General features: G+C 40.8%; 3 protein-coding genes and 1 pseudogene across 11 annotated transcripts; all 4 read right to left on the bottom strand.

The window, feature by feature from the left end:
• Nucleotides 1-20219: 20219 nt before the first annotated feature.
• Nucleotides 20220-21148, bottom strand: LOC134357817 (sin3 histone deacetylase corepressor complex component SDS3-like; annotated as a pseudogene).
• A 111844-nt stretch (nucleotides 21149-132992) lies between these two features.
• LOC134342801 (collagen alpha-1(XIV) chain-like) lies at nucleotides 132993-326022 on the bottom strand. Of its 3 annotated transcripts, none has more exons than XM_063041387.1 (48): nucleotides 326015-326022; nucleotides 315350-315451; nucleotides 304381-304485; nucleotides 300218-300361; nucleotides 295427-295597; nucleotides 294510-294704; nucleotides 292548-292703; nucleotides 289881-290000; nucleotides 283603-283767; nucleotides 278832-278993; nucleotides 277960-278129; nucleotides 272314-272443; nucleotides 269516-269661; nucleotides 266361-266490; nucleotides 259697-259836; nucleotides 258745-258874; nucleotides 258496-258635; nucleotides 255162-255294; nucleotides 251808-251950; nucleotides 249962-250088; nucleotides 237061-237183; nucleotides 235435-235578; nucleotides 229205-229321; nucleotides 227473-227619; nucleotides 213809-213865; nucleotides 203186-203325; nucleotides 202526-202649; nucleotides 193463-193606; nucleotides 192280-192444; nucleotides 191484-191522; nucleotides 191208-191346; nucleotides 180007-180149; nucleotides 179604-179713; nucleotides 169255-169413; nucleotides 169072-169149; nucleotides 165350-165436; nucleotides 157972-158025; nucleotides 157764-157859; nucleotides 157550-157603; nucleotides 155546-155599; nucleotides 154618-154671; nucleotides 150644-150715; nucleotides 138352-138387; nucleotides 138191-138257; nucleotides 137202-137390; nucleotides 136330-136407; nucleotides 134013-134168; nucleotides 132993-133838 (listed from the first exon to the last, which is right to left on the bottom strand). In XM_063041387.1, the coding sequence occupies exons 2-48, from the start codon at nucleotides 315423-315425 to the stop codon at nucleotides 133792-133794; spliced, it is 5556 nt and encodes a 1851-aa protein (XP_062897457.1). In that variant the 5' UTR covers nucleotides 315426-315451; nucleotides 326015-326022; the 3' UTR covers nucleotides 132993-133791. The 3 variants fall into 3 exon arrangements, with proteins under 3 accessions (XP_062897457.1, XP_062897456.1, XP_062897458.1); XM_063041386.1 differs by lacking the exon at nucleotides 326015-326022 and adding an exon at nucleotides 323279-323390; XM_063041388.1 differs by lacking the exons at nucleotides 169255-169413; nucleotides 326015-326022 and adding an exon at nucleotides 323279-323390.
• Nucleotides 326023-329151: 3129 nt separating this feature from the next.
• On the bottom strand, nucleotides 329152-439447 carry LOC134342800 (DEP domain-containing mTOR-interacting protein-like). 2 transcript variants are annotated; one of them, XM_063041384.1, is made up of 9 exons: nucleotides 439184-439447; nucleotides 416607-416785; nucleotides 391609-391732; nucleotides 389699-389877; nucleotides 387319-387501; nucleotides 382057-382197; nucleotides 365054-365124; nucleotides 361773-361877; nucleotides 329152-337105 (listed from the first exon to the last, which is right to left on the bottom strand). In XM_063041384.1, the coding sequence occupies exons 1-9, from the start codon at nucleotides 439420-439422 to the stop codon at nucleotides 336980-336982; spliced, it is 1347 nt and encodes a 448-aa protein (XP_062897454.1). In that variant the 5' UTR covers nucleotides 439423-439447; the 3' UTR covers nucleotides 329152-336979. The 2 variants fall into 2 exon arrangements, with proteins under 2 accessions (XP_062897454.1, XP_062897455.1); XM_063041385.1 differs by lacking the exon at nucleotides 329152-337105 and adding an exon at nucleotides 358774-359220.
• A 29861-nt stretch (nucleotides 439448-469308) lies between these two features.
• arfgap1 (ADP-ribosylation factor GTPase activating protein 1) lies at nucleotides 469309-520477 on the bottom strand. Of its 6 annotated transcripts, XM_063041378.1 has the most exons (14): nucleotides 520317-520477; nucleotides 499025-499089; nucleotides 495957-496066; nucleotides 494410-494578; nucleotides 492023-492123; nucleotides 485355-485435; nucleotides 485141-485252; nucleotides 480304-480360; nucleotides 479870-479902; nucleotides 479512-479541; nucleotides 477934-477990; nucleotides 474840-474899; nucleotides 473936-474009; nucleotides 469309-473728 (listed from the first exon to the last, which is right to left on the bottom strand). In XM_063041378.1, the coding sequence occupies exons 2-14, from the start codon at nucleotides 499082-499084 to the stop codon at nucleotides 473428-473430; spliced, it is 1245 nt and encodes a 414-aa protein (XP_062897448.1). In that variant the 5' UTR covers nucleotides 499085-499089; nucleotides 520317-520477; the 3' UTR covers nucleotides 469309-473427. The 6 variants fall into 6 exon arrangements, with proteins under 6 accessions (XP_062897448.1, XP_062897450.1, XP_062897451.1 ...); XM_063041380.1 differs by lacking the exon at nucleotides 474840-474899; XM_063041381.1 differs by lacking the exon at nucleotides 474840-474899 and having other exon boundaries at nucleotides 473936-474003.
• Nucleotides 520478-527196: the final 6719 nt, after the last annotated feature.

Genomic DNA, 527196 nt, shown 5'->3' with positions numbered 1-527196 from the left:
CCAATCCTCCGGTACCATTCCCGTGGACAACGAGGACATAAAGATCCCAGCCAGGGGCTCAGCAATCTCTTCTCTCACCTCGTGGAGCAGCCTGGGGAATATTCCGTCAGGCCCCGGGGACTTATCCGTCCTAATGTATTTTAACAACTCCAACACCTTCTCTCCCTTAATATCAACATGCTCCAGAACATCAACCTCACTCATATTGTCCTCACCATCATCAAGTTCCCTCTCATTGGTGAATACCGAAGAGAACCTCGCTCCATTGAGTACCTCGCTCACTTCCACAGCCTCCAGGTACATCTTCCCACCTTTATCTCTAATCGGTCCTACCTTCACTCCTGTCATCCTTTTTTTCTTCACATAATTGAAGAATGCCTTGGGGCTTTCCTTTACCCTACTCGCCAAGGCCTTCTCATGCCCCCTTCTTGCTCTTCTCAGCCCCTTCTTAAGCTCCTTTCTTGCTTCCCTATATTCCTCAGTAGACCCATCTGATCCTTGCTTCCTAATCCTCATGTATGCTGCCTTCTTCCACCTGACTAGACTTTCCACCTCACTTGTCACCCATGGTTCCTTCACCCTACCATTCTTTATCTTCCTCACCGGGACAAATTTATCCCTTACATCCCGCAAGAGATCTCTAAACACCGACCTGTCATAATCATCTAGACACTCTGACAACTTCATCAAGACACTCTGCTCTATCTGCCTAATGTAGAACTTCCTCTTGGTCAAACGCTAATTCCAATTCCCATTTCTGATCCAGCATGTCAATCTACGGCCTCCTCTTTTGCAACGATGAGGCCACACTCAGGGTGGAGGAGCAACATCTTGCATTTTGTCTAGGTACCTTCCAACCTGATGGTATGAATATCAATTTCTCCTTCTCATAAAAATATTCCCCCCCCTCCCCTTTTCTTCTATTCCCCTCTCTGGCCTCTTACTTCTTCTTACATGCTCCTGGTGCCCCTCCTCCTTCCCTTTCTCCTCTCTCCAAACCTTTACCTTTTCCACCTGCTTGGCTTGACCTATCACCTTCCAGCTATCCTCCTTCGCCTCTCCCCACCTTCTTATTCTGTCATCTTCCCCTTTCCCTTCCAGTCTTGGAGAAGAATCTCAGCCTGAAATGTCGAAGGTTTGTTCATTTCCATTGGTGCTGCCTGATCTGCCCATTTCCTCCAGTATATTGCTTTAGATTTCGAGCACCTATATAATTTCTTGTCTCTGTTATTATATATTGTTTCATTCCCCTCCTCCCACACTCAGGAAATTGTCTATGGAATTACAGGGAAATAATGCAATCAGTTTAGAATTTCCGTCTACTCATCCCTGAATTAAATGGCAATTTTGAAAAAGACTGACTTGGGAAACTTTGTCTTCCTAAGGAAATGTTAGAAACTAATACTGTAACTAACAGAGCTGCTCCTTCTCTCTAACACAGAAAACAGCAGTTAAGTTTTAAACTTCTTCATTTACGTTTTTGTCAGATTTTGAGCATGATTGCTCATCTTTGGTTCACCAAAACATTGAACTTCTTTTGCTGACACTGACAGTTTTAGGATCCGTCCAAAGATACTACTTTCCTGAACTTACTGACTTGCAAATTCTTGAAAGTTAATGGCCATTCCTGAAATCTCAATTTCTTCCTTTATTCCCTTCCTCACCCTATTGCTCCATCAATATGCTTTGTCTTCCTCAGCTTGATCTGTTGTTCTCTTCACCTTTGTTGGACTGAAGAATATCTGCAGCTTATAAAACTTCATGCAGTCTGAAGCTCACTTTGTGTTGCATTGTCTCCCTCTGCTTAACTGGATGCAGCTTCATTAAATCACCCCATAATATTATTAGTTCCAGTATAACCTTTCAGCATATCTATGAAAAAAAATCTCGAAGATTATTACTGATTTTATTGGCTCCTATTTACTTGATTAATATCTTACATTATGGACGCAGTTTACAATGTCAAAATTGTATTGCTAATTCCTGGTTCCATTTCAGAAATTCTCATTGGGCTTTCTGTTTGTACCTATGTAGTTTATCTAATGGAGTATTAGGGATCTTAAATCAGTAAAAAAAGTTAAAATGTTGATATGCATCAAGGCAGGACTTATAATGGGAAGAAGATATTCACTTGTTTTCTGTGTCCTTCTGAGTGCAGAAGGTTAAGGGGATGGTTGTTGCCGAAGAGGCCTTGTCTCAGGATAATATGATGAAGAAGATAGATGTTTCAGTTGGCAGATGAGCTACAATACAAGTGGATAATTCTGACCTCAGAACTGATGGTTATGAGGTAATTAAGCTTCTTCAACATTTTTGCAATTTAGCATTAGAGCAAAAGAATGAATTATGGGAATGAAAGGGTTAATGAATGAGTAGTGTTTGATGGCTCTGGGCCTGTACTCACTAGGAGTTAGAGGATTGAAGGGCATCTCATTGAAACCTATTGAATATTGAAAGACCAAGGCAGAGCGGACCTGGAGAGGATGTTTATAATAGTGGGAGAATCAAAATAGCCGCAAAATAACCATATAACAATTACAGCACGGAAACAGGCCTTCTCGGCCCTTCTACTCCATGCTGAACTCTTACCCTATCCTAGTCCCATCAACCTGCACTCAGCCCATAACCCTCCATTCCTTTCCTGTCCATATATCTATCCAATTTAACTTTAAATGACAACATAGAATGTGCCTCAACCACTTCTGCTGGAAGCTCATTCTCTGAGTAAAGAATTTTCCCCTCATGTGACCCCTAAACTTTTGTCCTCTAACTCTCAACCCACATCCTCTTGTTTGAATCTTCCCCACTGTCAATGGAAAAAGTCTAACCACGTCAACTCTATCAATCCCCCCTCATAATTTTAAACACCTCTATCAAGTCCCCCCTCAACCTTCTACGCTCCAAAGAATAAAGATCTAACTTGTTCAAAGTTTCTCTGTAACTTAGGAGATGAAACCCAGGCAACATTTTAGTAAACCTCCTCTGTACTCTCTCATAGAATGATGTCCTTTCAGAACTGAGACGAAAAGGAATTTATTTGGTGAATCTGTGGACTTCATTGCTACAGAGAGCTGCAGAAGCCAAACCATTGGGTATATTTAAAGCTAAGCTTGATAGGCTCTTGATTATTAAGAGCAACACATGTTGTGGGAAGTAGGTAGGAGATTGGAGTTGAGAGGAAAGATAAACCAGCAATGATCAAATTCTGCTCCTATGTCTTGCGGACTTACAGTCTGATATACAAATGTCGCTCATTGAAAGCATTGTATATATTAAAAGCTATTAACTTGGATAGAAGGTTATGTGGCATATATTTAAGTTCAGATGGCATAAATATTTTGCTTTTGTAGTTTATTTTTAATCATTAACGTATATATGATCTTTTACAATACTAACAATGTTGAAAGTCATAAGGAGGTTGTTAGTCCTTCTCTAGTCATTACCTTGCTCTGCACGAAATAAACATTACTCACAACATCGCAGCCCAGGCCTAAATATTACCAGGAGCCACTGCACACAGGCTTAGGTTAATTTCCTCACCAATGAATTGGGAATGAAATAGAAAATTACAGAACTATTATCAACACTCTTCACTTCTACTCTTATAATTAAAATAAAGGTCATTGATAAAGACTCTGAATGTGGTTGGGCTTACAGATCCGACTAGTTTAGATCAGTTCTCTCATCCGGGAAATTAGCCTGGTGAATCTCTTCCATCGCAGTTATGTAGGGAGACCAAAATTGTGAGCAGGAGGCCAGGTGTAACCTAAACCAAAACTGGCAGCATAGGCCTTGATTGCCAAAGTTCTTGTTCCTGTGCTATATGGTGCTATAACATTTTGTGCAATTGTAGCAATACTTCCCTATATCTAAACTCCAAAGCCTTTGCAACTGAATCATTATTACATCCTACACTGAGGGATGAAACATAACTGATAAGAGAAGTAGAAGTTGCTGAGATTCCTAATGGTACTGATTGTTGGGATGAGAATATTGTCATGACAAAGGCAAAACAAGATGAGCCCGTATTTATTGGAGTATTGAAGAATGAGTAGTTATTTCACTGAAAGTTATAGGAGTTTAAGCCACCCAGTGGTGTTCTGGCATCCACACTGGACTTCAAGGCGAGTGGGCACAGGTTTGAATTTGGCCAGCTTCTTGCATGCTTTCCATCCATGCTGGGTTGAGTGTCAAGTTAGCAACTCATCCTCGTAAAAAATAGGCAAATGCTAAAGAAACAACAAGGTTGCCACCCGATGCACCACAAAGCGTGGAAAAGAACAACAACAATAGTAGCTTAAGAGAGCATAAGAGAGGGGATGTAGGTGGTAGAATCTTCAATGAGGAGACACAGTTTCAAGGTAAGAGGCCATATTTTTAAATAACAGAGCTATATAGAAATATCTTCGTGTAGAGAGTAGTAAATCTCTGGAATTCTGTACCACAGAGAATTGTGGAGGCCAAATTATTAGAAGTATTTAAAGTATTTAAAGAGGAAGTAGAAAATATTTTGAAAGATAAGGGGATTGAGGGCTTCAGTCACAGCAGAAGAGAAGTTGAGACCTGGGGTTGATCAGCCTGTATGAGGGGGCAAGTGACCTGTTTCTGCTTCCAGCAACACACATCAAAGTTGCTGGTGAACGCAGCAGGCCAAGCAGCATCTGTAGGAAGAGGTGCAGTCGACGTTTCAGGCCGAGACCCTTCAGGACTGACGAAGGGTCTCGGCCTGAAACGTCGACTGCACCTCTTCCTACAGATGCTGCTTGGCCTGCTGCGTTCACCAGCAACTTTGATGTGTGTTGCTTGAATTTCCAGCATCTGCAGAATTCTTGTTGTTTCTGCTTCCGTTGTTTTGTGTTCTTGTGACTTGTTGTTTGTTAGAATTCTTACCTCCGGTGCAGGAAATCCAAGCTGCATACACTTTCCTAAATTTAATATAATTTCCTTCTTTCACCAGCTGTTTTTGCCAGTTCATTTGGGGTGGTTAAAATCTCTGGTGATGAAGATTCAATGCTTACAACTCATTTCAAAGTTGCTGACGTATCTTCCATATTTATTCTTCATGATGTTGGTGTACTCAATTATACATCATGGAAGTTACATACCCTCCCTGACTTCACTATAATAACAACTACAAGCTGCTCAATCCATTCATTATAAAACATCACAAAGATACCCAATTGATTTTTAGGATTATGTATTAATATTTAATCAGCGAGTTACTAGCACTTAACACACATCAAAGTTGCTGCTGAACGCAGCAGGCCAGGCAGCATCTCTAGGAAGAGGTACAGTCGATGTTTCGGGCCGAGACCCTTCATCAGGACTAACTGAAGGAACAGCTAGCTCTAGCTAGCTCTAGGAAGAGTCTAGCTCTTCCTTCAGTTAGTCCTGATGAAGGGTCTTGGCCCAAAATGTCGATTGTACTTCTTCCTAGAGATGCTGCCTGGCCTGCTGCATTCACCAGCAACTTTGATGTGTGTTGCTTGAATTTCCAGCATCTGCAGAATTCCTCATGTTTGCTAGCACTTAAGGGTGTTTATGGCTTGGGACAATAGTTAAGTCACTTGGTCAGAACCTGCTAATGAACCTTGGGAGAACAGAATATAGCACCTTTGCCCAACATACTAAGGGAAAGTAAAGGCTTCTAGTTTTGTTAAAGATTTAAAATGACCAAAAATGAAGCAATTCCTATCTATTGTAAATTGTTCTCTGTCACATATCGCAATATGTAAAAAGTGACTTAATGGATTGTGATGGCCCATTGCAGTGGTGTGTGAGACCTGCATACAACCATACCCAACTCCAGAATTGTAGTACAGGTCGACCTTCACTAATCTAGCACCATTAGGACCTGAGGAGTGCCGGATTAGTGAAAATGCTGAAAATGCCGAATTACAGAAGGATCACATTAAGCATAATCAGTGCCGGATTATTGAAGGAACTGGATTACAGGTAGAAGGATTAGTGAAGGTCGACCTGTAGTAGGGAAACCTTTGGACAGGGTGCCACTTCAATTCAGTTCACTAATGGGTACTTCAATTATTATAGGAGTAGAATTCTTTCCAGAATTTAGTTAATGTTTTGTTGTTAGTATTTAACTTAACTTTGGCATTAACTTGCAGTTTATTTTGCATTGTTAATATGAATACATTACTTGCTGATGACAATTTCACTGTTAATTAGTTGGCTGGCTAGAACTGATTATTAGCAGGAGGAAATGACTGGGGTCTTAAAAATTGACCTCATATATATACAGACACACACAGAGTCCAACAATACCATGTTTCATACTAAAATCTGAATATGAAACTTAGATTTTGGTGGATAGAAGATTTCACAGCATTGAGAGTAAAGAATATTTTTCTGGTACTTACCAGAGTAATTCCAAAAAATAAAGGCACTTCACGGCATCTCAGATTTATGGAATGCACACTTTGGAAATTGCAGGATTCACATTTTGTTTTGGACAATCAATTGAAAGACATGTTCCTATGTGGAGAATTGTAAGCACTCTGTTTCAGAGAACGAACAATACCTGATGTCACTGTGATCTATCCAGGCATGTGAGACTTCCATAGACAACATATTTCAGAAAGTGGTCACACCACAGGCCAAGACCATGCTAGTATAGAGGGACTAGGTGACATGGGGACTAGCAGACAGCTGTAAAGGAACAGGCAAGTAGTTTAGGAGACCCCCTAAAGTCAGATTTCTCAGTAGAGTTCAGTTCTAAGTACTGGAGATTCAAGTGCTCTCCTGGGGAGTGTGGGAGGTGGCAAGATAATAGTACAGGGAAGGACAGAGGAGAAATTCAAGGGAACAATATTTGCCAAGGATTCTATACATGGGGACATTTGTGCCCTTTGAAATGTAATTCCAGGATGGTATGTTTCCTCCTTTTATTGCTATGTACATTAGTATCACTAAGTGCTTCAGAACATTTTGGATGAAGACTGTCAAGGGCCAAAAGATATGGTCCATTTTGGTACCAATGATATGGTTAGCAAAAGAGCTAACAAACATATATTATGTCTGATGCTACAGACAATATTTTAAATGGGTTAGGAAAGAATTTAAGCAAGAACTCACATGATAGCAATCTCTGGATTACTGCCATCATTGTGCATCAGTGAATGTCGAAACCGGAGGGCAATGTAGACTGCGGTTGGAGGCATGGTGTGGAGGGATGGTTTCAAATTCCTTTGCATTGAGTTTGGCTCTGATTATACTGATTAAACTGGTTGCACTTTTACAAGTGGGTTTTCTAATGCTACTAGATGGAATTTAAACTAGCTGAGTCAGTAGATTGGAAATTAAACACGCACATAGCCTGTTACTAGTTCAAGGGAAAAGATAGGACAGTGAACTTCAGAAAAATGAAAAGGCATTCGGGGAATAATAGTGATAAAATTCAAGAGATATAATACTTCCTGAGATACTGTCAGTGCAAAGACTACATAAAGGTTACCAAGTACCAAAGCTGTAAAAGAAGAACTTCTCTTAGTAGAAGTGGTTATGTAGAAAGTGGTTAAGTTGAAATTGGTTTAGCAGAACAAGCGATGTAAGGTTTGTTGTGTACTTAATATTTCAGTAATATCCAAGTAATATTATAAATACTGTATATACAAGAGGAAATCTGCAGATGCTGGAATTTTGAGCAACACACATAAAAATTGCTGGTGAATGCAGCAGGCCAGGCAGCATCTCTAGGAAGAGGTACAGTCAACGTTTCGGGCCGATACCCTTCGTCAGGACTAACTGAAAGAAGAGCTAGTAAGAGATTTGAAAGAGATTTGTAAATATATTGTTTGATTAAGTATTCTTTGTTGTTTAAATAATTCATTACGGGTTATACATCTGTATGTGAAAGTACGTGAATGGCATACATCATTACACCACCACATCATATGGGCATGCCTCATTAAAGTAAAGAACTAAGTAGACACTAGTTATCCATGGCTCTCCTATATTTTCTTTTGATTAGTTTTTGGAGTGACAACACATAACAGTGGCAATGATTAAGGTTTAAAACAAACTCAAATTTGAAGCTCAGTGAGACATTAGAGTTTTTTTCAAATGCAGCATGGTTTCTTTGCAAGAAGGAGAAAGAGTAGAGTTTAAAAAAGGTAGAAAATAGATTAAATTCATGGGTTCATAAACAGTGAAAACTGGGTGATAATAATCATAATTTTTTTAAAAAATCTGAAATGACTGACTATATCAGTAAGGTAGATGCACTTGATAACTAGATTTTGTGTACTAAGTGAATTGAGCAGTATTTTAAAGCAAATGGAATAGCCAATGAGAAACAAGTGCCAGTTTTGCTGAGTGTAGTAGGTGGCAGACCAAACAATTTGTTTGGAAGCTTAACTGCTCCAACCAAACCAGCCAAAATGAGCTTTGCTAGTATCATAAAATGCAGAAATGTTTAGACTCAAAACCATTGTTGATTGCTGAATGCTTTAGGTTTCCTAAGCGGAATCAAAAGGAAGGGGAGTCCATTTCAGCTTACGTTGCTGAAAAGAAGAAATTGTTTGAGCATTATCAGTTCAGTAAAGGACTTAATGATGCACTGAGAGATCATCAGTTTGTGCAGTCTTATAAGGAATCATTCAAAAATGGCTCCTAAGTGAAGCACAACTCACATTTAAAACAGCAGTTGAAATTGATGTATCAAAGGAAACATCAGCCAGAGATGCAATTGAGTTGCAGTCAGGAATAGAAGTGAGCCTGAACAAATTGCAACATCTAAATAGAAACCTGACTGGACAAATAAATTGTATTACCGTTATGGCAGGTGCTCACATGCACAGATTTAAAGGCAAAAATTGCAGAAAATATAACAAAGTTGGACACATTCAAAGAGCATATCAGGCAGACAAAACTAAATAGAAGAGAAAAAGAAAAAAAGTCAAGTTGTAAATTCAAAGAGAGCACTAACCTGCACAGTGCTGCTGAAAAATCTGATAATGATGACAGTGACACCGGTCTAGGGAGCCTAAGGTTAATAATGTGAAAATTAATTGGAGACAACCAATATGGCTTACACCAGAAGTGAATGGCAAATTCATTAAAGTGGAACTGAAATCAGTTTTTTTTTTCAGTCATTCCCCAAATTTATTTGAATGGGATTTTAAAGATACTAAACTGAAGTCTGCAGATTTTAACTAAGAACTTATACTGAAGAAAATATAACTCCTGTAGGAATGACATTCGTAAAAGTAAAATACAACAACCAGCAAGCCATATTGAGCTTGTAAGTGGTAAAACCAGGTTGGCCAGCATTGGGCGATGTGATTGCTGAGACAACTACAACTTCTTTGGAGATTCATCCTTTATGCCACATCCTCTGCAAAAGAATTAACTGAAAGCAAATTAAGAAAGGGTCTGGATGATGCCACAGTAGTGTTCAAGGATTGCATTGGAAAACTCAAACATATCAAGGGTAAAATAGTGTTAAATGAAAATGCCACACCAAAGTTTTGCAAAGCCTGTCCAACTGTGATAAAGTAGCCAGTGAGCTAGATTGCATAGATGATGAAAGAAATCTTTCCAAGGTTGAGTATAGCCTATGGGCAAGGCCAGTGGTCACTATAGCCAAGAAGAATAGGCCTGCCAGGATCTGTGGTGATTTTAAGGTCACCATCAACCCAGTACTGAAAGTAGATTGATATCCTCTGTCCAGGATAGAGGATATCTTTGCAAATCTTTCTGTAGGGAATCACTTCAGCAAACTGGACTTATCTGAGGCCTACCTACGGATGGAGATGGAAGAAGAGTTCAAAGTGTTTCTCACCATAAACACACGCAAAGGGCTTATAATAGGCTTATTTTTGGAGTAGCATCTGCACCTGCACTCAGGCATTGCACTGGTCAGGATGACAAAGAACATCTCCAAAATCTCAAGCTTGTGTTAAAGATACTAGAAGAAAATGGGCTCAGAGCATATTGCTACAAGTATAAATTCTTTAAACTAAGCATCACTTACTGTGGTCACACTATGACGCATAAGCATTACACAAGTGTGCTGAGAAAATTCAAGCAGTGCTGGATGCTCCAAGGCCAAAATCGTTTTTGAAGTTACAAAACATAGCAGTGCTGGGAGAAGCTATTCAAAAAAAAACTTATCTCTGTAAGCAGCATGGCAATTTAGATTCCAAATTGACTCAGTGACAGAATGTGGGGAGTAATGTTTATTGGATGATATCTGTGCTGTGACATAAGTTTATTATAAAGAGAGTTCCATATGACTCAGTACTCTACCTCTTGCCTTTTGCACGAGGGGTGATTGATAAGTTCGTGGCCTAAGGTAGAAAGAGTCAATTTTAGAAAAGCTAGCACATTTATTTTTCAATATAGTCCCCTCCTACATTTACACACTTAGTCCAGTGGTCGTGGAGCATACGATCCCTTCTTTGTAGAAGTGGTCCACAGCAGGGGTGATTGATAAGTTCGTGGCCGAAGGTAGAAGGCGATGAGTTATACAGCTCTCGTTACATGCACATGCAGTTCAACTCTTTGAGTGATTATGCAGAAGATTTGAATTTAATAACTCATCTCCTTCTACACTAGGCCACAAACTTATCAATTACCCCTGCTGAGGACCACTTTCTGGAGGTCCAAGACGCTGACTTCTACAAAGAAGGGACCTGTATGCTCCATGACTGCTGGACTAAGTGTGTAAATGTAGGAAAAATAACTGTGCTAGGTTTTCTAAAATTGATTCCTTCCACCTTAGGCCACTAACTTATCAATCACCCCTCGTAATATGTATTAATGACCTAGACTTAAATGCAGAGAGTAAGATAAAAACGTTTGAGGACAAAATAAATGATCAGCCTTGTGGTTCACATGGAGAAACAAAGCTTTGGAAAGTAGAAAGATATAAATGGCCTGCTCAGCTGGGTGGATGATCGTACTTTATCCAAAAATGTTTGGTGCAGTAGTTAGGAGTCCAAGAATGAGAGATGTGGAGGAATAAGGGATATTGTAATGTACATCCATACATTATCAAAAGTGGCAAGACTGATTAATAAGTTACTTAAAAATATATATAATGCTTTCCTTTTTCAGTTAAAGCAAAGATCTGAAGAACATGGAGGCTATGCTAGAATCTAATACCCCACAGCCTGGCTACTACTGTTGATAGTTTTGTTCAACATATTACATGAAAGATTGCAGAGGGGATTTGAAGATATTGCCAAGACTGGTCAGAAGGCTACAGTGGTTTCCTTTGGATCGTAGAACATAGAAATTAGGGCAGTACAGCACAGGAACAGCTCCCCTGACTCATCATGTTTGCACTGACCATGATGCTGATGTAACTAATTCCATCTGTCTGCATATGGTCTGTATTCCTCTATTCCCCGGCTGTCCACATGTCTGTCTAAATACCTCTCAGAAACCGCTATCTGCCATCTCCCTGGCAATACTTTACAGGCATTTACCACTTTGTGTATAAAATAATTGACCTGCAAATAGAATGTTGAATAGTAATGCTTGGTACAGGTCCTTCAGCCCATGATGTTACACTGAACTTTTAATTACTCTAAGCTCGACCTAACTCTTCCCTCTCACATAGTCTTTCATTTCTCCTTCATCCACGTGCCAATTGAAGAGTCTCTCAAATGTCCCTAATATGTCTTCCCCTACGACCACACCTGGCAATGCATTCCATTAACTTAGCAAATTTTGTGTGCAAAAAAAAAACCTCTGACATCTCCCCCATACTTTCCTCCAATCACCTTAAAATTATGTTCCCTCATCTTAACCATTTCTGCTCTGGGGAAAAGTCTCTAGCTATCCACTCGATTTATGCCTCTTATTATCCTGTACAGCTCTATTAAGTCACCTTTCATCCTTCTTCGCTCCAAAGAGAAAAGTCCTAGCTTGCTCAATCAATCCTCATGGCAGCATCCTGGTAAATCTCCTCTGTACCTTCTCTAAAGATTCCACATCCTTCCTATAATGAGGTGACCAGTACTGAACACAACCCTCCAAATGTACTTGAACCAAAGTTTACTAAAACTGCAACATTACCTCATGGGTTTTGAACTGAAACCCTTGGCCAATGAAGGTCAGCGTACCTTACATCTTCTTAAACACCCTATTAAGTCATGTGACAACTTTGAGTGACCTATGGACATGGACCCCCAAGATCTCTCTGTTCCCCCTCACTGCTTAGAATCTTACCTTTAACCTTGTACTCTGCCTTCAAGTTCAAATTGTCCGCTCCTATCCGTCTCCAGCACTATGGTAGAGGAGATAGAGTTGTGATCACTACCTCCAAAATGCTCTCCCAGTGAGAGATCTGATACCTGAGCAGGTTCATTTCCCAATACCAGATCAAGTACAGCCGCTCCTCTGGTTAGCTTATCTACATATTACGTCAGGAAACCTTCCTGAACAAACCTAGCGAACTGCACCCCATCTAAACTCTTTACTTTAAGGAAATGCCAGTCAATATTGGGAAAGTTAAAAATCACCCATCACAAAACCCTATTATTATTGCACCTTTCCAGAATCTGCCTCCCTAGCTGCACCTTGCTGTCTCTGATACTACAGGGGCCTATATAAAGCACCCAGTCAAGTTATTAGCCCCTTCTTTCTGATTTCCACCCACAATGACTCAGTAGACAATCCCTCCATGACTTCCTCCTTTTCTGCAGCCATGATACTATCCCTGATTAGCAATGACACTTCCCCACCTCTTTTGCTTCCCTCTCTATCCTTTTTTGAAACATCTAAAGCCCGGCACACTCAACAGCCGTTCCTGCCCCTGAGACATCCAAGTCTCTGGAATGGCCACAACATCATAGTTCCAGTATTGATCCATGCACTAAGTTCATCCACCTTGTTTATGATACTCCTTGCGTGAAAATGGACCCATCTCAAACCATCTGGTTGAGGATATCTTTGCTCTATTATCTGCTTATCCTTCCTCACAAACTCCCTACAAGCTGTCTCTACTTGAGCACCAACCTCCCTATTCTCTGCCTCTTCACTTCAGTTCCCAACTCTTCTGCAAATCTAATTTAATTCTTTTAGTTTAATTCATCTTCTGAATTAGCATGGGCTGTCAACTAGTTCAATGTTCTACAATCTTCAAGCAAAAGATCTGGATAACTGCTCATCTGGCTTTTTTTCTCTCCTGGTTCATGCAAATCTCCCTACTTAATTACAAGTTAAATTAATCTATGCTTGAGAACACAACATACTATTTTAACCACATTATATACTTGCTTTGATACTCAGAATGTTTAGAAGAAAGTCTATTTTGAAATTTGAAATTTAGTAGACTATTTTGAAACTTTTCTTAGAATCCTTATATTATTAATTTTTAAGGAGATTGGAAATGGATGCAATATTTTAAATCATAAAACAGAAGCATTTGTGGAAGCGAATCAGGTTGGGTGTGAGGGAGGGATTGAGCATGATGCAGAGGCTGGTAGGTCAAAGAAGGGATCAGCTGGATTGGTGGTTACAGCTTTTCCTACTTTTATTTCAGATTTCCAGCATCTGCAATTTGTTTAAATACACATATCTGGCCATTGCTGGTGCTTCAACATCAAATACAACAATCAAGGTCAAGGCTAATAGTGCATAAAGTGGTATTGACTAGTCCCATTTCTACAATTTAATGCGATAGCTTTTTGATATTTGTCATGAACTTCTAGAGATTTATGTGCAACACATCCAACATTAGTTCCTTAAGGTTGTTATAGCCACCCTTGGTAATGGGGATAAGCTCCCACTACCTTTTAAATGCTCCCAATGGCACATGACTCAAATAACCTCTGACAACCAAATCCGGCTCCTGGCCTTCATGTGTGGCATGGCTACTTAGCCTGCCGGAACCATTTCTACTGACAGGAGAAGGAGCAAAGGTGGATTAATGGCACCTTAAAGCCAGTGGCTTCGGGCAGATGGGGCTTATCAGCCAAGGTTGGCAGCTCATTGAGATCTCTGATCTCAAATGTCTGCTGCCTTGTGGCTATACGCACTCATTGAGAAGGCTTCAGGAGTAAACCTTGAGGGAAAAAACTGGAGTTGAAATCCCTAAAGGAGTCCTAAATTGAGTTCTCACTGCCTGGCAACTCCTGCGATGCTGCTGGTGCCATACTGTATCAGAGTCCGCCGTTCCTTTGGGTTCATCAGATGGATGGAGAGGGGGATCTCTACATGGATAACAGCTTCCGTATTGTACCGCTCTGGCCTACATGTCTAGACAGCTAGGTCACATATCTATGGTTAACCATGACCATTGGAGGCCTCACACCTAATATTGTCCCAGTGGACAGCATGGTGGCACAATATTTAGTGCTGTTGCTGCACTGCTTTACTGATGGGTTTGATCCTGACTTTGGATGCTGTCTGTGTGGAGTTTGCATGTTCCAGCTGTGACTGTTTATCATGCCAATAGCTTCAGTATTGTTTCATTTCCAAAAGATGGAAGAGCCAGCATTGACCTGATGAACTGAATGGCATACCTCTACGTCAGAAGAATATACAGGAAACGTGTTCTTTTTGCATCATTTATGTGAGTTCTCTTCCATGCAAAGCATAAATATGGGAAGATAATATCATTGCATAAACTAGTCTTGTACACTCCAGAATGAATAATATTAAGGGCAGATCTTGATTCTGTTCTTAAGATCTTGAAAGAATTGATAAACGAGAAACTTCTTCTATTTTTGGAAGAGTGTAACAATATCAACATCAGAATCAGGACATTCAAAAGAAGTTAGGAAAAGCTTATTTACATAAAGAAAATTGGAAGTCTCTCTCACAAACAGCAAAAGGAGCTAGCTCAATTATTAACCTGAAATAAGGTATTGTGGTTTTCTTCTGTTAACCATGAATAAAAAAGATATGAACTAAAGGTGAATTAGCTGAAATGGGTTCAGAACAGCTATTATCCTACTACAAAAATATATGTTTTGGCAATTTATGAAATACAAAGAACAAAAGGCATTTCACTGTTCCCTGCAGGACTCCGCTAGTGACTGACATCTGAAAAGATCCAGAGTCATTAAAATAAGGTTCTGTCCACAGGAATATAAGAAGTTCATAAGTAGCAATTTCTTGCGGCTTTCTTTTTAAAGTAGCCTATTTTCAGTACCTGTATCACTTTTTTAAAAATTGCAAAGTAGATCCACAAGCTGAACCAGAAAGAGATAAAGGAAGCAGGGATTGCCTATTGTAAACAAAGTTTAAGCAAAGTAGAATACTGTGGATATTCAAAATACAATTATGAATCTGTAAGAGATGACACAAGTAGGCAGGGCTATAGCTCATGAAAAACAAGAACTAAGCATCAAAATGGAAGTATGTATGCACTATCATATCAGAATGGGATTGAGAATTAGAATTAAAATGGGTGGCCACTGGGAGATCCCACTTCTTCTAGCGGACTAGTAGGTGCTCGGCAAAGTGGTCTCCCAATCTATGTCGGTTCTCACCGATATAAAGGAGGTCACCACAACCACCAGATACAGTAGATGACCCCGACAGACTCACAGGTGATGTGTTGCCTCACCTGGAAGGACTATTTGGGGCCCCGAATGGTAGTGAGGAAGGTGGTGCAAGGGCAGGTGTAATGCTTGTAAAAATGCCATCCCCTTCTCTCAATTCCTCTGACTCTGTGGCATCTGCTCTCGGGATGAGACTTTTCATTCCAGAAATAGGGAGATGACCTCTTTCTTCAAAGAAAGGAGCTTCCCTTCCTTCACCATCAACGCTGCCCTCAACCACATCTCTCCCATTTCACGTGTGTCTGCTCTCATCCCATCCTCCTGTCACCCTATCAGGGATATGTGCCGGACATGGAGGTGGTCCTCACCTACCACCCTACCAGCCTCCATGTCCAGCACATAATTCTCCATACCTTCTGCCATCTCCATCAGGATCCCACCAACAAGCACATCTTTCCCCAATTTCTGCTTTCCACAGGGACTGCTCTCTACGTGATTCCCTTGTCCATTTGTCCTCTCCACTGGCACTTATCCTTGCTACACATGTGCTATATCTGCCCCTACACCTCCTTTCTTACTACCATTTAGGGCCCAAACTATACTTCCAGGCGAGGTGACACTTCACTCCTGAGTCTATTGGGGTTATCTACTCTATCCGATACTCCCAGTGTAACCTCCTGTATATCGATGAGACCAAACGTAGATTGGGAGACCGCTTCGTTGAGCACCTACACTGCGTCTGCCAGAAAAAGCGGTATCTCCTGGTGGCCACCCACTTTGATTCTATTTCCTATTCCAATTCTGACATGTTAGCCCATGGCCCTCTCCACTGTCGTGATGAGGCCACCACCAGGTTGGAGGAGCAACGACTTATATTATTCCATCTGGGTAGTCTCCAACCTGATGGTATGAACATCAATTTCTTGAACTTCCGGTGATGCTCCCCTCTCCTTCACTGTTCCCCATTCCCAGTTTCCTCTCTCACTTTATCTCCTTACCTGCCCATCACTTTCTAGTGTTCTTCCTCCTTCCCTTTCTTTCATGGCCTTCTGTCCTCTCCTATCAGATTCACCCTTCTCCAGCCCTTTATCTCTTTCACCAATTGACTTCCCAGCTCTTTACTTCAACCCTCACCCTCTCCATGTTTCACCTATCATCTACTACCTAGTATTTCTTCCTCCCTTCCCCCCTTGTTACTATGACTCATCTTTTTTCTCCAGTCCTGATGAAGGATCTCAGCCCGAAACATTGACTGTTTACTTTTTTCTGTAGGTGCTACCCGGCCTGCTGAGTTTCTCCAGCATTTCTGTGTGTTGCTGTTTATTGACAACAGCTCAGTGTTTAACACATTCGTTCCTACAGTTCTGATCAAAAAGCTCCAAACCCTGGGTGTCTCCAACTGGATCTTCAGCTTTCTGACCGGAAGACCACAATCTGTGTGGATAAGAAATAACATCTCCACCTCGCTGACAATCAACACTGGTGCACCTCAGGGATGTGTGCTTAGCCCACTGCTGTAAGCTCTCTATACCCATGACTCTGTGGCTAGGCACAGCTCAAATGTCATTGATAAATTTGCTGATGACAACTTCTGTCGGCAGAATTTCAGATGGTGATGAGAGGGCATACAAGAGTGAGATACATCAGCTCGTTGAGTCATGTCACAGCAACAACCCTGCACTCGAAGAACAAATTGTGGACTTGAGAAAGGGTAAGACCAGTTCTCAAAAAGGGTTCAGAAGTGGAAAGACTGAGCAATTTCAAGTTCTTGGGTGTAAATATCTCTGAGGAACTATCCTGGTGCCAACGCTACAAAGAAGGTATGAGAGTAGTTATATTTCATTTGGAGTTTGAGGAGATTTGATATGGAACCGAAGACACTCGCAAATTTCTACAGATGTACTGTGGAGAGTATTCGATCAGGCTGCATCACTGTCTGGTATGTACTGCACAGGACTGAAAGAAGCAGCAGAGACTTGTAAATTTAAGTTAGCTCCATCCTGGCACTAAACTCCATAGTATCCAGGATACCTTCAAGGAGCAATGCCTCTAAAAGGCAGCATCAATCATGAAGATCCCCACCACCCAAGACATGCCCATTTCTCAGTGCTACCATCTGGAAGGAAGTACTGGAGTCTGAAGGCACACACTCGATAATTCAGGAACAGCTTCTTCCCCTCTGCCATCAGATTTCAGAATGGACACTGAACCCATGAACACCACCTCACTACTTACTTTATTTTTATTTTACACTACTTATTTAATTTACCTATTTTATATATATACTTACTGTAACTCACATTTTTCTCTCTATTATTATGTACTGCATTGTACTTCTGCCGCAAAGACAACAAATTCTCATGACATATGCCAGTGATATTAAACCTGATTCTGAATAGCAATATGTTGTTTGTTTTTATGTGCTCGGCAACTCAAAATCACTGTAACCCAGCATAAATCATACTAGTGATAAAATTTGGCTGAAATCATACCAGTTGTGAAATTGGACAGTACATTTCCTGCTGCATTCGAAATTTCCTAGCATTAGATGCTTGCCTGATTCACAAAGGAAATATTTCCAACATAAATCAAATATTCCCAGTCCATAAAATGACTGTGGTTTGGAAATCAGAAAATAAGTACTGCATTTCACAATCCACTCAATTTGAAATGGTAGTGGTGGTGGGGTTGCGGAACATATCTACAAGATTGCTCTCAACCTACTTGAAGATTTCACATACCTCCATGCACAAATACTGTGTAAACACTATAAAGAGTGCTTTGAAGAAAAGTAAAGCACAGAAGGATTTGTTCTCACTGATGAGGCATTGTGATAAGATGGTTCAGGTAGACTATCTTCTCTTCCTTGTAGTTTCCACCTCAATGGAGCTCATGGAACAATAAGCTTCTCTTTATAAAACATGAAAAGGAAAATGCTAGAAATGCCTAACAGGTTAGACAACATTCGAGGAGTGAGAAACTGAGTTAATATTGAACATTCATCAGATTTGGAAAAGTGTCAATCCAAATCAACAATATTAGTGACATAAATGCACTGTTGAATCAATTATTTTCAACATCGAATAGGGGAATAAAGGAAAGAACATGTAGATAATGTAAGTATAGAACACAGAACAGGACATAGAAAATCACAGCACAGACCAAGCCCTTTGGCCCACGATGTTGTGCTGACCATTTAACGTATTCTAAGGTCAATCTAATCCTTCCCTCTTAAATACCCCTTCCTGTTTTCTATCATCCAGGTCCTTATTAAAGAGTTTCTTAAATGCCTCAATATATCTACTTCTACCACCACTCCTAGTAGGGCATACCATGCACCACCACTCTCTGTGTAAAGAACTCACCTTCTATCCCTTTCTATACTTCTCTCCAAACACCTTAAAATTATGCCCCCTTATATTAGACATTTCAGCCCTGGGAAAAAGTCTGTGGCTGTCCACCCTATCTATGCCTCATCATCTTGTACACCTCTATCAAGTCACCTCTCATCCTTTCTCGATCCAGAGAGAAAACCCCTCGCTCATTCAACCTATCCTCGTAAGATATGCTCTCCAATCCCGGTAGCATCCTGGTAAATTTCCTCTGCACCTTCTCTATAGCTTCTTCTCTTACAATGAGGCAGCCATAATTGAACATAATATTCCAAGTGTGGTCTAACCAGGATTTTACAGAGCTCCAAAATTACCTCACAGCTCTTGAACATAATCCCCCAACTAATGAAGGCCAACACACAATAATCCTCCTTAATAACACTATCAATTTGCCCAGTAACTGTGAGGAATCTAGGAGTGTGGAACTCAAGATCCCTCTGTTCCTCCACACTGCTAGGAATCCTGACATTAGCTGTATATTCATCCTTCCAAAGTGAATCACTTCACACTTTTCCAGTTTGAACTCCATCTGTCACTTCTCAGCCCAGTTCTGCATCCTATCAATGTTCTGTTGTAACACCTGACAACCTTCTACACTGTCCACAACTCCAGCAACCTCTGTGTCATCTGCTAGCTTCCAAATTGCCTTTCTGTTCCTCATCCAACTCATTTATAAAAAAATACAGAGCAGATCCGTGTGGAACGTCACTGGTCACCAGTCTCCAAGCAGAATATATCATCTATAACCACACGCTCACACCCTGCCTTTAATGGGGAAAGCCAATTCTTCATCCATATTGTTGTGTATGTGGCCTGGCTACAACGCTATTAATAAAAACGCTGGAGACAGAAGCTAAGTTTCATGGTTCTCTACTGGCCAGAAACCGAATTCGGCACACACATACAGATCAATACGCGCCTAATAGCGCATGCTCAATATGCACCTTATAGCACATTCAATTACGTGTTACTAAAACATAAAGTAATCCCTTATTATACTGTAGGCTATATGGTACACTCCTCCCCTTTTATTTTAATAGTGTATCAACTGTTTTTTTTACTAGGGCACTATGCTAAACAAATATGTTTACTCTTAACATACAAATGCCTACCATTTATTTACTTAGTAACTTAATAATATCAAATTATAACAAGCCTTTTTTTTTTACTTTTGGTCTAAGACCCATTTATAACTCAAGTCTCTGGGGGGGGGGGTATTCTCTGCCTCTCCAGATAATGTCTGTCAATAAACTTGTTTGTTTTAATACAGATTTCCATATAAAAGTCATGAAAAGTTGACCTCTAAGCATAGGGAGTTAAGAAGATGTGTGCCTCCAACTTGCTAGGAGTTTCAGACAGCAGATCGCCTCCATATAATGAAGACTTCTCTGTGCAGCTGTCCTAGATATACATGCATCTTTGTGCTATTACTTGTCTTCCTTACCATATCTCATTTGTTCCAACTGAGCTAGTTACACAGCCAATCTTCGTATTCTCCTTAGATTCCAAATAGATAGCCTGACCTTTATGATACTATCTCTTATCGTAATATAACTTTCCTTCTTCTATTCGTGCTTCACATCTATGTGCTGGTGATTCAGCAGGAGTGTTGGGAAGATGCTCAGGACAAGACGGAGATGCTGGTCTTTTTGGAAATTTAAGCTTATTGAGAGTTCGCAGATCTTCCATTATCTGTTCATTTGTTAACAAGTAATTTAACTGCGCAGGTGCAGGTTTTCGTCTTTTGTTTGTAATTGGAGCAGGGTCAGTAGGTCTCCTCCTTAGTTTCGTAGTCATTAGTGGCTTTACCTCCATAGAATCTCCTGTGAGTTCCATTGTTAGCCTCTCATTCTCAATCATCTTTTTCTTTTCTTCTAACTCAATCTTTTAATCTTCAAATTCTTTCACTGCTGCTTTCTTCTCTTTAATATAATTCTTTTCCACTTGTTCTGTCTCCAGTTGCAGAAAAAGCTCTGCATTTCATATTCTTTCCTTGTATTGTTGATCTAATTTCTTCATCCTTTTCTGATACTCCTGCAAAGTGCCTTCCTGTAACTACTGTAGCTGTCATTTGAGAAATGTCAATTTCTCCTGGTATTGCTCTTTTACTTCCAGGTAGTCTTCATCATCCTGCTTATTGGCAATATCTGTCTCACTTGCATCCTCTGTATCTTCATCTGAGTCGCGGCCACAGATACTGCGTTCATCCTCATCGTCGACACTGTCTATCTCCTCCTCATCGTAATAGTCAACAATGCGTGAGAGGAGAGCTGTGGACATCTTCCCTGCTGAGCTGCCCTCCTTTGTTGACACATCTAGTGCCTTGATGGCGTGCCAATCCAACTGGATTTTCCTGAGCCATTCCCGTCCCAGCAACGGTGGTCCTCCATTTTTCAGTACATAGAGGTTCAGCTGCTGTGTTTTGTCTCTGTAGGTCACTGTCACTTTAATTTTGCCTTTGGTAGGCACTTTCTGTCCTGTGTAAGTCTTTAGCAGTAGTTTAGTTTGTTTCAGAGGTATGTTCAAAAACAGTCATTTGTAGCCATGTACAGGGATCACTGTTAAAGCTGAGACTGTGTCCAATTAAATTTTCAGTCTCACGCCCACCACTTGTGGAGTGATCCATATTACTCTATCTCTTTCACGCTGTGAAGTTGCCGACAAGACAATTCACTTTCTTCGGAGTTGTTTTCATCAGAACTGCCTTCTTTCATCTTGAGTACCTTGTTGAATTTTCCTTTCTGGGGTTTCTTGTTTCTCTGTATTTTGTCCTTTTTCTGCTGTTGAGTAGCTTTGCATCCTCTGCCAAGGTGGTCCTGTTTGCCACAGTTTCTGCATTCTTTGTCTTTAAACCAACAATCATCAGGGTCATGTGACCTGTTCACACAACGGTAACATTTCTTTCCTTCATTTCTGTTCAGTGACATTTTATTTGTGGCATATTCCAGAGATTTTTGTTATATCTCGGAAGCACCCCGTGCTGCTGTTTCCGTTGATATTGCAATATTTAGTGCTTTCTCAAATGTAAGGTTTCTTTCACACAGAAGCTTCTTCTATGTGGTTTCACAGTGCATGCCACACACTAACCTGTCCCACAATGTGTCCAATAGACCAGCTTCAAATTGACAATATTTTGATAATTTGCTCAATTCAGCACAATATTCAGAAATGCTTTCATTTTTGCTTTGATCCCGATTGTGAAATTTAAATCTTTCAGAAATGACCAGTGGTTTGGGGTTTAAATGCTGTTGGAGAGTGCCTACTATTTGCTTGAACCTTTTGTCAGCTGGCTTTTCAGGGGTTAACAAGCTCCGTAGCAGGCCATATGTTTTTGCTCCATTAATACTGAGTAAGATGCTGGCTTTCTTTTCATCCTTAACACTGTTAGCCTCACAATATAACTCCACTGTTCCAATGTACGTTGCACATTCTTCAATGCCACTATCAAATCCTGTAATGGTTCCAATCATTGCCATCTTTGTTATGTTAATTAAGCCCCTGTTCTCCCCTTATTTTCCTTTTTGACTCACGTGTCCTTTTTGCTACCACCACGAGCGCACTCTGTCTAGGTGTGTGTGTTGCTCCTTTTTATCTCCCTTCTGGGGCTGGCAGACCCTCAGTCCCTCGGGGTTAGCGCCGGCTGTGGTCTTGGCTGGACGTGCTGTGGCTCCAACTGTGTCTCTTGGTCTCCTAATGTTCCAGACCCTGGCTGCGCTCCTGCTTCCTTACAGAATCCCGGCCTCGCTCTGCCCCCTTCTCCTGCTCCTTGGCTCGTTCCTTGCACTCTTCTTCCGAGCGTTGTTATCAATTAAAGCACGGCGGTCCGATACAATGTAGGTTCATTAACCTCGTTGCCAATTTGTTGGGTATGTGGCCTGGCTACACAACAATGCTACTAATAAAAACACTGGAGACAGAAGCTAAGGTTCATGGTTCTTTTCTGGCAGAAACCGAACTCGGCACACACGTACAGATCAATACATGCCTAATAGCGCATTCAACGACATGTTACTTAAACATAAAATAGTCTCTTGTTATACTGTATTCTATACGGTACACATATAGATAAGTTTCTCTGGATTCTATGCATTCTGATGGTCTGAATGAGGCTTCTATGGGAACTCATCTGTTCTACCTTCATTAATACTTTACTCTATACATTATTGTCGCCAAACAATTGATACTGGAATGAACAATCATTATAGCGATATTTGATTCTGCGCTTCCACTCCCTGGATTACAAATCGATAGTAAATGTTAAAAATTTAAATTAAAAATCATAAATAGAAAATATAAAAATGGAAAGTAAGGTAGTGCAAAAAAACCAAGATGCAAGTCTGGATACTTGGAGGGTACGGCCCAGATCTGGGTCAGGATCTGTTCAGCAGTCTTATCACAGTTGGAAAGAAGCTGTTCCCAAATCTGGCCATACGAACCTTCAAGCTCCTGAGCCTTCTCCCGGAGGGAAGAGGGACAAAAAGTATGTTGGCTGGGTGGATCGTGTCCTTGATTATCCTGGCAGCACTGCTCCGACAGCGTGCAGTGTAAAGTGAGTCCAAGGACGGAAGATTGGTTTGTGTGATGTGCTGCGCCATGTTCAGGATCTTCTGCAGCTTCTTCTGGTCTTGGACAGGACAACTTCCATACCAGGTTGTGATGCACCCTAGAAAAATGCTTTCTACGGTGCATCTATAAAAATTAGTGAGGGTTTTGGGGGACAGGACAAATTTCTTTAGTTTTCTCAGGAAGTAAAGGTGCTGGTGGGCCTTCTTGGCAGTGGACTCTGCTTCGTTGGACCAAGTCAAGTCATTTGTGATATTTGGCACATTCTGAAAGAATTCAGTCAGACTTGTGAGGCATGGCCTGCCCCTCACAAAGCCATGCTGACTATCCCTAATCGGACTATGCTTCTCCAAAGCTTCATAAGTTATATGTCCAAGATTCTTCTCTAAAAAAATATGCCCTCCACTGAAGTAAGACTCACTGGTTGAAAATTCCCAGGGTTATCTTTAATCTCGTTCTTGAACAAATAAATAACATTTGTCACCTTCCACTCATCTGGTACTACTCTTGTGGCCAGAGAACACTCAATGATCATCGCCAAAGGTGCAGCAGTCCTTCCCTCACTTCCCACTGTAGCCGAGGACATAACTAACACAGATCAGATTTGATATAGTGTACATTTATTTAACAAGACATTTAATAACTTTCCATGCAACAGATTGGTCAAGATAGTAACTTTAAATCCAAGAGAAAGCAACAATTTAGAACTGAAATTTGAACTATCATTGCAATATGAAACAAAAGAATAGAAGAAAATATGAGGAGGGGTTGGCCATTTGGCCCTTCTAGCCTTACTTGGCACTCAATACGATTATGGCAGTCCTACTGTATGATGTTCTCAACTTTTGTGCTGTGCCAGTTCTCATTAGTCCTCGATCTTTCAAATATTTATCTATCACTACCTTAAATCTATTTTCTGATCTGGCCTTCATCACCTCAGGGGCAGGGAGTTCCAAACGTTCACCACAGTTTAAAATAAGCAGATCCATCTTGTCGTTACATTTCCATATTCTTGACTTTTCCCTCAAGTCAATACATTTGAAATCTATCCTGTCTGACCTCCTTAGGATCTTACATGTTTGAACAAGTTCATCTGCCATTTTCTAAACTCCAGGGAGTAACAATGCAAACTTTTCAGCCTCTCTTAATTGGACAACTCTCTCATCCCAGGACTTCACCTGGTGAATCTCCTTTGGATGCCTCCAATATCACTCTCTCCTTTTTAGGTATGGGAACCAAAATTGTGCTGCATTCCAGGGGTGGCCTTAACAACATCCTGTAGAACTGCAAAATAAAATCTCTTTGCAACCAAAGAAGGCAAATAAGACATTTGTCCTAATGAGGGGTCTCTGGCTGAAATATCAACTGTTTATTCCTTTCAATAGATGCTGTCTGGCCTGTTGAGTTCCTCCAGCATATTGTGTGTTTTGCCATGCTGGTGTTTGTGAAACATGACATTTGTTTTCTTAAATATTTGTAGAACCTGCCAGGCAACTTTTTAATAATTCATGCACTAGTACACGTAGCTTCCTCTGAACTTCACTCATCTCCAATCTCTTTCCTTTTAGATAATAATCTCCATTGTTTCCTCTTATCAAAGTGCAGACATCATGCTTCCCACATTGAAATCCACTTGCTAGGTTTTTGTTCAGTGACTCAGTCCATCTGTATCCCATCACAGAATCACAGTCACCTCATCACAAATCCATATTCACTAACTTTCATATAATCAGCAAAGTTGGAAGCATTATATATTTTGTTCCCTATTCCAGGTCATTGATGAATATACTAAACAATTGTGAGCCTTCGTGTACTCTGCAATTACATCCCTCCAGCACAAAAATAACCCATTTTTCTAACCTTTTGTTTTCTAGCCAGTTTTCAATCCATGCTAATATTCGTCTATCAAAACTCTGACTTCCGAATTTATGCACTAACTTCATATGTGGCACCTTGTCAAATGCCTTTTGGAAAGCTAAATGCACTATGCCCTCCAGCAGCTTTCCCTGACTCATCTTTAAATGAAATTGAGCTAACCTCTCAAACATGGTTTAATTGTTGACTACAATTAGCTTTCCTAAACCATTAGCTATTACGTCTTCGGCTATTGACTCCACCACGTTGCAAACAATAGATATTAAACAAATTGACCCATAGTTTCTGCATTCTACCTTCCTCCATGTTTGAACAAAAAAGTATTTTGTCTGTTTTACCCTGTTTTTTTGGGAATTTCCTGAAATTAGCAAGTTATGACAAATTTAATTCAATGGGTGGCTTCCTCAGGAGCTGCTGCCTTTAAAATCCTAGCTGGAGGTCACCAAGCCTCGGCAACTTGTCTGCTTCTAGCTACAGCTATTTTCCTCAATTTTTTAAAGCTCCAACCCGTTATTTGAAATTAGCCCCTCTGTTATTTTGGGAATAACTTTTCAACATTCTTATTGGTGAAGACTAATGCAAAAAAATAATAAATTTGTCATTTATTAGATTCCTGTTATTATCTCACCCCACATTTCACCTTAGATACCTTCTTCCTGTTAAGATATCCTTGTAAACTCATACTGTTTGCTTTGATATTGCATACAAGTCTTCTCTCGAGATCATTTTCCTTTGGGAGCTTTTAAACTTTTCACTCTATATACTAAACTTACCAGTTCTCTGACCTACCATTTTATTTCTGACCTCCTTTATTAAGGTTATGCCTCTTTCTCATGGAATCCCTCTTTCTCACAAGTTCCCACTGAGTACTGTAGTCCAGATGATGGAATATCTGTCACTGTTTATATCCTAATCTCCCTCTTAGTTTCCTTTCCTTCGGACAATTTCAGTTTCATTCCATATTAATTCCCGATGGAACATGGAACATGAAACATGAAACACCACAGCATTGTACAGGCCCTTCATCCCACAGTGCTGTGCTGACTTTTTAACCTACTCTAAGGTCAATCCAACTCTTCCCTCATACACAGCCTTCCATTTTTCTATAATCCATATACCTATCAAAATGTCCCTAATGTATCTGCCTCAAACACTGCACCTGGCAGAGGTTTCTTGCACTCACCACTCTGTGTAAAAAGACTTACCTCTGCCATCTCCCCTACGTCTTCCTCCAATCACTTTAAAAGTATGCTACCTCGTGTCAGCCATTTTACCCATGAAAAAATCTTTGGCTATCCAGAGTCTCCTATCATTTTATATATCTATCTGGTCACCTCTCATCCTCATTCACTCCAAAGAAAAAAGCTCCAGCTTGTTCAACCTCTCTTCATAAGATATGCCTTCTAGTCCAGGCAACACCATGGCATTCTCTCTCTAAATTTTCCACATCCTGCCTATAGTGAGGCAAATAAAGCTTAACACAAAACTCCCAAGTGTGGTCTTAACAGAGTTTTACAGAGCTGCAACGTTACTTCACGGCTCTTGTACTCAATCCCCTTACTAATGAAGGCCAACACATCATATGCTTTTTTTTAAACAACCCTATAACAATTTGCATGGCAAATCTGAGGGATATCTGGACGTGGAACCCAAGATCCCTCTGTTCCTCCATATTGCCAAGAATATTGCCTAAAATTGTATTTAGTTTGTAACTTTGACTTTCCCAAATGAATCACTTCAAACTTTCCAAGTTGAACTCCATCTGCCACTTCTCAGCACAGCTCTGCATCCTTCAGTGTTGTAACCTAAACTGGTAAGATGCTGATGCATGTGAACACAGTGGCCTCTCGGGGGCCAACCAAAGGTGCTTTTTTCTTTGTAAAATTTGTTTTTTTTCAATCCAGAGTTACAATTCTACTTCAAGAACATTGGATACTGCAGGGCTACCTCATCAGTGAGCATCACCTACCTCATCACCTATCAGAGTAACTGGACTGGTATCTGTGGCAGAGCCAGTCAAGGTGTCAAAGGGGCCAGCCGGACTGTCAGCGGAGCCGGTTTGTGTACAGTGGAGCTGATCTGGCTGCAGACCCTGTTGTTGGTGCGACACAGAACCATCAGGGTTGGCGGGAGACTGTGGGACATTTCACTTGCAATTGAAAGACTTTGTCGGACAGTGAAAATGTAAGTTGCCGCAGGCCTGTTGCCCTTGTCTGGTTGAGGGAGAGTCAACATGGGAGCTGTGTAGCCTCAGTTATAGCGAAAGTAGGACTCAAGCCTTGGGCTTGCCTGCTGCTACAAACGAGGTGAGAGACGCAGAAACGCTACCGCATGGTTGAGCTCAGCTGGGGCCTGGCCTCTCCCATCTATGCTGCCCCCAGTGTTTGAGCAGTGGAATGACAGGCTGGATTGGTCCATTTCTACACTGCCAGGAGACTGTACCATCGATTGCTGGACATCGTTGCTCAGGATCTTGGACTACATGTTTCTCTTTTTTTGAGGAAATATGCTTCTTTGCTCAATATTTTGAATTATGTTACTTGCTATCCTTGAATGTTTGCTTGTTATTTTGAATGTTTTGTACCTTGGTCCCAGGGGAGCACTGTCTCATTCAGCTGAATCTATGTATGGTTTGAATGATATTGATAACTTGATTTAATTTGATAACATTCTAAACTATCTACAGCACCACTGACATAATGTTATCTGCAAAGTTATGAACCACCCTACCATTACTCATCCAATTCATATATAAAAGTCACAAACAGTCAGAGTCTCAGGACAGATCCTGTGGAATACCACCAGTCACTGACCTACACAAGAATATACTCCATCTGCAACTACCTCCTGCCTTCTATGGGCAAGCCAATTCTGTATCCATATAACTAAGTTTCCCTGAATCCCATGCCTCCTGACTATTTGAATGAGCCTACCATGGGGAACCTTATCAAACGCTTACTAAAATCCATATTCTCTACATGCACTGCCCTACCTTCATCAACATGGTGTTCACATCCTCAAATAATTCAATCTGGCTCATGAGGCATGACCTTCCCCTCATATAGCCATGTTGACTATCCCTAATCAGATTATGCTTCTCCAAACGCTCGTAATCCTGTCTCTAAGAATCCCCTCTAATAGTTTGCCCACCCCTGAAGTAAGACTCCCTATTCAACAATTCCCAGCATTACTCCTACTCCCTTTCTTGAACAAAGGAATAATATTTGTCACCCTCCAATCATCTGTTACTATTCTTGTGGCTAGTGAAGATATAAAGATTATTGCCAGAGGCACAACAATCACTTCCCATAGTAATTCAAGGTATATCCTGTCTGGTCCTGGAGACTTACCTATTCTACTATTTATCAAAAGTTCCAGCACATTCACTTTCTTAATGACATGTTCTCCCATGTGACCCTGTTTTATGCTGTCCTCACAAACATCAAGGACCATCTCACTGGTGAATTCATTAAGGAACTTCCGTACCGCCTCTTCCAGGCACATTTTCTTTTCTATCCCTGACTGGTTTGATTATCACCCCAGTCATCCACCTGCTCTTCACATACATATCAAATACCTTGGGGTTTTCTTTAATCCTACTCACCAACACAACACCTTCTCATGTCCCCATTCTACATGTATTGTTAATCTCCTTCCTGGCTAACTTGTAACTCTCTAGCGCTCTGTCTGATCCTTGCTTCCTAAACTTTAAGTAAGCTTCTTTCTCTTCGTGGCTAGATAATGTATTCCACAACTCTTGTCAACCATGCTTCCTTCACTCTGTCATCCTTTTCCTACCTCACTGGGACAAACCTATCCAGAAGCCCACCAAGAGATCTGTCACCTGACCAGCTTCATTACCTAGTACCAGATCTAGTATGGTCTCTCCTCTAATCAGTCTGTCCACATGTTATGTCAGGCATCCTTCTTGTAAATACCTAACAGACCTTACCCCATCTAAACCTTTTGTACTAAGGAGGCACCAATTAATATTAGGGTAGTTGAAATCACGTGTTAGTACCTCCAGCTGAACCCTGTCTTTTTGTGTGTTTCCCCCTAGTCGTCATTCTGTAGTTTTGTGTTGCCATGTGCTCTTGTTTGTTTTCATGCCCCATATGCTCCTGTCCCCACCCCTGCTCTGCTCCGGCCCCTGTATCACTGATTACTCTGCCCCTCACCTGTTTCCCAATATTACCTGTATTGCTACCATCTGTGTCTCATTGTGCTCCACCTATCATATGCCTTTCTGTTTATTGCTCAGTGTATTTTAGTCCTGTGTTTTCACTAGTGTTTTGCCAGATTGTGCCAGTGAGTTTTCCTGACCCTTTCCAGCATTCATATCTAAACTCTGCCTTTCTGAGTATTGACCCTACCTGTTTGCTGACCCTGATTTTGCCTGTTTATCTCGATTGTTCTGTTTTTTTTTCTCTGCCTGTTTTCTGATTCTGATTTTTGGATTTCTCTGGATTTTTTTGATCTCCACCTGAACTTTGACGCTGACTTTGTTGCCCCTCTGGATTTGTTACTCAATAAATATCACAGTATGCACAGTACTTGGTCTGCGATTGGGTCCCTGCTCAAAGTTCTGTTTGTACAATCGGGCCAGAATAGATCCAGCAGACCCCAGTCGTCTGAGAGCTATCCTGGAAGAACAGGGAGTGATGCTGGGGAGACACCAGAACCAACTGGACTCCGTGTTTGGGGCAGTGGAGTTGCTTTCTGCCAATGTAGCTGATCTTGTGGCCCAGACTCACTCTCTCCAGCTGTCCCAGAGCGCCCATCAACATTCTGCGACTGCATCTTCTGCCCGGCCCTCTGCGTCCTCGCATGCTCCTCCTGTCCAAGAGCCCCATCTGTTCCCTCCAGAGAAGTAGTCGGGTGAACCTGGTACCTGCCACTCTTCTCTTTACTAGTGCACACTCATTTTTGAATTACAACCAACAACATTTCCGACTGATCAAGCCAAGGTAGACTATGTCATCACCCAACTGTCCAGTCGGGCGTGAGAATGGGGAACAGCCGTTTGGGAGGCAGGCTGTCCTTTCTGCATTAGTTTTCTGTTATTTTCTGAGGAGATGAGAAAAGCGTTTGATCGCTCCAAACATTGGAGAGAGGCTGCACATGCACCAGGGGCACAGATCTGTGTCAGATTACACTATAGAGTTCCAGACCCTAGCCACCTCCAGTGGATGGGACTCGGAGGCACAGTATGACACCTTCCTGAATGGTCTCTCCAAAAACATCAAAGATGAGCTGGTCACCCAGGACCTTCCTGCCACCTGGTGGATTTGGCCATCCGTATTGATATTCACCTTCAGCAGCGCCCATGAGGGAGGGGTTCCAGAAGGTCCCTGGGGGCACTGAGTGAGTTCCAAACTCCTCGTCGGTCTGCATTGCCCCGCCATTTGCCCGATCTACAACTCACATTCCAGAGCCCGAGTCTATGCACGTTGTCCATACCCGCCTGATGCTGACTGAAAGACAGAGGAGAATCAGCACGTGCTCCTATCTGCTCTGTGGCCAAGCAGGCCACTTCATCACCACCTGCCCAGTAAAAGCCAGCGCTCACCAGTGGAATGAGGAGTACTGGTGTACGTGACCCCTGTCTTGTCCCCTGCTCAACTCCACTCACTCTCATACCTGCTTCTCTGGAGTGGGGCGTCCAACAGTGAGCAGTCTCTGCCTTGGTCAATTCTGGTGCGGAGGGGAGTTTTATCGATTCTGGCTTGGCTGCCCAGTGGGTATTACCCACGTCTGCTCTCCCATCACTATTGATGTCCAACACCTTGAACGGTCAGAGACTGGCTAACATCATGTCATAGCCTCAGTGAGTCTCAGTTTATCAGGCAATCATCCTGAACAGTTAACCCTTTATGTTATTGACTCTCCTCAAACTTCCATTGTCCTGGGCCATCCCTGGTTAGTTAAACACAACCCCCACATTGACTGGCTCAGTCGCAAGATTGTAGGCTGGAGCCTATTCTATCACTCCCACTGCCTCCGCCATGCTCAACTTCCCTTATCTCCAAGCCCAGATTCCTCCTCGAGGAATTTCCGGACCTTAGTGCCATCCTTCCCGAGTACATGGACCTCAAGGCTGTGTTTAGCAAGTCCCGGGCCACTTCCCTGCAGTTTATATGACTACAGCATTGATTTCTTGCCTGGCACATCTCCCCCAAGGAGCCGCCTGTATTCTCTGTCCCTACCTGAAACAGTAGCCATGAGTAAGTACATTCAAGAGTCTCTGGCTGCAGGCATCATCCCGCCATCTTCCTCCCCTGCTAGTGCTGTTTTTTTCTTTCTTGGAAAGACGGCTTCTTATGCCCATGCATTGATTAACAGGGACTGAACGAAGTCACTGTTAAGAACCATTACCCTCTTCCACTCATGACCTTGGCATTTGAACTACTACAAGGAGCTTCAGTTTTCACCAAGCTTGATCTCCGTAATGCCTACCATCTTGTCCGCATCCATGAAGGGGACGAGTGAGAGATGGACTTCAACACCACCTCAGGCCATTATGAGTATCTGGTCATGCCATTTGGTCTCACCAATACCCCCGCTGTCTTCCAAGCCCTGGTAAATTACGTTCTCAGGGATATGCTGAACCAATTTGTTTTTCTGTACCTCAATGAACTCTGTCTTCTTGTATGTTTCCCCCTAGTTGTCATTCTATGGTTTTGTATTGCCATGCACTTTTGTTTGGTTTTTATTCCCCATGTGCCTCTGTCCCCGCCCCCACTCTACTCCAGCCCCTGTATCACTGATTACTTCACCCCTCACTTGTTTCTCATTATTACCTGTATTGCTGCCACCTGTGTCTCATTGTGCTCCACCTATCTGTTTATTGCTCAGTGTATTTTTGTGCTATGCTTTCACCAGTGTTTTGCCAGATTGTGCCAGGGAGTTTTCCTGAGCCTTTCCAGCATTCTTATCTAAACTCTGTCCTTCCGAGTATTGGCCCTACCTGCTTGCTGACCCTGATTTCGCCTGTTTATCTTGATTGTTCTGGTTTCTGATTCTGCCTGTTTCCTGATTCCGATTTTTGGATTTCTCTGGATTTTTTGACCTCTGCCTGAACTTTGATGCCAATTGTTGCTCTTCTGGATTTGTTGCTCAATAAATATCAATGTGCACTGTACTTGCTCTGCAATTGGGTCCCTGCCCCAGCGCCCTGACATTACCCATGACAACAGCACTGTTATTTTTGCATCTTTCCAAAATCTGCCTCCGGATCTGTTTCGGGAGGGGTGGGGGGAGTACATAGGAATCTCCTGATAGATGATTGCTTCCTTCCTGTTTTTGGCTTCCACCAACACTGGTTCTGTAGACAATCCCTCCATGACTTCGTCCCTTTTTGCAGCTGTGATACTCACCCTGATTAGAAATGCCACTCCTCCAGCTCTTTTACCTCCCCTCCCTGTCCCATTTAAAATATTTAAAGCTCGTAACATCCAACAGCCATTCCTGCCCTTGTGACTGTCAAGTCTCTGTAACAGCTACCATATCGTAGTTCCACGTACTGACCCTTGCCCTACATTTGTCACCCTTGTTGGTACTACTGTATCCTCTTGTTGCCAACTATATAGCCAGTTGATGCCATTTCTGTCCATATTGAAGTGATTATGTTCCTCAACTATTTACTCTCATGTTGCTTCAGGAATTCTATTAAAAGATTGCTACCACCAAGGGAACTTTTAACAGCAGGATCCTTCCTCATGACAGCATGAAAATAGTATATTCCAAAGTCAGCAACATATTGTTCCAATAAGTAGTCCCAGATGCATTCCACAAATCTTCTTTTGCAATACTCTTGCTTATTTGGTTCATTGAATCAATATGTAGTTTAAAATCTCCTATGACAATTGCAGTTCCCTGCAAATTTGCCCTAGATACTTCATCATACGCTCTGCCCTATTCAGAAGTTACATATTGAGGCCTATAGACAAATCCTACCCTTATCTTCTTTACCCAATTGCTATTTATGATTGCAACCCAATCTAATTTTACATCAAAATCCACTGCCTCTATATCACAACATTACATAGCACCTTCCTTACCTAAAATAATTTACATATTGCTATTTAACTATTTATGGTTTTATTACTATTTATTATTTATGGTGCAACTATAACGAAAACCAATTTCCCCCAGGATCAATGAAGTATGACTATGACTATAAAAGCCTTCCCTTCCCTTCCCTTCCCTTCCCTTCCCTTTTGGCCTGTTCAACATCATGAACAGGCAGTGCCATAGATCTGTTCCTGAGAAATGCTTATAACCCAAACCATTCATCAATTGGAAATTAGCAAGAATGGGATCACAGAAAAGGTGGGTGATGGGAGAATGAGCAGATGTGGGAAGAGATTTACTGAGTGTGTGAACGAATCTGCTCAGTGACCCCAGTTCTGGCTGACTTGGTTGTTGAGGCTCAGGGTCGGGGTGGAGATAGCAGACACATGGAAATATCCTGTTCCCACCCAGCTGAGGAGGCTTGCAGCTTGCAAATCATCCCCATTTGTGCCGCCGGTCTCCCAAACACTCAGATTCAGATTTATTTATCACATGTATACCAAATGTTACAGTGAAGTGCATCACTTGTGTTCACAACCAGCTTACCCAAGGATGTGCTGGGAGAAGCCTGCAAGTGCCGCAACACATTCCGTCGCCATCATTGTATGCCCACAATGCTTAGCAGAACAACACAGAAAACAACAAACATAGAAACAACAACAGCAAACAAACACCATTCCTCCCTTCCACACTCTCCTCACCCAGCCCTACACATGACAGTCCTCCAACAACAGGACAGGCCTCCAGGCTTCAGGTCATTGGGATTTGTCTTCTGTAGTACTGATGGACATTCGGACTTCGATCCCTGGAATAGCCAATGAAGGGACCCCAAATTCCAGGCTCGAACGCCGGGCATGTTGACTCACCAGCTCTTGTTCCTCTTGCTCACACGGACATCTGATCTCGAGACCCATTGAACTGGCACAGCCCAACATCCACGTACATCCTTCATTACACGCACATCACCCCACTTCAAACGTGGAGTGCTGAGTGTAGACTAGAGGCCTAGATTCCGGCCTGACCTCTAACCCTTCCCCATCCTTGATTCTAAACCCTAATCTGATCTCTAACTCCCCCAAATTACTTTCCCGAAACACTAACCTGCCTTCCACTTCCCATTCTGTCCATAAAACCATCGCTATGAACTTAAAAACAACTAAATTTGAGGCATGATCTCAACGGAGACCACAGCTTGGCGCCATCTTGATGAGCTTCTTGACTTTATTTATATGTATAAGGTGGTCCATAAGTTGGGCTTTCATAACCCTAGGGGGACCTGTAGACTGGAATACTGAACACACAGTCCTGTTCGCAGCACAGGTGGGTGATGATTGTCCCAATACGTGTATGTAAGACTGATGAACTAATTTTATACCTCTGTTTCTTTTCCCCGCCCCACAACTTCTCAAATTGCAGTATTTTTGTTTTCAATTTTAATCAAGGATGCATTTGATCCTTAGATTGTGGAACTGTGAAGTTGTTGCCATTACAGAGTCTTGGATGTCTCAAGGGGCAGAGTGTGCCAGGCTTTAGATGTTTCAAAAAGGATAGGGAGAGAGGCAAAAGAGGTGGGGGTGTGGCATTGCCAATCAGGGACACTGTCACGGCTGTAGAAAGGGAGGAAGTCATTGAGGGATTATCTACTGATCAGTGTGGGTGGAAGTCAGAAACAGGAAGGGAGCAGTAACTCTACTGGGTACTTTTTATAGACCCCCCTCCCAATAGTAACAGGGACATTAAGAGGCAGATAGGGAAGCAGATTCAGCAATGGTGCAATAATAATAGGGTCACTGTGATGGCTGATTTTAACTTTCCTAATGTTGACTGGCATCCCATTACAGCAAGGGGTTTAGACAGGGTAGAGTTTGTTAGGTATGTTCAGGAAGGTTTCCTAATGTAATATGTAGATAAGCCAGCCAAAGGAGAGGCTGTACTTGATCTGGTATTGGGAAATGAACCTGGTCAGGTGTCAGATCACTCGGTGGGAGAGCATTTTGGAGGTGGTGATCACAATTCTATCTCCTTTACCATAGCAATGGAGAGGGATAGGAGCAGACAATTTAGGAAAACATTTAATTGGGGTGGGGGAAATATGATGTAATTAGGCAGGAACTTGGAAGCATAAATTGCGAGCAGATATTCTCAGGGAAATGCATGGCAGAAATGTGGTAAATGTTCAGGAAACGTTTGCATGCATTCTGCATGTGTATATTCAATTGAGGCAGGGAAAGGATGGCATGGTAAAAGAACCAGGGTGTACAAAGGATGTGGAAAATCTAGTTAAGAAGAAGAGAAAAGCTTACGAAGGGTTCAAGAAACTAAGTAGTGTTAGAGCTTGAGAAAATTACAGGGTTGCCAGGAAAAGCTTAAGAATGAAATTAGGAGAGCCAGAAGGGGCCATGACAAGGCCTTGGTGAGCAGGATTAAGGAAAACCCCAAAACATTCTACAAGAAAGAGGATGAGCCGAGTGAGAATAGGACCAATCAGGTGTGATAGTGGAAATGTGTGCTTGGAGTCGGAGGAGGTAGCGGAGGTACTTAATGAATACTTTGATTCAGTATTCACCAAGGAAAAGGGCCCTGGTAATTGTGGGGATAACTTACAGTGGACTGAAACACTTGAGCATACAGTCATTAAGATAGAGGATGTACTGGAGCTTTTTCAAAGCACTAAGTTAGATAGTCCACCATGACGGGACAAGATATACCCCAGGCTACTGTGGGAAGCAAGGGAGGAGGTTGCTGAGCCTCTGGGGATGATTGTTGCATCCTCAACAGGGACGGCAAAAGTACCAAAGGATTGGAAGGTTGCAAATTTTGTTCCCTTGTTTAAGAAAGGGAGTAGGGATAATCCAGGAAATTATAGACTGGTGAGTCTTACTTCAGTAGTGGGCAAGTTGTTGGAGAAGATCCTGAAAGGCAGGATTTATGTGTGTTTGGAGAGATATAACCTGATTAGGGATAGTCAGCATGGCTTTGTCAAGGGCTGATAGTGCCTTATGAGCCAGACTGAATTCTTTGAGGATGTAACAAAGCACATTGATGAAGGTAGAGTAGTGAATGTAGTTCATATGGATTTCAGTAAGGTATTTCGATAACGAGGCTCATTCAGAAAGTAAGGAGGCATGGGATCCAAGAAGACCTTGCTTTGTGGTTCCAGAATTGGTTTGCCCACAGAAGGCAAAGGGTGGTTGTGAATGGTTTGTATTCTGCATGGAGATCAGCAACCAGTGGTGTTCTGCAGGGATCTGTTCTGGGACCCCTCTCCTTCATGATTTTTTTTTCTTTTACAAATAGCCTGGATGAGGAAGTTGTTTGGAGGGTTGTCAGAGGTTACAGCTGGATGTCGATAGGATGTAGAACTGGGCTGAGAAGTGGCAGATTGAGTTCAACCCAGAGAAGTGTGAAGTGGTTCATTTTGGAAGGTCAAATTTGAAGGCAAAATATGATATTATTGATAAGACTCTTGGCAGTGTGGAGGAACAGAGATCTTGGGGTTCCAGTCCATAGGAATGATATCTGTAATCTGTCAAGTACGGTACCGTGCACAACCCTGATTTGATGGAGACAGACGTGAGAGAACGGAGGAACATCTGGAGAAACTTCTGAAATACCTTTTTCACTGCTGCTGTTACTGTGTGATCCAGATCTCTTACTAACTCTTCCTTCAGTTAGTCCTGACGAAGGGTCTCGGCCTGAAATGTCGACTGTACCTCTTCCTAGAGATGCTGCCTGGCCTGCTGCATTCACCAGCAACTTTGATGTGTATTGATAGTTTATTGATAGCTGCATGATAGGCTGGTATGGAAACACCAATGCCCTTGAATGGAAAATCCTCCAAAAAAAAATAATAGATATGGCCAAGTCCATCTCTGGTTAAGCCCTCCCCACCAATGAGAACATCTTCATGGAGCAGTGTCACAGAAAAGCAGTACCCATCATTAGGGACATCCACCACCCAGCAGATGCTCTCTTCTCATTGCTACCATTAGGAATAAGGTACAGGAACCTCAATACTGACACCACGAGGGGCTGGAACAGTTATTACCCCAACCATCAGGCTCTTGAACTAGTGAGGATAACTTAACCTCACTTGCCTCATTATAGAACTGTTCCCCCAACAATGGATGAACTTTCAAGGACTCTTCATCTCAAATTCTCAATAATTATTGCTAATTTATTATAATTATTATTAATTCTTTTTTATTTGCACAGATTATTGTCTATTACACATTGGTTTTGACCTATTGGTGCGGTCTTTCATCGATTCTATTATGGTTATTGGAATCATTGGGTATGCCTGTAAGTTAATGAATCTCCCAGTTGTTTCTGGTGAAATAGATATACTTCTGTAATAAATTTACTTTGAACTTTTCAAATGGTGCCTTTTATGCTACTGGTCATTAAATGTCATTACACTTATGCTTCTGTAACATTTACATAGAATTTATTGTGGCTCCTTTGTTAGCTACAAAAATGAGGAGGCTGTGCCAAGCTAAAAATAAAAGACAAATGACAAAACAAGCCTTTGATAAAACTTGCTGGTTAACAAAAGATGTTGGGTGTGTAACATAGCAGAGGCCATGTAGGAGGAAAACCTGCTAGAGAGTTCAGTTTCAATCTCATGGTATGAAAGATTGTCTGTGTTATTCATTTTTGTTTTTTTAATGATCCAAAAAAAGAACTAAAAGCCTGCATATATAGTGTCAAACTTTTTTTGAGAAGTTAAAACTGGCACCCTAAATACCATCCTAGCTAAATGTACAAAGTTCCACAAAGAAAGAAACAACAGCATTCTCGAGTGGCCCTAATAATGATTATCATCTAACCAACATCACTAAATTAAAAAAAAAAACAATCTGCTTGAAGAACACAGCACATTGAGCATATGTGAGAGGAGAGGAAAGGAATTTCAATGTTTCAGAACTGAGGCAAAGTTTCAACCTGAAAGGTAGATAATTCTTTTCATCCATAGATGATGCTCGAGCCATTGAGTTCTTCCAGCAGATTATTTGTGCTCCATATTCCAGCACCTATAGTCTCTTGTGACTCCATCACTAAAAGCAAATTGCCTAGTCATTATCACATTGCTCTCTGTGGGAAATTTCTGTGTAAGATTAACTACCATGATAGAGACCAAATGCTGGTAAAAGGCATTAGTTTGAAAGGCATCTTGGTCGGCACGAATCAGTTGGGTCGAAGGGCTTGTTTCCATGCCGTATGACAATGACAATAACTACCCTACGTTCTCTTCTAGGAGGCTGAAATTAAATATAGCCTAAAGGAGATAGATGATGATATCAGAAATTTACTAATGCAGGCGTAGCCTACTTTTTTGTGGCTAGCATGGAATTCAAATCAAATCAAATCCAAGTTTAATTAGCATTCAAACCATACATACGCACAACAAAATGAGACAATATTCCTCTGGAGCCAAGGTTCAAAAAATTCAAAATAGCAAGCAAGCATTTAAAAATAGCGAGTAACATAATTCAAAATAGCAAGCAAAGCAGCATATTCACTCAAAAAAACATGTATATGATCCAAAATCCTAAACAATAATGTCCTGCAATCGATGGTACAGTCTCTGGCAGTGTACAGACGTATGCAATCCAGCCTGTCATTCCACCACTCAATCACGGGAGGGCAGCACTGATGGGAGAGGCCAGGCGGTAAATATTTCCACATCTCTCACCAGGTCTGCAGCAGCAGGCAAGCCTACGGCTTACCAGACAAGGGTAACAGACATGCAGCACTTTACATTAACACTGACTAACAGGGTCCTGTGATCGTAAGTGAAATGTCCGACACAATGTCCCATGGTTAGTTACTATTACTAGGGAGATGATGCTTAGGAACTGAAAGGTCTAAAGATAAATGAGTCACCTGGACAAAATGGATCACACCACAGCATTCTGAAAGGTTAGGTGGAGAAAGCAGGAGAATGGGGTTGACTGGAAAATGTATCAGATCTTAAGGCCATAAAACAAAGGAGCAGAAGTCGGCCATTCAGCCCATCGAGTCTGCTCCGCCATTTTATCATGAGCTGATCCATTCTCCCATTTAGTCCCACTCCTCTGCCTTCTCACCATAACCTTTGATGCCCTGGCAATGATAAAATTATGGAGCAGACTCAATGGACCGAATGTCCTAATTCTGTTCCTATGTCTTATTGTCTTATGGTATAAATGGTACAAGCAATGATGAGGATAGCTTCTTCATAATCTTAACTGGTGGGTTTTCCATGCAAGTTAAGCATATGAAGTTAGGTAGATTGCTGAGATTCACTTTGTGAATAATAACATCAATTTAGCATTGGAAAAGAACTGATTTCATTATTGGTCTATGTTATTATAATGCTGTTTTTACTAACACACCTTCAAAAATAACAGGTGGTGTAAGTTGGTGGTTAATCACCAAATCAGCATCTGTGAAAGCCTATCAATAGATCCATAGAACCCAGTTTCACCACTTTAACAACACCAATAATATCTATATTTTTGAAGTTATTCAAAAGCATGATGCAATTTGTAATATTCCTTGTCTCCTTTACTCAACAAATGATTCATTATGATACGTTAAAGTGATATTGTTCACACACCTACACACAGGTTACACCAAGACAGACTAGGTGTAACATTCTGCATTGATTAAAAGTCCAGACTTGATAGGGCAGCTCCTCTTCAAGTTGCTTTGAAGCAAACCGCAGCTGTGAAGAGACTGCGCCTCTTCCTATAGATGCTGCTTGGCCTGCTGCGTTCACCAGCAACTTTGATGTATGTTGCTTGAATTTCCAGCATCTGCAGAATTCCTGTTGTTGGCTGTGTTATAATGGCTTGCTAATCTACAAATATCCCCTAATGTCACGAACATAATATAGAAATACTGTATGTAGTGTGCATATACTGTACGAACTTTCAAAATCCATTGCAAGAATTTTGAAGCCATCCCACAGGTCCATATACTTCCAGTATATAGAATGCACAGAGGATCTGGAAACAGATTTTGGTTTGTATTGCAAGAGAGTGTTTGCACATATGGAAAAGAGGAATGATGAGAATGTTGAACTCATAGCAGTGATTGATTGAATAGTATAAATGCATTTAAAGTGAGACTAAACAAACGTTTATAAAAGGAAATGCAGGATTGAACTGACAAATTTGGCTGAAGGAATTCAGAGAAGGCTTGCTAATGTAGACTATTTATGCAGAACAGACTATTTCAGGCTGTATACTCTATGTAAATCTATGAAGTTCAGGGAACTTTGCCATTAATTTCAATGATTCAGACCAAAGGTTATTACAACCTACCTATAACTTCCAGAACTATTGAGCATCTGAGATTAAACCTGTAAATAGTTAAACGAAGTGTATCTTAGTTATGATCTATATATTGTAAGAATTATATATGTACTGTAAAATGAACTTATATAGAGAAAGCACAGACATGTGCAGAATCAGAATCAAAAATCAGGTTTATTATCACTGACGTATGTCATGAAATTTGTTGTTTAGTGGAAGCAGTACAGTGCAAGAGAAATTTACTGCAAGTTACAATAAATAAATAGTGTGGAAGAGCAATAGTGAGATAGTGTTCATGGACAGTACATAAATCTGAGAGTGGAGGGGAACAAGCTGTTCCTAAAACACTGAGAGTGGACCTGCAGACTCCTGTACCTCTTCCTTGATAGTAGTAATGAGAAGAAGGCATATCCTGGATGGTGAGGGTCCTTAAAGATAGATGCTGCCTTCTTGAGGCACTGCCTTTTGAAGTTGAGGAGGGTTGTGACTGTGATTTACCTGATTGAGTCTACAACCCTCTGCAGCCTCTTGCGATCCTGCACATTGGAGCTTCCATATCAGGTATTGATGCAACCAGTCAGAATGCTCTCTATTGTACATCTGTAGAAATTTGCAAGTCTCTGGTGATGTACCAAATATCCTCAAACTCCTAATGAAATATAGCTGTTGGTAAGTCTCCTTCATGAGTGCATCTGTGTGCCGGGTGCTGGAGAGATGCTTTGAGATGTTGATGCCCAGGAATATAATGTCATTCACACTTTCCACTGCAGATCCTTCAATGAGTACTGGTGTGGGTTCTCCCAACTTCCCCTTCTTGAGTTAATTTACTTAGCGATACAGCGCAGAGTAGGCCCTTCTGGCCCTTTGAGCCTGCCCAGCAACACCCCCCCCACCCCCCGGACAAACTCGATTAACCCTAACCTAATCACAGGACAATTTACAACCTACCCAGTACATCTTTGGACTTTGGGAAGAAACTGGAGCCTCCTCGTGTTCTAGAAGTGGACATACATGGACTGCGTACAGGACATTGCCAGAATTGAACTCCAGGACACCCTGAGTTTAACAGTGTCGTGCTAACCACTACACTACCATGGTGCCCACAGTTCCACAATCAATTCTTACATCTCATAGATGTTGAATGCAAGACTGTTGTTGCGGTATTACTTAGCCGGCTGATCTATCTAACTCTTGTCTGCCTCCTAGTCACCACTTTCGTTTCTGCCCAGAGCCAGAGATTTTATAGATGTTGTTTGAGTTGTATCTGGCAATGTAATCATGACTACAGTGCTTTGGGTTAAGCACGCATCCTTCAGTACATTTTATTGTCAATGCACAAGATTTATTTTTATATGCATAGCTCATGAACAGTAGGGACATTTATATAGAAGCAGGCCATTAGAAGGCAGCGGAGGCATTCTTCAGAGAAGCTTGTAGATTATCAATCTGGCCAGGTCTGTAGCTATAAGAGTTGGGTGCCAGCTCTTCAATATCTTTTTTTATAATCTAGCAACCAAAGTTTTATTCACTACCTGAAGTGAAGTCTCATTTAAGTCTGAATCAGTTTTAGCACAATTCTGTCTCTCTGGAAATGAACCCCACTTGTTACTTTGCCTACCTGAATGATATCCATAAACTCCAGAGTATTCCCTAGTAATTGGTTTTCGTTCTCTACAGATTAGCTGATATATTTAATGAGCAGGGATGGCACGATGGTGTTGTGGTTAGCATAATGCTTTACAGTACCGGTGACCCAGGCTCAATTCCTGCCATTGCCTCAAGGAATTTGTACACTCTCCCCGTGATTATGTGGATTTCCTCAGGGTGCTCCTGTTTCCTCCCACAGTCCAAAGATGTACTGGTTCGTAGGTCAATTGGTCATCGTAAATTGTCAAATACTTAGGCTAGGCTTAAATTAGGGGATTGCTGGGCAGTGTGGCTCAAGGGGCGGGAAGGGTCGCTGTATTTCAATAAATAAATACTGTGTAATTTACTTAAAGATAAAAACAATGTAACAAAGATTCACTTATGGAAGACAAGCCAGCACCTTATGCCCTAGAAATCCTTTTATAAAATAAACTTAAAAATATTCCATAGTGAAACAAGAGTAACAGCTAAAAGCACGTGGTAGTAGAGAATGCAATGGAAACACAGTATTTCAGCAACATCTGAGGATGGAGAAACAGTTAATATTTCAGATCAAAGACTTCATCAGAAGTGTGAAAGAGTGAAAAAACTTAGTTTTAACTGGTAAAGAGGATGGAGAAGTAGTGGATAGCACGGAAGGAGGATCTCTGGTAATGTGAGGCCAGGGTTGCTGTACAAGTTTGTTTAAAGGTGATTTGGTCAATGAGTTAATATGGAAAGAGGCAGTTGGTAAAGCGATCATTAAAGAAATAGCAATGCACTTGGAAAGAAGTGAATCCGTCATGCAGATGCAGCGTGGATTCAGGAAAGGCAGGTCCTGTTTGACAAAATTACTGGAGTTCTTTGAAGATATAACGAGTGCAGTGGATAGTGGGGACCAGATGGACACATTTACTTGGATTTCCAGGAAGTGTTTAATATGGTGCTACATAAAAGACATATCCACAAGATAAGGATGCATAGAGTTGCTGGTGATGCATTAGATTGGATAGAGGATTGGTTAACCAATAGAAAGCAGAGAGTTGGGGTGTATGTGTGTTACTCTAGCTGGCAATCTGTGGTGAGTTGTGTGCCGCAGGGGTTCGGTGCTGGGCCTGCAACTCTTCCATGATATACATTAACGATCTGGAAGAGGGGACCGAGTGTAGTGCATCCACGTTTGCTGATGACACTAAGTTGAGTGGAGAAACAAATTGTGCAGAGGATACGGAGAGTCTGCGAGAGATATAGACAGGTTAAGTGAATGGGCAAGGGTCTGGCAGATGGAACACAATATTGGTAAATGTGAGGTCATCCAACTTGGAAGGAAAAATGGAAGATCAGATTATTATTTAACTGGTAAAAGATTGCAGCGTGCTGCTGTGCAACAGGATTTGGGAGTACTTGTGCATGAATCGCAAAAGGTTGGTTTGCAGGTACAGGCGGCTATCAAAAAGGCAAATGGAATGTTGGCCTTCATTGCTAGAGGGATTGAATTGAAGAGCAGGGAGGTTATACTGCAATGTACAGGGTACTGGTGAGGTCACATCTCAAATACTGCGTGCCGTTCTGTTTTCCTTACTTGAGGAAGGATATATTGTCTTTAGAGGTGATAGAGAGGAGTTTCACCAGGTTGATTCCAGAGATGAGGGGATTTGACTATGAGGAGAGGTTGTTTCACCTAGGACTGTACTCACTGGAAATCAGAGGAATGAGAGGAGACCTTTTAGAAGCATATAAAATTATGAAAGGGATAGATATGATAGAGGCAGGAAAGTTGTTTCCATTGGTAGGTGAGACTAGAACTAGGGACATAGTCTAAAAATTTGGGGGAGTAAATTTAGGATGAAGATGGGGAAGAACTGTTTTTCCCAAAGAGTGGTGAATCAATGGAATTTTCTGCCCAATGAAGCAGTGGAGGCTACCTCAGTAAATATAATTAAGACAAGGTTGGATAGATTTTTGCATAGTAAGGGAATTAAGGGTAATGGGGAAAAGGCAGGTTGATGGAGATGAGTCCATGGCCAGATCAGTCATGATCTTATTCAATGGCGGAGCAGGCTCAACGGGCCAGGTGGCCGACTCCTGCTCCTATTTCTTGTGTTCTTAAGGAGAAATTAGAGGGAGAGAAAATGAACAAAAGCTATGAATGGTGGTTAGGCAGTGAGAACACAGACAAAGGAATGTACAAGCTGGGAAATGTGGGGCTGTGTGACATGCCCCACAAGTTGTGCTGTTGTACACAGTAATTATCTTCATCTTCTGTTATTATTGCCACCTTTAATCTGATGCTACCGTCTGACTCATCTTCCCACCTGTTTTAACATGCTGAAGTTATTGTTCCTCTGCAACTCTCTGATTCAGGAGTTTCCTTCTCATTGCATTGTCCCAAGCAATACCTGTCACTTTACCCCTCATCCCCATTGTACAGGGATTGAGATATTCTGGGGACATAAGAGACAGCAGACATTGGAATATGGATCAAGAAAAACTGCTGGAAGAACTGTGAGTGAGGCAGCATCTGTGGATGCAGAGAGATAGATAACGTTTTGGCTTAAGGTCCTGCATCAGATTGAGAGTATGGAGGGAAGATGTTTGGTTTAAAGAGGTGAGAGGAAGGGGTGAGGCAGGAGACGATAGTCCATAGATAAAAACAGGTGAGGAAGGGAATGATGGATGCATGGAGCCAAGTGTAGGTTAGGTGACAACTTTGTATGGCACGTCCATTCATTCTGATGGTAAACCTGAACTCAAAGTTGTCAGTCACTTTAATTCTCCATTTCACTCCTGTTAGATCTCTTATTGGCCTCTTTTATGTTGTGCCACCAAATCACAAGCAAAGGACAGCATCTCATTGTTTAACAGCAGATTTCAGAATTACAGAAACCAACCATTCCATTTTATATCAGAACTGGCTTCTGATTAACTGGAAATGTTAACTCTTCCCACAATGTCACCTGATGATGATTATTTCCAGGATATCCTGTTTGTGTCTCTGATTTCTATTATCTCCAGTGTTTTCTCTTCTCCATGTGCATGTTACAAATCCAGGGTTGTAGATTTTCCTTTTCCTTGTACCTTCTTTCCTCTTCTGTTTCTAAATTTAGCTCCAATTTATGTTGCCACTGGACAGTTTATGCGTAAATAAGGGTAAGTAACAAGTTTTAGTTCCTCTTTGGTACCATGACCTGTCATCTCATCTGTCTGTCTCCACTCTTGCATAATCATGTCTCCGAAGTTAGTAAGGACCTATTCTGACCTTGATTTTCTTTGATGTAATTGTGTATCAAGTTCAAGTTTATTACCATTCAAACATATACTGTTCATGCACTCTGCCAGGGCACGTAGGAGGATAACCTGTTAGAGAGCTCAGTTTCAATCTCATGGCATAAACTATTGTTCATGTTATCCATTTTCCTATTTTTTTAATGATCCAAAAAAAAAAGAACTGGAAACCTGCACATATAGTGTCAAACTTTTTTTTGAGAAGTTATAACTGGCACCCCAAATGCCATCCCAGCTAAATGTAAAAGATGCCACAAAGAAACAAGGGAGTTCTCAAGTAGCCCTAATAATTATTACCATTAAACCAACATCACTAAATTAAAATCCAATCTACTTGAAGAACACAGTATGTCAAGCATACTGTATGTGAGAGGAGATGAAAAGAATTTCAAAGTTTCAGTCCTGAGGCAGGATTTCAACCTGAAATGTCGATAATTCTTTACAACCATAGATGATGCTCGAGCCATTGAGTTCTTCCAGCAGATTATTTGTGCTCCATATTCCAGCACCTGTAGTCTCTTATGACTCCATCACTAAAAACAAAATTGCCTAGTCATTATCACTTTGCTCTCTGTGGGAAATTTCTGTGTAAAATTAACTACCATGATAGAGACAAAATGCTGGCAAATGGCATTAGTTGTAAGGCATCTTGGTCGGCATGAATCAGTTGGGTCGAAGGGCTTGTTTCCATGCCGTATGACAGTGACAATACCTACCCTACGTTCTCTTCTAGGAGGCTGAAATTAAATATAGCCTAAAGGAGTTAGATGATGATATCAGAAATTTACTAATACAGGCATGGATGACTTTTTCTGTGACTAGCATGGAATTCAAATCAAATCAAATCTAAGTTTAATTATCATTTTCAAACTATACACAGATACAACAGAATGAGACAATGTTCCTCTGGAACCAAGGTGCAAAACATTCAAAGTAGCAAGTAACATAATTCAAAATAGCAAACAAAGCAGCATATTCACTCAAAAACAACATGCATATGATCCAAAACCCTGAGCGATAATATCCTGCAGTCAATGGTACAGTCTCCCGGCAGTGTACAGATGTACTCATTCCACTGCTCAATCATGGGAGGGCAGCCAAGCTCTGACGCCATGCTGAAAATATTCCGCATCTTTCACCTGGCCTGCAGCATTAAGCAAGCCCGAGGCTTCAGGCCTGGTCCTTTCTACAACCAAGGCCTCAGAGCTCCTATGCCATCTTTCCATTTAGCAGACAAGGGTAACAGTCTTGCAGCAACTTACATTAGCACTGACTAACAGAGTCCTGTGATCATAAGTGAAATGTCCGAGACAATCTCCCACAGTTTTACTGCACCAACCTCAATGTTTCCGAGTAGCGGGCAGCAACACGGTCTGCAGCCAGATCAGCTCCTCCGACCCCAGACCGCTTCCTCCAACATATCAGCAGTCTTCTCTGATATCCTGACAGGCTATTCCGATATCCCGGCCAGCTCTCTCTTCAACATCCCAGCCATACCCTTCAACACCTCAGCCAGCTCCACTACCAAGACCAGTCCAATTACTCCAATAAACAAGCAGCACACTGATGGGGCAGCACCGCAGTACCCGTACAATTGGAGCGTAGAAAAGAAATTTTACAAAAAAAAGCGGCTTTGGTTGGACCCCGAGACACTGCTGCATTCTCACATGCTGGCATCTTACTGGAACTGAACATAGTTCAGGATACATTAACATCAGCATATACACTCCAATTCTGCACATATGGTGAAAGGAAACTTACTGATGATTACTAAGAGATGTACAGGTAATCATTTCTTGATATGTGGATAAAAGAAGATTATAATTGGGAGTTTAATATCCAAATATACACATTGGATCCAAAAGACAGACAGGTAAGCAGATGGAATGGCATGGCTCTGTTGGTAAAAAAAAATGAAATCAAATCCTTAGGAAGAAGTGACATAAGATTAAAAGATGTAGAATCCTTGAGGGTAGAGTTGAGAAACTGCAAGGGTAAAAAGACTCTGATGGGAGTTATGTATATACCTCCCAAAAGCAGCCAGGATGTGGGCTACAAATTACAATGGGAGATAAAATAGGCATGTCAAAAGGGCAATATTATGATAGTCATGAGGGATTTCAATATGCGGGTAAATTGGAAAATTAGGTTAATGCTGGATCCCTAGAAAAAGAATTTATAGAATGCCTACAAGATTTTTTTTTTAGAGCAGCTTGAGCTGGAGCTCACTGGGGGATTAATGATTCTGGACTGGGTATTGTGGAATAAACTAGATTTAATTAGGGAGCTCAAGATAAAGGGACACTTAAGAGACAGTGATTATAATATGATAGAATTCACCCTGCAATTTAAGAAGGAGAAACTTAAGTTAGATTTATCAATATTACAGTGGAGTAAATAGAATTACAGAGGCATGAGTGAGGAGCTGACTAAAACTGAATGGAAAAGGAATGATGGCAGAGCAGCAATGGTTATAAGTTTTGGAAGCAATTCGGAAGGCACAAGATACATACGTCCCAAAGAAGTAGTATTCTAAAGGCAGGATGGTGTAACTGTGACTCACAAGGAAAGTCAGAGCATATAAAAGGGCAAAGATTAATGACCGTTAGAGAATTGGGAAGCTTTTGAAAACTTCAAAAGGCAACTAAAATGTAATGGGTGGGGGAAAGAGAAAAATATAAAGTAAGCTAGCCACAATATCAAAAAGGAAGTTCAGAAGTGTTAGAGGGCAGATGTGATCGTGGAGGCCAAGCCCCAGCCAAGCTCAGATGCTAGGCTGTAAACGTGGTCTGCAGCAGCAGGCAAGCCCAAGGCTTGAGGTCTCGTCCTCGCTACAACTGAGCCTGCACAGCTCCCATGTTGTTTGTCACTCCACCAGACAAGGGTAACAGGCCTGCAGCACTTTACATTAACACTGACTAACAGAGTCCAGTGATCATACGAGAAATGTCCGAGACAATCTCCCACAGTTGTACTGCATCAACTTCGATGTTTTCGAATAGTGGGCATCAACATGAATGTCCTAATTCTGTTCCTATGTCATATTGTCTTATGGTATAAATGGTACAAGCAATAATAAGGATAGCTACTTCATGACCTTAACTGGTGGGTTTTCCATGCAAGTTAAGCACATGAAGTTAGGTGGATTGCTGAGAATCACTTTGGGAGTAATAACATCAATTTAGCATTGCAAAAGAACTGATTTCATCATTGGTCTACATTATTATAATGCTGTTTTTGCTAACACACCTTCAAAAATAACAGGTGGTGTAAGCTGGTGGTGAATCACCAAATCAGCATCTGTGAAAGCCAGTCAATAGATCCGTAGAACCCAATTGCACCACCCTAACAACACAAATAATGTTTATATTTTGAAGTTATTCAAAAGCATGATGCAATTTGTGATATTCCTTGTCTCCTTTACTCAACAGATGATTCATTATGGTACATTAAAGTGATATTGTTGACACACTACACACAGGTTACACCAAGACAGACTAGGTGTAACATTCTGCATTGATTAAAAGTCCAGACTTGATAGGGCAGCTCATCTTCAAGTTGCTTTGAAGCAAACCACAGCTGTGTTGTAATGACTTGCTAATCTACAAATATCCCCTAATGTCATGAACGTAATATAGAAATACTGTATGTAGTGTGCATATACACATCTTTAAAATGTATTGCAAGACACTTGAAGCATCTCACATGTTCATGTACTTCCAGTGTATAGAATGTACCGGGTTTTAGTTTATAGTGCAAGAAATTCTCAAAAGAGCAATGGAGGCCATCAAATTAAGATAGTCACCAAGAAATCCAACAAAAAGCTCAGAAGAATGATGAGAATGTTGAACTCATAGGCAGTGATTGATGTGAATAGTATAAATTGCATTTAAAGTGAGACTAAGTAAACATTTGTGGAAGGAAATGCAGGATTAAGCTGACAAATTTGGCTGAGGGAATTCGGAGAAGGCTTGTAAACATAGATCATTTATGCCAAATGGATTATTTTGGTCTGTTTACTGTATGTAAATCTATAAAGTTCAAGGAATCCTGCTATTCATTTCAATGATTCATACCAAAGGTTATTACAATGTCCCTATAACTTCCAGAACTATTGAGCATCTGGGATCAAACCTGTAAATAATTAATTGAAGTGTATCTTAGTTATGATCTATATATTCTAAGAATTATATGTAAAATGAACTTATATAGAGAAAGTACAGGCATGTGCAGAATCAGAATCAAAAATCAGGTTTATTATCACTAATACATGTCATGAAATGTTATTGTTTGGTGGCAGTAGTGCAGTGCAAGAGAAATTTACTGCAAATTAAATTAAACAGCAAATTAAACAAGCTGTTCCTAGAACACTGAGTGTGGGCCTGCAGACGCCTGTACCTCTTCCCTGATGGTAGTAATGAGAAGAGGATCCTTGTGGTCAGATGCCTTGCAATTCCCATACAAAGTGGACACCCTCGATGATCCTGAAATAATTGATTAGAATGCAATGGGGGTGGTGGGGGTGGTGGTGATGGGAACCTCGATCACTTCTATCTTCTCAGGAAGTGGAGACACTGCTTTGCTTTCTTGACTAGAGATGATGTTGAGGGACCAGGTGAGATCATCTTTTATGTGCACACCCAGAAACTTCGTGCTCCTAACTCTCTCTGCAGACGAGCTGTATATGGGCAGTGAAGAGTGGTCAGTCTGCACCTTCCTGAAGTCCACAATCACATCTTTAGTCTTGTCCACATTGAGACTCAAGCTGTGCTCGCACCATTCTGCATGCTACCTCCTCCTTGTGACCATCTCATTGCCATCGTCGATGAAGCCAGCCACTGTTGTGACATCAGCGAATTTAATGTTTCAGTGTGAGCTGCATCTGGCAATACAGTCCTATGTCAGCAGTGTGAACAGCAGCAGGCTGAGCATACAACCCTGGTGGGTGCCGGTGATTAGCATGATGGAGCAGGAGGTGCTGCATCCAACAAGGATTGACTGCAGTATTTCTGTCAAGAAGTCCGAGATCCAGTTACAGAGAAAGATGTTGAGACCCAACGAGGACAGTTTCCCCACCAGCTTCTCAGGGGCGATCATATTAAATACCGAGCTGAAGTCGATAAGAGCATCATGGCCTATGAGTCACCATTTTCCAGGTGGGACAGCATGGAGTGGAGGGCAGAGGCATTGTCACTGGACCAATTTAAGTGATAAACAAACTGGAAGGTTCCATCATAACAGGAAGACATGATTTAATGCATTTCATAACCAGCCTCTCAAAGGACTTTATTGTTTAGGTCAGTGTCACAGGATGGTAGTTATTCAGGCAAGCTACTGATAAAATGCATTTCTTCAAAATGATGAACATCTCCTACAGAGTTTTCCATTTTCTCCATTCCCCTTTGGAATCTGCAATTTAAAATGTATTTGATGTCTATATAATCTTGGTTGTGAAGAAACTGTATGGACTTAAATTTCAATTCTGTCTACAGAAGGTTGCCTCACCTGCTGAATACTACAAATATCTCCTATTTTAAAGAAAGGCTCCTTTGCACGTAGACATGTATTACCGAAACCACAAAAGGCAATGTGTGGTAATCTATGGGAATTAACACAACAGGAGTGTCTTCTTTCTGAACATTTAAAGTACCTCAGGGCAGATGTAATTGACCTGAAAGGGTACAGATGAGATTCATCAGGATGTTGATGCAAGAGATTGCAGATACTGGAATCTTGAGCAATACGCAAACAGCTGGTGGAACTCAACAGGTCAGGCAGAATTCATGGAAGGAAATGGACAGTTAAGGTCCAGGTCACGACCCTTCATCTGGATTGCAAGATACAGGAGAGAGAGACAGTATTAAAATGTGGAGGGAAAGGGTGAAGCATGAGCTAGCAGGCAATAGGTTGATCCAGGTGAAAAGGGATGATGGACAGAAGTGGGAGGGGACAGAGCAAATAGACCCAGAGTTGCAAAGTTATGAGGGCTGAATGGGAGGAAACCTTTTGCTATGGCACATGTATCGAAAACTAAAAGGAATAGGTTTAGTGTGAGAGATGATCTGAAGCAGATTTTCTTTTATTCAGAGGGCAGATGAATCTGGAATTTTCTATTTGAATGAGTGCAGAGGTAGGTGTTCACACAATACTTAAGAAGCAATTATATGTGCCCTTCAATCACCAGAACATAGAAGGCTACAGACGAGGTACTAGCAAGTAGGATTCAGGTAAATAGCAAAAATCAAGTATTGATGATCGCATAGATGAACAGCCTGCATCTTTGCTGTATAACTGTTGACGGGTTAATAGAGTTGGGCTAAAAGTTAAAATATAAAAGAGAGTGAGGTGGACTACCTCCATTACAGTTTTGTGGGTTCTGAAAAAGCTAATGTAGCCAATGTAGGAACCAGAGACTCTTCCACAGAATGTTCAGATGATGCCTGATACGATGAGCAGCTGATAATGTACGAGATTGTGATTTCCTTCCATTACTTAGCCAAGCTTTCTGCCTGGCCTTGAGCTTCTCAACATTAGTCAAAATGATCCTTTCTTCACTTTGGTCACAGGCCCAAGATCCACTGGTGTGAGTAAAAATGTTGTATTTCTTCAGAGGCATTGAAAAAAACTCCTTGAATCGTTTCCTTTATATACCTGGAAATTTGTTTCAATGATAGATCTGAAGAAAGGATCTAGTATCAGGCACTAGCCTGACATAGCCCAGCAACACAGCAAACTAATTGAACCAGCTGAGAAGTGACAGACATTGGTTTGCCTATTTGTCTAGAGAGTTTGGAGGAGTTTGCAGAGACAACACTAATTGTACTTCTCAGTAATGTGAAGCAACTGTTTAAGGTAGCCCAGACCTCAGAAGCACCAAGGAAATCAGAGATCACTGATGCTTAGTAGACAGGCAGTTTTTTTTTTCCCCTGGTCTAAGGTCCTGATCTTCAACCATCGCTTTCCTCAATTAACCAAAGGCTGTGCTGATACACTGAAAGAGGAGGAAAATTTCAACATGAACATTAGCCTTTGCTGAGAGATGGCCCCCAACATATGGAAAACATGGAGTCCAGGGATTCAGGGTGAAAACTTATTGCTGGACAATGGTGCAGCACAGTAGGGTCACATTGCCCAATGGCCTTTATCTTGTGGATATGGAGTACAAGGCCCTTCTATAAAATGCTTCAAAGAAAGGATAAAAGCTGGTTGAAATTTAACCACAAACGTGAGAAAATCTGCAGATGCTGGAAATTCAAGCAACACACACAAAATGGTGGTGAAACGTAGCAGGCCAGGCAGCATCTATAGGAAGAAGTACAGGTGATGTCTTGGGCTGAGACCCTTCGTCGGGTTTGACCTCTGAGTGTACATAAATGTAAGTGCACCTGAAAACTGCAATTTCATTGAAATTTGGGTAAACTTGATTCTAGGGAATAGCAGAAAGACTTCCCATTGGCTCTGAAGATTAGCTCTATTCACGAAGGAGGTTTGTTAGAGATAGAAAACAACACTGCAGCAAGGATGACTGAACAAAATGTGAGGGGAATGACACAGCCTTGTTTGACACCAATTTTAACTGATGTTGGTTCTATTGTAGACTCATTGGTTAGAATCATGCTTTGTATACTATTGTGGAGCAAGAATAAGATGGAGATTATTAGTACGTGGTTGACTTTAAATTGGATGTTTCACAGTCCATCTGTTTTGGTGTAGAAGGCTTACTGAGTTCAAGAAAGGCCATGCATAATGTAAGGTGCTGTTCCCTATATTGGAGCTGTAGTCTGATGAAGATCATGCCCAATGGGCATAATCCGAAATGAGATTCAGAAGCAGCTCTTCAGTGACTGGGAAAATGGCCAAGCCTAGTAGATTCAATTTAAATACCAATGCTCCATATAATCCCTTCAGGCATTCAATTCTATTTGTTTGGCGTCGTCATGGAGAAGTCATATGAAAATCTAAAGGTAAATATACTTTTCATATACTACAGGTATGCTGTCGTAGAGGGTGTGTAGAACAACAAAAATCTGAATGACCTTTCTCCCATTGTACAAATTAGCCAGCACATTTCTTAAAATCATTCACCTTTGCACCTCCTTTATTTATGCTGCCAAAAACTAGGTTTGTTTTTGTCTCTGTTTTGTTTTCTACAGACAGGTTATTCCTCAATGATCTGAGGTATATACTGAATGTATTATATTAAAGAAGGGCTACTTTTTCAGCATAGTACATTTTCCCCCACAACCTCTTCAACGTTGTCAGCCTATTTGTCAAATGTCCTGGGTGTGCTTCAGGCACATTGGAAAAGTGGCCACAACAAATGTTGAGAAGTCACTCCGGTTAACGTTCCTCCATTTGAGATGCTGTAATGACGTCTGGCATTTTTTTCTACTGGTATTTAAACTTACTGGCCTAGAAATGCAATCACTTTTAAATAGGAACAATAAGCTGTGTTGTGCAGTTAAGGATAAACCGTGGGAAATAGGAGCAGGAGATGACCCCTTCAAGCCGGATTTGCCTTTCAGAAGATCATGACCAAACAGATCTTGGCTTCAGTTCCACTTATCTACCAGATCCCTGTTGTGTGAGTAGACTTTTATGTATTGCTGTAAAATAGGTAGCAAGGATAGAGCTCCTAAACAAAGTCCTGTTGTTAAGGCAGACAAAACTGAACTAAAAGTAATAGGTACTGATGTGTATTGGAATTCATCATATGGTACAGATAGTTCTTAAGTTACATTCTTACTCCCTGATGACCTCGGAGTGGTCCTCAGGGTGTAGGACAACAAAAGGTGGTGATTGATGATGGTATGTATTTAATATTTAAGTAATATTTGAGTAAGATTGTACAGATAGAGTTATAAAAGTCATGTGTGGCGTAGATAGTGTGAGCTGTCTTTTAAAGTTCAAAGTAAATTTATTATCAAAGTACATTGATGTCACCATATACAACCCTGAGATTCTCTAGAACCATAGAACAATAACCATAATTGAATCAACCACAGCATTCAACCAGAGTGCAGAAGATAACAAATTGTGCAAATGCAAAAAGAATAAATAATAATAAATAAGTAAGCAATATATGTTGAGAACATGAGATAGAGAGTCCTTGAAAATGAGTCCATTGGTTCTGGTAATATTTTAGTGTTTGGCCAAGTGAAGGTGAGTGAAGTTATCCCCTTTGGTTCAAAAGCCTGTTTGTGGTGCAAACAGTCTACTGCACAGCTAAAGAAGTTTGTCAAACCTGTAAATATCATTCTCAATCTTTGTAAACTCCTAAAAAAAGCAGAGAGACTGCTGTGCTTTCTTTGTAATTGCACTTACATGCTGGGCCTGTGGCAGGTCCTCCAAAATAATAACACTGAGGAATTCTCCTGAAGTCAATATTCAGCTCCTTGGTCTTCCTGACATTGAGTAAGAGATTGTTGGTACCACACAGTCAAACTTTCTATCTCCCTCTTATATGCTTCTTCATCCCTTTTTAATTCGGCCTATGACGGTGGTGGTGTGAGAAAACTTGATATAGTATTGGAGGTATGCTTAGCCACACCATCACAAATGTAAAGCGAGTAGTACAGTGTGCTTAGCACACAGCCTTGTGGTGCACCTGTGCTGATGGAAACTGTGAAGGGCTGAAAACTAAGGGACGTGGCTTTAAAGTTAGAAGTGGAAGATTTAGTGAAAACCTGAGGAGCAAGATTTTTTTTTTAACATAACAGATGATATATAGTATATATATGGAATTAGCTGCCAGAGGAAGTGGTTGAAGCAGGTATATTGGACTTATAAACTAAGCATTAGCGTAGCAGTTAGCAGCTGAAGTTTGCAGTTCAATCCCAACACTGTCTGTAAGAGGCTTATCCACCCTTCTCGTGAGTGATTGGGCTTCCTCTGGGTGCTGCAGTTTCTCCCTCATTCCAAAAACGTACTGTTGAGTAGATTGTCCTCTAATTCAGCTAAGAAAACATAGGTGGGTTCCACACTGTATCTCTAAAATAAATACATATTAAAAAATGTGGACAGCTATATGATGACAAATGCTTAGAGGGATACAAGCCAAGTGTTAGGATAAGCCGAGTGAGAATACTGAATACACACCTTGGTCAGCATAGGTAGTTCTGGGCTAAAGGGCCTTTTCTCTGACTCTACAGCCTCTTTGCTTCTTCGCCCTTCATTAATGAACTTAGCCCCATTTTTCTCCTTCTTACTGCTTTTCCATTCTTCATTCTCATTAAACCCTAGCTTCAACTATTATGATTTCTAACTCCAAAACATAAAACTAATCTAAAGGAAAACACGGAGCTGGGAGTAACGTGTGTACTCTTAGTTTTGTTTCACTTTAGTGAGGCGTATACTTATGATGTGGCAGCATAATGAGATATGTGATTGAGAGACATTTACATATAACCCTTAATGAATTATGTAAACAAAAACATGCTTATTAAACAATACATTTACAGTGTTACTCAAATATTACTGAAAGATTAAATACATAACATCATCACTAATCTTCTGTTGCTGTGAATCCAGAGCTGCAGAGTGAAGAAAAGTGGAATTTGTTATTTTTAGCCCCCATCTGTGCTACTCTGGAAATCTGCCATGGAAAATGTCAGTTTTAAATGCTGTACTCTCACAGTCCAGCCAGTCCAGACAGAACGTCTGCCGGAAGGATTGTGATTTTTTTCAATACATGTGGAAATATGAAAATCACCAAATTGCCCTCAGCTCTTCATCAGTAATTTCCTGACCTCACAATAATGGAGCCAAAAGACATCAGGGAAGAATTTAAATAAGCTTTTGCATTTGTATTTACTCAGGAGACGGACACAGAGTCTATACAAGTGAGGCAAAATGACAACTTCATGGACCCTGCACAGATTACAGAGGAAGTATTTACTGTCCTGAGATAAATCTGGGTGGATAAAACACCGAGACCTGACAAGGTCTTCCTTTGGACCCTGTGGGAACCCCAGTAGAGATATTTAAATCGTCCTTAGCAACAGGAGAGGTAGAAGAGGACTGGAGGACAGCCTTCATAAACCAAAATATTGAGTACAGGAGGTGGAATGTTATGTTGAAGTTGTATAAGATGTTGGTGAGGCCTAGTTTGGAGTATCGAGTGTAGTTTTGGTCACCTACACACAGGAAAGATGTAAATAAGGTTGAAAGAGTACAGAAAAAAATTACAAGGATGTTGCTGGGTCTGGAGCACCTGAGTTGTAAGCAAAGATTGAATAAGACATTATTCCCTAGAACGTAGAAGATTGAGGAGAGATTTGACAGAGGTATACAAAATTATGGGGGTATAGATAGCATAAATACAGTCTTTTTCCACTGAGGTTGGGTGGAACAACAACTAGAGGTCATGGGTTAAAGGTGAAGGGTGAAAAGTTTAACAGGATTAGGAGGGGAAACTCAGAGGGTGCAAACTGATTTGGCAGGGGGATGGGAACTGGAGTGATAGGGCTGAGAATGGGGCCATTGGTATACAAGCAGAGGCAGTGTGCAATGAGACTGTCAGGAGGGACAGGCAGATGATAGAGAAAGATTGCAGTCAGAGAAATGTGTAACACAACACAGTGACAAAAATCAAAAAGCTTGACAAATGCAGGACTGAAGGTGTTACATATGAATGCACACAGTATAAGGAATAAGGTAGATGATCTTGTAGCGCATTTAGGGATCGGCATATATGATGTTGTAGGCATCACTGAGATGTGGCTGAAAGAAGATCATACTTGGGAGCTTAACATCCAAGGAAAAACATTGTATCAAAAGGACAGGTAGGTAGGCAGAGGACAGTGGGGTGGCTCTGTAAGTAAAAAATGAAATCACATCCTTAGAAAGAGATGACATAAGATCAGAAGATTTGGAATAATTCTCAATAGAGTTAAGAACTGCAAGGGTAAAAAGACCCTGATGGTGGTTAAGTACAGGCCTCCGAACAGTAGCCAGAATGAGGAATATAAATTACAACAGAAATAGAAAAAGCATATCAAGGGGGCAATGTTAGAATAGTCATGAGGGATTTCAATATGAAGATAGAATGTGAAAATCAGGTTGATGTTGGATCCCTAAAGAAAGTAAGAATTTGTAGAATGCCTACAAGATGGCTTTGTAGAGCAGCTCATGGTTGATCTCACTAGGGCATGAGCTATTCTGGATTGGGTGTTGTGTAACGAACCAGATTTGGTTTAGGAGCTTAAGGTAAAGAAACCCTTAGAACCCTCAGTGATCATAATATGATAGAATTCACCCTGCCATTTCAGAGGGGAAGCTAAACACAGACGTATCAGTATTATAGGGGAGCAAAGGGAATGCTAGAAGCATGAGAGAGGAAATAAACTCCAGTGCTGTCTTTTTTGGTGTTTGCATGTCCTCCCTTTGAGTTGGTGAATTTCCTCACATCCCAAAAGTGTGCATGTTAATAGGCTAATTGAAGGTTCTAAATTGCTCCTAGTGGGTAGGTGTGTGGTAGAAACTGGGTGGAAGTAGAGAATGAAAAATGTGATTGGTGTAGGATTGTGATGTATTGGTTGGGTGCTGTATTTGCGTAAATGATGGGCAGAAGGACCAGGGTTTCTGCTGTATCATTGCACAACTTCATGAGATATTAGTCATAATCATAGTCATACTTTATTGATCCCGAGGGAAATTGGTTTTCGTTACGGTTGCACCATAAATAATTAAAACTAAAGGCATCCGTTAGTCTAGCGAGACCATGGATCTGCGCTTGGAAAGTCTTCACTCTCCAGGGCGCAGGCCTGGGCAAGGTTGCATGGAAGACCAGCAGTTGCCCATGCTGCAAGTCTCCCCTCTCCATGACACCAATGTTGTCCAAGGGAAGGGCATTAGGATCCATACAGCTTGGCACCAGTGTCGTCGCAGAGCAATGTGTGATTAAGTGTCTTGCTCAAGGATACAACACATGTTGCCTCGGCTGGGGCTCGAACTCAAGACCTTCAGGTTGCTAGTCCAATGCCTTAACTACTTGGCCATGTGCCCACACCATAATTAAATAGTAATAAAACCATAAATAATTAAATAGTAATATGTAAATTATGCCAGGAAATAAGTCCAGGACCAGCCTATTGGCTCAGGGTATCTGACCCTCCAAGGGAGGAGTTAGTTGTAAAGTTTAATGGCCACAGGCAGGAATGACTTCCTATGACACTCAGTGTTGCATCTCGGTGGAATGAGTCTCTGGCTGAATGTACTCCTGTGCCCAACCAGTCCATTATGTAGTGGATGGGAGACATTAAGCAGCCAAAGCTACACTCTCTGAAGTTAAGAAGAATGAGTGACAATCTCCAAGTGTAAAACAATTCCCATGAAGGTTGACAAGGTAGATTTAGGGATGATAATTCCCTGCTTGGGTTTGCAGGATCAGGAGTAACAGCCTCAAAACAAGGGGATCATTTATTCAACAAGAAAGTTCTTCATCCTGAGAACTGATCATAATGAAAGAACATCCAAGGAAGTTAAAAAAAAAAGAATGTTCTCGACATTTGCAAAGCACTACCAGAGAGGGTGGGGTTATCATCACATTTCAGAGGCATTTAAACAGGCACCTAAATGCACAAGACATAGAAGGATATGAACCTAATGCAGGCAAATGGGTGTAGATGGGCAAAACAGTCAACACAGACATGTTTCTCTAACACTGTGCTGTATGACCCTATGACTCTTCTATGTGTTTATTTATCCAGTTGCAAAAAAACCTTTCCAATCTTTTGAATGACAAAGAGATAATGTAAAAGTAACTACCAAGCTAATAGTACAAGCAGGTTCTGGACCTCTTTAAGACAGGCAGTCCAACAAGATAGTTTAAAGTTGTAACATATTTTACTAACAAACAGGAGTTTGCTGAAAAACAATGTAGATAGAGAGGCAAACAACAGGAATTCTGCAGATGCTGGAAATTCAAGCAACACACATCAAAGTTGCTGGTGAACACAGCAGGCCAAGCAGCATCTATAGGAAGAGGCGCAGTCGACGTTTCAGGCCGAGACTCTTCGTCAGGACTAACTGAAGGAAGAGTGAGTAAGGGATTTGAAAGCTGGAGGGGGAGGGGGAGATGCAAAATGATAGGAGAAGACAGGAGGGGGAGGGATAGAGCCGAGAGCTGGACAGGTGATAGGCAAAAGGGGATACGAGAGGATCATGGGACAGGAGGTCCGGGAAGAAAGACGGGGGGGGGGGTGACCCAGAGGATGGGCAAGAGGTATATTCAGAGGGACAGAGGGAGAAAAAGGAGAGTGAGAGAAAGAATGTGTGCATAAAAATGAGTAACAGATGGGGTACGAGGGGGAGGTGGGGCCTAGCGGAAGTTAGAGAAGTCAATGTTCATGCCATCAGGCACCTGATGGCATGAACATTGACTTCTCTAACTTCCGCTAGGCCCCACCTCCCCCTCGTACCCCATCTGTAACTCATTTTTTCTCTCACTCTCCTTTTTCTCCCTCTGTCCCTCTGAATATACCTCTTGCCCATCCTCTGGGTCACCCCCCCCCCCGTCTTTCTTCCCGGACCTCCTGTCCCATGATCCTCTCGTATCCCCTTTTGCCTATCACCTGTCCAGCTCTCGGCTCTATCCCTCCCCCTCCTGTCTTCTCCTATCATTTTGCATCTCCCCCTCCCCCTCCAGCTTTCAAATCCCTTACTCACTCTTCCTTCAGTTAGTCCTGACGAAGGGTCTCGGCCTGAAACGTCGACTGCGTCTCTTCCTATAGATGCTGCTTGGCCTGCTGTGTTCACCAGCAACTTTGATGTGTGTTGCTTAGATAGAGAGGCAAGTCAGATTTCAAATAAAGTACATCTCCTGAATTATCAGCAGACCAAATAAAATGTATTGGATAAAGTTACTACACCAGCATAATAAAGCACAATAGTGCCTCAGGTTCACATGGAGATTTAAGACTAATCACGTAAATACCACAGACTCAAGTTAGCAAAAGGCATTAAATAAAATCTAAAGCAGTGACTCACACAAAGACCTACACTGTCCTGCAATGTACAAAAGGAGTTTCATAAGTAACACACCTTACATAGTCACGAGAATAAGTCAACCCAATAGATCAACAATGCTGCCACTTATGAACCAGACGCTGACTCAAGTACCTGTGGGAGCACACATTTAAGACCACCTCAGGAGGAAGGTGCCAGGTTATTTTCACTCCTGCTGGAAACAACAGGCACAATTCTCTGTTCTGCCTGACTACATAGACACACATTTTTGAATCTTCTAATTTTAATTTACTTCAAAGTGATTACTAAGAGATTAAAAATTGAAACTACTATTATGCTTTGCAAAAACATGCATTTGGACTGCACTGACTAAAAAAAATACTATTCCTTAAAAAAAAAGTAACCATTTTGTGTTCATTCTTTTTGCAATATAATGCAAATTAACATTTCAGCTTGCAGGCAGATCACCTGAAAAGTTGGGGAAGGCTGTGTGCACTAATAAAATATCTAATCTACAGTGTTATCTGCTATTTGAAACATAGAAACATAGAAAATAGGTGCAGGAGTAGGCCATTTGGCCCTTCGAGCCTGCACAGCCATTCCGTATGATCATGGCTGATCATCCAACTCAGAACCCTGTACCTGCCTTCTCTCCATACCCCCTGATCCCTTCAGCCACAAGGGCCATATCTAACTCCCTCTTAAATATAGCCAATGAACTGGCTTCAATTGTTTCCTGTGGCAGAGAATTCCACAGATTCACCACTCTCTGTGTGAAGAAGTTTTCCCTAATCTCGGTCCTAAAAGGCTTCCCCTTTATCCTCAAACTGTGACCCCTCGTTCTGGACTTCCCAACATCGGGAACAATCTTCCTGCATCTAGCCTGTCCAGTCCCTTCAGGATTTTGGTGTAGTATGAGACTGCATGTTTTGTTAACAAATATCGAAGCTCGGGGAGGAGTGGAGAAAGGTGGGGATGGTGGAGGGGGTGAAAGAATTAATTATTTAAAAAAAAACAACACAAATATCACAAACTGACATGCAGGATTTATACAATGGAACACTGCATTGAAATTTATTTTATAAAAATGTAACCAAGGCAAGTACATGGTTGATAGAGCTATTTAAAAAAGTATATTATTCAGACAATGGTAGTAGAATCATTTCAAGTGTGCATAAGGGTTTGTCAAATCTTAAAACACATTCAACTTCATACATTAAAACAAAATGGGAGAAGGAAGGAGGAATAATAATATCTGAGGAAGAATAGACAATAATATGGAGGTATCAATGGAAGTGTACCAGTTCACAGAAATGGAGGGAGTTCGGGTGGAAAAACTTGATAAGATATTTTATTACACCCTCTCAGAAATCCATTATGATAGTAACCTCTCTGTTTGCTGGAGAAGTTGTGGAAATCAAAATGCAAACCATTATCATATTTTCTGGGAATGCCCCGTTATCAAAGACTATTGGAGTGGGATACACAATGCCCTACAAGACATCTTTAAACATAAAATATCCTTAGCAAGTAAGACCATATATTTTGGGTATATACCTCAAGAATGGTTTAAAAGAGATAAATATTTAATGAATATACTGCTGATGGCTGGTAAAAAGACCCTTACCAGGAAAAGGTTACCACAGGAGATCCCAACTTTAAATGTATGGATGGAAATTACAATGGAGAAGGTAACAGCATCTGTTAATCATAAGTTGGAACAATTTGATTCATACTGGGAAGAATGGCTTAACTACATAACACCTCATAGGCCTGATTTTATTCTCACAAGTCAATGAATATGTTGTAAGAAAAAAGATCTCTCCCTACTTTGTACATAGTTTTCTTCTTTTGATTGTTCTTTCTTTCCTCTCCTTTCTATAAGTGTATACCTCAGATAAATATTATGTGGAGATTTGTGACAAATATGGCTATATGATATATATGTACAGAATCTGAAATACATCTTATAGAAATGTTTGCTTGATAATGTACTTGAATAAAAAATAAATTACAAAAAAACGAAAAATTATTTTATTTATTTACCAATACAGCATGGAGTAGGTCCTCTGGCTCTTCAAGCCGCCCTGCCCCAGGAACCGCTGACAAACCTGATTAACCCAAACATAATCATGGAACAATATATCATGATCAATTAATCTACCTCATACATCTTTGGACAGTGGGAGGAAACCAGAGGACACAGAGAAAACCCATGCATTGCATTGGGGAAGACATATAAAAACTTCTTACAGTCTGATGCTGGAATTGAACTCTGAACTTCAGAATGCTCCAAGCTGTAATAGCATTGTGCTAATTGCTACACTACCGTGTTGGCCCATGGTATATATGATAATATGATTCATGATAATATATCACAAACCTCTAAACAGTAGCAAAGATGTGGTCTACAATTTACAACAGGAGGCAGATAATATATGTCAAAAGGGCAATCTTACAATTGTCGTGGGGGATTTCAATATGCAAGTAAATTGGGAAAATCTGGTTGGTGTTAGATCTCAAGAGGGAGAGTTTGTAGAATGTCTACAAGATGGTTTTACAGAGCAGCTCAGTTTTGAGCTCACTCTGGGAACAGCTAGGATAGGTGCATCTAAAATGCACAGGTAGATACATCTTAAAGAAAAGGAAATATTTTAAAGGCAGGATGATGCAATCATGGCTAACAAGAGAAGTCAAAGCCAACATAAAAGCCAAAGAAAAGGGCATATAAGAGAGCAAAAATTAGTGGGAAGTGAGAGGATTGGAAAACTTTTAAAAAACCAACAGAAGGCAATTAAAGAAGTCATAAAGAAGTAGAAAATGGAATTCAAAGGTAAGCTAGCCAATAAGATTCATGAGAATTCCAAAGATTTCTTCAGATTCATAAAGTGTAAAAGAGCAGAGAGAGTAGTTACTGGACAACTGCAAAATATGCAGGAGAGGTAGTAATGCAGGATGAGGACATGGCAGATGAACTGAATAAATACTTTGTATCAGGCCTCTCATTGTCTGAGTTGACATTTGATGTTCCCCCTCCCCATCAGTCTTCACTATGGAAGACTTTAGCAATATGCTGGAAGTTCAAGAATGTCAGGGGAAAGGACTGAGTGAAGTTGCCATTACTAGGGAGAAGCTGCTTGGGAAACTGAAAGATCTGAAGGTAGATAAGTCAGCTGGTCCACATGTTCTACACCCCAGTGTTCTGAAAGAGGTGACTGATGAGATTGTAGAGGCATTAGCAATGATGTTCCAAATATCAATGGATTTTGGCATGGTTCCAGGGGACTGGAAAATTGCAAATATCACTCCACTCTTCAAGAAGGGAGAGAGGCAGAAGAAAGGAAATTATAGGCCAGTTAGTCTGACGTCAGTGGTTTGGAAGACGTTAAAATTGATTGTTAAGGATGTGGTTTCAGAATACTTGGAAGCACATAATAAAATAGCCCACAGTCAGCATGGTTTCCTTAATGGAAAATCTTGCCTGACAAACTAGTTGGTATTCTTCGAAAAAATAAAAAGCAGGATAGACAAAGGAGAATCAGTGGATGTTGAGCACTTGGAATTTCTTTCTTTTCAAATTTTTTTATTGTTGTATTACACAAAAGAAAAAACACGTGTACATCGAAGTAACAACACTTAGAATGTCTCAAAGAAAGAAAACATTATCTTAAATATTGAAAAAAAATTTTGTGATAATAAAAAAACCCTACTAAGCAGAAAAAGTGGGGAAAAAACCCATTAGGTGTACAACCCCGGAGCCATGCGTCATACAATCAGCTTCTAAAAATAAAATTCAAACCGCCAGCAAGAAAGAAAAATATACCAAAAAATTTACAATTAGATCGTGGAGAAAATCTATCAATTAGCTCAAATGATAATAACGAGCAAATGAACCCCATCTTTTCTCAAAATTAAATAAAGTTTCAAAGGTTCCACTACTAATTTTCTGTTACAGATCGCTCCTTTAACAATTAAAAATCTACCATTAGAATCTGATTCAATATCCCCTTGAATAAATATATTAGATTTAATAAAGATAGACATGCCTTTCGTTTTACTCCGAGAAGTAGAGTGGAATTGCAAGCCTCTCCACCATCCAAAAAATCTATTTTGATCTCCCACCCTGATATGTGTCTCCTGAGCAAAATTTATATCAGATTGGAATCGATTAATAATTTTAAAAGACTTTTTTCGTTTAATAGGATGATTCCAACCACGTACATTCCAACCTATTATATTTATCTGTTAAATACCATACTATAATTTTATTCTACTTTATACGTGTGCAGAGCACATACCAATACGGGATGATCAAAAATGGTGACGATGAAGAATACAACCAGATAAAAAACACGCATGCTCCGGAACCACCCAAAGAAGCCCAGCCACCCACACCCAGAAGCCCGAAAAAGGCAAGTGATCTACGATACAGATCAAAGCCACTGATCGCTCTATCTGTATTTTCTTTCCCTCCTCCCAGTTAGTAAAAGGGTAGAGTGACCTTACAAAAAAGACGATAAAGTCTCAGCAAAGAAAAGTATTTACTTTCCATCATCTAATAAATAAGAAAGAGCCAAAATAATGTTATCTCTTAGAGAGAAAAACCAGCACCATCTTTAAGTTTAATATTAATTCCCCAAAAAAAACTTTAAATTCAATTATAAGACGCTATAATAAAACAGAAAAAAAGTTAATAGCATATTTGACTCAGCTGAATTTTCAAAAATACTAATTAATAATATCATAAGTAATTAAATCCTCCCAAATATATATAGAATGCCCTATTAGTAGGAAAAAACTACCGATTAGTTAATTTAAAAAAGAAACAAAGAAGCATCAACTAGGTATTAGATTAAAGGAACAAATCCCTTTCTCTTCTTTTCTCAATCGAATGTCTAAATAACCATTTAAACCATAAATCTTCTTTCGAAAAGAAAACAAATAATATGCAATAATGAACAAATCTCCTTATCTTCTTTTGTTAGTCTTTCAATGGAATATCCAAGTGGCCTTCATAAATCTTCTTTCCGAAATGTGAATAGTATACAGATAGCCAAACAACCTTTCAAATAGTTCATTCCGTAGCGGCGTCAGTAGTGGTGGCGGGTATAGTCTGAACAAAGTCCAGTGCAGCTTTTGGATCAAAAAATGTACGAGGAGGAGAGTTGGGGGGAAAACTTTCATTCTTGTCGGACAGCACAGAAAAGGAAACAGTTTCTTATCATATGCCTGTCTCATTACCAGAGCAAATTTTGGTCCTTGTTCCATTACCTCCCTCAGATAATCTTCATAGAAACGGAGCTCAGATTCCATAAACCTAAAAACCCTCTGTTTTCTTGCCTGTCGCATTATTTGGTCTTTAATTTTAAAGTGATGAAAGTAAACCAGAACAGATCTTGATTTATGTGAATCCTTAAATTTTGAAGTAAACACCCTGTGTGCTCTTTCTATAGCAGGTGGCTTTGATAAAATGGTAGGAAATAAAGTATGAAAAAGCTCACCAAAGTAAGCAATTAAATCTCCATCTTCAGCTCCTTCTTGCAGCCCAACAATCTATATATCCTTTCAGTGAGACCTAGTTTCCAGGTCTGTAATCTTATTTTGATATCTTTCCAAACGTGTTGTGGCTTCAGACAACTTTTGCTTAGTTATCTTCAATTCGTCTTCATGTGTAATAACTTGAGTTTCCAAGCTTTTAAGCTTTCCCAGAAATGACTTCATTTCATTACTATTCTTTTCCAGTTGGTCTTTAATTGATCCATTTTGATCCTTAATTGAAATCAGTGTCCGAACGATATCTTCAGCCCATAGTGGCATTTCATCAGATCTTTCCTTTTGCACCTTTCCTTTCCTATTACCTTTGTCACTAGGTTCAGACAAATTCTTCCCACTTCTCATAGACATGGACATATTGTTCCCCCTCAAGAATCAGCAAATAAAACATTTTAAATTCGAAGTTTAATCTAGGGGGAGAGAAAGAAAACTAAGAGCAGCACAAAATTACTGCTATGAACAATTACTGAACAATCTATGTTCCGTGCCTATTCTGGTATCTGTCCCCCACTTTTCCTTCGCTACATCGACGACTGCATTGGCGCTGCTTCCTGCACGCATGCAGAAATCGTTGACTTTGTTAACTTTGCCTCCAACTTTCACCCTGCCCTCAAGTTTACCTGGTCCATTTCCGACACCTCCCTCCCCTTTCTAGATCTTTCTGTCTCTGTCTCTGGAGACAGCTTATCCACTGTTGTCTACTATAAGCCGACTGACTCTCACAGCTATCTGGACTATTCCTCTTCTCACCCTGTCTCTTGCAAAAACGCCATCCCCTTCTCGCAATTCCTCCGTCTCCGCCACATCTGCTCTCAGGATGAGGCTTTTCATTCTAGGACGAGGGAGATGTCTTCCTTTTTTAAAGAAAGGTGCTTCCCTTCCTCCTCTATCAACTCTGCTCTTAAATGCATCTCCCCCATTTCACGTACATCTGCTCTCACTCCATCCTCCCGCCACCCCACTAGGAATAGGGTTCCCCTGGTCCTCACCTACCACCCCACCAGCCTCCGGGTCCAACATATTATTCTCCGTAACTTCCGCCACCTCCAACGGGATCCCACCACTAAGCACATCTTTTCCTCCCCGCCTCTCTCTGCATTCTGCAGGGATCGCTCCCTACGCAACTCCCTTGTCCATTCGTCCCCACCATCCCTTTCCACTGATCTCCCTCCTGGCACTTATCCGTGTAAGCGGAACAAGTGCTACACATGCCCTTACACTTCCTCCCTTACCACCATTCAGGGCCCCAACCAGTCCTTCCAGGTGAGGCAACACTTCACCTGTGAGTCGACTGGGGTGATATACTGCGTCCGGTGCTCCCGATGTGGCCTTTTATATATTGGCGAGACCCGACGCAGACTGGGAGACCTCTTTGCTGAACATCTACGCTCTGTCCACTAGAGAAAGCAGGATCTCCCAGTGGCCACACATTTTAATTCCACATCCCATTCCCATTCTGACATGTCTATCCACGGCCTCCTCTACTGTAAAGATGAAGCCACACTCAGGTTGGAGGAACAACACCTTATATTCCGTCTGGGTAGCCTCCAACCTGATGGCATGAACATCGACTTCTCTAACTTCCGCTAAGGCCCCACCTCCCCCTCGTACCCCATCTGTTACTCATTTTTATGCACACATTCTTTCTCTCACTCTCCTTTTTCTCCCTCTGTCCCTCTGAATATACCTCTTGCCCATCCTCTGGGTCCCCCCCACCTCGTTGTCTTTCTTCCCGGACCTCCTGTCCCATGATCCTCTCGTATCCCCTTTTGCCTATCACCTGTCCAGCTCTTGGCTCTATCCCTCCCCCTCCTGTCTTCTCCTATCATTTTGGATCTCCCCCTCCCCTTCCAACTTTCAAATCCCTTACTCACTCTTCCTTCAGTTAGTCCTGACGAAGGGTCTCGGCCTGAAATGTCGACTGCACCTCTTCCTACAGATGCTGCTTGGCCTGCTGCGTTCACCAGCAACTTTGATGTGTGTTGCTTGAATTTCCAGCATCTGCAGAATTCCTGTTGTTTGCGACAAAATTACTGCTACTCCATTTGCAGAGAGGGAAGGTCTCTCCTTGGATTTTCAGAAGGCCTTTGACAGTGTACCACAATTGACGCTGCTTAACAACTTGAGAGCCTATTGTATTACAGGAAAGATACCAGCACGGGTAGATCATTGCCTGATTGTCAGGAGGCAAAGAGTTGATTATACACACATACACACATAATAGTTGCTGATGAATGCAGCAGGCCAGGCAGCATCTCTAGGAAGAGGTACAGTTGGCGTTTCAGGCCAAGACCCTTCGTCAGGACTAACTGAGAGAAGAGCTAGTAAGAGATTTGAAAGTGGGAGGGGAAGGGGGAGATACGAAATGATAGGAGAAGACAGGAGGGGGAGGGATGGAGCCAATAGCCGGACAGTTGATTGGCAAAAGGGATATGAGAGAATCATGGGACAGGAGGCCTAGGGATAAAGGGGGAGGGGGAAGCCCAGAGGATGGGCAAGGAGTATAGTGAGAGGGACAGAGTGAGAAAAAGGAGAGAGAGAAACAAAGAATATATAATAAATAAATAAATAACGGATTGAGTAAGAGGGGAAGGTAGTGCATTAAAGGAAGTTAGAGAAGTGAATGTTCATTCCATCAGGTTGGAGGTTACCCAGACGGAATATAAGGTGTTGTTCTTCCAACCTGAGTGTGGCTTCATCTTGACAGTAGAGGAGGCCGTGGATAGACATATCAGAATGGGAATGGGACGTGGAATTAAAATATGTGGCCACTGGGAGATCCTGCTTTCGCTGGCGGACAGAGCTATAGGTGTTCAGCGAAATGGTTTCCCAGCCTGCGTCGGGTCTCGCAGTATATCACCCGTATAGTTGGCTGGGGTGGTATACTGTGTCTGGTGTTCCCAGTGCGGCCTTCTATTCATTGATGAGACCCGACGCAGGATCTCCCAGTGGCCATACATTTTAATTCCACGTCCCATTCCCATTCTGATATGTCTATCCACGGCCTCCTCTACTGTCAAGATGAAGCCACACTCATGTTGGAGGAACAAAACTTTCTATTCCGTCTGGGTAGCCTCCAACCTGATGGCATGAACATTGACCTCTAACTTCCATTAGTGCTCCACCTCCCCCTCATGCACCATCCGTTATATATTTATTTATTATATATCCTGTTTCTCTCTCTCCTTTTTCTCACTGTCCCTCTCACTACACTCCTTGCCCATCCTCTGGGCTTCCCCCTTCCCCCCTTCTTTCTCCCTAGGCCTCCCGTCCCATGATCCTCTCCTATCCCTTTTGCCAATCAACTGTCCAGCTCTTGGCTCCATCCCTCCCCCTCCTGTCTTCTCCCATCATTTTGGATCTCCCCCTTCCCCTCCCACTTTCAAATCTCTTATTAGCTCTTCTTTCAGTTAGTCCTGACGAAGGGTCTTGGCCCAAAATGTCGACTGTACCTCTTCCTAGAGATGCTACCTGGCCTGCTGCGTTCAACAGCAACTTTTATGTGTGTTGCTTGAAATTCCAGCATCTGCAGATTTCCTCGTGGATGACAAAATAGATGGCTTTGTGGCCAAGTTTGTGGATGATACAAAGATAGGTGGAAAAGCAGGTAGTGTTGAGGAAGCAGAAAGGCTACAGATGAACTTAGACAGATTAGGAGAATGGGCAAAGAAATGGCAGATGGAATTCAGTGTCAGTGACTATTTACGAAATGGAGAGAAAATTCAAAAACCTAAGGCACAAAGGGACTTGGGAGGCCTTGTGCAGGATTCCCTAAAGGTTAATTTGGATGTTGAGTCAATGGTGAGGAAGAGAAGTGCAATTTAGCATTCATTTCCAGAGGAATAGAATATAAAACAAAGGATGGATTGTCGAGGCTTTGTAAGGCACTGGTGAAGCATCACTTGGAGCATTGTGAACAGCTTTGGGCCCATTATCTACGAAAGGATATGCTGCCATTGGAGAGAGTTCAAAAGAGATTTGGGATTGAAAGGCTTACCTTACAAGGAATGTTTGATGGTTCTGGGCCTGTATTCAATGGGATTCAGAATAATGAGGGGGGATCTCATTGAAACTTATCAAATGTGGAAAGGCCTCGATAGAGTGGATGTGGAGAGGATATTTCCTATGGTGGGGAGTCTAAGACCAGAGGACACAGCCTCAGAATAGTGGGATGTCCCTTTAACATGGAAATGAGGAGGAACTTATTTAGCTGGACAGTGGTGAATCTATGGAATTTGTTGCCACAGGTGGCTGTGAATGTCAAGTTATTAGGTATATTTAAGGCAGAGGTTCTTGATTAGTCAGGGCATGGAGGGATCCATGGAGAAGGCAGGAGATTGAAGCTGGGAGAGAAATGGAGGAGTAGACTGAATAAGCCAGATGGCCTAATTATGCTCCTATATTTTATGGTATTATGTTCTTATTTTCATATCCTCAGTTTCATCATGCAATATATAGAAGAACCTACTCAGGAAGGAGCAATACTGTATGTCCTCTTTGTGAGTCTGGTGGGCCAGCTGGGGGTACTTTGGGTCTTGTAATGTATGGATCGATTTCTCAAGAGTAATGACTCCCCTTAGCACTACGTATGGACTGATAACTTACCTATGCACATTGATCTTTTTTTCCTCTCTCTCTCTCTCTCTCTCACGTGAATACGTGAGTTAACTTCAATCCCAGCATGTGTGCTCTTATTTAGTTGATATGTACTGCAGTTGCACAGATTTAACAAATTGGTGATGAGTACAAACCGAAATGTCAAAATTCACCAACAGCATTGACAGCTATGGGCTGACAGACTTCAGAAGGGAGAGTGACAATGAGAGGAAAGAGATAATCTGTACGGAGAAAGCAGTCACAGAGTCAAAGGCATGAACAAAGGGGCGCATGAGTAAGAGTGCACAGCACACAGTGAAAGACACACAACTAGCAAAGTTAAAGTAAAAAAAATGTGACAATAGCTTTAGTCAGGAAAGTTGATGAATTTGATAGCGCTAATGAAAACTGGGAATTGCATATCGAGAGGGTTGAACTGTATTGTAATGCAAATAATGTGGATGAGGAAAAGAAAGCCGCCATACATCTTAGCTTAATGGGTCCTAAAATGTACAAACTTTTATAGAACTTAGTAACTCCTGAAAAGCCATCAAGCAAGATGTTCGATGAAATTGTTACAATCTTACCAAGTCACTTGAACCCTAAACCGCTGGTAATAGCTGAGAAATTTAGATTTTACAGAAGAAACCATTCAAAGGATGATAGCGTTTCTTAATACATTGCAGAACTGCGCAAACTTTCCTAATACTGTGACTTTAGAGCTGGAATTTCTGATACGTTAAGGGACAGGTTTGCGTGTGGTATGCATAGTCAATGCACTCAAAAGAGGCTACTGTTAGAAAGGGTCCTAAGTTTAGAATGTGAAACACACAAAATATCCCTTAAATGTGCAAAAATTCAAAGACGTTATTGATGTGACAAATCCTCCTACGACGAAAATGACTGCTGGTTCAAAGAAAATGTTTGCAGAAAGTATCACTGACAAGGTCACATAAAGCATAGAGTGTGTAAGTCAGATGAAAGGCACAACTGAAGAGAAAAACAACACAGAGTGAAAAGTTTCAAACGCAAAACCAAACAAATGCATAAAGTGACTCAATGTGAAACTGAATCAGACAACACAGAGTATGACAAAGGTGGGCTGTCATTCTTATCAGTCATAATAGATGTGTCTGGTGTAAAACTGAAAATGGAGATGGATACAGGGTTAGCTTTGTCTATAATTTCAGAGGCTGACTATTTTCTAAGCCAATGAAGTCAACCACATCAGAAAAGTCTGTTTCCACTGAGGATTGTCTTCACTAGATATGACCTACCCAAACAAATTGTGGTTGACAATGGACCACAATACACATCAGAAGTGCTCAAACTATTCATGAAGAAAAATGGCATCAAACATTTCAAGTCAGCTTCTAACCACCCAGCAATGAATTGGTTAACTGAAAGTGTCATAGTCCGGTCCGTGAAGTCTGCATTCCGGTTCACGGTCCGGTCCGGTCCGTCGTTCCCTATTCCAGGTTTTCTGGTTTCCTCCAGTTTCTGCTGAGGCAGCTGATTCTCATTTGGGCTGACTTCATAAATAGCTTCAGGATTCAGCCTCTGGCTGCTGAACTGTTCCCTTCCTTCTGTATCCCTGACAGTTGCCACGGCAAGTTCCCTTGGCAGCCACCCTGGCCCTGCATCCTGAAAAGCATCCCTGCCCCTGCATTCAAGAAAGGAACCCGGCCCTGCATCCTGGAAAGCATCCTGGCCCTGTGTCCTAGAAGGGTTCTGGTGGCTCCGAACTCCAAGAAGGAGTCCTGGCTCCGAGCCCCAGGAAGGAGTCTTGGCTCCGAGCCCAGCCAAGTACCCAAGAGCCCAGCCAAGCCTAGTCCAAGTGCCGAGCCCAGCCAAGTGTCCGAGAGCTGAGCCAAGCCAGGTCCTGGAGCCACATCCCATCCAGAAGTACTTCGTCCAGTCCAAGAGACAAGAGCCCAGCCCAGCTGAATCCGGAATTCCACACCCAGCCCAGCTGAATCCAGAATTCCACACCCAGCCCAGTGCTGGAGTACCTCATCCTGTGCTGGGAATTCCTTGTCCCATCCTGGAGTCTCTCGTCATGCCCAAGAACCTCTCCTTGTCCAAGCCTCATCCTTGAGCCTTGTCCAGTCCATGTCAAGGCTTTGTATTCCCTGTACTATTTTTGTGTCTTGTCTGTTCCTAGTCCCGAGTCCTCGCCTGGATCTGGATTCCGAGCCCGAATCAAGACCCATGTTCTGGGTCCCTGTCCAGTCTCTGACTCGGAGTCCTAGTCCAGGCTCCTTGTTTCAAGTTCCTCATCCAGGTTCTATGCTCCCAGTCCAAGTCCTAGCCCAGGCCCGATGTCCTTGTCTCGTCCAGGGTCTGTGTCCATGTCCAGCATTGTTTCCTCTCGACTTCCCTTACCTTCTTGACACTCCTAGTCCGGTTCCTAGTACATCAGTGTCTGTGCCTTGCATTTGAGTCTGTCACTAGCGCCCCCTTATGACAGAAAGGTTTATCCAAACCTTCAAGGAGTCCATTAAAGTGAAGAATAAGGAGGATATTTCTCAACAGCATGAGGTTGACCACTTTATGTGTATCGGAACTCTGCTCATGCGACGGCAAACCAAACACCTGAAATCCTGCTCCCGAGCAGGAGTCTGAGCTCTTGCATAGACCTCCTGTATCCAGATCTGTGGAAGGATGAGCAGAATAAACTGAACAGCCAGTTGCCAAATGAATCAATTAGGAGCTTCGAGATAGGACAGGAGGTTCTAGCATGTGATTACTGAGAAGAGAAGTGGACACCCAGTAGGATAGATGTAAGAACTGCACCATTGATGTACACAATGGATGTTGAAGATCAGACCTGGAGATGTCATGTGGACCAGATACTGGATGCTCAACCGAAGAATATACCTGAGTTGACTTCATCCAACAGGACGGACACATTACAGCCACTGGACTTACCTCTCAGTGATGATCATGTCACTAACAGCAATGTGACGCCTGCAACAGGAAAAGTTGTCTTTGACAAGACACCTGCCAAGCCTGATGCCACTCCACATGTCCAAAGGTGCTATCCTGAAAGAAGCAGAGCACCACCCAAAAGACTGAATCTTTAGTATAGTGAAGTTAGTTATGGACTGTAATTGTGAAAATATGTTTATTTGAATATAGTCTGTTAAAGGAAAGTTGAACGTTTTGTTACATATACAGTTTTATGTTACATTAATCCAAAGGGGGAGGAAGCGTAATGTATGGATTACTTCCATAAGACATCGATTAGGCCATCTAGCCCATCGAGTCTGCTCCACCATTCAATCATGACTGATCCTTTTTTTTAATCTCCTCCTCAACCCCAGCTCCCGGTCTTTTCCTCGTAACCTTTGATCTCATGTGCAATCAAGAGCCTGTCAAACTCTGCCTTAAAATATACCCAACGACCTGGCCTCCACAGCTGCATGTGGCAACAAATTCCACAAATTCACCACAATTTGACTAAAGAAATTTCTCTGCATCTCTGTTTTAAAAGGGTGCCCCTCTATCCTGAGTCTGTGCCCTCTTGTCTTAGACTTTCCCACCATGGGAAACAGCCTTTCCACATCTACTCTGTCTAGGCCTTTCAACATTCAAAAGGTTTCAATGAGATTCCCCCCATCTTTCTGAACTCCAACGAGTACAAACCCAGAGCCATCAAACGTTCCTCATATGATAACTCCTTTCATTCCTAGAATCATCCTTGGGAACCTCCTCCGGACCCTCTCCAATGCTAGCACATATTTTCTGAGATGAGGGGCCCATGTTCACAATACTCAAGGTGAGGCCTCACCAGTGCCTATTAAAGCCTCGGTATCACATCCTTGCCCTTGTATTCTAAACCTCTTGAAATTAATGCTAACATGGCCTCTACCTTCCTCACCACTGACTCAACCTGCAAGTCCCTCTGCATCTCAGATTCCTGGAATTTCTCCCTGTTTAGAAAATAGTCCACACATTTATTTCTACTATGAAAATGCATGACCACACATTTTCCAACATTGTATTTCATTTGCCACTTTCTTGTCTATTCTCCTAATCTGTCTAAATCTTCTGCATCCTACCTATTTCCTCAACACTACCTGCCCTCCACCAATCTTCATATCATCTGCAAAGTTGGCAACACAGCCACCTATTCCATAATCTAAATCATTTATGTACAGCATAACAAGAAGCGGTCCCAACACCAACCCCTGCGGATCACCTCTAGTCACTGGCAGCCAACCAGAAAATGATCCTTATATTCCCACTTGCTGCCTCCTACCAGTCAGACAATGCTCTAACCATGTTGGTAACATTCCTGTAATACCATGATCTCTAAACTTGGTAAGCAGCCCCATGTGTGGCACCTTGTCAAAGGCCTTCTGAAAGTGCAAAGAGACATCTACTGCATCCCCTTTATCTATCCAACTTGTAATCTCCTCAAAGAATTCCAACAGGTTCATCAGGCAGGATTTTCCCTGAAGGAAACTATGCTGACTTTGTACTATCTTGTCCTGTGTCACCAAGTACTCCATCACCTCATCCTTAACAATTGACTCCAACATCTTCCTAACCAATTGAGGTCAGGCTAACTGGTCTATAATTTCCTTTTTGCTGCCTTCCTCCTTAAAGAGTGGAGTGACATTTACAATTTTCCAGTCCTCAGGCACCATGCCAGACTCCAATGATTTTTGAAAGATCATTTCTAATGCCACCACAATCTTTGAACCTACCTCTTTCAGAATACTAGGGTGCAGTTCCTCTGGTTGGGTGACTTATGTACCTTTAGATCTTTCAGCTTTTTGAGCACCTTCTCTCTTGTAATAGCACCCACTTCTCTTCCTTCACACATTACAACATCAGGCACACTGCTAGAGTCTTCCACAGTGAAGACTAATGCAGAATACTCATTTAGTTCATCAGCCATCTCCTTGTTCCCCATTATTATTTCTCTTGCCTCATTTTCTAGTGGTCCTATATCCACTCGCATTTCTTTCATTTTGAAAAAGACTTTTACTAACCACTTTGATATTATTTGCTCGCTTGCTTTCATATTTCATCTTTTCCCTTCTAAGGATTTTTTTTTGCTGTTCTCTGTAGGTTTTTAAAAACTTCCCAATCCTCTATCTCCCTACCAATTTTTGCTTTGTTGTATGCCCTTTCTTTTGCTTTTATAATAGCTTTGACTTCCCTTGTCAGCCACTGTTCTACTATTTTACCATTAGATTATTTCTTCATTTTTGGAATACAAGTTTCCTGCACCTCCCTCATTTTCCCCAGAAACGCACGCCATTGCTGCTCTGCTGACATCCCTGCCAGCAGCTCGTTCCAATTTATTTTGGCCAACTCCTCTCTCATACCACTGTAATTTCCCTTACTCCACTGAAATATTTCTACATCAGACTTTAATTTCTCTCTATCAAATTTCAAGTTGAACACAATCTTATTGTGATCACTGGTTCCTAAGGGTTCTTTTACTTTAAGCTCCCTAATCCCCTCTGGTTCATTACATAACACCCAATCCAGATTAGCTGATCCCCTAGTAGGCTCAACAATGAACTGCTCTGAAAAGCTATCTCTTAGGCATTCAACAAACTCTCTCTCTTGAGAGCCATTACCAACCTGATTTTCCACCTGCATATTAAAATCTCCCATCACTACAATAACATTTCCTTTTTGATTCACCTTTTCTATTTCCTGCTGTAACCTGTGGTCCGCCTCCCAGCCACTGTTAGGAGGCCTGTATATAACTGCCATCAACATCCTTTAACCCGTGTGTTTTCTTAACTCAACCCACAAGGATTCAACATCTTCCAATCCTATGTCACATCTTTCTACTGATTTGATGCTATTCTTTACGAGTACAGCCACACCGCCCCCTCTGCCTACCTTCTTACCCCTCTGATATAACGTGTAAACTTGGACATGCAGCTCCCAACTACAACCATTCTTCAGCCACGATTCAGTGATGGCCACAACATCATACCTGGCAATCTGTAACATTGCAACGAGACCATACACCTTATTTCTTATACTATGCACACTTAGATACAACACCTTGAGTACCATATTTGCTATCTGATTCTGCATCCCTAATGATATGATACTCAGCCTGCTGGCTGTAACTAAGTCCCCTCGCCTGCCTGCCCTTCCTGACAGTCTGACTACTGCTATCTTTACTTTTTTACCATCCATCCTATCCTGAGTCCTATCACTCCGGTTCCCACCCCCCTGCCAAGTTAGTTTAAACCCTCCCTAACAGCTCGACCAAACCTGTCCACGAGAATATTGATCCCCCTTGGGTTCAGGTGTATCCATTCACTTTTGAATGGGCCATACTTCCCCCAGAAGAGATCCAAATTATTTAAGAACCTGAAGCCCTGCCCCCTGCACCAGCTTCTCAGTCATGCATTTATCTGCCAAATCATCCTGTTTCTACCTTCACTGGTGCGTGGCACAGCCAGCAATCCAGAAATTACTACCCGGGAGGTCCTGCTTCTCAGCTTTCCACCTAGCTCTCTAATTTCTCTTTTCAGGACTTCATTGCTTTTCCTCCTATGTCATTGGTATCAATATGTACCAAGATATTTGGCTGATCCCCCTCCCACTCCAAAATGCTGTGAACACAATCTGAGCCATCCCTGACACTGGCACCTGGGAGACAACGTACCACCAGGTGTCCCATTCATGTCCACAGAATCTCCTGTTTGTTCCCCTCACAATCGAGTTCCCTATCACTATCACTCCCTTCTGCTCTCTCTTTCCCTTCTGCACCACGGGCCCATGTTCAGTAACCCGGTCGCCATGGCATTCTTCTGAGAGGTCATCCTCCACAAAAGTATCCAAAGCGGTATACTTGTTTTTTAGGGGAATACCTACAGGGGTGCCCTGCTCTAACTGCCTATTTCCATTTCTCCTGACAGTCACCCGGCTACTCGCCTCTTGCAACTTCAGAGTGACTACTTCCCTGTAACTTGGATCAATTATTTCCTAGTTTTCCCGTACAAGCCAAAGGTCATCCAGTTGCTGCTTCAGATCCCTAACATGGTCTTCAAGGAGCTGCAGCCAGATGCACTTTATGCAGATGTAGTTCCCCGGGACACTCTGGGTTTCCCATTTTTCCAGCATCCGGCACAAAGAACACTGCAGCCATTTAAGTGGTACAGTAAGAGAGGGGAAAAAACCCCAAAAAGAAAACCTTAACAGACGCTTTACACAGAGCCGACGCCTCTTCCAAGCTGAAGCCTCTTTTGAGCCAAAGCTGGTTGTTTCTACTCTCGCCACTGGCCTACTCCTGCTAATGGCCGCTCTGCTTATCAATTCTGTACTTTTATTTAGTTTGTAGAGCCCTGTTGACGCTGTTGATAGGCCATGTACAATGGACAAACACCCTCTAAGCTCCCTTTTTAACTAATCGCCGCCAACCTGTGAGGAATATTTCTTGGTAGAGCTCTGTTGATGCCGCTGATAGGCCACGTACAACGGACAAATGCCCTCGAAGCTCCCATTTTAAATAACCGCCACCGCTCTAAGGTCATTTCTTTAGAGCAAGACTCGCCTTAGCATAATGTATGGACTGATAACTTACCAATGCGCATTGATCTGCTCTCTCTCTCTTTCTCTCTCTGCAATATTCATACAAGCTAACTTCACCTCCTGTGTGCATGCTTTTATTTAATTCTTATATAGTTGTACAGCCACACAGGTCCAGTGACCACTATTCTATTAGCACATGGCCCGATTAGCAGTGGAACACTGGAGAATGAGGGGGTGAGCCTATGGAAGCTTATATCGTCATGAGGGGTATGAATAAGGTGGATGGTCATAGTCTTTTCCACAGAGTTGAGGAGTCTAAATGTAAAGGATGCAGATACAAGTTAAGACCAGAGAGATCTAAAAGAAACCTGACTGGTAACTTCTTTACACAGAAGGCAGTGAGTACTTGGATTGAGCTGCCAGGGAAAGTAGTTGTGGTGAGTACAATTGCGATATTTAAAAGGCATTTGGATAGGTGCATGGAAGTGAAGGGCCTAGAGGGTTTTGGGACTAGCAGGGAGGATGTTGTTGTCAGCATAGACTACTTGGGCCAAAGGGTCTGTTTCCAGGCTGCAAATAGTCTATGGCTCAACATTACCAAATTAAGACACCTCATATTTTATTCGGGGGGTATGGGGTGCTTAGGTCCTGACTAAATATCAGGAAATGCCAATAGCGATTACATAGCTTCTGCCACCCAAGACAACTCCGCCTTCACATAGGACTTATGTCCGGGTGCATGCTGTCTCGCTGAAGGAGCTCTGTCTATGGCAAATGTTTGGCGCCAGAAAAATAACCAGACCAATGGTGGTGGTGTCACCTAAAATCACTGAAGTCTCCGGCAGCAGGGAGATGGATTCCAGGCTTCGGTGGAGGATTGTCTTTGTACAACAACAGCAAAGGTTGGGCGACATCTAGTGTATGATTCCCATTTGGGAATACCAGTAGAGGTCAAATGCTCTAGTTAGTTGAGCACAGCGGCAACAGAAGGCAACGGCAAACCACTGTTGAAATTTTTGCCTAGTCAATCATGGAAAGAAACAATAGTAGGAAACCAGACAACAGTGTGAATGGGGTTGATTCCAATCAACAAAACAACACCTCGCTCGGTAGGGGTAGTCACGTGCTGCAGGTGACACTAGACCGTCATCCAGAGACTGTAAGCAATAGGGAAAGGCTAAGGGTAGCAACATGGAACATCCATACACTTTACCAGAAAGGAAAGTTGGACAACACATTAAGTGAAATGAAAAGGTTGGAAGTTGATATCTTAGGCCTGTCAGCAATTAGATGGACCGACAGTGGCAAATTCACTAATAGTTCTCTGAAAATGCATTCTGGAGGTCAACAGCATATGTATGGAGTTGGAATTATTTTAAACAAACAAGTATGAAAATGTCTTATGGGATATTGGGCAATATCTGATTCGCTGCTTTTAGTTAAGCTAAGGGGTAACACTTTTAACATTAGCATAATCCAAGCCTATGCACCAACAAATGATGCAGATGAAGAGGATATCAACAAGTTTTATGAAGATCTCGACATTGCTTCTGAACAATGTAAATCTCAGGATATAAAACTAGTCATGGGAGATTTTAATGCCAAAGTTGGACAGGAAAGGGTTGATAACATAATAGGACCCTTTGGATTAGAGGAGAAAAATGAAAATGGAGAAGGGTTTACTGATTGGTGTGTCAGAAACAACCAAGTGATCACCAATACTTGGTACAAAAACCATCCATGTAGATTGTGTACTTGAATTAGCCCTGGAGATAGAACAAGGAATCAAATAGATTTCATTACCTTCAATGAACGCTTTAGAAATAATATAACAAATTCTGAAGCCTATCCAGGAGCAGACTGTTGTTCAGATCACCATCCAGTAATAGCTACCATTAAAGCAAAATTAAAGAAACTGAAATGTGGAAAAAAGAGGAAGAAGTATATGTTGGGAGAACTTAAAAAAGATGGCAAACTTCAGCAACAATTCAAGACAGCTGGAGAAGAACACCTCAATAAAAACGTAACAACGCCTATTTGGGACAGATTTAAATATGCTATACAGCAATCAGCAGAGGAGATAATCCCGGTACAAGAAATCTAACACACCAACAAGGTGTGGATAACCCAAGAAATTCTAGATCTGATAGAACAAAGATGGTTAGTGAAGAATAATGAAGTGCAAGACAGAGAGCTAGACAGGCAGACCAGACAATTGTGCAATATTGCAAAGGAAGAATGGCTGAATCAAAAATGCAATGAAGTAGAAAGCCATATTAACAACAGCAAAGAAGTGCACAAGAAAATTAAGGAAATTGCTGGAATTACTGGAAGGAGAGGAGGAGAAGATGGCGGTGTGACACACCGCGCGCGGCCACTCCGAAATGATATCGTATTTGTTAAATAGGGGCTGCACAATCCTGATTTTATGGAAACAGACGTGAGAAGCACAGTGGAACATCTGGAGAAACTTCTGAAATGCCCGCTTCGCTGCTGCTGCTACTGTGCGATCGAGAATCTCCAGAAGGGAAGGCCCCGAATCCTCAGCTTTGCCTATTGCCTGTTGCCAGGGCCGGGGTCAAAGCGCTCAGCAAAGATGGTGCTCAGTGCTCGGTGTCGGAGGGCTGGTCGGAGGCTCGAAGTTTTTGGATGGACTCAAGAGTCGGCTGTGGTCGGTTGTTTGCAGGGTGCTGCATCGGCAAGTTTGTGGTGCTGGAAGCTCATGGCAGGGAGAGTTTCTCCCTTCTACCATCTGCGTGAGATGATGGGTCTTTCGAGAGACTTTGAGACTTTTTTTTACCGTGCTCATGATCTGTTCTTTATCAAATTATGGTATTGCTTTGCACTGTTGTAACTATATGTTATAATTATGTGGTTTTTGTCAGTTTTTTTAGTCTTGGTTTGTCTTGTGTTTCTGTGATATCATTCTGGAGGAACATTGTATCATTTCTTAATGCATGCATTACTAAATGACAATAAAAGAGGACTGTGTGTCCTCATAATCTAATCTAATCTAACCTCCTCTACAGGATGCATAAGATCAGCAGATGGATTCATACTAACAGATCCAGATAAAGTATGTGAAAGGTGGATTCAGTATATAGCGCAGTTGTTTGAGGATAATAGAGGGGAACTCCCAGATATTAAAGACCCCAATTCTGGCCCACCTATTACCAAAGAAGAAATAACTAAAGCAATGAAAAGCATGAAACATGGTAAAGCTACTGGACCTGATGAAATTTCAGTGGAAGTGATACAAGCCCTAGAAGATCTGGGCACAGATACTCTTTTTGAGCTGTTTAATGGCGTATATGAGTCTGGTGTATTGCCTGACGATCTCTTGAAATCAGTATTTATAACTCTGCCAAATATTCCTGGAACTATTGTCTGTGAAAATTATAGAACAATCAGTCTTATGAGCCACATAATAATGATTTTGTTGAGAATTGTTCTGAGTTGAATTAAAAGCAAGTTAAGACCAGAAATTTCTAAACTACAATATGGGTTTATTGAGGACAGAGGAACTAGGAACACAATTTTCATACTATGAATGCTTTCAGAAAGGGCAATTGAATATCAAAATGCTGTATTTTTATGTTTTATTGATTAACTAAAGCATTCGACAAAGTGCAACATGAAAAATTATTTCAAATTCTCACTAAACTAAAGGGACCAACAACTGCTTCAAAATTTATATTGGAATCAAACAATGGCGGTAAAAATTGATGATAATATAAGCGTTGGACGAAAATTCAAAGAGGAGTTAGACAGGGATGCGTTTCCTCACCGGAATTGTTTAATATCTATAGAGAAATGATTCTCAGAGAAATAGAAGACCTAGATGGGATAAAAATTGGAGGTGTTAACATCAACAATATAAGATATGCAGATGATACCACCCTAATAGCAAGTTGTGCAGAAGACCTACAAATCCTCCTAGACAAAGTAGTACAAACAAGTGCAGATTTTGGTCTAACCATCAACTGTAAGTAAACCAAATGTATGGTAATATCAAAACAGCAGGATACTCCCAACTGCCAATTGTACACCAGTAACCAAGAGATTGAACAATGGACCAGCTTTAATTACCTTGGTAGTTTCTAGATACTAGAAGTAAAGTAGAAATAAAAAGAAGAATTGCTATTGCCAAAACCAACTTCCAAAAAATGAAACCCATTTTTAACAACAGACACATTTCTATAACAACAAGGCTTAGGCTACTAAAATGTTACATCTGGTCAATCTTGCTGTATGCTTCTGAAACATGGACTACAACACCAGAACTCCAAATAAACTTAGAAGCAACAGAAATGTGGTTTCTTAGAAGAATGCTGAAAATATCATGTAGAGATAGGGTAACTAATGAGATAGTACTCCAAAGTGCCCATACAAAAAGATCTTTAAAGAGAACATTAAATGAGAGGAAACTTAAATTCCTGGGCCATGTCATCAGAAAGGGAGTAATAGAATGCCTTACATTACAAGGCCGTATGCCTGGGAAATGTGGAAGAGGAAGGCAAAGAAGAAAATATATGGACACTGTGAAAGAACTAACAAGTCTAAGTGTGCGAGATATCATTGACACTGCATGGGATCATTTGATGTGGAAAGCCATGATCGCCCAAGCATGCAATGCACAAGGAACATGAAAAAGAAACCTACACAAAAGATGCTGGTGAACGCAGCGATCTTGGACCGAAACATCGACTGTACCTCTTCCTATAGATGCTGCCTGGCCTGCTATGTTCACCAGCATTTTTTGTGTGTGTTGCTTGAATTTCCAGCATCTGCAGATTTCCTCGTGTTTGTGACATGAAGAAGAAATTTTATTCCCTCCTCCAATAAATAATAGAAAACAGTTTAGGGGCCAAGATCCAATCTGGGGCGCTCTATTAATTGGGGTCATGACAGATGGCAGATGATGGAAATGTAGAGCTACACACAGAGGAACAGGAGGAAATCAATGGGTCATGCAGCATCTACAGAGAGAAACAGACATTTGATGTTTTGGGTTAAGAATCTTCAACAACAAAAATTATCAGCACTTTATGAGAATATGGATTTAAGATCAAAACAACACATGAAAATAGTACCAGAAGTAGTCCTCCATGCCCCTCAAGCCTACCACAAAATGTCAACTGGTCATTTCCCCCCATAAATGATGCCTGACCCATTGAGTTCCTCCATCTCCTTTGTGTAGTACTCCATTAATTGCGTCTTTCCAACCTAAGAAAGGAGCCATTTATTTCTATCTGACAGCTAGTTGTTCTGGTTAAGTGCCATCTTGTTGTCGATGACTCATGGTGAATCCTGTGGATAGCATAGAGTCCATAGTGTTTCCATGGCAAAATACAGAACTTGATTGCTCGGCCTTCCTGCCACCAGATACTGCTGCTGCCCAGGTTAGGACCCAGCCAGATTTGGACTCAGGACCATCGGCCTCAAAGTCTAGCATTGATGCCATGGTACCACCAGCGAGCCCAATGTCACCTACTCAGTCTTTTATTAGTGGAGGTATCCTATTGGAACCCCTTTCTGTGTTTTAATTAAGTTAAAAAATACCTTGGTGCTGACTCCAGTTATGTAATTCTTTATTCTGCTTTTATTCATCTCCAGATCCAGTGTCATTGTATTTTAAAGCATTTTTTATTTTCTATCTCTGCAAAAATATTTTAATAGGAAATGATGCCAGTCTTACATATTCCTAACAACAGATGCAAAAGCTGGAGGAACTTGTTAGGCTTGGCAGCATCTATGGAAAAGAGTAAACTCTATCCAGAGGAAGTGTCTCAGCCCAAAATGTCAACTGTTTGCTCTTTTCCAGTGCTGCCTGTCCTGCTGAGTTCCTTCAACATTTGGTTTGAGTTACTTGGATTTCCAGCATCTGCAGATTCTGTCATGTTCGTGTCACATTTCCTAGCCTATTTGAAGTAAATTCTAACATCTTAAGAAGAAGTGCTTTAAATCTCAGATCTCTCCATTTTTAACGTTCTTATTTATTGTTTCATACACTTAAAATAATTTGTTTAAATTCAGCACTTCCGTTGGATTTACTTCCTTTTTAAATATATTGGATATGCTGAATGCCAGAACAAAGTTGGCATTAGATTGCAAACATTGAGCTCAAATATGCTGAAAACACTGAGGGTTATCAACTAACTGCAATATGCGCATTAGCACCTACCCGTCTTCTGTGTAATAGACTGACAGAAACATACAGCACAGAAATGGACCCTTTATGCTCAATTTGCCCATGCTAACTGTAGCAGCTACCCATGCTAATCCCATTTACCACTGTTTGACCTGTATTTTTCTGTGCCTTTCCTATCCAATCAACTGCAAATGCATGTAACATTGGAATTATATTTGCCTCAATGCTTTCCTCTATAGGAAAAAATTATCCTTCAGATCCCCACCTATTCCTTCTAGTTCTAGACTCCTCTGACCGGAGGGTAAAAAAAGGATTCTGACAGCTATCCCATCTATGTCCCTTACAATTGTATAAACCTCCATAAAGTCACCCTTCAGCTTCCTACATTTCAGTGAGAATAAATCCCATCTATCTAATCTTTCCTTAGAACTGCTTCCTTGTTGCATTCAATGCAAATTAAAGCAAAACTCCTCTGCACTTTCTCTAATGTTACCACATCCTTCCTGTAGTGTGGCCACCGTGACTGTACACAATATTCCAAGTCTGTCTGTGCACCACCCTGTGAAGTCAGCATTGCACTGGAAATCAGATGCTTGTGCATCTGAACTCCTGCTCTGGCACCTGGACCCATCTTGTGGGTTTGATTATACCAGACCCAGTCACACAACAACCCACCTCACAGCAACCCAATCCCACGTTTACCTTTTGCAGCTGATGGCCACTGTGGCCCTTTGGCATAGCTATGACTGTACCAGGCAGTGCAGAATGAAGTCAAACTCTAATAGCTTTCTGACAGATTGTATTGTTAAAAAGTTTTCCCTAAATCCATGAGATTTGACAGCGACGTCTATCGACTATCGTTATTAAGATTTAAAAATCATCAGTAAAAAATAAGACATAGTATGCATATAACATTGGAAAATATATAATAGAAAAAAAATTAAATACAAAAATTGAACTAAAATCAAGTAAAAGAATAACATACAAGAGAAAACCTTCAGATGCTAGAAATCCGAGCAACACACACAAAATGCTGGAGGAACTCAGCAGGCCAAGCAGCATCTATGGAAAAGAGTATAGCTGATGCTTCAGGCTGAAACAGCCCGAAGGACTGCAGGACTGGAGAAAGAAAACTGAGGAGTAGTTTTAAAAGGTGGGGGGTGGGGGTGGGGGAGGGCTGAGAGAGAAACACAAGGTGATAGGTGAAATCTGAAGGGGGAGGGATGAAGTAAAGAGCTGGGAAGTTGATTGGTGAAAGAGACTGAGGCACTGGAAAGGGGGGGGGAGCACCAGAGGAGGTGATGTGCAGGCAAGGAGATAAGCTTAGAGAGGGAAAAAGGAATGGGAAATGGTGAAGGAAGGGGGTGGAGCACATTACCAGAATTTTGAGAAATTGATATTCATGCCATCAGGTTGGAGGCTAACCAAATGGAATATAAATTGTTGGTCCTCCAAACTAAGTGTGGCCTCATCACAACAGTGGAGGAGACCATAGATAGACATACTGGAATGGGAATGGGAAGTGGAATTAAAATGAGTGGCCACTGGGAGATCCTGCTTTTTCTGGTAGAAATAATACCGGCTGAGTTGTACTCGGCTCTGTGGAACTGGATAGGCCCAGACCTGCTGGAAGTGTACAACGCTATGCTTCTGGCCGGCAGTATGTCTGAGTCCATGAGGAAGGGCATCATCACCCTCATCTACAAGCAGAAGGGGGAAAGGGAGGACATTAGAAATTGGAGACCCATCTCTCTCCTGAATGTGGACTACAAGATCCTGTCCAAGGCTATCGCCAACAGGGTCAAGTCTGCTCTGGGACAGGTGATCCACCCAGACCAAACCTGTGCTGTACCAGGCAGGAAGATCTCAGACAGCCTCGCGCTGCTGAGGGACACCATCGCCTACGTGCAGGACAGGAGGGTGGACGCCTGCCTGGTCAGCTTGGACCAGGAGAAAGCCTTCGACAGGATATCGCACACGTACATGGCGGACGTGCTCTCCAAAATGGGATTTGGGGAGGGAATCCGGAATTGGATAAGACTGCTCTACACAGACATCCGTAGTGCAGTCCAGGTCAACGGGTGGGAAACAGACAGCTTCCGCATCAGGTCTGGAGTCAGGCAGGGCTGTCCCCTCTCCCCTGTCTTGTTTATCTGCTGCATAGAACCCTTTGCGGAAGCCATCAGGAGGGATGAGGGCATAAGAGGGGTGACGCTGCCAGGCAGTGGAGGGACCCAAGTGAAAACCTCCCTGTACATGGACGATGTCACCGTCTTCTGCTCTGATCTGAGGTCAGTTCGCAGGTTGATTGGCACCTGCGAACAGTTCGAGCTAGCGTCGGGGGCCAGGGTCAACCGCACGAAGAGCGAAGCCATGCTCTTCGGCAACTGGCCCGACCGATCCAGCGTCCCCTTCACCATCAGGTCTGACCACGTGAAGGTGTTGGGGATCTGGTTCGGAGGGGCGGAGGCGTGCAACAAGAACTGGCAGGAGCGGACTGCCAAGGTGAAACAGAAACTGGGACTGTGGGGAGGGCGCTCCCTGTCGATAACGGGCAAGAACCTGGTCATCAGGTGTGAGGTGCTCTCAGGGCTGCTGTACTTGGCGCAGGTCTGGCCCGTCCCCCGCTCCTACAGCTCGGAAATCACCCGGGCTGTCTTCAGATTCATCTGGGGATCCAAGATGGAGCGGGTGAGACGGACCGCCATGCACAAGTCCCTGGACAACGGGGGCAAGAACGTCCCCAATGTCGCCCTCACCCTGATGGCCAGCTTCGTATGTGGCTGCATCAGGTTGTGTGTAGAGCCCGGGTATGTGGGCACCAAGTACCACTACGTGCCCAGGTTCTACTTGTCGCCCTGGCTACGAAGGATGGGTCTGGCCCCACTCCCGCGCAACGCCCCAGTCAGCTGGTCGTTGCCGGCATACCTGTCCTACGTAGCAAAGTTCTTCCAGGAGAACGCCTTTGACCACAGGGCCATCAGGCAGTGGTCGGCACGTAGTGTCCTGCAGGCACTGCAGGAGAAGGACGTGATGGACACAGTGGGGTGGTTCCCTGAGCAGACTGTCCAGTTCATCTGGCAAAATGCCTCATCGCCAGATCTAACCAACAGGCACCAAGACCTCGCCTGGCTGGCGGTGAGAGGGGCCCTCCCAGTCAGAGCCCTCCTGTACGCCCGGAACGTCGTCTCCGCACCCCACTGCCCACGGGAGGACTGCAGTGAGGAGGAGTCTGTGACCCACCTCTTTGCACACTGCCAGTTCGCAAAGAGGGTGTGGAGGAGGATGGACGGGCTAGTGTCACGGTTTGTCCCCAGCAGCTGCGTAACAGAGGACTCTCTGATCTACGGGCTGTTCCCGGGGACACACACGGAGACCAACGTCCGGTGCTGCTGGCAGATCATCAACTCGGTGAAAGATACTCTTTGGTCGGCCCGAAACTTGATGATCTACCAGCACATGGAGATGTCCGTGGGAGAATGCTGCCGACTGGCACATTCTCGACTGCAGGAGTACGTGCTGAGGGACGCACTGAAACTTGGTGCAGCCACCGCAAGGGCCCGGTGGGGAAGAACCACAGTATAGGTTTCTCCACCCGTGGGAGTGGGAGGGGTTGGAGGGCGGGGAGTATACCCCTCAACAATGAAATGATATGGTAAGCTGAACTACTGGAGTGCCACGTGGGTGGCTATAAATACGGATATGTACTGTGTATAATGCAAACGTATGTAAAGGATGAAAAGTTATTGAATGGTTTATTGTATATATTTATTTTTGAATAAAGTATATTTTGAAATACAAAAAAAAAATAATAATAACATAATATTCACATACACAGACACTTTAATGAAGGCTGACACCCTCTTTCAAACATCTGAGGGCCAAGCTTAGGGACCAGATAGATACATCTGGATACATCCTATCCTCAATGTAGTCTTTATGAAACATCCCTGGATTCAATGGTGCGTAAACAAACACAACAGCAGGTCAGATAATCCTGTGAATTCCATGCATCAGTAGGAGTGAATGTACAAAACTCACTGCCATTAAAATACAGTTGGTTGGTAGCGTTTATAGCCTAGTCAACTAGCTGTTAGAACAAATGGGCATTCAGAAACATATCGATCTAAAGAGCTGGATACACTTTATATCTGGCCATCATTACCCCTCCTTTACTTAGCAGGTTCCAGCAATGGTAGCCCTTGGGTTCCCTTTTGTCATCCTCCTAGATGTCTTCATCTTTACCCTTTCGTTCCATGCATCTGGTTCATCAAATGTTTTTCTTTATTTTTCTCTACCTCTATCTATCCTACACCTGATTCCACCCATCCCTTCCTTTCCTTGACTCCATCTGACTATCATTTCATGCCTGTTCATTCCATCAATCACCTCAGTCTCAGCACTCCCCCTTCCCCCTTCCCTGTCCATGCTTAGTCCTTATGCAGATTTTTGACCTGAAACATCGATAACTCTTTCCTAAACACAAAATAATCTGCAGATGCTGGGGTCAAAGCAACACTCACAACATGCTGGAGGGAAACAGCAGGTCAGGCAGCATCCGTGGAAAAGATTGGTCACAAACAGCCCTTCCAAGTGAGGCAACACTTCACTTCTGAGTCTGTTGGGGTCATCTATTGCATCCGGTGCTCCCGGTGCGGCTTCCTCTACATCGCTGAAACCTGACACAGATTGGGGGACCGCTTCGTCGAGCACCTCCGCTCCGTCCGCCAAGACAGACAGGATCTCCCAGTAGCCACCCACTTCAACTCTGCTTCCCACTCCCATTCAGATATGTCCATACATGGCCTCCTCTACTGCCATGATGAGGCTAAACTCAGGTTAGAGGAGCAACACCTCATATACCGTCTAGGTAGTCTCCAACCCCTTGGTATGAACATAGAATTCTCCAACTTCCGGTAATTCCCTCCCCCTCCCTTCCCCTATCCCTATGTCACTCTGCCTCCTCCCCCAGCTGCCTATCACCTCCCTCATGGTTCCGCCTCCTTCTACTACCCATTGTGTTTTCCCCTATTCTTTCTTCACCTTTCCTGCCTATCACCTCCCTGCCTCCCCTCCCCAACCCCTTTATCTTTCCCCTTACTGGTTTTTCAACTGGAACCTACCAGCCTGCTCCTTCCCACCCTTCTCCCACCTTCTTTATAGGGCCTCTGCCCCTTCCCTCTACAGTCCTGACGAAGGGTTCCGACCCAAAATGTCGACCGATCTTTTCCACGGATGCTGCCTGACCTGCTGAATTCCTCCAGCGTGTTGTGAGTGTTGTGATAACTCTTTCCTCTCACAAATGCTGCTTGACCTACTGAATTCCTTCAGTAGATTTCTTGTTGCTCCAGATTTCAAAATTTACAATACTTGTGACTCTAATTTTGCACTACCCCCAATGAAAAGCATATTCAATTTAAGAACTTGAAAGCTAAAATAATATAGTTGACCTGCTTATAGACCTCTCCCTTGCTGCTTTGTCTTCAAAAATCTACCCACTTTAGTCTGTAAAATTGTTCAATAGTTCATTATTAAATTGTTTCAAAAAGTAAGCACAAAGAAAACAGTTGTGAACGCTTACTTTTGCCAAAGAAATGAAAAGCAGGAAAATTCTCATAATGCAAAGTTTACTTCAAGATAATTTGTTTATCTTCAATATTTTCTCATCCTGTTCTTCTTAAGGGTAGTGATGCAAACCAGCCCCATTGCTAATCTGTCCTTTATTGAATGGCCAATTATTTGTGTATGGGTTCAGTTGGTGGTTGTGCACTTGCCGCAGGGATTTGCAGTCATGTGAAATGACGTTTCAAGTGTTTTGTAAAGCGATCCTATACTGAACTCTGATCCTATGAGATTATGACTGTAGGAGCAAACTGAAAGATCACATGAAGTTGATGTTCAAAATAATAAGGGATTTGTTATTAAAAAAAACTGGTGTACACCAGGAGAACAGTCAAAGCTGATCTATATGAGTATGCATTTGTTACAGCTTACATTCTCACTTGATAGCAGTATAGTGGCTACAGGAAGATTTAATTTAATAACAGACTAGATTCCTGATTACAGAAATACATGTTAGACAAGTCTAACAGCAACATATTACAAAAATGGGTGCAACCTCTGACATAATCAGTGAAGTTCCTGAAACTTGGGTGTAGTAGCTGCTGCATTCCTTGTCTCTACTTTTATCTGCCATTCCCTGTTCGACGCAAATCAAATTATAAATCTCAAATTTAGGTTCAATTGGTTCAATGGGTACATTTAATGTAGAGAAAGGTATACAATATACATCCTGATTCCTTTTCGCAAACATTCATGAAAACAAAGAATGAATGACAGTTAAATGTTAGAACCCCAAAGACCCCCAGCTCCCCCTCCCACACACCAGCAGCAAGGCAACGAACCTCTCTCCCCCACCAGCAAAAAAAAAGCATCGGCGCTCTCCACCGAGAACTCAAACATGCTGCAAAGCATCAGTAAAGACGCAGACTTGCTGTAGCACCGACTTCTTGTTCACCTGGTAATTCGATATACCACAGGCTCTCTCTCCCTAATAAGGGAAGAAGTGGTGTCCCCGTTTCACAGTGAAAGAGGAGACATAACAAACAACTCTCTGATTTATGATGTCTGTCATGTCACTTTTTCTGAGCTCTGCATCCAGAGAATCGGCCCCGAGGCTCAAGACTGTGGACACATAGCTGGCAGCTAAACCGCTGCTCCCAATGTTCCATGTTCTCCCGCCACTTCAGTTGGGGCACCGGCCTTGAAACCATCTCCAGGGTCACGAAAATCCAGCACCCTGAAGGCACGCTAGTCTTTCAGGCCGTGTCCTTGGCAAAAAGCGGCCATTCGTGAGGATCCTGAAAGCAGGTCTTGTTCCCTCAAAGAACCAAAGTCAGAGTATAACTCCTGGCCAGGGTCTTCAAAAGAACCTTGGAAATGAAAAAAAGAGATATCAAAGATCGAAATAGAAGCCGTTTCCAAAGACGCAAATAAAGGAGTCGCCATTTAGTTCCCTCTTGACTTTGCTCTGCCCTCCTGAACAGTATGTCACTCTGGTGAAAATAGTGAGAATGCTAACAGGATTTGTACATTAACAAGAGAAAGTCTGCAGATGTTGGAAATCTGAGCAACACACACAAAATGCTGAGGGAACACAGCAGGCTAGGCAGCATCAGGATTTGTACATTATTTGGTTTCATATGATTTGTACAAATATATAAGGAGAAACACTAATTCAAATCTATTTTGTGGGTAAACTAGCTGTGTTGTATCTTATTTAATCTTAAAGTACACAGAGTGACATACTGTTCAGGATGCAGTCTGCTTCACAGGTGGTCAAATGTAGATTTGTGACCATTTTGAGGATTACAACTCTTCACTTTACCAAAATGGCCTCAAAACCTTGGTCTCCATTTGGTCCTCCCAGTTCTTCACCTCCTACACAGTTCAAATGAAACTCAAGTTACGTCCCTTACCCTTCAACTGGACACATTAAAACTCATGATTTCTGCTATTTCTATCATTTAGACCTGTCATTTATGTTGTTTCTCTCATTATTACTGTTGTAACAATGCTTCCTTTGAATTACATATAGTTTTCACACACCTCCTTCTTTGCACCCACACTCCAGACACTCAAGATGAGTGTTAATCACCATTGCCTGGTTTGCAATCAATTCAACTCTACAGCTCCAGGAAAACGAGTGCCCTGGGCTGCATTTTAAACTTAATCTACAACCCACCATGCCTGAAGATTGGTTGCTGGTGAAATTAATGTTAGCTGCTTACCCTAAGTCCAGAATACACTCTAACAGTCACTTCTCTTGGCCCTTCTAGTCAAAAATAAATTTGTTCCAGGAAAGGCAAAATTTTAAGTAGGATCTAATTAAATATTGCAGCGTGACACGTGGTCAAGCTGTTAGGGCATTGGGCTTATGATCTGAAGGCCATGGATTTGAGTCTCGGCCAAGGCAACGTGTTGTGCCTTTGAGCAAGGAACTTAACCGCACACTGCTCCAGTCCACTATGGGTACCGGCAAATGCTGGGGGTTAACCTCGCGATAGACTGGTGTCCTATCCGAGGGGTGGCGGGGGGGGGAAGTCTTGTACTCTCAGTCACTTCACGCCACAGAAACTGGCATAAGCACTGGCCTGATGGGCCACAAGGCTCGAGACAGACTTTAAAACAAAATCAAATATTGCAGTTAAAATACAATATACTTTGGAACCCCTTTCCCCAATTAACCATCATATCCCCATGTGCATCTACATCTACGCTACCATCCCTAATGGCTAACTTTAGGACTCTAAGCAGAGATTGTTCCAGAAATTTTACCAACAGTCTTTAAAATGCAACTTAGTGCAGCTGTCATCTCCTTCCCTGCTGACCGATTGCAGTTTAATCACATTCTTTATTTTCACCGCTTCATTCTCTGATAGCTTAAAACACTGCAGTGGCTATCAGTGGTTACTCTCTGATCAGGGCACCAACAAGCTACATGTATCAGGCTCACAGGCCCTCTTATGGAAGTGTAGGAGGGGTTAGGGTGGTCTCTATTTGAATAACTGCAAGGACCTCACCCCAGTGACACCTCCCTCTGAGCAGTCCATTCAATTGCTGGCCCAACCTCTGAAAGAACCCAGCTCATTCATAATCACTCCCTATTCAGGCCGTGGTGATGGCCTTCAGATGCTGTGTGTAATTTATTTTCTCTCTCAGTCTGCCACACCATCGAACTTGTGGAACCTGATGACTCTGCTGTAACTTGGATCCCTTCCCAACTATTTTCCCCAGAATTTTTCTATTCTAAGCTACACAACTTATTGTCTAACTTCAGCAATTAGCCTTCACTACAGAGTACAGTTACGGTTACAGTTATACTTTAACATGCTGCTCACAGATTGTTGTCATGCTTTCTTGGTGCCTTCTGCATTTGCGTTTGTTGCGCGTCTGCCCCCATTGTCCGGAGCACCACCTGGGAGTGAAGCTTGTCCTTCCAAACAACTCCCTTACCATAATTTGCTCACCTGGATGTGGGAGGACTATCTCCTCTCCCACTGGCTCTCTGTAATCCACAATATGTCACTGCTGCTTTGCTCAATCCTTGAGTGTGTTACATTACAGTGGTCCATCATATCTCCATGTAATCTTACTAAATTGTCAGTTGTGGCTTTGTCTTGTACACTTCTTGTTTTTCCGCTGGCCTCCTTGTAGTGATGTCTGCCCACTTGCTCCCTTTCTTCTCTTTACTATCCCCTTTCCGGTGAGCCTTTACTGTAATCACTGCTCCCTCCTCGGGCAGTTGCACTACTTCTAACGGCTCCTGCCGGAGCTTGGCTCCTCTCCTTGGACCTCCTGACATGATTCCCGCACATCACCCTGTCTCTCCTCCCTGCTTGGGGCTGCTGTCTCTCTGTGGGCCATGTTTGTGGATCTCTGTCTTGTTCACTATCCCTATGTTCTCCATTATTTCTCCTTTTCCTGAGTTCATTATAGTGCCTACCTTACTCAGTGTGTCTGTCCCTAGGACAGTAACTTCATTGTTTGGACACACCCAAAACTTTACAGGAAGCTGCACTCCTTTGGTCTCAAGTATCCGGGGCTGATTTTTCTCCACCCTTGTTGTTTCACCTCCTGCTCTGGTAATATAAATCACCTCTCAAGTCATAGGCAAGGGTAGATCAGTTATCAATACTGATGACCCCATGTCCACTAACATTTTTCATTGCTGGCCCCCTTATAAACCTCTTGTGTACCCCTGTGGATGACCACCACTGGCAACAGAGGCTGCCACCAGCCATTTGTCTGACCTCACCAGCTCCATAATCTCCTCAGCAGTCAAATCGGAAAGGAAGGGTTCTGCTGTGGATTCTGCCTGCTTTAGTGAGTGATTTTCACATTTTCTTTTACAACGCACTGCCTCCAACCATGGCCTGAGAAACCACAGCTGTAACAAACCATCTCCTTTACCCTCCCACGTCTATACTAACAGTTCCTTGCTACATACCCCAGCTGCTGGCACTCAAAGCAGCTACATTCACCACAGCCACTTTAGGACTTCTCTTTCCCTTCCTTTGGTCTATCTCACTGGTCCATGATGCTATTGCAGAGTAAGTCAACCCTACCGCTATCCCCGAATCTAAATCTTCCTGGGGGGTTGGGTTCAGCCTTCCTTCAGCATTTTCAGGAAGACTGGGTCCATAAAACCATAAGACCATAAGATATAGGAACAGAAGTAGGTTATTTGACCCATCAAGTCTGCTCCGCCATTCAATCGTGGGCAGATCCAATTCTTCCAGGCATCCCCACTCCTTTGCCTTCTTCCCATACCCTTTGATGCCCTGGCTAATCAAGACCTTATCCAGCTCTGCTTTAAATGCACCCAGTGACTTGGTATCCACAGCCACTCATGGCAACAAATTCCACAGATTTACCACCCTCTGACTAAGGTAATTTCTCCACATCTCTGTTCTAAATGGACATCCTTCAATCCTGAAGTCTTGTACTAGACTCCCCCCACCATGGGAAATAACTTTGCCATATCTAATCTGTTCAGACGGTTCAACATTCAGAATGTTTCTACGAGATCCTCCCTCATTCTCCTGAACTCCAGGGAATACAGCCCAAGAGCTGCCAAACATTCCTCATATGCTAACCCTTTCATTCCTCGAATCATTCTCATGTATCTTCTCTGAACCCTCTCCAATGTCAGTATCTCCTTTCTAAACTAAGGAGCCCAAAATTGCACACAATACTCCATGTGGTCTCATGAGTGCCTTATAGAGCCTCAACATGACATCCCTGCTCTAATATTCTATACCACTAGAAATGAATGCCAACATTACATTCACCTTCTTCACAACTGACTAAGCCTGGAGGTTAACCCTTAGGGTATCCTGCACAAGGACTCTCAAGTCCCTTTACATTTCTGTATTTTGAATTCTCTCCCCAGCTAAATAATAGTCAACAACTTCCCAACCACTGATGTCAGGCTAACAGGTCTATAGTTTCCTTTCTGCTGCCTCCCACCCTTCTTAAATAGCGGAGTAACATTCGCAATTTTCCAGTCACCTAGTACAATGCCAGAATCTATCGATTCTTGAAAGATCATTGTTAATGCCTCCACAATCTCGCCAGCTACTTCCTTCAGAACCCAAGGGGGCATTCCATCAGGTCCAGGAGATTTATCCACCCTTGGACCATTAAGCTTCCTGAGAACCTTCTGAGTCGTAATTTTCACTGCACCTACTTCACTTCCTTGACACTCTTCAATGTCTGGTTTACAGTAGATGTCTTCCACTGCGAAGACTGACGCAAAATAAGTGTTCAGTTCCTCTGCCATCTCTGTGTCTCTCATTACACTATCTCTAGTGTCATTTTCTATTGGTTCTATATCTACCCTCCACTGTCCTTTACCCTTTATATACTTAAAATAGCTTTTAGTATCTTCTTTTATATTAATCGCCAGCTTCCTTTCATAATTCATCTTTTCCTTCCTAATGACCTTTTTAGTTTCCTTCTGCAAGTTTTTAAAAGCTCCCAATCCTCTATCTCCCCACTAACTTTGGCTTCTTTTGCTTTTACTTTGGCTCTGATTTCACTTGTCAGCCACGGTAGTGTCCTTCTTCCCTTTGAAAATTTCTTCTCATTTGGAATATATCTGTCTTGCACTTCCCTCATTTTTTGCAGAAACTCGAGCCATTGCTGCTCTGTTGTCCTTCCTGCTAGTGTCCCTTTCCAGTCAATTTCAGCCAGTTCCCCTCTCATGCCATTGTAATTTCCTTTATTCCACTAATAATTGGACACATTGGAATTTAGGTCATCACTCACTGGATTATTCAACCCTGAGTACTCCTCATACGTTTGTTATTACGTTCTGCATAATCCAAGGCAGGCTCATCTGCTTTCTGAATCATTGATGTTATTGTTTCCCAGTTACCCTTACCTCCCCCAAATGAAGCGACATCTCTCTTCATTGTTGGCCTTTCCAATAGTTTCTCCACGTGCCATCCTGCACCCGCTGGACCTCACTGTCCTGCATATTCCTCGGGCACCTTAGAGGAAGAAGAGGCCTCCTGAACCAATATTACATGACATTTTTATACAGTATGTTAACGATCAAAGGTAATAGCAGAAAAATTCTGTGGTTACAATTTATCTACAATGTATATCTTTAGTGTGCATCTGATGAATTTCAATCATTTCTCTGATCTTGTGACAGAATTCTTCATTACCCCAGGCGACCATGAGTGAGGACACCTCTGACAAAATGCTTTGCTTCTCCCCAGAGGTGAAAGGCTTATGGATGGGTGTAATCAAGGTCAAGGGCTGGCTCAGGTCATCAGGGTTCTCGTCTGATGTTGCCTAACTTCAATCGGTGCCATCCTGATGGATATATCTGGTATAACCCCTCCCTCAAATACCTCCACACTAATTCTCAACAAGCAAAATATAAATAATGAATAAAAATTGAACATTACATACTTAAAACCACACATACGTACTTTGCAAATCCGACACATCCGAAGGAGCATGGGAGCTGGTCAGGTCTGGCTGATAGATTATCCTGAATCGCTGCCACGATGAAGTAAAGAGTAGTATGTGCGGATCATGGTTCACGTGTATTCCGGATTCCTGCTGGCGGTGTCGTGTGACTATGCTGACCAGAAAAACTCAGTGAAAGGGTTTCAGCACTTGTGATCCACATCTGTGAATCCCTGGGAGATTCAATCAGATAATAACTCACATTTAGGTGGAGCTAAGGTCCAGGACTGGGCTATGGAATGAGGTATTTATGGGTGTTTCAAAACCTATAATACCCCTTCGTGGTTGTTCGAACAGATGGCGGGGGGGGGGGGGCTGTTGAAGCAATAAATTAAGCTATTGATCCTGATCCACACCATCCAGGGGTGGCTGGGTGTGCTGCAGCAAGCAGTGGACCAGATGAACTCCCAGTCTGAGGGTCCAGGTATTTAGCAGTGCCCTGGCATTTGGCAGTATTGGACCCTCTGAAGCTGGAGGAGGTAGAGTTAACAAGGAATCGGGGAATTTTCGGGTGCAGCAACCACAGTGGCCACTGGAACAGGGATCCTATTTGAAGGATGCGGCAGCTCTCTGCCATTGGCTGGTTTTTGTGGCATGGTACTGGCTTCAGTATTGGGCACCCCAGTGGTCTAACAATAGTGCATGCTAGACCCTTGGTCTCTTTTCACTGGGGCTCCCCTTCAGACTGGGCTGCGATCACAGCTGAAGGACCATTGAGAAAGTGCGTTGCAGAAAGGTAGTCCCATGAACACGTTTTAGATAAGTACCTGCTCGTTCAATGATTAGTGTTGTAGTTATGTAACTTGGAACTTAACAAAGTACCTGTTTGAGTTCGAATGTTATTAAGTGCTCAGTGCCATCGATTTTGTAAGTTGGGGGCTAAGATTAGTACTTGTTTGACTTAGATGCTTGGTTGAGTATTTCATCGTTTGTTTGTAAATAAATAGTTAATGTGCTTACTGCAATCAGTGCCTTCGGTCCCACTGACTGAATCTGCAAATCTGCTTCTGTGTAACAATTCCAATTATCTTTTTCCAGTCCTCTTTGGCTACAGATTTTGGGACCAGGAGACTAGAAGATAACTTTTGTTAATTAAAAGGAAACAATGGTCAGCCAAAGGTTACCGTTTGGAAAAGCCCTCACAGAACAGCAAGAATCAACATTTAAAATCGTTGTCAAGGATTTGTTCAGAGAAGCTCACAACTGACTTGACTGAAACTCTTGAAGTAACAAACAGCAGGTTGAACTTGAGGTAGTCTACATGAATTTTAACAACTTATCTGAAAAAAATAATAAATCAAAGATAGATATGAAAATTAAAAGTCAAAGGAAAGTGAGAAATTGGACTTATTTTTCCCCAATGGAGGAGAAAGCATAGGGTAATTGTGAAGCAGAATTCTGTTGATTAGAAGGCTAAGTGCTGTGGAGTTCTACAAGGCTCAGTACCAGGGCTTTTCCTGATATCTATTTTAATAATTTGGACTTAAATACTTGATTTAGGTAATGATACATGTGCTTCTTAATCAGACAATTATGCATTCAAGATGTCATTCCAGGAGTTGAGGAGACAATCTTGGTGATAGCTTAGTACAGTATTCTTTAATTGTATTCTTTAATCTCCTTTCCTTTGGTAGTAATATTTATTTGTCTGATTGTTCTGATCCACGTAACTGGGTAATAATAATAATTGACAGAGAACAGGAACTTTCACCTTGCCAACAATCCACTCAACCACCAATAAAGTCTAATTTATTTTATGTTAGTTCCAGAGAAGAATGTGATAAGACAGCATTGTAACACCTATTCCTGAATACGCTGTACTGTAGATAATGAAAGACTAAAATTTTACCTTTGTTCCAAAAGACTTTGTAGAAATTTGATGCCTGGTAGCAGACATTGAAGCCACCATAATATTAAGGGTTCATTTATGAACGTTGTTGATAATGTAACCTAAACTGATCCATAGTTATATTATGCTGAGCAAATTTCATCTATATATGAGAAAGGCTTAACAAAATCCAAAGCAAACATACAGTTAAGGTTCACAAACAAGAGAGAATCGCAGATGCTGGAAATCCAAGCAACACACACAAAATGGTGGAAGAACACAGAAGGCCATACAGCATCTATGGAAAAGAGTACAGCTGATATTTTGGGCAGAGACCCTTTGGGAGGACTTGTACCAACTGTAGTTTTTTCCATAGATGCTGCCAGCCCTGCTGAGTTCCTCCAGCATTTTGTGTGTGTTGCACAGTTAGGGTTACTGACTTGTAGCATGCTACATTTACAAAGGCAAGTATGTAAAATGGGCCTGAAGGATCATTGGGGACCCGAGTCACCTCAACCACAATCTATTCTAGCTGTTACCATCTGGTAAACGGTACCGCAGCATAAAAGCCAGGACCAACAGGTTCCGGGGCAGCTTCTTCCACCAGGCCATCACACTGATTAATTGATGCCAATACAATGGTATTTCTATGTTATATTGACTGTCCTGTTGTACCTACTATTTATTATAAATTACTATAAATTGCACATCGTACATTTAGACGGAGACATAATGTAAAGATTTTTACTCTTCATGCATATAAAGGATGTAAGTAATAAAGTCAATTCAATTCAATTCATTGTAAAATCCAGTTAATGTATCATGATCCATATTAACATGGGTGAAGGTAAATCATGTTGAAAATGTTAATAATGCTGGCCTGTCACCCAAATTACAAGTTCAACCATTTTCAATAAAAAAATTCTGAATGTACAGCTGTCATGAAAATTTTAAATATATTGAGAAGCACATGTATTCTTACCTGAATAAAGCATTTAAGTCCAAATTATTTAAAATTGTGATGACAATTTAAATATGTCCTACTGTATATATGGAGCAAAAAAGAATATTCCTTAGCCTACTTCCTTAGGAGGTGTCACCAGTTTTAGATATGGCCCAAGTGCGGAGTAAGAGACACTGAAGCAGGTCGATAGTTCACAGACTTTAATGCAAACAGTGTTAAAGGGAAAAGAAAACAATAAACACTAGGCCAAACAGGGTCGTTAACTAAAACTCTCAAATGGAAAAGGAAGCCTACACTGTGGCTGAAAAGAACAACTAAGAATAAAACGAATACCGCCAGTCTTCAGAGTCAGTTGACTCGACGGTCCAATTTCTCAGGCAAGGCGGAATGCAAGGAGGCAGCGAAGCAATGCAGTATCCAAGTTTTGACAAATACTACGACAGAATGAATATAGTTAAATACTATCACAATGAAATAATAATTAGCTGACACGCGCATATGCACAAGCATAATTGCTGAATCTGCTGTGCTGCCGAATCTGTGGTTGTGATAGTAAGCTAAAGAAATTTGGCATGTCTCTATGGACCCAAACCAATTTTTATCGATGCACCATAAAAAGCATCCTATCTGGATGCAAAATGGCTAGGTATAGGCAACTGTTCTGTACTCATGGTTTTCGTGAGTACTGCAGGGGGTTGTGGATACCGATTAGCTCAGCACAGAAACCAACCTCCCCTCATTGGACTCTGTCTATACTTTGTGCTGCCTTAGCAAAGCAGATGGAGCAATCAAAGACCTCACCCATTCTGGATATTTGCTTTGTCTCCTCTCTTTCATCAAGCAGGAGATATAAAAATCTGAAAGGCTCAGGGACAGCTTCTTCCCTGCTGTTAAACTATACAATGTTTCCCTATATTGAAAATATTGACTCCTAATTTTGCATGGTCTTGTACATTATCGCCTGCCAGCATTGTACTTTATCTGTAGTTGTTATCATTTATTCTGTAATCTGTTATTGTTATTGTTTTACCTTATTCTACCTCAATGCACTGTGTATGATTTGATCTGTATGAATAGAATGCAAGATAAGCTTTTCATTGTATCTTGGAATGTGTGACAAAAATAAACCAATTCCAAGTATTCATTTAAGATCTTATCCATTTGCTATAATATACCAATGAAATGCTTTGTGATATTTCTAAGTCTTGTTCACTAATATCCTCTTTGCCTTCCCAATTTCCTTTTATATTATCTCTGCACCTTCTCTATCCCGAGGGACCTCCATGTTTTCAGTTCTTTGTACCTGCCATTTGCTACCCTTATTTTAATCCAATATCTCCTGATGTTCCTGATGTTCAGGTTTCCTTGGATTTGCTGTCCTTACTTTTCATTATTAAGGGTTTGCGTTGGCCCCGAGTTCATATTATTTCTTCTTTTTTTGGAAGTAGTTCCACCATAAGTTCCAAGTTTAAGTTGAATAATACGTTAGGACAAATGACTTAATGCATATTGCCATGGCTACCTGCTCAAAAACAATTCATACACAGCTCTACTTCAACTTGATGAGAGATATGACTTTTTGACAGAGCAACATTGGTTAGTCAGAAGTTACACCCATCTCTTAAGGGAACAGCTCTCATTTCATATTGTGGATTTCAATTACATTATTGTACTTTTTCCAGAAATGAATTCATCCATAGAACAATTGTGGAAGCTATGTAGGAGGAACAAATGAATAATAATAATAAATCATTTCATAGAAACTAAAGAATAATTATGAGACATCAAGAACTTCTGCAGCTTAGGTGCAGCTAACAGAGCATAATATAATTTGTTAGATTCTGGGATTGATTGTGTAGGCTGTTTCAAGATTATAGGGAGGATCTGATTATCATCTGCGTGAGCTTGTAAACTGGTTGATAGTCTGATCGTATAGAGACCTAGAAGGAAGCAATTTGGCCCTTCCCTTTACTCCTGCATCTTATTACTTGCAATCGTTTTTACTGTTACCAATGCAAAGGCGTAATTTACAACAGTCAATTAACCAAGCAGCACATCTAGGGGAAGTCAGGGCATCCAGAGGGACACCCATTCGTGGAAAGAATGTGCAAACACTGCACAGAAGGAATGTATTTAACTGTTCAAAAATCACAAGCTTCGTGTTTACTTCAATTTAATGTGAGGTAATTTGAGATCCTATGTTTCCAATTTCACAGAAGGTTTTAGGACAACTTTATGCAAATGATATGGAATCCATTTATAAAAAAAACTTTCTCAAAAAATATAGAGGTTAGCACATTTTAACACACATATCACCAAGATACAATGGATTATATGAGTTCCCAGCGCTTCAGGTGGAGACGATACATACCAAAAATCTTCATGAACACGCAAGTGATCAAATTGGTTTGTGACCACTTTAATGATTAACTAACCTGAAGTCTAGCGTCTGAGGTTCCTCAGATTGTCATAACCGGAGGTGGTAGTGGTGATAAGCTCCCACCACTTATAAAGTGCTCCAAATGGCATGTGACTCTAACAGCCTCTGACAACCGAGTCCAATTCTTGGCCTTCACATGTGGCTTAGCTACTAGGCCCGGTGGAACTGTTTCTACTGACAAGAGGTGACAAGGGAAGGGGTAAAGGTGGACCACTGGCACCTCAAAACCAGTTGCTTCAGGCAGGTAAGGCCCATCAGCCTTGGATGGCAGCCTGCCTAAGAGAAGGAAAACTCTGATTTTAAACCTCTGCTGCCTTGCAGCCATACCCACCCATGGGAAAGGCTTCGAGAGTAAACCCTGAGGAAGAAATTCGGAGCCAGGATCCCTAAGGCAGTTTGATGATGTTTACAACTTCACTCCGGCAATCTCTGTGATGACACTGGTGTCAAGCTGTATTAGCGCTTGCCCTTCCCTTGGACTACATCAGTGACTTGGAGAGAGGGAGCCCGCTGCATGGGCTACAGCCGGTTCTTCAAATCTTCCCACCTAGGCTTACACCCTGGAGAGGACACAGTCCGTCAAAGGTGTAAACCCATGATCCCCTGGGATCGACAGCTGCCTACTACTAGCGTCTGAGCACTTAAGGTATATTTGAAAAACTTTTCTAATTGAGAGATGTGTGTTAGACCAATTAAGAATGACCAAAGCAACAATCTAGTAATTCAAATGAATTCAAATTAATTCCATTTTGTATGGTATTAATATGATCATCAAGCCATAATTCAATATATCCATGTAACCAATATGACATACTCAAAATATTACTCTTTTATAACATAGATTCCACATGAAAGATCATGTATTTAGATAAGAGAAAGTACGTATACCGCTGACTACAGACGCAAGTTTGTTTTCATAATAAATGGTTTACTTAGTATAAACTACCACTTCCAAATACGTATTTTATTTATATCATGTATCTGGTATGTTCATTTCTAAAACAGGACAGACACTCTTTGTTGTTACTTACAAGATACTTATGGTGTTCTGGTCATTTTGTTGACAAGCTAAACGTAGGAGGTTTTCATTAGTAGTTCATGAAGGAGCGTGTTCAGAATGTCAAATCTTACTTACATAGTGAGGAAGAGCAATGCTAAATAAAAACAGGAGTAAGGAGGAGTGGAAGGGAGCCTTTGAAATGGCAGTTGAGCATGAAGTGATTTGTAAATGAGAGGATTAATATATTTAAATACTACATGTGTGGTATATAGTTGAATACATCATCACAGGTTGTTCAGTGGGATTGTTGCATAAACTTAGCAACTCATTTAAACAAATTAAATACTAATGCATTCAGGAAATATACAAACCATGCAATGGAAGTTATTAGAAATGTATTCCCTTAGCAACCAATGTTTAGAAAACTAATGTCAAGCACTCAAAATACAATGAATGATTCCTTATTACTGCAATGTAACCTAAAATCTGGATAGTGATTGCTGAAATCAGTAACGGACAGGGGAGGAAGGTCTTTATATCTGCACTTCCCCCCACATTCCTAATACCTGGGCACCTGGTGCAGAGGTGAGGAAAGTGTGCAGGCTGGTCACTGGTTCCCTTTGTCCAGCTACTTCTGGGCCCAGTCTCTGTGGAATTCACTGATCCAGGCAACAAATCACTGTAAGTGATCTGTAAGAGCTAATTCTCTGCCCATTTATGTCCAAATGTCCTTGGAGGGAAGCACACAGATTCCACTGTCTTTTCAGGACCGGTGGACACCGCAGAAGCTAGAGTGCATCTTGGACAAGGTGGAATATGTTTTAAGTGTTGTTGCTGATGCTTATTAATATTTTTGTAACTTATAGTAAGTTTTTATGTCTCGCATTGTACTGCTGCCACAGCATAGATTTACAGCATGTCAATGATGATAAACCTGTTTCTACTATAAATAATATAATTTTTAAGCCAGAAGTGCTTTACAGTAAGGAACTCACTGCAAGTACTGCTTATGATAAAGAATGCAAGAAATAGGACTGGCAATAAGCTTCTGGTCCCCTCAAGACTGTCCTGCTATTCAATATGATCATGAGTACACTCAACCTATTCTCATAAGGCATGCTCCCCAATCCAGGCAACATCCTGTGCCATCCTGCCTGTGGCCATCAAACTTTACAACTCCTCCCTTGGAGGGTCAGACACCCTGAGCCAATAGGCTGGTCCTGGACTTATTTCCTGGCATAATTTACATATTACTATTTAATTATTTATGGTGCAACTGTAACGAAAACCAATTTCCCTTGGGATCAATAAAGTATGACTATGACTATGACTATGACTATCCTTGTAAATCTCCTCTGCACCCTTTCTATGGTTTCCACATACTTCCTATAGTGAGGTGATCAGAACTAAGCATAGTACTCCAAGTGGGGTCTGACCAGCATCCTATATAGCTGCAACATTACCTCTCGGCTCCTAAACTCAGTCCCACGATTGATGAAGGCCAATGCACCGTATGCTTTCTTAACCATAGAGTCAATCTGCGCAGCAACCTTCAATGTCCTTTGGACTCAGACCCCAAGATCCCTCTGATCCTCCACACTGCCAAGAGTCTTACCATTAATACTATATTCTGTCATCATATTTGAACTACCAAAATGAACCACCTCACACTTGATAATCCCAGGAATTAACCAGGTGATTCTCCTTTGGATTGCCTCCAATGCTTCTATCTATTTTTTAGATTACTTACCAAACAGAATTCAATTATAGCGCATACCCTCCATGAAAAATCGCCAAGCTTCTAAATTGGGCCTCTGTACCTTCCTCTGCAACTGGATCCTCTACTTCAGATTCAGATTTATTTAACACATGTTTATTGAAACTTACAGTGAAATGTGTCATTTCCGTTAACAATCAACACAACCCTAGGTACATGGGGGGTGGAGGGGTGGAGGAGTGGGCAGCCTGCAAATGTCACCACACATTCCGGCACAAATGTCACACTTCCTCTTCCTTCCTCATCAGAGGACCACAGTCAGTATGAAATGGTGACAGCATCTCCTCCTCGCTGACAATCAATATAATCAAACCAAAAAAGTGCGTGCCTAGCCCACTGCTTTCCTTTCTCTACACTCATGACTGTATGGCTAAGTACAGTTCAAATGCCATTTATAAATTCACAGGTTACACCATGGTTAATGGTAAAATATCAGCTGGTGACAAGGAGGCATACAGGAGTGAGATAGAACAGCTGGCTGAGTGATGTTGCAACAACAACCTTGCACGCATCATCAGGGTTGGTTGGTGGCATCCGTTAGTCTTGCGAGGCCATGGATCTGCGCCTGGAAAGTCTTGCTTCTGTGCCGTCGTGGTGAGGCGACACTGGAGTGTCCTCTCCAGGGCACAGGCCTGAGAAAGGTTGTATGGAAGACCGGCAGTTGCCCATGCAGAAAGTCTCCCCTCTCCATGACACCGATGTTGTCCAAGGGAAGGGCAAGTGCCGATACAGCTTGGCACTGGTGTTGTCGCAGGAGTTGCCAGAATGAGGTTGAAGGCAACGTCAGATTGCCTTAGGGATTCCAGCTCTGGATTTGTCCTCAGGGCTTACTCCCGAAGCCTTTCCCATGAGTGGGTATGGCCGCAAGGCAGCGGAGGTTTGAAATCAGAGTTTTCCCTCTCTTAGATGGACCGCTTTCCCAGGCTGACGAGTTCCATCTACTCGAAACTCATCATCAAGAAGACTAAGGAATTGATTGTGGAGTTCAGAAAGGGGAAGCCAGGAGAACACACAGCAGTCTTCTTTGAGAGGTTATCCATTGAAAGGGTGAATTGCTTTAAGTTCCTGCGTGTCAACATCTCAGAGAATCTGTCCTGTGCCTATCACATTGATGTACTCACTAAGAAGACACACCAGTGGCTTTACTTTATTAGGAATTTGAGGAGATTTGGAATGTTAACAAAGACTCTTGCAGATTTTTATAGATATTGTGGTGGAGAGCATTCTGACTGGTTGTATCTCAGCCTGGTTTGGAGGCTCTAATGCACAGGATTTCAAGAGGCTGCAGTGGGTTATAGGTTCGGCCAGCTCCATCTTAAGCACAATCCTTCCCATCATCGAGGACATCTTTGAGAGGCAATACCTCAAGAAGGCGGTATTCATCATTAAGGATCCTTACCATCCAGGACATGCCTTCTTCTCACTATTATCATCAAGGAGGGGGTACAGAGCCTGAAGATGATTTAGGAACCACTTCTTCCATTCCATCATCAGATTTCTGAACCCATGGACACTACCTCTTTATTCCTTTACTGCACTGTTTATTCATTTTGTAATTAATAGCAGTTTTATACCTTTATGCTGCACTGCTATTGCAGAACAACAAATATCATGGCACATAACATAGTTATAATAAACCTGATTCTTTTTCTGATTTTGTATGATCATTTTTATGAAATAATGTAGTTATTAGAGTCAATCTGCTCTCGCTTTATTGCTTGGTTTAACTTCTATGACTATATACACATCTCCATTGTACACATTGTTTATTCTGAGGAACTTCCAACATTGTGACTCACCACTCAAACCATCATTTATTATTTTACATTACTTCAGGAAAACTTCTGTGATCGTTTGATTTACATAACACTTCTACCATGAGTACAATGCAAAAATACACCACAGATTTGGACTACTCTCCCACTGTTGGGTCTTTTACTTGCTCACTGTAATGGTGATTTTAACTCACTTAATCCCTTCCTCAAAAAAATTACATTCTGCTTCATAAACACAAGAAATTTGGCAGATATTGTAAACCCAGATACACACACACACACACACATACACACACAAAATACTGGAGAAATACAATAGGTTTGGCAGCTTGATGGAGAGGAATAAAGAGTTAATATTTAAGGTTGAGACCTTTCATTACTACTGGGAAGAAAAGGGGGATTTTCCAATCTTGATGAAGGGTTTTGGCCTGAAACATCAACTCTTTTCCCTCGGGATAGTTGCTGGATGACCTGCTGAATTCCTATAGCATTCTGCTTCATTGGCTGCCTTTTCACTCTCCTTTCTCAGATAGGCTGCACCAGGACCAATTACATATGGAGACAATCATGCATCAACAATTCTGCCAGAGTACTACTAGTAGAAGAGAATGGAGTCACACAGGAAGTCAGCAAGAAATTAGCCGATACATCAAATGCATAGATTTCTCTATTGCCCCATTGGAGCCATAGATGTCTTATGTCAAAAAAATGTGATTACTTTGTCAGAATCAGAATCAGAATCAGGTTTAATATCATTGGCATATGTCATGCAATTTGTTGTTATGCAGCAGAAGTACATTACAATACATAATAATAAAAATTGTAAATTACTCTAAAATATATGTATTACGGCATGGCTTGAAAGGCCAGAAGGGCCTATTCCATGCTCTATCTCAGTAAATAAATATAAATATATAGTAAAAAAGATAAATTAAGTAAATAGTGCAAAATGAAGATGAAAATAGGGGTGAAGTAGTGTTCATGGATTCAATGTCTATTCAGAAAACTGATGGCAGAGCGGAAGAAGCTATTCCTGAATCATTCAGTGTGTACCTTTAGGCTCCTGTACCTCCTTCCTGATGAATGCAATGAGAAGCGGATGATGGGGTCTTTAACGATGAATGCTGCCTTTTTAAGGAATCACTCCCTGAAGATGTCCTGGATGCAGGGGAGACTAGTGCCCATAATGGTGCTGACTGAGTTTACGACTTTCTGCAGCTTATTTCGATCCTGTGCAGTAGTGCACCCCTCCCCACAGCTGCTGGTGTTGCAGCCAGTTAGAATGCTCTCTATGCAACATCTGCCGAAATTTGCGAGTGCCTTTGGTGACATACCAATTCTCGTCAAACTCTTAATGAAATATAGCAGCTGCCTTGCCTTCTTTGTAACTACATTGATATGTTGGGCCCAGATAGATCCTGAGAGATGTTGACAGTCAGGAACTTGAAATTGCTCACTCTTTCACCTTCTGTTCCCTCAATGAGGACTGGTGTGTGTTTCTCTTGTCATACCTTATCTGAACTCCACAATCAATTCCTTGGTCTTACTGACTTTGAGTGTAAGGTTGTTGCTGCGACATCACTTAACCAGTTGATCTCTGTTGCTCTTGTATGCCTTCTCATCACCGTCTGAAACTCTGCAAACAACAGAGGCACCATCTGTAAATTTACAGAAGACATTTGAGCTGCCATGGGTGTAGAGGGAGTAGAGCAATGGGCAAAGCACATATCCCTGAGGTGCACCAGTGTTGATAATCAAAGGGGTAGATGTGTTATTTCTTATCCACACAGACTGTGGCCTTCCAGTGAGGAAGTCAAGGATCCAGTTGCAGAGACTCACAGATTTATCAGAACTGTAGGAGTGATTGTATTAGTGCTGAGCTATAGTCAATAAACAGCAGCTTGATGTAAGTATTAGTATTGTTCAGGTAATCCAAGGCTGTGTGAAAAGCCAATGGGATCGCATTTGCTATAGACATATTGCGGCAATAGGCAAACTGCAGTGGGTCCAGTCCTTGCTTAGGCAGGAGGTGATTCTTGCCATAACCAACCTCTCAAAGCACTTCATTATTGTAGATGTGAGTGTTACTAGATGATAGTTGTTAATGCAGCTCACCTAGTTCTTCTGGTGCACTGGTATGATCATTGCTCTTTTGAAGCAGATAGGAACTTCTGACTGCAGTGATGAGAGATTGAATATATCTTTGAACACACCTGCCAGTTGCTTGGCAAGTGTGAATCCTCTTGAAAGACGTTCTGACATCTGCCTCCAAGATAGAAGTCAAAGGGTCACCAAATGTTGCATTTGGTATCCTCATAGCTGTAGTTTTATTCTTCCTTTCAAAGCACGCATGCATTGAGCCCATCTGAGAGTGAAGCACTGCCATTCATGACGCTAGGTTTTGCTTTGAAGGAATTAATGGCCTACAAACCCTGCCAGAGTTTCAACTGCAACAGCAAGTTCCTGCTCTGGAAAATACAGTTGCCAAACTTACAGCTCATTGAAATCTCAAATAGCTATGGGTTTACATAGGCTTGCAAACTCTGATCTACCTCTACAAATGTGACATCGCGAGTTTTCCACACACACTAAATTAATGAATGTGTGGTACTCTTCACAGCTGTTTTTTGTCTGATTGTTTTCATCAGTTCTCTCCCTGCAGTGTTCTATGTCCTGTTTTACTGAGCCAGAATCTTACCAGCTATAAAACATTTCTCTCATCTCTATGTAAGGCATGAACAAGTCATGTGTCTTGTTATACAGTGCATATAAAAAGTCTTCACCTCCCGGGAAGTTATCATGTTTATTGTTTTTACAATATTGATTTAATTTGACTTTTTTAGAAACTGATCAACAGAAAAAGACTCATTTGAGTCAAAGTGAAAACAGATCTCTACAAAGTAATCTAAATTAATTACAAATATAAAATGCAAAATTATTGATTGCATATTCACCCCCCCCCCCCCGGCCACCCCCCAGTAATACGACGGATCAAATCATTACTGCTGCAAAAAATTGGTTTTAGAAGTCACATAACTAGTTAAGTGGAGATCTGTTTTTAGAGACCTGTGTGCAATCAAGGTGTCTCAATTGATGGGAGTAAAACTACACCTGTTCTGAAAGGTCCAGCTGCTAATGAGTCAGTATCCTGACAAAAGCTACACCATGAAGACAAAAGGACACTTCAAGCAATGCCGTGAAAAGGTTATAGAACATAGAACATAGAATAGTACAGCACAGTACAGACCCTTCAGCCCACAATGTTGTGCCGATGCTCAAATCCTGCCTCCCATATAACCCCCCACCTTAAATTCTTCCATATACCTGTCTAGTAGTCTCTTAAATTTCACTCGTGTATCTGCCTCCACCACTGACTCAGGCAGTGCATTCCATGCACCAACCACTCTCTGAGTAAAAAACCTCCCTCTAATATCCCACTTGAACTTCCCACCCCTTACTTTAAAGCCATGTCCTCTTGTATTGAGTGATGGTGCCCTGGGGAAGAGGCGCTGGCTATCCACTCTATCTATTCCTCTTAATATCTTGTATACCTCTATCATGTCTCTTCTCATCCTCCTTCTCTCCAAAGAGTAAAGCCCCAGCTCCCTTAATCTCTGATCATAATGCATACACTCTAAACCAGGCAGCATCCTGGTAAAACTCCTCTGCATCCTTTCCAATGCATTCACATCCTTCCTATAGTGAGGCGACCAGAACTAGACATAGTACTCCAAGTGTGGCCTAACCAGAGTTTTACAGAGCTGCATCATTACCTCGCGACTCTTAAACTCTATCCCTCAATTTACAAAAGTTAACACCCCATAAGCTTTCTTAACTACCCTATCTACCTCTGAGGCAACTTTCAGGGATCTGTGGACATGTACCCCCAGATCCCGCTGCTCCTCCACACTACCAAGTATCCTGCCATTTATTTTGTACTCTGTCTTCCAAAATGTACCACCTCACACTTCTCCAGGTTGAACTCCATCTGCCACTTCTCAGCCCACTTTTGCATCCTATCAATGTCTCTCTGCAATCTTCGACAATCCTCTACACTATCTACAACACCACCAACCTTTGTGTCATCTGCAAACTTGCCAACCCATCTTTCTACCCCAACATCCAGGTCGTTAATAAAAGTCATGAAAAGTAGAGGTCCCAGAACCGATGCTTTTGGGACACCACTAGTCACAACCATCCAGTCCTAATGTACTCCCTCCACCACCACCCTCTGCCTTTTGCAGGCAAGCCAATTCTGAATCTACCTGGTCAAACTTTCCTGGATCCCATGCCTTCTGACTTTCTGAATATGGCTACCATGTGGAACCTTATCAAATGCCTTACTAAAATCCATATAGATCACATCCACTGCATTACCCTCATCCATATGCCTGGTCACCTCTTCAAAGAACTCTATCGGGCTTGTTAGACATGATCTGCCTTTCACAAAGCCCTTGCTGACTGTCCCTGATCAGACCATGATTCTCTAAGTGCCCATAGATCCTATCTCTATGGATCTTTTCCAACAGCTTTAATTCCCCGGACTATCCCTACTACGTTTTTTGAATAAGGGGACAACATTAGCCTCCCTCCAATCCTCCATTACCATTCCTGTGGACAACAAGGACATAAAAATCCTAGCCAGAGGCTCAGCAATCTCTTCCCTCACCTCGTGGAGCAGCCTGGGGAATATTCCATCAGGCCCCGGGGACTTATCCATCCTAATGTATTTTAACAACTCCAACACCTCCTCTCCCTTAACATCAACATGCTCCAGAACATCAACCTCACTCATATTGCCCTCACCATCATCAAGTTCCCTCTCATTGGTGAATACCAAAGAGAAGTATTCATTGAGGTCCTCGCTCACCTCCGCAGCCTCCACGCACATCTCCCCACCTTTATCTCTAATCGATCCTACCTTCACTCCTGTCATCCTTTTGTTCTCCACATAATTGAAGAATGCCTTGGGGTTTTCCTTTATCCTACTCGCCAAGGCCTTCTCATGCCCCCTTCTTGCTCTTCTCAGATTCTTTCTTGCTACCCTATATTCCTCAGTAGACCCATCTGATCCTTGCTTCCTAAACCTCATGAATACTGCCTTCTTCCACCTGACTAGATTTTCCACCTCACTTGTCACCCATGGTTCCTTCACCCTACCATTCTTTATCTTCCTCACCAGGACAAATTTATCCCTAACATCCTGCAAGAGATCCCTAAACATCGACTACATGTCCATAGTACATTTCTCTGCAAAAACATCATCCCAACTCACACCTGCAAGTTCTAGCCTTATAGCCTCATAATTCGCCTTTCCGCAATTAAAAATTTTCCTGTCCCCTCTGATTTCATCCTTTTCCACGATAATGCTAAAGGCCAGAGAGCGGTGGTCACTGTCCCCCAGATGCTTACCCACTGTGAGATCTGTGACCTGACCCAGTTCATTACCTAGTACTAGATCTAGTATGGCATTCCCCCTAGACGGCCTGTCAACATGCTGTGACAGGAATCCATCCTGGACACACTTAACAAACTCTGCCCCATCTAAACCCTTGGGACTAATCAGGTGCCAATCAATATTAGGGAAGTTAAAGTCATCCATGATAGCAACCCTGTTATTTTTGCACCTTTCCAAAATCTGCCTCCTAATCTGCTCCTCGGTACCTCTGCTGCTACCAAGGGGCCTATAGAATACTCTCAATAGAGTAACTGCTCCCATCCTGTTCGTGACTTCCACCCATACTGACTCAAAGGGGGATTCTGCTACATTACCCACCCTTTCTGTAGCTATAATTGTATCTCTGACCAGTAATGCCACTCCTCCTCCCCTTTCCCCCGCTCTCTATCCCTTTTAAAGCACTAAAATCCAGGAATATTGAGAATCCATTCCTGCCCTGGTGCCAGCCAAGTCTCTGTATTGGCTACTACATCATAATTCCATGTATGTGTCCAAGCTCTCAGTTCATCACCTTTGTTCTGATGCTTCTTGCACTGAGGTACACACATTTCAGCCCTTCTGTCTTACTACCTTTACACCGTTTATTCTGCCTCTCTTTCCTCAAAGCCCCTCTATATGTTAGATCTGGCTTTACTCCATGCACTTCTTTCACTGCTCTATCGCTCCGGGTCCCATCCCCCTTGCAAATTAGTTTAAACCCTCCCGAACCATGCTAGTAAACCTACCTGCAAGGATATTGCTCCCCCTCGAGATCAGGTGCAACCCATCCAATCTGTACAGGTCCCACCTTCCCCAGAAGAGATCCCAATGATCCAAAAATCTAAAACTTTGCCCCCTGCACCAACTCCTCAGCCACACATTCAACTGCCATCTCCTCCAATTCTTACTATCACTGTCATGTAGCACTGGCAGCAATCCTGAGAACGCCACCCTTGAGGTTCTGTTCTTCAGCCTTCTGCCTAGTTCCTGAAACTCACACTTCAGGACTTCATCCCTCTCCCTGCCTATGTCATTGGTGCCAACATGTATCACGACTTCTGGTTGCTTTCCCTCTCATACCAGAATGTCGTGCACCCGGTCAGAGACATTCCGGACCCTGGCACCCGGGAGGCAACAAACCATGCGGGTGTCATTCTCACGTCCACAAAATCTCCTGTCTGCTCCCCTGACTATAGAGTCTCCAGTGTTGTCAACTCTCCTCTTCTCTGTCCTACCCTTCTGCACCACAGGGTCAGACTCAATGCCAGAGGCCCTGCCACTGTGGCTCACACCTGGTCGGTCGTCCCCGCCAACAGTATCTAGGACGGTAAGTTTATTATTTAGGGGAATGGCTACAGGGGTGCTCTGCACTACCTGTCTACTCACTTTCGCTCTCCCCCCTCTGACTGTCACCCAACAACCTGCTTCCGACAGCCTAGGTGTGACTACCTCCCTGTAGCTCTCATCTATGACTGCCTCATTCTCCCTTATGAGTCGAAGGTCATCCAGCTGCTGCTCCAGATTCCTTACACGGTCTTCCAGATCTCCCAGCCGTATGCACTTGGGGAGTTCCCCCAAGACTGCCACATCTCACATGAGAGGCACTCACCGTCTCAGGAAGCATTGTAAAGCCTAACTGGGAGCAAGCTTGTCCTCCGCCTCTTCTCGTCGAAGCCTTTCGAGTCAAAGCCTCAAAACTCCACTCCTTCACTGGCCCACTCACTCACCAGCCGCTTTCCACAGTAGATATTTGTGGTAAACCATATATATATGTTGTAACTGGGTTAACTGTCTGGACACGCCCCTCTGCTGACTGCCCCTGTGGCTCCTCCAACAGAGCCCTGAATAAAGGCGTTTTCACCCTGCTCCTCCCCCTCAGACCAGGGGCAGACACTTAGCATGGAGGTCACGTCTTACTGCAAATAAAAGCCTTTCAGTATTTACCCAACTTCAGTCTTTTGGAATTATTGAAGGAGCTTCAATATTGAAAATCGCAAGTCAGGAGACGGATACAACAAAATTTCCGAGTCACTGAATATCCCTTGGACTACAGTTAAATCAAACATCAAGGAATGGAAAGAATATGGCACAGTTGTAAATCTGCCTAGAGCAGGCCTTCTTCAAAAACTGAGTGACTGTGCAAGAAGGAGACTAGTGAGTGGGGCTACAAGGAGACCTATGATAACTCTGGAGGAGTTACAAGCTTCAGTGGCTGAGATGGGAGAGACTGTGCATATAACTGTTGCCCAGCAGCTTTACCAGCCACAGCTTTATGGGAGAATGCAAGGAGAAAGCCACTGTTGAAAAATCTCACATGTAATCTCGGCTAGTGTTTACCAGAAGGCGGGAGGAGACTCAGGAGGTTCTATGGTCTGAGCTTTTTGGCCATCAAACTAAATGCTATGTTTGGCTTATGCACATCATCAAAAACACACCATCCCTACTGTGAAGCATGGTGGTGGCTGCACCATGCTGTGGGGATGCTTCACTGCAGCGGGCCCTGGCAGACTTGTGAAGGTAGAGGGTAACATGAATGCAGCAAAATACAGGGAAATCCTGGAGGAAAACCTGATGCAGTCTGCAAGAGAACTGCGATTTGGAAGGAGATTTGTTTTGGAGTAAGACAATGACCCCAAGCATAAAGCCAAAGCTACACAGGAATGGATTAAAAACAACAAAGTTAATGTCCTGGAGTGGACAAGTCAGAGTCTAGACCTCAATCTAATTGAGAATTTGTGGCTGGACTTGAAAAGGTCTGTTCACTCATGATCCCCATGTAATCTGACAGACCTTCAGCAGTTTTGTAAAGAATATTGGGGGAAAATTGCAGCGTCCAGGTGTATAAAACTGATAGTGACCTATCCACACAGACTCAAGGCTGTAATTGTTGCCAAAGGTGCATCTACTAAACACTGACTTGAAGGGGTGAATACTCATGCAATCAATTATTTTGTGTTTTACATTTGTAATTAATTTAGATCACTTTGTAGAGATTTGCTTTCACTTTGACACGAAAGAATATTTTTTGTTGATCAGTGTCAAAAAAGCCAAATTAAAGTTTGGCTTCAGAGTCTCCTAATTGTCTTCTGACAGTCTCTAGCTGAGATTTCACGCGTGTTTTTTTCAACAGTGGTTTTCTCTTTGCCACTCTCCCATAAACCTGAAACCTGAAGCACGCAGGGATCAGTTAATTGCACAGTCTCTCCCATCTCAGCTACTGAAGCTTGTAACTCCTCTAGAGTTGTTATAGCTCTCTTGGTAGCTTCCCTCACTAGTCCCCTTCTTGCATAGCCACTCAGTTTTTGAGGGTGGCCTACTCTAGGCAAATTTACAGTTGTTCCATATTCTTGATCATTGACTTTACTGTACTCCAAGTGACTTGGAAGTTTCCTTGTATCCATCTCCTAATTTGTGCTTTTCAATAACCTTTTTGCAGAGTTACATGGAGTGTTCTTTTGTCTTCATGGTGTAGTTTTTGGCAGGATACTGACTCACCAGCAGTTGGACCTTCCAGATACAGTACAGGTGTATTTCTATTACAGTAAATTGAAACACTTTGATTGCACATGGTTATCTCCATTTAAATAATTATGTGACTTCTAAAACTAGTTGGCTGTAGCAATGATGGTTTGGTTTGTCCTACTAAAGGGGGTGAATACTTGCGAAATCAATTATTTTGTGTTTTATATTTGTAATTAATTTATAATCACTTTGTTGAGATTTGATTTTACTTTCACAAGAAATAATCTTTTTCAAATTAAATCCAATTGTGATTCAATGTTGTAAAACAATAAAACATGAAAACCTCCAACGGGGAGAATACCTTTTTTTAGGCACTATACATACAGTAGGTTAATATAGGATCTGTGTGATTCTCATCAGGAGCTGAATGCAGGGTTTCCATCTGCCGAGTCGTCACTAGGCTGGGCAGAAAGAAATGAATGCCTAAGAAACCCTTGAGAGTCAGCAGAAACTACTAAATTGGAAGCAATGGAAGTACAAAGGAGTGGCAGGTTGGGAGAGGCTTAAAACTCTGCTTAATATCTGAGCACTTTCACACAACTCTCTCATATACATAATTGACTCTGTATCATGAACAGCCCCAAGCAGAATGAGGAGGCAGTGATCACTGCTGGTAGCTTCAAATAATTTCAACAAAGAGTTTGTGACAGTCTGTCATTAAAGTTAAGGTTGGTAGATGCGGTGTGCAAGATACGTGGGGACGTGATCATCCTTCAATTGCTGTGTCATTTTGAAGTGCTGCTCAGTATACGTTGGCTTCTATCGTGAGTGAACAGAGGCCACAGTTCACACACAAGAGTTCCAATTTCTGCTGAAGTGGTAGAAGAATGACTCTTGAAGTGCAACTGATGACAGGTATATGTGTATTTTGCATGGAAAGCAATAGTGCAGTTGTATCTAGTTTCAAATCTATAATACAACGGCAGGACATCATTTCGTTGAAACTTCTTCCACCTGCCCAGCTTCATTCCCTAAAATTACATGCGGAATTGCCTCTCCCACCATCCTCACACCACCACTCTATCCATGTGAATTCATGGCTATGAATCAACAGTTTACTGAAGTAGCCATTAACCCAGTTAATAAAAATCCACGACTGTTAATTTGCTGTCATTGCACTTTCCAGAATTTCACCTCCAAGTTCACTCTTGGATCTCCATGGACTGTTCAGAGGTTGGAGGTACATATAAAACAAGCATCTACTACCCTTTACGAACTCATTCTAATAAGGCCAAGCATCGTCAATCATCCTAAATCTTCTGGGCTAACACCGGGGTCCATGGGATGACATAGTCCTTTTGTCCTGGTGGAGGCAGAACCATAAGATGTCACTTCCTTTCTGGTGGCTGAGATGATAGAATTATAGAGGTACAGGCCCTTCAGCCCAAATCATCTGTGCTGACCAAGTTGCATAATTGAGATTGTATCATTTACCTGCATTTGGCCCATTTCTCTCTCAGCCTTTTCTATCCATGTAACTGTCCAAATGTTCTTCAAATTTCATAATTGTACAGCACCTCCTTCTACCTGTTCCCCTCGGAGAATGTTCCATATACAGTAATTTGTGTGAAAAAATTGCCCATTAGGTACCTTCAAAATTTTTCCCTGTCACATTAAACCTATGCGGTCAAGTCTTAGACCCTTTGCTTTGGGGAGAAAACTTTGGCTATTCACTTTATCTTTACTCCTCATGATTCAATAAATATCTTTAAGGTGATATACGCAAGCCTATACAATGTGTAATGTTGTATCTTTGCAATTACATACCAATTAAGCAAAGGGATGGAGATGGTTTTAACTGGTGTACTCACATTGCATCGAGAGAGAGAGAGAGAAAACAGATCAATATGCATGCGTAGACAACAGTCCATTCCTAGTGTTAAGGGGACTAAAAGAAATAGATCTATACATTACACTTCTTCCCCCTTTAGATTAATGCAACATAAAACTGATTATGTACCAAGCATTCAATTTCCCTTTCATAAACCCATATTTCAAATAAACATGTTTTCACAATAACAGTCCATAACTAACTTCACTAAAACTTTTGGCAGGTGCCTTGTCAATGATAATGTTCTCATAGTGCTTCTGGACATGTGGAGTAGCATCAGGTTTGGTAGGTGTCTTATCGTAGACAACATTCTCGGTCACCGGTATCATGTTACTGTCAATAACATGATCATCATTGAGCGGTAAGTCTGGTGACTGTAATGTGTCCAGCATGTTGGATGCAATTGAATCAGATGTGTTCTTCAGTTGAGCATCCGGTATCTGGTCCACATGACATCTTCATGTCTGATCTCCAACATCCACTGTTCAATCAGTGGTCCAGTTCTTGTGGCTATCCTACTGGGTGTCCACTTGTCTTCTCAGTAATCACATGCTTCAGTTTCCAGTCCAACCTCGAATCTTCTTGTTGATTCACTTGGCAACTGGCTTAACTGCTTATTCTACACTTTCTTCTGTAGATCTGGATTCAGGAGGTCCATGTGAGATCTCAGAGTCTTGTTCATGAACAGTGCCTGTGTTTGTCACCCAAACAGCTTTTAGCCAAGTCTTCAATTTGTTTATCTATTCCCAGCTACCACACGTAGCTCAAGGCAAGACACTTCATCTTGACTGTACCCAATGGGCTTCATGCAATGTCTCTAACACTCTAATGCGTAGTTAAGAGGGAACCACAACATGAGATCCACACATCAGCATTAACTGACATACCGACAATTGGTCTTGTCTCACTGAGAACTCTGGAAACATAAGGTAACCATGAGCTGACCATAGTTGCATGGTAATTTCCAAGACTTTTGACAATGTTGGGTCACTCCTTGTTTCCTTTTGCATTTCGGAATTTGTTACTGGCAACTGGTCCATCAATGAAGTGTGGAACACTTCTGCTGGGTCACATTATGAAGACTGTGGAACATGTGATAAACTGTTGGAATTGCTGTGTTGTTTGTTCTGTGCTCATCAGAGATCTCGAAGCATACACAATCGGACATTCAGATCCGTCTTTCATAATGTATGAGAAGACAGCTCCAGTGCTGTAAGAGGACGCATAGTAACCCAGTCTGGTGGGCAGCAATTGGACATGATGAGTGAGCAGTTATTAGTCTCTTTGTTTACTTTGACGCTCTTTCACTTCTTTCTGACCATTCCCACATTGCTCCTGTCTGTAACAGTCCATTCAATGGGTGCCGCTTTGTAACAATGTTTGGGAGAAACCTTTGGTAGTAGTTAACAAGGTCCAAGTATGACCTGAGCTGTGACAAATTTTCTGTTTTTCATGCCTGCAGCACTGCTTCAATCTTTTCTTGTGACTTCTGTAATCTATGCTTGTCAATAACATGGCCAAGTGGTTAAGGTGTCGGTCCGGTGATCTGAAGGTTGCTAGTTCGGGCCTCAGCTGAGGCAGCGTGTTGTGTCCTTGAGCAAAGCACTTAACCACACATTGCTGTGCTACGACACCGGTGCCAAGTTGTATCGGCCCTAGTGCCCTTCCCTTGGACAACATTGGTGGCGTGGAGAGGGGAGGCTTGCATCATGGGCAACTGTCGGTCTTCCATACAACCTTGCCCAGGCCTGCACCCTGGAAAACCTTCCAAGGCGCAAATCCACGGTCTTACAAGACCAATGGATGCCTATATATATCCACAATATGAGATTTCATTCTTGAAATACTCACATTTTTCTCTCTTTGCACACAGACCATACTCACGCAGCCTGGTAAGCACTTTACCAATGTTCTGGAGGTGCTCTTTATCATTTTTGCCTGTCACAATGATGTCATCAAGATAACATTGTGTTCCTGGGATATCTTGGAGTGCTTGGTTCATTTTTCCTTGCCAAATTGCTGGAGCTAATGCGACACTAAAGATGAAACAATTATACTGAAATAGTCCCTTGTGAGTGTTGATTGTGAGGAACTTCCTGCTTGACACCTCAATCTCCATTTGCAGATTGGCTTGAGACAAGCTCACTGGCCTGTCCACTCGATCTATGCCTCTTATCATCTTGTACACCTCCATCAAGTCATCCTTCATCCTCCTTTGCTTCAAGTTTACTGACGAGCTCAGAAAGCAAATATGCACAGATCGACTGAGAGGTCCATAGTCTAGCATGGGGAATAAAGAAGTTCCACCACTATCAATACGGACTAAAGTTTACCCTAGTGACAGATCACCAGCTCCTTGTGTCCATTTTCAATCCCAGGAAGGGAATTCCAGTAATGTCTGCTACCCAGTTACAATGTTAAGCACTGTTCCTCAGAGCCCAATCTTATTATCTCGATGGATTAATTCTACCCAACTCTGGTCCATATACTCAATTAAAATTATTCCACAAAGTTACTGAATGTTCTTTGAGCCTTGTTATTTATTATTATTTGTTATCCACTTATTTAAAACTTTTTGAGTATCTCCTCTATAATATCTCAATGTTATCAATATGGTTGCCTTCATATTGTCTGGGGTCCCACCACATCTTTGCTGTAGAAATGGCAGTGCTGAGAAACATATGGGCTCTAGATACATACAAAATAATTTAACCTCTTGTCTGTCTACCAATGTATGTTTGGTCTTTTGTTGGTTACCTCTGCAATGGCAACTACAGGTTTCCCACTCTTTTTAAAAGACACCATCTGGTTGGGTTGAGTTGTTCTCCAATCTCAGCAATCAACTTGCAAATGTATTATTGCCATACAATGAGATGAAATGTTAGCAAATGGATTGATAAGATTGAAGAACAACCCAACCATCAACCACCCAAGCTGTACATTTTCCAATTTATTTCCAAGGCACCTTTTTTTGTGTCATTCAGCTGTGTTTCAGAATAAGGCAAGGAATGCATCAAGGTTGATCTGGACAGAGTCATTATTAATGGTACTATAGCCAACACATGATGATGATGGAGAGGCAGGAGTCAGTTGCCATTCGGAGCAATAGACGATCTGCTGAGGAACTCAGCGGGTTGAACAGCATCGGTGAAGGGAAGTGAACTGTTGAAACCCTGCATCAGCACTGACAGTGGGGAGGTGAGATAGCCAGTAGAAAGAGGAGAAAGGGAGTAGTGAAAAAGGGAGTAGTGAAAAAGGGAGTAGTGAAAAAGGGAGTAGTGAGAAAGGAGGGGATGGACTGAGCAGAAGAGTAAGAGAGTAGGCTGGTTGCACCAGGTAGGGGAACAGAGAGGTACAATGAGATCCACCACCAGCCACCCCACTTCTTTAAGCCTTCCACAAAGACCATTTAACCCTGAAGTCACAGGAAGTATAACACATCCTTACACTTCCTCCATTCAGACGTAAACAGTCCTTCCAGGTGAAGCAAAGATTCACATGTGCCTCAATCCTCATCTATTCCATTTGGTGCTCTGGCTGTGAACTTCTCTGTATTGACAAGACCAGGTGCAGACCAGCCACTGTTTCACAGAACACCTACATTCGGTTTACTGTTTCACATATTTCCCTTCCCATTCCCGCAATTGTCTGTTCATCCTTGACTTTCTCCACTGCCAGGGTGAAGGCCAAAGTAAACAAGAGGAATAAAGCCTCATATTAAGCATCGGAATCAGAATCAGGTTTTTATCACCAGCACGTGACGTGAAATTTGTTAACGGCAGCAGTTCAATGCAATGCATAATCTAGCAGAGACAAAAAAATAATAAATAAAATAAAAATAATAATAATAATAAATAAACATGTAAATCAAGTACGTATATTGAATAGATCTTAAAATGTGCAAGAACAGAAATACTGGTTATTAAAAAAAAGTGAGGTAGTGTCCAAAGCTTCAATGTCCATTTAGGAATCAGATGGCAGAGGAGAAGAAGCTGTTCCTGAATCGTTGCGTGTGTGCCTTCAGGCTTCCGTACCTCCTACCTAATGGTAACAGTGAGAAAAGGGCATGCCCTGGGTGCTGGAGGTCTTTAATAATGGATGCTGCCTTTCTGAGACACCACTCCCTGAAGATGTCCTGGGTACTTTGTAGGCTAGTACCCAAGATGGAGCCGACGAGATTTATAACCTTCTGCAGTTTCTTTCGGTTCTGTGCAGTGGCCCCTCCATACCAGACAGTGATGCAGCCTGTCAGAATACTCTCCACGGTACAACTATAGAAGTTTTTGTGTGTATTTGTTGACATGCCAAATCTCTTCAAATTCCTAATAAGGTATAGCCGCTGTCTTGCCTTCTTTATAACTACATCAATATGTTGGGACCAGGTTAGATCCTCAGAGGTCTTGACACCCAGGAACTTAAAGCTGCTCACTCTCTCCACTTCTGATCCCTCTATGAGGATTGGTATGTGTTCTTTAATCTTACCCTTTGTGAAGTCCACAATCAGTTCTTTTGTCTTACTGACGTTGAGTGCCAGGTTGTTGTTGTGGCACCACTCCACTAGTTGGCATATCTCACTCCTGTACGTCCTCTCGTCACCACCACGATTCTAGCAACAATGGTTGTATCATCAGCAAACTTATAGATGGTATTTGAGCTATCCCAACCACACAGTCATGTGTATATAGGGAGTAGAGCAGTGGGCTAAGCACACACCCCTGAGGTGCGCCAGAGTTGATAGTCAGCGAGGAGGACATGTTATCACCAATCTGCACAGATTGTGGTCTTCCTGTTAGGAAGTAGAGGATCCAATTGCAGAGGGAGGTACAGAGGCCCAGGTTCTGCTACTTCTCAATCAGGATTGTGGGAGTGATGGTATTAAATGCTGAGCTATAGTTAAAGAACAGCATCCTAACATAGGTGTTTGTGTTATCCAGGTGGCCTAAAGCCGTGTGAAGAGTCATTAAGATTGCATCTGCCGTTGACCTACTGTGGTGATAGGCAAATTGCAATGGGTTCAGGTCCTTACTGAGGCAGGAGTTCAGCCTAGTCATGACCAACCTCTCAAAGCATTTCATCACTGTTGATGTGAGTGCTACCGGGCGATAGTCATTAGGGCAGCCCACATTACTCTTCTTAGGCACTGGTATAATTGTTGCCTTTTTGAAGCAAGTGGGAACTTCCATCCATAGCAGTGAGAGGTTGAAAACCCAGATAGTTTACAACCCAATGATATTAACATTCAGTTTTCTATTTTAAAGAAACTCACTCATCCATTGGGTTGCTTCCCACCCTTCCCCACCAAATTTTCCCCTCTCCTTCAACCTTCCCCAGGTCCTCCCATTTTCTCCTCTTCCCTGGCTCCCTTCTCCTTGATCCATCCACTCACTACATAGAGAATTTACCACACCACCATTCACATCTCTGATTCTGATTCCACTTGCCATTCATCCTCCCTCAATGGAAGCTCCTTTATTTATCAGACTCCAGCCCGTTGTGCTCTTGCTTATTCCTGGCCAGTAACTGTTGTCAACTTTCACACTCCCCTCTTCCCACCTTGCTCTGTCTGCCCCTAATACTCTTTCTCGTCTCTTTGTCTGGTTCCACCTGTCATTCACCTGCCACTGTCTCCCTCCTCTGTTTCCCCATACTTGGTGCAAACTGCCTGTCATCTTACACCTCTGCTCAGTCCAACGATCATCTTTCTCACCAGTCCACCTCTCTTTCTTATACTTGCAATCTTCCCTTTTCACTTGTTGCAGATCAGAAACATTTATAATTCCTTTCCTCCCAAAGATACTGCCTGACCAGCTGAGTTCTTCCAGCAGATTTTGTTTGTTGCTATTTCTGATGGTGGATCAGGAAGGGAACCTGTCCAACCAGTCATAGTCATCATCAAAATATCTACAAGCTTTAATCGATTAAATCAGTGTTTTCCACCTGTTAGCCCAAAGCCCCTCTAAAGCACTTTCATATTTGTTAACACCCCACTAATGCACCTTCGTACTTGCCAAAGCTCCTCTTAGGCACAATATGTTTTCTGACACATTCATAGTGCAAAAGCGTGTCTGCCATATGCTAACATAAGAAAAATAATTCTGTTTAAGTTTTTATTTGTCTTTAAACCTAGTTTACAAAGTACCTGTGCACTGTACAGCATCTTCAATATCAATGTGAGCCTTGAGCTCGATGGATTTTAGCAAGAGTTGACATATCTGGTTCAAGTTGTGACAGCAAAAGCCTTAAATCTCCATGCATAACAATGTCCAAGTAGAAACATAGAAAACCTACAGCACAATACAGGCCCTTCAGCCCATAATGCTGTGCTGAACACGTACTTACTTAGAAATTACCTAAGGTTATCCATAGCCCTCTATTTTTCTAAGCTCCACGTACCTATCCAGGAGTCTTTTTAAAGACCCTATCATATCCGCCTCCACCACATTCGCCGTCAGCCCATTCCACGCACTCACCACTCTCTGTGTAAAAACGTACTCCTGACATCTCCTCTATACCTACTTCCAAGCACCTAAAACTGTGCCCTCTCATGTTAGCCATTTCAGCCCTGGGAAAAAGTCTCTGAATATCCCCTGACAGTGGTTTCTGTTTTTTGTGAGTACGTAGTTCACTACACTGAAGCCACTTTCATCAAGGTAGGACAATGAGAGTGCAATGAAGAACTGTTTGGCTCTTCTCCAAAGACCAGAAAACTTTATATGACAGTGTAGTCACATACAACAAAAGCAGACATTTTTGCTACTTCATCATTCTGAATTTTAACACTTTCTTCTTGCAAGCTCTCTTTCTGTTCTTCCACCTGGCAAAGAAATGGGTTAATTACCCAGCCCAGAATTTTCAGATCGTTCAAATCCTTGAATTGATTCTCAAAATCCTATCTCAGTGACTGCAGGTGTAAGCAGTACTCTTGCAAATCACTGCCTGTGAAAGAGGGTGCCAAATGATCCACACAGGAACATTATTCTTCTCCCAATGTTTTGCTTATAAATTTCCAATTTTCTGATAAAAGTAAACACTAAATTTTGTCCCTGGATTAAATTGAAATTCTCACCCTGCAGTTTCATATTTAGAATGTTCATTTTGTCATACTAATTGGCTAGCTATGCTACATCTCCATGTAGTTCAATCTTGTTTCCCAAGCTCTTGTCAACTTTGAGCAACAATTCAACCCAGTGTCAAAAAGATCAAAGAAACGTTTTAAGCAGCAGCCTTTTGACAGCAATGCACTTCAGTGAGAAGAAGCAAGCATTCAAACTCCTTGGCATAACTGGAGAAATATTCTGGCAAAATATTTAAGAGTAATCCTTGGGGTCAGCAGGTTCACCGATTGGTTCTATTTCACTGTTTGGTTCCAGCCAGCACTGTGTCATTGCGCGACCTGTTTTCCATAGATTCATAGAGAGAGTTGAGATGGTGTACTTGACTGTTAAATTGCATGAAATTGTTTGTGCCACTAGTCAAGGTGAACTGTTGGGCACTTTGGTTGCTAATTTATGCCTCCCCAATAATGACTGTTCGGTTGGTGATGCCAGATGAGATTGCCAAGTTTCAGATGTGGTGTGACAACAGGTGCTCACAGCCTGCAAAGATCTGGTTCTTCCTGTGTTTCAGTGTCTTATCCTTCTTTTTTGGAGGTGCCTGCTCTGCTAACGGTCAGTCAGATCTCATATCCTAAGTTAGGGTCTGCTTACCACCCACTCCAAGAATCTGGAATGCCCCCCCCCCCCGATGACTTATATTTCCCCTAATGCTTCCTTAGGACACATAACCGCTGTTGGGAATGACTGAATTAAACCATTCCAGTTAACCTACCTCATTTAATCAGTCTCTCCTATTGTTTTGAGAAAGATTAATTCAGTTACTCCACAGTTTTCCTTCATGATCTCTTGACCAAGTCTCACCACATACTCTAAGTATTTAACTCTGATCTCTGGTTATCCATTATTGCCACAATAATGTCTAGCTCTTCTGCCTCTTATTGAGGCTCTGGATGCTAGGGGAGATGTTTCAGAGTGAACCCATTGTTTCTGTTATGTTTTCTAACTCCAAAACATAAAGCAGATCAAAAGGAAAAACGCAGAGTCAGGAATAACATGTACTTCATTTTTACTCTATACGTGTACTTATGAAGCGGTTGTGTAATGACGTATGCTATTCACATACTTTTACATATAACCCATAATAAACTATGTAAACAACAAAAGTGCTTAATCAAATATATTTACAATCTTATTCAAATATTAAATACACAACACTCCTCTCTGAATAGCTACAAACCCCCACTCAACATAGAATGCATCTCAACTTATAAACACGCTTACATGCTTATAGTATACTATGCAACCTTTTAGTCCACCTTTGGTCCCCACCTGGCACTCAGCTCTCACCTGTGGCTCCCCGTAGCTGTTTGCATGCGACAGTGGCCACACCCCGGGCAACGGCTTCGACAAGCCGGCTAAACCAGGTGAGGGTAGCCCACGGGTCTCAAACCCTCGGTGAGATAGGGAGTTGTCTATCCCAGCATGTGAAGACAGACTCCGACGGATTGAGCGGACGAGACCTATGGAAGGTCCAGCGGTCAAGAAGGCGGTCTCTGCAAGCGTCGTGGAACGTGTCGAGCAGGACAAGACACAGAAGATGTCCTGGTCATCCACTGCGCCTAGTCCCATCTCCAGCCGTCTAGACGCTGTCTTGCCACTGGATCCAGATGGGAATTGGGAAGAGAGAGTGAGGGTGACGCTGCGCAACTCTCCCTCACTTAAATCCAAATCACGCGCTAGTCTCACACCATCAATAATGGTGTCGAGGTCCTCATCGACGTCAACGATGGACGAACAACCAACCATACTATGCAATACAACTACTATATAGACATCCACAGCATAGTAAATTTTAAATTGTCCCATTCAAGCCTAAAGATTGAATCACTGTGGAGGATTTCTTACACTTGTGAGATAACATCTTTCCTAACAAGGGGAATTACTTTTCTTGGCAGGTGAGACTTGTGGCTATGAAACAGTCTCAGGTTATGGGTACTTCTCTGTGGTGGTTATAGGATTTGACTCTGTGACTGTTGGAAGTGGCTCTGACTGCTCCAGACACATTTCTTCTGGATGTGTGGACATCCTGAACAGTGCGTGGCAAGCTGCTCGATCTGTTGATATATCCCAGGCCACAAGAGAAAGCTTTGAGCCAACACTTTCATTTGAAACACACCTCGGTGACTGGCATTTAATTCCTCCAACACTTTAGCTGAAAAACTTGGATGGCACAACAACTCTCAATCCCCACATAAAGCAACCTCCGTCAAGGGCAAGTTCATCCCAGTGCTGGTAAAAATGGGAGATCTGCAATTCCTGCTGCACGTTCCAGCCATTTTGAGTGGCCATGTAGATCAGAGACAGTGTGGGTCTTTAGTGGTTTCCTTTTGGATCATCTCTGGCGTAACGGGAAGACTTCTGATTTGCAATAGGAAGAATATGTCAAGAGGAGTGTCCTCTTTTGTAATATCTCAGGTATTTCCTTTCCCAAGGGTAAATGTGGCAATCGATCCGCATGATTAATTGTCCTCTTGAATTTGATCTTGTGATTGTGTCCTCTGAGAAACAGAGCCCATCTCTGCATTAATGCTGCTACTCTTAGTGGAACACCCTTGTGAGGATTGAAAATGAACACCAGTCGTTGATGATCAGTAACGCGGGTAAACCCTTTCCCATACAAGTACTGGTTGAAATATTTTGCACGCCAAACCAAACTCAAGGCCGCTCTGTCAATCTGTTCATTATTTTTCTCTGCAGCATGAAGGGAACGTGATGGGGCATTCCATTCCACTGAAAACATTTGAGATGACTGCACCTACACCATAAGGCAAAGTGTCACAGGTTACAGGTAAGCTTCACTGGACAATGTGGATCATAAAGTGTGAGCACAGTGTCTGACATCACCATTTCCTTCATCTTTTGGAACAAAACCTCACAATATTTTGCCCATTGCCATTTCTTCCGAACCTGTAGTAATGAGTTCAAGGGGAACAGCACGGTTGCCAGGTATGGCAAGACCCTTTTAAAGTAATGGACATATCCTAAAAAGGACCTCAATTGTGATACCTACTGTGGCTTTTTGGGCATCCACCACTGCTTGAATTTTCTCAGCACACTTGTGTAATTCTTGTGCGCCGTTAGTGTAACCACAGAAAGTGATGTTTAGTTTAAAGAATTCACACTTGTTCTGAGCCCATAATCTTCCAATCTTTCCAACACTGTCTGGTGATTTTGGAGAAGATCCTTGTCATCCTTGAAGATTACAATGATATTACTCAGTTAACACTGAGTACTTCGGCAGCCTTGCAGCACCTGGTCCATAGCTTCCTGAAAGAGTACAGGTGCTCCAAAAATAAACCTATTATAGCGTTAGTGCCCTTTGTGAGTGATTATGGTGAGAAACATTTTGTGCTCTTCTTCCATCTCCATCTGTAGGTAGACCTCAGCAAAGTCTATGTTACTGAAATGTTTCTCTCCAGAAATGTTTGCAAATATATCCTCATCCTAGGTAGAGTGTATTAATCTACTTCCAGCACTGGGTTGCTGGTAATATTTTCTTTAATCAAAGCGTGCTGTGCTATTTTATTCAAATGTTTCGCTGTACTTTTTTAAAAACTCAAATGGCTCACTGTGCTTGTCTAAAAATCTTTTAAATGCCTTTTTTTTTGTATCAATCAGCATCTACCTCCAACCCTAGAAGGTCTTGTTTGTCTCTAATAATAACTATTTCATAGTTTATTTGTTGTGCATGGTTTCTCAAAAAAATTTTCGGATCAGTCCAAGAAACTGACTTTCACAAATAAGTCATTATGAATTTTTTTGTTAACATGCTCAGATAACTTCATGGATAGTTAACCATCCTTATCTGTGACAATTTCCAGATGTATGTTCAAACTGACAACATTATCTGTACTTCCATTCAGGGAGTTTTTTTCCTTAACTGTTTGACTACTGCAGTGCAAAACTACGTTGAGGGAGCATACAAAGCAAGAATTAATATTCCATTACCATCTGCATTCACTAATTAATATCTCAAAAGAGGATTGTTTAAAGAAATGGAAACTTCTACTGAATACTGGTGTCTAAATTTTCTCTCTGATACAAAATCCATGAAGGATGGACATGAACCAGTATATTTTGTATGACGGGTTTCTTTCACTGTGCCTAAAAGTAATTATCTTCTCAGAAGTTCGTCACTTTGTAGTGGTGGAGATGCTTGTGAGTTCTTGAGATCACCATGGAGGTAAGGACGATGTAGGATTCAGAGAAAGAGCAATCCAACTGAGACCTCAGCAGTGGAGCTGGCAGAAGGTGATGGCACATCACAATGGCAGTGAAGGCGGAGGAAGGCTGTGGGAATGAAGGGTACCCAGTCATCTTGCATGCCACATGGACATTGACACTGAGCTGTCAACATAGAATACTACAGCACAGTACAGGCCCTTCGGCCCACAATATTGTGCCGACCCTCAAACCCTGCCTCCCATATAAGGCCCCACCTTAAATTCCTCCATATACCTGTCCAGTAGTCTCTTAAACTTCACTGGTGTATCTGCCTCCACCACTGACTCAGGCAGTGCATTCCATGCACCAACCACTCTCTGAGTAAAAATCCTTCCTCTAATATCCCCCTTGAACTTCCCACCCCTTACCTTAAAGCATGGTCCTCTTTTATTGAGCAGTGGTGCCCTGGGGAAGAGGCAGTGGCTATCCACTCTATCTATTCCTCTTATTATCTTGTACACCTCTATCATGTCTCCTCTCATCTTCCTTCTCTCCAAAGAGTAAAGCCCTAGCTCCCTTAATCTCAGATCATAATGCATACTCTCTAAACCAGGCAGCATCCTGGTAAATCTCCGCTGTACCCTTTCCAATGCTTCCACATCCTTCCTACAGTGAGGTGACCAGAACTGGACACAGTACTCCAAGTCTGGCCTAACCAGAGTTTTACAGATCTGCATCATTACATCGCGACTCTTAAACTCTATCCCTCGACTTATGAAAGCTAACACCCCATAAGCTTTCTTAACTACCCTATCCACCTGTGAGGCAACTTTCAGGGATCTGTGGACATGCACCCCGAGATCCCTCTGCTCTTCCACACTACCAAGTATCCTGCCATTTACTTTGTACTCTGCCTTGGAGTTTGTCCTTCCAAAGTGTACCACCTCATACTTCTCCAGGTTGAACTCCATCTGCCACTTCTCAGCCCACTTCTGCATCCTATCAATGTCCCTCTGCAATCTTTGACAATCCTCTACACTATCTACAACACCACCAACCTTTGTATCATCTGCAAACTTGCCAACCCACCCTTCTACCCCCACATCCAGGTCGTTAATAAAAATCACGAAAAGTAGAGGTCCCAGAACAGATCCTTGTGGGACACCACTAGTCACAATTCTCCAATCTGAATGTACTCCCTCCACCACGACCCTCTGCCTTCTGCAGGCAAGCCAATTCTGAATCCACCCGGCCAAACCTCCCTGGATCCCATCCCTTCTGACTTTCTGAATAAGCCTACCGTGTGGAACCTTGTCAAATGCCTTAATAAAATCCATATAGATCACATCCACTGCACTACCCTCATCTATATGCCTGGTCACCTCCTCAAAGAACTCTATTATGCTTGGTAGACACGATCTGCCCTTCACAAAGCCATGCTGACTGTTCCTGATCAGACCATGATTTTCTAAATGCCCAGAGACCCTATCTCTAAGAATCTTTTCCAGCAACTTTCCCACCACAGACGTAAGGCTCATTGGTCTATAATTACCCAGACTATCCCTACTACCTCTTTTGAACAAGGGGGCAACATTCACCTCCCTCCAATCCTCTGGTACCATTCCCGTGGATGACAAGGACATAAAGATCTTAGCCAGAGGCTCAGCAATCTCTTCCCTTGCCTCGTGAAGCAGCCTGGGGAACATTCTGTCAGGCCCCGGGGATTTATCTGTCCTAATGTATTTTGACAACTCCAACACCTCCCCTCCCTTAATATCAACATGGTCCAGAACATCAACCTCACTCATATTGTCCTCACCATCATCAAGTTCCCTCTCATTGGTGAATACTGAAGAGAAGGACCTCGCTCACTTCCACAGCCTCCAGGCACATCTTCCCACCTTTATCTCTAATCGGTCCTACCTTCACTCCTGTCATCCTTTTTTGCTTCACATAATTGAAGAATGCCTTGGGGTTTTTCTTTACCCTACTCACCAAGGCCTTCTCATGCCCCCTTCTTGCTCTTCTCAGCCCCTTCTTAAGCTCCTTTCTTGCTTCCCTATATTCCTCAATAGACCCATCTGATCCCTGCTTCCTAAACCTCATGTAAGCTGCCTTCTTCCACCTGACTAGATTTTCCATCTCACTTGTCACCCATGGTTCCTTCACCCTACCATTCTTTATCTTCCTCACCGGGACAAATTTATCCCTAAAATCCTGCAAGAGATCCCTAAACATCGACCACATGTCCATAGTACATTTCCCTGCAAAAACATCATCCCAATTCACACCCGCAAGTTCTAGCCTTATAGCCTCATAATTTGCCCTTCCCCAATTAAAAATGTTCCTGTCCTCTCTGATTCTATCCTTTTCCATGATAGTGCTAAAGGCCAGGGAGCGGTGGTCACTGTCCCCCAGATGCTCACCCACTGAGAGATCTGTGACCTGACCCAGTTCATTACCTAGTTCTAGATCTAGTATGGCATTCCCCCTCGTTGGCCTGTCCACATACTGTGACAGGAATCCATCCTGGACACACTTAACAAACTCTGCCCCATCTAAACCCTTGGAACTAATCAGGTGCCAATCAATATTAGGGAAGTTAAAGTCATCCATGAAAACAACCCTGTTCTTTTTGCACATTTCCAAAATCTGCCTCCCAATCTGCTCCTCTGTATCTCTGCTGCTACCAGGGGGCCTATAGAATACCCCCAATAGAGTAACTGCTCCCATCCTGTTCCTGACTTCTACCCATACTGACTCAAAAGAGGATCCTGCTACATTACCCACCCTTCCTGTAGCTGTAATAGTATCCCTGACCTGTAATGCCACCCCACCTCCCCTTTTTCCGCCCTCTCTATCCCTTTTAAAGCACTGAAATCCAGGAATATTGAGAATCCATTCCTGCCCTGGTGCCAGCCAAGTCTCTGTAATGACCACTACATCATAATTCCATGTATGTATCCAAGCTCTCAATTCATCACCTTTGTTCCTGATGCTTCTTGCATTGAGGTACACACATTTCAGCCCTTCTGCCTTACTACCTTTACACCGTTTATTCTGCTTCTCTTTCCTCAAAGCCCCTCTATATGTTAGATCTGGCTTTACTCCATGCACTTCTTTCACTGCTCTATCACTCTGGGTGCCCCCTCTCTCAAATTAGTTTAAACCCTCCCGAACCATGCTAGCAAACCTGCCTGCAAGGATATTGCTCCCCCTCGAGTTCAGGTGCAACCCATCCAATCTGTACAGGTCCCACCTTCCCCAGAAGATATCCCAATGATCTAAAAATCTAAAACCCTGCTCCCTGCACCAATCCTCAGCCACGCATTCAACTGCCATCTCCTCCAATTCTTACCATCATTGTCACGTAGCACTGGCAGCAATCCTGAGAACGCCACCCTTGAGGTCCTGTTCTTCAGCCTTCTGCCTAGTTCCCGAAACTCACACTTCAGGACTTCAACCCTCTTCCTGCCTATGTCATTGGGACCAACAACATAGACCATGTCAAGGACCATATGGTAGCTACTGATGCATTAGCCTCCCATGTTAAACAAAGTCATACACAGCCACAATCTATTAAGGGAATATCCCTTGGGAAAACATCATACTCATTTCAAGAGATTGCACTTCTACTACTACATGTAGTTACACTAAGTTCTCTTTCTAAAATGGTCTGATGTTTCTGTGCTGTTCATAAAGCTAATGTGATACAATGCCAAGTCATAGTTGAAGTCAAGGGACCAAAATAACAATCTGTCCACTCAGTTTGTTACAAGGACACAGAGGTCTGGCTGCTTAAAGTTTGTAACCTTTTTTTCACCCAAGTAGACAATTTCCTCCATTGGTGGCTATTCTCTCTTCAAGCAGTGGCTGTACTCACATCAGGTTTTCCTCCTCTGCCGTCAGATTTCTGAACAATTAAGAATCCCATGAACACTACCTCAGTATTTTTGCTTTGTTTTTGCATTACTTAAACTGTTAATATATTTCTCATTGTACTTTATAGTGTATTTTATGTATTGCGCTGTACCGCTGCTGCAAGACAACAAATTTCATGACATATGTCAGTGATGAGAAACATGATTCTGATTGGTCAATCATTTCATCGAATTTTTACTTACTCCATTCACTACATCTCTTTCTATGTGTATTCATCATAGATGGTTCAAAATAAGTTAATCAAATTCATACAAAATTTATTATTTTGTTTTGAAATACATTTATTCGTACATTTGCAAATCTAGAAAACACATGAATATTTAAACATAAATTGAAGTACTGACAAGAATCCTCAACTACCTGGCAGCCTATATGTTAAAATTAGTCTTGTGGCATGGATTTGACATTTAATTAAGCAGCATGTTAGTTTTAATAAGAACATTCAAAAAAATAAACCATATTTGATCCTGAACACATACAATTATTTTGTGAAAAATGTAATAAATGATGTTGAATGAAGAATATTCACATACTAACATCCACATCTTGTAGAAATGCTCTGAGGTAACATAATAATATTAGGCTCTATATGAAAAAGGAAATTCACAAACACCAATTCAATTATCATCTTTGAAGCAAAATACATAATTACTGGATCTAGTAATATCAGTTTCAGAATTTGAAAAATACATTTTGTAAATACTGTCTGCAGTTATGTAACAGCGAATATTTTCAGTCTTGCAACATGTAAAGATTCACTGAAGATGTTGCTGAACATGAACTTTATAATGCTCACACGTGCTCTTTTTATCCCAGTTGATCACATTGTGATTCAGAGAATTCATAATGACTTATGCACAATTAATGCTTTCATTTCATTATCCATGTCATATTTCTTGGCATACGGTACATGTAATTTGCAAAATAACAACAGGAAAATGTTACCATTCTCAACTTTAATAAAAAGATGTTTGGATGCGGTTCATTCAACTGAACCCTGCAGTAATTCTGTTTGGTTGTTTTCATTCATCCTTGAGAACGAATGCAAGAGTGACTTCCACCACTATAAATGGCTTAAGGCAGTTGTTGAAATTTATGCTCAGATTCAATGTCTGGTTCACCTAATTAAAATAAAATTTTATAGAATTAAAACCAGAAAAAGAAACAAAAAATGAAAAATAGTAAAATTAAAAATCTTTAGTGAAAACTGTTTGTAAAGGATGTACTCCAAGATTGATTAAGTCATAAGCTTAGTAACCTTTATTGGTACTTTTGTGAGAGTTGTTGATACTCACTCTCTGTGTGAAATGTATTGCAGGCAGAGACATCACAGTGTCCTGCAGCACCTGGTGGTCCGATGGAGCCAGGTAAACCTGGCAGGCCAGGACGGCCTGGTGGGCCTGGTAATCCCTGTGGTCCTTGTTTTCCACGTTTACCTTCACCTCGTGGGCCTGCACAGCCAAATGAAAGTTAAAACCTGGCTCAGGTAAAGAAGGTGGTTCCTCAGGTATTTAAAATGTCATAGACATGAAAAAGATCTGCAATTTTTTCCAGCAAGATGCTGGAAATCCAAGGCCACGCACACAAATTGCTGGAGGAACTCAGCATGCCAGGCAGCATCAATGGAAAAGAGTAAACTGCTGACATTTCGAGCCAAGACCCTTCATCGTGACGTAGGGTCTCAGTCACAAACATCAACTGTTTACTCTCTTCCATAGATGTTCCTCCAGCACTTTGTGTGTGTTGCTTTAACATATCAAGAAGTGAGAGCATAGTGTACCAAATATACCGATCAAGAACCTTTCAAAGTGATATGCATTCTCTATGCTGGCTTCCAGAATCTAATGTGAGACTATTTAGAATATTTATATTCTAACCCTTGATGGATAAGAATGATTAAACTAAAGGATAAAGTTAAATAAAGTGCATATTGGTGTAACATGTCTTTACATATGAAACAGGTCGCTTTCCCTGTATCTTTATGTGTTTACTTTATCAACTCATAGAACAGCAAATCCATGTCATGTGCCTTCTTTTCAGACAACTTAGTTGCTTCATAGACATTTAATCAGCCAAGTTAAAGGTCACAATATGTAAATAGTATGAAAGGTGCTGCTCTGCAAATAAATATTTCTGGAATTATCTTTGCTGTATTCCAGAGATTTCGTATGGTACCTTTTTCTGAAGTTAGGGTAGAATAATAAAGGTTTAATATGGAGGATTGCCTAACGCAAGTTCACATCAGAAATGAAAAGAAGCTCAGCTGGCTATGTTAATATTTCCCGTTCAATCTAGTTTGATGTGAAGATCAATCCAATGAAACTTCACATCAAGTGTAGAGAAATACATCTGAGAAAGATTTGTAGGAATTTACGTAGTTCAAAAATGATTAATACATGAAATAGAATGACTAGATCAAGTAGATTTAAAGCTATGTATATTTTGAAACAATAGGTTGCATGATATCGTTTTAGATGGATGTACTTAAGTGAACTAAATATCCTTCTCCATCTAATTCATCTGATTGTTGGTGAATCAAATTTGATTAGTTATTAACTTATGCTTAAGTGAATAGTGAAACCTGTTAACAGTTAATTTACACTGCTGAGATTCAATTCTTTTATGATCCACAATGCTAAAGAGGCAGGTAAAGAATTCTTTTGCTAGTTGTTAAGATTCATTTGTAGCTCAATTCCTCTGAACTTTGCAAAAAGCTAAAATTTAGACCTCCTTCCAGTATGAAATTTAGATTGATTTTAAATCTTAGTCTACTATGATCAAAAGGTGATAGAAGATAATTAACCCATCCCAGATGTCTTCCTTTTTCAAAGAAAGGGGCTTCTCTTCCTCAACCACATCTCTTCAATTTCACGCACGTCTGCTCTTAGCCCATCCTCCTGCCACCTTAGCAGGGTGGCTACACCTGGCTCTACATCTCCTTCCTCGCTACAATCCAGGGACCTGAACAGTCCTTCCAGATGAGGCAATACTTCACCTGTGAGTCTGTTGGGGCAATTATTCTGTTCGGTGCTCCTGGTGTGGCCTCCTGTACATCAGTGAGACCTGACATAGATTGGGAGACCACTTTTCCGAGTATCTATGCTCCCTCCGCCAGAACAAGTGGGATCTCCCAGTAGCCACCCATTTTAATTCCACTCTCTATTCCCATTCCAATATGTCCATCCAAGGCCTCCTCCACTGTCGTGATCAGGCCACACTTAGGTTGGAGGAATGACACCTTATATTTCATGTGGGTAGCCTCCAACCTGATGGCATGAACATCAATTTCTCAAACTTCTGGTAATGCCCCCCAACAACCCCCCCCCCACCTTCTCCATTACCCATCCCCTTTTCCCTCTCTCACCTCATCTATCAAATTCCCAGCTCTTTACTTCATCCCTCCACCTCCAGGTTTCATCTATCACATGTGGTTCTCTCTCCCCTCCCCCACGTTTTAAATCTACTCCTCAGCGTTTTTTCTCCAGTTCTGCCAAAGTTCTTCAGCCCACAATGTCGACTGTACTTTTTTTCCATAGATGCTGCCTGGTCTGCTGAGTACTTCCAGCATTTTGTGTGTGTTGCTGAGAAGATAATCACCATCGTCATTTGTACCTGGGATTCCTTGGGGTCCCTCAGAGCCTGGTGCATTGAACCCTGGGCTTCCTTTCTCTCCCTTTTCACCAGGTTTGCCTATTGACAAAAAAAATTCAAAGGTGGAAACAATTAAAACTACACAGGACGATATGGGCTCTCTTCAGTCCATGTATGGTGCTTGACTGTCTAGGAGACTGAGATCATTTCCACAACACCATCACATTAAACTTAGTAGAAGGGTCTCGGCCCGAAATGTCAACGAAACCTCTTCCTATAGATGCTGCCTGGCCTGCTGCATTCACCAGCAACTTTTACGTGTGTTGCTTGAAATTCCAGCATCTGTAGATTTCCTCGTGTTTGAGTAATTTCCAAATTTGCTTCTGCAATTTCTATGATATTCAAGCCTGTGGATATCGATGGGTAATTCCATACACTACACTCTGTGGAAAACCACACGGCCCCTTTTCTTCCCAGGAGTTTCAAGGGTGATATAGGAACTGGAAGCCTAGCTGTTGAAACTATTTCCTAGCAATCAACAAACTTATCAAACTGAGGTAGGATGTGGAATAGATTACTAATATGAATATTAAGCACAAAGGACGATTGTGCCTGACACAGAAAGCCATCGCAAAGGAACCGGATTTTCCATTCACTGCCCTGTGTTCTTTAAATTAAACAGCTTACTAGAAAGTAGGCAGGGTCTGAAAATTGTGGGGAAAAGTTACAAAACAGAATTTAGGCTGACTCTGTTAAACAGATTATCATAAAAATACAATAACATTCCAGTATAGAATTACAGAGTAGGGAATGACATTTCAGCAATCTATTGACATTTTCCATTAAGAAAATAGGATTCCATTCTGGAAAGTGAGTAGGGAGATATAATTTACCAATCTCTCCAGGGTAGCCCACTTTGCCATCATTGCCAGGTATGCCTGGCATTCCTGGAGGCCCTCGATTTCCAGGTGGTCCAGGTCTCCCTGGCTCTCCAACCTCCCCTGGTGATCCCTGGATGATCCGTACAGGTACTGGGCTCTTTGTATATTCATTCAACACCAAATCAAATTTCAACATGTGACCTAGCAATTAATAAATAAGCAAAGGTTATTACCAAACAGCATCAGAAACTAAGTTAAAATCCATTCAGCTATTTGGTCCTCAGAGATGTTTGTGAAATTATTAAATTCCTATCAGTGGAAAAACAGATTCTCATATTTTGTGAACTTTTCATGGGCTCATTAGAGTACAATGCTTACACAATAATATTTGCAAAAAAAGCGTGGGATTCAAAAACCCTAAACAAGGGAGGCTGATAAATCCCAGATATAACAATGCAACACATAATGTATGTACATTGAACTCCACTTCTGAAACTTAGTTCAATGAAGCAAAATTCTAATTTCAGTAAAACAAACATATTAAATCATGTATGGAACAAAGGTGACTGAGATGGATTTCCATCCTGTGGAAATTTATATTCATGGGATCATAAATTGAGTTATTAACATACAAGTAACTAAAGACTGCCGGTTTTACAAAGCCTTGCAGGCTCCTTTTCTGTATGCCTGTCAACTGGAAAGGTCAGCAGAACCACCTCCAATTCAATGTTTGTCAGAGCAAACTTCACCCATCTGTCAGTAAAATTCCCCCACTTCCTTCAACTCAGGGCCACACCTGTGTAACTGCTGTGCAGGAATACCTGAAAGTACATAGTCTCTGTAAAGTTCCTCTTTCTTGCTTGAATGGCCTGATTGATTTTAATCTAAAATTACCAATGCTTTAAAAATTTAAATAAATGTAAATTTCCTGTTACGCTATTTTATCAATATGAGAGTGGCAATTTTCCTCTTTTTTTGTTGCACATCAATTGGTTACTTACTCTGAACAAGCTCTTCACAAGCTTGGCTAACCATCTGATAAACTGCAGCGAGGGACTGAGGTTCTCCCTGTAAACAAAAAAGAATGGAAACATAACTCAAGAAAAATTCTAGTTTTTCTGAAAACTTCCTTCAAAATTATCAAGAAAAACAGAATTTTCACCTTCTCTCCTTTTTCTCCTTTTGCACCAGGGAGTCCCTGCAACAAAAAAAATGGTATCAAATGAAGTATGGATGATTGAATTTCAGAATTGAGCACAGATTTGTATTTCTAATGGGCTAAGGAATACTGAACTTGGCCTTCCACCCATGTTTTCTGTCTGTTGCATTCTCCTGGCTTCGATGCAGAGAACCATACAAACTGACACTCCCTAGTTTCAAGAAACTCAGCCAGAAACTTCTCATTTACCACATTACCTTCTGGAAAAGATTTATAAACACGTAGAAATTTCTGCTTTACAGAAATTAATGATGTTTTCACTCCTAACTTCAACTGTATAGTACTTCAGTATTACTCTAATACCCCATCTGATCTCTAGACCATTTAGTAGTGTTAACATACAAACGCTCTAATTTTCTTAAGATCTTTCTCATTGCAACCAATAATATCCAGACTAAGTATTCAAGACTATTTCTGCACTTTGGTAACAATGTATCTATGCATCATGTTAAAGTATACTTCCAGCATCGCTTGGATATTGTTATGCAATTACTGCCTATTAATATTGGTTAATGAATGTAACCATTGATAATCATCAGTAATTACTATTTCCTCACACCTGTGAGTTAATAATCATTTCACCTGGACTAAATCTTTAGGAATTTGGCAAAATATACTTTCAACTTCACTGCATTCTTTGTTAATGGCACTTGACTGGATGTATTTATAATGTGTCCTTCCCCTTATTGAGAAATCTGCAGCAGTGTCAACTGGCAGAAACTTTAAGGCTGATTTATACTTCTGTGTAGTAGCCTACGCAAATGGCCTACGCCGTTGTGAGCATTTATACTGTGGGTTGGTGTGTCTGTGTCGCTCTGCAATTCACCGCCAAAACGCTAGTTGGCAGTGGGGTTTCTATGCCACAGTGTTCTCAACACGAAGAAACTCAAACTTCCAACAATGGCGATTGAAACTGAAGGAGGGTGAATTTTCTGTGCTTGTCCGGCCATTGAAAGACATGGGTGAGGAAATGCAATTCAAATATTTTTGGATGCCAGTGGGTAGATTTGACGATTTGGTTCATCGTCTCCAATCATTTATTTTGCATCAGTGTACGCACAGTATACTCAGAGACTGGCAATCACCATTCGAGTTTTAGCTTCAGGTGGAAGTCAGCAGGCTGTAGCAGCTAGCTACAAACTGGTGTCAAGCACAGGGTCCTCAATAACTTCTGAGGTCTGTAAGCTTTATGGAAAGCATTGCAGCCAGAGTTCCTTCCCTGCCCTTCAGTCGCACAATGGGAAGCTATTGCAGCGTGGGAGGAAATGTGATGCTACCAAATGGACCAATCACAGTCGTTGCAGTCTGCATCACCACAACGCGTAGTTACATTTTTGGGGAGGTGCGCATCAGGCTACGGTGTAGGGTATGGCGTAGGGTACACAGCTATGCCGTACCTACGGCATCGATTTGACGCAGAAGTATAAATTGGCCTTTACCCCAATAAAACCAGAACATGCTGGAAATACTCAGCACGTCAGGCTGCATCTGCAGAGCTAATGTTTCAGACTAATGTGTCAGAACTGGGAAGGAAAGAAAAGAAATTCATTATAGAGAGGACTGGGTGTGGGTGGGGGTGTCTACCATATTTGCCCAGATGATGACATTTACTGTACAGGTGCATTTGAAGCGCCTTTTTCCTTCCTGAACCATGGCTTCACCTCTATCAGATTAACAAAGCTTCTCTCCTCTGGGTCAGAACAAGGATACAGTTACTTTAATACCTTCCACATTCAAAAGAACATTCTCCACAAATTTCACCATTCTACCATCAGACGCATCCTTCTCTCTCTGCCCCCTTCAGCACTTCATAGGGACTGTTCTTCGTGTCCATTCTTCTGTTCGCACCTACCCTGGTTTTACCCCGTCAAAGACAAATTCCTCCTTCACCATCCCTGTAGATTAATGAGCTTTTTCTCTCCTTCCCGTTCTGACAACCTGAAACATTGTCTGTTTCTCTTCACATAGATGCTGTCAGACTTGATGAGAATTTCCAGTACACTTTAGATTTTAGATTTCTAGCATCTGCATTTTTGCATTGATTTTCAGAACTTTTAGCCAAACTTTTGCCTTGAAGCGATTTGCTTTCCATTCTGACTTTCAGTGACTTAATAGCTATTAAATCCCAGTTCACCTTTGTTCTGTTCTGGCATCATTGCCATGCAGAATTTCATTGCTTACTTTGTCTATGATTGCTTTCGTCAAGAAATCACAAGCTGTTGTAATGTATGGATGTATTTCTTTTAGAGCAATGACGCCCTCCCCCACTTAGTAATACACATTGACTGTTTGTGTGTTGTTCCCTCTCTCTTTCTCTCACTGCAATGTTAATACATCTGTTAAAGCCGTTTCCCACGGGCGCAGTTTTACTTAATCAATATGTAGTTGTGCACAGACACAACAAATTGGCAGCAAGTATGAACCTGAATGTCAGAAAATATCACGAACTGCACCGATAGTTACAAGATGAAACAGCGAGAGTTAAACAGCGTGGGAAAGCCATCACAGGTGTTAACAGAGGAATATACGAGCAACAGTGAAAGACCTGTTGAAATTAAAATGAAAATAACATGGCGATGGCTTCTGTAGGGAAAGCTGACAAATTTGATAGCACTAATGAAGGTATATCAAGAGGGCTGAACTGTATTGTAATGTGAACAATGTGGAGGAGCAAAAGAAAGCCCCTACACTTCTTGGCTTACGCAACTTAGTAACCTCTGACAAGGCAGCAAGTAGGACATTTGATGAAGTTGTTACAATTTTACAAAATCAATTGAGCTCTAAATCACTGGTAATAGCTGAGAGATTTAGATTTTACAAAAGGAACCAGACAAAAGATCAAAGCCTTTCTAAACACATGGCAGAACTACGCAAACTTTCCCAATACTGTGACTTTAGAGCTGGACTTTCTGATGCATTAACAGACAGACTTGTACGTGGCTTGCATAGTCAAAGCTCTCAAAAGAGGCTACTACCTGAAAGAGACCCAACATTAGAATAGGCATTGACTATTTCAATATCATTAGAGACAGAAGGATGTAGCAGAACTACAGAAAAGAAGGTTAAAATGTAATATGCACAAAATGTCCCTGGATGTTGCAAATAGCCAAATATGTTATCGATGTGACAAATCCTTCCATGATGCAAATGACTATTGGTTCAAAGAAAAAGTCTGCAGAAAGTGTCATAGTCAAGGTCACATGGGGAGAATGTACAAGTCAGATAAAAAGCACAACTGAGTGAAAAGTCTCAAATACAAAACTAAGCAAATGCATAAAGTTACTGAATGTAAAACAAAATCAGACAACATAGAATCTGACAAAGATGAACTGTCATGCCTGGAACTGCATAGTATAACCCAAGGAAATTACAGAATCATTTGGATCAGAATAAATGTGTCCGGTGTAAAAATGAGAATGGAGCTGAATACAGGGTCAGCTTTGTCCATTATTCCAGAGGCTTCTACAACAGACTGTTTTCTAAAATACTATTTGAGAAGAGTTCAGTGATGCTAAAGACCTGTTTCCCAAAGGCAAACTGAAAGTAAGTGTGATGTATGGAGGCCAAACACAATCATTAGAGATTTATGCACTGAAAAGTGGAGGCCCAGCACTTTACAGACGTGAATGGTTGAGAAAAATCCAACTGGACTGGCACTCAGTCAGGGATCAGTGTGACATCAACAGGCAATGGCAGCCCAAATGGTAGCACTAACCAGAGACTGGCACATCTGCTTAATGCTAATGAGAAGGCAACTTGTAAAAACTCAAAGTCATGAATGCCAGAATTGAACTGGATGAAACAGCAACACCAAGATTTCATAAAGCATATCCAGTACCTTACGCACTATGTCCTAAAGTGGATGCTGAACTGTAGAGCTTGGAGACTTCTGGAATCTCTCCAAGGCTGAGTGGAGGGATTGGACCACACCCACTGCCCCGGTGATCAAGAAAGGGAAGGCTGGAGCCATCGTTTATGTGTGGATTTCAAGGCAAGAATTAACCCAGTGCTGCATAATGTGCAGAATCCCCTGCCACGGAAAAATACATTTTTGCATCTTTCACAGGCGAGGAGAGGTTTTCAAAGATTGACTTGTCACAAGCCTATCCGCAAATGGAGATTAAGATGTCAAGCAGGAAGTTCCTCACTATCAACACTCTCAAGGCACTGTTCCAGTATAATTGTTTTGTCTTTGGCGTCGCATCAGCTCCAGCAATTTGGCAAACAACAATGGACCAAGTGCTCCTAGATATCCCAAGAACACAATGTTACCTTGATGACATCATTGTGACTGGCAAGAATGATGAAAAGCACCTTCAGAACTTTGGTAAAGTATTTACCAGGCTGAGTGAGTATGGTCTGTGAAAAAGAGAGAAATATGAGTTTTTCAAGAATGAAATCTCATATTGTGGCATGTTATTGACAAGAATGGCCTACATAAGTCACAAGAGAAGATTGAAGCATTGCTACAGGCACCAAAACTGGAAAATGTGTTACAACTCAGACCATACTTGGGCCTAGTAAAATATTACCACAAGTTTCTCCCAAACATTGCTACAGTTCTACATCCATTGAACACACTGTTGCAGACAGGAGCAAAGTGGGAATGGTCAGAAAGATATGAAACAAAGAGACTAATGAACTGCTGATGTCTAATGAACTGCTCACCCATCATGGCCCATTTCTGCCCAACAGATGGCATGCGATGCTTCCCCTTATGGCATTGGAGCCATTTTGTCATACATTATGAAAGATGGATCTGAACGCCCGATTGTGTTTGCTTCAAGAACACTGACAAGTGCAGAATACAACTATGCACAGATTGACTGAGAGGCCCTAGTATGAGGAATAAAGAGTTTCTACCAATACCTCGAAAGACAAAAGTTTACAATAGTGACAGATCACCAGCCCCATGTGTCCAGTTTCAATCCCAGGAAGGGAATTCCATTGATAACTGCTACATTGTAACTAGGAGTTCACACATATGACATCGAATTCAAGGGTATCAAACAACACAACAACACTGGTGGCTTGTCGTGTCTTCCACTATTGGCAACCGATGAAGAAAAGTCTTCATTCTGTGACCCAGCAGAGGTGTTCCACACCACATTGGTGCACCAGTTGCCGATAACAAATTCTGAACTGCAAAGAGAAACAAGAAATGACCTGACATTGTCAAAGGTCTATGAAATCACTATGCAAGAATGTCCAGCTCATGGTAACCCTACGTTTGCATTGTTGTCAGTGAGACGAGACCAATTGTCGGTATAACACAGAACACTGATGTGTGGATTTCATGTTGTGGTTTCCTCTAAACTGTGCACCAGGATGTTAAAAGGACACCTGGGTACAGTCAAGATGAAGAATTTTACCCGGAGCTACAGGTGGTAGCCAGGAAGAGATAAATAGATTGAAAACTTGGACAACAGCTGTTTGGGATACCAAAAAGTTCAAAATGTACATCCATAGGCATCATTACATCATCATGGCAAATTGTACATATTGACTTTTCTGGGCCATTCATGGACTCCAGGTTTCTGATTGTTGTGGATGCTCATTCAAAGTAGCCAGAGGTTATACCAATGAAGTCAACCACCTCAGTAAAGACGGTCTCCACTCTGAGGGCTATCTGCACCAGAAATGGCTTACAGAATAAATTGCAAGTGACAACAGACCTTAGAAAAATAGAGGGCTATGGGTAACCTGAGGTAATTTCTAAAGTAAGGACATGTTTGGCACAGCATTGTGGGACAAAGGGCCTCTATTGTTCTGTAGGTTTTCTATGTTTCTGCAATACAATCAGAAGAATTCCGACTGTTCATGAAGAAAAGTGGCATCAGACATTTCAAGTCATCTCCTTACCATCCAGCAATGAATAGGTTAGCTGAAAGGTTTTTCCAAACCTTCAGGAAATCCACTGAAGTGCTGGAGAAGGAGAATTTTTCTCTACAGCAAAAGGTGGACAACTTCCTTCTTGTGTATCGGAACTCTGTTCATGCAACGACAAATCAAACACCTGCAATGTTGTCCATGAACAGAAATCTGAGATCTCTCATTGACCTCCTGAAACCAGATCTATGGAATGAAGTGCAGAATAAACAGTTCAGTCAGTTGCCAAGTGGACCAGCAAGGAGCTTCGAGATTGGACAATAAGTGTAGCGCGTGTTTACCGAGAAGTAAGATATCTACAAGAACTAGACTACTGATGTACACAGTGGATGTTGGAGATCATACATGGAGACATCATGTAAACCAGATACTGGATGCTCATCCGAAGAACACACCTGAGTCGAATGCATTCAACAAGATGGACACATTACAGCCACTGGACTTACCTCTCAGTGATGATGTCACTGACAGCAATGTGAAACCAGAAACCGAGAATGTTGTCTTAGACAAGACACCTGCCAAACCTGATGCCACTCCACAGGTCCAGAGGCACTATGAGAATGTTATCATTGACAAGAGACCTGCCAAACCTGATGTCATTCCACAGGTCCAGAGGCACTATGAGAATGTTATCATTGACAAGAGACCTGCCAAACCTGATGCCATTCCACAGGTCCAGAGGCACTATGAGAATGTTATCATTGACAAGAGACCTACCAAACCTGATGCCATTCCACAGGTCCAGAAAGAAACACCAGAGCGCCACCCAAAAGACTGAACCTTTAGAACTGTGAAGTTAGTTATGGACTGTAATAGTGAAAGCATGTTTATTCGGAATATGGGTTTATGAAAGGGAAATTGAATAATTTGTACATATACAGATTACGTTGCATTAATCTAAAGGTGGAGGAAGTGTACATATGGATCTATTTCTTTTGGAGAAATGACCCCCCCGCCCAGCACTATGTATTGACCTGTTGTCTGGGCCTGTGCACTGATCTGTTGTCTGTGCATGCACTGTTGTCAACGCATGCACATTGTTCCTTCTCTCTCCCACTGCAATGTGAATACACCAGTTAAAGCCATCTCCTGTGTGCATGCTTTTATTTAATCAATACGTAGTTGTGCACAGACACAACAGCTGTAGCCTCTCTGTCTTCTATTTGGCATCTTGCTTACATTTTGAGGGTATAAGCTCACAGAGTTGTGAAAAAAAAAGAAGCCCTTTGGCTCATTGCATCTGTACCAGACTTAATGCCTACCCATATTAGTCCTACCTCTGCATACTTCTATGTACTGTTCATTCAAATACCTGTCAAGATGCCTCCAAGTGCCTTATTTTTTCCCCTGAGAATTAATCATTTTTGTCATTTTGAATTAGTAACTGCCCTCAGATGGGTTCCACTCTATTTTCAGCAGCTGGTCATGACAGTCTCACACATTGCTTTGAAACACTGAACAAAATCAGGCAGTTTTCCTCAATGTCTCTGCACACAAAATAGGATATACAATCTTACTTTATTAATTAATTCCAGTTTGCTTACTGAAAAAATAACAGATGATCTTGTCAGTAAAGAAATTGCCAAAATCTCTAAATTTGCTGAGCAGTGACAAATCCTGCAATGTGACTAAATATTTACTGATAGTTTTTCTTGATTGGTTGAATTTGCTCATTGATTAATCCACAGATGATTGAACATAGAACATAGACTATTAAAGCACAGTACAGACTCTTCGATCTACAGTGTTGTGCTGACCTTCTGACCGACTCCAAGATCAATCTAACCTTTCCCTCCTACATAGTCCTCCATTTTTCTATCATACATGTGCCTAGAAATTTCTTAAATGCCCCAAATGTACCTACTTCTTCCTCAAGGAATTCTAATCAGGCTTGTGAGACATAAGCTGCTCCTCATTAAGCAATGCTGACCAATCCTAATCAGACTCTGCTTCTCCAAATGCTCATAAATCGTGTCTGTAAGGATATTCTCCAACAATTTGCCCACCAGTGAAGTAAGACTCACTGGTCTATAATTTCCAGATTTATCCCTACTCCTTTTCTTGAACAAAGGAATAGTATTTGCTACCATCCATTCATCTGGTACTGCTCACATGGCCAATGAGGATGCAAAGATAATTGTCAAAGGCACAGTAATCTCTCCTTTTGCAACTCATAGTAACCTAGGTATATTCCATCTGGCCCCAGGGACTTATCTTACCTAAAGTTTTTCAAAAGTTCCAGCACATTCTCTTTTTTAACATCAACATGTTCAAACATATTAGTCTGTTTTACACTGTCTTCACAAACATCAAGTCACGTTTATTGTCATTTAACTATATACAAGTATATAATATATATAACCAGATAGATAGATAGATAGATAGATATTCTTTATTAATCCCGAGGGAAACTTGGTTACCACATAATGTATGTAGAAATGAGACAATGTTTCTTCAAACCAGGGTGTAAAGCACAGTATCTTATGAAGACAAGGATAAAATCTACAGAGAATCACACATAAATAACAAACAGAAGCACATTAATATTAAATAGTGTAAGGTACGGAACAGATTAACGAGTGATCCATCTCATAAGTCTCTAAAGCTCTCCAATCATTGCCTTCTAAATTTTAAGTTAGCTCTTTCATCTTCTTGACTAAATGTTCATCTCTTATCAACTATAACACCTCACACTACCATCCTTTCCCGCCATCTATGGGACAAACCTATCCCTAACCCACTGCAAGTGCTCCCTGAACAACCTACACATTTTTGTTGTACATTTCCCTGAATATATCCATTCCCAATTTATGCTCCCCAGTTCCTGCTTAATAACGCAATCCCCCCCGCCATCCCCCAATTAAATACTTTCTCATACCGCTTGTTCCTATCATTCTATAAGGCTGTAGTTAAGGCCAGGGAGTTGTGGTCACTGCCTCCAAAATGCTCTCCCACTGAGAGATCTGACACCTGACCTGGTTCATTGCCTAGATGAACATCCAGTATGGTCTCTCTCATAATCAGCCTGTCTACATATTGTCTAAAATAGTTAGGGACTAATTGACAAAGTAACAAAGAAACAAACCAACAGTCTCCACCTCTTTTCACTGAAGTCTTTTTAAGCCAAACCCTCAAATCCTCCACTCCCACACTGGCCCACCCACACTATTGTCAACCCCATAATGTCCACTCCACTTAAACCTAACTTTCATTTGGCCTTTGCCAAGTGACTAATTACTTTGTGATCTCAGGCATGCAGAACTCCCAACTGTCCAGCTCGTTTTTCCCTTGTCACAAAAATAACCTTGCTTCAAGATAAATGATCAAAGTCTCCAATGTTGTTGTGTTGAGACAGACCCTAATGCTTACTGATGGTCTTGCCTGATTGCTGATTCTTAGATCCAGATTTGGAGCTCTCCGTAACTTCTCACAGTTTAGGATTGAGATTATTCTATAGTTTTTATTTCACTTTGCTAAAACAAAACACCTTTTAATTTTTGTGGTATTAATGTGTTTGCTATGTGATACATTTTGCAGATTTTTGAGATCATCTGGAAGGATGGATTTCCTGTAAGTGCTTAATAAAAATTCCTCGTCAGCAGTGACTTCTGCAAATTGCTTGTTCTGAGAACACTTGCATTCTTACACATTCTCCACATGAACTTAAAACCTGATTGTAAACACAAAGTACAATGCCAAAGGACTATTGTATGCTGTTCCTCCTGCAATCAAACAGCAGTGAAACAGATCTGCTGATAGCTAAAAATTAGGAATATCCATAATTTAATTTTATTCACCCCATATTTGTATCACCCACCCTCTAATGCCCCCAGATTCTATCACTCACCTATTTAGCAGGAACGATATTCAAGAGCCATTTAAGTTTCCAACCAGCATGCCATTGGGGTGTGGGAGGAAACTGAGGTATTCAGAAAAATAAACCACAGTAATAGACAGGACAAATAAACTCTGTACAAGTGACACTACAAGTCTAGATTGTGAAGTGACAGCTCAAATTACCTCATCTCAGTGCCACCACCTCAGGATGAAATTTCTGCTCAAGAAGTTATGTCAGTGGTGCTAGAAAGTTTCTGAACCCTTTAGAATTTTCTATATTTCTGCATAAGTATGACCTAAAATGTGATCAGATCTTCATCAAGTCCTAAAACTAGGTAAAAGGAACCCAATTAAATAACACAAAAAACATCATACTTGTTCATTTATTTATTGAGAAAAATGATCCACTATTACATGTATTTGTTGGAAAAAGTATGTGAACCTCTAGGACAGTGGTCCCCAACCTCCGGGCCGCGGACCGATACATTGCCGCAAAGAATGCAGCACTACAGCGGAAGCCAGATCGCACCCAGCACATCTTTAAGAAAAAAGCCGAAATAAACAAGCTAATTAATTAGGTGCTGCCCGGCACGTAAATGTCGGCCCAGATCAGAGGCAATTGCCGACTGCATCACTTCTGATCTGGGCCGACATTTACGTGTCGGGTGGCACCTAATTAATTAGCTTGTTTATTTTGGCTTTTTTCTTAAAGATGTGCTGGGTGCGTTCTGGCTACCGCTGCACTGCTGCATTCTTCGCGGCAATGTATTGGCCCGCGGCCCGGAGGTTGGGGACCACTGCTCTAGGATTATCAGTTCATTTAAAGGGTGTTTTAATTAATGGGATGACAATCAGGTGTGAGTGTGGAAGGCCCTGTCCTATTTACAAAACATAAACCCAGGTCCTCACTATCAAAATCTGATCATCACCACACAGATTTTTGGAAGTGTGCCATGCCTTGATCAAAGGAGATTTCTGAGGACCTCAGAAAAAGTTATTGATGCTCACCAGGCTGGAAACAGATACAAAACAGTTTCTGAAGAGTTTGGGGTCCACTAATCCAGAGTCAGGCAGATGGTATACAAATTGAGGGAATTCAACACCATTGTTACTACCCCCAGGAGTGGTTGACCAACAAAAATCACTCCAAAAGCAAGCTGTATAATATTCCAGGAGGTCACAAAGAACCCCAGGGTAACATCCAAGGAGATACAAGCCTCTCTTACATTGGCTAATATCAGTGTTCATGAGTCGACCATCAGGCAAACACTGAACAACAATGTTGTGCATGGCAGGAATGCAAGGAGAAAGCTAAGAACATTGCTGCCCAGCTAAAGTTTGCCAAAGGCCACATGGATAAGACAGAAGGCTATTGCAAGAATGCTCTGTGGACATAAGAGTCCAAAATAGAACTTTTTGGCTTAGATAAGAAGCGTTATGTTCGGTGAAAAGCAAACATTATATTCCAGCATAGGAACCTCATCTCATCTGTGAAACATGGTGGTGGCAGTGTCATGATTTGGGCCTGCTTTGCTGCCTTGGGACCAGGATGGTTTGCCACTTGCTATCATTGATGGAACTATGAGTTGTACCGGCAAATTCTACAGGAAAATGTCAGGGTATCCGTCTGTGAACTGAAGCTTAAGAGAAAGTGGATCATGCAGCAATACAATGACATAAACACACGTCAGTCTACCAAAGAATGGTTGAAGCAGAAGAAATTTTGTTTTGGAATGGTTGAGTCAAAGTCCTGACTTTAAACCTATAGAAATGTTGCTGAACAAACTGAAGCAAGCAGTTCATGCAAGGAAGCCCACCAACATCCCAGAGTTGAAGCAGTTTTGTAAGGATGAATAGCCTAAGATTCCTCTCAGCCGACGTGCAAGACTGATCAACAGTTACTGGGAATGTTTGGTTGAAATTACTGCTGTACAAGGGAGTCACACCAGTTACTCAAAGCAAAGGTCCAAATACTTTTTCCAACAAATACATGTGATATTGGATCAGTTTTCTCAATAAATAAATGAAAAAGTATAATTCATTTATTTAAGTTCTCTTTATCTAGTCTTAGGATTTACATGAAGATCTGATTGCATTTTAGGTCATATTTATGCAGAAATAGAGAAAATTCTGAAGGGTTCACAAAGCTTTCTAGCACCACTCTATATTTTAATTGGATCGTCATTGTTTCTCACAACCAGTGTTCAAGGGCTTCCAGACTCAGCTCTCAAACTGTTTATTCATGCCTGTAAAAAGATGTTAAGATTTTGCTCAATCCTGATCATCCGTCTCCTTTTTACTATACCTTCACTCCTTCTCACCAGTTTGTAACACCTGCACACATGCAGACAGTCCTTTAGTTGACCAGGACATTAGAGATTTTATGCAGAAACACAAAGTGATGCTGAGAAGAGCTGGAGTATGTACAACTGCTTTATTCAACATGATTATTTCATCACATGTGTTCATAGGTCACATATCATATACTTAGATAAATTGTAATACTTACAGTTGGGCCAACGTCACCTGGAGGACCTTGATCCCCTCGATAGCCTGATGGACCTGTGATACCCATGGGCCCCTTAAAAAGTCATTAGGAAAATTGTTTCAATGACATGTAAAATCAAAGCCAAAACTTTAAGATTCTATCCAAGTGAATAAGCATACCATAAGAGAATAAAGGGATTGTTCGAGGTTTTTCTTTCTCAAATCTGACTGGCATTTTACTTGCAAGGACTAATGCCTCATATTAAACAGCGGAGTACTATTATCGTATTTCATATCTACTGTAAATATACAAGATACCAGCACAAACAACATACGGATGTCTGAAAATAATTATTTAGAAAATACTCCAAAGGCTTTTACCAATAGAAAAGAAAATAGTAAGGAGTGAAATTAATATGCCTGGAAAGTTGTGACCAACAGCTCCATTTTAAATTGATTCAAAATTAAATCTCATTCATTAAGTTTGATGAGCATTGAGCTTTCAAGTGTGGAAAAGGTCTTACTTCTGATATTATTTCTTAGTCACAAATATATTTTCCTTCAATAGGGAATTTCAAATCCACATGTTAATTGAAAAACAGGTTACTTAATATTAGCAGATCAATCTACAAACTACAAAATCTACATTTCTGATAAATATGAGAGCATAAGAGATAGGAGCAAAATTAGGCCATTTGGCCCATCGAGTCTGCTCCACCATTTCATCATAGCTGATCTAATTTTCCTCTCAGGCCGAGTTTCCAGCCTTCTCCCCATATCCCTTCATGCCCTGACTAATCAAGAATCTATCAACCACTGCCTTAAATATACCCAACCAATTTGCCTCTACAGCTGCCTGTGGCAAAGAATTCCACAGATTCATCACTCTCTTACTGGAAAAATTCCCCTTCATCTCCATTCTAAATGAACAACTTGCTGTTCTGAGGCTGCTTCCTCTAACCTTAGACTCCCCTAACATAGGAGACATTCTCTCCACACCTACACTACCATTCATGGGAGATGTGATGTGCATTGTCCGACGCTCTCCTTATTTGGGATTTTCCTACTTCTATTCGCAAAGACAGGCAACTTGAAGAACTTCCAGTGGGACTGGAGAAAATCGCATAGAAGGCATTCAAGAACGTTGTTGAAAATTATGTGGCAACTGCAGAATACCAAACTACATGCAGCTGGTTGAAACATGATTCAAGCATAAAAAACCATGAACTGCAAAATGTCACTAAGGATTCATTTTCTGCATCCTCATTTAGATTTCTTCCCTGAAAATCTTGGCACTGTCAGTGACAAACACAGTGAAAAGTTACACCAGGACATTGCGGTCATGGAGAAACGGCATTAGAATCCATCAATGCTGGTTCATTATTGTTGGACAGTGCATCGTATAGCCTACATTATAATAAAGGACTACTTTATGTTTTAGTAACACGTCTATGGGATAGGAGCTGTGTTATCACACAAGTTTCCAGAAGGTTCAGAAAGACCAATAGCCTTTGCCTCAAGAATAGCCTTTGCCTCAAGTGAGGGGTCAAGAAATTCAGTCACTACCTGTATGGCCAAAAGTTTACTCTGTTGACTGACCATCAGCCTCTCGTATCAATCTTCAATCCAAGAAAAGGCGTTCCCGTGATGACAGCACAAAGGCTGCAGCAATGGTCTCTTTTCTTAGGAGGTCACATGTATGACATTGAACACAAGGGGACCAAGCAACACGGCAACGCAGATGGTTTGTCACATTTACCACTGCCGACTTCAGAGATAACTACACAAATGGATTCAACAGAGGTCCTTCACACAACAACAGTTGAACACTTACCAGTGACAAACAGCCTCATTGAAAGAGAAACATGCAATGACCCTTTGTTGTTAAAAATGTATGACATCATGGTAAAGGGATGGCCAGCGTGTGGTAACACACTGTCTTTAGCCTTCTCAGCGAGGAAGGAGCAGTTGTCAGTGTGTCGGGGAACAATAATGTGTGGTTCACAAGTTGTGATTCCTCCCAAGCTACGCACCAGAGTGCTAGAGGTACTGCACAAGGGGCACCTGGGTACCGTGAAGATGAAAAATCTTGCCCTTGCCTATGTGTGATGGCCAGGAATCGATAACAGATTGAGGACTTGACCAAGAACTGCTCTGGATGTCAAAAGATCCAGAACACTCCACCACAGGCCCCTCTCCATCCATGTGAGTGGCCCTTATCACCATGGCAACCAGTGCACATCGACTTTGCTGGACCATTCATGGACTCTTTCTTTTTAATCGCTGTCAATGCACATTCCAAATGGCCAGAGGTCATCAAAATGAAGTCAACTACATCAGAAAAGACTATTACATTTCTGAGGACCATGTTCCCCAGGATGGCATACCAGAACAAATCTGCACAGACAATGGATGACAATTTTTCTCTGAAGAATTCCAAAGTTTTGTGAAGAACAATGGAATCAAGCACTTTACATCTGCCCCTTACCATCCATCCACAAATGGCTGGGCAGAAAGATTTTGTGCAGACTTTCAAGAAAGCCATCAAGGCAATAGAGGGCAAAAATCAACCACAACACAAGATAGACAGCTTCCTCCTTGCCTATCATAATGCAGTACACGCAACCACTAATCAGACTCTAGCGATGATGTTTCTGAACAGGAACCTGAGGTCCCGCATGGATCTTCTCAAACCAGATGTACGGCGTGATGTGCAGAACAGACAGTTCAAACACTTGAATACTAAGTCAACACGGAGCTTCAGTGTGGGACAGTCAGTTCTTGCACGTGGTTACTGAACTGAAAAGTGGCAGCTGGGTACAATTGATGTATAGAGTACAGGTGGGAGAGAACGTATGGAGACGTCATGTGGACCAAATCCTGGATGCTCAGGTGAAAAACACAACAACACCTTGCCTGGACTTTGCTGACATAGAAGCAAACACCCCTGATGTGATCACATCAGCCTCATCTGCAGATAAGCCTGTCATCAATGCTGATGACCCACTTGATGAACCTGTGGAGTCTCATTCCCCAAAGCAAACGTTTCAGGACAGATGTTACCCGGAGAGACAGAGAAGAAACTCCCCAAAGAGTTGAGTTCTAAATGGGTCTTAGACCAAAAGTTTAAAAAAAAGGCTTGTGATAATCTGATATTATTAAGTTACTTTGTTATAATTTGTAAACAAATGGTAGGTGTTTGTATGTTAAGGGTAAACATATTTGTTTAGCATAGTGCCCCAGTTAAAAAAAAGTTGATACACTATTGAAAGGGGAGGAGTGTACCGTATAATAAGGGACTACTGTATGTTGTAGTAGCACGTCGTTGCATGCGCTATTAGGCACGTATTGATCTGTATGTGTGCGTCAAATTCGGACTCTACCAGTAAAGAACCATGAAACTTAGTTCCCGCCTCCAGTGTTTTTATTCATAACATAGTTGTGTAAACAGGCCTAATACACAACAGACACTTAAAGCAAGAAGACATTGAGTACAAATGAAAATCATCAACAAACCATTTTTAGCTTAGATGAGCTACTGCAAAGCATCAGTGCCATTATGCAATTAAACACATTATATTCAATAAAAGTTTATTTCTTGTTTCTCCAAATTCCTACTCAATACAAGTGGTCTGAAATTATATTTGTGTTCAACTTTAAGCAGTCTATCATAAACAAAAAAAATTCTGAGGAAGCAACACTTGAAAAAATGTCCATAAATTTTAACATAATTTTGATAATATAATATAATCAATATTCCAGCTATAGTTCACTATTACAAGTTTAATAAAAAACCATCTTTTTCCCCCTAAAAACATTATCCAAGCAACATAATTACTTAAATTCTTGTCAGGAAGACATTCAAAAGCTGCAATGTATAAACAAAATGTTTTCCCTATAGACCAAAAATCATTCTGAACATTCTTCCACAGAAAGTCAGTGAAAAAAATACTGTTATTATTGACTTGTTATAAAATACTTTATTAGTAAACTTACTCTTGGCCCAGGAAGTCCTGGAGGTCCGATTGTGCCTTCCAGTCCTCTTGCCCCCTAAAACATTCATAGCAATTTATAGCCTATAAACACATAATTCATTGATAATCCCACATTTACTTTGCATTTTAGTTTCAATCTAGAGAAATCTCATTTGAACCTAGAGCAACAATTTTTGATGCCTGAAAACCCTCTTCTCTATTTTGGAGAACAGCAGAGGAGGTTTCAGTGGGAATAAGTCAATACTCATCTCTTAATCAACATCACAAGGGAAGGCCATCTTGGCATTGCTTTTCTTTTGGCACCATGGACAAGTTGTCTGTTTCCCACAAAGCAGGACTAGCAGACTGCATTTCAAAAGTTCGTCATTATTTGGAAAGATATATGTAAGCTGGTTTGATGCTATTCCATGACCGCAGAAAAAAATCATTTTGTGGTAATAACATTGGTAAGAAAAGCTCTTTTCCAAGCTAAGTATTCTTCTAGATTCCTTTCATTAACCTGCATTCCCAGCAAAAATATGCTTCAGAGGTTTCCAGCTTTTTTTATGCCATGAATCCCTGCTGTTAATCAAAGTCTACATGGACCCCAGGTTGGGAACTTGTGTTTTAGATAGAACTATTAATGTTTATAATTTGTCTGAAGCCTTACGCATATTGACATACCCAACATACTGTGCATAACTGCTCTTTCATTTTTTTTGGCTGAGCTATTAAATGTCACCATGAACTCAAAATATTTTTGGAGCACTTGAAATTGATGATATTGTGGCAGCAGTCCTGTCACTGTACAACTTTACATTTGAAAAACTGGGTTCTAAATGTTGTTTGCAATGAAACACAGCTATGTTGCATATTTTGTATTTATTTTTATCTTTATAACAAGTTACCTGTTTACTCTATTATTCATTTTCAAGCAAGTTTTACTTTACCTTTGGTCCCTGAAGTCCATCTCTCCCTGGAGGACCTCGAGGACCTGGAAGACCCTAAGGAGAAACAAAATTTATACTGAAAACAGTCACTTATTTCTCATTCAGCAAGACAGTCATCATGATGTTATCTTCCCCTTTTCCATTATTATCTCCAAACCACCATATCGACTCTTCAATTAAAGCAGAAAATGTTATAAGACCCTAAATAACTCACATTATGCCTTGACCGCTTTCCATTTGGATATCATGGTCATTTTTTTAGTTTCTCTATCTTCGCTTCCTTCTTGGTTACAAGCTGCTAACCTATACCATATCTCACCGTATGCTACTAACTGCAGCATTGGTGAAGTCACCCAAACTCCACAGTTAAAGTGAAAATTCTTTGTCTACTTTTCCTTCATTGCATGATAACAAGCAAAGTGAATACATAAATATGACTCCAAAGGCTTCACAAAGTACAGACATACATAGACTGCATTAATGTCCTTACGGAAGATCTCAAAGACAATGTCTTGCCAGCAGATCCTATAAAGGTTATCTCTTTATCTGCCCAGGTATCCAAATGCACCTTCAACATGCTGATGTCTAGTTCACTAGGTTACTAGTACAGCTCTTACTGTGTCATTTTTTAACCTTTCCGGTTGAATTCTAATTTCTGATTTTTGGTATCATTCATCACTGTGAAGCCATCTGGTAAGTCTACTTGAAGATGCAAAGAGATCAGAGAGATTGTACTGTTGCAGAATAAAGGTATTAAATCAGGTGCACATAAATTTTGTACATGTTTAAATGCAGATTTTTCTCTGTTTGCACATCAACTGCACATTAGAGTGGAAGTTCTTCCAATGCACAAATTCTCCCAAGTTATCTACAAGTGTTTAGATTGACTGACACGTGCATCCAAAGACATTCTGCCTGTAAGGGAAGTTGTCCAGGGTAACATGGTCAGGAGTCAACAGAGTCAAACGCCTGTCCATTCTGATGGCCTTGTCACAGAGACAGCTGACCCAATAGCTGCCCTGGCAAAGGAGCCATGCATCAGCTCCCAATGCATTTGCGGGCTGACAACTACAAGGTTCTTAGAATCCCAGTAGAATACTGAAAAATTCCCGAGACAAAGTAACAAAGAGTGATAAAGACAATTATAACATGTGTTAAACTGTGTTTCATTGCTCCACAACAATGACAATAAAGATATTCTTATTCTTAGGAGCATGAGAGTCTCTAACAAGACAGCACAGCTTTGAGGTGTGAGGGGAGAAATTTAAGGGATAGAGTTTTCACAAAGAGAGTGAGTATCTGAATGAGCAGCAGAAGCAATGGTAAAGGCAGAAACAATTGCCACATTAAAAGGCCTTTGGAAAGCTACTTAGATAGAAAAGGCAAGCAGGGATATGGACCGATTGCAGGCAAATGGGATTAGCATAAATGAGCATCATCGTTGGCAAGGATGAGATTCTTTCTCTCTTTATTAACCTTTTTATTGATTTAAAAGGAGCATAAATACAATCAAGAGGAGAATGATCTCAAATATATATAATAGTAACAATACAAACTGAGATTAAGATAGACATTGTCAAAATCATAGATATTGTTAAACTAGTATAAAATATATAATTTAAAAAAACTGAAAAAAGCAATTCTCCTCTTATCAGTTTATGAAAAAAAGAAAAAAAACATTAAGTTTTCAATGAAGAGAAAATAAACCCACTATACTATATATATAAAAAAACAAAAAACAAAGAAAAATGGACTGGGCAGTCCATTGTGAGGATAGGACCAAAAAGAAAGAAAGAAAGACTTTCTGATCAAATCTAAAACTTCAAAGAAAAGATTGAAAGAATAATAAATCAAATTAAATGAAAATATTGGATAAAATGTCGCCAGATTTGCTCAAATTTAAAGGATGTATCAAACGTCCGACTTCTAATTTTCTCTAAACTTAAACAGGACATAATGGAGGAGAGCAATTCTATAATTCTATATTGCTGTTTGAAACTTTACCTGGTTGCTTCTTTGTCCAGGCTCACCCTTTTGCCCTTTTTCACCAGGAGGACCCTTTTTAAAGAGAATAAGAAGCTTGGTATCTTTATAAATTTAAGTTTTCTCCAGTATGTTGACAACAAAAAAAGTTACAAATACTGAAAAGATTTTAATAAATACATTTTATCTGGATTCCTTAGTATCTGATTTATATATACAAGTATAACATGCATACCGCAGGTCCTCGTACACTAAGCCCCCTGGGTCCTGGAGGTCCTGGTTCACCCTGTAATCCCATTGGCCCTTTATCACCATTTGGACCTTCTGGGCCCTAGGGAACAAGAAGGTTCAGACTGAAAGGGGAATCAGTCCTGAATAAGCACTTGTTTACATGTTCATTACTAGAACTTATTTCTGGTATTGCGCAGAAGTGTAATCCTTACCCGAGGTCCAGGCTCCCCACGCTCACCCTGGGGACCTCTTGCACCAGGAGGACCCTGTAGAATTGTTTTAAAAAAATAATCTTTATTGCTTTTTAGAAACATGCATTTTTCTTCATTTATACACAAAAACATTAAGTGAAGGAACGTAAGCTAATCTTTAATTAGGTAGTTAGATAAAAAAATGGAACATGGTTGTAGAGGATGAGCTTAATGAAAGCATTCAAGTTAAAGAGCTTTCAAATTACGTTCTAAAAATACAAACTTATCATTATAATACTTCCTTTTTTCAAAATACTTCACTGATTGTTGATACTTTGGGCCAATCTGCTGCTGGCAAAAGCAATATGGTTTACATTTGATTAAGAAGAATTTTAAGTAATGACAACCATTTTTCACAGACAACGTAGCTAAAAATTTGCATTAAAGATCAACTTAGCTTTAGCTAAGTATGAGAGTATGAGATCATCGAAGGCACTCTACATTTCATATCACACATGAAGTTTCCAAGGCCAGTGAACACCACTACTTCTAGCTGTGGATTTGAAACAAATGACAAAATTGCTTTGCATAAATCTAACATCTTGATCAAACAATTTGAATAGAAAATGAGTATTTCAATGACAAATCAGAATATGACTGAGAAATAAATCACAGGCCTTCTATCGCCACTAGATCAAAATGCTTGGATTGCATAATTAAGTGGACAGTGGAAGTACACATCTTAGCAGGGCAGCAGTTGTTTAAAAATGTGGTTCAGCACCCCTTTCCCATGAGCTGAGGTAGGCTTCAAATGCTGATCTTTTCAAAGGGGCCCAACTGCTCAATATGCATTATACGCGAGGCTGACAGCAAGGAATGAGCTGATGTTTGGCCGATTTACATGTTGGGCTGCATTGAAAAGGTCAGAGTATTGGGCCAGAGGTGAGGGACAGGTTGGTATTCAGCTCACTGTTCTGTGAGGTTTACTTGTCTCTACGCTGAACTGAGGCTGTGGCCTGCAACGAACAGGATCCTGGACTGGCTGCAGCAATGCCTGGATTCATGGCTGTGAACTCACTTTTGTGAACTTTAATTCTGAATGTTATTTGTTTACTTTTTATTGTCTGCACAATTCATTCTTTTTTTTTGCACATTGGCTGTCTTGACAGTCTTTTTCAATGGGTTCTTTGTTTTGTGGCTGTCTGCAAGAAGGAAAATCTCAAGGTTGTATATAGTATACATACTTTGACAATAAATGTACTGCAATTCTTTGTGGAAATTACAAGCAGGGTAGACAAAGGAGATGTAGTAGACGTGGTGTACTTGGATTTCCAGAAGGCCTTTGACAAGGTGCCACACATGAGGCTGCTTAGCAAGATAAGAGCCCATGGAATTACAGGGAAGTTACTAGCATGGGTGGAGCATTGGTTGGTCAGCAGAAAACAGAGAGTGGGAATAAAGGGATCCTATGCCGGTTACCAGTGGAGTTTTACAGGGCTCGGTGTTGGGACCGCTGCTTTTTAAGATGCATGTCAATGATTTGGACTATAGTATTAATGGCTTTGTGGCTAAATTTGCCGATGATACAAAGATAGGTGGAGGAGCAGGTAGTGTTGAGGAAACCGAGGGGAATGGCAAAGAAGTGGCAAATAAAATACAATGTTGGAAAGTGTATGGTCATGCACTTTGGCGGAAGAAATAAACGGGCGGACTATTATTTAGATGGGGAGAGGATTCAAAATGCAGAGATGCAAAGGTACTTGGAAGTCCTTGTGCAAGATACCCTAAAGGTTACCCTCCAGATTGAGTCAGTGGTGAAGAAGGCGAATGCAATGTTAGCATTCATTTCCAGAGGTATAGAATATAAGAGCAGGGATGTGATGTTCAGGATTTATAAGGGTCTATAAGGCACTCATGAGACCACACCTGGAGTATTGTGTGCAGTTTTGGGCTCCTTATTTTAGAAAGTTCAGAGAAGATTCACAAGAATGATTCCAGGAATGAAAGGGTTACCATATGACAAACGTCTGGCAGCTCTTGGGCTGTATTCCCTGGAGTTCAGGAGAATGAAGGGGGGGATCTCACAGAAACATCTGAATGTTAAAAGGCCTGAACAAATTAGATATGGCATCTTGGCATCTGACGAGATGGTGCACCCCAGGTAGCTGAACTGGTGGACTGTCTTCAGCTCTACCTCACCAATGGAGATGCGAGGAGGGTGGTAACCTTCCTGAGGTGTGGGCTGATGGAGAGCTTCTGTCTTCTTCAAGCTGACTTCCAGTCCGAAGAGCTCGGCAGCCTCTGCGAAGCAGGATGTTATATGCTGCAGGGCTGTCTCTGTGTGGGCAACAAGGGCAGTATCGTCGACGAACAGTAGCTCTTGGATGAGTTGCTCCAATGTCTTGGTGTGGGACTGTAGTTGCCTCAGGTGGAACAGGCTGCCATCGGTGCGGTATCGGATGTAGACACTGTCCTCGTCATCAAGATCTTCTATGGCCCTTTCGAGCATCATGCTGAATAAGATGGTGAAGAGAGTCGGCGTGAGGATGCAGCCTTGCTTTACTCCGTTGCCTATTGGGAAGGGTTCTGAGAGGACGTTGTTGTGTCTGACTTGGCCACGCTGATCTTCATGTAGCTGGATGACCATGTTGAGGAACTATGGGGGGCATCCCAATCGTTCCATGATTTGCCACAGACCTTCCTTGCTCACGGTGTCAAATGCTTTGGCAAGGTCGACAAAAGTCACCTATAATCTCTTGTTCTGTTCCCTACATTTCTCTTGGAGCTGCCTGAGAACAAATACCATGTCGGTGGTGCTCCTGTTGGCTCTGAAGCCACACTGGCTCTCTGGGAGGTGTTCTTCTGCAATGATGAGCACCAATCTGTTCAGGAGTACGATTTTTCCTGTGATAGAGAGCAGAGTTATCCCCCGGTAGTTGGAGCAGTCGGACTTTTCCCCCTTGTTCTTATACAGGGCGATGATGACTGCATGACGGAGGTCCTGTGGTAGTTTACCTTGTTCCCAGCAGCAGACAAAGAACTCACGGAGTTTGGTGTGTAATGCTGGGCACCCATGCTTCCAAATCTCAGGTGGGATTTCATCAACTCCCACTGCCTCGCCACTTTTCAGTTGCTCTATAGCCTTGACTGTCTCTTCTAGGGTTGGAATCTTGTCCAGTTCTGTTTTCTCTGGCTGTTGTGGGATGCGATAAATTGCTGAGTCTTGGACCATGTGGTTGACGCTGAAGAAAGTCTGGAAATGTTCGGACCACTGGTTCACGATGGACGCCTTGTCTGTGAAGAGCGCCTGACCGTCTGCACTACGCAAGGGCCTCTGGGCCTGGTGCGAAGGGTCGTACACTGCTCTCAGGGCTTCATAAAGCCCTCTGTAGTCACCGGTGTCTGTGCAAAGTTGAGTCCTCTTTGCAAGGTTGGTCCACCACACATTCTGAATCTCTCGAAACTTGCGCTGGGGGTTGTTACATACAAGGCGGAAGGCTGCTTTCTTACCAGGACAAGACGGCTGAGCAAGGTGCGCCTGGTGGGCGGATCTCTTCTTCGCCAGCAATTCTTGGATCTCCTGGTTGTTTTCATCGAACCAGTCCTTGTTCATCTTTGTGGAAAACCCTAGGACTTCTTCATAGGTTTGCAGGATGGTGGTTTTTAGGTGTTTCCAAAGCACTTCTGGAGGGGAGTCTGTGGGGAAACTGGGATCCTGAAGCTTCGACTGAGGATTCAACTGAAAGTCAGCTTTCACTTCAGTTGACTGGAGGTTGCCAACCTGAAACTTCTTCCTTGGAGTGCCTTCTCTCTTTTGCTTGGGTTTGAAATGGAGACTGAGTTTGCAGCGGACAAGACGATGGTCCGTATGACACTCTGCGCTGGGCATCAGTCGAGTGAGTAAGACATCCCGAAGGTCTCTCTGGCACACCAAGATGTAGTCTATGAGGTGCCAATGCTTGGACCGAGTATGCATCCAGGTTGTCTTCAGACTGTCTTTCTGCTGGAAAACGGTGTTAGTGATGGTGAGTTGCTGCTCTGCGCAGAACTCTAACAGAAGGCGCCTGTTGTCGTTGCAGTTTCCAACACCATGTTTGCCAAGTACTCCCTTCCAGGGTTCTGAATTTTGGCCTACTCTGGCATTGAAGTTACCAAGGATGAAGACCTTGTCATCTGCAGGGGCGTTCCGTATGAGGTTGCGCAGATCAGTGTAAAACTTGTCCTTTTCTGCAGGATCCGCTTGAAGAGTGGGGGCGTACATGCTGAAGAGTGCGGCATACTGCTTGGTTCGAAGTGGGAGGCACATGGAGATGATGCGGTCTGAGTGACCCGTTGGCAATTTTTCAAGTTTGGAGGCAATGGAGTTCCTGACCATAAAGCCAATGCCAGAAAGGCATCTCTCAGTCTCTGGCTTGCCTGACCAGTAGAGGGTGTAGCCGGCGCCATGACATAAGACAGTGATAATGAACCATTCTGATTCTGATTCAAGAAAACATGACAGAAGGGCAAAGGAACTGACACTGAAAGGGAAAAGTAAAATAGAAAAAGGAATATGAAAGTAAAAAAAAATAAACAGATTGCACAAGATTTGTAAATACGTAAGAAAGAAAGGATTCAGAAAAAATTAATGTGGGTTCATTGCAGACTGAGAGTGGTGTTCAAGAGGCTTTTAGATTGGCACATGATTATGAGAATGGAGGAATATGGAGGCAGAAGGAATTAATCATATTTTGCATATGCTTGGCACATACATCATGGAATCATGGCCTGCTCCTATGCTGAACTGCACTCTGTTCTATGGTCCACCTACACCTGTGCTGATACAATACAAATCAGTGATGATACAGGCAGTATGAGAAGCATGTAGTGAGTTTTCAGCAGTGCTAACTTAGAAAGTAATAACAAGGTTGGGCAGAAGCAATATTACATTGAGGAAATCATGTCTGAGCTTGTAATTATTGGGACCTTCAGAAGGTTTTCTATAAAGTACATACAGCCCAAGGATATGGCAGATAAAACATCATGTAGAAAATGTGTGGTTATCCACATGAAGTGAAAGGAGAAAAACACTGATTTTTTTTTTCTAAACAATAAGGCTTTGAAGGCTGTCTGAGTGTCCCTGCAGTGTTCTTGAACATGAATCACTGCAAGATGCAGCAGGAAGCAAATAAATAGAAAGGCAGAATTTTTTGTTGGCTTTTATTCCAAGAGGATTTCAGTACAAGAATAAGGATGTCTTATCAGAGAAACTTAACAGCACAAATGTCAGTGATGGTTCACTCTCAATGACCCTCATGCACACTTTGAAAGGAGAATTAACACTACATCTTTGAAAGTCCCAAAACATCCAGCAGCCCTCTGATCACTTGTCTCAGATGCTGATGTTGGAAAACCCAGAACCCTCCCAAGGCATCACAGCTCCAAAGGTGTGCCTAGCTGGATACTGAAAACCTGTTCAAACTAACGGGCTGGAGTATTCAAGGACATTTCCAACCTCTCATTGATGTATTTGAGGTTTTCACCTGCTTCAAAGGGGGGTCATTAACCGTACTGGTGCCCAAAACGAGTAGGTTGAGCTGTTTCAATGACTATCGCCTGATAGCACTCATATCTACGGTAATGAAGTGCTTCAAGAGGCTGGTTATGGCTGGAATTATCTCCTGCCTCAGCAGGGACCTGGACCTGCTGTAGTTTGCCTACTGCCAATCTCACTGGCTCTTTGCTCTGCTTTGGATCATTTACACAAATGCAAAACAAATGTTAAGCTGCTTTTTATTGATTACAATAACAATATCATCATGCCCTCAGTTCTAATCATCTACCATCAAGACCTGGGTCTTTATACCTCTCTCAGCAACTGGACCCTCAAATTCCTTATCGGGAGACCACAGATGGTATGGATTGGAAATAGCATCTTTTCCTCACTGAGGATTGACACCTCACAGACAATTCATACAGATTTCTAAAGATGTACGGTGGAGAACATTCTGGGAAGTTACATCACCACCTGGCATGGATGCTCCAATGCACAGGACTGCGAAAGGCCACAGACTTAGTCAGCTCCCTCATGCACACAACCCTTCTCACCACCAAAGACATTTTCAAGATGTCATACCTCAAGAAAGTGGCTTTTATCACTAAGGACACTGATTATCCAGGACATACCCTCTTCTCGTTACTACCATCAGGGAGAAGGTACAAAAGCCAGAAGTCTTGCACTCAGTGATTCTGAAACAGCTTCACAATCAGCTTCAACATGTCAGACACAGCCTTCTATCATCAGATGTCTGAATGGTCCATGAACCTATAAACACTACTTTATTATTCCTTTTTGTGCTGTTTACTTATTTTTGTAACTTATAGTAGTTTTACTTCTGCATTGACCTACTGCATACAATAACTTATTTCACATAATCTAAGTCAATAATAAATCTGAAATACTTGCAATAGAGAGCATGCAACAGAAACTGTTTCCCTTGTCTCATTGACCTGTGCATTTAAAACCAAAGGTCACAGTCTCAAGATAGGTGCTTAGACAAGAGGAAATTTCATTACTCAGTTTATAGTGAATCTCTGGAATTCTCTTCCCAAAGTTCTGCAGATGTACAGCCACTGGATATATTCAAGACCCAGTCAGATAACTTTTGGGATGTTAAAGGAATGAGGGACTACGGGATTATTGGTTGATAATGGTGCTGAGGTAAAGCATTTAGGCTACCACTAATTTAGTCAGGTAATCTTATTTCAGGTAGCATTAATATATACAAATGGAGCTCTGACAGTCAAGAGACTGAAAGGTACAGCACAAAATCTGATTAGTTTTTCATTCTCTGCTGTGGCTTAAGATCAGTCCTTGAATTGAGCTGAAAATATTCATGGAAGAAATGAACCACAATATGGGGAATGCACAAATGAAAATGAGCTCCCATAATTTTCACCCTACTGTTCCCTCACTCATGACTGGCATACCACGCCATCCCACCCCTGTCTGAAATTAGAGTCCAGGAAGGTGAACCCTACTCAAATGATCCATTGGACTGCAGTTTACCAGATTTAATCCAAAGAGGCCCAAAGACAAACTTAAGGTACGTCCCTCCTGCTTACTAATTACTGTTCATTAAAGTTAGGCCACTTCTAACTTCCGAGAGACTTCAACAGAATGATATTTATAAGGAGTTTGAGTACTTATCATGCCCTTGACAAATGGACATAAAAACCCATTCTAGCTCTGCCATATGTAGTTAAAGCTATAAAATATGTATTGTTTATCTTTCCCTAAACAATAATGTTTATTCTATTTGTTATGTTGCCTAATTGTATTGATCTGGTCTCTTCTATACATCTCTATTTTATAGCTAAGACACTGTGTTGTACATGTTATGCTTTTAAATGAACTCACTGGTAGTCCTGCAGGACCTGATCCTCCTTTGGTTACCTTTGAGCAAGTGCAGAGCTGAGCACGGGGAGGACATCTCACCTCATCTCTCTGAAATCAGGAAAATACTTCAATTATCATAATTCATGGATCACATACAGACTAGAAACATGCAAATCCAAAATAGTAAAGAAGCCATTAATAGAATTCTATTAATCTTCTTCAGCAAACTTTTGTGAATCTATTCAGCTATCCATGAAATGTGATGCATAAACAGCTCAAGCCAAACCTTCACATTGCAGGTAAGAGGCAATCAGAAAGTTTTTGAGAACTTAGAGATCAATTTTCAAATCTGTTACTATGATCTACTGGCTTGTCTTAAATTAGTAAACTTTTTTCACCTAACATTGAGTAGAGTCTGGTTTGCTTTGAATTTTCTCTCTAAATCTCGAGTGCGGTACTGTGTCAAGTGAGTCCAAGAACAGAGGCGGGGGGGGTGGAGGAAGGAGTGGCCTGGGATGCCATAGGATTTGAGGCAGAAGGAAGTGCAGCCTGAGGTCACTGAGGGGTTGTTCTAAGGCTACAACCAGTGGTGAAGAAGATGGGCTGCAGTTTTATGGTCAGTGGTGTGGGATGTACCTGTATTATATGGCTGTAGGGATGGAGAGGGCAATTGATGGGTACAGGGTCTGAGATTGGCATGAAGGTTTGGTGGATAGGAAAGGGTGGTTTAGGCTTATTGGTGCGGGGACATAATTAGAGATTGATAGCTGGAAGATATGGTGGAGGAGGAAACTGCAGTGGAAAAACAAAGAGCTGGTGAGTAAATCATCCACCCCCTCCCTCCCTACTGATCTCCCTCCTGGAACTTATCCTTGTAAGCGGAACAAGTGCTACACATGCCCTTACACTTCCTCCCTTACCACCATTCAGGGCCCCAGACAGTCCTTCCAGGTGAGGCGACACTTCACCTGTGAGTTGGCTGGGGTGATATACTGCATCTGGTGCTCCCGATGTGGCCTTCTATATATTGGTGAGACCCAACGCAGACTGGGAGATCGTTTTGCTGATCACCTACGCTCTGTCCGCCAGAGAAAGCACGATCCCCCAGTGGCCACACATTTTAATTCCACATCCCATTCCCATTCTGATATGTCTATCCACTGCCTCCTCTACTGTAAAGATGAAGCCACACTCAAGTTGGAGGAACAACACCTTATATTCCGTCTGGGCAGCCTCCAACCTGATGGCATGAGCATTGACTTCTCTAACTTCCGCTAATACCCCACCTCCCCCTTGTACCCCATCCGTTATTTATTTATAAGCACACATTCTTTCTCTCTCTCTCCTTTTTCTCCCTCTGACTATATCCCTTGCTCATCCTCTGGGTTTTTCCCCCCTCCCCCTTTTCCTTCTCCCTGGGCCTCCTGTCCCATGATTCTCTCGTATCCCTTTTGCCAATCACCTGTCCAGCTCTTGGCTCCATCCCTCCCCCTCCTGTCTTCTCCTGTCATTATGGATCTCCCCCTCCCCCTTTCAAATTTCTTACTAGCTCTTCCTTCAGTTAGTCCTGACGAAGGGTCTCGGCCCGAAACGTCGACTGTACCTCTTCCTAGAGATGCTGCCTGGCCTGCTGCGTTCACCAGCAACTTTGATGTGTGTTGCTTGAATTTCCAGCATCTGCAGAATTCCTTGTGTTTACGTGGTGAGTAAATAATTTCAATTTGAACCAGTGCTTGACAGGGACTTGTTTTGGGAGACTTTTTTTAAAATTGCATTGCTAAAGTTGTTTATTGTGTTTCACCTCCCGCTGTGAAATGGGGATACGTCTTTTTCCCTTATTAAGGAGGAAGAGACAGAAAGAGGGAGACAGAGAGAGAGAGAGAGAGAGACACAGCAAGAGACACGGTGGTATGGCAAATTGTTGAGTGATCAATTAGTTTTTGTTGTACTGCAGATCAGGGTCTTATTGGAGGCTTTGCTATTGCATGCTTGGTGAGTGGAGGGTGCTGATGCTTTTTTTTGCTGAAGTGGGTGGGGGAGGGGAGGGCCGTTGCTTTGCTGCTGCTTGTGCGTGGGACAGGGGAGTGGGGGCGCTTTGCAGTTCGAACATTTTAACTGTCATTCATTCTTTGGGGTACTCTTCTGTTTCATGGGTGTCTGTGAAGAGTTTCAGGACGTATATTGTATACATTTCTCTAACATTAAACGGAAGCATTGAAATGAAACTAAATAATCATTTCTATCATTTTATGAAAACCTAGTTATGTTCTGAATAATAATTCATGGACATATATCTGCCTAGATTTGAAATGATTTGTGTGCAGTTTGCATATAAAAGACATTTCACGTACATTAGAGTGCACTTGTTATCATTACTGGGTTGATAACTGATTCATAGGAAATTGGTCCACGTATATCCAGATATGATTTACTTTACTGCCTCCAATGTTTGCATTACATTGGTCCCACATCTAATGAAGTCATATGATTAAAGCAAGTACATTTACAACATTTAGAGAGTTCTTGGACAGACACATAGATAGGAAAGGTTTAGAGGGATATTGACCAACATGGGGAAATGAAACTAGCTTAGATGGTAATCTTGGTCCACATGGAACAGCTGGAACTGAAGGGTCTGTTTCTATGTTGTTTGACTTTATGACTCATCTAGTGTGCTGTGGTTACTTCTGCACTGACAGACAGAAGCTGGTTGCCAACAATATGAGCTTACAGCCTGTGGATTTTCCTCACAGGAAAATAACAAATAAGCCCTTGGGAAGTTAGCAAATGGATACACATTAAATGGATCCTACTGCTTTAACTGACATGAACACACACATCCATGCATTCACAACAGGAATTGTCCAGTTGATCTTATACTGCATTATGAGCTTAACATAATAACATAATATTATGTTATATAATATTAATATAATATTAGTATAATTAATATAATATTAGTATAATAATATTAACATAATACTACCACAACATAACCAGAATTTGGGCCATAAGACTACAAGACATCAGAGCAGAATTAGGCTAAATGGCCCATCATGTCTTTAGACATTCGTGCTTTTAAATAAACACAAGCATAATAAGTTGTGAACAAATGTTGTATAACTTTTTTCCTTTTATCAATGACTTACAATAACCAACGAGACCACAGTTCAGTATTCTCTTTTTCCCCCATTATGGTAGGGAAGTAAAATAAGAAAACAACATTACTTCCAGAGAAATGGCAATTAAATCCTTTTGAGTATTATTGCTCTTGTAGTTTAAAAAGGAATAACGGAACCTGGGTCCATTATAAAAGAACGGAAAGTGTACAAGTGATCCTCAATCATGTCTTATCCACCTAGATTAATTTCATACATTTATTTGCAATTAAAAAAATATTTCAAGGATTCAAGCATCAACATCTTTATCTCAGTCAAAGTTAGAAATTCTAAATAAAGGCATAACCTAAAATGACATTCCAGTGCAATGCTGAAGCACTGCTACATTACTGGAGGAACCAGTTGTTAGATGAGCTGTTAAACAGAGGCTTCACTTTGGATAAATAATTTCATGGCAGTAATTTAAAAGCAGGCAGTATCTGGGCTGATATTATTGTTTCAAATAACAACCAAATTGCATTTTTAGTGTGATTTTGCCTGTCATCTTCCCTTATAAACTTCTACTTTTGGAAGCTATCATCCTTAGTTTAACATGGGTGCCCCAAATTATTTACTACGACTTACCAATGCTGGTAGATCACAACACTTATCCATTTCCGCCAAAGAATTATTGCAAACCATTTCAAATGCCTGTAACTGAAACTAAACAACCAATTAAAATCAGATGCAATCAAAAGGAAACACATCAAAAACATCAACAAGGTAAAACACTTCAAAGTTGTTAAAATAATTCCTTTTATCACTTACTGGCACTGAACTACTACCACGATCACTGATGCTTACTGGTTTTGCAAGCACTTCAAATCCTTCTGTGGAGATTTTTCCAAGACCATTTATGAGTTTCTCTCCTATCTCCACACAGTCAAGATAAAGCTTGACATTTGTCTTACTCACTGCGATATGGACCTAAAAAAACCCAGCAAATACCAATTTAGTTCAGCATTTCATATAATTGATATAGTACTCCTAATATGACAAATGTTAATTAGAAGCAATTGGAAGTTGGTAATTTCACAACTGATAAAGATGCATCTGGTTTATTTTAATGATGTGTAATTCATCTGGCCAATACCAGGGAGTAATGCCTTTCAGTTTCTCACTCTTCTAGTATCTATCCTTAAAAATTTTCCTTTTGCCTTTTTTGCTTTCCTGGTTTTCCGTCTGTGAAGTGTGCTCTAACCTAATGCTTACTGTATATCCTCACTTCTGGAGTTTATGCTTTTCATGGATGGGTGTGTGGGTTTGTAATATTACAGCCATTACAAAAATAGAGCTCAGGGAGGAAAGTGAAGGAAAGGGAGGGGAAGGAGTTGTATTTTTAGTTAAGGGGAATGTCACTGCAGTGGTCGGAAATGAAACTACTGTAGGATCATACAGTGAGGCTTTATTGGAGGAGCCAAAAAATAAGGGGATGATCACATTGTTTAGATTGTACTATAGGTCCACAAATCGTCAACAACAACAAAAAGGAGACGTGGGTCAGTGACAGAAAGCTAGGAATAGGTGGATCCCTGGAGGAGTACAGGGGATATGGGACCATACTCAAGAAGAATATCAGGAGGACAAAAGTGGCTTTGGTAGAGGGGATTAAGGAGAGTCCAAATAGATATTGCAAGTGAAATAAGGGAGGGAAGGGAAAGTAAATGGAGAGAAAATAGTGCCCCTCAAACTTCAAATTTGAAAGATTACTGTATACATCTATAGGTGGGACTGCAGAAGATGGCCAAGGTCCTCAATACATATTTCATCTGTTTTTACGAAAGAGAAAGACACAAAGATTGAGGAACTAGGGAAAGTTATCGGGGTTGGCTTGGCAATAGTCCACATTATAGTAGTAGAAGTGCTACGTGTCTTAAAATACATGAAGATAAATCTCCAGGGCATGATTAGGCCTGTACAAGAACACCGTGGGAAGCTAGGGAAGAAATTGCTGGAGACTTGGCTGAGATACTTGAGATAAGTCCAGGGTGAGGTGCTGGAAGACTGAAGGGTAGTGGATGTTGTGCTTTTATTTAAGAAGGGCAGCAAAGAAAAACCTGAGGACTATAGATCAGTAAGAAACACGCCTGTGGTTAGGTTACTGGACAGCATTCTAAGGGATAGGAGATACATGCAAATGGAAGGAGAAGGATTGATTAGGGATCATCAGCACAGCTTTGGCATGGGAAATCATGGATAAGATTGTACAAGGCATGATTAGTAAGCTTGCAGATGACACTAAAATAGGTGGTATCACTGACAGCGAAGAAGATTATTAAAAATTACAGGGGACCTTGAACAGATAGCTGGGTAAGAGGGTTGAGGAATGGCATTTAATTCTGGTGTGTGAGGTATTGTATTTCAGAAAGTCAAATACACTCAGTGGCCACTTTATTACTTACCTCCTGTACCTAATAAAGTGGACACTGAATGTATGTTCATGGTCTTTTTGCTGCTGTAGCCCATCCACTTCGAGATTCAACATGCTATACCTTCAGAGTTGCTCTTCTGTACACCACTGTTGTAATGCATGGTACTTGAGTTACTGTCACCTTCCCATCAGCTAAAACCAGAATGGCCATTTTCCTCCAACCTCTCACATGAACAAGGCAGTTTTTCTCACAGTTGTGTCTGTACACAACCACATATCAAATAAAAGCACGCACATGGGAGATGGTTTTAACTGATGTATTCACATTGCAGAAAGAGAGAGGAGAGAACAATGCATGCGTGTAGACAACAGATCAATATATAGTGCTGGGGAGGTGGTCATTGCTCTAAAGGAAATAGATCCATACATTACACTTCCTCTCCCTTTAGGTTAATGCAGCATGAAACCTTATAGGTACAAAACATTCAATTTCCCTTTCATAAACCGATATTCCAAATGAACATGCTTTGACAATAACAGTCCGTCACAACTTCACAGTTGGAAAGATTCAGTTATTTGGGTGGTACTCTGTTTCTTTCAGGATAGTGCCTCTGGACATGATGTGGCATCAGGTTTGGTAGCTGTCTTGTCTAAGACAATGTTCTCAGTTTCCGGTGTCACGTTGCTGTTGAGAGGCAAGTCTGGTGACTATAATGTGTTCATCCTGTTAGATGCAGTCAATTTAGGTGTGTTCTTCAACTGAGCATCCAGGAGCTTGAAGACTCGTACGGCCAGATTTGGGAACAGCTTCTTTCCAACTGTGATAGGACTGCTGAACAGATCCTGACCCGGATCTGGGCTGTACCCTCCAAAAATCTTGACCTGCATCTCGGTTTTTTTGCACTACCTTACTTTCCATTTTTCTATTTTCTATTTATGATTTATAATTTAAATTTTTAATATTTACTATCGATTTGTAATCCAGGGAGCGGGAAGCGCAGAATCAAATAACGCTATGATGATTGTATGTTCTAGTATCAATTGTTTGGCAACAATAAAGTATAAAGTATCTGGTCCACATAATGTTTCCGTGTATGATTTCCAATATCCACTGTACATATCAGTGGTCCAGTGGTGACCACTTGTTTTCTCGGTAATCACGTGCTAGGACTTCCTGTCCAATCTCAAAGTTTCTTGCTGCTTTGCTTGGCAACTGGCTGAGCCGTTTATTCTGCACTACCCTCTGTAGATCTGGTTTCAGGAGGTCTATGCGAGATCTCAGATTCCTGCTCATGAACAGCATTACAGGTATTTGATTTGTCATCGCATGAACAGAGTTCCGATTCACAAAAAGAAAGTTGTACACCTTGTGCTGTAGAGGAATGTCCTGCTTGTCCATCACTTTAAAGGAACTCTTGAAGGTTTGGATAAACCTTTCAGCTAACCCGTTCACTGCTTGGTGGTGAGGAGATGACTTGAAATGTCTAATGCTATTTTTCTTCATGAACAGCTAGAATTCTTCTAACATGCATTGTGTTCCGTTGTCACTCACAATTTGTTCGGTAAGCCATTTCTGGCAAAGATAGTCCTCAGGGCAGAGGCAGTCATTGCTGAAGTGGTTGACTTCATTAGTATGATCTCAGACCACTTTGAATGAGCACCTACAGAAACATGGAGTCCATGAATGGCCCAGAAAGGTCAATATGTACTCTTTGCCATGGTAATGATGGCCACTCCCATGGGTGCATTTTTAACTTTTTGGCATCCCAAACGGCTTTTGGCTTTTGGCCAAATCTTCAATCTTTATCTATTCTTAGCCATCGCACGTAGCTCCCGGCAAGACCCTTCATCTTGACTGTACCCAGGTGTCCTGCAGGCAAATTTTCTAACACCCTCATGCACGGTTTAGAGGGAACCACAACATGAGATCCACACATCAGCGTTCTTTGACATACTGTCAGTTGGTCTCGTCTCGCTGAGAACTCTGGAAACATAGGGTTACCATGATCTGGCAATCCTTGCATTGTGATTTCATAGACTGCTGACAATGTTGGGTCATTCCACATTTCCCTTCGTATTTCAGAAATTGTTAATGGCAACTGGTTCACCAGTGGAATCTTCTGCAGGGTCACAGAATAAAGACTTTTCTTCATCAGCTGCCAACAGTGGAAGACATGACAAGCCATCAGCATTGCTGTGTTGTATGGTACCCTTGAACACTATGTCGTAAGAGTGGGCTCCTAGGAACAGTGCCCTATGATGTAACTGGGTAGTAGTCATCACAGAAGCTTCCTTTACAAACACGTTCTGATTTGCATTAAGCACTGATTACTGCCATCATTTGGGCTGCAGTTGCCTGTTGTTATCACATTGAGAGCTTTGACTGAGTGCCAGTCTACATTTTACTCAACTGTTCCTGTCCAAAAAGTTCTGGACCTCTACTTTTCAATATGTAAATGTTGTACTTGATCTCCATACATTACATTTACTTTTAGTTTGCCTTTGGAAGACATTTTTTCACTTTTAGCATCATTGAGGTCTTCTCTGATAGTATTTTAGAAAACAGTCTGTTATAAACAGTCTGTTATAGACAGCCTCCTGTGTTATGGACAAAGCTGACGCTGTATCCAGCTCCATTTTCAGTTTTACACCAGACACACCTATTGTGATCCAGATGATTTTTTAATCTGCTTCAGTACTGCTATGCAGGTCCAGGCATGACGGTTCACTTTTGTCAGAATCTATGCTGTCTGAATCTGTTTTAAATTTGGTCACTTTATACATTTGCTTAGTTTTGTGTTTGAGACTTTTTACTCAGTTGTGCTCTTTATTTGCCTTGCATATTCTCTCTATAGGACCTTGTCTGTGAAACTTTCTGCAGACTTTTTACTTTGAACCAACAGCCATTCACGTCATGGGAGAATTTGCCAAATCGATAACATTTTTGGCTTTTTGCACCATTCAGGAACATTGTGTGCACTTCACATTTCGAACTTTTTCTGCAGTTCTCCTGCACTCATTGCTGCAGTCCCTAACAATATTGCAATGGTTAATGCCTGTTCTAAGGTTAGGTCTCTTTCTGCCAGCGGCCTTGTCTGAGTGATTCCACTATGCATGTCAACTACAAGTCTGTTCCTTAATGCATCAGGAAGTCCATTTCAAAAGTCACAGTACCGGGAAAGTTTGCGCAATTCTGAATCAAAATCAGAATCAGGTTTATTATCATTGGCATGTGTCATGATAGTTGTTGACTTAGCAGCAGCAGTTCAATGCAATACATAACAAGAAAAATTAAAAAAACAAATTACAGTATATGTACTTTGAAGATTAAAATAGTGCAGAAACAAAAATAATATATATTTAAAAAGTGAGGTTGAGTTCGCAAGTTCAATGCCCATTTAGGAATCAGATGGCAGAGGGGAAGAAGCTGTTCCTGAATTACTGAGTGTGTGCCTTCAGGCTTCTGTACCCCTACCTGATAGTAATAGTGATAAAAGGACATAACCCTGAGTGCTGGGGGTTCTTAATAATGGGTGCTGCCTTTCTGAGATACCGCTCCTTGAAGATGTCCTGGGTACTTTGTAGGCTAGCACCCAAGATGAAGCTAACTAAGTTTACGACCCTCTGAGGCTTCTTTTGGTTCTGTGCAGTAGCCCCCACCCCCCATACTAGACAGTGATGCAGCCTGTCAGAATGCTTTCCACGGTACACCTGAGTTTTTTGAATGTTTTTGTTGACATACCAAATCTCTTCAAACTCCTAATGCAGTATAATCACTGTCTTGCCTTCTTTATAGCTGCATCAATAACTTGGGACCAGGTTAGGTCCTCTGAGATCTTGACACCCAGGAACTTGAAACTGCTCACTCTCTCCACTTCTGATCCCTCTAGAAGGATTGGTATGCATTCCTTCCTGTTACCCTTCCTGAAGTCCACAGTCAGCTCTTTCATCTTACTGAAGTAGAGTACAAGGTTGTTGCTGTGACACCACTCCACTAGCTGGTATACCTCACTCCTGTACTCCCTCTCTTCTCCATCTGAGATTCTACCAACAATGGTTGTATCATCAGCAAATTTATAGATGGTATTGAGCTATATCCAGCCATACCGTCATGGGTATAGAGAGAGTAGAGCAGTGGGCTAAGCACACATCCCTGAGGTGCACCAGTATTGATCATCAGCAAGGAAGGGATATTATCACCAATCCACACAGATTGTGCTCTTCCAGGTAGGAAGTCGAGGATCCAATTGCAGAGGGAAGTACAGAGGCTCAGGTCCTATAATTTATCAATCAAGATTGTGGGAACGATGGTGTTAAATGCTGAGCTATAGCTGATGAACAGCATCCTGACACAGGTGTTTGTATTGTTGTATTGCCCAGGTGTCTAGGTGTTGGCACGTGGCCAAGTGGTTAAGGCGTCGGTCTAGTGATCTGAAGGTCTCTAGTTTGAGCCTCAGCTGAGGCAACGCGTTGTGTCCTTGAGCAAGGCACTTAACCGCACATTGCTCTGCGACGACACCGGTGCCAAGCTGTATCGGCCCTAGTGCCCTTCCCTTGGACTACATTGGTGGCATGGAGAGGGGAGACTTGCAGCATGGGCAACTGCCGGTCTTCCATACAACCTTGCCCAGGCCTGCGCCCTGGAAACCTTTCAAAGCGCAAATCCATGGTCTCACAAGACTAACCGATACCTATTGCCCAGGTTGTCTAAGGCCATCTAAAGAACCATTGAGGTTGCATCTGCTGTTGACCTATTGTGGCGATTAGCAAATTGCAATGGGTCCAGGTCCTTGCTGAGGCAATAGTTCAGTCTAGTCTCTCAAAGCATTTAATCACCATAGATGTGAGTGCTACCGGGCGATAGTCATTAAGGCAGTTCACAATATTCTTCTTAGGAACTGGTATAATTGTTGCCTTTTTGAAGCAAGTGGAAACTTCTGCCTGTAGCAGTGAAAGGTTGAAAATGTCCTTGAATACTCCTGTCAGTTGGTTGACACGGGTTTTCAGAGTCTTACCAGGGTCTCCGTCAGGGCCTTCCGCCTTGCGAGGGTTCACCCTCTTTAACGACAGTCTAACATCGACCTCCAAGACAGAGATCACAGGGTCACTGGGTGCAGCAAGGATCTTCACAGCTGCAGTTATGTTCCCTTTCAAAGTGGACATAAACAGTGTTGAATTCCCCTGGTAGTGAAGCATCGCTGCCATTCATGCTATTGGGTTTCACTTTGTAGAGAGTAATGTTTTGCAAACCCTGCCAGAGTTGTCGTACATCCAATGTCATCTCCAACCTCATTTGAAATTGTCTTTTTACCCTTGAAATAGCCCTCGAGAAATCATACCTGGTTCTCTGGTTCAAACCTGGGAAACCAGACTTAAATGCCACAGATCTAGCCTTCAGCAGACGATGTATCTCCTGGTTCCTCCACAGCTTATGGTTTGCAAATGTATAGCAAGTTTTTGTAGGCACATACTCATCCACACAGGTTTTAATGAAGTTGGTAACAACTGCAGCATACTCATCCAGGTTCGAAGATGAATCCCTGAATATGGTCCAGACCACCGATTCAAAGTAGTTCTGTAAGCAGTCCTGTAAGGAGTCCTGTGCTTCCCTTGTCCATACCTTCTTGGTCCTCACTATTGGTGCTTCAGTCTTCAGTCTCTGCTTATACTCAGGGAGTAGAATGAATTCAGAAATGTATGTGCAATATATTCGGAAATGCTTTCATCTTTTGACTGGTTCCTTTTGTAAAATCTAAATATTTCAGCTATTACCAGCAGTTTAGGGCTCAAGTGATATTGTTAAATTGTGACAATTTCATCGAACATCTCGCATGCTGGCTTTGTAGGGATTACTAAGTTGCGTAACAGACTGTATACTCTTCAGGCCCGTTAAGCTAAGACAGTGGTCCCCAACCTCCGGGCCGCGGACCGATACATTGCCGCAAAGAATGCAGTGATGCAGCGGTGGTTGGAACACATCCAGCACATCTTTAAGAAAAAAAGCCGAAATAAACAAGCTAATTAATTAGGTGCCACCCAGTACGTAAATGTCTGCCCAGATCAGAGGCAACGCAATCAGCAATCACCTCTGATCTGGGCCGACATTTACGTACTGGGCGGCATCTAATTAATTAGCTTGTTTATTTCAGCTTTTTTTCTTAAAGATGTGCTGGGTGCGTCCCGGCTACCGCTGCACCGCTGCACCACTGCATTCTTCGCAGCCCGATATCAGTCCGCGGCCCGGTATCCGTCCACGGCCCAGAGGTTGGGGACCACTGAGCTAAGCAGTGTAAGGGCTTTCTTTTGCTCCTCCATTTTGTTTACATTACAATACCGATCAACTCTCTCGATGTACGACTCCCGGCTTTCATTAGCACTATCAAATTTGTCAACTTTCCTGACTGAACCCATCACAATGTTATTTTCACTTTAAATTCAGTGCATCTTTTACTGGTACTCACGCAATCTTTTGTTAATGCCTGTGACAGTTTTATTCTGCTGCTTAACTCTCGCTGTTTCATCTTGTAACTGTTGGTGCAGTTTGTGATATTTTCTGACATTCAGGTTAGTATTCCTCACCTATTTGCTGTGTTTGTACACAACTACATATCAATTAAATAAACTCACAGATGCGTGAGATGGCATTAAATGGTGTATTCACATTACAGCGAGGGAGAGAGCAATGTGCATGCATAGACAACAGCATATGTGCAGACAACAGATCAATACATAGTGCTAAAGGGGGGGGGGTGACTGCTCTAAAAGAAAGGGATCCATACATTACACACTAGATTTTTTTTTGTTTTTGTACCATTCTCTGTAAACTCTAGACACCGTTGTGTGTGAAAGTCCCAAGAGATCAGTGGTCTCTGATATACTCAAACAACCCCATACGGCACCAACAATCATTCTATGGCCAAAGTTGCTTAGATCAGATTTCTTGCTCATTCTGATATTTGGTCTGAACAACAACTTTACTACGTCTGCATGCTTTTATGCACTGAGTTGCTGCTTCATGATTAGCAACTTAGATATTTGTATTAAGAGATTCAAGATTATTTACTGTCATTTCCTGTACACAAGTGTAAGGAGAAAGAAATCATTGTTACTCCCAATCAAAAAAAAACCTCAAAAAGCTCAAAGATAAAGAACACAATAATATTTTAAAAAATGCAGTAAGTATAAATACTGTACTTAAAATAGACTGACTGTATGTCCATAAAGTGATGCTAGGCTATACATAAGGTGACTGCTGGGGAATAATAAAGTTGTGGTGGAGTTAATAGGTGGAGGAGTTACGGAGCCTTACTGCTTGCAGAAGGTAACTGTTTTTCAGTCTAGTAATCCTGGCATGGATGCTACGTGGCCTCCTCCTAATGCAGTCCATGAGCAGGATGTATAGGATCCTTCATGATGCTACTGGTCTTTCTCTGGCATTTTTCTGTACATATGTCCTTGATGGTGGGTGGGCTGGTGCCAATGATGCATTGGACAACCTTGACTACCCATTGTAGAACCTTCCTGTCCACTGCAGTGCATTTTTGTACCAAGCTGTGACGCAGCTTGTTAGGATGCTTTCTGTAGGATGACGTGAGTATACTTGTGCAACATCCAGCTCTCTTCAGGCTCCTCAGGAGTAGAGGCATCGGTGAGCTCTTTTGACTGTGCGGGATGTGTTCTGAGACTATGAAAGGTTGTGCGTAATGCGCACTCCCATAAGAATGAAACTGCTTACAATAGTGTTGAGTACAAAACTGAAATCTAGAAACAGCATTCTGACATAAGTGTCTCTGTTTTCTAGGTGTGTCAGGGCCAGGTGTATGACAGATACTACGGCATCTGTCATAACGTGGTTCTGTCAGTAAGCATATTGGAGAGTGTCCAATATGGCATAAATCGAGTTTTTGATATATGCCATTACCAGCCATTTAAAGCACTCTTAATGAGCATGGACACAGGTGTACCCAATAACATGGTCACTGATTGCAATGGTAGGACTTTCACAGTGAACAGCAGGCTTCTACAAATCGCTGCAGAATAATGGCAGCTTAGAGCTTAGGTATATCGATTTCTAAAAGGCAAGCAGGCTGGTAAAAAGGGTTTTAGGCATGCTTATATTCATCAGGGCATTGAATATAGAAGGTGACGATTATATAACAGTGGTAAGTTGTCCCTAAGATCATAATACTGAGTATTGTGTTCAATTTGGTTACACTGCTGTCGGAAAGATATCATTAAACTGGGAAGAGTTCAGAAAAGATTTACAAGAGCGTTTCCAGGACTTGAGGGACTGTATTATCAGAAGTTGGACAAGTTAGGGCTTTCTTCCTTTCAGTGTAGGAGTCTAAGAGTTGATTTTATAGAGGTGTATAAACCATGAGGGGCATAGATAGAGTGCATGCACTCAGTCTTTTCCCCAGGGTTGAGGAAACAAGAAACAAATTTAAGGTGAGAGGGGAAATGTATTAAAAGGAACCTGAGGGACATTTTTCTCCCACAGAGGGTGATACAAATATGAAATGAGCTGCGAGAAGAAATGGTAGAGATCAGTACTACTATAACATTATAAATACAGCTGAACAGATTCATGAATTGGAAAGGTTTAGAAGAATTTGGGGTAAGCACAGGGAAATAGAACCAGCTTGGACTGGCATTTAGGTTGGCATGGACCATTTGGACCTATGACTCTATAAAAGTAGAACTGTTTGTAATAGAGTTCTTGTCAGGCTAAAATCAATAACTTTACCTTGTGGAAACTTCCAAAGAAAATCCTTTTGACTTCAGCTTGGCTAAAAGTAACTCTCTGTAATTCACTTTTGTGGTCAAGGTTGAAATAGTTCAGCGTTTGCTGTTTATCTGAAAATTGCATAGTACAAATCAGAATCGAGTTATTTTCAACATAAAGCAACCGTTAACATGTCTCCTTCAAAATATTTGAGGGAGTTATGTAAGCAGAATTATTTTCCCATTTTGGTGTTCTATGTACGGGAAGGATTTTTTTGAAACTTGAGTCATTCCAGTTTCCACACTCACATATTCCTTTCAACTCAGAGCAGACAAAGCTCCTTTTCATAAAGTGAGCCCCTCCGAAAGTACAATTGGTTAACAATAAATTTCTGTTTGCTATGATTTAAGTTCTATAGCCTTACAGTCAAGCACAACTCCAACAAGAGGGTGAAAATATTCATCCACAATCTGCCAAATTGCAAACGGTTCTTTGGGAGTATCCGGTAGCACTCGGAACAGCAAGGTAATGGTGTGCTCTCTAGGTAGACCTGCAGGATGAATATTTCTAGACAAAAAGAAAACATTCATTAGCAAAACATCAGAACAACATATCCTTGGAAATCAAATTTTACATGCTGTATTTTAATAGACAAATGGTAGAAAAGTGATGGTGGGAAAAATGTGATTAAATATTGTTCTAAGGTTGTCAAGCCGAGAAGTGGCAGTGGAGACAAGCTCCCGCTACCTAAATGTGCTCCTCACGGCATGCACCTCAAATAGCCTCTGACAACCAAGTCCAACTCCTGGCCTTCTCGTGTGGCTTAGCCTCTAAGCCGGGCAGAACTGTTTCTACTGACAGGAGAAGGGGTGAAGGCAGGTCCTGGCCCCTTAAAACCAGTGCTTCAGGCAGACGGAACTCGGCAGCCTGGGAAGGCAGTCCATCTAAGAGAGGGAAAACTCTGATTTCAAACCTCCACTGCCTTGCGGCCATACCCACTCATGGGAAAGGCTTCGGGAGTAAACCCTTAGGACGAATCCAGAGCTGGAGTCCCTAAGGCAGTCCAACGTTGCCTTCAACTTCGCTCTGGCAGCTCCTGCGACGACACTGGTGCCAAGCTGTATCGGCCCTAGCTCTTCCCTTGGACAACATCGGTGTTGTGAAGAGGGGAGACTTACTGCTTCGGCAACTGCTGATCTTCCAAACAACCGCCCAGGCCTGCGCCCTGGAGAGAACACTCCAGCGTCGCCTCACCGCGACGGCACAACATGGAAAGCAGCAGTCTACCGGTTGTTGCTGCAGCCGAGACTGTCACTCCCGTGTGGGCCTCTACAGCCACAACAGACGCTGCTCTACCAATACAGAGTGAAGCAAAAGACTTTCCAGGCACAGATCCATGATCTCACGAGACTAACAGATGCCACCACTTCTCAATAGTACTCATCGTAAATGATGCACCCATACCCAAGAATGCTGCCACATTGAACCAGAAGTCAACCGCTATACTTTACTATATGCAGACAACTTTAGTCAAGTGGTTAGTTCTAAGGAAGTCAAAAACTGGCTAGTAGTTAAGACAATGAATAAAAAAGGTAAATATATGTTGGTCACAGCTGGAAATGGTCACTGGGTTCTATTGTGATTGCTAGCTACCAATTTAGATTTTGCAATGTTGTACTATATTAAATAAGTAAATTATTAAAGTAGTTTATTATTGTCACTGAGGTGGAGTGAAAAAAATAATTTTGTGAGCTATCCATGCAGATCATTCCATTGCATTAGTACACGGAGGTAGTACAAAGGAAGGCAATAATGGGGAATAATTTGCCAAATGGTACAAAGAAAGTACAGAGCAGGCAGACAGGTACAAGGCTATAATAAGGTAGATTCTGTGATCAAGAGTCCATTATATTGTACTAGGTAATCATTCAATAGTCTTATAACAGTGGAATAGAAATTATACTTGAGCTTTAAGGTATATGGTTTAAGGCCTTTGCATCTTCTGCCCAATGAGACAGGGATAGAGAATATCCATGGTAGGTGGGATCTTTGATTATGTTGCCTACTTTTTCTATACTTCTTGCTACCTCAGTAAAGTAGGTAGTCCATGGAGGGGAGGATGGTTCCTGTGAAATGCTGAGCTGTATTCATATCTTTCAGCAGCTTCCTGCAGTCTCAGGCAACAGTTTGCTTACCAAGCTGTGATTCACTAGAATAGGATGTTTTCTATGGTGGATGGATAAAAATTGAAGGAGGGTCAAAGGGGACATACTAAATTTTGTTAGCCTTCTGAGGAAGTTGAGGCACTGGTGTGCTTTCTTGGTCTTGGCATCTATGAGGTTAGACCAGGAGAGACGACTGGTGATATTAATTTCTCGGAAATTGTAGTTCTTAACCCTCTTGGCCTCGGCACCCCCTCTCCTGAAGTCAATGACCAGCTTTTTTGACACTGAGGAAAAGGTTGTTGTCATGATACTATACCACTAGACTGCTTATCTCCTATTCTTACTGATTCCAACCTGTTGGTGAGCAAGTCAAAGACCATTTGCAAAGGGATGCATTGGGTCTCAGTTTTAGGAGTTAGCAGTGTTAATTGCTTAATGCTGCAGCAGTCTGGTCCCAATTAAGATACATCCATTACTTGTCCTCTATCATTTGGTCACACCCAATTTCATTAATGACTGCCTACTCACATCCCACGAAATCTCATAATCCATAGCCCAATCGACTCAGGCCCTGTCACCCTGACCTCCACACACTCACCTACATCAATAATTCCAATTTCTCTAATCCCCTCAATTGCCCAAATCCATGACCCAAACTCTTATCTTCATACCACCAGAGACACAAATGAGACACAAATCTCCAGGCATCCAAAGTTCTTCCCCGATCCTGCTTGGGCCTCAGCTAATCTTCACAAATCCCAGCTGGATTTCTGACTATTATCCTTCTCTGTGAGCACGGATATCATGTCTTCCATTGCCCGCTCCAAAATGTCTTGACTGCCACATGTTATTAAATGTTATATAACAAATGGCACATAATTTCAGAACCCTTTTTCATAAACTGATGGTCTAAAATTCTTTACAGATGTTATATTTTCTTGCCAGATTCTGTCAACATAAATTTGAATCTTTTTTACTCTAAAGTGTTATGCAAAGGCATTTCAGTTTGGCAATAAGTAATTTCTAATCATTCCAGCTAATTTCTGATCCAGTATGTCACAACATAATCAGACAATAAATAACAATCAAGATTGTAATCAAGATTAAAAAGGCAGAGCTTCACGGCAGTTTTTCAAAGTTGGACTGCCACCAATCTGTGAGCACAGGTATAGGAAGAGAGCTATCTTTTCAATCAGATCTGCACTCAAGATTAAAAAGGCAGAACTTTGTGGCAGGTTTTCAGTGTTGGATTGCGACCAGTCTCTGAGCAGGATTCATTAGAAAGGGCGAATGAAGAATAACACACAAGCGCAAGCAGAGTGACCATTGTTGTGAGTGGGTCAGTGTTTGGAGTGGCTTTGGCTCATGAGGCTTGGGCGAGGTAAAGTATCTGGTAAGTTTCTCTTTTTGTTCTTAATTCTTCATCTGTTAAGGCATAGTAGTGTAGTGAGAATGGCTCCAGGGGTAGTGTTTGTAGTGTGTGTGAGATGTAGGAATTCTGGGAGACCTTCAGTCACCCAGATAACTGCATCTGCAACAGGCATATCAAGCTGCAGCTCCCGAGAGAACATATTAAGGAACTGGAGCTGCAGCTACATGACCTTCGGCTCATACAAGACAATGAGGTGGCGGCAGATAGGAGCTACAGGGAGGTGGTCACCCCAAGATTGCAGGAGGCAGGTAACTGGGTGACCATCAAGGGAAAATGCACAGCCAGCGCAGAGTACCCATGTGGCTGTCCCCAAATAATAAGTATACCACTTTAGATATTGTTGAGGGGAATGAGCTGCTGGGGAGAGCTGCAGTGACTGGGTCTCTGGTACTGAGTCTGGTGCTGTGGCTCCGATGAGAAGAGAGGTGAAGAAGACTGTAATAGTGATAAGAGATTCCATAGTCAGAGGAACAGAGACGAGATTTTGTGGGCATGATAGAGACACCCGGTTGAGATGTTGCCTCCTAGGTGCTAGCATCCGGGATGTCTCAGATCAGGAAGGAGGAGAGTGAACAGTGAGAATTCTTGGTAGATATTGGCACCAACGACACAGGTAGAAAAGGTGCAGAGGTCCTGAAGAGACATTTTAGGGAGCCAGGTAGAAAACTGAAAAACAGAAGTTCTGGGGTAGTGATCTCTGGATTGCTGCCTGTGTCAAGCACCACTGAGGGTAAGAATAGGATGACTTGTCAGGTGAATGTGTGGCTGAGGAGCTGGTGCAGGGGGCAGGGGGGCAGGGGTTCGGATTTATGGATCACTGGGATCTCTTCAGGGGAAGGTGCTTGTTAAAAAAAAGGGAAAGGTTACACCTATGGGGTAAAGTAATTGGTGGAAATGTACATAATTCACAGCCACTGACATTGCGTTAGGGTTTCACTTTAAGAGGATGGTCTGGCATGCTAACAAAACTACATAAAGGGTTTTTCAGCACGCTTCTGTGTTCAGGTTTTGGAGTTCAATAAAGTGTATTATGGCGTTTCTCAAACACAAAACACCCCAGTTTTATTTGCGAAAGCCTACATCAGTGACCCTGATGCTCTGGGACAATTCCAGAGCTATTGAGCATGTTGGCCATTGCAGTCACTTTGAGATTGCCAGAGTTTCGGGAGCAAAATGCTATTGCTTGGTTCGTACAAGCCGCGATCCAATTCGCGCTTTGAGAAATCTTCACCAACACCACCAAATATTTCTATGTGGTAGTGTCACTCAGTAACTCCACGGCTGCGAGAGTGGTGAGTCTATTAAGAATACAGGACTGAACACGATAAATACCCATTGATGAAAATTTACCTTTCATAGACTTTTGGACTATCGGAGTCTGAATGCACCAGTGGCTCTCCTTGCCCAGTCTCGGCGATGCTAAGCCATTGGAGTTAATGGACCACATGCCGTCTCTCCTTGGAAATCACCATCCTTATTTTATCTTTAAAGAACTCTTCATTCAGCAAATGCATGATCAAGTTCACATAGCCATCGCTAATGCACCCATGAAGGACGAAAGGGAGCCTGCTAAAATGGCTGATAGTCTGCACTCAGCCAGGCAGAGATGCATAATTCCTCCTCTTTTCCCTGACTCAATAAGCCTGGTCAGCAAGGGCCCCAAAGGAAGGACATTAGCGGCTGAGAAACAGACAATGGTGGACCTGTGTTTTTACCACACTCATTTTGGTACAAATGCTAGGAAGTGCCAACTGCCTGGCAGGTACAACAGGCCAGCACATCGGGACATCAGAGCTCTGTGAACACCATGGGTTCCTGCTGCCAGGGTAATCTACTGTTCATTACGGACACCCTTTCAGGGCGATGCCTCCTGTGTGACTCGGGTGCTCAAGTGAGTGTTGCCTACTGATAAGAAGGCAAATAGTGGTGAAACCTCACTGGAGACCACCAACAGAAGCAGGATGCAGACTGACAGGACATGACGGATTACGCTCTGCTTCAGTGAGCAATGTTACCCCAGTAAGTTCCTCACAACAACACTGTCAAGCACATGTCCCACTGCATGTGAGTTTACTCAACTGCTGGGCGATTTCCAAAACATCACCAAGCCCACATTCTCCACTACAGTCACAAAGCATGGGACCGAGCACCACACTTCCGCGACTCACACAACACTCCATGCCCACACACATAGACTAGACCCAGACAAGCTGGGTTCTAACGTTTAACTGTCGTTCATTCTTGGGCACTCCTCTGTTTTCGTGGATGGTTGTGAAGAAAAAGCATTTCAGGATGTATATTGTACAGGTGTCCCCCACTTTTCGAACATTCATTTTACAAAACCTCGCTCTTACGAAAGACCTACATTAGTTACCTGTTTTCGCTAACAGAAGGTGTTTTCACTGTTACAAAAAAAGGCAGCACGCAAAAAAAGCAGCACACACCTCGAGCAGCCAAGCTCCTCCCCCGGAACTGCATTCTAGCCAGCATTGCCTGTGAGCAGCCGTTAGCAAGATGAGTTCGAAGGTATCGGAAAAGCCTAAAAGAGCATGTAAGGGTGTTACACTTGGTGTAAAACTAGACATAATTAAGCGTTTTGATCGTGCTGAACGAAGTAAAGACAAAGTGAGTTTGGGTTGTGGAAGTTGATGAAGATGATGTTGAAGAGGTTTTGGCATCCCATGATTAAGAACTGATAGATGAAAAGCTGATGCAATTGGAAGAGGAAAGGATAACAATTGAAACCAAATGCAGTAGCGAACAGACCGAAAGTGAAGTTGTCCAGGAACAGAACATGAAGCAACTGCATGAGATTTTCGCTGCAATGATTGCAGAAAAGTACGACTTTAATTTTGAAAGGGTACATACGTTTAGGGCATATTTTCAGGATGTTTTGAGTGCTTACAATGAACTGTATGATAGAAAAATGTGCGAGGCTAAGCAGTCAAGCATACTGTCGTTTTTCAAGCCTTCCACATCAGCCACAGCAGACGACGAACCTTGACATTCGACATCGAGGCAGGCAGACATAGAAGAAAATGACCTGCCTGCCCTGATGGAAACAGACGACGATGAGATGACACCCTAGTGTCCCACCACCCCAACCCCCGTGCCACGGACCAATACATTGCTGTGGAGAATGCAGCGGTAGCCGGGACGCACCCAACACATCATTAAGACAAAAGCTGAAATAAACAGGCTAATTAATTAGGTGCTGCCCAGCATGTAAATGTTGGCCCAGATCAGAGGCGGTGGCTGATTGCATCACCTCTGATCTGGGCCGGCATTTACGTGCCGGGCAGCACCTAATTAATTAACTTGTTTATTTCGGCTTTTTTCTTAAAGATGTGTTGGGTGCGTCCCAGCTACCGCTACACCACTGCATTCTTCGCAGCAACGTATTGGTCTGCGGCCCAGAGGTTGGGGTCCACTGCACCACCCCAACCTCCAACGACTCAGGCTAACCCACCATCATCAATGTGCTCGACGCTGTCTTCCCGATTCCGGTAAGTGATACGACACTGTACATACATTATTCCTACCTTATATAGGCTGTGTATTTTTATATGTTATTTGGCATGATTTGGTAGGTTATTTTTGGGGTCTGCGAACGCTCACAAATTTTTTCCATATAAATAAATGGTAATTACTTCTTCACTTTACGACATTCCGGCTTACGAACCATTTCATAGGAACGCTCTACCTTTGGATGGCGGGGGAAACCTGTATACATTTCTCTGACATTAAATTGTACTTTTGAACCTTTGAACCACAAAGTCTCAGTTTGCCAACAAGGAAAGACTTGACATTGTATACTGGTCGAATAGCCCCTGGGCTTCACTTTCCATGTAGTCCCTAAGTCCAATGGTGGTTGCCGCGCATATGGCGATTACTGATGCCTTAACGAGGCCACCACCCGCAATCACTACCCAGTGCTACATATCCAGGGCATTTGGCCAGAAAGTTAATATTTTCCAAAGTACTTAGGGGCTACCATCAGGCACCTGTGCGCATGAAGGACATTCCCAAAACAGCTGTGATAACCCTGTTCAGCCCCTGAGTTTCTGCACATGCTGTTTGGACTGAAAAATGCAGCACAGACTTTCCAATGGCTGATGGACTCTGTATTAAAAGACAAAGATGTTCTTTTTGGTTACCAGGATGGCATATTTGTCTCCAGTGCATCCAAATCCAAACACATATCCCATCTCCACACACTTTTCAAGCACCTAAGGAGCACGAGTTGATCATTAACCTTGCTAAGTGCCAGTTTGGGTTGTTAACCATTGACTTTCTCAGCCATTGCATCTCCACAGACAGTGCAAAACCCCTCCCATTAAAAGTAGCTGCTATTATGGATTTCCCACCGCTTTGCTCTACTAAAAAACTGCAGGAGATTTTAGCTATGGTGAATATCAATCACTTCTTCATTCCACGATCTGCTGAACTTGTCCTCCCCCGTATAGTGTGCTTAAAGACAATACCCCTAGTCATGTGCTGGGCTGGTCAGTGGGCATGACCATGCCATTTGATGGTACCAATCAAGCGCAATCTTACTACCACACCGGCTCTGCAGCACATCTACAGCCATTACTACTGATGCTTCAGACTGCACTGTAGGTGTACTCTAAAGGCAAGATGACAAAACCGTGGCAACATAAAAGCCAAAGGGAGGGCATATAATAAAGCAAAAATTAGTGAGAAGGATTGGAAAGCTTTTAAAAATCAGCAGAAGGCACCTAAAAAAGACATCAAGAAGGAAAAGTTGAAATATGAAGGTAAACTAGCCAATAATATTAAGGAGGATACCAAAATTTCTTCATATATATATATATATATATATATATATATATATATAAAAATAAATAAAAAGTGTATACTGTAAGAGAGGCGAGTATGGATATCGGACCGCTGGAAAATGATGTTGAAGAGGTAGTAATAGGTGACAAGGAAATGGCAGATGAACTCAGTAAGTATTTTGCATCAGTCTTCACAGTGAAAGACACTAGCAGTATACCAGAAGTTCAAGAGTATTGGGGGCAGAAGTGTGTGAAGTTGCCATTACTAGGAATTGAATTGAATTGACTTTATTACTTACATCCTTCATATACATGAGGAGTAAAAATATTTACATTATGTCTCCATCTAATTGTGCAATGTGCAATTTATAGTAATTTATAATAAATGGTATGTACAACAATATAACATAGAAATACAGTTGTGGCAGCATGAGTTAATCTGTCTGATAGCCTAGTGGGAGAAGCTGTCCTGGAGCTTGTTGGTCCTGGCTTTTATGTTGTGGTATCGTTTCCCGGATGGTAGCAGCTGGAACAGTTTGTGGTTGGGGTGACTTGGGCCCCCAGTGATCCTTCGGCCCTCTTCACACACCTGCATTTGTAAATGTCCTGAATAGTGGGAAGTTCACACCTACAGATGCGCTGGGCTGTCTACACCACTCTCTGCAGAGTCCTGCAATTGAGAGAAGTACAGTTCCCATACCAGCCAGTGAAACAGCCAGTCAGGATGCTCTCAATTGTCCCCCTGTAGAAAGTTCTTAGGATTTGGGGACCCATACCAAACTTCTTCAACTGACTGAGGTGAACGAGGTGCTATTATTCTTTTCACCACATAGCCGGTATGTACAGAACATGTGAGCTCCTCGGTGATGTGTATGGCGAGGAACTTAAAGCTCGAATATTGAAAGGCTGCAATAGAGTGGATGTGGAGAGGATGTTTCCTATGGTGGGAGAGTCTAAGTCCAGAAGACACAGCCTTAGAATAGAAGGGTGTCCTTCTAGAATAGATATGTGGATAAATTTCTTTAGCCAGGGAGTGGTCAATCTGTGCAATTCGTTGCCACAAATAGCTATTGAGGCCAAGTCATCGGGTATACGTATTTAAGGCAGAGATTGACAGATTCTTGATTAGTCAGGGCATGAACGGATACAGGGAGAAGGCAGGAGATTGGGGCACAGAGGGAATATAAGTCAGCCACAATGAAATGGCAGAGTAGACTCGATTGGCCAAATGGCCTAATTCAGCTCCTATATCTTATGTTACATTTTATGCTTTAATATGAACTCCTGCCATTACGGTTTTAGGAACAATTGTTGTCTGATAAATTAAATGATTATTAGCATAAGGGAGTTTAAATTAATTGATAGCACACATTTAACTTTTGTTGGGAGTGAACAGGATTTTAAAATCTAAATTACCATGTGACTAAAGGAAATCATGTGCAAATTGAGTGTGAGATGTAACGAGTCGAAATAACTGGATGCAGTTGGAGTCTACAATAATTATGATGAAAAGTTCATAAACATTTAGATTTTTAATATGCACCATGGTTTACTGTCTAAACTCATATCAAAATAATTGCTAAATTTATCTTGGCATGTGCTTTTAAAAGTTATGTTTTAAAGCCTGTTTTTTAAATTATAACTTTAAAACTATTATTACAACATTCCATTTCTGAAATTCGTTTAATGTGCTAAAGCATCCCCAAAGTAGCTCATTGGAATACCACAAACAAAATTCCAAATCAGAGCAGAAGGTTAGCCACAGATAGTAATTTTAAGGATGATTTTAATTACTGGTGGTAAATCAGAAAAAAAACTTCAATTTAACAGAGCCCCATCTTCCCTTCTGATAGCATTTCTATACACTGCACAAATTTGTTTTGTTTTATATATTTTAGAAACCAGGACTCAAAAATAAAAAGGTCAAGAGATTGCACACACACTGTGATTGTTTTAGGTCCTAAAAATAATTTATATTTATTAGTATTAGCTGAGCATATGCGACAAATGTTTCTTGGGAGGAATAAGAAGAATATTACTTTGAAGGCTGGGTGTGTGGGCTTCATACGACTGAACACAAGGAGGACTGGGGCTGTGAACACAATTAAACTGTCATGGTCCGGTCCATGAAGTCAGCATTCTGGTTCACGGTACGGTCATCAACCCTTACTCCAGGTTTTCCTGTCTACCCTGTTTCTGTTCCTGTTGAGCACTAATTGAGGCAGCTAATTCTCATTGGGGCTGGCTACATAAATACCTCCAGATACCAGGGCAGGATTGTTCTTGTCCTTACTCCTCGTATCCCTTCCCCTGCCTTCTGTTTCCTTGCCTTGCCGGTAACTCTCAGCTCGCCTTAAGTTCCTGTCTCGCCTTGCATTGCCTGAAGCCTTGCCTTGTCTTTCCGGTAACCCTCGCCTCGTCTCGCCTGAAGTCTTGTCTTGGAGCCACCCCGTACCTAGCTCCCTTCCTGTCCCTTGCCTCCATCGGGTAAGCCAGGCCAGATTGCCGTTACCCTGCGGTGGGTCCTGTCCCTTCCTGTCCCTTGCTTCCGTTGGCTGGAGATCTGCGCCCTTCCCAGGTGACCCGTGCCCTGCCCAGGAGTACCGCGCCCTGCCCAGGAGGAGCTTCAAGCTCCCAAGTCTCTGGTCTCCAGCCTCGCCTCAAGTCTCCGGTCTCCAGCCTCGCCTCAAGTTTCCGGTCTCCAGCCTCGCCTCAAGTCTCTGGTCTCCAGCCTCGCCTCAAGTCTGCAGACTCTAGCCTCGTCCTGCCTGCCAGTTAAGTCACGTCCTTGTCTAGTTCTGGGGTCCGAGCCAGAGGCAAGACCCAGGTTCTGGGTCCTTGTCCAGTCTCTGGCTCAGAGTCCAAGCCCGGGCTCCTAGCTCTCTTGTCCTGTCCTGTTCCACGTTCCCGGTTTTCATGTCCATACCCTAGCCCTCACCCTGTATCCTAGTCCTGTCCCTAGTACTTCAGTGTCTGTGTCTTGCACTTGGGTCTGTTCCCAGCCACCCCCTTATGACATGAACAGAACACAGATGGGCTGCAGTACAGAAAAGGATATGTACTGACAATTATGGCAGTTAAAAATGGAGAGCCAAATTATTATAAAAAAGAGGTAAATCAGAAGTGACAATGGCAGAGAGGCAGGTCACAATGACTAATAAGGAAAGAAGAACCTTAAGTTATGCAGTGTTACCTAGAAATTGTTTGGGGAAACAATGTTCATACCTACCTGGTAGCTTGTATAAGCTGAGCATTTTCAAAAATACTATATGACGATAAGCCTGAGAAGATGTCGGATTCCATAGAAACTCCTTCAAGTTCTGAAAACTCTTTGTCTGTTAAGCCAAATGCCTCCATCATGTTAATTCCTATATAAAACAAGTTATCAAAATACGAGTGATTTTTGAGCTAAATGCAATTTTGTTGTAAAACAAATTGAGATGCTTCCACAATTTATTAGTGGGATGGATACAACTAAATCAAGATAAACAATATTTATTCATACCTGGGACAACCATGCCTTGAATATTTGTCAGTGGACAAACTAAAAACAAGAAACATGAATTCCGTTAATTTTTAACTGCCAACATTTTACTACTTTGCAACATGTCTCAAGAGATGTAAGCAATTCTAATCTAATAACTGATTTTAGGTGAATTAGTCTTAAACACATAAAGACCTTCAATCAAGTGCAAGAATAATTTTTGCTTTTATTGAAGCAGCAAGAAGTAGGCAGAGAGCTGAGAGAACTCTTTGTTGAATAATGGACCTCCTGCATCCAACAGAACAAGCAGATGGCTTAATATTCAGTTAGAAAGTGTCAACTACTATGATGCTGCACCTTTGTAATAATACATTGAAGTGTCTCACTGTTAATTGATGAAAGAATAATAGGGACTGAAATCTGATGAAATTGAAGACTGTTCAGTCATCACCGATATCTTTCAATAACCCAAATAGATTTATTAATCTGATCTGCTAATGAAGGATAGAAATTAAAAAAAGCAAAGGTACCAGAATAAAGCAAGTAAAAATGGTACCAGCAAGGTTACCATATTACTATTTCCATTCTGTGTTTTTTAAGGTGGCAGGCTTTATGCAGATGTAAAATTGTGTGATCTCTTAAGTGGCATTCAATGCAAGTTGCACACAGGATTTTATTGACTTCATAAGCTATTCTCAGTTGACATGGATATGCCAATCAAAGATGCAGCACATCTTTATTGCTACTGAAGGACAGTTTCCTGAAATATTTTGGTTTTGTGCTGCTAATAAGAAATGAAAATAAGAAATATACTTACATGTCAAAACAGTTTGACAAATGGATGCAATAACTTTGTTTCCAATGTTGTTTAATTCACTGAAGTCGTGAACATAAAACACAGCTTTGAAATCAGACACACTTGTAACTTTATTAAGTTTCACCTCATCAGCGTCATCAATACCAAGAACAAAGATATAAAAGCCTGTGTAAAAAAACAGATAAAGTTTATAAGGTTTAAAATATTTGATGTGAAGAAATTAACATGTGTTATATTCGCAAACATGAGGAATTCTGTAGACGCTGGAAATTCAAGCAACACACATCAAAGTTGCTGGTGAACGCAGCAGGCTATGCAGCATTTCTAGGAGGAGGTACAGTCGACGTTTCGGGCCGAGACCCTGGGGCTGTACCTCTTTCTAGGATGCTGCCTGGCCTGCTGCGTTCACCAGCAACTATGATGTGTGTTATCAAAAATATACATCAGATTTCTACCTAAATGTGAACAACATTACAGCACTTCTTTTGCCTCCCAAGCTGCATCAAACACAATCAGCTAACATTATCCCATGGATTCTGTCTACACTTCTTTCTACCTCAATCAATGGCTCGTCCCACTCTGGATATTCTCTTTTCCATCTCCTTCAATTGGGCAGAAGACACAAAAGCTTAAAAGCATCTACCACCGGGCTCAAGGACTGCGTCTATCCTGTTGTTATAAGACTATTGAATGGTCTCTGGTATGATAAGATAAACTCTTGACCTCAGTCTCATTATGGTTGTGTACCTTATTGTCTGAGAACATATTACTTTTCATTCTGTTATTGTTTTTCTGGTATTTTCTCAATGCACTGTTGTAATAAAATAATTTGTTTGAATGACATCTACAACAAAGTTTTCCCACTGTAACTCAAAACAAGTGACAATAATAAACTAATTAAAAAAACACCATGGATGAGTTGTTATTTTCTTTCACAAGTATCTACTTGGGACAATAGCTTCAACTCTTAACTAATCAGAATCATGTTTAATATCACCGGCTTATGTGATGAAATTTGTTAACTTTGTAGCAGTAGTGCATTGCAATAAACGACAAATACATATAAAAAAATGAATTAGAGTAAGTGTATATTAAACTAAGAATAGTACCATAAATTATATCCTGAAATTACTCTAAACTCTAACAATTATTTAGTAACAGCAATAGTTGCCTAAAATATCACCTTTCAATGCCAGCTGTTGAAGTGTTTCACTTATTTCTCCAAGAACTGCTCCACGAGCAATAATAATCAGAACTTTATGAATATGTTTTCTTTCCATTGTATCATTGTTGGAAAACAGATCATATGATGTTCTGCTATCTTTGGCTATAAGACAAAATTAACAATTTATGAGCAAAACGTCTTAATTCAAAACAACTTTGCTAATTCGTTCCACGTTAGCTCAGTTCTGATTGATGAGGCAGTTATCGCTCTCCACTCACACCCATGGAATTTTCGATGAACATTGAAAGGCAGAATATGAAGCACTCGTCTTAAACAAATGAATAAATTATTTAAGTAACAAACTGCAAATGGCACCATCCTGCACACCATTTCCTGATGTTCTGACATGCATTATGGCAGATGTAAATACACATGCCTGTCTGCAAGGCAAGATAAGCATAACTCAGTCATGTTTTCTTCCTATTGAATAAACATTTCGGCATTCCAAGTGTAAGGGGTTTCTACTTTTATGTTACTGAGTGGGCTAATCAAAATGGCTTCGTTGTTATGTTATCTGCTGAGAAAGTTCTCTCCTTAGCAGCTTGTTTGGGTTATAGAGTGAGTTGTATTCAGTTGCTAACCAATGGGGATAGATGTTATTCTTTCTTGTGTGTCTGTAAGCTATTGTGATGTGCGGGTTTTTGGGGAGAAAGCGCAATGCAGAGAGAGAGAGTGGACTCAATGCTGTGAGCTGGCCGACGGGCCAGACCCTGAGCCAGAGTCCAAGGTCCAGGTCTTCGGCGAGGAGAGGAGACGAAGACAGACTCGTGTGGAGCATCTGGTCAACCACCGTGGTTGATACAGGCGGCGGATTGAGGTGGTCAGAGGGGATTAAATGGTGAAAAGAGGATCGTTACTAGAGCTCCAACTTTTGTGCACGAAGAGGTTGAACTTTGATAAGTGTGGCGTCTTTTACTTTCCTTTTATATTTTATCTCTATTAATTACATAGTTCCAGTAATATCTATAAATTGTAATCATTTAATCGTATATGGTGCATTGTCTGTTATTTGGCGGGGTGGAGTACAATCACAAAGCATCCACACAAACTTAATTACCCAGTTTGGCAGGGCCGAAGGCTGCTTCCCCTAGACGAAAGCGAGTTGAGCAAGCCGGAGGCTTACCAGGGGGGCTACATTTGGGGGCTCTTCCGGGATTGAATTCAGTGGTGCGCTGCATGATTGCTCTGTTTAAGTCAGTAATATGTGTCTCTGTGGGATTGCTGGTTATTACTGCATGCGTGTTGGTGGTGGGACCAGGGGCTGTCCATACTGTTAGAAGAGAGAGGAAAGAGTGGTCTGATTCGGAGATAGGGTCTGCAAATAAATGTTCTAGCTATGTTAGGCTCCGCCTGGCTTTTGGGATATTTTCCACCCCTAAAGGAGGGGAGGCATATGGGACATGGGCAGAGCGGATCTCTCAGTTGTTAGATGAGTGGCAGTGCTCAGTTGAGAGAGAGCGACAGGGATTGGTTGAAAGTTTGAGTAGGTGGGCTGTTGACGGTGTTAGGTCTGTCAGGTTCAATTACCCTGTAGTGACACCTGCTAGTTATCTGAAAGCGGGGGGAAAGTTTCAGTGTATCTTCTCTGGCTAGGAGGGCAGCTAAATTGCTTGCAGTGCCAGGGGGACTGCAAGCCCCTCCCTCAGTTGTTCAGCTGATCAGAGAGGTGTAGGGAAACTTAGTGGAGGCCCAGTGGGGAAATGGCTTGGGGTCTCTGGGGGAGCACGTTCCCAGCAATGTACCAAGGAACTTCCGAAAGGAAAAGACCCTATTCCCGAAGACTTAGAGGGACCACGCCCCTGTATGTCGTTACGGATAGATGGAAGCTATGCTAAAGGCATCCTCGACACCGAGGCGCAGGTCAAGTTGCTGTACAGTTCGTTTTACAACCAGTGTCTGAAGCATTTACTCTTAACAACATTAAGGGCACTGGAGATTTGGGGTACCAGTGCCAGTGATTATCCAGAAGACGATGATTGGTTAGTGAAACTGGAGTTCATGGGGGCATTGTCTGTGCTTGTGAGGACATGTGTAACAGCCTTGGGCCGGTACCAAATGTAAACGAGACCCGATTGTGGTACGGCCTGGGGGAAGTATCTGAGGGTGAAACCCTCCTAGTTGACGCTCCGAAATACCACGAGGGAGGGGAGTTGTCTGCTGAAGACACCTTGGTGAGAGAGAGGTCGTGGCATCTGGACCCTGTAGCCGTGGAAGACGTAGGCAGCGTGTGTGTGGATTATAGGGCTCTGAACAGGCGCACTGTCATTGACCAGAATACGGCCCTGAGAGCCGAAGACGCTATGGTCTGTTTGTATGGTGCAACGTGGTTTAATGTGCTTGATCTGAGGACTGGACGCTGCCAGTTCCCGATGAGTGAGGCTGACTCAGAGAGGCGGGGTGGGGTACAATCACACAGCATCCACACAAACTTGATTACCCAGTTTGGTGGGACCGAAGGCTGCTCCCCCTAGACTAAAGCGAGTTGAGTGAGCCTGAGGCTTACCGGCGGGCTACACAAGAGAGATAGACTACCTAATACCACTGTTAAGTGTGGTTATCTAATTGACCACAAAGTTATATGCTTTCTGTTACGTACCCCATAACTGGGTTGCCAAACCAGCAGAAATGGATCACTCATTTGGAGTCTGGATTACTAGAACTAAGAAAGTTTTATTAAAGAAACAAGCAACACAGTACTCTAATCAAAAGGATAATAAATGCAACAGTTCAGCAATGATAAACACACATGTACACAGAATTAAGATAACAGGATCAATCAAGCTCTATCGTTGTCTAGGGGTAAATGACCAGTTTCAAAGTGACGCAAAGTTCAGTTCAATTTAGTTCAGTTCAGTTCGCAGTAGTCGCTGCCGTGGCGATGGACAGTGGGGGGAAGGAGAGAGAGAACAAAACGAATGAATATTCAAGGCTTCCACACAGACCTTCGCAGTCAGCTTTCGGGCAAGTCCTTTGTGATGTCATCTGAGGTCACCGACCGTGACCCCTCCGTTTCCAGATACGATCGTTTCCCTGCGGTGAACCTGGCACCCAGGCAAGGGTGGACACACACCAGGTTCCCGCCGATCGTGCCTTTCCACCCTGTGCGTCTATGGCCCGGTACTTCCCACCGACTTGTGAGAGACGCACCGCTTCCAGGGTCTTGTTACCTCGGGTGTCGTGTGTGTGTCGCCTTAGCGAACCTGTCCCTTTTTATCCCCCTGCTGGGGTATCACCTGTCTATCACTTCAAACAGTTCAGGGTTCAAAGGGGGAGCCGATCTTGACAGCTCTCCTTCCTTCATTAACATCCCCAAATACTGCTCCATTGTTTTCCTTATCTCTCTCTCTCCTGAAGACAGGTGGCAGACCAACTGCTGATTCCACTGGTGCCAGCCCAGGCCAGCTACATCTTAATCTATGTGTATTCTTGTCATATTTCTCAGAAGTACCGTGATCTCAGCATTTCATGCTTTAAACCTGAATACATGGGAAGAAAGTACTCTTTTTTTCATATGCTTCCTGCTGTCCACCACTACCACCCCTTATCTGCTCCACCAGTTCTTCTCTCATCATACATCATCAGGGTAATTTATATCAGCCAATTCACCGATAGTTGCAAACGCCAAAACAGCTACACATAAATAGCTGCACAAGACCAGGCTGTCAAAAAGCCAGATGCAGAGCTATATGATATGCTAAAGCATCCTAAATTGTAAGCTAAGTTAACCTGAATCAAATGCTGCAACCACTTGCTCTTAACCTTCTGAAGCATGTGGAACATTTTGTCTCTGAAGGTTACAGATGTTAACTCAACTTTAGTGATTACAGAGGAAGATAAACTGGAAGAGTACTGGCGAGTTATTGGAGCAGACAATGGGGCATTAGGATTAAAGAGTTAGAGATACTAAGGTGAGAAATGCATTCCACTGGTGCTTCAAAGATCCAAAATAAAAATATAACTGGAAGGCAGACCCCCCAGTTCAATGATGTTCACTTATTTCACAAACAGATTCACATGAAAATTGCCACAGATGCAATAAAATAACGCACAACTATTACAGAATATGTAGCTAACTCTACCTTATCCATATACAACTGGTGCTTAGTGGATGACATTGAGAATAGACACTATTTTAATGAGTGTGGAGGCAGATTTGAAAGTGGTCCAATAACAGAATGCAATAATAAATACAGAAGCATTGGCTCATCAAAAATCTATTTATCTACTTTGTTCGTATACTGGCTATTATTCACTACCTTCAAAATTGGATAGATACTTGAAAAGAAAAAAAAACCTGCACAGCTATTGTGAGAGAAATTGAATGAATAAAAGTTTTTGGACAAATCTTTCAAACCACTGCTTCTGGTTCATTGGGCAGCATGAACTCATTCAATATTGTACCATAATATGATTCTTTGATCAGAAGAAGTAAAGATAAATTTAATGGATTTTGTAATGTATTGTGTGGGTATTCGTAGCGTCAGAGTGCATATGACGTCAGGACGTGGAAAAAGTAAAAAATGGAAGCCTGGTGAATAAATGTGGTTGTTCAATCTACAGCGGTGTCTGAGTCACATCAATATTACATGGTGTCAGAAGAAATCGCGAAAAAAAAGGAAGAGAAGGCACGTGAAAGATGTCACAGTTACAGCCAGTGTCAAGTTTAAGCCTACAAGGTAATCTTGCTGAGAACTGGAAAATATGGATCCAGAAGTTTGAGCTGTTTTGCACCGCTAGCAGCGTAGCTGAAAAGATGGAGAAAGTGCAATGTACTACGTTTCTGCATGTGGCAGGGGAAGAGGCAATAAAGGTTTGCAACACGTTTGTCTTCCAAGATGATGGGCAAGATAAAACTGAAGTGTTGAAGAAAAAGTTTCAAGATTACTGCGAACCGAGAAAAAACCTACTGTACATCCGACACCGGTTTTTCACGAGGGCTCAAGGACCAATAGAGACCATAGATGCCTATGTAACAGATTTGAAGGCAAAAGACTGAGTTCGGACAACTGCATGACTCTTTAATATGTGACAGGATTGTGTGCGGCATATGAGATGATCAAGTGAGAGGCAGATCTTACATTATAAAAGGCGATTGATGTTTGCCGTGCCAGCGAGATCACGTCAAGTCAGGTTAAAGTGCTCAGTGAAGAGATTGAAGTGCGCAAAATAAAAACTGTGAAAACTGACAAGAGTAGGACAAAGCCAGCTCCACAGGATGATCTAAAGGAAGTTAACTGCGACAGATGTGGTTATAAACATGGATACAGAAAATGTCCAGCTTTTGGTCAGACATGCAAGTTATGCCAGAAAAGAAATCACTTTGCAAAGATGTGCAAATCAAAGGAGCACGCAAGGAAAATGCATGCTGTGGAACAGAGTGAGGGCAACAGTGACATGTTCATTGGCACAGTTGAAGTGGAACAGGAGGTACACATCAAGAATATTGACAATGCAGAGATGGAGCATGAAGATGATTGGACTCAAGATCTGATAATAAACAGGAGGAATGTGACATTTAAGCTTGACACTGGGGCAAAGTGCAACGTAATGTCGGCAGAAACATTCAACTCACTGGACATCAGAGAAAGTCTGGAAAAATCCACCTGTAAGCTTGTTGAATATTTCGGTCACAAGCCGTGCCACTGGGCAAAAAAGCACTCACCTGCGTGTACAAAGGCCAAAAATACAAGATCGAGTTTGAAATAGTACAGCAACATGTTCCAGCAATACTGGGCAAAGCAACATGCACAAAGCTAGGCCTGGTGAAGAGAATCTATGGGGTTGAAAAAGAAAATGACATCTCAAAGACTTTGATGACTTGTTTTCTGGATTAGGATGTTTACCAGAGAAACACCATATCCAGATTGATCCAACTATTGCACCAGTCATGCATACCCCAAGAAAGATTCCAGCAGCTCTCAGGGATCAAGTAGCAGAGGAGCTACACAGAATGGAACCGATGGGAGTCATAACAAGACAAATAGAACCAACCAACTGGGTGAAGTGTGGTGACAGTGGTCACAGAAAAATAGACGAGGATTTGCATGGATCCACAAGATCTCAACCAAGCCATCAAAAGAGAGCACTATCCGCTGCTCACGGTTGAAGAGGTTGTCTCCCACATGCCTAATGCAAAATACTTTTCAGTATTAGACGCAAATCAAGGTTTCTGGCAGATCAAGCTGGATGAGAAAAGTTTCAAATTACGCACGTTCAACACACCCATAGGGAGATATCGTTTCCTGTGTCTACCCTTTGGGATTTCTTCTGCATCAGAGGTATTCCAGAGATCCGTGGCATGAATGATTGAAGACCTGGACGGGGTGGTCAACATCATCGATGATTTGCTGATATGGGGTGACACAATTGAGGAACATGATCAGAGACTGACAAGCTCCTGGAGAGAGCACGTGAGTACAATCTAAAAGTAAACAAAAGTAAATGTAAGATCAGAACTACAGAGACCACATGCATAGGTCATGTACTCAGTGCTGATGGGCTAAAACCAGATGATGAAAAGGTCAGAGCTGTGATACAGCTACCACCACCCAAAGACAAGCAAGAACTGTTGAGGTTCATGGGCATGATACGGTATCTTGCCAAATTCATTCCCAACTTATCAGAGGTCAGCGCTCCACTCCGAAAGCTACTAGAGAGCAACACTGAATGGCATTGGGAAGACGAACAAAAGAAAAGTTTTGACACATTGAAGCAGTTAGTTACCAATGCACCAGCAGTCAAGTTCTATGATGTCAATAAACCGGTGATGATGTCGGTGGATGCCAGTTTGGAGGGAATAGGAGCTGTTATACTGCAGGATGGGAGGCCTGTGGCGTATGGATCATGAGCACTTACGGACTGTCAACGCCGATATGCTCAAATTGAGAAGGAATTACTCACCATAGTTTATGGGTGTGAGAAGTTCCACCAGTATGTATATGGCAAAGAAATCCAGGTTGAGAGTGATCACAAACCACTTGAGAGCATCTTCAAAAAGCCACTCCACCAAGCTCCTATGAGGCTGCAAAGGATGCTTCTCAGGCTACAGAGGTACACTCTGACAGTCACCTATAAGCCAGGAAAAGAACTTTACATCGCTGATGCTTTGAACCATACTTACCTCAAAGAGCAAAAGGAAGAGTTGTTAGGAAGAGAGCTGGAGGTCAACTGGGTTACACCTCAGCTATCCATCTCTGAGGAAAAGTTGAACATGTTCAGGAAAGCGACTGCAGATGATCCAGAAATGCAAATGCTAGGAGACATTACAATGAATGGATGGCCAACAGAAAGAAAAGATGTTCCAAAGGAAATGCAGAAATACTGGATACTTAAAGAGGAAATCAGCTATGCATCAGGACTAATGTTCAAAACGGTAAAACTCATCGTACCAAACCAAATGAGACAGGAAAGGCTCAACAGAATTCATAAGTCATACCTGGGGATAGTGAAATGTAAAGAAAGAGCGAGGGACATTCTCTATTGGCCAGGCGAGTCAACTCAGATAGAAGACATTGTTTCTCAGTGTGCTGTCTGTAATGAAAACAAAAACAACAATCCAAGAGAGCCTCTGCTTCCCCACCCACTACCAGGAAGACCATGGGAGAAGATTGGCACAGATCTCTTTCACTACAATGGTACAGAATATCTGCTTTGTGTGGACAACTATTCAAAATATGCAGAGATCACTAAGTTAAGTAACACATCCAGTCGAGGTGTCATTAGTGCAGTGAAGTCGACATTCGCAAGACATGTTATTCCAGATATTGTCGTCAGTGACAATGGTCCACAATATGCCAGTGGTGAGTTCAGCGGGTTCTCAGAAAGCTGGGAATTTCAACATGTTACTTCCAGTCCAGGGCACGCTCAGTCTAGTGGACAAGCAGAGAGAACTGTACAAACTGTCAAGAACATGCTCAAGAAGGCACATAGCAGCAACGGTGACCCTTACATTGCTCTGCTTGAATACCGCAACACACCGATTGAGGGTGTGGGGTTCTCTCCTGCGCAGCTGTTGATGGGACATCGTCTGAAGTCCAAACTGCCAACATCCACAACTCTACTGACCCCTGAAGGTAATGCTCAAGTACATGACAGGCAAAAGTACAAGTAAATAACACAAAAGAGCTACTATGACAGACATACAAGACAGTTGCCAGATCTGCATACAGGTGAAAATGTCAGAATACAGAGAGGGGACACTTGGCAACCAGCCGTGGTTGTGAACAGACACCAGCAACCAAGATCCTTCATAGTTCGCACGCCGGATGGAAGAGTCTACAGGAGGAACAGGAAGCATCTGCTGAAGACAGGTGAGAGGGAGTTTCCACGTACAGATGCACAAGACATTTCCACAGATACAGACATGGAAACAAACGACACCAAGAGTGATGCAGACCCCAAAGACACAGAGGTCATTCGAGAGACTGACACTGATGAAGGACAAGCACAGTCACAGTTGTATCACACACGGTCTGGGAGACAAGTCAAACTTCCAGCTAGATACAGACACTAGACATACATACAGTCTCACACAGTTTGAGGCAAAGTCACACATGTCATAAGTTTCAAGGTGTGAAATAAAAGGTTTATTATTCCATGTTAGTAAAAGAAAATATACTGCTGTTAGTACTATAAGATACAATGCAGAATACAGTACAAGGTAAGATTTTTTTAGTTTATGTCATGGTTGTTTCACTGTAAGAAGGGCATACCTAGAGGCATTGTTTTGGTAATTCACAGTGTTGTAAAAAGAAAAAAAAAGTCTTGAGAAGGGAGGTGTAATGTATTGTGTGAGTATTCGTAGCGTCAGAGTGCGTATGACGTCAGGATGTGGAAAAAGTAAAAAATGGAAGTCTGGTGAATAAACGTGGTTGTTCAATCTACAGCGGTGTCCGAGTCACATCAATATTACAGATTTGTTGTTGCAGAGGATTAAACTTCAAACAAGGTGCCACATTATTAAAATCAAAGATAAACTAAGGTCATGCATCTAAAATTCTAGTCTGTAAGCAATGAGGATACCTGCGTTGGCATCTTTCCCTCTGTAAGGTATGTCATAGATTGCTCCCAGCAATTCTTCTTTACTTTCAAAGGAGCTCTGCTGAATTTCATTCCTCATGTGATTACTGAACTGGCTCACTGATACCTGTGAAAGTAAATCATCATATCTATCAAAAATCCCACTGACTATTTTCAGTACTGTATCCAGTACTTACAGGCCCTCCCTGGGTTATGAACACCCAGTTTATGAATACCTCTGCATATGAACTAGCTCCCATAATATTCAATTCAAAAGCCTGATGTATGAATATGTTTATTCCAATAAACAACAGAGCTAGTTCTCTCTCTCTATCAGCCTTCAGTATGTACTTTCATATTCAACCTATGCAATTTCATGCCGTTCATGACAATATTGCAGAAGCATGGTTACCATATCCAGTATCACTTGTTCAATTTATGTCATATGGACAAAGTTGACGTACGGATGCCTGTAATAAGGGAATCAATTCATTATCTTAGGACTGCCTGTACTACTTAAATAAGCAAAAAGCAACATTGCTTTATTTTATGAAAAATGTTCATGTAACCCCTACACATAAAAACAGAGATGTGGATTTTGAGCAGCAAGTTCTAAAACAAACAAGCAGTGAGAAATTATTGCATCTGCATCTAAAAACTTACCTGAATTCCGTCAGGACCAATTTTGTCAAAAACTGTGATAGTGTCATACACAAAGGCAATGATTTTCCTGAAGTTTACTGATCCTATCATTGTGGAGCCATCAATTATAAATCTCATGTCTGCTTTGACCGCACGGCAATCTAAGGAGAAAAGGACAGTGGTTGCTTTCTATCCAACAACTTCATAAAAGATGAGCAGACAAAGGTACTTAACTAAATTCTTGAAGCATAATTCTGTAATCTAAAACAGAGAGGCTATTTTTAAGGATTCTAAAATATTTTGTGGCCAATTAACTGAATCGCTCCCTACGTTTCTAGAAGGTACCCTTAAAATTTTAGTAGATAGACCTGACAAAAAAGTTCTTCATTAATATGTTTATGTTGTCACTTAACAGATTATGTTATAAAGATAATACTCAATTAAAATCTTCACATCAATTCCCAGTACTATCTGTCCTTACAGTTACTCGCTTACAGTTTATCTATTGTATCAACAAAAGGTTTAATTTCAGTCGCACTGATGTAGCAGGAGAGTTAGAGATTAAAATGATATGTAAGCATTTCCTTCAGCTTTCCCAAGAAGCTTTAGGACCGCCAGTTCTATTCTGTGAAAGCCCAGCATTGTAACTGGGTAGGGATAACATCACCAAATGAACTGCAAATTGTATCATGTCAGTCCTATCTGCAATAAACTCACTTTTAATCATATTTTCCTAATTTTCTTTTATCCTAGCAAACAACCAGTAAATCAATGGAAAGAAAAAGCCCCACACATCAAAGTTGCTGGTGAATGCAGCAGGCCAGGCAGCATCTCTAGGAGGAGATACAGTCGATGTTTCAGGCCGAGAAAAAGCCCTTCTGCTTATGAAAGGAAAATCTAAAAATGGGAGGCCAGGTGGAAAATTGAAGATTTAAATGAAAAATGAGGCTTCATCAATGGTGTTGATTCCAAAGTAGAAAATGCAACACTTTGGTAAACAGTGCACAGGACAGGCCCACAATATGACATGCATGTACCCAAGAAATATTTACACAGCCATCAACACATGTAATCTATCTCTATATCAAATGAAACTGTGATTTAGAGGTTTACATGAAAAATCATTAAAGAAGGTAACAGATACTATAGAAGGGGCCTTTAATATCCTAGAACAGAATAATTGAGATTGGAGAAAGGCAACCTTACTAACTTGGTCTTAAAGACTAAAACGTGTTCTTTACTGATTACAAGTATTGCTACTTATAGTCTTTGGAAGTTCATCAATCCACTTAAATTTTAGACCTTTCTCAGCCCAAAGGATCCTTACACTAATTGTACCATTAGCTTTTAATACATCTTGGTCCCAAATCTCTTTGGAATCTGACATTCTTGGATCTAACCATATACAGCAGATATGAGACATCAATGAAATCTTGAACCACAGAAATCCTTCACGTGCAAAGAGCCTGTGCAGCCCAATTACACCCATGTGACTAATTAACCTTCTCACCCGCATGTCTTTGGAAAGTGGGGAGAAACCCGCACAATTACGGGGAGAATATACAAACTCCTTACTGACAGCAGCAGAATTAAATCTGGATTGCATGTGCTGTAATCGCATTACGCTAACCACTACACTACCTTGATGACCTTTGATGGACAATCAGAAGCTCCAAAGTGTTTCCACTGCAACTTTAATGAAGGAATAGCCTAATGACAAGAACAAAAAGACACAAACAGATAGGGAATAGAGGGATATGGACAACAACAGGTAAATGGAATTATTTTGGCATCATTATCAGTGAAGACATAGTAGTCCGAATCACACATCACTGTGCTGTTCTCTTCCATGTTTCTATGTAAGAGCACGTAAAGAATAAAAGAAGAATTTGTAGTCTAGGAAATGAGGCAAGGTGTTCATCAAAGCCGTGCATTGCATGTGACTATACTATTACAACCATTACAAGTGTAATTAATGCACATGTAATTTCATTGATATTCTTGGGGAAAAAACTTGAGGAGGACTGTATAGTGGGAGAAAACAAATTGCAGACACATTCTTTCCTCGTGAACCTTAGTTATTTTTTTCAGATAAATATTTCATTTTAAAGTAATAACAAATTCCAAAATTCAACTTTAATTTAGAAGATTTACTGGTACCAAAAGTTAGTAAGAAGTCAATTAGGTTTTGGCAATGCTTCACTGTGCGTAATGAGAAGAACAAAGCTTAAATAAATAAGATCCATTGGTATACATCTGGAACAAATGGAGTAGCAGCTAAATGCCAAATGGAATTAAAGGCTTTGATATAAATGGGAAAGAAATCCATGACGGAACAAAAAGGCTCAAAGTAAACAACTACTACAGGATGAGTAACGCACACAAAATGCTGGTGGAACACAGCAGGCCAGGCAGCATCTATAGGAAGAAGTACTGTCAACGTTTTGGGCCGAGACCCTTCGTCAGGATTAACTTAAAGAGTCAGTTAGTCCTGACGAAGGGTCCTGGCCCGAAACCTTGACTGTACCTCTTCCTATAGATGCTGCCTGGCCTGCTGCATTCACCAGCATTTTGTGTGTGTGATGCACTATCAATCACTCCAAAAGACTGGAGGTAGAGTAAATACTGAAAGGCTTTTATTAGCAGTAAAAGTGACCTCAACCACGCTGAGTTTCTGACCTGGACTGAGGGAGGAGCAGTGGCACAGGGGTCTGCGGGAGGAGCCACAGGAGCAGTCAGCAGAGGGGCGCGTCCAGGCAGGTAACCCAGTTACAACATACATATGGTTTACCAGTGTGTTGCTTGAATTTCCAGCATCAGCAGATTTTCTCGTGTTTGCGTTTGTAAATTACAGGATGAGTGGTATTTATCCCAGAATATACAAGATAATAAGACCATAAGACAAAAGAGCAGAAGTCGGCCATTCAGCCCATCGAGTCTGCTGGGCCATTTTATTATGAGCTGATCAATTCTCCCATTTAGACCCACTCCCCCGCCTTCTCACCATAACCTTTGATGCCGTGGCTACTCAGATACCTATCAATCTCTGCCTTAAATACACCCAATGACTTGGCCTCCACTGCTGCCTGTGGCAACCAGCTCCATAGATTCACCACCCTCTGACTAAAAAAATGTTGTTGCATTTCTGTTCTGAATGGGCACCCTTCAATTGTTAAGTTATGCCCTCTCGTACTAGATTCCCCCATCATGGGAAACAACTTTGCCACATTCACTCTGTCCACGCCTTTCAACATTCAAAATGTTTCTATGGGGTCTCCCCTCATTCTTCTAAACTCCAAGGAATACAGTCCAAGAGTGGACAAACGTTCCTCATATGTTAACCCTCTCATTCCCAGAATCATTCTAGTGAATCTTCTCTGTACCCTCTCCAACATCAGCACATCCTTTCTTAAATAAGGAGACCAAAACTGCCCACAGTACTCCAAGTGAGGTCTCACCAGTGCCTTACAGAGCCTCAACATCACATCCCTGCTCCTATACTCTACTCCTCCAGAAATGAATGCCAACATTGCATTCGCCTTCTTCACTACCGACTCAACCTGGAGGTTAACCTTAAGGGTATCCTGTACGAGGACTCCCAAGTCCCATTGCATCTCAGAACTTTGAATTCTTTCCCCATCTAAATAATAGTCTACCCATTTATTTCTTCTGCCAAAATGCATAACCATACACTTTCCAACATTGTATTTCATTTGCCACTTCTTTGCCCATTCTTCCAATCTATCCAAGTCTCTCTGCAGACTCTCTGTTTCCTCAGCACCACCAACCCCTCCACCTATCTTCGTATCATCAGGAAACTTAGCCACAAAGCCATCTATTCCATAATCCAAATCGTTGATGTACAATGTAAAAAGAAGTGGCCCCAACACGGACCCCTGTGGAACACCACTGGTAACCGGCAGCCAACCAGAACAGGATCCCTTTATTCCCACTCTCTGTTTCCTGCCAATCAGCCAATGCTCTATCCACATATGTAACTTTCCTGTAATTCCATGGGTTCTTATCTTGTTAAGTAGTCTCATGTGTGGCACCTTGTCAAAGGCCTTCTGAAAATTCAAATATACAGCATCCACTGCATCTCCCTTGTCTAGCCTACTTGTAATTTCCTCAAAAAACTGTAATAGGTTTGTCAGGCAGGATTTCCCTTTAAGGAATCCATGCTGAGTTCTGCCTATCTTGTCATATGCCTCCAGGTACTCTGTAACCTCATCCTTGAAAATCAACTCCAACAACTTCCCAACCACCGATGTCAAGGTAACAGGTCTATAATTTCCTTTTTGCTTCCTTGCCCTCTCCTTAAATAGCGAAGTGACATTTGCAATCTTCCAGTCCTCTGGAACCATGCCAGAATCTATCAACTTTTGAAAGATCTCTGCAATCTCCACAGCTACTTCCTTCAGAGCACGAGGGTGCATTGCATCTGGTCCGGGAGATTTATCTACCTTTAGATTAGTCAGCTTCCGGAGTACTTTCTCTGTCGCAATTGTGACTGCGCACACTTCTCTTCCCTGCCACCCCTGAGTGTCCCGTATACTGCTGATGTCTTCCTCAGTGAAGACGGATGAAAAATACTCCTTCAGTTCCTCCGCCATCTCCTTATCTCTCATTACAATTTCTCCAGCATCATCTTCTATCGGTCCTATATCTACTCTCACCTGTCTTTTACTCTTTATATACTTGAAAAAGCTTTTAGTATCCTCTTTGAAATTATTTGCTAGCTTCCTTTCATAGTTAATCGTTTCCCTCTTAATGATCTTCTTAGTTTCCTTTTGTAAGCTTTTAAGAACTTCCCAATCCTCTGTCTTCCCTCTAATTTTTGCTTCCTTGTATGCCCTCTCCTTTGCTTTAACTTCGGCTTTGATTTCTCTTGTCAACCACGGTTGCATCCTTTTTACATTCGAAAATTTCTTCCTTTTTGGAATATACCTGTCTTGCACCTTCCTCACTTCTCACATAAACTCCAGCCACTGCTGCTCTGCCATCTTTCCCGCCAGTGTCCCTTTCCAGTCAATTTTGGCCAGTTCCTCTCTCATGCCACTGTAATTTCCTTTACTCCACTGAAATACCGGCACATCAGATTTCTGCTTCTCTTTTTCAAATTTCACAGTGAACTGAATCATGTTATGATCACTGCCTCCCAAGGGTTCCTTCACCTCAATCTCTCTAATCACCTCCGGTTCATTACACAATACCCAATCCAGTACAGCCGATCCCCTAGTGGGCTCAACAACAAACTGTTCTAAAAAGCCATCTCGCAGACATTCTACAAATTCTCTCTCGAGATACAGTGCCAACCTGATTTTCCCAATCTCTCGCATGTTAAAATCCCCCACAATTATCATTACACTGCCCTTCTGACAAGCCTTTTCTATTTCCTGTTGTAATTCGTAGTCCACATCACTGCAGCTGTTTGGAGGTCTATAAATAACTGCCATCAGGGTCCTTTTACCCCTGCGATTTCTTAGCTCAACCCATAAGATTCTGCAGCTTCTAATCCTATATCACCTCTTTCTAATGATTTAATATCATTTCTTACCAATAAAGCCACGCCTCCCCCTCTGCCTACCTTCCTATCCTTCCGATACACCGTGTATCCTTGGACGTTCAGCTCCCAGAGACATGCATACTTTAGCCACGTCTCAGTGATGGCCACAATATCATACCTGCCAATCTGTAGCTGTACGACAAGATCATCCATCTTATTCCTTATGCTGCGTGCACTTAAGTATAACACCTTAAGTACTTGGTACTTTTCGCTTTGATTTCACTGCAACTTTATTGCACGGCAACTCATCCCAATGGCTACAAATTTGCCCCATCACCTGCCTGTCTTTCCTGACATCTTTACAGCTCACTATCTTAGATTTATTTCTGTTTTCCTCTTCCTCCGCTCTATCATTCCGGTTCCCATCCCCTTCCCAAATTAGTTTAACCCTCCCTAACAGCTCTATTAAACTTTCCCGCCAGGATATTGGTCCCCTTCGGGTTCAGGTGTAACCTGTCCTTTTTGAACAGGTCATACTTCCCCCAGAAGAGATCCCAATTATCCAAGAATCTGAAGCCCTGCCCCCTGCACCAGTCTCTCAGCCACGCATTCATCTGCCTGATCCTACTATTCTTGACCTCGCTAGCATGTGGTAGAAATCCTGAGATTACCACCCTGGAGGTCCTGCTTTTTAGCTTCCTTCCTAACTCCCAGAAATCTCTCTTCAGGACTTCCTCCCTTGTCCTATCTATATCATTGGTACCAACATGTACCAAGACAACTGGCTGCTCGCCCTCCCCCTTCAGGATATTCTGGACCCGATCCGAGACATCCCATACCTTGGCACCTGGGATACGGGTATCTCTATCAGGCTCACAGACTCTCCTGTCCGTCCCCCTGACTATGGAATCCCCTATGACTACCGCATTCCTCTTCTCCCTCCTTCCCTCCTGCACGATAGCGCCAGGCTCAGTGCCAGAGACCCGGTCACTGTGGGTGTCCCCTGTCAGGTCATCCCCCTCAACAGCATCCAGAACAAGATATTTATTGCTGAGGGGGACAGCCACAGGTGTGCTCACTGCTATCCGGGCATTTCCCTTTCCTCTCTTGACAGTGACCCCTGTAGCCTAGGGATGACTACCTCCCTGTAGCTCCTGTCTATCACCTCTTCACTTTCCCTGATAAGCAGTAGGTCATCAAGCTGCAGCTCCAGATCCCCAACACGGTCTCTGAGGAGCTGCATCTCGGTGCACCTGGCGCAGATGTGGCCATCAGGGAGGCTGGAGGTCTCCCAGGATTCCCACATCTGACACCCTGAACAAAGCACTAACCCTGCAGGCATGCTATCTAATTCTACAGGAATGAAACAGGAAAAATAAGTCTACTCACCCAGTTACCTCGACAAGCAGACGAACTTTTTAAACCGTTAGCTCGTACCATTAGCTGTATGAGCCCCGCTGTTCTGGTCTGTCCGGGTCGATTCACAGAAGGGGGTGGGAGAAAAAAAATTGTTGGTGCTTCGCTCTTGCCTCTTCCCGTTTACCGCCGAAGCCCGTTGAAGCCAAAGCCCTACACTCTGCTACCACTCACTCCGCTGCCCGCTGTATAGGGTGGTCTCCTTACGTCACACGCCTGCGCAGTCTCCTCCTTCTTGCACTTGAAGAAGTTTTTTAAAGAAATGCCTTCCTTCAGAATTTAGCTCCCATGCCACTCTGTAGTCCCAATCCAAAAGAAAGCCATTGAAAGTAACCTTCCTTTTTAAACTCTCCGCACTGTCCTGTTACATCACGCGCCTGCGCAGTCTCGTCCTTCTTGCACTCAAAGAAGTTTTTTTTTAAAACTGCCTTCCTTCAGAATTCAGCTCCCACGCCGCTCTGTAGTCCCGATCCAATGAGAGACATTGATCGTGTGGATAGTCAGAGGCTTTTTCCCAGGGCTGAAATGGCTAGCATGAGAGGGTATAGTTTTAAGGTGCTTGGAAGCAGGCACAGAGGAGATGTCAGGGGTAAGTTTTTTTTTTACGCAGAGAGTGGCCAGTGCATGGAATAGACTGCCGGCGGTGGTGGTGGAGGCGGAAATGATAGGATCTTTTAAGAGACTCCTGGATGGATACATTTTGCTTAGAAAAATAGAGGGCTATGGGTAAGCCTAGGTAGTTCTAAGGTAAGGACATGTTTGGCACAGCTTTGTGGGCCAAAGAGCCTATATTGTGCTGTAGGTTTTCTATGTTTTTAGAATCAAGGCAGAAGAGGAAAAAGTTTTCTGAAGCATGAAAGGTCTCTATGAAAGAGTTAAAAATACATTAATTACTAATTACTTGACTAAATAAACTGATATGATGCCCAGATACTATGATAACATCTTTATTTCAACTTATGTTAAATAACATACTGGGTAATAGAATAAACTGGAGTATCGTCATGTATATGCCCATTCCACATATATCCTTATTGATTGTTAATCAACATTGCTCCTAGTTAAGTAATCTTCTACAGTAATTCTGTTTTTCCACATTTAATTTTAGCTTCTTACTCATTTCCAAATAGAATTCTATACATGAGTCTGTGCAATCTGCTACCAAGGCCTCAGTCTTCTCAGTCTCTCTAGCCCACTTTAAAATCCTTCTTAATCTTCCTCGCCCCCACCCCCTTTAGCCAAGATTTTGGTGGTCTGTGCTAATATCTCTTCATGTGCTTCAGCATAATCTTTTAACAAACAATGAAGCTTTTAGGATAACTTCTGTTGTTGTTTAATTGCAACAGATAACATAGATTCAGTCTCATATCACAACTTATGTGAACCTCAAGTGGACTTTGGAAGGCCATAAAAAATAGATGCACACTACACTCCAGATGAAAGAGCACAAATCAAATCCAAACATAAAATTTAAGATATTACTAGGGAAATGTGAAGTAAAACGTACAGAGTAGAAGATACCAAGTGTCAGCAAGAGGAAAAATTCACATCAAGATGACCTGATTTATTTATTTCTGGCCAGCCTAGTAATAAAGCTGCAGCAAGAGATTCCATCACTAGAATCAGTTACAAGACCAACATCAGACTCAGGAAAGATGGGGAGATAGGGATCACAGAAAAGTTGTAAAAAGTCAGCCTTTACAACAACAAATGAACACAAAGGAGAAAAGATATCCTTCAACTGTGTCTCTTGGAAAGCAGTGCGGAAAAACTTTAGTAAGATGATTACATCAACTAACCTCCAAGGATCAGGTAATGAAGGCAAATTATTTTCCGGTAAACTTGGAACTAATCAGAATTTCTACTTCACACAATAGATAGGCTTTTGTGGCATAACAATAGCAAAAGTCATGGAATCCAAAGGCAGAGAGTCTGTGACATATATGATTATTGTAGTGTCTTTCTGCATGGACAAACTAAAATAGGCACTTGACTGTTCTCATTGATTTATACATTAATCTGTCAGAAAAGCAGTGTCTGTTATAGCTGGCCAATCAGTTGAGAACATATCTAAGAGCTGAACATCAAAAGAAACAAGAAGTATCTCCGCAAATAAAACAAAGTTATCTTCCAACTTTGTTGCTGTTCCCAAAACTCACCAACATTGCTAATGGTAATTTCAAAGATACCATCTCTATAATTTTCTATTTAGTTTCCACAAAGCAATGATTCTCTGAGTTACTGCAACTATTTATGAAGAAGGAATCAAGCACTAAGTTGCCAAATGAATTAAGACCAGAGAACACCACTGCCGCCTTGTGGTTTAGAAAATAAAAGGCAACTTTCAACACCATTGTGAAAGCTTAAAGCACTAGGATTTTTGAGCAACAAACAATCTGCTGGGGCAACTCAGCGGGTTAAGGTAGAGGAAGGGGATTATCAACGTTTTTAGCTGAAACCCTGCCTTGTAGTTTCAATTTGACATCCAGACATGAAATTGAAATCAATAGTTTCCAACACACATAGTATAGTTTTATACTGTATCAGCATGTGGAACATCTGTATCAATATTTCCAAAACACAAACAGACCTGGCGCTTTGGTAGTGCTTGCAGACAATAGAAAACTTTCATCTATCCGTGTTTCAGTGGTGTTTACGATGAAAGCCACTGATCTCACCATTATTTCAACAGCAAAGCTTCTAATTTTCATTCAAAATCTTTTTATACAACTGTTAAGTTTTAGTGTGAATACTTTAAAAATTGCTTTCTGTGTGACAAGTGGCAAGTGAAAACTTTATTTGTCTATACTGCGTTCATAGACTCTTTGGTGCAGAAGTTTGCCAACAAACAATCTGCTGGAGATACTCTGTGGATTGAGCAGCATCTGTGGGAGGGTAGGAATTATTGACATTTTGGGTCAAAACCCTGCGTCAAGTCTGCTCAACCCACTGATTGCCTTCAACATAGGACCCAGTCCTGATGAAGGGTCTCGGCCTGAAACATCAACTGTGTGCTCTTTTTGCTAGATGCTGCCTGGCCTGCTGAGTTCCTCCACCATTGTGTGTGTGTGTGTGTGTGTGTTCGTTCGTTCCTTCAAAAGTTTGCTTGTTGCTCCAAATTCCGGCATCTGCACATGGTCCTGATGAAACACGACAATATTTTATTGGCATTAAACAACTAATGATTCTATTAATTACACTTTTTCTCTACTACAGTCACTGCTGGCCATGGCTGGAGCAGACGTGAAGCCAAATCAAAGCAGCAGGCCCTGGGCACCAATAAGTGTTTGGCCCATTTACCAACTTAGGCATCAAGCCAGAATTAAAAGATTAAGGCATCAAGGCCGAGGACAAAGACATGATCCAGGTACTCATTCAAAAGTAAAATAATCAATGTACGGGGGTTTGCAATAGATATAATAGCCTACGCAGCAATATTCAGAAGATAGTTATATGGAAATAGATAGCAATTTCCAGGGAGTACACATGTGCATGTAAACATAAAAGTACATTGTTGTCCAATATGCACCTTGCCTTTCCAAAAGCTGCAACGTACTGCATCTCACCAGCTGACCATGGTTCAAATATCACGGAACAACTTTTGACATCATTCTTTCATCACTGAGAGCAGAATTTGGTCTATTAGATAATCTCAATGTTTTCCCAAGTAAAAATTTATAGCTCCGGCACAGAAATACTATATTAAGCAATGGCAATCCTACCTTTTAGAGCAGCAGGACCAGTACTGGAAGCAAATGTAGATCTTACTGGAAGTGGCACTAAAAGCAAGAGATAAAATTATGCCTTAAATATAATTATTGCAAAACAAATATGATCTTCATGATTTTAGTCAATTTTACTAAAGACTTCACCTTCTGTTTGAATTTTACCTCCTAAGAGTATCTGCAGATGATACCGTTTAGCTGACAGTCATTACAATACAGGATATTTTTTGTTCTAAATTTACATTATCCTTTTATTTCAATGTTTCCGTACTGTGGTAAGGTATAGATGTGAGGACATTATTGCTATTTTGTAAAATTCTGTTTTATTCTTACTAAAGCTAATCTTTAGGCTTTTGCCTTATTTTAATGAGAAAAAAAACAAATGCTGCCGGTGACCAGGAAAATAATTGCTGGCGATGTTAGGAATTAAATGTTTCACACATTCATAAGACCGAACTATTAGTTCAGTCATGGAGCAATCCCAGTCAAAATAAAGTAGACTGGTGTCTTCTTAAAAATTTTGCATGAGTTTATCTTTCTACTTACAGTGGGTTCCAATTAATTGGGCTATTGGTTAATCGGGGTAGCCACTTATTTGGAACGACACTTAAAAAACAACAAATAATCAGGAAAGTACCAGAATTCCCTTCATTTATTTGGGACAGTATGTCATTTAGCAGGGACAAGTGGCAATTCCCAAATAATTTCTCAATACCATCAATTGCACGTGCTTGTGTGGCCATTAGATACTACATCATGCTTTGAGTGAACAGTTTCTAAATAGTGTCAGATGTATGCATTTGCATTCAAAAAGCAGTGCTTTTTGCCACTGATAGTTGGTGAGAAATAAGATGCAAGACAATCCAGAACTGTTTTGCTCACTGCAGTGTCAAACATTCAGGCTTGGAGATGCCAGAAATGGCCGGGAATTAAAAATGAAACGATTTCACAACTTCAATAAGTTATGAACTACAAATAATTTGAAATTATCAACCATCATCTTGAATGTTACAATGAAAGATTGAATGAAAGTAGTTCATTATCTGCACTAGGTGTCTGCACTGATTTTGATCATTTACAGACAATCAAACGAACATGGACAAAATACTGGAGGAACTCAGCAGGCCAGGCAGCATCTATGGAGAATAGGAAACAATCAACATTTTGGGCCAAGATCCTTCATTCAGACTGGACAGAAAGAGGAGAAATCAGATTAAGAAGGTGGGGGGGGGGGGAGGAGGAAGAAGAACAAGGTAGTAGGTGATAGGTGAAACCGGGAGAGAGGAAGGAAGCAGTGAAGTAAAGAGCTGGGAAGTTGATTGGGATAAAGGGCTGGAGAAGGGGAAATTGATAGGAGAGGTCAGAAGGCCATGGAAGAAAGGGAAGGAGGACCACTGAAGGGAGGTGACAGGCAGGTAAGAAGATAAGGTGAGAGAGGGAAACAGGAATTGGAAATGGTGAAGGGGGAGGTGGCAATTATCAGATGTTTGAGGAAATTGACGTTCATGCCGTTAATTTGCAGGCTACCCAGACGGAATACAAAGTGTTGCTCCTCCAACCTGAGTGTCACCTCATTGCAGCCGTAGAGGAGGCCATGGTCTGACATGTCGGAATGGGAATGGGAAGCAGAATTGAAATGGGTGGCTACAGGAAGATCCCACTCAGGAGCACCAGACACAGTAGATGACCTCAACAGGTGAAGTGTTGCCTCACCTAGAAGGACTGTTCAGGGCCCTGGATGGAGGTGAGAGAAGAGCTGAGTGGGCAGGCACAGCATTTATTCTGCTTGCAGGGTTCAGTGTCAGGACAGAGATTAGGAGGGAGGTATGAATGGACAAGAGAATCAGAGGGAGCAATGCCTGCTGAAAGTGGAGCGTGGGGAGATGGTACAGATGTACTTGGTGACTGGCAATGCAGAGGCTCATGGGGTGGTAGGTGAGGACAAGAGGAATTCTATCCCCATTGAGGCAATAGGAGGATGGGGTGTGTGTGGATGGAAATGGTGGAAATGTGGGTGAGGGCAGTATCAATGGTGAAAGAGGGGAAAACCCATTCTTTGAAGAAGAAAGACATCTCTTCAATTCCCCACTCTGGCCCCCTCTTCTTCAATTCCCCACTATGGTCCCATTCTTACCTCTTCCCCTGACCTATCACCTCCCTCTGGTGCCCCTCCTCTTTCACTTTCTCCCACAGTGCATTCCTCCATTCTTCTGTCCTATCAGATTCCTTCTTCTCAAACCATCTGCCCTTTTCACTTATTATTTCCCAGCTACTTACTTCATCTCTCTCCCCTCCCCTCACCCACCTGGCTTCACCTATCACCTTCTAGGATGCAGTCTTTCCCCTTCCCCCACCTCCTTACCCTGCATTGCACCCCTTCCTTTCCAGTCCCGATGGAAAGTCTCAACCTGAAATGTCAACTGTTTATGCATGTCCATAGAGGCTGCCTGATCTGCAGAGTTCCTCCAGCATTTTATGTGTGCTGCCTTGGATTGCCAGAAACTACAGAATCTTTTGTGTTTGTAAAGCACTAGGCCACCTTGAGGGCAGGACCAGCATTATCCATTTTCTTTATGTGACTGATGTCTTACCTTATAGAGGAAATCTCATAGAAACATATACAATTATGAAAGGGATAGATAGGATAGAGGAAGGAAAGTTGTTTTCACTGGTAGGTGAGGCTATTACCAGGGGACATAGCCTCAAGATTCAGGGAAGTAGATTTAGGACGGAGGTGAGGAGGAACTGCTTTTCCCAGAGAATGGTGAATCTGTGGAATTCTCTGCCCCATGAAGCCCAGTGAATTAAATATAATGAATACATTTAAGAAAAGGTTGGATAGATTCCTGCATAGTCAGTGAATTAAGGGCTATAGAGGAAAGGCAGGTAGGTGAAGATGAGTCCATGGTCAGATCAGCTATGATCTTAGTGAATGGCGGAACAGGTTCAATGGGCAAGATGGCCAACTCCTGCTCCTATTTCTTATGTTCTTGTGTCTTGTCAACACCATTATAAATGGGAAACAGCCTTTAAATCCTCCCAATTGCAAAAATACTTTTTCCCTCCACATACTTGTTCTGGCATTTAAAATAAATCTAAAATTACTTCAGTGAAATATTTAACATTCGGCTTGGTTTGGAAGCTCTGAACTCCTGTTAGCAACTGTGCAAAAGGGTGTTGGAGATCAGCAAGCCCATGTGAACGGGGTTACTTCAATAATAACGGCTATTAATCCAGATCTGCACACAGCACATTATCACATACAGGGAGAAAGCAGAATATATCAACGGCAGAATTATTCTGCATCAGGAAAATGAGTAAAATTCATCTCAGTTCCTGTTTCTGGAGAATATTGTCAGGCTTACACAGGCAGCCACCTCCCTGTCTCCACCCAGCCAATAGGAGTCATCTGCCACTCATTTCCAACTCATCATCTGCAACTCTCTAGATCTGGATACCCCACCATAAGAAACATCCTCTCCACATCCACCCTATCTAGTCCTTTCAACATTTGGTTGGTTTCAATGAGATCTTCCCACATTCTTCTAAATTCCGGTGAGTATAGGTCCAAAGCTGCCAAACGCTCCTCATATGTTAACCCCTTCATTCCCAAAATCACCCTTGTGAACCTCCTCTGGACTCTCTCCAATGACAACACATCCTTTCTGAGATATGGAGCCCAAAACTGTTGACAGTACTCCAGGTGTGGCTTGACTGGTGTTTTATAAAGGTGCAGCATTATCTCTTTGCTTTTGCATTCTATTCCCATTGAAATAAATGCCAACATTGCATTTGCCTTTACCACAGACTCAACCTGTAAATTAACTTTACTCGAGGACTCCCAAGTTCCTCCCTACTTTCTCTCCATTCAGATAATAGTCCGCATTATTGTTCCTTTTACCAAAATGCATTATCATATATTTCCCAACATTGTACTCCATCTGCCACTTTTTCCCCCACTGTTCCAATTTGTCTAAGTCCTGCAGCAATCACATTGCTTCCTCAGCACTATCTACCCCTCCACCTATCTTCACATCATCTGCGAACTTTGCCACAAAGCCATCAATTCCATTATCCAAATCAGTGACAAACAATGTGAAATGTAGTGGTCCCAATACTCACTACTGAGGAGCACCACTAGTTACTGGCAGATAACCAGAAAAATCTCCTTTTATTCCCATCTGCTGCCTCCTGCCTGTCAGCCATTCTGCTATCCACGCCAGTATCTTTCCTGCAACGCCATAGGATTTTATCTTGCTAAGCAGCCTCATGTGTGACACCTTATCAAACTCCTTAAGATCCAAGTAAATGACATCTACTGCCTCTCCTTTGTCCATCCTGCTTGTTACTTCCTCAAAGAACAGATTTGTCAGGCAAGATTTCCCTTTACAGAAACCATGCTGACTTTGACTTATTTTGTCATTAGTCTCCAAGTTCCTTGAAACCTCATCCTTAATAATAGACTCCAACACTTTCCTAACCACTCAGGTTAGGTTAACTGGCCTATAATTTGCTTTCTTTTGCTTTCCTCCATACTTGAAGAGTGGAGTGACATTTACAATCTTCCAGTCCTGCGGAACTATGCCAGAATCAAGAGATTCTTGAAAGATCATGACCAATTCATCCGTTATCTCTTCAGCAACCTCTCTCAAGTCTCTGGAATGTAGTCCATCTGGCCCAGGTGACTTATCCACCTTAAGATCTTTGAGTTTGCCTAGCACTTTTTCCTTTGTAATTGCAATGGCACTCCTGCTCCCAGATACTCACAGACCTCTGGCACACTGCTAGCATCTTCCACAGTGAAGACAGTTGCAAAGTACTCATTAAGTTCATCGATCATTTCTTTGTTCCCTATTACTACCTCACCAGCATCATTTTCCAGTGGTCCAATATCAACTCTCATCTCCCTTTTACTCTTCAACTGAAAAAACTTTTGATATCCTGCTTTATGTTATTGGCTAGTCTGCCCTCATCTTCCATCTTTTCCTTTAACTTCTTTAATTGCCTTTTGTTGTATTTTAAAAGCTTCCCAATCATCCAACTTCCCACTCACTTTTCTACTTTATATGACCTTTCCTCGGCTTTCATGCAGTCCTTAACTTCCTTTGTCAGCCATGGTTGCTTACCCCTAACATTGAGAAATTCTTCCTCTATGGGACATATCTATCCTGCACCTTGTGACCTATTCCCAGAAACTTCAGCCATCTCTGCTCAGCTGGCATCCTTACCAGTATTCTCCTCCAGTCCACCTGGGTAAGCTCCTCTCTCATACCTCTGTAATTCTCTTTATTCCATTGCAATATTGATACATGTGAGTTATGTTTCTCCCTCTCAAAGTGAAGTATGAATTCAATCATATTATGATCATTGCCTCCTAAGGGTTCCTTTATGTTAAGCTCCCTAATAACGCAACACCCAAACTACAATAGCCTTTCCCCAAGTAGGGTCATACACAAGCTGCTCCAAAATGCCATCTCGTAGGAATTCAACAAATTCCCTCCCTTGCAATCCAACACCAACCTTATTTTCCTAATCCCCTTGCATATTGAAGTCCCCCATTACAATTGTGTCATTACCCTTATTGCATGTCTTTTCCAGCTCCCTTTGCAATCTCAACCCCACATTTTGGCTACTATTTGTAGCTCTATATATATGATTCCCATAATGGTTTTTCTAACCCTTACAATTTCTTAACTCCACCCACAAAGATTCAACATTGTCTGACCCTATGTCACCTCTTTCTAAAGGTGTAATTCCATCTCTTACCATCAGCCACACCACCGCCTATGCCTACCTGCCTGTCCTTTCTATGCAAAGTATAGCCTTTGATGCCAAGCACCCAACTGTGGCCTCTGTCAGCCATGAATCAGTGATTCCCACTATGTCTACATTGTCCAGAAACAGCAGGAAAACACTGGCCATCTACTCACCACTCTCAACCAATTTTCCATCTTGTTAAAGCAATCCTGAACCAGTAACCCTCCTCCCTCAGAGCCTCCGATTCCAGTGCCCAAATGCTTAGACAGATCTCAACCCGATGCCACAACTTCCTGTCCCAGTGCATCTTACACTTCCTACTGGATCCATGGAAGTTGCACCTCCAGGTGGAGACAAGGGGCCTTCTGTCTGGTAAGCTCTTGCCAGCACAATAACCAGAATTAACTGCCCTGTCCTTTGCCACATCCTGACAGCTCTATGCACACAGGAGACTCTAGTGGATTTGGTGCAGCAGGCAACTTTCTGGCCCAGACTCTGTGTGAGCAACTTGAATTCCCTACTGAGCCTATCTCTCATCTCTTCTGCATCACGGCCTTGGGGTCCGGGATAGTCAGACTGCACACACTGCAGGTTGATGTCTGTCTGTCTGTATCTTGTTTTACGGCGGTTGGCATCCAGCTTAATGGTGCATTACCACCACCCTCTGCTCCAGAATGTGCACTAGACATACATTCTAAATCCCTTCACCCAATCTCTCACACACACACACACAAACCTACACTTCACCCTCCCATCTTTGACCATCCTAGTATCCTATTCCTGTTTATTCATCATATTCTATAAAAAACCCCCGTACCCCTTAAAAACGCTAAAAATACCCGGACTTGTGTTCTCTCACCCATGCCCAGCAACCCTTTTAATGTGAATTCCTGCATCCCCAACTCACTTAATTTATTTCTCATCATCTCTCTCTGTATCTCATACTTCCTGCAACACAAAACTACATGTTCTACTGACTCCTCTTCCTGACATTCCTCACACAATCCTGTCTGGTGTTTCCCTATCATTTTCAATGTTTTGTTTAATGCACAGTGCCCCAGCCTTAACCTAGTCCACACAATTTCCTCTCTTCTGTTTCCATTACCTATCCTAGTAACTGCAACACTCTTTTGTATTTGATATAAATGCCTCCCTTTCCCCTCCCTGTCCCATCTTTCTTGCCACATTCGGTTGACTTTTTCCCAGATTACACACTTAACCTCTGCTTTACTGATACTAATGTGCATTTCCACATTTTCTTTCTTTAACACCCTCTTTGCCAACTCATCCACCCTCTCATTCCCCTTCACCCCTACATGTGCTGGAACCCATAGAAATTTTACCTGACCTCCCTGATTTGCAATTCTTGTAACTAACTGAAGGACTTCATAAAGTACATCTTGCTGGCTGTTTGTGTGAAAAGACCTTAAACTTGCTAGAACTGAACATATCAATGCTTTGGCTTGTCTGGCTTTCTGCACCCATTGCAATGCAACCAACACTGCCAGCATCTCCACTGTAAACACCCCTAACTTATTAGATGTTCTTCTGCTGATTCCAATTTCTTTTGCTGGTATTACCACCCCAAACCCTGTCACTCCTGTTTCAGGTTCCTTCGCACCATCCGTATAAATGTGAGTATAATCACTATACTTTTCCTTCACATGACAGTTAAATGCATTTACCAAATCTGTTTTATATCTTTCTTTCCTTTTTACCTCTAACAAATGCCAGTCTATGTCAGGCCATACAAGCTTCCATAGAGCTACAACCGGATAAACTACTGAAGGACTTATCCTCAGATCAAATACTCCACATTCTTTCGCGATATCATTCCCTACCCGACTAAAGGTATCCCTCTGAAACCTCCCATTTTCCCAGCACTCCTGCAACACTCGTTTAGTAGGGTGAGAATCATTGTGCCCCTGCAAGTTAGCCCAGTAGTTTGCCATCAGTTGCATCCTTCTTAGTTCCAAAGGCATTATTCCCATTTCTACCTGTAGGGCTGACACTGGTGACATTTTAAAAGCCCCACTGCACACTCTCAAGGCCTGAGCCTGAATCACATCCAGTTTCCTTATAAGAGACCTAGTTGCTGATCCATATACTATATTTCCATAATCCAATACAGATCTTACTAAAGCCACATACATTCTCTTCAAAGCTGAACAACTTGCTCCCCATTCCCTACCAGTCAAACATCTCATCACATTTATTACTTTTTTACATTTCTCCTCAACTTTCCTGATATGGTCTGCCCATGTTAATCGTGAATCAAATATAACTCCCTGAAATTTAAATGATGCAACCCTTTCTAATTCAACCCCATACATCCTTAACTTCTTCCCTACCTCAGCCCTTTTCCTGGTAAAAAATACAGTTTGAGTTTTGTCTACTGAAAATCTACATCCCCAATCATAACCCCACTCCACCACTTCATCAATTGCTTCTTGTAGTTTCCTGATTATATGGTCCATGTTCCTGCCTCTTTTCCACAAGGCCCCATCATCCGCAAAGTGACCTACCAATATCCACTGGTACCTTTGTGAAGACATCATTGATCATAATCATGACAAGTAATGGGCTAATCACACTACCTTGAGGTGTGCCATTTCCCACTATGTACTGTTTTGATAATTCTGATCCAATCCGAACTTGAATTTTTCTACCAAACAAAAAATCTTTAATTCAATTATAAACTCTCCCACCAACCCCCATCTTGTGCAGTTTAATTAATAATCCTTCCTTCCACATCATATCATAAGCTTTTTCAATGGCAAAGAACACTGCCACTACTGACTCTCTATTTGCCTGGGCCTTCCTTATTTCAGTCTCTAACATAATCACTGAGTCCATGGAATTCCTTCCCTTTCTAAAACCACTCTGATAACTTGCCAGCATTCCCCTTTTCTCAAGCTCATATGATAACCTTTCTGTTATCATCCTTTCCATTATCTTACATACACTTGATGTTAATGCAATTGGTCTGTAGCTAGTGGGTTTTGACAGATCCTTGCCAGGCTTCCTTATTGGAATTACTACTGCTTCTTTCCATGCACTTGGTAATCCTCCCACACTCTGTTATAAAAATGCAGCAACTTCAAGAGCACTCCTTCTCCTAGATTTTTTAGCATCACAGAGCACATCAGATCTTTCCCTGGGGAGGTTGGTCTCGATCTCTTTATTGCTCTCACCATTTCTGCTAATGTAAATGGATCATCAATTATATCATCTGTTCCTTCCCTCCTGCTTAACACACCTGGGTGTTGGCTCATTATTCTTTCCCTTCTTCTTCTCCCTTCTTCAGACAAATTTTCTGAACTGTGTATCAGTACAAATGACTTGGCCATGACCTCAGCCTTATCCCTACTGGAGACTGCAGTTTCCTCCTCAGATATCATTACTGGATATTCCCATTCCCTTCTATCTCCTCCCATCCTCTTAATCATTCCCCATATCTCTCCCACAGGTGTTGTTCTTCCTACCTTGTCGCAAAAACTCCTCCAACTTGCCCTTTTAGCTTGACGTATAGTTCTTCTCACCACTGCCTGTGCTTTCTTATATTGAACCAAATGCTGCATATTATGGGTTCTTTTAACTAGCCTGAATGCTCTATTTCTGTTTTTTACAGCCTGACAACATTCCTGTCCACCATGGTACCAGTTTTCTATTCATCCTATTTTTACTCCTAGGTATAGATCCTTCTGCTGCCATGATAATTGCTGAAGTCACCTGACTGTTTAATTCATCTACATTTCCAGAAATATCAATCTTTGTCAACCCTTCTTCACTCAACTTCTGGAACTTACCCCAATTAGCTTTTTCAAACACCCACTTTGGGGTTCCGCCACCTGGTCTTACTTCAACTCTTTCACCCACTGAACACAAAACTGGGTAGTGATCACTGCCTACTGTTGAAGCAGTCCAAACTCCCCAGTTACTAATGCCAGCCAAGGTATTAGACACTAACGTAATATCTAACACTGACTCAGTTCCTGTTGTTATATCTATCCTTGTGCCACTACCATCATTCATACACACCAAATCCCTTTCTTCCATCAAATCTTCAATTACCTTTCCATTTGGATCTGTAATCTGATCCCCCCATATTGTGCTATGAGCATTGAAATCTGCACACCACACTACTTTATGTCTGTTTTGTCCTTGTATCTTTAATAGGCTGTCCAAATCCAACCTTTTACATGGATTGTAGTAGTTAATTATAACCACTCCCTCCCCTCTCTCCCACACTTCCACTACTATGTATTCCTGATCATCTCCTTTTTCCAGTACCCTATATGGTATACCTTGCTTGATTAACATAGCATAACCCCCTCCTCCCCCTAGATTTCTATCTTTCCTTATCATTGTATACCCATATACCACAAAGTCTAAAGTTGGTTTCAACCAAGTTTCCTGAATACACACTACATCCGGTTTTACAACCATTTCTTTAATAAAGTGCTTGAATTCCTGGCTATTGGCCAGTAAGCTCCTTGCATTCCATTGTAAAAGAATCACCATAATTAGTATTAACCAACACACGACACTTCCTGGCTTGACTGATTACTGAGGTTCTCCCTCACTTCCTCCCATGTCAGTCCTACTAACCCTAAATGGTTTACTGCTGCTTTTACCACCAGCTGAATTTTGTCACTTTTTGACTTTACCTCAGCAGTACTATTAATCACTCCTGCAATGAATGTTACTAGAGCCTTTTTGTCTACATAAATCCTGTCATTTGTTCTTTGTTGCATCTCTCGTATCCCTATGGCTCCCTGTTCATTAGGAACATTATTCTGTTCTCTTGACATTCTTACAGCTTCTGCATAAGTGATCTTTCTTTTCACTCTTATTTCTTGAATTTTAGTCTCCCGTCTCACAACCTCACACCCACTATATGCAACATTATGAGCTCCTCCACAATTGCAGCATTTTGGTTGAACTCCTGTTCCGCACTTTCCATATTCATGATCACCCCCACATCTAGCACATCTCCTCTGCCTTTTACAGTTTTTAGCCACGTGTCCAAACCTTTGACAATTATAGCACCTCAATGGCTTTGGCACATACACCCTTACTGGGTAACTCATGAAACCCAGGAACACCTTCCTTGGCACTCTTTCTTCTTCAAATTCAATCAATACTGATTCACTTTCCTTTTTCACTCCCTCCCTTGTTGTTTTCAGTCTTTGAACATTCATTACTTTCCCTCCTTTGATATTCCTCTTTATCTCCTCCATATTTATACTCATTGGTATCCCCATGATCACTCCTTTACAACCACTGTTTTGTGCTCCCACCCTCCCAGTGTATTCCACCTTGCATTTTCCTATCTCTTTTAGCTTGAGTGCTTTCTCAAGTTGTTCCTCATTCACACATCTTACCAATAAGTTGCCATCATTAAGGACTTTTGCAAATACTATTTCCCCTATCTTATTTGTCAGAATTGTTGTTAGCACAAACGGGTTAATTTTCTTCATATGTCCCTGAGCCTTCTCATTAAACCTAATTATGACAACACCTCCTCTCTGAGCTTGTTCATCTTCCTCACTTTCAGAGCTTTCTCCACTATCATTTCTTATTCTTTTATTCCCTTTGTCTTGGTTTTTATTCATCCAACCCCTCACTACCTCCTCATTCCCTTTATTTCTCCCATCACAATAATCCACCTCTCCCGAGCTGCCTACCTCTGGTCCCAAGTCTCTATCCCTCTCCTTCTCCACTTTCTTTCCCTCAACCCCACCTCTTATCTTGTCCACCATTACCAGACCCACACGACCCCCTCCCAACAATTTCCATTCCTTCCCCACTCTCTTTCCCTCAACAGGTTCCAAAACACACTCACACAACCAGCTTCCAGTCAAGCACAACTCAGCCACTCCTCCTAGCATCCCTGCAGGCTGATTCTGTGTGAAATTGTTTTAATAGGGCCATCAGCCAGAGCCTATACGAGAAGTCTAAATTCATTGGTGCAACACACCTGCATTAACTGATGAGAATAAAAATTGGGAGGATTACTTGTCAATTTCAGAGATTTCAGTATGCTGAAAACACTGTCTTGCATATATTCAAACAAACATTCAAAATGGCTATAAACCCCACAACAAGTCACCAGTGTTCAGATAGACCTGTGTGGCCTAGTCATTAAAAATTTGCATACAGCATCAGGAAGCAATTAGGAAGATAAATGGAATGTTGCTTTTTATTGCAAGACGAGTTGTGTTGAGATGTTTTAAATGAAAGTAGAAAATACTGGAAAAATAGTCAGTAGCTCACGCAGCATCAGTGAAATGAAAACCAATTTTTTTCCTCTACTATTTTTGTTTGATCTGCTGAGGATTTTCTCTGTATTTTCTGTATTTTAAATTTTCAGTGTCTGTAGCTTTTTGATCGTCAGGAAGACTGTGTTATTTCAATGTTATTGGGGAGATGCTTAAGCAAGAAATCCATAAGACCATAAGATGTAGGAGCAGAATTAGGGCATTTGGCCCATTGAGCCTATTCTGCCATTTAATCATGGCTGGTCCTTTTTTCCCCTCCTCTGCCCCATTCCCCAGCCTTCTCTCCATAACCTTTGATGCCGTGTCCAATCAAGAACCTATCAAGTTCTGCCTTAAATACCGCCAACAACCTGGCCTCCACAGCTGCCTGTGGTTATAAATTCCACAAATTCACCACCCTCTAGCTAAAAACTTTTCTCTGCATCTCTATTTTAAAGAGAGCCCCCTCTATCCTGAATCTGTCCTCTCTTGTCCTCAACTGCCCTTCCATGGGAAACATTCTTTCCACATCTACTCTGTCTAGGCCTGTCTGTCTGTCTGTACCTTGTTTTACGGCGGTTGGCATCCAGCTTAATGGTGCATTACCGCCACCCTCTGCTCCAGAATGTGCACTAGACATACATTCTAAATCCCTTCACTCACACACACACACACACACACACACACACACACACACACACACACACACACACACACACACACACACACACACACCTACACTTCACCCTCCCATCTTTGACCATCCTAGTATCCTATTCCTGTTTATTCGTCATATTCTATAAAAAACCCCTGTACCCCTTAAAAACGCTAAAAATACCCGGACTTGTGCTCTCTCACCCATGCCCAGCAACCCTTTTAATGTGAATTCCTGCATCCCCAACTTCCTTAATTTATTTCTCATCATCTCTCTCTGTATCCCATACTTCCTGCAACTCAGAACTACATGTTCTACTGACTCCTCTTCCTGACATTCCTCACACAATCCTGTCTGGTGTTTCCCTATCATTTTCAATGTTTTGTTTAATGCACAGTGCCCCAGCCTTAACCTAGTCCACACAATTTCCTCTCTTCTGTTTCCATTACTTACCCTAGTAACTGCAATACTCTTTTGTATTTGATATAAATGCCTCCCTTTCCCCTCCCTGTCCCACCTTTCTTGCCACATTCGGTTGACTTTTTCCCAGATTACACACTTAACCTCTGCTTTACTGATACTAATGTGCATTTCCACATTTTCTTTCTTTAACGCCCTCTTTGCCAACTCTGTCTAGGCCTTTCAACATTCAAAAGATTTAAATGAGATCCCCCATCATCCTTCTAAATTCCAGCAAGAACAGACCCAGAGCTATCAAACATTCCCTGTATGTTAACCCTTTCACTCCCAGAATCATCCTTGTGAACCTCCTCTGAACCCTCACCAATGCCAACAGATCTTTTCTAAAGTGAGGAACTCACAACTGTTCAGTGTGCTTTTCCAATTTAAGGTATTCAAGGGATATGGATTTAGTATATGAAGGTGGCACTGAGGTTAGCCATGATCTTATTGAATGGTGGAGCAGGCATAAGGGCTTGTTCCCTCTTTCCAGTTTGACTTCTTACGTTTTTGTGTTCTTAACTTACATGTAGACTGAAGAACAGAGACAGCAGGTCCTGCCATATCATGCAGTCTGGTGTAGACAGTGATCTTGTAAGGAGTATTGGGAAATAGATGACTGAAACAGTACTTGTCTACTCCAGCATGCAGAGAGTTTTCCTGTATCTTTCCATCTGTAATTAAACAAAAGGTGGGGGGGGGAGTGAAAGAAGAGAAAGAGGAACATGTTCATTACCAATCAGGTGGAACATTAATAAACTAATTTGTGCTGTAATTTCTTTGACTATTATTTTGATAACATAACTCAAGGCAAATAACAATTATAAATCCCATAGAAAATGCACAGCAGTTGTATAAAGGCAACAGCTCTGAACTTAGATCCTAACTTATACCATACCTCACTTCATAATGGACAGAATGAGAACAAGAGCTTGAAAAGTCAGAGAGATGTCTGTTAATGAAATATTCCTCCCCTGCATAAAATTAAACACACTTAAGGAGTAGATGAGCATAATACAATGGTGATTGATCCTGAATTTTACTGACTTTTTTTATAAATGAAATTGTAGAACAGTCCCACAATTTTTCATTTTTGACATTCGCAAGCAGATTCACAATCCACTGGCATGAAAGCTAGGGGTAGAACATCATAGTTAGGACAACTGGAGAGGAGTAGTATATAGTAACTAGGACAGGAGACAGATAGGTAGGCAGATCGACAGACAGTGAGGGGCAGAGGGGATTACAGTGAAGATGTGAAGCGGTGATTGCTAAACTGGAGAAATCACAAGTGGTGTTAAAGGTAATAGAGAACATGTAAAAGACTATCTGAAGGATGTGGGGATCCAAGATTTTGGGGTTTCTTTGCTGAAGACTGAAGGGTCAACAGGTAGACTGGTGTGTGACAGAAGATTTACTTGATGGATTGTGGTTGAATTTTGCTTGCTTAAGAAATTAAATCTCCAGCCACCACAGCACCAAGCATTATCCAAACCTCCAACCACACCTAAATGCTGCTCTCTTGGCCATTGTGTGAGGAGTTGTAATGTTCTGTGTTGTGCCTAGAAGGATTGTTACAGGTGGGGTAACAATTTGAGCAGAGATGTGGCAGGGAAATGTTAGTGAAACTGAGGGACCTCCGTTCCGGTGAGCATCTGCTCTATCAGCTGCAAATCCCAGGCGGAAAGGCAGGAAAGGGTAATAACAGAGTACACATTCCAGGATCCTGTGGGAATCCCATCAGAAGGACAAAAAGACCAGGTAGAAATCTTATTCTAAGATGAATGTAGGTGAATTAATATGATGAACAGCAAGCACAGCCAGAAGGATCCACTGTAGATGGATAAAATAACTGAATTTTTCTATCCCCTCTATATTTTAAGACTGCTATTTTTCTCAGAACTCTTCCATCTCTACTGTTTTCATTTTTCCAAATACAACCAGCTGGGTCGATTATATAAATGACTTTGATCTGAAGGTCACTTTCACCTGTTAAACACCATCTGAAAGTGACCTGGAGAGTGGGTAGGAAATTTGAAATCTCATCTACATGTGTTGACAGTGGCGTTCTCAAACTAGTAGATAATTAAATTTCTACATAAGAGAGGCTTCCAGCTTTTTGAGAACATATGAAATAAACATAGTCACTTTCCAACGTGTATAAAAATATTCAAAGAAGTAAAGAAAATATTTGAGAACAACTCTCAAGCAGGAAAGCACAAGCGCAAATTTCAGTTGGAATTCTCAGAGCGAGTGTACCTTTCAGTGACTCAAGGACAACGTTGTAGCCTGTGGCTCCTGCATGGCCTTCCCACTGAGCACAAATCGTTGTTAACTGGATGTGATAAGTACGAAGGTCAGTTACGTGCAAATGCACTGCAAAACAAAACATCACCTTCAGAATTAAAGGACAATGACAAGATCTGATAATGAAATAAGTATATTCCCTTTGACAGTGTTGTTTCCTGGACAAGATCAGCACACTTATACCTTTGCAGTGAAAGAGTATAGATGAATTATAATTGTGTATGATATAGTGTCAATCAATAGCTTTCATTTATCATAAAAAGTGCCTATTAAATTGTACATCTTAAATTATTTCAGAGTCAGTTCTCATCTTCAGCATTTGGGCTGCGGTAGGTCCTTCTGTGTTACAGAATTTACCAAATTTTCATTGAGATGAGATGATTAGTAGGTAGGTACCATTTGACAGACAGTCTGTGCTAGTTTCAGCCAAGAGCATGTTAAATCCACCTCACGCAGCCAAGGCCGGAACTGATTGCCATTTGCATTGCCCTCCACCTCCATATCAACAAATTGCATTGCTAATTTTTGATTCCTTCTCATTCCCTCTCATCCATTACTACAGCGCACGAAAACAGTTAAATAACTATAAATTTTCTTCCACAGCATTTGAAAAAGTCATTTTGTTATTCAGTATTATTTGAAGAGAGGTTTATTGAGTAGAAAGTACTGAGAATTGAAGAAAAATGTTCCAAAAGTGCAGCTGACAGATCAGTACTGTGCAGTCAAGGCAATTAAGTGCATTACATATACACAGCTATTGCTACTGTCATCAAGCTACTGCTCATAAAATTCAAGTAAAACACAAAAAAAATTATTGCCACTTGGAATGTAAGAACCCCATATCAAGCAGGAAAATTGGACAATGTGATAAATGAAATGGAAAGACTAAAGATTAACATCATGGGAATTAGCAAAGTTCATTGGATAGGTGCTGGAACATGTCAGAATAGAAATAAAACACAAATTTATTTATTGTGGAACATCCCATACTAATGGAGTCAGAATTCGTATGGATGAAAACATGGCAAGAAGTGTTTTAGGACATTGGGCAATATCTGTCATGGTCCGGTCCGTGAAGTCCGCATTCCGGTTCACGGTCCGGTACATCGACCCTTGCTCCGGGTTTTCCTGTCTGCCCTGTTTCTGTTCCTGTCGAGCACTAATTGAGGCAGCTGATACTCGTTGGGGCTGGCTGCATAAATACCTACAGAGACCAGGGTGCGGCTGCTGGATTGTTCTTGCCCTTACTCCTTGTATCCCTTCCCCTGCCTTCTGCTTCCTCGCCTGGAGCCTAGCCTTGTCTTGCTGGTAACTCTTGCCTCACATGAAGTTCTTGTCGTGCCTTGCATTGACTGAAGCCTTGCCTTGTCTTGCTGGTAACTCTCAACTTGTCTTACCTGAAGTCTTGTCTTGGAGCCACCCTGTACCTAGCTCCCTTCCTGTCCCTTGCCTCTGCCGGGTAAGTCAGGCTGTCTTGCCATTACCCTGCGGTTGGTTCTGTCCCTTCCTGTCCCTTGCCTCCGCTGGGAAAGTCAGGCTGTCTTGCCATTACCCTGCGGTTGGTTCTGTCCCTTCCTGTCCCTTGCCTCTGCCGGGTAAGTCAGGTCGTCTTGCCGTTACCTATATAGAACATAGAACAGAGAATAGTACAGCACAGTACAGGCCCTTTGGCCCACAATGTTGTGCTGACCCTCAAACCCTGCCTCCCATATATGCCCCCACCTTAGATTCCTCCATATACCTGTCTAGTAATCTCTTAAACTTCACTAGTGTATCTGCCTCCACCACTGACTCAGGCAGTGCATTCCACGCACCAACCACTCTCTGAGTAAAAAACCTTCCTCTGATATCTCCCTTGAACTTCCCATCCCTTACCTTAAAGCCATGTCCTCTTGTATTGAGCAGTGGTGCCCTGGGGAAGAGGCGCTGGCTATCCACTCTATCTATTCCTCTTATTATCTTGTACACCTCTATCATGTCTCCTCTCATCCTCCTTCTCTCCAAAGAGTAAAGCCCTAGCTCCCTATGGTTGGTCCTGTCCCTTCCTGTCCCTTGCCTCCGTCGGGTGGAGTACCGCACCCTGCCCAGGAGGAGCTTCAAGACTCCAAGCCTCGAGCCTCATCCCAAGCCAAGCTTCAAGACCCCAAGCCTCCAGCCGGGCCTCAAGTCTCTAGCCAAGCCTGGCCTCAAGTCTGAAGACTCCAGCCTCATCCTGCCTGCCAGCCAAGTCACATCCTCGCCTAGTTCTGGGGTCCGAGCCAGAGGCAAGACCCAGGTTCTGGATCCTTGTCCAGTCTCTGGCTTGGAGTCCAAGCCCTGGCTCCTAGCTCTCTTGTCCAGTCCTGTTCCGGGTTCCCGGTTTTCTTGTCTTGTCCATGTCCTAGCCCTCATCCTGTATCCTAGTCCTGTCCCTAGTACTTCAGTGTCTGTGTCTTGTCTGTTCCCAGCCACCACCTTATGACAATATCAGAATGAGTGCTCTTTGTTAGATTCAGAGGACAACCATTTGATTTAGCAATCATACATGTTAATGCACCAACAACAGATGGAACAAATGAAGATAAAGATAAATTCTATGAAGAGATTGAACAAGCAAAGAATGGATGCAAATCTCAAGATATTGTTATTGTCATGGGAGATCTAAATGCTAAAGTAGGACAAGGTGCTGATGGAAATACCATAGGAAAATTTGGACTAGGGGAAAGAAATGAAAGAGGTGAGAAATGGGTAGAATGGTGCAAGATGAATAATCAGGTCATTACGAATAACTACTTTAAAAACCATCCAAGACGCTTGTGGACCTGGAAAAGTCCAGGTGATAACACTAGAAATCAAATTGACTTTATTACTATAAACCAAAGATTTAGAAACTCAGTGACTCAATGCAAAACATATCTAGGTGCAGACTGTAATAGTGACCATAACCCAGCAGTATGTCATGTAAAAGTAAAACTTAAAAAACTAGAGAAGCAAAAACCTGAACCTTGACTACTTACAATTAATTAAAGAAGAAAACTTAAGACAAAAATTTACAATTGAAGTAAGGAATAGATTTCAAAGTCTAGAAATAGAATCTGTTGAAGATGATAGCAATCATGTAGAAATGAAATTTAACTCTCTAAAGGATGCCTTGGTAGAATCAGCAAAGTCAGTGATTCCTAAAAAAAGGAAAAAGCACAAAGAATAAATAGATGACAGATGAAATCAAAAATCTAATGGAAGAAAGGAGACAGAAGAAAGCAAATCCTATAGAATATACGTTCTTAGATAAAAAAGTTAAAAGCTTATGTTAAAAAGCCAAATAAGAATGGTTAAACCAGGAATGTGAGCAAATAGAAAGAATCCCTTTTACTGATCCAAAAAGGTTACATCAACAAATCAAGAATATCACTGGTAAAAAGCTCCTCTGTTCTTCAGGTGGATGTTTGAAAGCAAAGGACGGTACTATTATCATGGAAAAAGATGAGATTATGAACAGATGGACTAAGTATATTCAGGAATTGTTTGAAGGTGATCGAGGCGAAAAACCAGAAATTAAGAAAAACATTGAAGGTCCAAGTATTTTAAAATCTGAAGTTCGTAATGCAATAAATAAAATGAAGAAAGGAAAGGCAGCAGATCCTGATGAATTAGTAATAGAACGGGATGGGGGGGAGGGCAGCCCTCCGGTGAAAATGATATCGTATCTGTTAAATAGGGGCCATGGACAATTCTGATTTGATGGAGAGTGGATGTGAAAGCACAGAGGAACATCTGGAGAAATTTCTGAAACGCTCGTTCGCTGCTGTAGTTACTGCATGGTTGGGAATCTTTCAGAGGGTAGGCCTCAAAATCCCCAGCTTTGCCTGCTGGTGGCGACCAAGTTTGAGGTCGTATCGTTCAGACAGAGATGGCGCTCAGTACTCGGTGTCAGAGAGCTGATCAGAACTCGAAGTTTTTGGATGACTCAGAGTCGGACTGTGGTCAGCATGGTAGGGAGCGTTCTTCCTTCTCCCGTCTGCATGAGATGTGGGACATTTGAGAACTTTGAACTTTTACTGTGCTCATGGACTTCTTTATCAAGTTATGGTATTGTTGCACTGTTGTAACTATATGTTACAATTATGTGGTTTTGTCAGTTTTTTCAGTCTTGGTCTGTCCTGTGTTTTGTGATATCACACTGGAGGAAATATTGTATCATTTTTTAAATGCATATATTACTAAATGACAATAAAAGAGGACTACGTGTCTTCATAATCTAAAAAAATTGTCACCCTTGAAGATTATGGAATTGAACAATTAACTGATCTAATCAATGACATTTATGAGACTGGAATAATACCAGGAGAGGTGAAAAAAATCAGTAATTATCACTCTTCCAAAGAAACCTGGAGCAATAGAATTTGAATTACATAGGACCATAAGTTTAATGAGTCAAATCACCAAGATACTTCTAAGAATTTTGATGACGAGAGCTAAAAGTAAGATACAAGCTGAAATAGGTAAAGAACAATGTGGTTTTGTGAAAAGCAAAGGTACAAGAAATGCAATATTGATGTTAAGGATACTATCAGAATGAGCTATTCAAGTGCAAAAAGATTTGTTTGTCTGTTTTATCGACTACATAAAAGCATTTGATAAAGTGAAGCACAATAAGTTATTTGAAATATTACAGAAAATCCAAGATCTAGATTCGAAAGACCTCTGCCTAATCAGAAAGCTGTATTGGGAACAAATTGCCGCTGTAAGAATAGATAGAGAATTGAGTCAGTTTACGAAAATCAAGAGAGGCGTTAGACAAGGGTGTGTTTTCTCCTCTGATTTATTTAATGTGTATAGTGAAACAATATTACAAAAAAATAAGAGACATCTTGGGAATTAAAGTTGGTGGTGAAAACATCAATAATTTCAGATATGCAGGTGACATTGTGTTAATTGCAAGTGCGGAGGAAGAACTACAAAGCTTAATTGATATAATTGTTGAAGAGAGTGCAAAAATGGGTCTATCTATCAATTGCAAAAAGACAGAATGTATGGTGATATCCAAAAAGAAGGAGAATCCTATCTGCAGGCTGAGAATAAATGGGGAAGACATAAAACAAGTAAAGAACTTTTGCTACTTAGGAAGCTGGGTGATGTCAGATGGTAGGTGCGACTTGGACATCAAAAGAAGAATAGGGATGGCAAGAGACACCTTTACGAGAATGAAGAGTATACTGACCAATACTAAACTAGGCATGACAACCCACCTCAGAGTACTGAAATGTTACATTTATCCAGTTATGTTATATGGCTCAGAATGTTGGACAATCTCTAGTAACATGAGGAAACGAATTGAAGCAGCGGAGATGTGGTTTTTGAGGAGGATGCAAAGAATATCATGGATGAAACGAATATCTAACGAGGATGTCATGAACAGAACAAACACAGAAAGAGAAATAATGTATGAGATCATGAAAAGGCAACATAACTTCATTGGACATGTGATTAGGAAAGAGGAGTTAGAATGCACGGTAATTATGAGAAAGATTGAAGGGAAGAAAGCAAGAGGAAGACAAAGACAATTGATGATGGAGACAGCAGCCAGAGAACTGGAAATGAATACCAATGAACTGATCCACTTGACTCGAAACAGGAGTGTGTGGGCCATGGCAGTCAAAGCTCAAACTGGGCACGGCACCTGATGATGATGATGATGATGACATATACACAGACTACACAAAGGAAATACAACTAATAACAACTATAATATTATTCTTAGATTTATATTAATAAAACCATTCATATTTAGCAATTATCAAACCGCTCAAGGTTAACTCAAAAGCATTTAACACTGCTGAGACACAAGCAGAGAGCGATAGCTGACACTGCAAAGAAATTCACTGTTCACCTCACATGACAATGGGGTCTTTAACTTACACCTGAGCAGGCAGAGAATATTAAATGTGCATTTCTTGTCTGGTGGGACACAGGGAAAGCACACTACAGGCAAATGTGGATAATTGAGATAAACAGGTGTGGAGATTTAGGAAAGAAAGATGACTATGCATATGACTTGTTTGATTAAATGGGTAAACCTTGGATTAATATTTGAAAAACCATATATTCAAGTAAGGTTGAAGGCTGCCAATTGAGTCAAATTGGCAATAACTGAATTAGTATACTTTAGATACGATGACTGTTGTTTAAGTGACAGAACCTACATGTTGTGGCTTTTCCTTCAATGAAAGTACTGTTGCCATTTGGATACAGTGCAAACACTCTGACATTGTATTCCTGTCCACTCTGAAGGTTCTTTATCACAATGGAGTCTGCATCCTCTCCAGTCATTACTTCCATGACTTTACCTGCAAAAAAGAAGTCCATAATTCTTCTCATGTGCAAGGATCAAAGAAACAACAGTGATTAATGGAGATAATCCTATGCTTAGATTATAAAATTAACCAAACTGTAATGCACGTTAATCTTAGAAATCTACTATGACCACGTTTCAGGATTATCAATACTTTCAACAGCCTCTGATTTTATAACCACAACAAAGACCCAAGGATGATTTGTAAGACAGTTCCTTCTTTAACCTAATGTGTTAATTCAAGCAACATAAAATAGATCATGTGTAAGTTTTACTTCAAGACCCACAGAATTTAACTGGAGAGCTAGTTTAAGGAGGAGATACAGATATCTGCAATTTTAGGGCACAGTCTGTAGGTCTGGCCTGGAGTCAAAGCATGGAAGTCAAGGCCACAATTCTGGTGTGTTGGGAGCTCAACGCCTGAAGGTTAAAGCCTCTGGGTTGCTGAGTGCTGAGGTTGAAGGCCTGTCCTTGTGTGTGTAGATGGGGAGTTGGGAAAGAGCTTTGCTTTGGTGGGTAGGTGGGAAAGTAGTTCATCTTGATGTTGTGTGCTGTCTGTTGGCTGCACATTGTTCTGCTGTGCATGCTGTGTTGGTGCTTGAATGTGTGGTGGCAACACCAGCAGGCTGTCCCCCCACCAAATCCAGGTGACTAATAATAAAGCAAAAATATAAACCTAAGCCAGAAATCCCACAGCTACTTTCCTTCAACTATGTAGTTCTTGAAACAACCTGCACAATCCTAATCACTACCTCAGTATGGCAAGACTGCCGCTACTTTGACCATATGGATAGGCATACAGTGGTCAACATGGACATGATGGGCTGAAGGGCCTGTTCTGTGCAGCATGATAGTTAGTCTAAAGGTGGGGAATGTTTCCAGAGAAGGTATATTAAAAGAATTGTGTGAGACGGTCTCAGAGTGAGGAACATGAGATGAGGGACTTGAATTGTGAGTGCATTCTCGAGGTTGTCAGGGTGAGCCTGGTAGTGGTCAAAATGTCTTGAATCCAGAGCTGAGGAAGAGCTGATTAATGAATTGGAAGTTGGTTGAGGGTGATGGACCAGGTAGATAGATCATGGTAGGCTGGAATTAGTGGAGGGAGGTACAGAGATGACCTTACTGAGTCTTGTAGAAACAATCCAGCTCCTCATGATTCATAATGTGTGCAGTAAAAGCATATACCTCAAGACTTCAAGCCTTCATCTTTGCTACACGTTTGCTTTAGGCCAGAGAGGTCATATGTAACCAAAACTGAACACTGTTAAGATTTCACTGTATTGAAATGATGCACTTACCTGCCACAAGCAGATTGGTCACTAACCCTCATCTCATCACTAATGCAGTTAGCAGAATCAGTGTGGGATTGGTTCTGTTCCAATTAATTTATTGTCATTTAACCTCTGAAACAACGCTGTTAGGAAAATTTCAAACATTGTTCTGGCCCTTCATCAAATTAAGTCAAATCTACACTTACCAGAAGCTGCCTGGTAAATCACTATGTATCCCATAGGTTGGGACTCAGCTTTATCCCATACGACACGGAAGTGATTATAAGATACCCCAGTGATTCGTAGGTTGGCTGGTGGAACAAATGGCACTGCAGGAACGAAGCTCAGTGTAAAACCAATTGCCATTCATCAATGGAAATGTTTATTAAGAAATAAAAATGCTAACAGTAATATCCATTGCTAAGTGCCTGTGATTCTGCTGCAGGTAAGTTTTTCATTGCACCCTAGCATACATGTACTTGTGCATATGACAGTAAACTGACTTTGAACATACTCTTTCATTATGCTAATGATCCTTTTTATAAGCAACACATATTTTGCATCCATGGCTCAACAGCGTCTCACCCTGATGTTGCAGCAGTAATGAAAGTTTAAAAACCAGTATATCAGGTTACCTGGTTGTCATTACCCTCTGAAAGGGACAGTAACTTTCAGTAACTTTTAGTAGTTTAATATGGCAATTATTGTGTCTGTATAACTACATATCAATTAAATAAAGGCACACATGCAGAAGGTGAGGTTAACTCATGCATTTATGTAAGAGGGGAGGGGGAGGGAGAGGTGAGGGAGAGGGAGATCAGTGTGCATGCATAGATAACAGATCAGTGCACACTAAGTTATTAGTCCATCAGTAGTGTTAAGGGGAATCATTGTTGGGCGGTGAGGAGCTGACTTGAAATGTTTACACGAGAAAATCTGAAGATGCTGGAAATTCAAGCAACACACACAAAATGCTGGTAGAACACAGCAGGCCAGGCAACATCTATAGGAAGACCACAGTCGACGTTTCGGGCCGAGACCCTTCGTCAGGACTAACTGAATGAAAAAATAGTAAAAGATTTGAAAGAGGGAGGGGAGGGATATCAGCATTTTGCGTGTGTGACTTGAAATGTTTGTTGCCTATTTCTTTCATGAATACTCTGAACTCTTCTGACATGTATTGTGGTCCACTGTCTCTCACAATTTGTTCAGGTAAGACATTTCTGGCAATAGAGTCCTCAGAGTGGACTGTTAGAGATGAGTGACTTCATTGGTATGACCTCAGGCCACTTCGAATGAGCACCCACAGTAATCAGAAGCATGGAGTGTGTGAATGGCCCAGCAAAGTCAATATGTACTCTTTACCATGGTGAAGCTGGCCACTCCCACGGATGTAACAGTGCCTGTGGGGGTGTATTTTGAACTTTGTGGCATCCTGAACAGCTTTTGGTCAAGTCTTCAATCTGTCTATCTATTCCCAGCCACCACACATAGCTCCAGCAAAACTCTTCATCTTGACTGACCTAGATGTCCTTCATGCAGATTTTCTAACACTCTGGTGCACATTTTAGTGGGAACCACAACAGGAGATCCACACATCAGTGTCCTTTAATTACCAACAGTTGGTCTTGTTTTGCCGAGAACTCTGGAAACAAACGATTACCATAAACTGGCCATCCTTGCCTGGTGATGTCACAGACTTTTGATAATGTCGGGTCACTCTTTGCTTCTCTTTGTATTTCAGAATTTGTTACCGGCTGCTGGTGACCTCTGCGATGTGGTACACCTCTGCTGGGTCACAGAATGAAGACCTTTCTTCTTCAGTTGCTAACAGTGGAAGATGTGACAAGCCATCAGCATTGCTGTGTTGTTTGGTTACTCTTGAACTCTCTATCATAAGAGTGGGCTCCTATGGTAAGTGTTCAACGTTGCAACAAGGTAGCAGACATCACAGGAACATCCTTTCTAGGATTAAAAATGGACATAAGGGGCTGGTGGTCTGTCACTAGAGTAAATGTATGTCCTTAAGACAGAGGAGCAGAATTAGGCCATTCAGCCCATCGAGTCTGCTCCACCATTCCATTATGTCTGAACCTGGATCCCGCTCAGCCCCGTACACCTGCGTTCTCGATATATCCTTTGATGCCCTGACCGATCAGGAAACTACCAACTTCTGCTTTAAAGATACCCACCGACATGGCCTCCACCGCAGTCTGTGGCAGAGCATTCCACAGATTCACTAGTTCTTGGCTAAAAAAAAGTCTTCAATACCTCTGTTCTAAAAGGTCATCCTTCAATTTTGAGGCTCTTCCCTCTCCTTCTAGATACCTCCACCATAGGAAACATCCTCTCCACTTCCATCCTATTTAGTTCTTTCAATATTAGGTTGGTTTCAATGAGATCCCTCCGCATTCTTCTAAATTCCAGTGAGTATAAGCTCAAAGCTGCCAAACACTCCTCATATGTTAACCCCTTCTTTCCCGGAATCATCCTCATGAACTTCCTCTGGATTCTCCCCAATGACAACACATCCTTTCTGAAATATTGGGCCGAAAACTGTTGACAATACTCCAAGTGCAGCCTGACTAGTGTCTTATAACTACTCAGCATTTTCTCCTTGCTTTCATATTCTATTCTCCTCGACATAAAAGCCAACATTGCATTTGCCTTCTTTACCACAGACTCAACCTGTAAATTAAACTTCGAGGAGTCTTGCATGAGGATTCCCAAGTCCCTCTGTACCTCCGATGTTTGAACCTTGTCTATTGTTCCGTGGCAGATGGAGTTTACATTAATCAGGAACTCAAGAAATGCAGCTATGATCTGTGCAAAGTCATCAAGACCACAAAATGACAATACAGGGACAAGATCCAGACACAATTCTCCACCAACAACACATGCAGCTTATGGCAAGGTCTGCACACCATTGCAGACTTCAGCGCAAAACACAGTAGTGTTTCCAACATTGCTGCCTCTCCCCCAGAAGAGTTAAATCTTTTTTTATGCTCAGTTCAATGTCGCCAACACTGAGCCCCCGAGGAGAGCAGCCGGAGTGACCTGCACCTTGGTCATCTCTGAGGCTGAAGTACGCAGGTGTTTCCAACGAGTGGACAGTCACAAGCCTGCGGGACCAGATGGCATCCCAAGGCGGGTACTCAGGATGTGCATGGCAAAACTGGCAGGTATGTTTACAGACATTTTTAATCTCTCCCTCTCCCATTGTAGAGTGCCTAAAAAGACCAAGGTAACATGCCTGAACAACTGGAGTTGGGTCACACTCACCTCAATAATAAGCAAATGCTTTGAGAGCCTGGTCAAGGACTACATCTGCAGCTTGCTGCCATCCTCACTGGACCCCCTACAATTCGCCTTCTGACACAATTGACCAATAGATGACACAATAGCTACAGCTCTACACACCATCCTTACCCATCTGGAGAAGGATGCCAAGGTGATAATGCTGTTCTTGGACTACAGTTCAGCATTCAACACCATAATTCCCTCCAGGCTTGACAAGGAGCTCAGAGATCTCAGCCTTCACCCTGCCGCTGGATCCTGGACTTCCTGTCAGATCTCTGGCAGTTGGCAGAGTGGGATTCCTCACCTCTGCCCCTCTGACCCTCAACACAGGTGCTCCTCAGGGCTATGTACCAAGTCCCCTCCTTTATTCCCTGTATACCCATGACTGTGTCACCACCCACAGCTCTAATCTGCTAATTAAATTTGCCGACAATACTACACTGATTGGCTTTATCTCAAACACTAACAAGGTGGCCTACAGGGAAGAAATCATCACCTTGACAAAGTAATGTCAAGAAAACAACCTCTCCCTCAATTATTGCAAAAACAAAGTAGGTGGTTGTGAACTGCAGAAGGAATAGAGACAGGCGAACCCCTATTGACATCAGTGGATCTGGGGTTGAGAGGGTGAACAGCTTCAATTTCCTCGGCATACACATCACCGAGGATCTCCCATGGTCTGTACATACCGGCTACATGGTGAAAAAACCACAACAGTGCCTCTTTCATCACATTCAGTTGAAGAAGTTTGGTATGGGTCCCCAAATCCTAAGAACTTTCTACAGGGGCACAATTGAGAGCAACTTGACTGGCTACATCACTGCCTGGTATGGGAACTGTACTTTCCTCAATTGCAGGTCTCTGCAGAGAGTGGTGTGGACAGCCCAGTGCATCTGTAGGTGTGAACTTCCCACTATTCAGGACATTTACAAAGACAGGTGCGTAAAGAGGGCTCGAAAGATCATTGGGGACCTGAGTCAACCCAACCACAAACTGTTCCAGCTGCTACCACCCGGGAAACAGTAGCACAGCATAAAAACCAGGACCAACAGGCTCCAGGCCATCAGATTGATTAATTCACGCTGATACAATTGTATTTCTATATTATATTGACTGTCCTGTTGTACATACTATTTATTAAAAATTACTATAAATTGCACATTTAGATGGAGGCATATAAAGGTTTTTACTCCTCATGTATTTGAAAACTGTAAGTAATAAAGCCAATTCAATTCAATTTTTATCAAAATGCACTATGATACATTTCCCAACACTATATTCCATCTGCCACTTTTTTGCTCAGTTTTCCAATTTGTCCAAGTCCTGCTGCAATCGCATTACTTCGACAGCACTACCTACTCCTCCACCTATATTCGTATCATTCATAAACTTTGCCATAAAGCCATCAGTTCCATTATCCAAATCATTGACAAACAATGTGAAAAATAGCATCCCAATAGAGAGCCCTCAGGGACACCACTAGTCACTGGCAGACAACCAGAAAAGGCCCACTCACTGCCTCCTGCCTATCAGCCATCTGGCTATCCATGTCAGTATCTTTCCTGTAATGCCTTTTATCTCGTTAAGCAGACTCATGTGTGACACTTTATCAAATGCCTTCTGACAATCCAAGTAAGTGACATTCACCTCCTCACCTTTCTCCACCCTGCTTGTTACTTCCTCAAAGAACTCTAATAGATTTGTCAGACAAGATTTCCCTTTACAGAAACCATGCTGACTTTGCACTTGGAGACGAATGATAAAATAAGTCATCGAAACTTCATCCTTAATAATGAACTCCAACACTTTCCCAACCACTGAGGTTAGGCTAACTGGCCTATAATTTCCCTTCTTTTACCTTACCTTCAAGACCATAGAGAATGATACCACTAAGAAAGTCTTTGACTACAAGTACCTCGGGTCAAGAATGATGAGTTCGGAGAAGGACATAAGGATACAGAAGGTGCTGGCGTGGAGGGCTATGAACGACATGAAGGAAATCTGGAAGTCAAACCTGACCAGAGGGCTTAAAAAGAGGATTTTCATAGCAGTCATAGAGTCCATTCTCACATACAGATACAAGACGTGGACACTCACCAAGACGATGCGGAAGTCTCTAGGTGGTTGCCATACACGAATGCTCCGGATGGCTCTTGACGTGAGTTGGCAACAGCACATGACGAACGTCGAGCTCTATAACAACCTACCAATGCTCACCACTAAAATCGAGGCGAGAAGACTGCAACGAGCGGGGCACTGTCTATGCCATCCCGAGCTACCTGCCAGCCTAGTCATCATATGGGAGCCCAAGCACGGGAGGATGAACCCCGGGCGCCCTCCCAAGACTATGGTCAACACGCTCCTAGAAGACAGGCGGCGCGGCTAATGTAGATGAACTGAACACACTGATGAGGGAGAGGGAGAAGTGGTGAGTCTGTCATCATCCCTGACACTGACCCCCTAGGCTTGAGTCGATGTAGTAGTAGTACCTTCTTACCTTCTTAAAGAGTAGAGTGGCATTTACAATCTTTCAGTCCTCCGGGACCATGCCAGAATCAAGTGATTCGTGAAAGATCATGACCAATGCATCCATTATCTCTTCAGCAACCTCTCTCAGCACTCTGGAAGTAGTCCATCTAGCCCAGGTGACTTATCCTCTTAAAGACCTTTGAGTTTACCTAGTACGCTAGATGAACTCAGCAGGTTGGGCAGCATCAGTTAGAAACGATGAGTCCACGTTTCAGGCCAGAACCCCTCGTCAGGACTGAAGAATGAAAGATGGGGAAGGATTTGAAGAATGCTTGTAGCTTCAGTTGAAAGACCAGTAATTTGAAAGACAAAGGGGTGGGTGAGGGGAAGCACTGACGTCATAGCCCTGAAACAATGGGTAGTAGAAGGTTGGGGTCATCTATTGCATCCGGTGCTCCCGGTGCAGCCTCCTCTACATCGGTGAAACCTGACGTAGATTGGAGGACCACTTCGTCGAGCACCTCCACTCCGTCCGCCACAACTGACAGGATCTCCCGGTAGCCACCCACTTCAACTCTGCTTCCCATTCCCATTCAGATATGTCCATACATGGCCTCCTCTACTGCCATGATGAGGCTAAACTCAGGTTGGAGGAGCAACACCTCATATACCGTCTAGGTACACTCCAGCCCCTTGGTATGAACATAGAATTCTCCAACTTCCAGTATTTCCCTCCCCCTCCCTTCCTCTATCCCTATTTCACTCTACCCCCTCCCCCAGCTCCCTCATGGTTCCGCCTCCTTCTTCTACTACCTATTGTTTTCAGGGCTATGACGTCAATGCTTCCCCTCCCCCACCCCCTTGTCTTTCAAATTACTGGTCTTTCAACTGAAGCTACAAGCATTCTTCAAATCCTTCCCCATCTTTCATTCTTCAATCCTGACGAAGGGTTCCGGCCCGAAACGTCGACTCATCGTTTCTAACTGATGCTGCCTGTCCTGCTGAGTTCATCCAGCATACTGAAAGTGTTGCTTTGATCACAGCATCTGCAGATTATTTTGTGTTTGTGTTTACCCAGCCCTTTTTCCTTCGTAATACCAATAGCACTCACTCCTGCTCCCTGACACTCTCGGATCTCAGGCACAGTGCTAGTGTCTTCCTCAGTGAAGACAGATGCAAAGTACCCATTAAGTTCATCTGCCATTTCTTTGCCCACCATTACTACCTCACCCGCAACATTTTTCCAGCGGTCCAATATCAATTCTTACTTCCCTTCTACTCTGTATATAACTGAAAAAACTTTTGATATCCTGCTTTATATTTTTGGCTAACCTACCCTCTTTTTCATCTTTTCCCTTCTCATAACTTTTTTAGTTGCCTTTTGTTGTATTTTAAAAGCTTCCCAATCATCCAACTTCTCACTCAATTTTACTACCTTATATGTCCTTTCCTTGGCTTTTATGCAGTCCTTAACTTCCCTTGTCAGCCGTGGTTGCCTAACCCTACCATTTGAGTTCTTCTTCCTCTGTGAGACATATCTGACCTGTACCTTGTGAACTTAACTATTCCCTGAAACTTTCAGCCATCCCTGCTCTGCCATCATCCCCACTGGTATCCTCCTCCAATCCACCTGGGAAAGCACCTCTCTCATGCCTCTAATTCCCTTTATTCCATTGCAATACTGTTAAATGTGAGTTACACTTTTGCCTCTCAAATTGCAGTATGATTTTAATCATACTGTGATCACTGCCACCTAAGGGTTCCTTTACGTTAGCTCCCTAAAAAGATCTGTGTTATTATGCAGCACCCAATCCATGATATTCTTTCCCCGAGTAGGGTCAAGCTCAAACTCTAAAAAGCCATCTCCTAGGATTTCAACAAATTCCCTTTCTTGCGATCCGACACCAAGCTCATTTTCCCAATACCCTTGCGTATAGAAGTATCCCATTACAATTATGTCATTTCCCTTATTACACACCTTTTCCAGCTCCCTTTGCAATCTCAAACCCATATTTTGGCTGTTATTTGGAAGCCTATATATGATTCCCATAATGGTTTTCTTATCCCTACAGTTTCTTAACTCCAACCACAATGATTCAACATTCTCTAACCCTGTGTCACCATATTAATTTAAACCATACAAGTAGTGGTAGAACTTCTTTATTCCCTAAGGGCCTCTCGGTCGATCTGTGTGTAGTTGCATTCTGGACTCATCAGTGCCCTTGAAGCAAATGCAATCGGACGTTCAGATACATCTTTCATAATGTGTGGCAAAACAGCTCCAATGCCAGAAGAGTGCACATTGCATGTCAGTCTGATGGCCAGAAATGGGTCATAATGGGTGAGCAGTTCATTAGATGTTATTAGTCTCTTTGTTTCCTTGAATGCTTTTTCACATCTTTCTGCTACTGTCTATCCCAGCGAATTCAATGGGTGCAGCACTGCAGCAATGTTTGGGAGAAATTGGTGGTAGTATGTACAAGGCCCAGTTATGACCTGAATTGTGACACATTTTCCAGTTCGGTGGCCTGTAGCACTGCTTGCATCTTCTTTTGTAATTTATGTAAGCCATGCTTGTCAATGACATTTCCACATTATAAGATTTAATTCTTGAAAAAGTAACATTTCTCTTTTGTTACGCGCAGATCATACTCCTTCAGCCTGCTAAGCACTTTACTGAGGTTCTGGAGGTGCTCATCTTCATTTTTGCTAGTCACAATGATGTAATCAAGGTAATATTGTGTTCCTGGGATACCTTGGAGCCTTTGGTCCATTGCTCTTTGCCAAATTGCTGGAACTGATACGACCCCAAAGACAAGATGATTACACTGGAACAGTCCCTTGTGAGTGTTGATTGAGAGGAACATCCTACTTGACTCCTCAATCTCCATCTACAGATAAGTTTTTGACAAGTCAATCTTTGAAATCGTTTCTCCGCCTGCCAAAAATGCAAAAATGTCTTCTATTTACAGCAGGGGATACTGCACAGTATGCAGTACCGGGTTGATGCTCACTTCGAAGTCTCCACATATGCAAACAGCTCCAGCCTTCGTTTCTTGATCATCACTTCAATGGGCATGGCCCATTTGTTCCACTCAATCTTGGACAGAATGCCAGACACCCCCAAGCTCTGAAGTTCAGCAATCACTTTAGGGCGTAGTGCATAAAGCACTGGTTGTGCTTTATTGAATCTTGGTATTGTTGCTTCAAGTTCAATTCTGGCCTTCAAGCCTTTGAACTTACCGACACCCTACTCAAACACTTTCTCATTAGCATTAAGCAGCTGTGGCAGTCTCCGGTTAGTCCTACTGTTTGGGTTACCATTGCCTGTTGATGGTTTTTTAAAGCTTTGATCATGTGCCAGTCTAGTTGGATTTTTCTCAACCATTCACATTCAAAAAGTGCTGGGCTTCTACTTTTCAATATGTAAAGCTCTAACTGCTGTGTTTTGCCACTGTATGTCACATTTACTTTCAGTTTGCCTTTGGGAGACACTTTTTCGCCTGTGTAAGTCTTTAACATCACATAGGTCTTTTCTAATGGTAGCTTAGAAATCAGTCTGTTATATCAGCCTCTGAAATTATAGATACAGCTGAACCTGTATCCAACTCCATTTTCAGTTTCACACCAGATACATCTATTGTGATCTATATGATTTTGTGATCTGCTTCAGTAATATGACAGTTCACCTTTGTCAGACTCTGTGCTGTCTGATTTTGTTTCACGTTTGATCACTTTTTGCATTTGCTTAGTTTTGTGCTTGGTTGTGCTTTTTGTCTGCCTTGCACATTCTCTCTGTGTGACCTTGCCTGTGACACTTCCTGCAAACTTTTTCTTTGAACCAAGTTATTTGTCTCATGGGAGGATTTGCCTCATCAATAACATCTTTGGCTTTTTGCACCATTCAGTGACATTTTGTGTGTTTCACATTTTAATCTCTTTTTCTGTAGTCTTGATGCATCCTTTTCTGCTGTCTCTGATAATATTGCAATGGTCAATGCCCATTCTATGGTTATGTCTCTTTCGGACAGTAGTCTCTTTTGAGTGATTTGACTATGCATGCCACATGCAAGCCACTACCTTAATGCATCAGAAAGTCCATCTCTAGAGTCATAGGATTGGGAAAGTTTGCACTGTTCTGCAATGTATTCAGCAATGCTTTCATCATTTAACTGGTTCTTTTTGTTAAATTCAAATCTCTCAGCTATTACCAGCAGTTTAGAGGTCAAGAAATTTTGCAAAATTGTAACAATTTTGTTGAACGTCATGCTTGCTGGCTTTTCAGGAGTTACGGGGTTGTGTAAGAGACTGTACATTTTAGCACTCAACAAGCTAAGAAGCGTGGAGACTTTCTTTTCCTCATCCACATCATTCGTATTACAATACATTTCAACCTTCTTGATATACGATTCCCAGTCCTCATTAGCACTATCAAATTCATCAGCTTTCCTGACTAAGGACATCGTCACATTATTTTCACTTCAACTTTGCTAGTTGTGCTTCTCTCACTGTGTACCATGCACTATTTCTCAGGCATCCCTTCATTAGGATCTGTGACTACCTTCTTTGTACTGATTCACTCTTTCCTCTCGCTGTCTCTCCCTTGTTCCGAATTCAGTTGCTCCAAAACTGTCGGTGCAGTTGGTGATATTCACTGACATTCAGGTTCGTACTCATTGCTAATTTGTTGTGTATGTACAACAACATATTAATTAAATAAAGGCACACACATGGAAGGTGAGGCTAACTTGTGTATTCATGTTGCAGAGAGAGAGAGAGATAAAGGATCAATGCACACGTGTAGACAACAGATCAGTGCACATAAGTAAGTTATCAGTCCATCAGTACTGCTAAGAGGAGTCATTACTCTAAAAGAAACAGATCCGTACTTTACAGGGATCCTAAAGTTCCAGGCAGTGATTTATATTGCACCTTTACTAGCCATCTCCACCACAATCTGGGGAACTACCTGAACTGATAAGAATTTCAAATATTTACAAATAAGTGCTTCTGTAAAATACCATGAAGATCCTACCCTTTGTTAAGGAAAGTCTAATATATTCAATGTGCATCAAATTCAATGGGCAACAGTAAACTTTCTCTCGCTTAGAACAGTGTTTTGATGTACAGTGCCTGTGTTGTAACACATATAAATATTTACAAAAGGAAGGGATTTTATAATAATGAGTTGAACTCTTAAACTCATTGGCTAGTCTGGGGGTCAATACAGATCGGAAGTCCAAAAGTCAAAGCCCGATGACGAGTCCTGGAGACAGGAGGCATGGAGGACCATCCTGGAATTGAAGGATGATCCATATGTGTGGGTGGGAGGGAGGGAAGAGGCTTACTTTGCTATTGTTGGTTTGTTGCTTGTTGTGTTCTGTGTTGTCCTGCCATGTATGCAATATTGGCGCCAGAATATGTGGCGACTCTTGTGGGCTGCCCCAGCACATCCCTAAGTGTGTTGGTTGTTATCACAAACATTGCATTTCACTTATGTTTTAATGTACATGTGATAAATAAACCTAAATCTTATATATGATACTTCATCTATATTACCTATATAACAAAGTTAAATATTTAATAGTTTTTGTTCGATAGGAGAACAAGGACAGGCAAAGTCTCATAGAAGTCAAGCAATAAGAAATTGGATGAGAGTGAGTTCTGTAATGCAATGTGATCTGTCTATTCATTTTGAAGAGTGTTAAACATGTTCTAGCCAGGCAGTGGCATCAGTGACAGAGGATTGTGGTTGCTGGTATCAGTTTTTGCAACCAATCCAGGTAGAAAAGGAACACACTAGTTGTGATTTTTTTTTCTCTGCCTCCTTTTCTACCCATCTCCACTTGCATCCTATTTGTAATTTAGATGGCAACAAGCATTTGTCCATTGATGGTGGGGTTATGTATCAGGTCACCATGAATCATGTCACCTAGTGTTGCAATGCTCCTGCAGATGTATCTAGGCTGTGTAAGTGCTCCATCAATTCTCGTATGACTATATGATTTATGTGACATAAAAACCTGAAAGAATATATCAGCTTTGCCACCAGGCTCAAGGGCAGCTTCTATCTCACAGTTATTAGACTATTGAATGTCTCCCTTGTCTGATATGATGGCCTCTTGACCTCACGATCTTCCTGATTAAGATTCTGTACCTTATTTTCTGCTTGCACTGTACTTACCTTATTCTGTATCAAGTTTTCTTTTCCCTTGCCCTTGTTGTAGTGATGTGATAAAATGATCTGACTGGATGGCATGAAAACAAAGTTTTCCACTCTACATCAGTACATGTGACAATAATAAATTAATTTCTAATGTCTGACGCTGATTAAAGATGGCTCACCAAAACCCCAAATGTTTATTCCCTCCCACAGGTGCTGCCTGACCTGCTGACTTCCTCCAGCATTGTGTGTGTGTTGCTCCAATTTCCATGACATGCGCCGTGCACGTATCCGGATTGTGTTTGCAAATCATCAGCTCAAGACTCCAAAGTGACAGTGCTGAGTACAAATTAACTTGCTGACTGACTCCACAATTTATCATTGGTCTCACCAATATAGCATGCATTGTGGTACACCCTACAAGTATGTTCACTTGTCATGAATGTTGGCTTACGATTTTAATGGCACTCACATAGCTGAAAAAAACTGTTGATGACCACAATCTTGTGCCATTTACACTTCTTCAACTGCCACAGAAAAAATGAGATTTGTTGACTTCCCAAGGTCTGATAAGGGGAGATCCTTAGAAAGCCTTTACTCCTGGGATACTACCTGAAAACAACTTATTTTGTTGTTTTAGCTCAAGGGCTGAGCCATTCAACATAGCTAAGTGATTATTTCGAAAGAATGGAATTTCTCAGTTTTGCCAGCTGTTACAGTGTTTGATTACACAGTATATTTTCAGGGCATCATATTTCTCGGAGTCTTAGGAATTTCTGTTAGATTTATCCTTTCTGTCTCTGTCTGACATCTGATGAAGACCAGCACCAGATGGAAATGGGACTGGGGGAGGGTCACAGAGCAGCACAGAACCACTATAGGGATGTAAAGCTTGTAAAAACATATCTGTTTTTAGAACCTTCTGAAAAAATAATTTTTCCAAAAATGACTGAGGTAGGATTTACAAAAATTACAAAGAAAAACAGAGACTGCCCTTCTGTTGATTATTTTCTTGGGCAGTGGCTCCATTGTGCTGATTAGCATATTATGATTGGTAAAGAAATTCAACAGGTGACCACCCAGATGGCTACACAATCTTTATCATTGTTCGTGAAATAATACCCAAAATAGAGGAAAGGCTTATCAAGTTCAAGTTAAAATGTCATCATACTTACAGGTTTTTCCCTCTCCGGATATACTGGCCTCATCACCTGAAGCATAGACAGCAGTAACTGTCACATTGTACGTGGTATCAGATATAAGTGGTTGTAATATTATGCTGTTTCTCTTAACATGTGTTATCTGGAAAGTTAGAAAGCTTTTATTAATTAAGTTTTCAAGATATGATTATTTAGAAACAAGTGGTCAAGCATAGTAATTCGGCTGATATGTTTTTAAGTGGTTGAAAACTTAAAATACTTTGTACTTAACTAAGATGTTCCAGTAATGTGCTCTTTATATAATTCTCAATTACTATATCAACTTAATATTTTAACATAGATAGTATAAATAAACATAACAAGAAGTTGCAACAGATATAAATCATACTTCTTTTCTGGTTCAAGAACCAGCTGCTAAATTTATCAAAATTATTTATGCACAGGCCAATAATTTGAAGCCTGTTTTCTTTAATTAAATTTTAAGCTTCAAGTTCTTTAAAAAAGCTAAAATTAAGGTTGAATCAGATCATAATTTTAGGGAAATCAGGCAGGATTATAAAAGTTTAAAAAGTGTGAAGCATTCGTTTTGTTTCTATGCTTAAAGAAAATAAATAAATCTATATTAAAATATTTTATGTCACACTTTCCAATCATATGTTATATAAAGGACCAATAAATTTATGTCCTCCTGATTGCTTTCCACTTAGATTCAAGAATATGCAAGTAGTTATTAACCAATCATCTCCTTTCAACAATAATGGTAGTCCTGTTCACTGCAGAAAATAGCAATAAGACTATGTCCTTATTCCCTCAAAGGCATTATAATGTTGGACTCCACAATGATTCCAATGGTGGAATTTAATATTACATAATCCACTTAAACAACCTTTGTCACATTAGATAGGTAGGTAGTAGGTAATTTGTTCATACTTTAATAGTTAAATATTTTCAAAATTGTAGTTGATATTTTTATACTTAAGTATTTTAATATACTGTATACTTAAATATTTTAGATTTTGCTTTTGAGTTGGCAGAGTTGGAGGCAGAGTTAAGATGGCACTAAACGTGGGGGGGGGAGCTGGGGGGGACTTTGAGGTTCTCACGTTTAACTGTCCTTTATTCTTTGGGGCACTTCTCTGTTTTCGTGCATGTTTGCGAAGAAAATGCATTTCAGGATGTATATTGTATAAATTTCTCTGACATTAAATTGGATCTTTGAACCTTTGACCTTTGATTTTTTTTTTTCTTTTTTTAATTAGCTTTAAATGTTTTAATTGACTTTTAATAGTTTTTTTGTTCTGTATGCTAGAAGTATTCCATCCCTTGTTCACTCGAATGCCATGCCATTTTTTTGGCATGAAATAAGAAAAAATTGACTATTCATTTATATCAGGGGTCGGCAACCTTTTTGCCTCTGTGGGCCAGATCGCATATTAATGAGTGGATGGTGGGTCAGATAAATGCCATAAAAAAACTTGAAATATGGGAATTATACATTTAAATACATCTAGTTATGTTTTGCCTCAAATTAATGAATAATGCATGCTGAAAATCATTTATGCTTAAGGTTGCCTACCCTGATTTATATTCACTGAAGTTCAATTACACTTGCAGAAATACATCTGAATATTTTTCAGCTCTGAAAGATATTTTTTGTAATATTTTCCAGAAGTGGCATGGACAAAGATGATTCATGTGGCAGCCAAGTTTTGTAAACATTGAATTCTAATAAGTCTTGTAATTTCAGGCAAACGAATTTTAAATAGAAAATTAACCTCCTATACAGACTAGTATGGGCATTATATTTTGACTTTTACTACTTAAAATTGATATGATGATGATTAGTACAAATGTTATTTACCATTTCATCAGCATGACCACCTGTAACTGTCGTATATGAGATTTTGTAATGTTGAACATCTCCGCCTGAATGAGACCAGCTAACTTGGAGGCTAGTTGGAGTCTTGGACTCTATGAAAAGATTTGTTGGAGGATACCTGGAATCTAAAATAACATATGGCACAGGTAAATACATTTTTAAAACTTCTAAAATAAGTGTAAGGTTACTGCATTTTGATGTTTTATTATCTAAATCAGAAAGTTAATAGCACATTGCAATCTCAGACCTTGGACATCATACAGTAACAACTCATGTTGTAAATATAATTCTTGAAAATTCAGATTTATATTACTACTAGTGACCAATGCACTGGAAATGCATAGAAGAGCTATGTCATTGGTTCATAGATGATGATCACAATCCACAGTCAGTTTTATTGCTTTTGTATAATACCGTGGTCACTGAAGCAGCTACTTGATGATAATCAGTCTCAGAGATTTAAGAAGACATTTAAGAAGATCCCAAAGGTTTACAATAAACATGTTGCAAAAGGGTAAAAAACTGGATTTCTTGTACTCCACATCAAACAATTACCCTTATCAAACCTCATTAGCTCTTCAGCAAATCCAGATCTGGCTGCCCCTGCATGACAAAGCCCATGAGAAGAAAATGGTTGTGTTAGATGCAGAGAGCCTAGCTCACCAGGAAACCTAGAAGAATATCCAGAGAGAGTAAAGGGGAGAAAATAGAAGAGAAATGTGGAAAGTAAAAAGAGGTAATCAAATAATACTTGCAGGTACTGAAGGAAGGAGTTGGACTATGAGGAATCAAAAAGGTAAACGCTATGTGCAACTGGACAATGTGATTAACAAATACTTTTCAACTTGCTACAAAATGGAAAGAAGATGCTGATGATGTAGATCGGAAAAACGTGTGTGTAACAATAGATGGACTATGCATTGTAAAAGACAAAGTATAACTGGTTAAAGCAACTTTGAAAGTGAATGCTTTGTCAAGTCTACATGAAATGTATCTCAGGCTGTTAAAAGAAGGTAGGAAATTGGAAATGTTTTAACCAGCATTAATCAATCATTGCTATCTACAGAAGTTATACTGGAAGACAGCTATTGTTACACCATTGTTTAAAAAACGAGAATGAGGAATAAGTAATTATAAGATGGTTAATGTCAATGATGAACAAATCAATGGAATCAATTCTGAATGATAGAATAAGGAGTTATTGACAATGACCTAGATTACTGGAATTCAGTCTCTGTGGATTTGTTATGGAAGGTCTATTCTGATAAATGACTGAATTTAAGAGCTAACAAGGAGGATAAAGATAATTGTTTGATGTAGGGTACAATGAGTTCAGCAAAATGTCTGACAAGGTTGTGCATTACAGACTTGTCAAAAACACAGACAAGTAGGACTCAAAATTGGTTTGATTTGCAGGAAATGACGCATACTGTGTCACAGGCATTAATGACACTGGAACGTTCTTACCCATGTAGCTCTATATACAGCTCCTTGCTCTTTTACTGTATATTGATTTATACCTAAATGCATGATAAAGGATTTACATGATAATAGGCCATGTGGTGAAGAAGAAAGTTTTTGTTGTCAAGGTGATGGCAATGGTCTGATTAACTTAAAGCAGGGAAACATGAGGAAATGCATTTGGGAAGGTTGAAGTGACCGAGATGAAGGATGCTGAGGAAATGTAATATATAAATCATGGATTTTTAAAGGTGGCAGTATAGGCGTGAAGGTTCAAAGGGCACGTGAAATGCTTACAATTATGAGCCAAGTAACTGAATATTAGAAAAGCTAGATTGCAATATAATCCTATATATCAGAAATTAAACCAAGGTTTTAGCATAGTGTATTGTACGGGTCACCACATTACATGAAAGATATGATTGTGGTGCAATGGAAATTTATAAGGATGTTGCCTGAGTGAAAGCTCTTCACTGCAAGGTCAAGAATGAGACAGCAGGGCTGGAATGGAGAAGGATGACAAAAGGACGCGGTGAGGTGTACAAAATGATGGAGGACGTAAATAGAATGGAAAGGTGGTTTTATTTTCCCTATATAATGTTCAGTTCTAATAAAAGATCACCAATATGTTTCTCTCTCTCTGTAGATACTGTCTAAGCATTTCTAAAACTTCTTCAGATTCTTCTTTAGTTTTGTCACTGTACAGGCCATCCCTGACTTTTGATTATTACCCATGGATGAATAAGCTTCCATCAAATTAGTAAATTCAAAGATCGAAAGTACATACATACATACATTCACTTTCTACAAAGGCTAGAACTAGATCCCCTTCTTTATTCTCCAGCGATTATCAGTCTTAGTGTGTTTGATGCCATTCATTGCAATGCTGTGGAGATACGGTTATCCTATCAAGTGATCTTTGTGTATTTTTGAGATTTACCAAATTAACTTGGGGGCATCAATAAAAATGAAACCCTGTTCATAACCTGGAGATGGCCTGTAAAGAGCTCAATTCACCTAAAACTTCACAGAACCAGTGCCTGATTTGGGAAACATGTAGCTAATTTGTTAACAGATTTTTTTTTTGTTAAATACATTGTTTCACACTAATGGCACACTGTTAAAATTATCCAAATACAAGCACATTTATTTTATAATGAGGTCAAATGATAAGAATTTATTGTGGAAATCATCTCCATTTCAATCCACCCTTCTCTCTGGGTACTTCCTTAGTGTTAAAGATGTTTTCCTTCTACTCCAGTTCTGAGGAATGGAGGATATCTGTCTGTGGGATTATTTTAAAACCAAGTAACAGCTGCATACTCTTGGCACAGTGAGATCTTGGTCCAAGACAACTGGACACCTTTCTCTGCTGCAAGAACATAGCAAACACATGCACGTGGACAGACACAAGTCAAAACTGGGTGTACATGCGCACATGTGCACATATGCACGTAGCCTCCCTCTGTCTCTTCCCTTCCTGATCATCCTTTTCACTACTTGTTTCCTTTCCCGTCAGCTTCTGCTTTCTTCCTTTCCCTTTCTATTCCCACCCCCATACCCCATCCCCACCACCACTGTCTCAACAAACATGCAGTCTGAAACCTGTGGCCTAGTCCAGAGCTCCCAGACGTCTCCCAGCAAAGATTGGAAGAATCTTCCTTCACTTTTCCAGTGTAGCCCAATATCTGCTGGTTGCAATATCCCAGTGTGATTTTGTGGCTCTTGGGAGATGGATTCATCTAGCACAGGCATCACAATTGATTCCCACCATCACTTTGTGAATAAAATGACACTAGATCACACTATAACTATGCCAAAAATATCAATATATTTTAGGTACTGAATTCAATCTCTCTCAATTAGACTACTTACATGTATTGTAGCGCAGAACAATGGCATTGCTCTTTGCTGTGTCATTATATAATGCTGACAGTGATACCTGATACTCCGTGTTTTTGGCCAGCCCCTGTAAGACTGCTGTGTTAACGTTCCCTTTGATGTCCAGCTGTTTGGAAAATAAGAAAAATTTATAGCATGCTTCTCAGCAAATCAAAGACATATTAACATTTCAAATATAGCTCTCAAACTCATAGATGTTGACAGTTTCACAATACATTCCCAGTTTTCTATTTATATTTCACAGTTCATGCATCTCCTTTCAATAAAATTAGATTTATATGTATTACTCTTAATAGAGATTTCCAGAAGAGAGCAAACAGAAATTAAGATTGATTGATTTGAAAACTATAAGAATGGTACAGAATGGTGATGAATGTATTGCGTGTATGTTACTGATGCCAAATCGATAACCACATCTCTTTGTTACAGATGGACTTTGCATTTGTAATGGACTTTAAGAAGACTAAGCCTCCATTGCTCCCTGTTACTACCGGTGGTGAGGACGCGGATGTGGTGAGGACCTACAAGTACCTGGGATGCACCTGAATGACAAACCTGAGTTGAGCACTAACATAGAGGCTGTGTACAAGAAGGGCCAGAGTCGCCTCTACTTCCTGAGGAGACTGAAGTCTTTTGGAGTATGCATGCCTTTCCTTCACATGTCCTACCAGTCTGTTGTTGCCAGTACAATCTTCTACGTGGCAGTATGCTGGGGCAACGGCATCAACATGGGTGATTGGAAAGGCTGGCTCTGTTATAGGAGTCAAACTGGACACACCAGAGGCCTTGGTAGAACAAAGGACCTTACGGAAAATCCTGGAAATTCTGGACAATGTTTCTCACCTTCTGCATACCACCTTGGCTGAACAGAGGAGAACTTTTAGTAAAAGACTAAGACAGCTGCGCTGCTCTAAAGAGTGCTATATGAGGTCATTCTTACCCTCGGCCCTTAGGCTCTATAATGAGTTGACCTATAGATGGGAAACTGATGGACCCTTCCTGTTAAACTGTTTGAGGCAAATTATTTTTTTTATTCTTTCTTATTTCTCTTCTAATATTTGTATATTTGTGCACTTCTAATGCTACAGTAACATTGTAATTTCCTTTCGGATCAATAATCTATCAATCTATGTGTGCATTGGTCAATCAAATCCCCATAAGATTCCTGAATGTTGAAGCTTGAAATGATCTTTCCACTGAGTGCATTTGAGATTTGACCTCTGGTGTCTGGGATTGGATCAAATAAAGGATAATGCTGAAAAAAAAGCTGACAAAAAATCATTAGGGCAGTTAAGTACCAAGAAGGTGGCCAATTCTTTACTGAATGTTACAAAATTAAGCATTGTTGTTGGAAACTTAATTGAAACAAATAAATTGGCGACCGTATTTTTTATGAGACAAAGTTCAGTACCCGAGTCAGGGATATTTGTCCACTTGTGAAGGACATCCTGCATTTTTTACCCCACTCATTCGATGCAACTGGTAATTAATACAATCAACTTAATAATGAACTCAGAAAAATAAAAAATTGCCCATTTGAAATAAACAGGTTACTCTAACTATTTACAGAAAGATAACTGTTTTTACCCTTAGAAAGCTTTATCTCTCCATGATAAATTTTTGTCTACAGAAGGCACAGGTCTGAACATTATCAATTGGAAATGAAAGTATCATTGTTTACAGTGTTCATTCATTGTTCATCAGTTATTTACAGTGTAGTAGCATAATTGCTAAATTATTGTAGTAGTATCCAGAGAACCAGGTTATTGAATTGGAAACACAACCTCAATTCTCACCATGGTAACTTGGGAATTAGAAATCATAGGAATCATAGAAATCAATCTTGGATCACTACATCCTTCAAAGAAGGAACTTTATTGTTCTAATCCAGTCTGATCTACATACAACTCTAGATCCACCAAAAGTCATTGATCCTGAACTGGAGATCTATAACAAATGCCAGTATTTCCAGCAATGTCTACATCCTATGAATCAGTGTAAAAACAAAACATTTGAAACAAATTTGCTAGCTGCTCACTTTTAGTATCTCATGAAGTAATCCCAAGGCTATAATCCTTTATCGACATTTTAATGTTGTACAAGATAAACTCACAGTAAAATAGGGATGGGAGCAGACCACTGGGCTCCTCAGTTTTGCCTTGCCATTCAATATGACCTCATCTGATCTACTCAATCTCCTCTTCTCTGTCATTTCTACATTGCTATCAATTCCTTGATATTTTAGAATTTATCTGCCACCTCCTTAAATATCTCCAGCTACCTATGTCTCAACATTGACCCTGTCATGCTGCAACAGGATTTTATTTATATCAATAGGATCACCTGTCTTTTTTCTAATCTTCAAAGAATACATGCCTACTTTTTCATAAGAGGAAAACTCTCTCATTCCAGAAACTGGCCTGCCAAATCTTATCCAGATTGTTTTTTTTTAAATTTACTTAAAGATAGAGATTTTGTCCCTTCTGGAACAATGAGTCTGGGCCACACAATTACACCCATGTGGCCAATCAATGTAAAACACTAGTATATCCTTTTTCAAATGAGGGACTGAAATTGAATACAACATTCCATGAGTGGCTTCATTAGGCATTTCATACAAACATAGGAACTAGAAACAGCAATAAGGCCATTCCACTGTTTAATGGGTACACCAACCATAATCTCAATTCCTCCTTCTTGCTTCTTTGCAGAAACCTTTTATCTACTTGTTTATCAAATATCAAATTCATTCTTCTTTAAAAATTCAAGACATTATTATCCTTTTCAAATCTTTTTATTATTATTATTATATCATTCAAAAATAACGCAAGTACATCGAAGTAAGCAACACTTGCAATGTCTCAAGGAAAAAAAAACATTATTTTAAAGATTGAAAAATTTTGGTGGTAATAAAAAAACCCTACTAAGCAGAAAAAGTGGGGGGGGAAACCCATTAGGTGTACAACCCCGGAGCTCTGCATCATACAAAAAGCTTCTAAAGATAAACTTCAAACCACCAGCAAGAAACCTTCAGGATTTTATATTTCTGTGAAGTCCCCTCCTATTTCTCGAAACTCCAGCAGATACAAGCCTCTCACATCCAACCTTTTCTCATAAAACAACACAGTTCTTTTGAAAGACCTTTCACCTGAAACATTAACTCCGTGTCACTTCTCACAAATGACCTGCTGAGGGTTTTCAGAATTCATTGGTTTTTTTCAAACTGAACTTTATTGACCTTTCAAATATTATCACTTTAGCTGAAAAAACAGAACAAATTAGTTGGTTAAATATATATAAAACAAACCTCATACAATTTTCCTCCACTAAGTGGAATCCATTTTATTTTGTAGAGGGCAACATCACTGGCTGCATGTTTCCATGTAATTGTTAAACTGGTGCCTGAAAATTCAGTGACTCTCAGATCTGAAGGAGGTGGAACCCTAACTAAGAATAAAAACATTCAGAATATTTTCATTATTCAAATATAATTGGTTCTTTTTAAATCAACGACAAGAAAATCTCAACAATGCATTCTAGTTAGGAAGATACACACCTGTTTCAGCAGTGATGGTAATGGGCACAGACCTCAAGGTATCATAAATGGAAAGTACAGAAATCACATACTTTGTCAGCGAGGTCAGATTTTTTAATAATACATTTGTAACGTTCCCACCAACTTCAATCTGGAATTATAAACAGGTATACTGTACGTGAATACACATTCCAAATTTCCATGTAGAGAGATGACTGATTTTACCCAGTGAGGAAGGATATACTGAGGGAATACTTAATCATATGTGTAAAATTATGAAGTTACTTATGAGCTTTTGTAAAAGGACTTATTCCCCCATGTATAAAGTTATTAACTGGAAAAGGCATTCACTAAATACAATTGTTTAAAAGGTTAGAAACATAGAAAACCTACAGCACAATACAGGCCCTCCAGCCCACATAGCTGTGCCGAACATGTCCCTACCTTAGAACTACCTAGGCTTTACCCATAGCCCTCTATTTTTCTAAGCTCCATGTATCCAACCAGGAGTCTCTTAAAAGATCCTATTGTTTCCGCCTCCACCACCCCGCCGGCAGCCCATTCCACACACTCACCATTCTCCGCGTAAAAATCTTAACCCTGACATCTCCTCTGTACCTACTTCCAAGCACCTTAAAACTATGCTCGCTCATGCTAGCCATTTCAATCCTGGAAAAAAGCCTCTGACTATCCACACGATCAAAGCCTCTCATTATCTTGTACACATCTATCAGGTCACCTCTCATCCTCCGTTGCTTCAAGGAGAAAAAGTCAAGTTCTAAAAGGTTAAAGTAGAGCTGAGGAAAACCAAAACATGCTTATGCTGTTACATTGTTCTTAGTGGATATGATAGAAACTAAAGCCAAGACGTTTTCTTATTTGTGTGATTAATAAGAAACTTAGGTACCAGTTACTTCCATTTGTAATGTGTGTTAGTCCCTGGCACAAGCAAGAAGCTCAGCATAAATCTCACCTGCTTGGGATCATTCCCATTAGCTGACACATACATGATCTGATGTCCAGTCACTTTCCTTGCAGCTCTCTCCCAATTTACTTTAACACTACTGTGATGGAGCTCAGTGAGGTGCAGGTTTTTTGGAGGATCCAGTGGATCTATATATAAATAACAAAACAAACTATTGAAAACAGTTCATATCTAACATAATGCCTACCAAGACCTCCTACCTTGAAATCAGTTAAGGACCACTTCCTATGAGGTTCTTATGCAACCAGGCAGTTGTTCTATTGACTTGTAGCCTTGAGCTTGAGAATTGACATTGTCTGCTTCTCCGAGCCTGTCTCTTTGCAAACTCCTGCCCTTCCACTGTTGCATTTTCAGTTCCCTAGATCACAATCTCTAGAATTCACTTCCAAATCTCTTTGTCTCTCCTTTATGGGATTCTTGGTAAAATATATTTGATTGGCCAAGTGTTTGGTTTCCTTCAGAGTCTCTTCTTTTCTAGTTCAATGTCCATTTTCCTAATTTACAAATTACCTTCTTTAAAAACTACCTTTTTTCCTTCTTTACAAACTACCCTGTGAGATCTTTATGTTAAATATACATTGTAAATGGAAATGGATACTAATAGATCAAGAGATATTTAATAGTTTTTCCCAAACCTTTTTATTTGGGAAATAATACACTTTTCTATCACTTTGCTCTTTATTCATTCCCAAAATCTTTGTGTTGTTCATTCCTTATTCTTGGTATCTCTCCACTCGGCTGTTTCAACATTTTTCTCCTTTTGCTTTATGTTTCATTACTTTCAACTCCATTTTCACCATTCTTCTTCCACACTTTCATTAATCCACATCTCTTCCTTTTCACTTTCTTTAATATTTGCTGATAATGACACCATATTATTATTTATTGAAACAGTCAAATGAAGGTGCTGCTGAAATGTACAAACCTTGAGCTACAGCATAAGGAAGCATTGCACATGTGCACCTGCTGGCCTCTTAGCTTTACTAATCTACGGCAGTCATGAAACACCCAATGAAATCAGGGCCTCACATGCCACAATCGGAGCAGGTCCAAGTGGCAATCAGACTTTTATACCTTGCATGGTGCAGCCCTGCTCCCATAGCCCTACTCCAGTAGCCCCTGACAGTTTTGGCATCTTAAACTGTCAAAGGCCTGCCCTACTTATTACTTTTAGAAACCTGTTGAATTGCATCACTGGCATCACTGCACCACCAGAGTATGGAGGGGCTACTGCGTTTGACCAAAAGAAGCTGCAGAAGGTTGTAAATCTAGTTAGCTCCATCTTGGGCACTAGCCTACAAAGCACCCAGGACATCTTTAGGGAGCAGTGTCTCAGAAAGGCAGTGTCCATTATTAAGGACCTCCAACACACAGGGCATGCCCTTTTCTCACTGTTACCATCAGGTAGGAGGCACAGAAGCCTGAAGGCACACACTGAGTGATTCAGGAACAGCTTCTTCCCCTCTGCCATCCAATTCCTAAATGGACATTGAAGATCTGGACAGCACCTCATTTTTTAAAAAAATATACAGTATTTCTGTTTTTGCACATTATTTTAATCTATTCAATATATGTAATTGATTTACTTGTTTATTTATTATGTTATGTTTTATTTTATTTATTATTTTTTTTCTCTCCGCTAGATTATGTATTGCATTGAACTGCTGCTACTAAATTAACAAATTTTACATCACATGCCAGTGATAATAAACCTGATTCTGACTCTGATCTTCTGATCTGAATTGGGCTGTAGAATTGTTATTCTTTTCTTGTAGTTTAACATTTTTATGCTCTTTTGTACTTCTATACAATCCCTTATATATTCAGTAAGTTTTTCAATGGTTGCAGTTGCCTCTGTATTTTCTGGAAACTTCTTGGTTTCAAATGCAGGTGTCATGTAACTTGAATCTGTCTATCTTACTGGTTAACTGTGATCAATGGAATTTCTGTTACCTCCAGTCTGGTACAAGAAGACCACACTACCTTTAGTATTCCCTCCTCTCCATTGTCTCCAGCCATACTTCTTCCTTTCTATTCTTTGCTCTTGTAACACTTATTAAAATGATTACAAGCAATAAGTTTTATGCCCCATTCTTTACTTATGAGGAAATTTAGGACTGCAAAAACATTAGGACACAAAATGCCTCTAACATTCATAAGTATTTTAAAATATTTTAAATTTATTTAAATAATTTTTAATATTTTAAAGATATTACTATTTTAAAGAATATATTAATTTTAAAACATGTTAAAATCCTGCTAATCAATTATGCATAAAAATCCAAAGAAACAGAGAAAATATTGAAAATAAAATAGCCAAGCAGATTCAAGAAAATTTGAAGGCAGAATATAATATTAATGATAAGACTCTTGGCAATGTGGAGAATCTGAGAGATTTTGGGGTCCGTGTCCATAGGACACTGAAACCTGCTGCACAGGTTGACACTGTTATTAAGACTGTGTATGGTGTGTTGGCATTCATCAACCGTGGGATTGAGTTCAAAAGCCGTGAGGTAATGTTACAGCTATACAAGTCTTTGGTCAGACCCCACTTGGAGTAATGTGTTCAGTTCTGGTCATCTCACGACAGGAAGGAAGGATGTGGATACTATAGAGAGAGTGCAGAGGAAATTTACAAGGATGGTTCCTGGATTGGAGGGCACACCTTATGAGAATAAGTTGAGTGGACTTGGCCTTCTCTCCTTGGAGCAACCGAGGATGAGAGGTGACCTGATAGTGGTGTACAAGATGATGAGAGGCATTGATCATGTGGATAGTCAGATGTTTTTTCCCAGGGCTGAAATGGCTAACATGAGGGGCATAGTTTTAAGGCGTTTGGAAATAGGTACTGAGGAGATGTCAGGGGTAAGTTTTTCACACTGGCAGTGGTGGGTGCGTGGAGTGCACTGCCGGTGGTGGTGGTGGAAGTGGATACAATAGGGTATTTTAAGAGCCTCTTAGATAGGTACACGGAGCTTAGAAAAATAGAGGGTGATGCACTAGGGAAATTCTAGGCAGTTTCTAGAGTAGGTTACATGGTTGGCACAACATTGTGGGCCAAAGGGCCTGTAATGTGCAATAGATTTCTATGTTCTGTGTTCTACATCTTCTTAATTAAGGTCAGTGACCTGATTCAAATGAATGGGGTCACATTAGAAGGACCAATAGTGGCTGGCAGAAAAATAAAGTGCAAATATGAAGTGTATACAGTGCCTCAGGTCAAAAAGTAATGGAATACATCTAGACTCAGTGGTGGGTCAAAGAGGTCACATGCACTGTCATCAGACCTCCACATGTTCTGCATTGTTTTGTGCACAGTAGCTAGGTAGTGCATCACAGCTGGCTAGCATTCAGGATAATCTGGCCAGTTGTGCCCATATTTTATAAAAGAAGTCATTGGGCAGAAATTCATCAATAAAATATACTTAACTGAAGTCAAATATCACCTTGTATCCAAGACTGTTCACAGGAGAGTGAGAAATTTCTAGCTACTAGTCAAATGAGCATAATGGAAAGAGACCCAGGTTATTCCATCCAACAGATGGACATTAGGAAATTAACGCTGACAATTTTCCAGTGATGGATAACAACAGTCTGTTTCTCATCTCCACAAAATACAGCCTTATCATCATTTATAGGTGGATCTACTGAGTTTGCTTGCAGAATAGATACTAGCAAATTGCCTGTTAGTTGGCTTTCATTATGCACCATTTTAAGTAGAGTTTCACTTTTTGATGAATGAAATGTCGTTATTTGGCTGTATATAGTGACATAGCTATTCTCAAAAAGAGTGGGGATAAGCAGATAATCCTACTATCAATCATGTGTCTAAGTGACTGAGATTGATTTTATGAATCTGAACCATCTTCCATTCACTATAATTTTCTGACAAAATAAGATACTGTAATTCATGTCATGTTCTGATTCCTCTGCTTTCCAGATAAATTAACTTTGTTTACTGTGCATCTTGCCTCCTACAGATACAACATCAATAGAAACCCTCCTAGGCTTCAAGTCTCAGACAAGTTGAATAAAAACAATGCTATTAAAATAAAAAAAATTCCATCATGGACAGTCCCAAGCGCAGCTACAAAAGGGGGAGGTTTGGGCATGGGGTTAGCAACCCTATACCATTAAAAACCCAGAGCTACAGGAACGCTCATGGAAGCTCCAAAGATCTCATCCCTGGGAGAAGAAGGATCTTCTTCTTCTACAGGGCTACACCTGTAGACAACTTGAAAGACTGGCCCAGGCCAGAGGACTCGGACAAGCAGCTGTCTGTGGCCTATGCCACAGTAGATGTGATGGCTTTAAATAAAATTTAAACTAAAAAGTAGGTACAGTTGTCTTGTAAGAGATGGGCATAAAGTACATGACAGAGGAGAACCATGCTCTGTCAACAGTGTAATAGTACCTCCCACTTTGAAGGAGACCATTTCAGGAAGATTTGGAAAGAGAATCTTATGATTTCACATTCACTTGGCCTAACCATTCATCACCCATCTTCTATATCCTACCTTTTGACCCCATTCCCAGTCACCAATCTGTCACCTGACTTCCCCAATCATGAACCACAAAATTTGGAACATAACTGGAGCAACTCGGTGAGTGAGTTTGAGATCTGGTATGAGGTGCGTGGGGAACAAGGACAAAAAAAAAGCAGCAATATCTAATTTAATGAAAAAGCTTCAAAATACTTTTATTTATGCCAGCAGCAGGAAGTGGGAAGGTTTTGCTAAGGAACTGAAAGATGCCTGTTTGGGTGCATGAAGAAGACTGTGCTCTGGGTCAACAAACATTTTGTTCACAGGTCTGCTGTTGTTGCAAAATGTAAGCATTCTCAGGGTCCAGGCAGTCGTTAAATGGTGAAAGGCTTTGCATTACAAAGGAAATCCGGTCATTTCAGGTCTGGGTTGGAGAGATGGGGCATCTATCTGGGTTAAATCCAGTCATTTCAGAAAACCTGTTCCCTGGAATGTTGGGTGGAGTCCTTAAGGAAGGGGAGCTGTGATCAGTAGAGGTCTTAGTATGAGTGTTGGAGTTCAGTGAGGACTATCAGAGTGGGAGAAAGGTGGGGGTAGAGTCAGGTGGTAAATGGATCTCCTGGAAATTAAGCAAAAAGAGTGGCCCCAAGTAATCCAATATTTTTGCACCAATTGAAGAATCTGTACTAAGATGGAGTGCACTTCTAGCCTAGAAAGCAGAGAAAAGATTGTTAGAAGTCCCATCAAACTCTAGCCACATTATGCAGAGGTGATTAGTTTTATCAAATTCTTAGAGATATGCTGAATTCACTTCATATTCATAGCTCGCTTAAATCTATAGCATTTGTCTCAGTTGCTCCATTTTGCTTTTTAAATATCTCGCAACAGAATAATGTGGAATCATCGGTAAACATCCACATCACTGACATGATAAAGGGAAGGCCATTCTTGAAGTAGCTGTCTTGAAAAGCAGGAGATACTGAATGGGGTCAGTTGGAAATATTAAGGAAACACTCCTCTTAAAATTTATTGATGAAAATGACACAGCATAATGGTTAATTTACTGGACTCGTACACCAGCTAAACCATTGATACAAGCTCAAACTCTGCAAGTGCTGCTGTGGAACTAAAAATCCCTCTAATGTAAATACATTCAAGATTCAAGTACATTTATTATCAAATAATGCATAAATTATCCAACTTTGAGGTTTGCTCGCTCGCAGATAGCCGCAAAACAAGAAACCCAAAAGAACCCAGTTTAAAGGAAACAAAAGAATAAAAATAAAAGACCAACACTCGATGTGCAAGAAAAAAAACACAAATCATGTAAACAATGGAAGCAAACAACAGCATTCTGAACCAAAAATGAGTCCTCAGATCCGAACGCCAGAGAAGCCCAGATCTGCTTATAAAACATTTTATGATTTAATTTAAAAGGTAGTATTAACTATAAGACTCATTACAACCCATCTAGCTCATAATGTCACTGGGTGGATGGAAATATAGCACTCTTGTCTGGCCTTAAATCGTCGTCATCGTAGCTATCCCTCGAGGTTGAGGATGATGGTCTTCGTTCTGAAGAAGTGGCCCACAGAGTGAAGACGCCTATGCATGTATTTGTTTAACGTGTACTTGATGTTGCACTCCAAGAAGCACACGATACTTCACAAATCAACCAACTGATTCCAATGGCATGGAAACCACGACAATTGGAGCTGATGGATTTGTCGCAGCCTTCATTTGCCTTCACAGCCGTTGAGTTCAAAGTAACTTCGTCCGTCTGTTCCATGGTTGAGGTCTTGGTTGGATTGTTCTTTGTCAGGGACCTCACCTTTGACCTTAACGCCATGGGTGACCCTACCAGGAGCATAGCTCCAGACGGCATTGCTCTCGGGATCACAGGACCACATGAGCTTCTCCACCTTCTGGCCTTAAATAACTCTGTTTTGAAACATTGTGGTCTACTTACAATTGCCCTTGCCATAAAACTCAGTTCAAAGATAGACATTAAGTGTTTACCTCATTTCATGCCTACATCCCGAGTATGAATAAAAAAGACAACTTAAAAACAATTATTACCAACATCTAGAATAATGGAGTTAATGCAAGGTCATGGAGATTATATACAATATTACAGCAATTGATTATACATTTTTAAGTAGACTCACGTGTTGCTTGCTGTGCTGTTACTGGTTCGCTTGTTTCATCTCCATATAAAGCATAAGCCGTTACAATATACTCTGCATTTGGAGAGAGATCTTCTATTTCAATATCTGTGTATTGAGCATCAACCCTGATCTGTTATTACAAGAAAGCTGTGTAAATATTTTGAAAGTAACTGTACAAATTTCTTTTCCTTAAACAGTTTTTACACTCATCACCTCAGTATAATAGTTACTTTAAAGTTTTAAAATTTGACCTTTTCAGCTTGTCGGATGATTGCTTTTGTTACTCTAATGGCTAGAAGATCTATACTATTGAATTGGAAAGAGATTAATCCTCCTACTACATTTCACTGGTTTTCTCAAACTATATCTTGTTTAAATCTAGAAAAAATTAGAAGTGTCATTTCTGACCCATTTATTAAATTTAATGAGACTTGGAGACCATTTATTCAATACTTCCACATGATGTAATTGGACCCTTGCCAAATCTATTTTGTGATTTCAATATATGGGGAGAGGAGCGGAAGTGGTGACACTATTGGTTCTATCTGAGGTATCATAATAGCCATTTCTTTTCTTTTTCTTTTAGTTTGGGTAGATTAGTTTTTTGGGGGGGGTAATTTTTTTTCTTTTTCTGTTTTTTTAATGATATTTTTGTATTTTATGTATATTCTTTATATATTTTACTGTTAATCTGTGTGACTTTGGGATGTTTACTAACTATGTGTTACCTGACTATAAACTTTAATAATTATTATTAATTAATACAATCCTAATTGTTCTGTACTTACTTTTTGTAATGTGTATGATGTTGAAACTAATAAAAAAAATTGTAAAAGAAAAGAAAGTTATTGATCATTTTTCTATCAAGCATCCTTTGTGACAATTAACTTAAATCTGGAGTTCATCAATATATATCAGATGAGTCATATTACAAGTTATGACTTTTCAATCTCAACTCGTTTCAACCTAAAACACAAAGATTATTTGGTGCAGAATTTGATGGTATTTTAGTTGTTGAATCAAAATGTTGTGACTTCAAACGCTCAGTGAATGAAAGGTAACTGTGTGCACTGCCCAGAATACCAAGTGCATTGAAATAACAAGATTTTGGTGTGCATGGGCGCAGAACCTTGAAGTTAGCAGAAGAGGTGGTTGGGAGAGCACATGGAATTCTTTACATTAGTGGACACTCACAGGAAGGTTATTCTAGAACTATATTAAACTTTCCATTGGCCAAAGCTGAAGCATCAGCTGACTGGGGAAGATGGAAATCTGGATGTACAGACCTGATGGTAGTGATAGAGAAAGATGGGACCAGCTTTCTCAATGTAGTTCTCAATGATGGATGCCAAGGACTAGATAGTCCAAGTTCCCCAAAGAACTTCAAGGAAATAATATTATAGCATGTTTTACTGATGTATGGCACTAAAGGTGCAAGGATAACAAACTCCAGGAAGTGCCCAGTCAAGATCAACAGAGAGAGAAAAGGATGTTGTAACAACTACTATTTTTAAAAACTGACTTTAGTTCCTGAAATAACAGTTATGTAATTTACTTATGTTTTTTCTCTAGCAGTGAGAGACTGAACTATAAATGAACACAATAATTGAAATCGACAACCACTAAAAATGTAGTGCATAACAATAACGAGTATTTAATTAGGCCATCCATTTACAATCCAACTGCCTTCACCATAAGGTGATTGAAATGTAAAAGTAACAAATTACCTCAGTTGTGCACATTCACCGGGGCAAAGTCATTCCTATTGCACCTCAAAAAGCAAATATTGACCTTCAATTGCTTAGAGCATGGATTTGACATCATTCTAACAGAGTTTGAAGAGTTCAACTATGAGGCAAGTTTCAAGCAGTCAATTTGACTAATGATCAAATTAATAAATTCAATAGGGCAGGTCCAGAGAAATCCCTCTGGTGAAAGAATTCAGAACAAAAGGTCACGGTCTTATATGAAAAGGTGTATGAGAATTTATATTGTACCTCATATAATATGTTGATATCTCAAAGTTCTTCACAAATAAAGAAAATTGAAGAATTGTTCAAGTTTGCTTCGTGCCAATTACAGTCGTTCTCATGGTACATGAAATGCAGGAGCCAGGTTACACAAAACAAGCTCTTATAAACAGTAATGCAACAATGACCAGGTAATATTCTATTTTACAACCGTGTTAACTGAGAGGTAAGTATTGGACAGAATGCTTAGAAGGAAGACAGGACTTCCATTCAAAAGGCTCACTGGAATGGTAAATTTATATCTATGCTATTTAAAAATAAAATTAAATAAATCTTCAATCCTTATTTCTTCTGCACACATGATATTTTTAAGACTATGATTGACACTCTTTATTAATGAACACATGGTAAATTTAAGCCAGTAGAATAGGATTCAGATGAACCATAGCCTTTTGATTATGTTAAAGGGCCAGACTGGGATATTCAAGATCTAATCTTCCTTCTAGAGTTTCTGATCTACTTCAGTGTAGTAATAATTGATGATTATTGAAAGGTGGCCAGTAGGTTTTCTATTTCATAAGAGTAATCCTCCTTCAACAAGCTTCACCAAAAATATAAACTTGGGCTGATTTCATTGATTCAGTGCAATAGCTTCAGATGGATTTCTACTATTGCCAAGCAGACTCAGTGGGCTGAATGTCCTAATTCAGTTTCTATGTCTTATGGTCTTAAGAGAAATTATGTACTTCCAGGTTGCTATTGCCAAGTCTGAATGGTTTGGTTGAAGGCAAATGTTTTTACCTATATGCCCTTTGTTACATTTATAGGAACGAAACAGACTTTTCTACTAATAATATACTAATGGGTAGAAACCATAGAGATCAAATTGGTTCAGATTCTGTATCGTACACTAATGAGAAGTCCTCACCTCCAGGTCTAAACCAAATCATCATCAATTATTTCACAGGATCTCTCTAAATGTATATCCTCTTCAACAATGAGCTACTGCAGGGTTATAATAATTGCCACGTGACTTCAATATAATTAGATCAAATCTTTATTTAAATGGATACTTTTATTAAGAAATGTACTCATATTACAAGAACATATTTTAAAGCAAAATACAAAATATAACTTAATAATATAAAAGCAGACCATGAAAATTCTGACACTGATAAAAATTACCTCTTTTCCATCTTCTACTTCATCAGTAGAAACTTGTTCATAAAGGACCATATAATGAGTGGCTTCATCTTGAGGCTGCCATTTAATTCTCATACTGTTATGTGTGACATCATAGATTGTAAGATTATTCAGGGATGGGAAAGACACTAAAAATAAAGAATTTTAAATAAAACCAGTCAAATCAACTTTAAATAGGAGAACTAACTATCACAGGGAATAATTAACAAATTACATTCCTTTACCTGTTATTTACTGCATGAGTTAACTCATTTATTTTAAATGTGCTTGTTCAGTTAAAATATTGAGACACAGCAGACTATCATATTCAATTATAAATATCTGAAAAAATTACTAGCTATCCCATCTTGTAATTGAACATCTCAACTTTCCAATAGAATAAAATAACTATTGATATACTATTTGTTCTTCAGGGAATTGAACAGACAGCTTTGACACCTACACCTTAAATGTGGTCTGGAAGCTCTTGGCTTGCCCCACTGAGGAAAGACAGCCCTGAAAGATATCTTCCTCTGCATCAGGGCTAAAGTAACCAGTCTGATAAGGTAGATCTCACCTCCTCAAGGATCTCCCAGTACATACCCTGGCTATCACAAAGGATGTGAGTAAGGGAGAAGATTTCAACACCATAAACTAATATTAAAGACAAGATCATTGGGCAAGGGAAGTGACCATGGATGTAAGCCAGGTGAAGGCGAGGACATGGATAATCAAAATGAAGGAAAGTTAAAAACGGCACCTACTTGAGGAAGATAAATGTACTCTGACATCAGCCTAGGTAAGATGGCTCCCCACAAGTAACTCAGAATTAGGCCTTGCCCTTCAGTTTTCTTTTAGGCCTTGCGAATTTTATACCTTATTTGTAGCGGTTGCCCATGCCAAGGCTCTATGTGTCAGCCAGTGATATACTGGATGTGCCCGCAGCAATTTTGATCTGCAGTCTCCTGTTCTAACCTGAAAATAGTCCTTCATGTAAAAAAATTGCAATGGGACACCATCATAATATTTCACACCAAGGACTTTTTAAGTGATAGCTGTTTGCAGCAAAGAAGATCAACTATTTTGAGGAGAATCAATCCTTAATCATAAGGAAGGAAAGCATGAAGATTAGACCATTAGAATCACAAGTTATTTCACCTCCCAGGAACTAAAATGAGTATCACAGTTCCAAATTAAATGATTTACTGAAGGGGTGTAAGGAAAATCTAATTTTAATCTTCAGATTGTGTAGTCAAGTCTGTTCTTGCAAAGTAATATTATAAAGAAAGGAAAAAGAGGCACACAAATTTCTTTGCATACTTGGAAATAATATCAGTGTCTTGTGCAGAAGTTGATCAATATGAAAACCATTAGAATTCTTAGATCTAAGGAAGAAAAAAATCATATCTTTTGATGATAAGAATGGATGCATTATAAGAAAGAGGCTAGGTATCAAGGTGTTCATTACTTAAACGTAGAGAAACTGAAATTGTTTTCTTGTTGAAAATATAAAGGACATATCCAAACAGTAAAAGACTTAATATTGAAGAACACAAGTTTTTAGTTAATCTCTTAAAATTCCTTCACATACTAATTATTACTGAGAATAAAAGGCAGAAGTTACTCCACCAATCTGTATGTTATATAATCATCATCATCAGGTGCCGTGCCCAGTTTGAGCTTTGACTGCCATGGCCCACACATTCCTGTTTCGGGTCAAGTGGATCAATTCATTGGTATTCACTTCCAGTTCTCTGGCTGCTGTCTCCATCATTTGTCTTTGTCTTCCTCTTGCTTTCTTCCCTTCAATCTTTCCCATAATTACCATGGTTTCTAACTCCTCTTTCCTAATCACATGTCCAATGAAGTTACGTTGTCTTTTCAAGATCTCATACATTATTTCTCTTTTTGTGTTTGCTTTGTTCATGACATCCTCACTAGATATTTGTTTCATCCATGATATTCTTTCCAGCCTCCTCAAAAACCACATCTCTGCTGCTTCAGTTCGTTTCCTCATGTTACTAGATATTGTCCAACATTCTGAGCCATATAACACAACTGGATAAACGTAACATTTTAGTATCTGAGGCAGGTTGTCATGCCTAGTTTAGTATTGGTCAGTATATTCTTCACTCTTGTAAAGGTGTCTTTTGCCATCCTTATTCTTCTTTTGATATCCATGTCGCACCTGCCATCTGATGTCACCCAGCTTCCTAAGTAGCAAAATTTCTGTAATTGTTTTATGTCTTCTCTGTTTATTCTCAGCCTGCAGATAGGATTCTCCTTTCTGGATATCACCATACATTCTGTCTTTTTGCAATTGACAGACAGACTCATTTTTGCACTTTCTTCAACAACTATATCAATTAAGTTTTGTAGTTCTTCCTCCGTACTGGCAATTAACAGTGTCATCCGCATATATGAAATTATTGATGTTTTCACTGCCAACTTTGATTCCCAAGATGTCTCTTATTTTTTGTAATATTGTTTCACTGTACATATTAAGTAAATCAGGGGAGAAAACACACCCTTGTCTAATGCCTTTCTTGATTTTTGTAAACTGACTCACTTCTCCATCTATTCTTACAACAGCAGTTTGTTCCCAGTATAGATTTCTGATTAGGTGGAGGTCTTCCGAATCTAGATCTAGAGTTTCCTGTAATATTTCAAATAACTTATTGTGCTTCACCTTATCAAATGCTTTTGTATAGTCGATGAAATAAACAAATGTTATATAATACCACAATCTAAATAATACCTCAGATTACAACTATTTATGACATGGTACTTTGATAACATACATGTTGTTTCAATGCCTCTGAGACCTTCACCAACAAGATTTTTGTAGATGGGAAACACTGCAATTTGATATTCAGTAAAGGAGTATAAATTCTCTAGGACAACAGATGAAACTGTTCCATCCACAGTCACCTGTAAAAAAAAAACAACTTGAAATAAAAAAAATTCTAACAATACCAACCTTACATTTGTAATCAATGGCAATGTGGTCATAAGGTTATATAATCAATCCATGATATCACAAGAAAAGTTATTAAGAAATGCTTGGTTGTTACAGTAGCTTGCTCTTCTCCATTCCATCAAATTTCTGCACACAGCTCTCGTACCAGTTACTCTATTAGCCAGTCACAATCACTCCTATTTCCTTCACAATTTGCTTTAATCCCTCCAACCCACTAAATGCACCTCAATGTCTTCGGCTTGTAAACACCTCGTAAGATATTGGCATATATTTATCTCATTGTATAATGAGTAACAACATCCATGGAATAAAGGACAGTTGCCAGTGTATGTTCTTCCAAACTAATTGACAATTGCATAATTCAGGAAAATCAGCAAATTCCATTTCCTTACATATCTCCTGTTTTCTCCAAAGACCAGCCATCTGTCATTAAAAACCCTCTATCTCTGCTAGACATGCTTTTCTAATAGTTTTCTACTCCTTCCTTTCCTTTCTCTGTTGTCTTGTACCCAAGTTGTACTAACCCACTCTGTTCTGTCTTGTACCCAAATTGGACATTGCCTTTGTCATTGGAATTTACTTTGATTCCAATCCTCAGAACTCATATCAAAATTTTCTATCCTTCACTTAAGTTGCCCCATTCCTCACCCTTGAATGGAAATATTGAAATGTAGGGAAAAGAGTAATCCGGGAAATTATAGGCCAGTAAGTTTAACGTCGGTAGTAGGTAAGTTATTGGAGGGATTACGAAGAGACAGAATCTACAAGCATTTGGATAGACAGGGACTTATTAGGGAGAGTCAACATGGTTTTGTGCGTGGTAGGTCATGTTTGACCAATCTATTGGAGTTTTTCGAGGAGGTTACCAGGAAAGTGGATGAAGGGAAGGCAGTGGATATTGTCTACATGGACTTCAGTAAGGCCTTTGACAAGGTCCCGCATGGGAGGTTAGTTAGGAAAATTCAGTCGCTAGGTATACATGGAGAGGTGGTAAATTGGATTAGATATTGGCTCAATGAAAGAAGCCAAAGAGTGGTAGTAGAGAATTGCTTCTCTGAGTGGAGGCCTGTGACTAGTGGTGTGCCACAGGGATCAGTGCTGGGTCCATTGTTATTTGTCATCTCTATCAATGATCTGGTTGATAATGTGGTAAATTGGGTCAGCAAATTTACTGATGATACAAAGGTTGGAGGTGTAGTAGACAATGAGGAAGGTTTTCAGAGCCTGCAGAGGGACTTGGACCAGCTGGAAAAATGGGCTGAAAAATGGCAGATGGAGTTTAATACAGACAAGTGTGAGGTATTGCATGTTGGAAGGACAAACCAAGGTAGAACATACAGGGTTAATGGTAAGGCACTGAGGAATGCAGTGGACCAGAGGGATCTGGGAATACAGATACAAAATTCCCTAAAAGTGGCGTCACAGGTAGATAGGGTCGTAAAGAGAGCTTTTGGTACATTGGCCTTTATTAATCAAGGTATTGAGTATAAGAGCTGGAATGTTATGATGAGGTTGTATAAGGCATTGGTGAGGCCAAATCTGGAGTATTGTGTTCAGTTTTGGTCACCAAATTACAGGAAGGATATAAATAAGGTTGAAAGAGTGCAGACAAGGTTTACAAGGATGTTGCCGGGACTTGAGAAACTCAGTTACAGAGAAAGGTTGAATAGGTTAGGACTTTATTCCCTGGAGCGTAGAAGAATGAGGGGAGATTTGATAGAGGTATATAAAATTATGATGGGTATAGATAGAGTGAATACGAGCAGGCTTTTTCCACTGAGACAAGGGGAGAAAAAAACCAGAGGACATGGATTAAGGGTGAGGGGGGAAAAGTTTAAAGGGAACATTGGGGGGGGGCTTCTTCACAGAGAGAGTGGTGGGAGTATGGAATGAGCTGCCAGCCGAGGTGGTAAATGCGGGTTCTTTTTTAACACTTAAGAATAAATTGGATAGATACATGGATGGAAGGTGTATGGAGGGATATGGTCCGTGTGCAGGTCAGTGGGACTAGGCAGAAAATGGTTCGGCACAGCCAAGAAGGGCCAAAAGGCCTGTTTCTGTGCTGTAGTTTCTATGGTTTCTAAGAGTTGTGGCTTGAAATAATCTAAAGGCCCTCAGTGTGTGGCCACATGATAGGACAAAGCATAAATGGGAAATATTAAAACCATGTATGAAGGGAATTGCCATTATCACAGAAGCTTTTAATCAGAAGATTTGACTGGGCAAATCAAATGAGAAAGAATTTGAGAAGAGGAATTTTGTATTGCATCTGAGATTACTTCTCAGAGAAGTATATTACAAAATTTACCTGGGAAAGGGTATTTTAGGTTTTGCCACGTGTACTGGAGGAAGATGAAAGAGAGATCTTGTGATTAAGGATTCCTAAGGAATAATGACCACAGCACAGCTGAAATCCAACTACAATTTCAAGGTGATTATCCCAGGTACAAAAGCAGGGTCTTCAACTTAAATAATTAGAATGCTATGAATTGTGAAGTTGTTAGAGTGGACTGGATAAAGCAGCTAAGAGAAAGGTCAATAGATGATAAGCAGCAAATGTTTCAATAACTAATTCAATATGCTCAACAAAAATTTATCCCAACTGGAAGGAAGGATACCATGTGCAAAAGGAGCCATCCATGGTGAACAAAGGAGGTCAAAAACAATGTCGCCGAAACCTGTGGAGGCTAGATCATTAGAAATACTTAGAGTCAAGTTAGATAGCAGAGAAACAGAACCTTTGACTCACAAGAACCATGCCAACTGTTTTATCCTTCTGCACTAATCCCAGGAGCCTGATACTCACACTAAACAATTCAGGAACACCTGCTTTCCTTCTATCATCAGATGTCTGACTGGTGTCCATGAACACATGAACACTACCTGATTCTGCTACTGCTTTGCCTGCTTTATGTATAAATCCTTCAAGGCTTTGCATATTGAAGTGCCCAAGGGTCTGGTATGGTAATTCAAATGCACAGGAACATAAGATGCTGCAAAGAGTAGTGGACTCTGCCTTATACCTCACTGGCACATCCCACCCACCATTTGTGGTGTCCACAGGTGCTGGTGCCTCAAGAAGGCAGTATCTATCATCAAAGATCCTCACCATCTGGGCCATGCCATCTTTTTGCAGCCACTATGCACAGGAGGTACAGAAATCTGAAGTCCAATGAAGGGTATTGGCCTTCCTAATGAAGGGTTTCGGCCAAAACGTCAACTATTTATTCATTTCTATAGTTCCTCCTGCATTTTGTATGCATTACTCTGAAGTTGCACACCGCCAGGTTCAAGAACAGCTACTTCCTTTCAACATTTCAGTTCCTAAACCAATCAGCAAAACCTTCACCTCTACAGACTAGCAACACTATGAAAACTTCAAATAACTTTGCATGAAAAAAATTCTCTTTTTTCTTATTCTGTTGTGTTTTGTTGTTAAAAAACTGTAATTTATGAAGGTTTATCTGATGCTCTGTGCTTGTGTTGATGCTGCATAATGTTCCATTAGTAAGTCTGCAGATGATATGAAGATTGATGGTGTTGTGCATAGTGCAGAAGACTGGCAAAGAATACAGTGGGTTAGAGTTCAGTTGGAGACATGGGCAGAGAAATGGCAGATGGAGTTTAACTGAGACAAATGTGAAGTGTTGCACTTTGGTAGGTCAAATGTAAACTGTACACTGCTAAGAACAAGGCCACACAGGTTGAAAGGGTGGTTAGGAAGGCATATGGCATGCCTGCCTTTATTAGTCAAGGCATTAATTCAAAAGTCAGGAAGTTATGTTCCAGTTTCATAAAAATCTATTTAGGCTGCATCTGGAGATATTGCAGTTCTGGTCAGCACATTATTGAAAGGATGTCAAGGCTTTGGAGAAGTTGCAGAAGAGGTTTACCAGGATGCTGCCTGGATTAGAGGACATATGCTATAATAAGAGATTACACAAACTTGGCTTCTTTTGTCTGGACTAGCAAAGGCTGTGGGGAAATCTAAGAGAGGCTTATAAGATTATGAGAGGCATAGATGGAGTAGACAGATAGTATCTTTTTCCCAGAAGACATGCATTTCAGGTGAGAGGGAGAAACTTCAAAGGAGATGAAGGAACAAGTTTTTTTTAAACACAGTGAGTGTTTGGTGTCTGGAATGCACTGCCCAGGTTGGTGGTAGATTAAAGAAATTTAAGGGACATTTCAAAAGGTACATGAATGTGAGGAAAATGGGAAAATATGGACATTGTGTTGGCAAAGGATCTGTTCCTGTGCTGTATTGTTCTATGTTCTATGTAAGTTTTTCACTGAATCTTGTGCGTATGACAATAAACTCATCTTTAACTCTGGTCCATATCTTAGATGTAGCAATTGCACCACCTCCTCTAGCAGTGTGTTCCAGATATTAACCATTCTCTCTACAAGTACTTTCCCCTTAGAGCTTCCTTAAACTCCTTCCTCTCATGCTAAATCAATGTGTATTGTTTCTGAAACCCCTACCATGGCGAAAGTATTCTATCTACGCTGCTTCAAACTTTGCATAATCACCCACATTGTAATGAATCTCAGGATTCTTTACTCCTGAAGGTGATGAAGACCTGTTCTTTAGATGTATTTAAGGTGAAGATAGGTAAAAGGTTTGAAAAATCAAGGAAGTGAAAATTCAGAAACAGAAGAATAGTCGAGGCCGACATAGATCCGCTATGATCATATTGAATAGTGAGCAGGTGTGTGAGGCCTGGTGACCTACTCCTCTCCTGCTTTCTTGGATTAACCTCTCAGCTTCATTCATTCTAGGGATAACAAGACAAGCTTCTCCAGTCTCTCCCCATAACTAATGTCCTCCAATCCAAATATAGAAGTAGATCAACTTTTGAAAGATTGGGGGATTGTGAGCAAGGAGGACCTGGCACATGGGAGATGACACCCAGAGTAGATCAGCATTTATCATACTGAGTGGTGGAGCAGGCTTGAGAGTTGGGGGCTGTATCTTGCTCCTATTCTCTGTGATCTCCCTTCCGAGTTTCTGTAAAATTTTACAGCAAAGCCTCTCTTCCATTCTGTGCTATCAATCTAACTCAAGATAATTATGAATCCTCCCAAATTTTGTCCATTAAATAATGGTGGTGCATCCAATGGCCTAAGTTCCCCTAAGCCTTGTGGCTTTCCAACGGACTTTACATCTTTAAGAGTACAAAGCAGAATGATAGTCAGGATCGTACATTTATTTGTTCCAATATTGGCTTAAAGTTATATTTTGCCAGCTTTTGTCTCTGCAAAACACATTTTTTCTGATATTAGTCATTACAATTGGTAAATACAAGTTTTTTGTTGAAAATTTAAATTAAAATGATACTGTATCTTCTACTTCCATGCCTATGACAGTGTTTTTGAACTAACACTGGCTTGCAGTAAATGAAATCAGCAACAAACTCAATATTTTTCAACTAAATTACCAACAAAATTACATTCAACTTAATACCTCTTCTGGTTTTTCGCCTTTGGTAGGGTAATATATAACACGATATTTGTTAGCTTTTTTTGGGCTGTGGGTCCAGCTGACCCGGAAACTCCTGGCTGTTATATCAGATATCACCAGATTTGTTGGGGTTGGATACAAAATGGCACCACCGCCCGGCTTGCGACGTTCACCTAATAATAGAAGTGAGAAACAAGATTAACAAGGAAACAAAATTTCCTTGGGTTAATCTGCAACTTGAGCACCTACTGCACAATAACACATTCGTAAAAGCCTTACTCATCTTTCACTATACAGTCATGTCAAGGATTCTAAATTAGTTAAAAAGGATTCTGTTAAGTATTCAATCAATGCTTTTAATATTCCCATGATTAGATCAACTGCTGGACAACTGATTATAGAGTCAAGCATTTTTCTTACACTCAAGGAGTGAAAGAACACTTGTGGGCCACTGTTGAATTCCAATGTACCTACGTTGTTACTGTATTTCCAAGAGCTCCCCAAAGATTTTCCCCTGGCTGCAATCAAAATGAACTTAGTGCTGAGCTTAGAGGTTTGGCAGCCTCCATGCATCACTGCCATGTGTTCTCTTACAAGCTGACTAGTCTTGTCTGTGCATCATTAGACAACTATATTTTCAAATGAAGTATCTCTCTACACTTGCTTGCAAGAAAAAAGCATAATGATCTTTGAAAGATCTCATTGTGAGCCCCAATGCAAATGAGACAGCTGCACTTGATTTTAAGATTGAGATTTCACTAATGGTGAGGTCAAATCCAGGCCTCTGTACTGAGTCCAAAAGGCAGTTCATTGACAACCGGAAAAAGCAGTAAATTGCATTTTTGTTAAGAAACACAAGGAAGTTAGATGAGTACTTTTCACTTTGGTTGCTTTTGCCTTCATCTGTCCACAAAGAATCTTTGGAAGTTTATCACTGAGAGAGTCTAGAAGACTGAAGTCAGGCAAATTATACACATGGAGTTCAAGTGGATCAGATGCTATTTGTTTCAGCTCAGCTTCATCAGCATTCTTTACACCTACAACAAAATAAAACAACACATCAAGCAAAGGCAATCGAGTTCTGTAAAGTATAAAATCTCTACATTTGGATTGGAGGAAGGGAAAGTTCTTAATACTGTATGTGGAAATAACACTGTCTTGCACATTGAGAACTCTTAAATTCCGTTAGATCTTTTCTATCCATATAAGTAGGTAGAAAGGGACTTTCATATCTAAATAAAGGATGATCCATCATTATTATTGTTTCAAAAGTGGATAAAATATTAGCCAGAATTATTTTTAGTCAAACTTCATTTTCACAACATTTATATTCAAAGAAAACAGTGCTGTAATTTCTACATTTGTTATGCCATTATGAAATGGATGTTCATTTGTCTAAAACATAAGGCATTGCATTGATCAATGCAAGATTCAAAAACTGTTATGAGAAATGGAACACTAATTTATTTGGGTCTGACTGATTACTTTTTCTCTATATATAAAATGAAAGGAAAACTCAGCAGATTTGACAGTAATAGAGCTTTGACCAGTGACCAATCTGGAAACCTGAAGTTTGGAAAGGAGAGGACTTCAATCAGGTCCACTGCCTGAGGCTAAAAGGCAGCAGCGGGTCACGGCAGCATAACAGAGGCGGATAATAGTGTTGAAGATGAGGTAGCTAGTTTACAAACAGAGGCGGTGTACAGTGTGAAGAATCTGTTGATAGGGCAAAATTTGCAGTCAACAGGATGTTTTGCAATGTAAAAGGCAGACAAAATTGAAAAGGACAAATACAGGACTGAAGGCGTTGTATCTGAATGCACCTGAAGATGAACTTGCAGCTCTGTTGCAGATTGGCAAGTATGATGTTGTAGGCATCACTGAATCATGGCTGAAAGATTATAGCTGGGAGCTTCATCTCAAAGGATACACATTGTATCGAAAGGATAGGCAGGAAGACAGAGCGGGCAGTGTTGCTCAGTTGGTAACAAATCATTAGAAAAAGGTGACATAGGGTAAGAAAATGTTGAGTCATTGTGAATAGAGCTAAGGAACTGCAAGGGTAAAAAGACCCTGATGGGAGATGTATTCAGACTGCCAAACAGTAGTACAAATTACAATGGAGAAAACACATGCCACACAAGGGCAATGTTACAATAGTCATGGGGGACTTCAATATGCAGGTAGATTGGGAAAATTAGGTTGGTGCTGGATTACAGGAGGGGGAATTTCTAGAGTGCCAACAAGATGCCTTTTTAGAGATGCACAGGGTTGAGCCCACTAGAGGATCAGCTATTCTGTTTTGGGTGTTGTGCAATGAACCAGAATTGATTAGAGACCTAAAGGTAAAAGAACCCATAGGGGCAAGATGTCATAATATGATTGAATTCACCCTGAAATTTGAGAAGGAGAAACTAAAGTCAGATGCATCAGTATTACAGTGGAGTAAAGGGAATTACAGAGAGAGGAGTTGGCCAGAATTGATTGGCAAATAACACTGGCAGGGATGACGGCAGAGCAGCAATGGCTGGAATTTCTGGAAGCAATTTGGAAAGTACAGGATATATACATCCCAAAGAGGAAGAAGCATTCTAAAGGCAAGATGACACAACCGTGGCTAACAAGAGAAGTCAAAGTCAACATAAAAGCCAAACAGATTTCATATAATAAGGCAAAAATTAGTGGGAAGTTAGAGGATTGGGAAGCTTTTAAAAACCAACAGAAAGCAACTAAAAAAGTTGTTAAGGTAAAGATGGAATATGAGGGTAAGCTAGCCAATAATATTAAAGAGGATACCAAAAGTTTCTTCAGATACATAACGTGTAAAAGAGAGGTGAGAATGGATATCAAACTGCTGGAAAACCATGCTGCAGAGGTAGTAATGCGGGACAAGAAAATGGAGGATGAACTGAATAAGTATTTTGCATCAGTCTTCACTGTGAAAGACACTAGTAGTATGGTGGTAGTTCCAGGTGTCAGGCGTCATGAAGTGTGTGAAGTTACCATAACTAGACAGAAGATTCTTGGGAAACTGAATGGTAGAAAAATCACCTGGATCAGATTTCTGAAAGAGGTGGCTGAAGAGATTGTGGAGGCAGTAGTAATGTTCTTTCAAGAATCACTAGATTCTGGAATGGTTCCAGAAGACTGGAAAATTGCAAATGTCACTCCACTCTTCAAGAAGGGAGAGAAACAGAAGAAAGGAAACTACAGGCCAGTTAGTCTGACCTCAGTGGTTGGGAAGATAGTGGAGTCTATTATTAAGCATGATGTCTCAGGGTACTTGGTGGGACATGATAAAATAGGCCATTGTCAATATGGTTTCCTCAAGGGAAAATCTTCCCTGACACATTTGTTGGAATTCTCTGAAGAAAAAACAAACAGGATAGACAAAGAAGAATCGTTGATGTTGTGTACTTGGATTTTCAGAAGGCCTTTGACAAGCTGCCACACATGAGGCTGCTTGACAAGGTAAGAGCCCATGATATTACAGGAAGGATTCTCGCAAGGATAAAGCAGTGGCTGATTGGCAGCAAGCAAAAAGTTCGAACAAAGGGAGCAATTTCTCGCTGGCTGCCGGTGACTAGTGATGTTCTACAGGGGTCTGCGTTGGGACTGATTATTTTTACTTTATATGTCAATCATTTGGATGATGGTATTGATGGCTTTGTTGAAAAGTTTGTAGATGATATGAAGATAGGTGGAGGGGCAGGTAACCTCGAGGAAGTAGAGAGGATACAGAAGGACTTAGACAGACTATTTTCTAAATGGAGGGAGAATATAAAAAACTGAGGTGCAAAGGGGCTTGGGAGTCCTTGTGCAGGACTCTCTCAAGATTAATATACAGGTTGAATCTGTGGTGACGGAAGGAAAATGCAATATTAGTATTCATTTCAAAAGGACTAGAATATAAAATCAAGGATGTAATGTTTAAACTTTATAATGCATTGGTGAGGCCTCACTTGGAGTATTCTAAGCCGGTTTGGGCCCTTTATCTTAGAAAAGATGTGCTGAAACTGGACAGGATTCAAAGGAGGATCATGAAAAATAATTCCAGGATTGAATGGCTTGTCATATGAAGTGTGTTTGATGGCTTTGGGCCATTATTCACCGGAATTCAGAAGAATGAGAGGTAACCTCATCGAAACCTATCAAATGGTGAAAGGCCATGATAGAGTGAATGTGGAGAGGATGTTTCCTGTGGTGGGAGAGTCTAAGACCAGAGAACACAGCCTTAGAATAGAGTGGCATTCTTTTAGAACGGAGATGAGGAGGAATTTGTTTAGCCAAGAGCAGTAAATATGTGGAATTCTTTGCCGCAGTCAGCTGTAGAGGCCAAGTCTTTAAGTATATTTAAGGGAGAGGTTGATATGTTCTTGATTGGTCAGGGCATGAAGGGTTACAGGGAGAAGGCAGGACATTGGGGATGAGAGGAAAGTTGCATCAGCCTTGATGAAATGGCAGAACAAACTCAAATGGGCCAAATGGCCTAATTCTGCTGCTATATCTTATGGTCCTATGCTATAAAGGGCTCTTTTATTATTCATCTATCATATTACATAGGACTATAATTCTACATATAAATTTTCTCCTTAATTACAATTTAACAAAAATTACTGTGGTACAGTTACAATAATAGTGTAACAGTAATGTAGTGGTTAGCACAATGCTATTACAGCTTGGAGCATTGAAGTTCAGAGTTCAATCCCGATGTCCTCTTTAAGGAGTTTGTATGTTCTCCCCGTGGAATGTGTGGGTTTTCTCCAGGCTCTCCAGTTTCCTCCCACAGGTCAAAGACATACTGCTTGGTAGAGTGATTGGTCAGTGTAAATTGTCCCATGATTAGGTTTGGGTTAAATCGGGGGTTACCGGGTTCAAAGGACCTTTTCTGCACTGTACCTCTGAGTAACTATTTCCAAGACATCTAAAAATTTAATTCACACAACAAAAAATCAATGAAGCATTTCTCTTTCAACTCAGATCTTCACACAGCTTCATCCCGATTTATCCAGAAATTCTGCTACAATTGCTCTACTTTTTATGTGACCTCCTCCACTCGGATGTGGTTAGATACGAGGAGAATGGCTGACTTCTCTTAATTTATTCTCATTCCAGGGGTACATCAAATGGATAGAAGTAATGGTTTCAGGAGAACCACCATCTACACTGACCCTAAATATCTAATTCTCACTGTAAGATATAATAAAGCTTTCGGAGTAAAACTGTACAACTCAAAACACATGTCTGGAAGGTAGGGATGGCAAAATATTTTTAAATGGTGAAAATAAAGGTCATACAATCAATAAATCATGTATTTATTTAGTTTTTCCTATCTATTCAGATTGCTGGTGGGGGAGGGGGGTCATTGACTTGCTGCTGCTTATGCGTGGGAGTGGTAGCTGGGGCAGCTTTGGGGTTCTGATGTTTAACTGTCATTCATTCTTTGGGGCACTTCCCTGTTTTCATAGATGTTTGGGAAGAAAAAGAATGTCAGAAGGTATATTGTATACATTTCTTGACATTAAATGTACCTATTGAAATCAATCAGACTTTCCAGTCCAAAAGTGAAGCAGCCTACTTTCCAAAAATACTGTAGAGGGTTAAAGGGGAAATAATGCAGTGAAAGCTGGTAAACTTTATACTCACCAACAGCAAAAATTTCAACACCAGCATCTTTCAGGCTTTGAGCTGGTGAGGCAACATCATCCTGTGACTTCCCATCGGTAAGCAGTATCAAGAATTTTGCAGCTTCTGGCCTAGCCCCGGCAGAGGCTTGTAGGGTGTTTTCGAAAACATGCTTCAAGGCAAGAGCTAAAGAAATGGAAGAGGTGAAAAATGCCATAGAAATATCTATATATATAACACACACACACACACACACACATATACAGTATATATCACAGTTCAGAGTCAGGTTTAGTATCACGGGTATATGTCATGAAATTTGTTAACTTTACAGCAGCAGTACAATGAAATAGTTGATAAATAAATATAGAGGAAAAAAACTGAGTTACATTAAGTATATACATGTCCATTAAATAGTTAAAATAAATAGTGCAAAAAGAGAAATTAAAAAATTAGTGTGGTAGTCTCAATGCCCATTTAGTAATCAGATGGTCAAGGGGAAGAAGCTGCTCCTGAGTCACTGAGTGTGTGCCTTCAGGCTTCTGTACCTCCTTCCTGACAGTAGCAATGTGAAGAGAGCATACCCCAGGTGGTGGGGGTCTTTAATGATGGACACCACCTTCCTAAGGCACCACTCCTTGAAGATGTCTTGGATATTATGGAACACGCATCAAAGTTGCTGGTGAACGCAGCAGTCCAAGCAGCATCTGTAGGAAGAGGTGCAGTCGACGTTTCAGGCCGAGACCCTTCGTCAGGACTAACTGAAGGAAGTTTCTTCAATTAGTCCTGACAAAGGGTCTCAGCCTGAAACATCGACTGCACCTCTTCCTACAGATGTTGTTTGGCCTGCTGCATTCACCAGCAACTTTGATGTGTGTTGCTTGAATTTCCAGCATCTGCAGAATTCCTGTTGTTTGGATATTATGGAAGCTAGTATCCATGATGGAGCTGGCTACCCATTTTTTTCACTGATTCGCATAACAGTTGAGCACAGACACAGACTCTCTGCATGGACAAAGAGGGAATTAGTAGATTTTCTTTCTGATAAACAGTGATTTTTACATTCTACTTGGTCCTGTTCCAAAATTCAACTTTTTTGGATAAATTTAACGGTTTTATTGGAACAAATTATTGGAACTCAGCTTCCACAAAACCCTATATTATTTTTATTAGGTGACATTGGAGGGATAAAACCGAGACTTAAATTGAATAAATACCAGAAAGAATTTATAAAAATTGCATTGGCAGTAGCCAAGAAGGCTATTGCAGTTACTTGGAAATCAGATTCATATTTAAGTATGGATCATTGGAATAATGAAATTTTTAGCTGTATTCCACTTGAACAAATTACATATAATTTAAGAAATAAATAGGATACATTTTTGAATATTTGGCACCCTTATTTACAAAAGATAGGATTGTATATATAGGTGCTCCGATGATAAAGATGTTGGTCCTTTGGGGAAAGAAACAAATACATATATTAAATTTATTTCAAATCCCATGGAGCATGTGGAAACCATCCAATATCCAGGCAGTCTTTCTTACTTTTTTTTTCTTTTTCTTTCTTTTCTTTTAGGTAGGAGTATGTATCGGGGGGAAGGGTTAAGGGGGTGGAGGGGAGGTATTATTATTCCATGTAACTAAGTCTGAAAAATTGAATAAAAAAATTATTTAAAAAAAAAGAGTAATAGAACAGAAAATGCTGGAAACATTGCAATCTGGCAGAAATTAAGGATCAACTTTACATGTATTAGGAAAATGTTGTGGTGTGTTGGCACTGCATGCAACAAAAAAAATGCCATAATTATACAAGATAAATCAGTCGAAGCAAGCAGCTGAGAAGAAGGGAGTGAAGAAATTGGGTAAAAAGTCTTTTTTTTAAACACTGCTCGGGGAGAAGGGTCTGCACTGCGCAGGCGTGTGACGTAGCACGCCAAGCTTTAAAAGCAGACCACCATATACAGTGGCCATCGTTGTAGCGACCATCATTGGACTGGACTGAGTCAGAGTGGGACGGCTTTGGCTCAACAGGCTTCGGCAAGAACAGGCAGACACCAGGGTAGGTTCTGGTAAGTTTTTTTTGTTCAGATTGTTTAGAGTAGAGAGAATGCCAGGCAGGATGTTGGAATGCTCCTCTTACAGGATGTGGAAAGTCAGGGAGCCCTCCGGTGTCCCTGACAATGACACCCGCAAGAAGTGCATCCAGCTGCAGCTCCTAACAAACCGCATTACGGAACTGGAGCAGGAGCTGGATGACCTGCGGATCATTCAGGAGAATGAGGAGATTATAGATAGTAGCTACAGGGAGGTAGTTACGCCAAAGGAGCAGAGGACAGGAAATTGGATCACTGTCAGGCAAGGGAAGAAGAAAGGGCAGGCAGAGCAGGGTTCCCCTGTGGCCATTCCCCTCAACAACAAGTATACCGCATTGGATACTGTTGGGGGGAATGACTTACCTGGGACAAGCTGCAGTAGCCGGATCTCTGGCACTAAGTCTGGCTCTGCAGTGCAGAAGGGAGGGTGGAAAAAGAGGAGAGCGGTAGTGATAGGGGACTCGATAGTTAGAGGTGCAGTTAGGAGGTTCTGTGGTCGTGACAGAGAACCCAGTATGGTCCGTTGCCTCCCGGGTGCCAGGGTCAAGGATGTCTCTGATCGCTTGCATGACATTCTGAAGTGGGAGGGTGATCAGCCAGATGTCGTGGTGCACATTGGTACCAATGACATGGCAAGGAAGAGTGAGGAGGTCCTGGAGAATGAGTATAGAGAGCTTAGTAGGAAGTTGAAAAGCAGGACCTCAAGGGTGGTAATCTCAGGATTGCTACCTGTGCTACGTGCCAGTGAGGATAAGAATAGGATGCTCTGGAGGATGAACAAGTGGCTGAGGAACTGGTGTAGGGGGCAGGGTTTCAGATTTCAGGATCATTAGGACCTCTTCTAGGGCAGGTGGGACCAGTACAAGAGAGACGGGTTACACTTGAACTACAGGGGGACCAATATCCTTTCAGGGAGGTTTGTTAGTGCTATTAGGGAGGCTTTAAACTAGATTTGCAGGGCGATGAGAATTTGAGTGCCAGAGCTGACAGTGGGGCTGGGGTGAAAATAAGTGATGTTAAAAGTTCAAGCAAATCCACTAATAGAAAGGTTGTGAGTGGTGGTAAAAATCTTCTGAGGTGTATATATTTCAGTGCTAGGAGTATTGCGGGGAAGGCGGATGAGTTGAGGGCGTGGATTGACACGTGGAATTATGATGTTGTAGCAATTAGTGAAACTTGGCTACAGGAGGGGCAGGACTGGCAGCTTAATATTCCAGGGTTCCGCTGTTTCAGATGTGATCGAGGCAGAGGAATGAAAGGTGGGGGAGTAGCGTTGCATGTTAGGGAAAATATTACAGCAGTGCTCAGGCAGGTCAGATTAGAGGGCTTGTCTACTGAGTCCTTACGGGTGGAGCTGAGAAACAGGAAAGGTATGGCCACATTAGTGGGATTGTATTACAGACCACCCAATAGTCAACGAGAATTGGAAGAGCAAATCTGCAGAGAGATAGCAAGCAACTGCAGGAAACATAAAGTTGTGGTGGTAGGGGATTTTAATTTTCCATATATTGATCGGGACTGCCATACTGTTAGGGGTCCAGATGGTTTAGAGTTTGTAAAATGTGTTCAGGAAAGTTTTCTAAATTAATATATAGAGGGACCAACCAGAGGGGATGCAATATTGGATCTCCTGTTAGGAAACGAGTTAGGACAAGTGACAGAAGTCTGTGTAGGGGAGCACTTTGGTTCCAGTGATCATAACACCATTAGTTTCAATTTGATCATGGACAAGGATAGATCTGGTCCTAGGGTTGAGGTTCTGAACTGGAAGAAGGCTAAATTTGAAGAAATGAGAAAGGATCTAAAAAGCGTGGATTGGGACAGGTTGTTCTCTGGCAAAGATGTAATCGGTAGGTGAGAAGCCTTCAAAGGAGAAATTTTGAGAGTGCAGAGTTTGTATATTCCTGTCAGGATTAAAGGCAAAGTGAATAGGAATAAGGAACCTTGGTTCTCAAGGGATATTGCAACTCTGACAAAGAAGAAGAGGGAGTTGTATGACATGTATAGGAAACAGGGAGTAAATAAGGTGCTTGAGGAGTATAAGAAGTGCAAGAAAATACTTAAGAAAGAAATCAGGAGGGCTAAAAGAAGACATGAGGTTGCCTTTGCAGTCAAGGTGAAGGATAATCCAAAGAGCTTTTACAGGTATATTAAGAGCAAAAGGATTGTATGGGATAAAATTGGTCCTCTTGAAGATCAGAGTGGTCGGCTATGTGCGGAACCAAAGGAAATGGGGGAGATCTTAAATAGGTTTTTTGCGTCTGTATTTACTAAAGAAACTGGCATGAAGTCTATGGAATTAAGGGAAACAAGTAGTGAGATCATGGAAACTGTACAGATTGAAAAGGAGGAGGTGCTTGCTGTCTTGAGGAAAATTAAAGTGGATAAATCCCCGGGACCTGACAGGGGGTTCCCTCGGACCTTGAAGGAGACTAGTGTTGAAATTGCAGGGGCCCTGGCAGAAATATTTAAAATGTCGCTGTCTACAGGTGAGGTGCCGGAGGATTGGAGAGTGGCTCATGTTGTTCCGTTGTTTAAAAAAGGATCAAAAAGTAATCCGGGAAATTATAGGCCAGTAAGTTTAACGTCGGTAGTAGGTAAGTTATTGGAGGGATTACTAAGAGACAGAATCTACAAGCATTTGGATAGACAGGGACTTATTAGGGAGAGTCAACATGGCTTTGTGCGTGGTAGGTCATGTTTGACCAATCTATTGGAGTTTTTCGAGGAGGTTACCAGGAAAGTGGATGAAGGGAAGGCAGTGGATATTGTCTACATGGACTTCAGTAAGGCCTTTGACAAGGTCCCGCATGGGAGGTTAGTTAGGAAAATTCAGTCGCTAGGTATACATGGAGAGGTGGTAAATTGGATTAGATATTGGCTCAATGAAAGAAGCCAAAGAGTGGTAGTAGAGAATTGCTTCTCTGAGTGGAGGCCTGCGACTAGTGGTGTGTCACAGGGATCAGTGCTGGGTCCATTGTTATTTGTCATCTATATCAATGATCTGGATGATAATGTGGTAAATTGGGTCAGCAAATTTGCTGATGATACAAAGATTGGAACTGTAGTAGACAGTGAAGAAGGTTTTCAGAGCCTGCAGAGGGACTTGGACCAGCTGGAAAAATGGGCTGAGAAATGGCAGATGGAGTTTAATACAGACAAATGTGAGGTATTGCACGTTGGAAGGACAAACCAAGGTAGAACATACAGGGTTAATGGTAAGGCACTGAGGAGTGCAGTAGAACAGAGGGATCTGGGAATACAGATACAAAATTCCCTAAAAGTGGTGTCATAGGTAGATACGGTTGTAAAGAGAGCTTTTGGTACATTGGCCTTTATTAATCAAAGTATTGAATATAAGAGCTGGAATGTTATGATGAGGTTGTATAAGGCATTGGTGAGGCCGAATCTGGAGCACTGTGTTCAGTTTTGGTCACCAAATTACAGGAAGGATATAAATAAGGTTGAAAGAGTGCAGAGAAGGTTTACAAGGATGTTGCTGGGATTTGAGAAACTCAGTTACAGAGAAAGGTTGAATAGGTTAGGACTTTATTCCCTGGATCATAGAAGAATGAGGGGAGATTAGATAGAGGTATATAAAATTATGATGGGTGTAGATAGAGTGAATGCAAGCAGGCTTTTTCCACTGAGGCAAGGGGAGAAAAAAACCAGAGGACATGGGTTAAGGGTGAGGGGGGGAAAGTTTAAAGGGAACATTAGTGGGGGCTTCTTCACACAGAGAGTGGTGGGAGTATGGAATGAGCTGCCAGACGAGGTGGTAAATGCGGGTTCTTTTTTAACATTTAAGAATAAATTGGACAGATACATGGATGGGAGGTGTATGGAGGGATACGGTCCGTGTGCAGGTCAGTGGGACTAGGCAGAAAATGGCTCGGCACAGCCAAGAAAGGCCAAAAGGCCTGTTTCTGTGCTGTAGTTTTTGTGGTTTTTCTATGGTTTTCTAAATTATATAAAAATAAAGTTAGAAATACAGGTATGGAATAAAATGTGCATAAATACATAAATGCCTGCATGTATTTACAATGCAAACAACATTATTAAAAGGTGGTTTAAAGTGCTTACAATGCAGAAGTATTTGTGTTTTACACTTTCACAATTATCATAACATTTAATCTCAAATAAAGATTCACATTTGCTCTGAAAATTACTCCCATATTATTAGCAATAATATTATTACTGTACCTGTATACGTGTTGCCCCCCTTGTAGCGTATTTTTTGAACTGCTTCAAGAACTTCATTCTTAGTAGAGTGTGCATTCAGATCCCACTCTGTCCTCGGTTCTCCACTATATTGAGTTAATCCTGTTAAAAGCAGAATAATTGTTCGCAGTGTTTTAATCAATAAGGAGGGTCGCTTAAAAACACTTCCCTCTATATAGCAAATAGGGTCAAATGCTAAAAGGTTTATTAAAGGAACAGCATTCTGATATTTCATTCACTAATTTCCCACTCACACAAAAAAACCTGTCGTTTATTCTCTTTTCTCATCACCTTGTGGAGGAACAGGTTAGGATATCATTCTTTTAAAACTAGCCTCCCTAGATCTTATCCAAGTGAAAGGAAGTACAGCTAAATTTGACCTTGTTCTCACCAATATCTGCCCATGTGTCAATTCCAGCAATACTTTCGCTACTCAGCAATTCAGAGTAAGGATTCCATGCACCACAACAGATGGGATTTCCAGGTGGACTCCAATTTTAATTCTACTTCCCATTCCTATTCCAAAATGTCAGTCCATGGTTTCCTCTACTTCCATGATGAGGCCACTCTCAGGCTGAAGAAGCAACAACTTGTATTCCATCTGGGTAGCCTCCAACCTGATGACATGAACAGTGAATTTTCTAACTTCCAGTAATTTCTCCCCCTCCCCCTTCTCTCTTTTATCATTCCCCATTCCGCTCCCCTCTTACCCCTTTTCTTCTCCTCACCTGCCTATCACCTTCCTCTGCGGCCTCTCCTCCTTCCCTTTCTCACATGGTCCACTCTTCTTTCCTATCAGATTCCTTCTTCTTCTTCAGCCACTTACCTTTTCCACCTCCAACTTCTCATCTGCTCACTCCACCACCACCACCCCTCCCCCACTCACCCACCTTCTTCCTCATCTGGCTTCACCTATCAGCTGCCAGCTTGTACTCCTTCCCTTCCCCCACACCCTCTGATTCTGCTTCTTCCCCCTTCCTTTTCAAGCCTGATGAAGGGTCTTGGCCCAAAATGTTGACTCTTTATTCCTCTGTTGCCTGCCTGCTGGGTTCTTCCAGCATTTTGTGTGTATTGAGAGTAAGGATGCTTTTTAATTCTCTTTATTCTTATTTACGGTTTTCACTTATTGCTGACCTGTTGCCCAAGGTTAAACAATCCAATAAGGTTGAGATTATAGAGCAGTCTTCATGCTTTTATAGTGATCAGAAAGTTAAAAAAAAAAAGATGCTGGAAATCTGAAGTAAAAGCAGAGGATCTTAGAAATACTCAGAAGGAAAAGAGTACTTTTGGAGGGAGAAGCAGAAATAAATTTTATGCTGATCAGGTTCATCAGCCTGACACATTAATGTTATTTTTCTCACTACAGATAATCCCGACCTGCTGAGTATTTCCTGCATTTTTAATTGCACTATTTTTATAATCTAATTTTAACTTCCGTTTCTTTCCATGCATTGCCCCTTTGTTTTGCTATGAATAAAATCAAATTGTTATAATGAATTACTATGACACTTCAACATAACACTCAGTTCAAGGTTTAAAAAGAAAACTAACAGCTCATTATATTATAATACAGACAAAAATCAAAAAGATAGTATTTTTCTTTGTAAAAAACATTGTTCAAATATCCTCATGAGTAAATTGTTTAAAAATGAGTAAATTGTTAAAAAAAGATCCTCCAAATTATCAGTGTAACAAGCTACTTCGTGGAGACAGAAACAACATTAACATTTTTGACCTTTTAGTTGACCAGAAAAGCTAAAGGTTTCATAAGTTTCAAGAAATAAGCAAAAATGAGAATGAAGAAAGTGACAAGAATCAAATAGAAGTGAGAAGACAGTAAGTGATAGAAGGGATAGTGCTTAAAATAATAAGGGACAGAAAAAGGACAAATAAAGAAAGAATGCATTCAGAGTTGTTGAGCTCATTAGCCACTGCAAGTTGTCCCTAGTGTAAAAGCAAGTAATCTGAAGAGAGTTAATGCGAATGTGGGGAAAATAAAAAATAAGTTAGTATAAATGGGTGATGGGTAGCACTGGCTTGATGGGCCAAAGGGCCTGTTATTGTGCCTTATGGGTCTACGATTCCATCTACAACTCTGTAAGAGGTGCAAATAAGAACAGAATCACTAGCTGAAATTGTCGAACTTAAAACTGAATCTGTTAATTTGCATAATATCCAATTAAAAGTCGAGATGCTACTCTTCCACAAAGTACTGAACTTCATAGGAAACAGAGGAGTAAAGATCATGATAGGAGTAAGATGAAGAATTAAAATGAGACGACTGAAAACTCGGAGCTGGGGGCATAATACAACAATGTAATGTCATCTAGAGGTCGTGCAAAGTTTTGCCTGGGACTTCAAATGAGGGAGTTTATTTTTCTCTCATACATACATTTTGTTGTAAAATTTCAAAAGAGGCAACTTCGTGTTTCTAAAATCAATTGATATCCCCGCCTAACCACCTCAAGTTATAAACTTACAGAAAGCAATTAGAGTTGTTGGTTGATATCCTAATGTCAGAGGCAATACCCATTACAATTTTAATACAGCCAGCATGCTTTCTTGAAATGATTTTTATCGTTGATTATTCATAAAACCGATCAGAGTAAAATATGAAGTTTAAAATAAGGGTTGAAGTACTGCACTCACCAGTTCTAATTCCATCTGCACCAATATGAAAAGGTGTAATTAAGTTTATCAAAAACTGGCGGACCAGTCGGAAGTTCATTCTACCGATACTCCATGATCCATCAATTACGATTATAATATCTGCAGCAGCACTTGATGGGCAATTAAATTGAGATCCTGCAATGACAAAATAATCTTATTTATTTTAATCACCTTATCGAAGCAATTCCAATTTGTTAATTCAGATATGAAACATTAACAAAGTTTAACAAAAACTTTAAAGTAGTGGGTAAACAAATATACAAATGTATTAATCATCTGGGTGCTGACTTTGTGCTTTACCCTTAAATCTGAAGAGTCAGAAGGAAAGTACTGCAGTTCTATTGTCTCAGATGTTGCCCTGAATGATGAACCATTCATCAGCACTTTAGAAATTTCATTTGAGATGTAGATACCCAAATTAATCCAAAGACATATTCACTATTAAAGTGGCCTAACTTTCACACATTCAGCAAATGCAGTGTGAGGGCAGATGTGCAGGAAATGGAAAAGATACAAGTGAGGCCAGCAGTGAAGGAAAACCCTGTTAATTGAAGGAGGTCATATCAGATATTCTGGAATGGAAAGCAATCATTCAAAGGATATACATAAAAATAATTATTTTATCAAAGCCTGAATGATTTGATGGAGGAATAATTTTTTGTTACACATTCTGAGCAATGTTGGTCATCTCCAGATTATGGTATGGTTCCATTCTTGTGGGTAGAAGATGCCTGCAGCAGCTGGTCACTGCACCAGCCTCCCAAACACTTGCTTGTATATATAGGCTGTACGTGAGTCAGGGATTCATAAGCTGGAGCAGGCCTGTATGCAACAAGAGCAGTAAAGGGAATAGAGAAATCCTTTAGAACAGTGAACAGTCTTTAGGGGAGGGGGCACATACAAAAATTGCAAGAGGAAACTTCTACCAGAAAATAAGTTCAGTCTTCATGAATTTGCAAGCAATTGGGCTGTATGCTTATTCTGATGCCTGGCACAATGATCTGAGCTTTGTAAGTGATGTGGTAAATGCCCAGTCATTTTCAGCAATTGATTACGTGAAAAAAATGCAATTACATATAAAAGTTTGTTGAACGTCCTTTCAATGCAATCTTTAAATAGATCGGTTATAACATGCAATCACATTTCCAAGGGTTGTCTATTAGAGCCAGCATTGTTAATAACAATTTTCTTCTTTTAATTTTCATTTGTGATCAGAGCATGAGCAGTTCATCACAGACAAATGGCATAGGCAAAACTTCAGACTCAAACTTGAAACTCCGAAATTTAATAAAGAATTACCTGTAATGATCACATTTCCTCCCCTTAATCATCTGCAGGTCCTAGCACACATTACAGTAATAAGTGTGGAAAGGAAATTTCAGAGTAATGGTCAATGTGGATTCATTGTCTTTGAACTATCCATCCTTGTCCAAAAGTTGCTGTTAATAGGGATACATTTTGAAATACTGTGTGAATCCCGTCCAACCCCTCTCCCTTAAAGTAGGAAACATGTTTGTGATGTGAGTGGAATTTCTGTCATGTGAAGAACCAATGTTTAGCAATAATGCTTTACCCAGAAGGGAAATGGAATGGGAACTTCCATGGGTAAATGGTGATATGAATTTTTGGCTTGCTACAGAAAAACAACTGAAAAACTTGTCCTCTATGAAATACCTCAAGTTCCTAGGCACTCTTAAATTGGATAGGTAATTGACAAGAATAGGAGATAGTTGTGAATAAAACTCTAATATAATGCCCAGCAGTCACCATGCAGAACTTGGCTGGCTTATGCGTTGAAGACATCAGAGTGCCAAAGTGATCAGTGCACCCCACAAACTGTGATAAGATTTTCCAAAAAAGACACCAATGTAAATCATAAACAGAACATGTTGACGTTATTCTTGCTTTATCGGATGTTGAAATTATACAGAAACTCCTCACCTTTTGCTGGGAATTCTTCAGACACAGGTTCTTCCTTTCGCTTTTCTTGAACCATTTTCCTTTTATTTTTAGGCAAATTTTGTGTTGCATTTTTCATTTGTGATGTTCGTTCATTTTCAGCAGCAGTGATACTTAACTTCCTCGTTTTGTTCTCTGACACCTTATCTGCTGACTTTCTTCGTTCAGAATTTATCACTGCAAGCATTCGATGAGACTAAGACTTACAATAATTCTAAACTCAGTACAGTAATTGCTTCTATTTCCCAAATGACAATACAATTAACAAAGTCATAAACAGGATTAAATTATAAGCATCATTATCTGGGGTCACCATTGACCTTGTGTGGATGTGGAACAGACTGGGGGTGGTATAATTATACCACTTATATCATCAGTAGGAGATCTTTTCCACTTTGAGAGGCAACTCATATGGTGGGGAGTTTGATGCACTGCCACAGAGATGGTCTGAAGTAAACCATAAAATTCCTGTGCAGCTATCAAGGATATTCACAGTGTACACACCCATTATAATTTATTTTTAAATTAAACCTGGCTATTCTGAGTCGATTTCAGATGTATGCAGTCTGCAGATTGTTTGTCTCCACTGGTACTTCAAAATTATGTTGATTCCTGTGCAAATCATAGGGTTCAGTTGACACCTCACAAACACATTTCCTGCCTACAGCAGGCAGGTGTCATCACCAACCCGTAGAAGAAACCAAGCAGAATAGTGACCGATGAGAATAAGTTAGAATGGGACAGAAAATGTTTTATTGAGACTCTCAGTGCACTCCATTCTGCCTGGGCAGATAGCAATATTACCCTTCTGCCCATCACTGTACCTTTTTATTATCAGACTAAATGGCATTTCTGTTTCTTTGTTGTGTAAAAATTATTCCTGCACTTTGTCTACCTACCTTTTCTGGATTGCGCTCCATGTATCCTTCCTGTTACATTGAGGTCTGTTGCATTACTAGTGGGAATACCAAAGTCGAGCCGAGTACCATTCTCTCCTGTCCCACTTGTGATCCTTTCACTTTGCTTATGCTTGGGAGCTTTCTTTGAACGCTGTTCTTTCAGGACATTTACTAAAATGAAGTGCAACAGGGATCACAATAAAATAAGGTAGCAGCATTAGTCTAAAAATAAGTCATGCTAATAAATCATGAATTACAATTCAATTTATAGCAGCATTTGTTGTTCTAAAGATTAAAATAAACAGAATGAAATATTACATACAATGCAAATGCCAAATTAATAGCGCAGGTCTTTGTTCTGGGTAGAGTATACATTAGTCTGTAACACAAAGTGCACTGAACCTTTTTGGAAATAATAAATATTGCAGGAGAGTAATGGAGCATTAACATATATGGTCTATACTTAGAAGTTGCAGCACCTACAATAAAACACCAGTTCACAATAGTGATAGCCCACATATCAAAGATGGTTACTTGATTCATCTGTAGCAAGGTCCCAAACCAGTGACTTGGATTTAGCCACCACAATGCAATGAATAACTGTGATTTCAGAGAACAGCTAAGAAAGCAGCAATATAATTAACTGTTAGTATTGATGGTAAGAGGAGGGGCTATAGAAACTCAGACTTATCAGTCATGTTGGGAGGTAACAAGAGGGGATTATGAAGAGTATTCCTTCATACTGGCTCAAACTAAATTGTAGAAGATGACAATTGTTGAAATTTTAATCACTACTACTACTATATCAACAGGCCTAGGGGGCCGGCGTCGGGCATAATGACAGACTCTCCACTTCTCCCTCTCCCTCATCAGTGTGTTCAGTTCATCTACATTAGCCGTGCCACTGTCTTCTAGGAGTGTGTTGACCATAGCCTTGGGAGGGCACCCAGGGTTCATCCTCCCGTGCTTGGGCTCCCATATGATGACTGGGCTGGCAGGTAGCTCGGGATGGCATAGACAGTGCCCCGCTCGTTGCAGTCTTCTCGCCTCAATTTTAGTGGAGGGCATCGGTAGGTTGTTATAGAGCTCGACGTTCGTCATGTGCTATTGCCAACTCATGTCAAGAGCCATCCAGAGCATTCATGTAAAGCAACCATCTAGAGGCTTTCGCATCGTCTTGGTGAGTGTCTACGTCTCGCATCCGTACATGAGAATGGACTCTATGACTGCTATGAAAGTCCTCTTTTTAAGCCCTCTGGTCAGGTTCGACTTCTAGATTTCCTTCATGTCGTTCATAGCCCTCCACAGCAGTGCCTTCCGTATCTTTATGTCCTTCTCCGAACTCATCATTCTTGACCCGAGGTACATGTAGTCAAAGACTTTCTTAATAGTATCATTCTTTACGGTCTTGAGAGTACCTTTGTCACAGTTAAACACCACATACTCTGTCTTTTTAGCGTTTATGTGAAGTCCAACTTTATTGCACTCAATTTCCACTTTTCAATTCGAATCAAAGAATAGTGAATAGTGGATTAATAGTAACTGATGGACTAGACTTCCAGATGTTATCAGTTGAATGCTGCATTAGGGAGAAATCCATAATATTTGCGGATTTTGTAGATAATGATGAATTCATAATCTTAATGTCATGGTCCGGTCCGTGAAGCCCGCGTTCTGGTTCACAGTCCGGTCCGTGGACTCCGGACTCCAGGTCCTCCGGCTGTCCCTTGTTTCAGTTGGGCTTAATCATAGGCACCTGATGCTCGTCTTGAGGCTAGGAAAATAAGTAGCCCTGGGTTTGAGTGTGGTGGCTGATTCGTCTCATCAGTATCCCGTCCTCACCTCCGTTGGGGTAAGTCAGGCTGTCTTTGCCGTTTCTCTGAGGCTGGATTGTTCCCTTCTCTTCCCCTTTCTTCTGAAGCCTTGCCTGCAACCTGTGTCTGGAGCCTTTCCCTGCAACCTGGTCAAGTTCTACCGCCTAGATAAGGAACTGTCTGTCGTTGTTTTGAACTGTCTCTGTGTCCATTTGCCGCTACCTAGTGTTGGGAACCGTCTCGTCATGATCAGCATTCTGTGTAGAGTCCCAGCACCAAATCCCATTCCCAAGGAGAGGTCCTGGCTCTGTGTTCCATGTACGAGTCCCGGCCCTAAGTCCTGTTCCCAAGGAGGGGTCCCGTCTCTGTGTTCCATGTCCCTGTGTTCTAGTCTCTCAGGCTTCGTGTTCCCATGCTCTAGACCAAAGCTCTGTGTTCCTGTCCTGTCTCCCAAGACCACGTCATGTCTTCACCTAGTTCCGGAGTCCGAGCCCAAGTCAAGACCCAGGTTCTGGGTCCTTGTCCAGTCTCTGGCTCGGAGTCTGAACCCAAGCCTCGTCATGTCCTCTCCATGAAGTATCCAAGCTATGTTCGGTTCTGTAGCCACGTCATGTCCTCGCCTAGTTCCGGGGTCCAAGCCCGAGTCAAGACCAAGGTTCTGGGTCCTTGTCCAGTCTCCGGCTCAGAGTCCAAGCCCAGACTCCTAGTTCCCAGTTCCTTGTCCTGGTCCCGCTTGCCTAGCCAATGTCCTAGCCGAGGTCTGTGTACTTGTCCCCCGCTCTCTAGTCAAATCCTGTTCCTAGTACTTCAGTGTCTGCGTGTTGCATTTGGGTCCGCCATCAAAGCCCATCTTATGACATTTAATGCTGAATCTGATCATATATTCATGTAGAGGGGGTAGTGAAATGAAAAGGGGCAGAGAAAACTCACAAACTAAATTCCACATATTGTGCAGGTAGCAGAAGCTCGAGTAGAAACGTCTCCAGATGAGAAGGAAAATTGTGACTTACCCAACTCAGTAATGTTATTACAGTAGCTAAGAGTTAAAAGACACCCTGGAATAAACGATCCAATACAACAAAAATCTGCAGTTGATACAGAGCTGGTAATGGAACCAAACTGAAGGATATAATTTCAGGAGAGGAATGAAAAATTAACTGGAAATCAGCACAATTCTGTGCCCAGTTCTGAACAAAGAAAAGCAAGGGAAGTATTTGAACATAACAGAGAATGAAAATGAAAAACCATGAGATTAATATGCACATGGACTCAAAACACTTAACTGTGAGGCTTAAAAAACAACCAGGAGTCATTGGAGAGCTATGTATTATAATTGTCTGTAAACTTTTCAGTGGCTTAATTCATTCAACAAATGAAGGTGCAGCTATAGGGTTTAATCAAGCTCCAGAGAGATGGAAGGAAATTTTTAAAAACTTGAACACAAGATCATGCTATAATTTTGGAAAAAAAAGATACAGGACTTGAAATTCATATCTGCCTGATTTGGGAATATATTGAAACATTCATTTTACTATATGTAACAAAGAGGGAAACATAAGAATTCAAGATCTAAATAGTAAATACACAATTTTTATTTGAAATAAAATGTAATAGATGAAATAGATGTAAAAATTCTTATTGAGACTAATATATTTGTGCAACTGAATGGTTATTTGCAGGAATGGGACCCGTTCTCGGGTTTCAGGACTGGCTGTTGTTCAGCACGCCAAGGGTTCGGCCTGAGAGTCTGGCTCAAATTCGGAAGCCTAAGATCTCGGGGTTGTGGAGATGGGCGGATCGAGGGTCGGTGTCACGGCAGAGGATCCGTGTGTCATCGGGGGAGTCGGAAAATCTACCGCTGTGGGCCCGAAGACCCGGGATCTTTGCAATCTTCAGGCACAGAGCTCGAAAAAAGCGACGTAACGGAATTTTAACATTGTAAACCAGCGAGTTGTTTGTTATGTCTCCCCGCTCGCTGGAAAAAACGAGACACCTCTTTCTCCTTTATTAAGGAGAGAGAGAATCTGTGGTACGTCGAATTCCAGGTAAAACATGGAGTCTCTGGGGTAACTGCACGTCTGTGTCTTTGCTATTGCTTTGCTCACGCTGGAGTGCTCGGTGGCGGTGCCAATGCTTTTCTTTGCCAATGGGGGGAGGGGGGATTGTTGCTCGCTGCCACTTACACACGAGAGGGAGGGGAGTTGGGGGGGACTTTGGGGTTCTTACGTTTAACTGTCATTCTTTCTTTGGGCCACTTCTCTGTTTCCATAGATGTTTGCAAAGAAAAAGCATTTCATTCATTTCTCCGACATTAGATTGGATCTTTCAATCTTTGAACCTTTGACTAGAATGATGAACTGAGAAATGTCTACATATACACATACACACAGGCATTTTTCTGAAGTTCCTTCGTAAACCCGGTCAACTAGAAGTTCATGGAACTAAAGGGAAAATTACTATTTTGATTATAATAAGCTAAGTGCCAGCAGGCAAGTCGGTACACAACTTTGCTGGGTGTGACTAGTGTAATGTTATGGCAGCTTCTATTCACAGCATTTATATGGTTTAAATGATAAAAGAAAAAGCCATTTATATATGTTTTCTAACATAAGACAACACATTAACAATATAGATTGAATTTAATTGCAAAGAGATATAAATGAATTAAATGAATTAGCAGAAATGTACAAGTACATTTTAATTTTGGTAAAGTTAAGTTCATCTGGACATAAAAAGGATAGGAAGATAAAAGAAGCTAGAAGAAATGAAGGTGTTAAGATATCTCTACATTTTGAGCTTTAGAGTAGCTGCAGTGCACAGCAATGTGCTTCTCACTCATTGACAAATTCTGAGTTTGAGTTAATGTTTTCAATAAGGAGGCACATTGATTTCAATTTATTCCCATCTGCTGCACAGTTCAGATTGCATTAAAGCCCAATAATATGCAATGTTTGTGGAATGCAAACTAAGCTCTTACTAATAAACTTCCTTTTGGCGTAATGGTGCTCACGAGTTCCATTAAGCAATAATATCTGAAGTGTGTACTCTTGAGTGGGTGAAAGGCCGACTACAGTTGCTTTTGCTATGTTTGTCTTCAGGATTATTTCCCGTTTGGAGATACCTGAAAGAATCACAATACAAATACAAAATTGTGTTCACAATGGCTACAGTGTTTTGTCATATATATATAAAATCAAGATAAAATCAGTATTGCCCTAATAGTAACTAGACAAAGCATTTCTGCTTAAGCCATCTTTAATTAAAATAATTGCAAAATTAAATATTATTTTTTATTCTCCGTCTTCCTAAAAACAATACAGTAGCTTTAGCAAACAATATAACAGCATGAGCTCATATATCAAATAATGAGTGAACCACTTGGGAACCAAATTAAACATTTATCAAGCTTAAGGACGGCAGTATGTATCGATAAGCCCTGCATCACTGAGACGTTGATGATAACAGTCCTTTGGACCAGCAAAGAGTTGGTGCATTAATGGGTAACAGATGACAAAAATCAGAAGCACGGATGAGTGTCATGTTACCAGCAGCCAAGTTTGTGCCCTCTCCTCACTGCTACTATCAAGGAGATGGTACAGGAGCCTGAAAACATGCACCCAACACTTTAGGAAGAGTTTCTTCTTCTCCAACCCCAGCCCCCGCACTACCATCAGACAATGAACCCATGATATATTTGCTCTCTTTTGGAACTACTTATTCAATTGAATTTTAGTTTTTCAATATAATGTATTGAAATGTATGTTTCCACAAAACAACAAACGCCCGTGATTTTAAACCTGATTCTGATACAAAGTGCAGCAGGTTCATTTTATGGGCTCCACCACCAGGGGACAACGTGGATTACCCAAAGGCTACATTAGAAAATGAATAGATTCTCTTGACCACTTTCTAACTGAGCTGGGATGAATGCTGTATGCAGGAAGTGAATGATTTATTATTCTGGTCAAATATGCATGTTAAAATAGATGTATAGAATAAAGGATCAAATGACTGAAGCAACAATGGCTTTCCACACACATTTTGGCCATCTTAAAAATACAAAATAAAGGAAATTGCAATGTTTTGGATTGGTTTCCATCAGTATACTGATGTCACTTCTAGGCTAACTAATCTGTACAGACATGCACCCCTATTCTGGCAAGGTGCCAAAAGAACATTTTTAACAGTGAAGGTATTTGAACCAGATTTTTTTTTCCTGGCATGAAAACAACTCCTCGCTAACACTGGGGAAACACACTTATAGCTCAGCCCCATGCTTAGAAATGGAACATTTACTTTTGCCTTTTAAAAGAGAATTCTGTATAAACACTGTATATTCACAAAGTGTGCTCCTATATATATAAAAAAAGGAGCAAAGAGGTGACCAAGCTGCTACGAAAGTTATAGAATGTACAGGTTTGAAACCTGGGATCAGAAGGTATGGAAATACGTAAACATATCTGAACATCCTCCTAGAAACAAGGCAGGAGAGAAGGAGGTGGAGAGAAGGAGGTGGAGAGGAACAGCCCTGCATACAAAAGATTTAAACTCCTTCTTACTGATGTGCAACTCCAGCATTTATGTTAGTGGAAGATGGTGCTGAGCGGGTGATGTGGGGGATATAGTTGCGGGGGAGGGGTGGGAGGTGCTAGGAGGGAGTTGCTGTAGGAGATGAGGGGGGTCAGTTTCTATTAAATTACAGCCCAGAGTAAGGTTTGTCCTCTTGTTTCTGACAGGCTATATTGACTCTAACAACAGTGGATCTTTTGGTACTTTTCTCTGTTTTGTTTTATTCAATTTCTGAGAACTGAGTGTCACCGTCAAGGCCAGCATTTAGTAGCCATTTCTAATTGCCCTTCAGACGATCATGTTCTGCCACCTTCGACAATCTTTCTGGCAAAACTACTTTCTCAGCGCCATTGGGTACAACTTTCCAGAATTTACACAGAGTGCCAATGAAGGAACAATAATGGCTTTGTATAATAAGTGGTATGCAACCGGGAGAGGAAGCTCCAGGTGGTGGGGCACCATACTACTGCCTGCATCTTCACAGTGGCTTAGGATGCAGGTTTGGAAGGTGCTGGAGTAGCGAGATGGGTAACTGCAATTCAGTCTACAGATGTAACAGACTACATCCACTGTACATCCATGACAAGACCATAAGACCAAAAGACAAAGCACAATTAGGCTATTTGGCCCATTGTGTCTGCTTTACGATTCGACCGTGGCCGATTTATTTTCCAAACCCATTCTTCTGCCTTCTCCCTGTAACCCTTGATGTCCTTACTAATTAAGAACAAATTCTTTTGAATAAGAATTGATCGATTCTGGCATTGTACTGGATGACTGGAAAATTGCAAATGTTACTCCGCTATTTAAGAACGGTGGGAGGCAGCTGAAAGGAAACTATAGACCTGTTCACCTGACATCAGTGGTCAGAAAGTTGCTGGAATCGATAGTTAGGGATGAGATTATGGAGTACCTGGAGGCACATGACAAGATAGGCTAAAGCCAGCATGGTTTCCTGTAAGGTCATGCACTTTGGTGGAAGAATTAAATGGGCAGACTATTATTTAGATGAAGAGAGAATTTAAAATGCAGAGATGCAAAGGGACTTGAGAGCCCTTGTGCAGAATACCCTAAAGGTTAACTTCCAGGTTGAGTTAGTGGTGAAGAAGGTGAAAGCAATGTTCACTTTTAGAGGTATAGAATGTGAGAGCAGGGATGTGACGTTGAGGCTCTATAAGGCACTCATGAGACCACACTTGGAGTATTATGTGCAGTTTTGGCCTCCTTATTTTCAAAAGGGTATACTGACATTGCAGTGAGTTCGGAGAAGATTCACGAGAACGATTCCAGGAACGAAAGGGTTACCGTATGAGGAACATCTGGCAGCTCTTGGGCTGTATTCCTTGGAGTTCAGGAGAATGAGGGGGGATCTCATAGAAACATTCCAAATGTTAAAAAGCCTGAACAGATTAGATATAGCAAAGTTAATTTCCATGGTAGGGGAGTCTAGGACAAGAGGGCACGACTTCAGGATTGAAAGACATCCATTTGGAACAGAGATGCGGAGAAATTACTTCAGTCAGAAGGTGGTAAATCTGTGGAACTTTTTGCCATGCGCGGCTGTGGAGGCCAAGTCACTTAAGGCAGAGACAGACAGGTTCCTGATTAGCCAGGGCATCAATGGGTATGGGGAGAAGGGAGGGCAGTTGGGATGACTAGAAGAATTGGATCAGCCGTGATTGAATGGTGGAGCAGACTCGATGGGCCAAATAGCCTGCTTCTGCTCCTATATCTTATGGTCTTAAGAACCTATCAATGTCTACGTTAAATATGCCCAAAGACTTGGTCTCCACAGCTGCCTGTGGAAATGAATTCCACAGATTCACCATTCCTCTGACTCAGGAAATTGCTCCTCATTGCTGTTCTAAAGGGATGTCCTTCTATTCTGAGGCTGTGAAATCTGGTCCTGGACTCTTCCACTACTGAAAACATCCTCTCCATATCCACTCTGTTCTAGGCATTTCAATATTCAGTTTGCTTCAATGTGACCCCCCATCCCACCCTCTAACCTCTTCAATTGCTCCTCATATGTTAACTCTTACTTTCCAGGGGTTATTCTCATACACCACCTCTGAACTGTCCAATGCCAGCACATTCCTTCTCAGATGGATGGGGGATATTCATGTTCAGAGTGATTCAAAGGGTTCAAGTCAATTAAGCCGGATGATATGAAACCTCTTGGCAGCTAATGAAGCTGTATTCATTCAGGCAAGTAGAGAGTATTCCTTCACACTCCTGACATGCCTTGTCAGGAGAGATTTTCGGATCTGAATACCCAGAGTCCAACCAGCACCTGTAACCAAAGTGTTTATGTGGTTGGTCAAGTTGAGTTTCTGGTCAATTGTGACTCCAAAGTGTTGGTGTTAAGTACACGATGAATGTAATACCTTTTAATATCCATATCCATAGCTGTTTTATCAAAGACCATCCTCAGATCGGGTCAGAAGGGATATTTGTGCCGATCATTGCTCAATGTTCAGTTTCAGTGGGAGAAGTCAGGATGAAAACTCATAAGAACTATAGAGCTGCAGCTCACATCCCATCAAGCGTATGTAACGGAAATCTCCTTACCTGAAGATGGTTTAACTCGTATTTTGTACCCTTGTTTGTTTCCATCAACTTCTTTCCATTTCATCTGCAGTCTGTCCCCTGATAGAACAGTTAATTTCAATCTACCTGATTGAAAAACAGAAAGAGAAAATGTACCATTAGAAGTGGATCCCTCAAAAACATAGATTTCCCAGGATAACCAACTTCATCATATTGCAGCCAAGTTGTCCTAATCAATTAATGTTCCTCAAGAAAGATGTAGAGAATACTTTAGATAATGCAAGTGTGGAGCTATTACCTTCTGTTACGAACTGGTTCCCTGTCTTTGATCAACATTATTTACTTATTCCATTTATATGAATCATGAGGATAATAAAAGCATCAAATGTTAGTTGCACAATGACTCATGTCACAGCCACAAACAATGCACTTCAAGTGTTTATGCTTTACGTGCAAGGGATAAGCTGCAGGGAACTGCTAATGAATCACAATTAACTTTACAAATTCAAAGGCCCTGTAGTCCATAAAGGGTGGTGAGATTATACAAAATGAATCTCTACACAAAATGTACACTGCCAGAGAAAGCCAGAGAGGTGGATATAATTACAACACTTTAAACACATTTGGACTAGTATATAGATCGGTATGGTTTAGAGAGATACGAGCCAAATTCAGGCAAAAGGTGCTATCTCATGGGGCCTATTTCCATGCTGTATGACTCCATCATTGTTTGCTTAGTACCAGATTTAAAACTTTTACATAATTTAAGAATTAGGAACAGCAGGAGAGGGCTGACTCGTCCACTTCATCAAGAACGTTGGAGCAGACACAATGGTGAATCTTTAAACTCAGCTTCATTTTTGACATTATCCAAATTTCCTTGATCCTCTTATCATCTAGAAATCAGTTATGTAACTAATGTCTCAGTAATATCTGATTATTATTGTAAATATATTGTTTGATTAAGCATTCTTTGTTGTTTAAATAATTCATTACAGGTTATATGAAAAAGTATGTGAATGGCATACATCATTACACCACTAATAGTGCACGCCTCACAAAAGTTAAAAATGGAACTAGACAAGTCATCTTTTTCTTTCAATTAGTTTATTGTTTTGAAGTTACAAAACGTAACAGTGTCGATGAGGAGGTTTTAAATGACTACCTACCTGTTGAAAGTATCTGCATGCTGTTGATGCACAAGGATTACACAACAGTGCTGAGAAAATTCAAGCAGTGGTGGATGCCCTATGGCCAAAGGTCATGTCACAGTTGCAGTCCTTTTTAAGATTTGTCAATTACTATAGTAGATTCCTGCCAATCCTCACTACTGTGCTCCATCCTTGACCACCACACTACATATCAGAAAGAAATGGCAACGGACAAAGCAGTGTGAAGTGACTTCCAAAAGGTAAAGGAAATGGCAACATCAAACACTGCAAGCACACATTATGATCACCTTCCAGTGAAGCTTGCCTGTGACACCTCGCCTTATGGTATATGTACAATCATATCACATGTTAGCAGTGATGGAAGTGAATGTCCCATAGCCTTTGCATCACTTGCCACTGCAAAGAAAAATTATGCTCAGATTGGCAGAAAGGTCTTAAGTCTGGTTTGGAGTGCAAAACTTTTCAACCAGTATCTGTATAGGAGAGAGTTTAGCCTTGTTATTGATCAGCAACCACTAGTGTCCATTTTCAATCCATAGAAAGGTGTTCTGCTAACAGCAGGAGCCCAAATGCAGAGATGGTCTCTGTTTCTAGGAGGACACAAATATAAGACTGATTTCAACAGGACAACCAATCGTGGAAATGCTGATGTATTGTCCCATTTACCCCTGGAAAAGCAAATATCTGAAAAATTTACAAAATTGGACACTCCTCTTGACGTATTCTCCCTAATGCAAATCACAAGTCTTCCTATTACAGCGGAGATGATCCAACGGGAAACCAGGAAAGACCCCACGCTGACTCATGTCAACATGGCAACCTAAAATGGCTGGAATGTGCAGTATCCCTATTTTTATGAAAGCCATGATGAACTTGCCCTTGACAGAGGTCACCTTATGTGGGATGGAAGAGTGCTGTATCATCCAAACTGAGTGTTAAAGTGTTGGAGCGGTTATCTAGGCACGGTCAAAATGAAAGTGTTGGCTTGAAGCTTCATCTAGTGGCCGAGGATAGATCAGCATATTGAACAGCTTGTGATCTACTGTTCAGGATGCCAACATATCCAGAAGAAAGGTATCCAGAGCTGTCAGAAATACTTCCTACAGCCCCAGAGTCAATTCCTACAACCACTATGGAAGAGGCCCTAGAACCTGAGGCTGTTTCACAGCCACAAATCTCACCTACCAAGCAGAGTGTAATATTGATTAAGCATTCCTTGTTTTAATAATTCATTATGGATTATAATAAAAGTGTGTGAATGGCATACGTCTTTACACCACCACGTCATAAGTGCACACATCGCTTAAAGTAAAAAGAAAGTTACACACATCTCTTGGCTCACTTTTTTCCTTTCAACTAGGAGCTACAAAACATAACACTATCAATCTTTATTTTGAATGGACTCAGGAATTGAGTCTCTACAGTCCTACAGGGGAGAGAATTTCAAAGATTCACCATTTTCTGAATGAAGAAAAAATTCTTCATCTCATTCCTAGTGGCCGATCACTTATTCTGAGATTATGATCCTCAATTCTAGACTCCTCAGTCTGACTAAACATTCTCTTTACACCCATCACATCATGTCCTGTAAGAATTTTGTAAGTTTCCATGAAACCATCTCTCATTCTTTTAAACACTAGACAATATGGGCTTAGTTTACTCAATAATTCCTTACATGTAAAATTCACCATTCCAGGAACCAATCTACTTTGTTTTCAAGCAATACACACAAAATGCTGGTGGAATGCAACAGGCCAGGCAGCATCTATAGGAAGAAGTACAGTCGACGTTTCGGGTCAAGACCCTTCGTCGGGACTGACGGAAAAAAGAGATAGTAAGAGATTTGAAAGTGGGAGGGGGAGGGGGAAATCCAAAATTATAGGAGAAGACAGGAGGGGAGGGATGAAGCTAAGAGCTTTTCCTTCGCTACATCGATGACTGCATTGGCGCTGTTTCCTGCACGCATGCTGAGCTCGTTGACTTCATTAACTTTGCCTCCAACTTCCACCCTGCCCTCAAATTTACCTGGTCCATTTCCGACACCTCCCTCCCCTTCCTTGATCTTTCTGTCTCTATCTCTGGAGACAGCTTATCTACTAATCTCTACTATAAGGCCACAGACTCTCACAGCTACCTGGACTATTCCTCTTCCCACCCTGTTACTTGTAAAAATGCCATCCCCTTCTCTCAATTCCTCCATCTCCGCCACATATGCTCTCAGTATGAGGCTTTTCATTCCAGGAAGAAGGAGATGTTCTTCCCTTTTTAAAGAAAGGGGCTTCTCTTCCTCCACCATCAACTCTGCCCTCAAACACATCTCTCCCATTTCACGCACATCTGCTCTCACCCCACTAGGGATAGGGTTCTTGTCCTCAACCTACCACCCCACCAGCCTCCGGGTCCAACATATAATTCTTCGTAACTTCCGCCACCTCCAACGGGATCCCACCACCAAGCACATCTTTCCCTCCCCCTACTTTCTGCTTTCCGCAGGGATCGCTCCTTACATGACTGCCTTGTCCATTCGTCCCCCCACCCCTTCCCACCGATCTCCCTCCTGGCACTTATCCTTGTAAGCGGAACAAGTGCTACACATGCTCTTACACTTCCTCCCTCACCACCATTCAGGGCCCCAGACAGTCCTTCCAGGTGAGGCAACACTTCACCTGTGAGTCTGCCGGTGTGATATACTGTGTCTGGTGCTCCCAGTGCGGCCTTCTATATATTGGTGAGACCCGACGCAGACTGGGAGACCGCTTCGCTGAACACCTATGTTCTGTCTGCCAGAGGAAGCAAGATCTCCCAGTGTCCACACATTTTAATTCCACGTCCCATTCCCATTCCAATATGTCAATCCATGGCCTCCTCTACTGTCGAGATGAAGCCACACTCAGGTTGGAGGAACAACACCTTATATTCCGTCTGGGTAGCCTCTAACTTGATGGCATGAACATTGATTTCTCTAACTTCCGTTAATGCCCCTCCTCCCCTTCTTACCCCATCCCTATTTTTTTCCTTCTCTCTTTCCCTCTCACAATAACTCCTTGCCTGTCCTCCATCTTCCTCTGGTGCTCCCCTCCCCCTTTCTTTCTTCCAAGGCCTTCCGTCCTATGATATTCCCCCTTCTCCAGCCTTGTATCCCTTTTGCCAATCAACTTCCCAGCTCTTAGCTTCATCCCTCCTTCTCCTGTCTTCTCCTATCATTTTGGGTCTTCCCTTCCCCCTTCCACTTTCAAATCTCTTACTATCTCTTTCCTCCGTCAGACCTGATGAAGGATCTCGACCCGAAATGTTGACTGTACTTCTTCCTATAGATGTTGCCTGGCCTGCTGCGTTCCACCAGCATTTTGTGTGTGTTGCTTGAATTTCCAGCATCTGCAGATTTTCTCATGTTTGCTACTTTGTTTTCACTCTCTTCCCTTTGTGCCAAATAAATTCTCTTTTTGGGTAAAAAGATCAAAACTGGACATAATATTCCAAATGCATCTTAACAAGCCCTGTATTATTATTGAGCAATATCTTTACTACAGGAGGATTTGATTATATAATTAAATGCCAGCATACCATTTACCTTAATAACTGCTTACTGAGTGTGTGTGTTAGCTTTCAATGACTTACAATCAAGGATACCTAGATCACTTTATTCAAAGGGATCTCTTGTCTCTCACCATTTGAAAGAGACTAGTTTTTTATTTTGTGCACCAAAGTGAATAACCCTACATTTTAAAAACGCAAACAACAGGAATTCTGCAGATGCTGGAAATTCAAGCAACACACATCAAAGTTGCTGGTAAACGCAGCAGGCCAGGCAGCATCTCTAGGAAGAGGTACAGTCGACGTTTCAGGCCAAGACCCTACATTTTTCCACATTACATTCCATCTGCCATATAAATCAATTAAACATTATTTATCCTTATTAAATCTACGCAGTCGCTAGTCAATTCTATTCTTCTGCTGTTACATCCTTCATTGTATATTTGCCCACAGATGACTTTAAGAAAACAGGTCAGCAATTCCCTTTCTTCTCCATACCCCCTACCAGAGGTAGATAAGGTCACACTTGCAGGACTGAGGGAATGTTGGAGAATAATAACCAATTCAGCCACTACCTCTACATCCACCTCTTTCAAAACATTAGCATCCCTAATTTCCTTTAGATCTTCATTCTTGTCAAGTCTTGGTCTGCTTCTATTCCTGAAAGGATTTTTTTATATTTTGTCCATGAAGATAGGTATAAAATATGTTTTTGATTTCTCTGCTGTTTCCTTTTTCCCATTATAACCTCTCTCATCTTTGTCTGTAAGTGACCCACGTTTTGCTTCTTTCCCGTTTACTCTCATATTCTTAATGAATTCCTTAATTCTCCTTTGATGAATTTTAAAATGCTCCTAATCTGCAGGCCTGCACTTTTGGCAACATAGTAAGTTTTTTCCTTCAACTTAATACTTACTACAATTTCTCTGGTTGGCCTGAGAAAAGCCACTTTTCCTGTTGGGTATTTTTCAAAATTAAAACTTTAACTGCTGGCCAATGTCATAAGCTTTAGTGCAGTTTTCCTAATAACTACAGCCAAATCACAGCACAGATCCTTGCAGTTTATGTTTGGACCTCTAACCTCTGACCAAAGTACATCACTTTCAAACTTAGTGTAAATTTTGTCATATAATAGTCACTCTTTCCAAAGGGTCAGATTAATTAATCATGAACTAACCCTTTTTCATTTTCGCATCTCACATAGAGAAACAGACCATCTACCTTATTACCACTGTTTGGACTAGTCCAGAATATACCCGCAGTGTATGTAGATTAAAGATTTTAAAAATATAATATAGTTATTACTTTGTGAACATTTCTTTCAATGTTTTGGTTCAGCAAACAGGAAAAAGAAATCTCCGATAATTACAATGAAATCAAACAATTTGGAATCCCATAATTGAAGAATGTATTATGACAGATTCCCCTAGGTGTCTCAAAGCAGTACAAAATATCAATAATAACCCCCTCTAGATTTCAACAATTAAACTGACATGAAATATGCAACACTCCAAAATATATAAACGTAGATAAACTGAATAAATATGGTGTATTTTGCCCTGCCGCAGGAAAGAAGAACAAATCTCATTTTATTGCACTTAATTATGCTGTAAGAACGTTCTAAAAACAAGAAAAAAAAAGAAAATTTGCAGATGCTGGAAATCCAAGCAACACACACAAAATACTGGAGGAACTCAGCAGGCCAGGAAGTATTGTGGAAAAGGGTATAGTCAACATTGACTATACTCTTTTCTATAAATGTTGCCTGGCCTGCTGAGTTCCTCCAGTACTTTGTGTGTGTTGCCTGTCTTTTTACATAACCCTTTTTATTCATTTCAGCTGTAAATCTATTTAATTTCTTTATGTCCCTGGTTTCAACTATTTTTATAATAGCCATATTATGCCTGTGACTACGGAAGTTAAAATCTATGGAAAATGCTTATAGATTTAACAATTTGATAATGTCACACCCAAGCTGTTTTTGATATTATCTATAAACATATGTTAATCTCCACGGATTAGTAATTAGATTAATGCAAATGATTAATAAAGTAAATAATCAATTATGTACATATTATATCATATTCTACATTGTGATTCATTTCTTGCAGGGATTTACAGGAAAATAAAGAAATACAAAAGAATTTGTGATTAAGAAAACGATGCATAAACTTGACAAACAATCAATGTGGAAAAGATGACACATTGTGCAAGTTAATTAACTAGATAGATAAACAATCAATCAAATGAATGAATGATGCGGAGAGCTTCAGTTGTAGCGTTCTTGAAAGTGAATCTGTAGGTTGTGGAATCTGATCAGAGTCGAGGTGTGTGAAGTTATCCATGTCGGTTCATGTGCCTGATGGTTGCAAGCTAATAACTGTTTCTGAATTAGTGGTGTGGGATCTAAGGCGTCTGTATCTCTTGCCTGATTTTAGTAGCAAGAAGAGAGCATGGCCTGGTTGATGGGGGTCCTTGATGAGGGAAATTGTGGGAGATAAAAACCTTCAACTCTATCTTAAAATAACTTAGATAAAAGCAAATGAGGTCACTTCACCTACAAAGTAATGAGTGGCTAAGGAAGAAACAAGCTTTGCACAATATTTTTGCTGGTATAGGTAGAAAAAAGTTATCTTGATGCATGCCACCAATAATGATTTCAGTGATTCTGTCATTTTACTTCTGAAAAAACATCTCAAACATTACCCTAAATCCCATTGCATACTGACAGACCTGCAAGTTCCAACATTTTCAGTAACACATTATTTTCAATTTCATTGATGCTTCATTATCAAATGAATAAGCTAAAACTCCTCAGTATAATACGGTACTGTTAATAACAATATCATCTTTACAGAGGCACGCTACAATGGACATCTTAAATCTATACTAACTGTACCAGCTGCATGCTGGAAATGGTCTTCCTGTGACAATTACATTTAGGATCAATGATGAAGGCTTTCGTCCTCATGAACCCAATTAGTATTGCCCAGTATAATCTTTTTGTTACTGAAACAGTGCATTCACTCTATCCAGCCACAGAGCGAAAGGAAACAATAGCTACTTACTAGAAACAATATCAATTCCTTAGGAACGATAATACTGTAAGTTCAATAAAACCACTTAGGGTGTATCGAGTGAAACTGACTGAGAAGGCTTTCCTATTACTTACTTAAGATATATTAAGACACTTTACTAGATTTATTTCTCGTAGCAATGCTATACAGTTATGAAAGGGTAATTAGTTATGAGATCGTAAGGAGAAAAAGGCTTTACACTGGGTCAGTTAATCTAAAAGTGCTTTGTTGCTGTATTCCTTGTTGCACTGAATACTGAATTGAGTGAATAATTAGCAACTGCCGGTTGCTTTATCTACAACTATAACTCACATTTTGTACTTGCAAAAAAAAAATGCTACTCATTTTCTTTATTTCCTGCACAACAGCCATTAAACATTTAAATGGCAGATGGAAAGTGAAGACCACAAAGAAGAGTTCATATTGCACATATAAATACACATTTGTTCTGTTCTTGAATACTGAAATTGTCATTTGATTAAATGGCACAGACAGCACACAAGAATATTACATATGAGTTATGAACAACTGATGCTATTCAGTGCTAACATACTACAATTGTTAGTACGATATCATTAGCCAAGTGCTTTGACAGTCATCTTAATAATTCAAGTGATAAGATACTAACATTTGTTGTAGGCGATAGTCACATCTGTCTGTAACAGAATATGTACACCGAGGTTTACACCATTTGGTTCTGACAAATTAAGTAAAGGACAAAGCTCAAAATTTCACTTGCTGGGTTTATTTTAGTAAAATCTGATAGCTTGTCTAATAAACAAAAATTGGTGAAGAACTGATAGCCAAAAAAGAATACATTCAGAATAGCAAATACCTAATTGATATTCTACTAGATTTTTCCTGGAACTCTTCACTGTGACCCAAAAATCATACCAGAAAGAGATGCTGTGAGGTACTTTAAGACTTAGATACTATTCTTGTTCTAAGGTAAAGCTGTGTGTAAAATAGGGCCACCTCGGAGCCATTTGGGAGTAATTTATAGTCAAGCATTTGGACCATTGATTCCCATCTTTTAGGTGCAAGTTCATTTCCACTTCTAAGAGTGTGCATTGTTTCCCAGACTAGGGATGGGGTTGTGTCAGAATCTATTCTCACAGAGGGTGGTAAAGCTCTCATGTGGGGGAGGTATGGAGGCTAGATTACTGAGGGTTTTTAAAGCAGTAAATAATCTTTTGAAAGAGTAGGGAATTGAATGCTATGGAGAGCTGGCACAAAAGAGGAAATAGGGCCTGAGCAGGCTTCAGTAACTAAAGTGACCTAATCAGATTCCTCTTCTTTTATACTTCTTACCTTTCTATATTTATGCTTTATTTAATTACGAACTTAAAGTTGGACGATATAGTTTTAAAAAGTTGTTAATATACTGTAGATTTATTATGGCACAAAGCTATTGCTAAATGGGCAGTGGGAGAGTTCATTAAAAGCTCTCATTAAAAGTGACCTTCCCTTCTAGAAATAGTTATGTTCGTAGTTTAATAAGTTATGACAGATAAGGGTTCAAACATTATGAACAATGTGTACTACTCTACATTTCTATAGTGTACTTTTCTGTGAATTTGCTCACAGGCAATGAAAGGATGCACTACTTTGCAATCTCATGCCAACTATATATAAAACCAATAAAGGTGATTTAACAGATAAAAGTTCTTTTTCAGTATTTGACCTCGTGTTTAATGGTGCATGAAGTTCAGTTTTGTCTCATTTGAAACCTTGAAAATATATGATAATTCTTGTGACAAATCTCAGCTCAACTGGCACTGATGCAAAGGATATTTTTGTAAAAATCAAAATATTTTAAATATTTAACTAAAATGTATCTATTACATTGCTGCAATATGAAAAATGTACCATGAAACTAGAAAGATATTAACTCTTTCTCTACAGATATTGCCTGTATAACTGAATAACTCAATACATCTGCTACTTCTTATCTTGATACAAAATATGCGTACACCACTTTTACTATTTTATGCTATTGACCATTTGAATACTTGACCCAGTGATGGTATAGTCACCATAAAAATTACTCATTATAAGGGAAGGTCCCTGGGGAAAAAATGGCATACAGATGCATACAAGCTTGGATATGGGGATACAGACTTCAAGAGCTATATTAATTTAACAATGCCCCAGAATAATTAAAAGTCTGTGGAATTAGCTGATCACCAGTAGCACATGTAGGAAATTAACAGACAGGAGAGAATAGTGATAATAGGTGTTGAGGTTTTTGCTCTTAATATGTATTAAAGATTTGGATATGGATGTGTAGAGTAAATTTTTTTAATTTTGCAGATGATGCAGAACTAAGAGTGTACAAACCCACTTTAGAGAGAATTGTCGTACACTGCTAGAAGACATCAATAATATGGTTTAATGCTTAAACAGTTTGTTCTTCCTGATGCAACAGAATAGAGAAACGATGGAGCTCAGAGGGTATGGGCCAAACACAGGAAATTGAGATTAGCTGGGTGGGTGCTGTGGTTGCACAGACTGGTTGGGCAGAGGGCTCTGAATCTGTGGAGGATCTGACTCTGTAAGCTGTCCGCGAAGTCAGATAGTGTAAATAGAGGGAAACTATTCCTATGGGGAGATGATTCAAAAACATGTAGCTAAAAACTTTGGAAAAATACGATCCAATGAGAATGTGGGGTAAAGCTCTGAAGTTATAGTTAACTAGAGTTTACTCTCTGTGTTGACACAGAAACAAAATTATCCAATGCCTGCAAAAGGCACTTGGATGGTTGATCGAGACAGAATGATCTGTAGGACTACAGGGTAAAAACTGAGAGAATGGTATTGAAGGAATTGGCTTGCTAATAGTTGATACGGATTGGAAGGACCAAATAGACACCATCTATGCTGTAACTATTCTTTGACACAAGGCTTACTTAAATAAATAAGAGGGTATCCATTACACAGGTGGCCGGAAGTAGTCTGGCAGGTATGCCTTAGTGTTAGACTCACAGCTAGATAGCTAAGAGGTGGATACCCCATGGCCCAGAGTTATAAACAAGGAGTGTAATAAATAGTTTAGTTAGAAATTACTGCACAGAGTTTTAAAGTTCCTGGGTGGTCAGAAGTCTGGTGAAAAAAAAATTAAGACACACACTTTCAGGAAATCACAATTAAAATTGAGTTTGTGAATTCTAACTATAATTTTTCTTCAAATACATCTAAGATAAATACCTTGTCCCTCCGCTTGACTGATTAGATGAAGCACTACTATTGTAAAGGCGAGAATGTAGTGTTTTTGTGCAGTCATGGCAAAATCAGGAATGAGCACCAATCCTGTAAATAAAGGAACAAACACTGAATTAATTTAATTGACCATGAATTTATTCAAATAAACATTATGAAATGCAAAAGGGATTCACATACAAGTTGAGTTTTCATGTACTTCATTTGGGGTTGTACAAGATTCTTCAAAAGTGAACTTTGAAAGATCTGGCCAAATTCATAATAACATTAGGCTTGTAAGTTACTGTATCTGACAAAAAAAAAATCTATGACAAAAAAAAATCTATGACTGAAGTGTTAACTCTGTTTTCCTTTCCACAGATGTCGTTTAACCAGCATTTTCTGCCTTAATAACATTTTACACATGTGTACACTGTATATACATATAAAGTGCTATACAATAACACTTTCACCAATCCTAAAGTGCATTTTCCAAATAAAATACTTTTCAGGCATAGTCATTGCCAAAGATTGGCAGGCAAGTTATGTACTCCAAGATTCCAGAAAAAAAATAATGCAGCAATGATCAGTTTTGTTTCAGTTTGTTGCTTTGAGTGATACTGGAGATACACTCGTTCTTCTCCTTCCAAAAGAAAACCCATGAGATCGTATATTTGAATCTAGGATAACATATAAGCTTCAGTTAAAAAGATCATTCAAGCAATGTATCATCCTTTTAGTAACTAAATTCATAGTCCACATTTTCATGTTTACCTGGACTTCAAAATCGCAGCCTATGGTTTTGTGCACAATTTCCAACACCTGGGCAAGTCCTACCAGGTCAGCAACAAAATCAGTTAAAATAGTTCAGTTTTGCTACTCCAAACAACTAGATTCTATCTATAGAGTATGTTAGACAGCAAAATTCCTCCCAACAAACCTGATACCTAAACATCACCTTCAATTCTTTGGGAATTCATGCTTTCCCTTCCCAGGAATTACACTTCTACTTGACACAACACTCAGTTCAGATGGATGCCTAGGTATAATGTTATTTTGTATATAGTAACAAGTGATCAATGAAGGAACACTCACACAAACTGATGGGAGATCATTTAATCTGAAATCAGTAATTAATTTTCAAATTAATCCATCTGATTTTCATTCTTATCTTCACTTTTGATTTCTCAAAAGGATTGCAAGATCAACGCAATTAAACAATGATAAAATGAACTCTGAATCTGAGCTAATCTCATTGCAACACTGAAGCAAAGTAGTACAGACATCATTAATTGATGCTAAGAGCCCAAGGAAGAAAATTCTAAGATATTGTGAACTTTCAATTATCCAAGATAATTGAAACTCTTTTGTCAATATGTATAATATCTCGTGTTCGACTATCTCTGAATCATACTGTGCTGATTCATTCCTGGTCCCCCCCTACAGTCTATCTTTTTCTATCTGTTCTAAACTTCCTTTGAACCCACATCAACTGTTACAAGTATTTCTTCAAGGACAATTTCCTTTTGCTCAGATCCAACCTGAAAGTGGAAAATGCCCTGGGATGCTTCAGTACATTAAAGCTTTTGGTGAAATGGGGCAAATATGCCTATTGATAAGATTATTGATAAAATTAAAAGATTGCAAACCAAATAAGAGACATAAAAAGAATTTAGCTATGTGATATTTTGTACTTTATATATCAACGGCCACATTAAGGATATGCTTTCCATTGTAATCATGTGGCAAACACTAAGTAACATGTTAACATTCACACCATTAATAATTTATTTCTCATTATCCAATAAACCCCAAAACATGCAAACCTTTAAATTACAAGCAGGAAACAAAACATGCCCCCCTTTATACTTCCTTTCATTTCTCAGTTTATATCTATAATGCAACTTATTAATAAGCATCAAAAATGGTTTCTCTCCCATCTCCTTCAAGATGCTAGGCTGAAGAGATCTCTCCAGTACACTCTTTCCGATTACTCTTTCACAATAGTCAATAAACATCTTAATTCTCTCTAATATAATCATGAGCTTTGATGCTCTAGACACTCAATCAAGCTTTCAAGTACTGGTCTTATACTAATACTCATTTAAGTTTCTGTTATTGATTCATGAATACTTACATATTGTATGGTTTTCTTTTAATCTGCAGAAAATGGATTATATTTCTGTTTTAACTGAAATCAGTTTTTCAGTGATTGAGGAGTTCAACTCAGGGGACATGGGTGTGAGATCCAGTGTAATTGATTTGCAGTATAGTTTTAGTTATGCAGGACCCTCAGCAACAGATTAAAACATTTTCCAAGCCCTGGAAATTTCTTCACACAATTCCAAATCAAAATAGTGCCATGCAGTTAAAAATCAGCTTAAACTAAAAACATGTGCAGCACATTTCTCTTAAACTTTCCCCTCTCCCCTTCCTCTTAACATTTTTTACTCTAGCCAAACGATTCGGATAAGGGACCAAATAGTTTGAGGCTGAAGTCAGCAAGAACCTTCATCGGGATTGTTCTGAATCAGTGGGATTCTAACTGTGGAGGGCTATTAGATATGTATTAAAAGACCGATACATTTTTTGCTATCCAGGAGTTTGGGGAACAGTGGCAGAGAAGTGCTGAGGAAGCGGGGTCAGCCACAATTGTTTTAAATGGGGAGCAGGGCTCTGGGCTGAGTGGTTTATTCCTGCTTCTGCTTATTATATTCTCATAATTATTGAGTCACACAATCCAGAAGCAGGCCCTTCATCCCACCATGTCTATGCTGAGCATCAGCAATCTATCCATACTAATCTCATCTAAATGTTCATAAATTTGCATTTATTATGTCTATTCAGGGACAGTCGTCCCTTGCATCCATGTGGTATCCAATGCAAGAGCAGATTTGATTCATACCACAACATAAACAAATGCACTGGTATTATCAGTGACAGATTTATTTTTTCCATTAACTTCATTGTAAAAAATCAGTACCAAAACAAGTGTTGTAGTCAAGCAATACTATTAATCATGTAAAGGAATTTTTAAAACTTAGGTACCTGATTGTGCTAAGTTTTGCGTACTCGTAGAGAGATCTGACTGTTGACAAGAATCTAAAGAGTTCACATTTACAGTAAAATCTCACAAGCTAATGTTTACGTGATAGTCACATTTCAGATAGAATTGAATATACTGTATCGATTGGAGTGTGGTTACAAAGATATTAACAATGAAATCAGTTTGGATGGATTGAAGCAAATTGAAAACGTTATGAAAAGATCCCAACTTTCTCCAAACTGATTGTTTTAATTTAAATTAGCCCTCCCCTATATTGATTGATGCCCTGTGTTGGAGTTAACCGTTTGTTTTATCTTCTCTTGAAAATAAAAGGAAAACTATGGCTCTCATCCTGCATCTATACAATCAACATGTATTCCTATTTCGCGTAGATAGCACTGCCTTATTACTGTGTGGTACTGATGAGGAAAGCTGATTTGTACTCAGACACCATGATGATTATCCATAGTCCTAGGCTGAACCAGGGTTGAATAATCAAAGTCACCCATCAGAAAGTATAAGTATTGCAAGTGGAGAAAGAATAACTACAATCTTCTCTAAGTCTCCCACAGTTATTTGTCAGCTGTCACTAACAGAACCATAACCCTAGGGCATTGTCACTGGTTGAAGATTGTTTTAAAATGAACTGATTTTGGAGAAAGGTGATTTACCAATAACCTTGACAGGTTAACATGCATAAATAGCACGGATCATGACATCAACTGTTTGTAGTGCAGTCACGAAAACCTTTTGTTCTTTTATTATAGGAACACTTCCCTAAAGCCATCATTCATGTTGATTGTTTTATAGCAGGCAAGGGAATGTTCAACAGTCCTGTTCCTCACACTCACAACCTCTCCAGGCACCTGTGCAGACATTACATCTCAGCTTTTGCAATGCAAATGGGTATTTGATTTATGATAGTCACGGAAGTATATCTGCAAGGTGGGCAGCATAGTTACTTTAAGAAAATGACCAACTTTAAAAGCATTCTACATAGATGCTCAGATATAAACTGGCAAGCCAAAGTTACTGATTCCAAATACAGCATGTTCCAGCAAGTGCCTCTTAATTCAATATATATGAGGGGTGATTGATAAGTTCATGGCCTAAGGTAGGAATCAATTTTAGAAAACCTAGCACATTTATTTTTCAACATAGTCCCATCCTATATTTACACACTTAGTCCAGCGGTCGTGGAGCATACGGAACTTGGACCTCCAGAAAGTGTCCACAGCATGGGTGATTGATAAGTCTGTGGCCTAAGGTAGAAGGAGATGAGATATTAAATGCATGTGCATGTAACCAGAGTTGTATAAGTCATCTCCTTCTACCTTAGGCCACAAACCTGCTGTGGACATTTTCTGGAGGTCCAAGATCCGTATGCTCCACAACCGCTGAACTAAGTGCGTAAATGTAGGAGGGGACTATGTTGAAAAATAAATGTACTAGGTTTTCTAAAACTGACTCCTTCTACCTTAGGCCGCGAACTTATCAATCACCCCTCGTATGTATAAAAGAGTGCCAAAGTCAAACTTACATAATAAAGAAGTTGACAAATATCTGAATGAAAAGTAGTATGGATTTAAATCATCATGATGGAATATCTCAGTACAGAAGATAATCATTAGCTCATAACTTGCTCAGTGGTATTTTTCTCTAGTGTGGAGTGCAAATAATGGGTGTCTTCCTGTCAAAGCAACACACACTGAATGCTGGAGGAAGTCAGCAGGGCAGATGCTCGGGGAAATGGTCTCACTGGAATACAGGAGGTCACACAAGGAGCACTAGCTGACACACAGCTCTGAAGCTGCACAAACTGAGCTCTGCCATTCAGGTAGTCCGTTATCCGGGATACAATGGAAGTGCCAATCTGCATTGAATGAAGCTTTTCCCCCTGCAGTGAAGGCTTTACGCTATTGAAGGCACTTGAGAAATCAAAATAACATGATCCTCACAGTGCTGCCCTGCTTATCTAAATTGGAGTAGGCTTCGTTCAGCAGGTAGATGACAGCATCATTGATTCCAGCATGCTCCTGGTATGCAAACTGCAAGGCTGATCTGACCAGGGATCAGAGGTGAGCCAGGACCAACCTCTCTAGGGTCTTCATGATGTGTGAGGTCAGGACCACTGGAAGGCAGTCATTCAAGACTTTCCTGGGTACTGGGACCACACATTATGCTTTCCACACTGTCGGGACACTTTCCAGGCCGAGACGGAGATTGAAAATGTGGTGGAGAAACGTGCTCAGCACACTCCATCAGGACCTTGCAGTTCACACCATCTGGTCTCAGTCTTTTGCCATGTCTGAGTTTCTCCAGAACTCTTCTTACCTGCTCAGTAGTGAAGGTGAGTCCATAATGACTGGAGAGTTGGTGGATGTTGGGTGCTGGGGAGGTGAAGATTGGGACGATAGCAGTTGGTAGTGGAGGCATGGGACAAGAAGGGGATATAGACAGTGGTAGCCTGTGTTGTTCATCCACATGTTGAAATGGGGCAGGGGGAGGAGGGAGGAGGAGAGGTATTGGTACTGAGGTAGCATTGGGTGCCTTGGCACCTGGACTGGTGTGCTAAAAAAGGTGTGAACAGGCAATTGTCAAACCCACTGAAGAACTGGTTTAACTCATTAGCCCATTCACAACTGCATTCTGAGGCTTTACAGCTAGGCTGATTGAAGCCAGTGATGTTCTTCATGTCTTTCCACACCTCCCGTCTACTACTCTGCCCAAGCTTGTTCTCCAGTTCTCTCCTGTATTCCACTTTAGTCACATTGATCTTCTCCTTTAGTTCCCTCTGCACGTTTCAATTCCCCCCTGTCTCTTGTGGTTGAGAATACTGGTGACCCATAGTTTGTTGTTAGGGAAGCAGGGAACAGTCCTTGATGGTATTACAGTGTTCTATGTTCCATCGAAGTAAGAGGTTAACATGAGTATTGAAGAAGTGACTCAAGTACGTAATCAAAACCTCAAAAAATAATCTGACAGATTCATGGAAATCCTTGACCAGGACCAATCAAAAAGGGAAGCTGGCTTGCCAGAGGACACTCTAAGCCCCCAAATCCCCAAGGGAGCATGCAGAAGTCTAAAGAAAATAACGAAAGGCGTGCACCAACTCTCTCCATTTCCCTGCTCCATCCAAGCTCCTTTGGTGCTTTCTGTGGCAAATTATGAGGATCAAACAGTGGCTTCCTCAGCGAATTCAGATGCCACAGAATTGGAGTGTAAGTAAAGTGTCATGTAATTTGGGAATATTTTATGGTTCCATTCCAACATGAAGCATCCTTGCATCTACTGCAACTTCAACAATTAGAGCTATATTGCCATCAGTGATCATGAAATTTGCCCTCTGTCAAAGCAGTAACAAGTCAAACTGAAACTGGACCTTCTTTCAGAGAGGGTCACATCTGGATGTGTAGCTATTCCTGCATTGCCTAAAAGCAGTCACAAAAAAATCTCAGTGATAGCAAAGTTACAGTTAGAAAAGGTGTCTTTTTTTCCATTAAGCAAAATGATCTGTATGCTGGAAAAGCTCAATGGATGAAGCAGTATCTGTGGAAAGAAAGGAAATGACTACGTTTCTATGTTTCTCACAGATGCTGCTCAACCCATTGAGATCCACAAGCCAATTGTTTGTGCTCCAGCTTTCAGCATCTGCAGCATCTTGTCAGATGGGTTCCTTAATCGATTTGCAATAAGTCTAAATTTTCACCAGTCCATAATCTCTATATAATAAAGAAATTATTACCATGGCAGCACAGTAGCATAGTAGTAAGCTCAACACTTTACAGTACAGGAGACCTAGGTTCAATTCCTGGCACCGCCTGTAAGGAGCTTGTACGTTCTCCCCATGAACACATGGGTTTCCTCTGGGTACACCGGTTTCCTCCCACAGTCCAAAGATGTACCAGTTGGTAGGTTAATTGGCCACTGTAAATTGTCCTGTGATTAGGCTAGGATTAAATTGGGGATTTACTGGATGGAAGGGCTGGAAGAGCCTATTCCAATCTGTATTTCAATAAACTTTATACTTTATACTTTATTGTCGCCTAACAATTGATACTAGAACATACAATCATCACAGCGATATTTGATTCTGCGCTTCCCACTCCCTAGATTACAAACATTAAGTATTAAAAATATTAAAAATAGTAAAAATTAAAAATTTAAATTAAAAATCATAAATAGAAAATAGAAAAATGGAAAACAACTGAATAAATAAAGGTTACCATTTCTCTATTAATGTAGTTTGTCTCTTAGTTAAGCAAAATAAATCAAATTTAGTGATGCCTAGGAATTTATTAGTTCTAACTAGATAACAGTACTGAGAAGCACTCACACAGCTGTGATGCAGAAAAGATTGGAACAGACTTATTAAACTACTCTTAATTGTGATTGAGATACAGGGGGCTGCGTAAAGCACCGGTCCATACTTGGTCAAGGTAAAATGTTTACTATTAATGAGAATAAATTTAAAGCCACACATATGAAACTTGCAAAGATTTGTTTGCAGGCGTTTGAGATCAAACCTTCGAGGCTGAACCGCGAAACAGGTATGATATGAAGTTCAGTTCCAGTACTCAAATATTGAAATATCGGGAATAAACCACTCCTGCACTTTACCTGTGCTTATCTGTGTCTCAACGAAACTTGGCTGAAAGAAACATAGAAACCCAAGATTGAATCACGGTAAATATTTTTGTTTTTAGATCACACATCTTCAAAACTGTCATTTAAAATATTCTTTGAATCTTTTGGCGTTGATAAAGTATGGACCGGTGCTATACACAGCCCCCTGTATTTAAATTCATAGACTTTTCACGGGGGAAGAATATACTGAGCAAAGGGAGGCTCGACCTGCGGCATCACACTTCTGATGCTGCAGAAACAAATACCTGGTTTTCCCTTCACAACGGGAGTTCTGCCAGATCACATCCGCCCTTCGCCGCTCCTTTATCGATGGTACAGCCCACACACACTGAAGAGTAGTTTATATCCAAAATGTTCAGTCAGATTATAAATTATAACTGCGAATTTCAGGGGTGTGTCATGAAAAGATACTGAGCGTGGATCAGCCCCTTGGTGACGTACCTACTCCATATTAACTCTTACACAACTCTCAAGGAAAAGTGTCCCGACGAAGTTTGTTTCCAATCAATTGCAAATCCGAAATAAGACTGAGAAAACCGCTAAAGTCAAACAATGTGTTAAAGTTAAGAACTTATATATAGAATGCCAGAAGCTCTATCCACATTAGAATGTCAAAACATTCCAATAATACAAATTGAATAATTCCATCATGTATTTAAATATTTACAATGTTTACACTTTTCAGAAGAATAAGTTTCGACAGATATGTCAGTCCCCAGGTAAGTAGGCAAACCGGATGGAATGTTTATAAACGCAAATATCTGGAGTATTTGTAAAAACGAGCATCCTTCTCCGAGTCTACAGTGACCCGTGGAGCGAACACATCAAGTAAAATTAATTTTAAGAGGTTAGCCAGATGTCAATATCTTCAAATACTTCAGCTAGTATTTCGTTCGTTGGTTGGTTATGTGCCATGACGTATGACGTGGGGGACAATGGTCTTTCCATAACCATGATTGTTCTTGGCAATTTTTTCCACAGAAGTGGTTTGAAATTACCTTCTCCTGGCTGGTGTCTTTACAAGACGGCTGATCCCAGCCACTATCAATACGCTTTCCCCTTGCACGGGGGGCCGGGGGCGGGGGGCGCTTAGCTGGCTACACCTTGCCTAAGGGTGACCTGCAGGCTGGCGGAGGGAAAGAGCACCTCCTTACACCTCCTTTGGTAGAAACGTATCTCGACCCCGACACCGCGTGTTTCATAAACATTTAGATGACTTGCTGACCGGACAGTTGGGTAGTACTTAAGTTTAAGCATGGATAAAGCTGGTCATCCACATTAGTAGGAAAAAGTGGAAATATCATCAACACTATTGAAATTTTTAAAAATGGAATAAAAGAGCAACTGGAAGCACATCTGTAGTCATTAGAAGCGGTATTGCAGGTTAATTATGGGAAATCGACAATTTCTCTCTCCGCAAATATGCTGCTGGACCCATTGACTTCCACCAGTGTGCATTTTTTTTCCTGTTGCTCCAGATTCCAGCATCTGCGATCACTTGTGTCTCTAATTATTTATTTCTAGGGTTACTGGAAGATCATGGTGAAGCTATGTTAAATTTATAAAACCTACAGCACAATACAGGCTCTTTGGCCCACAAAGCTGTGCCGAACATGTCCTTACCTTAGAAATTTCCTAGGGTTAACCAGAGCCCTCTATTTTTCTAAGCTCCGTATACCTGTCCCCTCATAAAAGACCCTATCATTTCCGCCTCCACCACTGTCGCTGGCAGTCCACTCCACGCACTCACCACTCTCTACGTAAAAAACTTACCCCTGACATCTCCTCTGTACCTACTTCCAAGCACCTTAAAACTGTACCCTCTCGTGATAGCCATTTCAGCCCTGGGGAAAAGCCTCTGACTATCCACATGATCAATGCCTCTCATCATCTTGTACACCTCTATCAGGTCACCTCTCATCCTCTGTCGCTCCAAGGAGATAAGGCCGAGTTCACTCAACCTGTTCTCATAAGGCATGCTCCCCAATCCAGGCAACATCCTTGTAAATCTCCTCTGCACCCTTTCTACGGCTTCCACATGCTTCCTTTAGTGAGGCAACTAGAACTGAGTACAGTACTCCTAGTGGGGTCTGACCAGGGTCCTATATAGCTGCAACATTACCCCTCTGCTCCAAAACTCAATCCCACGATTGATGAAGGCCAATGGACCATATGCCTTCTTAACCACAGAGTCAACCTGCGCTGCAGCTTTGAGTGTCCTATGGACTCGGACTCCAAGATCCTTCTGATCCTCCACACTGCCAAGAGTCTTACCACTAATACTATATTCTGCCATCATATTTGACCTACCAGAATGCACCACTTCACACTTAATTGGGTTGAACTTCATCCGCCACTTCTCAGCCCAGTTTTGCATCCTATCAATGTCCCACTGTAACCTCTGACAGCCCTCCACACTATCCACAACAACTCCAACCTTTGTGTCATCAGCAAACTTACTAACCCATCCGTCCACTTCCTCATCCAGGTCATTTATGAAAATCACGAAGAGTAGGGGTCCCAGAACAGATCCCTGAGGCACGCCACTGGTCACCAATCTCCATGCAGAATATGACCTGGCTACAACCACTCTTTGCCTTCTGTGGACAAGCCAGTTCTGGATCCACAAAGCAATGTCCCCTTGGATCCCATGCCTCCTTATTTTCTCAATAAGCCTGCCATGGGGTACCTTATCAAATGCCTTGCTGAAATCCATATACACTACATCTACTGCTCTACCTTCATCAATGTGTTTAGTCACATCCTCAAAAAATTCAATCAGGCTCGTAAGACACGACCTGCCTTTGACAAAGCCATGCTGACTATTCCTGATCATATTATGCCTCTCCAAATGTTCATAAATCCTGCTTGTCAGGATCTTCTCCATCAACTTCCCAACCACTGAAGTAAGACTCACTGGTCTATAATTTCCTGGGCTATCTTTACTCCCTTTCTTGAACAAGGGAAAAACATCCACAAACCTCCAATCCTCCAGAACCTCTCCCGTCCCCATTGATGATGCAAAAATCCTCTGCAGAGGCTCAGCAATCTCCTCCCTCACCTCCCACAGTAGCTTGGGGTACACCTCGTCCGGTCCCGGTGACTTATCCAACTTGATGTTTTCCAAAAGCTCCAGCACATCCTCTTTCTTAATATTTACATGCTCAAGCTTTTCAGTCTGCTGTAAGTCATCCCTGCAATTGCCAAGATCCAATTCCGTAGTGAATTATGTTGTGGGAGTCTTGGCAGGTTCGACTTATAATGCAAAGTTTGATTTACTAAGTCAGGGCCAGGACAATGAGGTGACAACTCCCAGAAAAGGCAAAAATGTTTAGGAACATGCCTTGTGAATAAAAGGCTTATAAAGACTTTATAGATTATTTTAACATTTTGACTAATAATGAAAAATGTACTGGCCATACACAAAACATTATTGCTGCTCCAAAACTCTTCAGTCAGAGAGGCTTGAACATGTCAACACAGAGTGATTGATGCAGTATCTTACAGGCCTTTAAAACGAAACTAGAAAAATGTAATACCGTAGTACAAACTTGAGAAAAAATACAGATGCTGGAAATCCAAGGCAGCACACACAAAATGCCAGAGAAACCCAGCAGGCCAAACAGCTTTGAAGGAAAAGAGTAAGCAGTCAATATTTCGGGATGAGACCCTAAGGAAGGAAAAGAATACTAGGTTATATGAGGGATTTGATGGGATAAAATTAGCCAATTAGTTTATTGCTGCCACCTATACCAAGGTACGGTGAAAATCTGCCGTGCACACCACCTATACAATTCACTTCCATACAACAGTGCATTGCGGTACAGTAGTGCAAGGGAAAACAACAATGAAGTGCTGAATAAAGTGTTACAGTTACAGGGTAAGTACAGTGCAGGCAGACAATAAGGTGCAAAGCCTTAACAAAGTACATTGTGAAGTCAAGGGTCCCTCTTTTTGCACTATGGGATGACTCGATAACAGTGGGATAGAAGCAATCCTTGAGCCAGGTGGGACAAACTTATAGGCTTTTGTATTGGCTGTCCCATTGAAGGGGGAGAAAAGGATACATGTACAGGGATGAGACTTACATGAAGTAAAATTTTCAATATACTCTAATTAAGCTAAGGAGCCTGCCTCTGTGATGTGCATTTGTGCAATTCAATGTAGTTATTTAGTATATCTAAATTTAAAATATTGTGTAATTGATCCAACAATACTCTGGTTAAACATCAGCCGATCTCCAACAGAATTGTTCTAGTTAAATGAAAACACACGTGGTTTAATCACAAAAGGTAAATATTCAACTGCCATAGGAAAATTAGTGTGACCAATGCAAAAGAAATCTTTCCACATTGATTCTCTCACCACCTGTTAGAAGCCCATTCTGACAATTGTGTCCATCAGCATTAGGAGTTTAGGCACTGGTCGTACTGTCAAGCCACACTGAGTGATTGATGGTGAAGGAGTGTCTACTACTTCTTCTTTCCAGTCATATTCAACATCGTGGGAACTGACACACGGAAGTACATCAGCTGAGGCAGTGGTGAGGAGATAATCAGCAGGTGGTTCATTTGACCATGTTTAGTTTATTAATACTTGACTTCATTGGCTTCAGATTCAATGCTGAGAAGTACCACCCCCTCCAATGATATCTATCCTACACCAACCTATCCCCACATTTGAAATGGTGATAGAGAAGGGAATGATCATATTAGCTTGTTGCTTGATGAGTTTGGGAAAACTCTTAATTCACAAGTGTTCTTGTGGATGGTTTTACCAAGGTTAACTGAGCTTCCTGTGGCCTTTCTCGTGTTTTTGTGTATTTTCGTAGATGCTGCTTAGATTGCCTATTCTTTTTTAATTGAGATTAGCTACAGCGAGGAGATTTGCCAAAATATTGTAAGGGATTGTTGATGATTAAGTCTGTTGTGGATTGAGTTACATAGGGAGAGAATGGCTCCTTCATTTCCCTCCCTCATTCACCTCCTCCCACTTCTTTGCTCAGGCTGCACAGCCTGTAGCCAAGACCAGACACCCATAAAAACTTTGTGAGTAAACCACCTAGCCAGTGCTGCCTGGTTTTGGTAGTTTGTGATATCCCCTAACTCACTGGTTGTGAGTCCACTTGCCATCATAATTCCAGTAAAAACCGAAAGGTTTCTGTCCCCAGTAACACACATAACATATTGGAGGAACTCAGCAGGTCAGGTAGTATTATGGAAAGGAATCAAGAGTCGATGCTTTGGGCTCTGAGAACCTTCATCATTATTCTGCTCTATGGATGCTGCTTGACCTGCTGAGTTCCTGCAGCATTTTTGTGTGTGCTACTTTGGATTTCCAGCATCTGCAGGATCTCTTGTGTTTATGATTCTGTCCCCATTGCTGCCTTTAAGCCCACAGGTCCTCTGTCTGCCACATCCTCTTTACACACATGGGGTTGCCTTTAAACAAAGGACAACTGTCTTCCACGCTGACTTGAGGCCCACTAGGCCACTGTCATCCACACAGCTTTTAAAGCCATAGGGCTTCCACCTTCACAGCTCACAGAGCTTCCAGCCAAAGAACATTCATGTTTTTGATGGGCTTTTGACAATCATCAGGAAGAATTTTAGTATTTTTGTCACAAATTCAATTACGTAAATTTGTCAGATTTCATGGTGGGATCATGATTCTTGTTTATGAGTTCAGGTGAGATACCTGTCCATATAACCACAATGCCACAAAATATTAATAAGAAGTTGTTTTAATAAAACACTCAATTAGAAGAATAATGCTTACAATTAACACAAATTTTTAAAAAAATTAACCAAATTAAGACCATTTATCTCAAACCTCATTCTAATGCCAATCAAAAGCCTTACCTACAAATTTAACAAAGATATTTAAAGATTTCATTCTAAATTTTACTCATTTCAATAGCTTGCATTAATCTTTCAAAATTATATTTGCTTTTGCACAACCAACCAATCATCCTTCAGATGATCAGTGCATTAATGATTAACTCAATAAATCTTACCAAAGGAATCAACAGAGACAAACAATGTCATTAACTGACATTTATTTATGGATTATTTTTGTATGACGCAATTAATGGCATTTGAACATTAGACATTCAGGTATAATTAATGGAAGAATAGATATTCTGAAGATGACAGTGTTAGATCAGCTGTGAGAACATTATTCAAAATAAGCTAGGCATTATTCATTATAAAATTATCCTCGACATGCAGGCTGTTTGTTAGGTTTCTTATATACCTTAGATGAACAAAACTATACAGCATGTTTGTAATGCATTTTAAAAACTAGTTACCTTACCTGTGTATTTCAGCTACCAATTTAGGTCTTGCTTTTAAAAAATACCTGCACACCTTGGGGAGCATTGCAATGAAAGTCAATTGATTCTTTTACACTGCTTTATTCCTGTCTTCTTTCCGTGGAACTAAAATCGACTTCATTCTCATAAATACAACTCAAGGTGACAGAGTTAAAAATCTGCAGTTAATGTACTTAAAACTAAAATTGTCACACCTGATGTTTCCCCTCTTATAATGACGTTCCACATTCATGAACTACATTCACACTGAAAATCAAGATCAAGTGAGCTTTTGACATTCTGCTTCAAGGAGGTTTCCATCCTGCTTGAGCTTGCCTTATGATTCCTGTCCAGCCCCAGCCAAACTTCCCAGCTGCCACCGTCTCCAGTGGGGTCACAGGTGGCAATCAGGGCACTTCCAACCACAAGTGAGAGCTCCTTGGGGGTCACCTCCCCTCTCACTGTGTGAGCAGAGAAACCATCTTGTATCAAACATCAAGATTTATGCATTTCATACTCAAAATTTGTCTTAATTTCATGTCTCTTGAAATTTTGATTAATTAAAATCAGGATTTCCCTGTTAATTTTTTGAAATATTCTGTTTAGCTGCAAACCCTCACATTTATCATTGTTGAATAAGTAGGAACCAAATTAGTTAATTCCTTAAAACAAGTACTTGTGTTGTGGAAAGTTTCTTTAACTCGGCTTTTATTATTTTTATTAATTACTGAAAATCCAGGAGGTCCTGGGAGAAATAGACTAGGTTTCCTCATGTAGTTCCAGCTGAGCCTGACCAGACCCACTGCCTTAGCCTGCGTTTGAGGTGCTGATTAATATTCTTCATTAATATTGTATTATTAGCTTTTGACTTTATACATGTTCATTTAGGAAAGACAGAAATGTTGTGCAGTGTTAACAATTAATAACTAATAATTATTTCAAATTGATCATTTTGCAAATATGATTTATAGATGCATTTAAAATTATTTGGAAAACCTTGCAAGTAATAACTTTTACTGTGTGCACACGTCATTTTCTATTTAAATATTTATTACTCATTTGAAATTGAAGCTTTGGTAACCAACTGTGTTATAAATGGATAGGTCCTCTGGATAAATTCTAGTGCTGGTTTTACATTGATTAACATATTTTTTTTATTATTGGCTGATCTCTATCTGGAACTCTCATTCACCAAAGAAGCACAATTAAAATGTGTGCAATTTGAAACAGTGATTAATACAGAAGGACAAAATTGCAGTCAAAGCCTTTCAATCTTATTTCAGGTGGGTAAGTTACTTGTTCACAGCACCATCCTTTGGCCTTATAAAGTTATAACAGTTATCACAAAGAATAATTCAAGCATTTTGCAGAACTGCAACAAACAAAGTAAATCATTTAGAACTGAGAGGTCAGTATGTTACAACAGGTTCAGACAATTTACAATACCCTCTCACTAGAGAACATAAATAACAACTTGATTATAGACCATGAATATTGATAGTCTTTCAAGCAAATAATGGGTTTGATTGAATTCACCTTCATGTTGGCAAAGAATCACAGATTTTATTTTTAATTAATTTACAATGAAAAAGAATACTCAAATAGAAGCATTGTTGTTTTATTTTAATATTTAAATAAAAAGGACAAACTAGAGATTAAAATTGAAGCAATATTATATGCACCCAACACTAAGCAACTCTGCAACATATACAATTTTAATGACTAAAGTTGATCATTGCTTAATTCCCAGCTCTGCTTGAACTAGAAAATCCAATTCCTCTTCATGGTATTTCTTCATGTTAATTGGTGAAGACTGTTGAGGGCATCACTAAACATGATATCAGTAAGTTCACAACTTTCTGCAAGGTTTTCTGCTTGGTTCTGTCTCTGAGAAGGAGCCTTTGGTCATAGAGGCATTGGTCCAAAATTTGTGAGATTTGCATGTGACAGGAGGAGCTATGGCTTTCCTCCCATTACCCCAAAACCATAAGATAAAGGAGCAGAATTATTTGGCCCATTTAGTTCAGCCATTGCATCATTGTTGATCCATTTCTCTCTCTCATCTTCAGTCCCCTGCCTTCTCCCTGTATCCCTTCATGTCCTGACTAATCTATTGACCTCTGCTTTAAATATACCCTATGACTTGGCCTCCACAGCTGCCATTGGCAACACATTTCACAAATTACCACTCTCTGGCCAAAGAAATTACTCATCTCTATTCTAAATGGACTTCCCTCTGTTCTGAGGCTGTGTCCCCTAGTCTTAGACTCCCCCACCATAGGAAACATCCTCCCCACAAACGCTTTATTTACACCCTTCAACATTCAATAGGTTTCAATGAGGTCCCCCCTCATTCTTCAGAATTCCAGTTAGTAAAGGCCCAGAGCCATCAAACACTCCTCATATGACAAGCTTTTCAAACCTGGAATCATTTTTCTGAGCCTCCTTTGAACCCTCTCAAATATCAGTACATCCTTTATACAACCCAAAATTGCTCACAATACTTCAAGCCTCACTAGTGCTTTATAAAGCCTCAAATTTACATCCTTACTTTTATATTCTTGTCCTCTCAAAATGAATGCTAACATTGAATTTCCCTTCCTCACCAATAACTCAACTTGGAAATTAACATTAAGGGAATCCTGCAGGAGAACTCCCAAGTCTCTTTGCATCTCAGATTTTTGAATTTTCTCTCCATTTAGAAAATAGCCTATGCTTTTATTTCTTCTGCCAAACCGCATGAACATATACTTTTTTTGAATTAATAAATGAATGAAATTTATTTTGGTCAGTACAAACATAACAAACAGCATCATTTTCAACGATGATTTCATAGCACAAAATTACAACAAAAAAAGCATAGATATTCTTTAAAACAGACCGAAAGGGTGTAGGCCGAAGCTACAGCTTATTACGCCTACCCCTCTTACTTATACAACAACATGTTTTGCGTCAATTATCACATCAAAACAAAAATTTCATAATCTTTTACACAAAATCCAATTTCAAGTATCATTTATTTACATTACTCCAATTTATTTTAAATCATGTATTTTATTTTTGTTAATTAAATTATTTTTAACTAATTTTTAAACTTAAGGGTAGTGCATGTTTTTAAGTTCTCACTACAACTGTTCCATAGATTAAATTCACCCCTCTGACTGAAATACAATGATTTTTTACATTTGTTCTTATCCTTTATTTTTGAAATATACATGTTCCTCTCAAATCATGTTGATTTTCTCTCATTGTAAACAACCTTTGGATACTTTGTGGTAACTGACAATTTTTTACTTTATACATAATTTCTATTATTTTAAAATCTACGAAATCTCTGAATTTTAAAGTGTTTAGTTGAATAAGTAGTGGATTGGTGGGCTCATAATAACTTGTCTTATTTGCATTTCATATGACCATACACTTCCCGATGTTGTATTCCATCTGCCACTTCATTGTCCTTTCTTCCAGTCTGTCTACGTCCTTCTGTAGCCTCTCTACTTTCTTTACACTTCCTGCCCCTTCACCTATTTTGTTACCCTCCACAAACATGGCTACAAAGTAATCAATTCCTTCATCTAAATCATTGACATATACTGTAAAAAAAAGCAATCCCAATGCAGACCCCTGTGGACCACCACCAGTAACTGGCAACCAATCAGAAAAGGCTCCCTTTAGTCCTACTCTTCGCCACTTGCCAATCAGTTGATGCTCTAGCCATGCCAGTATCTTTCTGATAATACCATGGGTTCTTAACTTGTTAAGCAGACTCATGTGTGGCAACTTGTCAAAGGCTTTCTGAAAATCCAAGTACACAACATCAACTATTATCCTTTGTCTATTCTGCTTGTTATTTCTTCAAAGATTTCCACAAGTTTATCAGGGAAGATTTCCCTTTTAAGGAAGCTATGCTGACTACAGCCTGTTTTATCGCATGCTTCCAAGTAGCCCAAAACCATATCCTTAACAATTGACTTCAGCATCCTCCCAACCACTGAGGTCAGACTAATTGGCCTATAATTTCATTTCTTCTGTCTCTCTCCGTTCTTGAAGTGTGGAGTGATGTCTGCAATTTTCCAGTCCTCCAGAACCATGCCAGAATCGTTTGATTCTTGAAAGATCATTACTAATGTTTCCACAATCTCTTCAACTACCACTTTCAGAACACTAGGGTGTAGAACATCTGGTCTAGGTGATTTATCTACCTTCAAACCTTTCACTTTCCCAAGAACCTTCTCCCCAGTAATGGCATCTTCACATATTTTTACCCCCTGACACTCTCCAACTTCTGGCATACTGCTTGTCTTCCACAGTGAATACTGATGTAAAATACTCACTCAGCTCATTCACTATTTCCCTGTCCCCTGTTACTACAATTCCAGCATCATATTCCAGCAGTCCGATACCTACTCTCCTCTCTTTTACACTTAAAATACAAGGAGAAACTTTTGGAATCCTCTTTAATACTACTAACTAGCTTACCTTCATATCTTTTTGTTTTTTATGGCTTCTTTCGATGTCTTCTGTTGGTTTCTAATAGCTTCTCAAGCCTTTAACTTCACGTTACATTTTGCTCTATTATATACTCTCTCTTTGGGTTTTGTGTTGACTTTGACTTCTATTGTCAGCCACAGTTGCATCATCCTGCCTTTAGAATACTACTTCTTCTTTGGGATGTATCTATCTTGCGCCTTCTGAATTGCTACCAGAAATTGCAGCCATTGCTGCTCTGCTATCATCCCTGCTAGTGTGTGCTTCCAATCATTTTTTGGCCAGCTCCTCTCTCATGCCTCTCTAACTCCCTTTACACCACTGGAATACTGATACATCTGACTGTAGCTTATTCTTCTCAAAGTGAATTCTTTATATTATGATGATTGTCTCCTAAGGGTTCCTTTACCTTAAGCTCTCTAATCAATTCTAGTTCATTGCACAACACCCAGTCCAGAATAGCTAGTGGGCTCAAACACGACAAGCTGCTTAATATATTGCCCCTTTGACATGCATTTTTGATCTTCCATTGTAAATTGTAGACCACATCTATACTACTGTTTGGGGTCTGCATACAACTCCCATTAGGGTATTTTTACACTTGCAGTTCCTTAGCTCTACCCACAATGATTCAACACCTTCTGACCGTATGTCACTTCTCTCTAATGATTTGATTTCATTTTTGACCAACAGAGACACCCACCCCCTTGGCCTACCTGTCTGTCCTTTCAATACAATATGTAACCTTGGATGTTAAGCTTCCAGCTATAATCTTCTTTCAGCCACAGCTTTCTGATGGCCATACATGCCAATTTCCCACCATGCTGCATGATCATCTACCTGCATTCAAGTATACCTTCAGTCCTGTATTTACCCTTTTAGATTTTGTTCCCCTTTTACATTGCAACTCATCCCGTTGACTGCAATTCTGCCTTACCATCAACCTTTCCTTGCTAGCAGTCTCACTACACACTGCCTCTATTTGTAAACCAAATACCCCATCTAAAGCCCATCACTCCAGTTCCCATCCCTCTGCCAAATTAATTCAAACTCTCCCAAACAGCTCTAGTAAACCTGTCCACAAGGATACTTGTCCCTCTCAGGTTCAGGTGTAACCTGCCCCTTTTTTGCAGGTTATACACTCACCAAAAGAGACCCCATTGATCCATAAATCTGAACTCCTGCTACCTACACCAGTTCCTCAGCCACACATTCATTTGCCAAGTCATCCTATTCCTGCCTTCACTGGAGCTTGGCACGAACAATAATCCAGAGATTACTACCTTGGAGGTCCTGTTTGTCAGCTATCTACCTTGCTTCCTAAAATCCATCTTCAGGACCTCTTCACCTTTCCTATCTAGGTGACTGTACCAAGACATTTGGCTGTTCATCCTCTCCCTTTAGAATGTGATGAACCCAATCTGAGACATCCCTGACCCTGGCACCTGGGAGACAACATACCATTCGGGTGTCTCTATCACACCCACAGAACCTCGACTCTATTCCTCTGACTATGGAATTTTATATCACCACTGCATTCATCTTCACTTCTGTTCTTTTCTGAGCCACAGAGTCAGAGGCCTGGTCACTGCAGCTCCCCCCAGTAGGGTGACCCTCTCAACACTATCCAAAGTGGTGCACAGTACTTATTATTGAGGGAAATAGCCACAGGGTTACTCTGCCCATTTCCCTTCCTTCTCCTGACAGTCACCCAGTTACCTGCCTCCTTCAGCCTAAAGGACTGAACCAGCAGGCATTTGTTCTCCTTATCCCTTAGGACACCTGGAAATTCACCAGACGTTTTGCTCTGAAAGGGATAAACTTCCTGGGTTATTTAGTCAGGAGTCAGGATTCAGGATTCATATGTTGAAATGAAGTCTGGCAATGAAAATAGATGGACTCTAGTATCATGTCCCATTGCACACTTGTTCCAGTTGGGTTTCTGTAGCAAATCCATTAATTTGCCATCACTCTACCAGGTGCATCTAAAACCTTGTTGAACTTGATACCTATCCGCCGAGCTGCAGATATCAGTTAAGACCCAGAGGGACAAAATCCCAACTACATACACAAATCGTTGCTTAAGGAGGGTATGCAAAGATCTTCCTCTCACACCTGCAAATCAAGGAATTGAACTAGAGGTGATAATGCCTCTATATAAAATCAAAGGTCAATCTTTCTTTACACTTTTAAGACCACACTTGAAATACTTTACTCAGTGTAGTGAGAAAATGAGAATGATCTTGGCAACATAATAATTTTTCTTTTCATCCCAAAGATATCAAGGATGGAAATACAAATAAGGGTTCTGAATTGTGTGCCTGTGAAATGAAGACTTCATTGAAAATGTACAACTGCCTCTGATTAGTTAGATCATCAAATTGGAAAATGAAGGAACGGGTACCTAAAACAAGTTTTTTTGTTGCATTTTCTTGTTCTAGATCAAAAAGTTGGGAATTAAGCATATAACATCATGAGAGGAAGAAAAAACAACTTCCCGATTTTGAATGAAATGGGTTAAAACTAAATTCTGTCAGCTCCTTGCTCAAATAAGCATGGATTGTTTTCTGTGGTGACTTGAAAACTTGGAACAGAGCCACTTTTTCTTTGTAGTAGGGCATAGTGACCTTGGAGCTTCCGATCTGGCTGGGCTCCAACATCGTTGCAACGGGGTAGGAGAGAGAGGAAGTCTTTACTTCTTGTTGAGTGTCACATTCCAATAAAGGTTATAGTGGATGCCAGTAAAATAGCTCAGTTTATACAAATACGCTTAATTGGATCTGCAAATTTTACAAATTAACCTTATACAATTTGAAGAAAATTCGTAATACCTACTAACAGTAGTTTTTGCTATAATCCATGCTTCACAATTACGGTGAGCAAACAAAAATTATAAACATACATCAAAAACAGAATTGATGTAGATAAAAAGTTTTCCCACCATTGATTTTCAACATAGAAATTACAGTTAAAGTTAACAGGGGACAAATATTAACATACTTGAATGGAATTAAATTAAATGATAACTTAAGTTTTGCTGGCCAAGATCTTCAGCACTGATTTCTAGGCAAGTGTGTTTGAAACTATATATTCTCAAAAATCAATATATAGTAGTCTACAACTGACTTTTTGAACAAAGCACACATCATTCAATCATTTCCATAACTTCCATCACCAGTGTGCGAGGTCCTGTCATGATTATGTTGCTGACGGTTTTGTAGTCCAATTGCATTACATGCATACTGTTCACGGAAACGACAAACTGTCTGACCTGGTATAGAACAGAAAATATACAGTATATGTTAAAGTGTACACAAACAAATGCAACATGTTCACTACATGACACCTTTCAAGTTCCAGCACTAAGTTTACCCATCGTCTTCCCTCCATATAATTGGCATCTGAACTCATACTTTTCCTTTAAAGTGTCAAGTGCTAACAGATTTCTGCCTGCTGGTTTCAAATCAGAAATGGTGGCCCCTGCTAACAGGTGGATGTGGGAGATGGAAGGGGTACACAGCCCATATACGGCACTTGAGTTTAAAATAAATTGAACAACTATACAGTATTCTTGTACTGTATTACTCTATAACTATATTTTGTCTACTTAATAAAAATAAACACAAACCCTCATTTAAATAATTTAGAAATTGGAACATGTCTGTGTGAAGCTGTTTCCAAACGCTGTGTGATCCTTTGCCGTATATCATTACAACATAATTAATGTAATGTTCAGTAAAGATTACTGTTAAAAAATTCAATCAAGTGAGAATTCTTTGCTGTCAAAAATATTTCTTGAGTTAAAAGATACTATTCTGAGAAAATCAATAAATATTAAACTATTTAAAAGTAGAATGATATTAGAATTAAAGCTTTTCACAACACAAAACCCTTCCACATTGTGTAGAAATGAAGCAGGTAAGAGTATGGGTGGTTTAAGCTAATAACCAAAATGTCCATAGATTATGTGGTAATCTTTAATTAGGGACAGAAGAGATTGCAGAACTAAAACAGAACACTGAAAGAACTCAAGAACCAGCATACTGATCTTTATATTATACTTTGTGAACACCATAGACATGTTATTAATGAGAGTGGTCAATGGTGGAGGCTTTTTGTGCATCTGTGCAAAAGTCCCAAGAAAATAATACTGCAGTATTAAGGAATGCACACCATTATTGTATGGAAATTCTACACCATTGTATACACACTGTGGAAGATGCCACTACTAGGCTCAGAATTTCAAAGGAATATGGAGTCACTGGAAGAAAATGATGAAAACTTATTCTGCTAGACAGCTATCCAAGTTTTGTGCCAGAAGACAGTTTTCCCTACAAAATGTTCTTTCCACAGACCCAACTTCCCCTGACATCATGTCTGAATCTACAGCACTGGAAATATAACACATCATATTCAACAAACAGCAAAGTCAAATTTTTAAAAATGGAAGTAAAAAGAATAATTTAGTCTTAAATATAAACTATCAGACCAAGTCTCTCTGCCAGCCAAAGTGAAAATAGTGATCACCTGCTATCAGCAGTGATGATATTATCACATTCTAGCCCTGCACACTGCATGATGGGAGTACAGAATGCACTGGGGGTCCAACTTATGAACTGTCACTGGACTCATCATTGTGTGCAGATGCATTCCGAAACAACTTAAGGTGTTAAGAAGAATATGTCTTATCTGGCCCCTCAGCTCAACAGGAAGCTGGCACAGCTAGCTTGGCCTAAGTCATCTAAGCTGGGCTGCCAATTGCATTAAATAGGCAAGCTGAGTACATGAATCCTTTACTTTATTTGAACTTCTAATGAATTCATCATTTTATGGAGTTAAGGTTTGTTGACTGTTTCAAAATACATTTGAAAACTTTTTAAAAAATCCTTCTGATAGCACAGGGGCCATCAGGCAGTCTGTAGGAGGAGCCTTGGTTTCTACAGCCTGTGTCCTAGTCAAAATTCACAGTTGGGGAAAGGTCAGTACAGCCATCCACAATTTTGCCAGTTAAATACAATAACTGAAAGCAGTAGTAAAAAACTTCTGACAGCAGAGGGTGCAAAAGACAACACAGATTCAGAAATGGATTATATATCAACTGAGATTTACCTTGGAAAAGATATGAGGATTAGAGAAAAGTTGCAAAAGTATATCAAATAAAATAAAACACAATATTCTTAATATTGTTGTTTTTAAATGCCCTGCAAAAGACATGAATTGCAAAAATATGAATTTAATCATAATTATTGAAGCTGAGCCAAGAACATTTAGCACAGAATTAATTGAACATTTCAGTAAGATTTAATAGAGTAAGTAGCTTTAATAGACAGTTAGCATTGGCATGATGCCTATTTTGTATTACAATTTCTATATCTACTAAATGATAAACACTTTTTCTAGTTTGCTGAAATATATTTTCCTTTGTATATTTTGACTTTCCTTTGTAATTGTATAAAGCTGTCAGCCTTTACTTGTTGTTGTATTACCTTTTTAATTCATGCTTGTTATTTTTCCTTTATGTTATTTTATTTCTCCATCTTCCATCACTTCCACTCACCTTTTAATTTTATTATATAGGAGACTATAAAGAAAAAAAACTGCATGAGGACTCCCATGCAGTGCACAAAATCAGGTCATTTTGTATGTTGCACAACTTTTCTAAAGCATGTTCAATGAAAGAGCTTGCCTTCGGCCTTACTTTCAAGCTGCTTGCCATACTCTTACAATATCTGATTTATGAACAGGTTTTTCAAAAGACTGACAACTTCATTTGAAATGGGATTTCTCAACTTTGGCCAAACAAAAGCCTTCAAATCAAATTGTCCCTGTCAGAATTGGGCTACAATACTGAATATTAGCCTTGAAAGTTATTCAATTTCCTTTGAGTCCCACACATTACGGGATGGAAGCATCAATTACAAGAAGAATGGAAAATGCCAACTTTACAACCATGTTTAGACAGAGAAGGTGTAAATTATTTGCTGTTTTGTGCACTTCAATTTCTCAAAATTCAAGGTCTATATTAACAGAACGCAATGCATATGAATTGATCTTTAAAAATTATTTTAGACTCAGTGATCACTTTATTAGGTACAACTGCTTGATAATGCAAATATCTAATCAGTCAATCATGTGGAAGCAACTCAATACATTAAATCATGTAGAATTGGTCAAGAGGTTCAGTCATTACTCAGCTCAAACATCAGAATGGGGAAGAAATGTTATCTAAGTGATGTTGACCATGGAATGATCATTGGTGCTAGATGGGGTGGTTTGAGTATCTCAGAAACTGCTGACCTGGGATTTTCTTGCACTTAGCCACTAGAGTTTACAGAGAATAGAGCAAAATACAAAAAAAAAATCCAGTGAGCAGCTTTTCTGTGGGCAAAAACACCTTGTTAAGGAGAGAAGGCAGGGGAAACTGACCAGAATGGTTCAAGCTGACAGGAAGATGACAGTAACTCAAATAACCATGTGTTAAACAGTGGTGTGTAGAAGAGCATTCCTGAACACACATGTTGAACTTTGAAGTGGATGTGCAGCAGAAGTCCATGAATATACATTCACTGGCTACATAATGAGTTACAGAAGGTACCTAATAAAATGGCCACTGTGTGTAAGCGCCGGCCCTTGCAGTGATGCCCCTATTACTTTGGGGAAACAAACAAGCAGAAATATGAAATACAGGAAATGAGGGGGTAAGGGAGAGCAAAGGGAAGAAAGGAAAACAAAAAAAAACACCTATTTTAAAATTTCCAATAATTATACTCAGGTGGAAAGAATACAAGAAATGTCAGGTTTTTAATGGCAATGTTATTTAAGGTAATTAAAACAATCCATTATGAAAAAATTCAATTACGTATGAATGCAAAACCCTTAACTACTTTTGCTGTGTTGTGTAGGTAAATATAGAAGCCTCATGCCCTTATTTTGATGTGGGAGTTGTTTGTCGATCTAGCACCATGTTATCAATGTAGCACAGTGTGAGAAAGAGCAGGGTACGTTGGACAGCAACTTCCAGACTTGTGCATTGAGCTACAAAAATAATGATCTGATAAGCTCCATGGCACTGTGTTCTGATAGTCTCATCATTATTTTCATCACCAAATCAGGATGATTAAATCTTTTACAAAGAATATTAAAATGAGGACAAGATAGGACATGGATCATTTTAACCAGACTGAAAGCCATGTTTATTGAAGGCAAAAATTGATGCACAATATGCCAAAGGCTATCTATAATCCTGATTTAATCTAGAATTAACTAGATTGAGTCAAACTAGTAGTGCATACATTAATAAATACACTAAGGCTATTATTTTTACTACCAGGCTTCAAGCTTTAATCTTTAAACAAGTAAAAACTCGTACTCTAGCTGTATCTATTAGTCAAATATAGATACATTTTTCCTTGCTGCAAATTAAAGTTAATCAACTTAAAAAAAAATACTGTCTAGTCATTATATAACTCTACCCCTAATTTCTCATCAGTTGTTCAAAGGCAGGGACTTAAAGTACAAGGCTGAAGATTTCTTTTTCAAATATCATGATATGAATGGCCTGACAGTGTTTCTCAGACTTTAAAGGTGGCCACACTTCCAGAGTCCTGTGAAGTGGGCATCCAATGACAGTAAAGTATTTGTGTACTACAAAAAAAAACTATAATCTGAAAATCTGGGCCAATGTTTGATCCTCACGTTTCTAATCATGTTTTTAGTCCAACTACCTCCAAAGCTTGGGCTGGATTATTGCAGCCTAACCAATGACCAAATTACTTAATAATAATTGCATAACTTCAAAAACAGTCACTTTAATTCTTTTGATGCTTTAAATCTGGTTGGCGTGGACATTTCACATTGAACTTGTGTTATCCATGGCAGGTTATTGTTGTAAGGTATGAAGAGAGGTTTTCAAATCCATGTGATTGATATCCAGGTACTTTAACAACTTGTAGCTTTGCAAGGATCCCTCTTTTGCTGCAGCTATATCAAATTGGATTTGGTACTCAATAAATGAAGTGCACATGAAGCAGTTCCATTGAAAATTAAGACTTTTTTGCAGTTATTTTTCCTCCTAATGAAGATGATATTGCTAATCCCTCACTTCTCATCCAAGCTGACAATATTTATGTATGAATCTAAACAATGGGTTCACTCAGTCTTTAAATTACACTGGATGTCACAGCCAAAAACAGTTCTGCATTGAAAAGCATATTGCTAGTAATGGTCATGGTTAAAAAAAAATCAGGGAAAATATGTTTTAATTATTTTTGACCATTTTCAAAAGAAGGTATTTGTAATGAATTATATGTTTGATGTTGTGATTTTAAGTTAAAGGCAATTCCAACGGTTGGTCCTTGCAGTGAATATCATTAAGAATAAGACAGAGGATTCAGTGGAAATTACCCATACATGGAACAGATAGTGACAAAACAATTGAAGTCCATTGATACTTCAGTATTTTGTCTAAAGTCTACCATAAATATCTATCCCTATAAAAGTGGATGGAATCTAACTGATTGAACCCAGCACTCTATCCGATTACTTGGTTTATTATTTTTGCCAACTGTACCAAGGTACAGTGGAAAAACTTTGCCATCCATTAGATCATTTCATCACATCAATGCATTGAGGTAGTACAAGACAAAACAATAACAGAATGTAGAATCAACTGTTACAGTTACAGAGAAAGTACAATGCAGGTAGATAATAAAGTGCTAGATCAATTGTCATATTATCATACTAGGAGACTGGTCGATAGTCTTATAACAGCAGGTAGAAGCTCTCCTTGACCCTGACAGTACATGCTTTCAGGCTTTTGTATATTTTGTCCAATGAAAGGGGGGAGAAGAGGGAATGTCTTTGATTATATTGGCTGCTTCACTGAGGCAGCAAGAAGAGTAGTTGGAGTCGATGGAGGGGAGGCTGGTTTCCAGGTCAAGCTGTGTCCACGACCCTCTGCAGTTTCTTACAGCATCAGGTAGAGCAGATGCCATACCAAGATGTGATGCATCCAGAGGCTTTCTAAGGTGCATTGATGAAAATTGCCGCATTGATGACAGTGCTAGATTTCTTTAGCTTCTTGAGGAAATAGAGGCACTGGCGCACATGGCATCTGCATGGTTGGACCAAGCCAGGCTACTGCTGAGATTCACTCCTTGGAACTTGAAGCTCTCAAACCCCTTGACCTCAGCACCACTAGTGTAAACAGGCGCATGTACACACTCCACTTCCCAAAGTCAATGACTAGTTCTTTAGTTTTGTTGACACTGAAAGAAAGTTTGTTATGACACCATGTTACCAGACTCTCTATCTCCTTCCTATGCTCTAACTCATCATTATTTTGGATTTGGCTCACTACAGTGGTGTTATCGGCTCACATTGATGAACTGAGAACAGAATATGGCCACACACTCAGGAATATATAGGAAGTAAAGTAGGGGGCTGAGGACATAGCTTTGTGGGGCATCTTTGTTGAGGATAATTGTGGCAGAGGTATTTCTGCCTACCCTTATTGATTGTGGCCCGTTGGTCATGAAGTCAAGGATGCAGTTGCAAAGGAAGGTGTTGAGTCCCAGGTCTAGGAACCTGGAAATGAGTTTGCTTGTAATTATAGCATTGAAAGCAGAGCTGTAGGCATCTGTACTGTCCAGATGCTCCAGAGATGAGTGTAGGGCCACAGAAATACCATCTGCCCTAGATCTGTTTTGGCAGTAGGTTTAGTTATGAAAAAAGAGAACAATCACATGGAAGATAATCTATTTGTGGCTAGGAATGACCACAAATGCTGTATGTGATAGATATGTTCAGTTTGTTTACAGGAATGTCATGTATTATACTTGCCTCTGTTGTCAAGCTCATTAAAATGGATTTCAGGAAGGGGAAGTCAAGGGGACACGCATCAGTTTTCATCAAGACATCAATTGTGGAAAGGCTGTGCAGATTAAAGTTAACATCTCCGAAGATATATCCTGAGCGCAACATAATGTTATGTTATGACAGCAGCTATATTTCATTAGGAGCTTGAGGAGATTTGTTATGTCACTAGAGACTCTAGCAAATTTCTACAGATGTATGTAACACCCTGGGAAAGGTTTCACTGCTACTGAAATGGTCTTTCTGTAGAAGCAGTTTTTGGGTTAGGTTAGAGATAACAGGTGCTCTGGAATGTGAACTGACTGCCTTTGTTCGGCGGGAGATGAAGAGGGAAGACGCTGGAGCGAACCATTTGTAGGATTTGACCCGGTGAGGGACCATGATTCAATGGAGCAAGGTGCCACAGTCGAATGAGGATCAGTAAATATGACTTTTGGAAGAGTTGAGCTCCAATTTGTGCGCATTTGACTGTTAATTATAATGGCCTATTTTGTTTTTTTTTTCTTTCTTTTCTTTACTAACCCTTTAGTTAAGATTCATAAACATAATTTCTTTAATCGTATGCAGTGTGCTGTCTTATTTCTTGTCGAGTTGTAACGGGATATCAAATTACACAGCATCCACACAAACCAGAGTTTGGGATGGAAGAGCCGTCTCAATCTCATGGGTTTGGTGGGACCGGAGTGTATATTCTCTAAACTTATACAGCCAAGGAAACCAGGTGGGGTTTCATGTACCATGGAGAGCATTCTAACTAGTCACCTCACCATCTGATATGGAGGGACCACTATACAGGATCGGAAAAAGCTGCAGAAAGTTGCAAAGTCAGCCAGTTCCACCATGGGCAGAACCCTCCCCAGGATTGAGGATATCTTCATAAGGTGATACCTCAGAAAGACAGCATCCATTATTAAGAACCCCATTACCCAGGCCATGCCCTCTTCTTAATGGTGGTAGTACAGGAGCATGAAGAAACCCACTCAGCAATTAAGGAACAACTTCTTCCCCTTGAACATCAGATTTCTGAATGGACAAGGATCCTATGTACACAACCTTACTATATTTCCCCCTCTCTTTTGTACTAATTTAATTCATATATTTCTTATTGTAATTTATAGTGCTTTCATTATATATTGCATTGTATTGCTGCAACAAATTTCATGACATATGCTACTGATATTAAATCTGATTCTGATTCTAAACCTGCTAGGATTATCACAAGCTTTGAAATGGAACTGATTAGCATCTATTTTTAATGCATGTAAGCAAATCACACTTATGATTATTTCTACATGAAATTATGCTCATCACTGCACCAAACCAGGCTCTTCTGTGCATAATTCATTTTTGTTCACATGACAATACTTCCAAAGTAGGATGGACAATAAATGACATTATTATTCAGCCTCTTCCTGCCTTACATTAACTGAAGTTCAAATGTAAAATCTACAACTTTCACAAAACAGTCTGAATGCAGCTAAAAATAGCAGAGTACATAATATCACTATTTGAAAAAACATTGTAAAATCAAGAACATTAATTTGACACCTTCAGAAATAATGGCTCAAGGTCCTTTCAAATTTCTCAAATGCATAGGGAGTGCTTTCTCCAGCAATTTGCTGCTGACTTATTCATTCAATGAAAACCACAATGGAGATATTAGGTATGCCACATCTCGACATAGAAGTTCAATTTTGTTTCCCAAGCTCTTGTCTACTTTGAGCAAAAATTCAATCAGTGTCAAAAAGATCAAAGAGGCATTTTAAGCAGCCGTTTGACAGCTAACACACCTCAGTGTGAAGAAGCAAGCGTTCAAATTCTTCAACATTATCTTGGCATAACTGGTGAAATATTCAGCTATTTAATGGCTAAGCTTTAATTTTGTTGATAGCAGATATTACAAGAGCCATGCTTGAAAAAAGATCGCTGTATGAGGTTTTTGACTGTAAGATGTTGACGATGAACTACACAATGGATTGCAAACCGGCTTGGAATTTCTTTTTTCATAAATGCCACTAAACCAGCATGGTGACCTGTCATATAGGGTGCACCATCTGTTGCACAAGAAATCATGTTCCTAATTGGAATACTCTTATCCTCAGTATACATTTTGCACTCATTGTAGATTGATTCTCCATTGATATTTGTTTTTAAGCTTTTACAAAAGAGAATCTCCTCATAAAAGTTTCCATTTTTGATAAATTGTACATACGCCATTAGAAATGCCTCATTGTCTCACACAGTTGACTCATCCAGTGGTATCCCAAATTCTGTTTTTGTAGCTCTGTGCATAGCTGATACTCAATGTCTTCACTCATTTTGTCAATACAATGAGCTACAGAGGTCTTAATGAGAGGAATTGATTTTAAAATACTGGTATCCATTCTGAGAACAGCGGTGAGCACTTCTGATACAGCAGGCTTTATTAATATTTCACCAATTGTATGAAATTTTCCACACTTTGCTATCATTTTAGTAATGTTATAAGAAGCAATGAGATCTGATGGGAACAGATTAAAACCATACTCCAGGCATGTAACATTGTATCGATGCACTTTCTGCAGTTTCTTTTTCTTAGCAGGATTGGAATTCAAGGCTTCATCACCTTCAGACTAGTAGAGATCATGCCATTCATACTTATCCATCATTAATGGAGCTAAATTAAAGTAAAAAAATTAACATAAACTGGGAATGCCTATCGGAAGTTGATGACGGCAGCGAGTTGACTCATTTAAAATGATGGTAGCAGCACACAAATGAACAGCAAGGCGAAGCTGAAGATGATCACAACAGTGAAAATTACATTGACAAGGATTCAGATTGGAATCCGAAAGTTAGTGGGGATAGAGCTGGTGTTTGGTAAGCTATCTTTATTCTACTCCAGTTAGTATGATTGAACAGTGACGGAAGATCTCATAATTCCAGAGATGGTTCTTGACCATATGTATGAAGCAGAGGTTGCTTTGAACACCTCGAGAGGAATCCTCGGGGTCGGCTGGTTCACTGATTGGCTCTATTTCACCATTTGTTTCCTGCCAGCGCTGCATTGTTGCTCGACCTGTTTTCCATAGATCTGTAGAGAAATTCGAGATGGTGCACGACTTACCAACTGTAAATTGCATAAACTCATTCTGTGCCACGAGTCAAGGAGAAGTGTTGGGCACCCTGGCTGCTAATTTATGCATGCCCAACAATGACTGTTCAGTTGATGAGGTCGATGAGATCGTTGAGTTTCAGATGCATTGTGACAACGTGTGCTCACTGCCTGCTATGGTTCTTCTTGTGTTCCAGTGCCTCATCCTTTTGTTTTGGCAGTGCCTGCTCTAATGGGTTTCATGCCTTAAGTTAGGGTGTCACTTACCACCCTCCCACAAGAATCTTAAATTCTCCCCGATGACTTTTATTTCCCCCAATGTATACACCCCCATTGGGAATCATCAGTCAGGATACTTGAAAAGTGCCTCTATTTCACATGCCTGATGACTCGAGAAAATCTACACATTCCTGAGGGGCTGAGATAAACTCCTGGCTGCTTCAGACTACTAGCCAGGGCCAAAGGAATGATCAGTTTTAGATGTATGGTTGTAGAATTTGGGTTATGGCTACCAAGCTGCCTGAAACACTGAGGTTGGTGGTGTATTGGTGCCTTCATGAAATTTGAGCATCAATGTCTTGCTCCTACACACCAATTGAACTCCCAAAGGTTCGGGTAGACAAAAGGTGTTGGCACACGGGTTATATCAGTATTGTTTCAACCTCCAGCCATGCAGGTGATTCAGCTGACTGCAACCGTTCACTGCAGTCCTAATGTGGTGGCTTGACCCAAAACATTAACAATTCTTTCCCCATTACAGATGCTGCTCAGCCCACTGAGTTCCTCAAGCAGTTTTTTTTGCTCCAGATTCCAGCATCTGGAGTCTTGCTTCTTCCTGATTACAGGTATCTGATCTCTGCTCTCTTCATTATTAATCTCAAGATCAGCTCTTTGTAACTCCCGACTTTGACTCGTTCACAAGGAAGATGGCCAATCCCTTACTCACTCTTCCTTCAGTTAGTCCTGACGAAGGGTCTCGGCCTGAAACATCGACTGCACCTCTTCCTATAGATGCTGCTTGGCCTGCTGCGTTCACCAGCAACTTTGATGTATGTTGCTTGAATTTCCAGCATCTGCAAAATTCCTGTTGTTTGGGTGAGGGTTTGCTGGGAAACATGAAGCTGCCACTACAGATGAGGCATCATTCCCACTGACCCACATGTTTGTGATCAGCTTCTGTACGGTCTCTCTATTCGCTTGCGGGAGATCAATCTGCTCAGGTGCAGTACTGTTGTGTCTGAGAACAGCTAGCTATTTGCTCACAGTATCTTTCATTCCTAGAAAACACCAAACAGCTCAGTGTAGCATTCCCTGTGAACCGTTTTCAGGCACTAAAATCTGCACTACAAGTATATACTCCAAATTAAAACATTTTGATCCAAAATATCAAATAATTTTTTGTGGCCTCTGGAGAGATTTTAAATCACACAGAATTGCACTCGTTTCTTCCCCGAGTGCCAGATTACCAGTTTGTGGTGTTGATAACACTGGGAGCTCAATCAAAGCATTAAAACCTTGGTGGTCTTAGAAAAATGCACTGAGATAAAAAAAATTCCTCTTGTTGGTCAGAAGTACTAGAATTTGACAGAGTACTTAACAGCAACAGACATTCTCGCTACAATCAAGATTCCAGTCTCCTGTGTCACCAAGCACAGTTCAATTTTGATATGAGAGCTAAGAGTGTCTGAGTTTGCTCAGATGCAAGGCATATACATCCAGTTACTGTGACATCATTACTACTAGAAGTGGACATGTATGGTGACAGATGCTGCTATTTTGTAGTCCAATAGCTTAAGGATAATTATTGTTGAAGCATATACAATAATAATTCAACTGAGGCAGCTACAGGAGGAATATTTGTACTCAATAAAACGTATGCCAGAAGGGACCAAGTGAGGATTAAACCTTTGAAAGCAAAATCAAAATGTATTAACATTGATAACTTTGCTGAAGTACTGAGAGTAAAGATAAGTCTACTGCAAGAGCGGGGCACAAACAAAGGTTGTCCTTCTTAAAGAGAATCAGAATCAAGCAGCTTTAATCTTCCAGTATTAGTGGAACATGAAACTTCCAGCTAATTCAGTTCCAAATTAAGACTTAAACAATTGGCAGGGAATTGCATTTCAAAGAATACAAACAGTATGTAAGTGCAAGCACTCATTAATACAGAAAAGGCTTAAGTCTTCCAAGTGTTTCCAAAATAATAATGAAAGGGCCAATGTGCAGTGACATTTTAGAGAAATGATATTTGGTGCCAGAAAACAAAGAGACTGAGCTCTCATTTCTCACATTTCACTCATTCCTCATTTGCACTGCATGGTGTAAGGAAGGCATATGTTCATTGAAAGTCCAAATTTGGATCTCTGATGTCGCTCAGCAACTGAGTTGAGTACATTACATTGTTCCACCATACCTAAACCTTGGCAAAAAAAAGTGTGTGCGCAGTTTTATGATGACAAATATGAAGCTACACACCCTTTGTTAGAGCAAACCTTAATGTTTTCCATGTCTTCTGAAGTTTGTCATACGGCTAATATTATAGCCTTAATCTCCTTAATAATTTCAAAACTACCATCAGCGCAGTTAGTTAACTTAATGTTTCACTTGCTGTGGTTTTTAATCATTTCTAGCTATGTTTATAAAACATCAAACAATGACTCAAATAATCTCAGATCAATTACAAAATCTCTTAATTGGTTTTAGGTTTACATGTGGATGGGCCACAGACCAAGGAGAATCTCTGGTTTATGATTCCCATTTTTAAAAAATAATTTCTATTGTTTATATTATCAACATCCAAATTGCCTTTAGAATAAAAAAATTCTTGCTTTCTATTTTGCTCTGTTAGATTGTACTTTGGGTAACAACACATAGCATAAGGCAGGAGAAACTCAGCAAGTCAGGCGGTAGCTACGTTGACGTTTTAGGTGAAGATTCTTCATCAGGATCAGCCCAGAGTCAACACCAAAAACAACAACTGCTTGTTTCTTTCCATATTTGCTTCCTGAGTTGCTGCGTTCCTCTAGCATTTTGTGTGTGTGATCAGTATTTCCAGAATCTGCAGAATCTCTTGTGCTTATACTGCAGAAATTTCAGCAAGGCAAGGCTTAAAGTTAACACATAGGCAAAGGTTCAAAGTTCAAAGTAAATTTATTATCAAAATATATATGTCAACATATACAACTCAGACTCAGTTTCTTGTGGGCATACTCAATAAATTCATAACAGAATAGATGAAAGACCGCACCAAACTTGGATGCTCAACCAGTGTGTAAACAACAACAAACTGAGCAAATACAAAAAGAAAGAAATAATAATAAATAAATAAATAAGTGATATATATTGAGAACATGAGGTAAACAGTCTTTGAAATGTATCCATAGGCTTTGGGAACATTTCAATGATGGAGCAAGTGAAGTAAAGTAAACTTATCCCCTGTTCCTGAACCTGGTGGTATGAGTCCTGAGTCTCCTGCACCTTGGCAGCAACAAAAGAGAGCATGACCTCAGTGGTGGAGGGTCCCTAATGATGGACTAGGCCATATCCACTACTTTCTGTAGGATTTTACATTCAAGGGAATTTGGTGTTTCCATTTCAGGCTGTGATATAACCAATCAATATACACTCCACCACACATCTATAGAAGTTTGTCAAAATTTTAGATGTCATGCCACATGTTTGCAAACTCGCATTGAAATAGAGGTACTGCCATGCTTTCTTCATAATTGCACTTACATGCTGGGCCCAGGCCAGGTCCTCCAAAATGGAAGCACCAAGGAATTTAAAGTTGCTGATCCTCCCCACCTCTGACCTCCAATGAGGACTGGCTCGTGGACCTCTGGTTTCTTCCTCCTGAAGACAATAATCAGCTCCTTGGTCAGCCAGATTTTCAATCTCCCTCCTATATGCTGATTTGTTGCCATATTTCATTTGGCCTTCGGCAGTGGTGTTATCAGCAAATTTGAATATAGAATTACAGCTGTGTTTAGCCACGCTGTCATATGGGTAAAATGAGTAGAGCTATGGGCTAAGCACAAAGACTCATGGTGCATTTGTGCTGTTGGAGATTGTGGAGGAGGTGTTGTTGCTTATCTGAACGGACTGGGGTCTGCAAGTGAAGAAATCCAGGATCCAGTTGCACAAGCAGGTATTGAGGCCAATGTCTTGAAGCTTATTGATCAGTTTTGAGGGGATCATGGTATTGTTGTATGCATTTTTGCTGTCCAGATGTTCCAGGTTTGAGTGAAGGGCCAATGGGATGGCATCTGCTGTGGTAGGCAAATCGAAGCAGATCAAAAGGTAGTTTGCAAATAACTTCTCTTTGCACAGCATGGGGCTGGAACCATTTGTCATACCAACACAAGGTAAGGATAAAACAAATAATCCTGGTGTGATACTTACTCTCAGTCAGTTGTTTCACTAATTTTGAAATATTACTCGCAATTAACATGTAGATTCTATTGACTATTAATGCCTGTATTACCATAGTGTAATTGTTGATTGATTATGTAAATAAGGAACTTGAACATCCACAAAATTACCAGTTGATCAATACCTGTATACAACTAGATAATTTCAGTATAAAAATGGCATTTCTATGTTTAAACTTTAGAGCAGTTTGTTGACTAGGGCCATTGAAGCACCTTCAATTACTCCAAAAGACTGAGGTTTGGTAAAATACTGAAAGGCTTTTGTTCACTGTACAATACGACCTCCACAGTGAGTATCTGCCCCCGGACTGAGGGGGAGGGGCAAGGTGAACACCTTTATACAGGACTCTGTGGGAGGAGCCACAGGGGCAGTCAGCAGAGGTGTGTGTCCAGACAAGTAACCGAGTTACAACATATATACATGGTTTACCACAGCCATACTGCCCTTGAACACAAGTAAATAAAGTGTGATTGAGGATTGAGTGCGAGATTTCAGAGTCCAGTTAATCAGCAACATCAATACTGTGGGCAAATTTCTTCTTTAGCAGAAGTGCAAATTCAGCAATGTTAGTTTGGGTATGAATTACACAGTCCACCCAATTCTCCTTGCTGCTAAGAAATCTGATTTCTAATCTTTGCCATAATCTGAACATTATTCCCAGGAATTATCAATATCACAGTTCAAAGACCCAAACACAATTCATTAAATTGTACAATTGAGTATACAGAAGTAATTGAAGGTAAGCACAGAAAATTGACTGCATAAAGCCAAGTAAAAGGAAAGTGAATGGGAAGCTGGATAATTGGGAAGCTTTTAAAATCCAAAAAAGGCAACTAAAGCAGCTATAAGAAGGGAAAAGATGAAATATGAGGGCAAAGAGATAGTGACATTAAAAGTTTTTTTCGGTTATACAACAGTAAAAAGGAGGTGAGAGTTGATATTGGACCGCTGGAAAATGATGCTGGTGAGGTTGTAATGGTGGACAAACAAATGGCAGATGAACTTAAATAGGTACATTGTATCTAACTTCACTGTGGAAGACACTAGCAGTTTGCCAGAGGTCCATGTATCAGGGAGCTGGAGTGAGTGTCCTTCCTATTACAAAGGAAAAAGTGTTAGGCAAATTCCTTAAGGTGGATAAATCACCTGGACTAGATGGACTACATCCCAGTGTCCTGGGATTGTTTGCTGAAGGGGTAACGGATGCATTGGTCATGATCTTACAAGAATCACTTGATTCTGGCATGGTCCTGGAGGATTGGAAAATTGCAAATATCACTCCACTCTTTAAGAAGGGAGGAAGGCAAAGAAAGGAAATTATAGGCCAGTTAGCCTAACCTCAGTGGTTGGAAAATTGTTGGAGTCCATTATTAAGGATGAGGTTTTAGGGTGCTTGGAGACTAATGAGAAAATAAGTCAAAGTCAGCATAGGTTCTGTGAAGGGAAATCTTGTCTGACAAATCAGTTAGAGTTCTTCGAGGAAGTAGCCAACAGGGTGGACAAAGGAGAGGCAGTGGATGTCATTTACATGGATTTTCACAAGGCATTTGAAAAGATGCCACACATGAGGCTGGTTAACAAGATACAATTCGATGGCATTACATGAAAGATCAAGGAATAGCTGACAGGCAGGAGGCAGCGAGTGGGAATAAAGGGGCCTTTTCTGGTTGGCCGCCAGTAACTAGTGGTGTTCCTCAGGGGTCAGTATTGGGATCGCTACTTTCCACATTGTTTGTCAATGATTTAGATAATAGAATTCATGGCTTTGTGGCAAAGTTTGCGGATGATATGAAGATAGGTGGAGGGGTAGGTAGTGCTGAGGAAGCAATGTGATTGCAGCAGGACTTGGACAAATTGGAAGAATGGACAAAAAAGTGGTGGAAGGAATATAATGTTGGGAGATGTTTGATAATGCATTTTGGTAAAGGAAACAATTATCTAATGGGTAGAAGTTCAAACATCAGAGGTGTAGAGGAACTTAGGAATCCTGTTGCAAGACTCCCAGGAGGTTAATTTAGAGGTTGTGTCTGTGGTAAAGATGGCAAATGCAATGTTGGCATTTATTTTAAGGGGGATAGAATATAACAGCAAGGAGATAATGCTGAGCCTTTATAAGACACTAGTCAGGCCACACTATTGTCAATAGTTTTGACCCAATATCTCAGAAACGATGGGTAGTCATTGGAGGGAGTCCAGAGGAGGTTCACAAGGATGATTCTGTAAATGAAAGGGCGAACATGCGAGGAGCATATGGCAACTTTGAGCATAAGACCATAAGACATAGGAGCAGAATTAGGCCATTTGGCCCATTGAGTCGGCTCTGCCATTCAATTATGGTGGATCCTTTCTCCCTTTTCTCTGCCCCACTCCTAGCTTTCTCGCCATAATCTTTGATGCCGTGTCCAATCAAGAATCTATCAGTCTCCGCCTTAAATACATCCAACAACCTGGCCTCCACAGCTGCCTGTGGTAATAAATTCCACCATCGCCCCGCTAAAGAAATTTCTCCACTTCTCTGTTTTAAATGGACGCCCCTTTATCCGGAGGCTGTGCCCTATTGCCCTTGTCTCCCCCACCATGGAAAACATCCTTTCCATATCTACTTTGTCTAGAGCTTCCAACATTCGAAAGGTTTCGATGAGATACCTCCTCATCCTTCCAAATTCCAGTAAGTACAGGCCCAGAGCTAGCAAATGTTCCTATGTTAACCCTTTCATTCCTGGAATCATCCTTGTGAACCTCCTCTCAACCCTCTCCAATACCAGCACCTCTTTTCTTAGATGAGGAGGCCAAAACTGTTCACAATACTCAAGGTGAGGTCTCTTCGGTGCCTTATAAAGCCTCAGCATCCCAGCCTTGCTCTTGTATTCTAGACCTCTTGAAATGAATGCTAGCATTGCATTTGCCTTCCTCACCACTGACTCTACCTGCAAGTTAACCTTTAGGGTGTTCCACACTAGGACTCCAAAGTCCCTTTGCATTTCAATTTTTTGGATTTTCTCCCCATTTAGAAAATAATCTGCACATTTATTACTACTACCAAAGTGCATGACTATGCACCTTCCAATATTGTATTTCATTTGCCGCTCTCTTGCCCATTCTCCTAATCTGTCTAAGTCATTCTGCAGCCTACCTGTTTCTTCAACACTATGTGCCCCTCCACCATCTTCATATCATCTTTGGGCCTGTCTTCACTGGAATTTAGAAGAATGCAGGGGGATCTCATTGAAACCTACCGAATATTGAAAGAAATAGATAAGGTAGATGTGGACAGGATGTTTCCTCTGGCGGGGGTATCCAAAACTGGAAAGCACAGCCTCAAAATTGAGGGGCAACCGTTTAGAACAGAGATAAGCAGGAATTTTTTAGCCAGTGCAGTGAATCTGTGGAATGCTCTGCCACAGACTGCAGCGGAGGCCAGTTCCATGGGTATACTTAAAGCAGAAGTTGATAGTTTCCTGATAGGTCAGAGCATCAAAGGATATGGTGAGAAGCGAGGTGTAAGGGGTTGAACGGGATCTGAATTCAGCCATGATGGAATGGCGGAGCAGACTCGATGAGCTGAATGGCCTAATTCTGTTCCTATGTCTTAATGTCTAATGGTCTAAAATGCTGCCTGACTTGACTGGTTTGAACTTCAGATTTTTTGATATTCAATTATCAGAGTAAATAAAGAAACCACAAAAAATATCAAGAATAGCTGTTAAGTAAAATCTATCTCTCTATAGAAAATACAGAAAGGGTATTCTATTAAATTCACATTGCTTAATTATCTACGCCCCAAGAGAAAAACAATGATGTTCACTATGAAGAACTCCAAAGCTTTTTACCCCCTCATTCACTTAACCAATAGATTACTGCATATAAAACACTTGCCTCATAACACCATCAGGAGTTGGTACTTTTACATTGCATTTATTTCCATAAAACTATCTAAGAAAATCTAGATTCTGATTCCGATTCATTTATCGCATGTACATCAAAACATAATGAGACGTGTCATCTGCATTAACAACAACACACCCAAGGACATGCTGAAGGCAGCCCGCAAGTGTTGCCACAAATTCTGGCATCAAACATAGTATGCTCAGCAGAGCACAGAACATACCAAGCAACAAAGTAGCACCAGCTCGCATCCTTACTGGTCTGCCAGCCTGACATCGCACTATGTCCTTGTCCTGGCCTTCAATTGTGGAGCAGAGGGTTAGGCTCCAGCCTGTCCTCTAAGTTCTCCAGATCCTTGTCCCTAACCCTCACTTCATCCTTAATTTTCCTCTGTTCTTAAAACCACCTCGAGGAACCTTTGAAAAACAACAACAAAAAGCAACCAAGTCTGAATCACAACATCAATGGGAAATCCATAAGGAAGTTAAATTCCCACTGCCAAGTAAGAAAACTTTATTACATTGATTAAGAATTGATAGGAGCATCATAAAAGGGGGAAGCCGAAGTCTTTTCAATAATCCTGGAAAGCTTTAACCATTAAACTACCATTGGAGCATCTCACTAAATGAGACACACAAGTAGTTGCATTAAGATTGTAGAAAGACAATAGAACAGTACAGCACAGCCCACAATGTTATGCCAAATCAAATAGCTAACCAAACTAATCTCTCCTGCCTATACATTAGTGTGCCTATTTCAATGTCTCATAAAAGTCTCTACTGTTTCTGTCTCTACCAGCACTTCAGGCAGCTCATTCCAGGCATTCGCCACTCAGTAAAAAGTTTGCCCCTCACATGTCCTTTGAAATTACCCACTGTCACCTTAAATGCTGGTATTAGACATTTCAGCCTTTGGGGGGAAAAAGATGCTGTCTGGCTGCTCTATCTAAACTTCTCATAATCTTATAAATTTCTGTCAGATCTTCCATAAGCCTCCGTCACTCCAGAGAAAACAAGCCAAGTTTGTCCATCTTCGCATTATAGCACATCTTGATAAACCTCTTCTGCACCCTCTGTAAAACCTTGACATCCTTCCTATAACGGGGTGACCAGAACTATGCTCCAGATGCAGCTTAACTGGAGTTTGATAAAACTGTAACCTAACTTTCTGACTTTTGAACTCAATGCCTCAGATAATAAAGGAAAGCATGTCATCTGCCTTCTTAATCACCCTGTCAACCTGTGTAGCCACTTTCAACATACATAAAAGTTGCTGGTGAACGCAGCAGGCCAGGCAGCATCTCTAGGAAGAGGTGCAGTCAACGTTTCAGGCCGAGACCCTTCGTCAGGACTAACGTCAGGGTCTCGGCCTGAAACGTCGACTGAACCTCTTCCTAGAGATGCTGCCTGGCCTGCTGCGTTCACCAGCAACTTTTGTGTGTGTTGCTTGAATTTCCAGCATCTGCAGAATTCCTGTTGTTAGCCACTTTCAAGAAGTTTTGAACTTGGACCCCAAGATCCTCCTGTTCATTAACACTGATCTTACCCTTAACAGTGTACTGCCTCTTTTCATTTGACCTACCAAGATGCAACACTTGACACTTGGCCAGGTTAAGTTCCAAATGCTATTTTTCCTGTTGCAGCCTTTACTTCAGTATTCACTACAGAAAAGGATCTTGGGGATTGTAGGGATGACTTGCAACAGATTGAAATTCTTAAGCATGCAGATATTAAGGAAGAGGATGTGCTGGAGCTTTTGAAAAGCATTAAGTTGGATAAGTCACCGGGACCGGACAGGATGTACCCTAGGCTACTGTGGGAGGCGAGGAAGGAGATTGCTGAGCCTATGGCGATGATCTTTGCATCATCAATAAGTACAAGAGAGGTTCCAGAGGATTGGGGGGTTGCAGATGTTGTTCCCTTATTCGAAAAAGGGAGTAGGGATAGCCCAGGAAATTATAGACCAGTGAGTCTTACTTCAGTGGTTGGTAAGTTGATGGAAAAGATCCTGACATGCAGGATTTATGAACATTTGGAGAGGCATAACATGATTAGGAATAGTCAGCATGGCTTTGTCAAAGGCAGGTTGTGCCTTACGAGCCTGATTGAATTTTTTGAGGATGTGACTATTGTTGTTGTTCGTCCTTCGTAGTCGAAGATGACCATGGCTTCAAAGTCAAATGGGAGATTGGTGGCTGTGGGTCCAGAGGTGACTGATGAGGCCAATCCGGGCCCTGAAGGCTCGCCCACATGTGGGACACAAGTGGGTGGGTGCTGTCGTGGCAGTGGACGCTGCTCGGGCCTTGCGCACAGCACGCTTTCGTTGTGCCCCGATGATGTGCCTGACTTCAGCTGCACGGGCTCCTGTGGTGATCTTGCTGCGCCAAGCTGGACAGTTGAGGGCAGGCGTCTCCCACGTGTTGATGTCGACACCCAGGCCTTTGAGGGACGCTTTGAGGCAGTCTTTATAACGTTTCTTCTGCCCCCCGACTGAGCGCTTGCCCTGACACAGTTCTCCGTACAGCAGCTGCTTAGGCAATCGGCTGTCTGGCATTCTGACCACATGTCCAGCCTACCTGGCTTGGGCTTTCATCAGGAGGCTGTAGACGCTGCAGAGCCCAGCTCGTTCCAGGATTTCCGTGTCGGGGACTTTGTCCTGCCACCTGATGTGGAGGAGTCTGCGGAGACAGCTCAGGTGAAAGTGGTTGAGCTGTTTGGCGTGTCTGCTGTAGACAGTCCAGGTCTTGCTGGCGTAAAGGAGGATGGTAAGGACCACTGCACAGTAGACCTTCAGCTTGGTGGTAAGGCTGAGTCCTCTCCGCTCCCAGACGTTCTCACGGAGTCTCCCAAAGGCGGCACTGGCTTTGGCAATCCTGTTGTCGACCTCAGCGTCTATGTTCACTGCGCGAGAGAGTATGCTGCCCAGGTAGGTGAAGTTGTCGACTGCCTGGAGGTTCTGGCCCTTCACCGTGATGCGCGGCTCCTGGTATGGCTTTCCTGGGGCAGGCTGGTACATAACTTTGGTCTTTTTGGTGCTGATAGTGAGACTGAAGTTGTCGCAGGCTTGTGAGAAGCAGTCCATTTCACGCTGCATCTCCTGCTCTGTGCTGGCGTTGAGTGCGCAGTCATCAGCAAACAAGAAGTCTCTGATGACAGTCTCTTGCACCTTTGTAACTGCCTGCAGGCGCCTAAGGTTGAACAACCTGCCGTCAGTCCTGTACCTGATGTGGATTCCTTCTTCGTAGTTATGGAAGGTATCTGTCAGCATGGCAGAGAATACCATACTGAACAGAGTCGGGGCAAGAACGCAGCCTTGTTTGACGCCATTTGTCACTGGGACTCGTTGCCATCATCCAGAACTTTCATCATCATACCGTCGTGGAACTGCCGGACAATTGTGATGAATTTGCTGGGTCAGCCAAACTTCTCCATGATCCTCCACAAGTCTTCTCTGCTGACAGTATTGAAAGCCTTGGTTAGATCGACAAAGGTCACGAAGAGGTCGCTGTGCTGCTCCTGGCATTTTTCCTGGAGTTGGCGCGCAGCAAAAATCATGTCCGCGGTCCCACATTCAGCACGGAAGCCGCACTGGCTTTCTGGGAGCAGACCTTGCTCAAGGTGTTGGAGAAGGCAGTTGAGCAGGACGCGGGCTAGAATCTTCCCCGCAATGGAGAAGAGGGAGATGCCTCGGTGGTTGTCACAAGACTGGCGGTTGCCCTTCCTCTTGTAGATGTGGACTATGCTGGCATCTTTCAGCTGTTGCGGGACCTGTCCCTTTTTCCACATGGACTGGAAGAGTACAGTCAGCTTTTGCATCATGACAGGGCCTCCTGCTTTGTATACCTCAGCAGGGATTGCATCGGGTCCTGGCGCTTTGCCACAGGAGAGTTGCTTCACTGCCTTCCTGACTTCATCTACTGTGGGGAGGGTGTCGAGGTTCTTGTTGATCTCTACCTGGGGCAGGCGGGCAATGGCCTCATCGTTGATGTCGGCAGGGCGGTTAAGGACGTTGTTAAAGTGCTCAGCCCACCGATCCAGAATCTGCTTCTTCTATGTCAGCAGCTGCATCTCATCTGCGTTGAGGAGGGGTGAGGAGCTGGAGGACTAAACACATTAATGAAGGTAGTGCAGTAGATGTAGTGTATATAGATTTCAGTAAGGCATTTGATAAGGTACCCCATGCAAGGCTTATTGAGAAAGTAAGGAGGCATGGGATCCAAGGGGACATTGTTTTGTGGATCCAGAACTGGTTTGCCCACAAAAGGCAAAGAGTGGTTGTAGACGGGTCATATTCTGCATGGAGGTTGGTGACCAGTGGTGTAGCTCGGGGATCTGTTCTGGGACCCCTACTCTTTGTGATTTTTATAAATGACCTGAATGAGGAAATAGAGAGATGGATTAGGAAATTTGCTGATGACACAAACGTTGGGGGTGTTGTGGATAGTGTGGAGGGCTGTCAGAGGTTACAGCTGGACATTGATAGGATGCAAAACTGGGCTGAGAAGTGGCAGATGGAGTTCAACCCAGATAAGTGTGAAGTGCTTCATTTTGGTAGGTCAAATATGATGGCAGAATACAGCATTACTGGCAAGACTCTTGAAAGTGTGAAGGATCAGAGGGATCTTGGGGTCCGAGACTATAGGACACTCAAAGCTGCTACTCAGGTTGACTCTGTGGTTAAGAAGGCATACGGTGTATTGGCCTTCATCAATTGTGGGAGCAAAGAGGTAATGAAGCAGCTATATAGGACCCTGGTCAGACCCCACTTGGAGTACTGTGCTCAGATCTGGTTGCCTCACTATAGGAAGGATGTAGAAACCATAGAAAGGTGCAGAGGAGACTTACAAGGATGTTGCCTGGATTGGGGAGCATGCCTTATGGGAATAGGTTGAGTGAACTCGGCCTTTTCTCCTTGGAGCGACTGAGGATGAGAGGTGACCTGATAGAGATGTATAAGATGATGAGAGGCATTGATCATGTGGATAGTCAGAGGCTTTTTCCCAGGGCTGAAATGGCTAGCACAAAAAGGCATAGTTTTAAGCTGCTTGGAAGTAGGTACAGAGGAGATATCAGGGGGAAGTTTTTTTTTTAAAACACAGAGAGTGGTGAATGCGTGGAATGGGCTGCCGGCGGCGGTGGTGGAAGAGACTCAGGGATTTATACAAGGAGCTTAGAAAAACAGAGGGCTATGGGTAAGCCTAGGTAATTTCTAAAGTAAGTATATGTTCGGCACAGCATTGTGGGCCAAAGGGCCTGCATTGTGCTATAGGTATAGGTTTTCTATGTTTCTATTCCTGCCCTGACTAGCACATGGCACTGAGAGTAATCCAGAGATGACTACATTGGAGGTTATGCTGTTCAGCTCTTCTCTACTCCCTGTACTCACTGTGTAGGACTTCTTCCTCCTGTCTACCTCTCATTAGTGCTAAAGTACACCATGACCCCTGGTCGTTCACCCTTCCCCTTGAGAATATTCTGCAGTTACTCTGAGACATCCTAGATCTGAACACCTGGGAGGCAATACACCATCCTGGCCTCATTTATATGGCCATAGAATCTCCTGTCCATCCGCTTAACTATCAAGTCTCCTACTACTATTGCTCTGCCTGACTTTTCCTTTCCCTGCTGAGCCTTAGGCAGTGCCACAGGCCTGGCTGCTACTGCTTTCCTAAGATAGGACATTCCCCCCTTCATTAGCTAAAGAGATATACTTGTTGATGAGGGAAATGGCCAAGGGGAACCCTGCATTTCCCTTATACCTTCTGGTGGTCACCCATCTACTATCTGAAGCTTGCATTCTGGGTGTGATCACCTCAGCAAAAATTTCATCTGTAAGGTTTTCAGCCTCCTGGATGGTCCTCAGTACACCCAGCTCCAGCCCCAGTCCCCTGACCATGTCAGTCAGGAGCTCAAATTGAGTGCACTTCCTGCCGATATATTCATCAGAGAGACTGTTAGGTACCCTGCAGAAGGAGCATTCCATTGCCTTAACTACCATCCTGTTTACACTTGTTATACCTTTAGTTCTAACTTCTTAAGCTTAAACTCTACAGTCAACTAAATGATTCCAAAAGACACAACACTTAGCCTCCGTCTATTCTCGCTGACACCTGTTGAGCCAAAGCCTCCCACTCAACAATGACCGCTCCTACAATGGCCACTCCACTTAAACCTCATTTCTTTTTATTAGCCCTTGCTAAGTTACTAATAACCCAAGCAATCTATCGCTCTGCAGACAAGTTCTGGGAGGTTCCACTTGCTTTTTAACACTGGCGCATAAACTCCACAATGAACTATCTCCAGCTCACTCCATGACCTCCCGCTCTGTACTGGTATTGAAAGATCTCCCATTTGCAACATAAGGAATTGCAAGGATGAGGAGGAGGGATTAGATTGGAAAACAGATTGACAACAGTCTAGCTTTGGAAAAGTGCATGGAGGATGGAATTATGCCTTCAAGCAGGCTTCAGGTTCCGTGCCATACCTATCAGATTAGGGCAATTTTCCTCCACACAGCTCCATTAAAAAAATTACACCTCACAATCTTTTAATTTCCAATTTTCTCCATTCTTGAGAACTCCTCAGTAAAGTTATTATGTAGTTTCAAATTAAGGACAGACTACTCCAAAGATTATAAATACAATGAAAAACATTACCTTTATTCCAGCTGCTGCAGCCGGCCCTCCTGGATCCACAGCTTGGATGTAACATGGCCTTCCTCCTCGCACCACAAAACCCCATCCCACTGCATCACCCACAATCTGAAATTAAGGGAAGTATACATCAATTAACCCAGCTTTATCTCAACAGCTTTATCTTTGAAATGGTGATTATTTTGTACAATAATGAGCATATTATATTGAGTCATTATGGGTAAACCTTGATTATTTGAAACCTTATTCAATGTGACTGTACTTTAGAGAGAACAGTGCCGTTGTGCTGCAGGTGTAATTGTGTGCTTCACAAAAGAGGTTTCTGGTTAGAAATTTAACAGCTTCCTTTTTTCCGTTTATCCCCCAAGTGCAAAATGGATGGATATGTGGAAACCTTGAACAGCTAAGTGTTGCACTCATAATCAAAAAGATGATCTTGGGCAGTAAGGAGATCTAAGAGCAATAGGTGTAAATCTCAAGTGTGCTAATTTAAACACAGGAAGTTAATTGTACTTGTAAATTTTAATTTCTAAGCCTCCATGTGAGCAAAAGAGTCTTGCCATATCTACACTCAAGAATTACGTAGGGAGTTATTTAAACCCATGGATGCTAATGTCTTTGTTAAACAAAATACCTCTTTGTTGTTCAGTTGAGAGGTTAGATTCCAAATCAAACATGCTTCAGCACTGTTTGTTAAAAGAAGTAACATTGATAAGTTAGTTTGTACAGAGGCTCTTTAACAATTAGAAAAGCATCTATGGAAAATTCCATTTGCTGAGAAACAAAGGATAGAAGGGGTTATGCCAGTAGTTTCAGCAAAGTAAAATTACAGTTGAAATATATTAGCCACTTCACTTGTTCAAAGGGTTTAGAAGGAATGTGAAGGCAAAGCAGGTCAAAAACAGTCATGAGGTATTGTATGTGTTTAGGAGTTGGAACATTATCGGTTAGAATTCCGCTTTTATGCCAGGAGCTTGAAGGTGACAACAATGTCATGAATGAAATGATTGTTCTTATTCAAGAACTGTGCAAATCAAATAAATTTAAATGTTCACAGATAACAGAAAAATGTACAAAATTAATATATTCTCACAATTAGAGTTCAAAATATTTTAATCTGAAGCTCACATTAAAATAAAGGTCCAATTAAAAATGAATTTATTTTGTTTTGTTTCTTGATCCATCAACATTGTTCATATTTAAAAAAAACCCTTTGTCAATATTAGCACAGCTCACACAAGGTAACTGGCACAGGCATATGCTCACAACTTCCTCCATTCAGCTGAAGAAAGACAAATCCGCCCACTTTAACCCATAAATCGTCCTTCCAGCCACAATTTCTTGATGGCATAAATGAAGTAAAATGAACGTGCTCTTTTACCCAGTAAAGTTTCTCTGTGTCATTTATTCTGTCTGGTAACTCTTCTATTAAGTGAATTTTTTTTTGCAACATTAAAAGCACTATATGTATGGAAGCTGGTACTGCTGTAGTGGGACCTGTATTACATTTGATGCTAATGAGTTAAATACCTGGACAACAAAAGGCCTCTGCTGCTGCTAAAATAGGTTTCAAATACCAAATAAAAATCCTCCTCGAAGCCTGTATTTGCTGTAAAGGAAGTAGGGATGAATATGTTTGTGAATCTATGTATGTTTGGTTTAACTACAGCAACAAACCCAGACTTTCAAACATTCCAGCTTCCATCCTTAAAAAAAAATTGAATTAAATTCTTAAAAGAACTTAACTCTTTTTTACAAATTTAATTGGACCCAAACTTTGTATCTAAATTTTGTGCTTTGATTCACAGCATTCTATTGAGAAAGAACTGAATGCTTAGGTTGCTTAGGTATTCGTTACTGGTGGTCGATTGGTTCTCATGATATGCTGCCACTTCCACCAGTTTGATTAATCAGCATTAACCCTGTGCAGAGAAACCATCTTAAAGGAAGAGATTCCTGGAGATTTTGGAAAATAAAAGCAAAATTAAACTGGAGAAAATGAATGAGTGTCTCTGGGCAAGAACAAGCTGATTGCTTAACCTTTAAGCAAATTTGTTCTGCAAGCTCTGCTTTTCTTGCATAGTGCTGGTACAGTTATAAAGCTGTTCCCTACAGAGTAGAAATTTTACCACTCTAACGCTGATGATGATTCAGTTTTGTGGCGTCTGCAGTGAAGTTGGATTTCACAAAGACTCTTATCTCACAATTCATCCTCATTTGCAGTATATATATTAGTATCAGAATGTTGCTTATTATCTCTGAAATTCATTGTGAACTTAAGCATTACAATCATCCCCAGTTAGAATTATGGCCTGGAAATTTCTGGCTGGCATTTTAGTCACTGGATTCAAAAGGAAGAACTTCTTTTCAAATATATTTCTGACATTTATCTCTTCTCTTTCTCACTGAGGCCATGAATTAATATATCTTAATCAGCTCAATGCTTCCACTAGATTAATCAGAGAAAGCAAGTTTCTTTAGAATTGTATAGGATACTATAACTGTTAATCAATGCCCATCGTGTTTTAGTGAGTAAAATGTCTCAAATGTGTACATGGATCTTAAGGCCCCAAAACGGGGTTGGAGGCTGCACCTCTAACATTTAATTTCTCATTAATTTAACAAAGATTCCTCACAGATAGATGTTAGCTTTTCCATGATCAGGTGTAGGCCTGCTGCCCACTTCTGCACCCCAGTCTGGACTGACATAGGACACCTAAAACTCCTGGCCTTGAGGAGAAGGTAAATGCATTGTATTCAATATTTCAGTAATATTTGATTAAAGTCGCAAATATATTGTTTGATTAGGCATTCTTTGTTTGTTTACACAATTCATTATGGGTTATATACTCGTAAGTGAATGGCATACATCATCATGCTGCCACGTCATATGCGAGCGCCTCACTAAAGAAAAACTAAGTAGACAAAACATGTGCCGGCTGTTGGTGTCTTTCTTTTGATTAGTTTCAGAAGTTACAAAAGGTAACTGTAAAGCCCCAACATTTGGTGTTAACGGCATTAAAGAGGGCAGAATTAGGCTACAGAGATCTAATTCTCAGACTTGAAGGGACACGAATGCTGTTTCCTGAGAATACAGGCCCAGTGGTTTACAAAAACACTTCTGTAGAAAGATAAAATTGGCTCTCATACAATTTGAGATAAGCCTGTTTATCTCTCTTGTGGAAGTATTTTAATTTAGTCAATTCAAAGCTTCCATTTAGACTTTGTAACAGCTCCACTGCTCCTGTAGTAACTGTTTAAACCTTCAAGGAATGCACACTTACTGTTAATGTTTTCTTTAAGTAAGGCGCTCCCGGTGACAGGAGTTCTTCATTAGTGACTGGTCTCTTCAACACTATAACAATAACCACTAGTGAGAGTTTGCACAAAGCATGTTAACATTTAAAAAAAAACAACAAAATAACTCAATGCTAGAAATCCACTGAAACCTTTCCTGGCAGGATTTTATCAACACATGGAAAGGTGAATTAAAGGTTAGTACAATTACAGAAACAATTAACATGTGTTCTGCTTTTATATCTCACAAAATATTTCAATATTCTCAGCACACTGAATTGTGCTACTGTGTTTGTTGGGGAAAAAAATTCCACTTTGAATGCCTGCTTAATACACAACTCATCTCAGGCAGGAGATTGCTTCGAGATATCACCAGGGTTTCTATGCCAGCTGCAAGATTCCAGTAGGTATTTGGATGTCTGAATGGCTGCATATATATGAGACAATAAGCTGCTAAATAGTAGTTCAAATAGAGCTCTGAATAATGGCAACACCGTCCTGTCTACACAAGCCCCAAATCAAACAAACAAACCAGTCAAGTGAATCCATGCTGAAGCAGGTTGCTTTTTAGCTTTGCAAAGCAGGCATGTGTTGGTAAAGGATAAAGGATGAGTCTTTTCATTCCAGGATGAAGGAGATGTCCACCTTTTTTAAAGAAAGGGGTTTCCCTTCCTCCACCATCAACTCTGCTCTCAAACGCATCTCTCCCATTTCACGCACATCTGCTCTTACCCCATCCTCCCGCCACCCCACAAGGAACAGGGTTCCTCTTGTCTTCACCTACCACCCCACCAGCCTCCGGATCTAACACATAATTCCCTGTAACTTCTGCCAACTCCAATGGGATCCCACCACTAAGCACATCTTTCCATCTCCACTCTCCCCGCCCCCCCCCCGCTTTCCACAGGGATCGCTCCCTACGCGACTCCCTTGCCCATTCATCCCACCCAATCCTTCCCACCGATCTCCCTCCTGGCACTTATTCTTGTAAGCAGAACAAGTGTTACACATGCCCTTACACTTCCTCCCTCACTACCATTCAGGGCCCCAGACAGTCCTTTCAGGTGAGGTGACACTTCACCTGTGAGTCAGCTGGGGTGATATACTGCATCCGGTGCTCCCAAAGCTGCCTTCTATATATTGGCGAGACCCGACGCAGACTGGGAGATCGTTTCGCTGAACACCTACACTCTGTCTATCAGAGAAAGCAGGATCTCCCAGTGGCCACACATTTTAATTCCCATTCTGATATGTCTATCCATGGCCTCCTCTACTGTCAAGATGAAGCCACACTCAGGTTAGAGGAACAACACCTTATATTCCATCGGGGTAACCTCCAACCTGATGGCGTGAACATTGACTTCTCTAAGTCCCATTAATGCCCCACCTCCCCTTCGTACTCCATCCGTTATTTATTTATTTATTATTATTATTAATTGTTTTTCTCCCTCTGTCCCTCTCACTATACTCCTTGCCCATCCTCGGAACTTCCCCCTCCCCCTTTCTTTCTCCCTAGGCCTCCCGTCCCATGATCCTCTCATATCCCTTTTGCCAATCAACTTTCCAGATCTTAGCTCCATCCCTCCTCCTTCTGTCTTCTCCTATCCATAAGACCATAAGACAAAGGAGCAGAAGAAGGCCATTCAGCCCATCGAGTCTGCTCCACCATTTTATCATGAGCTGATCCATTCTCCTATTTAGTCCCACTCCCCCGCCTTCTCACCATAACCTTTGATGCCCTGGCTACTCAGATACCTTTCAATCTCTGCCTTAAATACACCATATGACTTGGCCTCCACTGCTGCCCGTGGCAACAAATTCCATAGATTCACAACCCTCTGTCTAAAAAAAATTCTTCACATTTCTGTTCTGAATGGGCGCCCTTCAATCCTTAAGTCATGCCCTCTTGTACTAGACTCCCCCATCACGGGAAACAACATTGCCACATCCACTCTGTCCATGCCTTTTAACATTCGAAATGTTTCTATGAGGTCTCCCCTCATTCTTCTAAACTCCAAGGAATACAGTCCAAGAGTGGACAAACGTTCCTCATATGTTAACCCTCTCATTCCCAGAATCATTCTAGTGAATCTTCTCTGTACTCTCTCCAATGTCTGCACATCCTTTCTTAAATAAGGAGACCAAAACTGCCCAAAGTACTCCAAGTGAGGTCTCACCAGCGCCTTATAGAGCCTCAACATCACATCCCTGCTCCTATACTCTATTCCTCTAGAAATGAATCCCAACATTGCATTCGCCTTCTTCACTACTGACTCGACCTGGAGGTTAACTTTAAGGGTATCTTGTACAAGGACTCCCAAGTCCCATTGCATCTCAGAACTTCGAATTCTTTCCCCACTTAAATAATAGTCCGCCCATTTATTTTTTCTGCCAAAGTGCATAACCATACACTTTCCAACAATGTACTTCATTTGTCACTTCTCTGCCCGTTCTTCCAATCTATCCAAGTCTCTCTGCAGACTCTCTGTTTCCTCAGCACTACCAGCCCCTCCACCTATCTTCGTATCATCAGCAAACTTAGCCACAAAGCCATCTATTCCATAATCCAAATCGTTGATGTACAATGTAAAAAGAAGCGGCCCCAACACTGATCCCTGTGGAACACCACTGGTAACCGGCAGCCAACCAGAATAGGATCCCTTTATTCCCACTCTCTGTTTCCTGCCAATCAGCCAATGCTCTATCCACGTATGTAACTTTCCCGTAATTCCATGGGCTCTTATCTTGTTAAGTAGCCTCATGCGTGGCACCTTGTCAAAGGCCTTCTGAAAATCCAAATATACAACATCCACTGCATCTCCCTTATCTAGCCTACTGGTAATTTCCTCAAAAAATTGTAATAGGTTTGTCAGGCAGGATTTTCCTTTAAGGAATCCATTCTGAGTTCTGCCTATCTTGTCATATGCCTCCAGGTACTCTGTAACCTCATCCTTGACAATCGACTCCAACAACTTCCCAACCACCGATGTCAAGCTAACAGGTCTATAATTTCCTTTTTGCTTCCTTGCCCCCTTCTTAAATAGCGGAGTAACATTTGCAATCTTCCAGTCTTCCGGAACCATGCCAGAATCTATCGACTTTTGAAAGATCATCACTAATGCCTCCGGCTCATTTCGGATCTCCCCCTCCCCCTCCCAAATCTCGTACTATCTCTTCTGGCAGTTGTCCTGATGAAGGGTTTCGGCCCAAAATCTCGACTGTACCTCTTCCTATAGATGCTTCCTGGCCTGCTGCATTCACCAGCAATTTTTATATGTGTTGCTTGAAATTCCAGCATCTGCAGATTTCCTCGTGTATATGTCGGTAAAATACATTTTGCTGCCTGCAGCCTGTTATTTAAATGCAAGTCTGGTATAAACATGAAAATAAGGCCTGTGAGGCCTAGACACCACCCACATCTTGAAAATTTTGAATGCAAGTTATAAATTAATTTCCACCTCTTGGTTTAGTTATTGTTTTAAAATTGCCACATCAATGCATCATACCTTCACAGCTAATATCAGCATGGGCACTTGTATTTAAGTATTAAGTTATTAATCTAATAGCTACAGAGGTCGGCACCCCAATGCCCCACACTCCTAATTATAATGAGCAGCTGCCTAGATTGTGTATACCAATGTTAGAACAAATCTTGAATCCCGAGCTTCTTGACTCAAGTGTGCTACAAGAGTGGTGATCAGCTTTTTACCATTCAAGGGGTTTCTTTGATAAACCCAATTCATGACATACGGGAAGCACAGTTTCTGACCAAAAATTGACCAGAAATAAATTTCTAAAAAAATCCTCATGTCATATCATTCAAAAATTCTAGGAGCAATAACTATCTTTGATCACCATACGTGGTGGGATATGTATTATATGCTTTGGTTTCACTCAAAAAGAGTTAAATTGCTTTCTGTTGCCTATTAAAGCAAGTCGCTTACAAAACATTTCCAAAGAAATGTGACTTTTTTGGTAATTAGCTTTGAATTACACGAAATCATCTTAACTCAGAATTTAACAGGCTTTATGCTTCAGTAAACTTGGAGTTTATTGCACACACTAAATTTCAAAGACGTGATCATGCCAAACAAAGGCTGTAGATGGGAGAATAGGAACAAGGACAGGGCTGTCTAATAAATAACTATTTATGGTAATAGCCAACTATGGTACTCAAAACAACATACAGGGACTTATTAATGAGTAAAGCACGGCTGATTGCAATGTTGTTTCTATATAAAGTGGAACACTTTTAAATCCTTACTGTTAATTAATATCCATAAAACATTCCACAGCTATGAATGATCTAAACTAGAGGTTCCCAACCTGGGGTGCAGGACCCCTCCATTAATGGTAAGGGTCAGTGGCAAAAAAGAAGTTAAGGAACCCCTGTCCTAACAATAGCACAACTTCTACAGCACACACAATCTAAACCAAATTAGCATTCGTCTATGCAAGCAGGATATGTAGATATAACAGAACTTAAGTCAACCTATGAGATTAGAAATAAGCATAAAGGTTCATTACAGGGAAACGAGAAATCTTTAATTGTGCTGTAATTTTGCCATAAATAATGGTTCTTCTTACAACAGAAAAAATATAATTTCTTGAAAATTAGACCTTTAATCGCAAAAATACTTTTCCATTCGCCTCAGTATTACCACTTTTGAACACAAATATTTCTTTTTGCTATTTCTTGTGGTTAAGGATGACTAGCTTCAACTCCAATTCCAGGTGTTCTGAGCTGCTCCATAAGGCTACTTGAGACCCACAGACTTTGCCAGAGATCAGGAGCAGAATATTTGTTGGGATGGCAAGTGACTGGGTTAAGAGAAGGCATTGGAAATGGAATTGGTTTATTGTTGTCACATATACTGTGACAGAGTGAAAAGCTTGTCCTACATACTGTTCATACAGATCAGATCATTACACAGTGCATTGAGGTAGCGCACAGAGAAAAAAAACAATGCATATAAAGTGTAAACAACAGGAATTCTGCAGATGCTGAAAATTCAAGCAACACACATCAAAGTTGCTGGTGAACGCTGCGTTCACCAGCAACTTTGATGTGTGTTGCATATAAAGTGTAACGGTTATAGAGAGAGTGTCGTACAGGTAAACAATAAGGTGCAGAGGTAGATTGTGAGGTCAAGATTCCACATCTACTTCGTCTACTCCTTCCTACATTCGTAAGTTTTCAATGAGATCCCCCCCTCATCCCAGATTCTAGTGTTCCTCATATGATAACCCCTTCAATCCCAGAATCATCTTTGTGAACGTCCTCTGAACCTTCTCCAATGCCAGCACATCATTTATTAGATGAGGAGACCAAAACTGTTCACAATACTCAATGTAAGGTCTCACCAGTGCCTTATAAAGCCTCAGCATCACATTCTTGCTCTCGTATTCTAGACCTCTCGAAATGAATACTAACATGGCATTTCCCTCCTCACCACCAATTCAAGCTGTAAGTTAACCTTTCGGGTGTTCTGCACAAGGGCTCCCAAGTCCCTTTGCATCTCAGATTTTTGGATTTTCTCCCCATTTAGAAAATAGTCTTCACATTTATTTCTTCTACCAAAGTACATGACCATGCATTTTCCAACATTGTATTTCATTTACCATGTTCTTACCCATTATCCTAATCTGTTCAAATCCTTAACAGCCGATCCATTTCCTCAACTCTACGTGCCCCTCCAACAATCTTCATATCATCGCGCAAACTTGGCAACAAAGCCATCTATTCCATCATCAAAATCATTGATATACAACATAAAAAGAAGCGGTCCCACACCGACAGTCATAAAAAGCAGTACCATACTGACACCACCAGTCACTGTCAGTCAACCAGGAAGGGATCCTTTTATTCCCACTCACTGTCTCCTACCAATCAGCCAATGCTCTAACCATGCCAGTAACTTTCCTGTAAAACTATGGGCTCTTAACTTGGGAAGTAACCTTAAGGCCCTCTGAAAATTCAAATATACAACATCCCCTGCATTCCCTTTATCTATCGTACTTGCAATCTCCTCAAAAAATTCCAACAGGTTCATCAGTCAATATCTTTTGGGAGAATCTCCTGGGAACTTTAAGTTCTCATAACTCCCATCAACTTCAACACTGCTGATGTAGACAGAATCATGTGCATTGCCTTCCTTCCTGAAGTCCATGACCAGGTCTTCTGTTTTGCTGATATTGAGGGAAGATTGTTGTCATGACACCATGTTACTTAGCTCTCCTTGCTGTATTCCGCCTTATTGTTATTAGAGAGTCAACCCACTACATAATGTAATGTTGACAATTCATCAATGGAACTAGATTACAATACTCACTATGCAACTCATAATTAATCAAAGCTCACATTTTATTGTCTCTGCACAAACAGCAACGTAACTACGATGACCCCGGGCCAACCACTTAGAACATGAATTCTACCATTCCCTCTGTATCAAAACTCACTCAGACAACTTGTCCAATTTATAGCACTGAAGTAGGGGATCTCAGTTGGCCAGACGATTGATCCTTTCTCTTCCAGCCTCTGCTTCATTCAGTATCATAACTGCTCAGGCTGTGGGCATAACTTTACCCTCCTGCCCTTTCCCAATAGCTCTTAGCTCACTAGCTATGTAAATACCTGTCTAACTGTGTCTTAACTATATTTAATGACATAGCCTCCACTACCTCCCTGGGCAGAGAATTCCACAGATTCACTACTCTCTGGGAATAGCCATTTCTCATCTATTTCCCCAAAACTTGAGGCACTGTTTTGTAGTTCTAATCTCACTTACAAATGGAAGCAACTTTCCTGCCTCTCTCTTCACTATCCCTTTCGTAGTCCCAGGCAACTCAATCTCTCCTCCTAGGTTAACCCCCTCATCTCCAGAATCAAATTTGTGAACCTCCTGTTTTTCCTCGAGAAAGGATCTGAGAACTGCACAGAGCACTCCAGGTGCAGCCTCAGCAGTACCCTCTACAGTTAAAACATAACCACTCTGCTCTGAAACTCACTTCCTTTAGCAATGAAAACCGATGTTCCATTTGCCTCCTTGATAACCCGTTGTACCTGCAAACCAACCTTTTGCAATCAGGCACAAACACTCCCAATTCCCAGTCTAAAGAACAGAATGCTGCAAACCTTCACCATTTAAAAATTCATCTGATCTTCTATTTTTCCTTACAAAGTGGATGACTTCACATTTACAAACTTCATCTGCCAAACCCTTATCCACTCAGTTAACCTCTACAGAATTTGCTTTTCCACTCAATCTAGTGGCGTCAGTAAACTTAGACATACTACACTTGGTCCCCACTTCGAAATCATTGACATGCATCATGAACAGTTCTGGGGCCAGAACTGACCCATGCAGCACTCCACATCCATCTCTGTCTTCAGTTGGTTAATCAATCTTCTAACCATGCCAATATATTAGCCCCAACTCCATGCATCCTTATCTTATAAATAAATCCTTTATGCAGTACTTATCAAACATCTTCTGTAAATCTAAATGCACAACATCCACCTGTTCCCCTCTATCCACTATGCTCACTATATTCTCAAAGAATATAAGCAAGTTTATCAGCCCCACCCTCTCACAATTTCACCTATCACCTGGAGGTTCTTCCTCCCCTTCCCCCACTTTCTTACTCTGACTGCTTATCTATTTTTCCCAGTGCTAATGAAGTGTCTCAGCCCAAAACATTGACTGTACTCTTGTCCATAGATGCTGCCTGGCTTGCTGAGTTCCTTCAGCATTTTGAGTGCAAAACAAGTTTGTCAGTAAGTCTGTCAAACAGGACCTGTCCTTCATAAATCCATAATGCGTCTACCTGATGGAACCACTCCTATTAAACTGTTTATTTCTTCCTTAATGATAGCTTTAAGCATTTTCCCAACTGCAGACATTAAGCTAACTGGATTATAGTTACCAGCCTTGCCTGCATGCTTTTTACAATAGTGACATGACATTCACTGTCTTCCAATCTGCCAAAGCCTGATCAGAGTCTAGAGAACTTTGATAATTTGTCAGAAATGTGTTTACTATAATTTCTGCCATTTCTTTCAGTACACTGGGACGTAATCCATCAGGACCAGGGAACTTGCAAACCTTTAAACCCACTAGTCTCACCACCACCTCTTTAGTGACTACAGTGGCACCATCTGCAAACTCGTAGATGGATTTGGAGCAGAATCTGGCCACACAGTCATGAGCATCCAGGGAGTAGAGTCGGGTGCACGCTTGTGGAGCGCCAGCATTCAGAATAACTGTGGTGAAGTTGCTGCCTATCCTTACAAATGCTGTCTGTTGGTCTGAAAGTCAAAGATCCAGTTGCTGATGAAGTATTGGCTCCCAGACTCTGGAGTCTGGTGATGAATTTGCTTGGAATAATAGTGTTGAAGACAGAGGTGCAGTCAATATACAACAGTTTGACATAGGTGTCTTTACTATCTATTTGCGCCGGAGAGGAGTGTAGAGCCAGGGAAATTGTGTCTGTTGTTTCAGCAGTAGGCAAACTGCAGTGAGCCAGGGTTATCTGCAAAGCTGAAGTTAATGCATTCCATGAGCAGCCTCTCAAATCACTTCATGACTGTAATTGTCAGAACTACTGTGCAGTAGTTGTTTAGGCACATTAACTTATTTTTCTTGAGTACTAGGATGATAGTGGTCTTCTTAAAGCAGGTGGGAACCACAAACTAAAGTACGGAGAGTTTTAAAATGTTTGCAAACACTCCTGTATGGTCCTTCTGTGGGTTACAGTGCTTCCCATGAAGGAATTTGGGGTTCTTAATGCCAACCTAAATGCTCTTCTGCCATTTTGTGCAGTCTCATGAATTTCTTGCCAATATAGAAGCTAGAATAAAAAGTTTGTTACAGGAGTTGAGTAGTCTTTGTCATAGAGCCATACAAGGGGTAGAAAAAATTGCAATGTCTAAACAGAAACTGCCTAAGGAACAAATTGTGTTACTATTGTGGCAGAAGCTCGCATACAATGTAGGTTTAAAGGTGAAACCTGCAGAAAATGCAACAAAGTAGGACACATACAAAAAGCATGGTGAGCAGACAAAGATAAATGGACTGTACAGGGAAGAGAAAAGGCAAAAAAATCAAATTACAGTTTTAAAAAGAGTGCTAGTCTGCATGCTGTTAATGAAAAATCTGATAATGATGAGTGTGATACAGGAATAGGTAGCGTTGAGATTTACAATGTTAAAACTAGCAATAGACAAGCAATATGACATACACCAGAACGGAACAGGAAATTAATTAAAATGGAAGTAGACACTTGCTCTGCTGCTTCAGTCATTCCACAAAATGAGTTTGAATGGCATGTTAAAGATACAGAACTGAAGCTTGCAGATATCTAAATAAGAACTTACACTGGAGAAAAGATCATTCCTGTGGGAATGACATTCCTAACAGTGAAATACTAGAATCAACAAGCCACGTTGAGCTTAAATGTGGTAAAAACAGGAGGGCCAGCATTGTGGGGGTGTGATTGGCTGATTCAACTACAACTTGATTGGAGATCCATCCACAATTTGCATGCCACATCCCCTGGAATACAGTCATCTGAGAGCAGAATAAGAAAGGTAGTGAATGATGTCACAGCAGAGTTCAAGGATGGCACTGGAAAACTCAAACATATCAAGGGTAAAATAGTATTAAATGAAAATGAAATGCCAACATCTAATTTTTACAAAGCCCATCCAGTTCCTTACACTATCCATGATAAAGTAGCCAGTGAGCTAGATCGCATGGAGGCTGAAGGAATTCTTTCCAAGGTTGATTAGAACCCATGGGTAACACCAGTAATCTCAGTAGCCAAGAAAAATGGTCTTTCAGAATCTGTGGTGACTTTAAAGTCACCATCAACCCAATACTGAAAGTAAATCAGTATCCTCTGCCCTGGATAGAGGACGTCTTTGCAAACCTTTCTGGAGGAAAATACTTCAGCAAATTGGACTTAGCTGAGGCCTACCTACAGATGGAAATGAAGGAAGAGTCCAAAGTGTTGCTCATCATAAACCTGGCTACGGTGCACCACCCCTTGGACTCATAACTACAAGGTGCTCAGCTTGTGGAGCTGATAACTTCATCCTTCCTTTCTGCAACCAGCTTTCTCCAACTGAGAGGTCCCTACAGCATCACTTTTACATTGAACTCCAAATTACATCATGGATGTCTGATTAGAGTCCCTTATCTAATTAAAATAACATTCTTCCCTTTCACTTCATGAAGGGACTCTGAAATGCTCCACAATAAAGGAGCACTATTCAGGACTTTCCCCTGGTTTAACTATCAGTGTGTATTTAGGGTGTGTTTGTGTACAAATGTTTCATGTAATACACACACCTCACTTAACACTTTCCTGGGAGTATTGTCTCATTATAACATTCTTTGTTCTCCAGTTTGAACTTTCAGCTGGATAAATGTGGTCAGTCAGTCAGCGGGTGCCGTCCTGAATCCAGGGTTGGCGGCTATGCACCTCCATCTTCTTCGATCTTGCAACAGCACCAAGTACAGCCTCTCCTCCAGTTTGTTCAAGCTGGCCGCCTTGGCACTGCCCGCCGCCCCCGCCGAACTCGAGCCCGAGGCCATGTTGGCCTCTAGCCGCAGCCGCGTCTTCAACCTCGGCCCTTCCTTAAGTGGAAGCCTTGGGCAGGTCCAGGCACACGGTGAAGAGCCCAAGTTCATCATATTTCTTCTAACTAGGTGCATAGCGTACGATTCGTAGATATGTGGTGAGGCTTTAATCTCTTCCACGGAAGATGGCCGTTGGCTCACAAGGAGCTCAACCGCCCTTTGTCAGGTCTTGTCTTTTTTTTAGTCCTGCTGGGTGTCCTCACACCCTCCTCACCAGACTAAGTCCAGTGGGGGAGCCGGCCCAAGTCGCCGACCACTCGACCACGGATAACTGTGGTACATTTTTTAAAGAATGTTTTTTTTGGAGCTGCATGTGCCTGCGACAAGACCCCAGTGCAGATCCCAACCCTGTCTACTGTTGAATGCTGCAGTAACAGTGGCAGCCTGGCATTAGTCACTGCCCTTCACTATCGCTCCACCATCAGTGAATCATCCATGGCGTAGTCTGGGACAGCTGCCTATAAGAGTTTGCTAGGGTGGGCTCGAGTGAATAATGTGGATCAGCAATCCGTTGTGTGGCTCATGGCCACATGCCAGCTGGTCTGGTGTGTGTGAGCCACTTCTGGAATCTGGCTTCACCTGCTCCACCACACAAATCCCACTGTTTCTGCCATCACCTGATGGAAATGACCATCTTCCTTTTGTTTGACTCTGTAGCCCAGAGGTTGCAGGTTCAACAGTGTCGCCCCAACAAAAATATCTTCTCCGGTGTGGGACAGCCAAAGAGACATCGGCTGTACAATAGGCTGTGATGATCCAATCAGACTGTCTACACCAGGAGCAGTCACAGCCAGTCCCCAGCAAATGCCACACAGTGTGCCGACCAGGGTGAGTCTTGACCCTACATCATAGTTCTAAGTGACTGCACTTTCCCACCACAGCCTTCTCAGGCAGTTTCTGCAGCCTGCACTCTGGGGCAATCCCTTATTGGATTTCAACGCAGCAGTCGGGAGGGCAGAAGCTCATATCAGGGTCCCAATAGTAGGTGTGTCGGTAATGCATCTCTTTATATATAATGCTTCAAAGGCCCTCTTCAGCATCAATTCCATTGATGCTGTTATTACTGTGATCACATGTTGAGGAGTTAGCAATGTTGTGTCAAGCTGTTCAAGAATATTTTAACAAACGGTGAGTCAACTTTTAAGAGAGGGAATATTCACACCTTGTAAAGCTGGTCACAGCTCAAATTTTGTACATCTCTGTGTGAATATATGTGATCATTTCAAATCTCACAGGTCAATGTTATTTATGTTGTAAGCAGATACTCTGTGTGTTAAATCCTGTGCTAAGCTGGTTTGAGCTGTGGGTACTGTGGAATTTGTTATTTGTTTCGATAGTCCATGTTTTATGGTTGTTTATTAACAGTAAGGTTTCAGGAAGTTAGTATTTTGCATTGAAACAAAATTGTGAGCAGTTATACTTTACTCATTAACAAGGCACTGCATGTCACCTTGCAGTAGTGTAGTTGACTTTACCATAAATAGTAATTTATTACAGAGGTCTATCCTTGTCTCAGTTTCTTTCATCTACAGCCTCTGCTTGGCATGACCCTATGTTGTAATTTCATTACAAGCCTTTGAGGTTTAGGCACATGGTAGCTATTAGATTGTGTTATCATCCAAACTGCAGACCTCAACACTTATGTCACCAGAAGTACCAGTAAGTTTTCAACAGACCATGGGCTAATCGCCTTTGTTGACTTCAAGAGCCTTCTGCACCAAACGATATACAGCATTAAAAAAAAGCGGTCCCAACACCAACCCCTGGTGGAACACCACTTGTCACTGGCAGCCAACCAGAAAAGGATCCTTTTATTCCCAGTCACTGCCTCCTGCCAATCAGCCAATGCTCTAACCATGCCAGTAACTTTCATGTATAGCATGGACTCTTAACTTGGTAAGTAGCCTCATGTGTGGCACCTTGTCAAAGGCCTTCTGAAAGTCTAAATATACAACATCAGCTGCATCACCTTTATCTATCCTACATGTAATCTCCTCAAAGAATTCCTACAGGTTCATCAGGCAAGATTTTCTCTTAAGGAAACTATGTTGATTTTGTCCTATCTTGTCCTGTGTTACTAAGTACTCTATATCCTCACCCTTAACAATTAAATCCAACATCTTCCCAACCACTGAGGTCAGGCTAACTGTCTAAAATTTCCTTTCTGCTGCCTAACTCCTTTCTTAAAGAGTGGATTGACATTTGCAATTTTCCAGTCCTCTGGCACCATGCCAGAGACCAATGATTCTTAAAAGATCATTACTAATGTCTCCACAATCTCTACTACCACCTCCTCAGGGTGTAGTTCTTCTGATCCAGGCAACTTATGTGCCCTTGGGTCTTTCAGCTTTTTGAGCACCTTCTCCCTTGTAATAGAAACTGCACTCACTTCTCTTCCCTTCACCTTTCAACAGCTGGCACACTGTTAATATCTTCCACAGTGAAGACTGATGCAAAATACTCATTTAGTTAATCTGCTATCTCCTTGTCCCCCGTTATTATGTTTCCGGACTCATTTTCTAGCAATCCTATATCCACTCTCATCTCTTATTTTTTTACATACTTGAAAAACCTTTTACTACCCATCAAACTTCAAGATGAACTCTTTCATGTTGTGATCACCGTCTCCAATAGGTTCTTTTACCTTAAGCTCCCTAATCAACTCCAGTTCATTATATAACACCCAATCCAGTTTAGTAGAGTCGACTAGGTTCAATGACAAACTGCTCTAAAAATCCATCCCACAGGCATTCAACAAACTCATGCTCAGTTTGAACCATTACCAAACTAATTTTCCGAATTGGCCTGCATGTTAAAATCTCCCATGACTATCATAACATTGCCCTTTTGACACGCCTTTTCTATTTCCTGTTGTAATCTGTGGTCCACATCCCAGCTATTGTTCGGAGGCCTGTATATAACTGCCATCCAGGTCCTTTTACCCTTGCAGTTTCTTAACTCAACTCACAAGGATTCAACATCTTCCAATCCTATGTCACATCTCTCTGCTAATTTGATGCCATTCTTTGCCAGCAGAGCCACACCACCCCCTCTGCCTACCTTCCTATCCTTCCGATACAATGTGTAACCTTGGATATTCAGTTCACAACTACAACCATCCTTCAGCCATGATTCAATAATGGCCACATCATCATACTTGACAATCTGTAAAAGTGCAACGAGATCATCTACCTTATTTCTTATACTCTGTGCATTGAGGTATAACACTTTGAATGCTGTATTTGCTACCCTTTTTGATTCTGCATCCCTCATGCACTGTTAATCACCCTGATGTGAGTTGGGGTTGATGGCTGAAAGATAGCAGATGGAGTTTAATGCTGATAAGTGTGAGGTGCTACATTTTGGTAGGACTAATCAAAATAGGACATACATGGTAAATGGTAGGGCATTGAAGAATGCAGTAGAACAGAGGGATCTAGGAATAATGGTGCATAGTTCCCTGAAAGTGGAATCTCATGTGGATAGGGTGGTGAAGAAAGCTTTTGGTATGCTGGCCTTTATAAATCAGAGCATTGAGTATAGGAGTTGGGATGTAATGTTAAAATTGTACAAGGCATTGGTGAGGCCAAATTTGGAGTATTGTGTACAGTTCTGGTCACTGAATTATAGGAAAGATGTCAACAAAATAGAGAGAGTAGAGAGACAATTTACTAGTATGTTACCTGGGTTTCAGCACCTAAGTTAAAGAGAAAGATTGAACAAGTCGGGTCTTTATTCTTTGGAGCGTAGAAGGTTGAGGGGGGACTTGATAGAGGTATTTAAAATTATAAGGGAGATAGATAGAGTTGACGTGGATAGACTTTTTCCATTGAGAGTAGGGGAGATTCAAACAAGAGGACATGAGTTGAGAGTTAAGGGGCAAATGTTTTGGGGTAACACAAGGGGGAACTTCTTTACTCAGAGAGTGGTAGCTGTGTGGAATGAGCTTCCAGTAGAAGTGGTAAAGGCAGGTTCGATTCTGTCATTTAAGGAAAATTGGATAGGTATATGGACAGGAAAGGAATGGCGGGTTATGGGCTGAGTGCAGGTCGGTGGGACTAGGTGAGAGTAAGAGTTTGGCATGGACTAGAAGGGCCGAGATGGCCTGTTTCCGTGCTGTAATTGTTATATGGTTATATATGATCTGCTGTCATCTGCCTGCCCTACCTGACAGTCTGATTGCATGCTATTATTGCTTTTTCACCATCTGTCCTATCCTGAGTCCCTTCACTCTGGTTCCCACATCCCTGCCAAATTAGATTAAACCCCCTCCAACAGCTCTAACAAACACCCGCAAAAATATTGTTTCCCCTCAGATTCAGGCGCAACCAGTCACTTTTGAACAGGTCATATTTCCCCCAGAAGAGATCCCAATGATCCAAGAACCTGAAGCCCTGCCCCCTGCACCAGCTTCTCAGCCATGTATTAATTTGCCAAATCATCCTGTTTCTACCCTCACTGGCACACTATATAGGCAACAATCTGGAGTTTACTACCCGGGAGGTCCTGCTTCTCAGCTTTCTACCTAGCTCTCTAAGTTCTCTTTTCAGGACGACTTTGCTTTTTCTTCCTATGTCATTGGTACCAATACATACCAGGACATCTAGCTGCTCTTCCTCCCTCCAAAATGTGTACGTGATCCGAGACATCCCTGACCATGGCACCTGGGAGGCACCATATCTTTCGGGTATCCCGTTCACATCCACAGAGTCTCCTGCCTGTTCCCCTGACTATTGAGTCCCCTATCACTGCCGCTCCCTTCTTTTCCCCCTTTCCCTTCTTCGCCATGGACCCATGCTTAGTGCCGGTAACCTGGTCTCCGTGGCATTCCGTGGGAGTTCATTCCTCACAACAGTATCCAAAACAGTATACTTATTATTGAAGGGAATGGCCACAGGGGCGTTCTGCACTAACTGCTTATTTATATTTCCATTTGCCCCGCAACTCGCTTCCTGTAACTTCGGGGTGACTACTTCCCTGCAACTATGATCGATTATTTCCTCTGTCTTCCGTTCAAGCCAAAGGTCACCAGCTGCTGCTCCAGATCCCTAACATGGTCGTCAAGGAGCTGCAGCTGGATGTACTTCATGCAGATGTAGTTCCCTGGAAGACTCTGGGTCTCTCAGGACTCCAGCATCCATCATGAAGAACACACAACAGCCATTTACTACACTAGGTACCTTAACAGAAGCGTATCCAGAGCTAATGCCTCTTTCAAACTGAAGCCTCCTTTTGAGCCAAAACCTGACCCTGCTACTCTCATCACTGGCCTACTCCCAACAATTGCCATCCTGCTTGTCCCTTCTGTACTTTTAAATAAGCGTTGCCAACCTGCAAGAAACCTCATCGCTGTGTCTGCTGCTGCTGCTGATTGGGCTGTCAGAATGATCCCGAATGCCCATGTAGCTCTCCTTTCATAACAGTGTCACTGACCTGCGATAAACCTCATCGCTGTGACCTGCCCCTGCCATTGATCAGGCTATTGAAATTTCAAATTGCAACACCTAGAGTCCTTGCAGAGGGGAAGAGGGTGCTGGATTTTTACCACCCTCTATGTGAAGGTGAATTCAGACTTTGCTAACAGATCTTGCAAATACACTGATTAATCTTCTGTATTCAAGAAAATGTTGAGAAATAGTAAGCATGAAGACAATGAAAACTTCAAACCCTTTCATCAATATCCTTTCCATTACTCCTGTTTTAAACACCCAATATCATTTTCATGATTCTACAATGCAATGTTCTGTAGGGCCTACGTGCTCAAGTCTTTTATGCCTGATAAAATTAAAATATGCATTCACAGCCAATTACTTCCCATCCAACTGAACAGAAACAAATATATGAGAGTTGTATAACTTCTCAGTATATATGCTCAGCTTGAGTTGTTGGACAAGGAATATTAAGTGCTAATAACTAGTAAATAGGAATGTGAATTGTGCTAATGCAGTAACAGAAAACGACAGAAAAAGCCTTAAGGTAGAGAGACACAGCAGTGACAATGCCCAAGTTTCAGGAATTTCATTAATTATTTTATAGAGGACACACATTGTTGAAATAGAAAATTGAACTTTCAGTTTAACTCATTTAGACTTGTAGATAATCACTTTATTCTGTAATCAAGACCTAGTTTGTTACTTGATATCTTTAGTAGCTTCCATTCTGTTGTCAAAATCTAGGTAGATCAGCTTTGACTGATTATGTGCACCAGTCTTATTAAATCGCCCATAATCTGAAATACCAATCTGTGTAGTCTTTCCATTTGCTCTAATTTGTGTCTGGTCTACTAAAACAATACATTTCTGAATTCAATTTATAGAGATTGCTTGCTTTAATTGTACTGCTCCAACCTGATTTGGGGTTACATTCCACTGAAGACACACAGGCAAGACTTGGAGTTGTGTTGTAGAAGGCTGTAGTTCCTGTGACGGCAGAGGTAATACTGCTCCGACGCACTGCTGATACCACCTTTATTTCTTTATTGGTTTGCACTGGCAATTGAAACAGGAAGCAAGTTAGGCATTCATCGCATTGGCTACACATCATCACAGAATTAAATGCATAGCAATAACATTAACTAGTAGGCTAGAAGACTAGGTCAGGAAGACAGTTTGGTCATTAGGACAGGATATGTTTTTGAACGGGGAAAAAACACATATTCTTATCCCTTAACACAAGGAAATCTCCAGATGCTGGAATTTCAAGCGACACACATAAAAAATGCTGGTGAACGCAGCAGGCCAGGCAGCATCTATAGGAAGAGGTACAGTCGACGTTTCAGGCCGAGACCCTTCATCAGGACTAACTGAAAGAAGAGATAGTAAGAGATTTGAAAGTGGGAGGGGGGAGGGAGAGATCTGAAATGATAGGGGAAGACGGGGGGGGGGATGGAACTAAGAGCTGGAAAGTTGATTGGCAAAAGAGATATGAGAGGATCATGGGATGGGAGGCCAAGGGAGAAAGAAAGGGGAAGGGGGGAAGCCCAGAGGATGCGCAAGGAGTATATTGAGAGGGACAGAGGGAGAAAAAGGAGAGAGAGAGAGAGAGAGAGAGAGAGAGAGAGAGAGAGAGAGAGAGAGAAAATAATAATAATAGTAAATATATAAATAAGGGATTTAGGCAGGCAGGGAGCCAGCTACAATGCTGCATGATTCAGCATTTTTAAGTTTTACTGAAGAGCAAATTTCTCTATTTTTTGAATTAAATACAACTGAGGGTATGTCAAATTTGGTTATTTGGGATACAATGAAATCTTTTCTTAGGGGACAGATAATCTCATATTCAGTAGCTTTAAGAAGGAAATCTAAAGCAGAATGTTTAGTGATTACTAACAAGATTAAAGAAATAGATAAAGTTTACTCAGTAACACCCAGTGAAGATCTATGTAAGGGTGGAACTTCAAATTCAGTATGTTCTGCTTCTGACTTTTCCCATTGAGCAGCAACTTCTGAAATCTAAAATTCAATTTTATATACATGGGGATAAATCAAGTAAATGGTTGGCTGGTCAACTTAAAGCATCTACGGCGCAGAAGACAGATTTTGAAAATATGAAGAACTGATAGAACTGAAACGTCGGAATGTCAGGAAATTAGTAAGGTATTTCTGGATTTTTACTCTAACCTTTATAAATCTTATTTTCCAGGCAATACTACTTTTATGAATAGATTCTTGCAAAGATTGAATCTACCCAAAATTTCTATCCAAGATATGAAAACATTAGATGTGCCTATTAAACGAGAGGAAATAGTAAGGGCTATATCTTTTCAATCAGGTAAAGCTCCGAGACTGGATGGATATACAGTAGAATTTTTTAAGATCTTTACTGAAATACTTACACATCATTTATGCCAGATTTTCACTGATTCTATACCCTCTGGGACCCTTCCGAAAACTTTCTATGAAGCATTAATTTTATTAATTCCCAAAAAAGAAAAAGATTTATCTGAATGTGCCTCTTACGGGCCAATTTCCTTATTAAATGTGGATTCTAAAATTCTTTCTAAGATTTTGGCTAACAGGCTTGAGAATATTCTACCTAAGGTTATTTCTAAAGATCAGACTGGATTTATTAAGAACAGATATTCATATTTTAATATTCAGAGATTATTGAATATTATTCATTCCTCTCCATCTAAAGAATCCGAATATGTTGTCTCTCTTGATGCAGAGAAAGCCTTTGATAGGGTTGAGTGGTTCTATTTATTTGAAGTTTTGGAAAGATTTAATTTTGGTCCAGGTTTCATTTCCTGGATTAAGCTGATCTATCTAGCTCCTATGGCAGCAGTTATAACTAACAATCAAAACTCTCCTTATTTTAGGCTATACAGAGGTACCCGGCAGGGTTGTCCTCTTAGTTCGCGCTGTTATTCAATCTGGCTTTAGAACCTCTTGCTATTGCACTTCGGGACTCCAACAATGTTCAAGGTATTAAGAGAGGAGATAAAGTGCATAAGGTTTCGTTATATGCAGAAGACTTGTTAGTTTATATTTCGGATCCTAATAAATCTATTCCTTTTATGTTATCTATATTTTCTGAATGTAGTAGTTTTTCTGGATATAAATTAAGTTTGCACAAAAGTGAGTTATTTCCTATTAATAACTACTGGGATCAATACGATCAAATTTCTTATAGTATTGCTAAAAATAATTTTACTTATCTTGGTATTAAAATTTTAAGGACCTTATAAATATAACTTTCTTCCATTAATTGAATACATACAACAAATACTTTCTAAATGGTCTCCTATGTTATTATCTTTAATTGGTAGAATTACTGCTAGTAAAATGATACCCAAGTTCTTATATGTATGTCAAGCAACCCTTCCTTTGTTCCTAAATGGTTTTTTGACAGAATAGACTCTAAAATTTTATCTTATATTTGGAATAATAAAAATCCTAGATTGCGTAAACCTCTATTGCAGAAATTAAAAAAGCATGGTGGTATGGCTTTGCCAAATTTTAGAATGTATTACTGGGCAATTAATATTCAATATATTTTGTTTTGGATTCATTATGCAGACATACATGATTGTCCTTTATGGGTAGATTTGGAGAAAAACTAGGTGAAGGGGTATTCTTTGGCCTCTTTACTGGGAGCTTCTCTTCCTTTTTTGCTTTCTAAGATTGGTAGTCAAGACCTCAATCCCATTATTAAACATACATTAAGAACTTGGTTTCAGTTTCGTAGATATTTTGAGTTTAATAACTTTGTTCTTTCTAGTAAAATCCATCTTAATTATTTTTTAAACCATCAATTTCCAATCAGACCTTTTTAATTTGGAAAACTAAAGGAATAATAACTTTTTTGGATTTGTTTATGGAGGATAGTTTAATGTCTTTCACTCAGTTAGTGGACAAATATGATTTATCTAATGCACACTTTTTTAGATATTTACAAATTAGGAATTTTTTACCTCGTTTACTTCCAAATTTTCCCTCTGCTTATCCACCCAATATGATAGATACTCTTTTTCAGGGTAAACCATTTCAAAAAGGACTGATAGCTATAATTTATAAATGGTTATTTAATTTGCAAAAGGTATCTAACGATAAAATTAGAGGTGCTGGGAATTGGAATTTCGAGAGTCACTTTCAGATAATCAATGGGATAAAATTTTTCATTTGGTAAATAGATCATCTATTTGTGCCCGTCATTCCTTGATACAGTTCAAGGTAGCAGACCCGGCACATATGTCAGGGGATAAATTAGCCCGTAATTTTCCTAATATTAATCCTACTTGTGACAGATGTAATATTGAGGTGGCTACTTTAACTTATAAGTTTTGGTCTTGTATCAAGATAGCTAACTTTTGGAAAGATGTCTTTAAAACTTATCAAAAGTTTTGAATTTGGGCCTACAACCGAATTTATTTACAGCAATTTTTGGGATCATTCCACCGGAAGCAGGATATGTTCCTGTTTCTACTCAACGGATGATAGCATTTACAACTTTATTGGCTAGGAGAGCCATTTTGCTTAAGTGGAAGGACTCTAATCCACCTACTCTTTTCTATTGGCTTTCCTCCATTATGTCCTGTCTAAGTTTAGAGAAAATAAGAAAGTCGGACATTTGATATATCCTTTAAATTTGAAGAAACCTGGCAACCTTTTATTCAATATTTTCATATGGTTTGATCTATTGTTCTCCTAGTTACTCTCTCAAAAATTTGGATTTGATCAGAAAGATTTTCTTTGTTCTTTCTTTACTCTCAATATGGGCTGCCCAGTCCCCCTTTCTTTTTTTTTCTTTTTTATTATTTTTTATTTTTGTTTATAGAGAAGTGTTTTTTTCCTTTATATAAAATTATAAAAGTTTCTTTTTCTTTTTTCTCTTTTTATGAAATGATAAGGAGTATTTTATTTTTTATTATATACTATTAGATTGATACTATATATGATCTTGATATTGCTTATTTTACCTTTTATATGTATTGTTATCAATATAGATATCTGAGATAACCTCGTGTTCATATATACGTACTTTTTTTAAAAATTAATAAAAAGATTGAGAAAGAAAGGAAGACTGTTGGGTCATTAGGACAAGATACGTTTTTGAATGGGAAAAAAAACATTCTTATCCCTTACTAGCTCATTCCCATAAATCTCAGGAATTTTAAACCTCGCTGGTGCATTACAAAGTTATAGAGTTATACAGAACACAAACAGACCCATCAGCCCAACTTCTCCTTGCCAAACACGTTGCCTGCATTTGGCTCACGTCCCTAAAACACTTCCTGTCTATGAACCTGTTCAAATGCTCTTTAAACATTGTAATTATCTTTGAGGATGAGATCAAATTAGCCTTCATTATGTAAATAAACACAAAGTTTGCAGTGTGGAGAAAACCATTGATCTTTTCAAAAGAACTCTGTTTAATATGCACATATTTTCATACTTCATTTTTTTTGCGACTGATCCATTGTGTTCTTTTTTTTAAACTACTACCATAGATTACACTTACACCAATATGTCTTTCACTCTGTTTCATGTTCCATCTACCTGTTCTGCACAAAAAAAAATCACAAAACCTTGCAAGAGAAACTGAATTCCAATTCTCAGGCTTGAATCCATCTTGTGTCATCTTATTTTGAGCAAGAATGAGCACAGTAGTGTAGCAGTTAGTGTAACATTTTTACAGTGCCAGCAACCCGGGTTTAATTCCACCGCTGTCTGTCAACAGTTTGTATATTCTCCACGTCTGAGTGTGTTTTCTCCGGGTGCTCCGGTTTCTCCACAAGTTCTAAAGAGGTACTGGTTTGTAGGTTAATTGGTTACATGGGTGGAACTGGGCAGCACATGTTCGTTGGGCTGGAAGAGTCTGTGACTGTGATATATTTCTAAATAAATAAAATTTTATTTAAACATAGAACTTCTAGGAATAGAACTCAATAAAAAAAGAGTACTTCTAGCAATAAAGGACAGATATGGTAAATTGACTGGTTAATTTGACAATTAAATGTTACAAGTTTGTTCACAAGCTACTTAAATTTAAACATTTTCGAGTTCATTGATCCAAAACCATGCTGAGCATTTGAAATAAACAAAATATATAATAGATGTCCAATTGATATACATTTCATACATGCATGCATTATTCTAAAATACTTCCACCTGAGAGAAAACTGGAGCCGTCCTGTTCCGGGTTCAGCTTTCGCAGGCAGAAAGGACTGTCATGGGATTCTTGTGCCATCCGCGAGCTTTCATTTAAGAGCTCAGTCAGTCGCCGTCTTCGACGAAAGTTTATGCGGAACTGGTAGAGCAAGTTACTGTCAAAAAAGTGGTGGCGATTCGAGACTGCAGAACAACAAATCACTTTCTTAATAAAGCCAAACTTGTTATTTTGGACTCCTTCAATTCCTTAGTAATATTACATTAACATTAATCTTAATGGTTTGGTCTAGAGCAGGGGTTCCCCAGCCTTTTTTAATGCCATGGACTAATAGCATTAAGCAAGGGGTCCATGAACCCCAGGTCTAGAGCATTAAACTCTCCTTACATAAAGTCAGCAATTTGGCTGAGAGACATTGTTACAGTTTACACTTGACGTTTTGGCACAAAACTGAAAATGCCACACTTACTCAGTAAATTTGTGGATGAAACCAAAATTGGGGATGAGGTGGACAATAAGACAGGCTATCATGGCTTGCAGAAGGATCTGCAAAAGCTGGAAAAATGGGCTGAAAAATGGCAGATAGAATTTAATACAGACAAGCCCGAGGTTTTGTATTTTGATCAGACCAATCAGGGTAGGTCTTACACAACGAACGGTAGGGTATTGAGGAGTGTGGTAGAGCAAAGGGATCTGGGAATACAGATCCATAATTCATTGAAAGTGGCGTTACAGACAAATAGGGTCATAAAGAAAGCTTTTGGCATGTTGGCCTTCATAAATCAATATATTGAGTACAGGAGATGGGATGTTATGTTGAAGTTGTATAAGATATTGGTGAGGCCTAATTTGGAGTATTGTGTGCAGGAAAAATGTAAACAAAAGTTGAAAGCGTACAGGCAAAATTCTTAAGGATGTTGTCAGGTCTGGAGGACCTGAGTTATAAGGAAAGATTGAACAGGTTAAGTCTGTATTCTTTAGAACATAGAAGACTGAGAGAAGATTTGATAGAGGTATACAAAATTATGAGGGGTACAGATAGGGTAAGTGCAACGGGCTTTTTCCACTGAGGTTGGATGGAACTATAACCAAAGGTCATGGGTCATGGGTTAAGCGTGAAAGGCAAGAAGTTTAAGAGGAACATGAGGGGTAACTTCTTCACTCAGAGAGTCTTGAGAGAGTGGAATTAGCTGCCAGCAGAAGTGGTGCATGCAAGCTTGATTTGAACGTTTAAGAGAAGTTTGGATAGACATTAATAGTAGGGATATGGTCCTGGTGCAGGTCGATGGGAGTAGGCATTTTGAATAGTTTCGGAACGGGTTAGATGGTTTCTGTGCTGTATGACTCTAGTGATGTATTCTGCACCAACTGTGTCTGGTTTCTTGATTCCCTCTGAATATTGGGATGATAAGTGATGTATAAGTAGTACTCTTCTTGTATAGAGTCAGGAGAATGACAGCTACTTGTGTAAAAATTTATTGGTTCTTTTGGATGGACTTCAACACCATTGCATCAGAGTTCTGGAAAGTTAACCGTACATCTCACATTGAATTTATCAACTACTTATCAAATACTTAAGTATGCCTGGCCCTCTGCCTATATGTAATAAATGTTCAAACTTGTCAATTTGGTGCCTTGCATTGAACAACATTCTGAATTCTGGTTTGGACAGATTTATTTTAGGAGGAGGAAGCATTAAGGTATGGGAGCTCCAAAGAATGAAATAATAAAATAGCTGAGAGCAGTGCCTGTAATGGTGACTGAATAGGGAAAGGAACCAAAATAATTGAATTTAGGAGAAAAGGAATGAGGTAAATACAAAGTATGAAGGGACAGTTAAATGGAATAAAATAAAAGAGGTCATGGTTTAAGGGTGAATGGTGAAATGGTTAAAGGAACATGAAGGAGAATATCTTCACTCAGAGTGTGGTGAGTGTGTGGAATGTGCTACCAGCAGAAATGTTGGATGTGGGGTCAATTTCACCATTTAAGAGAAATTTGGATAATGGATAAGTACATGGATTGGGGAGGGGGGGGTGCGGTATGGAAGCAGGACAACGGGAAAGCGGAATATAGTTCGGCATGGACCAGATGGGCCTGTTTCTATGTTGTGGTGTTCCTTGACTATGATTCTAAAATCAGATTTTAAAAATACAGATGGTTAACAGATTGGAGTTCTGAGATCTAGTGTCAGTTAATGAAGAATAATGGATGTATAGCATTTTCTAAAGTTCAAGATATGATTTGCAGGGTATGCAAATAAAAAATATGTAAATACGTGAAGTAACTAGAAACTTAAATATAAAGGCAGCATATGTAAATAGATTATTTCATGTTTAAAAGCTAGATATATATAGTCAACATCTATTACAGCTTCCTCACCATGTTGAATGATTCCATGTTCAAGTTCTCGCCGGCAAAGCTCCACTGCTTCTTTCCTTGAAGAAGCTTCCCCTTCTTTTATCAGCCAGTCAATGATTTCGCAGCCAGAAACACTACGTTGGTACTTTATTCCATTTTCCTCTTGCAATTTCATAATTGTATTCTCAGAATTAATAAGCCTGTCAATGGCAGATTAACTGTGTAGAGATGTACATGTCCCAAAATAATCAGATATCTAAAAGGAACGTTTGTTCCAAAACAGAAGATATTACATCTCAAACTAAAATTTTAAATAGGCACTTCTTAGATTAGAATCTTTGCTCTTTTGGCTTGTTTTCAACAATATCTTGAAGAACTGAGCCCAAGTTGAGCAACTTCTAAAATATATATCAAAATCTGCTCATTAGTCTAAGCCATTTCTGCTGTTTCTGTGTTGTATAAACATTGAATGAAGAGCCAGATCTTCCAGGCAGCAGCAAGCTGTCCAAGCTTGCTACTGGCTTCCAAATAAAATCAGCACTTACCTGGAGCAATTCAAGCTAGTGCAGGTTCGGCAGGTAGATTTCACCGTGGAACTGCTGGTGAACTACAGATATTTGCTCTTCACTGTACTTTACTCCAGCATCAAAGCAAAGCTGGAATGACAGCAGTGATCAGATAAAATCAGGACTTGCCAATTCCTCCACAGAAGTCCCAAATTTCTACACAATTGTGGAGGCAAAATGAAGCAGTTCCACGTGGAATCACTATTGCCTTCAGAGAAATTTAGACCCCAAGCTAAAAATTGCATTTTTCTGGTTTGCTGCTCAACTGGTATGATGACTTCCTTGGTGCTGGGAATCAGAAATTGTGAGAACAATGGGAGAGAAGGGACCAAGACCACTAAAACTCTTTGTAGCAGTCTTCAAGGTCAAGTCAGCACTAGGACTTCATTGCCCAGGGCAAAATACAGACCTTTGTATCTTTGTACAGAATAACAAACTGTTCTGTAAATGTGACGCGGGATCATAGACAAAGAGGTTTTGTCCAGAATTCTCACAAAAATCAGTACCTCCAACAATATTGAAGTATGTTTTGAAGCAATCTTGTAATTAATAGATTAATGTTAAACCAAGACACCCATTAACAGGACGTTTTCCCTTAGTCTTTTTAATGATTACTCTAAACCCATGTTAATCTGCCTTTTAACTTTGCAGCTACTATTTTGTTTTCCAGTGCACGTTAACATTTCCTATTCCAAGCATTTGAAATATTGTATTTATTCTTAAAATCATTATCTAATCTACCCTGAACATGCAGAGAGAAAAATGCTTTGTTAAGCTTATGTCTTTCATGACCTTGGGTCACTCCAAAGCACTTTAAAATGCGTGAAGAATTTTAAGCATTCCATTCGAAGCACAGCACCTGAGAAAGCAGATAGGTTCACAATTTAATGTCTCATCTCATGGACACCATCTGTGATAATGATTCTAGCCCTCAGATCCTTTGAATTCACAAGTTTCCAACTGAAAGTTGAGTGCACTATCAACATAGATGAAATTGAAGAGATTAATATTTTAGTGTAAAATACAGGGGAATCTAAGAGTAAAATGTTAATGAAGGGTAAAGGGTCAGAGGAGATGTCAGGGGTAAGTTTTTTTTTTACGCAGAGACTGGTGAGTGCGTGGAATGGGTGGCCAGCAACGGTGGTGGAAGTGGATACGATAGGGTATCTTAAGAGACTTTTGGATAGGTACATGGAGCTTAGAAAAATAGAGGGCTATGGGTAACCCTAGTAATTTCTAAGGTAGAGACATGTTCGGCACAACTTTGTGGGCCGAAGGGCCTGTATTGTGCTGTAGGTTTTCTATGTTTCTATGTCATCAAATAGAAGATGGAATCAATAATTAAAAACTTTATTAGGAACTCACTTTTCATACAAGCTCTGACCTCTCATGAACACCTTCACCTCCTTACTTAAGGGAAATGTTCCATCATCTTTACGGAATCTGTAGAGAAGTTTTGCATCCTTGAACTCTGAATATCCATCACAAACTGAAAGAAAACACATCTTATCATGCTTAGTTTCGCTGCAGAACAATGCCATTTTCTTTCAATTAATATCCTTCCAATATGCTATGGTTAATACTTACATTATTGTAATGTATGGAATGACATGCATTATTAGACTTTTCTTGCCCCCTTACACTAACTCAGAATATCAAAGATGGTTATTGATGCATACTATTTGAAAGTGAAGGTACTGGTGTAGTGTTGGAAGATCAGAGAGAAGGATGAGGGAAGAAACCAAAAACGCAGTTCTTAAGCAGCTGGATGATTAAAATGCTCGCAAGTATCAGCTTTCATTATTACTGTCGAATGAATTCTCAACAGTCTTTTTAACTTCAACAGAAGTTTCTCCAGATCAAAATGTGTTTTCGGTAGTATGTTTACCAGATTTATTTTAATATGTTCCATAAGAAAGTAGAAATATCTTCATGCAGGTTCAGCTGTGGGAAAGGAGCTAGTCTCAAAGGTTGTTTGCTTTATAAAAGAACTAGCTTTTGTTAATAAAAACAGAGCTTTTAAACCAATTTCCAAATGGAAAGATTCTTTTCAATTCAATGTTTGTCTACAGATCTTTCAACATTTAGTGATTGTATTACAGGAATTCATATTCATGTTTCATAGTCATAGAGAAGTATAGCATAGAAGCAGACCGTTTGGCCCTTCTAGTCTGTGCTGAGCCATTTAAACTGCCTACTCCCATCAATCTGCATATCCCTCCATACCCCTACTTCCCTTAAACAATGAAATCAAGCTTGCATGCACCACTTGCACTGGCAGCTCGTTCCACTCTCTCATGACCCTCTGATTAAAGAAGTTTCCCCTCATGTTCCCCTTAAACTTTCCCCTTTCACCCTTAACCCATGACCTCTAGTTGTTGTCCCACCCAACTTCAGTGTAAAAAGCTTACCTGCATTTACCCTATCTATACCCCTCATCTGTACCCATCAAACCTCCTCTCAATTTTCTACACTCCAAGGAATAAAGCTGTAACCTATTCAATTTTTCATTAAAACTCAAGCCCTCCAGACCCGGCAACATCCTTGTAAATTTTCTATGTACCCTTTCAACCTTATTTACATCTTTCCTGCAGTTAGGGGATCAAAGCCGCGCACAATACTCCAAATTATGCCTCATCAATGTCTTATACAACTTCAACATAACATCCCATCTCCTGTACTCAATACTTTGATTTATGAAGGCCAATGTTCCAAAAGATTTCTCTACACCCTAACAACGTGTGACACCACTTTCAATTAAATATAGACCTGTATTCCTTGATCCCTTTATTCCACCACACTCCTCAGTGTCCTGCCATTCACTGTGTAAGACCCACTCTGGTTGGTCCTACCAACATGCAACACTTCACATTTGTCTGCAATAAATTCCACCTGCTATTTTTCTGCCCATTTTTCCAGCTGGTCCAGGTCCCATTGCACTACATCCCCAATATTGGTGTCATCCACAAACTTGCTGATCCAGTTAGCCACATTATCACCCAGGTCATTTTATATGTTAATATAAATGACAAATAACAATGGACCCAGCACCAGTCCATGAAGCATTCCACTAGACACAGGCCTCCAGTGAGAGAGGCAACAATCTACCACCACTCTCTGGCTTCTCCCCCAAAGTCAATATTTAATCCTACTTACTACCTCACCTTGTCTGTCAAGTGACTGAACCTTCTTGACCAACCTCCCGTGCTGGACTTTGTCAAGCACTTTGCTAAAGTCCACGTAGACAACATCCACAGCCTTGCCTTCATGAATTTTCATGATAACTTCCTCAAAAAGCTCTAAAAGATTGGTTAGACATGACCTACCACACATGAAGCCATGCCGACTATCCTTAATTAGTCCATATCTATCCAAATATTCGTACATTTTGTCCCTTAGAATACCTTCTAATAACTTTCTACTATTGATGTCAGGCTTACTGGCCTATAATTTGCTGTTTTTTTTAAAAGAGCAATTCTTAAATAGTGGCATAACATTGGCTATCTTCCAATCCTCTGGCACCTCACCTGTCATTAAGGATGATTTAAACATCTCTGCTAGGGTCCCGGCATTTTGCTCCTGCCTCATGCAGGGTCCGAGGGAACAACTCATCAAGCCCTGGGGATTTATCTCCTCATATTTGCCTGAAGACAGCAAATACCTCCTCCTCTAATCTGTATAGAGTCCATGAAGTTGATGCCATTTTGCCTTACTTTTTTTTATAGACTCTGTGTCCACCTCCTGAGTAAATACAGATGCAAAAAATATAATTTAAGGTCTCCCTTATCTCATTCAGCTTTTGGATTACCATTGTGATCTTCCAAAGGACGAATTTTGTCCTTTGTAATTCTTTTGCTCTTAACATATCTGTAGAATCCCCTCAGATTCTCCTTCATCTTGTCTGCTACAGCAACCTCATGCCTTCTTTTAGTCCTCCCGACTTCCTCCTTAAGTATTCTCTTGCATTTCTTTTACTTCATAAGCACCTCATTTGTTCCTACCTGCTATGAACCTCCTTTTTCTTCTTAACCAGGGTCTCAATATGTCTTGAAAACCAAGGTTCCCTACACCTGTTATCTTTCCCTTTTATTCTGACAGGCATATACAAGCTTTGTACACTTCAAATTTCATTCTCGAAGGCCTCCCACTTACCAAGTAATCCTTTGCTAAAAACAAACAGCCTGTCACAATCCACATTTGCTCAATCCTTTCTGATACCATCAAAATTAGCCTTTCTCCAATTTAGAATCTCAACCCGTGGACCAGACCTATCTTTTTGCATAATCACTTTGAAACTAATCGCATTATAAGACGATAAGACTGTAAGACATAGGAACAGAATATGGCCATTCAGCCCATCGAATCTGCTCTGCCATTCCAGCAGGCTGATTCCAGACCCCACCTAACCCGATACATCTGCCTTCTTGCCAAATCCTTTGAGGCCCTGACCAATCAGGAAGTGATCAACTCCCACCTTAAATATTCACACGAACTTGGCCCCCACCGCAGCCTGTGGCAGAGCATTCCACAGACTTACTACTCTCTGGCTAAAAATATTCCTCCTTACCTCTGTTTCCAAAGGGTCACCCCTCAATTTTGAGGCTGTGCCCTCTAGCTCTGGATAACCCCACCATAGCAAACATCCTCTCCACATCCATCCCCTCTAGTCCTTTCAACATTCAGTAGGTTTCAATGAGATCCCCCTCACATTCTTCTAAATTCCAGTGAATACAGGCCCAAAACTGCCAAATGCTCCTCATATGTTAACCCCTTCATTCCTGGAATCATCCTCTTGAATCTTCTCTGGACTCCCTCCAATGACAACACATCCTTTCTGAGATATGCGGCCTAAAACTGTTGACAATACTCCGAGTGTGGCTTGACTAGTGTCTTATAAAGGATTCGCACTATCTTCTTCCTTACATATGCTATTCCCATCGAAATACATGCCAACACTGCATTTGCCTTCTTTACTGCAGACTCTGCACCTCTGATGTTTGAACCTTCTCCCCATTTAGGTATAGTCACTAGATGATATTTGTGATCACTAGATGCAAAATGTTCACTTGCACAAACTTTTGTCACCAGCCCTGTCTCATTCCTTAATAGCAGATCAAGTATCGCACACTTTCCGTTTGGGATCTCCGACTGGCTGCTGCTCAAAGCTCCCAACTGCCGTGAGTCACTGCCTTTCCTACTTAATCGCAAAACCTGACTGAACTACATCTTCTCAGGTTTCTGATCTCTGATAGGTCGCTGCTCAAAGCTCTGGTTTGTTAATTTGAAAATGTTCAAAGAACAGATATTACTAAATCATGTTTAAGGCAATCAGTAATCTACTTTGGGTGACATCATTGTTCCTACAGCAATTTCTATACATTTCTGGAATTCAAACAGGAGAGTTTGGTTTACTGGATAAATGTGCTATCATGTGGGGTAGAGAAATATACATGCTCAGGTAGGTTCCATGCGTCTAAGATTTTCTTGGGCCCAAGAATGGTGGGAAACCTGATACAATTGATCTAAGCTTTGATGAGGAAAAAGATAAATCAGTACTTGATATAATTTTGTAACAGTAACATTGTTGATTAGTGAATTTAAAGCACGTCTTTCTCCTTATTGTAGGTTTATTACAATTGAAAGCTTACAGTTATGAAAGGATGCCCAGTCAAATTAAGGATGATCTAAAGGTATTGCCAAACAGCAAGTCATAGTGCTTGATATTCCCTTAAAATAAACTAGAAGTGAATTTCACAACCTAACTCTCCCTGTTGAAAGTTTCACAAAAATGGAACATATCGCAAGGAACCATTTCTCAACTTGCACGACTGGCCATCTGTTAATTTTAATAGTTAGAAAAATATGTAAAACTCATTATTTGCCCTTCACTTCCCAGTTCTCAATGTAGACTTTTATTCTGCAGTTCTTTGGAAAAACCTAATTGTAAAAATCTACTCCTCAATGTCCTTATATTCCTCGTCAGTGATGGAGAGTAATCTTCATTACATATGTCATGTGTCCCATCAAACTTCATATAAGATGGCACTGTAATTATCAATTGAGTGTATTTCTGAGTACTTCTGAAATCACATAGTGAATTATATCTTTCGCTTACTGATATTTTCCACCATTACAAAGTTCAATTGTTCATGCATAATAATAAAATGTCACTATAAGAATCTTGATTCTGTATTTCTCACACTCACAATAAAGACAGATACCAAACAGGAATTTAATTTCTAACTGCATTTTACCATCGTAAAAGCACCAAGCGAATCCACTAATCAGTCCATGTAGTATTGATAAATCTGATCAAATAATTTCAGTGCAAGATCTTAATACAGCTTCCATAGTGTCAAAAACTCACTAAATTGTAAATGAAAGATGCAGATTTGTTATGAGAAAATGTAGAATTTTACTATAGTTTCTCCAACATAACAAACTCACAGACATTGAAACTTTACCCTGTGGGATTTTATAGTTGAGGCAGCTAAATAACTCTCAGGCATGAGAGCCAATGCATTCCACCCAGCAGAAGTTACTCCACAATTTCCTGTATTTATGAAGTGTGAAGTACAGGGAAAGGGATGAATCCTAGAGATTGGAGAGACGATTGCTGGACATTGGGTGGGACGGAGACGAGGAGTAGGACAAAGGAAAACTGGAGGGATAATGAACTGGAATGGGGAGCAAGTCACTAGAAGATATAGGTGACAGGATCATGATATACAGCATTAAGTGCAAGAAAAAGCATAAGACCATAAGATATAGGAGCAGAATTAGGCTATTTGGCCCATCAGGTCTGCTCTACCATTTCATCATGCTGATCCATTTTCCTCTCAGCCCCAATCTCCTGCCTTCTCCCTGTAAATCTTTATGGTCTAACTAATCAAGAACTTATCAACCTCTGCCTTAAGTATATCCAACAACTTGGCCTCAACAGCCAGTAGTGGCAACGAATTCCACAGATTCACCACTCTGGCTTAAGATATTCCTTCTCATCTCTGTTCTAAATGGACGTCCCTCTCTTCAGAGGCTGCATCCTCTGCTCTTAGACTACCCCACCATAACAAACATTCTCTCCACATCCACTACATTGATGCCTTTAAAAATTCAATAGGTTTCAATGAGATCCACCCTCATTCTTCTGAATTCCATTGAGTACGGGCCAAGCCATCAAACACTCCTCATCTGAAAAGCCTTTCAATCCCAGAATCATTTATGTGAATCTCATTTGAACCCTCTCCAATGTCAGCACACCCTTTCTTACATAAGTGGCCCGGAACTGCTGACACTACTCCAAGTGAGGCCTCACCAGTGCTTTATAAAGCCTCAACATTGCATCTTTGCTTTTATAATCTCGTCCTCTTGAAATGAATTCTAACATTGCATTTATCTTCCTCATCACTGACTCAACTTGTAAATTAAGCTCTAGGAAATCATGCACAAGGACTCCCAAGTTCTTTGCACCCTAGATTTTTGTACTTTCTCTCCATTTACAAAATAGTCTGCAATTTTATTTCTTCTACCAAAGTGCATAACCATATATCTCCTGATACTGTACTTCTTTGTCAATTCTCCTAATCTGTCCTAGTCCTTCTGGGGCCTCTCTGCTTCCTCAACACTACCTGCAACTCCATCAATCTTCATATTGTCTGCAAAGCTGGCCATAAAGCCATCAATTCCATCATCCAAATAATTGAAATATAATGCAAAAAGAAGTGATCCCAACACAGATTCCTGTTGAACACCTCTAGTTATTAGCAGCTAACCAGCAAAAGCTCTCTTTATTCCCAGTCTTTGTCTCCTGCCAATCAGCCAATGCTTAATCCAAGCTGCTATCTTTCCTGTAATGCCATAGGCTTATTAAGCAGACTCATGTCAATGGCCTTCTGAAAATCCAAGTACACACCATCTACCCATTATCCTTCATTTATCCTGCTTCTTATTTCTTCAAAGGATTCCAGCAGATTTGTCAGGCAAGATTTCTCCTTAAGGTAACTATGCTGACTTCGGCCGATTTGATTATGTGCCTTCTAGTAGCCTGAAACAACATCCTTAACGATCGACTCCAACATCTTCTCACCACTGTGGTCAGAGTAACTGGCCTATAATTTCCTTTCTTTTGCCACTCTCTCTTCTTGAGAAGTAGAGTAACATTTGCAATTTTCCATTTCTCCAGAACGATGACAGAATATATTCATTTTTGAAAGATCATTAACTAATGCCTCTACAATCCCTTCACCAACCTCTTTCAGACCCCTAGGGTGTACACCATCTGGTCCATGTGATTTCTCTACCATCAGACCTTTCAGTTTCCCAAGCACCTTCCCCCTAGTAAAGGCAACTTTACATCCTACTGCTAACTGACACTCTTGAACAAATGGTATATTACCAATGTCTTCCACAGTGAAGACTAATACAAAATACTAGTCCACCATTTCCTTGTCCACAATTAGACCCACTCCAGCTTCATTTTCCAGCAGTCTGACATCTACTCTCACTTCTTTTTCAGTTTATATATCCGAATAAACTTTTGGTGTCCTCTTTAATATCATTGGTTAGCTTACCTTCATGTTGCATCTTTTCCTTCTTTGACTTATTTTGTTCCCTTATGTTGGTTTTTAGGCTTCCCAATCCTTTAACTTCCCACTAATTTTTGTTCTGCTATTTGCCCTCTCTTTGGCTTTGATATTGGCTTTGACTGTCCTTGTCAGCCACAGTTATGTCATCCCGCCTTTAGAATACTACTACTTCTTTGGGATGTATCTATCTTGTGCCTTCTGAACTGCTCCTAGAATCTCCAGCAATTGCTGCTCTGCCATCATCACTGCTGGTATCTCCTTTCAATCAATTTTGGCCGGCTCCTCTCTCATGCCTCTGTAATTCACTTCAGTCCACTGCAATATAGATACATCTGACTTTAGTTTCTCCTTCTCAAATTGCAAGGTGAATTCTAACTTATTATGGTCACCTTCCCCCAAGTGTTCCTTTTCCTTAATCAATTTTTAATCAATTTTGGTTCATTGCACAACACCCAATCCAAAATAGCTTTTCCTGAGTGGGCTCAACCATGAGCTGCTCTAAGAAGCCATCTTCTAGGCATTCTACAAATTCCCCTTCTTGGGAACCAGCATCAATCTGATTTTCCCAATCTATCTGCATATTAAAATTCCCAATTGCTATCGTAACATTGCCCTTTTGGCATGCATTTTCTATCTCCCATTGTCATTTGTAGCCCATATCTTTGCTACTATTAAGAGGTCTGTATACAGTATAACTCCCAGCAGGGTCTTTTTACCCTTGCAGTTTCTCAGCTCTACCCACAATGATTCTGCACCTTCCTATCCTATATCACCTCTTTCTATCCCAGAATCATTTTTTAAAACCAACAGAGCCACCCCACCCTCTCTGCTTACCTGCCTGTCGTTTCAATACAATGGGTATCCTTGGACATTAACCTCCCAGCTATCACCTTCTTTCATCCATTATTCAGTAATGACTAAAACATCATACATGCCAATCTGCAGCTGTGCTACAAGTTCATCTACCTTACTCCATATACTGTGGGTATTTGAAAATAACACCTTCTATCCTGTATTCATCAACCTTTTCAATTTTGTCCCCCTTTTACACTGCAATTCATCCTGTTGACTGCAATTTTGCCCCATCATCAGCCTCTCCTTGCTAGCAGTCTCACTACACACTGCCTCTGTTTGTAAACCAACTACCTCATCCTCAGCACTATCACTCCAGTTCCCATCTCCCTGCTAAGTTAGTTAAACCCTCCAGCTCCAGCAAACCTGCCCACAAGGATATTAGTCCGCCTCGAGTTCAGATGTAACACATCCTACTTGTACAGGTCGTACCTTCCATAGAAGAGGTCCCACTAATCCAGAAATCTGAACCCCTGCCCCCTGCACCAGTTCCTCAGCCACACATTCACCTGCCACTTCATTCTAGTACAACCCTTACTGATGTGCAGCACAGGCAGCGATCCACAGATTACCACCATGGAGGTCCTGCTTTTCAGCTTTCTACCCAGTTCCCTAAGATCTCTCTTCAGGAACCTCCTCACCTCTCCTACCTATGTCATTGGTTCCAATATGTACCAAGACCTCCGGCTGCTCACCCTCCCCTTTAGAATGCAGCGGACCTGATCTGAGACATCCCTGACCCCGGCATCTGGGAGGTAATATATCCTCCAGGTCTCTCTGTCATGTCCACAGAATCTCGTCTCTATTCCCCTAACTGTGGAATCCTCTATCAGTGGCAGTTCTCTTCACCTCTCCTCTTCTAAGCCACGGTGCCAGACACAGAGCCAGAGACTTGATCACTGCAGTTCCCTCAGATAGGTTGACCCCTTCAACAGTATCCAAAATTATTGAGGGGAACAGCCACAGGGTTACACTATACTAGCTGTCTATTTTCCCTTCTTCTCCAAACAGTCACCCAAGTTACTTGCCTTCTGCAACCTAGGGGTGTCTACCACCCAGTAGCTCCAAGCTATCTTTTCCTCAGTCTCCCATACGAGCCGAAAGTCTGGTTCCTTAATGAAGACCAGTTAGTCTGACCTCAGTGGTTGGCAAGATGTTGGAGTCGATTGTTAACAATGTGGTTTTGGGGTATTTGGATGCATGTGATAAAATAGGTTAAAGTCAGACCTCGGGGAAAATCTTGCCTAAAAAATCTGTTAGAATTCTTTGAAAAAATAACAAGGAGAAACAAAGCTGAACTGTTGGATGTGGTGTACTTGGATTTTCAGAAGGCCTTTGACAAGGTGCCACACATGAGGCTGCTTAGTAAGTTAAGAACCCGTGGCAGGAGACAAAAAGTGGCAATAAAGGGAGCTTTTTCTGGTTGGCTGCAGTGACTAGTGGTGTTCCACAGGGGTCTGTATTGGGACTGCTTCTTTTTACTTTATATGTTAATGATTTGGATGAAGGAATTGATGGCTTAGTGACCAAATTTGTGGACGATATGAAGATAGGTAGCTGGCTGGTGGCGTAGTGACATCAGCGCCGGACTCTGGAGCGAAGGTTCCCGAGTTCGAATCCAGTCGGGTCGCTCCCAGGCACGCTTTCCATCCATGCCGGGTTGAGTGTCGAGCTCAACTGCGCTCTGAGAAGGATGTGGGGGACTACTCACAGAATCTTTCCTCCAAGACAACCACTTGAAAAGTGGTCGCTGAGGCTCTGGCAGAGTATGGCACACACAAAACAAAATGAAGATAGGTGGAGGGGCAGATAGTGTTCAGGAAGCAGAGAAGCTGCAGAAGGACTTAAACAGATTAGGAAAATGGGCAAAGAAGTGGCAGATGGACTATAGTGCTGGGAAGTGTATGGTCATGCACTTTGTTAGAAGAAATAGTAGAGTGGCCTATTTTCTAACGGAAAGAAAATTCAAAAATCTGATGTGCAAAGGGACTAGCCTTTAGGGAATCCTGCACGAGGATTCCCTAAAGGTTAATTTGCAGATTGAGTCAGTAGTGAGGAAAGCAAATGCAATGTTAGCATTCATTTCAAGAGGACTAGAATATAAAAGCTGGATACAATGTTATGGCTTTTCAGGCACTGGTGGTCCTCACTAGGAGAATTTCAAGCAGTTTGGGGCCCCTTTATCTTAGAAAGAATGTGCTGACATTGGTGACAATTCAAAGGAGGTTCATGAAAATGATTCTGGGATTGAAAGGCTTATCATATGAAGAGTGTTTGATGGCTCTGGGCCTGTACTCACTGGAATTCAGAAGAATGAAGGAGGATGCACCACACCCACATGCCTCAACCCTTGAGTCAGGCTCCTCATTGAAACCTATCAAAAAGTTGAAAGGCCTTGATGAAATAGATGTGGAGAGGATATTTCCTATGGTGGGGGAGTCTAACAACAGAGGACACAGCCTCAAGATAGAGGGATGTCCATTTCGAACAGAGATGAGGAGGAATGTCTTTCACCAGAGACTGGTGAATCTGTGGAATTCATTCCCACAGGCAGCTGTGGAGGTCAAGTTCTATTCAAAAGCTTCAAAGGAACATCTAAACAAACCTGATTCATTTTGGAAACAAGTCCTGTGGACTGATGAAGTTAAAATAGAATGCAATGAGCAAAGGTATGCTTGGAGAAAAAAAGGGTGCAGAATTTCATGAAAAGAACCCTCTCCAACCGTTAAGCACAGGGGTGGATCGATCATGCTTTGAGCTTTTGTTGCAGCCAGTGGCACGGGGAACATTTACTGGTAGAGGGAAGAATGAATTCATTTAAGTACCAGCAAATTCTGGAAGCAAACATCACACCGTCTGTAAAAAAGCCAAAGATGAAAAGAGGATAGCTTCTACAACAGGATAATGAACCTAAACACACCTCAAAATCCACAATGGACTAGCTCAAGATGCTCGTGAAGGTTTTTCCATGGCTGTCACAGTCCACTGACCCGAACATCGAGAATCTGTGGATAGACCTCAAAAGAGCAGTGCATGCAAGACGGCCCAAGAGTCTCACAGAACTAGAAGCCTCTTGCAAGGAAGAATGGGCAGAAATCCCCCAAACAAGAATTGAACAACCTTTAGCTGGCTACAAAAAGCGTTTACAGGCTGTGATACTTGCCAAAGCAGGTGTTACTAAATACTGCCATGCAGGGTGCCCAAACTTTTGCTTCAGGCCATTTTCCTTTAGGCCCATTTCCTTTTTTGTTATTTTGAAACCGTAAAAGATGGAAATAAAAAGGTTTCCTTGCTTAAAATATTAAAGGAATATGTCATCTTAACTTTATGCCTTTTGGAAATCAGTTCATCTTTTACTCACTTAGCTATTCACAGTAACAGAAATTTTGACCAGGGGTGTCCAAACTTTTGCATGCCACTGTATATCTTATGGTTTTAACACATCCTCTGAAGAGCTGCCGCTCAGTGCACCTGGTGCAGATATGGTCATCAAGAGGCAGGAGGCCTACCAGAATTCCTGCATCTCATTAAAAGAGCACAGCACAGCCCATGGAGCCATTCTCACTGCACTAACTGTGCCCTAACAATGAGGAATAAAGGAGAAGAAACCTACCTTGCTGAAGCCTGATAAGCCAAAGAACTCCAACACCGGCCCACTCACACAATGGACACTCTGCTTGTCCCTGCCTTATTTTAATTCGCCCTTTCTAATGAATCCTATTCACTGATTGGGTGCAGACCAAACTCAGAACACTGCCAAAGAGCTGCCTTTCCTAATCTACAACTGCGGATCTGTGTGAATTCGCCGTTTCTTTTCGAGCTCCCGATCACTGATTGGGCGCAGTCCAACCGATGAAAACTGACAAGAAACGCTGCCTTGTTTCATCTTGGAAGTTGCTGCTTCTTCTCAAGCTCTCATTCACTGATTGGGCGTAGTCCAAAGGTGAGATTGGAAACAAGATGAAGAACCAGATGGGGCTGAGTGCATCAATGGGGCGGGGGGCAATTGAGAAACAATTTTTGGACAGAAAGATTAAAGAAGATATTGACTAGAAAAAAATCTTGAAGAAACCGATTGAATCAAATCCTTTATCCAACACGTGACTAAACCAGAAACCTTGGGTGAGGGGTTACTTCAGGGTTTTAACCCCACACTAATAACGGGGCACATTGGACAACATTTAGCATTATTGGACACACCCTTGAACTCACAAGTCCTGTTTATGGATTTGCCCAGAGACAAATTCCAGCACATTGATTTTTGTTCAGGTTTACCCAGATTTCACCAAAACAAAGGATGATTCACAATGAACGTGATATCAAATTCAATCTGCTTGACAAGAAGATCGACATGGAAGCTTCCCAAACTTGAATTGTCTAGATTGCTGCTATAAGTCAGATCATTTTTCCTCCATGGTTCTGGGGAATGGGGTTAATTGTACTTCATTAGTTACAACCACCACCCAAGTACAGTGACCTTAGATCACATGGGCTTTCTTAATCCGGATAGCTCAGCTGCTCACTACCCTAATTAGCTGAGACATCAAAAAAAGTCAAAGGACTTTTCTTTGAAATGTTATAAATAAACTTTTCAAAGATTTTGTTAAAAATTACACCCTTATTAATCTTTTACTTCTACCATCATCTTGTGTAATTTCTGCTTGTGCCACATTGAGCAGTTTTTTTTATACCTCAAACTTCCATTCAAAGTCATTGGCATATTTCTGACATTAAAATCCACCATAAATCAGTGCAATGGAGCAATGCTTTTAAAAAAAATCTAAACATTTTTTCTTAAAGTGCCAAGATGATTCAGTTGAATTAAGAAAGATTTGAAATACAGTGGATTCTGGTTAATTGGGACACTTCAGGACCATTGCATTTTGGCCCAATTAAGCAACTGCCCCACTTAGCCAACATTTCATGGAAGCAGTTGAAAAGAAATTAAAAAGGCAAACTATCATTCAATGTTTCAATGGATAGATACATGGATGGGAGAGGTCTGGAGGGTTATGGACTGGGTGCAGGTCAATGGGACTAGCTGAATAAAGTTTCAGCACAGACTAGAAGGGCCAAATGGCCTGTTTTCTGTGCTGTAGTGTTCTATGGTTCTAAGTAAATCAATATATATATAATAGATTAAAAATAGTCAAAGAAACATAAGTATTTTAAGAAGTGAGGTAGTGTTCATGGATTCAATGTCTATTTAGGAATTAGATGGCAGAGGGGAACAAGCTGTTTCTGAATCACTGAGTATGTGTCTTCAGGCTTTTGAGCATCCTTCCTGATGGTAACAATGAAAAGAAGCCATGTCCCAGGTGATGGGGGCCTTTAGTAATGAACTTCACCTTTTTGAGGCACTGCTCCTTGAAGATGTCTTGGCTACTACAGATATTTTCTATAGTTTCTACAGAAATAGTTCAGACCCTTAAGCCTGATAATTAATGGGGACCTGGAGAAATTAACTGGAATAATTTTTTTTCGGCCGCAGGGTGGCAAATCTGTGGAACTCGCTGCCATAAACTGCTGTGGAGGTCAAGCTATCGGGTATATTTAAATCAGAGATTGATAGGTTCTTGCTTAGTACGGATGTCAAAGGTTAGAGGGAGAAAGCAGAAGGTGGTTTGAGGGGACAATAAACCGGCCATGATGGAATGACAACTCAGACTCGATAGGATGGATGGCCTAATTCTGCTCCTATGTCTTATAGTGTTTTAAGTGGCTATACCATATTGTCTCAAATATTCTTGAAACCTGTTAAAACAGATTAGCAATTGCTTTGCTGATCAATGTGGTGTTCCAATAAAAGGCATCATGATGAGAAGTACTTCCCAATGGTCGTCGTCATCGTGGCTATCCCTCGAGGTCGAGGATGATGGTCTTCGTTCTGTTGATCTACTTATGGGCTCCCAAGTGGCTAATGAGTCCAACCTTGGATTTGAAAGTTCTTCCGCATTCAGGGCAGGTAGCTCCAGATGGCAGATCGGGCTTTGGTTGTTGCTGCCTCTCTTTCCATTTTCTTCCCTTTTCTTCTAATTCTGCACATCTGTTGGCTTCAAAAGTTGCTGTTCCTTCTCGGATGATGGCTTGCCGGAGTTTCCTGTCCTTGGCATTGGTTTCCCAATTGTTGATGTCGATGTTACATTTCTTCATGTTGGCTTTTAAGACGTCTTTGAATCTCTTCTATTGTCCGCCTCTTTTACGTTTGCCTTCTTTAAGCTGGGAGTAGAAGATTTGTTTCGGCAGATGTTCGTCTTTCATCCAAACAACATGACCGCTCCATCTTAGTTGGTTCTTGATAACGTAGCTTGTTGTTTTTACTTCATTTAGCATGCTGATGTTGGTTCTTCTATCTTCCCAGCTGATATTTAAGATGTTTCGAAGACAGCGTTAATGGGACTTTTCAAGTGCCTTCAGATGTCATCGGTATGTCGTACAGGTTTCTGATGCATACAGGAGTGTTGGGATTACCACTGCTTTGTAGACTAACATTCTGGTGTTTGTTCGGATATCATGATCATGAAAGACTCTTGTTCGGAGACGTCCAAAAGCTGTTCCAGCGCATTTGAGACGATGTTGGATCTTGTCATTAAGGTCGACATTGGAGGAGAGGTGACTTCCAAGATATGGAAAGTGGTCCACGTTTTCCAGGGTTATTTCGCCAAGTTGAATTGATGATTCTGTCTGATTTGTCTCAGTTGGTGACGGTTGATAGATGATCTGAGTTTTCTTGGAATTGATGGCAAGTCCAAGTTTCATGTTTGCATGGTTGAAGGCAGTCAGAATCTGTTGTAGGTGACTTTCTGAAAGAGCTGCAACACTGTTATCATCTGCGTATTGGAACTCGATGAGGGAACTCGTGGATGTCTTTGTTTTGGACTTGAGACGGGCGAGATTGAAAAGTCTGCCATCTGTTCTGTAGACAATTTCGATTCCTGGGGGTAGGTCGTCCTTGACAATGTGGATGATTGTCACAATGAAGATGGTGAACAAAATTGGGGCAATCACGCATCCCTGTTTTACTCCTGATCTAACTTGAAAAGGCTCACAGGTACTGTTGCTGACCATGACTGTGGCAAAGCATGCCATCGTGGAGAAGTCTCAGGATTTGAATGTACTTTTCAGGGCATCCATAGGTGGATAGGACATCCCATAGGAGTTCCGTTGATACCAAGTCAAAGGCTTTGGTGAGGTCGATGAATGCCGTGTACAAAGGTTGAAGTTGTTCACGATGTTTTTCTTGTAGTTGTCGCATTGTGAAGATCATGTTGATTGCTCCACATGATGGTCTAAAACCGGCTTGTGTCTCCAGGAGGATCTTCTTGGCTAAAGGTTTGAGCCGATTGTTCATGAAGCAGGAGAAGATCTTTCCTGCTGTTGCTAACAGGGAAATTCCACAATAGTTTCCACATTCAAATCGATCACCTTTCCTTTTGTAGATGGTAATAATTGCTGAGTCTCTAAAGTCTGCTGGTACATCTTCATTTATCCAGATCTTGACGAGAAGTTGATGCAGTTGGTAATGAAGCGGGTTACCTCCAATTTTGTAGACCTCAGCTGGTATTTCATCGAGTCCAGCGGCCTTCTTGTTTTTCAAGGTTTTGATGGCTTCCTTGACTTCTTCAAGTGTTGGTATTTTGCTTAGGGAGTCGTCAACGAGCTGTTTTGGAATGTTGTTAATCACATTCCTGTCAAATGAGACAGTTTGATTTAGAAGATCTTCAAAGTGCTCCCTCCATCTAGAATTGATATCAGCATTGCTCTTTAGGATGGTTGAACCATCTTTGCTTTTGAGAGGGGCTTGACCATGAGTGGATAGGCCAAAAATAGCTTTAGTTGCATTGAAAAAGTCTCAAGTGTCATTAGCATCTGCTAGTTGTGGGATTTCCTGAGCTTTCTTCCTCCACCATTGGTTTTTCAGGTTTTGGGTGCTCTTCTGGACTGCAGCCTTGGATTCCTGATAGCATTTCCTCTTGGTAGCTGATTGTTGGTCATTTTGTAAGGTAATGAAAGCTTTCCTCTTTTCGGCGATGAGTTGTTGGAGTAGTTTGTCATTATCATTGAACCAATCCTGATGTTTTTTCGTCTTGAACCCAATTGTTTCTTTGCAGGAGGTGATGATAGCATTCTTCAATTGATTCCAGTATTCTTCTACAGATGGTGGGATTTGTTGAGGCAGTTGTTCTTGAAGATTTTGTTGGAACTTCTGTACATGGCTGATGTCTTGAAGGATGTCAACATTGAATTTCTCAATAGTGCTCTGATTTTGCTGTTTCCTTTTGGGCCGAACCTTCATTCTCATGATGGACGAGATGAGTCGATGGTCTGTCCAGCTCTCGTCGGCACCAGTAACAGCTCTTGTTATCACTACATCCTGTTGGTCCCAAGATCATACGATGATGTAGTTGATGAGATGCCAGTGTTTGGAGCGTGGATGCTGCCAGGAGACTTTGTGCCTGTTTTTCCAGCAAAATAAGGTGCTGGTAATCACCAGGTTGTGTTCAGCACATTTGGTGAGGAGGAGTGTTCCATTGGTGTTGACCTTGCCAACTCCTTCCTTGCTTATTATTCCAGTACAAAGCCTATGATCTTTCCCGACTCTGGCATTGAAGCCTCCCAAGAGAATGATCTTGTCGTTGTTGGGAACAGAAGAAAGGACATGGTCAAGTTGGGCATAGAAGTTCATCTTTACTTCATCTTCAGCGTCCAGAGTTGGAGCATAGGCGCTGATGATGGTGGCATGTTGGTTTTTGACAAGTTGGTTTCGCAGAGTCATGAGACGTTCGCTGATTCCCAGTAGTTGCTCTGTCAGCGTCTGAAGTAGGCTGTTTCGGATGGCAAAACCTACTCCATAGATCCTCGGTTGTTCAAGATCAAGCCCTTTCCAGAAAAAGGTGTATTGACCTTGCTCTTCCTTTAACTGCACTTCTCCAGCTCTGTGAGTCTCACTCAGTAAAGGACATCATGATGAGAGGCACGTCCCAATGGTATATCAGTTGGGTCCAGTATGTACCCTCTTAATAGCCTAGGAAGAGTCAGCCAAGACTCCAAATCTGGAAATGGTACCCAAATAGGAACAGAGGAAAAAAAAACAATCACAAAAATAATTTATAAGGATCAGTGGAGCTCAATAAATAAATGAAAAAAGGTAGATCCAGTGATCTGCTTTCACACCATATAATTAATATAGTAAACTATCAAAGTAGTAATACCAAATTACCATCAACTGACAATGATTTAAAGAAAACTTTAATGAAGAAGAATAAGCTAGTGAAGTGACAAATTTTGAAGAGGGAATGCCAACATTTTGAGTACTGGAGGCAGAAACTGGATGATGGAAACCAGGAACGTGCAAGAGGCCAGAACTGGAAAAGCACAGAAACCAAAAGCAAAAAGAATTTGGCAAAAAGTCAATGCCAAAAGGATTACACACTTAATATAAACATGGTCCAATGAAAACAAACATTTTGGGCTGGTAATTAGAACAACAAATATGCAATATTCAAAACATAAGAATACAAACAGTTTAAACCATAAATTTAGAGCAGGGTATAAGGGATACCTTATGACCAACAACTGTGCAATTTGAGTCTAGACTCAATGGAGCTTGAGCAATGAGAGGTAATCTTAAAGAAACAAATTAGATTCTGAAAGGCACTGACAAAGTAAATACCAATATATTGTTTCTGCTCATTCATTTGCCAGGGGGAAATCTATTATCATTTGCTTGCCTGACTTTTCTGAACAGTCTTTATTTCAGTCAGTTTGGGTTCCCTCCTACATCACATTCCCCCCTACATCACATTCCCCAGTGTAATGATGGCTGTATTGCTTCCTGCACTCATAGGAAACTCATTACTTTCTATCTTAAGTCTCATTTTCACATGGTGACTTTCTTACATTCTCTTCCTTATCCAGATCTCTTCAAATTCATCTCAGGGAACGGGAGGGTAAAACATACTTTATAAGTTCACAGACTCCCAAAGTCATCTTGCCTGCACTTCCATCCATCCTGCCTCCTGTCAAAACTCCATTCCATTGTCCTAGTTCTTCTATTTCCACAATAGGGCTCTGAGGGATCTTCCTTCCTCCTGAATCATAGCATGCCTGCTACTAGTTAACTGAACTCTGACCATACCTCATCGTACTTCTTCTTACTCCCCGAACAGAGTTCCTTTGATCCTCACCTCCCACCCTCCAACCTCCACAATCCCAATGATTCATCCTGCACAGTTTCCACCTCCAGCGTCATCTTCTCCTCCTGTCCTATTTCAGTGTTCTGAAAGGGACCACTCTTCAGTCTCCATCAACCACTTCATTTCTATTGAACTTTCCCATGTAACCTCAGGTGATGCAACAAGCTGATGAAGGCAAGGCATTGGATATTGTTCACATGGGCATTAGCAAGGCATTTAACAAGATCCCATATGGGAGGTTGGTCAAAAAAGTTCAGTCACTCAGCAGTCAAGATGAGGTAGTAAATTGGATTAGACATTGGCTTTGTGGGAGAAGCCAAAGACTGGTAGTAGATGGTTAGCTCTCTGACCGGAGGTCTGAGACTAGCTGAGTCTCACAGGGATCAATGCTGTGTCCATTGTTGTTTGTCATCTATACTAACAAACTGGACGATAATGTGGTGAACAGGATTTGCAAATTTTGTGGATGACACCAAGATTGGGGGTGTAGTGGACAGTGAGTAAGACTATTGTGGTTTGCAGTGCGATCTAGACCAGCTGGAAAAATGGGCTGAAGAATTTAAAGCAGACAAGTGTGAGGCGTTGCACTTTGGTAAGACCAACCAGGTCTTACACAGTGAACAGTCAGGCACTGAAGAGTGCAGTGGAACAAAGGGATCTGGGTATACAGGTCCATAATTTGTTGAGAGTGGCATCACAGTTGATAGGGTCATAGAGAAAGCTTTGGCACATTGGCCTTCATAAATCCAAGTATGGAGTACAGGAAATGCGATGTTATGTTGAAATTGTGTAAGACTTTGGTGAGGCCTAATTTGGAATACTGCGTGCAGTTTTGGTCACCTACCTACAGGAAAGATGTAAACAAGGTTGAACAAGTACGAAAAATATTTACCAGGATGTTGTCATGTCTGCAGGACTTGAGTTATAAGGAAAGGTTGAATAAGTTAGGACTTTATTCCTTTGAACACAGAAGATTGAGAGGAGATTTGATAGAGATATACAAAATTATGAGGGGTATAGATAGAGTAAACGCAAACAGGCTTTTTCCACTGAGGTTGGATGGGACTACAACCAGAGGTCATGGGTTAAGTGTGAAAGGTGAAAAGTTTAAGGGGAAATTGAGGGGAAACTTCTCCACTCAGAGGGTTATGAAGAGTGTGGAATGAACCACCAGTGCAAATAGCACATATGAGCTCAATTTCAATGTTTAAGAGCAGTTTGTATAGGTACATGGATGGCAGGGGTATAGAGGGCTATGGTCGTAGTGCATGTTGATGGGAATAGGCAGTTTAAATGGTTCAACACAGACTAAATGTGCCAAAGGCTTGTATCTGGGCTGTAATTTTCTCTGACTACGACCAGTCCATTTACCTTCCAACTATCCAGGGACCCTAACAGCACTTTCCAGATAAGGCAGCAATTGACCTGTACTTCCAAATCAATGTACCACATTCAGTGCTCATAATCTGCTCCCTCCTCTAACATGGAGAAACCAAAAGCAGATTAAGTACTTGCTGGGCCAGCCACAGGAACAAACTAGGGCCTACAGTTACATGCCGCTACGATTCTCGATCTTACACCCACATTGGCTTCTCTGTTGATATCCTCCTGCACTCTTATAGCAAGGAGCAAAGTCATCTTAAAGAAAAAGAACCTTATTCCCCCAGACAAGAGAACATCTGCAGATGCTGGAAATCCAAGCAACACACACACACAAATGCTGGAGGTATTCAGTAGACCAGGCAGCATCTATTGAAAAGAGTACAGTCGACATTTCAGGTCGAGACCCTTCACCAGTTCTGGAGAAAAAAAGATGAGGAGTCAGAGTTAGAAGGTACGAGGAGGGGAGGAAGAAACACAAGGTGGTAGGTGAAACTGGTGAGGTGGGGTGTGGGGGGAAGGGGTGAAGTAAAGAGCTGGGAATTTCATTGGTGAAAGAGATGTATATAATTCTACAACATCTGCATTTTACATCTTTCACGTTTTAGGGTTATAGAATCATATCACAATGAAACAGGCCATTTGGACCAACTGGTCCATGCTAACCATGACCGCAATCTAATCTTGTCCCATTTGCCATTCCTTTCCTTGCATTCTTACTCTCTTTCAAATTGTGTCATTTCATAGATTACAAAATAACATAGAACATAGAATAGTACAGCACAAAACAGGCCCTTCAGCCCAGAATATTGTGCCAACCCTCAAACCCTGCCTCCCATATAAGCCCCCACCTTAAATTCCTCCATATACCTGTCTAGTAGTCTCTTAAACTTCACTAGTGTATCTGTCTCCACCACTGACTCAGGCAGTGCATTCCATGCACCAACCACTCTCTGAGTAAAAAACCTTCCTCTAATATCCCCCTTGAGCTTCCCACCCCTTACCTTAAAGCCATGTCCTCTTGTATTCAGCAGTGGTGCCCTGGGGAAGAGGCGCTGGCTGTCCACTCTATCTATTCCTCTTATTATCTTATACACCTCTATCATGTCTCCTCTCATCCCCCTTCTCTCCAAAGAGTAAAGCCCTAGCTCCCTTAATCTCTGATCATAATGCATACTCTCTAAACCAGGTGGCATCCTGGTAAATCTCCTCTGTACCCTTTCCAATACTTCCACATCCTTCCTATAGTGAGGCGACCAGAACTGGACACAGTACTCCAAGTGTGACCTAACCAGAGTTTTATAGAGCTGCATCATTACGTCGCGACTCTGCAACTCTATTCCTCGACTTATGAAAGCTAACACCCCATAAGCTTTCTTAACTACCCTATCCACCTGTGAGGCAACTTTCAGGGATCTGTGGACATGTACCCCCAGATCCCTCTGCTCCTCCACACTACCAAGTATCCTGCCATTTACTTTGTACTCTGCCTTGGAGTTTGTCCTTCCAAAGTGTACCACCTCACACTTCTCTGGGTTGAACTCCATCTGCCACTTCTCAGCCCACTTCTGCATCCTATCAATATCTCTCTGCAATCTTTGACAATCCTCTACACTATTTGCAACACCACCAACCTTTGTGTCATCTGCAAACTTGCCAACCTACCCTTCTACCCCGACATCCAGGTCATTAATAAAAATCACAAGAAGCAGAGGTCCCAGAACAGATCCTTGTGGGACACAACTAGTCACAATCCTTCAATCTGAATGTACTCCCTCCACCACCACCCTCTGCCTTCTGCAGGCAAGCCAATTCTGAATCCACCTGACCAAACTTCCCTGGATCCCATGCCTTCTGACTTTCTGAATAAGCCTACTGTGTGGAACCTTGTCAAATGCCTTACTAAAATCCATGTAGATCACATCCACTGCACTTAGCTCATCTATATGCCTGGTCACCTCCTCAAAGAACTCTATCAGGCTTGTTAGACACGATCTGCCCTTCACAAAGCCATGCTGACTGTCCCTGATCAGACCATGATTCTCTAAATGCCCAGAGACCCTATCTCTAAGAATCTTTTCCAACAGCTTTCCCACCACAGACGTAAGGCTGACTGGTCTATAATTACCCGGACTATCCCTACAACCTTTTTTGAACAAGGGGACAACATTCTCCTCCCTCCAATCCTCCGGTACCATTCCCATGGACAACGAGGTCATAAAGATCCAGCCAGAGGCTCAGCAGTCTCTTCCCTTGCCTTGTGGAGCAGCCTGGGGAATATTCCGTCATGCCCTGGGGACTTATCCGTCCTAATGTATTTTAACAACTCCTCTCCCTTAATATCAACATGCTCCAGAACATCAACCTCGCTCATATTGTCCTCACCATCATCAAGTTCCCTCTCATTGGTGAATACCGAAGAGAAGTATTCATTGAGGACCTCGCTCACTTCCACAGCCTCCAGGCACATCTTCCCACCTTTATCTCTAATCGGTCCTACCTTCGCTCCTGTCATCCTTTTTTTCTTCACATAATTGAAGAATGCCTTGGGGTTTTTTTTACCCTACTCGCCAAGGCCTTCTCATACCCCCTTCTTGCTCTTCTCAGCCCCTTCTTAAGCTCCTTTCTTGCTTCCCTATATTCCTCAATAGACCCATCTGATCCTTGATTCCTAAACCTCATGTATGCTGCCTTCTTCCATCTAACTAGATTTTCCACCTCACTTGTCACCCATGGTTCCTTCACCCTACCATTCTTTATCTTCCTCACCGTGACAAATTTATCCCTAACATCCTGCAAGAGATCTCTAAACATCGACCACATATCCATAGTACATTTCCCTGCAAAAACATCATCCCAATTCACTCCCACAAGTTCTAGCCTTATAGCCTCATAATTTGCCCTTCCCCAATTAAAAATTTTCCTGTCCTCTCTGATTCTATCCTTTTCCATGATAATGCTAAAGGCCAGGGAGCGGTAGTCACTGTCCCCCAGATGTTCACCCACTGAGAGATCTGCGACCTGACCCGGTTCATTACCTAGTACTAGATCTAGTATGGTATTCCCCCTGGTCGGCTTGTCCACATACTGTGACAGGAATCCATCCTGGACACACTTAACAAACTCTGCCCCACCTAAACCCTTGGAACTAATCAGGTGCCAATCAATATTAGGGAAGTTAAAGTCACGCATGGTATTTTTGCACCTTTCCAAAATCTGCCTCCCAATCTGCTCCTCTGCTACCAGGGGGCCTATAGAATACCCCCAGTAGAGTAACTTCTCCCTTCCTGTTCCTGACTTCCACCCATACTCACTCAAAAGAGGATCCTGTTACATTACCCACCCTTTCTGTAGCCGTAATAGTATCCCTGACCATTAATGCCACCCCTCTTCCCCTTTTTCCACCCTCTCTATCCCTTTTAAAGCACTGAAATCCAGGAATATTGAGATTGTTTCTTATTTCAGATTTTGTCCAGACCCCTTCATTAATTTATCAAGCTGGTGACTTCATCTATAGCTTATCCACAGGGGAATCCTGGTCTCATCCTATCCTTTTGTCCTAAACATCCCTCCCCTATCATCTCTGAAAGTTCAGCTATCTCCCTTTACCGGATCTGATGACAGATTTTTAAACTGAAACACCAGCTCTACTTCTTTTTCCCACATATCCTGCCTAACCTAAGCTTTTCCAACATTTCACTTTATTTTAATGGTCATTTCCCCTAATGAGGGTGAGGAGAATTGAGACCAGCACAATTGCACAGACTGGAATAAATATTTGACAAAATTACAGAGTGTGCAGAATTTGCACATTGTGTTACTGCATGGGTTTCTTCTATGTGTACCATTTCCTTCGGTGTCTGAAAGACAAGATGAAAGGACAATTAGCTACAGTAAATTATCCCTTATAGTGGGCTAATGAGAGGATGAAATTGGACTGACAGGATTAGTGAACATGGCTTCGGAGTCAGGGGTCACCCATTTACAGTGGGATAAATAGAAACTTCTCTTCCCAGAGCTCAATGCACCTTTGGAATTATCTAGCAGAGATTTGCCAAGATGGAATTATGGAATATATTTAAGGCTGAGATAGACATGTATTGTAAAAGAGGCAAGATCATAAGTGGGATCGGACTTCCATGTGGAAATGAATCCAAGGTCAGATTAGCCATCATCTTTTTGAATATAACAAAAAACCCAATTCTACTCAAATTTTTGTAGGCATATTGCATAAAGTTTTTTTCCTTTCATGAAAAAGGAACATACAGGGGATATTTGGAAAAATGACTAAAATTATAAACATTTTAAATAATTTAGATTCAGATAAATTTGCTGCTATGAACAATATTATGGTATGGGAAGTCAGATTTGTAATTTTAAAACAACTGGAAAAAAAAGTAAAGATCCTTTTACTCAGAAGACGGGAATCACATTAACCATTTAGATGTCAAGGGCCCTCCACAAGGCTGTTCCCACCATACACACCATACTGCTCAATGAGGCCATACACTGATAACAATACTCATCAATAACGCCATTGCTCCAGCATAGCCTTTGGTTGCCTATGGAAAAGTGCATTCATGACTAAGACTTCAACCCAACCACAATGTTTGCAGTCTACCAAGCAGCTGTGATCTTCACCCTCTGGACGAGACCCTGACAACTCATAAAAGGCACCTCCAATCACTAAAGGTGACTGAAGAGACACTACCAAGGACAACAGTACAAAAGCCTCCAAATCCATAAGCAGGACAGAGGAACCAATATTAGCACCTCATACCAAGCATCAAGGCTCTGGTCATACTCAATGTGCTCTGGAGAGCTACATATTTACCCATGAAATATTCTACTCCAAGGTTTCTCATGGCAAGAAGCATCCAGTAGAACAGAGAATTCTGCAAGAATATCCTTAAACCATCCTTGAACTTATGTAAGGAAACTCTAAGCTCATGACACTCAAAATTGCAAAAGAAGAATCCAGTCAGGCCCTGGTCTCTTTGACCTTCCACAACAGGATGCTTTGCACAAACATCAGAATGAGCATACAGCTCAGGCTGCACATCTTCCTAGGATTCATCAGCTTCATCAGAACTCACGTAACTGTATTTCCCAACCTGAATGGGACATTTAACATCTCTCATTTATACAAAAGGCATAATACAAAGCCAAAATTAAACCTTCAAGATACTTGTCAGTAATCAGTTAATCAGTGATGTTCAGCTCAGATCAATCATCCTCCATTAAACTTATTGGTCTTAATAACACAACTGAGAAGGAAATTAGTTCTTCTTCATTATAACACTAGACACATTTAGTATAGCACTGCTAATGGACTATGACAGTAACATACCATGATGAATGATGTTGTGATCCATTAACTTTTGCATTAGCTTTATGGCTGTTTCCCTGTCAGGAGCTTCTTTATGGTCTATCAACCAATCAGTTAACTCTTTTGCAACAAAGCAGTTTGGATAGGTTCGTAGATTATAACGACGGTCTTTGATTAATTTTCCATCATGCAGGCGAAGCCTGATAAATAAAATAAAACCACATTATAACTTATCAGTAAATTGTCTTTTTCTAAACATTTAATATTATAGCAGTATTATATTGTAAATTGTCTTTTTCTAAACATTTATTATAGCAGTATTATATTGTACTTTGAATAAGCTGCAAATTACATTTTGTTCAACATTTTCATTTCAAGTTCAAACATTTCCTTCTACCACAAACAGGAAAGTTATTATAAGTAATTAGAATAACTTTTTTTTTTAAAAAAGATTTTGTATTGTTGCCAAAGCCTCAGTGAGGAACAAAAAAAACTCATTTGTGAAAATGCTCAGAATCATTTACAAATAACCAAAAGAATCCTTAAAATCCCTAAAGCAGCTTAAAAAGTTTCATCATTGATGGAAAGTATTTAAGTTATGTTTTATCCTGTCAATTTATTGAAAGGTCTTTTAAGACCATGGATCAATAACTTGAGAGTTAATTGGATATACTTTCCAGTGCAATTTAGAAGGCACAAAATTCACCCAAAATTAAGTCTGCGATTTGTAAAGATTATTAAGTTTATTACATATCATTGTGTCTGGGAACAAAGGAGTGGTGAGAGCAGTACAAGGCAGTGAAATTAACAGTGATATAGATAATTAATGGAAACATACAGGATGGGGCACAAGGCCATTCTAGCTACAAGGCGGCTTCAAAATACATTGCAGTGCATCTGCCTAGGCTGGGAAGAGAATCAATAGTAAATGACAGGGCAAAATGAAATTAAAAGGTACCTGGTGGATATCTAAAAATAAAGGCAAGCGATAAAGCAGTCGCAGTCTATTTAATGGCATGAAGCCCCCGCCAGAAAATTCATTATTGAATGGTTGTTTCATAATCATTACACTGAATAATCTACAAACCAGACACAGTGACCAAATATAGTGTTTTTTAAAAAATGATTGTCTGGAGCTACCAAGTTTTTAACCAATCAAATGTACTGCAATATTCTAAGAAGCTTTCCAGGTCTACATTTTTAACATTTTTTCTTTGTATAGATATACCCATTTGTATACTTCCAGCATTTTTGTGTTTACAACCAACACCACAAAGTGTTATTCAGAAAACTATGTTAAAGTTGGTCAAATAACTTTTCAGGAAAGACTTGTATAAACAAGCTTACCCAAGCATAAACAATAATATTGTCTTACAAATTTTTAGTGAAACTGGAACTTGAAACATATTCAGAAATGTATATTTAAGGAGAATTTAACAATCATGCATTCCTTCATCCCTTCTGAATATTATTCGATTAATTGGATTGAAGATTTAGTGCAATTGGTCTAAAGACATTCCAACTAAGATCAAAATATATTGCTTCTAAGTCAGGTCTCCATGGATGAATAAAACCATCTACGATGTTTAAGAACACTGACCAAAGTTTAAAAACAAAACCAAAAAAAAAACCAGAAGAAATATCCAAAATGGAAAAACAATCATGGAAACTGTAAAAAAAATAAAAAGGTAAGCATCTGTCTCTATAAAGAATGTCAAAGGTAAGAGTGTTGTCACAAAAGATGTATGATTATCGAAAGGCAGATATTTCATCTGTTTCCCACTGACTGGAAATCACACCTGAGAAATTAGCTGTACAAATGCACAAATGCTTAAAAATAGATTTCAAAGTAACACACATAAAAATTGCTGGTGAACGCAGCAGGCCCAGGCAGCATCTCTAGGAAGAGGTACAGTCGACGTTTCAGGCCGAGACTCTTCGTCAGGACTAACTGAAAGAAGAGTGAGTAAGGGATTTGAAAGTTGGAGGGGGAGGGGGAGATCCAAAATGATAGGAGAAGACAGGAGGGGGATTTCAAAGTAAATTTATTATCAAAGTATATAGTTGTCACCACATACAACCTTGAGATTCATTTTATTGTGGGTTTATTGAATAAATCTATGGAATAATAACCCATAACAAATTCAATGAAAGACTTCACCAACTCGGGCGTTTATTCAGTGTGCAAAAGAGAACAAACTGTAAATACAAAAAGAAATAAAATAGAAACATAGAAAACCTTCAGCACAATATAGGCCCATCAGCCCACAATGCTGTGCCAAACATGTACTTACTTTAGAAATTACCTCGAGTTACTTCTATTTTTCTAAGCTCCATGTAGCTATCCAGGAGCCTCTTTAAAGACCCTATTGTATCCACCTCTATCACCGTCGCCGGCAGCCCTTTCCACGCACTCACCATACTCTGCGTCAAAAACTTACTCCTGACATCTACTCTACACCTACTTCCAAGCACCTTAAAACTGTGTCCTCTCGTGTTAGCCATTTCAGCCCTGGGAAAAAGCCTCTGACCATCTACACAATCAATGCCTCTCATCAGCTTATACACCTCTATCAGGTCACCTCTCATCCTATGTCACTCCAAACAGAAAAGGCCAAGTTCACTCAACCTATTCTCATAAGGCATGCTCCCCAATCCTTGCAAATCTCCTCTGCACCCTTTCTATGGTTTCTACATCCTTCCTGTAGTGAGGTGACCAGCACTGAGCACAGTACTCCAAAGTGTGGTCTGATCAGGGTCCTATATAGCTGTAACATTGCCTCTTGGCTCCTAAACTCAATCCCACGGTTGATGAAGGCCAATACACCGTATGCCTCCTTAACCACACAGTCAACCTGCGCAGCAGCTTTGAATGTCCTATGGACTCGGACTCCAAGATCCCCCGATCCTCCACATTGGATAGGTACATGGAGCTTAGAAAAATAGAGGGCTATGGGGAAGTCTAGTAATTTCTAAGGTAGGGACATGTTCGCCACAACTTTGTGGGCCGAAGGGCCTGTATTGTGCTGTAGGTTTTCAATGTTCCTATTGCCAAGTGTCTTACCATTAATACTACATTCTGCCATCATATCTGACCTACCAAAATGAACCACCTCACACTTAGAACCATAGAACACTACAGCACAGAAAACAGGCCATTCGGTCCTTCTAGTCTGTGCCAAAACTTTATTCCGCTGGTCCCATTGACCTGCATCCAGTCGATAACCCTCTAGACCTTTCCCATCCATGTACCTATCCAATTTATTCTTAAAACTTAAGAGTGAGCCGGCATTTACCAGATGGCAGCTCATTCCACACTCCCACCACTCTCTGAGTGAAGAAGTTCCCTCTAATATTCCTTAAACCTTTCCCCTTTCACCCTAAAGCCATGTCCTCTCATATTTATCTCTCCTAATCTAAGTGGAAAGAGCCTATTCACATTTACTCTAACTATACCCCTCATAATTTTGTAAACTTATCTGGATTGAACTCCATCTGCCACTTCTTAGTCCAGTTTTGCATCCTGTCAATGTCCCGCTGTAACCTCTGACAGCCCTCCACACTATCCACAACACTCCCAACCTTTATATCATCAGCAAATTTACTAACCCATCTCTCCACTTCCTCATCCAGGTCATTTATAAAAATCACAAAGAGAAGGGGTCCCAGAACAGATCTCTGAGGCACACCACTGGTCACCAACCTCCATGCAGAATATAACCCGGCTACAACCACTCTTTGCCTTCTGTGGGCAAGCCAATTCTGGATCCACAAAGCAATGTCCCCTTGGATCCCATGGCTCCTTACTTTCTCAATAAGCCTTGCATGGGGCACTTTATCAAATGCCTTGCTGAAATCCATATACACTACATCTACTGCTCTACTTTCAACAATGTGTTTAGTCACATCCTCAAAAAATTCAATCAGGCTCGTAAGACACAACCTGCCCTTGACAAAGCCATGCTGACTATTCCTAATCATATTATGGCTCTCCAAATGTTCAAAATCCTGCCTCTCAGGATCTTGTCCATCAACTTACCAATCACTGAAGTAAGACTCGCTGGTCTATGATTTCCTGGGCTATCTCTACTCCCTTTCTTGAATAAAGGAACAACATCTGCAACCCTCCAATCCTCCAGAACCTCTCCCATCCTCATTGATGATGCAAAGATAATTGCCAGAGGATCAGTAATCTCCTCCCTCACTTCCCACAGAAGCTTGGGGTATATCTCATCCAATCCCGGTGACTTATCCAACTTGATGCTTTCCAAAAGCTCCAGCACATCCTCTTTTTTAATGTCTATATGCTCAAGTTTTTTAGTCTGCTGCAAGTTATCGCTACAATCGCCAAGGTCCTTTTCCGTAGTGAATACTGAAGCAAAGTATTCATTAAGTACTTCCACTACCTCCGCTGGTTCCATACACACTTTTCCACTGTCACACTTGATTGGTCCTATTCTCTCATGACTTATCCTTTTGCTCTTCACATACTTGTAGAATGCCTTGGGGTTTTCCTTAATCCTGTCCACCAAGGCCTTCTCATGGCCCCTTCTGGCTCCTAATTTCATTCTTAAGCTCCTTCCTGCTAGCCTTATAATTTTCTAGATCTCTATCATGACCCAGTTTTTTGAATAAATAATAAATTAATAATAACAAATAAATAATAAATAAATTGGCAATATCGAGAACATGAGATGAAGAGTCCTTGAAATTGAGACCACTGGTTGTGACAACACTTCAATGATGGGGCAAATGAAGTTGAGTGAAGTTATCCCCTTTGGTTCAGGAGTCTGATGGCTGAGGTGTAGTAACTACTCTTGAACCTGGGTGCAAGTCCTGAGATTCCTGTACCATTTTCCTGCTGACATCATCGAGAAGAGAGCATGACCTGGGTGGTGGGGGTCCCTGATGATGGATGCTGCTTTCCTGAAACTGCATTTCATGTAGATGTGCTCAGTAGTGGGGATGAGACTACCTTTGATGGACAGGGCAACATCCGCTGCATCTTGTTGGATTTTTCATTCAAGGTGTTTGGTGTTTACCATACCAAACTGTGATGCCACCAGTCAATATGCTCTCCACTGCACATCTATAGAAGTTTGTCAGTTTTAGATATCATACCCAATCTTCATGAAATCCTAAGGAAGTAGAGGCACTGTCATACTTCTTTCATAATTGCACTTGTGTGTTGAGTCCAGGACAGGTCCTCCAAAATAAATCACCCAGGAGTTTAAAGTTGCTGACCCTTTCCACCTCTAATCATCCAATGGACCTCTGGTTTCCTTCTCCTGAAGTCAATTATCAGCTCCCTGGTCTTGCTGATATTGGTCTTGTGAGTAGAGCAGGGAACGAAGCACAGAAACTTATGATACACCTTGCTGATGGAGATCTTGGAGGAGATGTTGTTGCCAATCCAAACTGACTGGGGTCTACAAGAGAGGAAATTGAGGATCCAATTTCACAAGGAGGTACTAAGGCTGAAGTATCAGAGCTTATTGACTGGCTTTGAGAGGATGATGGTGTTGAATGCTGAGCTGTAGTTGTTAAAGAACATCCTAATGTATGCATCTTTGCTGCCCAGATGTTCCAGGGTTGAGTGAAGAGCCAGTGAGTTGGCATCTGCTATGTACGTGTGGCTCCATTAGGCAAATAAGTTGTTTTTCAGGCAGGTTGACATGTTTCATCACCAACCTCTCAAAACACTTCTTCACTGTGGATGCCAGTGTGACTGGAGTAAATCATTGAGGCAGGTTGCCAAGTTCGTCTTGGGCACCAATATAATTGAAGCCTGCTTGAAACAGGTGAGTATTTCAGAATGCCAAAACACAAGGTTAAAAATCTTAGTGAGCACTGCAGCCAGTTGATCAGCACAGATCTTTATTACTTTGTCAGGTATCTCAAAGCCAAATGTTTTTAATGGATTCGCCCTCCTAAAGACTGCTCACATGTTATCCTCAGAGACTGAATCATAGGAACACTGGGGGGGTTGTGGGAATTTATGACCGTTCCTCCAAGTTTTGACAGTCAAAGCCAGCATTTATGGCATTGAGCTCATCTTGAACATTAGAGTACAGTACAGCAACAGGCTGCTCATCCCAAAATCTTATGCCGAACCAGCTAAAAAGCAAATCAAAAGCACCCAAACACTAATCACTCCTACCTACACCACGTCCATATCCCTCCATCTACCTTACATCCATGTGCTCATCCAAACATCTCTTAAAAGCCTCCAATACATTGTGTCTACCACCATACCAGGCAGTGCATTCCAAGCAAACACGACTCTAAGTAAAAAAAAAACTTACCCCTCACATCGTCCTTGAACCTACTCTCTCTCACCCTCAATCCATGCCCTCGGGTATTAGAAATTTCAACACTAGGGAACAAGTGCTCTCTGTCTACTCTACGTCTTTCATAATCTTGTAAACCTCTCCCCTCAGCCTCCAATACTCCAGAGAAACCAACCCAAGGCTATCCAGTATCTTGTGATAGCACATGCCCTCTAAACCAAGCAACATCCTGGTAAACCTCTTCGGCACCCTTTCCAAAGCCTCAACATCTTTACTAAGGTGGGTAGCCAGAACTGCATGGCATACAATGTATGCAATACTGCAGATGTGGCCCAACAAGAGTTTTATAAAGTTGCAACTTAACTTCTTAACTCAATGTCTCAACTAATAAAAGCAAGCATTCCATAAGTCTTCTTAAACACCTCTTTGACCTATGTCACCACTTTCAAGAAGCTATCAACTTGGATACCAAGATCTCTCTGCTCAGCAACACTGTTAAGGACTTTGCCATTAACAGTGTACTGTCTCTTTGCATTTGCCCCACCAAGATGCAACATCTCACATTTATCTGGGTTAAACTACATCTGTCATTTCTCAGTCCATATCGTCAACTGGTGTATATCATGCTGTATTCTTTGCCAGTTTTCTACACTATCCACAATTTCACCAGTCCTGGTATCATCTGCTAATTTACAAACCCTCCTGTTTACATTTTTATCCAGGTCATTTGTATACATTACAGGCAGCAGAGATCCCAACACAGATCCCTGTGGAATGCCAGCTCAAATAAGTCCCTTCAACGATTACCCTGTCATCTATGCACAAGCCAGTTCTGAATCCAAGCAGCCAAGTTGCCGCAGATCCTACCTTAATCTTCTGGATTAGCCTCCATGAGGGACTTTGTTAAACACCTTACTAAAATCCATGTAGACGACATCACTGCCCTACCCTCATCAATCTCTCACATCATCTTGTCAGTAAACTCAATCAAGTTGGTAAGGCACAACCTGCCACACACAAAGCCATGCTGGCTTTCCTAATTAGGCCACGGGCTTCCAATATTTCTAAGAATTTTCTCCAGCAATTTCCCTACAACTGATGGGAGATTCACTGGTCTATAATTGCCAGGTTTTACCCTTCTTCCCTTCTTAAAAAGAAACACAACACTCACTCACCAATCCTCCGGGACCTTGCCTGTGCCTAGAGGGGACAAGCAATCTCATCCCTTGCTTCCTTTAATAACTTGGGGTAAATCCCATCAGGCCCTGGGGAATTTTCCACCTCAATACTCATTAGGAGGCCCAACTCTTCCTCCTCCTTGACCTCTAAATGCCCAATGTACTTATACACTCAGCACTGGTCTCCTGGTCCTCCATATCCTTTTCCTCTGTAAATGCTGAAGCAAAATACTCATTAAGTACCTCATTCCCATTCTCTGCATACATGCATATGTTCACCACCCCCCCCCAATACTCTAGTAGTCCCACACTCTCCGTAGTTAACCTCTTGCTCTTGATGTATGTATAGAATGCCTTGGGATTCACCTTAATTCCTCTTGCCAAGGAGTTTTCATGGCCCCTCCTGGCTTTCCTAATTTCCTTTAGTTCTTTTCTGGCTTCTTTATACTCCTCACATGCTCTATTTGATCCTAACTTCTGAAGCCTTACATACTTTTCCTTATTCTTCTTGACTAAATTCATCACCTCTCTGGATATCCAAGGTTATTTTATATTTCCATCCCCATCCTTCCTGTACTTTGTGCAATTGATCTTTAAATGCCCTCCACATATCTGATGTCAAAAAAAATGTTCCCAATTAATGCTTCTTAGTTCCTGCCTAATGCCCTCAATTTGTCCTACTCCAATTTAAAACTCTCCCACAAGGACCATACTTATCCTTATCCATAGCTATCCTGAAAGATAAGGAGTTGTGATCACTGTTCCCCAACTGTTGACCCCTGAAAGGTCTGTCACCTGGCCAGTCTAATTACCCAGGTCTGGTACAGCCCCTCCTCTCATTGAACTGTCCACATATTGATTTAAGAAACCTTCCTGGATACACTTAACAAATTCTTCCCCTCTAAACCCCTTACGCTAAGAAAGTCCCAGTTCATATTAGGGAAGCTGAAATCCCCCATGACAACCACCCTTTTATTTTTACACATTTCCTTAACCTGATGACATATCTGTTCCTCAATGTCCCGGTAACTATTAGGGGTCTGTACTGCAATCCCATCAGTGTGATTGCACCCTTCCTATTCCTGAGTTCCACTCAAATGGACTCTCTGTCTGACCTCTCCATTATGTTTCCTCTTAGTGCAGCTGTGACATTGTCCCTGATTAGTAGTGCAACTCCACCCCCTCTTTTACCCCCACCTCTATCTTTTTTTAAAACTTTGAAAACCCAAAACATTAAAAAAAATCTTCTTTTAAATATTTAGTATTATCATCACTAAAAATTATGGAGACCTTTATAGAGCTAATTTAGTTCCCTTAGTGGATTTTATGAAGCAATTTTTTCTAGAAGGAATCCACCTACACTTTCGTTAGCAGGTCGAATTCATGCAGTTAAAATGATGATTTTACCAAAATTTTTATATGTATTTCAAAATATTCCTGTTTTTCTAACTAAGAAGTTTTTTGATCAGGTTGACTCTATTATTTCATCTTTTGTTTGGAATAATAGAAGACCAAGAGTTGGAAAATGTCATTTACAAATATTAAAAAAGGTTGGAGGTCTTACTTTGCCTAATTTAAGAATGTATTATTGGGCGGTTAATATACGTTATGCATGTTCTTGGTTATATTGGACCGATAAAAAGGAACAACCATCTTGGGTTGATTTGGAATTGAAAGTTGTGAAACAATTTCATTTAACTTCATTATTAGGAGCTCCTTTACCTGTACAATTAGCCAAAATTTCTATTCTAAATATAAATCCTATGATTATTACAATCATTATGAATCTGGTACCAGTTTTTGTAAGTTTTTTAATCTTAAAAAATTTAACCTTTTTAGTTTAATTTATCGAAACTATTTATTGAAACCTTCACTTAGTGATCCTACCTCTTCTCTTTGGAGGAATAAAGGAATTTTTTCCTTTATGGACTTGTTTCAAGAAGGCCGATTGATGTCCTTTGAGAAATTAGTAACTAAATACTCTCTCTCATATTCACATTTTTTGCAATATCTTCAGGTCAGACATTTCTTACAAGAATACTTAAGTAATTTTCCATATATACAAGACTCTGACCTGTTAGACATTATTTTAAAAATGAACCCTTTAGTGAAAGGTTTTATTGGGAAAATTTATAATTTACTATTACAACAGGATAACTATCCTTTACTCAAGATTAAGCAAGATTGGGAAACAGAGCTTAACATGACCTTGATAACAGAAGATTGGTTGCAAATTTTGAAGCTGGTTAACTGTTCTTCGATTTGTGCCAGTCATTCTCTAATTCAATTTAAAATTGTACATCATTATTATTTGACAAAGGAGGGATTGTCTAAAATATTTCCTAACGTAAATAGCCAGTGTGATAGATGCAAAACTGAGATAGCTACATTGACACATATGCTTTGGTCATGTTCTATATTGAAACAATTTTGGAAATCTATTTTTTCTACAATTTCTAAAGCTTTAAAAACCTAATAAATTGACAGTTTTGTTTGGTATAATTCCTCAATATATTCACCGTATTTCTATATCAGACCAATATGTAATTGCGTTTGTCACATTATTGGCTAGAAGGGCTATTTTATTAAAATGGAAAGATGCCTCTGCTCCAACTTTGATACAATGGTTCTCTCAGGTGATGTTATGTCTTAGTTTGGAAAAAATTAGAAGTCGAACTTTTGATCCCAGATTTGACTTCAAGAAAAGGTGGGGTTCTTTTGCCCGTTATTATCATTTGATCTGAGTTAATAAAGATGGTCCTTTTCTGATGCATGGGTATATGGATTTGGTTGGCGGATAGATGTCTTTTTTTTTAAATGGAAGCTGGTATGGCGTATAGCTCCGGGTTTGTGCTCCAAATGGTTTTTTTCTCGCCTTTTTTTTGTTATTAGGGTCTTTTTTCCTGTTTTAGTTAGTAGGGGTTCTTTTTTTCTTTCTTTCTTTTTTCCAAAAAAAGCTTTAACATTTTGTTTTTTATTATTATTGATATACCGTTCAGCTTGGTTGATAGTTTAACTTTTATTCTACATATGGATATGCTGTCTTGATTATTTTGATGTATTTTTCTCTGTTGTTGATTTTCAACAATTAATAAAAAGATTTTTTTTTAAATCTGGAAGTGAAGCCCTGTTGTCACCTATGTTGCCTGATTTTACTTTATAAGAAGTGATAGCTTTCAAGCCATGCCACAATGGTCGAGCATCCTTCATTAATTCAAGTTTAATCAAGAATTACCACTTCACCCATGAGGTGGCTTTCTGGAGATCGTACCTGGACATCTTGCAACTTTCTTAGTCACTGGACTTGAAAGCCTCTGACCTGGCCCTGACCCTCAGCAGATTTCACATCTCATGGTTCATAAAGGGCTTCTGGTTAGAGAAGACTTTAAATGATCTTGTGGGCATACACACAAATACAACTGCTTTAATGGAAGTCCATGACAACCTGTGTGTATTCATTCAAATCCACAGATGAGTCCTTGAACATAACCCAGCACACTGACTCAAAAAAATCTCGTACCTGCTCCTCTGCCTCCCACAACCACCTCTTCGTTGTCTTAATTTTTGGAGCTTTGCACTTCAACCTCTGCCTGTATGCAGGTAGGACGACAGTCAAGTGATCCAATTTACTGAAATGCGGTCTGGACATGGAATGGTAGCCATTTCTCATCAGTGATCTAGTGTGTTGGGACCTTTGATGCTACAGATTATATGCTGATGGTAATTGTGAAGGGTATTCTTCAAACAAGACTATAATTCAAAGTGCATCAGGATGGACTGTTTCTTGTTTGGAGACAACATCATGCAGTATCTCAAGTGCTTGATTATAGTCAGTCACTGGTGATATATAAACTGCGGTCAGGATTATGGAGGAGAACTCCCTAAGTAAATAGAACGGACAGCATTTGACCATTAGGTGTTCAAGATCAGGAGAACATGAGTTCGACAAAACCACCACAGAGATTTATCATGAAATAAGTCGACTCCTATGGGGAAAAAATATACAATATTTACATTGAGTGTATTGTGTTGTTTCAGGAAAAGAACAAAACCAGGAGTTAAAAGTAATTCATACAAAACTGTAACTGGCCCTGTTCCATACATTCTTACCTGAAGGCTATGAAAACTATGTCTATGGCAAATAATGTTTTCAGAAAATGTGTTCAGGTTTGAAACTGGTTGCGAAGACAATTAGTGAAAGATTATTTCCACAGTTCTGCATCAATAGCAATAAATTAAGGATTAGTATGGGAAGCATGGGGGGGATGGGCAAGAAGGTATTTTTCCAACACACCATGGTTGATTAAAGTATTGAATTAATTAACACAAGCAGTTATTAAAGCCAAATCAAACTGGCACATTAAAGGAATCAAAATAAATATTAAAACTTGTAAGAATAAAAGTAGAAAAATAGAATATTCAATACAAGATTCAAATGAACAGATGTTTTCCTTGATGCAGAAATTTCATAATTTGGTCAACTTGAATGTACCCATGTAAGCACAGAGCTTTTAACTACCAACAGAACAATACAATACTTTCCCTTAAAAGTTAATAAAAATTCAACTCTGTTTTACCATGTCTACGTCTTTCTTCCTTTGAAGATTAAAGTCTAGCATTTTTATTTATACAAGGGCTACAATTAAAAATATTCCATGATAATGCTCATTTATTTTGTGCAAGCAGTTTAGTAGGATGCATTATTAGCAACCTTGAAGCATCTGGGAATGACTAGCAAAGTCAGCCTTGTTGGCATTATTCACATCCCAAAACCATGAAATCTAATTGACAAAGATCTAGGAATCCTGCATCTTCCCTTTCAACATGAGGCATGCCATAGCATGAAAAATGTCAGAAATAAATGTTTCCAGAGATTCTGTTATGAAAGGGCAAGTACAGATCGGAATACCAACAAATTGATTCAAGATGAAGTGGTCAGTTGCAATGAACTGCCATTATGTGCACTTGCTTAGAATATATATTTATAATTCCCCCCCCCCCCGTCCCTCTCACAATCACTCTTTGCCTGCTCTCCATCTTCCTCTGGGCTCCCCTACCCCTTTCTTTCTCCCTCGGCCTTCCATCCCATGATCCTCCCCCTTCTCCAGCTCTGTATCCCTTTTGCCAATCAACTTCCCAGCTTTTAGCTTCATCCCTCCCCCTCCTGTCTTCTCCTATCATTTCCGATCTTCCCCCCCCTCCCACTTTCAAATCTCTTACTCTCTCTTCTTTCAGTTAGTCCTGACGAAGGGTCTCAGCCTGAAATGTCGACTGTACTCCTTCCTATATATGCTGCCTGGCCTGCTGCGTTCTACCAGCACTTTATGTGTGTTTTTTGTCTTTTTTCTAGTTTCTTATATACTTGCAATATTCTTAATTACAATCCACTTGGATAACTTCTACATGGTCAATCAGTATCAATGTCCCACAATTGCAGGTTATAGGTGTCAAATTTGTCTTACCTCATTTTTCTTGTAAATATCAATTAAAACACAATTTTTAAAACATTTCACACCTTTAACCTCTTGCATTAGTCAAATCTGTCATATTGTTAACCCATTTGTTCAGTACAATGGTACAGAATCCCTTTTAGTTTAACTGCCTGTATCAATAAATGAAAAGCAAACCACCTGGTTTGGCAGCTGTTCAAAACATCAGCCTTTAAATCTCATTCTCTTCTTGGCCAGCCAGACTTGGTAGCTGAATACAATCATTGTGACAAACAAGGTAAGTTTTTTCAAATGTAATGAGGCTAAATTTGCAAGCCTTTGATAAATCAGTGTAATGACTTGGATCAACAAGCATTAGCTGTGGAGTAGGTGATGAAATATCTCATCGTACAATTTTGTGCTCAGGTTTGTAGCTGACAAGGCATCACTGGGCAAAGGAAGCCATGAAAAAGTACCACAATTTAAATGCAGCATATTTCAGACTCCACTGTACTGAGAATTTTTATGAAAATTAGTGGACCATTCCTGCTAATACAAAACAATTAACAATCAACTTCAATATGAGCCATGACGTAATACTTAAACCCTGCTTCACATGTTGAAGAGTGAAATTGTCTGCTCACTAAAGCTCTACATAGAAGCAGAGGCTTACACAAAGTAATTCACCTCATGGCTTAACCAACAAAAATATTCAAATATGCTGAAGATTTGTAAACATTCAATCAATATACCTCTTTTACAATTAAGCTGGCAAGATAGTTTGAATATTCCTCTCAAGATCATTCAGAAGTACTTAAAAATAAAAAAATATTTAAAATGAAGATGATTAAACATTTACGAAAATACCCAAAAATAATCATATTTAAACCATTAAAAGGACACTTTTAAAAAGTAACTTCTCAATTTTATTTTTTTTTACCTCATAAATAAACAGGCTTAATGGATCCGCTACCAGATTTGAACTTAGTGAACAAATTTGCACTCTCAGAGGTGTGCATGGAGCACAGCTAGCAAGTGTGGGACTTTGCATTTGACTGAGAATCCAAAACTTGATAATTCACAGAGAGGAGTTCACCAGTAGTTCACTCCAGAATGTCTAGTAATTCCCAGCAAGTTCTCACTCATTATTTCAGATAACCTAACAATTGACAAGGTTTAAATAGGTGCTTCAAAATGAGAAGAGAGAATGAGCAGACAGAGGTTTGGGAAGATATTTCCAGAGCTACAGAATAAAATAAATAATTGTCCTATAATGCATCTACAACTATGGTTGATCAAGGTGGCAGATTGTGAAGGAAATTACAGAAATAGGGCAGGGGTAAAATAGGATTATTAAATAAAACAAATGTGCTGTAAAAGTTAATTAATTCTACAGGTAAATAAGGAAAGGTATAATGGCTTTAATGATAAAATAACGGAGGCAGAACTGGAACTAAAATCTGCAATAGAGGTAGAAGCAGATGCATTTGGCAGAACCTTGTCTTTGGCTCAAATATGACTCAAAGTTAGAAATGCCAAATTCAGATTTAAACAAAGTTTAAATTGTTGGGGCGGTGGAGATGAAATTCATTACAGGGGAATAGAGATTGTAGCCAACAACTGAAGATAATGGCTTGGGTATTTTCAATATTCGACTGAGGATGATTTCTGCTCATCTGTGTAGAAAAGTAATACTACAAAATACAGGCATTTGAGTGATCACAATACGGTGGTGAAATGTGTCACGCAATTCAGAAAATGAGGTGGCCAATGATAAAATGTTTGGAAACTACAGGCATAAGGTTAGTTGTGTGATAGGAAATCAAACTGGTAGGTAGGAGGTGACAATGTGGAAGGAGTAGGAAATGCTACTCTGTATTTCACACAATTTCGAAGGATTGAACAAATGTATCTTGCACATAACTTCTGGTCTGCATTGTACTTATAACTGCTTGGTCTCAGTTAAAGATGGTGTTTACTCACTGCTACATTGGACATCTGAATTTGGCTGGTTGATGTGTAAATTTCCAAATAATTACCAACATTAAGTTGAAAAATAAACTCAATGATGATATTAATCTGCTTATGTAATAGAATCATAGAACATTACAGCACAGAAACAGGCCTTTTGGCCCTTCTTGGCTGTGCCAAACCATTTTTCTGCCTAGTCCCACTGATCTGCACCTGGACCATATCCCTCCATACACCTCTCATCCATGTACCTGTCCAAGCATTTACCAGTTCATCTGGCGGCTCATTCCACACTCCCACCACTCTCTGTGTGAAGAAGCCCCTTCCCCAATGTTTCCTTTAAACTTTTCCCCCTTCACCCTTAACCCATGTCCTCTGGTTTTTCTCTCCCCTAGCCTCAGTGGAAAAAGCCTGCTTGCATTCACTCTATCTTTACCCATCATAATTTTATATACCTCTATCAAATCTCCCCTCATTCTTCTACTTTCCAGGGAATAAAGTCCTAACCTATTCAACCTTTCTATGTAACTCAGTTTTCAAGTCAACTATAACTCAGTTTCTCAAGTAATAGTGAAACATTAATCATAATCATAGACAGAAATGTTCAATAATATGATGTCTTATCCCCGAGGGACAGTGAATTACAATTCAAGGGAAACTTTTTATGAACCAGTCTTTGAGTGCATCTATAAAGAGGGTTAAGAGGCTTTTTTTCTTCTCCACTAGCACACTCATTCAATTGGCAAAATGTCCTCACATTCACTCCAGAATCAGAATCAAAATCAGGTTGAATATTACTGGCATATGTCATGAAAGTTGCTGACTTTGCAGCAGCAGTCGAGTGCAATACATAGTAATAGAGCAACTGAATTACAGTACTTTCTCTATATTAAGTAGTGCATAAATAGGAATAAATAAGTAGTGAGGTAGTGTTCATGGGTTCAATGCTCATTCAGAAATTGAATGGCAGAAGGGAAGAAGCTGTTCCTGAATTGTTGAGTGTGTGCCTTCACTCTTCTGTATCTCCTTCTGATGGTAGCAATGAGAACAAGGCATGACCTGGGTGATGGGAGTCCTTAATGATGGATGTCACCTTTTTGAGGCATCACTCCTTGAAACTGTCCCAGATACGATGGAGGCAAGTGCTCATGATGGAGCTGACTGTTTCCAACTCCCTGCAGCTTACTTTGATCTGCGCAGCAGCCCCCCACCCACCCCACCCCACCCCACCCCACCCCAACCCACCACCATACAGTAATGCAGCTAGTTAGAATTCTGTCCATGGTACACCTGTAGAAATTAGCGAGTGCTTTTGGAAGCATACTGTAACAAATCTTCTCAAACTGCTTTTGAAATATAGCCTTTTTTGTAATTGCATTGATATGTTGGGTCCAGGTTAGATCCTCAGAGATATTGACACCCAGGAATTTGAAATTGCTCTTTCTTTCCATTTCTGATCCCTCTATGAAGACTAGCGTGCATTCCCTCATTATATCCTTTCTGAAGTTCACAATCAGTTGTTTGGTCCATAGAACCATAGAAACTACAGCACAGAAACAGGCCTTTTGGCCCTTCTTGGCTGTGCCGAACCATTTTCTGCCTAGTCCCACTGACCTGCACACGGACCATATCCCTCCATACACCTCCCATCCATGTATCTGTCCAATTTATTCTTAAATGTTAAAAAAGAAACCACATTTACCACCTCGTCTGGCAGCTCATTCTATACTCTCACCATTCTCTGTGTGAAGAAGCCCCCCCACTAATGTTCCCTTTAAACTTTTCCCCCCTCACCCTTAACCCATGTCCTCTGGTTTTTTTCTCCCCTTGCCTCAGTGGAAAGGGTCCTACTGACATTGAGTGCAAGATTGTTACTATGGTACCACTCAACTAGCTGATATACAGTGTCTATAAAAAGTGCGCACCCCCCTTGGAAGCTTTCATATTTTGTTGTTTTACGACATCAAATCATTGAATTTGGCTCTTTTGACACTGATCAACAGAAAAAGACTCCTGCGTGTCAAAGTGAAAACAGATCTCTACAGTGATCTAAGTTGATTACAAATGTAAAACACACAAAATAATTGATTGCATAAGTACTCACCCTCCTTTAATATGACACACAAAATCATCACAGTGCAGCCAATTAGTTTTAGAAGTCAGATAATGAGTTAAATGGAGATCGTTGAGGGTGTTGTGGATAGTGTGGAGGGCTGTCAGAGGTTGCAGCAGGACACTGATAGGATGCAAACCTGGGCTGAGAAGTGGCAGATGGAGTTCAACCCAGTTAAGTGTGAAGTGGTACATTTTGGTAGGTCAAATATGATGGCAGAATATAGTACTAATGCTAAGACTCTTGGCAGTGTGGAGGATCAGAGGGATCTTGGGGTCCGAGTCCATAGTACGCTCAAAGCAGCTGCATAGGTTGACTCTGTGGTTAAGGCGGTGTACGGTGTAATGTCCTTCATCAATCGTGGAATTGAATTTAGGAGCCGAGAGGTAATGTTGCAGCTATATAGGACCCAGGTCAGACCACACTTGGAGTACTGTGCTCATTTCTGGTCACCTCACTACAGGAAGGATGTGGAAACCATAGAAAGAGTGCAGGGGAGATTTACAAGAACATTGCCTGGATTGGGGAGCATGCCTTATGAAAACAGGTTGAGTGAACTCGGCCTTCTCTCCTTGGAGCAATGGAGGATGAGAGGTGACCAGATAGAGCTGTATAAGATGATGAGAGGCATTGATCGTGTGGATAGTCAGAAGCTTTTTCCCAAGGCTGAAATGGCAGCCACAAGAGGACACAGGTTTAAGGTGCTTGGGATTAGGTCAAGAGGAGATGTCAGGGGTAAGTATTTTACGCAGAGAGTGGTGAGTGTGTGAAATGGGCTGCCATCAACGGTGGTGGAGGCAGATACAATAGGGTCTTTTAAGAGACTTTTGGATAGGTATATGGAGCTTAGAAAAACAGAAGGCTATGGGGAAGTCCAGTAATTTCTAAGGTAGGGATATGTTCAGCACAACTTTGTGGGCTGAAGGCCCTGTATTGTGCTGTCGGTTTTCTATGTTTCTATGTTTCTGGAGATGTTTGTGCAGTCAGGGTGTTTCACCTGATTGAAGTCAAAATACACCTGTATCCGGAAGGTCCAGCTGCTGGTGAGTCAGTATCCTGGTAAAAACTACACCATGAAGGCAGAAGAACACTCCAAGCAATTCTGTGAAAAGGTTATTGAAAGGCACAAGAACATATGGATGGATACAAGAACATATCCAAGACACTGAATATCTCTTGGAGTACAGTTAAGAAAATCAACAAAAATGGAAAACTGCCTAGGGCTGGCCATCCTCAAAAACTGAGTGACCATGCAAGAAGGGAACGAGTGAGGGAGGCCACCAAGAATCCTATGACGGCTCTGGAGGAGGTGCAAGCTTCAGTGGCTGAGATGGAAGAAGATGTACATATAACAACTGTTTCCTGGTGCTTCACCAATCGCAGCTTTATGAGAGAGTGGCAGAGAGAAAGCCACTACTGGGGAAAAAAACTCACTTGAAATCTCAGATGGAGTTTTTCCAGAGGGTGTGTGACAGACTCTGAAATCAGCTGGAAGAAGATTCTATGGTTGATGAAACCAAAATTTAGCTTTTTGGCCATCAGACCAGACTACACAATATGATTGGATTAAGCCAAGCACTGCGCATCATCAAAAGCACACCATCTCTATTGTGGAGCATGGTGGTGGCTGCATCATGTTGTGTGGATGCTTCACTGCAGCAGGCACTGGAAGGCTTGTTAAGGTTAAGGGTGAAATGAATGCAGCAAAATACAGAGAAATCCTGGAGGAAAACCTGATGCAGTCTGCAAGAGAACTGTGATTTGGGAGAAGGTTTGTTTTCCAGCAAGATAATGACCCCAAGCATAAAAGCAAAACTACACAGTAATGTCTTTAAAATGACAAAGTTAATGCCCTGCAGTGGCCACGTCAGAGTCGAGACTTCAGTCCAATTGAGAATTTGTGGCTGGACTTGAATAGGGCTGTACACTCACAATCCCCATGCAATCGGACAGAGCTTGAGCGGTTTTTGTAAAGAGGAAAGGGGAAAAATTTGCAGTGTCCAGATGTGCAAAGCTGATAGAGACCTATCTGCAGACTCAAGCCTGTAATTACCACCAAAGATGCAACTACAAAACACTGACCTGAAGAGGGTGAATACTTATACAATCAATCATTTTGTGTTTTATATATTTATTCAATTTAGATAACTTTGTGGAGATCTGTTTTCACTTTGACACGAAAGTGTCTTTTTCTGTTGATCAGTGTCAAAAAAGCCAGATCAAATCCACTGTGATTCAATGTTATAAAACTACCAAGGGTGGGGGGGGGGGGGAAGAATACTTTGTTATAGGCACTGTATCTCACTCCTGCGTGCTCTTGTCACCGTTTGAAATTCTGCCATCAGCAAATTTAAAGATGGCATTTGAGCTGTGCCTTGCCACACAGTCATGGGTTAGAGAGAGAAGAGCAGTGAGCTATGATCACATCCTGAGGTGCGCCAGTGCTGATTGTCAGGGAGGTGGAAATGTTGTTTCTGATCCACACAGATCATTGTCTACCAGCTAGGAAGTCAAAGATTCAGTCACAGAGGGAGGTACAGAGGCCCAGGAGCTTTTCATCAGTACTGTAGGAATGATTATATTAAATGCTAAGCTGTCATCAATAAACAGCATCCTGTACCCATACTGAACTTAAAAATTTCACTTTTGTAGCTAATTGTCACCCTGTCCCACAATCTGTACGTCCTTAACACTTCCCTTCTTTGTCTAGATTCCTCTACTTCCATCTCAGACCAATTACTAAAATCATTAACAAGCCACCATTTTGCAAGGACATCAAAGCATATAGATCAAAATTAGATAATTTGGCCCATCAAGCTTGTTCCAGCATTCATTGCTGATACATTTTCAGCAATTCTCCCATCTTCTGTCCATAGCCCTTAACCCCTTTACTAATCAAGAATATATCAATTAATACACCGATTTACTAGGTCTCCACAATTCTGTGTGGTGACAAATTCCACAGATAAACCAACCTCTGGCTGTAGAAATTCATCATCTTAGTTTTAAAGGGACATTCCCTTATTCTTAGGCTGTGCCTTTGGATCCTACACTCACCTATTAATGAAAACATTTTTTTCACATTCATGCTGTCCAGGCTTTTCAATATCCAGTAGGTTTCAGTGGGATTTCCCCTCATCTTTCTGAATTTCATCCAGTACAAACTCAGAGACATCAAATGCTCCTCACACATTAAGCCCCTCATTCCTGGAATGAACTAGACCAAAATTTCTCACAACATTGAGGCCTTCCACTCATGTACCTTTTAAATGCCCTCTTCTTTGAGATCTGGCTTTCCCTCTACTGGAGTGCCATGCTTCCTGCAAGTCTCTCCTCATCAACTCTTCAAAATGGACAAATATGAGAGTGGTAGTCACTTACCATCCCACCAGCCTTTACTTTCAGCACATTATCCTTTACAATTTCCACAATTTCAATGTGATCCTACCACCACAACCAGATCTTTCTCATCTTGAACTTTACACAAACTGCTCACTTTGCTGGCACCTTTGTCTACTATTCTCCAATCCCAGTGGACCATTCTAGTAATGGAAGCACCTGTCCATTTATATCTTCCCTTCCCAACAGTCTCGGAACCAAACAAAGTTCAAAATAAATTATCAAAGTGCATATATATCACCATATACAACCCTGGGATTCTTTTTCTTGTGGAAATACTCAATAAATCTATAGAATAATAACCCATAACAGAATCAGTGAAAGACTGCACCAACTTGGGTAGTCAACCAGTGTGAAAAAGACAACAAACTGTGCAAATACAAAAAGAAAAAAAAACAATAATAATAAAATAAACAATAAATGTCAAGAACAGGAGATGAAGAGTCCTTGAAAGTGAGACCATGGGTTATGGGGGCTCACTTTCAAGGACTCCTCATCTCATGTTCTCGACATTTATTGTTTATTTTATTATTATTGCTTTTTTTCTTTTTGTATTTGCACAGTTTGCTCAGTGATGGGGCAAGTGAAGTTATCCTCTTTGGTTCAAGAGCCTGATGGTTGAGAGGTAATAACTGTTCCTGAACTTGGTAGTGTGAAACCTGAAGCTCCAATGCCTGCATCCCGATAGCATCTACGAGAAGAGAGCTTGACCTGTGTGGTGAGAGTACCTGATGATGAAACTGCTTTCCTGCGACAACACCCCTTGTAGATGAGCTCAATGGAGTTGGGGGAAGGGGGTCCTGTGATGGACTGGGCCGTATCCACTCTCTTTGTAGGGTTTTCCGTTCAAGGGCCTTGATGTTTCACCAGCATGTGATGCAACCAGTCGATATACTCTCCACCACAAAGGCTATAGAATCTTGTCAAAATATTAGATGTCACGATGTCATGCTCAATCTTCACAAACTTCTAAGTGGAGGCGCGCTGCCGTGCTTTCTTCATAATATCACTAACGTACTGGGCCCAGACAGCTCCTCTGAAGTGATAACACCGAACAATTTAAAGCTGCTGATCCTTTCCATTTTTGATCCCTCGATAAGGATGCCTCGTGTACGGCCGGTTTCCTCCTCCTGAAGTCAATAATCAGCTCCTTGGACTTGCTGACATCGAGTGAGAGGTTGTTGTCGTGGCACCACTCAGCCAGATTTTCAGTCTCCCTCCTGTATGCTGATTCGGCCAACGGCAGTAGTGTCATCAGCAAGCTTTAAATATGGTATTGGAGCGGTGCTTAGCCCCACTGTCAGAAGTGAAACTGCGATTCACTTGGTTTTCTTCCACGCGTGCCCTACATTCATTGCTCACGGTGTGGCTTCCTATACAATGAAGTCTCCAAGTGTAGATCGAGTGGCTACTTTGTGGAGCACCTATACTTAATCTACGGGGTAATTTTGTGCTTCCTGCTGCTTGAAATTAAAATCTGTCTCAATCTCATATGCATTCCAACCTGCCCATCTGCAACCTTCACCAATGCCATAGTGAGGCCCAGTACGAACGAGAAAAAAAACATTTTCTGACTCGGCACTTTGCAACTTTCTCGAATGAAGATTGAATTCTCCAACACGAGGTGAACCGCTCATTATTATATTCAGATCCCTTTCTCTCCCTTTTATAAGGTCTCGGTGGTCGTAAATCATCATCTTCCTTATCATCCGAACACTCTCTCAACACATTTCCAATACCGCTAGTCTTTCACCTCACCTCACCTCCCACCCACTGCTCCAAGTTCTACTTCGAAAAAGGCAAAGTCCTCACACTCTCAGTACCGAGGAAGAGACCAGAACCTAAAGGTTAACTGAGCCATCCCTCCACATACTTTGTTTGACCAGCTGAGTACTTTCATGTTTGTTTCTGATTTATAATTTGCAGTTCTACTGGTTATCCAGCTTTAAATAATGTTACTGTTACTTTGCATAAATTTCAAAGGGTTTTAAAATCAATCCAAAAAATCGATGTAAACGTGCAAACTGAATTATGATAGAAATGTACATCAAGTAGAATAACATTTTAATCGAAGTGCCCGATTTGTAAATAGTTACAAATTTAACCTGGTGGAAGCGCTCTTTCCATACTTCTAAATTCTCTTTCAGGATTAGGACACATCACCGTGTGACAATGAACGCCCCGCTGTCTTCAAAAAGGGTGCATGCCGTTTCCGTACCTTAATTGCTCGCCTGTAATTAGTACTTCAGCTTTATAATGCCTTTCAGTCGCTTTCTTTTTCACGCTGTTCTGAAGACTTTCCATGTTTAAATAGAATTCCGCCTTCAAGTTGGCCGCCTCCCTAAACGGTACTGTCTGCACCTGCTGGCCGCGGTCAGACCAGGCGCACGGGAGTCCCGGCTTCCTGTGGTCAATTTCACAGCCTGCTGAACGATTGCTTAATCTTGATACTTCCATGCCCACATTTCCCTTCTCACTTCCAATTGAATCACACCGATTCTGCCCTCTCTCGGTCTGTTTTGCATCTAACAGACTGAATTTCAGTAATCTGATGTTTATTGATTTTACACTGGAGACCAAGAAAGGTAGCGATTCGTTCTTGTCCAAAACTCATGTTTCATGCAGATTTTTTAAAAAGTCGGGTAAATTTGCCTCATCCCATGAAGAGTAGACGCTTAGGATGGGTGTGGCTGGTGATGGGGCAGGTGGTCTATTGAAGTTCTTATTTGTGCATTTTTGGCCCTTTATGCTGCATTTTATTGAATACAATTTGTACAACAGTGGAGATCAGCCTTGTGCTTAAGCTTTCTCATCAGCAACTCAAGGCAGGGCACCCCATTATCATCTTAATTCTCTAGTTCATCTTTTCTATTGATGCTTTCTTTATCTATCCTAATTGAAAAAACAACACTACTTGACAGGACATAGTCCATGTCAGGCATCTAGTATGGTCACCACCCATGCTCGGATTTCATACTATAACATGGACAGTTTGTAGTTTGTATTAATAGTTTTGTATTTTTCCAGAGGATTTCATTAAGTTAATTTGGATTTACAGTTGAAGTCAGAAGTTACATACACCTTAGCCAAATACATTTAAACTTACTTTTTCACAATTCCTGACATTTAAACCTAGAAAACATTCCCTGTCTTAGGTCAGTTAGAATCACTACTTTATTTTAAGAATGTGAGATGTCAGAATAATAGTAGAGAGAATGATTTATTTCAGCTTCTATTTCTTTCATCACTTTCCCAGTGGGTCAGAAGTTTACATATACTTCGTTAGTATTTGGTAGCATTGCCTTTAAATTGTTTAACTTGGAACAAACGTTTTGGGTAGCCTTCCACAAGCTTCTCACAGTAAGCTGCTGGAATTTTGTTCCATTCCTCCAGACAGAGCTGGTGTAACTGAGCAACACACACAAAATGCTGGTGGAACGCAGCAGACCAGGCAGCATCTATAGGAAGAGGTACAGTCGACGTTTCGGGCCGAGTCCTGATGAAGGGTCTTGGCCAGAAATGTCGACTCTACCTCTTCCTATAGATGCTGCCTGGCCTGCTGTGTTCCACCAACATTTTGTGTGTGTTGCTTAAATTTCCAGCATCTACAGATTTCCTCATGTTTGGTGTAACTGAGTCAGGTTTGTAGGCCTCCTTGCTCACACACGCGTTTTCAGTTCTGCCCACAAATTTTCTATCGGATTGAGGTCAGGGCTTTGTGATGGCCACTCCAATAACTTGACTTTGTTGTTCTTAAGCAATTTTGCCACAACTTTGGAGGTATGCTTGGGGTCATTGTCCATTTGGAAGACCCATTTGCGACCGAACTTCCTGGCTGATGTCTTGAGATGTTGCTTCAATATATCCACATAATTTTCCTTCCTCATGATGCCATCTATTTTGTGAAGTGCACCAGTTCCTTCTGCAGCAAAGCACCCCCACAACATGATGCTGCCACCCCCATGCTTCACGGTTGGGATGGTGTTCTTCAGCTTGCAAGCCTTACTCTTTTTCTTCCAAACATGACGATGGTCATTATGGCCAAACAGTTCAATTTTTGTTTCATCAGACCAGAGGACATTTCTCCAAAAAGTAAGATATTCGTCCCTATGTGCACTTGCAAACTGTAGTCTGGCTTTTTTATGTTGGTTTTGGAGCAGTGGCTTCTTCCTTGCTGAACAGCCTTTCAGGTTATGTCAATATAGGACTTATTTTACTGTGGATATAGATACTTGCCTACCAGTTTCCTCCAGCATCTTCACAAGGTCCTTTGCTGTTGTTCTGTGACTGATTTGTACTTTTCGTGCCAAAGTACGTTCATCTCTAGGAGACAGAATGCGTCTCCTTCCTGAGTGGTATGATGGCTGTGTGGTCCCATGGTGTTTATACTTGTGTACTATTGTTTGTACAGATGAACGTAGTACCTTCAGGCATTTGGAAATTGTTCCCAAGGGTGAACCAAACTTGACATCATTTTCTGACCTCAATCCAATAGAAAATTTTTTGGGCAGAACTGAAAAAGCATGTGTGAGCAAGGAGGCCTACAAACTTGACTCAGTTACACCAGTTCTGTCTGGAGGAATGGAACAAAATTCCAGCAACTTACTGTGAGAAGCTTGTTGAAGGCTACCCAAAACGTTTGACCCAAGTTAAACAATTTAAAGGCAATGCTACCAAATACTAACAAAGTGTATATAAACTTCTGACCCACTGGGAAACAAATAAAAGCTGAAATAAATCATTCTGTTTACTATTATTCTGACATTTCACATTCTTGAAATAAAGTAGTGATCCTAACTGACCTAAGACAGGGAATGTTTTCTAGGATTAAATGTCAGGAATTGTGAAAAACTGAGTTTAAGCATATTTGGCTAAGGTGTATGTAAACTTCTGACTTCAACTGTATTTCATTGCATCACATTGTTGGCCTCTCCAATCTCCCATCACTTTCTCACCCTGACTATAGTTTCCATATATTTAATGATAAGCCTGTACTGTTTCTGTTCTCTGCTGTGTTGCACCCTAACCAATTTTTTAAAAATTTAGCAAACACAGAACTCTAAATGACATGTTCTTCCACAATATGTAACTTATTGCAAAATGTCATGATATTCTTTGTTTTCCCTATTCTTCTGTCATTCTATGTTACCAGCTCATGCTGTCTTTGTTTTTCTTCCTGCTTGACCTGATCTCAGATAGTTTTACACAATCAACACTGCTTCACGTTAGCACTAAGCCACGTGGTCATGGCTTTTATTGAAATTGTATCGAGTTCTGAAACAGATTTAAGATATGCTGTTTAATCCAGAAAAGAAAAACAAAACAAAAAGTAACAAAAAACGAAACAGCCAGATCCCACGATGTGTGCGTAGAGAATAGATAGATTATTATTATTGAAGGTAAAATCATCAGATCAAGAACAAAAACTGAACATAAATATAGTCAAAGTATCAGAAAACTGACACCAGTAAATTAGGTAAATTAACTAATAGTACCCTTTATAGAACTAATAACAATATAATGACTTTGGAGCCAATGGACGATAGCCAACTAACCTACTGATCCACATGCTCTTAAGATGTGAAAGCAAAGTGGTGCAACTGGGAAAACATGCAAATATCAAGCAGGTGGCACCCAAGGTCAAGGGGGAACTTGGGTCTCTGGTACTGCAAAGCAGTGGTTCTGTTGTGCCACCCTCCATTCCAAAAGGTCCCTGTCTGACCCTTATAACTGTAGGAATGCCATGCATTCTAATTAGCTGTGTCTGTGCTGCATGGCACAGGAGACTATGCAACTACAGCAGAGTCATAGCAATGAACATTCATTACCAGCTCTCTAACTACCACTTTTGTCTTTCTATTCCCTCTAAATGCTGCAAGCAGTTTCTTCACACCTGCATGATCCAGAAACTCGGACAAGCTCCTCAACTGTTTAGAATGGGACTGAAATGAACACACACAGGGTCATTGCACTATGTTTTGACCCAACTGAGTAGCTCAAGAAAAAACAGGGGGATTTTGTGGCTTAAGGTTTGGTAGATAATTCTGAGAGGCATAGATGGGGTGGATAGTCAGTGGTATTTTTCACCCAGGATGGAAGTGTCAAGTATTAGAAGGCATCATTTGAAGGGGAGAGGGGAGTGTTTAAAAGGAAATACAATTGCCATAGAGTTATAGAGTAATATGACACAACTGCAAGCCCTTTGGGCCCAACTAGTGGCATGCCAAGCACATGCCATCCAGCAAGTCCCAATTTGCTGTGTTCAGCCAATAGAGCTCTTAGCTCTACCCCTCTATGTACCTCCCAGCACTCTTAAATGTTACTATTGTACCAGCCTCAACCATTTCCTTTGGCAGCTCATTCCATATACTCACCACCCTTTGTGGAAAAAAATTCCCTGTAATGTGCATTTTAAATCTTTCCTCTCAGACCCTAAACCTATACCTCTTAGCTTTAGACTTCTCTAACCTGGAAAAAGTCTGGCACTTATCAATGTCTCTCACAACTTTAAAAATCAGGCTGCCCCTGATTGTCACATGTTCCTAGGAATAAAGACCGAAACCTGGCCAACCTCTCCCTATAACTCAAGTCCTCTAATCCTCGCAACTCTTTACTGCACTCTTTCAAATTTAACCATCCCTTTTCTATTACATGACCAAAACTATACACAGTATAGTTCATAAAAATAATGGTGGTTTATGTAAATCTGGTAGACTCCAGTGGTCTGAATGGAAAATAAATAAGTGGGCAAGCATACCAAGCATTGCCACCCCCCTCTCCCCCACCTTCTCTCACAAAATGCAAATGCTAACTTCTCCTGTCCCCTTCTCAGCCCTGGTGATTTTAAATTGGATTATTCACAGGCTAGATACTCGAATAAAATTGCTTTGAATAACAAGCCCATTTGTTGTATGAACCAAAGTGTACTAGAAACTAAAAATTAACAATGTTGCTCTACTGTAATAATTTACAGATTGTGTTATTTCTAACAATACAAAAGAAATGAGCAAAAACATTTTGCAATATTGCTACAATTTTGGGCACATAATTGTAGTAATTATGTAGTTAATATGACTGAAAAATCTTCTAATCAAATGCTATTTTTTGAGCTTAGATCATTGATCATTCAGTTGCTACAAATCCTCAAATATTTTTTCCTGTCTTATTCATTTAAACTCAGGATCTTCATTAATGCTTTCATATGTCCAATCATCACCAAATGCTGATAATTCAGGGGAAAAAAGAACCCAGAAGGTGACAGGAAACTCTTGCAATTAAGCACAAGAGCTGTCCTCTCATTATTTTCCTGTCCACAAATGACTGACAGAAATCCCATTACCAAGAAATATCTGAAGATTTATCTACGGGTAGGTGATAACCCATTTGTAAGATGTAGATGGATTCACTACCTCGCAGCTAAACTTCACAATACGCACACATGAACAAAGAATGGAGGGATATGGACATTATGTAGGCAGAAAGGATTAGTTTAGTTAGGTGTTAATCAATTTCAGCACAATACTATGAGCCAGAAGAACTTTTCCTGTGGTATACTGTTCATTGTTCTATATAATGGTACCTTGAGTGAAAAAAAGTAAAATTCCTTTCAAGAACATGAAAAAAAAGGAAAAGGTTCCAAAATAATCTGGTGATGATATTTCTGGTGAGGTTTCAGTTGGCTCCCCACACACTTCTTCTGTGAACTGCTGTGCTATGTTTTGCTGCTACATAAAATCTGCCACTTTTGCTGTATGTTTTAATGACTCCTAAAATGCAGAGGAAAGTCAAGATAAATTTGGCTGTTCCGAGATTAATATGCATTGATACTATCCAAAATGTATGTATTTCTCTACATAACACCATCAGAATTCACTGTTGGTAAGAATACAGTTGGTAAATTAATCATTGATCTCCTTTCAGAGTTGACACTGAAGATAGAGTTCTTTTTAAATTTCACAGCAAGCTGGTGTAAATGTTATTGTGCCACCACATATACACCGAGAATTAGTTCCAAAATGATTAATTTATTTTGGCAGTTAAGAGCCTCACTGGATCTTAGCAAGCAGTAAAAACGAGTGAAAAAGCAAGACCATATTTATTAAATTTCTGTATGATCATTATATGCAGGAGAGTTTGACCACCATTCTCATGCTCAGTTCAGATTGCGAGCCCTCCTGAGAGGTAGCTGTTGCATCCTAAATGTTTGGTGTGGGAAACTTTACTCCCAAAGCCACTGGCTTTTCTAGAGGAAAGTTATAAAGGGAAAAAGAGGGCTAAGCTCCAAATTTGATAATTTTGATAATTCATTAATTCCTACTATAAAGCAATATTAATTGCAATGCATTTCCACACATGCTTGATTTCACGAAATAGGAAGAGGTTTCTCACATAGTTGCAAGAACAACTGTAGAGCTATAGGAAGCTCTTAAACAATTAATTTATAATCTGGATTTGTAAAGGTTTGGTGTCAAGCTGCTTCTTTATCATCTAATAAATGGATAATATATGCAGAGGAAACAAAGTATTGTATTAATCTCAAACCGATTGAAAGATGCAAGTGGAACATGGCCAATAAACTAAAATTAACTATTTGGATGATAGCTTTCTTTTCAATGTTCGAAGCCAGGAATCTTAAGAAATGTGCTGTGATTTTTTTTAATTATTGAAGTTGATGATTGATTATTGATGATTGAGTTGAGTGATGCTGATTCATGTAACCAATCAGTTAATCTTTAATAGTGTCATATGTCATCTCTGTTAAGATCTATGTGGTCTAACATTAACTAAAGATGTATGCAGATTTCTACTTGCTCATCATAAGAGTTTTTAACAAAACACTTCTGTTGACTTTGATCTGTCACCATACACTGCATGACAGATTTATCAGGTTACAGAACAGGTTTAAATAACAGGTTCTTAGTACAAAGAACCTTGCTGCTAATAAATAGGTCACTCAATTTTCCACCAATGAACAATCTCATCTATTTCAGTCAGCTGTTTCTATGCATGGTCAATTTACTATTCAGCTATTAGTCATGGTTTCTGTGCTATAATTACAATTAGTGATAAGAATATAAAGGTCAACAACCTAATAAGCACATTAAAAGTTAACTATTAAAAGGCACCATGAAGTACACAATAGAGCTTCTGAATAAGTAAAACATAAAAATATGGTTTTCAGTGGAAAGTAATCAAAAGTGTTATTTGCTGGTTTTAATTTTAGATTTCATTTTGGTCTCTAAATTACCAATTACCAATACACATTTTGCTACATTAAGATGAAAGAAGTGTCAAACCATTGTCAATGAAACCAGGTTTGCAATAAAGCGCACCAAATATTCTCTGCAAACTCAAAAGAATATGCTCACCTCCAATAATAATTACAGAAATTTACAGCACAAAAAGAATAACAGATGCCTTGCCAATTCTTCTCATGAATACATTTCATATCACATGTGATTTCATAATTTTGAGAACTACTTAATTTACTCACAATAACCCATGTAGTTACTCTTACACAAGGTTCTGATTTACAGAAAAGGGTTAACATTCAGTTAGGTTTTATTAAATCTGTAATTAACAGCCCATCAACAAATCTCTTGACAAAATGATTTCAAATTCCATTTCAGTGATGCAATAATAAAGTTGGTATCCACACATACACACACAAACAATTTATCTGTACAACCTATGCACTGAGGGGAAATGCCAACGTTGCAGAGAGAATGTTACCACACCCAAGCAAATGAACTGATTCTACAAGCCTTTTTCTTATCCAAGATCCTTGCTGGTAAGTACAAGTAGAAACCTAAACGCTTGATATTAAAGCACTTTTCACCAGGCTGACAAATGACAACAACATAATGTTGGAATGCTTTACAAGATAACAAATTGTTAAAGTAAATTCATGTCAAATATACAGCAGCACTTAGATGAGATGAAGAATTCAAAAACATCATATCCATTCTCATCTCTAGATATAATCTGTCAAAATTAGATAAATATTACAGAGACTTTTATTACCATTTAATTGTTATGTACCCTGTAACCGGGTTGTCAAACCAGCAGAAATGGAACACTCGTTGGAGTCTGCGATTACTAGAAACTAATAAAGTTTTATTAAAAAAATAAGTAATACAGTACACTAACCACAAGGATATAAATGTAACAGGTTAGCAATGATAGTATACACATATACACAGAAATAGGGTTAATAGGAATCAACCAAGCTCTATCGCAGTCTAGGGGTAAAATGATCGGTCTTAAGGTGAAGCAGAGTTCAGTTCAGTCTAGGGTAGTTCGAAGTAATCGCTGAAGTTGTACCGTTGGAGAGAGAAAAAGAGAGTGAGAGATACAGTTGAAGTTTCAGGCAAACCTTTCGAGGCCTTCAGATCCCGCTGTGGTCACTGACTGTGACACCTCCATTCCGGATGCAATCGTTCTTCTGTGGTGATCCCGGCACCCAGGCAAGGGCGGACACACAACAGGTTCCCACCGGTCATACCTTTACACCCTATGAGCCTCTGACCGATTTCCGTGAATCAGTCCTCCAAACTCCCACCAACTTGTGGGGCACAAAGCATTTTCCAGGGTCTTGTGGTGTGTGTGTCTGTGCCTTAGCAAACCCGCTATTTTATCCTCCCCCTGATGGGGTATCACCTGTCCATCAAACTTCACACTTCCTATTGTCTCAGCAGGATTGTTAATGAACAGTTCAGGTTCAGAGCAAACTGCCTGTGGCAGACGCCAACATACTGAATTATGTGCCTCCCTCTCATTATCTCTCTCTTCTCTCTTATTAGCATTTTGAATGGCTCTTCCTTGTCTCTTGTTATCTCGCTGTCATTAACAGCATCTGTTTTGCAGCTCTGTTTGGCTTCACACATGACACCCGCACCCTTAAAAGAATTTTTTACCGGGGGTAAAAATTACAGGCATGAATGTACATTACAAAATACACACTAATATACAAGTAGTCATCAGCTATTCAGCTAATACAGAGAACTTCAAATTTTAACACCTGGACAGGCAATCAGCAATCACATTGTCGGTTCCTTTTACATGTTTTATCTTTATATCAAATTCCTGTAATATCAGACTCCAACTTAACAAGCATTTATTTTTATCCTTCATTGTGGTCAAAAACACTAATGGATTGTGATCACTGCAAACTATCAGTGGTTTCCATGGCAGACAAATATAAACCTCAAAATGTTGTAATGCCAGAATGATTGCCAGTAATTCCTTTTCCACAGCAGAATAATTTCTCTGATGGACATTAAAATTCTTAGAAAAATAAGCCACTGGGTGTTCAATTCCCTCCTTGTCTGTCTGCCGCTTCGTCGCTAGCATCTGTTGCTAGAGAGAAGGGTTTTGAAAAGTCAGGCGCACTCAATACAGGGTGGTGACACAGTATCGCCTTCAGAGTCTCGAAGGCTTGTTGACAAAGGTTGTTCCACACAAACTTCTCATTCTTCGGCAAGAGCTTAGTAAGAGGGAGGGTAATATCCACAAAGTTTTTACAAAACTTCCGATAGTACCCCACCATCCCCAAAGAACTTCTCAGGGCCCTCTGGTCTGTCGGGATGGGAACTTCAGAGATAGCCTGCACCTTAGCCTGCATCAGTGCCAGCCGCCCCTGTCCTACCACATTCCCCAGATAAGTGACCTTAACGTGGCCGAACTCACTTTTCGCGAGGTTCACTGTCAGGTTGGCTTCAGACAGCCATTTAAACAGTTCCTCTGCTGCCACAATGTGCTCCTCCCACATGTCACTCCAGACCACCAAATCGTCAATATACGCTTCTGCATTCTTTAACCTTTTTATCACTGAATTAATCATCCTTTGGAAGGTCCCTGGGGCGTTCTTCATGCCAAAAGGTAAGACATTGTATTCGTATAACCCTGATGGAGTGACAAATGCTGAGATTTCTCTAGCCCGGTCGGTTAAAGGAACACACCAGTACCCTTTCAGCAAATCGATCTTTGTGATGTACTTAGCCCTCCCCACTTTATCGATGCAATCATCTACCCTAGGGATGGGGTAAGCATCAGTTTTTGTGATAGCGTTCACCTTTCTGTAATCTGTACAGAATCGTATGTCCTCATCGGGTTTCAGGACAACCACACAGGGAGAGGCCCATTCCAATTTGGATGGCCTATAATGCCTGTGGCTAGCATGTGTTCAATTTCTTTCTCCACTAGCTTGCCCTTCTCCAAGTTCATCCTATAGGGGTGTTGCTTAATAGGCTGATCTGACGTAACAATAACATCATGTACCATCCCCTTGCATTGCCTCGGGACATCCGGACATGCATCTGCATACCGGTTAATTAGCTTTATTAGCAGCTCGCTCTGTACAGGGGTTAAGTGAGAGACCTTATCAGCAAAGTTGGCCAAAACAATAGAGTTCTCCAATCTGGTCGGCACCATGTTTATCTTTTCAAGATGTGTTTTCCGCTTATCATTTGGCACCACAGCCTCATTTATTTTTGTAATAGCACCGACTAGATCTGTTTTCTCATTGTGGTAAGCTTTTAGCATATTGATATGCACTAATTTTGTCGGCTTACGTCTGTCCAGCGTTTCAATAACATAATTCAAAGAGTCTAGCTTTTTAATCACTTTGTACGGACCGTGGAGGGAGTTGGTTACCACTGGAAACAGAACTAAGACCCTATCGCCCACTTGAAACACTTGCTCTCGGGCTCGTCTATCATACCACTGTTTCATTTTTGTTTGGGAGTCTCGTAGATTTTCTTTGGAAGGTCACAGATCCTTTTAAGCCTCTCATGAAGTTTTAAAACATAATCAATCACATTGACTTGTACTGTCAGGCTGGACCATTGCTCTTTCAGTAAAGTCAGAGGTCCTCTGGGCCTATGACCAAAGATGAGCTTGAATGGGCTGAACCCCAGTGACTCCTGAATTGTGTCCCTTATGGCAAATAACAAGAGAGGCAAGGCATCATCCCAATCTCTAGCATTCTCTTGACAATAACTTTTAATCATGGTCTTTAACATTGCGTGGAATCTCTCCAATGCCCCTTGAGACTCTGGGTGGTACGCGGAGGCCAAAATCTGCTTTGCTCCCATCTCATCCAACATCTGTCAGAATGTGTGAGATGTGAAGACACTCCCCTGATCTGACTGAATTTCCCTTGGCAACCCCACCGTAGTGAAAAATTTCACAAGCGCCTTTACCACTGCGGGAGCCTTGACGCTTGCCAGGGGCACAGCCTCCGGAAACCTAGTGGCGGTACACATCATAGTCATCACATACTCTTACCCACTCGCAGTTCTGGGCAGGGGACCGACAAAATCCACAATTATTCGGGAGAAAGCTTCCCCAAAAGCGGGTATCGGTCGAAGGGGCGCTTTAGGCAGGTCCTGGTTCGGCTTACCTACTACCTGACAGGTGTGACACCGTCTACAATACTCAATAATATCCTTCCTCATGTTCGGCCAGTAAAACTCTCTCCTAATTCTATTGACTGTTTTCCTCACCACAAAATGTCCACCGAGGGGTATCTTGTGGGCCAGGTTAAAAATCTCGTCTCTATAAATTTTCAGCACTACCACCTGGTGTACCACTCCCCACTCCTCATCTGCGGGCACAGTACTTGGTCTCCACTTCCTCATCAGTACTCCCTCCTTCATATAATAGCCCACCCGTTCCCTTTTTATTTCTGCTTCAGAGAGAGCTGTCTCCGTCAAAACCATCAGCTCCTTGTCTCGTTCCTGTGCCTGTATAAATTCCTTTCTCGCTAATGATAAATCTACCTCAACTCCCTCACTTCCTTTCACTCCACTATGCTCATTCTTCTCACTTTCTAACCCTTCCTGGGTGATAAAAACGTCTCAGCTAAATCCACGTTCGCTTCGGCAGCCTTTCTCGACATGTGTCGAGTTACTGCGCAAGCTGGATAAACCTGTGATTCCATGGGCGGGTCCTCAGTCCTGGCAGGCTTGCTCATCAGCTTTACTGCTGGGTACACATCTCCATCTGCAAGGTCGTTACCGAGTAAGATCTCCACGTCTTCCACTGGTAATTCGGACCTCACCCCTATCGTGACCGGTCCGGAGACCAAGTCACTTTTCAGGCATATCTGGTGCAAAGGTACTGCTTCAGGCCCTTTCCCAATGCCTTTCATCACACTGACCTCCCCAGTCTTGGTCTCTGCACTAAATTCTAACACCCTCCCTAAGATCAATGATTGACAAGCCCCAGTGTCTCTCGAGATCCGTACTGGAACTGGGCTTGACCCTTCCTTCACCGACACCAATCCGGCCGAAGTAAACTTCTCACGCCCTTCCTGAACTCTATCAGACCTCTTCTCCCTAGCAGTTTGTTTGCTGGCTCAATACAGCCAGTCGGAGTCATCGTTTTCCCTTTCCCCGTCTCCCTCTTTGGGGCAAAACACCTGGATGCAATGTGACCGGCTTCCCCACAATTATAGCATACGAAACCAGGAGACTTCCTACCAAACTGCTCCCTGTCTTCCTTATCCTTCTCACTAGTCCCCGGCTTACTTTCTGGCTTGGCCGGCGGACTTTCTCCGCCCTCTCGACTACCCTTCTGGTAACTCTTACTCGGGGTAAACTTTGTGTGTTAACGCATACTCATCTGCTAACTTAGCAGTTGCGGCTAAGGTTTCTGCCTCTTTCTCATTGAGATAGGGCCTCATACCTTCAGGGACACAACCTTTAAATTGCTCAATCAGTATTAGCTGTAGTAGTCTGTAATAATCCCCATTGACCCCTTTCGAGGCACACCAACGCACACAATACATCTGCATCTCACGGGCAAACTCTAAATACGTGCGGCCCCACTGCTTCCTCACATCCCGGAATGTTTTCCGGTACGCCTCCGGGACCAACTCATAAACCCTGAGTATAGCCTCTTTTACCACATCATAATTCTGTGCATTTTCTGCTGACAACGCTGAGTAAGCTTGCTGAGCCTTCCCCTTAAGCACGCTCCGGAGTAAAACAGCCCGCTTATCCCTCAGCCAGTCCTGACTTGCAGTGACTTTTTCAAAATGTAGAAAATACTGATCAACATCGGCCTCCTCAAATGGGGGAACCAACCTAACCTCCTGGGTCACCTTGAACCCTCCACCTTGGTCTGGTATTTGGCCCCCCTCTAGCGTATCCTTAACTTCTCCAGCTCAAACTCCCTTTCCTTCTGCTTCTCTCTCTCTTCCCATTCTAGCTGCTTTACTTGGAACTTGTGCTTGAGCCTTAATCTTTCCATCTGCAGCTGCACCGCCTCCCCACCAGGTTTGCTCATAGACACCACTTCCAGCTCCCTGTGGGGAAACACATCTTTAGATACATAATACTCAACGATGGCTCTTTGCATCTCCGCTCTCCTCATTGTCTGCTTCCCCTTCAAAAGATTCAACCGTTTTGCAACAGTCGCCAATTCTGATTTCTTGGCAACCTCTAATGCCTCCAAGGTTGGCCCCTTTAGAAATTCCTCAATCTCCATTTCTGCTGTTTGCCCTTTTTTTTAAATTCGGGAATTTAACCCAATCAATTTAACCAGTCCCAATTTTGGCATTCAAAATCCCGGACGAAGAGCCCCCACTTATGTTACGTACCCCGTAACTGGGTTGTCAAACCAGCAGAAATGGAACACTCGTTGGATTCTGTGATTACTAGAAACTAATAAAGTTTTATTTAAAAAATAAGTAATACAGTACACTAACCGCAAGGATATAAATGTAACAGGTTAGCAATTATAGTGTACACATATACACAGAAATAGGGTAATAGGAATCAACCAAGCTCTATCGCAGTCTACGGGTAAAATGATCGGTCTTAAGGTGAAGCAGAGTTCAGTTCAGTCTAGGGTAGTTCGAAGTAATCGCTGTTGTTGTACCGTTGGGGGGGGAGGAGAGAGGGAGAGGGGAGAGGGGAGAGGGGAGAGGGGAGAGGGGAGGGAGGGAGAGAGGGAGGGAGGGAGAGAGGGAGGGAAGGAGGGAGGGAGGGAGAGAGGGAGGGAAGGAGGGAGGGAGGGAGAGAGGGAGAGAGAGGAGGAGGAGGAGGAGGAGGGAGATACAGAGATAGAGAGATAGAGATATATATATATTCAGGCAAACCTTTCCAGGCCTTCTGATCCCGCTGTGGTCACCGACTGTGACCCCTCCATTCTGGATGCGATCGTTCTTCCGTGGTGAACCCGGCACCCAGGCAAGGGCGGACACACAACAGGTTCCCACCGGTCGTACCTTTACACCCTGTGAGCCTCTGACCGATTTCCGCGAATCGGTCCTCCAAACTCCCACCAACTTGTGGAACACAATGCTCTTTCCAGGGTCTCATGGCATGTGTGTCTGTGCCTTAGCGAACCCGTTATTTTATCCTCCCCCTGATGGGGTATCACCTGTCCATCAAACTTCACACTTCCTATTGTCTCAGCAGGATTGTTAATGAACAGCTCAGGTTCAGAGCAAACTGTCTGTGGCAGATGCCAACATACTGAATTATGTGTCTCCCTCTCATTATCTCTCTCTTCTCTCTTATTAGTATTTTGAATGGCTCTCCCTTGTCTCTCGTTATCTCTCTGTCATTAACAGCATCCGTTCTACAGCTCTGCTTGGCTTCACACATGATATAATGAAAAGAGAACAGCAGGTTGCGAAGTGCATTGTCCAATAGAACAAATTTTAACCCTTTTTAAAAAGGATGCATTATAAAGTATGAAAAGGGAAATAGGTTAAGACATTAAATGTGGCATTAAGTCTATAAATAACAATTCATTACATTGGAATTATGACCTTCGGCATTTCTGCAGATGGTTTCCCAGTAAAACATAGAACTATTCGTTTTAAAGCAATAATTGCTGGTGTTGATATCAACGTGTGCAGCTACAGGGAAGTCTATTACATTTTTATCATCCCTTATTTGTGGAGGATGAAAAATAAAAATTCAAGCATGTCTATAATGCCAACTGATATGCAGAGATGATTTTTTATTTCTTCCCCACCCAACCTGGTTGATGTCGAGCTTACTGCATGCATGAACCTTCCTGGCATTTGAAAGGTACTTGGCTGAATACTGGAGTATTTCTATCTTACAGTATCAGCTTGGATTCTGGGGATACGTTGCTTCACTTTCACAATGTTTATAGGTCCGTGGAGATAATTTAATCACTATAAATATAGACAAAATCAGAGCATAGGAGGCACACTCCAGATAACTGGGGCTGATTACTGCCATAAAAAAAGCAGAATTCTGTTTAAAGAGCCTTGTCTATACAGTAGAGAGTCAGATGCTAAATCATATAAGCAACTCATGCTCATGGTATCAGTAACATGGCCCATGTCAGTTTCAGTGGTGATTTACTGCCAAATGAAATTGAACATAAATTTGAGATGCAAATTTAAAGCAAAGCCTGAAGGTAGGTAGGAGGCAACAGATGTCTCCATTCACCTTTCCACTCTAATGTGTCTAGGTAACTGTTAGTTTCCAAGAGCAATAGACCAGAAAATTGGCCTTTGTGTCAAGTGATACATACCTATTGGTAGTCCTATCCTTGTCGGTTGCTGCTGAGCTCTGTAAATCTTCCACAATGGTCCACCAGATGTCACAAGTAGCCATTTGTTTAAATGTAACAAACTTAATGGAAAATAACAATCTCCAAGAGATAAGAGGAAACAAAGTAATCCACAAATGTAGTGCCCATGTTCCATTTCTCAAAACTTCTCAAATGATTTACAGTAGTCATGTGAAAAAAAGGTGATTAAATATGTTAGGAAAAAGTAGAGAAAAAAAATCGAATTTGTTTACCAACATGAAAATCATATTAATTTATATAGTTTCATGTAGAGTGCTACATGCTCAAATGCTATTCATGAACATTAGAAATTATGAATTGGCACAATTCATGTGTATATTATGTTATACCTTAGTGCATTCTGTATGTTAGCAATTTGTTAAGCAGCTATAGAACATCTTAGGTATAAAATGAGTAAATATTGACATACACATTTTATTGCAAGCTAGTAAAAGTACAAAATTCTCCCACTTTTGAAAGTGAAACATATTCACAATGTCAGTATGAGTCTAACCTAACTTTAAGTTACATATTATTTCTTTACAATCTAACAAACAATAGGCAGATGACAAATATTAAATCTCTTTGCTTCAGTATTGACCAGCCGGACGTGACATTGGAAGATAAGATACTGTTTTTAAAGCAGAAAAGGAGATTTTCTTAAATATGGACCAATCAGCTTAATATCAGTGACAGGAAAATAATGAAATCTCTATTCAAGGGAGTAGAAACACACCTATGAATATGAAATAGGAAAAACAAGCTCAATCATTTCAATTGAATTTTTGAAGAGTAGATTTAGCTCCATTTTCAAAAACCTTTAATAAGTCAGTCCCTAACAGACTAACAAATATGACCAGAGAACACAGGCTCATGAAACAAGTTGGGTAATGGATTACTAGTTTGCATTAAAACAGAAAATTAAGTGATAGAAGTGGGCAGATGGTTAGTGATGTTTCACAAGGACCAGTACTGAGGCCACATATTAAGTGTGTAGACTTCTTTGTCCAAAAAACACCGAGAAAATGATACTGGCTTCCACAAGAAGTCATTGAGTTGAATTGCATAGATTAATTTAAGGCTGGAGAACCACATAATGGAGGTGGTAATATCAGGTTAGTTAACCAACATCATTTACAGCTGCAAGTTTCAGGAGCAGACTTGATGCCATGGTGCCACTTGAGCTGCTTAAGTGGAAAACTGGCAACCATTCAGTTCCTGCGACCTGACAGTGCAAGTAATTTATGTTGGTTAGTTAAAGAACTAACAGAAGAGGTTTCATGAATATTTCTATTTGGATTATGGAAAAGCCCAGCTGGTGAATGCAAAAGATAGGGCTAAAATATTCACTAGAAGATCACAATGTGTGTAGTCCTTCTGGGACACATCTTCCATTCCAGATCTTAGTCATCAACTCACTGAGCATATTCCAAGTACCTTCCATATATATTCCAGGTATTCAAAGAAATATTTGGAATACTTCCAGCATTTTCTATTTTTTTTAAATTTCAAATTTTCATCAGATGCAATTTATTTGCTTTGGAGTAACAACACACAATCTCAACACAAGGGCCAAAATAAGAGCTTCACATCCCTGGTGTTCCTTATGAACCTAGTTATATCCACAGCTAAAATATTTCCATCTATCTCCATTTAGTGAAATGTTGCCATGGATCAGTACAATCAACCCAATTAGGACACCCAATATGCTTCCAAATCACCTTTTATTGAACATGAACGTCACTGGCAATGGCACCCTCGGTTGTTCTCAAACCAAAATGCCCCTTCTCCTTCACCATTCCCATTTCCCTCCCAGAATGTCTCTCCTTACTTGTCCATCACCTCCCTCTGGTGCTTCTCACCTTTTCTTTCTTCCATGGCTTATTGTCCTCTCCTATCAGATTCCCCCTTCTCTAGCCCTGTATCTCAATCGCCAAATAACTTCCCGGCTCTTTACTTCACCCCTCCCCCAGGTTTCACCTATTACCTTGTGGTTCTTCCTCCACTCCCCCCCTTTCTTACTCTGATTCTTTATCTTTTTTCCAGTCCTGATGAAGGGTCTTGGCCTGAAACGTTGACTGTACTCTTTTCCATAGATGCTGCCTGGCCTGCTTAGTATCTCCAGCATTTTGTGTGAACCTGCTAAGCCACTTCAGAAAGTACTTAGTTGTGTTCATGGATTAACAGGATTGGATAAGGAATTAAACAATATTTTTTTTTTAAATCAGTTAATTTTGCGGGTGCCAAGAGGTAGGAAGGAAAATACAAGTATGCTATATGGTCCTTAAGCTTACACAAACATTTAAAAATATAGTAACTGGTTTTATACCTCAAAACCATTGTATCGTGTATCATTCAATTCCTAAGTGTACAAATTTACAAAGACTAAGAAACCACAACCCTGCAAAGAAGAGTTTCAAAGAGTTATAACTGAACATAAATTTCTTATTTCAAGTATAAACGTAAAATTCCTAATCTTAAACTTCCTAATCAGAAAGTTTCTTGGAAACGACACGACAATCCACACAGAATCTTACACATGCCAATAAAATCAGTTTTTATACTTAAAAGTGTGAAATTTTCTAATTTCTCTTCATCGTTGAATTTGTGAAAGGAGAATCATGTCTGATGAATCTCATAGAATTTTTTGAGGATGTAACTAGTAGAGTGGATAGGGGAGAACCAGTGGATGTGGTATATTTGGATTTTCAAAAGGCTTTTGACATGGTTCCACACAGGAGATTAGTGTGCAATCTTAAAGCACACGGTATTGGGGGTAAGGTATTGATGTGGATAGAGAATTGGTTAGCAGACAGGAAGCAAAGCGTGGGAATAAACGGGACCTTTTCAGAACGGCAGGCAGTGACTAGTGGGGTACCGCAAGGCTCAGTGCTGGGACCCCAGTTGTTTACAATATATATTAATAACTTAGACGAGGGAATTAAATGCAACATCTCCAAGTTTGCAGATGACATGAAGCTGGGCGGCAGTGTTAGCTATGAGGAGTATGTTAAGAGGATGCAGGGCGACTTGGATAGGTTAGGTGAGTGGGCAAAATCATGGCAGATGCAATTTAATGTAGATAAATGTGAGGTTATCCACTTTGGTGGCAAGAACAGGAAAACAGATTATTACCTGAATGGTGGCCGATTAGGAAAAGGGGAGGTGTAACGAGACCTGGGTGTCATTGTACACCAGTCATTGAAAGTGGGCATGCAGGTACAGCAGGCGGTGAAAAAGGCGAACGGTATGCTGGCATTTATAGCGAGAGGATTCGAGTACAGGAGCAAGGAGGTACTACTGCAGTTGTACAAGGCCTTGGTGAGACCACACCTGGAGTATTGTGTGCAGTTTTGGTCCCCTAATCTGAGGAAAGACATTCTTGCCATAGAGGGAGTACAAAGAAGGTTCACCAGATTGATTCCTGCGATGGCAGGACTTTCATATGATGAAAGACTGGATCGACTAGGCTTATACTCGCTGGAATTTAGAAGATTGAGGGGGGATCTTATTGAAATGTATAAAATTCTAAAGGGATTGGACAGGCTAGATGCAGGAAGATTGTTCCCGATGTTGGCGAAGTCCAGAATGAGGGGTCACAGTTTAAGGATAAAGGGGAAGCCTTTTAGCACCGAGATTAGGAAAAACTTCTTCACACAGAGAGTGGTGAATCTGTGGAATTCTCTGCCACAGGAAACAGTTGAGGCCAGTTTATTGGCTATACTTAAGAGGGAGTTAGATATGGCCTTTGTGGCGAAAGGGATCAGGGGGTATGGAGTTGGATGATCAGCCATGATCATACTGAATGGTGGTGCAGGCTCGAAGGGCCGAATGGCCTCCTCCTGCACCTATTTTCTATGTTTCTATGTTTCTATTCAATGTTCACATTTCCAGAACAATTCAGTGAATGCATGCTCAGCTAACTTCAACTAGGCAAGGGGATCAAAACTACACATTGGTAAAATCCAATTGGGAATACAAAGGCTCTTTTAATGGCTTGTTGTAGTGCATGCAGGTTGATTTTCTGCACTTCATGAACAAGCAATTCACCAACTGTTACAACACAGTTTTTTTTCTTCCTACCAAAGTGGGCAGCCTCAGATTTTCCCACATTATATTTCATCTACCCGCCTCTTTGCCCATCCACCTGTTTACGTAGACATTGTATCTTCCTCACAGATCATATTCCCTCTGTGCTTTGTACCACCAGTTCATTTAGATTAATACCAAATTTAGAATTGTCATTAATATACACAGTATATTCAGGAGAAATCCAATATAAAAATAGGAGCTGAATTCAATAGTGAAGTGAAAGTGACTTGAAATTAAAGTAGCATTTGACCAAAGTTACCACCATAGAGACCCAATTAAATTGTGGAGTCATATCTGGTGTAAAGAAAACTAGTTGTGGTCATTTGAGCCCAAATATCTCACTCCAGGTCAGCGCATGAATTCCTCATGGCTATGTTCCCAGTCCAACTAACTTCAACTATTTTATCATTGTTTTGAATCAATATCACAAAATACTCTGCAGATGCTGGGGTCAAAGCAACACTCACAACACGCTGGAGGAACTCAGCAGGTTTGGCAGTATCTGTGGAAACCCTATTCCTTCTTCACCTTTCCTGCCTATCACCTCCCTGCTTCCCCTCCCCCACCCCTTTATCTTTCCCCTTACTGGTTTTTCACCTGGAACCTACCAGCCTTCTCCTTCCCACCCTCCCCCTACCTTCTTTATAGGGCCTCTACCCCTTCCCTCTTCAGTCCTGACGAAGGGTTCCAGCCCGAAACGTTGACTGATCGTTTCCACAGATGCTGCCCGACCTTTTGAATCAATATATTAGGTCAGACAGTTTAGTTATCACAACAATGAGCAGCTCAAGATACAATTACTCAAATAATAAAATAGTCCATGCTACATATAGGAAGTCCAAATAGCATTCAAGTTTGGACAATTATATTGCAAATAATATGTGCATCACAAGTTTCAGGCCATTGACAAGGGAGAGCATAAACAATGGATTACCATTATGCAAGCTGTTAACAACACCCCCAAGACATGGTCACCACCAATCCAAAATTCATTTGAACCAACAAATCAAATGTAGATATAAATAGGTATGAGGCTGGGAGCATAAACAGAAAATGATTGAATTACCCAGTAGATCAGGCAATGTTACGTGATAAGAGCCTTCATCAGAAATGAAGTGAGTAAAGTTAGTTTCAAGCTGCAGAGTGTATGGTAAAGGATAAACAAGACAAAGCATCTCTCTGATAGGTTGAGGTCACAGTTGACATTGTGATGTGCTGTTTAAGAAGCCATTTAATTGATAGACGTGAGGATAGGGTGGGTGGGGGTGGAGGGGTTTCAAGGGCATGCAGATCAGAACTCCTTCAAAAAACTCAAACCACAGGGATAATGTTGGAAATTACTATCCGATTATGGAGTCCCCATGAATAAAGAATCAGTTAACATAACATTCAGGTTTTAAACATCAGAATCATGTTTTTTTGTTTTATTCTACTAGAAGTGATAATATTTCTCAGATCTAAAAGCTTTAGTGCCTGGCCGAATTGACCCTCATAATATTTCAGAAGTTTAATCTTTCCAAGTCAAAGCATTGTCTGTGATCAACATCCTAGCAGAATACCAACTAGCTTAAAGATTCCACACTGTTCTACTACCACTTTGCCATGATTGCAATTTGTTTGTGCACTGCTGTAATTCGCCAAAGATTGTCTGGCAAATGCCAAAAACCCATAATCTCCATCCACCACCTGGAAGGGTGCACCTGCATGTACACAGAACCATCTAGTCATTTTCAGGAATCTTCTCCTCATTTTCCCAGCAGTCACTAGTCACTTCTTTGTTTTCTCAGTGAACTTGCTCAATAAAGGTGCATTATTTCACTGAAAATTCATTCATCTGAGACCAAATCAAGTGATTTTGCACAATTCCATTTATAGCCACCAGAGGGAGCCTTTCATCCTGTTAAAAGTGTTCAAGGTTTGCACAGCTATCCTCCTTTTCCAAAATATAAGACATATATGGCTTTGTTACCCAATAAACATTGCTAACTGATTATAAATGTAGTTCCGGTAGCAATTTTAGCATTTTGCATTTTTAACATCCAAAATGCACACAAATAATTTGCTTAGTGTATATAATCTTGTCAAATCCAAAAATAATCAAATATCTGAATAGTGCAGTCATCACATATCTAATACATGTCTGATAATTTATTAGTTTCAATTATAATAAAGACCATGAGAACAGAATCAGGCCACTTGGCCCCGAGTCTGCTCCGCCATTTGATCACGGCAGATCCACTTCCCTCTCAACGCCTTTCTTCTGCCTCGTAAACTTTCACACCCTGACTTATCAAGAATCTATCAACCTTCACCTTAAATACACTCAACGACTTGGTCTCTACAGCCATCTGTGGCTACAAATTCCATAGATTCACCACCATCTGGCTAAAGAAATTCCTCCTCGTCTCTGTTCTAAATGGATGTCCCTTTATTCTGAGGTTGTGCTCTCTAGTCCTAGTCTCCCCCTCTAAAGGTAGCATCCTCTCCACGTCCACTTTGTCTAGGGCTTTCAGCATTTGATAGGTTTCAATGAGATCCTCCTCATTCTTCTACAAGCCCAGAGCCCATCAAACTTTCCTCATGTGATAAGCCTTTCAATCCCAGAATCACTTTCATGAACCTCCTTCGAACTCTCTCCAATGATAGCACCTCCTTTCTTAGATCAGGGGCCCAAAACTGCTCACAATATTCCAAGTGAGGCTTCACCAGTCCTTATAAAGTCTCAGCACTACATCCTTGTTTTTATATTCTAGTCCTCTCAAAATGAATGTTAACATCACATTTGCCTTCCTCACCACCAACTCAACCTGTAAGTTAAACTTTAGGGAATCCTGCATGAGGACTCCCAAGTCTCTTTGCACCTTGTATTTTTGAATTTTCTTCCCATTTAGAAAATAGTCTACATTTTTGTTCCGTCTACCAAAGTGCATAAGCATTCCATCTGTCCCTCCTCTGCCCAGTCTCCTAATCTGCCCTTCAGCAGCCTCCCTGCTTTCTCAACACAACTGACCTTTCCACCTTTCTTCGTATCATCCACAGACCTGGCCACAAAGCCATCAGTTCCGTCATCCAAATCATACAACGTAAAAAAAGTAGTCCTAATACTCCTGGTGGTGACTGGTGTTCTGCAATCAGAAAAGGCTCCTTTATACCCACTCTTTGCCTCTTGCCAATAAGCCATTGCTCTATCTATACTAGTATCATCCCTGTAATACCATGGCCTCTTGTGTGGCAACTTGTCAAAGGCTTTTAGAAAATCCAAATACACAACATCCATCTATTCTCCTTTGTCTATCCAGCTTCTTATTTCCTCAAAGAATTCCAACAGATTTGTCAGGTGAGGTTTTCCGTGAAGGGAACCATACTGACCTTGGCCCAAGTTAAGTGGCTGGACAAAGAGGTGGCCTCCAAGCACCCTGAAACCTCACCCTTAACAATCGACTCCAACATCTTCCCAACCAGCGAGTTCAGGCCAACTGGCCTAGAATTTCCTTTCTTCTGCATCCGTATTTCTCTCTCTCTCTCCCTCCCTCTCTCCCTCCCCCCCTTTGAGGAGTGGGGTGCCATTTGCAATTTTTCAATCCTCTAAAACTATACCAGAATCTAGTGATTTTTGAAGATCATTACTATTGCTTCACATTCTCTTCAACCACTTCTTTCAGAACCCTGAGGTGTAGTTCATCTGGTCCAGGTGATTTATCTACCTTCAGACCTTTCAGCTTCTGAAGCACAAACACCTTCTCTTTAGCAATAGCATCTGAACCCACTTCTACCATCTGATACTCTTGAACATCTGGCGTACTGCTACCATCTTCCGCAGTGAAGAATGATGCAAAATACATTCAGTTCATCCACAATTTCCTTGTCCCCCATCATTACCTCTCAAGCATCATTTTCCAGCAGTCCAGTATCTATCCCACCTCTCTTTTACTCTCTATACATCTGAAAAGCTCTTGGAATCCTCTGATATTATTGACTAGCTAACATTGAGGTTACATCTTTTCGCTCCTTATTGCTTTTTAGTTGCCTTCTGTTGGTTGTTTTAAAGCTTCACAATCCTCCAACTTCTTACTACTTCTTGCTCTATGATATGCCCTCTCTTTTGCTTGTCAGCCACGGTTGTGTCATCCTGCCATTAAAACACTACTTCTTCATTGGGTTGTAGCTATACTGCACTTCCCAAATTGCCTGCAGAAATGCTAGCCATTGCTGCTCTGCCATCATCCCTGATAGTACCCACTTCCAATCAACTTTGGCCAGCTTTTCTATCATGCCTCTGTAATTCCCTCTACTCCACTGTAATAATGATACATCTGATTTTAGCTTCTCCCTCTCATATTGCAAGGTGACTTCTATAATCCCAACTAGTTGAGAGACTGAGAGCACCTCCTTATACTTGTAGTAATAAACTTGACAAAATAAATTGAAAAATTAAATTTGCTCCTTCTTATAAAGTTCTCAAACTCCAATGATGTGATTATGTCCATCACAATCTCAGAAAAGATAACTATCTTATTCTAATTGGCATAATGGTGTTCGGAATCCGAAACAGGTTTAATATCATTGACATATGTTGTAAAGATTTGTTGTTTTGCAGCAGTTGTACAGAGCAATACATTAAAAATACTATAAATTGCAGAAAGAAATACACAAAAAAAATGTAGAAAGAGAGCAAAAATAGCAAGGTAGTATTCAACCATTGAGCAACCTGATGGTGGAGGGGTTGAAACTGCTCTTAAATCATTGTGTGTCTTCAGACTCCTGTATTCTTCTCTGATGGTAGTAATAAGCAGAGAGCATGTCAAGTGTAAAAGGGGCCCTTAATGATGGATGCCACCTCTTTCAGGCATTGCCTTTTGAAGATGTCCTCAAAGCTGAGGAGGCCAGCGCAGAATGATGGAGCTGGCTAAGTTTGCAACCCTCTGTTGCTTTTTCCAGTCCTGTGCAGTGACCCCTCTGTGGTAGATGATGATGCAGCCAGTTAGAATGCTCTCCATGATATATCTGTGGAAATTTACTAGAGTATTTGGTGACACACAAAATCTCCTCAAGCTCTGAATGAAATATAGTTGCTGACATGCCTTCTTCGTAATTATATCAATATGTTGGGCACAGGATAGATCTTCAGGGAACCTGGTACAGAAACTTGAAATAGAGCTATTTTTCCAGAAATGCTTCAGTGGTTTTAGAAATTTTACTGAACAATATAACCACTTCGATCACTGTCGATCTTCAATGACCTTCAACAAATATCGCTTATTTTGTTATCAAAATCCATCTATAAAACGAAGACCTGTATTGTACAGTTAGGAACTACAAGCAGATAGTTATGAAAGTATACAAAAGTTATAAATTTAATTTTACAATACAGTCCTAAAAATGTATTCCATATACGTCCTCTATAATATAGTGCTTTAAAAAAATAAAAGTAAGCTGTAGGTAAATAAAAGATAGATTCAAAGTTACCACACTTGCAAAACACACTAAGTGCCACCTTGAGGCACAAAACTCCATAGCAAAAAACGAGGGGGGGGGGGAGGAGAGAGAGGGGGGAGGAGAGAGTGGGATGTGTGTGTGTGTGTGTGTGTGTGTATATACACACACACACACACACACACACACACACACACAGGTCTGGACTCTGACTTGGCCATTCCAAAACACAGATTTTCTTTTTAAACCACTCTGTTGGTGTTTTACTCTTGTGTTTTGGATCTTTGTCTTGTTGCATTATCCACCATCTATTAAGCTTCAGTGACGGACTGCTACGCTGACATCCTCCTTTACACTGTCTTGATACAATCTTGACTTCATTGTTCCCTCAGATATTGCAAGCCTTCCAGGCCTTGAGGCAACAAACCATGATGCTCCTTCCACCCTACTTTGCAGTTGGGATGAGGTGTTGGTGTTGGTTTCCTCTAAGCATAGCAGTGTGCCTTTTTGCCAAAAAGTTCAACTTTTTTCTCATCTGTTCTCAGAGGTGTTGTAGAACATCCAGGTGGTCTTTTTCAAACTTAAGATGTGATGTCCTTCCATGAATACCATTCTAGGTCAGTGTTTTTCTTATAGTGGACACACGAACAGAGACTTTAGCAGGTTCCAGAGATTACTGCAGGTCTTTTGCTACTACCCTTGGGTTCTTTTTGGCTTCTTTCATCATTTTCATTGATTGGAATACCCAACTGAAAATTGCTTTTATAGAAGACACTATCCCAGAGGTTTACATACTTTTTTGAACCTAGACTGATTGTTTAAGTGGTGTACTTAGTATTGATGAAATGTACAATTGTTTGTCTATTATTGTGACTTAGATGACCACATTTCATGGGTAATTAGTGCAGAAAACCAGGTAATTGCAAAGGGCTCACAAACTTTTTTCTTGCAACTACATATTCAGCACTTATTTTACCAATCTTCTTCAGCCTCCTCTAAATGAAACAATAACTTCTCAATCACCTTAGGGTCAGAGTAATATAGCACAGAAACAGGCCCTTCCACCCAGCTGTTCCATGCCAAGTATGGCATCCTCCCTGCTAGATCCAGGTCCCTACATTTGATACATAACCCGTCAAGCCCTTCCCTCGATGTACCTATCCAAATTCCTTTTAAATGATGCATTTATATCCACATCGACCACCGGCTCTGGCAGCTCATTCCAGATACTCACTACCTTCTGTGTAAAGTTACATCTGAGATCTTTCCCCCTCTTACCTTGTATCAGAATCCTCTAGCTTTTGACTCCTCAGCCATAAGGAAAAGACTACATCCTGAAATATTGCAGAGTTGAGTATGTAATCCAGAGCAACATTTCAATCCAATACAATGAAATAAAGTAAACTGTTTTGGACTCTTCAACACTGGGGTAAAGATTACAACTGTCAACTTTATTAATGCTCCTCCTGATTTTCTTAAACTTCTTTCTCCTCATTTTCCTATATTCCCAGGAATAAAGATCCCAGGTGGCTTCTCCCCATGATTCAAGTTCTATTGTCTAGACGGCATCCTTGTAAATCTCTTCTGCACTCTCTCAAGCTTGGCAATATCTTTCCTATAATGGAGTGATCAAATTTGTACAGGTGGATTCTCACCAACAACTTGTATAACTGCACATTATGTCCATGCTCCTAAACTTAATGGCTTGACTGATGAAAAGCTAGCATGCTAAGTGCCTCCTTCACCATCCTGGCTACTTCCATGTCTGCTTTCAGTGAACTATTCTTTTGTACTCCTAGGCCCTCTGTTCCACAACACTCCTCAGTGCCTTGCCATTCACTGAGTCAATCCTGTCCAAAACTGTCCAAGATGCATCAAGTTGAAATTTCCATCCAGGAACTTCCTTATAATTGAAGTCAAGCTCATTGGCCTGTCATTCTCTAGCCTGACCTGCTACCCTTCTTGAACATTGGAACATGATCCTCTGTATCTTTTGGAATTTCGCCTGTGCTCCAGGTGGTGCAATTGATCAGGCCCTAGGAATTTGACCATCCTAATGTACTTCAAAGCTGTAAATACTTCCTTCCTTATAAGAGGCACATGATCCTACATCTCACTACCTATTACCCTAATAATCCATGATATTCATCCACTCCAACTGAATAACTGTAAACAGAAGCATACAATTGTAAAATCAAAAAGCTGATTATAAGTTTAGAAATAAAGAGTCACTTCAAAAAAAAAACAAAACTCTAAAGCCAACAACGATGGGTGGAACTCTACTGAAATTCTACTGTAATACAAGAAAAGGCACATAGTGAGATAGAGCAAAACCATTTAAAAGAAGGGCAAAAAAAATTACAGAGAAGGAAAGAGCAAAAACATCATTTTAGTGTATGACTAGTGGGAGATCTTATCAAGATAAATGAGTATTTTAAGATAATCAGTCGTGCAACAGAATACATGTAGAGTGCAGCTTATCAACGTTTTCATTCTGTATTGTAAACAGTGCAAAGAATTACGTTTATTAGTTTCTCATTGTGAAGTATCAGTCGATGATTGCTCAAAGGACATCCTGTGTTTGGTGCAGATTTGCACAATCAAGAAAAAAAATCGGATATAAAGTATGAAATTAAGCATTGAAAAAAAAATCCAATTCTAAACATTACAATGGTGTTTACTTACCATTTTTCTTCACTGTACCTGTTGTTTTAGTTCAGTATCCTGCATCATCTTCATCTCCACTACTGGTTTCTTCACATTTATTTCACTGAGATTGCTCCTCTTCAAGAATCTTCACTTCATCTTTGGACACGATTTGAAATCCATCATTTAACTTACTTCTATCATAAGTCAAAATCCAATGTGGTGCAGGCTTCTGATGTTATCTTGGTTGCCAGTACATAAGTGTTTCAAAGGCATATGAAATGCTACAAAACAGCAATTTGTGAACTTTAAAGACAACTGTTTGGTAAAGCGTTTCCTCACAAACTCTGGTCAGTTTAGTGATAACACATGAGCATAAGCTCTTCAATAAATATCACAAGAAATATCGCAGGAAAGGCAGATGACAGATGAGTTAGTTGGTTTTCAAACAGAAGCAATGTGTTATGAAGAGAGGCTGCTGATAGGGCAAAATTGTAGCCAACAGGATGAGTTGCAACCTAAAAAGTGGACAAAATTCAGAAGGGTGAATACAAGACTGAAGCTGTTATATTTGAACATGCGCAGCATACAGAGTAAGGTATATGAACTTGTAGCAGAGTTCCTGATTGGCAGGTATGATGTTACAGGCATCACTGAATCATGGATGGGAGCTTAATGTCCAAGGATACACATTGTATCAAAAGGACAGGCAGGAAGGCATAAGGGGTGGCATTCCTCTGTTGGTAAAAAATGAAGTAGTCATTAAAAAAAGAGGTGACATAAGATCATAAGGTGTTGAATCTGTGTGGATAAAGCCAAGGAACAACAAGGGTAAAAAGACTGATGGGAGTTGTATACATATCCCAAACAGTAGTAAGGATGTGGTCTACAAATTACGGTGGGAGATAGAAAATACATGCCTAAAGAGCAATATTACAATAGTCATGGAGAATTTCAATATGCAGGTAAATTGGGAAAATCAGATTGGAACTGGATTCCAGGACGGAAAATTTTGAGAGTGCCTATTAGCTGACGGTTTAAGAGCAGCTCGTGGTTGAGCCCACCAGATATCAGCTATTCTAGATTATGTGTTGTGCAAAGAAACAGATTTGGTTATAGAACTTGAAGAACCTTTAGGGACAAATGATCATAATATGATCAAATTCACCATGAAATTAGAGAAGAAGCTAAAGTCAGATGTACCAGTATCACAATGGAGTGAAGGGAATTACAGAAGCATGAGATGAGTTGGCCAGAATTGATTGGAAAAGAATGCAGAGGGATGACGACAGAGAAGCAATGGCTAGAATTTCTACAAGTAATTCAGAAGGCACAGGATATATACATCCCAAAGAGGAAGAAGTATTCTAAAGGAAAGATGACATAGCCATGACATAACCATGGCTAACAAGAAGTTAAAGCCAATGTAAAAGCCAAAGGGAGGGCATACAACAGAGCAAAAATTAGTGAGAAGTGAGAGGATTGGGAAACTTACAAACCAACAGAAGGCAATTAAGCCATTACGATAAAGATGGAATACGAAAGTAAGCTAGCCAATAATACTGAAAAGGATACTAGAAAGTTTCTTTAGATAGATAAAATGTAAAAAAAAATGAGAGTGGATATCAGACCGCTGGAAAATTATGCTGGAGAAGTAGATAAGGAAATGTCAGATGAACTGAGTAAGTATTTTGCATTAGCCTTCACCGTGGAAGCTCCAGGTGTCAGAGGTCATGAAGTGCGTGAAGTTACCATAACGAGAGAGAGATGGTTCTTGGAACACTGAAAGGTCTGAAGGTAGACAAGTACACCCCAAGGCTCTGAAAGAGGTAGCCAAGGAGATTGTGGAGACATTAGTAATGATCTTTCAAGAATCACTAGATTCTGGAGTGGTTCCCGAAGACTGGAAAATTGCAAATGTCACTCCGCTCTTCAAGAAAGGAGGGAGGCAGAAGAAAGAAAACTTAAGGCCAGGTAGTCTGATCTCAATATTTGGAAAAATGTTGCAGTGATTATCGAGGATAACTTCTCAGGGTACTTGAAGGAACATGATAAAATAGGCTGCGGTCAGCTTGGTTCCCTCAAGGGAAAATCTTCCATGACAAGCTCTGTTAGAATTCTTTGAAGAAACCAACAAGCAGGTTAGACAAAGATGGGTACCTAAGTTTTCAAAAGGCCTTTGACAAGGTGCCCACATGAGGCTGCTTAACAGCTATGAGCCCTGGTATTACAGGAAAGGTTCTAGCATGGATAAAGCAGTGGCTGATAGACAGGTTGCAAAGTGGGATTAAAGGGAGCCTTTTCTAGTTGGCTGCCAGTGACACAAGGGTTCAGTGTTGAGACTGATTCTTTTTATGTTATATGTCAATGATTTAGATGATGGAATTGATGGCTTTGTTGCAATGTTTGCAGACGATATGAAGATAGGTGGAGAGACATGTAGTGATGAGGAAGTAGAGAGGCTACAGAGGATTTAGACAGATTAGGAGAATGGGCAAAGAAATGGCAGATGGAATACAAGGTCAGGAAGTGACTATTTTCTAAATTAAGAGAAAATACAAAAATCTGAGGCACAAAAGGGACTTGAATTGAATTGATTTTATTCCTTACACCTTCACATACATGAGTAGTAAAAATCTTTACATTATGTCTCCATCTACATATGCAATGTGCAATCATAGTAATATATAATAAACAGTCAATGTAATATAGAGTACACTCAAGTCAGAGTGAGTTCATTGGCCTGATAGAAGCTGTCCCAGAGCCTGTTGGTCCTGACTTTTATGCTGCGGTACTGCTTCCCAGCTGGTAGCAGCTGAAATAGATTATGGTTGGGATGACTTGGGTCCCCAATGATCCTACAGGCCCTTTTTACACACCAGTCCTTGTAAATGCCCTGAATCATGGGACGTTCACAACCTACAAATGCGCTGGGCTGTCCACACCACTCTCTGCAGAGTCCTGCATTTAAAGAAGGTACAGTTCCCATACTAGGCAGTGTTGCAGCCAGTCGGGATGCTCTTAATTGTGCCCTTGTAGAAAGTTCTTGGGATCTGGGGGTCTACACCAAACTTCCTCAACCGTCTGAGGTAAAAGAGGCACTGTGGTGTCTTTTTCCACCACACAGCTGGTGTGTATAGACCACGTGAAGTCCTCGGTGACGTGGATGCCGAGGAACTTAAAGCTCTTTACCCTCTCAACCTCAAATCCATTGATGTCAATAGGGGTTAGCCCGTCTCCATTCCTCCTGTAATTCACAACCAGCTCCTTTGTTTTTGCGACATTGAGGGAGAGGTTGTTTTCTTGACAGCATTGTGTCAGAGAGATGACTTCTTCCCTGTAGGCCACCTCGTTATTGTTTGAGATATGGCCAATCATTGTAGTGTCGTCAGCAAATTAGCAGATTGGAGCTGTGGGTGGCGACACAGTCATGGGTTTACAGGGGGTAAAGGAGGGGACTCAGTACGCAGCCCTGAGGGGCTCCTGTATTGAGAGTCAGAAGATTGGAGGTGAGGGAGCCCACTCTTACAACCTGCTGGCGTTCTGACAGGAAGTCCAGGATCCAGCTGCACAAGGCAGGGTCAAGGCCAAGGTCTCTGAGCTTCTTGTCGAGCCTGGATGCTACTATGGTGTTGAATGCTGAACTGTAGTCCAAGAACGGCATTCTCACATAAGCATCCTCCTTCTCCAAATGTGTAAGGACGGTATGTAGAGCAGTGGCTATTGCATCGTCTGTCGATTGGTTGTGTCAGTAGGCGACTTGTAGGGGGTCCAGTTTGGGTGGTAGCAAGCTGCAGATGAAGTCCTTGACCAGCCTCTCAAAGCATTTGCTTATTATTGAGGTGAGTGCGGCAGGACACCAGTCATTCAGGCATGTTACCTTGCTCTTTTTTGGTACAATGGTGAATAACTTGAAGCAGGAGGGCACTCTACTCTGGGAGAGGAAGAGATAAAAAATATCAGTAAACACTTGAGGGTTGCAGTGCAGGATTCCCTTCATAAAGCACGAGTGAGGCCTCACTTGGGAGTATTGTGAAGAGTTCTGAGCCATTATCTTAAAAAGGATGTGCTGAAACTGGAGAGGGTTCAAAGGAGGTTCACAAAAATGATTCCAGAACTGAAGGGCTTGTCGTATGAAGAGCGTTTGATGGCTCTGGGCCATTATTCACAGGAATTCAGAACAATAAGGAGTGATCACATTGAAACCTATCGAATTGTGAAAGGCCTTGACAGAGTGGATATGAAGATAATGTTTCCTATGGTGGGAGAGTCTAAGACCAGAGGACACAGTCTCAGAATAGAGGGGCGTCCTTTTAGAACAGAAATGTGGGGGCATTTCTTTAGCCAGAGAGTGGTGAATCTGTGGGATTCTTTGCCACAAGCAGTTGTGAAGGCCAAGTCTTAATGTATATTTAAGGCAGAGGTTGATAAATTCTTGGTTGGTCAGGGCATGAAGGGTTACTGGGAGAAGGCAGGAGATTGGGGCTGAGAGGAAAATTGGATCAGCCATTATGAAATGGAGAAGCAGTCTTGATGGGCCAAATGGCTTAATTCTGCTCCTATATATTATGGTCTTATAACACTGAATTTTAGTATTTGTGGAGTCTTTTAAGCATTGGATAACAACCTTTCTGCCACTCCCACAAAACAAAGATTGCCTAGCCATGAATTCTCAAAATCATGAAAGATTAGTAAAGGGTTTCAGTTTCAGATTTTGAGAGCTGAGTGGTGATTGCTTTCATTATCCCAAAGTGGGCATATGGCATACTCAAATACATTAAAATTATATTTAAAATGAGGCAATAAGTCAATAATTCTAATATCAAAAGATGACAATGCAACCTAAAAAATCTCAGCACTTTGGACTACACAATAATTACAGCTATATGAAAATACTGGAGCTCAAATTCCTCAAAAATACTTCCTTTTGGAAAAAGAGCACCATGACCCGAGTAGTGTATGGGAAGACTGGCAGCACATTCTCCAACTCAAATAATATCACACTTCGAAAGTGAGAAAGGTCTCTGAAGCAAATACCAAAAAATTACATTATGCATAACATAAGAATTCCTACATAAAAGGTTAGAATCTTATTCACATCAATAACTTGTTAATATGTAATATAAATAAATAAGTTCTGGTGAGGCAACCAAAATTTGGATGAAAATTAATAAAAATATTTCAACCATGAATGAAAAGCTACAAATAATTTTGAAACTCATTTTATTCCACGAAGCTGACTTTTTGAATTAACTTTACCACAATGTTCAAAATATCTGTGCCAAATAAGCTTCCAGATAACAAAATATGAAGATTACCAAACTAAATGGAATTTTACAAATAAACTGGAAGCTGATAATTAAGGAAAAAAAAACTTGCATTTTTAATCTGATTTATTGTCATACATCAAAGGCAATCACACACAAAAATGGGTGCAAAGTTATTAGCAACTTGTAAGTTGCTATGTATATTTCTAGATATCCATATCAGCAAAATTTATTTGATTTTCGATCATAAAGGCTGTATTATCCCCAAGTTACAGAAAAGTTAACCTGTTGAGCATGCTCAAGATATTGCACAGTTTCTTCCCCCCCCCCCCCCCCACAAAGACCAATGGTTCATACAAGATTGGCATTCACATAACTAGCAACTGGAATGTTTGGGGCTAAGTTTCGAAGGCAGCAGCAGACCAGACATAATGCTACCACAGTTGTAGATCAACATACTTTTAAAGAGTATATGCCAAAGATCAGAAAATGGAGTTTACCTCTGAACATCGTACAGATAAAAGGTGTATTAATATATGCTGTATCATACATTTAAAAGGCAAGAATAGAGACATTTACCCTAAATTGACAATAGCTAAAAAAATATTTCAAATAAAACATTTTTAAAATGGATACAAAGGGAGAAATTACTACTTTCAGCATTAGCAAATGAATATTCAATAATCTCAAACATTCCTTTATCTACTATTTCCATAAAAGCATTAATCTCTTGATGGCTGTACAAGTCTAGTAGACTAGAAATGCAGAATAAATGTAACATACATTCATTTGCTGATACTAGCCATTTCAACATTACTGATTGCTTGGTAAGGCAGGTAAAGTGGAGTTGGAACATAGGTAAAGGGAAATTATTATTCAAGTGAAAAATGTTAAATGTTATTTCAACTGGCTAAGCACCAAACCTAAAGTTATCATAGAGAACACCAAATATGAACTTGCAAGCACTACTTGCTCTGCACAACCTCACATATTAACATTGCAGACAGGCACCATATAGCACATGCAGCAAATGTTATGTTTGTTGCATTTAAAGAAAACCTGAGCTGAAATCTTAATCACTGCACTAATTAAATTTGATTTTTTTTTGCCATGATACCCTGTGGATTTCTAAAAACCATTTATGTACATAAAAATAAGTTTGTGAATTAATGGAAAAACATTCCCTTAAATAGAAAAATGTATTGTCAAATGCACTCAGTGTAAAAATATAACACTTGAACCAAAACTACATACCAAGGGGTCTTTTTTCTGGTTACAATACTGACTGTTCATTGAGCAGGTTTCTTTTGTTTGAGAGATTCATATAACCAGCCTCTTTAAGGATACATTTCCAAAACATTGATTCTTTATGACAGGAAAACCAACCGACTTATGACAGCAACAAAGTAAAGTTAAGCAAAGTGAATTGTAGCTCTTTTCAATATGAGGCACTTTGCCCTAGCTACCAGTTCTGATTGTCCCAACCATCATCTACAGACCCTTTGCTTTCTTTTTTCGGTGACTTTTTATTCTTGCTTTCTCCGCTTGCAGCCCAGTTATTGTCCCAGTTGTCCCAGTCATCACTAGTGTTGCTTTGCTTTATCGTGGCGTCCACTGTGCCCCAGGTATCATCCTTTTTTTCACCAGATCCCCAAACATTTGTACTTGGGGGACTTTTCACTTGAGAATTGCCATTGACGCCAAAATTATCCCAGAAGCCATCTTCAAATCCACTATTCTGGTAGCTTTCACCAACTGAGTGGCTGTAATATAAACATATCAAACTATTTGATAAATGAGCAGTAATGCATCAGCCAATTGAAAGATGAAAAGCAGTAAAAATAGTAATCTATACTTCACAGTCACACTATAAATGCACACTAAGATGGCATTTTTAATTAAAATGCTTAATCCTACATGTCACATTAAAACACTGTGTACTGTGAAATTCGGGGATTTTTATGCATTACCTTTGTGAAACAGATTCTTTGTTGTTAAAGTAAGAACTGACATCTTGCCATCCTTTCATGCTCACTCCCTGTACCTATGAGTATTGAAAGGATGAATAAACACTTCACAATAGAATAAATTCAACATTATGTACAAATACACAATATTAATGTCTAGCTTATTATGAATTATGCTAAGAAAATAATGTCAGCAACATTAACAAATATACTTCATAATAAATCATGCTTAGCCTTCATCCTGTGCATTCTAAACATGGCAACCGCTTCTCTAAATCATCAGCTGGGAAAGACTATGAAGCTATTCTAACCAGTATTTCTTATATTAAGATTGTCAAAGAAAGGAAAAGGAAAAGGAAAAGACAGAAATTAACAAATACTTCATATTTGTACTCCAAGTTACCAGAGCAGGGGTCCAATACAAATAAGGAAGTAAAAATTAGAAGGCTGAAAATTGGTAATTATAATTTATTATTGGTAAAATCACAAATAATAAAAGAATCTTTAATTACGAGAAAAGTGGCAAACAAAAGGAATTGTTTAATTTTAATTGACAATATTCAATGGAGGCACTTACCACAGCAATCATACCACAGCAATTATCAATGATAGCAAAAAAAGGGAAAGGAAACATTAGCACCAAACTGAAACAGTCTGTTGTCAGAAGCCAGACTTCACATTTGGCAACTGTGCACCCAAGATGAATGTTATGTAAACTGTAACAATCAACTGCAACCAATAGTATTTTTGAACTTAGCCATTTCCCACATTAGCTGAATACTGTTGAGACATTCAACCATATCCAAAAAAATGCATAATGTATATTCAATACTGAGTTTCTAGCAGCAGGTGCACAAAATATGAAAAGCTGGCTTTGATTCATGCCCACTTACAACTTTCTTCATACCTTATTAGCAATCTGTGACATGCCAATGGAAACATCATCTAAAAATTTTCCTTCTTTCACCTGTATAAAAAATTTGCTTTCAGTTACTTATGAACCTGTACACAGCTGTATTTATCATCTCTCTAAGCCAAATATGATAATAGCCCTTTTGCAAGCAGACAGAATGAAAGAGAAATCTTAAGATAAAAACAGTTTTTGGGAAAGACATTTCAGTCCTTACCCTGTAAAAAGTTAAATTAGTGCCATAAGGCATGGTTTTATATTGTGCAGGGAATGCCAAACAATTGTTTAAGACACCAAATGAAGTCAAATCAGCAACCGACAGAATTTAAACTGCCATTGTTCTGAAATTCTAAATTGCACCTGTCCATTGATAGGAAACAATTAATGCGCTCTATCCCCTAGCATGTCACACACTGCACTGGGCATGACGAACAACTGAGGGGGTGAGAAATATTAACTTCACCCCCTTCTACTTTGGACTTAAGAAATTCATTGCCATGCACTGTGGTGTGCTGATCTATGATTCCCTCAGTGCATTCAGAAGTTGGCTAAATCTGAGCTTGCTGGGTATTCTCTGCATATTCATGTTCCTAAAATGAATCTCAGGGTTGTTAAAGGTGACATATATGTACTTCAATAATAGTTTACTTTGAACTTTTCCTACCACAAATATGAAGCTTTAATGTAGACCTAAAATAGTCTAGCAATGCCATGTGTCAGCTTTAGATAGAGGCCCTGTTTCTGCTATATGAACAATATCTCAGTTGCCTTTCTGGCATCCTGGTTAATATTTATTCTTCAAAAAATCATTATGAATTATTGTTTTTGCGTTTTAAAGTGGTTAGGGAAACATATTATTCAATTTGGGGGGGTGCAAGAATGTAAGAATATACTCAAGAATCTATTAAAGACTTGATTTTGTAAAATCATGATTAGATAAAAATCAGACTTAATGAAACAGAAAATATATCCAATACACCCAAGACGTATTGTGGGTTACAATAAATGAATGGTTTAATTTCAAGTTGGCCATCATTACTGGGATGCATCAAGGCCCAGTATGATCACTCAAAAGCCAATGTTGTCTCTCCATGCTTGCTGCCATATCAATGCCTGTTGAGAAAGCAAATCAGAGAATAACACAAGAAGCTTACAAATGGATATAAACTGATTATGCAGGTAGGAAAAGAGAGAAAAAAATCTGGGAATATTCACCTTGCTTTCAAAAAAAGAAGTATAATTATTACTGGTTTATAGCAGGATTAAAGTATCTATCTGTCTGTCTAGGTATCATATCCGATGCGGACTTTGGTGACCGTGATTTTCCATGTAGATCTACCCTTCGTTTTTCGGATGACTTCCATTTCCTCGATGTGTAGCCACCTGGCTATGCTTTTGATGTACATAAGCCGAGGTCTTCCTCTAGGTTTACTCCCTTCAATCTTTCCAGAGAGTATGAGTTTTTTTAGTTCATCTTTCCACATGATGTGTCCTAGGAATGAGTTGTCTTTTTCTTATTGTTGGTATGAGTGATCGAACTGCTTGGGCTCTTCTGAGAACTTCTTCATTTGATGTGTGTTAGTCCATGATATTTTTAACATTCTCCTGTAGGACCATAATTCAGCTGCTTCTAGTGTCTTTTCCATTGCTGGAGAAATAGTCCAGCATTCGCTTGATTAAAGTGTACTTATCCATAAAATGCAGTCTGTTAACTTCCAAGAAGATCAAATAATTAGGAAGATTAAGGATATATTGTGCTTTATAACAAGAAGGTTAGATTACAACAGGAAGCACGTCACTGCAGTTCAACAGTGGGAACACATCAGTGAACAGAAAGCAACTCTGCCCGCCAGACTCAAAGAAAACACTCTCAGTGACCATATCTAATTAGCCAATCATGTAGCAGCAACTCAATGCATAAAAGCACACAGACATGGTCAAGAGATTCAGTTGCTGCTCAGACCAAATAGCAGAATGGGGAAGAAATGTGATCTATGGGACATTGACGATGTAATGGTTTTGGGTGCCTGACAGGGTAACTTGAGTACCTCACAAACTGCTATTCTCCTGGGATTTTCACGTACAACAGTCTCTGGAGTTTACAGAGAATAGTGCAAGAAACAAAAAAAAAACATCAGTGAGAGGCAGGTCTGTGGGCAAAAACACTTTGTTAATGAGAGAGGTCAGAGGAAAATGGCCCTACTGGTTCAAGTTGACAAGAAGGTGACAGTAACTCAAATAGCCATGTGTTCTAACAGCAGAAGAGTGTCTCTGAATGCACAACACATTGAACCTTGAAGTGGGTGGGCTACAGCAGCATGAGACCACCAACGTACTCACTGGCCACTTTATTAGGTACAGGAAGTATATGCCCTAGAGGCAGTGGAATGACTTATCAGATTGGTCCCTGGGTGGATGAGAGATCAAGAAAGATGCTCTATCTAAAGAGCTTAGAGAAATGAATTTCAATCTCACTTAATAAAAATTATGAAAACCAAATTAAAACTGATTCTACCAGCTGCAGAAGTCTATGACAAGTGGATAGCCATATAAGACTGGGCTGTTTATTTTTAAAAATAAACTCAAGCATTCCAAGTCTTTGCAACTCTTAACCCTATCAGTCTGTGGATATTCTTTTATCCAAGGATTGGATGAGACACAGGATCAATGACTGACTGTGTATCATTCCTATTACTTCTTAATGGTACATTTAAGATGTGTTATGAACTGCTTCAGAGCTCTTAATAGTGATAACTGCTAAATCACATACGTTTGAGAAATAATTAACGGTAAGCCCATTTGCTCACGTCCCAGCTATCTTGCGCTGCAAGGTATTAGCATGCACTTCAAGCAAGTTAGTATAGAAATCATTTCAGATGAATTGTGCATGTGACATAACTAATGGTGAATGTCAACAGATTGCCCACAAAAATAACTGGTCTAATAGATTATTCTTTGTATATGATACATCAGCATGCATAAGGATTTGGAAAATAGTATCAAAATGTGCTTAAATCAGAATTTCAGACAACTTTCCAAATAAATTGTGGCTAGATCAACAGTTTACTCTCCTTAAGGGGTATCATATTACCTTCTCCTGAGCAGGTTTGATCACATTCTCATTAACTGTCTGACCTAGCTCTGCTGCCTATTTAAAAGAAAAGAATTCATCAGTATTCAAAAATCTCTCAAAGATATACGTACAACAGCAGGAAGCAAATAGTTCAAGAATATAATTGCCTCAGTTTCAGCATGAATTACTACCACATTTTATATTACATGCAGACAGCACATAAATACAAATCCAATGCAGCAGGCTCTTGACATGCATGAAAGACTTTGGCCAGGCATCTATCCTGCTGCACTCTGACCTTGACTCAATGCAAGAAGGATGAGCTTTGCACATGGTATATACTGACAGCCAGCAAAAACAGCCATCCCTCCCCCCCCCACCAAATTGAGAAAGGTGTTCTAAAACACCTTTCAATAAATGGTCAAAGTTGCATTACAACAGTTCAAATAGAGCTTGGAAGTTCATGCCATTTTTTTTCTCCAATTAACTTTTGAAGCTTTATTTTTTCCATATATTAATTCTTAAATATAGAGGGGGCAGGTTAGAGAGACGAGTTCAATCTCACTAACAAAAATGATAATGTATCAGTCATATTTTGTACAAACTAAACAAAAGTGGTCAGAAGTTACAATGAGATGGTCTCATTGTTTTTTTAATCTCAAGTTGAATTTTACCCCTAGTCATTGGCATAAAATTTACTGGATAATCTCCAAACTCATTTAACAAAAATTATTGACTAGTTTGCTAAACTTCCACCATTGTAAAGAATTTCTGTATGAGTATGTAATCACATTTGTAAGCCATTAACTTTTGCAATTACTTAAGCACCATGACCTTTGAAGCTTTCTATCTAAAACTGTAATAAAGCTAGGAACATTCTTCCATAAAAACAGGGAAGGTTTTCTGTGTTGGTATAGAGCTAATATACTGTATTTTGTTATATAACTATTGTGTTTAATTTTATACAGAACTAAGCAAAATTAAAATCTCAATAAGCTTGTTAACCAGATGCAGTTGGATATATGGCTATTATGAAAAAATATCTGATGACTGGCAAGTTCAAATCAATTTCAAATGTTAAGCAGTCCACTTAAGGTCCAGTGTCTACACTGACACAAGATATAGTTAGTTAACAGAACTAATAACCAAAATTCTACCCAAGTGTCATTCAGTCTTCAGGTCACCAAGTGTAAAGAAAAATAAAACATGTTTTGAGATTAGTCTAACATTGTTACAATATTTCTAACAGCTTTAACATGAACTGGACTAAAAATAAAACTGAAATTGAGAAAAGAAACAGAGAGAAGTGATGAATCAGATCAGACATCATTACACTGGCAGTACCAGTTCCAAACATCTTAAACTCAGTAGATCTCAAAGCAGGTGAACCACTTATCTACTATAATACAAAGTTTTAACCTGATTATACAAGAAATATGTACTAATTGCACAGACTGACAATTGGATTAAATTAAGTTCCTGGAAAATGACTGTTGGAATATCAAGTGAAGTTGACCAATGTAAGAGGAAATATTGAAGGCACGTGGCTTACGATTACTGCTAAAGCTTAAGATACACAGAATGTAGGAAGTTTACCGGCTCTGGTTGCTGCTTGTAACCCCAGACCTTTATCCAGCAAGAAAGCAATAAGGACAGAACAAGTACCTTTTAGAAATTCACTATTTTTATCCCAGCTTCCATTAAGAGATTATCAATAGCAAATGTATTTTAAGATTTAAACCATCAACAATTGGACAGCACAGTTATGTTCAAAATTTTTTCTCCCTCACCACACTCCAAATACATTCAATGCCTTTACCTGAATTAAATTTTAAATGCTGTTCAAGTTGAGGCAAAATCAAATTTATTACCCATAGAATGTTAAGTCATCTCAGTTACACCAAGCAATACCCAACATAGTATACAAAATAGTTATGGAATAAAAGAATGGTACCTTTTGTGATGCCTGATTTCCAAGTTTTACTGCCTGTTTAAAAAAGATAAAATGGATTACTTTCATCAACATACTTTCATTCTAATTCCTCTAATTTATTTTTGCTTCAGCATTAGCTTTATTTAAAAGAAAGCAAACATGTCACAATAGGGAAAGTAGCGATGGGAAGCTACTTACTTGAGTAGAATAATTATTTATGTTTTTTAGATGTTTGCCTGCCACAATACACCTCTATGAATTTTTAAACTAGATACTTTAAGCATCTTCAGAAGACCAAATAAATTAGCTAATTTTGTGAATTTGTAAAATAAATTAACTAATTTTGCGAATTTGTATGTTTACAAATAAAAATACCGCTCCTTTGCACTTATTCATTTGGAAGCCTATTTCTGTGTATTAGAAAAAAAAATCGGATTAAATCAAGAACTACTTACTCCTTCTTTTGCTGCAGATGCAAACTTGGTGGCCCCAACAGTGAAACTGCTCCAACCCTGCAAATCAGTGAACAATAATGACTTATGTTTCAGAAATTATCAAAGCCTGTGTTCCATGATAATAATAATTTTCCCTGTTCCCTTAGGCTCCAAACAAAGATTAGCTTTGTCACATGTTATACATCAAAACATACAGTGAAATACATCATTTGCACCAAATCAAAACGGCAAGGATTGTGCTGGGCAATCTGCAAGTGTCACCATGCTACCAGCATCAACGTAGCATGCCCACTACTCCAATCTTAACCGTACACCTTTGGAAATCATGAGAAAACTGGAACACCCAGTGGAAACACACATGGTAGGAGGAAGAACGTAAAAACTCATCACAGACAGTGGCAGCAATTGAACCCCAGCCGTACAACTGGGTGCTATAAAGCACTGCTCCAATCACTACGCCAACATACTGCCCCACTACACGGCCATGCCGCCACTTTTTAATTTAAACTAAAATTCAATTTTTTTTTAAAGTAATGTCTGTAACTAGAAGATGGGGTTTTCTTTACTCAGATGGACAATGTAAAGATGATATGACCACTCAAACCCCAATGGAGGTCAAAATATTATATACATTTACACATGCAATTAGACATTAAAGTTAGTATTTGGAGTTAGTATTAGTATTTAGATACATGTATTTGATATATATGTATCAAAACAAAAGGGTGGGCAAAAGAAGATTTAAAAACTGAAGTTTATAAGAAGCAACCTAAACATTATTTTGGGATCCTTCCTCATATTGCACTTATCTCCTAACCTCAGTTTTAACTCAGGGGGAGTGCATTCACCAAAAGAATGGTTGCACTTTAACCCTGCTTCCAAGACTAGAGAATCAAAATTCAAATTCACACAAAAGCTTAGTGGAAGTGATGCTATCTTTTGGATTAAACACAGACTTGAAGCCCATCTTCTAACTTGAGAGGATGGTACTTACAAAAATAGTTGAGGTAGTTTCCCAACGTTCGTTGCTGAATACCTCTTAAAAAAAATGACCATCTTTCACCTTCTCGCTTCTATAACATAAATCGGCTGCTGTGTTTGCTGAAAAATCTGATTCAAGAAAGTTATTGCTATTAATGCATTTTTAAATATTAGAAAATGAAAGTGACGAAACAATTGTAAGCTCTTTCTATTTTCCCCATGACACTTAGTACTAAAAATTATATCTTACAAGGATATCATAAAGTCATCTTAGGCTGAAAAAATGTAGTGATTGCAACTACAGTGGTGCTAGAAAGTTTGTGAACACTGTAGAATTTTCTCTATTTCTGCATAAATATGACCTAAAATGTGAACAGATCTTCACGCAAACCCTCAAACTAGGTAGGAAACCCAATTAAATAAATAACACAAAAAACATTATATTTATCATAGACTTATTGAGAAAATGATCCAATATTACATGCAAACAACAGGAATTCTGCAGATGCTGGAAATTCAAGCAACACACATCAAAGTTGCTGGTGAACGCAGCAGGCCAGGCAGCATCTATAGGAAGAGGCGCAGTCGACGTTTCAGGCCGAGACCCTTCGTCCTGACGAAGGGTCTCGGCCTGAAACATCAACTGCGCCTCTTCCTATAGATGCTGCCTGGCCTGCTGCGTTCACCAGCAACTTTGATGTGTGTTGCAATATTACATGCATTTGTTGGAAAAAGTATGTGAACCTTTGCTTTCAGTAACTGGTGAGACTCCCTTGTATAGCAATAACTCAGCCAAATGTTTCCGGTAACTGTTGATTAGTCCTGCACATCAGCTTGGAGGAATTTTAGGCCATTTCCCCTTACAAAACTGCTTCAACTCTGGGATGTTGGTAGGCTTCCTTGCATGAACTGCTTACTTCAGGTCCTTCCATAACATTTTTATAGGATTAAGGTCAGGTTTTTGACGTGGCTATTCCAAAATATAAATTTTCTTCTTTTTAAACCATTCTGTTGTTGATTTACTCTTGCGTTTCGGATCATTGTCTTGTTGCGTTATCCAACTTCTATTAAGCTTCAGTGATGGACTGCTACCCTGACATTCTCCTGTAAAATAACTTGCTACAATTTTGAATTTATTGTTCCCTCAACGATTGCAAGTTGTCCAGACCCTGTGCCAGCAAAGCAGCCCCAAATCCTGAATCTAATTCCACCATGCTTCACAGTTGGGATGAGGTTTTGGTGTTGGTGTGCAGTGCCCTTTTGCCTCCAAACATAGCAATGTGCATTTCTGCCAAAAAGTTCAATTGTTGTCTCATCTGTCCACAGAACATTGTCCCAAAAACATTGTAGAAAATCCAGGTTTTTTTTAAGCAAACTTGAGATGTGCAGCAATGTTTTTTTTTTGGAGAGCAGCGGTTTCCTCCCTGGTGTCCTTCCACGAATACCTTTTTTGTTCAGTGTTTTTCTTAGTGGACATATGAACAGAGACTTCAAATTCTAGAGATTTCTGCAAGGTTTTTGCTGTTACCCTTGGGTTCTTTTTCACCTCCTTCAGCATTGCACATTGTGCTCTTGGTGTAATTTTTGCGGGATGCCCACTCCTAGGGAGAATAGCAACAGTACTGAGTTTCCTCCATTTGCAGACAATTTCTCCTACTGTGGAATGATGAACACTCAGGTCTTTAGAAATGCTTTTGTAGCCTTTTCTACTTCATGCATCTCTACAATTCTTCTTCTAAGGTTTTCTGAAAGTCATTTTGATCGAGGCATGATGCACATAAACAGATTTTTCTTAAGAGCAGGCTCTGTCAATAATCTAACCTTGTGTGTCATTTTTCTAGGGCAGGGCACCTCTACAACCCACACCTCCAATCTCATCTCATTGACTGGAACACCTGACTCCAATTCCTAAAACTAATATGCAGTGCCTTGTAAAAGTATTATATGCTCCTTTTTTCTACAACAGAGCCCTCCAAAAAACCAAGGAAAATTGGAAAGCATGAAAAACTAAAAATGCAAAAACTGAAATGTCAGCAGTTCAGAAGTATTCATTCCCTTTTGTTCAGTACTTAATTGAACCACCTCTCACAACTATTACAGCCAGAAGTCCTTTTGGATAAATCTTTGCTACCCTTGCACGACATGATGGAACAAGATTTGCCCATTCCCCTTTGCAAAAGAGTTCAGCTGTGCCAGGTTAATTGGGGAGCAGCAGTGGTCAGCAATCCAGAGATGTTCGATTGGGATAAGGTCAGGACTCTGACTGGGTCACTGAAGGACATCAATTTTCTGTATCTGAAGTCACTCGATGGCTGCTCTACAGTGTGCTTTGGGTCATTGTCCTGCTGAAAGATGAATTTCCTCCCAAGTTTAAGCTTTCTGGCAGAGGCTAACAGGTTTTTGTCCAGGATCTCTGTATTTAGCAGCATTCACCTTCCCATCAATCCTGACCAGATTTCCAGTCCCTGCTGCTGAAATGGATCCCCATAACATGATGCAATCTCCACCATACTTTACAATACCAACTGTGTTCCCTGCCTGATGCACAAACCTAGTACTGTGTTACAGGTACTGCTTAGTGTTCAAGATAAAAAGCTCCACTTTGTCTCATCCAACCACAAGACTTTCTTCCACATCTTTACAGCATCTTCCTATTGACACTTTGCAAAGTCTTCTGGGCAAAGATATGCTTTTTTTTTAAGCCAGTGGTTCTCCCTTGCCACTCTTCCATAAGTACTCCTTATGTGCAAGTCTTTAGAGGTTGTGGAGCCATGAACTTCATCTCCAGTTGCAACCACTGACTTCTGCAGCTCACTCAGAGTGACTGTTGGCATCGTAGTAGCCTCTCCTACAAGTGCCATTCTTCTCCTGTGACTAAGTTCAGAGGGGCAGCCATGCCTAGGCAGTGTAGTTATGGTCTTTTCACAATGGACTGCACGAAGCTCTGAGGTATGTTCATGGCTTTTGAGATGAACTTGTACCCATTCCCAGATTGTGTTTCTCTCTTATCATTACCCTGATTTGTCTTGAATGCGTTTTATTTCTCTACATTTTGGGTTAGGTCTGTTAAAAATCTACCATACTGTTTGACCTTACAGAGAGAGGAGGTATTTATTCTTATGTATTCATTGAAAACAGATGATCCTCCAATTTTCTGCATCAACAAATTGGGCGAGTTGGTAAGGTAACAGTATACTGCACTTAAGAAAATTAGTGCAGTAATTACAAAGGGGGTGGATATTCAACCCCACAGTTTTGGGTTTTAATTTTTAGTCAATTGTTGATGGGTTCTGGAATTTTTCTTTTGATTTGACATTACGCACAATGTTTTGTAGTTTAGCTCAAAAACCCCTACTTCAATATATTTTAAACTTTGAAAATGAGTAATAAAATGTGAAAGTAGTTGTGGAGGCCAAATACTTTTTCAAGCTACTATATAATAAAATTACTAGTGTTGTTGACAATTTCTGAAAGGTAGTTTCATAAAAAAAAACATGAAATCTTTGAGCATTAAACACTCCCAATGTAATATTTTCACATTCTGTTTTGGTAAAAACAAAATTGCAACACATCCTCAAAATCAATTTCTAGCATAAAAATCTCTAATCTAAAGACAAATTGTTAAAACCAATAAAAGATTAATTTTCTTCAACAAACATACTTAACTCATCTACGTTATGAGTACATAATTTAGATTAGATAGGTTAATTTAAAATCTTTATCGACTTGAAGATAAAATCTAGAGGCAACCGTTTCACTGAGTGCTGATGTACAATTTAAATTAATATTAACTAGCAGCCCACAAACCTTCTACTGTTTATCAGAAGTTATAACTGGAACAAATAATATTTCATACCGAATAAAGAGAAGTCATGGCATTGTTGAGGAAATCATCTTCCTTTTTCGAAGGGGGTACAGTGTTTCCAAATCCAACATAGCGATTATCCTGACTACCATATCCTGCACCACTTTAAATAATAAAAGAAAATTAGCCACAAATTCTTAATTGAAAACAAGAGCAAAAGCAAATATACTGTATTTTGTGATACAAGTAAGGTGCATCATTTTACCTTTGGTAAGAATTATCATCATTCAGCCATTCCTCAAACATTTTATCAGATGATAATGTAGAGGTTTGCTTAGCTCCAAAACTATAGTTAAAAACAAAAAAATAGAAATATTCATATGTACTTTTAGTAATAGCAGAGATAAAAATCTATGCCTGCAGTAAAGATTTCTCAGATTATTCTTTCAGTTGAGGATGGCTTCCTTAAGTTACATCATCAAAGATGTCCGTCTGTCTAGGTACCATATCCGATGCGGACTTTGGTGACCATAGCTTTTCATATAGATTTATCCTTCGATTTTTGGATGACTTCCATTTCCTCGATGTGTAGCCACCTGGCTATGCTTTTGATGTACATAAGCCGAGATCTTCCTCTAGGTTTACTCCCCTCAATCTTTCCAGAGAGTATCAGTTTTTCTAGTTCATCTTTCTGCATGATGTGTCCTTGGAATCTGAGTTGTCTTTCTCTTATTGTTGGTATGAGTGATCGAACTGCTTGGGCTCTTCTGAGAACTTCTTCATTTGATGTGTGTGTGTGTGTGTGTGTGTGTGTGTGTGTGTGTGTGTGTAAGTATCAAAGATACTTAAATTATAATACTTCATAATGGTCATAATTTAACTGCCTATTTCTTATAAAATCATCAGACATAGGAGTGGAATTAAGCCAATCGAGTCTGCTTTGCCATTCCATCATGGTTGATTTATTATCCCTCTCAACCTGTAACCTTTGATTCCCTCACTAATCAAGAAACTATCAACCTCCACTTTAAATATACACAACAACTTGGGCTCCACAGCCATCCGTGGCAACGAATTCCACAGATTCACTATCATCTGGCTAAAGAAAATCCTCCTCATCTCTGTTCTAAATGGATGTCCTTGTATTCTGGGACTGTGCCCTCTGGTCCCAGACTCACCCACTATAGGAAATATCCTCTCCACATCCATTCTATCCAGTCCTTTCAATATTTGATAGGTTTCAATGAAATCTCCCCTCATTCTTCTGAACTCCAGCACTTGCACACCCAGAGCCATCAAATGCTCCACATACCTTAACATTTTCTTTTCTGTAATCATTCTCGTGAACCTCCTCTGGACCCTCTCCAATGCCAGCATATCTTTTCTTAGAAGTGCATCCCAAAACTGATCATATTACTCCAATGGATCTGACCAAAGCCTTATAAAGTCTCAGCATTACTTACACATTCTTATATTCTAGTCCTCTTGAAATGAATGCTAATATTCAATTTGCTTTCCTTACCACCGACTCAACCTGCAAGTTAACCTTCAAGGAATCGTGCACAAGGACTCCCAAGTCCTCTTACCCCTCTGATTTTTTAATTTTCTTCCCACTTCCATAATAGTTCACACCTTTAAGCCTTCCAAAGTGCATGATCATACACTTCCCTACACTATATTCCATCTGTCACTTCTTTGCATATTCTCCCAATTTGTACGTCCTTCTGCAGACTCCCTTCCTCCACCCACCTTTGTATCATTTGCAAACTTTGCCGCAAAGAAATCAATTCTGTAATCTAAATCATTGACATTTACAATGAAAAGAAGCAGTCCCAATATCGACCCCTGCAGAAGACCACTAGTTACCAAGAGCCAGCCAGAATAGGCCACCTTTATTCCCATTCGTGGCCTCCTGCCAGTCAGTCAATCTTCTATCCATGTTTAGCAGCCTCATGTGCAGCACCTTGTCAAAGGCTTTCTGAAAATCCAGATTCACAACATCCATTGATTGTCTGCCCTGCCTGTTATTTCCTTAAGAATCCCAAAATACTTTCCGGCAATGTTTTCCCTCAAGAAAACCATGCTGACTTTGGTCTATTTTATCATGTGCCTTCAAGTACTCCAAAACCTCATCCTTAATAATGAACTCCAACATCTTCCAACCACTGAAGTCAGGCTAACTGGCCTATAAATTTCCTTTCTTCTGCCTCTTTCCTTTCTTAAAGAGTGGAATGAGATTTGCAATTTTCCAATTCTCTGGAACCATATCAGAATCTAGTGATTCTTGAAAGATCACTACTAATATCTCTGCAATTTCTTTTAGCTACCGCATTCAGAACCCTGGGGTATAGTCCATCTGGTCGAGGTGACTTATCTACCTTCAGACCTTTGCAAAATGTGTATTAAATTAGTCCGCCATTTCTTTGACCCCATTACTGGCTGTCCAGCATCATTTATCAGTGGACAAGATATCTGCTCTTGCTTCACTTTTTCTCTTTTTTTTTATCTAAAAAAAATCAATTTTTGTTATCCTCTTTTATACTATTGGCTAGCTGACCTCATAATTCATCTCTTCTCTTATTGTTTTTTTAGTTGCCTTCTATTAGCTCTTAAAAGATTCCCAATCCTCTAACTTCCCACTAATTTTTGATGTAATTTATGAACTCTCTTCTGCTTTTATGCTGTCTTTGACTTTGTCAGCCATAGTTGCCTCATCCTCCCCTTAGAATACGTCATCTTTGGGATGTATCTATCCTGGGCCTTCTGAATTTTCCTCAGAAACTCCAGCCATTGCTGCCTTGCCGACATCCCTTCTAATGTCCCCTTCCAATCAACTTCGGCCAGCTTTCTCATGCCTTTAATTCCCTTTACTGCACTGTAATACTTATACATCTGATTTTAATCATCTCCCTCTCAAACAACAGGATGAATTCTGTTATGTTATGATCACTGCCTCCCAAGGGTTCTTTTACCTTAAGCTCCGTAATCAAATCTGGTTCATTACACCAGTGGTCCCCAACCTCCGGGCTGTGGACCGATACATTGCCGCGAAGAATGCAGCGGTGCAGCAGTAGCCGGAACGCACCCAGCACATCCTTAAGAAAAAAGCCAAAATAAACAAGCTAATTAATTAGGTGCTGCCTGGCGCGTAAATGTCGGCCCAGATCAGAGGCGACGCACTTTAGCACTACCCACAAGGATTCTACATCTTCCAATCCTATGTCACCTATTCTGAGATTTTATTTATTAAGCAATATAATGCGGAATAGACCTTCCAGCCCTTCAAGCCACACCACCTCAGCAACTCTTGACAAAACCTATTAACGCTAACCTAATCACTGGAAAATTACCAATGGTCAATTAATCTCTCCAGTATGTCTTTGGACTGAGGGAGATAACCAATGCAACCAGGGAAAACAGATGCATCCTACAGGGAAGACATCCAGTCAAAGTACAAAATAAAGACAAATTAACTCTAAACTTGGGAATGCCCTGACCTGTAATAGCATTGCACTAACTGCTATTCTACTGTGGCACCCAGTGACACATGCATGTGTACAATTAACATAAAATACCAATACATCAAATCTGAGCAATAAAAACACTGCTTCTTCTAAAAAAAAAGCTATTCACTCTCCCTTTTACTACTGAACTAGAGAGGCCCTAAGGAGCCTATCACTGGAAATATAGCTTCCAATAATCTCATCGGATCAGCCTTATCTGAGCTGGGAAGCTCAGAGTTTATCTTCAAGAGAACACCTGATCAGATTCAATTAAGAGACAGAACAACAATCAACTATTACATACAACTTCCAGAAAACTGAATGCTTGCTAAAATAAACAGAATCTTCAACCCAAATTTAGACCACAGTTTGCAATTAGCATTCACCGAATCTAATATTCATAATTATTCTCAACTTTTTTGATTACATTACAGAAACACAAGTTCTCTAGAGGTGAAATTTGCAGCTGCAACCTTTTGACAAAGGTAATTAATACCACTCTCATCCTGAAAGTCCAACGCTATATTAAAAGTCTCACAAGATCTTCAAGTTCAGCTCTCTTAAACCACAATAATTAACTACTGAGTTGTAGAGGTAAATGGAGATATCTTTAGTATCCGTAGATATTTTTTCCTTTCATGTTCATTCTGGTTATGCTACAATGTCCTATTGTTTTTTTTATGACTCCAAATATTTCCTTTTCATATTAATGTTTGATAGACTATTGCACTAATAGTAATAAATTACAAACTTTATTTTCCTCGTGAGAAAGATCACATTATTCTGTGCTGAAAAACATCCAACTTATCAGTCCTAAAATATATCCAATAACCTTGAGCTGTTTCACCTTCATATCATAAAGATAAGTAAAGGCAAGAGGTCAATAGTCTACTCAGACTCATGATCCCAAAATAATCAATTACTGTAAATTCCCAGTGAAAATGTCTAACTGCCTCCTAAACAAAATCTAATTTCTATCTCTCCCAGCCCATCAGATAAATCACCTGCTAATCATTCTGCACAAAGAAATACCGCTAAAAATCAGTTATTAAAATATCTAGTCTGTTCTTACATATATTCTTCATCTGGAAATATCTTTTTAAATTTTACTGTTCAGAATCGCAAGTTTCCCCCCACTAATTCCCCATTCCTTCATTATTCAACCTTTTACACATGTTCAAAGATCATCCCATATTTCCTTCATTAACTTCCCACAAAGTGAAAAGGCTGCATTTCTTCCATTCAACAGATGAATTACTTACAATTACTCTCTCCATTTCCAGTCTTGCATTACCCACCATATTGAAGTCAAAGCACTAGCCTTTTATCTGTTTGTAACAAAATCCTAATCTCAACAGCCAAATAAAATCTCCAATTAACATTCCAATATCTGCACAATCTTCTGCATTTGTTTTACACTTTTAAATAGATTTCTTCTTTACTGCCAATTGCCTCTGTCAACAATTCAGTTCTCAGTCTGTCATCTTTATTCACTTAAGTCCATGGAAACTGATGATATTTTATGGTGCATAATCAACTTAGCCATTTATTGCCAGGCTTGCCTGGGCCTTATTAACAATGAAAAGAGCACTGATAAACCAGTATGTCCCAGGTGCCTCACGGGAACATGATAAAACAAAATTTGATACCGATCCACATAACAAGATAGCAGGGAGATGACAAAAATGATTGGATAAAGAATGTCAAGTAGCATTTTAAAGATGAAGAGAAAGAAATGGAGAGGTAGAAGGGGGTAATTTCAGTTCCTAGATGGTGACAAGGATGCAATCATAAAATCATTCTTCTTATTTGGCAGTTCTTCCATTCTGATTTTGTGAGTAGTAGGTAACTGATCAAGCCAATATGAAAATTACAGAAAGTGCCTGATTGAGTATATGTGCAATTTGGGAGCCAATTTGCACTCATTCCATCATTTACTCTGGATTTGTTTGCACTCATTCCATCATTTAGTCTGGATTTGAATGTTTCTGGTGCATGGGCTTGAGGTCCCCAATGCCACCCCAAAAGCTGCTCCTCCAATTTGAGTGATCATGAGCCAGAAATTACCAAGTCTGTGGATCTTCTGTGGAGGTTTTCAATGCATCATTGAATTATTGTTTTAATGCTATTAACGTAATAGTGTATCTGCTTGTGGGGGAGGGGGTGCAGGTGGTCTGATAAGACATACAAATATCATAGCCTATGAAATGGAGCTGACTTATTAATGACTCGATAATAAATATGCCAGCCAAGAAAAAGATGCTGGTATTGGTTCACAAATCTTTCAACACACATTTGGCAGATTGAAGGAGACAATCTTGCTGTGCTGAGGTGCCAGCTGTAAATAGCCCATGACCCAACGAACAATGTTCTTAAAAAGATCATTTTTGGGACAGCAGTGAAGGTACAGTTTTGCCCTCGGATCTCAGCAGGGTACAATCTTTGGTACTCAGGTCATCAACAGCTTTGTCAGTACTTGGGAAATTATAAATTCCATTACAACATAGAAGGCCATTCAGCCTATCACCTCTATGCCAGATCTTAGAGCAGCAGCAAAGCCATTCCGCCACTTACTTTTATGTAGCCTCTTCTTTCACCTACTGATCAATTTCACCTAATTCTCCAACCACCCAACTACACAAGGGATAATTTTACAGTTATTGTTAACTTACCAACTAGCACAACTTTGGGACATGGAGAACAGTAGCACACAGGGGAAAACACATATGGTCACAGGGAGAAAGTGCAAATTCCACACAGTGAGCACTGGAGGTTAGGATCAAACCTGGGTCACTAGAGATTTAAGACAGAAACACTATCCACGTTGCCACTTGTCATGGCGGTCAGGAAGTTGGAGGACCTGCTTTTGCTGTTCTTTAGGTTACAGGGTTTCTTCTGGAGCTTGCCTTCAAGGGTGTGAACAGTTTCCATTTCAAGAAACCTTTGTTTAATTCTCCAGGTCCACTGGTGGAAACTGAATTCCTGGGGCAATGATTTCAGACCACTGGATAGAATTCAGAAACTTGACCATAGTTTTGAGGTTACTGGTGAGCTAAGCCCATAAACTAAAGACTCCAATAAAAACAACAAAAAGAATCCGGAACTATCAGGGTTCAACAGCTAAATATTGCACAATAGAACTGGCTTATGTTCAGTCTACAACCAAGATCAAAGATCAAGGTCCACAGACAGTACTTGAAGAACTTTACATGCAAATGATTATTTTTTTTTACTATGGCACTGCCTTTTATGTGTTTTTAAAATTTTTGCATCAAAACATCTCCACTCTTAGTAAGTAGCTTGTCTTCATGGTACATAACTTGGTGAACACAAAGGTTAACCATTTTATTGAAGCCTGTTTAATCTTATCAAGTTTTTACTAAACATTATATACAACTGTGACACATTAATAAGAGTGAGGACTAAATACCGATGTGCTGAAGAAACAGATGCTTTTGGTTGTGGCGGAGTCCAATTCCGAGCTTCTGATGTTTCAATAGACCATTCTCTACCTTCAGCCAGGGCAGCAATCTGAAAATCAACAAGAAAAATAAGTGAATATTCTGTTGTCCGTCAGACTGCCAGATGGGTCAGCTTATCATTTTATTTAAACTTGTAATTTCATAACAAACAAAACTCAGATTTTTTTTAAAGAAACACACTAATATGAATGTGTTCATTGTTAATGATGTAGAAACTATTCTGTTAAGATGGTTGCCAAGAAACAAGATGAAAATATATGCTGAACCCCCAAGCTTCACTATTTGCATGAGGTATCAGAAAGTATACAAGATAATGCAGAAAAACTGCATTTTAAAATTTCTCCCAGACAGTTTTCCTATGGTATTTAATCAATTGAGGATGGATTAGTATTATCAGTGTTTGGAATGATGATTCCCAAATGATCCACTGTTTGATGGCAACTATTAATAGGGGAGACTAGGGGTTGCTCATCTGGGCTCAAATTGTCGATTAGTTTCCAACTCTAAAACTATCATCAATAAAAGATGCACAATATTAATGGCACATCTTGGCTGTTAATATGCCTCTAAAGAATCCTAAAGGAAAACTCACTATAGGAGCCATCCTGAAATAGATAAGCTTTTGCTAATAGTAAGGATGAATTTTCCCGGTAAGATATATGTACCATTAAGATATATATAGAATCACGAAAACACAAATCTCCTGTAGAGAGCAGCAGTGAAAGGTCCTATTTTTGCTTAACATTAATCACCCTTAAATGTACAAACTCTCTGATTGAGCATATCAAAGATTGTTTACTTAAGTTAATTCAAATAAATGAAAAATTTCTTTGTTTAGTTTAGTTGAAAAGAAGTTACACTAGTCCTAATTAGAGCAATAGATGGCTCGTGACAATTCTGGACTGATTAATCCTGCAACTTTCCGAGAATAAAAAGTACTTCCACAGCACTTAAACACATACCTTAAATAATATCTGACAAACAATGATAATTATATGATTTCAAACAGAGTCAAGGGAACCTGAACATTTATCTGAAACAATCACCAACATTCAAGGAACAGGAGTTTGCTGAGCCTAAGAATGGAATTTAGAGACAAATATTCAGATTTACAGACTAAACTAAGCCCACATTAAAGACCTTAAGCTGAACAAGTTTTAATTTTTCGAAAGTACCACACAGCAAGCAAACAATTCATTCACATGCATCTATGCAATGAACCAATGGATAACAATATACAAAAATTTGTTACTGACAATCATCATTAACAATGAACAAATATAATGAAGGACAATTTATGCTTTTAAACATATTTTAGTACAAATATAGGGGGATGAGAAACATCATAATTACCCACTAAAGATATTATAATCACTTGTTGTATGGCAACTAGGCATTCAATTTGAGATATCAAATGTATCTCAAGAGAAGAGTAATAACAAACTTACTCTTTTACAGATGTAACACTCAATTATATTGGCTCGTATATGTCTAGGGGAAATCCCACCCAGCACCTGCCTCAACGCTTCCCACGGAGTCGGTTGCCGCCCGAATCAATCCCAAACATCAATCATCAGCCAGCACACACAGTACGTTTTACCAAGTACATTTTATAGATATTACTAATTCTATGACATTGATATAAATTCGATACAGAAAAGGAAGTAATGAAAAAAAGGCGCCAAGACTTATCAAAGTCCAAGTTCTTCGCGCGCAACTGTTGGAGCTCAATCGATTCCTGACGACCACCTGAATCCTGTCGACTCAAGGCTCGGGACCACCCGAAGTGATCAACCGGACCCTTTCCACACATCTGCCGTCCTCCCCATCTCTCCTCCGACTCCCCGCCAAAAACCCCGTTCCCAGTCATATGATACAGCATTATCATCCAAAAACAAAACGATACATGACCACCCATTGGCTAACAGCACCCTGCTATCTGTATTAACCCAAGCAACTGTCTAGCTAGAGACTTTCTCAGCATTTAACATAACAAAGAATCATTCCCCAGTATAACATAACAAAGAAGCTATTTTAAAATTTAACATAAAAAAAGACCACGCACACAGACTTGAACACTTCAGAAACACCCTATATTAAGTATTTTGCAACAAATGGAAACTAGCATGAGGATGAGGATTCAATTAGAAATCAATAGGATGTTATATATTTGAAAGCGATGATATGTTAATAAAGTCAACATTTTCCTTAAGGTTGTACATTTAATGTCTGTGGGTTGTAGCTAACCCAATGAAATTTACTTGATCAAAAACACTTCATAATTAAGGTCCAAGTAAATTGCATTTAATCCACATTAATTCAATGACCTTGGTACCTTGTCTCTGAACAAAGCCGCAGCACGACTATTGTATTTCTCTTGTAGCGACCAACATGGATCATAATCTTGTGATTCCAGAAATTGGCGGAATTTTGCATTACCTCCAACCTTCATTTTTTCCAACTCTAAATCCTTCCACTTATCCATTGTGACAGACCGTACAAAGCTACAAGATAGTAGAAAATAGTCAATTTTCACTGTATTGTAGATCAACGGTTTACTGGCTAGGAAAATCTGTTTACTGCAAGTAGAAAAACCACCTTTACTAAACCAAATATTTATAAGTAATAACATATTCTTAATACTGTATTAACTATCAGTATGTTTTGGTGCTTTAATGCCATGCATAAATACTTAACAGAGATACTGATCATTCATTTTTAAAGAAGCTTATCAAAGTGGGTTTTGATATAGGAATCTTAATCCAACAGGAACCTTTCCAGATATGTTAAGCTTCACAAAGGACAATTAACGCAAAATGATATCTACCACTCTGTCAAGAAAAACATCTGAGATTGTCAGTTGTACAAAAACTGGGCTTCATTTTTCCAACAGGTTTAGGGCTACAATATTGGTTGGGAACTTAAATGAACAATCAACTCAAGCCAATATCAGAGATGTCCTCCTTCATCAAAGGACGGAATTTCCCTTGCTCTACCAGTGTTGCTGCCCTCACCCACATCTCCTTCATTTCACAAACTTCCATGCACCACAACATGCGAGATTTCACAATGACCACCTATTTTAATTTGATTTCCCATTCCCATTTCGACATGTCACTCTACGGCCATGATGAAGCCACTCTCAAGCTGGAGGAGTAAAACTTCATATTCCATCTGGGTAGTGTCCAACCTGACAGCATGAACATTGCCTAGAGATGCTGCCTGGCCTGCTGCGTCACCAGCAACTTTGATGTGTGTTGCTTGAATTTTCAGCATCTGCAGAATTCCTCGTGTTAGCATGAACATTGATTTCTCTCTCTGCCTATAATTTCTCCCCAGACCCCCTTCTCTCTTTTTGTATTCCACATTCTGGCTCCCCTCTTACCTTTTATCTTCTCAACTGCTCATCACCTCCCTCTAGTGCCCCTTCTCCTTCGGTCCACTCTCCTCTCCTATCAGATTCCTCTTCTTCTACCCTTAAACTTTTCCACCCCTCACCTCCCAGCTTCTCACTTACCCCTCCCCCACACTTCCAACCTTCCCTCTCACCTGGTTATACCTATCACCTACCAGTTTTTGCTTTTTCCTCTCCCCACACCTTCTCATCCTGACTTATCCCCTACTTCCTTTCCAGTCCTGATGAAGGGCCTCAGCCAAAAACATTTGTGTTACCTGACCTGCTGAGTTACTCCAACACTTCTGTGTTGCTCTGGATTTCCAGCATCTACAGTATTTCTCACATTTAAGCCAACATCTAATTTCTATTTAGTGACAAGAGAGGCTACATATGCTCCAGCATTTTTACTTTATTGGCTGTTTTACCCTTATTTGTTTTACTCTCATTTCTATTTTACAGTTGGTTTTTATTTTGTTGCAATGTACCTGAGATGGACTCCAAGACCTCTATGCTTTCCTGAGCACTCAAGGCAAATCCATATCCCATAAGTCACACTGACCCATTGTGGATTGAAAGCTCCACATTCAAAGCAAACCTAGAACAGAAAATGAAGACAACATGAAAAATAATTCTGCTCTTCCTCAAAGACTGCCATTTTCTTAAGATACTTTTAACTCAAGCTACTTATAAGTTTTTAAGACAAAACTGGACAAAAATTTGATTTCCTGTAATAATAACAAAGAAATTTCACATGTACAATCACCAGAAACCAGAACTAAAAATAAGTATATAAAAGACCAGCCTTATTTGATGGCCCTGTAATTCCAAATTCAATTAGCATAACATCCTGTATTAGAGTAGACAAAGGTGGGAAGCAATCCAACTCTGCATACTTGTACTGATAATTTAAAATTCTAAATGATCTCAACATGTTCTAACATTGTGAATTTTTACAGCGCCTGCTGGAGAACGTGTGGTCTGTAACATTAAAAAATTCCACCTACAGATACCAGAAGCAGTTATAATTTAAGATAACTACCTTCATATCAAATAAATCTCTTATCTGCCATGCAATACACACGGTTCAATCTACATACAGAGAGTTAACAAATGGCAATCCAAACTCTAAATATAAAGCAGTGTCAAAATAAAATGAAATTAAACTATTGAAAAAAAAGATGCTTCTTCAAAGTTACTAAGCACTCAGTCTCATCCAGGTTTTTTTTAAAAAATTAGTATATTCTAATGCTCTGGAACATTATTCTCAGTTTGTATTACTGGACAGATATGAGGTTAGTTAGAATGATGCAGAAATGCTTTACATATCACAAATTTGGGGGATATTTTATTCCAGTTAACAAAATGGAATAGAGCACAGATAAATTCCTGATGAATCCAATGTCTACTCCAAATTCAGAGCAACCAATCCATCTTCTTTTCATACTCATCATTAGGATTCTGGGCTGTGTGCGCTCAAAAGGAGTGGGCTACTTTAATTCTATGATTCTGAAAGCTTGCCACCTTCGTGGATTTGTCTTAACATGCTTGCAACCAGTTGATAGATATTCATTCTCATGATTAGTCATCAACTCCATTATTGTATTATACAGCCATTAGGACAATATAAGAATGGATCTGGGTCTTTTAAGGTTTAACATCATTTAGTCCTTTGCATTTCTTTGTGTGCCTCAGTGTTTATCGCTTGCCAGTAGCAGTTGATTGCCTGAGGCAGAAATAATTAAGTTCAAGGCATGGATGGGGCAGATAGTCAGTATTCTTTTCACATTGTAAGGGTATCAAAAATAAGAGGGCACAAGTTTAAGATGAGAGGAAAGAATTTTAAAAGGATTGAAGAGAAGTTCTTTTTCCACTGACTTATTAAAATGTGGAACACTAAACAAGGTGGTGGAATCAGATACAATCACTACATTTAAGAAGCATTTAGAAAGACTCTTGAATAGGTGAAGCATAGAAGAATACAAATGTAATCCAAGCAAATGAAATTAGTGGAGACAGGCAATAAGGTAGGCATGAATGTTATTAACTCAATGAATCATTTTATGCTACAAGATTCTATGACTGTTAATGCAAACAACTTGCTGATATTTACAAAAGGATACCCAAGGCAAGGTGCAATAAATATATGAATAGATTGCTTTTTCAGTAACTTATGAAAGCTTTCATGTTGTCAATTCTATCTTTCCTCCTCCCCCAAAGTGAAAAATTTGAATGATATTCAAAGGAAATTTCCAACCCAACAAGTCAACTTTATCCAACAGAATTAATTTTGCAGTCTGTCAGTCAGTGGGTGCCATCCCGAATCCGTGGTTGGCAGCTATGCCCCTCTATCTTCTTCGATCTTGTGCTCTTTTTCTGGCCTCAGCATAACTCAACCCAGTCCATTGCCTCACATTATCGTACCAAGTGGTTCGCTGCTTTCCTCTTTCCCTCTTTCCTTCTATCATCCCTTCCAATAACAATTTCTGCAGTCCACCACCTCTTAACAAGTGCCTAGCATATTCCAGCTTCCTTTTCTGCACATTCTTCAGCAACTCCTTTTCTCTCCTCGCTCTCTTCAACACTTCCATATTACTGACCTTCATCGCCCATCTAATTTTCTGCATTCTCCTTAAACATCACATTTCAAATGCTTCCAGTCGTCATTGCGCTTCCTTGCACAAGGGCCACGATTTGACTCCATGAAACAGACTGCTCCAGACGTAGCATTTCCAAATTCTACAACGCAGCCCAAAGTCCAACCTCTTTCCACACAGCACGTCACTCAGACTCCAGAACGTTGATCTTACAATCTCAATTCTTCGTCTAATTTCTGTATCACATTTCCCATCCTCTGTGACCATCTGTCCCAAATACATAAACTTCTTGACTTGCTCTATGCCCGTGCCATTAATTTTGACACTGATTTTGGGGACTTCTTTCTTCTGTGATACTACCATCATCTTCGTCTTTGCAGCATTTATTTTCATTCCAAATCGTTCTCCTTCAGCATTTATCTTATCTACTATTCTGAGTAACTCGTCCTCAGTCTCAGCTAATAACACTGAATCATCTGCATACCTCAAGTTGTTCACCGTCACTCCACCAATTTGGACACCAGCTTCATCGTTCAAAACCCTGAAGATTACCTCTGAGTAAATGTTAAATCGATGTTGTATAAAATATTAATTCAATACAAAACATGCCAAATTATAAAATTCCAGAGAAGTAATACCTTTGTGGTTATTCAAATTATATGATTTACAATTTCATTTTCAGTAATCTTTGGTCTTGATGCATCTGAAAATGTTGTGCACAGAAATGTGATAGAGTAAAGATAGGTAGTCAACATTATTGTTGGAGGGCACCTTAATAAATCAAGTGGCCTCAAAACTGCCTTTTAATAAAATTATCTGATGATATAAATGAAGAAACAGATTAAGGATATAAATATGTCTATTACCAAGCCTCCATAAACTCAGAACCTTCGTATTTCAGTGAATTCCACTGCATTTAGCAGTAACCACGCATCAAGAAATATATTCTTATTACATACATTGTTTTCATCTTGAGTCCTCACTTCTTTAAGAACTCGCCTTGTCCTTGGACTTGCCATAGTATCTGGAAGCAAATAAGAGAGCATTGTTGGGTAATTATAATTCCATCCCTGTAGCAAAAGTCACTTTAGAAAAGGTAAAACGTGAAAGATGTAATGCACTGCCTGAAATGTGATGGTCAGCTTACCACTTTCCCTCAATGCAATCAAAAAAAGTATATACACTTGGTGGAAAGAATTTACAACCATGTGAAATAAAACCCCTGAAAATATTGAAAATTTAATAAAATACTGAATAAATATAGGAAGTTGGTTAACTTATGCTAATAAGCAGATTTTGATGTACTTAGCAAAGTAGTATGCCTTTTACATCAGAACTGAACCTGAAGTAAGCAATTTTAATAATGAAAGTGAAATTAGGTGTGAAAACGAACACAAGCACTCACAGGAGTATGGATAGATTTAATGACCAAACTGATAAGATGACATCAGTAACATGGAATATAGAACAGTACAGCGCAGGAACAGGCCATTTGGCCCACAATGTTGTGCTATACTAATCAAATTAGTAATCAAATGACCAACTAATATAATCTCTTCTGCTTACACAATGCCCATATCCTTCCATTTCCCTCACATTCATGTGCCTATCTAAATAGCTCTTAAAAATCTCTAATGTATCTGCCTCTACATCCCAAACACAGCATTCTAGGAACCCACCACTCCCTGTATAAAAAACCTTCCCCTCACATCTCTTTTGAACTTACCCCGTCTCACATTAAATGCATACCCTCTAGTATTAGACATTTCAACCCTGGGATAAAGGTACTGTCTGTCCACTCTATGCTTTTCATAATTTTATAAAGCTCTATCAGATCTCCCCTCAGCCACTCCAGTTTGTCTATCTTATCTGTACTGGAAAATTGCAAATGTCACTCCACTTTAAGGATGGGAGGAAGAAGAAAGGAAATTATAGGCCAGTTATCCTGACTTCAGTGGTGGGAAAGATGATACTATTATTAAGAATAAGGTTCGAGATATCTGAAGGCACATGACAAAATAGGTCAAAGTCAGCATGGTTTCCTTCAAGGAAAATTTTGCCTAACAAACCTGTTAGAATTTCTTGAGGAAACAACAGGCAGGATAGACAAGGAAAGACAGCGGATATTATTTCTTTATATTTTCAGAAGGCCTTCAACAAGGTGCCACACCTGAGACTGCCGAACAAGACAACAGCCCATGGTTATTACAGGAAAGATACTAGCATGGATAGAACACTGGTTGATTGGCAGGAGGCAAGGAGTGGGAACAAAGGGGACCTTTTCTGGTTGGCTGCTGGTGACTAATGGTGTACCACAGTGTTGGACCACTTTTTAAACATTATATGTCAATGATTCAGATGAAGGAATTGATGGCTTTGTGGCCAAATTTACTGACAATACAAAGACAGGTGGAGGGGCAAGTAGTACTGTGAAAGCAGAGTGTCTGCAAAAGGACTTGGACAGATTGGGAGAATGGGCAAAGAAGTGGCAGATGGAATATAGTGTAGGGAAGTGTATGGTTATGCACTTTGACAGAAGAAATAAAAGCATGGACTATTTTCTAAATGGGAAGAAAATTCAAAAATCAGAGGTACAAGGGAACTTAAGGTCCTTATGCATGATTCCCTAAAGGTTAAATTACAAATTGAATTGATGGTAAGGAAGATAAATATAATGTCAGCATCCATTTCAAGGCGACTAGAATGTAATGCTGAGGCTTTATAAGGCATTGGTCAGACTGCATTTGGAGTATTATGAGCAGTTTTGGGTCCCTTATCTAAGAAAATATGGGCTGGCATTAGAAAGGGTCCAGAAGAGGTTCACGAGAATGATCCCCAGAATGAAAGGGTTAACGTATGAAGAGCGTTTGATGGCTCTGGGCCTGTTCTCACTGGAGTTTAGAACAATGAGGGGGTATCTCATTTACTGAACATTACAAGGCCTAGATAGAGTGGATGTGGAAAGGATGTTTCCTATAGGAGACGAGTCTAGGATCAAAGGCACAGCCTCTGAATCTGGTGTTCCCAGCCTGGGGTCCATAGACCCCTTGGTTAATGGTAAGGCTCCATGGCATTAAAATGTATGGGAACTCCTGCTCTAAATAGAGGGAAGGGACATCCATTTATAACAAAGATAAGGAAAAATGTTCTTAGCCAGGGTGGTGAATCTGTGGAATTCATTGTCACAGACAGGTCTCAAAGGTTATGGGGAGAAAGCAGGAGAATGGGGTTGACAGGTACAATAAATCAGCCATGATGGAATGGTGAAGCAGACCCGATGGGCCAAATGACCTAATTCTGCTCCAATGTCATATGGTTTTAGAGTCTTCCCATGATAGCAAATGCCCTCTAATCCAGGTAACATCCTAGCAAATGGCTTCGGCGCCCTCTCCAAAGCCTCAATATCCTTCATTTTGTTCGGGAGGGGAGGGGGGGCAACCAGAACTCTATGCAATACTCCAAATACAGCCTACAGTTTTATATAGAGACATATGGATGCTTGCCTTTGTAACTACCCCATCAACTTGCAGAAAGCTACAAACCCCATTTCCAGAAAAGTTGGGATATTTTCCAAAATGCAGTAAAACAAAAATCTGTGATATGTTAATTCACGTGAACCTTTACTTAACTGACAAATGTACAAGGAATAGATTTTCAATAGTTTTACTGACCAACTTAATTGTATTTTGTAAACATACACAAATTTAGAATTTGATGGCTGCAACACACTCAACAAAAGTTGGGACAGTGGCATGTTAACCATTGTGTTACATCACCTTTCCTTTTAATAACACTTTTTAATCATCTTGGAACTGAGGATACTAATTGTAGTAGATTTGCAATTGGAAATTTTGTCCATTTTTGCTTGATATAAGACTTCAGCTGCTCAACAGTCCATGGTCTCCGTTGTCTGATTCTCCTCTTCATGATGCGCCATACATTTTCAATAGGAGATAGATCTGGACTGGCAGCAGGCCAGTCAAGCACACGCACTCTGTGTCTACAAAGCCACGCTGTTGTAGCCTGTGCAGAATGTGGTCTGGCATTGTCCTGCTGAAATAAGCATGGACGTCCCAGGAAGAGATGTTGCCTTGATGGCAACATATGTCTCTCTAAAATCCTAAAATACGCCTCAGAGTCAATGGTACCTTCACATACATGCAACTCACCCATTCCGTGGGCACTGATGCACCCCCATACCATCACAGATGCTGGCTTTTGCACCTTTTGCTGATAACAATCTGGATGGTCGTTTTCATCTTTGGCACAGAGAACTCAACGCCCGTTTTTTCCGAAAACTAGCTGAAATGTGGACTCATCTGACCACAGCACACGGTTCCACAGTCTTTTGGTCCATCTGAGATGAGCTCGGGCCCAGAGAACTCGCCGGCGTTTCTGCATAGAGTTGATGTACGGCTTCTTCCTTGCGTAATACAGTTTCAAGTTGCATTTCTGGATGCAGCGACGGACTGTGTTGAGTGACAATGGTTTTCCGAAGTACTGGGTATAAAAGTACGCTACTTTTATACCCAGTCATGATACCTCACCTGCTACCAATTAGCCTGCTTAATGTGGAGTCTTCCAAACCAGTGTTACTTGAATATTCTGTGCACTTTTCAATCTTATTTTAACTCTGTCCCAACTTTTGTTGAGTGTGTTGCAGCCATCAAATTCTAAATTTGTGTATATTTACAAAATACAATTAAGTTGGTCAGTAAAACTATTCAAAATCTTTTCTTTGTACTTTTGTCAGTTAAATAAAGGTTCACATGAATTAACATATCACAGATTTTTGTTTTTATTGCATTTTGGAAGATATCCCAACTTTTCTGGAAATGGGGTTTGTATGAACTTAGACCCAAGGTCCCTCTGATCCAAGGGCAAGACATTTGATAGTATACTGTCTCTTTAAATTTGACATACCAAAGTGCAATACTTCACATTTAGCTGGGTTAAATTATCTGCCATTTCTCTACCCATGGTAAAGTTTTAAAATGGAAAATGAAGATTCACTATCTCAGACAAAAATAACATGGAAAATGTCCACACAAACATGAAGCATTGCATTAACAGAAAGGAAAAAGACATTGATAAGTGTCTGATCCCTGTGTTCTGATGACCTGTAACACCAATCTTCTATTTATTATGTTTTTAGTTGGAGAAAAGGAAGTCAGTAATCAGTCGTTCATCATTCGATAAGGTAACAACTGATTCAAGCCATTTCCCAAGACAATTCTCATATACTTTTAAATCACTTAATGGCCCAAAATTCATTAATCTTCAATATAATCAACAATTGAACAACCAAGCCTCAAGTGCAGATGTACAACCACCCAAGAAATCTCTCTTCTCAGTAGTTAATGGCTGACCCCCAATACAGAGAAAACACATGATTATATTTCGCTATTTGAAGGAAAACCCCTTCAGCACCCACCCTTCCCAAAATTTTCATTTCAAAGAGACATTCCTTCATTCAAGCCATGGTACATCCAGGTAACCCTTCCTGAATCTTTGTAGACTCATTGCTAAAATCAATGTGGTGATTCTGTGTTATTCTATCTTCAAGCATACTGCTATTATAGTACAAGACCAAAACTGCATAATAATTTGAACGTGATCTTACCAACACCAGTGCAATTGCTGCTAGACCACCTTAGTTTTGTACACCATAATAGCATGTCAACATTTTTCAATAAAGGTTGGTACCATTAATCTTCGTAATTAATTTCTGCATCTGCTTGTTAATCTGTATTTCATGAAATTACACACTGAGATTTCTCCGTAGTTACTAGACTCTCGGCATTTCAAAAAAGATTATCTATGCTACCTTGCAAAATAAATAACTTCTCATTCCCAATACTATACTCCATTTCCCACCTACTTGCCAACTTGCTCAGCCCGTTGCATACAGTTTGCATTCTCTTCACTTTCCCATCCAGCTTTGTAAAATCAACAAGTCTGGATGAAAAAGACAGTGTTCTGTGTCCAAGTCTTATCTAAGATTCTATCCAAGACTGCTTTATAATCCAGGTCCTGCTAACTACAAATACCTATTGCAACAAAAATTGGGTAAATGGCTCTGGTCCTAAGCTACTAAAGGCAATGTTAAGGATAGAGGACTTCAGAGTACCCAGGCAACAGACTGGCAAGACCTATGTAATTTTTATTGATGAAACATTTAAGGTTTTCCCTCATTCCAGTCATCAGCTCAAGGCTCAGCTTTTGCACTGACCACTTTAAAAGCCTGAAGTTGTGCATTGTGCTCAATTTTTTTGGAAGTCAACCCAAGTGGAAATTTCAATAAATTTTGATGAAGAGATTTTGCATTCATAGTCATACTCTATTGATCCCGGAGGAAATTGGTTTTCGTTATAGTTGCACCATAAATAATAAATAGTAATAAAACCATAAATAGTTAAATAGTAAGGAATGACTTCCTATGACGCTCTGTGTTGCATCTTGGTGGAATGAGTCTCTGGCTGAATGTACTCCTGTGCCCAACCAGTACATTACGTAGTGGATAGGAGACATTGCCCAAGATGGCATGCAACTTAGCCAGCATCCTCTTTTCAGACACCACCGTGAGAGAGTCCAGTTCCATCCCCACAACATCACTGGCCTTACGAATGAGTTTGTTGATGATTCTGTTGGTGTCTGCTACCCTCAGCCTGCTGCCCCAGCACACAACAGCAAACATGATAGCACTGGCCACCACAGACTCATAGAACATCCTCAGCATCGTCCGACAGATGCTAAAGGACCTCAGTCTCCTCAGGAAATAGAGACTTCTCTGTCCCTTCTTGTAGACAGCCTCAGTGTTCTTTGACCAGTCCAGTTTATTGTCAATTCGTATCCCCAGGTATTTCTAATCATCCACCATGTCCACACTGACCCCCTGGATGGAAACAGGGGTCACCGGTACCTTAGCTCTCCTCAGGTCTACCACCAGCTCCTTAGTCTTTTTCACATTAAGCTGCAGATAATTCTGCTCACACCATGTGACAAAGTTTCCTGCCGTAGCCCTGTACTCAGCCTCATCTCCCTTGCTGATGCATCCAACTATGGCAGAGTCATTTGAAAATCCTTGACAATTACATGGGTCTGGACATATAAAAAAATATGAAAACAGTTCCTACAATGTACTACAAGGTAACAAATAGTCATAGTCATACTTTATTGATCCCGGGGGAAATTGGTTTTCGTTACAGTTGCACCATAAATAATAAATAGTAATAGAACCATAAATAGTTACATAGTAATATGTAAATTATGCAAGTAAATTATGCAATAAGTCCAGGACCAGCCTATTGGCTCAGGGTGTCTGACCCTCCAAGGGAGGAGTTGTAGAGTTTGATGGCCACAGGCAGGAATGACTTCCTATGACGCTCTGTGCTGCATCTCGGTGGAATGAGTCCCTGGCTGAATGTACCCCTGTGCCCACCCAGTACATTATGTAGTCACTCAACCTGACTACAGGTCGATCTTCACTAATCTGACTACCTGTAATCTGGTTCCTTCGATAATACGGCACTGATTCTGCTTAATGTGATCCTTCTGTAATTCGGCATTTTCACTAATCTGGCACTCCTCAGGTCCCAATGGTGCCAGATTAGTGAAGGTCGACCTGTATTTGTTTTTTAGTCTGAACTTTTGTTCGTCATTGACCACCCTGTTCCCAACTTGGTTTTAGATCATCAAGATCATCAGCAAACTTGGTTATGTTACAATCAGACCCCTTCAAAGACAATGATGCAGATCTCACAAAGCCCAAAAATTGATCTTTGCAGCATTCAGCTATCCACAAATGATAAACCGTAAAAAGTGGGCAACCATTCATATTCCCTATACTGCTTTTCAACCAATTTTCAATCTACAAATGCCATGTACAGCAACCTTTGCATAACATCTTATCAAATGCCTTATAAAAATCCATCAGTTTTCCCCTTATCTGCCAACCTAGTTACAAAAGTATTACTTTATAGGCACTGTCAAACACCAATTCCTTCCCATAAAAGTTTCTCATGATATTATTTCATCCTGACAAAAGCTTCCAACATCGTCACTAATACTTATGCAAGCCCATCTGTCCTATAGATTCTCTTTCCATCATTTCTTCATCAGTGAACATGTGATCAGACTAGACCACATTTATGCATATAGACTCAGTACTTACAAAGCCATCCCGTGCTCTCATCTTGGCCTCTCTGACCACACCTCCATGTTCACCCCAGCATACTGACCACTGCTGAAAATGGAAAAATTAGTCGAGAGGGCCATCATTGTATGGCCTAATGAGACAATCCCTATGATTCAAGCTACATAAACATTGAAGACGTAGACCTCAAGGAATATGCCTCATCTGCCACGAGCTACATCTGTAAGTGTGTAGATGACATCAATACCTCAAGAACAGTCATCTCACAGACCAAACAAAAGCCGTGTCTGAACACAGAGGTGCACTCCCTACTAAAAGCCGAGAACGCTGTTTTTGAGTCTGGAGGCACCTGTACAGTAAAGATCCCCAGCGTATGTCGCTGGCCATAAAAGACATTACTGACTAGGCAAGGAAAAACAGTGCTGACTGTACCAGTGACACCCCCCTCACTAAATCTCTAAATCAACTTAATGCATGATTCAAGGTATGCAACACAATGCCAGCCACAAAAGCTATACCCTTCCCAGGTGAGCAGCCACTGTCTATAACAGCAGACGCGAGAAGGACTCTGCAGAGAGTCAACGCCTGTAAGGCAGTTGGGCCAGACAACATCCCAGGCTGAGGACTCAGAGTGTGCATACCAGCTCACTGACATTTTCAACACTTCACTCATCCATGCTGCTCTCACCAAATGCTTCAAATCAGCCACCACCATCCCTGTACCAAAGAACTCTACACCTTCAGAAATAAATGTCTACAGGTCAGTAATACTGGTGCCAATTATTAAGTGCTTTGAACAGCTGGAAATGGTACATATCAAACATGGCACATTTCTGGGGAGCCAACAAAAAAGCGACTCGTGTGAGCAGCCTTCAAATACTCCTGTTTCAGTCTGCTACAGCTGAAAACCACAACTACATCCAAGGTCTGTACAGTTAGTAACATTGTTTTAATCTGATTTTAAAAATCTACTTACAATCAACAGAACTCAAATGGACTCTGGACGCTGGTGCTGTTCCCCTAAGACAGCTGAAAGGATGCTGAGCTAGTTTAAAAGTTTGTTTAAGGAAGAAAAGCTTTCATTAGGACCAGTTGCATTCTGTTTCATGAAATTTTGGTTAACCTCCCACCGTTCCAGATGCAATGATACAGCTGGATGGCTTCACAATTCACTGCCAAGTTTGGACTGCTGAGTCTTTCAAAGGCAGAGTAGTTGGAGTATACTTCATGATCAACTCTTCATGGTGTAGTAGTAGTCCCAGTCCTGTTCATCAGACCTTAATCATCTCGCGATCAAGTGTCATCCAGTTTATCTGCCGTGGGAGATTTCAATGATCATCTGGGTAACAGTATATAACCTACCTCAGGTCAATGTCAAACAAGCTTTAGACAAACTGAACAATGTAATCAACAGGCATGAAACAGCACATCATGATGCCTTCCCCATCAATTTGGGGGATCTTAACCAGGCCAACTTGAAAAGTCTCTAAATAATTATTACCAACAAATCACTAGTAGTATCAGAGGAACCAACACACTGGGTCACTGCTACACCACCATCAAGGCACTTACCGTGCTATCCCACATCCACACTTCAGGAAGTCTGATCACCTGGCTCGACTTCTACTCCCTGAGTATAGGCAGAGACTAAAGACTGCAGTACCAGTAGTGAGGAGCAAAAACGTATGGACAAGGGACGCACAGGAGCACTTGCAGAACTGCTTTGAATCAGTGGACTAGACTGTATTCAGAGTTTCATCTTAGGGTCTGAATGAGTACTCCACAGCTGGCACTGACTTCATTAAAACCTGTGTGGGTGAGCCTATGAGAATTTACTGAACAACCCAAATCAAAAGCCGTGGATGAACCAGGAGGTTCATAGTCTGCTGAGGGCTAAACCTGTGGCATTCAAGTTTGGTGACCCAGGTTTTACAAGAAAACCAGGTATAACTAGCGGATGACTATTTCAAAAGCGAGGCTGGAGGAGACTTCAGATACACATCAACTCTGGCAGTTTTTGCAGGCCACTACTTCCTACAAAGCGAAATCCAACACCATGAATGGCAGTGATGCTTCACTCCCAGGCATGCGCAACACTTTTTATGCTTGCTTTGAAAGGGGAATAAAACTGCAGCTATGAGGATCCCTACAGCACCCCGGTGATCCTGTGATCTCTGTCTCGGAGGCTGATGTCAGGGTGTCTTCCAAGAGGGTGAACCGTCGCAAGGTGACAGGCCCTGATGGAGTAGCTAGTAAGGCTCTGAAAAGCTGTGCCAGCCAACTGGCGGCTGTTCAAAGATATTTTCAATCTCATATTGCTACAGTTTGAAGTTCCCACTTGCTTCAAAAGGGCAACAATTACACCAGTACCCAAGAGGAGCAGGGCAAGCTGCCCAGTAGCACTCACATCTACGGTGATGAAGTGCTTGAGAGGTTAGTTATGGCTAGAATTAACTCCTGTCTCAGCAAGAACCTGAACCCAATGCAATTTGCCTACCGCCATAATAGACCTACAGCGGACGTGATCTCACTGATTCTTCACACAGCCTTGGATCACCTAGACAATACAACACCTATATCAGGATGCTGTTTTTGACTATAGATCAGCATTTAACACAATCAGTCTTGCAGTTCTGAATCCATGACTGTGTGGCTAGCACATCTCAAATGCCATCTATAAATTTACTGACAATACAACCATTACTGGCAGAATTTCAGATGGTGACGATAGGGCATACAGAAGTGAGATATAAGAGTTAGTTGAGTGGTGTAGCAGCAACAACCTGGCACTCAATGTCAGTAAGACTAAAGAACTGATTGTGGATTTGAGAAAGGGTAAGACAAAGGAACATACACCCATCTTCAGAGGAATCAGAAGTGGTAAGAGTGAGCAATTTCAAGTTCGTGGGTGTCATTATCTCTGAGGATCTAACCTGGACCCAACATATCGATACAGCTACAAAGAAGGCACGACAGTGGCTATATTTCATTAGGAGTTTGAGGAGATTTATCCAAGACACTCACAAATTTCTACAGATATACCTCGGATAGCATCTTAATTGGCTACATCACCGTCTGGTATGTGGGGAGGGTACCGCCACCTTGTCGTGGTGGAGGGGCTTGTGTGATCCTGAGAACCTAAGGACGATGCTGTCTGGAGCTTAGCTTCTGGTAGGGTCACCCATGGTGGAAAGGTCAAGCAGGAGGATCCAGACAAAGTTCGGTCCAATCAAGACCCTAACAGTGAGGCAGGCAAAAGATGTTGGTCAATTAGAGTCTCCAGAATCTCGACAGGACCCCCTACCATCTCTGGCCCTTTCTCTGTCAAGGACCACGTAGTGGCTGCTTCCGCATCAGTGTTCCCACATTAAAAGACCTCCTGCACAGGCATTTCTCCTGGTTTGGTAATCCGATCAAACAACTTGGACAAAGCCCTATGGCGATCAGGAAGCAGTGACAGGAGCAGGACAGTGAAGTCTGGGAGCTCCCAGCCACAACCTAGCAAACAGGCAATGGTGTTAAATACAGTCTGAGGCAGATGGAGCTTTTCGGCAGCTGCACCCATGACTGAGCAGCCTTATTCAGGACACGCTCTGCTCACCACACGAGGAAGGGACTAGAAATGGTGCCTTAAAAATACACTGCGTCCCAACTCCTAACTGGATTACTGCATCCAGTGGGATCACCAAACAGCAATCAACCAGCTATATCCACCACCACTTCAATGACCTACACCCGCCAACACTGCAACAGGACTTGTGGATCATGGATTGACGTCTTCAGTCATCTCAAGTCCCACAACCACCAGGAAAAGAATTATAATCATGCTCTTCTTCTATGAGTGGTTGTGGATGATGTGGGGGGGGGGGGGAGAGTGCGCTACTGCACAGGATCGAAGTAAGCTGCAGAGAGCTGCAAACTTAGTCAGCACCATCATGGGCACCAGTCTCTGTAGTATCCAGGACATCTTCAAGGAGCGATGCCTCAAAAAGGCTGTGTCCATCATTAAGAACCCCCATCGCCCAGGTCAGGCCCTCTTCTCATTGCCACAATGAGGTACAGAAACCTGAAGGCACACACTCAGCAATTCAGGAACAGCTTCTCCTCTGCCATCAAATTTCTGAAAGGACATTGAACCTATAAAAACCACCTCACTACTTTTTATAAATTTCTATTTTTGCGCTACTTATTTAATTAACTATTTAATATATATACTTACTGTAATGCTGAAAATTCAAGCACCACACATCTAAGTTGCTGGTGAACGCAGCAGGCCAGGCAGCATCTCTAGGAAGAGGTACAGTCGATGTTTCAGGCCGAGACCCTTAGTCCTGACGAAGGGTCTCGGCCTGAAACGTCGACTGTACCTCTTCCTAGAGATGCTGCCTAGCCTGCTGCATTCACCAGCAACTTTGATGTGTGTTACTTACTGTAATTCATGTTTTTTCTCTCTATTATCATATATCGCATTGTAAAGCTGCTACAAAGTTAACACATTTGATGACATATGCCAGTGATATTAAACCTGATTCTGAACTCAATTCCTGCCAGACAGGACACTCACCAATATGCTTACTGACAGAACTGCTCTGTGACAAGATGCCATTACATCTGTCGAATACCTGGCCCTGACACACCTAGAAAACAAAGTCACTTACGTCAGAATGTTGTTTCTGGATTTCAGTTCAGCTTCCTATTGTCCCACTGACCTCCGTGAACAAACCCCTACTCCTTCATCTAAATACACCATTGTGCAACTGGGCATTAGACTTCCTAACCAAAAGACCTCAGAGTCGGAATGCACAACTGCTCATCCCTCTCTGTTATCCTCAACACAGCTGTCCCCAGGGCTGTGTGTTGAGCCCATTGTTACTGTACACTCTCATACATCAATGCATAGCCAAACACCCAAGTAATCACATCGTAAAGTTCACCACTGACAAGACAGTAGTGAGGCTCATCACCAACAATGATGAGTCAGCACAGCAGTGGTAACTGAAAGCAGTTTCAAACTCCTGGGACTGCACATCTCACACAACCTCTCATGGTCCCAGAACACATGCTATACAATCAAGAAAGCTCACCAACTTTACTGTGAGGAGGGTGAACAGAGCTGGACTGTGCACATCTAAACTCAGGCCCTTCTGCAGATGCACAGCGGAGACCATTCTGACATGCTGTATGATTGCAATAGACGGAAGCTGCACTGCAATGGACAGGAAGGCTCTACCGCAGGTAGTCAGAACTGTCCAACGCAGCACCAGCATCAGACTACCTGCCATCAAGGACGTACATACAGAAAGCTGACGTATAAAGGCTAGTAACATCATGAAGGATCCTACCCACCTTGCTCATGGACTGTTTGTCCCACACACATCAGGCTATGTAGCATTCACACCAGGACCACCAGACTCAAAAAGGATTACTTTTCCCAATCAGTACAGCTGATCAACACCTCCACCCACTAACCCACCAACAACCACTGCCTCAGTTCCTATCAGTCACCTTATGTACAGACACCTCTCTGCCTAGCACCTACAATCTATGTACATAAACTGTTATGCATTTATATTGATTGTGTATTCTTATGATTGTGTTCTGTATCTTACTGTGTTTTCCTTTGTGCTGCATCAGATCCACAGTAAGATTATTTCATTATTCTTTACATCTGTGTACTGGAAGTGACATTAAACAATCTTGAGATTATGTCTGCTGATTCCAATCAAAGTTCTAGAGACATTCTAGAACTTAAAGAAACTTTGAAGACTAAAACTATTCAACAGCTTCTGAAGCCACTTTTAAAGCCCAAAGATGCAGCCCATAAGTACCAAAAACATCTCAGCTTTTCTGACCCTTTAATTTCCACAGCACTCTCTTTTAACCTCTTCACCCAAATCTCTGATTCCTCACTTTATAAAATATTTTCCCCACTGTGAAGGCAAATACAATTTAATTGCTAGATCATTCATACTACTGTTAAAGAGATCTAATTCTCACTGTTCTATATGTCAGTGATGCCCATTTTCATCAACTTGTGCCACAAAAATTAGGTGAAGGACTAGAAAATGTGTCCTACTACAACCACTACTCGATATTTGAGACTTATCCATTTGCACTTTATTTAGTATTTCAGCTTAGAGTACTCTGTTAATCCTTTAAAAATCAAACAAAAAAGTGAAAACTTAAAATACTGTCATTCATACTTTTTGATCCAATTTCATATCTCTAAGATTTTACATTCTATTCAGCTTATTAAAGTTCCAATATAATTAAAGCCAGTTGAATTTCAAACATTCACCCATGTTTAACAAATAAAGATCACAATCAGTTAATACACTCTAACTGATGGCTGCAAACAATCTACACTGAACACTAAACTTTATAATGCACCAGGAATGTTTAGTTCATAAGACAAAAGAGCTGACTGTGGACTTCAGGAAGGGTAAGACGAAGGAACACATACCAATCCTCATGGAGGGATCAAGAGTGGAGAGAGTGAGCAGTTTCAAGTTCCTGGGTGTCAAGATCTCTGAGGATCTAACCTGGTCCCAACATATCGATGTACTTATAAAGGCAAGACCGCAGCTATACTTCATTAGGAGTTTGAAGAACTTCGATATGTCAACAAATACACTCAAAAACTTCTATAGATGTACCGTCGACAGCATTCTGACAGGCTGCATCACTGTCTGGGATGGGTGGGCTACTGCACAGGTCCACAAGAAGCTACAAATGGTTGTAAATCTAGTCAACTCCATCTGCTCCAGGTGCTGCCCGGCACGTAAATAATTAGCTTGTTTATTTCAGCTTTTTTCTTAAAGATGTGCTGGGTGCGTCCCGGCTACCATTGCACCCTGCATGCTTCGCGACCCGGTATCAATCCGTGGCCTAGAGGTTGGGGACCACTGCTGTATATCAATGATTTAGATAATGGAATAGATAGCTTTGTTGTCAAGTTTGCAGATGATATAAATATTGGTGGAGGGACAGGTAGTGTTGAGGAAATAGTTAAGTAGCAGAAGGGCCTAGACAGTTTAGCAGAATGGGTAAGAGAGTGGGAAGTGAAAGACAGTGTTGGAAAATGAATGGTCATGCACTTTTTTAGAAAAAATAAATATGCTATTTTCTAAATGGGGACAAAATCCAAAAAATCTGAGATGCAAAGGGACTAGTGAGTCCTTGCACAGAACAACCCAAAGGTTAGTTTGCAGGTAGAGTCAGTGGTGAAGAAGGCAAATGCAATGTTAGCATTAATTTCAAGAGATCTAGAATAGAAGAGCAAGGATGTGATGCTGAGGCTTTATAAGGCACTGCTGAGACCTTACCTTGAGTATTGTGAATAGTTTTGGACTCCTCATCTAAGAAAATATGTGCTGGCAATGGCGAGCATTCAGAGGATGATTTAAGGAATTAAAGGTTATCATATGAGGGACATTTGATAACTCTGGGTCTGTACTCGCTGGAATTTAGAAGGATGAGGGCGATCTCAGTTAAACCTTCTGAATGTTGAAAGGCCTAGACAGGATAGATGTGGAAAGGATGTTTCGCATAGTGGGGGAGTCTAGAACATGAGGGCATAGCCTCAGGATAGAAAAGCATCCATGTAAAAAAAGAGATATGAAGAAATTTCTTTAGCCTGAGGGTGGTGAATTTGTGGAATTTATTACCACAAGCAGCTGTGGAGGCCAGGTCATTGGGTGCACTTAAGGCAGAGCTCGACAGGTACTTGAATGGACACGGCATCAAAGGTTACGGGGAGAAGGCTGGAGAGTGGGGCTGAAGAGGGCAGCAAGCAAAAAAGACCAGCCATGATTGAATGGCGGGACAGACTTGATGGACAAAATGACCTAATTCTGCTCTTAATTTAAAAAAAGGCTGCAGAGGTTTTCAACTCAGCCAGCTCCATCATAGGCATGCCCTCCCCAGCCATGAAAGACTTTTTCAAGAAGTGGTGCAACAAGTGGTGGATATTCAACATGCAGGACTACCATTGAGAGGAAGCACAGGATCCTAAAGACCCACACTGAGGCATTCATCAGACCGCACTAGGAGTACTGAGCAATTTTGGGCTACTTATCTAAGAAAGGATATACTGGCATTGGTGAGGATCCAAATGAAGTTCACAAGAACAATCGCAGAAAAGAAAGAGTTAACATATAAGGAGCATTTGGGGGGGGTGCGGGAATCAAGGCATAGCTTCAAAATAGAAATATGTCTCTTTAAAACAGAAATGAGGAACATCTTTAGCCAGAGGGGGGTGAATCTGTGGAATTTGTTGTCACAGGCAGCTTTGGAAGCTAAAGCACTGGGTATATTTAAAGCAGAGGTTGATGTTTTCTTGATTACTAAGGGTATCAAAGGTTACAGGCAGGAGAATATGGTTAAGGGGTAATAAATCAGCCATGATGGAATAGCAGAGCAGACTCATTGGGCCAAATGACCTAATTCTACTCTTATGTCTTATCAACAATTCAAGAACAATTTATTCCCCTCTCACACTAGATTTCTGAATGGCCCTCACTATTCATTTTCTTTTACACTATCTATTTTTGCACTTTATAGCAAGTTTTTATGTTTTTGCACCGTGCTGCTGCCACAAACAACAAATTTCACCTCATACAACTCAGTGACAATAAATCTGATTCTGACTCTGGGGAAAAATATTAAATGTTTCAAAATAAAAATAAAAGGATTTTATTTTGAAACATTTGACTAATCACATCAAGTTTTGCTTTGGCCCTGTACCTCCACACTTAATCTACATAACATTACCTGAGGATAAATCCCAAAAACACTCAAGGTCATGCATCTTGCAACACTACTCTTCAATGCACAATCACCACTACACCAATCTTACCTAAAACATTAAATTTATCAAATTCTACAATGGCATGACTGACACTAACCAACAAGTACTTCTATCTGAAGCTTCATACTTATCTCCTAATTCTATCCTGATCCCTGGTTTGCTCCTCTAGCAAACCAAACACTGCTCGAGACAGAGTCATGTTTCAACCTCCATATCCCATCCATTATTAACATTATTTAGTTACTCTCCTGTATCCATTCAATACCTTTGACAACAACTGCAGAAGCCTGAACATAACACAATGATCTTCCTACCTTCTTAGGACATCCCTCTCCTCCTTTTCAAATTTGTGAAGCATTAAACCTGAAAATTCCCTTATTTCTAGAAATCAACCTTTAATTCCAATGTTATTGGATATTTCAACAAAATTTTCAAACCTGCATTTAATTATCTTAACACGAGGAAATCTGCAGATGCTGGAAATCCAAGCAACACACATAAAATGCTGGTGGAATGCAGCAGACCAGGCAGCACCTATAGGAAGAAGTACAGTCAACGTTTCGGGCTGAGACCCTTTGTCAGGACTAACTGAAAGAAGAGATAGTAAGAGATTTGAAAGGGGGAGGGGAAGGGATACAAGGCTGGAGAAGGGAGAAGATCATGGGACGGGAGACCGAGGGAGAAAGAAAGGGGGAGGGGAGCCCAGAGGAAGAAGGAGATCAGGCAAGGAGTGATAGTGAGTGGGACAGAGGGAGAGAAAAGACAGAGAAAAAGGGAAAAAATAAAAAATAGTAAATAAATAAGAGATGGGGTAAATAAGAGGAGGTATCCGTGAGTTGTCGTTGTGCTTCAGCAAGGTAGAGGTCAGTACGCCAGACTACAACAGTACCCCCCTTATCGGCGGGTGTCACCTTATCACCAGAGCGGGGTGTCCATGAAGAGGAGGGTTGAAGACGGGAGAAGGGGGTCATTGGTGGGGGTGGGAGAGTCCTTGTCGAAGAAGCGGGCTTGAAGACGGAGCAGGCGGAAGAAGAGTTCAGCGTCATGGTGCATGCAGAACTCGCTGAGGTGTGAGCAAAGGGGGACAAAGGTAAGGCCCTTAACGAGGACAGAGCGCTCTGTCTCAGAGAGTTGAAGGTTGGAGAGGATGGTAAAGACCCAGCACGGATGAGAGCTGGGATCAGAGGGGGGAGAGAGGCTGGTGGTATCAGTGGAGAGGGGAGGGTTGGGGTGAGAGGAAGATGGAGCCTCTGAGGGCCCAGGAGCTGACGGTGGGATCTGAGGGAGACGGAGTTGCAGAGTGGTGACTTCTCTAACATCCATTACTGCCCCTCCTCCCCTTATTACCCATCCCTTATTTATTTACTATTTTTTACTTTTTCCCTTTTTTTCTCTCTTTTCTCTCCCTCTATCCTCTCACTATCACTCCTTGCCTGATCTCCATCTTCCTCTGGGCTCCCCTCCCCCTTTCTTTCTCCCTCAGCCTCCTGTCCCATGATCCTCTCCCTTCTCCAGCCTTGTATCCCTTTTGCCAATCAACTTTCCAGCTCTTAGCTCCATCCCTCCCCCTCCTGTCTTCTCCTATCATTTCGGATCTCCCCCTCCCCCTTTCAAATCTCTTCTTTCAGTTAGTCCTGACGAAGGGTCTCAGCCCGAAACGTCGACTGTACTTCTCCTATAGATGCTGCCTGGCCTGCTGCATTCTACCAGCATTTTATGTGTGTTGCTTTAATTATCTTACCTTTTTCCCTTTCTTTGGTCACAACTAATACTTTCTCCTCTTACTGCAAGCTAAGGGGACACTGCTACATGAAAGATTCTTTACAATTCCAGGTTTCCATTTAATGTGGCAAAGTTGCTCCCAGTTTGATGACCTTCCAAAGTCCTCCTCAAACAAATAGAAATCCAAATCTATATAGGAACAGCTGTCCCACAGAATAATTAAGTGCAATACAGTATATAGGGGATAATTTTGAGAGTACACCTTCGTGGAGAAATGGCAAATGGAGTCTAATACGCACTAATGCGAGGTGTTGCATTTTTGGAAATTAGGTGCAAAAGGAAGTTATACAGTAAATGGTAGGACACTTTTAAGCATTGATGTACAGAGAGGTTTTGAGATGTAAGTCCATAACTCCCGGGAAGTGGATAGGGTGGTAAAGAAGGTGTACGACACACTTGCCTCCATCACTCTGAGCTTTGAGTATAAAAGTCAGGAAGTCATGCTGCAGCCATATAAAACGTTAGTCAGGTCACAGTTAATTGTTCAGGTCACCACACTACAGGCCACATCTGGAGGCTTTGTAGAGGGTGCAGAAGAGATATACAAGGATGCTGCTTGGATTAGACAGTATTAGCTCTAAAGAGAGATTGGACATACTTGGATTGCTTTCACTGGAGCAGAGGCTGCACCCTTACATAATAGAAGTATATACTATATAGTTATGAGAGGCATAGATAAGATAGTTTGCCAATCATGAAAATGTCAAATACTAAATGGCATAGGTTTCAGATGAGAATGACAAAAGTTTAAAGGAGATCTGATGCAAATGTTTTTTTAAAGAATGGTAGATGCTTAGAATGTGTTGATGGGGAGGTGGTAAAAGAAGATATGATAGCAAGTTTATGTGACATTTAGACAGACATTACAAGCAATGAATAGAAGCACATTCAAGCAAAAGGGATTACTTTGGGATTACGGTCAGCAACAGAAGGGCTTGTTACTGTGCTGAGCAATGCTGCTTGAAGTGCAATTATGCCATACCCCATCAAATCCCTGCCCCAACAGCAAAACAAGCACACTAGAGGTGATACTACAATGGCATACAAACAGGACAAGCAGCTTAAGAATCCCCAAGAAATGACTCCAGACCCATGACATCAGGTAAGTTTTGGACTAGGAAATCTGTATGATTCAATGTTCCTCCAGAATAGGAGCACCAGGACTGGGAAAGTTGACAAATTCCTGAAGAACACATACCAGATTGGGTCTGCTGCAGGTGTTAAGCAAAATACAAGGGATTGAGCTATTTGACCTTACTCCACATGAATCTATCTGTTCTAGATGCATTTGGCCACATCTGCATTGCTATTCTTGGCAGAGAGAGTCACATGTGCTCACAAGGACGACGTTTTTTATTGTATTGTATAGCGCCAATCATATAAATGGACAACAGCTGTGGCAGCTCTGAACCGGGCACTCATAATGTACTGTGGACAATCAGTCACAGAAAAAATACGCCACCACAATTTGTCACCTCGTGGTCCAAGTATCCTTCTGTTACCATCATAAGCAAGCTCTGTCATCAAGTGTCTGCTTAGAGTTCAGTAGGGCATGCTAGGAGCAGCACCAGGTATGCCAAACCCAAGATGCTATCCTGGCAAAGCTCCAACACCTGCTACAAGTGTATCAGGCAAAATACAGCTAAGCAAATCTAAACTTTCTGCCACATCTGGTCACGATTTTCACAAATGGTTAAACAGGTAGTGAGAGGTAATTCCAAGAACATCCAGATGAGGGTGCTGACACAAATGTCAACTATCCTTTTTCCTCAATAGATGCTGCCTAACCTGCTGAGTTCCTCCAGCACTTAAGTGCGCTTGCCCATGAACATCACTGTCCTTAATGGCAAAGCCCAGCATCGTACCATGTGAACTACAAAAGTGAAGCATTCAGAGTCATGCTGAACCAAAAATGGAGCATAGATTATTCATTTCAGTTGCCTGCTGTTATCCCCAAGAAGCCAATTCAATTCACTTAAAGTGATGTCAAGCAGCAGCTCATAGGACTGGATATAGCAAGTCTGATGTGATCAAAGTGCACCCAAGTTTGTATTACTAAAGACTTACAAAATCTAGAACTAACTGCTCCTCATGGTTCATCTGCTGGGTTGGAAGACTGTGGGAAAACTGCCCAAATTTATCTTACCCATAAAAGGCTGGACAAATTTAGTTAATCTAGTTTCTATTATCAGCAAAGTGATGGGAGGTGTCATTGTCAGTGCTATCAAGCAGCAATTACTCTTCATACTTAAACATGGAATAAGTCACAAGTGTGGCAGAATACCCCCTACTTGTCTAGATGAGTATAGATGCAACAACTTTCAAATTCAACACCATCAAGGACAAAGAAGTCATCGTGATGGGCATCGCATTTCCAACTTCCAATAACACACATAATTGAAGCCTGTACTATTTCTACAAAACATACAGCTACTGGTAGCCAAAGAAAAAGTACCTCCTACTCATATCCATCCCAATAATATCTCGCAAATGTATAGGTATATTAACTTCAGAAACGAACATCCACACGAGAATACCACCATCTACAAGTCATTTTATATGTTACAGACCATTCTGACTTGGAAATATCTTCATATTTACCCTTTCGTGCTCCCTCGGGATTTTATCCTTCAAAAGATCGTCCCACACTCTTTAAAACGCTAGAGAATGAAAATCTAGTTTTAAGGCACGAGTGATACGATAACCCTTCAAAAGGGACGGGGCAATAAATGTCGGCGTTGCCGGTAACGCACAGATCCTGAAATATAACACGTATTAAGGAGGCAAGCACGAGGAATTCTGCAGATGCTGGAAATTCAAGCAACACACATCAAAGTTGCTGGTGAACGCAGCAGGCCAGGCAGCATCTCTAGGAAGAGGTACAGTCGACGTTTCAGGCCGAGACCCTTCGTCAGGACTAACTGAAGGAACAGCTAGTCATTAAGGATAGGCAGTTTTCTTGATTTAAGGTTCAACAATAACAGAAAATGAACTACACATGTACGTTTCACCTTGGTGGTAAAGGATTAATTCTGCCATCTCCAGAATATATTATACGAAGCAAAGTAGATTACCTCTGACAGTAAATTAAATTGCCGGCTAGGAGACACAGTGGGTTGGTTTCTCTTTCAAAACTGAAAAGAGAAAACAACTGAGAAACTTATGTAAAATTGAAATTTCAGAAATATGCTGAAGATCACTGCAGCCACCTAGTACTGATCAACTTCTCCGGAATAGTGAGTTAGGGTCAGGATTTTACTACTACAGGCGGCGACTACCCAGGACAAGCCGACCACCACAACCAAACTTAACAGTTGTCATCGCAAATTGACAAGCATTGTGAACCAATCAGAAATGCTACTGCCCTTCTTATGCCAATCAAATGTCAGCGAGGAGGTGGGGCTTTACCACGACCACCATCGCGTTAGGTTGGACGGATCACTACCGGCATTTATTCCAACTCATCGACAAGATACATAACACGAAAAACAAAATGTCCATTCACCTCTCAAATATCAGCACTCTCGGCAGCGCCAGGTTCTGGAATGAACCCGTTGTTTCAGATTCGAAACTATGATTGAAATCGTCTTCTTAATTCAGGAGATTTGACACGGCCGCCATCACTTGCTGGCCGCTGCCATCTTTGACGACGTTGCACTTACAGAGGCTCTCGGGTAAGTGTGAGGCGATGATGCTGGTGGGAGGGGTAGTGTATGATGAACAGCCACGTCATTACTCCCCAATCCCTCAAATTCCCCGTTTCTTTGTCCTCTATCTTCCTGTTCCAACAATAGCTTCACTTGCCCAATGTGGTTTAATAACGACATTAGTTTCAGAATCCATGAGAGAACCCATTTAAAGATGGTCGTCAAATTGTTATGCACTGTGCTTGAAAGCTTTGAGGATTAACTGGCACTGAAATTTTTTTAATCCTTAATACTGTACTCTGTGCAATTTTACTTGGAATGGAATAATCAGTCTATATGACACCCAAGCAAAAGCTTTTCACTTTATCTTGGTATATGTGACAATAGTAAACCAATTGCCAAATTATTTAAGAACGATATGTATACAAAATAATAGTAATACATTTTGCTGATGCATGGTGGCAGAAGATGGACTTGTGATTGTATCATAAACGCCTCTTACTCTGGGTGTTAGCAAAAAAATAACGTGAAGGGGAATGTGAAGAATTTGTCCCTCATTCTAGTTCATGTTCTCATGATTCTCTGCCTTTCATTCCACTATTGATTCATTTGTCTTCTCTTCCTCCCCGCTCAAGAAAAGACTGCAGTGTTTGAAGAGAAGTTAAGGAACCAGAAAAAAATACTAAAAAATGTAGCTCTGGCTCATCCATCAACAAGTCCAAGATAATTTCTATTGCATCATGGTCAAGGATAGATCCAACTATGGTTACGTCCATACCTCAGTTGCAATAATTAGAGGAATGAATGACACAGAGTGAACCAGGCCTTTTTAGTGCACAATTGTGAGTGGTCAAATTGTGACAGCAGCAGCTCCTTATATTAGTTATAGATGGTGACAGTAAAAGATCAGAAGAAGAAAGATACAAATTGACAAAGAGGTAAGGTTAAGGCAGTTCTAAAGTGGCATCATCAGGGAATGTTGAAGTGAAGCACAAGGAGTGAGTCTAGGAAAAACAAAGTAAAAGCTGACTGCTATTGTAGATTCAAGGTGCAGTGTCTGCAACGTTAGAGTCCATGTCAAGAATATATTAGTCATCTAACCAATTCCTGTTATCCACTTAATGGGTCTTTCTGTTTTCATTCTTCTGTACTTTTTATCTTTCTTTAAATAAATATATTATTAATACATTCCCATTTTAATAGCAGGCTACGTGGAGAACAGTGAACAAATCTGGCTTGGAAGATATGCCATATTAATCGCACATGCTATTATTGATGTGCAAATCAATCAGTAAATTCTGAGTACTAAGAGATGCATCAAGCTGTGAATTTCCAGAATTTGCATACAAATTTAAATTGGCTCAGCATTTGCTTTTTATTGATAAGATCTCACACTTAGTCATCAATTATTTTCAAGAACTGGCTGGATGTTCACATTAATTGATCATTAAATGTCTTGGAAGATGAGAACTGGAAGTAAGACTGCACCCCTCAACCTCCTGTTTCTACCTTCCACCCAAAATCTACAAACCTGCTGTCCAGGTAGACCCATTGTTTCAGCTTGTTCCTGCCCAACAGAACTCATGTCTGCATGCCTTGACTCTGTTTTATCCCCCCTGGTAAAGTCCCTTCCCATCTACATCTGTGACACCTCACATGCTCTTGATCTTTTCAAGGATTTCAGGTTCCCTGGCGACCATCGTCTTATTTTTACTATGGACGTCCAGTCCTAAAACACCTCTGTTCCCCACTAGGAAGGCCTCAAAGCTCTCCGTTTCTTTCTGGACACCAAAACCAACCAGTTCCCCACCCCCACCCCACCACGCTCCTCCGCCTAGCGGAACTTGTCCTCACCCTAAGTAATTTCTCCTTTGGGTCCTCCAACATCCTCCAAAAAAAAAGAGGTAGACATGGGCACTCGCATGGATCTCAGCTATGCCTGCCTGTTTATTGTCTGCGTGGAGCAGTCTATGTTTCAAGCCTACCCTGGTGACCGTCCCGCACTTTTCCTATGCTACATCAATGACTGCATTGCTGCGGCTTCCTGCACCCTTGCTGAACTTGTCGATTTCATCCACTTTGTCTTCAACTTCCACCCTGCCCTCAAATTCACCTAGTCCATTTCTGACACTTCCCTTCTCTTTCTCGATCTCATTATCTCTAGCTCCAGAGACAACTTATCCACCAATGTCTATTATAAACCAACGGACTCTCACAGCTACCCAGACGATACCTCGTCCCACCCTGCTACTTATAAAAACGCCATCCTCTTCTCTCAATTCCTCCGTCTCCACCGCATCTGCTCTCAGGATGAGACTTTTCATTCTAGAATGAAGGAAATGCCCTCCTTTTTCAAAGAAAGCTTCCTTTCCTCCACCATCAACACTGCCGTCAACTGCATCTCTTCTGTTTCACACACGGCTGCTCTTACCGCATCCTCCTGCCACGCTACCGGGGATAGGGTTCCTCTTGTCCTCACCTACCACCCCACCAGCCTCCGCATCCAGCACACAATTCTCCAAAACTTCCGCCACCTCCAACTAGATCCCACATCTTTCCCTCCCCCCTCGCCCCATTTTCTGTTTTCTGCAGGGATCGCTCCCTACGCAAATCCCTTGTCCGTTAGTCCCTCCCCACTGATCTCCCTCCTGGCACTTATCCTTGCAAGCAGAACAAGTGCTACACCTGCCCCTACACCTCCTCCCTCACTACCATTCAGGGCCCCCAAATAGTCCTTCCAGGTGAGGCGACACTTCACCTGTGAGTCTGTTGGAGTCATATACTGTGTTCAGTGCTCCCAGTGTCGCCTCTTGTGTATCGGTGAGACCCGATGTAGCTTGGGAGACCACTTCTACGAGCATCTACTCTCCATCCACCAGAGCAAGTGGAATCTCCCTGTGATTCCACTTCCCATTCCCATTCTGTTATGTCCATCCATGACCTCCTCCACTATTGGGATAAGGCCACACTTAATTTGGAGGAACAACACCTTATATTCCATTTGGGTAGCCTCCATCCTGAAGGCATGAACAGTGATTTCTCAAACTTCCAGTAACGTATCCACTCTCCCCCCCTCCCCCACCCTTCACCATTTCCCATCCCCTTGTCCCTCTCTCATGTTATCTCCTTTGTCCACCCATCACTTCCATCTGGTCCTCCTCCCCGCCACCACCCCCCCCCCCCGTCTTTTTTGTTTCTTCCTTGGCCTTCTGTCTCTTTCATTAATCAATTTCCTAGCTCTTAGCTACATCCGTCCCCCTCCAAGTTTCACCTATTGCTTGGCATTTTTCTATCCCCTCCCCCCACCTTTCAAATCTACTCCTCAGTTTTTTTTCTCCAGTCCTGCTGAAGGGTTTTGGCCCTAAACGCCGACTGTACTTTTTTCCATATATACTGCCTGGCCTGCTGAGTTCCTGCAGCATTTTGTGTGTGTTGCTTGCATTTCCAGCATCTGTAGGTTTTCTCTTGTTTTTCTAAAATTTTTTTTTAGCACTGACAGTGATGTCACAAATGGAAAATTGTACCAGACACTGGAAAGTTTCCCAGGTGATGAGCAGGTCTCTGAGCAGCACAGACTGTTCTGAGAAGTGACCTCACATATGTAATGAGCGGAAGTTAATACAAACAGAAACATTCTGGATACAGTGAAAAATGAAGATCTTGTTCATGTATTGTCAGCATCAGAGTGAATACATGCCGCTTAACAGTATGCTGATCATGAAACAAGCAAAGGTGTATCACGATGAACTGAAAACTGAAGGTAATCGTGAATACTCAGCAGGCAGGTTGCAGAAATTTAAGAAAAAGCACAGCATTCAATTTTTAAAGTTTTGCTGTTGAAACACCAGAACAATTCTATAATCCTGATTGTTTTTTGTGGAGTCCTAGTCATAGAAAAGCACAGAAATGAGCCCTTTGGCTCACCTAGTTGTTGCCAAACCATTTAAAATGCCTACTCCCATCAACCTGCACCCAGACCATAGCCCTCCTTACACCTACCATCTATGTACCTGATGCACCTTCAATTACTCCAAAAGACTGGAAGTAGGGTAAATACTGAAAGGCTTTTATTCGCAGTAAAATGTGACCTCCATGCTGAGTGTCTGCCCCTGGGCTGAGGAGGAGGATCAATGGCGAAATCGCCTTTATTCAGGGTTCTGTGGGAGGAGTCACAGGGGCAGTCAGCAGAGGAGGTAACCCAGTTACAACATATATATATGGTTTACCACAGTAGCTATCAAAACTTCTTTTAAACTTTGAAGTTGAGATGTCATGCACCTCTTGCGCTGGCACTCTCATGAGCTTCTGAGTGAAGAAGTTTCCCCTCATGTTCCCTTTAAACATTACACCTTTCACCCTTAACTCATGGCCTCCAGTCGTAATCCCACCCAAACTCAATGGAAAAAGTCTGTTTGTATTTACCTTCTCTGTACACCCTCATAATTTTGTATACCTTCATCAAATCTCCCCTTAATCTTCTATGTTCAATGGAGTAAAGTCCTAATTTTTTCAACCTTTCCTTATGACTCAGGTCATTCAGTCCCAGCAGCATCCTTGTAAATTTTCTCTGTACTCTTTCAACTTTATTTACATCCTTCCTGTAGGTAGAGGACCATAACTGTACACATTACTCCAAATTAGGCCTCACCAATGTCTTATACAACTTCAACATAATACCCCATCTCCTGTACTCAATATCTGTTGAAAACCAAGATTCCCTAAATCTGTTATCTTTACCTTTTATTCTGAGAGGTATGTACAAGCTTTGTACTCTCAAAATTTCACTTTTGAAGGCCTCCCACTTACCAAGTACACCTTTGGAGAAAAAAGCCTGTCCTAAGTCCATATTTGCAAGATGCTTTCTGATACCATCAAAATTGGCCTTTCTCCAATTTAGGATCTCAACCTGCAGATCAGACCTACCTTTTTGCACAATAACTCTGAAACTAATGGCATTGTGGTCACTAGTTGCAAAGTGCTCCCCTACACAAAATTTTGTCACCTACCCTGTCTCATTCTCTAATATCATACAAGTATCACACTGTCTCTCATTGGGACTTCTATGTACTGATTAAGGAAACTTTCCTGAACAGATTTGACCATCTCTATCCTTTTACAGTATGGGACTCCCAGTCAATATGTGGAAAGTTAAAATCACCTAGTATAACATCCTTATGTTTCTTGCATCAATCTGCAATCTCTCTACAAATTTATTCCTCTAAATCCTGTGGATTGGTGGGTGGTCTATAATATAGCGCCATTAACATGGTCATACCTTTTTTTATTTCCTCATTTCCACCTATAAAGCTTCACTAGACAAGTTCTTCAGTCTGTCCTGACTGAGCACAGACATGGCATTTTCCCTGACTAGTAACGCCACCACCCCCCCAATCCCTTCCGCGCAATCACATCTAAAGTAACAAAACCCCAGAACATTGAGCTGCCAGTCCTGCTCCTCCTGCAACCAAGTCTAACTAAAGGCTACAATATCATAATTTCATGTGTTGATCCATGTCCTGAGCCCATCTGCCTTTCCTGTAATAATTGTTTCATTGCAATATACACAGCTCAGAACATTAGTCACACCGTGCTCAATCTTTTGACCCCTGACTTTGTCTGAGGTCTTAACAATAACTGTCTCTACAACCTCTCCACTCTGGATCCCATTCCCCTGCATCTCCAGTTAAGCATCCTCCTCTCTGCCCTCCCCGCCCCCACCAGCGTGCAAACCTTCCTACCTGGATATAAGTTCCCCTCCAGTTCAGGTGCAGACTATCTCTTCTGTACAGCTCCCACCTTCCCTGGAAGAGAGCCCAATGGTCCAAAAATCTGATGCCCTCCCTCCTACGCCAACTCCTTAGCTACATCTTATGCTTCCTATTTTTGGCCTCACTAGCAGGTGTCATAGGTAGAAATCCTGAGATCAAAACCCTGTAGTCCTGTTCTTCAACTTAGCACCTAACGCTCTGAACTCACTTTGAAGAACCTTGTCCCTCTTCCTGCCTATGTCATTGACCATAATCTCTGGCTGTTCACACTCCCACTTAAGAATAATGAGGACTCAATCCAAGATGCCCCAGACCCTGGCATCCAGGAGGCAAAATACCATCCAGGACTCACGCTTGTTCATAGAACTTTCTTTCTGTTCCCCTAACTAACAAATCCTCTATCACCACAACTCAAATCTTCTCCCCCTTTCCTTCTGAGTTGCAGAGCCAGACTCAGTGACAGAGACCTGACCACTGTGACTCTCTTCTGCTAGGTCATCACCCCCAACAGTATCCAAAATGATGCTGTGTACCTGCTGTTGAGGGGGATGGCCACAGGAGTTTGGCTGTGTAACCACTTTTCCCATCCTGATTGTTCCACGATCTCCAGTGTCCTGCAGGTGTAACTACCTCTATATGTCCTATCCATCACCTCCTCAGCCTCCAGAATAATCCGAAATTCATCCAGTTCCAGCTCCAACTCCTTAACACAGAGTGTTAGAAGCTGCAGCTGGATGCACTTCTTGCAGGTGAAGTCTTCAGGGAGACTGGAGGTGTCCCATACCCCACAAGAGGAGAATTCAACTATCAACTGGCATCCCTACTGTTCTACCTGTGCAAATATAAAGAAGGAAACAATAATAAAAAACAATAAATAAACTGGAAAAAAACCTAGCTACAGCTTTTTTGCCTTCAGCATGCCTTTCCTCGCTGACGCCCCAAATAACCACTCTAACACTGATCACTCCAA

The sequence above is a fragment of the Mobula hypostoma genome, chromosome 2 (genome assembly GCF_963921235.1).
Source record: "Mobula hypostoma chromosome 2, sMobHyp1.1, whole genome shotgun sequence".
Classification (NCBI taxonomy): Eukaryota; Metazoa; Chordata; class Chondrichthyes; order Myliobatiformes; family Myliobatidae; genus Mobula; species Mobula hypostoma.
Note: the sequence above shows the minus strand (reverse complement) of the source record. Positions and strands in the feature narration are given on the sequence as shown.

Excerpts from the sequence above, each read along its gene's own strand:
- arfgap1 (XM_063041378.1), bottom strand. The coding sequence starts at position 499,084 with ATGGCAAGTCCAAGGACAAGGCGAGTTCTTAAAGAAGTGAGGACTCAA. Across the intron at positions 485,436-492,022 it reads TCTGTTTCTTCAGCACATCG|TTTTGGAGCTAAGCAAACCT; the intron begins GTATTTAGTCCT and ends TTTTAACTATAG. Across the intron at positions 477,991-479,511 it reads ACAAGCAGCAACCAGAGCCG|GCAGCAGAGCTAGGTCAGAC; the intron begins GTAAACTTCCTA and ends TCTTTTAAATAG.
- LOC134342800 (XM_063041384.1), bottom strand. The coding sequence starts at position 439,422 with ATGGAAGTATCAAGATTAAGCAATCGTTCAGCAGGCTGTGAAATTGAC. Across the intron at positions 387,502-389,698 it reads ACATGGAATCATTCAACATG|TCTCGAATCGCCACCACTTT; the intron begins GTGAGGAAGCTG and ends GTTGTTCTGCAG. Across the intron at positions 337,106-361,772 it reads CTGCAGCAGCTGGAATAAAG|GTCAGACAGTTTGTCGTTTC; the intron begins GTAATGTTTTTC and ends GTTCTATACCAG.
- LOC134342801 (XM_063041387.1), bottom strand. The coding sequence starts at position 315,425 with ATGACTGCACAAAAACACTACATTCTCGCCTTTACAATAGTAGTGCTT. Across the intron at positions 229,322-235,434 it reads TGAAGGAAAAGCCACAACAT|TGCATTTGCACGTAACTGAC; the intron begins GTAGGTTCTGTC and ends TTTGTTTTGCAG. Across the intron at positions 213,866-227,472 it reads CTCTGTTCTTCAGTCTACAT|TGCCACTTCCAGTAAGATCT; the intron begins GTAAGTTAAGAA and ends TCTTGCTTTTAG.